Here is a 531,376-nt window from a genome sequence, read left to right as displayed (position 1 = left end):
CACATTCCTTTTTTGCATGTGTTTGTGGAGGGAGTGGCTGTTGGTTTGCTCTAAGCGGCCTGCTTATACAGAGATACTTCAGAATCAAGGATTCTGGAAGGCGCCTTTATCAAGAAAGGATTGCATAAGTGATGAACTGTTCCTCTTGTTTTCTTGTTTGTTGGGATACTTAAACATGGATTGAAGAAGAGTCACTAATTTTGCAACAGGCATATCCAAGGAATAGAATGTATTTAGATATTGATGTGCTTTTGGAATAGCTCAGCTATTTCTCTGCACTCTGCAGCCACATTTTTGTTGCCTTTGGAAACCCACCAATTAAAGCCATCTAAAATTTCAGCCTTCGGATTACAGAGCCTTGCTCAAAACCCTTTGAAGATAATCCACTTTACAAGTGCTTAATCAACTTCTTTCTTCTTTCCCAAATGGTGTTACTGTTACTGTCTGCATTACAAAAAGTTGAGTAATGGCTATGCAGATACACAAGAAGCCCTGTGTGTATAGATCTTTGCAATCCTTACTGCTTTAAAGGTTAAAGATCTCAGGAAAACTACTCGAATGTGGCTGTTTGGCAATGTGCGAGCCTACAGTATGTGGATCATTTGTGTTTTTGGCCACTGGATGCAGTAAACCAGTGTGAATTACGGTGTCCTTAACACTTTTATACAGTATTGTGTGTCTTTTAAACCATTCTACAAAGTATGACAGTCAGATTTACATGTTCCGGGTGTTGGCTCTTAAGCTGAGCAGAAGCAGCTCTCCTACTCAATAAATGGGTGATACATCAGACACTCAAGAGACGGTTGTCTAGACTAGATCGACTGACAATATTCTCCCATGTGCACAGGAGTGAGAACTCACGAGTGCCAGAAAGGAAAATGTGAGAGGTGGTGATGACAGACAGATAGGTTTTATCGAAACAGGTCTGATTACAAACTGGAAATGTATTGCTGTTTGATCAGAGTTAGCTCTCAGAGGATGAAAAAGAATAAAAGTGCTAAAGGCTGGGAGGGCAATACTCAGAAGGTGGATTTACTGCATTGAAGAAGAAACAAAACTAAAAGTTAATGTCCCTAACTTTTAGATGTGTAATGACTGTGAAAACACTATTTAGATCACAGGTGGCCCTTCAGATGTTGCAAAACTATAACTTTCATCATCCATTACAATCAGCTGTGCTGGCTACAGCTGCTAAGTGCTGCAGTCTAGCAACCCTTGGGGGCTACAGGCTGTTGCAAAGTTTTACATTTTTTACTAAGTTCCTCTAGCTGCACAGCAGAAGTGCAGGGTTGAACAGAGCACAAGTTCCTCAGAGTAGTCCGCCCCTTTTTCTCATCAACTGGCACTTATAGTGTCACTCTAAGACATTACTACAGTAGGACTGCAGTATCTGCCAGGGGTTGGTTCCAAGCCTCCCCACCCCTCTTAGATGCTGAAAAGTGTGAGTATAGAAACACATATATAGCATAGTCTTTGGTTCTCTCTAGTGGCCAGTTCTGGTAATATACCTTGGAAACTTGCATTTCTGGAGGTTTTATTTAATATTTTCAGGCAGCAGGTAAGTGAAACCATGGATACTGATCCCCCACAGATATGGTGGTCCTGCTGTAGTAGAAAGAATAAAACGTGTTCCAATACTTACGATTGTGAGAAGAGTAACAGCAAACTAACAGACTGCTTTCAGTAACAGACCTGAACAAAATAAAGAGAGAGAAGAGAAACACAGAGCAGAGAGGTGGGACTCCCTTTGAATTCAAAGACAGGAAAAGAATGATTTGTTAGTGCTGGATAAATTGAAATTATCCCAGCCTAGAAACTTCCCTACCAGCCAAACCTGCTAAAGCTAGCATGCAAGGATGTAAAAGTTCCCAAAACATTCTTTTCATCCTTGATTTATATTTAATAAAATGACTGTGTGTTTGAAACATTTTTCATTTCCACGACACACTCTCAAACCAATTTACACATGCTAAAATCTCCCCCCCAAAGAATATTTCAGTTCCTGTTGAAAACATGGGTATCTACTGTATAGCTTCCTTGAGTATAGCTTGAAATTGCACAGGCGTCATGGTAAAACATGGCCACTTCAAGGGTAAATCTGCTACAAAATCCCCTGTGTCACAAATGAGTCCTTTTTAACAACACCGTGCTGTTAGAATGTGTGTTAATATATGTTATTTACATATACACACATGCATCTGTACCCACATGCACATTGCGTTTCCATTACTGTACATATATTGCTGTGGTGGTTTAGTTATTAAGTTGTATCCGACTCTTCGTGACCCTACCAGAGCACACCAGGCCCTCCTGTCTTCCACTGCCCCCCGGAGTTGGGTCAAATTCATGTTGGTGGCTTCAGTGACATTGTCCAACCATCTCTTCCTCTGTCGTCCCCTTCTCCTCTTGCCTTCACACTTTCCCAACATCAGGGTCTTTTCTAGGGACTCTTCTCTTCTCATGAGATGGCCAAAGTATTGGAGCCTTAGCTTCACGATCTGTCCTTCCACTGAGCACTCAGGGTTGATTTCTTTCAAAATGGATAGGTTTGTTCTCTTTGCTGTCCAGGGGACTCTCAAGAGTCTCCTCCAGCACCACAATTCAAAAGCATAAATTCTTCGGCGGTCAGCCTTCTTTATGATCCAGCTCTCACTTCCATACATTGTTACTGGAAAAACCATAGCTTTGACTATGCGGACATTTGTCGGCAAGGTGATGTCTCTGCTGTTTGAAATGCTATCTACAGTAGGTTTGTCATCACTTTCCTCCCAAGAAGCAGGTGTCTTTTAATTTCGTGGCTGCTGCCACCATCTGCAGTGATCATGGAGCCCAAGAAAGTAAAATCTGTCACTGCCTCCATATCTTCCCCTTCTATTTGCCAGGAGGTGATGGGACACGTGGCCATTATCTTAGTTTTTTTGTGTGGTTTTTTTTTTTTGCGCTCTCCTCTTTCACCCTCATTAAGAGGGTCTTTCATTCCTCCTCACTTTCTGCCATCAGAGTGGTATCATCTGCATATTGGAGGTTGTTGATATTTCTTCCAGCAAGCTTAATTTCGGCTTGGGATTTATCCAGTCCAGCCTTTTTCATGATGTATTTTGCATATAAGTTAAATAAGCAGGGAGTCAATATACAGCCTTGTCGTATTCCTTTCCCAATTTTGAACCAATCAACTGTTCCATATCCAGTTCTAACTGTTGCTTCCTGTCCCACGTATAGATTTCTCAGGAGACAGATAAGGTGGTCAGGCACTCCCATTTCTTTTAGAACTTACCATAGTTTGTTGTGGTCCACACAGTCAAAGGCTTTTGTGTAGTCAATGAAGCAGAAGTAGATGTTTTTCTGGAACTCTCTGGCTCTCTGACTACATATATGCTCAACACTAAATAATATATACGTACCATAGAGGGGGTATTAAAAAAAGAAGTCCCTGGAAGTAGTACAGTAGCAATAATAGCAGTAGCAGCAACTTCCCTATAGCATACATTATGGACAATACTTTTTTGTTTAATTGATTATTTATTGAAGTATTTCTGTCCCTCCCTGTAGCCAAAGATCTCAGGACTCGAATCCTTTCTTCCCCTCAGAGAATTTGTCCCACCACATTCTAGATGTCCAGTTTGATCTTCTCACTTTTGGAAATAGGATCTGATCCGAGGATTCCAGATTCTCAGCAGAACCAGAATATAAGTAAAGTTTAGAATATGTAGCATAGAGTGTAACCTCTCCCCCCCACTCTCACACACACATACAGACATTCACATACACACAATTTTGTTATTCTCTACAAGCAACCTTTTCTATATAGTATTTAAGACGTGAAATACTTTTTTGCCACCTAAGTGTTAATGAACAGGGTGATTTAATCGGGTCAAGTTCTGAAAATATTTTAGCAATCTTAGAACATGCAGAGCTGGAAGGGATCCCATGGATATGATACTTTCTCAGGGCATAGAAGTTTTTCTACATGCTGCTTTTCCACCCTGTGAGATTTGCGTCATTGTTTGGGCAGGTGACTGAAAGGCTTAAGATGAAAATGGTGATCGTAAACACAAATCGTATACTGTTGGCGACGATCAGTGGCACAGATACCGTAACTATAATATTAAGGAAGTGTTCTTTAGGACTTTGAGAGATACTGTGATTGAGGGGGGGACATTTATGTCTGAAGAACAGGGTCCATACTTGTGCATCACTTTGTAAGCCGTTTTCATGGAAACCCTGGTACAATTTATTTTTAGAGAATACCCCACATCAATGACATACCAGCTAAGAGCTGTACCAAGCCCACCTCTCTCTTTTTCTCAAGAAAAAACACAAAACAACGCCATGAAAGAATGTGGTGGTCCTAATCTTGTTTGTTCCTGTATATGTTCTGCATAACTCACCGTGCTAACAGAGCACAGATTGTTTGTTCACCTCTGATCTTTTTGAGTCTCTTAAACTCATTTCGCCCCCCCCCCCCAGACCGGCTAGGGAAAATACTTTCCTTGGCTACTGCTTCTATCATCTGGCATTCAAGCAGGCACTTGATCTTTCCCGCTGGTAAGTCCTCTAACAGAAAAGTCATTTAAGCTCCAAAGTTCTGTGTAAAACACATTATTAATGCCCCACCGGCAAGCACAGCTGAACACAAATTAATTGCCACATTCCCTTCAATTCCATGCCAATGAAAAGAGCATCAAATTTAGTCATATAGTGAAAAGTGTATTAATGTGTTCACATCCTAATACAGTATTGCTCACGATCCACCAAGCACTGCTGGGGAGCAGCATCTGTTCATTTCATGGGAGGCTCTGCTGGGCTTCTGCAGAGTTCATGAGGAATGGAAGTTTAACAGCAAATATGTTGTCACCACCAATTAGTCTGTCAAATAACATCCCCCAAAGTACCTCACAATGTTAAAGCCTAAAACAGTACCAGAAAACAAATTAATCCTTAATATGTGAATAAAATCTAATAAATGTACCCCATGGCTGTGTTTCTAAGCCAGATTACACATTGACTTATGACAAAGAAAGAAAGAATTTCCTTTATTATAGGCTTTTAGCTGTGGTAGCTATCAGTGAAAAAACAATGCCAATAAATGTGCCGAGTATCCTACAGACAATGAGTATTTTGAACAGAAACAATCTCTCTCTTTTTTTCTTTTTTGAATGGGGGATGTACAGTTGCACAAGGGAGTTCAGGGCATTTACAGTATCTTCTCTTCCTGATTAGTGTGTTGAGTGCAATGCACTAGTTAAATCACATTTGTTCAATCACAGTGGAACTAAGTGGGGGCAGGCAATGGAGATGATCAGTGGTTAACTCCAAAACGAGTGTAGGAGAAGAACTTGGATCCTAATCCTTGCTAGAAGTGAAGAACTGTGCTGAAAGAGTCAGCCTTCTTCTAGTTAGCTATTTTATGTAAGCCACACATTTAATGGGGGGGGGGGAATGCCCAGAATAGATAGGTTACCCCTTTTGATATTAAGGCTGCACTCCTATATCTTTGTTTGTTTGCTTGCTTACTTGCCTGTTTGTTTACCTACCTACCTAGCTGCCTGCCTGCCAACCACCCAATTCACTCTACAGTGAATTCATTCTAGGTCAGTGTACAAACAAGCAAAACTGCACAACTATCCCCCACTTCCTTCCCATAATAACATAATCAAAATGGCGCTAAACTAACTCAAGTATGGTAATCTGCAGAAAACCTAAAGTTCAATCATTAATTTTAGGATTAACTGCATCTTCATACATACACCCTTCAAACTCTTAAGGCTAAAATCATATTGGAAGAAACCATGCAAATGCAAATTCAGAAAATCTTTTTACTGGGAGTAACTTCCACTATACAAGTGGATCTTATTTCTGAGCAGAAATGTACAGAATGGATCTGTAAGAGTTTTATTTGTTTGTTTGTTTAGATCTTACAAATTTTGTTCCATTTGGATACAATCTTATATCATTTACGTCGGAGAGAGAAATAATTAAAATTATTACATGATTAAATTATGGGTTATAATGATCTAGCCTCATCGTTTCGTTCATTCGTTTAGTCATTTAGTCGTGTCCGACTCTTCGTGGCCCCATGGACCAGAGCACGCCAGGCCCTCCTATCTTCTACTGCCTCCCGGAGTTGTGGCAAATTCATGTTGGTTGCTTCGCAGACACTGTCCAGCCATCTCATCCTCGGTCGTCCCCTTCTCCTCTTGCCATCACACTTTCCCAACATCAGGGTCTTTTCCAGGGAGTCTTTTCTTCTCATTAGATGGCCAAAGTACTGGAGCCTCAGCTTCAGGATCTGTCCTTCCAGTGAGCACTCAGGGTTGATTTCCTTTAGAATTGATAGGTTTGTTCTCCTTGCAGTCCAGGGGATTCTCAAGAGTCTCCTCCAGCACCACAATTCAAAGGCATCAATTCTTTGGCAGTCTGCTTTCTTTATGGTCCAGCTCTCACTTCCATACATCACGACAGGAAAAACCATAGCTTTGAGTATTCGGACTTTTGTTGGCAAGGTGATGTCTCTGCTTTTTAAGATGCTGTCAAGATTTGTCATCGCTTTCCTCCCAAGAAGCAGGCGTCTTTTAATTTCGTGGCTGCTGTCTCCATCTGCAGTGATCATGGAGCCCAGGAAAATAAAATCTGTCACTGCCTCCATATCTTCCCCTTCTATTTCCCAGGAGGTGATGGGGCCAGTGGCCATGATCTTAGTTTTTTTGATGTTGAGTTTCAGACTGTTTTTTGCACTCTCCTCTTTCACCCTCATTACAAGGTTCTTTAACTCCTCCTCACTTTCTGCCATCAGAGTGGTGTCATCTGCATATCGGAGGTTGTTGATATTTCTTCCGGCAATCTTAATTCCGGCTTGGGATTCCTCCAGTCCAGCCTTCCGCATGACGTATTCTGCATATAAGTTGAATAAGCTGGGGGACAATATACAGCCTTGTTGTACTCCTTTCCCAATTTTGAACCAATCAGTTGTTCCATATCCAGTTCTAACTGTTGCTTCCTGTCCCACATATAGGTTTCTCAGTAGATAGATAAGGTGGTCAGGCACTCCCATTTCTTTAAGAACTTGCCATAGTTTGTTGTGGTCCACACAGTCAAAGGCTTTTGCATAGTCAATGAAGCAGAAGTAGATATTTTTCTGGAACTCTCTGGCTTTCTCCATAATCCAGCGCAAGTTAGCAATCTAGCCTCATAAGGTACAGTAAATACTATGCAGGAAACAACATCCTGCTACAAGGCAGTGCTTCAGGGCTACCTGACAAAATGAATATATTTGAAGTAGCTGACAAGGAAGAAGTTTAATTCACAGATGAAGAATAATAATCTTAAAAGAGTCTGAGGTTCCTTTCCAGTGATGCTTTTCAACAGCTGGAAAAGAAAAGATAGCAAATGCTTGTGACTAATTTAATCCTGCGTGTGACAAGAAGAACCTGGCCATATATCAGAGAACAGACAGAGTGACCCAGTTAAAGGCAGAGCCTTCTGAGGGACAGGCAAGGATTCTGCCACAAAGCAAATGATTCAGAAGTTTCTCCTTTTCATCAAGTCCATCGCTGCTGACCTGGGACTCCTTCTGCTCTCACAATTAGCAGCAGTAATTAACAGTGGCTCAACAACCAGACTCCTTCTTTGGTGGGATCAATGGATAATAATCAGGTAATCCCTTCTGCTGACATGCTTCCATCAGTGCAACAGGGAGAGGGCTGTTACTCACCTCCCCGTCAGGACAAGGCACTCACCCTGTGCTTCCAAAAGCTACTATGGATGTTTGCTGGACCATGAATTAGGGGGCTTTGGTACAGTAAGAAGGGAAGTCCTCTCGTTGAGTGACAGGATGTCCTGTGCTGGATTTCACCACAGCATTCTCTACTCTTTATACCAAGATGTCATTGCTGCTGCTAAACGTCGAGTGTTATCTGGGTAAGCCTGGACTGAGTGCAACCACGGCTCTTAATAACGATAAAAAAAGGCATTCTTTCTCTTCCTTCTGCTTCCTCCAACAATGCTTGGCAGTAGCTGTTCTTAAGCAGTGCAGAAAGTTGTCATGGAATAAGAATTGGAGACTTGAGTCAAGCTTTGTTAAACCGTGTTGATTCCTCCAAAGGTTTTCAAGATATTTCCTTCTAATGTTAATAAGCACAGTCAGGAAACTAGAATGGATTGTGAGGTGGCCTATTAGTGCAAAATGTAATGCAGGCAGAAATTCATTCATCAACCTCTCAGGGTCACATTCAATGTGTCGCTAAACATGATTTCACTTCTAAAATACACATTTTAAAATAGCACACAACAACTGCAGGGGAGAAATGCTTGGTCCTGCTATATGTGCTTCCTTAAAAAAAAAAAAAAGCATAATCTGAGCTCTCTTGCCTTGGGCAGGGGGTTGGACTAGAAGACCTCCAAGGTCCCTTCCAACCCTACGATGATGCTATGATTCCTTTTCAGGGAACATCACATTCCCTTTATCCTATTTCATGCTGGGCTCCTGCTGTGGGGAGACAGTGCTGCTTGGCCAAGGTACCGAAAAGTCTACCAGCAGCTCTGGTTTGGGGAGGACAGCTGAATCCTTTTGGAAAACAGGGTGAGTGGAAAAGGTTTAACTGCTTGATTTTTCCTTAGCCACATCGTGCCTCCAATAGACTCATGGCGCAGTGGTTAAACCGCTGTACTGCAGCCAAAACTTTGCTCACGACCTGGGGTTCAGTCCCAGGTAACCGGCTCAAAGTTGACTCAGCCTTCTATCCTTCTGAAGTCGGTAAAATGAGTACCCAGCTCCCTGGGGGGGGGGCAATGTGTAGCCTGCATAATTAACTTGTAAACCGCCCAGAGAGTGCTTGAAGCGCTATGAGGCGGTATATAAGCAGCACTATTTGCTTTTTGCTTTAAAACAACAACAGCAATAAAATACATATTGAAAAGACAAAAAGATACACTCGTGCATCTGGGTTACACGGTGTAGACTTCTTGTGTTTTATGTAACTGCTGATTTACAAATGTTCAGACTGAGTAGACGGAAAACAGATATACACAGACACATGTAACTTCCACGCACATAATAGTTGTTAAAGAAAAATAGAAAAATCAATGTAGTCCTTGTACACAATCCCAAAACATGGACTCATGATAACCTTTAATAGTAGTAGTAGTAGTAGTAGTAGTAGTAGTAGTAGTAGTAGTAGTAGTAGTAGTAGTAGTAGTAGTAGTAGTAATATGTGCTCTCAAGTCAACTCTGACTCATGGCGACCCTTTCCAGGGTTTTCCAACTAGAGAATATTCAGAAGTAGTTTGCTAGTCCCTCCTTCTGGGGGCATCCTGGGACTGTGCAATTGGCCGAAGGTCACACAAGCTGGCTCTACTCACAGGAGGCATAGTGGGGAATCAAATTCCCAACTTTTTGCTCTGGGCAGGTGTAACATACAGCCCTGCTCTCACCTGTCCGTCACAGCTGGGCAGTGGAACATCAGAAAATGAGGGGACGGAGGGTGGTGCAGAAGGGGGAGGAGCTGGAATATATATAGGGGTGTGTGATGTGTGAGAGGGGGAGATTGATAGATTGATAGATTGAGAGTTAGTGATGAGCATGTTTGGAGGCCTGTGAGCCAAAATAGTCAGTGAGGAAAAGTCTGTGTGATTCAATGAATAAGAAACAGTGATTTACAACATGATTATCTACCTGTGATTTACTCATTTTATTTTATTATATCAATAAACAAGTTTTGTTTTGGAAGAAACACTTGTCCTTTTTAAATATTGATTATAATTGGTGGCAGCAGTTGAAGAGGAAGAGTAGTTAGCACTCCTAGAGGCCTGAGTTGGCAGAGGCTTCAGAGTGACCCGCTACATATAATTGGTGTCCAGCATGTGGGATACGAGTGTGGTCCAGTAAGGCCTTGGTCTGGAAAGGTGCCCAGAGCAAATCTTTAGTCAGGGAGTCTGAGTGGACGCGTGGGTAACTTCCTAGGACTTTTCTCAAGGGGAGAAAGCCTAGTAGGAGGGCGCTGAAACTCAGATTGGGGACTGAGATAGGGACTGGCTCTGTGGAAACCATTTTGGAGTGAGTTGCCCAAAGCAGAATCTGTGGCAGGTTGGCTAGCTTGTCCTGAGTTCAAGGGAGAACTCTGAGGGGACAAAGCGGAGCCAAGGGCAGAGAAGCTGAGGGGACTCAAGTCAGCTAAACCTGGGTAAGGTGAAGCTGATAATTCAAGTTGTTTTGTTGCCTGAGGCAGAGAAAGAAGCTCTGTCTGTGGTGAAAGGCCTAGCTGGAGGCAGAGGCCTAGACATTGTAGCTAGCTTACCAGTGGATGAGTGCTGGAAGCTAAGTTGTAACACAGACTCTCACTGACAGGAAAAAGTGTACTTTTAAATTGAGGCTTGAAAGGTGAATCATAAGCCTGAAGAAAGGAAAATTCCTTTAACCAGGGGAAAGAAAGCTGAGCAAGTGCCTTCTGTAATGGCAGTTGGGTCAGATAATGAAAATGGGGATTTTGAGGAAGGATTTACCTCAGATCAGGAGAGAGAGACCTCAAGGGAACACCCAATAGAGTTCAGAAAATGGAGATTGGAGGAAGCTCAAACACACAAATACAGGTTGAAACAAATGGAGCTAGAGGGTAGACAAAGGGAAATGGATAGGAATGCAGAAATGGAGAGAGAGAAGATTGCCTTAGAGAAAGAGAGAATGGCATTTGAACTCCGAAGGCTAGAGGTGGAAGCTCAGGTCAATAATAACAATAACAACAATGGTGGAGCTAACTCTGAGGGGAGACAGTTGTCAAAGGCAGACCTGAAAAGATTCCCAGACTTTAGAAAAGGAGACGATCCCGAATCATTTCTGGTGATATTTGAGAGAGCATGTGAAGAATTTGAAGTGAGGGAATCTGAAAGAATGATAGTGTTGAGATCTCAAATTAGTGGAGGCCTGGCTGAGATCTATGTGGAGATGCCTATAGAATTAATTAAAAACTATGAGAATATAAAAAATTAGTTTTTGCCCGGTATGGCATAAATTCAGAGCATTTGAGACAGAAATTCAGGGCTCTGACCAAGAAACCTGATGAGTTGGGGCAAATTTGACCAGATATCTGGACAAATGGCTTATACAGGAGGGAGTCCAGACAGTACAGGATCTTAAAAACCTCATTGGACTGGAGCAGTTTTATTCTCTCTTACCTGGAGAACTGAAGTATTTAGTCAGAAATTTACAAGAGGCAGGGGAGGTTGCTGATTTTATTTCCCAGATTAGAAAACCCAGCTTTTCTGAGGGAAAAGTTTTGAGGAAGGTTTGGGAGGACACAAATAAGTATCCCAGGGGACAATTTAAGAACCAGCAGAAGGTCGGGGGCCATTTTGTGGGCAAGCCCTCAGACCAGAACCAGACCAGAAACCAAAATTTGGAGGGAAAAGGAGTTAAGGGTGCTGGGAATGATCAATTGAACTTTAGGACTTGTTTTCGGTGTGGTGAAAAGGGCCATATTTCGACCCAGTGTGGTAAAAATAGAGAATTTGGGCCACAGAAAGGAAATTTAAGTAAGCCTAAGGCCGTATACTGTGTACAGCAGGAACAGGTTAATCCATCAAGGGAGGAGTTAGTCACCATGGCAACACAAGCTGAGCTCTCTACACAGGCTGATAATAGTGAACCTGATCTTCCTTTGGCAGAAGTTAGACATTGCTTTTTAATTAAAACAGACCAGGAGTTATTTAAAATGGCTGGAGACAATATTTATGTCTTTGATAATAAATACATGGTTCTGAAGGACTCGTGCTCACAAGTAACCCTATGTCATCCTGATATAGTCCCTCAGAAATACATTTTAAAAGGGGAAACCATGTCTGTTAAGGGAATTGGAGAAGAAGCTGTCATTTTGCCTGTGGCTGAGATACCCATTCGATATCAGGGATGGGAAGGACAGTGGAGAATTGGAATTTCTTCACAGTTGCCAGCAGCAGTTTTGATTGGAACTGACCTCTCTGAGCATGTAAAGAGGGTTTTAGTTCTAACATGTTCCCAACAAGAGAAAGCAGGGACAGCTGAGGAAGGGAATGAAAGTCATAGGATGGGAATGCCTGACAATATTGACAGAGCGGAGATAATTCAACTTAATATTCCCCAAAGCAATATGTTCACTCAGGAACAAAAAGCAGATTCCACACTGAAATGCTGCTTTGAGAACGTTTCTGAAGTAAAGTTAACCCCTGAAAGACCTGAAAGGTTCCGCATTGAACAGGGCTTATTGTACAGAGAGTCTCTGGTGAACCCAAGGAAAGGAGGGGAGGGTCTTCAAAAACAGTTAGTGGTTCCTGTGAAATATCACCAGAAAATATTAGAAAGGGGACACTCAGATGTATTTTCTGCTCATCTAGGCATTAATAAAACCAAACAAAGAATATCACAAAATTTCTACTGGCCTGAGATGGGAAAGCAGATTAAGAATTTCTGTCAGAGTTGTGATGTTTGTCATAGGCAGGGTAATAGCAATGACAAAGCTAAAGCGAAGCTGTGCCCTTTACCAATAATTTCTACCCCATTCCAACGCATTGGTATGGATAGTATAGGACCATTGCCTAGAAGGGGAACAGATTTATTCTGACCATTGTCGATCATGCCACACGATACCCAGAGGCTATTCCTCTGAGGAATATTGAGACTCATACTGTGGCTGATGCCTTGCTGAGTTATATGAGCCGTATGGGCTTCGCGTCAGAAATAGTAACTGACTTAGGAACATCCTTTATCTCAAAGTTCATGCAGAGACTGTGGCAAATATGTGGGATCAAACATCTAAATACTTCCCCATATCACCCGCAAACTAACGGCCTTACAGAGAAATTTAATGGTACTCTGATGCGCATGATTAGAGCCTATTCTGCTGAGAATCCTTACAATTGGGATCAGAAATTACAACTTCTGTTATATGCGTATAGGTCTGTACCCCAAGACAGTACAGGATTTAGTCCTTTTGAGTTGCTGTTTGGGAGAAAAGTGAGAGGACCTCTTGACTTACTTAGACAAAGTTGGGAGAAAATACAAGAATCTGATCCTGAGAATGTAATATCATATTTAGACAACCTGATGAACACTCTGAAAAGAAATTTAGAATTGGCTGCTGAGAATTTACAAGGGCAGAAAAATAAGCAAAAAGTCTGGTATGACAGGAAAGCCAGAGAAAGAAGTTTTAATCCTGGAGATGAGGTGCTTGTGCTAAGACCTCTCAAAGGGAACAAATTACAACTAAATTGGGCAGGACCGTTCAGAATAATTGCCAAAATGAACGACATTAATTATATCATTAAGGAAGATGGAGAACCAGGCAGGAGGGTGGTCCATGTAAATATGATCAAACCATATTATAGGGAGGAGAACAGAGTGCTGTTTGCCATGAAGGAAGCTGCCAATGAGAAACATGACTTACCCTATTGGGAAGGGACGGGGAAAGCAAGATATAACCATGAAGATGTCAAAATTAGCCCTGTACTTTCCCAGGAGCAACAAAGTGAATTGAGGGCCTTGGTTACAAAGTACCAACAGGTTTTCTCAAGCAAACCCGGGTTAGCCAAGGGAGTGGTGCACAAGATTGATACAGGAGATGCACCCCCACAACCAGTTACTCCATATAGAGTTACTGGGCCATATGTTGATAAGGTGCACAAGGAGCTAGATGATATGTTAAAAGGAAACATCATTGTTCCTTCATCCAGCCCTTGGTCTGCTCCTATAGTCTTGGTTGACAAGCCAGATGGCAGTATTCGGTTTTGTGTGGACTATAGAAAGCTGAACCATGTAACCAAGCCGGATGCATACCCTATGCCCAGATTAGACGACCTGATAGAGACCATAGGGGGATGTCAATATATTTCCTGCCTAGGTCTAACAAAAGGGTTTTGGCAAGTGAGAATTGACCCCAAAGATCAGGAGAAGACAGCCTTTTGTAGCCCTTTTGGTTTATACGAGTTCAGTGTCCTGAGTTTTGGGTTAAGATATTCACAAGCTACTTTCCAAAGACTTATGGACAAAACTTTACAAGGGCTTAGCAACTTCACAGTGGCTTACATTGACGATATAGGTATCTTTAGTCACTCCTGGAAAGATCACCTTGGTCACTTAGAGACAGTGCTGCAAAGATTGAAAGCAGCTGGGCTAACAGTGAAAGCGTGCAAATGCCAGCTGGGTAGCCCCGAATTGAAGTACTTAGGTCATGTAGTAGGGGGAGGTAGGATCAACCCCTAGAAGCCAAAGTGGAAGCTATTAGTAACTGGCCTAGACCCACCACCAAGAAAAAGGTCAGATCTTTTCTTGGGCTGGTAGGCTATTATAGACGGTTTATTCCTAGATTCAGTGAGATAGCAGCTCCATTAACTGACTTAACACGCAAGAAGAGTGCTAACAGTATCCAGTGGACCAGCAGTTGCGAGGAGGCGTTCGGGAAGCCGAAGGAGGCGTTGATAACCAACCCAGTCTTAAGAGCTCCGGATTTCCAACGCGAGTTTACCATCTTTACCAATGCATCCAACTCCGGGTTAGGAGCCGTGCTGTGCCAGAGTGACGGCGGCGGAGATCTTCATCCAGTGGCGTACCTGAGCAAAAAGCTGCAGGGAGGTGAGAGACACCTGTCCACCATCGAAAAAGAGTGTCTTGCTATCATGTATGCAGTTCAGAAACTTAAGCCATATATTTGGGGAAGACATTTTGTCTTGTGTACTGACCATTACCCACTATTGTGGTTAAGGACTATCAAAGCCAACAACAGCAAGCTGATGAGATGGGCTTTGATCCTGCAGGACTTTGATTTTGAGGTTCGAGTAATTAAAGGGACTCAGAACGGTCCTGCAGATGCCCTCTATAGAAGACCAAGAGACTAAAGAAGAAAAGAATGGACTCTTATAATGGTGAAAGTAATAAAAGATTGATGTACATGTACCCATTGATAAATGTTATATGTTATGTAAGCAAAAAAAATTTATGTAAGTATTTTTAAATGTTGCTGTTTATTATTAAGTATGTGCATGAATGAACATTGGAAGTGGTAAAGTATGGCAACTAGAGTGTAAGATTGAAATGGAAAATGAATGTAAGATGATTAATTAATGTTTTTGTAAATGTTTGTTAAATGTAATGGTGTTATTGGGATAATGTAATGTTGTTTTGCTCCTCGTTGTTCATGAGAGGAAAGCACTTTAGCTTTCCCCCATGAAACAACTTGTTAAGGGGGGAGGTATTGTAACATACAGCCCTGCTCTCACCTGTCCGTCACAGCTGGGCAATGGAACATCAGCCAATGAGGGGACGGAGAGTGGTGCAGAAGGGGGAGGAGCTGGAATATATATAGGGGTGTGTGATGTGTGAGAGGGGGAGATTGATAGATTGATAGATTGAGAGTTAGTGATGAGCATATTTGGAGGCCTGTGAGCCAAAATAGTCAGTGAGGAAAAGTCTGTGTGATTCAATGAATAAGAAACAGTGATTTACAACTTGATTATCTACCTGTGATTTACTCATTTTATTTTATTATATCAATAAACAAGTTTTGTTTTGGAAGAAACACTTGTCCTTTTTAAATATTGATTATAATTGGTGGCAGCAGTTGAAGAGGAAGAGTAGTGAGCACTCCTGGAGGCCTGAGTTGGCAGAGGCTTCAGAGTGACCCGCTACAGCAGGTACCTAAACCACTGAGCGATCCAACCACCTGATACCTTTATTAATCTGCTGAAAACAGAAGCTATCTTTCTGTATCAGTCTTTCATCAAGCTGGGCATTAGAGAGCTGGAGTGGTACAAGGGGGGGGGGGAAATGTTCAACAGTCCATGGCCAGATGTGTGGGCCACGTTCCTTGTTGAAAGGAAATTCCAAAATGGGATAGCAGTTTTAAAGCAGCGTAGACAGAGGGAGGTCATAGGGGGTATTTGGCGAAATGGAAGTGCTGCATCTACTGAATAAGGCTTCCCTGGAATAATGCCAGGTACTGCCTGGTTGCTATAGTACTCTCTCTCTCTCTCTCTCTCTCTCTCTCTCTCTCTCTCTCTCTCTCTTTCTTTCTTTCTTTCTTTCTTTCTTTCTTTCTTTCTTTCTTTCTTTCTTTCTTTCTCGCTCATTCGTAGGGCAGGATGCTCAAGAAAGCAGTGGAGAGTAGCTGAGCAGATCATCTAGAGCTATTCAAGTCTGCTTATAAAGGGCTGAGCAAGGACCAATGAATTGCAATTTCATCCTGCAATTTCATGTTGCTTGGAAGCACTCCTAGAATGAGCAATATTTGACCCTCCAGGGCCACCTCTCAATGGCTCAGATTGCTTTGGCCCAGCATCATGTGATTCTCCCAGCTAGAATCACTCCTAGACAGAGATGATTTGGTCATAATAGTCCTTGCACTAGGAGCTGCAATTTATGAAGAATATGACAGGCTGCTGTCAGGAATATTGTACAGAAACCTAGAGCACCAGTGCTGAAGGAACTGCACTGGCTACTAGTCCAAATTCAAGGATTTATTACTTAACTTACTTTATTTCTGTCTGTTCTTTGCTCCTTAAATGGCTGTCCTTTTCCTTGTTTTATCTTCACCACAACCTTACCAGGTAGTTCAAGCCCAAAGAGAGTGGTTAAACCAAGTTTACTCAGCAATCCACAGTTTGTTGGGTGCTGGAAGCATGAACTTCCAAAGTCCAATTCAAGCATTTAATGAAAGGTTTGATCCTAAACTGTGAGCCGATGCAGCAGGCGAGCCCCGCTTCCTCCATTATAGCACCTCTGTATGGAGAGCTAAGCCTGAACAGTAGATGAGTCTCTGCGGTGATGGGGAGTCCGTACGATCAGAAAACGTGAAAATTCAGAGTGCTTGGTCACATACAGAAACTCCGTGTGTGGAAACTGCTCTCCTCTTTGACAGCTAAGATGGAAGTGGTTGAGGCCAGCCTGCTCCTGCCTCTGATAGGTTAAGACTAACACTTTCATTAATCTCCTGAATAAGGCTATTATCCCAGTCGGAAACTCACCACCCTGCCACACAAACTCTCAGGAAATGGATGTGACTATTTATCCAAGTATTTGGGTTCTGACAGCAGCTCGGTTCAATTGATTTGCTGGGGGCTATTAAAGTCGATTTTTTTGCCGCTGACAATTGTGATGTATTGGGGATTGTTTTATGATTTTTATGTGGGATTGCTTTATAGATTCTGCAGTATCTATTGATATGGGGCAGTTTAGAAATATATTAATAAAAATCAGTAATTTCAGTCCTGAAATAAGATTAGGCCCTCAAAATAGCAGTCGCCTCCTCAAAGTCTATTTGTTCTTTCAGCTCCAATGACAAAATCTTCTTCCTCTTCTTAGGTCCAAATTCAAAAAGCTGTATACTCTGCGGCCATGACGTTTAACCTTTGTAGTGAAAAACGTACCTGTTTCTCTTTGTTTAGAGATTCTTTTTGGTTGTGGCACATTATCAAAATAGGCTATAACAGCAGGTGCCTACATAGATCTACTCAGCTCTGATCAGATTTCTATCGTGATACTTGAGTTGGCCGTACAAACGAATGAATACATGCCTCCAGTTAAAGACTTGGTGATGTATTCAAAAGCAGATGTAACATCATCTCTTTTCCAGCTTTAAACTTGATGTGTGCCTATCGAATCCAGAGAGAGAATGACCCATATCCCTCTATCTTCCTCATCCCATTTCTGACACTCACTTTCAACCTTTACATTTCCTACTTTTACCCTGTTGGTTTGTATAAGAGTTTGATCTAAGGTATTATTGCCCAAAAATACAAATCCATGCAGAAGTAAGCCCCACTGAGTTCAAAGGGGCTCAGTATTAGATAGGTATAAGACTGCAGCCTAATATGATATGTTAAAAGACATGGACTTTCTTTCTTACATACAGTATTACATTATGAATTTTGCTGTTATGTGAAATTATGTCATCTCCAACTTATGGTGATCCTAAAAATGAGTGATCTCCAGACTGTCCTGTCCTCAATTGCTCTTGTAAACTCAAGGCTGTGGCTTCCTTTAGGGAGTCAGTCCATCTTGTATTTAATCTTCTTCTCCTCCTGCTGCTTTCAATATTTCCCAACATTATTGTCTTTTCCAGAGAATCCTGCCCTCTCATGATATTCCCAAAGAGGGATAGCCTTGTTTGAACATTTTTGCCTCCTGAAGAAGTTTAGGCTTGATTTGCTCTAGGAATCTTTTTTTTTCCTGCTAAACATTATGAGTACCTCTCTTCATTAAAAAAAAAGCCCACCACTGATAAGGAGCCTTTGATATGGACATTTATATGAATGCAGCCAGTTCATTAATCAGTTGCTTGAATAGTGGGTTAAAAGATGGGTTAGTCAACTAAATGTTTTTGATAAGCAGTCCTGCTTCTTTCTCTACCAGGCAGAAGCCCTCTCCCGTTTGGAGGGCTGCTGTTGTTGTCTCCCACTTGTAAGGTCACCCTGACCTGCACTGCAGGCTAGTCCTAAGTTTCGCCCATCTGTTAGCATTCCTTGGCGATGACCAAGACACTCAGCAGGACAACTTAACTTACATGAAGGTACCTTGTATGACATAAGCCCGTTGAGCTATCTGGACTCATAAAGTAAGCCCCACTTGGTTGGCATCTGTTATCTCATCAGTTCTGGCTCACTGCAAGAGAAGTAACGGCTATTTTAATTCACAGGCACTCAATATAACTTAGTTTCTGGATACAGAGCAAAAGACTGTAATACCACTTACAACCATTTCCATGGCCCGTTAAAGCACCAAAACGTTTGAATTTGCATTAAAGAGAGAGAAAGTTTTCAGTAGGCAGCAAATTAATTAGCCACACTGGCATTTTGCTAAAACACCTCCCACTATTCTTATGAAAAACAACATGTAATATGAAACAATCCCAGATGATCAGGAACTGAATCTGCTTCTCATCTCAAAATGGTGCTTCCAAACTCGAGCGCAGTGCTGAGTCAGAAGACAAAAGTGCCACTTAACAGATGACAGCTCATCATCTCTTGCGTGGGTCTCTTTTGGAGGACTCCCCTATTGGAAAGCGTGCAAAATGCCTCACAAAAAGCAATCTGGAACATTTAGGGCTTAATCCTGCGCTGAAGATCTGCTGTTTGAGCAGCTATAAGAGTTGCCAGAAGCCTCACCCTGCCAGCAGTATCTGATTCCCAAGTGCTGCCATGTTAGAACTGCTCTGTGATGTGAGCGGCATGGGTTCAAGTCCTGTGAGTGCCTTCTCTTTTATCTCTAAGTTGATTGGTGGAGATCGTGGTGGTGCATATATTTGGAAAAATGCTTTCATGTTGAGCAAGTCTGCAAAAACAAGTCAGATCATGTCCATCCCTTTGCATGAACAGAGCTAGAAGACCTATTTCTTGCTTCCTGATCAAGGTTGCACCTGTTTTTGCCCTCCCCCCCCCTTTGGTCTAGTTTTGTTTTGTTTCTTTGGATTTTGCCCGATATAGAAAAGGAGTGGGCAAAATGTGGTCCAGAGGAAGCAGGCAGCTGCTAGATACCCCTCCCCCAAGTAAAAAATGATACAGAAGTAATTTTAGGAGCACTGACTAAGAAGTAAAATGGAGTGCAGACTTCACACAACCCCTGCCAATTCCTTCCAACGTCTGCCTACTTTTAGTTTGTAATTTTGCAGATATTTTTTTTGTTGGTAATTTTTTGCACATGAAGAGGCACATAGGTCTTGGGGGTGGGGAAATGGCTCCCAGACCTCTGGAGATGGCACACCCCTCGTGTATTATGAATCATTAGATCCTGCTGGTGCCACTATCAGCCTGTGTTTGTCCTTGTTGTCTCCCTCCTCATGGCATCTTAGCAACAACATTGCCATCCTGAGTATATCTGGAATTATTACCTCAGGCATGCTCTTTATAGAAAGTAATACAAGTTGTGGGGTTGTGTGGGGTCTCTACATCTCTTTGGTCTAACTCATCCAAATAAAGTACATATCCTGAACTGCTGTTTTGTGTGAACTATCCTAAGATCTGCTAATCATGATTAAATCAAGAGACAAGAAAGGGATTGTAACCTTAACTAACCGTTGCTATGGTTGCCACCAGCAACTATATTGAGCTAGAACTCAAGAATACATAATTGTTTGTAGGTGGGTGGGTGGGTGGTTGTAGCTGAGTAATGCATACTGATGGGAGAGTACAAATCATGTGGGATTACTATTTTATTTTATTGCTCTGTCTTTTCATTTTCACCTTAGATTTATAAAAAAAAAAGTCATTCTGATATTCAGTAGGAGATTCCACACATGCTACCAGGGCTGGCCCTACTATTAGGCAGAGTAGTAACCACCTCAAGTGGCAGATGGTGGGGGGCAGCAATGGTACTCTGAGCAGTTCCTTCTGAGTCCCACCTTAGCCCCTATCTCTGTTGGAGGGCACTTGTTGAAAACCACAGCCCCTGACAATTTCTTTGGGTTTGGGTGGGAAGTGGTTAATTCATCTCACATTCATAAACCAGAGGTGTTTTTTGAAGAATTGATTTCTCCTTATTAGATTGCTGCCCATGAATGTGATAGAAGACAGCATCATCTCATTGCTTGTGCTAAAATAAGTTTCAACAGCCATCCAATCTGTTTCTGTATGTTGAATGGAGAGGTTACCTTTTCACGTCTCTCTCCATACATGGTGCCTGCTCCGACACCTCAGTCCAGCATGTGAGGCCACATTCCACAAGGTGCGGGGAGGAGAGGGGAGTAATCTGCATACATACCCGTATAAATGTCCACTAGAATGAAGCAATCAATGCTGTGTATGCCTGTATGCCTTGTTGTTATTGTTATTACAAGACATTAATCTTGGGTCTCAAGTATTGGGAAACCACTGTTATAATGAAATCCTCAATGAAAAATCACCAGCTCGGCAGAGTAAAAGAATATCACAAAAGTCTGTGAGGCCTGAGTGAAAAAAAAGAGAGACATCATCCTAACAACTGAAGTGGGCCAGGCGAGCCTTTCTGAGGAGAATAGTTCAAAGATGTGGCGTGTGTGTGTGTTTAGTCGTTTAGTCGTGTCCGACTCTTCGTGACCCCATGGACCAGAGCACGCCAGGCCCTTCTGTCTTCTACTGCCTCCCGGAGTTGTGTCAGGTTCATGTTGGTTGCTTCGCAGACACTGTCCAGCCATCTCATCCTCGGTCGTCCCCTTCTCCTCTTGCCATCACACCTTCCTAACATCAAGGTTTTTTCCAAGGACTCTTTTCTTCTCATGAGATGGCCAAAGTACTGGAGCCTCAGCTTCAGGATCTGTCCTTCCAGTGAGCACTCAGGGTTGATTTCCTTTAGTATTGATAGGTTTGTTCTCCTTGCAGTCCAGGGGATTCTCAAGAGCCTCCTCCAGCACCACAATTCAAAGGCATCAATTCTTCGGCGGTCTGCTTTCTTTATGGTCCAGCTCTCACTTCCATACATCACGACAGGAAAAACCATAGCTTTGACTATTCGGACTTTTGTCGGCAAGGTGATGTCTCTGCTTTTCAAGATGCTGTCAAGATTTGTCATCGCTTTCCTCCCAAGAAGAAGGCGTCTTTTAATTTCAGGGCTGCTGTCGCCATCTGCAGTGATCATGGAGCCCAGGAAGATAAAATTTGACACTGCCTCCATATCTTCCCCTTCTATTTCCCAGGAGGTGATGGGACCAGTGGCCATGATCTTAGTTTTTTTGATGTTGAGTTTCAGACCGTTTTTTGCACTCTCCTCTTTCACTCTCATTACAAGGTTCTTTAATTCCTCCTCACTTTCTGCCATCAGAGTGGTATCATCTGCATATCGGAGGTTGTTGATATTTCTTCCGGCAATCTTAATTCCGGCTTGGGTTTCTTCCAGTCCAGCCTTCCGCATGATGTATTCTGCATATAAGTTAAATAAGCTGGGGGACAATATACAGCCTTGCCGTACTCCTTTCCCAATTTTGAACCACTCAGTTGTACCATGACCAGTTCTAACTGTTGCTTCCTGTCCCACATATAGGTTTCTCAGGAGACAGATAAAGTGGTCAGGCACTCCCATTTCTTTAAGAACTTGCCATAGTTTGCTGTGGTCCACACAGTCAAAGGCTTTTGCATAGTCAATGAAGCAGAAGTAGATATTTTTCTGGAACTCTCTGGCTTTCTCCATAATCCAGCGCAAGTTAGCAATTTAGTCTCGAGTTCCTCTGCCTCTTCGGAATCCAGCTTGTACTTCTGGGAGTTCTCGGTCCACATACTGCTGAAGCCTACCTTGCAGGATTTTGAGCATAACCTTGCTAGCGTGCGAAATGAGTGCAATTGTACGGTAGTTGGAGCATTCTTTGGCACTGCCTTTCTTTGGGATTGGGATGTAGACTGATCTTTTCCAATCCTCTGGCCACTGTTGAGTTTTCCAAACTTGCTGGCATATTGAATGTAGCACCTTAACAGCATCATCTTTCAAGATTTTAAATAGTTCAACTGGAATGCCATCACCTCCACTGGCCTTGTTGTTAGCCAGGCTTTCTAAGGCCCACTTGACTTCGCTCTCCAGAATGTCTGGCTCAAGGTCAGCAACTACATTGTCTGGGTTGTCCGGGATATCCAAATCTTTTATCATGTTCATCTTTGCGCAAAATGTTCCTCTAATATCTCCAATTTTCCTGAACAGATCTCTGGTCTTTCCTTTTCTGTTATCTTCCTCTATTTCTTTGCATTGTTCATTTAAGAAGGCCCTCTTGTCTCTCCTTGCTATTCTCTGGAAGTCTGCATTCAATTTTCTGTAACTTTCCCTATCTCCCTTGCATTTTGCTTCCCTTCTCCTCTCTGCTATTTCTAAGGCCTCGTTGGACAGCCACTTTGCTTTCTTGCATTTCCTTTTCTTTGGGATGGTTTTTGTTGCTGCCTCCTGGACAATGTTACGAGCCTCTATCCAAAGTTCTTCAGGCACTCTGTCCACCAAATCTAGTTCCTTAAATCTGTTCTTTACTTCCACTGCGTATTCATAGGGGATTTGGTTTAGATTATACCTGAGTGGCCCAGTGGTTTTTCCTACTCTCTTCAGTCTAAGCTTGAATTTTGCTATGAGAAGCTGATGATCAGAACCGCAGTCAGCTCCAGGTCTTGTTTTTGCTGACTGTATAGAGCTTCTCCATCTTTGGCTGCAGAGAATATAATCAATCTGATTTCGATATTGCCCATCTGGTGATTTCCATGTGTAGAGTCGCCTCTTGTGTTGTTGGAAAAGAGTGTTTGTGATGACCAGCTTATTCTCTTGACAAAACTCTATTAGCCTTTGTCCTGCTTCGTTCTGAACTCCAAGGCCAAACTTCCCTGTTGTTCCTTTTATCTCTTGGCTCCCTACTTTAGCATTCCAGTCCCCTAGAATGAGAAGAACATCTTTCTTTGGTGTCAGTTCTAGAAGGTGTTGTAAATCTTCATAGAATTGTTCAATTTCAGTCTCCTCAGCAATGCTGGTTGGTGCATAAACTTGGACTATTGTGATGTTGAATGTACTTGTCCTTGACAAGTACAAGTAGCTCCAGAGCTAATGAAGTGGTTGGGCCAAAGCCGAAAGGACTCTCAGCTGCGGACGCTCTTGGAAGTGAAAGGAAAGTCCGATGCTGTAAAGAAAAATACTGCATAGGAACCTGGAATGTAAGATCTATGAACCTTGGGAAGCTGGAGGTGGTCAAACAGGAGATGGCAAGAATAAACATTGACATCCTGGGCATCAGTGAACTAAAATGGATGGGAATGGGCAAATTCAATTCAGACAATTATCATATCTACTATTGTGGGCAAGAATCCCGTAGAAGAAATGGAGTAGCCCTCATAGTCTACAAAAGAATGGGAAAAGATGTACTGGGATACAATCTCAAAAAATGATAGAATGATCTCAATACAAATCCAAGGCAGACCTTTCAACATCATAGTAATCCAAGTTTATGCACCAACCACCAATGCTAAAGAGGCCGAAATTGACCAGTTCTATGAAGACTTACAACACCTTCTAGAACTGACACCAAAGAAAGATGTTCTTCTCATTTTAGGGGACTGGAATGCTAAAGTAGGGAGTCAAGATAAAACGAACAACAGGTAAATTTGGCCTTGGAATTCAAAACAAAGCAGGGCAAAGGCTATTAGAGTTTTGTCAAGAGAACAAACACTCTTTTCCAACAACAGAAGAGGAGACTACACATGGACATCACCAGATGGGCAATACCGAAATCAGATTGATTATATTCCCTGCAGCCAAAGAAGGAGAAGCTCTATACAGTCAGCAAAAACAAGACCTGGAGCTGATTGTGGCTTTGATCATCAGCTTCTTATAGCAAAATTCAAACTGAAGAAAGTAGGAAAAACCACTGGACTAGTCAGGTATAATCTAAACCAAATCCCTTAAGAATACACAGTGGAAATGAAAAACAGATTTAAGGAATTAGATTTGGTGGACAGAGTACTATAGATGGAGGCTCGTAACATTGTACAGGAGGCAGCAACAAAAACCATCCCAAAGAAAAGGAAATGCAAGAAAGCAAAGTGGCTGTCCAACAAGGCCTTATAAATAGCAGAGAAGAGAAAGGAAACAAAATGTAAGGGAGATAGGGAAGGTTACAGAAAATTGAATGCAGACTTGCAAAGAATAGCAAGGAGAGACAAGAGGGCCTTCTTAAATGAACAATGCAAAGAAATAGAGGAAAATAACAGAAATGGAAAAACCAGAGATGTGTTCAGGAAATTTGGAGATATTAGAGGAACATTTTGTGCAAAGATGGGCATGATAAAGGGCAAAAATGGTAGGGACCTCACAGAAACAGAAGACATCAAGAAGAGGTGGCAAGAATACACAGAGGAATTATACCAGAAACATCTGGAGGTCCCGGACAACCCAGATAGTGTGATTGCTGACCTTGAGCCAGACATCCTGGAGAGTGAAGTCAAGTGGGCTTTAGAAACTATGGCTAACAACAAGGCCAGTGGAGGTGATGGCATTCTAGTTGAATTATTTAAAATCTTAAAAGATGACACTGTTAAGGTGCTAGACTCAATATGCCAGCAAGTTTGAAAACGCAGCAGTGGCCAGAGGATTGGAAAAGATCAGTCTACATCCCAATCCTAAAGAAGGGCAGTGCCAAAGAATGCTCCAACTACCGTACAATTGCACTCATTTCACATGCTAGCAAGGTTATGCTCAAAATCCTCCAAGGTAGGCTTCAGCAGTATGTGGACCGAGAAGTACAAGCTGGATTTTGAAGGGGCAGAAGAACTGGAGACCAAATTGCTAACATGTGCTGGATCATGGAGAAAGCCAGAGAGTTCCAGAAAAACATCGACTTCAGCTTCATTGACTATGCAAAAGCCTTTGACTGTGTGGACCACAACAAACTATGGCTAGTTCTTAAAGAAATGGGAGTGCCTGACCACCTTATCTATCTCCTGAGAAATTTATATGTGGGACAGGAAGCAACAGTTAGAACTGGATATGGAACAACTGATTGGTTCAAAATTGGGAAAGGAGTATGACAAGGCTGTATATTGTCTCCCTGCTTATTTAACTTATATGCAGGATACATCATGCAAAAGGCAAGACTGGATGAATCCCAAACCGGAATTAAGATTGCTGGAAGAAATATCAACAACCTCAGATGTGCAGATGATACCACTCTGATGGCAGAAAATGAGGAGGAATTAAGGAACCTTGTAATGAGTGTGAAGGAGAGTGCAAAAAATGGCCTGAAGCTCAACATCAAAAAAACTAAGATCATGGCCACGGGTCCCATTACCTCCTGGCAAATAGAAGGGGAAGATATGGAGGCAGTGACAGATTTTACTTTCTTCAGCTCCATGGTGACAGCAGCCATAAAATTAAAATATCCCTGCTTCTTGGGAGGAAAGCAATGACAAACCTAGACAGCATCTTAAAAAGCAGAGACATCACCTTGCTGACAAAGGCCAGCATAGTCAAAGCTATGGTTTTTTTCTAGTAGTGATGTATGGAAGTGAGAGCTGGATCATAAAGAAGGCCAACTGCCGAAGAATTGATGCTTTTGAATTGTGGTGCTGGAAGAGAGTCTTGAGAGTCCCCTGGACTGCAAAGAGGACAAACCTATCCATTTTGGAGGAAATCAACCCCGAAGGACTGGAAGGACAGATCCTGAAGCTGAGGCTCCAATACTTTGGCCATCTCATGAGAAGAGAAGACTCCCTGTAAAAGACCCTGATATTGGGTAAGTGTGAAGGCAAGAGGAGAAGGGGTTGATAGAGGATGAGATGGTTGAACAGTGTCATCGAAGCTACCAACATGAATTTGACCCAACTCCGGGAAGCAGTGGAAGATAGGAGGGCCTGGCGTGCTCTGGTCCATGGGGTCACGAAGAGTCAGACATAACTAAATGACTAAACAACAACAAAAGAGCTGGAACTGGTTCCATGTCAAGTTGAAATGTAAACTGGTTTACATTAGTATATCACTTTTTTAGGAAAAACCTTAGAAGTAATTCTGAAGGCTGCAAATTTCTCCTGTCGGAGTCTCCACTGGCTGTCCACTTCACTGTTCCTCACACCAGTGCCAAAGGCAGCAGAGTTTGAGAAGCAAAGGTTGCAGACAGAGTTACTCCCCTCTCAGTTTGCCTCCCAGAGGTTTGGTTCACATAAGAAATCTGAGAGAGAGAGATAAAATTACTCTGAATTTGTCAATGCATCAGGGCTGCATGGGTTGAAGTTCATGAGTACATGCCATGCTGATCAAACTCCCTAAGGGTCTTCTGAATTGTTCGTGGATTTTCCCTTTGAACTCCCATGCAGTGACTTCTGTCATCTCCCTAAGCAGCAAATTCCTTCTGGGACTGGTCTTTCTGAACTTGGGGTGGGTGCACTTGGTCAGATTTTGATCCCCTTTCCATAGAAATGTTGCCTTTCTCCCCTCTGAGAAGAGAGTATGTGCAGATATGTCTTTAGCAATGGTTGCTGTTCATATTTGGGTGATTTAAAGGAGGTGAGAATAATCTCAGTGATTAAAAAGTTATCTCCCTTCTAAAATTGCACCCTTCTAGATGAAGTGGGGATTACAGTCATTTATACTACAAGCTTTTAATACTTCTACTCAGAACTGATTTCTACTGAATTCAGTGTAAGTGGATATAGCATACAACCTTAATTAGTTACAAGTACTTAACAAAGGTAGGAAGGAGTCATAGTGCAAATTTAAGACAATATAAAAGGCATCAGTAATCAGTATTTAGTTCCTCCATGGCCTATGAATTGTTTTTGCTTTGGCTGTTATAATAACTAGCAGAACTGCCTCTGAGATTTTGCAAAATAAAATTTGGTCATACATCAGGGAAGAGACTGATAGCACTTTTGAAGCTCAAAATTAAATCTCAGTCTTGGAAATCGTAATGAGCAAGTCATCTCTGTTAAATGATCTTGAGTGAGGCATATACAGTTGTGTAAGTGTAGAAGTAAGCATGGTGTTGAAAAGGGATTTTCCAAATGAACAAATGGGAAGGCTAATGGACATTGCAGAAATTGTAAATCCATATAGTTTGAGTTTTAAGAGTCAGCCCTTATACCCCATAATTCAGATTAAGCCCTCTAAGAAAAACAAAAGACTCTCCTGTGAATGATGGAAAATAATGAATGGGATTTTGCTACATGTTTGTGGCAAGGCTTTAGGCAGAGTGACTTAACTTAAACAGGAATTTAACATTGCTGCTAAAATTTTGCCCCTTTCAATTTAACGGAATTAAAATTTGGGGCTCTCTAAAAAATAACCAAAGTAGAATGTTTTTCCTACTAAGTTTCCATCTCTGCTCTTGAACTGTACCTCTGTGTTTGATTTCCACCCTTTTCTGGAAAGGATTCCCCATCACTATCACTGTTCTGCGACCTCATAAACTTTTCTATACATCTCCCTGGATCAAGAAAGACATATTTTCCTATGCACTGTGGTTCCGCAAATGCGTGTTTTCGATTTCTTTTCATTTCATGCCTGGGAAGGCACTGCTACACTCAATTAGCACAGGGTGAATAATAGGCAGTGCGATCTGCCATCAGCCAGCCCCCATCGATTTTTAAATTACATTTTTAGTAACTGCTTGAGTGGCAGCTTTGCTTTAAAGAAAGCCTGCTTAAGTGGTGACCCACAAAGCTGGTTGGGAGCCCATCACTTTTCTCTGGCCGCCAACCTGCAGCTGAATAAAAATAGGCTTCCTTTTCTGTCTGGCGTGCCCACCTAGTAGTGCCCAGAAAGGTCATGTTCCCAGGCTACCTGGCGAGCCAGAAGGCATGACTTGGGGCTGACTTTGGCTCGCTGGTGGCAGGAAGGGGAAGAACGCTCTTAAGACATGTTTCAGGCAAACTCTGTTTTGAAGAACATTATTTTTAAAGCAGAGAGAAAAGGAAGGAAGGAAGCTGCAGAAATTTAGTGGTCCATATTTGCAGGTGCACAGTGAACTCTGATAAAAACCAACACTCGTTCAACAGGAAGGCTTACTGACAAGCCAGCCCCACCTGACTTTTTAAATCCTACCTTTTTAATGATTCCTTCGTTAGCCTGTTGACATATTGCTCTCGAAGGGCAGCTCGCTTGCTGCTCCTTGAGTCTTGTGTATCGAGCCAGCGCTATACAGTGGGGTCTTGACTTGAGAACTTAATCCGTATTGGAAGACGGTTCTCAGGTCAAAAAGTCTGTAAGTCAAGTCTCCATTGACCTACAGTGCATTGAAAACCGATTAATCCTGTAACAGGCCGTTTTTGTTCCATTTTGGTTTTTTTCTGGTCTGTAAATCAAATCTTAGTCTGCAAGTCAAACCTAAATTTTGCGGCCAGAGAAGTCTGTAACTCAAAAAGTCTGTAAGTCAAGGGTCCACTGTAGAGAATTTCAGGCTTCATACACTTGCCACCATCACTTGAGGCTACCAAATCAATGCCAGAGGCCACAGGCTTCCATGTATTTATTTCTCTTATTTTCTAACCTACTTTCCCGCCAGTTTCCCTACATTAGCTAAGCTCCCACAGTTGCCACAGTCCTCATAGTTGTCATTGATACTAGAGATGGGATATTCATATTTGTCTTCTGGGAGAGATTAATATGAATATCACCACCATAGAGTGACTAGGCCCTTTTGACCTGCCCCCCCCCCCAGGACCAGCCGATCCACTTACCACTCACAGCACAGCATGTGCCGCTGTCATTGTTTGTGCTGCACCAATTGCAGAAGTAGCTCGGCTGGGTCTTCTCTGCCTCCCTGCACTGCTGACCACTCCGGCCAGGAAGTGGGATGACAAGGCTCTCCACTCAGCTGACAATGCAGGAAGGCAGGGAAGCTCCGACCAGGCTACTTCCGTGATTGGCACGGCTCTAATGATGATGATTGTGCACACTGCGAGCGGTAAGTGGGACCTGCCTGTACTGGGGTGGGGGTCCAAAGGGCCCAGCCACCTGTGATGGCAGTATTTGCATTCGTCTCCCCTGGGAGACAAATATGAATATCCCATCTCTAATCATTGTCCATTGCTCATGGCAGCAGGAATATTCGGACTTTCCACAGGGGCTGGTGTTCTACGCACAGGGTTTATCTCCTCAATTTCAATCTGATGCACACACACAGACAGACAGAGAGAGAGAGAGAGCTTGGGCAACACACCACCCATGTCCCTGCCCTTAGTTTTTGCAGGGGGTAGGGTGGAACAGAGCTGCTGGCTTCACCTTTAGATGAATCTTAATAATTAGTTACAGACTCCTAGCTTTAAGCAACACCTCTGTTGAATCACTATTAAGTTGTAAAATCAGGTTCTACAGAGCTCTGCATCAAGCAAAGACAAAATTTGGGATTCAGGGAGAAAGTCCAAAACTGGACCCAATGAGATGGCCATGGTTGGGGTTGTCAAGATGGCCAGGAAGGCATAATGGATTCTGCATGAGACAAGAGGTTAAAAAAAGCCATCCATTTACAAAGATCTGCTTCCCTGAAGCCCCAGGTTTGGTACGGTCCCCTACAGCTCTGTCATGGTCCTGTTGAACCTCTGGCCGCTTGCAGTGGACTTGCAGCAGAAGAACATGGGGCTGATGCCAGTTTTCACATCAGCAAAGCTGGATTATGAAATTATTTGACCAAAAATTCAAAGTTATCATCAAATTGGTAGCTATAACCTGTGATCAGAGGAGACAGAATCCTCCCTAGACTGCAGTCCCATGAAAAGGCTGTTTCCTGCAGCAGCAAGAGTTTTCCTCAGTTGGCTCATCGTGGCGTTTCCAAATCATAGTTGTGTTTCCCATTCATAGGAGCAAAGCGCTGGAATCAAGCAGGACCTCTTCTGGCTCATGAAAAGGTTCCAAATAAAGCAAGATTTTGAGTTCTACAGAATTTTTTATCACTGATGGATGAGAGAGAGATTGAGAGAGAGTATGTTTGCACCTGGGGAGTAGGGGGAAACCTTTCCTGTTACAGCTGTGTGTGGGGGGCCCTGGACTATGGGGCCACTATGGTACAGGAGGAGTCACCTGGTTCCCAGAGTCACCCCAACCAGCACAATCCAGCTAAACTAAAGCTTGTTTGAGCTCACAAATGAATTGCAAGGTTCCTAAAATATCCCTAACTTAACATCTTCCCAAAACCCGTGAGTCCCACCCCCTTCCTCAGTCTTTCTTTCTTCTCTGTGCAGCCCTTCTTTTCATCTCACTCAGCTGATTAGAGGACCACAACCCCCAGAATCCCCCAGCTAGCATGGCTCCCAGCTAATGAACATCTGGAGTTCCTCCCACCCATAAAATTATGGCAGACTCAAAACATGTAAATTTCAGGATTCAGCTCATCAGAATCTTCTCAGTGACAAGCCATATGACTCTGTTGGCTAAAAAAATAAAATAAAATAAAAGGGAGTGCCCTCAAGAGTCCTCAGAGTGATTTACAATGTGCTCCACAGGACTGAGCCTACAATTTGAGTCATATAAATGCCCTCTAAACTGGGTGAAATGCCATCTTGCCATTCACTAGAAAATAACTGGGGTGCCCACCAAAGTGATACACAGCATACAGCTTATATATCCAGGAAGACCTTTACAAACATACCCTCCAAAGGGGGTGAAAATCCATACAGCTGTAAATGAGAAACTGATTGAGGTCCCTGCAAGATCCCTAAAGTGATTTTCATATGTACTAGATAGCCTGTTTTTTAAGGCAGACTGTCTCAAACCCGATACCCAGTATGGTGTAGTGGATAGAGTGATGGGCTAGGACTCAGGAGGCCTGGGTTCAAATCTACACTCAGCCATGGAAATGGATTGGGGGAACTTTTATAGCCAGAGGTTTGGATTTCAGCAGTGGAATTGTAGCAAACTGCAGAAGGAAAACATTAGAGCAGTTTTCAACAGACCACAAGATGGCATACTTCAGCATCTCTCTCTCTCTCTCTCTCTCTCTCTCTCTTTATGCATGCGTTCTTTAAAAAAAGATCTTCCTTGGCAGTCAATAGTAGTGTTAGGTTAACATTTGCACTTTGCTGTAAAAATGCTTTTAAGTCTAACACTTTAATAGACTAAACATTCGAGGTAACAGAAAGAGATGGAGATTAGATTTCAGCCCAAAGGAACTTGTGTCTATCAAATTTGCTGATGCAAAATACAAATGTAAGCAGCAGTCTCATTATAAACCCGTCCCTTGTTTTATTCTTTTACAAGATCTATCTTGGTAGAAAATGCTCCTCCGACAGCACACGCTTTATCCTGAGGGGATTAATCTGGTTTACAAGCCTGATGCTTGATTTGTTTGTTTGCTTTTCAGTTTGTGTCAGGAATGTAGTGAATACTCGATAAACCGGGGGGGGGGGGGGGGGGGAGAGAGACTACATTTCACTTGCATTGCAACTGCAGCCCTGTAAAAGGACGGAGATCCCAGAGGCAGGAGTGCAGCACTGTTGTCTGGATTCCCCTTTAAAACTGACGCAGTTGCAAGTGCCGTAATTTCCCAGAAACAAATGAAAAAAACCTTCTGACTTCACATTTGTGCTGAATAGAGGCAAGCCCGGTAGCTTTCGCACCAGGGACGTTGGCAAATCTTTGGTCCCAAGTCCGAGTCCCTATTAAAAACAAGCTTCCCCCCCCCCAAAGGGAGGGGTGGGTGGGTTCCAAGTCTCAAGTCCAATCAACGTCATTGGAGAGAGGGGAAAAAATGAGTCCAGTCACCAGTGCAACTTAAGTTAGACTTGACGACGAGTCTCCATCCCTGTTTCACACATGTCTTAATGGCTGCGATAGTGAACTTTCTTTCCTTAGAGTTGTGGAAGGAACAGTCCTGGCCATTGTCACCCAAGGCAAGGACTCACAGCTGGTTTCCAGCAGCTGCCCTGGTTGCAGGAACAAGATGTCCAGCCAGGGTTGCAGTACCAGCAAGACGTTACTACAGAAAAAATTCTAGATTGGACTGCAAACTCCCTGCATTGCCCGGCAGAGCTTGGAAAAGGAACAATTAGCCATATAATTTCCCAGACAGTAGGGAAGGATTCTAGAAGATGCAATTCAGAAATAAATTTCCCCCAATTTCTTCTGCTAAGGGGATTTGGGGAGTTTATAGTCCAAAGTAATAACTTTCTGCAGACAGCTGGCTGCTTGGTATTACATGATGTTCTTCCATCTGTCTTATTATTTAGTTATTTAAAATACGTTTACCCCGCCTTTCTCCTTAAAAGGACCCCCCAGGCAGCTTACAGCAATTAAAAGACAGTCTTTGAAAGCTAAAAATAGTAAGTATACAAATATTTTTAAAGGAATTAAATATTATTTTTAAAATGGTAAATAAAATCAATACTAAAATCACATGTATAAGCAATAAAGCTCAACAATCCATTTATAAAACCCCACACAGGCAGCCAAGCACTGAGGGAAAGCTGAAGAGAAAGGTCTTTGCCTGCTTGTGGAAGGACAGCAAAGATGGGGCCAGCCTGGCCTCCAGTGGGAGGGAGTTCCAGAGTCTGGGAACAGCCATAGAGACGGCCCTCTCCCGTGTTTCCACCAAACTCACCTGTGAGGGTGGTGGGACTGAGAGAAAGGCCTCTCCTGGCTATCTTAACACCTAGACAGGCTCACTGATGGAGATGTGGTCTATTTAGATAATCATATTTAGATACGTGGTTTTCTTTTATTAAAACATGTCATCTTTCTTAGGACATTGGATGCCTGATGTGACTAGACAGCCAGTTGTCCCAGGCTGGATAAGGTAAAATAGGATCGCTTTGAGTTATGGTATGCCATTTGGGGTGGCTTCTTCCAACCACACACAAAGATCAGATGGTTTCAGGGTAGGAAATCACACTGCACCTCAAACTACCCTGTTTAGTCCATCACTCCCTTTAAAGGGAGGTGGGAACAGAAAAAAAAATCCCCCATCTGTATCCCCCTCATCTCCTCCTCCACTGGGAAGCACAGGAAAGCTGCAATTTTTAAAAACCAATTTGTCAGTAGCATGCCACTGAATTGGCTTACCTCTCCAGTGATTCTGAGCTGGAGTTGTTGTAGATCACATATAAAGCAGTAGCTCCCCTCTATTTGGTACTGGTTAGGTCTCATCTTGAGTACTAAAGGATGCCAACAAACAGGAACAAGTTCATAGGAGGGCCACAAGGATACTCAGGGGACTGAAAACCAAACTCTATGAGGACAGACTGAAAGAATTGGGCATAAGAAAAGAAGTCTGAGGGGAGATATCATAGCAGTCTTCAAATACTTGAAAGATTGTTATACAAAGGAGCATAAGGATCTGAGTATCAGAAAAAACTTCCTAATTGTTAGAGCAGTACAGCAATGGGACCAATTACCTTGGGAGGTGGTGAGTTCTCCAACACTGGAGGCATCAATTAGACAAGCATCTGTCAGATAAACTTTGATTTGGATTACTGCACTTACTGTAATGAGGGGGGGGGTTGGACCCAATGGTCCCCTTATAACTCAATGGCACCTTCCAACTCCATTATTCTATGATTCTGTGAACACTAGGCCTGGCTCTGAACATAAGCCACAGTCAACCTCACAAGGAAGCAGTCCTGTTATCATTTGCAGATTCTGGGATGAAAGAATTTGTGCCTCTGACTTCCATCATTATGTGTCATTTCAAACAGAGCTCTGGACCAAAGCAAAGAGTCTACGCATACGACATTTTAATCTACCACTTCAGATTGGAAAAAAATGTCTGAGGCTCACACAGAAATGATGATCATGTTTTTGGAAGGAAACATCACATTTTTCCCCTCTATGCAGACTTGTGTGATTTTATTTCTGGTGACAAGAGCCTTGCGCAGGCATTCAGCCAGTGAAGAAATGAACACAAAAAGAGAGAGAACTAGGATCGTGCCTGTAGGTCTTGATTCTAACTTTGTTTTATATGCATTGTTTGTTTATTTTTGTTATTTAATCACTCTACAATCACCTTTTGAGAGGAAAGGCTTCACAAGGTAGGCTGGGATTTTCTTTACAGTACATAGCCAAACCCGAAAACGATATTTGACGCAATGATAATTAAAACAAAAAAAGAAAGAAATGAAAATGGCAGCAGTAGTTTAAAGCACAATGTACTGCAATTAGCCAGAAGCAAATGGAATAAAGCAGCATCTAAAATCTTCCTAAAAGCCAGCAAAGAGGGAGCCATGCATGCTCCCATGGGGAAGCCAATCAAAAGATAAGCAGTCATCCCAAAAAAGATTCTCATCTCCTATTACTTTCTAACTGGCAGCCTTCACTGGCAAACCAGAAAGCAGAGCTTCCAGTGATGATCTTAAAACTAATTGAGTCATAAAATACTTAGGGCCCTAAAGGCTAATGCTAGCACAATAAGCAGTTCGTCTTGGCATGTAATTGCAGCATTTGTGGGATTGCACATCACCCTCTTTTCGTATCTGTCTCTCTCTTGCTGTACCATTCCACATGAAATAAAGGCCACGTGTGACCTGTGAGCATTGGGATTTTCACCTAAGGTCTGTATCAGAGTCTATAATCTTTACAGTTCTACAACTCCCCTGAGTTGCTTAGCTAACACGGCCAGCTGGCAGATCCTTGAAGTAACGGTGCCTCTGGTTTACGTAGTCTGCATGCATTTGGGAGAGGGGTAACAGGGCTCTTTCACATCATACCCTTGCACATGTCTATGCAGAAGTAAGTCCCACTCATCCGTATTTTGCTGTTATGATTTCATCATCATTATCATCATCTTAGAACTGCAGAGCTGGAAGAGACCCTATGGATGATCAAATCAAGGCCCTATCGGGGAGGTACAGTGGGGAATTGAACTCCCAACTTCTGGTTTGGCGGTCAGATTCCTGAACTGCTGAGCTATCTAACAATTTTTTGCATTTCATTTTCAATTCATTATAGGGTGCTTTGGGAATCTTCATGTCTTCATAGCAGAACTAGACATTTCCAGATAAATTAAAATAAACCATCTCTGTTCTTTGCTGTCATTATCTGTGCCATCTCTTTCCTTCTTTGTTCTTAAGGAAAAAAGTACAGTATGCTGCTGAAACTAGCTTTGAATTGTGCACTTCCAAAAGCCTCCTTAAAAACCCACTGGAAAATGTTCATAAAATATATTATGCCCTGGCTAATTTTTATACACCTTTAATGACTTGTCCCAATAAACTTTTGAACAGGTCTCTGTACATTTTCCTTACCAGTTTAGAGAACTCTCTTTTCTCTTGTCTTTGCTAGTCATTTAATTAAACACATTTGAGAGAAATGAGTCGCTGAAAAACTGGGCATCCTAATGCTGAAATAAGGAAATATACTATGAACAGGATTCATTTGTGTATGTGTGTATTTACAGGAACAATTAATACAAATGCCTTTCTTTTCCTATTCTTCCATGACAAAGTTTTCTTATGCATGTATCCGCCACCCTCATACAGTACCAGTAATTATCAATAGTTTTAAGACCATTTGATGTTAGTTGCTCCTGCACACATGGCTGCAGTTTAACATAAATCTCACAATTTGAAGGAACACTGAAACAAATGTTTCAGCACAGAAAATGTATGAGAGGAGCCACCATATGAAATGTTTTTCATGCCACATGGTGTCACTGCTGTCAGCTTGCACTTGTACAGTAGGCAGAACAGTAATAATCATGGGAAAGTGGGTGCCAAAAAAATAATGAGTAACACAAGCTCCATTTAAAATGTGACATTAGGAGTTCTAGGTATTCCTCACACATTCACTGACAAGCCTGAAAAGACATGCAGGTAAACATTCTGATTTTCTCAGATATCCTTGCTTGAAGGAAGCATCTCAGTGGGAATAGGAACCTCTCCAAATTCCTTGACAAATGAATACAGAAAAGAGAACGGAGAGAGCAAAACTAGGTGCTCTCCTCTAAGTTTGTTGAGAAACCAGGCTTCTCCCACACCAGAAAAGGGCTTCTCTCTTTAGCATTTATGCCACGGTGGCTACACTGCAGTGGTGCAGTGAAGACTCAGCTCACAGCCTGAGATTGATTGCAATGGGCTCAGGTATCCGGCTCGAGGTTGACTCAACCCTCCATCCTTCCAAAGTTGGTACATTGAGTACCCAGCTTGCTAGGGGCCAGTGCGTAGTCTGAATAATTAAATTGTGAACCAGCCAGAGAAAGCTTTAAGCACTACACAACGGTATATAAGCAGCACATTTTGCTTTGCTTTACTTTACATCAAATGCTGTCTTGGGATATAAGCTCCCCATCCTAGCTGTAAACACTTATGTGGACTCCACTCCACATATCAAACAGAACAAACATATCCAACGCTTTCATCTAGATCAAAATGTTACTTTGTCTTTTTTTTAAAAAAATGCATAGCTTAAAGTACAGCATCTCTTTTTTGTGCATGAAAATGTAAAACCCCTTGCTCATGTTAGCTACAGTTTCACAACACGTATACTTGTATACATATTTCCCTTTTGATAGGATGTCTTGTCTCATGTACATACGTATTTCCCACCAGGATTCAAGAACTAGTATATATTTAATAATTCAATGCCAATGGAAAGGTGGATAGTCAGACAGAGAGACAAGTAGAAAACTATGTGAGAAGGGAAGAGATGAGTTAGTAAAAGGGCAGGGATAAAAATAAGTATGATAACATTCTTGAGCCCAATGGCCAGAATCCTATTACTTACAGTACATCTGCCACAATAAATCCAGTGGCATAACTTATAGTGGATTGCTGCAAGTCAAGAAGTCAACTTTCTGGAAACCTATGCATTTCAAATGACTGAAGAAGATCAATGACAAGTTTCCTGAAAGCCAGCACATCTGTCATTATTTCTTCTGTAATGAGGTTATTTAAGGATGGTCTGGGCTTATTTTAGGGTGGACTCTCAGATTATCTGGAGAAACAGATCCAATGGCCTTGGGTGAGTCTTAAGAGTGCTTCCAAAAAATCTATTGCAACCAAGAGGGAATGACAGACAGGAAAGGTTGCCCTGAAAACAAAAGATGTGAAAACTACCATATTACCTCACAGTAATGAACAAAATGAAGTCAACTAATCAGTTACATATACCAATGAAAATTAAAAAGAAGCCCAAGATTAATCAGACATTAGATTTCTCTTTTTTGGGGGGGGGATAACCCCTGTAATTATTTTTGATACAAATAAAAAACATGCAAGTATTGGCTGCACCCTCAGCGTCTCTCATACAGAAGGAGAGGAGAACGTTCTTCTAGGCTGGTCCTTGTTGGGCCCTGTGAAGTGTGTGCAAGTTATCTAAAATCAAGAGCATTAAAAAAAAACATTAGAACTATTCAACATTGAACAAATGTATCAATAGGTTCCATACAGGAACAGAAGGATTACTTAACTGATAACACTTTGCAGCTTTTCCTTTGCTGTTTTTCCCATCAGACTGATAGCCATCTGTTTAATCATTAACAGGATAACACAGGTCACCAGAATGCTGTTGGCCTACACTTCACTGAGAACCTTGAGAACATCAAATATTGCCACCACCACCCCACCCCCGCCATAGAGTCTGGTCTCAGTATTTATTTTCTTCCCTGCGTTGTTTCTGAGCCTATGCAATAAATACAACGCCCTGAGGGTGTCCTCCTGACATAGCTCATCTTGCTGTCTGTAGATATGCAGTATAATTAGAACCTGGCCTCAGAAATCCTTGCTATGAGAAACTGCAGCAAACAGAAATGTGATTATTAATGGCATTTGTGTAGAGACATATGCCTGGGTTTCTTTATTTCTATTTGCAAAGTTAAAAGGGTAGCTACGTATGCTGGTCGCTGAAACATTCAAGAAGTAGGCTATCCTTAAAAATGTTTATAAGGTTGAATCTGAGCCCTAGAGGAGAATGCTCTTTCAGCAGATACACCTTCATAACTCAAGTTGTTTTTTCCTCAAACCACCCAGTGGGTGGACTTCAGGAGAACCAAGCAAAATAAACAGACATTCTTGTGGAAATAAAGGCTGAAGGGTTCGTTTTATTTTTTTCCCCTTCCTTTTTTCCCCCCTTTCAAACATTCCAGGGTGTGTGCAGATCAGCACAAAATGTTTGGCACATTCCAAGGGCTGTTTAAAAACCCTCACTGACCTCAAGAGCAGATATCTCATAGCATCTGGAGGGCTTGGGGAAAATAAAGCATCTTTTATCAGACGGATGCTGCCCTGGAAGCCAGCAAGCAAGCCGCTTGAAGGTGTCTCTACCCAAAAGTGTTTGGACTGTCCAGAGGATAGCAATGTAAATGGGAATGTATAATCCCACTTTTGGTAATTCGGCCAAGGACTCTGGAGATGCAACATGCACCTCTTCCGAAATTCATTGCTGACTCCATGTTTCATTCCGTAGGGTAGAACTGTGGGCTCCTGACTGATGGAGCCTGATCCTGTTATTTCCTTTTGGGTGGCACTTTTTCAGCAAGAAGAATAGCATCCTGTTAATTGGTCTGGAAAGGGAAACCATGGTTTGGAACCAGGCCCTGAGGAGTCAACATTGGATTTATCCCAAGACAACTATGAACCCCTGAAACCTAACAATCTCCATCATATTTCTTATCCCCAGTGGGCTTTCCCACCGAAGGTCTCACCCTTCAGCTTTGCAAAGCCATCAAAAACAGGCCTGTTAACCACAAGCCCAAACCCTGCTTCTATCTAGCATGAGCAGCCACAAAAATGTAAATCACAAAGGCATGCGAAGAGAAGAGGCTACAGAATTCAAAAAGGAGTTATGTGTCGATAGGTTGTTTCTATGTGTTTATGAGCAGCAATGTATACCAAATGTCATGGAGCCCACCCAAGCCTGTTTCTGATTTCTTCAGACCTTTTGCTTCTATGTATACATCATTGTGATCCTTTCCTCAGCTTAGATATGAAACTCGTAGGTTCTTTGGAGTAGCCATTCTCAGTGGGGGGCCACATGACCCTCTACGGCCCCCGGCACATTCGAAGGGGGCCACAGACTGAAACATTTTGTATTCTGTTCCTCTGTTCATCTATCTGTGTTGTATCCTTGGTTGACGGGGGGCCCTGGAACATGGGAAGAGCTCCTAAGAGCTCCATGGCCAAAACAACAACAACAAAAAAGGATTTAGAATGGCTGCTCTGGAGCATGGATTTGCATGCAGTGCAGCTGCAAATGGGGGAATCTGCACTTCCTCAAAGCCCTGTCCATGCCTGGATAAAGGCACCTAGTTTTGTACCAACTCACCCCGTGCTTTTTGGAGACACTTGAAGACTTCTCCATCCAGGTCTCTGCTTGCATTTGCGTTTCGGGGGGCGGGGGGGAGAGACAGTCCTAAAAATGAGAGAAACCAAATGGCTCTGAGATGGTGGGGGCAGAGGTTGACCCAATAGCTTCAGAATTATTTCTGACAGTATTATTTGTCCACTCCAGCCCAGAGAACAAGAGGAGCAAAAGGCAACTTTTACGAGCTTTCTCAGTGGCACCACCACACAAACAAGAGAAACTAGTCTATGGCAATTGCAGACATGAAGGGCAAAAAGTCAAACTCTAGTGTCCTAGAGCAAATCACTCAAAATCCACTCAGGAATGCAAAGCATACAGAGCACGACACCATAGTCTTTCGAGACTGAAGGATGCCTAACCTAACCTAACCTAACCTATGCAAAGCAAAGCAAAATGTGTTGCTTATTTACCACCCCATCGTGTTTAAAACACACTTTAGGTGCTTTACAATTTAATTATGCAGGCTACACATCCCCCCCAAGCGAGCTGGGGACTCCATTTACCAACCTCAGAAGGATGGAAAGCTGAATCTACTTTCAGCCAGCTGCCTGTTAGGATCAAACTCAGGTCATGCAGAGTCTTGAATGCAGAACTGTAATTTAACCACTGCACCACTAGGCCCCTATTATTCATCTACATATGCACTGAGTCCTAATAAAGTTTTTAAATGAAAGTGCTTGTGTAGGGAGGAATTCAAGCTTGCAAAGCACAAACTATATGTGACACCAACAGAAATCCCTGACAATACATTGTAGTAGTAGGCAACCTTCAGTCTCAAGAGACTATGGCAACATGCTCTGAACAGAAGTCTTGGAACAGCGTCTAGTGTGGCTGAGAAGGCCAATTCAAGAGTGACAATCCCTTCCACACTGAAGATAAATACCATCTGTCCCCTGTCCAGCTCCCTGATTTTGCTGCTTTCAGGACTGCCTCTTTGCCTCCGCCTGCTGGACAAGTGTCTCTTCAAATTGGGAGAGGCCATGCTGCACCACCTGCCTCCAGGCTGGACACTCAGATGTCAAGGTTTCCCATCTGTTGAGGTCCATTCCCAAGGCCTTCAGATCCCACTGGCAGATATCCTTCTATTGCAGCTGTGGTCTCCCTCTGGGGTGCTTTCCCTGGACTAATTCTCCATACAGGAGATCCTTTTGTAATCCATCCATCAGCCATTTTCATGACATGCTCGAGCCAACATAGATGTCGCTGTTTCAGTAATGTATATATGCTAAAAATTCCAGCTCATTCCAGATCTACTCTGTTTGGAACTTTGTCCTGCCAGGTGATACCAAAAAATGCATCAGAGACAGCACATATGGAATGTGTTCAAAACAAAGTGTGCTGCTTATATACCGCCCCATAGTGCTTCAAGCGCTCTCTGGGAAGTTTACAAGTTAATTATGCAGGCTACACATTGCCCCCCCCCCCCCAGTTAGCTGGGTACTCATTTTACCGACCTCGGAAGGATAGAAGGCTGAGTCAACCTTGAGCCAGCTACCTGGGATAGAACCCCAAGTTGTGAGCACAGTTTTGGCTGCAGTACAGTGGTTTAACCACTGTGCCACGAGGCTCTTCAACTTCCTCTCCTGCTGTGCACAAAGGGTCCAGGACTCACTGCAGTATAGAAGTGTACTCAGAACACAGGCTCTATAGACTTGGATCTTGGTATATGCCATCAGTTTCTTGTTAAGCCACACTCCCTTTGTGAGTCTAGAGAACATGGTAGCTGCTTTGCCAATATGTTTATCCAGTTCGACATCTAGAGAGAGAATGTCAGAGATCATTGAGCCAAGGTACACAAAATCATGAACAACCTCCAATTCTTTTGTAGATATGGTAATAGAGGGAGGCAGGTCCACACCCTGGCCCATGACTTGTGTTTTCTTCAGGCTGATCGTTAACCCAAAATCTTGGCCAGCCTTGCTAAAATGATTCATAAGTTGTTGAAGGTCTTCAGCAGAATGGGCAACAACAACTGCATCACAGGTGAAGAGGAAGTCGCTCATGCATTTCAGCTGGACTTTGGTCTTCGCCCCAATCTAGAGAGATTAAAGAGCTTTCCATCTGATCTAGTCTGGAGATAGATGCATTCTGTTGCAGTTCCAAAAGCATGCTTCAGCATGATGGCAAAAATATCCCAAACAGTCGGCGTTACGACACAGCCCTGTTTCACTCTGCTTCAGATGTCAAAGGGATCTGATGTTGAGCCATCAAAAACTACAGTGCCCTTCATTTCCTCATGAAAGGACCTGATGATGTTAAGGAGTCAAGGTGGACATCCAGTCTTGGGAAGTATTTTAAAAAGGCCGTACCTGCTAATCAGATCAAAGGCTTTTGTAAGATCTATGAGGGCCACAAAGAGTAGCAACTGTCTGAGCGAGAATACTATGTCAATGCTGGATCTATTAGCTCAAAATCCACACTGTGATTTTGGATAGACTCTGTCTGCAAACACCTCGAGCCTCTTCAGCACAACAAGGGCAAGCAGTTTTCCGACAACACTGAGAAGAGAGATGCCACAGTAGTTAGTGCAGTCGCCTCTGTCACCGTTGTTCTTATACAATGTGACGATGTTTGCATCCTTCATGTCCTGTGGTACTCCACCTTCCCTCCAGCAAAGACAAAATATTTCATACAGCTCAGTGGTGATGATCTCTTCAGCAATTCAACAGGGATGTTATCCTTCCCAGGTGCCTTGCCAGAGGCAATGGAATCCAAGGCGGCTTTTATTTCTGCTAAAGTTGGTTCGCTGTCCAACTTTCTAGAATATAGCTCAGAATAGTGCTGCACCCAGCGTTCCATCTGCTGTACTCGGTCCTTGATAATCACATCTGCAGGAGCTGATTTCTTCTGTATTGGACCTAAAGCCTGCTTGATACTGTCATACATTCCCTCGATGTTACCTGTGTCCACTGCTCTCTGTATCTGAGAGCAGATCTGAAGGCAATAATCGTTAGAACATCTCCAGGCAGTCTGTTGGACTTTGCTACGAGCAATTCGAAGAACCTGCAAATTGTACTCACTAGGACAGGCTTTATATGCTGCTAGAGCTCTCCTCTTTTCTTCGATGGCTAGCATCAACTTCTCTGAATGGGCTTCAAACCAGTCAGCCATCTTTTTGGTCTTCTTGCCAAATGTGGACAAGGCAGTGTTACAATCAGCATTCTTCAAATGTTCCCATTGTTCAGGTGCATTTGCATCAGCTGGGCCTGGAAGAGTTTCCTCAAGCGCTTGGGCAAATTCCTCCACTTTTCTCTGATCGTGAGTCTTGATGATGTCAGTACGTGGTCATCCTTCCTTTTTCATGTGATACCATCTCTTTATTCCCCAGTTTACTCTGCTACACACCAGGGAGTGATCAGTATCACAATCAGCACCCTGATAACTGTGTGTGGTCGTAATACTAGGAAGGCTAGAGCGTCTAGTGAGGATCAAATTGAGCTGATGCCAATGCTTGGATCTTGGATGTCTCCAAGTTTTGTATTAAAGAATGTGTTGCTGACACAAAGACCATAATAACAGCAAAACTCCAGCAAGCTTTGGCCATGTCCGTTCATTTTTCCAATGCCAAACCAGCCTAGACAAGTGGGCCAAGAGTTGTGATCAGCACCAACTCTAGCATTAAAGTCTCCGAAAATGAACAGCGGCTCACTCTTGGGGATTTTTTTCATAGTAGCTGCCAGATCATCATAGAATTTGTCTTTGACTTCTGTTGTAAATGACAGTGTTGGTGCATATGCACTAATGAGGATGACCGGTCCTGCTGATGAGCTCTGCAGCTGATGAGCTGCAGAGACAGGATTCTTTCACTCCCCACAGTAGGTGGAACAATGAATCTTAGCAGAGTTTTTCTATCCACAAAGCCAACACCATATTCCCTGGTCTCATTCAATGGTTTTCCTTGCCAGAAGAAAGTTTTTTTTTTCTTTGACAGAAAGGCTAACGAGTCCCACCGCCCCGGAAGTTTAGAAGGGGTGGAAAAGGAAAGGGGGCAGAAAGGAGTTTAGAAAGGGTGGAAAAGGAAGCTTTTTTGTGAAGGGCAACTGCTACAGCCTAGTGACCTACTTTAGAGACCCACGGCTGTTGCAGCATTCAGGAGAGGTCCTATTCTTCACTGGGGGTAAATCTATCAGTCTCCTTCCTGGATGCCAGCTTAGCATCTTTCTTTTAATATATTGACACTTTTGATTCCCTTTTCACCACTTTGAACTGCACACTGCCCTTTTTATTTTAACATGTTCATCTCCACAGAGATCTGTGACACACGCAACTCTGCCCCTGTGAACCCCCCTGCTTTTCCTCTAGCCAATGGTTGCCTCAGAAATGAACAAATAGCCTTGATTCGGCAGGCAGGCAGGCAGGCAGGCAGGCAGGCAGGCAGGCAGGCAGGCAGGCAGGCAGGCAGGCAGACAGACAGAGACAGGCAGGCAGGCAGGCAGGCAGGCAGATAGATACAGACAGACTGACAGACAGACAGACAGATCACGTTCAGCTGAAGAAATCACATAGATCTTGCCATCTCTAGCATCATGGTATGCCAAGAGGAAACCATTATTGCTTGCTTTCAACGTTGTTGTCAAAGAATATATTTTGTCAAAATATGGAATCACACTCTATACAGCAGTGGTCCCCAACCTTGGGCCTCCAGATGTTCTTGGACTTCGACTCCCAGAAGCCTTCACCACCACCTGTGATGGCCAGGATTTCTGGGAGTTGAAGTTCAAGAACATCTGGAGGCCCAAGGTTGGGGACCGTTGCTATACAGCATTTGTGTTTGCCCCAGAGCCAGTGTTATTCTAACATTTGTTTGTCTGTTGTTGTTGTGTTGGCAGCAATCTTATGTGAAAAACACTGATTGCAGCAGGGTGCCCTCTTCAAAGTACATCTGAGGACATGTACAATTTGTAGAACAATGTGTGTTGCATCATTCATTGTTTGTATATTCGTTTCAAGCTGTACCAGTCTCAGCGGCAGGTGTGCTATAGCTGTGTCAAACATGAGCGGTGAAGATTCCCAGCTCCTCATCTCATTCCGTGAGATTTCAGGGCCAAAATCTGAGACCAAAGAGTGGGCTCTTGTGCTATTATAAAATTGGATCTTGTGATCTCACAGAGGGGGGGAAGCAGATTATGGAAACTTGTACGAAGAGACTTCAGGTAAATGAGCCCAGAATTTGGATAAACCCCAGCTAGACATGTCAAATGTCAACTCAGATCTTAGGAGGATTTTGGTGTCCAGGCAGGAAGCACAATATACCCAGAGCTGTAGCAGTTACCACACCTACAGGATTCCTGGGGCACAAGTTTTTTGTGGCCCTGCCTCCAGGTTTTATGGAAAGCTCACCACCAGCCCATTATGGGTTTTTTTCTCCCTTTCCTTGCACAATTGGCAGGACTTGTTGAACAAGAAGTCTCATGACTCCCGGCGCTGGCACTCCACTCACTGCCTTCCTCCAAGTGGCAGAATGGCTCCAAATCCTTGCACCCATCAGCTCTCTCCAGGCCCCCTTTTTTTGCTCCTGTTTCTTCTTCTTCTTTGTCTCCATTTTCTATGTCTTCTTCTTCTTCTTCTTTGTACATTATCATTCTACAAGCAGAACACACATACACCACCTGCACACTGAGCCAATGAATTATGAGACCCCTTGGGAATGGGTGCAATGGGTGCCAAAGCTTTAAAGCCACCTCATGCATAACCGTCAGACCTTCCCATCCTCCAGCACCACCGCTCACCCTTGTGGGTTGTTTTCCCACCTAGAACACAAGAAGTATAGCACTTCTTTGAAACTCCAGCCAGCACTTAGAAACCAAACAACACAGTGAGTGGCACCCTGAATGCAGAGCCAGGAAACATGCTTGAGGACCTAGCACTGCAGAATTAAAGAAGTATGTTGGGGAGGAAATGGGAGGGACCTTGCAGAACCAGTCCTTTCATTGGATGAAATGAAGTAGCTACCTTAAGTGACTGGTTATGGGTGTCATAAAAGAGTAGCAGGTTATTATTTATTTTATTGAATGTCATCACTATTTATTTTTGCTACCAAGTAGTACAAATGGTTTTGTGTGGGTGATAGGTTAGTTGGTTGATTTGTGCCTCAGATTCCAAAATAACATGACCAGCCTTGGGCACCATGTTCCTTGATTGGATTGAGGGGCAAAGAATTTGCTGCTAAGTCTCAGACAACAAAGACTCTTGGGCTAGGCCTTTGTATCTTGAGAAGTCCAGGCCATAATTAACTGCTAAACAGTTGTTGAAGATATATCTGGTTGAGTTAATAAATAGTAATCCTGACCTGTGTACATTTAGTGTACCTTCAGTTCCCATAATCAGCTAAAAATCTAGTTAAAAGAATTAAATTGAATCCACTCTAAGCAAAAGGTCATGATACGGTCACGCTAAGCTGGCTAGGACATGCTAGCTAATCCTGACATATGCTCTGCCATTTTTTCTTAATTAAAGCTTTATGGCAATATCCTTTCAGGCAAAGTTATTTCTTCATCCCATCTTGGAAGAAATGAGGGAGGTGAAATGGCAAAATGAAAACAATAAAAATGAATCAGAGCGGTTTCAGTTGTTGTAAAAAAGTCCAAGCCTGATGAGTCCTTAGCAAAGATGCTTGCACAAGTTACGACTTTATTGGTATTGCCAGCCCCCACCTCAAAAGAAAAGAAATGTTTCTATTAAGGATATGCACACATCATCCTCCCATCCACTAAAGTGGGAATGGGGGGGTTGATTGCTGTAGAGTATACAAATATATCTGAATGCAGCCCGTATATTTCATTTTAAAAGCAAAGTGTGCTACTTATTTACTGCCCCATAGTGCTTAAAGCTCTCTCTGGGTGGTTTACAATTTAATTTTGCAGGCTGCACATCCCCACTCTCCCCGGCAAGCTGGGCACTCCATTTACCAACTTCAGAAGGATGGAAAGCTGAGTCAGCCTTGAGCCAACTATATTGTATAGTGGGGTCTTGACTTGAGAACTTAATCCGTATTGGAAGGTGGTTCTCAAGTCAAAAGGTCTGTAAGTCAAGTCTCCATTGACCTACAGTGCATTGAAAACCGATTAATCCCGTAACAGGCCGTTTTTGTTCCATTTTGGTTTTTTTCTGGTCTGTAAGTCAAATCTCAGTCTGCAAGTCAAACCTAAATTTTGCGGCCAGAGAAGTCTGTAACTCAAAAAGTCTGTAAGTCAAGCCGTCTGTAAGTCAAGGGTCCACTGTACTCTGGTCTACAGCCAAAATTAGAGATGGGGTATTCATATACGAATACCCTCCTCACAGGTGCAGGTAACAAGGGCCTAATGAGCTCCCGTCCTATCACTCCGGAGCTCGCGATGGATTAGCCACTCCTGGCAGAAGGCGGGATCATGAGCGTCATGGAAAGCTCAGGGGCTGTAAATGTCAGGAGGAGGCTGGATGAGAAATTCATGGCGTCTTTTAAACAATAGAAAAGCAACAGGAAACCCTTGATCCACCTCCACAACCTACAGCCATACCCAGTGCCACATCATGACCAAAGGGGCATGACTTGCATCCTCCTGTCTGTGACCATTTCTAGCTCCAGTTTATGTCTGCCAGGAACGACGCCAGCCTGCTACGAGGAACACCAAGACAGGCGGAGAAAGTCTCCTTGAGAGTGGCAAAGGGTATCTAACAAAATCTTCATGTGACATCCTGCCATAACATAAAATAAAGAGAAATGACGCCTCAGCTTCCCCACCCCATCCCCTGCCCAAGAGAGAGAGAGAAAAAAAGGTTGTCTGGGATTTGCTACTTCATTCAGTAAGCACTGAGTGGAAGCTGATATAGGAACATTGTCTCCTTCCCGAGTAGCGGCAGAAGGCCACTACAGCATGTTGCTGCAAAGACGGGCAAGGAAATGGTGCATGGGTCACCTTCACTTCCTCTTTCTCCCATGCCACTAGGAGATCTCAGAAAAAGCTGCAGTTTGTTTTGTGTGAAGACATGAGTGGCAGCTCCTATCCTCCTGAAGAGAGTGGCTGGTGGTAAGGAGGGAGCCAAAGAGAAGTCTCTTTTACACATTCCCAGGATCACTGCAGGAGAGACAAACAGCCCGAACCTTGTTAATCAGTGGCAATTGCCCACCATGACTTCTACAATTTAACTTATTCTAAAAAACAGTTCCAATAGGATTCTGTCCACTTCTCTTTTTAAATTAATAATAATAATAAAATACTGCTCTTCTTTATCTAAAACTTTGTAGAAATAAAACCTCAATCAAGCCGCCCAGAGACCTTTGGGTAGAGTGGGCGGCATATAAGTTGAATGAATGAATGAATGAATGAATGAATGGAATGAATGGAATGAATGAATGAATGAAGGCAGGCAGGCAGGCAGGCAGGCAGGCAGGCAGGCAGGCAGGCAGGCAGGCAGGCAGGCAGGCAGGCAGGCAGGCAGATAGATAGATAGATAGATAGATAGATAGATAGATAGATAGATAGATAGATAGATAGATAGATAGATAGATAGATAGATAGATAGATAGATAGATAGATAGATAGATAGATAGATAGATAGATAGATAGATAGATAGATAGATAGATAGATAGATAGATAGATAGATAGATAAGCTCTCTTTTTTGAATATTTTTGTACTATTTGTAAATAGGGAGTTATTATCGCAATGTTAGAGGCTGGCTGGCTAGCTCTGTGCATTAGATATCTGGCTGCTGAGCCAGTTTAGTTCTGCACTGTGCCTCCTAGGAGTAATGCCAGCTGCACAGTCCCAGGGCACCTCTGGAAAAAAGGGAATGGTAAACTGTTGTTGTTATTGTTGTCATTGTCGTTGTTCAGAGATCTTTCGTAACATGAGGCCTCACACTGAACTCTGCTGACCTTCGGTGTAAATTTAGCACTGTGTGTTCTGTCTTCTGTGCTGTCAAGTCAGAACCAACTCATAATAACCCAAAAAGGGCTTTCAAGATAACTGACGTATTTAAGGAATGATTTTACCAGTTCCACTCCCCCAGTGAGCTTCCATGGCTGAGCAGGGATTTGAACCTTGTTCTGCAGAGTCCACTGCACCACACTGGAAATCACCTAATATCAGTTACAGGCAGTTATGAGCTACTGATTACCATTTTTCCATTTTTCTTCAACTGAAGAAGTTACAGTACTTGGATGAGGAATGAAACGGTTCAACCTGACAAGAAAGAAATCCAGTTGCCATGACTCAGCTTCCAGATAAAGTCACCTGGATGACTGAGAATCTTCACAGATACATTTTTCCCAATATTCCTGACTGAGCACTGGATACAATTTTAATTTTCCATATTGCTCTGGGCTGATACTGTATGTATTGCTTGACACTGTGGGAAATTTTAAATTGTAGTTAGGCAATTGCCACCCCTATTGGGCCCTGCAAGTTGATGAGGCCCAGCTGTTGCCCAGCAGTGTGCCAGGGGATGAAGGGCAGGGACCACATCAGGACGATAGTACAGTACAGGGAAAGGGGTGGGAGGGGACAACATATTCCAGGCCTTTATAGTCTTAACAGATTTATTTCTATGTGAACTTTGTGGCTCAAAACTTACTTCCTTTGACACAGGGGATGCAGGATCAATTCCTGGGGCAAATTCTCAGGGGGAAAATGTTGCAGGAGAATCATGATTCTCCTTAAGGGATGCTACATCTTTCTAACGGATGCAAAGATATCTCTGACTGGTAGATGTTCAGTAAATGATGCTTACTGACCTGTGCAATGCTCTTGTCTGACTTGTCTTCATTGGCATCCTATGGGAACTCGGGTCAGCGTGCATTATAAGAGTTACGTTTAAAAGCTCTATTTATCTCACTGTCAAAGCTACTGCTTAACCACTTTCTCTCCAGGACGGGCACTGAGTTAGGGAGAGGACCCACAGCACCACCCTGGATCAGTTTTGGCTTATATCCATTCTTTAACTGTCCAACTTCTGCGTGCACTATCCAACATACCAATTAAAAAATTTCAGAACCCATTATCAAAGGTGACTCAGAGACTCACATTTTGTGTGTGTGTTGGGTGGGTGGGTGGGGAGAACACTCCCACTGCTCAGTCCATAAGCCACCTTGTTCTGTTACCCATAATTCTTAACCAAAGTGCCAACCACTGGATCAAGTACTTAACCCACATTGTTGAATCATCACCATATTATGATCAACTGTTCCCACCCCACCCCCATAAAAGGAATATGTTTGCTTGTGTCTAAGAAGTGCTGAAAACTAATCCAGTTTTAAAATCATCCATGGAAAAAGTTTCCCAGGTCTTATTCAGTTGGGAAGAACCTGCCCTGGCTGGCTATGCCTTTTTCACCCCTAGCAGTTTTGCATGTTGTATAATTATTTCATTGGGTAAAGCCGTTTATAAAGAGCATTAGTTCTCTTGGCTCCTATAAAGATTACAAAGAATCCTTGTATCTTCCCAAAGAATCTCCCCTATCGGAGAGGGATTAATTTACTGTATTTCGCCAAGTTTTTCTGTAGACGAATTAGCGTTCAAAAGGCAGATTTCAGGCTTGGAGCAAAACATCTAACAAGAGATTTTGCTGAATTCCTATCGTGTGTATTTGAAGGTTTCACAACTGATTCCTGACATTTATTACATTGTTTATAGCTCCTCTAGAACAAAGGAAGAGAACTTGATGGCAAGAAATATTACGCTAAAGAAGCGTGGTCTGCCTGTAACCAACAGCAAAAAATAATTTTGGCATTTCAGTAGCATTATCGACATCACTTTCAAAGTATCAACAGGTTTTTTTTTCCCCAACAGAAAGAAAAGACACCAGGCCTTGTGCAAAATTTTAAAAAGGGGATAATCCCTTTATTTGACCACTAAAATATCAAAGGCAGGCAAGCTTTCCAGTGCCGTAGGAAGGGGTGTGTGTGTGGAGAAGAAATAGAAAAGTCTGAAAATTATCCTGGCCAGATGTTGAGGCTTCAGGGTCTGTAATTAAAGCAAAGTCTAGTGAAGGTATTATCCACTCTTCTTTTTGCATTTAGGATAATGAGTACAGGGCTCTGTGAGACAGGGGGCGAGAGTAGTAACCCTCTCGCCGGAGTGCCGTCCCTCCCCCTTACAGCCGAAAAGGAGGTACAAACCCAGCCTGCCTCATCCCCCACGAGAACAGTACAGCAAGGGACAGATATACAGGAAATAGAAGAAGTACAAAAACTAACTGTTGAAGGAACTCAGGGGAAAACGGCGGGAATAGAGAGAAAAAGAGGGTGGAGACAGAGGCGGGAACGACAGATATAAAGAGAAGGGAAGGGGCAGTTACTTCCAGGTTGGGAATGGGTCTGGATGGAGGATCCCAGGGAGAGGCTGAGGGTGCCTAAAGAGGAGGCAGATTATAGGAAAAGAAGAGAAATTCCCCCCAGACCATCTTATTGGGGAGAAGCAGAAGCTAGGGAGCGGAGGAGGAAATTAAGAGAAGAAAAGGAGAGAGAGAGAAAGGAAGGAGAGGCTGGAATGGAGGGTGAACGAAATGAGGAGGAAAGGATGCAGGGAGGACCCTCACACCCGTCGGATGTTCCGTGTGGGTGGATGGCCAGGATGACGACACCGTGCCCCTGCTGGAAGGTGAAGCGGGACAGGCGGTAAACCCGAACCTATCCACACATTGGCCAGGTCCATGGAACTCTGGCAAAGGGAACCCATTTCTGGATGAAGAATGGAAACCCCTGGCTGACCCGTTGTCAGAAGGAGAAAAACGTTGGAGCCATTTTGTTGACACTGGTTACTTGAACACACCAATAAATATCACACCTGTTTCTAAACAACAAAAATCTCCTGATTTCTTTGACCAAAGGAAAAAGCCGAAAGTTGAACCTTCACAGGCTCTCACACCCATCCTTTTTTTTAAGACTGAGGAAAACACCCTGAATAGCTGTCCAGAGCAGAATCTACATCCAGAGCGAAGAGATCTGCTGTGATGGAAGGAGGACTACACCACATTGAGGACACTATCTTCCCCTACTCACATGGTAACATTCTGAATTTGGCTCCAGTTAACAGTTTTTTTTACTTAGTGTGGCATTAAATCTAAGCTCCACCTTTTCTGACAGGAGAACTGCCCTCTTCTTGGGTGTTTCTATCAACAGAGAACATATGCCAAAACAGAACCCATGGTTCTATAACACAGCATAATGGCAAGTTTATTGAGAGGTCACCATCTGACTGTACATCATAGGAACCTTTCCACCAGAGGGCTTTTGGGTGAGCTTAAGTCAAATGATGGGTAAGCACTAAGTTTCAAACATGTAGACCTTTCTGTGGCGCAACCTTTATTTTAAAACTGTTTTAATTTGCATGTTGTCGTTTATTGTTCTGCATGTCCGTTTTCAGACTGAAAGGTTTTTGTTTCATATACATAGCACTTCAGAGCATTCAAGCTGTTTTTTTAAATGCATGATCACTGTAATTTTTACAACAGCCCTAGAAGGTACATTAGTGTTTTAATCCGCTTATAGCATTTGGGAACAAGGCCAAAATAAAATGATCTGCTACTGAAGATGAAAGTTGAAATGGTTCCTCGGTCTACCCCATTCTTCACCCAGCATCAGCCGAAGAGCCTGATCTTATTTCAACATTGCAATCAGGGCATCATCCACAGTGTCTCAGGACAGCAGGGTAACACACAGTGGACACAGCGCAAGATATGTGGCGCACACAACTCTACCTTTCATTCAGAGCTGCAACTAGTCATCTTAGTGCCTGGGGCTTTGCTGCCCTATTGGTTAAGCCTGGGTCACATGCGATTGGCATACAAAGGAAGTGGAAAAACGAATGTGGAGAAAGGTTTGGCTATGCACACAACTGCCGCACCAGTTCTGCACTTGGCCCACTTGTTTTATGTGGCACTTAGTTGATGATCCCTTTGCTCATGGCAGAGTCACCCATCCACAGAAAAGGACAAGAGCCTATCTCACAGCCATAAATACTCCACTCCCAAGCCAACTACACCAGAGCACAGAGTGCTGTCCTCTGAAGATGCTGGCCACAGAGACTGGTGAAACGTTAGGAAGAACAACCTTCAGAACACGGCCAAAGAAGCTGAAGAACCCACAACAACCATTAGAGTAAGTCTTGTTTCGGAGACTATGGTGAAGAGAGTGAAAAGAGTAGCTCTCCATCTAATACATCCATGGCTTACCAGACAGTTGAATTATGGGCTTTCTGGTCACATTCAACTAGCACATAACACTGAGTTTTTCTGATCAGCAGATACACTTCTTTCCAAGTCTCAACAATAGCGAGAACCATAAATTAACTATCATTTGCTGTAAATTACATGATGGCAGCCAAATTGGAACCTCTGCTTGGGCCTAATTAATGACATGGAGGCTTTCCAATGTAAAAGCTAGAGCTCCAGTTTGTGGGCAAACCTCCATGTGTGAACGCTGGCAGAGGAAAAGGTAGTGGATGAGTCAAAAAAACAGGTGGAATCTCGTTAAGCGGCTCTGCCCAGAGCCCCACACTCTTTCATCTAGTAGTAGCAGAACCTTAACATTGGTTGCCATGGTTTACATGAGCTAAAATTATTTATATTACTATCCACAGGTCTAGCCCAATAACAACCATCTTGCAAATTAGGGACATTGCTAGACCATGTTATTAATCATGAAAGGTGCCTTTGAAATAAGAAGCGGCAACCAGCTTTAGCCTGCCTTGTCCACCTAACAGTCATGCTCTGTGTCGGTGTAGCTGATGCGTCAGCAGAACAGCAATTTGGAAATGGAGGCATAGGTTTTAACTTTCTACTGTTGTGTCGCAGGTTTTCCCTCTTTGCTGTTTCTCCCAGTACATGCCTCCATCTTTCAGCCCCTTAGCCTGTAAGTTATACTTTTACTTAATGATAGGTAATTTATGCTACCATTCATGTAACCTTTCAGTTGAGCTAGAAAACTCTGTTGCCTTTGTTCTTTTTCCAAAGCTAGGCCATCATTACAGCTCTGAAACCAACAGAAAATCCTACTTAGTGCAGGAAAAGTTGGCTTTTACTGCCTCTGTAAAAGCTGCTTGGGCATTCTTAGAAGAAAAATAAATTATCGCAGAGATCAAATTTCCTACTCATCTTCCTTCCTTCCTCCACTTCATGTACAGTGATACCTGGACTTGCGAACTTAATCCGTATTGGAACGGTGTTCGCAAGTCGAAAAGTTCATAGGTCGAGGCACCATTTCCCATAGGAATGCACTGAAAACCGATTAATGCGTTCAGGGAGAAGAAAAAAAAACCCAAAAATTAATATTAAAAATAAAACACTCTAAGTCCCACGTTGGGACTGAAAAAAAAAACCAAACAAACAAATCCAAAAATAAACATAGGAGCAAATCCCATGCTGGGACTGCCAAAAAAAAAAAAATTTCACCAAAAAACAAAACTACACAGAAACATACCCCCCCAGGCCAAACCTACCCTCCAAAACCCACCCAGATCAATTTTTTGAAAAGAAAAAAAGCAGCACTTACCACCATTGGAGACCACCTGGGGGTCCCCCACTGCCACAATCGGTGCCTTTGGAGGTCTCCGGAGGCCTCCTGGGGGTCCAATCGGGGTGGTGGGGAACCCCCAGGAGGTCTCTGATGGTGTCAGGGAAGCCCTGGGAGACCTCCTGGGGGTCCTCTGCCATCATCGAAGACCTCCTGGGGGATCCTTTTCCTAACCGTTGGGGCAAAAGAGTAGCCTCTTCGCCACCAATGGTTTGAATGTAACGAAAAAAAGGCAGGGGGAATTTGAATTTCCCGCCCTTTTCCCCTGCCTTTTTTTCGTTCGTAGGTCGAGGCTCTGATCGCAAGTCGATGCATGTTTTTGCAAACGGAGCCGTTCGTAAGTCGAAATGCTCGTAGGTAGGGACGTTCGCAAGTCGAGGTCCCACTGTACCTACAGGTGGGACACGGTGGCGCCTTCTGTCCCTACAAAGAGACAGGCCCATGACTTAGCAGCACCAGTTTCCTTTTTTTAACAGCCATTCCTGTTCACATTGCCTCAAACATAAATCCCGCTTTGGTGTTTTTGCTTCGGTGTGACTTCCTCCCCAGTAGGTGTGTACAGGTCTGCAGGTCTGAATTGTGAAACTGACAGCCTGCCCAAACAGGGGAATTTGGAGCAGTCTGGTTCACCCTTAAAAGTTTCTTCTCTTCAGTGCAATTTGTCATCTCACACTTCCTTCTATTCACACTGAAGATGTTTATTCTCCCATGAAAAAGGTCCACACAGGTATCTGGATTGCTGGTTTACCAGTTTACTCAGGTGTAATTTTACATGGTTTACTCATGAGTAAGACAGCGGCGGCAGCAACTGCAGAGGACAGTGATGTGACAAGAAAACCTTGGAGTGAAGGTTGGGGAGATGGAAGAGCGTTTACACCCCTTTTTCTGCCTTTCTCCTCAGCTATGGCTCTGCTATGGATGCATTACCTTGTGAGAGTGGAGACCATGGAATCGACTAACCTCCTTCCCCACCTTTTCCTGCAGCTGTTGTTCAGTGGACTGCTATGACCTCCCTTTTTTGTTGTTGTTAAATAAAGTAAGTGACATACTGAAGCAGCACTGACCCAGCATAGTATTAGAATTTTGCTACATCAGTCATCTTCTTCTAAAAAGAAGAAGACAACATAGAGGAGGGGATTTCTCTGTCCTCCCTTTTAACGCCAGAGATCACCTAATATGACACAGGGTTTTCTTCTCTGTTAACACCGCCCAGAGCTTCATTAGAGTTCAAACTAGCTGTCTGCATGGCTACACAACAGGACAATAAGGAGTGTGCTGAATTATACAAAAAATAAATCAAAAGTCCCCTAGCACTGTGCCAGAATGGAGCAGTACAGTTCTTAAAGAGTCAAGATGGGTTGATCTAATTAGAAATGTGAGGATGCAGTAATTTAGTTCACACTAAATCATACCAGTGGTGATCCAGATACCCATCTGGACAGGCCCTGCCTATTTCATGTTCTTCTGAATTTCAGCCATCAGGGATTTGCATGGCTGTAGATGTGCTAGAGATGTGCTACATAAAATCTCTGGCAAATATGACATGTGTTACAGAAATCTGGTGGAATGAGAACTGGTGATTGGAATTCAGCAGTTTAAGGGGACATAATATTCAAAAGAAATAGACTGAACAGGAAGGTCATAGGAGTGTGTGTTCATAATGGAAGTGTACAGCTGTGAGGAGATCCATGAGCTGGAACAAAGAATGTTGGTGGAGACTATTTAGTAAAGATCAGGGGTCAGATAAACAACAGTGACATCATTTTGGGGTCTTCTACCAATCTCCTAGCCAGACTGAAGATTTGGATGATGTCCTCCTAGATCCAACTGGGGAAAAAAGAAAGAAATATGGGAGTAACAAGAGACTTCAGCTACCTTGATACCTGTTGGAAGTTTCTGCCAACTTGTCTCCTCACTTGTCTTGTTGACATATTTTCTGCAAAAAGTGGAAGAAACAAGAAGATCTGCTATCCTGGATCTGGTCCTAACAAATGGGGAAGAATTGGCTATTAAGAAATAGCAGGAACTTGGAGTGGGAGTGACTATGCAGTCTTGGGACTTGTTACACTAAGAAAAGAGAAAACTGGACAGAAGTCTGAATGGTGCATTCATCCTCTGTTCTGGGTGAGTAAGGGAGGGATTAGTGGCAGCTGGTAAATGTCTCGTGCCACTTGTTTCAGTGCTACAAACCAAACTTGGCATGGCCACCACAGAGCTGTTAGGATCACATTGGAGTTTTTTTGATAAAGCTCCACCATTGCCCTGCGTAGTACGGGTATTAATGGAAAGAGGTGGATAAGGCTTTTCAACCACTGGTCATGAAGGTATCTCCTAGAAAATCCTGCCTTGCGCCTGTTCAGGAAGTTGTTGTTCCAAGTGGCAAAAAGATCTATACTTGGTTAACCTCACTGGTTGCAGATTTTGATGATGACATTTGTAGTTACCTTCCACTTGTGGTTCTGAGACCAGGCTGTTTGTGAATTGGTTGTCTTCCTCTGCCATATATGGATGGCCATTGGGAAGATGTGACATAGAAGGGCATCATTTCCAGAAGTATATTGCGAGGACCAAAAGAGACATGGAGTGCATTCCACTGTCATTCATTCATTTCTTTATTTCTTTATTTAATACATCATGGCGGTAGTATTGTTGGCTAGTTGAACTACCCGGTCCTCAATTATTGTTTTGGTTTTTAATCACAACTATTGTAAACTTGCTGAACATTTTTTGTCTGGTGCTCCTCACTGAGGCAGTACAAATGTCCTTTGGTGAGAGGAATGTCCTTTGGTGAGAGGAATTTTGTTGGCACATGAAGCATACTTTTGAAACGAGCTTGTTGGAGCCATAAAAGGCGGAAAGACTTCAACAACAACAAACACTGACTAATCCTTCTTTTTTCAAGGATGACTTACAGACAAGGGAAATATGACGATGAAGGAGACAATAATGACAACAGAAGTTATATATTTTTTATCTAGGAAGGCAGAATAGCTATAATGGAACATTCCAAGAAGTTCCCTCAGCAATGGGTAAAGGGAACTGAGGCGCAGGGACATGCACAATAGAGGGGTTGGTTCTTTCTATAAGCTCTTCAATGTACCAATGAGTTTCACGCAGAAACAGAAACACCAGCAGGTGTGATTCACAAAGGCCATGAAGAAGAAGGAGCAATACCAATAGGTGACAGAGAGAAGGGTGAAACTATCCCCAACCCACCTCAGATATGGAGAGCAGCAGGTCGGGAGATGCTGACATGACAATTCCTGTACTTGCTCAGGCAAATTTTCCCACCAACCCACTTCCTCTTGAATCAACTCCTATTTTTGAAAACCGACTATGGATAGAGCATACGTATTTAAATTGCCTGGTAGGAGACAATTGTCAAATGGCTTCAGCTCTCCCTCTCCTTTTCACATACTCCCTCCATCCACCCACTCCCACCATTGACCATAGAAGAATACAGGGCAGATTCTTCATAGCTAGGGTTACCATTATGTAATTGGAGACGTCTGAGCTTGTTTTTCTTGTCCCAACCCCTATATATTTTAATGACTGTAATGCACAACACAGTTCTCTTGTAAGATGAAGTCAAAAAACAACCCCACCCTCTCCATAAATATTGTGGTGCTTCTCTGCTTAGCAATTTTCTCATGAAATTGAGGTGTCTAGTTTATGAGGCTTGGTTGTAAAGGATATATTTATATAGAAAAATGTACCCCATTCCTCAAGAGGCTCTCAGAGCTGTAGTGGAAATCTAATACAATATATTATTCAAGACAGGCTTCCATCATATCCTTTTTCAGCAATACTCTTTTTATTTTCTTCTGCTCACCCCTTCATTTTTCTTTCACTGCTACCCGAAGGAAAAGTTTTGTGAAATTCAAAGCCTTGCTCAGGCAACATTCAGTTGGTCCAAACAACTGCATTAAGCTTTTCCTTTATTATTGTTTTTAGTAATGGACCTGTAAAAACATCTAATATTCTAAAATTTCACTATTATTATTTATTTCTTAACTTATTAGCTACATTTACACAGGAAATTCAAACCATAGCTCAACCCCCTCCCCATTGTCACTCAAAACATAGGTGCATCAATGCACTCATTTTGTACCGAACTTCCCACCCCTAATAAATACTAATGCATTAGTGTTCACCGACTGTGTGGAAGAGCTAAACTGGAACACCTACTTCATAGTGTTAAGATCTGCAAACAACACATCTGCAGCACAACCCATTCATAAGTATACACTCTTTACTGGTTTAGTTCAACAGATCTGTACTCAGGCAAATGGAATCTCATACTGTTTAATGGGCTTAATACTTGATAAGCAGAAGCAGATACTTGATTTAGAGAACCAAAAAGCAGAGCCCACCAATTGTGTTTACTTGGGTTGGAAGTTAAGGTACAAGAAGGGTACATCAGTGTGCCCATCTTGTGAATGAAAATAGAGTGAAGACTGATTTGTGTTTCCTTGCATTAGGGGAAATTATGGCTTCCACCATAATTTTTACTTTAAACTAAAGAGGCGTTTTGTGTTCTGTTTTTGTTTTTTTAATGTGGTAAAATATAGATGTCAATCTCAGGACAAGAAAATGTGTCTTTATTGAATAACTTAAGATAAGGGGAAAAACCCTCAAAACAAAATGTAGAAATAGTTAACATAACACCATGCATAAAGCAGGCCAATTTTACAAACCATACTGGTTTAATCTCTGAGGAAGCAACACACACATGGAGTTGCTATTGCCACTTTAAGCTTGTCCTTTAAAGTAAAAGATCCAGCACGCTACAAGTGTTACTCATATATCTCTCCCACACAAGTGGCAGTGTGCTGTTTAAGGAATTTCCTCTGGGGAAAAACATTCCAGAATCAGATAGGTTCCACCAAATGTTAGTATTGCCCATGGCAGGAGTGGAGTTTTTGTTGTTGTTGTTTAGTCGTCAAGTCGTGTCCGACTCTTCGTGACCCCATGGACCAGAGCACGCCAGGCCCTCCATTTCCACCACCTAATTATCACTGTCAGTGATCCATTAGTGTAAAAGGCACAAACTCACATTTGAATAAAATAAAAATGCTACGTTTCAAATAAAAACATAGCGTCCACCATTATGTTCTATGGAGGCAGCTACTGTAATATGGAAACCTGTCATCAGCCATAACTGCACTGTAGCAAGAGCCAGCATGTGAAACACTGCCTTTCATGTAGCTAGCTCAGGGTGGCACACGGTGCTCTCCATTTCCCAAATGGCAAGAAATCTGGGAGAAAGGTTGCCATAATTTGTGGGGTCAATCACTCACTTGTAGAGAGAAAATATTTTAAAATATTGTTATCTCTCTTAAATGTACAATTGCAAGTTCTTCAATTATCATTCTTTCTGATCTCTTCCATGGAGGGGTCTAGGATGGTTAGCCACATTAATTTGTTGCAACAAAACAGACAGAAACTTTTCGCACCTTAAAGGCCAGAAGGTTTTATTTGACATGCCCTTTCTTGGACTATGGGTCACTTCATCAGGCACCCAATAGAAATTGTTAGTTATGATGGTGCCACCAAGACTCACTTGTGTTTTTTTTAAATACAGCTCCTGTTCTTTGACATGGAAAAAACTGACAATGAGTGACAAATTAAGAACAAACTAGCTGCCCCGAGTAGACGTTGTGTAGAGGGGCGGGGTAAAAATCAAATAAATAAATAAATAAAATAAAACAAGCAATCTTAACAAGTTTTATAGATACAACATATTCAAAATGGAATCCTTCTGAAATTAGTCCCGGAGCATTCCTGCTTTCCAGAAAATATATTAACATGCATCTGTTTCATTTAACCCTTAACATTGTTTTTATTGTACTGTTCTGACTTTTTAAAAAAACTTTCACTTGTTTAAACTTAGTAGCATTTTTCCGGAAAAGTCAGCACAGAAATCAATCAGTCAGTCAACCGACATTAATCCCTCCTCAGGAGAAAAATCCCTGAGGAGAACATTATTCCCCGCCACCCCTGGAGAAAAATGCTTGAGGTGCCACAGCAGTACTTTCTTCTTGCTCCTTTCACAGAACTACCAACCAGAATTGTGAACTGGAAGAAAATTTGGCCAGTTGTTTCTTTCCTCTTTCCAACCTTTTGCTTTTCCTTGCTTCTCTTCAGTGATAGCCATTAGAATTAATAATCTTGCCCTGGCTGTACTCTAAATCACGCTGTCAGCCAGAAAACAGACTTCAATAATTAAAGTGGAAGAAAAACACCACCTTCCCATCTGGATCCCTCCCCTGTGGATTTTGAGGTAGAATTTTGTGACTTGATAGGGCACAAATCATGGCCTGTTGCAAGACCACTAAGATATCTACAGCACAAGGTGACAGCTGAAATTTTTTAATGTAAAACTGCATCAGGATCGTAAGCATTGGGGTGTCAAAAGCAAATAAGAGGTGTATTAATATAGCGGGGAAAAGCTTGGGATTTGTCTGTTTCTTTAGAAAACTGACAGACAAAATGGCAACAAACTTGGGTTGCTATGTTGAATTATACCATTTTAAAGTAAACTGAATTGTTGCAAATTAAATCCATAAACAGCAGTCTTGGTGGTAACTTTTCTGTCGCAAGAAGGCATCAGCATTCAGCAGAAGTCCTGGGCAGCTGAAGCAAAAGAGACCCATTTCAGCCAGGGGTGCATTTTATCTCCCTATCTGTTCAATCTATATGCAGAACATATCATACAACAAGCTGGATTGGATTCAGATGAAGGAGGACTGAAAATTGGTGGATGAAACATCAGTAATTTAAGATATGCAGACAATTACTCGCAGAAAGCAGCAGTGATCTGAAATGACTAGTGAGCAAGGTCAAAGAAGAATCCAGAGGGTGGTGTGGGGAAAACAGTATTACAGTTGAACAATAGGAACACCAAAATAATGACTAGAGAAGGCTTACTTAGCTCTAATGTTTATAATGAAGAAATCAACATAGCTAAAGATTGTCTGTACCTTGGTTGAATCATCCATCTGAACGGAGACTATAGCCAATTAAGGAGACTGAGACTCAGAAGGTCAGCTGTGAAGGAACAAGGAAAGATCCTTAAGAGTAAGGAAGCATCACTGGAGAGGAAAGGAAATACCATCCATATTATGGCAGTCCTGATTACAACATACAGTTTGAAACTTGGATAGTGAAGAAAACTCTTGGGGGAGGGTGGAATAAATCAAAATGTGTTGTTGGAGAGCCTTAAAAACACTGTGGACCACCCAAAAGAGAAATAAATGGGTGCAAAATCAAATCTAGCTTAAAGCTAGCAAATCAAGCCTGAAATATCTCAGGAGACAAAAATGTTGAAACTGAGGCTGTCCTACTTTGGACACATCATGAGACGATAGAATTTTCTGAAAAAAGACAGTAGTGCTGGGAAAGGTTGAAGGCAGCAGGAAGAGACGAAGACTAGCGATAGGATGGATTGACTCCCTAAAGCAGTGATGGCAAACGTATGGCACGTGTGCCACAGCTGGCACACAGAGCCCTCTCTGTGGGCACACGAGCCATAAGTCGCCATAGAGAAATACTTACCCGTCCTCCGATCCCGGATTTCAGCACTCCTCTCTGCTGATGCAGTTGTCCAATGGAGGGGTGCAATGGCGACCATTACCAAACTAGCCCAATAGCAGACTGGAGGACCAGTAAGTACTATTTGTTAACACCGCCCATAGCAAAAAACAAACAAACAAGCATTTAACCCTTGCAGTGCAGGAGGAGTTGTTGTTTTTTTTCTAAACTAAAACCTCAGCATTCGGGTTTTAATTGCAGTATTGGCACTTTAAAATAATTAAGTTAATTTTGTGTTGCAGTTTGGGCACTTGAGCTCAAAAAGGTTCACCATCACTGCCCTAAAGGAAACCATAGGCTTCAGTTTGCAAGAGCTGGGCAGGGCTGTTGAGATTTTGGAGACTATTTATTCATAGGGCCTCCATAAGTCAGAGGTGACTTAATGAGACATAACAACAACAGCATAAAGGGAGTACATCCAGTCCTCCCCCACCTCCAGCTGAAGTTAGACTCAAACACCAGGGTGGGCCGAATTACCTCTGCCCATATAAGAGAGTCTTCAAAATCAGTGTGCTTTCTTCTCCACTACCATCCTTTAGGACTGCAGTCTAAATTCCTTTGTTTGGCATATGAAGTTCAAAATGTATGATACAAATACAGTAGCCCATATTTAAGAGCAATGGTCACTTAAGTTGTGAAGAAAACATCACAGCTTTCCCTTAGCTCTGTATTTTGCATTCCTTTGCTTTGTGATGAATTCCTTGGAAGGAAAAGTTTAATTTGCATGACTACGGGCTAAGGCACTTATCTCTGAAGAAACTGCATTGTGGAAAAAAGAATGGGCAATTCATAGGGAACATTCCCCTCAATGTCCCCTTTGACCTTAAGACAAGTCAGAGGTCATGAGAGCTGTAAGGGCTATCATCCAAAAGTAACTGCTCAAAATCTTTGCTCAAGTATCTTTCTAATGGGGTACTTCCTATTTGGAAGCAGTTTTCTTACTACCGTCAGGATATTGCAGTGGCAAAGCACCCCAAGAAGAGGTAGCCAAAAAGTTAATGCACCATGCAGCTTTAGATGAATGAGCCCACTAGTTATCTACAAAGCCTTACTCTTCAAACGAGATCCAGCAGTAAGGAATTGGCTGTCTGTGGGACCAAATTTTCAGTATCCAGGGCTGAGGCAGATGTTCTGTTATCCAGCTGTCAGTACACTCAGGGACAAGAAGCTACATGAAGTGAGAAAATGATTGCAGCCACTATGAGGTAAATAATGCTGCTTTGCTTATACTTTTTACATGCAACCAAGAGACCACCAATGTCGTTTCTATTGCCATTTATCTTTGAGGGTAATGTAATAAAGGTTGATTTCATCAGAATTTCAGGGAAAAGTCCAGCTGTGTGGATCTGAAAATGTTTACTAAAATACCCAACCCACTACCTTCTATTAGTCTGAATGCTTCTTTGAAAACATGAATGGCTTCATGAATTTTGCTTAATGAAAATCACACAAGCATATTTTCTCAGGAGTATCTTCCGAACATAGTAGTCCATCTCAGAGAATCTGTTCATATAGAGTTTTACTTGAGCATAATGGCATCTGTTCCACTGGCATAGCCTGGACATGTTACCTTGTAAGAGGAGAGCGAGTACACCCAAGCAATAGTATTGCCTGGCTTGCACCAAGATTATATGATTTTTTTAAAAATCAATTTTTCTGTTTTTATTCCAAATATTATAAGTCATCCTAAACTCACTTGCCCCAAAGTGATCTGACTGCCTTCTGAGTAGGTTGTTCTGAATATATTTCAGTATATAAGAATAAACCTTACATCACTTCCTTTAATAGCTGACTTCCTATCCAACGTTTCAGATGTGACCTGTTAAAAGTAATATTTTCCATCCAAGTACTGTATTGTGAAAATCTACGTATATTTTGCTTTGCTACATTTTTTTATGGGTAGACTGGCTTAATTTTTTGTTTTGTTTCGTTTTGGGTAAAGCCTGTCTGTGTAATTTGTTTTACAGTTTCATATATTACATAACTTAGTAGCAGCAAGCGTAGCAGAAGGACAGCTGTGATTAGGTCAAGCTGTTTCAGAAAAAAAAAACGGTTGCCCTGCCCCGGCCAATGTTTAATCATTCTCTTAAAAGGCATCTGTGAAACTGGTCTATTTCTCATGATCAATCTTTTTAATAATTTCTCTTGCACATGCCTATGTTTTGTCAAAACTGTCCAAATCCTGCTAGCTAGCTTCCAGTCTGTTGACTACAGATGGTGATCAACAGACTAGACCTTCCACGAGTTGGAACAGAGATCTATGATTTAATCTAATTATCAAGTCCTTGGATAACTACCTTTGGGGGCTTGAACAGTTTTATGGGTTCCATGCCTCATTTCCCTTCTCCCATTACTGGTTGTGCTTTTTTCTGTTCCCTGTCTAACTTTCTTTTAGCAAAGCACTTGCTGGATGGGACAGCTTGCTGATTTTGTTCCTTCTTGTGCACCTGCTTGTTTCATTCTATTCCTCAACTTTACAAACATCTTATTTATCATGCCATTGTGGTCCTGGTACCTTCTTCCCGAAACCCTACCTGATCATCTAGATTACCCAACATAATATAAACCCTGATCTTTTATGACCATTGACTCTACACACTCACCTTAAACTTGTTATCTCACAGGCTAACCATACATTATAGATAACCCATGATCACAGCTGCAATTGTGTTAGTGTTCCAAAGATATAGGCAACCAGTCAGAATCCACCAAACTTTCCAGGGTGTGGACCTAAGTATAAGCCCTTACAGGAATGGAACTGCAGTAACTGTCCCAATTAGCAGGCCTTGCTAATAAATCTTACCATTATATTAGCAGATGCGGTCACATAAGAATTTCTTTTCTAAACTGTCATGACAGAGTTTCTGCTAAAACACCTGTTTTACTTGCAAAGCAAAAATTGTTAACTTCACAATGTGAAAGATGAAAAGTAGAAAGTGATAGGTTAAAATACGGAGTGCAAAAGTATGGATACACTTTCTGAAATAGAGAGGACCTGGGAACATTCGCTGGAGAGATTATTTTCTGGTGTAGAGCCAAGCCATATGTTTTAGATAAGGAGTCCTCAACCCCTAGTCCATGGCCTGGTGCTGGTCTGTGGCCTTAGCAGGACCGGGCCATGGAGACAGATTTCCCACCCACCCCCACATGCACTTCACCCATGCATGCCCATCTGGACGCATGGGTGCCCCACCCGCATGCATGGGTGCCCCACCCACGCATGCGCACCCTGCCCACCTGCAAGCGTGCCCTGGCTGCCCATGCATGAGCACAAGCACGCCCTGACCACCCATCCACCCACCTGTGAGTGTGCCCCGCCCATCTGTGCATGTGTGCAAGCGTGCCCCACTCACCCATAAGCATGCCCTCACCCACATATGCATGCACAAGTGTGCGCCCTGCCCACTAGTGAGTGTGGGGGTGACCCACCCCACACAGACACCCCCCCAAAACCGGTCTGCTATTTGGAAAAGGTTGGGGACCACTGTTAGAGATCACTCATTAGTAGAAGAAAATCCTCAGTTCCTGATAGGTGTGTGGTTATCACAGTAAGACCTTTACCAAGATTGCAAGATGCTCTGTATCTTAACTAATATACTGTTCTATGGGAGCCAATGCTTAAATAAGCACGCAACTATATTGGAAAATACTTTGCAATTTGCTCTGGAATTAGCATGGGTGAATTCAAAGTCTTGTTCAATGATCACACAATGTAAAGGTCAGTGTGAATCAGCCTGTCCTTTCTTTCTTTCTTCCAATCTCAACTCTCCCCGCCGCCACTGGGGGCTTCTACTTTAAAAAAAAAACGCCAGGAATTCTAACAGTGTTTTGCCTGTGTGATCATTTGTTTCATTCTACAAAAGGACCAGGGGGATATGACTTTGGGTATTTTTCTGGTAATACTATAATTTGGGATATGATGTTTCAGACAGTGAGAACATCCACCCCCGTAATCTTTCTCCCTAGTTGCCCTAAAGTTTTTTTTTTTTTAAAACCAGACTATTGAACCTGGTTATCACCTTATCAGTACATTGCGGGGATAGGGACTCAAGTCACGGGACTCACTGTCAAATCAGACTTGGATTCGACTGTCAACTTGGAATCCACCCACCCCTCCCTTTTTTCTGGGGAAAAGAGCCTGCTCTCTTTAGGGGCTCGGAACTTGGTACCAAGGACTCAGACTTGCAACTTGGACCCAAAGACTGACCAACATTCCTGTTACATCATGACATTAGCTTAGATTGCCTCCACACATACGGTATAAATATATGTATAAACTGATACGAAATTAAAACAGCTCTAGTGAACTTCAGCAGACTACAATGTGTCCATTGGAAAACTTTGGAAAACTATCGCTTTTTTCCTGTTGCCATGCAATCCTTTAAACAGTCCCAGTGATTTGACAGCAGATGATAAAAGGAAAGTTGGGAATCAGCAAGAAGGTGGTATCAAAGGAAGGGGCGTTGTGGGTGTGGATTGAACAGCATCAGATTGAGGATCCAGTCTGGACACTGGACATCAAAGCAACCAAAGCTAAATATAGTTTAGGATGGCTGTTGTGGGTTTTCTGGGCTGTTTGGCCATGTTCTTAAGGTTTTTCTTCCTAACGTTTTGCCAGTCTCTGTGGCCAGCATCTTCAGAGGACAGGAGTCAGAACTCTGTCTGTGCTCTGTTGCAGTTTGTTGGATAGTTAAGTATTTATAGCTGTGGGGTCAGCTTTTGTCCTTTTCAGGAGATTGGGTGATTATGGTGATCAGTGTGTTTTTGTTGTGGATGTATTGTTGTGATAAGGGGGAAAGATGGTCTGTCACTGTGATTGATGGGTGTCATTAGCTGGTCTTTGTGTGCAGTGATCACTGGTCCTTGTGGCTGGGTAGAGTTCCTTGACCTTTTGCAGGCTTTATTTTTCAGTGCTGCGAGCCAGGCTTTGTTGAATTTTAAATTTTCTTTTTTGTTGAAACTCTTCTGGTGTTTGTGGATTTCAATGGCTTCCCTGTGCAGTCTAACGTAATGCTTGCTGGTGTTGTCCGGTACTTCAGTATTTTATTATTGGTACCTTGGTGAATAGGGATACTATGTCAAAGCTGATCAGTCTGTCCCCAGGGTTGAGTTTTAGGGTGCTGATTTTGCTTATGAAAGGTCCCAAGTCTTTGATGTAGGATGAGGTTTGTCCAATGTGGGTCTGTAGGAGGGTGGCTAGGTATTTTCCTAATTCATATGTCGGGAAGCCGATGGTACTTACAACAATCGGATTCCGACCATGAAAGCCTTTGAGAATACATAGCTTAGGATGTTATTCTTGGTTTGTCCAATATTTATTTCAAAAACATTTATTATTCCATCTGTTGGGTTATTGTTACATCTGTTAAATTTGGTTCTTCTAGAGTTTTTTTTTCTACATGAACTGTGTGTGCATACCTAGCACGGAGGATTCTTGGCACCAAATCTTGTCCTTCTGCTTTGGTTACAGCTCTCCAAATAAGTGCTTATGGCTGTGGGAAAGAAGGCAACTCAAAACGTTGAGACTGCTTTCCTTAGTGGCTATGGGGGCATCCAGTAGAGGCTATATTTCCTCTACCTTGGGTTACAGGACTAGTACAGAAATGATGGGATCCTGTGTACTTTGCAGGGCTGGCTTGGGCCCTGGTATGTTTACCCAAAGCTGACACCCTCTGATTGTGGTTCATGGTGGGTTTACACTGACATGGTTCCTGGATGGCCAGGACATGGAGCCACCATTTTACAAATATGAATTAGGAGTGGTGGGCTTACAACAGGTCAATCAACCATTTGTTCATTTTGCCACAAGCGAAGCCTGAGTCCCCATACTGTTAGCTTATACTTTAAGAGAGGCCACATCTAGTGCTTTGTGTCCTTTTGTATGACTCTTCCAAACAAGGATGTTGTTCTCACATGGATGTTCCTCACGCTCATAGCTAGCCCTGCTTGGGGAAGCAACACATGCGAACAGAACTGGGCACATTCTTTGAACAATCATCTTAGAACTGCAGAACTAGAAGGGACCCTATGGATCACCGAGTCGAGCCCCTGTCAGGGAGGCCCAGTGGGGAATTGAACTCCCAGCCTCTGGCTCCGCAGCCAGAGGCCTGAACTACTGAGCTATCCACGGTGATAAAGCATCCCCTTAAAAATACTAATATCAGCCATTTGCAGTAGCATGCTAAAATGTATTATATAGAGTTTGGTGGATGGCCAGGTGAGAACAAAACGTTGTTGTTCCCCATCACTCATTCCAGCTAAGGAAGCCAAATGAATTGATGGATGACCCTTATTCCACATTAGCAATGGGAACTCATCCTCCACTGTGTCTGTGGGCAGAAGGCTAGCACAGGCTGCCTGGAGTTTACAGCTCTGTATTCCATCTGAGAGGAACAGCCAGGCTAGTGCTGTCCCAACTCCTCTGCGTCTGAACATGCCACCCAGTGATAGGGCTGGCCCTGGTTCCATGCTTCCTTTGGCTCATAATAAAACTATGTGCACAGCTGAGCGGTGGGTAGGGGTAAGCAGCTGTCAACATGTGCAAGTGGCCAGAAACGTCATGTGAAAGGAATCCACATAGTAGTCCTATGCATCTAGGGACTGATAAAATGTATTCACAGCACTGTTTATCCTGTGCAATGAACATTCACAGAAAACATAAAACTCGGAAACGATAAGGGGTTTGTTTGTTTGTTGTAGTTGGGTGTGTGGGTTTTGCTTTTTTTGTTATCCTATAAACAAATATGATATATTGGGATGAAACCTAATTTACATACTTACATTTCCTACTTCAATCAACCTCAGAGGAATCAAGTAAGCTTACAAGGCAATTGTATTTCACAAGGTTATTGGCAGAGATAACAGAAACATGGCATATCAAATGCAAACACCCAGTGGTAGGTGGTTGTTGTTTTTAAGTGAATTGACTGCTTGTGTTTTCATACCCCAGAATTTTATAACCTTTTCCTCTAGCCATGCAGTGTATACTTCCCCTGCCCAACATCTTTGTACAAGCCCACCCCTTCGCAACAGCAAAACAGACATTCTGTTAATTTTTAAAAAGAAGCCCAACCTGTTTGAGCAACAGGACAGTAATGGTTTTGTAATAATTAACCGAGCAAACACCTTTAAACATGTGTAAGATAGGATGGTTGTTATGAATCGGGGGCGTTGTTTTTTTATGTGTGCATTTACATGCATAAAACATTCTTTCCCAGCAGCTGGTTGTGCCCAGTGGCCAGATGCCAACAGATGTTAGAAATCAACTGTTCTGCCATTTGTGCACCTTATGTGGAGCCAGATAGATTGGAAAAGTTCCCTTCTTTTCAGAACACCCAAGTTCTAACAGCTTGATATGTCGATGAGAAGATTCTTATGGGGAGATGGAATCTTAACAGCTGTTAACCATTAACCCCACAGCAACAGAAAAATTCTTCAACTACTTGTTGTCTTCTTGGATTCTAAGTGAGACTGGAGGTTTGCTGACAATCCTTATTCCAGGTGAATTAGCATTCCTCACAAGGGTCTTGCCACCCCCAAAATCTAAGGGAACATCAGGGGTTTGTTTTGTTTTTCCACTGTGAACTTCATTGTAGGCATTTTGCCTCCATCCAAAGACAGACAAAGAAGTAGAAAGCATCAAACTATGTTTCTAGATGCAGCCAAGCAAGGCCATCATTCCATTTATCTTTCCTAGGATTTCTCAACTGATGATCTAGCTCCCCTACTGAGCTTCCAGCTGAAACGTCACATGATATCTTCCCAGAGCATTTAACCAGCTATTGAGCAATACAAATTTCCCAATGCTACAGTACTTGGTTTAAAGACTTTCACACGTCAGGGTCAAACTCTGTCTTCTGCCAATGCTTCTCCATAAGTCAATGTCGGGCTGGCCCATGACACCTTCCTGCTTGAGGGAGAGCAGCAAATAGCATACCGCCACCGATCACTACATTCAGGTGCTTGATACTCAAGGCAGACAAATTATTTGGGCACTTGAGGCTATCTCAGACTCCATTTGATTCTTTTAAAATATAACCCTAAAAGGACAATACTTTTTATTCTTGTAACAACTTACTGTTGTTCATAGTATCCTGAATGCTGCCAGAGAGGGCTGTCTCACCCTACCTAATAACTAGCCTGGCTCTCCCTCCACACGGAACAGCAAGTTAATGATCTCTCCATGAGAGTATGAGAAGAATCCTCCTCAAATATCAAGTCAAATGCCCAGCATCCTGTTTCAGACAAAGCCTAACCAAGTGAATTTATGAAGGCCACAAGCTTGAAACCAATAGCTTTTGGGGCTTGCAGTTGTCTCCAGCAACTGACATTCATTGTGCCACACCACCTTTGAAATGGGAGGGTTCTACTTCACTATCATCATCTGGTCAATACCCACTAAAATAGATATTCTTCAAGATTTTCTTTAATCCCTTTTCAAAACCATCTGAACTATGTTTCATGCCACACATTTTCTCAGCAAATGCGACAAATTAATGTTGTTGTTCCCTATTAAACAAATTAATTGGAGCTTGGAGGTAAATGAAAAAGACTATGTGTCATCAAGCTGATTTTGACTTATGGTATCCCTTACCTGAGTTTCCTCTGTAGAAAGTACCCGAGTAATCTATCACCCCTTTTTGTTCTTGAATACTCTGCTAGTGTGCAGCTTGCACAAAGCTATATAGGCTATCTTCCTTCCCCTGGGAGAAACAAGGAGGAATCACATTTCAAATCCATCACTCTGCAGCCAGGTACTCCAACTCACTGGGCTATCCAGACAGCTCTAAGAAGTAAACAGTTAAAAGTAATTTAGTTACTTTTGATGTGTTACTTTTGGCTAAAAACTAATGTCACTAGTACAAAAATATTAGTTCTAAGGTGTAACATGTAACCCCTATGTTATTTAGGTTTAGCAAGCAACTTCTAGTTACTTTCAAAAGTTACTTTTTAACAGCACTTTAAGAAGTGTTTGGAAGCATTTTGGTAATAATTTAAATATTTTTACAGCACTGTCTTTTGAGTTTCATAAATATTTCTGAGATGCAATATCAGAACAGAGGAACCACAGCATATTTTCCTGACCAGTAGGTAACAATTGCTCAGTGTTAAGTATTCCTTGTATAACTGGACAAACAATAACAAGGATATGACTGCTGAAAAGTTACAACAGATGCAACAAGCTATACATATGTGTGCTATAATTCCATGCACATTAGGTAAATATGCATAGGTTTGGTGTCTTATTCAGCATTTTCACTATCTCACATTTCTTTCAGTAATGTTTTAATCCACACAGCTATGACATGGAATTTGAAAATCTGAGGGCACACATACAGATAGAGAGAAGGAAAAATGTTTATAGAAAATAGGTGGGTTTGTTAAAGAGCTTCGAAACTTCACTTTTTGTGGGTGAAAGTTCCCAAAAGCTTCCAGGTGTTTTTGGAGTCAGTCAGAAAAAAGAGATGTCAGAAGTTTGAAGGGAAGGTAGGGAGGGAGTACAATTTCCAGGGCTTACTGGCTTTGTGCCCTATGTAGTATTTCTCCCCATTTGAATCCTTAGCAGAATTAGTGTATGGAGCATATACATTCACATCTGTCTAATTTGCATAATATAGATAGGCTGCAGAAATCACTTCTTTTTTAGCACAGAATTTTCATTGGCCTGAGGCAGAACTTTGGACTGGAACATAGAACTACCAACTTAGAAAACATTTAAAGGGATTAGACAAATTCATGGGGGACATGTCTCTCGGTGGGTAGTAGCTACTGGTCATGATGGTTATTTGCCACCTTCCAGATCAGAAGCATTATGCCTCTGTGTGCATCAAAAGCAAAACAGGGGTTATTGTCTTACCTGTGGTGCTCCCTTGGTTAGCCAGATGGGATGCATTCAATAAGATGCTAGACTAGGTCAGATCTAGCAGGTTTCTGTCCCACCATCTTCACAGGTGAGTTTGGTAGGAGAGAAGGCCTTCTCTGTTGCTGCACCTCTCTGGAACTCCCTTCCCAAAGGAGGCCAGACTGGCCCCATCTTTGCTACCCTTCTGCAAGCAGATGAAGACCCTTCTCTTCAGGAAGGCTTTCCCCTAACAACTGGCTTCCTGAGTGGGGTTTTAAATGAATGGTTGTACCTTACTGCTTTGAATGTGTTTTGTGTATTGGTTTTGTTTACTATTTTTGTTTACTATTTTTAGTGTGATGTTCATTTGATTCTGTTAAGAGATTTGTATACTTACTGTTTGTAGGTTTTAAATGTTGCCTTTTAATGTTGTAAACCACCTTGGATCCTTTTCAAGGAGTAAGAAAGGGCAACAATATTTTAAATAAGCAAATAAAACATCGTTAGGAGCATACACAGGTTCAGCATAGAAGCACAAAGGAGAATGGCTCTTATTTTACAGGACTATGCAATATATAGGAAGAGAAAAACAATGGCATGACCAAGATGTGGAAAGTTAATTCATTCTACTCCTGTCCAGTACAATGCATTCTTCAGATTACATGCACTGAAAAATCCACTAAATCGCTCTTGAAGAGTTTGCCTTTACATGAAGTATGCTAAATATATCTTGAGATACTTCTCTTGGACATCTTGAGTGGCTTACCTCTTGACCTTGCATCTCCCTGTGCACCAGAGGTGCCATAAATCCTTCTCCAAATGGGCTTATTGTAAACTAGACATTAGTTTCCCTCAGAAAACCACACCGAATTCACAGACACCAGGCCCAGATTCAAAGGAAATCTGAGTGGATCATCTCATATGCTTTTGTTAAACTTTTTTTGTTATATTTACACCTCGTAAATAGTTTAGTTTTTTTCTCGAAAGTCACCCACTGGAGGGAAGCTTTCAAATATTTTCTATTAAATGGGTAAAAGCACACAAGAAATAAACAAACCTTTTCCAAGATACCTTGTGAATTTCCCTTAATGATGTGCATCAATAAAGCTGGTTATATATGATTTGTCATCTCACTGGAAAACAACATCCACATTCTGTCAATCATCTATGAAGTCTCTGAAGAAAGCGCTGTTAATAATTCACCAAATTTGGTTCTGAGAGAGAGAGAGCAAGTAACAAACACACTCCACAAACCATATCCAAAGCCCACAGACTTTAACAGGGAGTCAATGATTGACATCAGTGGGCTTATGGGTCACTTCACCAGAAAAGGAAGACCCTCCAGTGATAGGGGAGTGGAATAAATTCAGACAAGTGACACATGGAAGAGAATGGGCCTCATGTGACCAGGCTGACAACGGCCATGCAAATCCACACCTTCACCCTCTGCATTCTGAGCAGAGACAATTCAACTGCTGTCCTCTTTGAAGGCTGTTAAAGCAAGACTTCAGGAATTGCATGCTCACTGCCTACAGATGTAATACTGCCATGGACTGAGACTTCCTGTTGAAACTGAGTCATAGCTATAATAAACAATCAGGTTTCTTCTTTGCAACTAATTACTCCAGACCAGGACAACTGTTTAAATTAAACTAGTTTGGAAATGGCAGTTTACAGCAAAAACAAGACAAAGACTGAAACTAAAGTCCTCAAACTTACCTAGTACTCCGCCTATCCTTGTCAAAAAGCTCTGCCTATAGAAATATTAGAGTGACAGCACACCATTACAATAAGCCAATAAATGAGTTGCTATTCATTCATTCATTCATTCATTCATTCATTCATTCATTCATTCATTCATTCATTCTACTTGTATGCCACCTGCACTCTGCAAGAATCTCCTGCTGTTGCGATTAGGGCGGGGGCTGACTGCGACATCATGTGACAGGAACATCATGCATCGTGCCTCACTCCCCCCCCCAAGGCTCTTCTGAGCATGTGGAAACATTCACTCTCCACATATTTCCCTTTGCCCCCAAGCCTGTGCGCCTGCTTGTGTACATTAAAATAAATAAACAAATTTAGGATGAAGGGCAGTAGCCCCTTCCCAACCACACAAGAAACAGCCATATATGCAAACAAGCAACACAGGACGCAAATTGTTTGGGAAAGTTATGGATTGGAGTGGTTCTTCAACTCTCTCCCCACAAAATCTCCAGGAGATCTGCCACCTCTTCAGGGGACCATGAAATGCCGCAGCCTCTGGAGAAGACATCCTGTGCAAGGAAACCTATGGGGATGGACATATAGGAAGGCCAAGAGAGGAGCAATGGGGCTTGGCAAATGGAGAAGGGGGCAGGAGACAATGGACAGGAAAAAGGGGGGGAGTTGTGTATCTCCCAAAATTGTGGTATATCTGTAAAAAAAATCATAACTGGAGCAGAGAAGAACCAAACTGGGCGCCATTTTGAGTTGCAATGGATTCAATCAGATCTTTTGAGAGACTGTAGTTTTGGTCGAAGTAACAAAAACCATGGGCTGCTGCTCACATGGCAATGTTGTGGTAAGTTCTGTCCCACTGCAATGGACCATTAACTTTACCCATGACTTTGTCCTGTCCATGTCTCCATCTCCCTTCTCACATTATTGTTTGCTACTGGTAAACTAGTGGCAGTATACAACCAGAATTTATTACGTCATATACATTTCCTCTCCTGCCTTTCTCCTAAGGTACTCAGGTACTTTCAGTAGAAGATAAAACATACAATATATGTTTAAAAGGAGGAGAATGTAATCCTAATTGGCCATAGAACGCTGAAGAAATTGTCTTCTAACACAGTGTCAGTGCTGGGTGTGGTGGGGAGTCCATCCTAAGGTAGTGTTTGTTTGCTTGCTTTTTAAAGCTCATATCCTTAGAGTTCATCTGACAGTCCAAGAATGGAGTATATAAATATCAACAAAAGAATATAAATCATCACGAGATCAAAATACTAATAAAATACACAGCATCACTTTTATTGCTATGTGTCATCAAATCCCTTCTGATTTATGGCAGCCCTAACAGAGGTCTCTCTGATAGGGGTTGAAACCTAAATTCTCCGGAACCAAAATTGATGAAGCTGAGTTCGTTGTATTATGACTCTATGAGCACATTATGAGAAGAAAAAACTTACTGGAAAAGACAATAATACTGGGAAAAGTTGAAGGCAACATGAAAAGAGGAAGGCCGAATAGGTGAAGGATTAACTCAAATAAAGGAAACAACAGCCTTGAGTCTACAGAAGCAGAGCAAGACTGTTAATGATAGACTATGTAAGCGATTAATCATTGATTGGGCTGTTATAAGTCAGAGGCATCTTGTTGTTGTTGTTTAGTCGTTTAGTCGTGCCCGACTCTTCGTGACCCCATGGACCAGAGCACGCCAGGCCCTCCTATCTTCCACTGCCTCCCGGAGGTCTGTCAATTTCATGTTGGTTGCTTCGCAGACACTGTCCAGCCATCTCATCCTCGGTCGTCCCCTTCTCCTCTTGTTCTCACACTTTCCTAACATCAAGGTCTTTTCCAAGGAGTCTTCTCTTCTCATCAGATGGCCAAAGTACTGGAGCCTCAGCTTCAGGATCTGTCCTTCCAGTGAGCACTCAGAGTTGATTTCCTTTAGAATTGATAGGTTTGTTCTCCTTGCAGTCCAGGGGACTCTCAAGAGCCTCCTCCAGCACCACAATTCAAAGGCATCAATTCTTCGGCGGTCTGCTTTCTTTATGGTCCAGCTCTCACTTCCATACATCACAACAGGAAAAACCATAGCTTTGACTATTTGGACTTTTGTTGGCAAGGTGATGTCTCTGCTTTCTAAGATGCTGTCGAGGTTTGTCATTGCTTTCCTCCCCAGAAGCAGGCGTCTTTTAATTTCGTGGCTGCTGTCTCCATCTGCAGTGATCATGGAGCCCAAGAAAGTAAAATCTGTCACTGCCTCCATATCTTCCCCTTCTATTTGCCAGGAGGTGACGGGACCAGTGGCCATTATCTTAGTTTTTTTGATGTTGAGTTTCAGGCCGTTTTTTGCACTCTCCTCTTTCACCCTCATTACAAGGTTCTTTAATTTCTCCTCACTTTCTGCCAGCAGAGTGGTATCATCTGCATATCTGAGATTGTTGATATTTCTTCCAGCAATCTTAATTCCGGTTTGGGATTCCTCCAGTCCAGCCTTCCGCATGATGTATTCTGCATATAAGTTAAATAAGCTGGGGGACAATATACAGCCTTGTCGTACTCCTTTCCCAATTTTGAACCAGTCAGTTGTTCCATATCCAGTTCTAACTGTTGCTTCCTGTCCTACATATAGGTTTCTCAGGAGATAGACAAGGTGGTCAGGCACTCCCATTTCTTTAAGGACTTGCCATAGTTTGCTGTGGTCCACACAGTCAAAGGCTTTTGCATAGTCAATGAAGCAGAAGTAGATATTTTTCTGGAACTCTCTGGCTTTCTCCATAATTCAGCGCATGTTAGCAATTTGGTCTCGAGTTCCTCTGCCCCTTCGGAATCCAGCTTGTACTTCTGGGAGTTCTCGGTCCACATACTGCTGAAGCCTGCCTTGTAGGATTTTGAGCATAACCTTGCTAGCGTGTGAAATGAGTGCAATTGTACGGTAGTTGGAGCATTCTTTGGCACTGCCTTTCTTGGGGATTGGGATGTAGACTGATATTTTCCAATCCTCTGGCCACTGTTGCGTTTTCCAAACTTGCTGGCATATTGAATGTAGCACCTTAACAGCATCATCTTTTAAGATTTTAAATAGTTCAGCTGGAATGCCATCACCTCCACTGGCCTTGTTGTTAGCCAGGCTTTCTAAGGCCCACTTGACATCTTAATAGCACATAAAGAGGCATCTTAATAGCACATAAAAACAATAGCGGTTTCAAGGTATGTTAAGATGTTCAATGAGTGCTCTATCAATGCTACTTCACCTTTAGGGAGACTCCATGGCTGAATTGGGATGTGAATTCCAGGACTATAAAAAAGCTGAGGTGGGGGCAGGCACCTAGAGACACCAAAATTGCAAGGAAGCTTCCTCTGACTCTCCTCTACAATCCCTCCAGGTTTGATGAAGTTTGGGTTTCAGATGTCAGAATTATAAACCCACAAAAAGCCCCACCCAGGAAAGTCCCCCCCCCAGGCACCTGGAGGCACCCACATCACAAGCTTCCCCAGACTCTCCTTTACAATCCCCCCAAGTTTGGTGAAGATCGGGTGTGGCATATCCCAGTAGGTCTGGAGTATACCACACTTTAATTAAGCTGCCACCAACCATTCCCTATAAGAAGTCACACAGACCAGGAATGGATTTTTAACAAACCAAAGAACAAGGTTTATTTAAATAACAAACAGGGTAAATAAAAAGATCAAGTAAATAAGATACTGTAACGTGGCTTAGTCTCAATCATACATACAACAGTTTGGTTCACACAGAACACTTTAAAGTAAAGCACAGACCCTGAACCTATCAGTTCTGGCTACCTATAAAGAAACCTGAACCTATCAGGTATGTACTAACTGACACACAGTTGTACTCAGTCTGACACACAGACTCCCACTCCTGCTTCTTCACACCAGCTCCAAATATATATACAGTACAGCACCTCCCCCCTGATGTCCCGCCTTCCACTCCCCATAGGATGGAACTTTCCCTCCAAACCCATGACAGACAGGTACCATCAGTGCTGTATGTAACACCTCCCCTCTTTATAAGTTGTTTTGCAGGGGAAAAGCTAAAGTGCTTTTCTCCAAAAAACAACCAGGATCAAAACATATAACAGTTATACATTAACATACAATACCATAACCCATACTTACACTCTAGGTTAAACATATCATTTATGCATTTAAACATTCATATTTACAATACATTAAGTTACCTTTATTAATACAAACCAAGACTGATCAATAAACAGGTACAATTAACTTTTGGTCACCAAAATATACATAGTCCATATTTCTTCGCCGTCTTCACTCGTCGGGTCTTCTTGACAAGGCGTCAGCAACACAGTTCATTGACCCTCTGACCACCTTCACTTCAAAGTCATAATCTTGCAGGTTTAAAGCCCACCTCATAAGTTTGCTATTGTGGGTTTTCATTGTCTTTAACCACTGCAGTGGTGAGTGGTCAGTGCACAGAACAAAATGTCTTCCCCAGATGTAAGGCTTGGCCTTCTGGATCGCGTATACTATGGCCAGGCACTCCTTTTCCACGGTTGCCAAATGTCTCTCACCTTTCTGGAGTTTCCTACTCAGGTAGGACACTGGATGCTGGTCACCATTTTCATCCTCCTGGCAAAGAACTGCTCCTACCCCGCTGTTAGACGCATCGGTGTAGATGATGAACTCCCGGTCGAAGTCTGGAGCACGCAGCACTGGATAATTGATGAGCGCCTCCTTCAGCCTCCGGAACGCCTCCTCACAGTCGCTGGTCCACGGGATGCGGTCATCAGTCTTCTTCCGCGTCAGATCGGTCAGCGGAGTCGCTATCTCGCTAAACCTCGGGATGAACTTTCTGTAGTAGCCCACCAACCCAAGAAATGATTTGACTTTTTTCTTGGTGTTGGGTCTGGGCCAATCACGAACGGCTTCTATCTTGGCCTCTAGGGGTTTGATCACTCCTCCCCCTACTATGTGACCCAAGTATTTTATTTCTGGGCTACCCAGCTGACACTTGCTCTCTTTGCAGGGCCTAGGCCAAAGCACTCCCTCCCCTGGGTTAAAGTGCCTCTCCCTGGCTTCCTGGTCATACCAAGTTTTCTTTCTGACCTTCTGAGCTTGCAGGTTTTCTGTTGCTAGCTCTAGGTTTCTCTTCAGGTCATTCATTAAAGAGTCTATATATGTCACAACGTCTTGTGGGTCATCCTGGGTGATCTGCTCCCAATTTTGTTTGATTAAATCAAGTGGACCTTTCACCCTTCTCCCAAACAAAAGTTCAAATGGACTGAACCCGGTACTGGCTTGGGGCACTGACCGATAAGCAAACAAAAGGGATTGCAGCTTCTGGTCCCAATTGTTTGGATTCTCTGCCAAGTAAGCCCTAATCATGCGCATCAGAGTCCCATTGAACTTCTTCGTTAACCCATTACTTTCGGGGTGATAGGCAGTGGTTTCCTTGTGTTTAATTCCACAGATTTGCCATAACCGTTTCATGAGCTTTGATGTAAACGATGTGCCCAAATCTGTGATTATTTCTGAGGCAAATCCCATCCTGGACATATACCCCACCAAGGCATCTGCCACTGTGTTAGTTTCAATGTTAGTCAAGGGAATGGCTTCGGGGTACCTCGTGGCATGGTCCACAATGGTGAGAATGAACCTGTTCCCCCTCTTTGTGGCCTTGGGCAAAGGTCCCACAATATCCACTCCTATACATTTGAACGGGGTGTCAATCACAGGCAAAGGGCACAACTTCGCTTTGGTCCTGTCACGGTTATTCCCCTGCCTCTGACACACATCACATTGTTTACAGAACTCCTTGATCTGCTTCCCTATTTCAGGCCAGTAAAAATTTTGTGTAATTCTCTGCTGTGTTTTGTTCACCCCTAAGTGCGCAGCAAACATGTCAGAGTGCCCCCTTTGTAAGATCATGGGGCGATACTTTTCAGGTACCACTAGCTGACTTCTGATCCCATCTCCCCCTTTTGAGATATTCCTCAGGGTCTCTCTATATAAAATTCCCTTTTTCTCACGAAATCTCGCTGGGGTTTCAGGTGTTAGCTGGGTGTCTGTCACCTGTTCAAAACACTTTTGGAGAGTGGCGTCTGCCTTTTGCTCTTGGCCAAATTTGCTGTCTGTGGTTAAGGTTTCCACCACAGCTTCGGAACTACCCTCATCTGCTTCCGCCTCGGGCCCTTCAGTACCCCCCTGAACTGTCCCCGTGGTAGCTTGTGAGCGTGTAATCACTAGCACCCGTTTCACATGTTCAGCCAGGTCATTTCCCACAAGCACGGCTGCTGGCAGAGTCGATGAAATCGCTAGCCGCCACACTCCCCTCCAGCCTTGAAAGCTCACAGGTACCTCAGCTACTGGCAGTGAGATCACCTGTCCCTCAATCCCTGCCACCTTTAGGCTCTCATTTGGGATTATATACTCCCTAGGAATAATGTCTGGATGGCACAGGGTCACCTGTCAACAAGTATCCCTTAGCCCCCTATACTGATGGTCAAGTATTCCTACGTCCACCCCTGCGGTCTCAAACAACTGCGAATCTGTCCTCACTAGTAAGCAGCGCTTGACCTCCACAAGAGGACCATTTTCCCCAGCCTGATCAGCAGATGTAACTGTTCCAGATTGAGTAGCCATGGCAACAGGCTCCCTCAATGGCAAGGAGCTTTGCTCTTTCTGGACACAGAACACAGCTTTTGGCTTGGTTCCACTCAAATCATGAGGCAAATTTCCCTTTATCTGCTTCCATTTCTCACACTCTGAGATTAGATGGCCCTTTCCCTGACAGAAATAACATTTTCTGCTGTACTTGGAGTCTTTCTCATCTGGTTTTGGTTTTCCCTCCAAAATCTGAGGTCTTGGTGGTTTCATGTCTGAGGGCTTCACCATTATTGTTATTCCTATTTCTACTCATTATTTCCATCTTCTTCAGCTCAAACACCATTTTGTCTACTTCCAACAGTCTCTGTTTCACTTCCCTTTCAAACGCCAGTTCCCTCACCCTCAGTTCACGCAGTTGGGCTCGGAGCATTTTTCTGAGTTCTGGGGTCAGTTCTCCCGTGTTCTCATCCTGCACTGAGCCAAATTCCTCCTCAGAACCTTGGTCTACCTGTGGGTCTCTTACTTCCCCCATTTCTGCCATTTGGCTTCGAGTCAAGGGCATAATCCCCCCCCAGAACAGGCTGCCTTCAAAAGTCAAGCCTCAAAATAAAGCGACGACTTTTTTCCTTTTGCCTCAGGAACAGCCTTCTATAGATTGCTGCTGTTCCTTCAGCACTAACTTGCAACTGTTGCCAGGCAGAATCCACCCCCTCTGCTAGGCCTCTCAGCAGACAGGCTAGATCACTGTTACTTCACACAGCTTTGCCTCAGCCCTTTCCCGCCAAAACAGGTTGCCTCAGAGCTCCCTAATCTAGTCCCCAATCTGAGGTGGCACGTTCTTCCACTAGCGTACCTCCCCGTGAGGTAAGCCTAGAAGATTACCTACGCGCTCTCAGATTTTCCCTGACTAGACCCCCCTTGCTCTGGGCACACTTGCCAAGGCTTTGCTGGACCACTGGACAACTGGACCAGTCGTATCCCACACGCTGGACACCAATCAATGTGACAACCCCAGACCTACTGGAGTATACCACACTTTAATTAAGCTGCCACCAACCATTCCCTATAAGAAGTCACACAGACCAGGAATGGATTTTTAACAAACCAAAGAACAAGGTTTATTTAAATAACAAACAGGGTAAATAAAAAGATCAAGTAAATAAGATACTGTAACGTGGCTTAGTCTCAATCATACATACAACAGTTTGGTTCACACAGAACACTTTAAAGTAAAGCACAGACCCTGAACCTATCAGTTCTGGCTACCTATAAAGAAACCTGAACCTATCAGGTATGTACTAACTGACACACAGTTGTACTCAGTCTGACACACAGACTCCCACTCCTGCTTCTTCACACCAGCTCCAAATATATATACAGTACAGCACCTCCCCCCTGATGTCCCGCCTTCCACTCCCCATAGGATGGAACTTTCCCTCCAAACCCATGACAGACAGGTACCATCAGTGCTGTATGTAACACCTCCCCTCTTTATAAGTTGTTTTGCAGGGGAAAAGCTAAAGTGCTTTTCTCCAAAAAACAACCAGGATCAAAACATATAACAGTTATACATTAACATACAATACCATAACCCATACTTACACTCTAGGTTAAACATATCATTTATGCATTTAAACATTCATATTTACAATACATTAAGTTACCTTTATTAATACAAACCAAGACTGATCAATAAACAGGTACAATTAACTTTTGGTCACCAAAATATACATAGTCCATATTTCTTCGCCGTCTTCACTCGTCGGGTCTTCTTGACAAGGCGTCAGCAACACAGTTCATTGACCCTCTGACCACCTTCACTTCAAAGTCATAATCTTGCAGGTTTAAAGCCCACCTCATAAGTTTGCTATTGTGGGTTTTCATTGTCTTTAACCACTGCAGTGGTGAGTGGTCAGTGCACAGAACAAAATGTCTTCCCCAGATGTAAGGCTTGGCCTTCTGGATCGCGTATACTATGGCCAGGCACTCCTTTTCCACGGTTGCCAAATGTCTCTCACCTTTCTGGAGTTTCCTACTCAGGTAGGACACTGGATGCTGGTCACCATTTTCATCCTCCTGGCAAAGAACTGCTCCTACCCCGCTGTTAGACGCATCGGTGTAGATGATGAACTCCCGGTCGAAGTCTGGAGCACGCAGCACTGGATAATTGATGAGCGCCTCCTTCAGCCTCCGGAACGCCTCCTCACAGTCGCTGGTCCACGGGATGCGGTCATCAGTCTTCTTCCGCGTCAGATCGGTCAGCGGAGTCGCTATCTCGCTAAACCTCGGGATGAACTTTCTGTAGTAGCCCACCAACCCAAGAAATGATTTGACTTTTTTCTTGGTGTTGGGTCTGGGCCAATCACGAACGGCTTCTATCTTGGCCTCTAGGGGTTTGATCACTCCTCCCCCTACTATGTGACCCAAGTATTTTATTTCTGGGCTACCCAGCTGACACTTGCTCTCTTTGCAGGGCCTAGGCCAAAGCACTCCCTCCCCTGGGTTAAAGTGCCTCTCCCTGGCTTCCTGGTCATACCAAGTTTTCTTTCTGACCTTCTGAGCTTGCAGGTTTTCTGTTGCTAGCTCTAGGTTTCTCTTCAGGTCATTCATTAAAGAGTCTATATATGTCACAACGTCTTGTGGGTCATCCTGGGTGATCTGCTCCCAATTTTGTTTGATTAAATCAAGTGGACCTTTCACCCTTCTCCCAAACAAAAGTTCAAATGGACTGAACCCGGTACTGGCTTGGGGCACTGACCGATAAGCAAACAAAAGGGATTGCAGCTTCTGGTCCCAATTGTTTGGATTCTCTGCCAAGTAAGCCCTAATCATGCGCATCAGAGTCCCATTGAACTTCTTCGTTAACCCATTACTTTCGGGGTGATAGGCAGTGGTTTCCTTGTGTTTAATTCCACAGATTTGCCATAACCGTTTCATGAGCTTTGATGTAAACGATGTGCCCAAATCTGTGATTATTTCTGAGGCAAATCCCATCCTGGACATATACCCCACCAAGGCATCTGCCACTGTGTTAGTTTCAATGTTAGTCAAGGGAATGGCTTCGGGGTACCTCGTGGCATGGTCCACAATGGTGAGAATGAACCTGTTCCCCCTCTTTGTGGCCTTGGGCAAAGGTCCCACAATATCCACTCCTATACATTTGAACGGGGTGTCAATCACAGGCAAAGGGCACAACTTCGCTTTGGTCCTGTCACGGTTATTCCCCTGCCTCTGACACACATCACATTGTTTACAGAACTCCTTGATCTGCTTCCCTATTTCAGGCCAGTAAAAATTTTGTGTAATTCTCTGCTGTGTTTTGTTCACCCCTAAGTGCGCAGCAAACATGTCAGAGTGCCCCCTTTGTAAGATCATGGGGCGATACTTTTCAGGTACCACTAGCTGACTTCTGATCCCATCTCCCCCTTTTGAGATATTCCTCAGGGTCTCTCTATATAAAATTCCCTTTTTCTCACGAAATCTCGCTGGGGTTTCAGGTGTTAGCTGGGTGTCTGTCACCTGTTCAAAACACTTTTGGAGAGTGGCGTCTGCCTTTTGCTCTTGGCCAAATTTGCTGTCTGTGGTTAAGGTTTCCACCACAGCTTCGGAACTACCCTCATCTGCTTCCGCCTCGGGCCCTTCAGTACCCCCCTGAACTGTCCCCGTGGTAGCTTGTGAGCGTGTAATCACTAGCACCCGTTTCACATGTTCAGCCAGGTCATTTCCCACAAGCACGGCTGCTGGCAGAGTCGATGAAATCGCTAGCCGCCACACTCCCCTCCAGCCTTGAAAGCTCACAGGTACCTCAGCTACTGGCAGTGAGATCACCTGTCCCTCAATCCCTGCCACCTTTAGGCTCTCATTTGGGATTATATACTCCCTAGGAATAATGTCTGGATGGCACAGGGTCACCTGTCAACAAGTATCCCTTAGCCCCCTATACTGATGGTCAAGTATTCCTACGTCCACCCCTGCGGTCTCAAACAACTGCGAATCTGTCCTCACTAGTAAGCAGCGCTTGACCTCCACAAGAGGACCATTTTCCCCAGCCTGATCAGCAGATGTAACTGTTCCAGATTGAGTAGCCATGGCAACAGGCTCCCTCAATGGCAAGGAGCTTTGCTCTTTCTGGACACAGAACACAGCTTTTGGCTTGGTTCCACTCAAATCATGAGGCAAATTTCCCTTTATCTGCTTCCATTTCTCACACTCTGAGATTAGATGGCCCTTTCCCTGACAGAAATAACATTTTCTGCTGTACTTGGAGTCTTTCTCATCTGGTTTTGGTTTTCCCTCCAAAATCTGAGGTCTTGGTGGTTTCATGTCTGAGGGCTTCACCATTATTGTTATTCCTATTTCTACTCATTATTTCCATCTTCTTCAGCTCAAACACCATTTTGTCTACTTCCAACAGTCTCTGTTTCACTTCCCTTTCAAACGCCAGTTCCCTCACCCTCAGTTCACGCAGTTGGGCTCGGAGCATTTTTCTGAGTTCTGGGGTCAGTTCTCCCGTGTTCTCATCCTGCACTGAGCCAAATTCCTCCTCAGAACCTTGGTCTACCTGTGGGTCTCTTACTTCCCCCATTTCTGCCATTTGGCTTCGAGTCAAGGGCATAATCCCCCCCCAGAACAGGCTGCCTTCAAAAGTCAAGCCTCAAAATAAAGCGACGACTTTTTTCCTTTTGCCTCAGGAACAGCCTTCTATAGATTGCTGCTGTTCCTTCAGCACTAACTTGCAACTGTTGCCAGGCAGAATCCACCCCCTCTGCTAGGCCTCTCAGCAGACAGGCTAGATCACTGTTACTTCACACAGCTTTGCCTCAGCCCTTTCCCGCCAAAACAGGTTGCCTCAGAGCTCCCTAATCTAGTCCCCAATCTGAGGTGGCACGTTCTTCCACTAGCGTACCTCCCCGTGAGGTAAGCCTAGAAGATTACCTACGCGCTCTCAGATTTTCCCTGACTAGACCCCCCTTGCTCTGGGCACACTTGCCAAGGCTTTGCTGGACCACTGGACAACTGGACCAGTCGTATCCCACACGCTGGACACCAATCAATGTGACAACCCCAGACCTACTGGAGTATACCACACTTTAATTAAGCTGCCACCAACCATTCCCTATAAGAAGTCACACAGACCAGGAATGGATTTTTAACAAACCAAAGAACAAGGTTTATTTAAATAACAAACAGGGTAAATAAAAAGATCAAGTAAATAAGATACTGTAACGTGGCTTAGTCTCAATCATACATACAACAGTTTGGTTCACACAGAACACTTTAAAGTAAAGCACAGACCCTGAACCTATCAGTTCTGGCTACCTATAAAGAAACCTGAACCTATCAGGTATGTACTAACTGACACACAGTTGTACTCAGTCTGACACACAGACTCCCACTCCTGCTTCTTCACACCAGCTCCAAATATATATACAGTACAGCACCTCCCCCCTGATGTCCCGCCTTCCACTCCCCATAGGATGGAACTTTCCCTCCAAACCCATGACAGACAGGTACCATCAGTGCTGTATGTAACACCTCCCCTCTTTATAAGTTGTTTTGCAGGGGAAAAGCTAAAGTGCTTTTCTCCAAAAAACAACCAGGATCAAAACATATAACAGTTATACATTAACATACAATACCATAACCCATACTTACACTCTAGGTTAAACATATCATTTATGCATTTAAACATTCATATTTACAATACATTAAGTTACCTTTATTAATACAAACCAAGACTGATCAATAAACAGGTACAATTAACTTTTGGTCACCAAAATATACATAGTCCATATTTCTTCGCCGTCTTCACTCGTCGGGTCTTCTTGACAAGGCGTCAGCAACACAGTTCATTGACCCTCTGACCACCTTCACTTCAAAGTCATAATCTTGCAGGTTTAAAGCCCACCTCATAAGTTTGCTATTGTGGGTTTTCATTGTCTTTAACCACTGCAGTGGTGAGTGGTCAGTGCACAGAACAAAATGTCTTCCCCAGATGTAAGGCTTGGCCTTCTGGATCGCGTATACTATGGCCAGGCACTCCTTTTCCACGGTTGCCAAATGTCTCTCACCTTTCTGGAGTTTCCTACTCAGGTAGGACACTGGATGCTGGTCACCATTTTCATCCTCCTGGCAAAGAACTGCTCCTACCCCGCTGTTAGACGCATCGGTGTAGATGATGAACTCCCGGTCGAAGTCTGGAGCACGCAGCACTGGATGATTGATGAGCGCCTCCTTCAGCCTCCGGAACGCCTCCTCACAGTCGCTGGTCCACGGGATGCGGTCATCAGTCTTCTTCCGCGTCAGATCGGTCAGCGGAGTCGCTATCTCGCTAAACCTCGGGATGAACTTTCTGTAGTAGCCCACCAACCCAAGAAATGATTTGACTTTTTTCTTGGTGTTGGGTCTGGGCCAATCACGAACGGCTTCTATCTTGGCCTCTAGGGGTTTGATCACTCCTCCCCCTACTATGTGACCCAAGTATTTTATTTCTGGGCTACCCAGCTGACACTTGCTCTCTTTGCAGGGCCTAGGCCAAAGCACTCCCTCCCCTGGGTTAAAGTGCCTCTCCCTGGCTTCCTGGTCATACCAAGTTTTCTTTCTGACCTTCTGAGCTTGCAGGTTTTCTGTTGCTAGCTCTAGGTTTCTCTTCAGGTCATTCATTAAAGAGTCTATATATGTCACAACGTCTTGTGGGTCATCCTGGGTGATCTGCTCCCAATTTTGTTTGATTAAATCAAGTGGACCTTTCACCCTTCTCCCAAACAAAAGTTCAAATGGACTGAACCCGGTACTGGCTTGGGGCACTGACCGATAAGCAAACAAAAGGGATTGCAGCTTCTGGTCCCAATTGTTTGGATTCTCTGCCAAGTAAGCCCTAATCATGCGCATCAGAGTCCCATTGAACTTCTTCGTTAACCCATTACTTTCGGGGTGATAGGCAGTGGTTTCCTTGTGTTTAATTCCACAGATTTGCCATAACCGTTTCATGAGCTTTGATGTAAACGATGTGCCCAAATCTGTGATTATTTCTGAGGCAAATCCCATCCTGGACATATACCCCACCAAGGCATCTGCCACTGTGTTAGTTTCAATGTTAGTCAAGGGAATGGCTTCGGGGTACCTCGTGGCATGGTCCACAATGGTGAGAATGAACCTGTTCCCCCTCTTTGTGGCCTTGGGCAAAGGTCCCACAATATCCACTCCTATACATTTGAACGGGGTGTCAATCACAGGCAAAGGGCACAACTTCGCTTTGGTCCTGTCACGGTTATTCCCCTGCCTCTGACACACATCACATTGTTTACAGAACTCCTTGATCTGCTTCCCTATTTCAGGCCAGTAAAAATTTTGTGTAATTCTCTGCTGTGTTTTGTTCACCCCTAAGTGCGCAGCAAACATGTCAGAGTGCCCCCTTTGTAAGATCATGGGGCGATACTTTTCAGGTACCACTAGCTGACTTCTGATCCCATCTCCCCCTTTTGAGATATTCCTCAGGGTCTCTCTATATAAAATTCCCTTTTTCTCACGAAATCTCGCTGGGGTTTCAGGTGTTAGCTGGGTGTCTGTCACCTGTTCAAAACACTTTTGGAGAGTGGCGTCTGCCTTTTGCTCTTGGCCAAATTTGCTGTCTGTGGTTAAGGTTTCCACCACAGCTTCGGAACTACCCTCATCTGCTTCCGCCTCGGGCCCTTCAGTACCCCCCTGAACTGTCCCCGTGGTAGCTTGTGAGCGTGTAATCACTAGCACCCGTTTCACATGTTCAGCCAGGTCATTTCCCACAAGCACGGCTGCTGGCAGAGTCGATGAAATCGCTAGCCGCCACACTCCCCTCCAGCCTTGAAAGCTCACAGGTACCTCAGCTACTGGCAGTGAGATCACCTGTCCCTCAATCCCTGCCACCTTTAGGCTCTCATTTGGGATTATATACTCCCTAGGAATAATGTCTGGATGGCACAGGGTCACCTGTCAACAAGTATCCCTTAGCCCCCTATACTGATGGTCAAGTATTCCTACGTCCACCCCTGCGGTCTCAAACAACTGCGAATCTGTCCTCACTAGTAAGCAGCGCTTGACCTCCACAAGAGGACCATTTTCCCCAGCCTGATCAGCAGATGTAACTGTTCCAGATTGAGTAGCCATGGCAACAGGCTCCCTCAATGGCAAGGAGCTTTGCTCTTTCTGGACACAGAACACAGCTTTTGGCTTGGTTCCACTCAAATCATGAGGCAAATTTCCCTTTATCTGCTTCCATTTCTCACACTCTGAGATTAGATGGCCCTTTCCCTGACAGAAATAACATTTTCTGCTGTACTTGGAGTCTTTCTCATCTGGTTTTGGTTTTCCCTCCAAAATCTGAGGTCTTGGTGGTTTCATGTCTGAGGGCTTCACCATTATTGTTATTCCTATTTCTACTCATTATTTCCATCTTCTTCAGCTCAAACACCATTTTGTCTACTTCCAACAGTCTCTGTTTCACTTCCCTTTCAAACGCCAGTTCCCTCACCCTCAGTTCACGCAGTTGGGCTCGGAGCATTTTTCTGAGTTCTGGGGTCAGTTCTCCCGTGTTCTCATCCTGCACTGAGCCAAATTCCTCCTCAGAACCTTGGTCTACCTGTGGGTCTCTTACTTCCCCCATTTCTGCCATTTGGCTTCGAGTCAAGGGCATAATCCCCCCCCAGAACAGGCTGCCTTCAAAAGTCAAGCCTCAAAATAAAGCGACGACTTTTTTCCTTTTGCCTCAGGAACAGCCTTCTATAGATTGCTGCTGTTCCTTCAGCACTAACTTGCAACTGTTGCCAGGCAGAATCCACCCCCTCTGCTAGGCCTCTCAGCAGACAGGCTAGATCACTGTTACTTCACACAGCTTTGCCTCAGCCCTTTCCCGCCAAAACAGGTTGCCTCAGAGCTCCCTAATCTAGTCCCCAATCTGAGGTGGCACATTCTTCCACTAGCGTACCTCCCCGTGAGGTAAGCCTAGAAGATTACCTACGCGCTCTCAGATTTTCCCTGACTAGACCCCCCTTGCTCTGGGCACACTTGCCAAGGCTTTGCTGGACCACTGGACAACTGGACCAGTCGTATCCCACACGCTGGACACCAATCAATGTGACAACCCCAGACCTACTGGAGTATACCACACTTTAATTAAGCTGCCACCAACCATTCCCTATAAGAAGTCACACAGACCAGGAATGGATTTTTAACAAACCAAAGAACAAGGTTTATTTAAATAACAAACAGGGTAAATAAAAAGATCAAGTAAATAAGATACTGTAACGTGGCTTAGTCTCAATCATACATACAACAGTTTGGTTCACACAGAACACTTTAAAGTAAAGCACAGACCCTGAACCTATCAGTTCTGGCTACCTATAAAGAAACCTGAACCTATCAGGTATGTACTAACTGACACACAGTTGTACTCAGTCTGACACACAGACTCCCACTCCTGCTTCTTCACACCAGCTCCAAATATATATACAGTACAGCACCTCCCCCCTGATGTCCCGCCTTCCACTCCCCATAGGATGGAACTTTCCCTCCAAACCCATGACAAACAGGTACCATCAGTGCTGTATGTAACATCGGGTTCCACAAGTCAGCTTCTAAAGGGCACTTTCCTGGGAGGGTCCACTTTGTGGGTGTATAACTTGGATTTCTGAAACTCAATATTCACAAAGCTTGGAGGTACTATAGAGCAGTGGTCCCCAACCTTGGGCCTCCACAGGTTCTTGGACTTCAGCTCCCAGAAATCCTGGCCAGCAGAGGTGGTGGTGAAGGCTTCTGGGAGTTGTAGTCCAAGAACATCTGGAGGCCCAAGGTTGGGGACCACTGCTATAGAGAAGAGTTAGTAGAAGTTACTCTGTATTTTGTTGGCTCTAGGTGCCTGGGGGGAATTTTCCTGGAGGGCCTTCCTTGTATAATTCTGATGTCTGAAACTCAACCCACACCAAATATGCGGGACATGTAGAGGAGAGTCAGGGGAAGCTTGCCTGTGAATTTGGTATTTCTAGGTACTTGGGGGGCTGTTTTATAGGATTTTAAAGTAAAAAAATGAATTGATTTATTGATTCATCAGAAAAATCAGTAATTTGTGATTTGTTGACCTTGATGAATCACAGATCAAAACACATCACCATTTTTCTGATCCGTGCCCACCTCAAGTGCTGTCACATCCATGGCAACTCTTGCCAAGATTTCCCAGGTATAATACTTAAAACTGGTTTACCATTCCCCCTTTCTGGTGGCAGTCACTCAAGAACCCACAGGCTGCCTCTTTTTCTGGGAGGCATAGAGCAGAACTGAACTTCCAACTTCTGACTCTGCAGCCAGGTACTCCAACTCTCTGAGCTATCCAGCTAGCTACACGAAGCTTAAGTGGTGTGTGTGTGTGTGTGTGTGTGTGTGTGTGTGTGCGTGCGTGTGTGTGTGTGTGTGTGTGTGTGTGTGTGCATGCGCAGATACACATTGTGCTTATGTATACACACTATACGAAAGTAAAACCTGTAAACCTCTATTTATTTTCACAATATTCAATGGCAAAACTTATTTAAGAAAAAAACGCCCTTTAATCCAGAAAGATCCCAAGTCAAGTCTGACCTATGCTTTTTAAAAAGAACAGCTTATTAATTCACCCACTATCAACCCACAGCTCCCAGCCTGTGTACCTCTGTGCTGGAAGGCCTCTGTGTACTACAACAGTCAGCACCGGCTAAAGGTGTAACTCTGAAAGAGTGACTTCTTCCCAAATAAACTTTGAGCAGCTTTCTTCAAGCTGTGGCTTTCATGATGCATCGGACTACAGCTCTCCCCATCCTTCTGCAGTAGTACAACTCAAAGAATTAAAACTGTCAAGAGAATTAAGCACACATATACACATGGAAACAGCAGACTATCTGGAAAAACCCTGCATTGTGGGTTATCTCAAGAGGGCTACCAGGAGTCCTACTGTAAGTGAAAGTGCCACTTTCACCCTTGAAATCACGATGTTCCCCTTTTCGACCCACATGGGTGGCTGGCACCTCAGAGAGCTACAGTATGTCAGCTGTAAAAAGTAGTCACTGTGCTTCTCCAGAAGCTTGGCAAATTCCAGAGGGCTCACTCTGAGGTCCCTTCCTCCAAGTGAGGCGTATTGAGAGGGGTGGCAAGGGGAAAACAGAGAATCTACTCATCCCCTCTCACACTCTTAGGGGACTCCTGCATCGTGAGGCATTAGAGAGTCTTGCTGGTTAGTCTCCAGTCACGGCATTTATCACAGCAGAGAAGTGCAGCTGGAGGGGCTTCTCAAAAGCACCCACTAGGTTGCTTCATTAGGTTGGCAAGTGGCAGGACTTCCCAACAGCAGGGTGCCATTGGCCACCTTTCCTGCTCTCCAGCCTGAATTTTGGGGGCGGAGGGAGGGTTATGTTCCCCCCTGCAAGGGCCAGTCTGGATTGCATGTAAATCCATGCCCAATGGTTTCAAGAAGATTGTTGTGAGATGTGGCAAATCATGACACAGAAGCTAAACATTTTACAGAATGAAAGGGGGTGGGTGGGAAGTGGAAGGGGAATAGGGTTAGATGAAGGGTGAAAGTAAAAGGAGAAGCAAGAAGGCTTGAGGGGACCAGAGGATTGTTCATTATATACATTTTAATGTATGATATGCATTCGATATATTTTTAATGCAAAAGTCAGGGTTCTTCCACTTTGAGGGATAACATAGTAAAGGCCCAAGAGAACAGGGACAAGGAAGCAACTGACTGTGATGGATGGAGCAGGGTGAGATTGAATAGTAATGCCGTGTTTGGAGTATTGAATTTCAAGAGACCCAGCGGAAAAGTGCACATCCAGTGCTGCATAGCAAGTTCCCTTTCAAAGGCAAACCCTAAGATACTTGAGATGTACAAGCGAGGACCCAGGGCTAGTGAATGTGTCCATCAGTTGTAACCTACTGAAAGGGTTGCTTTGACACTGTCTGTTAAGGATGGCAGGAACAGGCTGAGACCAGCCTGAAAATGACCTGTTCCCTCACCCTCCAAAACGCGTTGCATTTCAGCAGAGACTTACTCCCCAGTTGGCCGTTTCTTTTCAAAATAATGGAATCGGCCAGCAGCTCCGAAATCATAGACTTGCTTGCTGAATTCCAGGGGACACTTCACCTCCATGAGTAAGTGATGGCAAAGTCAAACGTACCAGTTTAAGAAGGCAAGAGGGACTTGAAGCAACCATGCCACTTGCCAAGGAATGTATTATGAGTGGGATCTCTTCGACCCATTTTAGGGTTTGTCCGTTTGAGGGGAGCAGCAGGCAGAAACACCACAAACTAAAGGGGTTCAGAGCTCCCTTACAGTATTACTGCAGGTATGAATCCTTTCATGCTGTTTCCAAGACTTCCTATAGCCATGGTGGGCCTCTCCTTTGAAATAAACTAAAAGCTGGTGGCTCTGCCAAAACAAATCATTTTCAGACAGAGTCTAATAGTTTAATTATTAGGTATCACTCTCATTTACACTCTACATTTACTTCACAGACCTCAAAACAGCATACATAGGGTTTTGTTTCCCTACCATAAGGTAAGTCAAGCTGAGAAAAAGCGTCTGACCTGAGATCACTCAATAAGCTTCATGGCTGACTGGGAGTCTAACTGGAACTCCCAATCCTAGTCCAGCACTCTAACCACTGCCCTACACTCTCTCTCATCCCAGATCAACTCCACAGGAGCAGCAATGGTAGAAGACAAACATGTTGCTCCAAAGGCTGAACTTCTGAAAACCAGAGACATAGTAGGTCAGAGATATTTTCTGTCACTACAAATCTCTGTGTTTGACAGGAAAATATGAACAAAATGGATTTGCTAAATCCAAACTTCTTATGGAGTTAAGGTAAAAGTTCCCCTTGACATTTAGTCCAGTTGTGTCTGACTCTAGGGGGCGGTGCTCATCCCCATTTCCAAGCCATAGAGCCAGCATTTGTCTGAAGAGAGTTTCCGTGAGCATGTGGCCAGCGCGACTAGACATGGAACGCTGTTAGCTTCCCACCGAGGTGGTACCTATTTATCTACTTGCATTTCTACATGCTTTCGAACTGCTAGGTTAGCAGGAGCTGGGACAAGCTCACTCCGTCACATGGATTTGATCTTACAACTGCTGGTCTTCTGACCTTGCAGCACAGAGGCTTCTGCGGTTTAACCCACAGTGCCACTATGTCCCTTAAAAAGTGTGTTTAGGACTATCAATATTTCATATTGAAATAGAGCTACCTGAGTTTGAAAGAAAATTTAAAAACCATAAATATTTAAAAAATAACATGGGCACCAACAGCAGTGAGTGTCTGTGAGAGGTGGACAAGTGCAGGACAAAGCTTTAAATGCAATGAGTTTGCACACCCACCTGCCCTCACACTGGTTGCCTCTCACAGCGACTTGCTGCTGGTGTTAGTTTTAACATTTGTTTTACTTTTTCTTTCAAACTGGGATAATGCTACAGTATTTCATTATTACAGGTAGAAGAAAATATATAACAGATCAGACTGCAAGATTTCCCTGCAGCCTGATCCTGGCATCTATTAAGCTACTTGACAAAAATCCCACAGAGACAATTTACTCCGACACAGGCAAACACATACAAAAACAATTCAAAATAAATCACACCCAATAACTCACTTTCTAAATGAAAAACATGCTTTCCTGTAACAACAAAATGCACTCTCAGATGCACATCATATATACTGTACAGATATTTTTAAATACATTTCAAGCATGCTAAACCAAACACAAATGAATGAACCTTTTTGATAGGTAACCACACCCTGAGTCAAATTAGAGAAATAATCCATATCAAATTCTACTATAAGCTTCCATTTCACAGAGACTGAGCATATTTATCTTTGAGAAAAGTCTAAAAGTCTAGTCCAACATAACTACTGCAAGTTTCACTTGAGGATCAGTCATGAATGAAATATTCCAGTAGGAATGAGTGCATTTTAGGTTAAAAAAAAAACTGCACCCGTAAAAGGAGGAGCATGGTCTTGTTCAAAGTAACAAAGATAAATAGAAACATACATTTCCTGAACAGAAAATATACCAGTTTTCCTACCAACCCTCCTTGTATTCCAGAAGATGCACTATGGCAGCCACAAAAAGCACAAGAAGCTATTGTTGGTTTCCTTCCCAAATTGTATGGGCCCCAGTTAGATGTTGATGTTCAACATGGAATTTCCTCCATTATAAAGGCTGAAGATACTAGCCAGTGGTTGAAATCCAGTAGTAAGTCATGAGTAAGCCTACTGAATCTGTGGGGATTCTGATAGATCTACTCTTCCATAGGTTCCACTGATTCAATAAGTCTACCCTACCTGCAGCTTATTACAGTACTGGATTTCAGCCATTGTTTTATAAATTCAGCTGAAATGTGCAAAAGAATAAATCAGCAGACTTTCCCCCACAGCTGTTCCAAATGTCTCAATCTTGTTCTGGAGCAAAGCTTAGTCCCTCTCTCAAATATTTCCACCAATGCTGTCTTCGCCTCCTTTCTCAGCCTGTCACAGTCACCGGGTACATCGGCTGATTCAAAACTAATTGCAAACATGTAATGGCTTCCAAGCCAAATGTGAAAAAAGAACATTCAGAGAGGAATCAAAAGGAGCTAAATCTCAAGCCAACTGGAATTTACATAACACAAGATAACAAATGTGTTCTTGGAAAAAACGTTCATCTATTTTGGGAGCAAGCCACCCATTGCTTATCTTCACAGTTTGATGCTTCTCCCAAGGAAGAGATGCTAATAGCCAACCTGTTCACTAAACTATCCGCTATTATTTTACCTAAAATACGCTTTGGAGTATATTTCTTTCATTACAAACAGAACAACAACCTTTGGCAGCTTTTTTTAAAGAACAAAAAATACAGCAAAAAATAAGTTAAAAGTTTTAGAGAAATATTTAGACACAAGAGTGACCTCTTTTTTCCTCCTATTTCTTTTTTACACTCAGCTCTCAATATACCTGCAGCACAAAATGAAAGGACACAGTAGGGTCTTTGTTCAAATACAACTGAAAGATGGATTTTTGTTTGATCGAGGCTATGGAGCGAATGGCTGTTCTATAGATCACTGACCTACCCAGTACTAAGGATAGGAAGCCCATTTGTTTCGAGATTCTAGACTATAATATTAGCCAAGAGATATGAACATACACTAATGATACCTGATTTTTTTGGCCCACAGACAGTTTCCCAAGTCAACTTCCACAGCAGTGTGCTTAAATTCTTGCCAGCAAAGTAATCTAGTTGATGTTGTTATCAGATGAATCTTCAAAAAAAATCAGATTATCTTGCAACAGATTGCTCTCTTTCTTCCAATAGACATGCAAATACTAGTGATGGAGCGACAGAACTGTATACCTCTGAACAAAATGACCCTACAAGGATCATGCAAGTTATTGCATAAATTGGCCATCTGAAGTCATTGGCCATTTGCTCTATTTTCATTCATGCTGTTCTCACATTTGTTCCCCGTGTTTCTTTCTGCTGAGAAAAAGAAGCACATTGTAGTTAACAATAACATACAAAATAATGTAGAACAGCAAACAAAACGATCTGAAAAATTGTCTAGCAATGAAAATACTGCAATAGACTATTAAGAGCAAATTAATAAATGAATGTAGTACAAAATTAATCAACATTAAATCAATATATTCCTACTTACATTACAAATGTTTCATTAAATAAAATGGGATAATAAAGCATATGACACATACTTGAGCCAAGAATGTAAATTCCATTGGCCAATATATCAAAGTATTAGGCAAATCTATCACATCATCTCCTGGTGCTCATCCAGTTCCAGCCGCAGTGCCTAACACAGAACAGCCATGTTGTATGTGATGTAAATGACCATGCATATCATTACATCTGCTGCACTGTATTCACATTTCTTATGACAAAGGAAATAAATATCTGCATATATACACACTCTATAGCTCACTGAGTGGGAGCACCTAGCTGTGCCTGGGTTTGTGAGTTCAATTCTGCCTGGAGACTGTACTGAAATGGATGCAGCTGAATGGGTTGAGGCTGAATCCGGGCAAGACGGAGGTCTTGAGAGTGGGCGGTCCTTTCATCAGTGGTTTGGGCGACTCCCTTTCTTTTGGGGGGACGACCCTTACTGCAAAGAGTGAGGTTCGCAGCTTGGGGATACATCTGGACCCGGCGCTTACCATGGAAACCCAGGTGGCGTCTGTGGCCCGCTCCGTCTATTTTCATCTATGGCGGATTGCCCAGCTGCGACCATATATTGATGGGGGGGCCCTCACTATTCTTGTCCATGCGCTTGTAATCTCAAGACTAGACCATTGTAACACACTCTGCATGGGGCTGCCTTTGATATTGATGCGGAAACTTCAAATGGTGCAAAATGCGGCAGCCAGGCTTCTTAGTGGGATGAGAAAATATCAGCATATCTCCAGCACTCTGGTTGCTTTGCACTGGTTGCCCATCCATTTCCGCATTGATTTCAAAGTACTAATGATGACGTACAAAGCCCTAAATGGTTTGGGACCTTGATACTTGGCAGATCGTCTTCTCCCACCTAGATCTACCTGAATCACTCGTCACAGCCAGCAGGGATGGCTGAGGGGCCTTACGCCGAGAGAGGCCCGGAAGGAAAGAACAAGAAACCGGGCCTTCTTGGCAGTGGCCCCTCGGCTATGGAATAGCCTCCCAACTGAAATCTGTCTGGCTCCCTTGCTGGGTGTTTTTAAAAGCCATTTAAAAACCTGGCTCTTCAGGCAGGCCTTCTCTCCAGTCAATTAACTGTTTTTTTCTGTTTCTTTAACCATTCCATCTTGGCAATATACAGTATTTAGAAATAAGTGTTAGGTTTTGGAGCTTTGAAGGATTTTATTATGTTTAATATACTGTTGCATTTTATTATTTATGTAAGCCGCCCCAAGTAGACTTTGTCTAGGGGTGGGTGGGGTAAAAGTCTAATTAAAGTAAGTAAAGTAAAGTAAATTCTCCACTGCACCTCCTGGGAGAAGAGCTAGCCTGTGTCGACTTGGGCAGGTTGCACACCCCCAGAGTGCCTCCAGAAGAAGAGGCTTCTTTATACCTAGAAAAGTCTGAGCATACACAGATGCGCACACAGCCATGTGCTTTAGCGGAAAAAGCAACAGTTGACAATAACTGGGAAGCATGTGGCTCTCCAAGACTGCAACTTCTATTGGCTGGTAAAGCCAATGATGAAGGAAGTGGTTGTTCAAATCCACGAGGAGGAATATTCCACTTCCTGGCATGCTAATGTGGTATAGTGGTCAGAATGCTGGACAAAAATGTCCACAGGGGACAAAAATGTGAAGTTCTACATTTAGGCAGAGGGGAGAAAGCAGTAAGGCAGATTGTGCTTGGCTTGGTGGTGGACCTTGCCTCATGCTGTATTTGCTGTTAAACTGGTTCCCTTTTTGTTTTCATTCTGAAAGCATGATGACAATGACAACATAAATGATTATGCTTCTGACTTAGCACATGTAATTACTTCTATATTTAAGGCCTTTAAAAAGTAATAGAAAGTTTTCCTCACACCTAATTATTATGCTTCTGAAGCTCATTTATCTAACCTAGTAAAGGGGATCAAACAAAATTTGTTTTTTTTTTATTGTCATGGGAAAGAAGGAGGTTATAAATAGGTTCCTATTGTTGATGTGACATAGGACTGAAATATCATTGTCTGGGTCAAAGGCATATTTCGGTCCAGTCCTTGCAGACCAAAACAAAATTCTTTTTTTGTGCAATGTATTGGGATAAGAGGGCTGATGATGAATGTTCCTGTAGAGCGATGGCGGAGTTTTGGCAGTCCTATAACTTATCGCTGGTAACAGAACAAAGAAGAGCATCCCTCCTTCCCTCCAAATTGCTGGCTAAGCAAAAGGATGTTATTATGTCTGGTCCAAGATGAACAATTACTTGGATGGAGCCATAGTCTCAATCAGTGGCAAATTCAGAAGCCGCCTAGAGTGGTCCTTTTGGACCAGATAGGCGGGGTATAAATCAAATAAATAAATAATAATAATAAAATTCAAATGTGCTTTTTAAAAATCCTTTTAAGTCCATACAATACTTAACATTAATTTGGTATTTTCTTTTGTGTTAAAGATACTTCCCATACATAATTTCAAAAACTCCTACAGAAAAATTCTATATTTTTGGTGAGGCAGGGAAGCCAAGAGCTACCAGCTTGCCTAAAGCTATTCAGTGAGTCTGGATTTTTATAAATGTACTGTATATGCACACTGTACTAATTCTTTGCATCAATCACAGCAGCTCAACTAAAATAAAACATTCCTATAATTAAAGACCAAGATCATCCACACTCTTGTATTTCCGGTCACCATGTATGGGTGTGAAAGCTAGACCATAAAGAAAGATGACAGGGGGAAAAATTAATTCATTTGAAACGTGGTGCTGTAGGAGAGCATTGCAGAGACCCTGGACTGCCAGAAAGAAGGGGGGGGGGGAGAATGGATCCTAGATCAAGTCAAGCCTGAACTACAGTACCTCTGAAGGCAAAAATGTTGGAACTTAGGTTGTCGTACTTTGGGCACATCATGAGAAGGAAGGATTCTCTGGAAATGACAATAATGTAAGAGTCCCTCGCAGGAAGAAGGGAAACATAAACCTAACGTTCTAGAGCAGTGGTTTCAACCTTGAGTTCCCAGATGTTCTTGGAGCACAACTCCCAGAAATCCTGGTCAGCATAGCTAGTGTTAAATGCTTCTGGCAGTTTTAGTCCAAGAACATCTGGGGTCCCAAGATTGAAAACTCTTGCTCTAGTGAACATATTGAGTTGATGTCTGGATTTGACCTAAACTGTTTATTACCAGGGTGGTCAAAATACACATGCACGCCCAGATGTTGTTAGACTGCATCCTTTAGCGTCTTCTTACCATTCCTTATGCTGGCTTTGGCAGATGAGAGTTAGAGACTCGTAACATCTGGAGGGCCTCACTGCCCACCCTTGGTTAAATAACGTAAGAAACGCCAGTGCTAAAAGGATGGCAGGGCACGCAGAAGGGCTTTGTGCCTCAGAGGATTTTATGTCCTGCCGCAAACGAAGCTGTGTTATTCATCCAATTCTGTTCTAGCAATTGAAGGTCTAGAATGTCACTTTTCTTCCCAGCTGCTTCCTTTGATTAGAGAGATAACAGAGTGAGTTGGGCAGAAGTCTGGAAAATTAGCAATTTCTCATGAGATCATCTTTTTCCAAACTAGCTCATTTTGCCTTTTGGTTGCCTCATCTGTTTACAGCTTGTACGCCATTGCTAATGACGGATATTTCTGCTCTGCTTGTAACAGGCACTGAGGACAACCTCTTATCATCATTAAAATCAGGCAGTGAAAGTAGTTCACTGCAGATAAGAATGGACCCTTTACATTTCACACACACACAAACCTCTCCTGAAGGATAGAAGAGAGGGCTGGGAAGGAGATTTCCTCCTGAGAGCCTACATTTCTTTGCATGGGATGTTTTTGTTACATACAGCACTGATGTTACCTGTCTGTCATGGGTTTGGAGGGAAAGTTCCATCCTATGGGGAGTGGAAGGCGGGACATCAGGAGGAGGGGCTGTACTGTATATATAGGTGAAGCCTGTGTGGAGAAGTTGAGACGCTGGGATGTGACGAAGCAGCAGCTGGGAAGAAGAAGCTGGTGTGGGAGTCTGTGTGTCAGACAGGGTACTACTGTGTGTCAGAGTACCAACCTGATAGGTTCAGGTGTCTGTTGGTTAGCCAGAACTGATAGGTTCAGGGTCTGTGCTTCAAGTTAAGGGTTCTGTGTGAACCAAACTGTATGCATGTATGAATGAGAATAAGCCACGTTACTTTATCTTATTCACCTGATCATTTTATTTTTCCCTGTGTGTGATTTAAATAAACCTTGTTCTTTATTTGTTTAAAAATCCATCCCTGGTCTGTGTGACTTCTTACAGGGAATGGTTGGTGGCAGCTTAGTTAACGTGTGGCAGATCCCAGTAGGTCTGGGTTTGTCACATTGATTGGTGTCCAGCGTGTGGGATACGACTGGTCCAGTTGTCCAGCGGTCCAGCAAAGCCTTGGCAAGTGTGCCCAGAGCAAGGGGGGTCTAGTCAGGGACAATCTGAGGCGCGTAGGTAATCTTCTAGGTGTACCTCACGGGGAGGTGCGCTAGTGGAAGAACGTGCCAACTGGGAAGACTAGATTAGGGTGCTCTGAGGCAGCCTGGTTTTGGCGGGAAAAAAGCTGAGGCAAAACTGTGTAGTAGCAGTGATTTAGCCTGCCAGCTGAGAGGCCCAGCAGAGGGGGGTAGTCTCTAACTCGCTACTGTTGCAAGTTAAGTGCTGAAGAACAGCAGCAATCTATAGAAAGCTGGTTCTGAGGCAAAAGAGAAAAAAAAGTGGTCGTTTTATTTTGAGGCTTGACTTTTTAAAGCAGCCTGTTCTGAGGGGGGATTATGCCCTTGACTCGAAGCCAGATGGCAGAAATGGGTGAAGTGAAAGACCCCCAGGTTGACCAAGGTTCTGAGGATGAATTTGGCTCAGTGCAAGGTGACAGCACAGGAGAGCAGAACCCAGAACTCAGAAAAATACTCCTAGCCCAACAGCATGAACTGAGGGTGAGGGAAATGGAGGAAAGATTAGAGAGGGAAAGAAGGGAAGAAAGGGAAAGGCAATTTGAAATGGAGCAAAGGGAAAGAGAGAAACAAAGGCAGTTTGAAATAGAGAAAATGGAAAGAGCAGAAAGATTGGAGAGAGAGAAAATGGCGTTTGAATTAAGAAAATTGGAAATGATGAACCAGAACAATAATAACAATAGGGATTCTGAGGGAGGCCAACTGTCTAAAGCTGACCTGAAGAAATTCCCTGTGTACCACAAGGGAGATTGTCCTGAGGTGTTCTTTTCCTTAGTGGAAAGAGCGTTTGTGGACTTCTCAGTGAGGGAAACTGAGAAGATGACCATCATGCGATCTTTAATCAGTGGTAGCCTGGCTGAGGTTTATTCAGAGATGCCAGAGGAACTGATGAGAGATTTTGCAGAGTTTAAAAAACTGGTGTTTGCAAGACATGGGATAAATGCGGAACAGCTGAGACAAAGATTTAGGTCAATCACCAAAAAGCCAGAGCAGACTTTTACCCAAGTGGGGGCCCAATTGGTGAGGCTGCTTGAGAAATGGCTATCTCAGGAGGGGACAGAGACCTATGAGCAGCTTAAAGACTTGATAGCACTGGAACAGTTCTATTCAGTCCTGCATGGGGAATTGAAATTCCAGGTGAGGGAAAGGAAACCAAAATCTGTGGCAGAAGCAGCCGAGATCGCAGATTTTATTTCCCAAATAAGAAAGCCCTTGGGTGAGGGGAAATCTGTAGGTAAACCCAAAGAAACCTACAGCAAGTACTCTCAGGGACCAGGGAAAAGCCAGCAAGGGGGAGGGGCCCATGGTGAAGGGAAGCCCTCAGACATGAAACCAAGACCTCAGATTTTGGAGGGAAAACCAAAACAAGATGAGAAAGACTCAAAATACACCAGAAAATGTTATTTCTGTCAGGGAAAGGGCCATCTAATCTCAGAGTGTGAGAAATTAAAGCAGCTAAAAGGAATGGTGCCTCAGGATTCGAGTGGAACCAAGCCAAAAGCTGTGTTCTGTGTCCAGAAAGAGCAAGGCTCATTGTCACTGAGGGAGCCTGTTGCCATGGCGACTCAATCTGGAACAGCTACCTCTGCTGATCAGGCTGAGGAAAATGGTCCTCTTGTAGAAGTCAGGCGCTGCCTGTTGGTGAGGACAGATTCCCAGTTGTTTGAAACAGCAGGGGTGGACGTAGGAATACTTGACCGTCAGTATAGGGGGCTGCGGGACACTTGTTCCCAGGTGACCCTGTGCCATCCAGATATTATTCCTAGGGAGTATGTAATCCCAAATGAGAGCATGAAGGTGGCAGGGATTGAAGGGCAGGTGATCTCTCTGCCAGTCGCGGAGGTACCTGTCAACTTTCAAGGCTGGAGGGGAGTTTGGCGGCTAGCGATTTCATCGACTCTGCCAGCAGCCGTGCTCGTGGGAAATGACCTGGCTGAACATGTGAAACGGGTGCTAGTGATTACACGTTCACAAGCCACCACGGGGACAGTTCAGGGGGGTAATGATGAGCCAGAGACGGAAGCAGAGGGGAGTTCAGAAGCTGTGGTGGAAACCTTAACCACAGACAGCAGATTTGGACAAGAGCAAAAGGCAGACGCCACTCTCCAAAAGTGTTTTGAACAGGTGACTGACGCCCAGCTAACACCTGAAACCCCAGTGAGATTTCTGGAGAAAAAGGGGATTTTATATAGAGAGACCCTGAGGAATATCTCAAAAGGGGGAAATGGGATCAGAAGTCAGCTAGTGGTACCTGAAAAGTATCGCCCCATGATCTTACAAAGGGGGCACTCTGACATGTTTGCTGCGCACTTAGGAGTGAACAAAACACAGCAGAGAATCACACAGAATTTCTACTGGCCTGACATAGGGAAGCAGATCAGGGAGTTCTGTAAACAATGTGATGTGTGTCAAAGGCAGGGGAATAACCGTGACAGGACCAAAGCAAAGTTGTGCCCTTTGCCTGTGATTGACACTCCGTTCAAATGCATAGGGGTGGATATTGTGGGACCTTTGCCCAAGGCCACAAAGAGGGGGAACAGGTTCATTCTCACCATTGTGGACCATGCCACGAGGTACCCTGAAGCCATACCCTTGACTAACATTGAAACTAACATAGTGGCAGATGCCTTGGTGGGGTATATGTCCAGGATGGGATTTGCCTCAGAAATAATCACAGATTTGGGCGCATCGTTCACATCAAAGCTCATGAAACGCTTATGGCAAATCTGTGGAATTAAGCACAAGGAAACTACTGCCTATCATCCTGAAAGTAAGGGGTTAACTGAGAAGTTCAATGGGACTCTAATACGCATGATTAGGGCTTACTTGGCAGAGAATCCAAACAATTGGGACCAGAAGCTGCAATCCCTTTTGTTTGCTTATCGATCAGTGCCACAAGCCAGTACCGGGTTCAGTCCATTTGAACTTTTATTTGGGAGAAGGGTGAAAGGGCCCCTTGATTTGATCAAACAAAATTGGGAGCAGATCACCCAGGATGACCCACAAGACGTTGTGACATACATAGACACCTTGATGAATGACCTAAAGAGAAACCTAGAGCTAGCAACAGAGACCCTGCAAGCTCAAAAGGTCAGAAAGAAAGCCTGGTGTGTCCAGAAAGCCGGAGAGAGGCACTTTGACCCAGGGGAGGAAGTGCTGTGGCCTGGGCCCTGCAGAGAGAGCAAACTGCAGCTGGGTATCCCAGAAAGAAAATACTTGGGTCACATGGTAGGGGGAGGAGTGATAAAACCCCTGGAGGCCAAAATAGAAGATGTTCGTGATTGGCCCAGACCCAACACCAAGAAAAAAGTCAAATCATTTCTTGGGTTGGTGGGCTACTACAGAAAGTTCATCCCGAGGTTTAGCGAGATTGCGGCTCCGCTGACCGATCTGACGAGGAAGAAGGCTGATGACCGCATCCCGTGGACCAGCGACTGTGAGGCGGCGTTCCAGAGGTTGAAGGAGGCGCTCGTCCAGTATCCAGTGCTGCGTGCTCCAGACTTCGACCGGGAGTTCATCATCTACACCGATGCGTCTAACAGCGGGGTAGGAGCGGTTCTGTGCCAGGAGGATGAGAATGGTGACCAGCATCCAGTGTCCTACCTGAGTAGGAAACTCCAGAAAGGTGAGAGACACTTGGCAACCGTGGAGAAGGAGTGTTTGGCCATAGTCTACGCGATCCAGAAGGCCAAGCCTTACATCTGGGGAAGACATTTTGTTCTGTGCACTGACCATTCACCACTGCAATGGTTAAAGACAATGAAAACCCACAATAGCAAACTTATGAGGTGGGCTTTAAACCTACAGGACTATGACTTTGAAGTGAAGGTGGTCAGAGGGTCAGTGAACTGTGTTGCTGACGCCTTGTCAAGAAGACCTGAAGAATGAAGACGGCGAAAGAAACATGGACTATGTATATATATTGATGACAAAAAGTTAAATGTACCTGTTTTTTTGAATTTGGTTTGTATGAATAAAGGTAAATTGATGTAATGTATATGGTAAAAGTTTAAATGCCTAATTGATATGGTTAACTTAGAATGTAAGTATAAGTAAGTATGATATGGTATGTATAACTGTTGTTGTGTGTTTTATCCAGGTTGTTTTTTGGGAAAAAGCACCTTAGCTTTCCCCCTACAAAACAACTTATAAAGAGGGGAGGTGTTACATACAGCACTGATGTTACCTGTCTGTCATGGGTTTGGAGGGAAAGTTCCATCCTATGGGGAGTGGAAGGCGGGACATCAGGAGGAGGGGCTGTACTGTATATATAGGTGAAGCCTGTGTGGAGAAGTTGAGACGCTGGGATGTGACGAAGCAGCAGCTGGGAAGAAGAAGCTGGTGTGGGAGTCTGTGTGTCAGACAGGGTACTACTGTGTGTCAGAGTACCAACCTGATAGGTTCAGGTGTCTGTTGGTTAGCCAGAACTGATAGGTTCAGGGTCTGTGCTTCAAGTTAAGGGTTCTGTGTGAACCAAACTGTATGCATGTATGAATGAGAATAAGCCACGTTACTTTATCTTATTCACCTGATCATTTTATTTTTCCCTGTGTGTGATTTAAATAAACCTTGTTCTTTATTTGTTTAAAAATCCATCCCTGGTCTGTGTGACTTCTTACAGGGAATGGTTGGTGGCAGCTTAGTTAACGTGTGGCAGATCCCAGTAGGTCTGGGTTTGTCACATTGATTGGTGTCCAGCGTGTGGGATACGACTGGTCCAGTTGTCCAGCGGTCCAGCAAAGCCTTGGCAAGTGTGCCCAGAGCAAGGGGGGTCTAGTCAGGGACAATCTGAGGCGCGTAGGTAATCTTCTAGGTGTACCTCACGGGGAGGTGCGCTAGTGGAAGAACGTGCCAACTGGGAAGACTAGATTAGGGTGCTCTGAGGCAGCCTGGTTTTGGCGGGAAAAAAGCTGAGGCAAAACTGTGTAGTAGCAGTGATTTAGCCTGCCAGCTGAGAGGCCCAGCAGAGGGGGGTAGTCTCTAACTCGCTACTGTTGCAAGTTAAGTGCTGAAGAACAGCAGCAATCTATAGAAAGCTGGTTCTGAGGCAAAAGAGAAAAAAAAGTGGTCGTTTTATTTTGAGGCTTGACTTTTTAAAGCAGCCTGTTCTGAGGGGGGATTATGCCCTTGACTCGAAGCCAGATGGCAGAAATGGGTGAAGTGAAAGACCCCCCAGGTTGACCAAGGTTCTGAGGATGAATTTGGCTCAGTGCAAGGTGACAGCACAGGAGAGCAGAACCCAGAACTCAGAAAAATACTCCTAGCCCAACAGCATGAACTGAGGGTGAGGGAAATGGAGGAAAGATTAGAGAGGGAAAGAAGGGAAGAAAGGGAAAGGCAATTTGAAATGGAGCAAAGGGAAAGAGAGAAACAAAGGCAGTTTGAAATAGAGAAAATGGAAAGAGCAGAAAGATTGGAGAGAGAGAAAATGGCGTTTGAATTAAGAAAATTGGAAATGATGAACCAGAACAATAATAACAATAGGGATTCTGAGGGAGGCCAACTGTCTAAAGCTGACCTGAAGAAATTCCCTGTGTACCACAAGGGAGATTGTCCTGAGGTGTTCTTTTCCTTAGTGGAAAGAGCGTTTGTGGACTTCTCAGTGAGGGAAACTGAGAAGATGACCATCATGCGATCTTTAATCAGTGGTAGCCTGGCTGAGGTTTATTCAGAGATGCCAGAGGAACTGATGAGAGATTTTGCAGAGTTTAAAAAACTGGTGTTTGCAAGACATGGGATAAATGCGGAACAGCTGAGACAAAGATTTAGGTCAATCACCAAAAAGCCAGAGCAGACTTTTACCCAAGTGGGGGCCCAATTGGTGAGGCTGCTTGAGAAATGGCTATCTCAGGAGGGGACAGAGACCTATGAGCAGCTTAAAGACTTGATAGCACTGGAACAGTTCTATTCAGTCCTGCATGGGGAATTGAAATTCCAGGTGAGGGAAAGGAAACCAAAATCTGTGGCAGAAGCAGCCGAGATCGCAGATTTTATTTCCCAAATAAGAAAGCCCTTGGGTGAGGGGAAATCTGTAGGTAAACCCAAAGAAACCTACAGCAAGTACTCTCAGGGACCAGGGAAAAGCCAGCAAGGGGGAGGGGCCCATGGTGAAGGGAAGCCCTCAGACATGAAACCAAGACCTCAGATTTTGGAGGGAAAACCAAAACAAGATGAGAAAGACTCAAAATACACCAGAAAATGTTATTTCTGTCAGGGAAAGGGCCATCTAATCTCAGAGTGTGAGAAATTAAAGCAGCTAAAAGGAATGGTGCCTCAGGATTCGAGTGGAACCAAGCCAAAAGCTGTGTTCTGTGTCCAGAAAGAGCAAGGCTCATTGTCACTGAGGGAGCCTGTTGCCATGGCGACTCAATCTGGAACAGCTACCTCTGCTGATCAGGCTGAGGAAAATGGTCCTCTTGTAGAAGTCAGGCGCTGCCTGTTGGTGAGGACAGATTCCCAGTTGTTTGAAACAGCAGGGGTGGACGTAGGAATACTTGACCGTCAGTATAGGGGGCTGCGGGACACTTGTTCCCAGGTGACCCTGTGCCATCCAGATATTATTCCTAGGGAGTATGTAATCCCAAATGAGAGCATGAAGGTGGCAGGGATTGAAGGGCAGGTGATCTCTCTGCCAGTCGCGGAGGTACCTGTCAACTTTCAAGGCTGGAGGGGAGTTTGGCGGCTAGCGATTTCATCGACTCTGCCAGCAGCCGTGCTCGTGGGAAATGACCTGGCTGAACATGTGAAACGGGTGCTAGTGATTACACGTTCACAAGCCACCACGGGGACAGTTCAGGGGGGTAATGATGAGCCAGAGACGGAAGCAGAGGGGAGTTCAGAAGCTGTGGTGGAAACCTTAACCACAGACAGCAGATTTGGACAAGAGCAAAAGGCAGACGCCACTCTCCAAAAGTGTTTTGAACAGGTGACTGACGCCCAGCTAACACCTGAAACCCCAGTGAGATTTCTGGAGAAAAAGGGGATTTTATATAGAGAGACCCTGAGGAATATCTCAAAAGGGGGAAATGGGATCAGAAGTCAGCTAGTGGTACCTGAAAAGTATCGCCCCATGATCTTACAAAGGGGGCACTCTGACATGTTTGCTGCGCACTTAGGAGTGAACAAAACACAGCAGAGAATCACACAGAATTTCTACTGGCCTGACATAGGGAAGCAGATCAGGGAGTTCTGTAAACAATGTGATGTGTGTCAAAGGCAGGGGAATAACCGTGACAGGACCAAAGCAAAGTTGTGCCCTTTGCCTGTGATTGACACTCCGTTCAAATGCATAGGGGTGGATATTGTGGGACCTTTGCCCAAGGCCACAAAGAGGGGGAACAGGTTCATTCTCACCATTGTGGACCATGCCACGAGGTACCCTGAAGCCATACCCTTGACTAACATTGAAACTAACATAGTGGCAGATGCCTTGGTGGGGTATATGTCCAGGATGGGATTTGCCTCAGAAATAATCACAGATTTGGGCGCATCGTTCACATCAAAGCTCATGAAACGCTTATGGCAAATCTGTGGAATTAAGCACAAGGAAACTACTGCCTATCATCCTGAAAGTAAGGGGTTAACTGAGAAGTTCAATGGGACTCTAATACGCATGATTAGGGCTTACTTGGCAGAGAATCCAAACAATTGGGACCAGAAGCTGCAATCCCTTTTGTTTGCTTATCGATCAGTGCCACAAGCCAGTACCGGGTTCAGTCCATTTGAACTTTTATTTGGGAGAAGGGTGAAAGGGCCCCTTGATTTGATCAAACAAAATTGGGAGCAGATCACCCAGGATGACCCACAAGACGTTGTGACATACATAGACACCTTGATGAATGACCTAAAGAGAAACCTAGAGCTAGCAACAGAGACCCTGCAAGCTCAAAAGGTCAGAAAGAAAGCCTGGTGTGTCCAGAAAGCCGGAGAGAGGCACTTTGACCCAGGGGAGGAAGTGCTGTGGCCTGGGCCCTGCAGAGAGAGCAAACTGCAGCTGGGTATCCCAGAAAGAAAATACTTGGGTCACATGGTAGGGGGAGGAGTGATAAAACCCCTGGAGGCCAAAATAGAAGATGTTCGTGATTGGCCCAGACCCAACACCAAGAAAAAAGTCAAATCATTTCTTGGGTTGGTGGGCTACTACAGAAAGTTCATCCCGAGGTTTAGCGAGATTGCGGCTCCGCTGACCGATCTGACGAGGAAGAAGGCTGATGACCGCATCCCGTGGACCAGCGACTGTGAGGCGGCGTTCCAGAGGTTGAAGGAGGCGCTCGTCCAGTATCCAGTGCTGCGTGCTCCAGACTTCGACCGGGAGTTCATCATCTACACCGATGCGTCTAACAGCGGGGTAGGAGCGGTTCTGTGCCAGGAGGATGAGAATGGTGACCAGCATCCAGTGTCCTACCTGAGTAGGAAACTCCAGAAAGGTGAGAGACACTTGGCAACCGTGGAGAAGGAGTGTTTGGCCATAGTCTACGCGATCCAGAAGGCCAAGCCTTACATCTGGGGAAGACATTTTGTTCTGTGCACTGACCATTCACCACTGCAATGGTTAAAGACAATGAAAACCCACAATAGCAAACTTATGAGGTGGGCTTTAAACCTACAGGACTATGACTTTGAAGTGAAGGTGGTCAGAGGGTCAGTGAACTGTGTTGCTGACGCCTTGTCAAGAAGACCTGAAGAATGAAGACGGCGAAAGAAACATGGACTATGTATATATATTGATGACAAAAAGTTAAATGTACCTGGTTTTTTGAATTTGGTTTGTATGAATAAAGGTAAATTGATGTAATGTATATGGTAAAAGTTTAAATGCCTAATTGATATGGTTAACTTAGAATGTAAGTATAAGTAAGTATGATATGGTATGTATAACTGTTGTTGTGTGTTTTATCCAGGTTGTTTTTTGGGAAAAAGCACCTTAGCTTTCCCCCTACAAAACAACTTATAAAGAGGGGAGGTGTTACATACAGCACTGATGTTACCTGTCTGTCATGGGTTTGGAGGGAAAGTTCCATCCTATGGGGAGTGGAAGGCGGGACATCAGGAGGAGGGGCTGTACTGTATATATAGGTGAAGCCTGTGTGGAGAAGTTGAGACGCTGGGATGTGACGAAGCAGCAGCTGGGAAGAAGAAGCTGGTGTGGGAGTCTGTGTGTCAGACAGGGTACTACTGTGTGTCAGAGTACCAACCTGATAGGTTCAGGTGTCTGTTGGTTAGCCAGAACTGATAGGTTCAGGGTCTGTGCTTCAAGTTAAGGGTTCTGTGTGAACCAAACTGTATGCATGTATGAATGAGAATAAGCCACGTTACTTTATCTTATTCACCTGATCATTTTATTTTTCCCTGTGTGTGATTTAAATAAACCTTGTTCTTTATTTGTTTAAAAATCCATCCCTGGTCTGTGTGACTTCTTACAGGGAATGGTTGGTGGCAGCTTAGTTAACGTGTGGCAGATCCCAGTAGGTCTGGGTTTGTCACAGTTTTCATTAGAGAAGCCATTGCCAGTGGTTCCCAGCCTTGGGTCACCAGATGGAGTGCAACTCCCAGAAGCCTTCACTATTACAGTAGCTATGCCGGTGATGGTGAACCTTTTTGAGCCCGAGTGCACAAAGTGCAAGATAAAATCAACTTATTTCAAAGTGCCAATACTGCAATTAAAACCCAAATGCTGAGATTTTAGTTTAAAAAAAACTACTGTGCCTGCACTACAAGGGTTAAATGCTTGTGTTTCCCCCCTCCCCCCCCATGGGCGGTATTAAAAAATAAATACTTACTGGTCCTCCAATCCCCCATTGGGCTAGACAGATAATGGTCGCCATTGCACCCCTCCGCTGGACCACTGCACCAGCAGAGGGGAGTGCTGAAATCCGGGATCAGAGGACGGCTTTCTTTTCTCTCCCACCTCACTTTTTCCCCTTGCAGGTCTATCCTGGGGCTAATTCTGATTTTCACTCTGCTCACTCGTCTCCCACCAGGCCGCAAGGTTTTTTCTCTTTTTCAACATTTGGAAGAGTTCTGTTGTAGTCATGTCCAGGATGATGGTTTCTACTCACCTGAGGATGATCAGGGGTCTGGAAACCAAGCCCTATGAGGAAATGTTGAAAGATCTGAAAATGTTTAGCTTGAGAAAAGGGGACTGAGGGCAAATATGACAGCACTTTTCAAATACGTGAAAGGTGGTTGTACTGAGGAGAGGCAGGATCTGTTCTCACTCAGCCCCAGACTGCAAAACACATGATTTTCCTTACAGGAAACCAGATTTAGGCTGAATATAGAGAAAAACTGTTAGAGCTGTATGACATTTGAACCAGTTACCTTGGCAGGTGGTGAGTGCACCCATATTGGAGGCATTCAAGAAAAAATTGGCCAAACCTGTGTCAGATCTGCTTTGACTTGGATTACAGCATTGAGCAGGGGGTTGGACCCCATGGCCTTGTATACTCCTTCCAAGTCAATTATTTTATGATATTTTGATTCTACGAATTCCACAATCACATGTATCACATTTTGCAATGACAGGAAGTACAACATTATTAATGTTTTATTCTAGAGGTGTTAACACTGAATACCCTTATATTACTACTATTATATTGGGAAGCTTTGGGAACTTCAGCTCCTTAAGAACATAAGAATGTATAAGAAGAGCGCTGCTGGATCAAGCCAAGGGCCCATCTAGTCCAGCGCCCTGTATCTCACAGTGTCCACACCAGATGCCTCTGGCAGCACACAAGACAACTAGATACCTGTCTCCAGATACCGTCCCCTGCAGCTGGTATTTGCAGGTACCTTCCTTTTAAGCTTGGAGATTATATAATACCTATCATGGCTTGCAACCTGCGATAGACTTTTCCTCCAGGAATCTGTCCAATCCCCTTTTAAAAGCATCTAGGCCAGATGCCATCACTACATCCTGTGGCAAAGATTTCTACAGACTAACAACGCGCTGGGTCAAGAAATATTTTATTTTGTCTGTTTTCACTCCCCCAACACTCAATTGGAATGGATGCCCCTTGGTTTTGGTGTTGCGTGAGAGGGAAAAGCTCATCCCTCTATCCACTTTATTGATCTTCTGCATAATTTTATAGTGTATTCCCCTTCTTGTGTCAGCAGGTGTGTGAGTTCAGCTGGCTGTGACTTGATTTCAGTATTTTGGTAAGGAAGCAATTTGTACAGATATGCATAACACACTATGTATGTACAAATGTTGACGGGAGAGTGATTTTGGAACTAGAAAACACAGTTTCTGAATCAGAAAGCACAGTCAGAACTCCATATCTGCAGGGCATTGGATGCTGAAAACTGTGAATAATAGTGAACACACTAATAATAACTAGCATGGTAAAATAACAAAATCCAAGAATATGTATTTTTACCTATATCACCAGAAATGGCCAACCAAGGGAGCCAGAGACTATACTATGTATTCTTCAACAATAACAATACCTAGTATGGTCTCGGGATCCATGTAGTGGCCAGTTTGGGTAAAGACATTGTGAAAATACCTATTTCTACTTTTTTTCTTTTTCTTTTAATTGTTTTCAAAATTTCAGACTACAAATAAGTGAAACTGTGGATACTGATCCAGCGGATACAGGGGTCCTATTGTATGTCCAGCCTGAGAGATGTCTACCCAACTGTCTGCAGTACTTTTGCAGTAATGTGCTCAGTGCTGAAAGGGAGACAGAAAGGAAGCACTTTCTATTTAGAGACATTTTAATTGGAATCCTATTGGCACTTGCATAAGATATGAGTAACTTGCCATGGCTACCTGCAGGTGATTGACAAAGTGCTGGGGTACATCCTGATTGCACAAATCAGGAAAATGACCAGGTATGTGACCCAGATACTCCTTGGCACCTTTCAATTAGCCAGGGTACGTTACTCAAACCTTATGCAAACACCAGTATGCAAGCACCTACGTATAATAGGTGCCAGGCATCCATAAGCAAAGGCCTATTACCTAAGGCTAATAATGATGGCACCAGCAATGGAGAATGTGATGGGAGCACCTTGGTTCAGAGGCTGGCAGCAAGTCTGGAATGCAGGAAGTTGGAGGTTCAGTCCCTGACAGCCACGCTTCAAAAGGTGTTGGAAAAAGGAATTTACAGGAACAAATACCCCAATAAAAACAGTAAACAAAAGCAACACCAAAAACGTATTCAAGGCAATAAGGCACAACAATCTATTCAAGATCCCAACCCAGGCAGCCAGTCCATAAGGAAAAGCTTGCCTGAAGAGGACTGTATTCGCCGGCTTGTGGAAGGACAGCAAAGATGGGGCAAATCTGCCTTCCAGTGGAAGGGAGTTCCAAAGGCTGGGAGATTCTTTGAAACACAGCTGCATCTTTGATAGTGCTAGGATGGTGTTAAAATACTTGTATCTGTTTCAAACACTTTTTTTCCTAACGAGTTCCTTATAATATCTTTTTCATGGCAAGGGCAAGAAAAAATGTCCAAAAAGAGGCCAAAAAAAACCCCAAAAGGGTCAAAGACTGCATTGTGACTGTGCCCATCCTTATTCGTTTATTACTTTCATTTCCCCCCCCCCCCCCGCCGCCGCCGCTCAGGGCTTAGGAAAGTTCCTTTTGATGAAAATGCTGGAAGATAACTTTTTGGAGCACCAGCCTAGAATCCTGCCAGAAGGCCAGGAGATTTAACAATCAGAAGGATTAGTGACAGGGGATACATTTATAGGTGTGGCGATCCCCCTTAGCGGCCCCTATATCCTTGGGCTTCACACAGGTAAACATGCCTTTTTCGCTGCTACCAGGTATTCTCTTAATACCACTTCAAGTCCCACACAGGAACTGCCACCCCAAAAAGGTCATATACTTTAGGAAGCAGGGTTTATGATTAAGTATTCTTTTATTATTATTCAACAGGAAAATCATATGTGAATTGGTTCTAATGTTAACACTTTTAGGATCATGTAGTCAATCACTTTACTATCAATGCTGTTATGCTTCTACGTTCATTCCTGCTTGTTACATGTGTTTTACTTTCAATATTCTCTCCTAAACCTCTTTAACCTGTTCCTAAACCCTAACACTCTCTGTACATCTTCTGGTCCCTGACTCTTTCTACCTCTCCCTAACTTGAACTGTCTCTAACTGTCCTTTAACTCCTTCTAACTGTCACTCTAACTCCGCCCTGCCTGCTCTATCCTAGGCTCCTCCCCTTAGCTACTGTGATGGACAGGCAGGAATGACATCACCTTTCTGCATTCCGCTACAATAGGCCACTAATTTAAAAAAAATTAAAAAATCATACAAAATGCAAGCTTTTGTGGGTGAATCACATGATCAGAGGGACTGTTGACATCATCTTCAGGACTCAGCCAATCCTGAGGGAGCTGCTGCTGCTGCCTTGGAAACCCAACCCCACTCTCCTGGATCTTTGTGACCTCACAGAGCCCCACCTCTCTGCTAGCAGATAAAAGGGGCTTGCTGGGCAGGGCAGAGGACCAGAAGGGAGGCCAGTGGCCAGAGGGCAGTCCGGCAGAGAGAGAGCGGCAGCGGCTGCAGGGGACCCAGCCCTTCTGCCCAAGGCAAGTTCTCTCACGAAAGCAGAGGAACTTGCTAAGTGGGCTTGCGAGTTAACAGATTGAGGCTGGCAGAGATCCGTGGCTTGAAGCTGGCTGATGTCAGTGATGGACCAGGGGAAAGTAAGTGGACGTTGGCAGACAGAAACTGGTGGAATCTCCCTGCGGAATCTGGTTGAGGCTGCAAGGTATAGGCTGGCAGAGGTTGGTGGATGAAGCCGGGGGATGTTAGCCTCCTGAAACCAGCTGGCAGACGCTTGGTGGATATCGGTGGATGGAAGCCCGGGCGTGTATGTGAATGGCTGGTGGAGTTAAGGTGTGTGTGTGTTGGGGGGTGGTCTCTGGTGTGTGTGTGTGTGTGTGTGTGTGTGTGTGTGTGTGTGTGTGTGTGTGTGTGTGTGTGTGTGTGTGTGTGTGTGTGTGTGAGTGAGTGAGTGAGTGAATGGGCTGGCTGGCATTCCGTGGGCATGTCGCCGGGGCGTGAGTGTGACCCAAGCATTCGGGAGCTGGCGGAGGCTGGCTTCAGAAGCGGAGTGGGATGAACGGGTGGCTATTCCTGGTGGAAGCCAGTGGATGTTGGCAGGCAGAACTTCAGGATGAAGTTGCCAGAACATTGGTCGGTGGATACGCCTGGTTTGAAGCCGGTTGATGGCAATGGACGAGCTTGCCCCCTTAATTGTTTTTTTTCCTCTCTCTTTCCCTTGCAGGGCCCGAAGCTGCTTCTTCCCCGGGGGAAGCGAGGGAGCAGAAGGCAGGCGTCCTGTTGGAGCTGAACCAGGCCATTGTGTCCGCTGAAGATACCCGTTTAGCCTCTTTCCCAAAATCAATAAAAGAATTATTCTGGAATGGTTTTGAAGTGTTGTCTTGTTTCTCAGGGGCTGTCACAGAATTATCTTCCCCATCCCCTCATTATATCTGGGGCCCAATGTCTGGGGTGGGTCTTTTTGAAGTCATGGTGTGGGGCCCTGTGATGTCACAGGAATTGGGAACATAATATTTCTCCATTCCTGTGTGAGGGAGTGAGCTAGGTATTGTGGGTTCCCTATCTAAGCTCCTAAGAAGTATATTATGTGTCGTGTTGGACAGTCACAGGAAGCCAGTGAACCCTGGTGCCATTCGGAGAGGGTTGGAGTTGGGTACCCAAACACTATGGCCACCCCGTAACAATAAACGAGACTCGCTCCTTCCCTTCCACCACTGCTCCTCACATTTGCTTGCCTGGCCTGGAGATTCAGGGGAGCCCAGCCATTTCCTGGCACAGCAGCTCATTCTCTGAGACCTGGCAAGCCTCATCTTCATCATCAACACCATGAGCAGTCTGTGGACAGGTCCTTGCAGACTACAAGTGGGGAGAAAATATGCCACTTCAAAGAAGCTTCCAGTCCAACCTCTCACTCCAGTGCCACAACCGAGGAAATGGAGAAGGGCAATGATTTGGAGATGAGTGTACATTAAAATTCATGTGGATCCATGCCATGGATAGATGGAAAAAATGCACTGGTATTGCTGCTTGAGGGCAGTGGCTTCTTCTGAGCGCCTAGTGCAGTGATGGTGAACCTTTTTGAGCCCAAGTTCCCAAACTGCAACACAAAATCAACTTATTTATTTCAAAGTGCGAATACTGCAATTAAAACCCAAATGCTGAGGTGTATTAGGAAAAAAACAACTGCTCCTGTAATGCAAGGGTTAAATGCTTATTTCCCCCCTACCCCAATGGGCAGTATTAACAAATAAATACTTATTGGTCCTCCAATCTCCCATTGGGCTAAATCAGTAATGGTCAACATTGCACTCCTCTGCTGGACCACTGCACCAGCAGAGGGGAGTGCCAAAATCTGGGATCGGAGGATGGGTAAGTATTTATCTATGGCGACTTATGGCTTGTATGCCCACAGAGAGGGCTCTGTGTCCCAGCTGTGGCACACATACCATAGGTTCGCCATCACCGAGCTATGCTGACCAGGATTTCTGGAAGTTGTAATTCAAGAGCCTTTGGACCCCTAAGGTTGGAAAGCCCTATGTTAGATGCATAACCCAGCTCTATACCTCAAATGCTAGTGTGAAGTTTGAATAATTACCTAGTGTGGTATTATGGGCAGAAGGCTGGATTTTGTTAAGGGGGCTCTAGATTCAAGTCCTACAATGTATCTGTTTGTTCATTCTATTACCTTCTAATACGGTGAAGTTAACGAGATAAAAATATATTGCAACTTACAGAGCCCTGGGGATAGAATACAAAAGAAATGTACAGGAATGAAATGTGTATGCTTCATTTCAAACATATTTGTCTTGTGCTGCTGGAAATAACTGACTGAACGGGGGGTGGGATGGGCATGATGCGATTCACTGGATACTGGCAAAAGGGAAGAAGGAAGCTTTTGGGAAAAGCCTTAGACCATTTTCAAAGAGAGAGCTGAATAAACTGGCTGAGGGATTGGATTTTTTTCAATATGCGCTAAAGTCACACAGACCTTCGCCCCAATTCAAAACTTTGGTGGTGGTGTGTGCATTCTCACCTCGCCATTGCTGCTGCTGCTACAGGCTCCCCTCTGCCCTCCAGAGCTCCTGGCCACCACCGCCTCCTGCCATGTGGGTCTGAACCCAATGACTCAATTCCACATCCATCCTGAAATAAACAGGTCTCTGGGATGGCAGCAGAAACACTCACTCTCCTGGCACCGTGCTCTGAACATGCACACACCTAGCGTGTACACTAAAATTTAAATCATGGTGGGTTTGGGTTTTCTTTTTTAGGAGAACCTAGGACAACAGTGGGGGGTTTTTTGTCAGTGAGCTTGAGCCCCAAGTCTACCATTTCAGCACATGAAGCAAAAGCGAAGGAGTCGTGTGGCATCTTGAAGGCCACAGGCTTATCTAGCACAGACAACCAAATGGGAACCAAGTGAGATGGGGTGGGGTGGAGGGTGGATAACAATTGCATAGATAACTGGCTTTCAAAAGTACTGTGCCATTATTAATGTCAGTAATCATCAGCCAAAGTGCTGATTACATCCCGAGAGCCTACATTGCTGATTATCGATATAATTTACACACACACCTTTCCCCCCCCATTTAACTTGGTCCCCACCCCTCTACCATCTCCTCTCTGCATATAAACCTGTGGCCTGTTACATTCCATGTACATATCTGAGGAAAGTGGATTTTAATCCTGAAAGCTCACCTCGTTAGTCTTTTAGATGCCATAACTTGTTTGACTTACATTCTTATTAACAGGCAAGGGTCTGGGGGCAGCCTATTTCATTTATTTGCTTATTCTTTACTGTAAATTCCTTGGCTCAATTTAACATAAGATGAGAATATTTAGGGTGCAGCTACATTGGCAAACCAAATCAGAGCAATTTTGCTTTGCTGCAATTCGATTCGCAGCCTGTCTTCCACTTAAGATCACTCTTAATGATCACAAAGGGGCAGCAGATGGATTTGGAGCCAGAGCCCACACATGGATAAAGTGGGATCTGAATTTCAGCCCCCAACCCTCCTTCCTTTATTCCTTCTGTTCTCACCTCTGCCAATCCTTTTGTGGTTTGCTGTCAAGCCACCTGGTTTTTAAAAGATTGTAGAGTATTAAGGAGAAGGCAGAAGCTTTGCAAAGTTCTAAACAACGTACAGAAACAGACACACCACAGAAACATACATTGTCTTCCGTATTTCCTCAGCATTGTTTCTATTTCATAGCAATCCCACCAACCCCTGTGCAGAGGTGATCTAGCACTAAACTAGTGTATTGACTCAATGCTAGATTCATTTATTCAAAAATATTTTTAAAATTCAGGGACATTTGGGGGACAGACTGCAGGGGTTCAAGTTTCTATAGCCAATAAACATCACGCCCCAACTGCCTATGTAAGACTTTGATGTTCTCTGGGGCTATTTGTTTACCTAGATATCTGTTGATGAACCTTGCAAAGACAATTTCACAAAACAAGCCTCTTTGTATTCACAGTTGTATAACGGACAATAATGAGCAATTATAACAACAATACAATGTTACAATTTGTGCACCCAAACCCTTGGCAACAGCACCAACCCAGACATTGCTTGTAGAATTGCAAAGCTCCAGTGTCCTTCTGAAATTTCAAATGCGTACAAAAATTCAAGATATCTTCCTCAACTGGGTTGGGTATCCATAACACAGAAGAATCAGCTCCACATGCAGAGTATTCAAAACACCAGATAAAATATAAATTCAATTGCATATACATGAATTCAGTCTGTGGATTCACCCCTCCAACACTAACAATAGGGAGTAGGTATTGAATAAAGAAATAAAATAGTGAAACATATTGCAATATAGAGTAACATAGCAAACATATAAGAATTAAAGAATTAGACTCCTCACCCTAACATACCGAACTTTAGCTGACCTGGACTCCTAGAAACATGATAAGGCCTACGTGACCTCCAAACACACTGGAATGTAGCACGAGGTTATGGGGAGGTATGAAGAGGCCCCTTTACAACACAACAGATCCTCAGTCCTCAGGAAGAGCAACATCAACATATAGATAAGGAAGACACATCAGGGGTGCTAGAATGGAAATTAGAAAGACAACAAGCGAGGGGCCTCCATCTCCTGTTAAGAACTAATAGGTTATTGGATCCCAACCTGAACACCAATTAGGGCAAGAATCCAAACTTGCTGCAGATTAGGCCTAATCACAGTTTTGAGGTTTATGACTCTTCGTTTGTAAACAGTATATAGTGGTGCCCCGCTTGACGATTACCTCGTTAGACGACGAAATCACTTGACGACTAGTTTTTTGCAATCGCTATTGCAGTCGCAAAATGTTTGTATGGGTTTTTTTTGTTTGATGACGATCAAACAAAATGCTTAATGACGATCAAAACAGCTGATTGTCGGGTTTTCAAAATGGCCGCCCGCTGTGCAAAATGGCTCCCCACTGTGTTTTAGGATGGATTCCTCGCATTACAGGCACCGGAAAATGGCCGCCCTATGGAGGATCTTCGCTGGACACTGAGGTATTTCACCCATTGGAACGCATTAACTGGGTTTTAATGCATTTCAATGGGCTTTTTACTTTCGCTTGACGACAATTTTGTTCTACAGCGATTTTGCGGGAACGGATTATCCTCGTCAAGTGAGGCACCACTGAAATGTATCTGTATCAGACCAATGTGTTTTCAGGGCTTCTTCTCACTCTTTAAGAGAGGAGCTCCAGCTGTCTGGGTATTTTTTAGTCTTTTAATAAAACTTGTTTTATCACAGCTGGCTCATTCATATCTGATCATCTGCCTGAGATTAGCTCCACATTTAAGCTTTGAAAATCAAGGCTAACAGTAACATACAGGAATTATATCTAGACCAAGCTGGCAAGGGTCTTAGCAGTCTAAGTGGCAACAGCAGCTCTTACCTCTTCAGCTCTCCTACTCTTTCTGATTTAAACATCTTACTCACAGTCCTTCTCTCTTAGACCCACCCTTTTGGGCTGAACCAATGTTTCATAGGGGTTACACCTGCATCACCACAACATCACCCACAGACCTGCCCCCATCCTTTGCAGAAGGAAACAATTGATCACATGTGGGGGCAAAAGTCTGTTTGAATCTTTCTGGTTTGAAAAAAGTAGAAGCCCCCAGCGACAGAGAAAGGCTTCATGCTGGGAGCAAAAACGGAAAGATTGATTTGACTGGTCTTTGCTTCATTTGATCAGTACAAAAAGGAAAGAAAAATAGGGAAAAAAAGAGAAAGAAATGCAAAATGAATCAATCCATTTTATAACCAGAGCAAATCCTGCATTATTTGACTGTGTCATGCTTGCACAATAATGGATAAATTTGGAATCATAAGTAGACATGGGGGTGAATATAAAAACAAATCTGTGCAATTTCTACACCTTTTTCTCTTTCTATACCCCAGTGGTAGCATAGGAAGAGGAGAAAGGGGATAAACACAAAGGCAGCAGAGCCGGGGGGGGGGTCGCTTTGATCCCTTTCCCCCTCTTCCTATGTCCCTATGGGGCATAGAAAAAGGGGGAAAGCCCAACCGAAACCACCACCCCCCAGGCCTACTGCCTTTGCGAAGGGAGCGGAACCGGGCGATCGCTTTGATCCCTTTCCCCCTCTTCCTATGCCATATGGTTTAGGAAGGCTATGGGGGCTGGGGCTTTTTTTCTAGATAGCCCCAGGGCTGTCTAAAAAAATAATGATCCAATGAACCAACACATTGATTCGTGGTTTATCAGGCCACCGGGTGGGGCAATTCGTGGTTCATCGGTCGGCAGGTTTTGTCACTTTGTCCCCAACTCTAATCATAAGGTAAGAATAATCCAAGTATAACACACTGTGTCTGATCAAATTAGTGATTTTAGACAGGGCGGAAAGGTAACAGAAAGATGTGTGGCCTGAGGGGCTCAGATCTGCAGCTCTTAACAGCAGAATTCTGCTGCAGCACTACTGCTAAGACAACACTACATTCTGATAGATTTTCACAATGATGGAAATTGAAAAGTAGTCATTTCATAGTCTTCTAAAAATAATAATACTAATTATGTACCAGTTAGTCAACCCTGACTTAAGGCGACCCTTTTCAGGGTTTTCTCAGTATAGAATACTCCAAAGTGTAGCTTGCCCTTTGCACAAAGGCTGGCTCTACTCGTAGGAGGCACAGTAGGGTATCAAACTCTCAACTTCTGACTAGCCATCCAGATACCAAACTCACTATTTAGCCAGCTGCCATTTTGCTAGGTACTGTTTCAATTTATTATTTATTTATTTAAACTATTTCTATCCCACCTTTCTCCCAAAAAGGACCCAAGGCAGTTTACATCATGAAAACAGTATTTAAAAGCTAAAACCAGTAAGTATACAAATATTTTGAAAAAAACTAAATAAGTATTATATTCAAATGGTAACTAAGATCAATATTAAAACACATTTAAAACAACAGAGCACAACAGTCCATTTAAAACCCCTCTCAGACCACCAGTCAGATTCTTTAAAAAAATCTTTAGCTTTAACCATGTTGAATACATGCACTGTGTAGCTTCAGAGATCACGCTGAAAGGCCTGGAATAGACCCACAATAGAATAAGGTGTTAGAGAGAAACATAGCGAAAGTTGCTGATCACTGTAGTGTGGAAATGCTGGTTTTTCAGTATTATTCTACATTTAAAAAATAGGGAAGGAAAGAATGCCCAACTTACCAAAAAATGCATACCTCTTTGTGGATTTTACAGAAAGAACTTGGAATTTAAAAAAATCCAAGGTAGGAAAAATGTAGAACTGACAGGTTGACCCATCCAGATGTAGATAGATTAGCTCTTAAAAATTCTTTGAATGTTTTGGCATTCAACTATTTTTGTGGCTGTGAATTAGGGCTGCCACTAAAGATGGGCACAAATTTAATATGAATCACTAAATTCATTTTAAAAATCACTAATTCATTTACTCATGTTTGTACAAATCAATGCGGCTGACAAATATGATCAACGAATTTTTAGTGATTTTTGATTTGTTGATTCGTTGGGCTATAAACCAGCCGGAGACACCTAGAAGACACCAAAATCATAGGGAAGCTTCTCCTGATTCTTTTCTACAAGCCCTTCAAGTTTGGTGAAGATTTGGTTTCCTCAAGCCAGCTGCTAAAGGACACTTTCCTTGGAGAGGACCCACTTTGTGGATGTATAACTCAGATGCCTGAAACCCAATCTTCGCTAAACTTGGATAAATTGTAGAGGAGAGTCAGGGGACGCTTCCCTGTGATTTTGATCCAGCAGAAAAAAATTCATAAATTCATTATTTGTCACAAATCAAATCACAACTTTTCTGATTCATGCCCATCTCTAGTTGCCACCTCTTTCGTTTAGCATATTCCCCATGAATAACAGGTACAAAGAAGGCAAATACAAGGTAGCCATCTGGGTACTGGGAATTCATTATATGCTTTCAAACCAATGTATAGTGACCCTAGCAGGGCCTTCCAGGTAAGCAATACAATTAAGGAGGGTTTTATCAGCTACACACACTGAGTTTTCATGGCTCAGCAAGGATTTGAACCCAGGCCTCCTAAGTCCTAGTCGATTACACTACCGAGTACACCACACTGGGTATTATACAGGGAACACTCATACCTGTATCATACAGCCAGGGGCAGGTGACTGAGAATTCTGATTTTTTTTTAATTTTTCATATTCACCAAACATGGTACATTTCTTCATGAAGCTAGTAGATGTAACCTGACAAGCTAAAAATATAAATGTGACAGAGAGTGAACCTAGCACCTCTTTTTACTAGCTCATTCATTCCCACTTCACTCTGCTGCATCTTGTAGCCTTGAAATGAGCCGCAGGGAATGCACTAAGTATCAAGAATGTACCTAAACAAGATTGGAGAGCCTGTTCTGAAAATCAGATTCACTTAGAAACCATTGACTGTACAAAACAAAATGCTGGTCAATGTCAAACGGGGACATATTAGGGGTGCCAGGAAAAAAGCAATGTCTCGGTGGGTAGGGACTCGTCATTAACCAATGGAGCCAAGTTAGCAGCTGGCAGAACAGGACCAGATCCGGGCCCAAAATCTGGCCAGAAATCTAGCTTGGATTCCCACCATACTCTAGAGCCCACAGAATTTTCCAGTTCAGCAGTTCTTAACTGTTTATTTTGTTGCTGCAAAGCACCAAGACTTAAGTCAAGATTTAAAACCCAACAGTGGCTCAAACATTTATTTGAAGTTTCTCATGAAGGGTATTCAGATTTCAAAAAAAAAAAAAAGGGGGGGGGGAGAAATGAGTTAATCTGTTAATGAATACATTTCTATTATAATATTTTTATTGGAATGATTCCATATGAATTTAAAGTCATCGTCATCAAAGCCATAAAAACATGGGCAGTTCCAGTAATTAGATAATAGATAATAGATTTGACCCAAAACAAATTAGAAGAATTGGATCAAAGAACGCAGAAACTAATAAACATGCATTACACAGTACTATTGTGATGTGGTGTCACAGTCCAAGATATCTTAGGCAGTCTCTCACCTGGGCCAAGGGCAGCAAGACCCAGTCTACCATGCAGGGTATCAAGTCCAAAGATACTCACTGCACAGTTGGTTGTGACCAAGCAGAGACACACAGCTGGGAACACGGAGTCAGAACAAGACATCAAGACACAGGAGGCCAGCAGAAGTAAGCAGGGAGCAAGGCTGGGGCAAGAACAGGAAGGGGTTAAGGGACACTGGAGTCCAGACACAGAGATGCAGGAGGTGAGCAAGAGATCTAGAGCTAGGGTTGCCAGATACATTGGTACCAAAAGGAGGACATAGAAAGACAAAAAGGAGGACAAAGGAGGACATATTGAATGTTTCATTTGAATCCACATTAAACCCACAATCAATACAATTTTATTACAATTCCTGCCAATAAACGTCTCTTAGTGAACTGTCCAAGAAACAGTCATGTTAAAAAATAAAAATAAATTCAATGGAGGCTTTTTTCAAAATACCAAAGAATATTATTTAAACAGCTAATTGTACAACTGCTACCTTGAAATACTTGCTGTTCTCAGCAGAGCTAAATGCAATGGAGATTAAATTTTGCAATGTTCCTTTTTCCATGGTTTTATGAAAAAGTCAAGTCTCTCTCTGTGTGTGTGTATGTCTCTCCCTCTCCCTCCATCTGACACACAAACCCTTCCTCAATGTTCAAACAATCAGTTGCTTCAGTTCACTATGTCCATTTCCTCTCATGTCCATTTCTACCCATCCCTCCCTCGCACCTTTGAGCCGTCTCTCCCTTGCAGTCACAACTTTTTCATGATTTTATAAAACTAAGTCTCTTTCTCACTCACATACATCCTCCCTCCCTCCCTAAATTTTCCCCAATCTTACTTTTAAACAAGCCTCTGTCAAGCTCTCTCACACCTTTCTTCCCTCCTTGATTGAAGTTTCCCTCGTGCTCTCAGTCACCTCCCCCGGAAGCAGTCACTGATTGCCTCGGCTCTGTTGCACAGCGGGGGACCAATTAAACTGGCTTATCTCTGATCAGAACCATCAGAACGGAGGATTTACAAGCTGCTGCCGGGAGGATTTACAAATGCCTTACAACCAAGGAGGGAGGGAGAGGTGATTTACATTTTCAGGTAGAAATGCCGGACATTTTAAAGCTTTTTAGCTTTGCCTGCCGGACGCAGGATTTTCGCTTAAAAAGCAGGACATGTCCTCCCTTTTCCGGACGTCTGGCAACCCTATCTAGAGCAGTATGACATTAAAATCAGTAAGCACAACCAAAGACCTTGTTGCTGAGGCAAGTTCTAGGAGGAAGACCCACTCCTTAAATAGGCCTTCCCTCCGGCTTTCCAGCTGACCCTCATGAGTGGTCCAGCAGCTGCTATACAGGCCAGGGCCTGCAAACACCAGTCCATTCCTGAGTCAGGTTGACCCCGATCCTGCAGTTGCCAGGGTGGTGTGGGCCAGATCCTGACATGTGGTCAGATATTTACCACAAAAAATTTGGAAGCTGTGGATTACTGCAAATACAGTAGGTAGTAGAGGAGGGAAAAAGAAGTCTTAATGATTATATCAGTGCAAGTAGAGAAAGATTACTTAAGGCAATGAAAATGGAAAATGTTTTGGAAAAAGAGAAACAAAAGCTCAATATAAGAAACAACCATCTGAAAATAAATTAAACAATTGGAAAAATAAGCCACTAGATGGACAACATCTGAGAAATACGAATGGAAGGCAAGACAATAATCCGACACGGGCATGGCTAAAACTGGGGCCCATAAAGGAAGAAACTAAAGGTTTGATTTTTGCTGCACAAAAACAAGCGCTCCAAACCAATGTGATGAAAGCTAAGATCCAAGGAATTAATACTAACAGCAAATGTCAAGAAAAAGGTGGATGTGTGTCACACCTCATCTGCAAATGTCCAAAATTGCACAGATTACAAAATCAGGCATGACAGTGGCAAAAATAGTGCACAGGTCATTATGCAAAAAATATAACTTGTCAGCCTCCAAAAACCTATGGGAACATCAGGTAGAGAAGGTGTCATAAAATGAGAAAGTCAAGATCTCGTAGGATTTTCAGATCCAAACTGATAGACACCTTGAACATAACACACCAGTTACAATAGTATTTTGAGACTGAGGGATGGATGCCTACTATGTAGTAGCAATAGAATGAAGAAATTCTGAATCACTGATATTGCAATTCAAAGGGATGCCAGAGTTGAAAATGAATTGGAAAAACTAATTTTCATGGCAATCAAAACATCTTGCTTGTGAATGAAACACACTTCAATGGCCCCCGTAGTCATCAGGGCTTTGGGAACAACATCAAGAAATTTCACACAGTACTATAAGCAGTCGCAGATCTCAGAAATCACACCATCAGAGTTACAAAAAAATTGCAATATTAGGAACAGCATACACACTGTGCCAATATTTAACAGATAAATAAATACTTAGGTTATTCGCAAAGGCTTTCACGGCCGGGATCTAATGGTTGTTGTGGGTTTTTCAGGCTCTTTGGCCGTGTGCTGAAGGTTGTTCTTCCTAACGTTTCACCAGTCTCTGTGCCCGGCATCTTCAGAGGACAGCACCCTGTGCTCTGGTGTAGTTGGCTTGGGAGTGCACTATTTATGGCTGTGAGATAGGCTTTTGTCTTTTTCTGTAGATGGGTGATTAGTGTGCACTGTTGTGGGTGTATTGTTGTGCTAAGGAGAAGAGATTATCTTTCACTGTGGTTGATGGGTGTCATTAGCTGGTCTTTTGTGTGTAGTGATCCCCTATCCTTGTGGCTGGGTAGAGTTCGTTGACCTTTTCCATACTGTATTTTTGAGAGCTGGGAGCCACGTTTTGTTGAGCTTCACACTTTCCTCTTTTTTTGTTGAAGTTCTGCTGGTGTTTGTGGATTTCAATGGCTTCCCTGTGCAGTCTGACGTAATGATTTCTGGTGTTGTCCAGTATTTCAGTATTTTGAAATAGAATTTCATAACCAGTTTTTTTAGGGCATGCTCATCTACTGCAGATTTTTCTGGTTGTTTTAGTCTGCAGTGTCTCTCATGTTCTTTGATTCTGGTGTGGATGCTTTATTTTGTGGTTCCAATATATACCTGGCCACAACTGCAAGGTATCCGGTATACTCCTGCAGTGGTGAGGGGGTCCCTTCTGTCCTTTGCTGACCGTAACATTTGTTGTATTTTTGTGGTGGGCTTGAATACTGTTTGTAGGTTGTGTTTTTTCAAGTTTCCCCATGTGGTCCGTTACATCAGTGCCTGGTGTTTTTGAACAACAACAACAAGTCTTTAATTCCTGTTGGAGAAGCTGAAATTACAAACACATAAAATCATTAACATGACACACCTATAGAAAACAACACATGAAAATGAAACCTAGAAAATGACATAAATATAATTTGTACATGTGAATATAATTTGTATATGTGTACCCTCATCAACATCATCAGTTCTGGAGGAGGAGCTTCGTCTTGGTGAAGCTAGCAGCTCTCGGGAATAGCTCCCAGGAAAAGCTAGAACCACTTCGGTCTAGGACCCTCCCAGAAACGGGGGAGCCAAGGAAGAGTCAGGAGAGACCCTTCTGCAGCAGTTGGTGAGCCACAGAAGTTAGAAGATTGGGCAGCAACTCGATTTTTCTTTCTTCTGGAAATTCACATCAGCACAGACGAAGACGGGCGCCATTTTTGGCAACTAGACAAAGACAGCTCCGTTCGCCGAGAATAAGAAAACAGAAGCATGGCGAAAGTATACACCAAAGTAAGTGGAAGCCCTTGTTCTATGAAAAACCTCATTAAATAAAGAACAAGTGATTGTGTGCAAATTTATGACCAAATGAGATAAAGAGCGCCATTTCTAGCATACCAGCTTTTACTCAAGCTGAAGGTCGAGTCATTTCTAAAGGAACAGCCAGGCAGAAATAGCTCGTGTCTCCATTAAAGGAGGAAAAATAACTCTTGAAGAATCAACTGACAGGCTTTGAAAAAATAAATTCTGTTGCAAGCTGTTCACTTTGGACCCTTTTCCTCTTTGGATATATATTTTTAGACTGTGTGGGACTCTGCTTTCTGCGGATAATATATTTGCTGGGACCCTGATTGCTGGACCTCTCTGTTCGGGGGAGGAGAAGGAAGCCTCTGGAAGTAAAAGGGAGAAGAATGGACTGTGAGCTGTGAACTGGGGGCTATGTGGTTTGAACTGAACTGGGATCTTGACAAATGACATTCTAATAATAGAGTCTTGCCGGGTGAAGGTTAAAACAAACTTGGAGAAGAGAAAAGAAGGGAAAAGAAGAAGCAACCGGTGTGAAAGTTATCAGCGATGTGGAAAAGGACTGGACTACAAAGACACTTGAGAGATTCATGTTTTAGATTCCATCTCTTACTTGAATGTACCTGCTGTCTTATTGCTAATATTGTATAGTTGCAAGGTGAAATATTAGAAATATTGGATGTGTATTGGGGTAAAGGGGAGAGGGAATTTTAAGTGAAAATAGTGGAAACAGAAAATGGAACCTCCCCCTGAGAAAATTACAGATCGGTGGCTAGACTGGAAAACCTCTTTTCAGATGTCACTGTTGCAAAAATTCATGCAGGTAAATTATTATATTGACCAGATGGAAGACGTGATTGGAGGCTCTAGGGGAGGGAAGGTAGCGGAGGTTAAATTACACCAAAAAGAGATCTCAGAACCGGCTGTATTGATGAAGATATCAGATAATATACAAGGGATGGAGGGCCACCCAGTAAGCGATGTAGCGATAGCAGATAAGAAAACTGAGGTTGAAAAGCAAACTTTGAATGATATTGTTCCCCCTTTTAAAATATGGAAGAAAAAAGAGTCGCAGAAACAAAACAAGCACAGGGAGGAAAGGGGAGGGGAGAGCAGAATTTATATTATTTTGGGTCTGTTGAGTGTATTCTCAAGAAAAAAGGAGGGTGAAAGAGGGGATATATTTCACAATTGGCCTGGGTGTTCTGATGCTGTGGGAATAACATAGATTTAAGCTGTATTACACGTACAAGTTGAAAGCTAAAGAGGTTAATACATAGACAAAATAGTCAAAAGAAGAAGAAGAAAAAGAAGAAGAAAGATGAACCTTTATTGGAACATGAATAGATTAGATGTTTATATACTTGATATGAAAGATTGAATGATTATGCATTTGATGTTTTCTTATTCTCAAAACCCTTTTTCCACCCCCCCATTGCCCTTTGCCTTTTGTATTCCTTCCCCATTACCCAATAGTTTTGAAAATTAAATAAAATAAAAAAAACATCATCAGTTCTTTTACATTTCAAATTCAACCAGTGATCCATTCTGAGGCTTAGCCAAAATGTATGGTTACAAAATCTACTGAGATAGTACAGAAAAGTCACTTTACTTAACAACTAAATGGTTTTATTAGCTGAAGTTGAAGAAAAAAACATGATAACCAAGTCCATCGGAACACTCACTCACAGTGACACTGACTGACTCCGACTCTCCCTTCACGTGGCTTCTGACTGTCTGCACAGTAGCAAGAAATGCCACGTGCTGTTTCCCCACCACTCAGCGTCATTCACTTGCATGTTCTCACCATGTGCAGAAATATAAAACAGTTATTTTCATTACCAATTTTTACTTTTGTTTGTTTTTAATGGAGGCAGTAGGTCAGAAAAGCTAAGCAAGGGAAATTAAGATTTTGTTCTGCATGTCCTTTTCTTTCTTCCTTTCTTCCTTTCTTCCTTTCTTCCTTTCTTCCTTTCTTCCTTTCTTCCTTCCTTCCTTCCTTCCTTCCTTCCTTCCTTCCTTCCTTTCTTTCTTTCTTTCTTTCTTTCTTTCTTTCTTTCTATTTTAAGTGCAAAAGGATCATAACATTTCTTTAGGCCTTTTGCAAAACCCCAGTGAGGACATCAGAGACCCCTGGGGGTCCACGAACCACAGGTTAAGAACCTAGATTCCAGACTATAATAGTGGGCATGTGGTCTAACAATTATTTTTAAAGGGTTAGACCAGGAAATAGTGGTGCCTGGCAGTTTGACTTAGACATGGCTAGTAATGAAAACTGCAACTTTCCAGAGCTGGCTAAATTGCTTGCATTTTAGGAAAATAAATAAAATGTTTCTGAAGGCATGCGTGACTAATAGAAAAACTTGTTGAAAATCAAGTGTCCCATTGCAGCCACGTGGCCTATTGTGTAGAGAGCAGCCTTCTCTTTGAAGGCATCACCTGATGAAATATCCAGTTACAATCCAGTTTAAGGATAAAAGAGGTATAAACAAGAAACGTGTACATCTTAAAGGCAGAGCCATAAACAGAATGGACTGACTGGGGTTTTGACCCAGAGCACCAAAATCTAAAGAGTACTAACATTTGCTTCTGGGGGAATGAAATATGCTCATTGATATTTGCTGATGGAAAGGCATGAGCCCAAGCAGGTATAATGCCTCCCGCCATTCCTCTCCAGCTAGAAGGCAACACAAAACAGGTGATGTTCAGTGTGAAACCAATATGACTGCCATGTTCCTGCCATTTCCCCCCATCGCTCCTATCCCCTTATATGACAATCTCCTATGGTCCACACTTTACTGATATGCCAGTGAAGTCCTGGACACCAAATTTTCTAGTTACACCTTTGTTTGAAGCTGCCTGTTATTAACTAGCATTTGGACAGCAGACCAGCATGAAGGTCTGCTGTCAAAGGGCCTGGAAATACTTGCAGTAAACTTTGTATCATACAATTGACTGAAAATAACTCAGTGTTCACTATGGTGTTAAGTCCTCATTTTCCTTCCTGGTTTTAGTTACTAAATCACCTTAAAAAAATAAAGCAGCAAATTTTAGCTACATAAAGATGAAGTTCATCTTTTGTTTAAACAAAACAAAGTTTATTTTGACATCTATCTTTTTGGTTGTTATGGGTTTTTCGGGCTTCTTGGCCGTGTTCTGAAGGTGGTTCTTCCTAACGTTTCGCCAGTCTCTGTGGCCGGCATCTTCAGAGGACAGCAAACAGTTTGCTGTCCTCTGAAGATGCCGGCCACAGAGACTGGCGAAACGTTAGGAAGAACCACCTTCAGAACACGGCCAAGAAGCCCGAAAAACCCATAACAACCATTAGATCCCGGCTGTGAAAGCCTTCGCGAATACATCTATCTTTTTGTTTTTTTAAGTGTCCTTGTCATATTTTCACACTCCAGTAGTCAATCTGGACCTCTTTTCTTCCACCATGCAAGCTACATATGTTATAAATACTTCCGCCCCACCAACCCCATGATTAAAGGTTAGTCATTTTGACCAAGGGCAGAATTCACACTATGTGTGCATATAAACAAACAAATAAAAACTTTCAACTATGAGACGTTGAAAGCCCATCCTGCTAGTTTCACTACATTAAAAAGAATACTGTTATTATTTTGTAGCTTTCTTTAGTTTCAGATAAAATGTTGGGCTCTAAAGCCTCTATCTGACACGTCTGTTACCACAGCAGAATTAAAAGTTAATTAAAGTTAAGCCTTGACACTGATACAGAATGATTACTAGATCATTGATATCAGGTAGGAAATAGTTTGATTTTCTAGCTTCATGCGTTACCAGCAGCTCAAAGCAAATGAATATGGAGGGTTATTTATTTATTTATTTATTTATTTGATTTTATTTTTATACCACCCATCTGGCTACCAAGGCCACTCTGGGCAGTTTACAATTTCAACAACATCATAAACAACAATACAGAACAAATAATCAAATGTGAAAATTAAAAACAAAAATATAACAACAAATAAAATAAATAAAATAATAAAAGTGCATGGTGGAGAGGGGTTGAAGATGTAATTGTTAAAATCACTACTGTATTAAAATATTCTAAAGTCCAGAAAGGCCTGGCTGAACAGCCATGTTATCAGTAGTTTCTTTAAAGTTCCCAGTCAAGAAGCCAGGCGAATTTTGGATGGGATAGTATTGCAAAATTGCAGAGCGACCACTGAGAAGGCTTGGTTCCTAGTCGTCGCTTTCCGGGCTTCTCTCGGGGTCAAAACTCTCAACTGCCTGAAAGGATCATCCAGGATGGGCAGATCTAGTCAGAAGGAAGTGTTCTGACAGTTACTGAGGTCTCAAACCATTTAGAGCCTTATAGAGACAGGAACGACTCACCATTATGGCGAGTTGTCCTGCTTCATGATCCATCAAGGTTGATGAATCACGAAGCTCCTGCCCATGAATCAACGAAGCATGAAATTATTTGTTGGTTCCTCAGTGTTTTTTTAAGACTTCTCACCCCTGCTGCCTGTCCCCCTGCCCCTGTCACCTCCCTACCTTGGCAGCTACAGTCTGTGCCACTGCCACACTGCCACTACCCCCCGCTGCCACCATCCATAGCAGCCTGCGCCACAGCAGCCTCCGCTGTCTCCAGCTGGCCTCAGCTGCTATGGCCTGTCTTAACTGAATCTGGGCTGCCCTTTGCAAAGATGGCAGCTGCAGCCTCCCTACCCTAAATGAAGCCACAGATGCCATCTTTGCAAAGGGCAAAGGGCAACCAGTGTCCCTTACTCGAGGCTGTGGCTGCGGAGGCCACCACAAAGTGTGGCAATGGATGACAGCAGCACCGGGCAGTGACGGAAGGTGGCAGCAGCTAAGGTAGGGATAAGAAGAGGGTGGGTGGCTGTGGGACTCGTGGGCTGCCTGCCTATCGGCTTGCCAATCAGCTGATTGGCGGGCCCATAGGCAGAATGGGAAAGTCATAGGAAGAGAATGAAGGCAATATGCGGCCCTTCGTATTCGTTGGGGTCTCTGGAACTGTTGACTATGAAGGGACAAATATTTAATGAATCCGCAATTTTTAATGAATATTGCAATTCTTTTTTTAAAATTTGTCCACATGTCTAGTTAACACTATCTCCTTGATGCTGGCATAGAAACTCTCCACCGTGTTCTAAACCTGCTGAAGTTTCCGTAACAGCCCCTTGGGCAGCCCCATGTAGACAGCATTTCAGTACTGTAGTCTAATCACAAGACTACCAATGCATGAACCAGCATGATGAAGGACCTGGTATCAATGTAGGGGCACAGCTGGCCAATCCGTCTTAGGTGGAAATAGGCAGAGCAGATTGCAGACGCTATCTGAGACTCCATTAATAGCGTTGGGCCCAAATCTACAAATCTCATCCTTAGTGGAAAGGGTGTCTCCCCCCCAAAGGAGAGGGAAGCATCCACACTGCAAACACTAGGAGGCGCCCACACGTAGGATTTCCATCTTTTCCAGGTTCAGCCTCAGTCTATTATCCCTCATCCACCCCAGTACGGTGTCCAGGCAGTGCTCAAGGGACAGGGCAGTATCTACTGAAGAATGATAGAAGGAGAGATAGAGCTGAGTGTCATCCATATATTAGCAACACAAAGCTCCAAAATGCTTGATGACCTCTCCCAGTGGCCTCATATAGATATTAAAGAGCACTATACCAATTAGCCTGCTAACACACTGTCATGCTAAGGATATCCTTTTTGGATTGAGAAATCTGCCTGCGTCACATTTCTTCTTGAAGCTATCTTGTTTTTTAAGGTGTTTTTCCCGAGCTTCTTAAATAATATGTTTACTCAGAACTTCGTTCTGTTAATTTAAAGGGAACAGTATGCTTAAGATTGCTGCCTGCCCTTGACAAGCCTTCAAAGACTACTGTGCAATTCCTTATGTATTATTATTCACTAGTTATTTGATTTTGATAACACCTCAGTTCACCAGAATAGCTTATAAATTAAAGCATGCATACGTAAGTACCTAAAAAATAGAACAGCATTAAAAATGAACACAGAGTACCTGAAACGAAACTTAAAAGCCTTTGAATAATGGGTTGGTGACCAGAATATTGTACCGTATTTGAGTAAGATGAGGCAAAATAGCCAACATGCTAATTTCAATAAACATGGGCAGAACTCTATAGAAATCATTCTAAAGCTTTTTCTAACTGCACCTGAGGCATCTTCTAAGCAGATGGCAACAAACTCACTCTCTAGCCCAAATGGGAGCCCAAGTGGCTGAAATCCAGTTGCTTAGCATAGTAAATTGAACTAGAGTAGGCCCAATGAATCAACAGGGATGAGTCAGAGACAGGCAGGTAGGCAGGAACAAGATGTCTAAGTAACTTCCTAATGATTTTACTCTTCTTTCAAGGAACATGAATTGCTTTTCAGACTGTTTAACTTTATTTCTCTGAGTGCTAACACAAACAGAATGAGATTTACAAAAATAATTTAAAAGGACAAGGAGGGGAAAACAAATATCCCAGACGGAGCAGTTGATCACCCATTCAGCACAGTTCCTTTTAGGTTTCTCTTTGTTATGTATTGCTTTTCCTTATTGTAATCATTTACTGAACTTTCTAATTAAGTTTTGAAGTATAAACACAACTAAACTTCCTCACACCCCTCCCTTCCCTTATTCCTTAAAGTACTTATGCAGATTAAAAATAATAATTCGGGGTTAAAGCTACATTATTTCATTACTATTAATTAACATCTAAGATTTCTTTTTTGAGCTAGCTTGATAGCTCAGTAGTTTAGGTATCTGGCTGTGATTCCCCAAAATGTGCCTCCTGTGAGCAGAGCCAGCCTATGTGGCCTTGGGCAAGCTGCACAATCCCATGGTGCCCCCCTCCAAGAAGAAGGGAAGGGTAAAATGTGCATTCTCCAGCTGGAAAATCCTGGAAAGAGTCACTGTAAGTCAGAATTGACTTGACAGCCCACATTTTTTATTATTATTATTATTATTATTATTATTATTATTATTATTATTATTATTATTATTATTATTATTATTATCATCATCATCATCATCATCATCATCATCATCATCATCATCATCATCATCATCATTATTATTATTATTGTTGTTGTTGTTGTTGTTGTTGTTGTTGTTGTTGTTGTTGTTGTTGTTATTCCAGCCATCATTAGCATTCCTAGGCCTGTGGTTCTTTCAGGTGATCTTGCAGGTACTTAAAAAAAAGATTGCTGCAAAAGGACACTGAACATCACCTACATGGTGTATTAATGTCAGGCTTGTGCTAATGGAGCACAACACCGTTAATTTAAAACCTGACAATAGCTTACTCCCATGAGCAGAAGCCTGGCGCACGCAGCAGAACGGCATGCATCACCCACGGGTTCTTCCTTGTCTTCTTTGGCAAAGGTATGACCTTCAGCCGCAACGGATGTGATGGGGCTGTCTTGTGCTTACTCACTGTAGCCGGAGAAGAGCTGCTCTTTAAATATTCTAATCCAAACTGAGATTCATGGAGATCAGAGTTGTTTTTTTAAACCTCCACTCATTAGCAATTCCAGACAAGGCTCCACTTCTGCATGTGCTTGGCTTGAAGCGCCAGAGGAACTGCGGAGCTATTATACTGGATTCCAAGAGTTCAGACTCTTAAGCTGCATTCAAAGAGTTCCTAAACTATTAAAAACGCAGGAACACAGTCCTATTTTACGTCAGGCTATCTTTCTCCATCTAGCCCGGTGTTGTTCCCTTTTACTGAAAGGAATTGTCCAAGACCGGTCTGAGGGTTTTTGCTGCCTGAGGTACAGAACAAAATGTCACTCCACCCATTCCATAAAAAGTAACCAGGACTGGCACTTGAATCTCTTGTAAAAAGGCACCATTTTCCAATATACCTGAAGGCCCAAGTGGACTAGCTTAAGGGGTGCAGGCCTTTGAGGACACAATTCTCTCCTCCAGCACTCTGCTCCTGCTGCTGCTCTCTACTATCTGCCACCTAAAGCAGGCGCATCATGCTGCCAATGATAGATTTGGTCCCACAATTAGCCCTCTGGAATCTCAGGCCAAATTATATGCTACAACATTAGGAGAGGGATCTGATTATTACCAAAAGAGCTTTTCACACCTCCCACAGCTTGAAAAACACCTTGCTCTTTTGTGATTGGTTATCAAAAGATAAGCACAGGCTTCATTTGCAAATATGATTACTGAATCAGTAAGGCCTGCCTGAATCATGGTGGAATACTAATAGCTTTCATCTTCTAACAACAGGCCAACTGTGGCTATAGCCTGACTCTTCAGAGGAAGGTGCTTCCCGTCATCTGCTACTTTAAACTTTTTCAGTTAGAAATGGGAAGGACTGAACAGAGTTCTCCTGCATGCCATGTATACACTCTGTCACTGAGCTCCAATCCCTCCCCAAAGGAAGTGGGCTATAAATGCAATGTTAGTCCCAACTAAGTAGAACCCCTGAAAGCAATGGGCATTAGAGGGGTGGCAAATATCCCGTTCAACATCTCATTTGGTAGCTCTACGTTCCATGGGGTAATCACTGGATTTAGCTCAATGAACTGTGAGAAAAGGATGGATTGACATAGCCTACCACCATTCAAAAAGGTTCTGCCTCTTGAAGCCATTCGCCTCACCTCATTTGCTGGGGTTCCCAGAGGGCGACATGTAAATATGGCGGGGGAGTGGGGAGTAAACTTTTAGGGTCACCACATGGAACAGAAGCCAGGGCTGCCATTGTGTTCATAACTGCGTAGAAGAGGACATTTCAGCAAGGGCATTTTGCAGGCCAAGCTGTATCTTTTGAAATGGTCTCTTCAACACAGTTGTCAAAGGTGTGGTAGCCCTGGTTTCAATTTCATGTCCCTTTAGCCTAGCACAAAGCCATTTGGGCTTTAAAGGTTAAACCCAGTACTTTCCACTGGCAAACTATGAGCATGATTTGATTATATTGGCCAGGCCCTATGTGGAACCTGGCTTCCCTATTTTGAAATAACAGAAGTTTCAGTTTTGAATAGCTACCCAACACATAACACATTGCACTAATCAAAAAATGTTTACCAAGCAAGGAAAACAGCTTCAAGGCCCTTTCTGTCCAGGTGGGACAGTTGCTGCTAGTGTTATCAGCCTACACGCAAGTGACAACATGTGGTCCTGGACACTGTAGCTGCCCCTTGCTTCTAGTGATTATGATGGATCTAAGACCCCCCTCAAAGGACAAATCTGGTCCCTTAGGGAGAAGGCAACCCCCCTCCAGAACAGCCTGAACACCTTTTACATGGAGAGATGAAGCATCCAAAAGCAGTGTCTCCATCTTATCTAGACTGAGTCTCCATTTATTGGCCTTCATCCAGTCCATTACCTTTTCCAGTCAGTTTTATAACATGATACGTGTATTGCAAGATGCTTAAGTGCTCATTTCTCCAACCTTGTTCCGAACCATTCTGGGAGTGCTGGTGGCTGTTTTAAGAGGATGTGGTTTAATAGAAGGCAAACTAAAATGGAATCAGTTACAGTATGCCATGCTCACATCTCTGTTAATACATTTTCTACTTGATATTTTTATAGCCAAGTGACAGTAATTAGGCTAAATGATAAGGATTTTAATAACCATCATTGTACTAAGCGAATAAAACATTCATAGCTGTGTTCCCACTAATTATTATGATTGACTTAACTGAATAGTCAGAGAGAAAGATCAGCATACATTCTTTGGGGATTTTAAAGTCTGTTTTTTTTAAAAAAAAAAAAAAAATCTCTTGGCAGGGCAGTCTGATAAGTCAAAAACACACTCACACAACCCTGCCTGTAACATCTTGCATTTTACCATTATGGGAATATCTGAACAGAAACAAGTTAGGACAAGAGCATTAGCTATATAGTGGGGGAAGTACAGTACCATACGTGGTCAGTGACAAGAACTTGGAAAAACCACTCTGTTTAAAACAAAAAAAAAATTGTTTTTAATTACCTAGCTGTTGTGGGAATTGTCATCCCCAAAATAGAAAATTTCCCACCCTCCACCTCTTACACTAAGCATGTCTGGGTTTTTTCCAAACCTCACAAAATAAGCTGGACTATCATTGTGAAGCATAATCATTTCAAGCAACAATCTGAGTGTAATTAATGCATGGATTAAAGAGCTATGTCTCTGTAAATTATTGGTAGAGGGTGCCCACCTCCTACACTTCCTAGTTGACACAAACTCAGGATAGGAACATATGTTGAGGGAAATAATATTTTATTTTATTTTTTTGCTTTTCCACGGTTTGCCCTCCAGGCACATAAAATGTTCAAAGACAAATGGCTGAGAAATCAGACATGAAAGATGCCTCTGTCGTTTTCTGATGACCAATTACGAAACAAAAGCAAGCTAATCTGGTAAACTCTTGTTAGAATAAAGAGACCATTTTTACCCTTAAGGGAAGTTGTGCTTCAAATGGTATCACCCAGCTAACTCGATATCGTATAGTTCAGACCTCAGACCACATCAGCAACCTGCCTCTTCAGACCACATCCATTCCCACATAACAAACCTTGTAAACTCTTCTCGGCCCATGGGTTATTCTTGTTATTTAAAAGCACTTGTTTCTTTATAGGCATACATCCAATGTACTCATCCTGTTTTTGCTGGGAAGTGAACAGGGTGTTTTGATGGTATGGCATTAGCTAAGAGCAGCCCCATCTTCCATTTCAGAACTGTCAATGATGCTTGCAAAGGGGCAGGGAGGCGCTCCACACTGAAAGGTTAGGAGCAGGCGCCTGCCCATCACAGCTGATGAGCTACTGCGTGGGCAACTTTTGTGCTGCCTTAACAACTCACTATAATGCTTGTTGGCATCACAGGGGAAAATGTCTTCCTTGGGAAGACGATAATATCTCACTCTCCTTGTACGTAGTTTGGCCCAACTCCAGTGAAAAGCAGGTACAAAGGTTTCTAGGGATCTGAAGCCAGCACCGCATCACCTTATGCAGCAGCCAGACTTCAAGCACATCAGTAATGGAGGCAAGGTGGGCTGGGATGGATGGTCTATTGCACAGTGCATGAGCTCCTCTCAGACTAGACTATAGTGTGCAAACACCATACAAGATGTCACCTGTGGTGCTATAGTTTCTGATCCACCATTTACTGCCTGTACACCCCAGTCACGTGTCTCCTACAAACTCAAATTCAGCAAATACATTACTGTTTTCTGCTCTATTCCTCACTGAGTGGCAAGCAGGGCTGGCCCTACCATTAGGCAGATTGAGGAAACCGATTCAGGTGGCAGATGCTTGGCAGCAGTAGCAGTCTCAGCAGTCTCAGAGGACTTCCATCTAAGTCCTCTGGCCATTCTCCTCTCTTGAAGGATAGAGCTTCTGCAAATCGAGTGGAAGTGGGCATGAGCTTGTCCTTTGCTGTACAAGTGAAAAAGTCTTTAGCCAGATTTAGTGGCAAGTTGTTCCAGTCAGCACTACAGAGTTTACTTTGAAGGAAAAACATTACTGGTAATTTATGATGCTTTAGCTATATTTGATTTTCTCTACACATCTGCAAGCACAGTAGAATGTCACTGTAAATACGCAGCATGAATACTCCCACAAGGTAGAAGATCCACAGTCCCAGAGCTACACACACTTCAGGCTTGTCGTTTCTATTTTGCTGCTTACCAGAACTGTACGATCCACCAACTAGAGGCTCATATACAATATAAAAAGTACTCATCAAATAAATACTCAGGGTATTGTTTTCAGCACTGCTCCTGTCCTCCCCCCTGTTCTTTTCATTTTCCCTACCTAATCTCTGTCTCGCCCCCCCGCGTGTGTGTGTGTGTGTGTGTGTGTGTGTGTGTGTGTGTGTGTGTGTGTGTGTGTGTGTGTGTGTGTGTGTGTGTGTGTGTGTGTGTGTGTGTGTGTGTGTGTGTGTGTGTGTGTTGGAATCAGTCTCTTGTTAGCATTCTTAAACAAACAGGAATCAGAAAGTGTTGCCAGTCCAATGCAAATCACTCAGATCTGTCAGGAGTTCTTGATTTATCTTCTTTCCACAAAAGGACATTCCCACATCAGATCCCTGAAATCATACCTGGGAACAGAGGCTACCTTCAGTTCACAGCAGGCTCTTTGTCTCTGATTTGTGGCTCTCCAAGCCAAAATACCCCTTCCTGGATTGCTGGCTTGTCGTGGCGAAGGGGCTTGAGTAATTCAGAGAAGCTATGGGCTATGCCGTGCAGGGACACCCAAGACGGACAGGTCATAGTGGAGAGTTCTAACTAAACACTATCCACCTGGAGCAGGAACCAGCAAGCCACTCCAGTATCTTTGCCAAGAAAACCCCATGAACAGAAACAAAAGGCCAAAAGATATGACGCTGGAAGATGAGCCCCTCAGTTCGGAAGGCGTCCAACATGCTACTGAGGAAGAGCAGAGGACAAGTACAAATAGCTCCGGAGCTAATGAACATTGACATCCTGGGCGTCAGTGAGCTCTCATGAGAAGAGAAGACTCCCTGGAAAAGACCCTGATGTTGGGAAAGTGTGAAGGCAAGAGGAGAAGGGGACGACCGAGGATGAGATGGTTGGACAGTGTCATCGAAGCAACCAATATGAATTTGACCAATCTCCGGGAGGCAGTGGAAGACAGGAGGGCCTGGCATGCTCTGGTCCATGGGGTCACGAAGAGTCAGACATGACTTAACGACTAAACAACAACAACAAAAAGAAGGAATGGGCAAGATGGGGAGCTTTGCAATTTAAAACAGGGATCACTTAAGCAGCGGAGGATATGTGATTATGCTCTAACACAGTGATCCTCAACCTTGGGCCTCCAGATGTTCTTGGACTACAGTTCCCAGAAGCCTTCACCACCACCTCTGCTGCCTAGGATTTCTGGGAGTTGAAGTCCAAGAACATCTGGAGGCCCAAGGTTGGGGACCACTGCTCTAACATATTCAACAAGTTAGCTTTTGTTTCATGACTAGTCATCAGGAGGAAACACCAGCCTCCATCTGCATGAGAAGTGTACAAATAGAACAGCTGTGAAGCTCCCCATATTGTCTGTTATGGCCCTGTGGCTCTGCCCCACATTCTTTTATCTTCTCTCTCCCTGACTGACACATACATACATGCAGAGAGAGAGAGAGAGAGAGAGAGCGCTTGGAGATGTTCACTTCAGCTTCTCCTCCCCTTAAATGTCTTCCTGCTTGGAGTGAAAAGAAGCTAAGATGATCAACGTTTTTAATGTCGGAGAAAGCAAAAGTGACAGCTTCATTTATCCAGACTTAAGGTCCTGGATAAAGTTCTCTAAATTATTCCATGCTCCTTTCCTTCTTTGCTAGTAAAGGACAGTACTGATTAATACTGATTAGCTATGTTGACCGGTTCTAGAGAGATGGCAATATTAGTCTGCTGCCTTGCTGAATTTTAACTCTAACAAATATATTGTGACTTATATTTTGGTAGACAAGACAAACAGGACAGCATTCCATGCCTCTGGTGATGCAGGTACTCCCATGCAAAACAAGTATCATTGTCACATAGGTGTCTTGAGACTCTTTCATATTAGCAATAGCTTTTGTCCATCTCTGTAGACCAGTCTGCTTAAATTAAATCATGTTTGACTGCATTCTTTCTTCTTTTTAAAAGATCGAAAGTCGGGGGGGGGGAAGAGCCTAGTTTGTCTGTTTATTTGTTTTTATTATTTTTCCCTAAATAAATGGTCAATGCAGTAGGGCAATGGAACCAGGGATTGCAGAGCCTCCGATTCCGTCCACCCCAAAACTCCACTGAGTGTTCCTTGTGAACTTAGCTGAAATCCTCACACGAGCAAGAAGAAGAAGAAGAAAAGGATTTGACTAGAAAGAATGTATTGTTACTAGGGGGAAGGTTTCTATGACATGCCACTCTTTCTCTGCAACCTACATGTGAACCCATAAGCAAGTTCAAACATGTTTATGAGTAATTTGGCCTTTTCTTCCAAAAGATCTCCTATATGGAGAATTAGTGCAGGGAAAGCACCCTAGAGGGAGACCACAGCTGCGATAGAAGGATATCTGCAAGTGGGATCTGAAGGCCTTAGGAATGGACCTCAACAGATGGGAAACCTTGACATCTGAGCGTTCAGCCTGGAGGCAGGTGGTGCATCATGGCCTCTTCCATTTTGAAGAGGAAGTAGTTCAGCAGGCCGAAACAAAGAGGCAGTCCCGAAACCAGCAAAATCAGGGAGCTGGACAGGGGACAGACTGTATTTGTCTTCAGTGTGGAAGGGATTGTCACTCTTGAATTGGCCTTCTCAGCCACACTAGACGCTATTCCAAGTCCTCTATTCAGAGCATGTTGCCATAGTCTCTCAAGACTGAAGGATGCCTAATCTAAGGCCTTTCTCACCAGATGACTCATAAATATGTTCAAATCCACCCATAAACTCAGTCATAGGTTGCAGAAAAAAATATGACATGTCACAGAAGTCCTCCCCCGGAACTTATGGCATAATAGTTACAACACAATGTTTCTAGGATGGCTTTGTGAGAGGGTCCCCTGCACCCCCTCCATAACTACATGACAGGTACTTACAGGAACAAGCTCTTTCATTGGAATAACACAACCTCTTAATGAACCAACAGTGCTCAACCATAAACATACGAACTTAGGGAGGCAGAGAGCCCTTTCTCGCCAGCAGAGCAGGGGAATTGGGGCCTGTCCCACACTTGGATGGGCACTGAAGACCCATGAACTTTACAAAATACCTGATGGAGATCAAAACTTTTTGAACTTGCTGGTGTGAATCAACTCAGCTGCCTGTATATGTGGATTCCCTATGAGCACTTGTATCTGTGAGCACCTGCACTTATGCCACCAACTCTGTAGGCAAGCATTCTTCACATGGCAGATTTTCTTGCCAAAGTTTGCCTGATACACAGCAGTCTTCCTCTGTTCAGTGCTCGCGGCGGCTCCCATTCCTTTTAAGACTCTTTCCTCTGAGCCCGCTTCATCAAAGCTGCCTGGTTTAGTCATGATGAAATCCCACCCTTAGGCTAGAACATTCTCTGCACAAGATATTATTCTCTTCCAGGCAGACCTTTTTTTTCCCCTGAAATATAACCTCGAGGTCAGCCTTCTCATGCCTCCAATAGATTATTTTTTTTTAAAACAGTTGAACTGAATTTGGCCTACAAGATTCATACTATTTTCTGCATACATATTACTTCATTGTGGCTGGCCAGCTATGCACATACCATTTTTTTGTATCCTTCTAAATATATAGTGATAAAAATAAAACATCTGGATCAAGCAGGGAACTAGCTTTTGAGAAAAGAGAAATGTGAGGCAATTCGAGCCAATAAGCTTGATATAGCCAAGGGTGAACTAGTTGAATTACATTTTGAATCTATGCCCAGGTACGTGGAAGAAAAGCCTATAGAACCCAATGAGATTTAAAGGAAATTCACCAGAGAAGGGAATTTAAGGGCGAATCTACAGTGTTTATCCCGGACCTATCCTGGCTCAATCACACACCATGCAACATACCCTCCCACACTCTTGACCCTCAGTTATTGTGCTTTCCCAAATTATTTTCATGGGTTTTCCCACATGTCAGTGTTCCAGTCTAGCACTATTATACCTCTAAGGCAGTGTTAGCCAAAGTGTGAGTCAAGGCTCCATGGGGCACCAGGAAATCCACCCAGGGGTGTCATGGAAGCCTCTAATCCCGGGGTCCCCAACCCCTGGTCTGCGGCCTGGTGCCGGTCCGTGGGCTTCCTTGAACTGGGACACGGATCTCTGGCACCCCGCACACACGCACAGTGGGCATGTTGTGCTTGTCCGCATGTGCACGCACATGACACACCCCTCCGCAAAGCGCGACATGCCCACCCATGAGCATGACACACCCACCTGTGCGCACGGGGGTGCCCCCACCCCCCGGCGCACAAAGCCCACACCCACCAACCAGTCCACAGTCCTAAAAGGTTGGGGGCCGCTGCAATCCTTCGCTCCCCCCTTCGCCCCACCCACTCATCCCAAGTACTATACAACACTTACGTATTTGCAGTTTCTCTGGTGTCCGTGAATGGTGCAGAGAGGGAATTTTGGCTGAGTCTTGACAAAGAACTGGCCTTTTCTCCTGTTGGAAGGAAGCCTTCCCTGCCTCCCTCCCTCCCTCCCACTGAAAAAAGTGGCTTTGCATTTTACCCGGAAGCTCCTTCCCTTGGAGAAGTTAGGCTGAGTGCATTTTCATTAAGCCACCTGTTTATAGCATAGTCTCTGGTTTCATTTAATGGCCAGACCTTGTAATGCACCTTGGGAAGGTATATTCCTCTGTTTATCTTTTTTATCTTTTTTTTTTCAGGCAGCTGATAAGTGAAACCACAGGTACTGATTCCATGGATATGGCAGTCCTACTGTACCGGGGAGTTGTGGCCAGTGGTCAGTGAGTCAAGGAAGCCATGAGTCAAAAAAAAATTGGGAACCCCTGCTCTAAGGAATTACTTTAAAACTATAGAAGAGGGATGGGGACCTCTTCAAGGCCCAGGAATCACATGGCAATCCAGGCAGAGTTTTGAGAGCTGCATTCTAGGAGTGTAAGGTAAGAGGGAGTTACCAAAGCAAAGTGGGGCAGATGCAAATGTTTCCCATTTGCCCCAGTGTGGGGAGCTTTCAGTCATCCAGAACCCTGCCATTGTGCGAACAAGTATTCGTGTTCCAGATAAAACACTGCGGCCTGGAGTCCTTTTGAGGAGAAAGGTGGGGTTAAAATATTTTAAATAAATAAATAAACAAGGTCCCATTTCACTGCATGACCTCCCAAGTACTGGAAGGTTGCAATGCGAGAAGCTCCAGGCAGATTGAAGCTTTGCAGTTTCCCTTTCCCACAATAGACCATGTTTCTCAGTATTTTTCACCACCTTCTCCTCAGATCTTTGTTTAGGACAGCAACCTCTTCAAGGCAGGTTTATAAGTCAAAACAAATGGTAAAGAGTATAAGGCACACATTGTTTATATTTCGGGAACAACAAATAGGACTTAGGGTGCAATCAGATGGCAGGAAAGGTGCATACTCAATTGCACCAGAAAAGGTTGCTTTGCAGGAAGCAATCTCTCTTCAAGTGACCCTTCTGTTTGTCAGGGAGTTGCTCTAGACTGACCGCAAAAAGTAGAAGACCTACAAGCGGACGAAAAAGGTCCAGCCTGGGCATTGATTGGGGTCAAGCTGGAGCACATTCTCCTTCCATCATGTAATTGCTAACTTGTGAAATTTTGTGTGTGTAGAGTGTTGAAATGATGGGGGGGGAGGCACAGAAGAAGTAGCTCTGAAAATGAAAGTGCTTTTAGAGGTGAGGTTTGAACATTTGTTTAGTATAGTAATTGCAAAACAATTAGCCAGCTTTCCTGCTGAGCAAGGTCACTGTACCGTAACATTCCTGACAGCTGAACATGTTTATGTTACAGTGTAAATATGGAGGTGGAGAGCACATATAATTTGCACTCTTTGTAGTTCTAATACTTTGGTATTACAATATTCTGGTTTTCTAGTATTCTGGTGTTCCAAGACCCTGGTACAAGAAGCTTTTATTCCTCCAAGATTTGCAAAATGTTAGTCAAAACAATGATATTTTTGTCATAGTTGCAGCTCGTCAGATTCTGTGTTACAAGCACCTGGAGAGACAGATATTTTGAATTTATTTTGGACTCAATTCTAACAAGCATTTGCCTGCAATTTAAGTTTAGTTTTCATGCATTTTAAGTATTTGTGCCTACAGTTTTCTCATAGCTGTAAGACATTTGGATGTTTTACAACAACTTTGGAATAGTTTTCAGTTTATGAAACACAGAAGCAACGTAGAAATAAAACTAGTAGAATTAGACAAGCTGATGTTGCTTGGAATTATTGCAACAATGAAAAGACATAACTTGATACTCAGATGAATTCTGAGATGATTGGAAATGATTGCCTACTTTCATTCTGGAATTAACCCTTAATGGGGATAAATGGTAGCTCTGACAAACTTGAGCTTCTGATTTTTTTCCTAGAGATCTGTAAAGTTCTGTGGTGCTCTTGGGGAGATGTTCAGGCATCAGAATTAGAGATGAGGATGAAGTGCCAAAATGCCTGTGGGGCATAGCAAGAGGGAAAGCAGGAACCAAAGCCATCCCGCAGCTGTGGGCTGGGGGGGGATCCCTTTGATCCATCTTTGATCCCTTCCCTCCTTTTTTATGTAGTGGGGGTAGGAAGAGGAGGAAAGGGGTGGGGGTGGGATTTTCTTTAGGCAGCCTTTAGCAAGCTGCCTGAAGGGAACCCCCCTCTCTGCTTATGCCGAGAAACAGCTGATCAGTGGGGGGCATAAGCAGATAAGGAACAAAGGGACGAATATAAAAAGTTTATATTCATTGCTTCATATTTGTTGGGATGTCTGGACCCCGAGAATATGAAAGAATGAATATCTTGTGAATCAGGGACATTTAACAAATATCCTGACTCCGTTTTATATTAGTCCCGTGGTGGCGCTGTGGGCTAAACCGCAGAAGCCTTTGTGTGCTGCAGGGTCAGAACACCAGCAGTCATAAGATCAATCCACGCGATGGAGTGAGCTCCCGTCGCTTGTCCCAGCTGCTGCCAACCTAGTGGTTCGAAAGCATGAAAATGCGAGTAGATAAATAGTTACCACCTCGGTGGGAAGGTAAAATGGGGTTCCCTAGTCACGCTGGCCACGTGAAAACGGAAACTGTCTTCGGACAAAGCGCTCGCTCTATGGCTTGAAAACAGGATGAGCACCGCCCCCTATAGTCGGACACGACTGGACTAAAAATGTCAAGGGGAACCTTTACCTTTACTGTATGTCTAATCAGAATCCCTAACCTGATCTGATCACTGGGAAACAGATCATACCAGACTGCTCCACGAGTGGTTCAAAATGCAGTCTGCTTCTCCATCTGACCAAACCCTTAGATTTGGGCCTCAAAAGCAGCTGTCATATAACACATAACTCTGGTTGCTTAAACCCTAAACATCAGATAGGAATAGTTATTCCTCTGGCTTGGATAAGGCTACCATTTACTTTGCCTACTTGAACCATACGCATACACTATATATATATATGTGGGGGGGGGGATGCCCCTATTTTAATAGTTCGAATAAATTCCAATAAATGAGATTCTCAAGAGAACAATGGAGGTTGAATATAAATAAATACAGTTACCAAGCTGTAATTGAATGTGTGTTTATGGCCAGGGTTGAGAACAAGACTGGAAACTAAAAAGCATCACAGTGTGGAGAAGGCATTATCATTTAAAAGAAGAGACATGCAAATGACCACGACCGAAGGTAGCTTGGAAATATTCAACACTCTGTTGTTCTCCTCTTTCCTACGGGGCCTCCTTGCAGAAGTTATAATGGCCACTCCCTGATTCCCCCTCCCATCTTTATCCTCCCTCCGTGTTAAACTGCATCTCTCCTGCTAGAGGTCCATCATCTGCCAACAGCTAATAAAGATAAGCGGATTATCAGTGAGAGACAATCACTTCCTTTCCTTCTCTCCAACCAGCAAGAAGGTCCTTGACTTCACTTTATCCCCTTTCAAAGGCACAACACCCTCTGATCTCACTCTTTTGCTGTCCTTTTAAGGAAGCAAAGCGGGGTAAACCTATTCTAAACAAACAAACCTGCAGGTGATGGGCCTACCCTCCCAGCAGCCCATCATTCGCACCTCAGTGCCTGACAGCTGGCGCAAGTCCTGGGGGGAGGGGGGAGTGCAGAGTTTTAATTAAATGCATCATAGCATTACTCCATTTATGCATTGTTTACCCACATGAGTCATAGGGACTAAAAATAAAAGCAAAGTTAAAACTAAATCTTAAAAAGCAATTATGAGCAGAAAGATCCATTAAAGAGAAGAAAGGCATGGGGGAAAAGCCTGACTACACGGATCTGCACTGTGGAGTCTTAGGAAGCTGATAGGGAGATAAGCACAGCTAAGAGAGCCAGCAACATGAAATAACTAGCTGTTCTTTTTCATTTACAGCACTTTAATTTCCTTCCAGTTTCATGGTGTTTTGCTAGTTTGTTGTACTCTATCTTGCCTTTAAAGGGCTGTCACAGATCATAGCAGTTCTGACTTTTTAGAAGATAATATTATGCTTCTTTCACTTGTCAAGTTAAATAGTTTGCATTATCTTTCCGTGCACTCCAGTGTTGCTGACTTTTCCCATCTATAATCCTCCATAAAGTATAGCATACATTCTTTCTGGAATTCAGTTACAATCTGGGGTTCTCCCCCCCCCCCCCGAGCATCAGTTTTCTGTGTGCAAAATTCCTTTCAAAAAAAAAGTTGACCATTAAACTGTTAAGTCAACAAACCAAATGTTAATTTTATGCTATGCAAATTGTAAACACTAGCCAGAACATATTTCAAGTTTCAACAAAGTCCAGGAATGGAAAGTGGTGGTGAGCAACTTCCTTTTGGAGCTAGGACCACAACAGGGCTGGGGATCCTGACCTCAGGCACAAACGTTATTGACCCTTGGACATTTGACCTACATAGAGGGACTGCATTAGTCTGGATCAATATTCCCTCTAAGGTGCACGCAGGCACGCAGGGCTCCAATGGCATCATGCAGTTGATTCCTTCTTACTTCTGGGTCTTGGAAGAAACCTCATCCCTTATGCACAGATGCACAAGGCTCCGACGGGGACGACAATTGGAGGGAATACTGGTCTGGATCATGTGAATTGCAGTGATATTGCATTAGTGATTCTGTAGTCCCAGTGCTCAGTGCTAGATTCCTTGAGGGGTCAGCAGTTTGGCAAAATACATGTTGGAACTCAGAATATGACCAGCAAATTGAGTCATCTGATAAACTAAGGGAGCAACTAGACAGGTATTTTTCCCGATTGTTTGTGCCATGTTTCTCACTGTTCCTTTCTATAATGATTATGTCCACTACATGCTGTCAGTACTCCTTGAAAGGAGACCTGATCTTTTGGCATAAGGATGTGGTATATTTTGTTCAGCCAGCAGAGTTAGCTCTTTTTTTTTTCTTTTTGTAGCATTTCTAGTTGCATTATTTTGTCTTGCTTTTGGTTTGTGTGGTTGCCCAGTCCAGTCCTTTGAGATGACTGTTTGATAAATCTCTGTGACATCATTGGTGATGCACAAAGTGTGGTGCGGCACGGAAATAACGCCTACTTGCTTTGCCTGCGTTCTGCTCACACTGATAAAGATGTTAACTGTGGTGTTTTTTTTTAAAAAATTAAAATATGTTTTCTCCTAGTTTAGTGCAGTGCTATAACTACACTATTTATAGCTTTAAAAAAAACCCTAAATGTTTAAATGTTTTTAACTAGCTAAAATTTTTTAAAAATTATATATAACTAAATTATATATAACTAAATTATATATAACTATAGCACTAATAGTATCTATCACCTGAGAAATCTATATGTAGGACAGGAAGCAACAGTTAGAACTGGATATGGACCTCAAGGGAGCACCGGGAATGAAGGGTCTTCCTCCCAAGTGAAGCACATGGACTGAGGCTAAAAAAGGGAGATAGGGAAGCTTCTCTTTTGCATTCTGGTTTCTCCTCTTTAGGTCTCAGAATTCTGACTGGGAGAAGCTAGACAAATTCTGGGACTGCAAGTCCCAGAAATTCAGAAGTCTCATGCTTCTTTGTTTCTGACACAGTCTGGCAGCGTGAGGGAAAAGAGAGACAGGGACACATTTCCCACTTTCAGAGCTTCACCACCTGCGGCAACTGCCTCTGTGCACCTAATGATAGGGCTGGCCCTGATCATTGGGCAAAGTATGTTGTGAAAGGGCAGCAACTTGTTTTTGTAGTTGCCATTACAGTGGGGTCTTGACTTGAGAACGTAATCCGTATTGGAAGGCGGTTCTCAAGTCAAAAAGTCTGTAAGTCAAGTCTCCATTGACCTACAGTGCATTGAAAACCGATTAATCCCGTAACAGGCCGTTTTTGTTCCATTTTGGTTTTTTCCTGGTCTGTAAGTCAAATCTCAGGCTGCAAGTCAAACCTAAATTTTGCGGCCAGAGAAGTCTGTAACTCAAAAAGTCTGTAAGTCGAGCCGTCTGTAAGTCAAGGGTCCACTGTATTGCACTTCTCCAGTAATAGGAAGAGAGGTTTGTGGGATTTATTCGCCTCAGATACGAAAATAATGTGGCTGGGATTGAAGTATTATCCACCTTGGCTTTGGGAATGGCAATGGTGCCCTTTGCTATTGCACACGCAGAAGCAAATATCTTGGGCCAGACCAGGTTAAGGTATTAACCTGTGTCTGATGAATCTTGATTACACAATTCTGCTTCCGCATAGGCATAGATAACTTAAATTCTGTATTAGGCAGGTTCTATACCATTTCTTCACTGAATAGCTCAGTGAGTTTTTCTGGCTGCAGAGCCAGAGGTTGGGGATTTGACTGCGCACCATTCCTCTCGGGAGAAGAACCAACCTGTGTAGCCTTGGGCAAGCTGCATAGACTTAAGCACCCCCCAGAAGAAAGGAATGGCAAACCATTTCTGAGTACTCTGTACGTAAAAAAAAAATCATGGGAAACATTGCCATAAGTCAAAATCATTATTCCATTCTTGGGGATTTCTTAATGTATGTCTGTAGCAGGCTTTTCTCCCCCTTCAGGATCAAAGTAAGAGAGAAATTGAGAGGAGAATTTAGACTGTGCTTAAGGATAGAATGCCCGTGAATAAGCCTGCCACTATAGGTTCTTCAGAAGCAATATCACGCCAGAGTCTTTGACCTGACAAAGGAGTGCTACAAGCTGGGAGATTATTAGTAATGTGTTTCCAGGAAAAATTACGACTCTTCAGTTTTTACCATCTCATAATTATGTGATCTGAGTATGTGTCATAGAAACAAAGCAGACAGACAGGAGTTCGCAAGTGGAACCAGGAAAGACTGAGGCTCAAATAATGTTACAGAGAGGCTCATCATTAGAAGCTCAAATCCTGTGATGGTCCAAAGACATGATTTAGACAGATTTTCATGACTGAACACTCCTGCTGGCAAACAAGTTCTGTGCTTAACTCCCAATGACCATTCCCAAAAAGAAAGTTAATTTGCAAACAGCAGAGGAGATGGGGGAAAGCTATAGCTGTGACCACCACACATTTTCCAGGACTTAAGGAATTCTTCCAATTGTGAGTTATTTGTAAGGTACAGTTTGGGTCCTGAGAGAGACACAGAGACAAGAAGCTGAGTTTTGAGTCTGGTAAACTATTAAGATTCAGGGAAGCTGCTTCAACCTTTCTGGAGAACTAATGGTAGAACAATGGAATTGGCTGTCTCTTCAAATATTTATGCTCTGTCTGCTTCTACCTATGTGAAATCAAAACTTTCTTTCTTCTCCTTTGTATCAGAACATTGCACAATTGCTGTGCACCATTTCTGGAAGTGAAGGATCGGCCCTCGTTGCCCAGGGACCCCCCGGTGTACTCACTGTGCTTTCTCACTCTTAGGGGAGGCTCCTTCTATGTCATCCATTAAAAGTTTTATAAAGCATGAATAAGCTCAAGTGACCTCCTTCTAAGGGAAAGTAATAAAGTGCTGTACCTTTAGAAGGCAATGTCGCTGTGGCATTTTCTATCACTCAGAGAAGCAGGATGAGTATAGCATCGGACAGTTGAATTATTGCATTCTTTGTACTGGGTGAATTCACAAGTGATTATGCCAAAGCAAGAGGTGGCTGTACTGTTTTGATTGGTGAATCTTACCACCTTGCCTTTGGATCCCCTTCAGATTTGTTGTGTTAAATTAATGTTATGGTTCCTGTGTAATTTTTTTTATTATGAAAAGGAATATCCAAGGCTTTAGGCACTGTCTCTTCCATCAACTATCTTATTTATTTATGTAAAATGTATATTTTATGACTGTTCCCAAGATACTAGGGGGCCAAGTGGGCTGTTTTCCATTTGACTCGGGCTAGAAACACACAGTAGAAGTAGTCTGTAACTTGAGCTAAAAGCCCAGTAATGTTGCAGAAAGCAAGGTGATTTGTACATTATTTTGTTTTGTTTTTTTATTTATTGAAAGTATTTTTACCCCACCTTCCTCCTTCAAAAGGATCCAAGGTGGCTTACACCATTAAAAGTCAGTCCTCAAAGCTAAAAACAATAAGTATACAAATACCACACTAAAATGTGGCAAACAAAAGCAACACCAAAAGCGCATTCGAAGGCAGCCAGTCATTAAGGGAAAGCTTGCCTGAAGAGAAAGATCTTGGTCTGCTTGTCAAAGGACAGCAAAGATGGGGCCAGCCTCTCCCGTTTCTCCACCAAACGCACCTGTGAAGGTGGTGGGATCGAGAGAAAGGCCTCTTCATTCACATTTGCTAAGTACTCCCTCTTCCAGCTACAGTATGAGCTATCTCTAGTATGAATTTCTAGCCTCAGAAGACAACGCTCCTCTAAATTATTTCCTAAAAACAGCTTTTACTCTGGTGCTAAGGGAAAAGAAACTGCACCAGACAAGTTGTTTTAGGGTCCTAAGGCAATTCTAATGTTAGTGCTGGTGGAGGGTAATACTTGAGAAAGCGCCTGGTAGCATAACCTCAATTCACTATGAAGAATGCGACAACATTCTACGAACCTCTCCTGTTGTTTGTTTTGGTAGCAGTTCCCTCAAAACACCTATGACTGAAAGTTCGTTTTTGGGGCCTTGATTTTTGTTTGTGCACAAGATGGAAACCAAGGTGAGTTAAAAACTAACTCAGCGTTTGTATGAAGCTCAGCCTTTGGCAACTGAGGCTTGCCCAACCAATGTCATCCGATGGTCTCTGTACATTTGTTTATATTTTTCTCACGTGTAACATAGACACGTTTTCAAGCCGAGGCAGCTGTGTCAGTTAAAGAGGCAGCAGCTCCCAGAAAGGAGAGGTGCCAAAGTGCAAGTGGGGGATTGCGGTCAAAGAGTTAAGTGCATCAGTCACGGAAGGTTAACCAGCCCTGGACTTTCTGTTTCCTAAGCACTGTGATGTGAGGCCAGAGAATAGGGGTATGTCTTGGCTGAGTTGCCACACCTTCAGTAACAGCCAATCTGAGATCTTTGATGCTTAGCTGGGGACAGTTCTGTTCAGACAGGCACTGAACAGTAAACACTGACTTGGGTCATTCCAGTTAATTATTTGGAAAACAACTAGACAACTAAAAGGAAGATCTGTAACTTTCCAGAGAGCTGTTGTAAACATCCATATGCAATTCTTCATAAGGTACAGGTATCCTTCTTTTTGGCGCTGCTGAAAGTTGGGCAGTATGGCATTCCTTTTGCCGGATTCCAGCATTGAAAATAAAAGTTACAATGGGTAAGTAATTTATTACTGGAGTTATAACTAACTATTGCACTCACGTGTTGATCTATGCTACACAGTTAGCAGCAGTTTTATACTACTTTACATGTTATGTCTCCATTGTAAGGAATCCTGGGGTCTGTGGTTTAGTGGGCTTCTGAAGCTTCCCTGCTTAAGACCATTCATTCATTCACCTGAACTACATAGGATTAGAACTCTAGTAGCAGTGCCCTTCACCAGACTACAAGTCCCAGGATTCCACAGGATGGAATCATGGTCGCTAAAGTCATATTACACAGGTTAAACCACAGCGCAGAAGTGACCTTACCTGGAAATCAATCCAGTGATATACTTTGTATTGGTGTAACCCAGTCTAACTACATGCTACTGCAACCAAATGGTTCAGAGTATCAGCCATTTAAAAAAATATTCCGATGCACTTGGTCTTGTTTTAATAACGAAGCATGGACCTGCATTCCTGTGCCACAAGACCTTTCAATTTGCAATTATGATTAGAAAAAAAGAGAATGTAATCAGAACTCTTTGAGTATTTTGAAAACCATTTCAATTTAAATGTAGATTGAAGCATAGTCTTTAATCAAGATGACGAGGCAAAAACATTACAATTATTTATAAAAGAGGGGCTCCAAAGAAAAGATTCTTTGCAGTAAATGAATATATAAATATGCTTACTTTTGCTATGTTTAGCAGAAAGCTGTAGTTGATTATTACAGTGATGAACTGCAATCTGTGAATGAGCAGAATGATCTGTCAGTTGATTTGTTGTCTCCTATGCGGCTTAAACAAAAGTAATTTCAGCTGCTCCTTGCCTTGAGTATTAATTTAATTTATTACATAACATATTCCATCATTCCTCCCAGGAACTAAAGGTGACGTGCATGATCTTTTAGTTCAGTTTTAGTTTCACAATAAACTAAGTTTAGGCTAAATTGGTAGCTAGATGAAGGTTATCTGATGAGCTTTATGAGTAGGACCTGGGTCATTTCAGTTCTAGTCCCAAACTCTTAACAAGCATGGATGGCTCAGGGACCAAGGGAGGGTGTGTGTGTGTTCCTGTTCCCACTGTTTCAGAGTGTGGTGTCTCCTCTGTTTAGTCCATGACATGAGTCAACAGAATGAACCACTGTACAGCACTGAATCTTTTTGTCTCATGATCCATATGCCCTAAAGTCTGAAATACCCTCGAGAGCCCCCATGTCCTTCCTGGCGATTTTTTAAAAACTAGTCTAGAATTTTAGGATAATTGACTACACTAGCTTCCTCACCCTTTCTGTGTACCTGTTTAAGTGGATACTTTATATTACATCTCTCAGGGATTCAGCGAGCAACTTTATATTTCTACAGTAAGGCCCATGCAAGATTTCATTCCAGTCCCTTGATGTTGCCATGTTGCAGCTTCAAATGGATTTCTGACTAATTGAATCAATGGACCTTACGTATGTTTTCCTCACACAGATATTGAGGTCATCTCACTGTTTTCCTGTTTACCTGAATGATTCTCTTATGATCATAGAGCTAACAACCTTTAAGGATATGAAAGCTCTAGGTTAAAAATATCTTTGCTAAAAATGTGATTTGATTGTTCCTGTGATAACATCTACATTTGAGTCCAATTTGTAGGCCTTCAGTGGTCTGGAAATGGTGTGGGGTGTGAGATTAAATAAATAAACATGCTGAGGAAATGTTGGAACTGGCCAAAGTGAAATACATCTGTAAACCCCGGCAGTCTGTTCAGTAACAAGCTTTCCCCTTGAGACTACAACCAGTAGTAATGGTGGGAAAGGGTATGTGCAGGATCCACCTGCTGTATTTACTTTGAAACAAGAAACCCGTTGGGGGTGCAGCTGCAGAACAACCCAAGAGAGGGATCTGGAAGATCTGGCAATATTCTAGAGACAGGTGCTGGTGCTGCAGCCAAACCAAAATGTCTCACACAGGGCAGGGCAACTGGGAAGGGAGGGCTGTGTACGGATGCAAACTGCGTACCTTCCTTTCTTGGAGGGCTAGCAGTAGAAATGCTGAATACATCAACATCTTGCAAGGCCATTTAAGGATCTCTTAACATCTATTATCCTTCCGATAGTATGCTTTCAACTTATTTGTTCCCCGGTGTCTCACATCCAATGATTTATTTGCATTTCGCATCAACTCGTTTCTCTCTGTTTCACTGGACTTCGTTACAATTCCTCCATGTTCCTTAGTGAAGCTTCTTGTAGTCCCTAAAGCGCCATGCACGAAGAGAGATGATAACAGAGATAGAAAGGGAGCCACCATGTTGTTTTGTTCCATCAGAGCTTTGGGAGAGGTCATGCAATCACAGTACAGTACTTGCATAAGTGTCTGAATCATCAAGCCTCTACTCACAGACTAAAATACAGACCTTTGTAGTTTAAAACATCCAGCCATTCCCCATCCTCACCCTTGGTCCACTGTTGTTTTTTTAACCACCATGTCTGATGAAGACTTTGGAGAACTTAAAATCTTGCATGTTTTTTGAATGTCTTAAAAGTATTGACCACCTGTGGATTTCAGATTTTGTTTCATTCTGAGGGATCAATATGGTGCCTTTCTTTTATAGAATGAACATACACATCAGTTTCTTTAAACAATCCTTCTTTAATCATCATGGCTCTTTCTTCCTTTTCTTGTCCTTCTCATTCATGCATTCTTGTGACTCTTCTGTTTTCATGTCTTTTGGATCTATCGTCTTTCACCTTTCTGTTTTTTGTGCTTTAAACAGTCTCTTTTGCATGTGTCAAAGACTCTTCCTAATAGGTTTTTAGGCCCATTTTCACTTTGTCAGTCCAAATCAGCTATTATAACCTAGTAAACATATTCAGGAATTTGAAGACATCCCCATATCTTAGGCCTAGGCCACCTTTAGGACCACCTCTTGCACCAGCCAGCTCTGCCTTCATGTTTGAAGTAGAAGGTCTTACTTTTTACTGAATCAAACTGCAGGAGAGGTGTTGTTCATGGGGGCAAGTGGAAGGAACGTCCCAGTAGCTACACTGCAGACTAGATTGGCACCATCTCTTACAAGATTTGGCTGTATGGCAAATTAGATAGGGATTTATTATGTGAGTTTAAGTGCTGCTAATTGTACTCCATTAACCTTTATTGTTTTGTAATTGTGTCACATTGTATGGAATATTAATGTATATTTTATGACTAGTTTCAATTGCTGTTAACCATTCTGAGTGGCGTGAAAACACTAGACGTGCAGGATGTAAGTGTTTTGAAAAATAAATGAACAAGGCGGCAAAATGCGCCCCTCCAGATGAAGTTGCACTATAATTCCCAGCACTCCTCATGATTGGCTAAGATGGTTAAGGCTAATGGCAGATGCAGTTCAACATTTCAAAGGCCACACTTTGCCCTCTCCTAAAACAAACCAGCAGATGGCATGCAGATATTTGGAGAGCAGGAATCAGCACTGACTGGACCACATGAGCAACCTCAACAACTTCAGAGTAAAAGAAGAAGACTAACATCTTCATGGCCTGCTTTGGGGCATTTTAGAACCATCTGGATGGCCAGCCGTGGAAGACAGGAAGCTGGACTAGCAGGGCTAGCCCAGTCCTTAGGCAGAGAGAGGCAGCCATCTTGAATGGATGATACAGAGGCCCTGGCAAGTAGTGGAAGATGTTGGAAGTCTGTGTCACATCCCTTTCCTCGAACCTTCTATGCTAGGCTATGGCCCTCAGGTGCAATGGTGCAGCGCTGTGCTAAGATTCCACTGTCTAGTATAGTCATCTTTTTGTCCAGCAATAAATGGAGGAAATCAACATTTTGCCATCTGCTCTAGGTAACAAAAAGACACAGAGCCGCCCTGTGGACTAGACACATATAGATAGTCTCATCCAGGAGGGCTCTTCTTATGAAATACTTGCTTTTGCTGTAGCTATAGCAGTGGTTCTTAACCTTTGTTACTCGGATGCTTTTGAACTGCAACTCCCAGAAACCCCAGTCAGGACAGCTGGTGGTGAAGGCTTCTGGGAGTTGCAGTCCAAAACTCCTGAGTAACCCAAGGTTAAGAACCAGTGAGCTATAGCAAGCGAAGACACCGCTAGAGCGTGTGTAAGTAGTGTGTGTCTTTGTGTGTTGTGTCATAACAGTAAAACTTTTCTATGACAGAACCTCATTTCAGGTGGCAATTGCAAGAGCAACAAATATACATTGACGGGGGAAAGTTAGTAACGATATTTCCCAAACTACATCATATGTAACTGGAAAACATTGAAAAGTGCAACTTTCAAGGAAGAAGACTGCAGTTAGCGTACTAAGTAGGAATCCACTGCACGTTGACACTACTGGAAAGTGATCATCTGGAAAGAGTCCTTTCTCTTGCCTTCTCTCTTTCTTTCCCTCTCCAGTTCTCAGCATTATTAATATGTGAGTGGGCTGTTTAAGAACTTGCATGAATTCTCAGGTCACTTTGTTGCATTTTACTGTTTTTGTCTTTTGGTGTCTTGTTTGGTCTTATCTTCCTTCTTTGGCTTCTTCCTCTTTTCTTTTCCTAGGAACGGGCTTGTTTATGTTAAGAACCCTCACTTGGACTTGATGGATGAAGACATTCTCTATCACTTAGACTTGGGGACTAAAACGCACAATCTGCCTGCTATGTTTGGTGACATAAAGGTAAAAGAAACATTATGCAGCTGAGGCATTCTGAAACCTATTTCATGCAGCTCAGGCGTCTCTTCATTTCTTCCCCTGTTATGTTTTATCACCGTGTCTTCTCCGTGCTAGTTTCAGAGATGACTTAAATGTCCCACAGGGACGGCATCAGTGCCCGTTCTGGAAAGCATGCCGCAGCTACAGTTATAGGCAATTACCCTTCCTTTCTTGGGGAAATAAGTAGACTGGAGAAACCAAACCTGTTTTTAGTATGATGGACTAAATACTTCCCTGGGGTCGTTGCTTTGACTTCAGCTCAGAAACACCGCATGAAGGAAGTTGGTTTATCATGGTGTTATCACCAAGTTCATGTATTTTTTTATAAAGAAAAAGAGATCAGCTTCTGTAGCTGTAGAATATCAGTTTCTGAGGCTCCTTAGCCTCTGCTGAAAACATACATGCACAACTGCTTTGAAAGGGGAACTTGTAGTCAATTCATTTTTCTAACGTTGGAGGTAGAACTAAACTGCATTATAATTATTGAAGAATAATGTCTTTATTATATATTTGTAGCTTTTTATCTGCTGCCTCACTAAACGGTAGAGGAGGAATACCACACAGGCAAGAACAACACATTTGCACATAAACTGAAGTGAAAAGCTCACTGTGGGCTATGTGTAAACTAGAGTGAAACATCTCTGTGTTTCATTTGGCTGGATGGCACAGGTAATGGTCGAGGAGCGCATTGGTTGGGGTAGCAGTGGCAGCAGGGCGGTGGTGGCAGCAGCAGGAGATCACATTGGCAGCAGTGGCCTGCTGCTACCACAGCTGCCTGTCCAGCTGTCTGCCAGACAAGCCCATCTGAGCGCAGAGGAAACCCTGCAGAGGCTTAAATAATACACATTGGGGTCCTTTTAAACTGCAGTGAAGCTTGCATCTCATGAAGTGACAAAAGTTGCTTCGCATTCCGCTCATTTGTTTTCCTCTGGGTATTCTTCTGGCTTTGGTGCTGCATGGTGACACTGTGGTATATAAGAGTGAGGCTTTTACCACAGCTAGTGGCTTGTAATATTCAGGAGTCCTTTTAAAGGAAAACCAGCATGGAAACAATATTTGGATAAGTGGGGAGAAGATTGCTTTTCAAAATGGTTACAATAAGGTCTACTTTTGTGAATCTTGGCTCTATTAACTATTAATGATTACTGGAAGTGCATTTGATCCCAGGTAAAGGTTTTTCCAAACAAAGCTCTCAACTTAAATGTAAACTTAGTTCAGGGAGGGGGGAAATATGCAAAGAAAGGGAAGAACCAGAAAATGAGAAGCAGCATTCTAAACAGGTCAAGCTATTTGTCCACCTAACCCGCGAGGGTCTACTTTCACTGGCAGTTCTTCTCCAGCCCAGCAGGTCAAAGTCTTCTTCTGTCACCTGCTATCTGACAAGTTCAGCTGGAGCTTCCATGGGTTGAACATGGAACCGTCTGCAGGCACAGCAGCCTGGTTACCTTTAACCTGTGGTCTTCTGTGTAGGGTTGCTATGGAGCCTGAAGCTGTCAGTTGCAAACTTTTTTCTCTCACTGAATCCCAGCTGGAGGTTTGCCCTGCAGAAATGGCTGTCTTAATAAAGGGCAGGGGATGGGGAGGATGGACTGAGTCCACTTAGGCTCTAGCAATAATGCAGCCAACATTAAACTTTTAAAGTCCCGTTGATTTCAATGGCTACAACACGATTAAACGGTCCTCAGTGAAACCGATTTAAAAATGCCTCATTTTGGCTGATGCACACCTTTACTGTGGTTTATACACAGCACATTCCTTTTAGCTCAAATCACTAAAGGGGGGTCGGCAGAACCTGAAAGAAAACTTGAAGCAAGAGATAATGCTGGTATAACTCTGTAGTCCGTTTGCAATTGAAGCGGGCTTGCTCAGTAATGAGTCTCTTAGGGTTGCAACCCTGTGTTTTCTCAGGCTCTTCAACACAATGCAAAACTGTAGAGAACTTTAAATGACTAGAATAGTTTTATATAATTAAATCTTTATATTATGTCTGAGTGCAGCATTCCCATGGACCACCAAGGCATGTTGCTTAGTCACGTTCTACTTTTAGAAGTGGGACCCTCCCCTCCCTCAATAATGTGGCCCTTTCTGACACGTTCCGTTCATGTTTGTAACTCCTGGAATGATGAACTGTTTAATTCTGAGCAGTTCTGGTCATAATAGTTAAGACTGTTGAACTAATAAATCAAACCACTTGCTGTAGCAGCATCTCGTTCATCTTAAGTGGCCAAAATCCTGTTGCATGATGTAGTGAATCACATCACACTAGGCCCATTGAATCAACTGGGATTTGGTGAGTTAGCTCCTCCATAAGTTTCATTGCTTCCAATGAGCCTACCTTAACTGTGATTTACTTTAGCATAGTAAGTTGCAGTTAAGAGTTGGCCCATTAAAAATTGATGGAACTTAAACAGGAGTTGATGTATTAAATCCTCATTGATTCTCTGAGTCTACCCTAGTATGATTTACTGTATTAAACAACAGGATTTTGGTCAGTAGATACAGCTATTAACCATTTACCTTCAGCAGCCATATTTGAAGAATATTATGCTGAATAAATAGGGTTACTTAAGGTCACATTGAGGTCCAATATGCCATTTTGGTGCCGTCTTTGCATTCCACCTCAAGTAACCCTCTTTGTCCCACCTCCCTTAAGCAAAGGAAAATAGTTTCCTTCTAGGCCCTCTCTTGTGTCTGCCTCCTTCTGGGAAGATGTGTTGATTTAAAAAAAAAAATACCAAAAAAATACAAAGCATCAGTGCTGCCATAATAGGCTTTTTTTAAAAAAAAAACTTTGCTTCCTCCCTTCTGCTCCTCAGTGAAAATTTTTAATTTCTCAATATAATTAAATCATTAATCTAACGATATTGGGAAACTGAAAGCAGATGGGAAATTGAAAGCAGCAAGTTCTGCTTTGGTTTAATCCCAGTGATTGCATGTGTTTGGAATGAACCAAAACAGAGTGATTCTATCCACACACCAAAGAAAAAGAATAGCCCCCTGAGAAGGAGCCAGAAAGATGCAGGTGGGGATGCTCTGGGGACAGGCTGCTTCGTGCTGAGACTTGCACTATCTGGTTGCCATCAAAAGGAACAAACCAGCCTGTTCCCTACAGCAGACCAAACACTCATCTAGTTACCCCCCAAAGTTGACTGGCCCATGGGGACATTTTGTATAATGCCATTGACACTCCCATTTTGAATCATGGGCTATCACTTGCAGGGACGGGAGAAAAGGGTCCTTACATGAAATAACGCATTTTGCTTTACTAGATGTTTCCTAGATGGAGCAGAGGAAGGCATATATCTGCTCTTTTCAACAGCAGCCATGCATTTCTCATAGTATAGCCTAGTTTTGGCTTCAGATTTCATGATGATAAGACAGAGTAAGGAAGTTGAACCCTTGTTTGCTGGGAAGCAGAACCAGCAGCGACTTTTTAAACCCACTAGATTTCTTGTGACTAAGATCAAAATGTATTTCCATTGTTGATAACAGTCTTGCTTAAACGGGTCAGGCAGTCAATCTACTCTTTCTTCCTTCTCACTCCCTTTAGATAGAAAATTTTATGAAGCCAGTTCAACCTTTTATAATCAGTGCCAACCAAGTCTCGGATGTTGCTATAGCTGATAATCTGATAATTTATTTCCAGTTTGTCTGCGTGGGCGGGAGCCCCAACAGAATGAAAGCTTTTGCTCAGTTCATGCATAAAGAACTTGGACTTGAAGGAGACAGCAAAGACATGAAAGACATTTGCGCTGGGACAGACCGGTACTGTATGTATAAGGTTGGCCCAGTGCTCTCCATCAGTGTAAGTACATGCTAGGGTACCTGAAATGTTTCCATTAGCATCACAACAGTAAGCAGCGGCTTTAGCACGTTGTTCACATCCTCTGCTTAATATTTAATGCAAGTCTAACACTTGTGAGATGAACTGGAATGAAAGCCTTGATAATCAAGGGACTTTCTAAAAAGCAACCATACAATTGCTTCGGCATGAGAAATCAGGCTTTCCAGGAATCGGCCTCACTCCCTTTGCCCTGTCAGTGCCTTGGCCTTGACTGACAAGCATCACTTCTGTGAGCAAGGAGCACTTTTGGCCCTTTATGCTTTCTGCTGCTTCCACCGATGCTGTCAGCAAGAGAGCCTGAAGGCACATCCTGTAATCTCAGCACATCCCTGAGGTGTTAAACCAGAAATATGGGGAATTGCACAAAGGGGTTATTTCGGAAAAAAGAAAATGCAAATTCTTTTCTTTGCAGGTTTATACTACAAGTCTATATGTGTTTCTGTTTTTACTAGTTAGTGCTGCAACATGCTGCTGCTACATCATCATCATCATCAATGTGTTGTGGAGGAAAGCCTTTCTGCTTGCACAGCTTGGGGCACTTAAATTTCTCTGATTCCCCTCCTTTGGTCTCCATGCAGCACCCAAATGGGTGCTCCTGGAGGTAGAGGGACAACCTGCAGATGGGTGTGAAATGTGGAACAGAGTGTTTCAGAACATTATATGGTTTGGTACAAACTGGACGCCCTGGTTTGATGAGCATACAAACTTTGCATTAGTGCAAAACCAAGCCGCCATTGGATACAGCCCATAAGGATGAATTATATTAACATATGGCTGCAGTTTTATAACTGTAATGTTCTAACTCCAAGCTATAACTGACATTTAAGTATCTGCTGGTATTAAAAAATACGTACTTGACACATTCTTTACTTGCAGTCATTTTAATTACACTGATTCAAATGTAAATGGCCTAGCTTTATATCTATCTGTACATTACATCCCATTATGGCGTTAGCCATGATGGTTGTATATGAGATTCAGTATCAAGAGCTATGAGACTCTGTGTATGCATTGCTGGGAACCAACGTATCCCATACGTACTCCACTGTACCCCAACATACTCTGCTGGATGGGGCTCCACCTCTCTTGCACGCAACTTTGCCCTGTGTGTGTGCGTGACTCCACCCCCACCCCCCGCATGCAGGTTTCTGTAGCAGCTGGAACCTAATGCAATCGCTGCACGAGGAGAAAGACAGCTGTGTGTACAGCAAGGCAGAGGTGAGCATGCATGCACACACCCAGCTTAGAGGGAACTTTGCTAAGGACCATTAGCAGGAAGGTCCTCCTGTCCCACTCAAGTCCTGTATGTTGGCCTTCCACAGACAACGAGCTGACCACTGTGGGGACAGAATGCCAGTCTAGGTAGGCTTTAGGTTTTCCCCTTCTTCGCCTCTGATCCCTTTTTTCCCCCTACCAAACCTTTCAATAGATAAATGTTTAAAGTAAGATTCAATAAGAGATTCATTTTGGACCTTGAATTATGGACCAATTTGACACAGTGGAAGTGAAGAAACATTTCTCGGCTTGTGTTTTCTTCTCTCCACGTAAGACTTTGTTGTAAGGCTTCTGTATGGTTTTATTCTTAACCAACAAATCAGTTGTGGGTAAAATAGATGCTGGATACCATAATTTTGTCTTCTAGTCCCAGTCAGAACAATGGTGACAGTGTCAACTGTTGTGAGGGAGGAACTGGATTTATTTGTTCCATTCTCTCCTGCCTCCTGCCCACCCTAGAACAGATGATGGGTTCTACTACTGTTTTTCTGCCTTGGCACATATGCAACCTTTGCTACATCTTTGTTTTGGAGGCAGCCCTAATATACTTCTGTACCCTTTTGTTAAAGTGTGTTCAACCACCTCTTGGACATATACTTGAAATATTTGATTTTGTGTTTGTTGTACTCTCTGTACGATTCCATTTCAACACAGATTACTTTACATATGGTTATGAGTTATGCAATGCAGCTCAATGTATATTGATAGGATTTATTCAGAGTTCCATTGATTCAAATGAGCCAACTCATCAATGAATACTCTGTTAAGAACTTCAAGATTCCATAAGAAGCTTCCTCCTGGATCAAACCATGAGTTATCTAGCACAGCATACTCTTTCTCACAGTGGCCCTTATGAAACAAATGAGAGATCCACAAACATCTTCCTTTTTTATTGGTCATGAATCTCCTCCAATGACTCTGGGTTTTGGATCAACCTGCAAGGACCTCTATCTATCCAGTTTGCCAATCCAAGATAATTTGAGGAACCTCTACTACATCTTTTCTTTAATTACTATTGTATTTAATGTGGCTAATCCCTTAATAAATATGTTCCAAATCTAATGTTCCCATAAAATAGAAGAAAATCCAAGGTGTAGAGTTGCTAGAGAAATCATACAAATGACTCATGCCTCCCAAATTCTAATAAATTCCCAACTCCTACATTGCTTATTTTATAACTAATTTACCAGTTATGTTCTTTTCTTTCCCTTCAGACACTTCTCAAGTAGTTATTGCCAGTCCAGTCTTTCAGACATTCAAAAATGCTACATGTTTTAAACTTTAATACACTGAGTGAAAAATTGCCATGGCTTGTTCTTGCTGTTTCTATAAATTATTTCCCTGCTTTTTAGATACATGGAATGTAACAGATGTAGAGGCCTGCCTCAGAAATTCCCTTCCTGCATCTCTGCTAGGCAAGGGAGATTTAAGATTAATAGGCCAGGAGCACAAAATCCAGTTCCCCAGTCAAAGGGGGTGTCTTGTTTCAGCAAAGAACAGAAGTGGGATCAGGCTTAAGGAGGATGATTTATGCTATTCTTTGGTCTGAATCATGTCATATGTCTTGAAATTCAAGAGCTAGGCTCATTCCCCATTTTATGTAATGTGAAATATTTAGAGGAAAATGCTATCAATAGCATTAAAGTGCCTTGTGTTGTGATCTACAAATGGAATGTCCACAAATAGGACATTACAAGTTCTCAATTAAGCAGGCCGTGTTATGTAAATTAAGCTATATATTTGGCTCCTGTATATACGGTGTATCGTCTAGTTTGGCCCTCAGTTATGTGTCTGTCAGTGATGAATCTACTTTTTTCCCAGCATTGAAACTTCAAACTGTTATGGGGGGACCCATCTCAACCAGCAACGAGGTCTGAGTAATCATTGTTATCTTCTTTGATGGGGTTGTTCCATGACAGATCACCAATTTATTAATTTTTTTAATGTCGACTAAGTAGTGGGAACCCCAAAAGGGCCCTCCTTCCTCCTCTTCCTCCATCTGCACATGACACTGACAGATACAGCAGGCCCTACAGAGCAAATACCTCCTTCCACAGTTTTGTGCTAGCTAACCCAAAGTGTGATTTTTTTCTGGAAAAAAAATACACACCACTTTTTTAAAAAGTGTGTACCGTCTGCTAAGTGCTCTGTCCTACTAATTCACGCCGCTTTCAGCACACTCGTGCTCAGAGGTGGGATTCAGCAGGTTCTCACCTATTCTATAGAACCGCTTCCTAAATGTACTATTGGTTCTTAGAACCGTTTGTTGGCCTGAGATGAATGAAGGAGGAGGGGCCAGGTGACCAGCAACGAGTGAGGGGGAGGGGCACAATTAACTGCCTCCCTTCCCACTCCACACTGAGCCGTCTGAGGTGGGATATGGGTGAGAGAGATAAAGCCCTGGAAAGAGCAGAGGTGTCACTGGGGGAAAAGGGGGGAGGATGAGTCATTGATGTCACTGGAGGAAAGCCCATGGCCTCGAGGCAGAGGGTGTGTGTGATTGACAAGGCATGAGGGCAGGACACAGAGGGAAAAAGTTTTGGGGTGAGACCGCTTCAATCAAACAAACAACCGTCCTCATTTTACTATGTTTTTTTCAAGTTAAAGGTACCACATAAGACTGTTGCTCTGCCTAGAAACAGTTTTTTTAAGAATCCCAGAGAATATCCAATGCATGAACCAGTGACAGTCTCACTGATCCACGCAAGCAAGGTATGCAATAGAAAAGTCACTCACACCACAAAGATATGAAACCTCCAAGCCTCATTTAGGGTAACAAAGAACTCTTCCTCCTGCCCCAAAACTGACAATTTCAGGAGACAAATGGCACACAGAGATGGCCCACTCTGTTAGAAGGAGGAAGACAGCTATCAGTATTTTAACACTAGTAAGACTTACTATTCTTGAAGGCCATATATCCAGGGCCAAGAAAGGAAAACACATAAACACATCAATAGATAAGGGGAATTGAAACTCTTCTCTCCAGACATTCAGACGCATCTTGACCACAGGTCAACATGGGGGGGGGGGGGCGGAGGGACTCCGAGGGGGAGGGACCATCATGAGAAGGCAGCATTCTCCAGAAAAGACATACATGAGAGCATACTAATCAAGCATTTGTTGACATTGGCTGTTGTGGGTTTTTTGGGCTCTTTGGCAGTGTTCTGGACCGATTGAGGTGGTGGGGTTGAGGTGGAGTGGCAACAGATTGAAAAGAGACCATACCTTCCAAGCCAGAAGGAAGCGGGGGGGGGGAGAAGAACTCCTCAACAGGTGTGCAAAGGCAGCCTCCAGGTAACAACAAGCAGGGCTATCAGTCATTTCAAGAGCAGGAAAGGGGATGGAAGCAATTTTTACTGGTGAGCTATAGGGTGAAATAGGAGGTAAAGGGAAGGAGAGATGTGTCAGTTCTCTGTCAAACCTGGTCATAGGCACCCACTGTGAGGTGTGTGTTTGTGTGTGTGTGTTTGGCACATGCCCATGGTGAGGTTAACAGCAGCAGCATGCCCAAACAGATACACTTATCCAGATATCTTAATCATGTGAGAAGTAGTTGTGATGATAGGCAGTAGGGAGACCACTGTAGAAGAAACTCTCATCGATCCCACTGTCCTGGGCATTTATTTATTTGTTTGTTTGTTTGTTTGTTTATTTATTTATTTATTTATTTATTTATTTATTTATTTATTTATTTATTTATTTATTTATTTATTTATTTATTTATTTGCCATTCGGGCATAGAACCTGTTGTTAATTTATTTGAATCCCACCACTGCTCGTGCTCATGAGGTGTGTGTAGTGCTTGTGCAGTAGGAGGCCAACTGTGTATCTGGCAGAAACAGTTCAGACAAACACAAGAGAAAAGGTAGACAGAGATCAAGTAAAGAGAATGTTTGAGATGGTCATGTGCTGCCACGGCCCCACATTTGGAGCCACCATGCTAGAACCCCCAACAGGATCTCCAGGTTTCAGAATTCCTGTAGAGCTCCACCCAAGAGCATAGCTGCAAGACCTGAGGTAATGGTCAGGATTAATGACAGTACTACACCAAAAGATAGTGTAATGGGCACTGGGTGGGCAGGCAAGAGTCGCAATTGGCATAGGTGGGCAGGCAGATAAGTAAGAAAGTTGAGATACACTGCTGAGATACGCTGAACGAGGAAATACTGGCATGAGAGAAGTGAATACTGTATGTTGTCCATTGACTTCACATCATCCTTCTCCCTCAAGTGTCCAGTTTGATTCAGAAGCTCGAATTTGTCTGAAGCAGTTGTGGAGCCCTTACATAAACAGATGAAAATACCCCAGGAACATTTAACCAAACATAATCTCATTTCAGTTCCATCAATACCAGTGTGAGAACTGTAACATTTCAGTGCTTAACTTTGCTGGTTGTTGTCTAAATTTATTTTAGCCCTGTGTAACATAATACTGTGTAGGAACCATTTCTGTTTATCTAAATGCCTCACTAATGGAAGCTGTTGTGCAAATATATCTGGTTATCTTTATCTACTGCATTAACAAGATACCTTGAGTTCAGTGGAAGCAAGCCAAGTTGAATTAATTCCCTTGGCTTGGATGAGACCATCCTCCATACATCCACTGATGGAGGCTCATATTATGTACCAGTATTTTAATGCAGATGTACTTTTTTTAAAAAGGCCATTTCTAGACTTACTGTTTCAATTTTGGTAAGAAGGTATAGTATTATCCTTGTTTTTTTCTCTTTCCCTAACAGCATGGGATGGGTGTTCCCTCCATTTCTATCATGCTTCATGAACTAATCAAACTGCTACACCATGCAAAATGCTGTGATGTTACCATTATACGCATCGGTACTTCAGGGGGATTAGGTGAGCAAAGAGCTTTGCTACTGCCAGGCACTGGGGATGTGAATGAAACAGATCTCAGGAACAGGTCATGTCTTTATGAGATTTTCGTAACTTTAAAATAAACATCAAATCCACCAATAGCAACCTGCTAGGGCATATAAAAGACTACAAATATGTATTTGCTAATATAGTGTCAGCCTGAAAGCAGGCTTGATGCTCTTTAAAGTAACATGGATTACTCCTGCCAACCTAGCATTCCTGCAACCTAGCAGTTTGAAAGCATGTAAATGCGAGTAGATAAATAGGTACCACCATGGTGGGAAGGTAACGGCGTTCCGTGTCTAGTCACGCTGGCCACGTGACCATGGAAACTGTCTTCGGATAAACGCTGGCTCTATGGCTTGGAGACGGGGATGAGCACCGCCCCCTAGAGTCGGACACGACTGGACTATATGTCAAGGGGAACCTTTACCTTTACCTAACATGAATTACCTTTCCCCCATACTCTCTGAAATACAGATATGATATTTCTTCAGCCCCCACCATGGAAAAGTTCCAATATAAACATGACAACACACTCGCAGTTGGAATCAAATTCTGTGCTGAACATGGGTGAGCAGCTAATTTAGTCCAGATACAGTGTGTATGTGGGGATACCTGCAGGATAGCTCAGTGGTTTAGGCTGGGAGTTCAATTCCTCACTGTGCCTTCTTGACAGGGGCAGGACTTAATCATCCATAGAATCCTTTACAGCTTAGTTCTAAGATTATTATTATCATTATGAATGGAGGCTTTTCATCCGCAGAATGTATGATCTGAATGGGAACCAGAATTACCCAGAAATTAAAAAGTTGACAGCTTACTTTCAAATTCATGGGCCAAAATACCTTATAGACTTAGTAGCTGTTCTATAATGCATACCAGAGCTTTATGAATAGTTGAAAAACTATGGATTATTATTCTACAATGGCATCAATCCTGTAACAGTTCCATTATGTATGATTTATTTTATCTCACTGAATAAAATAGCAGCTTTGTGTGCATTTCAGTAGCTTGTACAGGTATACATTAGCCCTGCAGCAAAATCAGTGTACACCAATAACACTATAGTCATATACACACTTACTGGGAACTAAGTAACATTGAAGCCAGTGGGACCTCCTTCCAAGTAAATATGTATAGGATTGCACCCAAAGACTCATTTTGACAACAGTATAATATTATAAACCACTGTTCTTTCTCATGCAGTCTAAATTCATAATACTTACTGTCAATAGTTTGCAGTCACTTTGTTTATTAATCATTGGTTTTAGTTCCTTTTGATAATATATAGGCAAATGTTAAAGTAGTCAGGGACCAAGTATGAATTTTTGTGGGGGGATAGGTTTGATAGAGATGTCTAAAATTGTTGCCCCACATACGTATTATGATTAATACATCTTCTGAAATTGTATGAGCCATACAATTTCACAAGACAAGAAATAAAGGTTTCCATTTTAATTTTAAAATTACATTTTCTACACTTCTAAAATCACATCATGGCTCACAGTGGCCCGTTTCTACCGCACTTGTTTATCATAGCATCCAGTCTGAAGAATACTCCTTAAAAAACTGCTAATTATTTTGTAGGGTTTTTTTTTTTTGTTAATCCAAAGAAAAGTATCTCATCAATAATTAGATTTCCGCCTTTAAAATTCTGATGTATTAACAATTAAGGAAGCCCATTCATTTCAAAGCTTTGCTTCCATTTAATGTTTTTCGTTGTATGTTGTACAACGTAGGAGTTGTACTTCCTGACAAAGCATGCCACACAAGACCTATTTAGTCATTAGCACATTGGATATATTTTTACCATAGGTAGAGAAGAGAGCACTAGCCTTGCCCATTCTCTTTTATAAATAGTTCCCTGCCATTTCAGGGGCTTATAAAGTGAAAGTAGCTCTACACTTTTATACTTTGCTATGGTTTTTCCACAGAACTATCCCGTTTCTTGACATTACATGGCCCAAACCTGAGACTAGGGGTGGGCCCTTGTGATGTTACAGGGTGGGGCACACAAGGAATCAGAGAGGGACCAGAATCGCTTCAGACTGTGGAAGTAGCTATGAAGTGCTCCAATCCCTAACCTCTGTTGAATTGCATGATGTACTCATGAGCTTAAACCCACCTGCATCTCACAAATCCCTAGACTTCATTCCTGGATTTCTGATATCTTGTACAAGCACAAGGCACATACAGACTGCTTCCTAATAAGTGGCGGATGAAGATGGTTACTCCATCCGCCACTTATTAAAAGTTACTTCATTCATAAAAAAAGGTCCTCGGATGCAAATACAGATTATACAAGCTGGAGGGGTACTTGAATCTAAGTTTTGCTTCTTACCCAAGCATGTGAATAATAACACTCATGTCTAGGTTGCTGTGAACAGACCTTCAAAACCAGGAAGTGCAGTAAATGCTGAACACTTCAACAGCCAGGAATTAAAAACCAAATTTCAGTATTATGAAAATTCAGTCATCAGAATATATTGTGCGGCCTTCATGACATACTGTATATCCATGTGTGATAAGCCCTAGTGTAAACTTAATAGTGTAGTCTTTTCAAACATTTGAGGCCTTCTGATTGCACATTTAATGTCTAAATGTGATTTTATATTATGTTCATGTAGTACTTAACATACCTCTCCTGTTTTCAGGGATTGAACCTGGCTCTGTTGTGATAACAGATATTGCAGTGAATTCATTTTTCAAACCTCAGTTTGAGCAGGTGATACTGGACAATGTGGTAATACGCAGCACTGAACTTGACCAAGACCTGGCTGATGAACTGCTAGAATGTAGCAGACATATTAAGAATTTTCCAACACTTGTTGGCCATACAATGTGCACCTATGATTTTTATGAGGGTGAGTGGGATTGTGTTTATAACCTATTACTTTATCTGAACAAGGAACAGAAGAGCCATGTGGGATAGAGCCAAAAGCCTGTATCATCCATTATTCAGGACACACGAAGCAGGAGATGGATGGATGGATGGATGGATGGATGGATGGATGGATGGATGGATGGATGGATGGATGGATGGATGGATGGATGGATGGATGGATGGATGGATGGATGGATGGACGGACCATGCCTTTAGTGGAAACACTACTCTGGATGGTTTACAAATTAAAACTCAGAACTTCACACAACCCCAGTTAAAGACCTCTCTAGTTCTGCAACATGCCAAAACAAAACAAAATAAAATGAACCCTGGCTGCCATTCTCAAACAATAAGGAGTTTAAAGTACTTTATTTGGTTTCTTCTACAGTCAGTATCCAATGTCCCCTCTAAGCTGTGCAGGTGTGTGGCCGTGCAAGAAATGCACCAGTGCCACACACCCACAACTGGTGTTGCTACCCATTTGGTTCTGATCGCAGCTGGAACCCAACCAGCACTGGCAGAAAATTAGAGAGAACATTGTCAGCCTCCTGTTGTTGGTCTGTATGTTGTGTGGTTGGTCACTTTTATTCTTATTCTTTTTCCTTCGTTTGAAGACCTTTTGAAACGAAAAATGAATTCATGTACAAATGTGTATATATCAGCATATCCTATTCATTATACATTAATTTTTCAATGCAACTCTGTACATGACCATTCAGATTTAAGTAATACTGAATTTACTCCCAGGTAAGAGGAGTAAAACTGCAGCCACTGATTGGGGATAATCTCCACTGAACATACATGGACTAAGGCACCTTGGGTCCTTTTTAAGGAGAAAGAGTAAACATATTTTAAGTAAATAAATTACATCCAAGTAAAACAAAGTTTATGGCAATGCTTAGGAATGCTTTTTAAAGGAAGGACCAGAATAATGAATCTCACTTCCCATGTCTTTCTTTGGGACACAGGAAAAGCTAAGATTCCCATAATGCTGAAAGAAAGAAAGAAAGAAAGAAAGAAAGAAAGAAAGAAAGAAAGAAAGAAAGAAAGAAAGAAAGAAAGAAAGAAAGAAAGAAAGAAAGAAAGAAAGAAAGAAAGAAAGAAAGAAAAACCACAATAAATCCCATTCTTCAAAAACCAGTACAGATTAATTGACATTTTGGAAGAAACAAGCATATAATATTAAACAGTTAAAATCAAATGGTCCCTTGTCAATAATCATACCATGTTAACAGCTGCAGTACATTCCAGTTGCCTTCCCTGGTAGGATTACAGCTTTCCAAAATTACCTTACTGAAGAAAAATGTCAGGAAGTGTGGCATTATTATAAATAACCATTAGTACCTCTGCACTACCCGGGAACCTTTTATTTGGAAGTAATTGAGTGCTATTTGCAAAGTGGATGCAGTGGAATAAATGGAGAATTAATAATCTGCGGACTATTTATAACCCTTTGGATCTGTTTGCAAGCATGGCCATCTGTGTTTTCGCTCAAGGCCACATTTTATCTAAGCCATTTCAGAGGATTAATGTGCAGAAATTAAAATGCAATGAAATAGTTTGCCCAGGTTAATATTTGCTGCAGGTGTATATTTGCTGTGTTCAAAAGCTGGCCGGATAACTCAGTGACTTAGGCATCTAGCTGTGGAGTAAGAGGTAAGGAGTTCAATTTCCCATGGCACCTTCTGCAAGGAGAGCCATCCTGCGTGGCCTTGGCCAAGCTGCAAAGCCCAGGGCACCCTCAGAAGAAGGGAATGCCAGGCCACTTCTGAATATTCTTTGCTTAGAAAACTCTGAAAAGATTCGCCATTCCTCAGAATTGACTTGATGGCACACAATTATTATTCAGAAATACAGACTGTACACAAAACAAGCGCAGCTTCTTAAATTTCTCATTAATACCTCATTCCTAGATGTGTCTGAATTTAAGAGGGATTACTCCCAGGTAGATGGATATAGGGTTGTTTATTTAGATTTCAGCTACTGGCTAAAACATTAATTAAAGGTATTGCTTTACAATTTGCTTTAATTCCATGAGAATGCTTGATCCTGTGACACTAATTAAAAAGGTGATTTGCCACAAAGTTTAATACATGTTAAATTGTATTTACATGCAAACCTGTGTATATAATTTTTATGTTGAGTTGACAGTTAAACTTTACATTTTAAATCCAGAGGTTCGTTTCTTTCTCAGGCCCATATCTTGGTGCTCTGTTCTCTTGAATGCAGGAGGGATATAGAAGCAGGTGAAGCTGGGGGAATATATTTATTGATTACTATATCCTGTCTTCCTCCTCAAGAGGACCTAAGGGGGCTTACAATATCAAAACAAATAATATTATAAAGTAAAAAAACCCCACATAAATTATTATCATATTGAAATCTGATGTAGAGGCGGGTGAGATTTGGTGATAGAATGCAAGATATCAATTTGAACATCTTCTGCCTGGTCCACCTCCATAAGACAAGGCCATGGTAGATCAGGCCTCATGGCCAGTTGGTCAGGCTGGTTGGGAGGGAGCTGAGGATTTTACTTTTGCATTAATAAAGAGAACATGCAGTATATTCAGATTTAAAATGTCAGTTTTTCAGATTAATATCTTGCATTATATACCAAGCCCTGCTGAGGCAGCAGGGCTTGGCCGACCAACTCTCTGGCTCAGACTGAAGGGCAAGGAACATCTTGACGGGCCCTTATGGGTTCTCCTTCATAGAGGAAATACCTGCAGCCGAGGTTCTCCATCAGCCACTGTGTCTTTTATCATAACAACATTATTGTTTCATTCTTGGCTTGTGCTATTTGCCTTTACACAGAGCAATAAAGAGCACAGTATCCTAAATTTATTGATCCTCCCCCTCAGTAATACAGCATTTTAGATCCCCCATTTTTATATGCCTCTTTGTAGTTTACTTTGTGCTGTTTTTGTCATGATGTTTTTTAAAAAGGGCGGATAAAATTATTGATATTTCAAATAGCGTGTTGTTAAAAATAAAAAGAGAGAGAGCTTTTCATGACAGCAGTATGCTGGCAAATTAACAGTGGGCTTCCTGGAGAAAACATTATTTGGCGACAGAATGAGCCCTGCCAACATTCTTTTCGAGAATGGAGCATATAAAATACAGAATACTGATATTTTCTTTTCTTTCCTTCAAAGGTCAGGGACGATTAGATGGAGCTTTGTGCTCCTTTTCCAATGAAAAAAAGCTAGAGTACTTAAAACGAGCCCACAATGCTGGAGTTAGAAACATAGAAATGGAGTCTACTGTGTTTGCCGCTATGTGCAGGCTGTGTGGCCTTAAAGGTAAGTCAGAGGGCGTATTTATCCTCCTTCATACCTGCTTTCTTTTGCTAAAACTGCCTCCCGGGAAGCCACCCTGTGCTCTGTTTGAAGCACAAACTTTAGCTAGGTTATCATGTTAGCAGCTTTTATTACTTTTCAGTAGCAGTGCATGTGTAGGGTTGCCAGACGTCCGGCAAAAGGAGGATATGTCCTCCTTTTTAGGCTAATGTCCTCCTTCCAGCAGGCAAAGATAAAAACCTTTAAAGTGTCTGGCTTTCTTCCTCCTCCTCCTCTTCATCTTACCTGAGGAAAAACAGATCACACCGTAGTTTTTTTTTAAACTGGTGGAAGTCCTGAGATCACAGGGTGCCTGTTCATTCGTCAGCTGATACCAGTTGTTCAGGTCAAGTGACTCTCTTTCACACACCAAGCAAGAAGAATAGAGTGCAAGTCTGTCCTTCATGATACCTAAAATTCCTCCAGGCTGTCAACTGAATGCCGGAATTCTTGAGAGATTCCCGTGGGCATTTTCCCTGTATCTCTTTGCCCCCCGTTGGCATTCTTATCCCCCCCCTTCTGCCCCGACCCCACACTCCTGATTCTGGGGCATGTGCAGAGTGCATTTCCAGGTCCAGGAGCCAGGAGCATGTGCAGAGTTATCCCCCATTCTTTTAGAGAGTTCAGGCTTAATTTGAACTAGAATTCACTTTTTATCTTTCTGGCAATCACTTATTCATTAAGCTCTCTTCTCACACTACATTTCAACGAATGGTCTCGGTTTTTTTTAATCATCTTTTTTTTTTTACTATCTGGCTTTCACATCCATGTATAGTAACTGAGAATTCTAGAGTGTGGATGATCTTGATCTCAGTCTTCAGTGACGTATCATTATTTTTAAGGATTTTTCCCTAGTTTCTTCATGGTGCCTTTCCAATTCCCAGTCTTCTTCCATTTCTTGGTTTAAGTCTCAAAATAAAAATATGTAACAATGTATTTTAATGTTTGTTTTAGCTTCTTGGTTATTGTATTGCTTCAAAGTTTTTCTTTAGCTATGGTGACCATCATAATCTTTGAACTGAAGAGCTGGATGGGACTCCATAGATCATCAGTTTCAATGATATAAATTTGTGAAATTAATGAACAACAATTTTATATAGTGCCATTACTTTCCAAATACCTTCAGTCCAACTGTCATTATATTTTAAGTACATTTGGAACATTTAATTATTTCACCCGTTGTATTAAAAGATTAAAAAGCTTTTAATTAGCTTACATGGTAGCCCCAATTTATTGAGCAGAAAATATGTATTATATTTTTGTTCATACAAGTACTTTTTAAAAAAAACTGGAAATGGGAAGTAACACTTTAGATGAGGAATTCCACTTTTTATCCAACTATCGAAGAAATTCTTCTTCTAAAATTATGCTTGTTTCTGTCTCATGTGTGTGCAATATCTAAACAAAAATTGTATTTTCCCCTTTAGTACTACTATTATTTTACTAATATGGAAAATTCTGTAGCTGTTTAGATCAACTAAAATTAATTGTTGTTATTTAGTCGTTAAGTCATGTCCAGCTCTTTGTGACGCCATGGACAGAACACACCAGGCCCTCCTGTCTTCCACTGCCTCCTGGAGTTGGGTCAAATTCATGTTGGTTGCTTCAGTGACACTGTCCAACCATCTCGTCCTCTGTTGTCCCCTTCTCCTCTAGCCCATACACATTAATTAATTAAATTAATACAACTAGTCAAATAAGATTTCCTTAAATCGGTCCTTATTTTAGGATGTGTGTCTGTTGTTTCTTCTCACGTTGCAAACATAAGACAGTCCCCTTTTACTCATGGCTTTATGGTAGCACCTTGCTTTCCTCATCAGTTCCTAATTTATGAGATCTATATTTAGGTAATTAATATTTCTAATCCACCAGATCTTAAAAGCTTCTGGCAGGTAACAACAGAGAGTAGAAAAATAGGAATGTATCAAATCTACTGTTTACACTCTCTCATGATAATTATTTACACCTATATAATTATAAAAACAAACCTGATCTTTTTTCTATGTTCCTCTGATTTCTAGCTGCAGTGGTCTGTGTGACTCTCCTTGATAGACTCGAAGGGGACCAAATCACAGCATCTCATGAAGTTCTTGCTGAATATCAACAGCGACCACAACAACTAATTGCAATGCTTATCAAAAAACGCCTTGGGCTATGGTATCCCAGAGAAATGTAAGAGAACTCAGTCATCTGGTTGCAGAGCACATACACCTGTTGTGTAATATGTACATATATATGTTCACATGCAAACACGTGCATCATAAGTGCTATTTGAGTGGGCCTCACTGTCCAGACATGAGTATAGCACCACACATTATAGTACCGTATTTTTTGCTCCATAAGACGCACCTCTCCATAAGACGCACCAAATTTTTAGGCGAAGAAAACAGGAAAAAATAATCTGGGAATTTTGTTCCATAAGACGCATACACTTTTTCCCCAATGTTTTTTTGGAAAAAAAGTGTGTCTTATGGTGCGAAAAATACGGTATTTCATACCTACATCAAATACTACTTTTTTGTTCTCTTTTGTCTGAAGAAAGAGAGCAGAGAATAAAATGGTCTTAGTACAGATTTCTAATCAATAGTTGTATCAACATCTTAATTTTCCATCAGTTCCACTACCTCAACATGCCGGATTTGGTTGTCATTGTAAGATTAAATTAAACAGAGAAATGTGTGAAGGTACTAATGGAAGAGAAAGGAATGAAGGCAGTCTCCAGGTATGCAGAAAATAAGTTACTTATACTTTATAAAGCCCAGGATGTATCAGATAGTCCATTGTCAGGTCTGTCCTAGCATGAGGCAAATTGGGACTACCCCTTGAGGCGGCAGATTTTGTGTGTCATGAAAGGATCAGTTACTGTATTTGGTTTTCTTGTTACAGTATTTTTACTGCCAATGACAGAGGTGTGCTTGTGGGATATTCTGCCTTGAGTGCCAGAATAACTAACTGGCTTTAGATATTATCCATCTTAATTTAGGTGGATTAAGGTGTCACTATTTGCTGATCTACCTCAGCTAGCCAAAACGTCTTGGGCTGCCCTGGTTCCTTAGTGGCACTCCTGAGCAACAATTTGTTTTAGCTGGCACCTACATTCTGTTGCAACTGCTTTCCCACCAATTTTCCAAAACCAAATTGTGGCAGTATGTAAATGCCAGCTTCGTAATGCCTTGTTCAGAAGTGTCCCTGAGGAAGAGCATCTTTTTGAAATACATTGGGTAATAAATATATCTCATTTCTTAGACTTCTGGCTTTCTCTCCTTTTCCAACACAGAAAAAAAAACCCAGCCAATCCCTCCATGCCACATCTCACCATTTGTATAATGCATGTTTATTCCTGAGTATATCAAAGAGTGTGGCAAATTTCTTCAAGGCTTCATTTATTTAAGTCTCTGTCCATTCAGCTTCTGTACATGGAACGGAGAGCAAACCATCCCTGTCTGTCCTCAAGCAGTGCATTTTCTTCAAACAACTCTTCATTTTTCCCCTCTTCCAAGCTGCTGAAACCTATTGAGTAACATATTCTGTCTACTACTGGCAATACGCCAACCCAGAGATAGCTAACCAGCTTTGTTTCATATCACAGTATCATCACTATATAACTTATACATTGCTAGAGCTCCATCATGTAGTGAGGTCACATCCACACCAATGATGGTAGCCACTGAAAAGTATACTTTCGGCACTAATGGGCACATGTCTGCCCAAAAGGAAGTCCCTCTGAATTCACGGGTGCTTACTCTCAGCTAAATGAAAACAGCATTGCAACCTCAGTGTTGTTAAGGCTGTTTGTAACAGCTAACTGAACTAACTTTTGTACCTCAGGGATTACTTCACTGTTGACTCAAAAGTGATCTTGCCATTCTACTGTATTATTGTTTGTTCAGCACACCTGTGAAGAAAGACTCAAAATGTTGTTTTAGAACACAGTGGGGTAACATTTCTTTGTAGACATCTGTCAGGAATTGATCCAACAGCTTGAAAATATTTACACAGAGGATGTCAATGTATGGCAACTCCATAGCCATACAGAAAATGTTCCCTGTTGACTGTGCTGTGATGTTAGCTGAAGATGGAACACCATGACACTGATTTCCTATGTCTTTTAAGAAATGCCTGGTGATAAGCTCTAGAATGACAGTAGAACTGGAAGAAGGGAAAAAAGGATGACTGTTTTAGAAATATAAGCAGAAAAACAACTCTGACAAATACTGTCTGAATATCATCTTGTTAATCAGAACTCAGGTATAAAAGTCATAATTTATTCTGAAAAAAATGTATAGTATGAGTCTGTAACAAAGTTACATTACAGTACTCTGTACAACTGGAATTGAAAATTGTGCTGCATTGTAATATGTTTCAATTATTTATATAGCTTAATATATGACATTACCTGTGTTTGATGTTTCTGCAAAAGTCGTTAACAGATACTTTCAGAATCACTCTGAGAAGAAAACAGGGCAAGTGTTCATAAAAAGCAAAAGATTGTTGCATTGTGATTGTGTATCTTTTTAAATTAATAAAATCTGTTATGTATTATGTTTAAAGAGTGAGGTCAGGAAGGAAGTAATTGTATGTGTCTGTATGAATTATATGCTGGAGGTTGGGAAGAAAGTATAGTACACATGCACGCATGCATACATTAATTATGTGCTGGTGGTTTATTGTTCTACTACTTAAACAACAATTTGTGCTCTTTCAAGAAATGTTGGGTTATAATCTATGTGACCTGTTGGTTCTTCTCTTGGTTTGTAGACTCGAACGAAGATGGATTATGACAAGTCTTGGCTTCTTTCATGCATTCTAGGGCCAATTGTCAATGTGAAAATTGCTGAGGATGGTACTGTATACAATTAAGCAGATGTACCACACAGAACCAAGCTAGTGTCCCTACACCAAAAATTGGGGAAGGGTGGGCACCAATTCTGCCGTGGTCAAAAGTTGCCTATGATGTTAGGGACTTTGCTAACAAATCTGTTTATCTTTGCGAGACTTCTACTCCCTCGTGCAGCCTTGGAATTTGTATTGCAGGGTTCAGAAGCCCCTTGGAAGAGAGAGTGATGCATGTACATAATACAGTGGGAGGAGGAGACAGAAGAAGAAAGGCACACCTGTTTGACACTGAATTTCAGTGAAAATCCTATAGCTCTTGATATCCTTTAACAGCTAAATTTCTTGGGTCATCAAATATCCATTTCCAGAAATATAAAATAAAATAAAATACTATCCAGACTGCACAGATATTTGGTAAACAATAAAAACCCTTCATAAGCAACTCAGGTTCAGGGTAGAATTACTTCAGAGGCAAATAGGCTGTCTCTCAGTGCAGTGTAAGTTCCAACCAGTTGTGAGTTTAACAGCAGTGCTAAAGAAGACTGTAACAGGGACTCAAGTGGATTCTTCTTCTTCTTCTTTGGCATATCTTTCATCAAATTAGCTTCATTAAGTTCCAGCTTCCAGTGGCTCAAGTAACTGGGGGCACTTTTTCAAACAAAGCAACTGAGTTGCTCAGAGGAATGAATGCAGAAAATGAAGGAGTTATAATACCGGCCAGATTTATTGCATTCCTCCACAGCAGGAGATAAAGTGCTCTTAGGCTGCCTTCAGAAGGTACATTTTTTTCCCCATTCTGCAGACTTTCTAGGAGATGTCATGGAGAAAAGCACACAGTTTTTCCCTCTGGAGTATTTATTATATTAATTTTCTATACCAAATCAGGCAGAGCTAATGCGGGTGCAGTTTCTGTTAGCCTCCATTGCCTTCTGCAGTTTAAAAGTTATGCCTGGATGCATGAATATAATGGAACACTGGAGCCATCTTGGATTGGGATCCGCAACCTCACTCCCTTGCTGCTCTGTTGTGGATAGATCCAGTGGGTTGTTATACAAGTAATTATCTGAGCTCTGTCGGGAGCCATGTTTAGGCCACATGCCTGGGCATCCATGGGAGGAGGGGTGGGAACTTGTGGCCTTCTGGATATCGCTGGATTCAGCTCTCATGATTCTTCACCACTGGTGTTACTTCAAGCTGCAACCCAATAACATCTCCAAGGCAACAAACACATCCCCCACTTCCTCATCAATGGAACTGCCTTTAGTTTTATTCACACCATAAGTGGATTTTTAAAATAACACTTCAGAAGACAAATGGCGAATACTATATTCCAGTAACTGAAATAAAACTTCTACTTCTTATTTGAAACTGAAACTAGACCTCAGAGCCTCCACTGCAGAAGTCAAAGATTACAGCAGTAATCAACTGTGCCATGCAGCATTGAAAACGGTAATTTCCTTACAGTGAATTGTAGAGAACAAAGCATCCATCACAATGTGTGAAGTGCAGGAATTTAGAGTTTTCTTCAATGGTGTTGGGGAGAGTGAGGTATACTTTTCAACTTTTAAAACCACTCTATTTCATTTTTTTAAGTGATCAGTGTTGATGAAAACTGGAAGCTGCTTCCAGTATCTGGGAGAAAGATGGAATATAAAAAAAATAAAATAAAACAATTCACCTAAACAGAATTATGCTTATTTTCTATTTAATTGAATTATTTAATCAATGGGTCTCAAACTGCAAATTTTACATTGATGCACAAAGGGCTCCAGTGTAGATTCACTTCCAACTTGTCGGCTTGAGGTGTTGAAAAGTACAATCTGCTCACAGATGCTCTCTGATTTCCAACCAATTGAGCATTCTTGGAACCCAGTTAGTATATGACAGTACATTTCTATGGTTATAACTAAGTGGGGCAGAGCTGGCTAGGTGGCATTTCTTGTTGCTTTTAGAAGATTTATGTATGTTCTACGTGGTCAGGCTCTCTGATTTACATCCAGCCACATTCATAGAATCTGACAACTCCTTCACTAAAAAGATACCCAAAGGTCACCCAATCAAACACTAAGTAATAATAATAATGTTCCATTACCATTCCCTTCTGCTGGGGCTACCCTGGGACCATGCAGCTTGCCCAAGGTCGTACAGGCTGGCTCTACTCACAGGAGGCACACTGTGGGGAATTGAACTCTAAAGCTCTGGATCTGTAGCCTAACTCCCAAACTACTGAACTGGAAATGGTCTGGTTGTAACTTGTCTGGACCACCTCAGACTAGCTCACCCACCAGAGCAAAGTCTTCATGATGACAGGGATGTCACTAGAAGTACATTTCTATGGTTCTACTGCACTTGCTTATTAAAAACAGGTTGGGGGAGTAGAGACAGGGTTGCTTCAAGACATCTCACTGTCTTGAGGTGAAACAAAAAGTGCCCTCCACCCCACCCCACACGTCTGATGCTGAGTACAAAATCCATCCAATTGGTTGGCCCTTGATTAGAAGACCCTGCTACTTCGGGGGGGGGGCACATTTGCATTTTAAAGTGTCATTGGCTCACCTTTCAGGACAGTGGAAATTCAGAAAACAATGTATTAAACTAGCAGCTTATTCACTATCCTTTCACAGCACCAAAAATAAATGGCCCAAGGAGACTGTCACTCTGCCTAATGGCTGAGCTGCCCGCCATGGGGAAGGCAAACTCAAGGAAGATAAATGAACAGTTAAGAGACATTCCTGATTGAAACAACAATGAGAGGAACACCCTTTCTCTGCTGGGGTGAGTCCCAAAGTCATCTCCACCCCCAAAACTGCCTGTGGTGTTGGGCAAGCTGCACGGTTGCCCAAAAGGCAAGTTGGCAGAGTGCCAGACTTTTCTGAGAGCTGCCCCCCCACCCCCACCCCCAAACATATGCTCTGCAGTGAGCTGCTGATGGATAAGATCTGGCATAAAACAAACAGAAATGCTAACAATAAAGCCAGTGTCAGTTTTGCTGTGTGTTGCCGCCACTCAGCCGGGATATGTCATTCTGAGCTTTAGCGGGTACCAGCTGTAGCACAGTGACTGAGAAATCCAGGTTTTGAGCAACGTTAATCTCAGTGGAATATGCTCCTTTCGAGAGCCACCGACACCGCATGAGAAGAGGCATCATTCGGTGCTCTGGGTCTGAGGAAGAAGATCTTGATCCAATGAAAGCTCGCACTGGAACAAATTCAGTAGCCTCTAAGGTGCCACAATATTCTGCTCTTTGCTCTCAACCTTCTTCCCCCATCCTTTTATTTTGGCCAACATGTCGAAATAAACTAACGTGGCTGTCTCTTGGGAAATCATGGGGATTTTAGAACAGAGGCACGAGTGCACTGATAACAAAGCAACAAAAGAGGCCGCTCGCTCCGGGCCCTTTTCATAGACTTATGCTGGTGAGGAGGAAACCCAGTGAGTAACAGGGGACACTGCTATGTTTTGCAATCCTGCACAAAACATACAACTTGGTAGCCCTGCAGGGCTGTAGGGCTACTCTGGGAGGTGGGCGTGCCAAACTGGGGCATGTTGCCAAAACCGCCCACAAAGAAAGATGCCCTCTGCTTCAATGCAATGTCTGTGCCCGCTCTTGATTTCTCCGTGCCACTTGCCACTTTTCTCACCAAAAGCCTTGGTGTTTTAAATTTTTCATACAAGGAGCATACATATATCAAAGTTCAAGGCAACACTGAATTTCAACATATAATTTGGACATAATGGGAACTATCCCTGGCCATGATGAAGTAACTGTTTTATACAATCTTCTGGGAAACAAAATAAATGCCAATTTGAGGCTTGAGAGTGACTGGTTAATTCATTCTGGTGAAGAACAAGGCAAATGAATTATTTTTAATCAGTCCTAAGTTTTGTGTAAAATATATCTGTGGCAGTGGTATACTGAAGTGAGGGCTCACAGGGTTTGAACCCATAGGACTTTCTGCATAACTTTCTCATCATATCTACTCCATCTAGGCTTCCTTGTTTCCTCTGTCCTTAGCTGCAGTCATCACAGTAGTTGGAAGAGGAATGGATATTTCCAAGAGCATTACATATTTGCAACTTCCCTGCTGTAGCAAAAAGCAGTTGAGGGCTGTTTGGGCCTGCATGGGCAATTCAGAACCATTACTGTAACTTTACAAAAGACATACTCCTCATTTGTAGATCTGATCCAGTTGCCTGGATATTTGGGCCCTCCTTAGTGGGGAGGGGCAGCTATGGGGACCCTTATGACGAGCACCTGTACTCTTCAATTTACCATTACACCACTGATCCTTCAGGAAACTGAAAGGGAGGTGGGACCTGCTTATAGTTGAGCTGCAGGGCCAGCTCATAAGGAAATCTATGCCCTTCCCAGTCAAGTAAATTCAAGTATAGGTAAGATTAGTCAGGCAAGCTTCGGGTTCTTACAACACAGCTTGTTGTAAGGAGAGAGGAAACATGGACAGCCTTTAGGAAGGATTTTTGTGACAGAGCTGGTGGCTTGTTCGTGCACAAAAAGAACCCCAGAACCAGCAGGGAAAGAGGTCAAGCAATGAGTGAGGGAATAAGTGCCACATACCATTTCCAGCCAAGCTGCTACTGGAGAGTAATTTTGAGTGGCAGTGACTACAGAAAAGAGTAGGTGGGGCGTATGTCCAGCCCGTAAGGGAACAATCCTTCTTGATCTTTTCGGAGCCCAACACCCTGACTCCATTTCCACATGACCTCCCTCCCCACTTTTGGCTTGCACTGCCTGGTATGGTCACCGGTCCTTCACAGAAATGGCAGCTGCCTGACATACCCTCCAGCCTCCTGATGCTAGGCTTGGGGGGACCCTTTTCCCAGGCCCCTTCTGTGTGCTTCTCCCTTAGAGGAGGGCATGTGTCACAACTCTGCCCCATCCCCAGTCAGAAACATGGCACAGCCTCCTCATCAGAGTGGGCCCCCTCCGCTGTGGGGCTCTCCAACTAATCCCTGTGAGCTGCCAGGATGGGGTGCCGGCATTCCACTCTCTGCTTTGCCTTCCTCTCTGTGGAGCATTTGTCAGCCATACCCCCACAGAAGTGTAAAAGCACCTGAAAAGTTTGCATGCTGGAAACTGCCCAGAGTAGTGGCAAGACCACGAGATGTGGTGCAAAAATATAACAATCAAGCAAACAAACAAACAGATTGAAATTCTCTCTTGCCAAGGTGTAGTCATGATCTTAAATCAGTTATACCTTTGTTGCCAGAAAAAGGAGTGCATTACAAGTAACTCATCATTTGTAACTAGTTACTTCAAATTCTGATTATGAGCTTCAGAAAATTATTCTATCAGCTTGAAGTCTGGTGGATCTTACACACCCTTTGAAAAGCCATTAATGAGGAAACTTTCTTTACCACTTCAGGAAAAATGTTTCACAGTTGTAGAGCAGTTACGGTAAACCCCAGTTCCAAGCAGTCAGGGTGCAAACATAATGCAAAGAGAACATAGATAGTAAGATCTGATGAGGGGACCTCAGCTGGCAAGTGGGATCATACTTGGCAGATTCCTTTTTTTGAAAGGGGACGTGCACAATCTGAGAAGTAGTTACATATTTCCCCTCTTCTTATTTGACTAGCACACCAACAACAGACAACTTGTTATCTCTGAAAAATGACACCTTCCATATATGACTTGGAACTGTGGTCCCTTTTTCTCAGGCAAAGCCATCTCTCTCTCTTTTTTTTTAGAACTCCATTGACTACCATCCCAAACACTGCTTTTAAGGGGGAAAGGGCCACGTGGCTCGTGAATGCTGCAACTAGACAGATCTTCCATAACCCTCCTTGGACACAGCTGGGCTAGCTCAGATGGTAGTGGAAATAATTTTTAAAACAACAAAGTATAACAGATTGAAGGGAAAAAAAAAGAGAATGCGTTGCTCTTCAAATGCTCATCTTTGTACTTGACTTATTTTGCCCATTTCTCTAGGGATCCCGGGAGGCCTGTTTGGACTAAACCACTGCCTTTCTTCAAACACATTTGCTGGAACTTTTTTTTAGCTAGCCCACCTATGCTTTTCCGGGATTTTGTAAGGAGGTATCCTATCAGCATAAGCCCTCTTCATTACAATAGTCTCCAACTTCTTTAATAGCAGGCCAAAGATCATAAAAAAGCAGCTCAGGCACAGCATAGCCTTCTGCCCACTTTGCAGGAGGATACTGACCTGCAGATACTGTACATACATAGGGGACTTGGGGCCAGTCTCAGCAGGTCTATCTGCAGTGCACATAGGGCTTAAATCAGACGTATGTTGCCATTTTAAAGAGGCAGTTATTACACGAAAACCAGCCTTTAGCCTTTTTTAACCAAACCTGATTCAAGATATTCTGGATAAATATTCTGCAGACTGTCAACCATCTGTAGTTTCTCATCATCCCGGTTCATGAAAATTAGATGCAAATTATGCTAATTGCATTCAATTCAGCCATGCAAATTAGCTCCAGTCCCTTCGATGATGACATATCCAGTGTGGTTCCTGTTCACTGTCCTAGAAAATCCCTCTGGAAAGGCAGAATGCCTGTTTATTCTACCAACTGGTTACAACACAGGGGGGAGGGAATCAAACAAGATGGAAATAAGCCAGAAGGAAAAGAGCTTACAAAGCTCTTTTAATTGGACCTAGCAAGCTACCTTTTCCAAAGCCTCTTCCAGAGCTCCAGGGCCTGTTCTTCTATCAGAATTATAGCGACAGATTCTTGAATGATGGTGACTGACTGGGAACATTCTGTCTGTGTTTATTCACTGCTTCCGGGCATTATCATTGCTATGAGTCACTACTATGCCCAAGCCTAACCCAACACAGCAGTAGCTTTAAAATCCACATTCCACCTCCAAGAGGATTAACCAGAATAATAGTGACTAGGTCATGTATTTGGGGCTGCTCAAATGGGCACAGTGCTGTTCATTTCAATCCAGTCCACTTTTATCTGTAGTTCAACAGAGACACACATATACATGCACACACACACACACTCACACACACTAAGAAAACACACCAGCTATGTTTTGATATGAGTGTATTATTACAAGGTCAGCAGTGTTCCACACTTCGAAGCGTTCCCTCGTCTGATCCTTTATTTTCTCTACGCACTTTCAGTTTACACGATAGCAAAAGAGACAAAGCGCTAAGGATGCTTTAGAAATGCCCTGCAATGATATCTGGGACATTTTAAAGCTGTGAGGGCAAACAAGCATATACAGTGAGTGAGAATGTGTATTTGTGTGTGTAATGGGGGTATTTTTCCCCCCGTAGGCTTCAAAGCTCTAACAGAGTCGCTTCCTTCTCACAGCGCAGTTCTTCCCCCCAATTCCCTGTGGGGCTTTTCTATATTCTGGAGAACTAGCAAGTCAGAAAACAACTGTGAACCACTGAGTTAAATGAGAGGATGTTGACCAGGGCTTGGCTGTCAGTGCAAACCAGAACAAATCGTGTTCAGTCATCACATCTGTTTAACTATGATTAAGCCCTGCTGGGACCTGCTGGGTTGTACCTCTCAACTACAATTGAATCCTCTGAGAAAATGGTAGGGCTGGGACTGACATTTCGTATGTGCCAGGGCTGAGATCTACCGTCTCTCCTCCCACCCCCACTTCAGTTCCCTTAGCAAGGCTGCAGAATCTTGAATCATGGCATTAAAAAGATAGCTGTGGCATACAGACTCTCTATAAGACATCTATGCAGCTTCTTCTTTGCGGGGAGTGTGTGTTTGCTAAGATGGAACCTCCACTAAATTCTCCATCCAAGACACAAATTGTTTCAACCATGGCTAATTGGCAAGCTACAGTTTCGATGCATGTTGTTTACATATATTTCATATGCAGGCTGCATAAGGCTTGGGAAAGCTTTTAGTGTTCCAAAATGAAATGACTTATCAAGTTCACTTTCATCTAGCAGAACAAACAGGGTTCTTGGCTGCACCATAATAAAGACCCCCATAGCTGAAATGCTTTAAACCCCCCCTCATTCTGTAATTTATTCTCAAGGGCTAATTTGCAAAATGAAACTGTTTGGATGATTGGTTTGCAGTAAACATGATGAATCAAATTGGCTTTTGCAAGTACAGGAAGCGTCTATTTCCATTTATAATAATAATCAAACTCACAATAGCTCATATTAATAATAGCAGCTCACAGTAATAAGGCAAGCATTTTTTTTTTGTTTAAAAAATCAAGTAATAGAACTTGCAATGAAAGTGACATGGGATACCATTAACTAGGTGGCACAAGCCATTTTAGATTTAGTTTTTTTATGGGCAGGGATTACATTAGACGTGATCAAAATCCTACCTGCAAGAAATACAGTTGGCTGCAGATCTAACTGCCTTTTGCTCTCCCTGCATTGGGGAGTATAAGAGAAAGGCTTGCTATTTGCCTCTCTGCAAACTCCATAGGAAGAATCTGAGCAAGCAGACTAGAAGGATGTTGCTTCAGGGATGGAGGAGATTGGCGGGGAGGGGGGGGGAAGAGAGTCAAAGGCTGCATACAGATGAACATGCATAAATCAGAACCAGTGATATTTCCCCTTCCTCCTCAGAGCTTGAGAGACCGGCCTAAGGTTAGCCAGTGAGCTTTACAGATGAGTGAAGAGTCGAACCAGACCTTTTTCCATTCAAATCCTGCATTCTGGTCAGTACACTACACTCACCCTCCAGCCCTAATGGAAATAATTAGGTCCATTCCCACGTGCATATCCAGTAGACTGAGTCTCTCTCTTTCTCTCTCTCCATTTTCATTTGGAGAAGGATGACTTCCCCTTAGCGCATTAGACTGCAGCCTCAGTCAACTGTGCTCCCAAGAATATGCTGTAACACAGCAATGCTCAAAATTGGGGTGGGGGAGAGGGTCCGATGAATGGTCTGCTGAGTATTCCTTGGCAATGTAAGGTTTTCTGAGACACGACTTAACTAAAAAAAACCTCATACTAAAAAAAAACCCTTCCACAACTGATTATTCAAACTATTTACAGAATTTAAAAGAGTATTCCTCTTTTAGGAATGGCCTGGCGTGCTCTGGTCCATGGGGTCATGAAGAGTCGGACACAACTAAACGACTAAACAACAACAAAACAGACTATTCAGAATATTTCAATGTGTTTTATTTGGTTTATTGTGGGGTTTATTTGGGGGGGGGATTGTTTGTTTCCTTGGATTCTACATTTTAAATACTGTTGAGTCCATGTCCCTTCTTGGAAGTCTGGGTGGAGGGATTTTAGGTAAAAGCTCTTGAGCGTAAAGTGTTCTGTGAAGTCCAGCTTCTCGCAGAGCTAACTCGACACGAACCCGAGTGTCAGAAATGATCTGTTTTTGAAAAAAGGATGTTAAAATATACATCACACAGACAAAGTTTTGGAACTGAACTACCTATCTTGGAATAAATCACACCAACTGTGGTGTCATACATTAAAAACACAACATACTAGTCTTCAGTTATAAAATCCATAAATCATGAAAATCTACACAGCAGAATCCCTATGTAATACAGTGGACCCTTGACTTACAGACGGCTTGACTTACAGACTTTTTGAGTTACAGACTTCTCTGGCCACAAAATTTAGGTTTGACTTGCAGCCTGAGAATTGACTTACAGACCAGGAAAAAACCCAAAATGGAACAAAAACGGCCTGTTACGGGATTAATCAGTTTTCAATGCGCTGTAGGTCAATGGAGACTTGACTTACAGACTTTTTGACTTGAGAACCGCCTTCCAATACGGATTAGGTTCTCAAGTCAAGACCCCACTGTAGCAGTATCCTCTAGATCAGAGGTTGTTAACCCACAGTCTGTGACCTGGTGCTGGTTCATGGCCTGAGCCAGACTGGGCTGCGGAGACAGACCTCCCACACGCACTCACCTCCCCACAGCTGCTTTGCACACATGTGTGCGTGCCAGCACCAGCCACTCCCCCATCCCCTTCATGCATGTGCCTGAGCGCCCATGCCAAGGGGCGTGCGTGTAGGTGGTCCTGCATATGCGCGAATGGGTGGGGGAGCGCTCATGCTGGTGCTGGTGCGTGTGCGTGCTCCCACACTGCTTTGCGCATGCACCCAAGAGAGAGCGCCCACGCAAGGACGGGGAGTACCCTGCATTCCTCAGAGGCTCAGCTGGTCTGTGGTCCCAAAACGGTTGGGGACCACTGCTCTAGATGTTTTGGAGGAATAAGATATTTCCCCCATTGAACAGAGATGTTCAGGATTCTGGATAGAGCAGTAAGCAGTGCTATGAATGTGAGAGCCAGTGTGGTATAATGGATGGAGTGACAGACTATGACTCAGGAAACTATGGTTCAAACCCCTGCCTGGCCATGGAAACTCACTGAGGGGTGGCACTGGTAAAACCACTCCTAAAATATCTCACTTGCCTTGGAAACTCTACTAGGGTTGCCATAAGTCAGAACTGACTTTATGACACATAACACACAGTGTTATGAGTGCAACTGCAGGTAGGTACTTAATTCTCACATCAGATATTATGTCTACCTGCAGTCCTCAGTATCACTTCTTGCTTGGGCTACTACAGTGTGCTTCTATGGACAAAGGTGTGGCTATGACATAGCTGCTAAAAATTAAAATCATGGCAGCAGGCAGGGAACTATAGTACTGGTGTACAAAAAGAGGAACTAATAGATGGACAGGGGTAAATAACCATTGTCCTCCAGACATCAGAGAACAGAATGCTGAGAAGGTGCATCCAGCATGGTCTACTGTGAGGGAGTGGGGGAACTTATATATATAGATAACTTTTATATATATAAAAGAAGGACTGGTAGTGGCATAGGCATAGGTCTCCTTGATTCACTTTTGGGGGGTCCAGGCATGCAAGCACAAACAGAACACTAGCCTGCATGCAGTGCTGAAGGCCAGCTCAGATGTGAGGACAGCCACAGTAAAGAGACTGTCCTGCCCTTTATGTGAGTTACCCTTATTGCATACAATCCCTGTGGCCCCCAGTAATGTGCCATGCTCAACACAACTGCGATGATGCATAAAACATCTCTCCGATATACAGAATGTATCAGGATATGAAGCAAGGAAGGCTTGACAAAATAGTAGACAATGTCTAGAGGGGCGGGGTAAAAATCGAATATATAAAAATAAAAAATTAAATAGTATTACAGCACTTTCATCTGCTTCATTGACTACACAAAAGCCTTTGACGGTGTGGACCACAGCAAACTATGGCAAGTCCTTAAAGAAATGGGAGTGCCTCACCACCCTATCTATCTCCTGATGAATCTATATGTGGGACAGGAAGCAACAGTTAGAACTGGATATGGAACAACTGAATGGTTCAAAATTGGGAAAGGAGTACGACAAGGCTGTATATTGTCTCCCTGTTTATTTAACTTATATGCAGAATACATAATGCGAAAGGTGGAAGTGGATGAATCCCAAGCCAGAATTAAGATTGCCAGAAAAAATATCAATAACCTCAGATATGCAGATGATACCACTGTGATGGCAGAAAGTGAGGAGGAATTAAAGAACCTCGTAATGAAGGTGAACGAGGAGAGCACAAAAATGGTCTGAAGCTCAACATAAAAAAAACAACAACTAAGATCATGGCCACTGGTCCCATCACCTCCTGGCACATAGAAGGGGAAGTTATGGAGGCAGTGACAGATTTTACTTTCCTGGGCTCCATGATCACTGCAGATGGGGACAGCAGCCATGAAATTAAAAGACACCTGCTTTTGGGGAGGAAAGCGATGACAAACCTCGACAGCATCTTAAAAAGCAGAGACATCACCTTGCTGACAAAGGTCCGCATAGTCAAAGCTATGGTTTTTCCAGTAGCGATGTATGGAAGTGAGAACTGGACCATAAAGGCTTACCGCCAAAGAATTGATGCTTTTGAATTGTGGTGCTGGAAGAGACTCTTGAGAGTCCCCTGGACTGCAAAGAGAACAAACCTATCCACTCTAAAGGAAATCAACCCTGAGTGCTCACTGGAAGGACAGATCCTGAAGCTGAGGCTCCAATATTTTGGCCATCTCATGAGAAGAGAAGAGTCCCTGGAAAAGACCCTGATGTTGGGAAAATGTGAGGGCAAGAGGAGAAGGGGACAATAGAGGACGAGATGGTTGGACAGTGTCATCAAAGCTACCAAGATGAATTTGACCCAACTCTGGGAGGCAGTGGAAGAAAGGAGGGCCTGGTGTGCTCTGGTCCATGGGGTCATGAAGAGTTGGGCAGGACTTAATGACTAAACAACAACAAGCACTGTAAGAGATGGCAAGAGTCATCTAATCTAGTCCAACCCCCACCAGTGCAGGAATCAGCAACCAAAGTATCTGAGGCTGAGCGGAAATACATTCTTTTTCTCATACCTTATGGTTACATATCTTTCCCAAATAAAGAAAAAGATTGAAACTTACTAAAGGTTCAGTGCTCTCCATTCATCCAACACTTGTTAGGTTGTTTTTTTGGGTACGTAAATGAATAATTAATGGAAAGGTGCCATCAAAGAAAGAAAGTCTGGGGAAAGAACTCCATTGCCACTCTACAGGGTTCAACGCACAGGTCTCCGTCCCCAAAATCAAAACCTTTAACAAAGGCAAAACATTTGGGAAGGGGAAAAACCATACACCTCCTACCCTTGTGAATGTGGACACATCTGCAAAGATGTGTGGTGATGAAGGGACTGTGTCTTTGTATGGAATAGCTCTCATCTTTAGAGGTATCACAGCACTTTTTTATACAGGTGCCTTGGCCCCTGTGCCCATAAACCCAATTGAGATCCCTTACAATTAGGGGGGGGGGTATTTCCTCCTCTTCCAGATTCCCATATCCCAACTACCTCAGCAACTCAGTGCCTGCCACATACAACTTAACTGCTTTTTTCGTTTCACCTTCCTGTGATTGGTCTGCATGCAAATACGCTACACCAGATGGTTTACTACCTGTTCTGCACTGAATGTATGCAATTCAAACAGAGGTTTCTGCAGGAAAAACTCCTCTTCTGTTCCAATACCCATTCGAGCTTTGGATGCCACTGTGTCAGCCATCATTCGAGCAGGATCAAATTCTGCAACAATAGCAACCTATGAGAAATGTGGAGATAGTTAGTGATACAGACACTCTGTATGACCTTGCCTGCTCTCCAAACCATACAGACCGAGGCAACACCAACAGTCATGTCCACTAACATCTAGCAAAGAGCAATACTTTTTTTCTCATATGTTTAGCATTCTAATCAAAGTATATCAGCATAATCTACAGTGGACCCTCTACTTACGGAATTAATCCATATTGGAACGGTGGCTGCAGGTCGAAAAGTCTGTAGGTCGAGTCTCCATTGACCTACAATGCATTGAAAACCGATTAATCCCGTAACCGGCCGTTTTTGTTCCATTTTTGTTCCATTTTGGTTTTTTTTCTGGTCTGTAGGTCGATTCTCCGGCTGCAAGTCAAACCTAAATTTTGCGGCCAGAGAAGTCTGTAACTCGAAAAGTCTGTAAGTCGAGCCGTCTGTAAGTCGAGGGTCCACTGTACTCTGCCTTTCCCAGAAATTGCCATGTTAGTAGGGTTATTCTGGGAGCTGCAGTGTCCCTGACATCTCCTGCCATTTCAGCTAGGCCATGTATGATTCCATGTGGTATTCAATGAAAAAGAGGGTCTTAGTCAACAAATGAACAACTATTCTGCTTTTAGGTGGGATCTCATTTGATCCCTAAATTGCATCTTCTGCATCCTAGTGCCCGCTAGACATATTAGATTACAGCTCACATTGCGATATTGATTGGCTGTGCTGTCAGGAGATGATGGAATTGTAATCTGGATCACACCGGGTTGGGTAAGGCTGCTGCAGATGTTACAAAGCTTTCACCACAGAAAACATGGAATGATAAACTAGAAAAGTGGCGACTTTTCATTAGTCAAGTATTTGTCTGCTCCACTTCCCTTCTGTGTGTATTTTCAACTTTTGGTATTTTCCACAGGCAGTGTTATATGTACATCCTTTTCGTCACCTGCATAGACTCACGGGAACATCATTGGCATCACTGTTCCAATAGCACACCACACACATTTGTAATAAATTTGCTTCTTTTTTCAAAAAAAAATCTTGCTTCTTTCATTTTGTATTCCATAAATTCCTTCAGTAATTCCATATCTGGAAGAAACTCCACTGGAAGTGTCTTAAAAAAAAAAACAGCTGTAGAAGTGGAAAGATCCATTTTATGGTTTTTGAAATGTAGGCAATAACCTTTAAAAAAACCACTTTGAACAGAACTTGTACGGTGGTGAAGCTGCTCCCTCCACAAACAAGGAAATATATAATCTGGGGAACTCAACATGGTGCCCTTGGACATCTCGTTTCCCTACATCTCCTCTCTTTTAAGAAAATTTAGAATTCAGAACACTGAGAAGCTTGCCTGCTACGAAGCGGCGTGCTGAACCAAAATGGCAAGTTTCTTTCTGAGCATACCTCTCACCTCAGAGTCATTGTCTGAAAATTTAAAAAGTTAGGCAACAGTTAGCTGACCTATTTGCTTGTTTTGTTATAGTGTCAAAGACCCAGTAGTTAAGTCACAACTAGAGTAGGCCCACTGAATCAGTCAGGATTTGGAGACTCAACTCCTTCATCAATTCCATTCATTCAATGGAATTCAATGTTGTAGATTACTACTCAGTTTCAGCCAGTGTATGTTTTGAAGTATATATGTATGCACATGTGTGCACCACCAATCTGCCTTCTGCAGTACTAGCCTTGTAATGTGTGTGAGGACAAATATGTCACTTGGCATTGGGAGTTCAAGTTTTTAGTTAAACATTTCAGTGTGTGTGTTTGTGTGTGAGCATCTGTGGCACTCGTTCAAAACTGAACATGTGACACACACAGAGATCCCTGATGAGATAGACTGAGTCAGTGTATCTCAAACACCCGCTCCTTCTATCTCATCCTTGTGATGGCCTATGCCCCAACTTGTCAAGAAAGGTTTTTTTATGCTGCAGATTCTGGTGTTATGTGGTAAAAGAAGACATGAGCTAATGGCATGTAAGGAGAAAAAAAACTAGTGAAAGTCCTGTGTATAAATCATTCTGAACTACAGCACAGTGGCTGACATATCTAATCAAATGAGTAATGTAAGAAAAAGTACTAAGGAGCCAGAGAGCATCTTGGATGTTGCATTTTCTTCTGGCAACTTTTTTGCATTTGCTTTAAGACACAGATAAAAGAATTGCTTTATCGGCTCCAATAAGTGAATATATCACTGTACCGAAAAGTGTAAAGGCTATCATCTTGGTAGCTGCAATGAATGGGGACATGAGTATCAAAGTCACAATTTAGTTATGACCCAGGTCATATCAACTGACTGGTGAAATTAATAATGCCATTTTTAAAATGCGGATTTGTATTGAAGCTGCCTCCTCTGAAAGTAGGTTGGGTATGAAGAAAATGATTTTGTACGATGTATGTCAGGTGCAGGAAACCTCTGGCCTGCAGGCTGGATGCAACTCATCAGATCTCCCACGCACCCTGCAAGCTTCTTTGACTGCAATCTCTTCAGTGATCTGAGGTAAGAGGGCATTTAAGCACATTTAACTGTTACATATTCTGTACTGCACTGAACTATGCTTTGAATGATAGAAGCTGTTGAACAGAACCATTCCCCAACTGTATTGTGGGTTGCAGACCTGGAAGGTGCTCTACAACAGCTCCGTTTTGAGTAGATGCATGTGGAACTCAGACATGTTTTGTATGCTTGATCAGAAAATCCCCAAATTGGTCAGAATAATATCTGTGTATTTTGCTTCCACCTTCTCCATGTTTGTTTGTTTACTATACAGTATTTGCATGTCTCCTTTCTGCCAGCTAACAGTAGTCAAGGTGGCCAACACTGGTAATGTTAAATAAGCAACTATATTAAAACATTTAACAATATTACAAGCACAGGGTTGTGCTGAAAATACAGGATTGCTATTTGCCACTCCCCAAGGGATCAATGGCCAGCTTTTGCTTCAGTTAAACCAGTATCTAGAAATCAATAGCTTGCTCTGATTGCAACAGCTAGCTCTTATTCCTTGTGACAATACAGGGCTGCCAAAAACATTAGCCAAAACACTGGCCAGCTCTAGACAAATTAACTTTTTACAGCTCTGCCCTCCACAGCTTGTGTTTTATCATATGTGGATCAGTTTAACAATTGTGCATTCAATTATGGAAAAGCAAGCCAGAATAATTCTTGTTGACTCTCATATTGAATATGTGGTACTTCATCTTTTCCATGTATAACTTTGTCTATGTCTGGAAAGCCAGTAAAGATTTAATAATTACTCCACTGTGTTCACTGGAATATAGGAGATATCAGTCAGTCTATCAGTTGCTGGCTGTATCTTTAAATCTTGTATAAGTTCTGATGATGGTGTTCTCTCTGAGACAGCATAAATTTTACCAACCTAGGAATTTGCTTAATTTCAACTTATATAGTTAAATCATATTTTAAAAAATGAAAGTCAAAGTCAAATGACTTTTTTAAAAATGACACAATGCAGTTTTGGGACAATCGGCTCATTCTAGTTGAGCACAATCAAGATTTTTTTCTTAAGGTAACATCAAGATGTTTTTGCTTAAATAGGTTTAGACTCCAGTAAATTCACTGAAAAAGGGCTGAAACAAATGCTAAATGAATTTTAGATTTGAAACTGATGTTTACAAGGAAACTACTTGAGACAGATGCAAAAAGAATGGAGTCTTTTCAGGACAGGAAAGAACAAACTAGACATTGCACAGTTTTATTCACCTAAGCAGGTGAAATAAATCTTCAATTCTTCATTCAGCTTGTGAACAATGAGGAGTGACTATCATCTGGTTATTTTTCAACAACAGGAAACAAAAAACCAACCACAAAACATTAGGAAACTCAAAAGTACTTTACAACCAACAAGCTACTGAGACCTTGGAGACTTTTTAGCTACTGTACTGGTATTTATTTATTTAATTTTATTTATATCCCGCCTATCTGGTCGTGTCAGGACCACTCTAGGCGGCTAACAACATTAAAAAGTCATACAATAAGTATACGTATAATCTACACTTATATATTCTACACTTCCAGATACAAATGATCTTTATTATCAATTTTTATTGAGTACATCAAACGATGACTATTTGGCACACAGCCATTTAAACAAGTGAGCTGAGCATAGTGTTGATCTAAGCTCTTTGCTTTCATCAGAAAAGCAAGAACTATAACATAAGAACCCCCACACACTCCCCTGACGCACGGCCACACGAATGCAGCCGCCCACCCGTGTGTGTGCATGCGCACACCCTACCCATCCATGCATGTGCGTGAATGCGCCCCATCCACGAGTGCGGGGGTTCCCCACCCCCCTGCGCACAGATCCTGCTGCCCCAATCGGTCCGTGGTTCATAAAACGTTGGGGGACCACTGAACTATAGGATCCTCATTCTGCCTTGGTTTACATAGCCACAGATGAAGTGGTATGGTACTTTCAGGCAACTCCTAGTTATTGGCAGCATTACTGGAGCTACCATCTAATGCATACCTCCTTGGAAGTAAACTTTAACAACTTACTTTTAAATAAACACTCACACAATTAGGTTATAAGGAATTTAGTTATGACACAGCTAAAGTAACAGCACTTACATGATGTGTACTGTTTCTTTAAGCTGGAGAAACAAAGGAATATATTTTTTTCCAGAAATCCAGCATTCTGCCAACTTTTTAAAATTAAGCATCAAAGAAAAAAAACATTCCTTTTTTTTAAAAAAAAGTTTTTGCTTAGTGTCAATATACTACTACATCCAAACTGCATGCATGGTAGTGTTGCATTCATAACAGGAATAAATGCAGGATCTAAGAGGGAAGACAACATGTTATCAGGCTTCAGTGTAAATATGCCACAGTTGGCAAAAAAAAAAAATAGAGAAACACATTGTCCACTTTATTAAGAAACTTCCCTCTGCATATTATGATATGTGAATACTTGTGTACTGTAGGGATGATACGGAAATCTGTTTTACATGGATGGAATAACACTGAAAAGCAATCTTGCTTTTATAATTTGTGTGAACCAAGGATGGGCAACTTGCAGGTCTTGCTGTGATGCTGTTGCACTGCAAATCCATTCGTTTTAATCCATTGGCCATCCTGGTTTGGTCTCAGGTGAGTTCAACAATATTTGGAGGGCCACAAGTTGCCCATCCCTGGGGAAATGATCACAGTCAGATTACAACACACACAACAAATGAAACACAGTTATAGCTGCTGAGGAGCCTTTTATTTTCTAAATGTCCTGATACAATAATTGCTCAAATGCAATGTTATCGTTGCTCTAATAATTTTAATTGCACAACACTGAAGGTAGAAAACAAGTACTGCATACCTGTTGCCTGAGAGCATCAAGACGTCTTTTTCTTTCTTCTTCCTCATGGGCTTCTTTCAGGATTGCCTCCTTTTTCTCTAGTAAGCGCTTTTCTAACAGTCTTTGTCTAAACTGAACCCTTTGAATGGGAAAACATGAAGTCAATGACCCACTGCTTATCTGTTTTCTGATACCATGAGAGTGTTCAATGGATGTATTAGGAACAATTAAGACTTTATCTGAAATAAGTATTTAATCAATAATCTGCCTACAGAAAGCCTGTACTTACAGTGATAGTACAATCTTATCCAGGTGAACAGGGAATTCAATACAAAATGATAGTGTGCCATAAAATATGTTAGATCTGATTATTATCAACATTTCACATTTGAATAATTACAATTCTAATTGATTTAAAACTGTGTTTAAAATAAATTTCTAACTTTTCGGGTGCAACTATACAGTGAAGTTATCCCGGCCTGGATCAGGATAATGAGGGTCACTTGAAAATGTGGTCTAATGTAGGGAACAGGGTGTTCCAAGGGAGGAAGCTACATGGCACCTCAAAGCATCCTTAATTTCCCAATTCGTCCCTCTGAACCTCCATGGCTTCACATTTTCTCCTATCTCCCCCTCCACAGGAAGGTGGATTTTTAAAATATGTATTAATAATTTACAGGTCACTTCATTGGCTTGCCATCAAAGTGACACAGCACTGGATTGTAAAGAAAAATAAAATTAAATTAAAAACAGATTCTCTTCAACATCCTCTTTTTTTTCCTCCTCCCTTCACAGGGAGCAAGGAAAAGCTGGATTTTTAAAAAAATTAGTAAATGAAATATCACTTCACTGGCTTGCCACCCAAGTGATATTGCACTGAATTTGACCCAACTCCGGGAGGCAGTGGAAGACAGGAGGGCCTGGTGTGCGCTGGTCCATGGGGTCACAAAGAGTCGGACACGACTAAATGACTAAACAACAACAACTGGATGAAACACCTCCCAGTGCTGCTTTGGATACGGCATTGGTGATCACACACCCTGGAAGCTGAACAAAAACAGAGCTATCTCTTCCACACTAAACACAAAACAAAAATGTAGCAGTCAACAGTGATCCAAAAAGTAGTAGATAGCCAGGGAAAAGGACCTGGCTGGTTTGCAATTACCAGTACCATTGTGTCAGAGCCTCAACATAGATCAAACCTGACTATACCAAAAGCAATTCAAAACATGAGATAAAGCACTGTCTGATCGCCCCCGTAGATGATTGTTATGATTTACAGCTGTAATTTTCAGTTTTGAGGTATTTACAAAATTTATCTGAGATTGCACATGGGAATGTTTCATGAATCATGTTTAGGACATTCAAAATAATAAGCACTCTAAACAGACTCCACATAGCTGATGGCTTAAGAATAGTTCTAGGAATATAAGAAACTGGTTTAAAAGAAAGCACACACCCATTTTTGTCTCAACAGCTACAACAAAGCTGATTTAATGGTTTATCTGAATTTAAAAGAATTATATTCTTAAAGTAGAATACTGTATAGGCCTAACCCATTGTGCAATTTGTACATTATTTAATGAAAGTAAGACAGCAATAAACGTACGGTATATTGGAAACATTGTCTGTAGATGAATCTGTATGAACAGAAAGGTATTAAGGCTGCATTAGAACAATGGATGTGAGATTTTTAACAGGCTGCTGGCATGAAAAATGGCTTCCCTTGTGCCAGATGGGTTATATTCTTGTGTCCTGGCAGTTTTCAAACACAGGAATATTATTTCCACCCTTTCCATTTCTCTTTATCTCCCTGACAAACTGCACTAGAGCACAGAGTGCTGTCCTCTGAAGATGCCGGCCACAGAAACTGGCAAAACATTAGGAAGAACAACCTTCAGAACACGGCCAAAGAGCCCGAAAAACCCACAACAACCATCCCTTTATCTCCTTGGATAGCTCATTGACCAAGCAAGGGTGTAGCTGACTCCCAGCATTTCAGGGGAGCACCCATTTGCTCTCATCATAAACTGCTTGTGTTTTCTTCCCACAGTTCTTTGAGAAACATAATGATGATAAGATGCATCAGGACAGGAAGCTGGATGGCTGCTAAAAGGAGATCAGCCGAGAGCACAAGGGGCATGACTACATATTGGTGGGGGGGGGGGGGAGAGAATGAAAGAATATCGGCTGCAGGAGTGAGCACCTGCAGAGAAATGCAGAATAAGCAGGGGCATAGATTTAGATGGAGCTACAGAAATAAAGCCAATTAATGTAGCCAAGCTTCAGGTGTTAGAAAAGCCACTTCTCCTTAACTTCAGGGTACAAATAGCAAGGATGAACTCTCAGCATCTCTACATGGTTATGAAGGCAACAAAACTCTCTGCATATACGTAGATAGATTCTCAGAAATTTGGGAGATCACAAATCAAACACTGACTCATAGCAACAAGTGGCTTGTGCTGTAAACTGATGAAACTGAAACATACAGTATATGGAGAAATGACATCTTGATTATGTGTCTTAAGCTTAACCAAGGTTCGATAGATTTCATGTCCCCACAAACAGAAGGCTGTGTGACAATATCGGTTAAAATCCTCTCTTCTAAACTGCTAGTTCCAGGGAACCTTTGTGCGAACGGGAGTTTCTCTTGAATGAAAAACAGCAGCTTCGGAAAGGCAACTTTTCTCTGCACCTTGGCTGTTCTTTCTGCCCTCGCGCTTTTCCTTAGCTATTATTCACATTTTTAAAAATTGCATGTCAAAGGCATATTAAATTTATGCAATTAGCGTTGGATCTGAATTCAGCCCAACAAGATCTACACTGCAAAAAATAAAAATAATAAATAAATAATTTTTTAAAAAAATTAAGTCACCAGAAGAAGAATTCAAGTGGAATGCTCCACCTGGAATGAAAACTTGGATAAGGATACAAAATAGAAGAGTGATTTAAGAAAAACTCAATTCAAGTGCTTCTTGCTGCCAGAGCAGCTTTTATTTCTCTTTCCCTCCCTTTACAGACCCAAGTATGCCTGTAAAATGTGTTCTAAGGGGCTAGGGGACCTTCCAGAGTAAATTTGGGAGTGCTGTGGGAGGGTAGAGAGAAGAAACAAGTCAATTCTGTGAGCTGATGTCTGACAGTGGTAGAGTTTTCCCTCTGATTTGCAAACATATTTTAGTTGAGTCAATAAGCCTTATGCTTCTCTAGAGCAACCATTTTGAACTTTTTTTTTCCTTTCCTTGTCTTTTTTTTTTGGCCACGGACCTTTTAGGAGGTCAGGTTCCAGGGTCCCCTGTCAAACAAGGATACAACAGGAACAGATATCTTTCAGAAACTTCTCACATTTTTTTAGTCTATGCCCCCCCTTCAAACATGGTAGGGCCCCTAGGAGGCCACATGCCCCCCCCTTGAGAATAGCTGATCTAGAGGAACATTATAATGACATTAATATGGACCCCCTCCCAGATATTAAGTCACCTTTTCCAAATACACGCAGAAATCATTTCTTATATTCAGAAATATTGTGTCAAAGAAAATCCTAGCATGACCAAGAAACATTAGAATCAAAACTTTCTCTCACCTTTGTCGAAAGAAGTGCATTACAGTTTCCCAATCTTAACTAAATATCACAGTTAAGCAACTTTTTTTAAGCAACAAGTTAAATAAAGAATTTAGTTTATTGGTTTCAATAAAGCGACCCTTTGAAGTACTGTGAATACACATTCATGTAATTACTGATAAGCATGATTTCATTAAAACTGCTTTCAGGATCTTTATTTGGATGTCTCTCATACATATTTAATACAGAGTAGTCCTGAGTTGATTAGATAGGCGGGATATAAATAAAATAAATAAATAAATACAGTTAACAGAAAATGTATTTATTATACGAGCTTTAAAAGAATATTATGAACATGCTCATAACATGTACAATATGACACCCAGGACTTCTTCTCTGCTTTGACTTGAATAATTAATTATTCAGAGAAGATACAAAGAAGTTCAAGGAAGAAAGTTTTCTGTATCATCTAAACAGGAAACAAGAAATTAAAAAAAACACTCAACTTTTTGATAATTCTGTTTCTGTGGGATGTTTGAGAATCTGGATCAAATGATCTAGTCTCTATGTTTTGCAGTGCCAACTTCATGTACCACAGTGTTCAGCTGAGGAATGTTAAGAGGGCAACAGATATGGCTGAGCAGGAATTCCCTGCTATCATTCTGGAATAACTATACTTGATCTCCCTGTCGCATTCCTTTGCTTTCAGACTAAACCTGGGCCCTGCAGCCCAACACTCTATCATGTACACAGAGAGAGCGCTTTTGCATCACTTGAACAATTCTCAAAGGTGTTTTCTGCTCAGCTATTGTCCCACTATCATCTACATACGCATCTGGTTGAACTTTAATGGCAGATATGTGGTGGCGCTGTGGGCTAAACCGCAGAAGCCTGTGCTGCAAGGTCAGAAGACCAAGCAGTCCTAAGATTGAATCCACGCGACGGAGTGAGCGCCTGTCGCTTGTCTCAGCTCCCTCCAACCTAGCGGTTTGAAAGCATGCAAATGCAAGTAGATCAATAGGGACCACCTTGGTGGGAAGGTAACAGCGTTCCGTGTCTAAGTCGCACTGGCCATGTGACCACGGAAGATTGTCTTCGGACAAAACGCTGGCTCTATGGTTTGGAAACGGGGATGAGCACCGCCCCCTAGAGTCGGACACGACTGGACAACTATTGTCAAGGGGAACCTTTATCTTTACCTATGTACAGTGGGGTCTTGACTTGAGAACTTAATCCGTATTGGAAGGCGGTTCTCAAGTCAAAAAGTTCTCAGGTCAAATCTGCATTTCCGATAGGAATGCATTGAAAACCATTTGATCCGTATCTGCTCTTTTCCGTCCATAGAAACTAATGGGAAGCTGCTATTCTGCCTTTGACCACTAGAGGGGGATATTTTGTTTCTTTTTTCCTTAGGTCAAGGGAAGGCAGGGAAAATACAGTCCAGGCAGTGCAGTACCAGGCAGTCCGAAGACTGTCTCCCAATCCACTCTCTAAACTCTAGGAGGAGTGAGGAAGCAGCCAGGCACCCTTTTCACTGGCCAACAGTTAACTGAAAGTTCACATTTTGCACTTTCCCTGCCTCCCACGTGGGTTTTTTTTTCAGTTCTTAACTCAAATCTAAGTATGTAAGTCAAGTCAATATTTTCCTGTGAGAGCGGTTCTTAAGTCAAAATGTTCTTAACTCAAGCCGTTCTTAAGTCAAGAGCCCACTGTATTGCAAAAATGTTTGTGGTCTATTAGAGGTATCACCTAGCTTTGCCTTTGGATTGTGTGTAAAGACTACATGCCCCACCCCTTGCCTTACTTACTCTTCAGCCGCATGTTGACACTTTTCTACACCATTTTTCTAGGGAGCACTGGGTACTCCAAAATAGAGTCCAGAGGCCACACTTTGCCCCACCCCTGCTGGCTCTAGATGAACTCTGCAGGTAGAGATTGCTTCAGAAAGGCAAGAGGAATCCAGCTGCAAAAATTACAGGAAGTGAAAATTGCCTACCTAGTGGTCATTAAAGGAACTTGATTGGTAATTCAGATAGCTCTGAATAAATTAGGTAATCATTACACTACTGAGATAAATACCTTTTGTCCCACCTGCATCTTTCATGGTTTGATCAATTCTTCAAGCAAGTCCTTATTTTGAAGGACTTATTCCGTTTGCATTGCCATACACCCATGCTGTCATTGCCACATATCCATATGCTGCATGTCAAGGTACCTAACGCTTGCTTCATCAAAATGGAAACACCATGTCAGAAATTGTGGCCAATTTACATACAGCATCCATGGATACAGATGTCGAAATTCAGCTGCCTAGTTGCTCTTTCTCACAGAGTAACCACTTCAGGGGCAGGGGTGGGCAGATGGATGTATGAGATAATCATGTAGGATTTTGTCTAATTTGTGAACAAGCCACACAACATGATTCAACCAGTGGACTGGGCTACAAAATCCTAGCACATCCAAGGGAGAAACTCTCTTCCATTGTTCACTATTTAATTCAACTATTGCTTGTATATAATCATGTATATAATGAAAAATACAAGGAGATTCTGTCAGAAGTGCCTTGGACAATGTAATGCCTAGTCCTTGACAGGGACTTGCTTCACTGAAGTGTCACAATGAATTGCAAAATATATATACAGTACATAAATATTATAGATGGAACAGATCACAGAATATTTTTGTAAATTAAAGGTTTAAAAAATTAAATTCTTCGACATTAAAGAAAAAGATCACAGTGTATGCACTTTCAAAGCAATGGATTTTTCTTGAAATGTAAACTTTTAATTCCTCACAAATAGGAGGGCTAGACTCAGTGAGAGGATACAGCTGCTGTTCTCTGATTTACAGCCAGCCGGTAGACTATGATTGTAACGCAATGGAAGAATCACTTTAAATCACTGTGCCTCCTGTTGGCCCAGAGCCAGTTTGAAAGCAAGCACACAGCATATGTAACTGAACATTGTCTTATAGGAAATAAAGCTATTCCTTAACCTTGGGATTAAATACCAGCCCAAAGAGCAGGATTAAGAAAAATTAGCATTAAAAACTGCAGCTCCCAGAATCTTTCATCCAACAAGCCAGTGACTACAGGACTATCAGCACCGTAATGCAAAAAAGTAACTTTTCCAAGCTCTCCCAAGCAGGATGTTCTAATAAAATTCCTGGAAGGCATTGAGGCTCAGACTCCAATGGACTTGTAGGTGGAATACATTTCGCAATTGCAAAGACAATCCTTGAAAACTCCTCTTCTTCTTCAAACAAATTTATGTGTGCTCAGCATAGTAAAATCAGGCAACTTTAAAGGCCATAATAGAACAACCACAGAAGAGGAGGATGTTCTCTTGTTTCTGTTGCCGTGATGTCTTTTTGTGGCCTACTCAAGCTTCCAGAAAGAGTCATCAACGCCACTGTACCTCAAAGGAATTGATAAATGTTGGCTCGGCTTTCTAGCTAGACATATATTTGTGGATGCCAAAAGTCTTGTTCCTGGCATCCTCTGATATGCTTAGAAAGCTTGGAAAAGAAAAAGGTTCTTAATTTATCCGTGTAGATCAGGAGTCTCTCAAACATGCGGCCCCCCCAGATGCTAGTTTGTGGCCCTCGCCTTGCCTGCCCCCCCAAAGCGCCCACACATCCTCTGCTGTCAAGAGTAAAAAAAAAGCCTTGCCTCGCTCGCTGGCTCTCTCCCAAGACAGCACCTCTTGCACCCTCCATCCAGAACTGCAGCCTGCCAGCCAGTCCACCTGTCTGTCGGCTAAGGAAACTCCTGGGTAGCTTCCTCGGGCTCTTGCTCCGCTTGGCGGAAAATCTGATGCAGCCCAGCCTCACCCAGACTCTGTAGCCCCCAGGTAAATTGAGTTTAAAACCCCTGGTGTAGATTATCAAGATGGTAAGACACAGCTGGAGAATTTCTGGAGCTCTGAAGGGGAATTCTGCTGTTTTTTACTTGCTCACAAACTTCAATAGAAACTGAATGTGTTGCCAGGTGTCTTGCTTACAGGAAGACTGAGAGCACTTCATTGCTCACCAAAGAGCTAAGAGCATGCATGGCTAGCAAATCTGGGATGGCTGCCTACCACAGCTTGCTACAAGACATGACTGCCAGCCACTTTGTCCCGACTAGACAGGAGCATTCACAGCTTTTATCAGAAGGTGAGCATTTGCCATTGCCACACCCTTTCCAGGCACAATTTAACTGATCAAGAAGTACCTTAAAGCAGTGGTACCCAACCTTGGGCCTTCAGATGTGTTTGGACTACAACTCCCAGAAGCCTTCACCACCACATCTGCAGCCCAGGATTTCTGGGAATGTAAGTCCAAGAACATCTGGAGGCCCAAGGTTGAGGACCATTGCCTTAAAGGGCTGCAAATATGAGAAATTGGAAATGGTAAAACATTATCTATTACAGATGTTCTTATCTACTCCTATACAAAACATTATGTTACACATCTGGCCTTTGCTGAGTATACTCAATTGATAGTTCCCATATTTATAAAGCTTCAGGCCATCAGTTAATTGTGTTTAGCCATGTAATTTCAAACAAACAGGATGCCAATGTTGATTTTGTACTAGCACGAAATAGCAAGATGAAATCCTTTTGCTCAGTTTTTCATTAAAATATACTTTATACCAGTGGTCCAAGCCTTGGGCCTCCAAATGTTCTTGGACTTCCAACTCCCAAAAATCCTGGCCAGCAGAGATGGTGGTGAAGGCTTCTGTGAGCTGTAGTCCAAGAACATCTGGAGGTCCAAGGTTGGGGACCACTGCTTTATACAACATCGCACAAAATACATCGTGTAAGATAAGGACAGGTTACTCACCTGTAACTGTGGTTCTTCAAGTGGTCATCTATATATTCACACAAATGGGTTCTGCAGTCTATGAACGCTTATCACGGAACCTTCCAGAGCTTTAGCCATGAGACTTTCCTTCCTAGCCTCTAATGCACATGCTCCACCCACTCTCTTCAATCCCACCTTACCTGCCACAAGAGACAAGAACTAAATCTGACAAGACAACAGCTGGGAGACAGGTGGGTTGTGTGAATACATAGATATAATAGCTGTTGTAACATATGAAATGATGGCACTACTTTTGACAGGAAAGATATATCAGTATAAAATACTACTTTGTCTTTGCTAAACTGAATATAAGGTGCATTGAATATTCAGGCCTCAAGGCTGTAATTTTGCTTTATCTTCTTGCTGAAGTAATAGCAACCAAAAAATGCTGTTTTAGAAGTCAATGGCCTAAGATCTTTGGTCAAAGTCTCAAAGGGACTCTCTGTTGGTTGTTTCAACAAGGGACTTGTATAGGCTTCACATAGGGGTAAGCATTTTTCAAACCCTTTAGAAACTTCTTCACAGTTAGATTCTTGAATAGCAGTGATGATGGGCGATTTTCAGGCTGGTGTGCCACTATCACGGCCAAGTAAACTTTCAGATATGAAACTGATGATCTCAATTGCTTCAAATAGAGAATAAAATTTAGAATTGTTTCAACTGAAGTTGGGCAGCCATCTTCATTCACTGACGCTGCATAAATTTGCTCCACTTATAAGCATGCAGACAATTAGCAGATGGTTTTCTCAGCTGCTGCAAGTTATATTTTATTGGCGATTTATCCTCCAAACAGTCCATTTTAGTTGTCCTATGTCTGGGTGCCATACTGACTGCTAGTAACATGTTAGGAGGTTGTGACACACGGGCAACTTCATCTTCTCTTTTGCCATCAACAAGATGCAAACCATGGTTAACAAGGTCACCATGGAGTATGGACTCGTCCTGGTTTACCTTGGCTATTGTACGTTGAATCAGTGGAAATGGTTGGAACATGTACATTAGACAACAAGTCAATTTTAGTGTGAAAGCATCTCCCAGAGAGTGCTTTCCTTTCTCTACCCACGAGCAGTAGATTTTGCATTTTCTGGTTTTGTCAGAAGCAAACACATCTATTTGGGTTTTTTCCCTCTTCTTTCTGTTAGCTTTATATGAATTTGGTGAGACAATTCTTACATTATGCTTGTGTTAGCATTTTGCTTAGTAGATCTGCTTTTTGATTGTCTTCTCCCTTGGCATGAATAGCTATTGGGGGAAAATGTGCTTCAGAAGCACCATTTTGTTAGAAACCTTCAATTTTTTACAATTATAAACAAGCTTCATGGTTGTTATTGTTGTAACTACTGTGTGGTTTGTGAGATGTAACATTGCATAGTTTTTGATCTACTGGATGATCTACTAGATGGTGATCTATGTCTTTGATATTGGCAATTCCTTTTCCAATATGGTTGGTACTGTTGTGTTAGTTGGTGATATGTATTCAGGCCCGTTTTCTTGCTGATGTCTTCCACATAATCATCTGGTTTTGTGTTAAAGAGTCTCTCCCCATCAAATGTAACACCTCGAATCCTCTGTCATTCTGGATGAGCTGAACCATGCATTTCTTCTGAAAATCACAGCCGCTGCCATACTGTTAGTTGCACAATTGGCCACATGATGTGTTGAATATATCTGCTGGGCAGCTAAGGCATATGCTTCTTAATGGAAGGATAAAGCCATTGATTTTGTTTTCCTCAGGCAATTACTGGCTGAAACTTTTCCCAGATAAATTGCTGATATGTACCCATCATTGCTTGGTAATCTGAAATCCTCAAGTGTAGTGCTGCTGAAGAATAAATTTTTCTGCCTAATAGATCTAATTTTCTTCCTTCCTTGTTAGCTGATGTATTTTGTATTTTACTGCTGGTTTTTGATTGAGTAGTTTCTAGTATAATTGAATTTGATATTGGATCTTTGAATAAAAATTTTCCTCCTTCCTTCTATGCATTGTATACATATTCAATGCCTTTAGAAGTTGCTGATACTGTCAAAGGTTTCTGTCAGGATTGGTTATTAAAATCTACTACCCTTCCCAATGCTGTCTTATTTACAGGTATGTTTCTCTTTCTCTGATTTCTTGCAAATGCAGAGTTTTTGCAGACTGGGAGCTGTAATGACTTTGCCATTCTTTCAATTAGGTCAGATGGGGAAAGTGGTGCAGTATCTTGTACCTCTGAATCAGGAGAGGACACAAAGAGTGTATCAGAGTTCTTATTATGTTTATTGTCTCAATCTGAAGTTTCATTATCTGATTCTCTATCTGCTGTTTTTGAGGTTGGTTGTTCCTTCAAAATTTCCTATTCGATTTTACCCTGAGGCTTGACATGTCAGGAAAAGGGTAAGAGTAGAGTTTGGGTCTAGCAGCAGTAAAATAACTGTGTCTAATGGTCTTGTTTCTGCAGGAAATGTCAATATCTTTGCCACCTGCATTTGTGTGTTACTGTTGTAGAAGGGTTTAGTTTTGTTCATTTGACATCATGCTGTCTCCTAGGTGAATGTGACCTCCATTTTGAATGATACCTTGAGTGGTAATGTCTCTAATCAGACATATCTCTCCATCCACTATTGTCATGGGTTCAGCCGAAGAAGATCTGGAATCTGAGGGGTTAATTACAGCTGAGGAAAATGATGGGCAATTAGAAACACAGAAAACTGAATCACTACCAGATTCTCCTCCCCCAGTAGCCAGAGTGAGAGCTGAACTTTGGCAAAGACTCATGACACAAAAGTCAGAGGATCGCATGAATGCTTCCCGTAGGAACATCAGGTTGACCAGCCCTGAGTTTTAGCAGGATGAAGTGTTTAGATGACTGCTGTTGCTATAAAATCTGCACCCAGAGGCTTGGAAGTTTGTGGAAGCAACAAGTCAACGCTCTGGTTTGCATCCACACTCCTGCTTATCCTGGACCCTGTTCTCTAGACCCTTGGCTTTGGACTCTGACTGCTGACTACAGTTTGTGTTTGGGCTTTGGCATTTTGGTATCTGCTTTGCATCTTCTGGACTTATGATATTGGACTGGTTTATTGGACTGTTGCCTGTTGAAACCACCTGGGAATGTGACAAGTATATTGTGATCTTTCTCTATGAGATACTGGTGATGACCAATCCATATTTTTATATAGATAAGGACAAGGACAGAAGAAAAGTGAAAAATATGGATCCATCCGATATTGAAAAAATCCCTGTATAACTGTATTTTCTATGCCCTGCAAACTGTTGATGCAGAATTGATATAGGTTACGATTTGACCTCCTACTTCTATTCTGTGATGTATCTTTTCAAAGGTGATCACAACAACTCATGCTGAGGACTTCTCAATTTTGTCCTCAATCTCATAACTCTTCTCTGCAATATTGTACTTAGAGGAGGTAATAGATGTTACTTGGGTAATGCCCTTGGTGTCAGGAGCTCTGGTGAGGACAAAGGAATGTTTTGTACAGAAATGCTACACATCTCTCCATCCAAAATGAAGCCAACGTTTTGAGTGTTATCCTGTTGGTTTGCTGCTGTCTGTAGCTGAGGCTTATTATGATAATTTTTTTCATAGATTTTTTTTGGTTTGTTAGAATTGACAGTGTTCACTTTCTGATATTGAGGCCCTTCTTTTTTGTTGATTACAGTGGACCCTCGACTTACAGACGGCTCGACTTACAGACTTTTCGAGTTACAGACTTCTCTGGCTGCAAAATTTAGGTTAGACTTGCAGCCTGAGAATCGACCTACAGACCAGAAAAAAAACCAAAATGGAACAAAAATCGAACAAAAACGTCCGGTTATGGGATTAATCGGTTTTCAATGCATTGTAGGTCAATGGAGACTCGACCTACAGACTTTTCGACCTGCAGCCACTGTTCCAATACGGATTAATTCCGTAAGTAGAGGGTCCACTGTATAAAGATATCAAAGTGGATGGATCTGATTTATCCTTTGAAGTTGTTCTTGAGTGGGTTCCATTGCTTCCTGGTTTTGTTTTAATGTTGTTTGTAAAAGATCAATTTTCCTCAAGGATTTTTGCCAGAGGTAAAATTTCAAACATGACTGGTGATTTTTTATATTAATTCAATAATGCAAAATTTCCAATTTTTAAATTAAAAAAGAAAAAGAAAACCATTGATCATGGCCATCAATCTGTAAGATTTTGGAGCCACAGCCAGTACAATTTTTCATCAAGGTCTGTGAGGCCAGATATCCCAAAAAATAACCATTAAGGAGAAAAGGGGGGCTGGGGAAGGGGAGGAATGGCAAACAAAAAACCAGACCTAACTCTTTTTTTGAGAGGCAACAAAGGGAAAGGTAACAAGGTAAGTAAGAATAAACTTTTAAACTTGAGAGACTACTTGCAAGTAATCTTGGTTTTAAAGCTCCAGAGAGGTCCAAGAGTATTGCCACTGTGGCAGACAAAAAAGACTAAGGAGGGTGGGTGGCACATGTGTATTACAGCAGTGTGTCCCAACCTTTTTGATACCAGGAGCCGGTTTAGATTAAGACCATTTTACCAAGGACTGGGGGTGAGTGGACATCTGCGTGTGCATCTGTGCATGCGTGCGGGATACTGGGGGTTGGGGACCCCTGTATTAGAGGCTAGGAAAGGAAAGTATTGGGACTAAAGCTCTGAAAAGTTCTGTGATGGGCTTTGGAGCAGACAAAAGCTCATTTGTGCGGAACACAGGGACTACAATGAAGAAATATTTTTATTCCTACTGTATAAATAAAAGCACTGGTAAAGAATTTCAAGAGCTTTTAGGAAAAAAGTATTTCCTCAACATTCCTTGTTATCAAAAACTTTTGATTCTAACAGTCTAAAAGAACCAAAATATTCTGAATGTCGCTTCAATTGAGTGGTGGTGGTGTTTTCCTAGAGTCCCACTTAATTTAAGATCCAGCTTTTCTGATTCGAAGATTGCCAAGTTTCTGCGTGCTTTTACTTTATATGAAGTATTATCACTTGTCTTCTAGTTGCCCATCATTTGGCTCTTTATAACAAGAAACTGCACATTACTTTGAGAAGTTAGTCAGCACTTTTTCAAGAGCCTTCTCAGCAATTTCAATGAAACTAAAATACATGAACACTTCCAACTACAAGTACCTTTGCCTTTTGCAGAGCTCAGCTTTATTTATTCATCCCTTCACACCCTATTCTGCAATACAGTATATAACCAGCCACTGTTTGGCTGATGTGGATGAAAGGCAAAGCAGACGTGGATATACCTATCATATTGATTGCAAGGTAGTACAACCTCTGCACAACATAACCTTAGTTGTTGTTTAGTCATGTCTGACTCTTCGTGGCCCCATGGACCAGAACACGCCAGGCCCTGTCTTCCACTGCTTCACGGAGTTGGGTCAAGTTGGTAGCCTTGATGACACTGTCCAACCATCTCGTCCTCTGTCGTCCCCTTCTCCTCTTGCCTTCACACTTTCCCAACATCAGGGTCTTTTCCAGGGACTCTTCTCTTCTCATGAGATGGCCAAAGTATTGGAGCCTTAGCTTCAGGATCTGTCCTTCCAGTGAGCACTCAGGGTTGATTTCTTTCAAAATGGATAGGTTTGTTCTCTTTGCTGTCCAGGGGACTCTCAAGAGTCTCCTCCAGCACCACAATTCAAAAGCATCAATTCTTTGGCGGTCAGCTTTCTTTATGGTCCTGCTCTCACTTCCATACATCACTACAGGAAAAACCATAGCTTTGACTATGCGGACTTTTGTTGGCAAGGTGATGTCTCTGCTTTTTAAGATGCTGTCGAGGTTTGTCATCGCTTTCCTCCCAAGAAGCAGGTGTCTTTTCATTTTGTGGCTGCTGTTCCCATCTGCAGTGATCATGGAGCCCAAGAAAGTAAAATCTGTCAATGCCTCCATATCTTCCCCTTATATTTGCCAGGAGGTGATGGGACCACCGACCATGATCTTCGGTTTTTTTGATGTTGAGCTTCAGACCGTTTTTTGCACTCTCCTCTTTTACCCTCATTAAAGGGTTCTTTAATTCCTCCTTACTTTCTGCCATCAGAGTGGTGTCATCTGCATATTGGAGGTTGTTGATATTTTTTCCGGCAATCTTAATTCCAGTTTGGGATTCCTCCAGTCCGGCCTTTCGCATGATGTATTCTGCATATAAGTTAAATAAGCTGGGGGACAATATACTGCCTTGTCGTACTCCTTTCCCAATTTTAAACCAATCAGTTGTTCCATATCCAGTTCTAACTGTTGCTTCCTGTCCCACATATAAATTTCTCAGGAGATAGATAGGGTGGTGAGGCACTCCCATTTCTTTAAGGACTTGCCATAGTTTGCAGTGGTCCACACAGTGAAAGGCTTTTGCATAGTCAATGAAGCAGAAGTACTGTAGGTCTTTTTCTGGAACTTTCTGACTTTCTCCATAATCCAGTGCATGTTAGCAATTTAGTCTCTAGTTCCTCTGCCCCTTCGAAATCCAGCTTGTACTTCTGGGAGTTCTCTGTCCACATACTGCTGAAGCCTGCCTTGTAGGATTTTGAGCATAACCTTGCTAGCATGTGAAATGAGTGCAATTGTATGGTAGTTGGAGCATTCTTTGGCACTGCCCTTCTTTGGGATTGGAATGTAGACTGATCTTTTCCAGTCCTCTGGCCACTGTTTTCCAAACTTGCTGGCATATTGAATGTAGCATCTTAACAGCATCATCTTTTAAGATTTTAAATAGTTCAACTGGAATGCCATCACCTCCACTGGCCTTGTTGTCAGCCATGCTTTCTAAGGCCCACTTGACTTCACTCTCCAGGATGTCATGGGGATGGCTTCACAGTGAATGAATATGAGTTGTTATCCATGACCATGATTTTCCCGGCAGAACTGAACAGAACACTGCAAAGCAGTCCTGCAAATGCTTGTAAAACTTGTAGTTGAGTTGTCAAAGCAAATATGTCAGAACAGTCATTGCCTCTGTTAATCTCAAAGGAGAATATTACTGCCCAAAGCCATAAGTGGACTCTCAATGTCATGGCCAGATCAAGCTAGGAAGTCTAGAAAACTGATGGTGCTCAGGAACATTTGGACCTGAGAGACCAGTTCAAAAGTCTTTGCCAAAAAGGGAAAGTTTGAAACACATCATTGGCTATCAAAGAAGAAACATACAATTTATAGTAGATTTGTTGGAGTCTGAGCTAGGCAACAGGCAGTTTGTGACTTTTATGGACTCATCTGACTCAATAGTAGTACTAGCAATAGGTAACAAGGACTCACTCCGGAGATATTGTGACTTTCTGTACTCCACACTACAAAGTTCCTCATTTGTATCACTATAGCCATTAATGGCAAAAGTTAATAATACTTCAGTAACATTAACCTGAGCCTGTAGTATTAAATCTTACTCTAAGGACTTGAGATAGGCGTGGACTGCTGGTTTGGGGATCTGTGCCTGTTTGTTTAGTGGTCAAACAGGGCTCTAGCACTTCAAAGCCCCGCCTCCTCTGGTGGGTGCCCACTCAGAGGCAGCGCCTGGAGGAGGTGGGGCAGGGAAGGCAGACTGCTGCCTCCAAGTGGGCGCCTGTTGGAGGAGGTGAGGCTTTGAAGTGTCAAACACCTGTTCATTCAACAAACCAGGATGAACCGGTTCATGCCCATCTCTACGACAGAGTGGATATGTTTGCTTTATCTTTAGCTCCCAAGTGATGAAGGAAAGTTAAACATCTCAAGAGAATTAAATTTCCTACTTTCTGTGATGGGGTTAGAAAATGGAAAGATGGCTTTCTGGTTATATTTTGATACCAATATACTTTTAAAATGAAACTGTTAAGAAGTACTTACTTGCCACAAAACTTAAAACTCCTCTTCCTTCCGTCAGTTTTTACCAAAAAAATCTACAAATTCCCCAAAGCGTAATTATACATTCAAAACTAGATTTGATATTGAAGCACTGTGCATACCTGCACATTCCTCAGAAGCCCCCAAACACATCACCTACTGTGTTGAATCCACAAAAATTGTAAATCAAGGGCATCAAAACCAAGGATTGAACTTCATCTCTCATCTGACACTTAAAATATGAACATGGTACCATTGATCAACAAGTCATCAGATCATGGAAATGTGTGTCTTCCATGTCAGTGGGGATGTGCTGTGATAAGTGAATGCTTTAGGCAGAACTGATGTCTTGGATTTGAGGTTATATAACAAATGTAGCTCAAAGGGGATCAAGGAAAATAAGTTGCCCTGAAGCTTCAATATACTTCTTGTTTGGAGCTTGAAAGAGCTGCACGTGAATTGCTAGGGGGAAGCTTGTCTGTGTTTGCAACCTTTTTTTAAAAAAAGAAAAGAAAATAAATAAATGGAATGAAAAGACAAAAAAAACCCACCACAAAACAAAACAAAAAAACCGAGGCAGAAAATTAAAGACTTTAAGAGAAAATGTATGAAATACGGCAAATTGACATCAATGCACTGAATGGTGTCAGAATGAAACTGAGTATAATGGATTTGCCATTCAGAAGCTCTACATTTTTATACCCATTTCCACTAGCTGAGACAAACAAATCTTATTCAGAGTATCTGCAAGCACAATTTATTATTGGTGTCAACAATACAGGGGTCTAAACACCTTTGTCAACAAGTTTAGCTGGGGAAAAGGAGTAATATGAATTTAAAACAAAATGTAGCAGTAAGGAATAAGTTGAGTGTTCTATTGGAGGAACAGGAAGCAGAAGAGAAGAACATGGACTAGGGAAATCTGCCTTATGTTCAAAGAAAGGAAAAAGGGAATAAAGTATCTGAAAAGCAGAAGGGAAGCACAGGCCAGCCTGTGCCACCAGCCAAGGGTTCAATGGCCACTTGAGAGACTGCATTCCCTGTTTTACAAGAACAATGTTATGGCATCACACCATAACATTGTTCCTGTGAGACAGGTTTGGAAAGCTAAATAATGCCAGGGCCAATCTGTACTAAGAGAGGTCCACCAGCGAATACCAAGGACCTCCAGGTAGGGCAAGGAAAGAATTCTGCTTTAAACTCTGGATCATTGCTGCCAGCTAGAGTTCTTAGTACTCCTGGAAATGAACCAATTATCTGGCTCAGTATAAGGCAGGTGCCTGCGTTCCTAAGAAGAGAACTAGTCTTCTTCTAGAGTCAGGAGCCAGAGAAGGAGAAGCTGCAGGGAACTTGCTTCCTGCATTCCTGCCAGAAAGAAAATTCAGCCTCAACTGTCTATTGCTCTTGGGAATATACTTAGAGAAGGGGGTATTCGTATACAAATACAAATACCCCCGCACAGCTGGCAATAATGAGGGTCATGATTTCGCCGCTGATGTGAGCTTGTCAGACCTTCCTATCATGCCTTTGTCTGCAATTGATTACCCACTGCTGGCAGGAGGCGGGATGACAAGTCTTTCTGCTAGTTTGGAGAGTGGCTAATCCACTGCAGAGAACAGTGCGATCGGAAGCCTCCGTGGAGCCGGCAGCAGCGGCAAAATGAGTGGATAGTCCGGCCCCATTGGGCCGGACCCTTGTTATTTCCACCTGTTCTTATTTGTATACGAATACCCCCATCTCTAGTATACATTTTATCTTTGGGTGTTTTTGTCTTATAAATAAATATTGGGGCATGATAGGTTAACATGATATAAGGTGGAAGTCGATATTAAAAAAAACAACTACGTGTTGCTAAAATCAGTGGCCACTGCCCTAGATTTATGGATAAAAGAAAATGTAAACTTCGAACAGTAGGTCCCCAAGATTCTCTGTTGTAATTCACTTAGTTTCTAGGTATTTATCTCATATTCATTCATCAAGGTTGTTAATGTTCATAGATAGAGCCTAAGGCTTTTGAACCCTGGATTGTTTGAGGACTATTCAGTTCAATTGAAACCATTATTGAAGAAATCCTTTGGCACCAAGGCATTTGAGCCTGAACTGTTATCACCATTGTAGTTCTTCAGTTTTTTAAATCACTGCTGAAAACTTTTAAGGCAAAGCACCTAACCTTGGCTAGCCTCGGGCAAAATCTTCAGCTAGGCTTCCTCATCCTCAAATGGATTGACAGCCACAAAGAAGAAAAGACATAAGGCAGGTTTCAAAGACCGGCAAATTATCTCTGGAGCACAGTAACATGCAATAGAGGAAAGGTGAACACTGCTATCTAAATGGAGGCATTTAATTTCCTTTGTTCACCAAACAGCAATACAAAAACAGGTACAGAAAAGAAACTGCACAGTTTTATGAGAGCCACAGAAATTTTGGAGGGTAGCTGGCCTTTCAGTGGAAGCTGGCAGAAAATAAAGGTTGCTATTTTGCATACAGATTTCCATCAGAAAGAGAGAGAGAAAGAAGGGGGGGGGACTTGGAAAGGGCCTCAAAACCCTCTGGTTCAGACTTCTCCCAAAGCCTGAAAACAATGCGTGGCTTCCCTAACCAGTAGGCATCTCACTTATGTCTAGGAATGTTTCATGAAGAAGACTTTAATAAGGAAATGGTTCGTAATGTGATGTCAAAATCTTCATTCTTGTAATTTGAGCCCACCGGCCCAGGATATTGTGAACTAAATGCTACAAGATAGCAAGCAGAGCAAAGGCTTCTGCTTGTGATCCTGGAGAGAGCTACTGAGCAAAACCAAACAGGAGGATTTGGTCTGCTTGATGTAGTACCCCAAAGGATTTCGGTTTGCTTTTGGCAACCAACAATGCCTGACTTGTTCCAATTGACACTTCAAAAGGATCTGTTGTTTTTCTCAGGCCCCTTTTTTTCAACCAGATTCTCATTCTTACATGCAGGCTACCAGGCTGCTCTACTGCTCCCGTCCTCAAGACTTTCCTTCTTTGTACTGTAGCCTGGATTGCCGAGACTGTCCACATTTGTCCTCTTGTTTTTTCTCTCCACTATAGTTTTCAGCCAGCTACATACTATTAGGTACTCCCCACAGTTCCCCCAATAGCATGTGGGGATGGTTGTTGAATGTGGGGCCCCAATCCTGCTTAACCAGTTTCATCTATGGGGCTACACCTGGAACAAACCTCGAAAGGAATTTAATGTAATAGCAAAGCAGCATATAAATAATACAAATAAAATAAATAAATAACAATATATTTTCTACCCTTGCCATTGCTGAGACTTAGCGTCATGGTAACCCATTATTAAAACCTTGACTTATCCCTGATATGTCCTGACATGAGAGTACGGTGACATATTACAATACACAATATGCTGTCAGGCAGCCAGTGCAGGCCTAAACTTCTTGTTAATGTACTTTCATCACTGTCAGCTTAAAGGAAGTGATTATTGCCCATAGCCTATGACATACAAGGGCATGGAAAACAGTCTAAATATAAAAATGGCATGCAGGGGACACATGATGGTGGTTAACTCTACACAATGCTCCACAGCACACGTGGGCAAAAGGTAGCTCCCAGGGAAATTTCTCCAATCCCGCCAAGACCCATGGATCTCCCCCTTTCTACCCAGAGTTTTAAAAAATGTCAATGGCAAAAATGTGTTTTTCTGCTCCTAGAGGTTTCCAGAAGTAGTGGTTTCACATAAAAGGGCCCAGACCCAACCTTCTCTTATTAAATTCAAAACCAGAAGTGAGCAGCCAAGCATCTCCCGTTTTGCTTTTTTAATTTGTTTTGCCCATTTTGTGAAATTTTCAGGAAGCGGTGGGGGTCTCCCACAGGTACCGGGAGCAAACACCTGGCCCATCAGCCTACCAAAGCTCTCCATCCTTGCTCTGCACCCTGTGGAACCTATGACTGAATTTCTCTGTTCATGTTAGTGAAGGGACAGCTTGGAATGGGAAAAGAACTTAAACAAATGAGAGTGAACTACCAACCGAGCTACGCAAGTCTACTCAGAAGGAAGTTTCACTGGGTTAAAGTTGGCTTCCAGAGGCGCATGTATAGGACTGCAATCTAACTGTATTTGTGTCTGAGATTTAATGTGTAATGCTAAATAAAAGTATCAACTGTTACAAAAGCAAAATAATAATCTGAAAAACATTTTTGAATTTCCCACCCAAAATAACCTCTCCAACTATGACCCATTAAATGATATCATGACAATTTATTGGGGTTGGAGTGAACTTTACCTTTCTTTGTCTTTGATGACTTGTTCAGCCATTAGCTTCTTAAATTCCATTAAACGCAACAAATCTCTTGCTTCCTGTTCTTGCCACTTGCGTTGCTTTTCAGCCCAGTACTTTTTCACCTAAGGATTTAAGAAAGGAGAAATGTAATAAGAAGAGGGAGAGAGGGAAGAGAGATTCCATCACTGGGTAAAGGCTATTTTGGTTTCTATAATAACGGCTTTATTTGCTCATAGCATATTGCCGATGACAGCAATTTAACTGTCCATGCCACATTTCAGAATGAAAACTGGCTTGAAGAATGGCTGGGACTGACTGTATTTGCTGCAGCATCCTCTTTTCCCCCATTCTTTGCATAAAATGAATTATAGAGAGCATGATGATTGCACAAATCAGGAAGGAAGCAAATTATCTTCAGTCCACGAGTTTCCCTATACTGTATATACCAAGAAGAAAAAGCAGTATTGTATTTATTTGCCAGTAAGAGTGAACTCCAAATGTAAGATGCTAATTCGAAATGCTAATACAAAAGTGTTAATGAAAGAGAGCTTAGGCCAGGCAAGGAAGTACAATAAACAGAATAATGGTCAACTCTATTTTTTCATTTCTCCTTTAAAAAAACACCACACAGTAGAATAGCTGAAAGCAGATGTCACAGGAGGTCCAGAAAGAAAAACTGGCAATGTTTGGACACTCTGATCAAAGCTAGGAGCAATGAAAGCAAACAGAACTGAAGTGTCAGTATCAGTCTACAAGAACATACATTGAAAATGCTCTTCCATATTTCATACTCGAGAGCTGGGCTGTGATGCTTATGGAAGGACATCTAACAACTGTGGATATGTTTGCTGAGAGCAAAGACTAATTAATAGGACAAGTATTTCCTTTGCTGTGAAGAAATGTCAGTTGATACTACATATAAACCAAAGGTTAATTGAATGGAAGCAATCGATTCTTCTCATGTATCAATGAAGGGGGGGGGTAGTCCAATATCCCCTCCCTCTCCCAAAAAATCCTTCCTTCTCTCACACACAAAATGCCTCTCTTTCAAGTAAAGAAGTCAACCTCTTTGTGAATTTTATTTTGCCCTCTGTGGACTGCCACATTCTCAGCTAAAACAGTTATTCAAACAATAATACGACGCATCACCATCATCATTATTATTATCATTTGTCCAATGAACTCAAGGTGACTGTGAAGACAGGAACAGTAGCCTTCATGCCTCTGTCAATAGGCCATCTCATCTCTTCCTGGGACCCACTTAGATTCCCATTGCAAAACCCAACCCCGGTAGACCTGGAGAGACTAAATTAGACTATGATGTCTCAGAGTAACCAAGAGTCCAGGAAGACCCTGAAGATCAGGAGACAGAAATACAGCTAGGAATGACAGAAAGGACAAATCATGTCAAAAATCTTGGGAACTGGGAAAAGTCCATGAAAGGATGATCAAACATCAGGAGGAGGAGAAAGAGGGCTTGGAAGTCGCAACAGAGGAGAAAAGCAAAACTGAAGAAGACAAGGTAGCTAGGTCTGTCAAGACTGGGGACTTCGTAAGAGAAGAGGAGTGGGGAAAAGATGTCTGGAAGACATTGAAGAACGTTTCAAGATGGAATCCTGACAGCTAGACATTGAGATCCCAGAAAAACCTGAACCTCCCAGAGAGTCGCATGGGCTGGGGTGTTAGTCCAGTTGAGGGTTCCTCAGGAAGATGCTAAGAGACAACTTAAACCACACCCAACACACAAGCCCTCTTATTGGGGAGAGAAAAGAGGGGGAAATGTTGTTTAGCCCAAGAGGAATCTCCAGGGAATCAGGAGTGTCCCAAGTAAAGCCCTGGAAAAACCCAAAGTAGACAACTCAAGAATCTCAACCCAGTACAAGTATGAGAGGATCAGGGATCAGTGGACTTGCTCTCAATGTGGAGTTATAAGTCATTGCAGCTGTGCCACCCCTTGTGCCAACCAACAAATACAACCGCACTGGCAAGCTCAGGAGGGAGCCTCTCTAGCAACTAGTGGGGTTAGTAACTCAGAGGGGGATGAACACAGACTTTGTATCTGAGCAGTGAAAGGAACAAGAGTAGCTTCATGTTTGTTTGATGTTGTTAATGTTACCCAGCCTTCTCCAAGTTTAATAAAATCTGCTTTGTTAAAAAGTTCCTTGACTTCTTCCATGGATCTTAGAATGATAGAGGGGAACCTGACCAACTTGATAGGGGTCAGTGGAGCTCATAGTGACATATAAGGGTCACCACATCCCAATTTATCCTTATAACACCCCAGTAAAATAGAGTAGGTTAAAAAAGAAAGACTAGCCCAAGGTCATCCAATAATTTCATGTTTTGTCTGAGATTGGACCCTGATTTACTCATGTCCCAATCCAAGCCACTACACTAAATGGCTCTTCCTAGCTACTTTGGCTCATATCCTGTTTGCAATCATGCAACATACCCATATGCACACAGAGTAGGAAGTAAATTTATGGGCAAGTGGTGCCTTCTGCAATGCAATTGCACCACATGAATGAATTGGCCACTACATCCATTGCTTAACACTGCACAGGGAACTTTTAAGTGGATATGAGTTTATGCAGCTCCTCTAATGTCAGAACCATTTGCTTGTTATGGTTGCAAATTCCACCAACTGGACAGTAGGCATCCTATTCATATTTAAATGAAAGAGATACTAAAGGACAGGTAAAATTATAGTACCTTCTGTTTCCTCAGGTTAATGGCAAGAGATGAATAAATATGGCTACTTTCTCTAAGAAGGAAATACATATTACCTGTGAGATTATATTCAATGAGGTCATATTCTCTGGATGCTTCTACACAACTGAAGAACAACTCACACACTCAAACAAAATAATTCCAACAGCAGACAGATATAATTCAAACTGTGTTGCTGTATTTATTCCAGCATGGCCCTGTGGAAGCCAGTTGCTTATATGTGGCTGTTAAGGATCTTTTGCTAGGAGTTCTACCCAAAACTGAGAGCTATCCCATGTAAGCCATCAAGTGCTAAATGCCCCTGTGAGCTACGTAATTCTCAGGAAGGCCATCTGATCTTGAGGAAACTCCTACTGACAAGGAGACATCCCCTGGGACTGAGCACTTCTTATCAATTTCAGTAGGTGGGCCTTCACCTTTTCTCAATGTTGTTCTTACAGGCTGGGAAGAGGGATCTAGCATCCTTGTCTGAGTCTGGAGCCACCAATCCTCCATCTGCGGTACCATCTCTTGCATTCTTGAGGGCTCAGGATCAACCAGCAGCAGCTAGATTTTTCACCTTCTCAGGGTCATGGGACACAAAATGCCTCCTTGCCGGAAGAGTCATCTGATAGGAACAGGCTTCTACTTGTGTAACTTCCTATTGCCCCCTTCCACTGCAACTTGCTCCAGAAGCTCTTCTGAACACTAAACAGATTTCAGGGGGTGCCTGGGAGGGATTGCAGGGAGAAGAGGAATCTGATTCACCAGCCTGTCCTTTCTCCTGACAAGCAGACATCCGTTTATACACCCCCTGTCTCTCAATTCTCTTGTCCAATATGTTCTGGAAAACAGTGATGGATTGTAGCTGCAGTGATAAGGAAACACAAGAGCCTGGAAATAAGGCATTATAATTAACAGCATGCCCTGTCATGCCTTGTTCTTGTTGACAATGATGACATAACGTCTGAAATCCTGTTGTACAACTTTATGCCACACAATGAGAATGATGTTGTCAGCCATGGCTGTGCTTCAACTTGTTGGGTACAATAAAATACTTCTACAGCCCTTCCCCTCCCCCATGCAAGGTTTTGTGGATCCCCAGGGATCAATTTCATCCTGAGGCATGAAACCTGGAAGTTGTGGAATGGGAGGGGGGACATTTAAAAGCTAGAAAATCATCACTCCAACTAATGGCAGTGATTATCTGGCTTTAAATCCTTCTATGTCCTGTTCCACAGCCCTTGAAGTCTGCCCTAGGACAAAGGGGACCACTAGGAATCCCTTAAATCGGGGGGGGGGGTTATGAAACTTTTTGCTTCCCCAAACTAGCTGTGACAGGGCCATGATAGATGACATCATCCTTGTTGGACAGTGTAAAATTGTCCAACAGGATTTCAGCCAGCAACATTCCATTTGCAAACAGTATAACTTTTTCCAGTATAATGATTAAGGTTTATTACTTAAACTTTTTCTATTACTTTGGAGGGACCTGGAAACCTTTTGCTGGGCCATTTTGAAAGGCTGCCCTAACCAAATTATTTTATTTTCTAGATGGATTTTTGCACCTCAAAAAAGGAATTAAAATGTAGTTAAAACGTAATGAGTAGTGGAACAAATATCTAACATTTTTGGGAACACTAACAGTAATAACGTATGCAGGGGAGGGTATTTTCCAAACTGTGGAATAAAGTGACTTGGACCCAACAGGGCCTCTCCGAAAGAGTTAAAATGAGAACTACAGGATGGGATAGAACACATTTCTGCCCAACCTTATGTACATAACTGATCGTTTTACAAGCTGAGATTTCTCCCCAGAAGGAAATGTTCGAACATAAGCAGAGTATTCCATTGCCATGTTCAGTATAGTAGTACAGTAGCTCACTTCCTCCCAAAGAACAAACACTTATTGAACAGTTCTGGACACCATACTTTAGAAGGATGCCAACAAACTGGAACAAGTTCAGAGGAGGGCAGCAAGGATGATCAGGGGACCGGAAACCTTGCCCTGTGAGGAAAGAACTGAAAGAACTGGGCATGTTTAGCCTTGAGAAAAGAAGAGTGAAGGGAGAGAGGATAGCACTTTCCAAATACTTGAAAGACTGTCATACAAAGGAGGGGCAGGATCTGTTCTCAGTCATCACAGAGTACAGGACATACAATAATGGGCTCAGGTTACAAGATGTCAGATTTCAGTTGAATATCAGCAAAAACGTCCTGTTAGAACAGTGCAGTAATTGCCTTGAGAAGAGGCAAGTGCTCCAATGTTAAAGGCACTGAAGAGAAAATTAGACAGTCATCTGTCAGATACACTTTGATTTGTATTCCTGCACTGAGCAGGTGGTTGGACTTGATGGCCTCACAGGCCCCTTCTAACTCCATTATTCTGTGATGCTATGAATATTTCATGGAACATTTTGCACAGCAGTAACCAAAAGAGTGGATTGTTTGTACCTCAGTACTTTTCTTTAAGTTTATTAGAAAACAGTTAAGGGGATAAATTAAAAAAATAAAGGAAAAGAGCTATCACTTGTTTTCAGGAAAATGAAAGTTAGCATTATGACAATGGCTCATTAACTCCAACTCAGAAAAATACCAGTAGTTAATATTCAAAAGAGAAGTAAAACCATGATTACTGTAAAGGCAGATGATTTACAATATTTACTGTGGACAGGGAGTTGAAGATATGTCACTCAGTCAAAATTAAGTGACAATATGGATCTATGATTTATAATTAACAAAATTTATAGCTTCATTAAAGAACACACAAACAGAAATCCCAATGAATGGCTAGGGTGATCTTTAGAGCATAAATAATTCTCCCTGCCCTTGTCCATGAGATTCTGAAAAATCTGTTTCTATGTTTTCCATTCTGCTATGGGGCTCAACAGCTGGAGAAATGGATCCTCTACTCTTGAGGGCTTTCAGACTCATTCAGAGTTTCACTAGATGGCAGCCTCCACTTTAAATGAGTATCTACTAAATTTCTTGGGCTGATGAAATAATTGGGAGTTGGATGCAACCTTAGCCTCACCATTCTTTTGATGTGAAAGTTAGAGTATCATGCCATAGCAGTTATCTGGGCTAACACGGAATGTGGCATACTTCTGTTGGAAGTACAGTATGCACATTTTCTTGCTCTGTGCACTCAACCCACATCTGAACTACTGGATAGTTCAGTGGTTTAAGTATCTGGCTGCAGAGTCAGAGGTTGGGAGTTTGATTCCCCATGGGGCCTCCTTGAAGGGGCTGGATTTGATGGTCCATTAGGCCTCTTCCAGCTCTACAGTTCTAAGGTGATGGTGGTGTTTGATGTCTACTTTCAAATGGAGAAGCAGGGAGACAAACTTTTCTGCAGACTTCTCTTTATAAAACTGAGACACAGGTGAACTACAATACTGTTTTGGAACTTCATCCTATTCAGAGGATGGAAAACACAAATCATATTTCATTCCCCTTTAAAATATTACAGAAAGTTCTGTTAACTTCAGTGAAGTCAGCGGAACTATCTCAGAACTACTGGTTTGAAAAGCAAACTCAAAAACTTTTGTATGATGATAAAACACAACGAATATGCTTATTTTAGGTGCCTATGTTGGAATGTATTCCAGGTTCAGTTAGTCCTAAAATGAACTTTTTTTAGAAAGCAACTTTTCTTTCCAAGGCATGAATATAATCTCATGAGGCAAGTTGAGAGGAAAGCTAGTATTTTCAGAATAGGGATGTTTTAGCACACTGGAGTTCACCAGCAAAGGGGTGAAACTTAATAGAGATTAATAGCAAGTATAGTTTTATTTAAGCTACTTTTATATGCATATAAGGTTGGAGGAATTAGGTACCTCTGTTTACTACCACAATCCTGCTAAATATCACCGGACATGTTTATGCCTTATAACAAAATGTATCCGATTGCATTAATTGCCTGGTTTTATATGGTATTGCCTAAGTGATAAATCGTGCTCTCACATAAATGCTGGTGAGGTCAACTCTGGAATTACTATCTGAATACTGAAGTCATGATCAGGATTATATATGCTCCCCCTGTGTTAATTATTGCACCACAGTGGCTCTAAATGGCAAGCTTATATATCTAATATATTTTGTGCATTGTTGTTGTCTAACAAAGCCTACTTAGCTTTTCAAAATAGTACTTTTGGTGTGTAACTGAGCGTATTTTGTGGTAACCAAATACTTAATAATAATTGTGTGCTGTCCAGTCAACTATGACTTATGACTATCGTTTTCAGGGTTTTCTAGGTATGGAGTATTCAGAAGTGGTTTACCATTCCCTTCTTTCGGAGGCACCCTGGGACTGTACATCTTGCCCAAGGCTGTATAGGTTGACTCTTCTCCCAGAAAGCACAGCAGGGAATCCAACTCCCAACCTCTGGCTCCACAGCCAGATACCTAAATCTGTGAGTTATTCATTCAACTTAGTAGCCTAATACACTTTGTTAAATCACAGAGCATTCAGTAAGAATAACATGCAATCAACAGTGATTGCAGTCTCCCTTCAGCATTCTAGTCTAGCTGTTTTATTTCTTCTAACATTGAGAGACCATTGAATAATGGATACATAAAGCTCTTATGTTCTCAAAGCAACTTGAGTGGGAATATGAGGAGGTGGCAGAGAGCTCCTGCAGCGTAGTGTGTTGCTCACATTCACATCTCCTTTATGCTGGCATCTGGCAGTAGAAGCCACCACTGCTCTTGGTACACACCCTGTTGGCAACATGTCTTCTACATACAAACTTCTTTATCTTGTATGAGGGAAGAAGAACACATCTGGGTGGAGATGTCCAGATGAATAGCCATCAAGCCATCGTGCAGAGTCCTCTACTACACCTAGCTTGTGAAAAAGATACCTGGAGACAGTTGGGGCCAAGGGTGGCATATGCTTCAAGGAGGGGAGGCATCTCATCCCCTAATTTTTGACCACTATTATCACATAGGAGCCTTCTCTTATATTAAGAGTATTTTACATTACGCTGAGTATTTTTTGGCATGAAGCTGAAACATCTTCGGGGCATCGCCTTCATCTGGAGGTAAAGGAGTGAGGATTACCTCTCCCTGGAAAGAGCATACGTTGAACATATTTAGACAAGGCACAGTATGGCCAGAGTGGTTGGCTCTATATTAGCTCACTGGATTGGGGAGAGGTGTGTAAAAAGCGTTATTTTTTTTTAAAGGATGGTGCTGTTATGGCAGAACTAAAAATATAATAAAATCTGAACATGTGCATTTTCACACTTCTGTCACTGGAATTCAGATGTACACAGGTATGACAGGAGAGAACTGCTGACGTTGCCCACTCAATTTATTGTGTCACCTAAATACTCCCATCAGCTTTATGATTTGGCTCTCCCCAAAACCAGAAACCATGGATTCCTTCCCTGGTTTGTCTGGAAAGAAGCAAACCAAAGAGACCCAACCACAGCTACTTTTAGACAATACCATAAACAAACCAGAGGAAGATGTTCTGTGGTTTATTTTGGCTACTCCCACTGTAAACGGGAACAACAGAACTTGTACTCATTCCTGATATGCCTGTGTTTCCTGTCTTCTCATGTGGTGGCACTGTGATTTTTTCAAAAGCAGTTCCTCTTGTTATCTTTTAAACTTCTCCTGGAACTTGGTCTCAGTGACTGAAGGTGTGAGCATACCGATGTTTGTTCTGAGTTGATATGAACTTCATTGTACCATACCCTGGCATTTAAATCACTACCATAGTCCACACAGAAATGTTCAATTATTGTGGGAAGGTTTTTTTTCCCAAGTGTCCATACAGTTCCCCTTCTCACTCACCCTTCTCTACTGCTATCATCATCCTCTTTCACTGGCATTTTTTACTAATGTTTAGTAAGTGAAATAGGGCTGAACTAACAAAACATAGGGCAAGCATTTCAATTACTGCTATATCAGTTCAGTGCTATAGTGTTAAATTTAGCTCTATAGTGCTAAGATAGGAAAAACATATTTTTAAAAACGCAATTTGTAAATTGCATTGCAGTTTTACTCCCTACCACTGTGAACAGAAGGTGAGCAATAGGAGTAAGGTTCACTCCCACACTGTACACCACTCTATGCATCATCAGTGATGTCCTCTGGAAGCAGGACAAAATAATGCAAGTAAAAATGCAAAAACAAAACAATACCCACTCCAATTTCTCTAGGACACACCCTGTGTGCAGGGGTTAAACTGCAGTCCTGCAGTGAAGACTCTGCTGATAACCTGAGTTTGATCCTGATGGGCTCAAGTAGCCAGCTCAAGGATGTGTCAGCCTTCCATCCTTCGAAGAGCAGTAAATTAAGTACTGTACCTAGCTCGCTGGTGGGTGGGGCAAAGTGGATTGTAAACCATCCAGAGAGTGCTTTAAGTGCTATGGGGTGGTATATAAATAGCACAGTTTTGCTTTGTCAAACTCTACAGACTCCTGAGAGGAAGGACCTTCTGTGACCTCAGGGAAGATTGACTACTGGAGAGCCAGAACTCCTAGACTGGGGAATGGGTTCAGTTCTGGTCTGCAAAAGGGTGTTGGGGAAATTGTGCAAGAACAAATTCTTTGCATGCACTGAATTGCAGACAGAATAATAATATTAATTTCAATAAATGCTTCAGAAATTACTGTATAAAGGAACTACTTGTATGAAAAGAATTACTCATACCCCCCCCCCCGCCACACACAATTAAAACAAATGCTACATCATATGTGAGCTGCATGTATTGCCTGATCTTGTGGCTTATACTGCTTAGGAATGAACTATATTTAAATTCATTAATACAGGCTGGGTATCCCACCTAAAAGACTGGGAGAGCCAGAAAAAAAGGAAAAGAAAAAGGGGAAATGCTTTTTAAAAAAACAACTGGAACATATATCAAACAGGATGCTGCTTTCCAAAAGTAACTTGCCCTGCAGCCATATGTGCATATACTTAGAGGCAAGCCCTACTTAATTCAACTGGTCTTAATGCCCTGGGAGTGCTTTCACTGCTAGGGGAGTACTTTATGTAGCTACATTCCTGGAAACAGAATCCAAGAAACAAAACACACACAGTCTACTGTTTATGGAATACTCCTTTAATATATTTTCTTGAGTACGACCAAGGTTTGGTTTTGTACTCTGTTTCTCAGCTGATCAACAAAAATGAATCAAAATGCAGAAATATAACTGAGTGACAGCCATTTCTTCTCTTTTCCCCACCCCCATGCTACTGGCACTGGGCCCTCTACTCACAAAAGCTGTTTCTGTGATGCTCCGTTTACAGTGTGCAGTCAGTACACTGAGAAGCTTATTTGGTGCATTGCAGCATACCTTGCTGCAGCACTGGAAACCACCACCGTTTTGCCACATTAGCTCTCTTGACAGCAGAAAAACTGCTAGCCACTAGTTGCTTTGCACTGCTCATTCTCCATGACAATGAGGACGATGCAAGCATGAAGCGTATGCCTGGAAATGCACTGTTAACGATAATGGCAATGGCAAACAAACACACACACACACACATGCACACACAAACTGACAACTAAATGGGATAACCCTGAAAATGGCATGGGATTCCAAGCTGCCAGAAGCACTGGCAGATCTCCACTAAGCACTCAATAATCCCTACAGTAACCTTACAGGCTGTTTACAAGGCTATAAAATATCAAGAGCAATTAACACTTTAACCATATTAAGCCTTCTCTCACTCTCAGTCTCTCTCTCTCTCTCTCTCTCTCTCTCTCTCTCTCACACACACACACACACACACACACACACACACACACACACACTCATGCACATGCATGCACGTGCACGCGCACACACACAGACATGTACACGTACACACATACGGACACTCTGCATACTTTTTCTTTATCCTGTGCTCTCTGAAGTGATTCCTTTTCTTTCTGCAACTTCTCTTTCTCCTCTTCCTCTTCCTTTCTTCTGGCAGCAATGGTAGCTTCCAGGCGGGCAGCCTCTTCCTGCTGCATGCGCCACTGGAGGACCTAAACCAAACAGATATTGAGACACACATTCAGTTCTCTCAGCATCATACCAAGTTAATTCATTTTTTTCATTTCCAAGACTTTTTGTTTTCCTAAGGTATTAAAAATGGCTGTTTTGGTAGGAACAAAAGACCTCAAGTTCTCTATAAAAGGAAATGATAGAGGAGGATGAATACAATCAGTGCTCAAGAATTAGTTCATTGCTCAGACAGTGTAAGTCGGCAATGATAGGAGACAACAGCATTAGTGTGCGTGTGAGCAGAACAGGCAACTTCTGTGGACCATGAGCTTCTGACCTGGCAACTCCCCGTTCCTGGTTTAAGGAAAACACTTCGCAGGCATCCAGCTATGAATAATGAACTCACCTAATTTCACCTTATTTCAGGTAGGGTTAACCACCCAGGGATTGGAAGTATAGTTCCCTCCATATATTTTATACTACAATTCCCACCAGTCCTAGCCAGACTGGTGGATGGTAAGAACAAAACATGTGAACGGAGTTGGAACCCAAAATATATGAAGGGCACCAGGTTGCCTACCCTGCCTCACAGCACAGAAACATTGTTTTCAGAATGCTGTAGCCAATATGGCCTCTGGCTTCAACAGAAAGGGAAATAAATGCTTCCACGTTTCTCAGTCTGGCCATGCAAGAAGACACAAAAGTATACAGTACAAGTGAGAAGCTTTTACATTTAGTACTAAAACATATGTTAATGTTATACCCAAATCAGGTTAATATCTCCTTTGAAACAATACTTCAGCCTGCACTACCCTGAAAATGATACAAGGATGCATCGAACAGGCAGAGATCCTTCTGTCAAGTCACTTTCAGCCCCAGAAAACCCCCAATACTGTCTCGTTTCTATCTTATCCACACATGTAGACATAAATTGGTACATGATGCAAATGTCAAGACATTCCTCGGCTGCAAGGCACCTTCCAAGGTGTCTTCTGCATTCTGTCCCTTCCCTGACATTCACAGGTGGTGACCCAAATGGGAACTTGCCCTCTTACAGTGATGGTACCCATGCAAAATAACAAGTGAACCCTATGCAAGGCTTTGTAATATGCCCCAGGCGCAACAAGGTGTAATCGCTGGGATGACTTTGCTCATTCTGAAGAAAACAGCAGACTGCAAAAGCCCGTAAATTTCATTTTTTTTTTTAAACTACAGCCCAATGTCTCCCCATGCTGGCTAGAGGAGGAGAGAAGAGGGAGCAAATCCAGATAATAAAAAGTAAATTTCGCAGGCTCCAATAATATATTACACAGGCCCTCCTCACCATTGGTCATGCTGATGGGATATGATGGGAGTGATAATCCAACATATCTGAGGTACTGTGTCAGATATACAGTACTTTCTCAGAAAAAAATATTCTATCTGGTCAGCAACAGCAATAGTTCAAATCTTGCCGATGCTTTCAATATGCATAAGAATTCATCCCCCACACCTTGTGTAACAATTCTAGCCCTAAGACAGAAAACCAAGAATCTCTTCAGCAAATATATCCTGCTTCTTTAATCAATAAAACTATATTTAATTACAAGCATGAGTCATTTAATCCTCTGATTTATTTAGCAGATCTTTTACTCTAGCCAATGCTGCACTGTTTAAGAATGAAGTGTCAACTGAAAACTCAAAGAAGCTCAGAGGAAGTACGTATCTTCTATTGTGCTTATTTACAGTTCGTAGGTCTCAGAAATTAATATGGAACTACCACTCAACTAATTTGCAAGAAGTTAGAGGCAAGCTGCCAGAAACTGCCCTTTTGAGATTCTGCAAATTAACACATTGACTTGGGAATCACATGAGCTCAAAGGTGCATCATAAGAAGCTTCCTGTCAGCCTTCAAAGAATTTTCAGAATTTGTCAAAATTATGCATATTGGGGCTGAAACCTGGATTGCACAGAATGGAGATGTCTCCAGAATACAGCATGTACCATCAATGAAAAAGTATAATTGTCGACGTGGATCACCACTCCAAATTTACTATTTCTGGGTACACGAAAAATAGGTTTTACACCACCACCTTACTTTTCAATCAGTGTTGACAAAGATATTTCCACCTGTCCTTCTACTGAAACACTAGATGTCTGTTGTGATTAAAGACATGCATTTCTATAAAAGGTCATTTCAAGTTGCTAGAGACTTGGTTTAAAATAACACCAAATTTGCTGCAAAAAACAAGATATGTGTGGCTTTTCCCAGTGGCCTATAGAAAAAATATGTTTTAAAAATCTGCAATACTTGCATAGAACTGTCACATGAGAGAGACTATATTTTTGGAATTGTTCAATTCCTTCAAAAATTTTTAGCAGTAATAAGCAATGCATGTTGGCATAAATAATAATTACATATAATTAGTGAAGCAGTTTACACCAAACCCTGAATCTATATATGACAATTTCTCTTTCTACAACTGGGAAGTGTTATCTGTCTAATTTAATAATATACTGCATACTAATAATTCACCAGCAAACTAGATTGTCAACAGACAAGCTTGCCAATCACAAACATAATCCCAAAGGAGAAAAGGAAGTAAGAAGAGCTACAGCAAGACTGATTTTCATTACTATGCAAAGGTTGTAGCAGAGATGACAATATAGACAGTGAAATTTCTGGACAGGATCAATAATCTTTGAAGTTATTTATAAACATATACCCATCTCGCTTTCTCCTCCTCCACTCTCTCTCTCGCACACAATCCACAACACCTACAACATGCATTTAAAATCAAGATCTTTGCTAAACACACCTGCCGTGCAGGGTTTAACAGCAACTTTTTTTGAAACTTCAAAGGTGACTAGGAGAAAGTTGTAATCAAACAGGTGCATGTTCCCCCTCACAGCTGGATGACAGCCTAGTTAAATCAACAGGATATGTTGTATGTGAGTCATGTTTATTCAGAAGTCCTATTGTATCCACTGATGCATACAAAGGTATGCGCACAAAGCTTTGCCTTGTGTAAAAATCTAAGTACACTTACCAAGAAAAGCTTAGCTGGAATCGTTTTCATGGAAACATGCTTAGCGCTAAGCTACAAATCAGTTTTCGGGCATGACGGGTAAGATAGCAGCTATCATCACACTGTCTCAGTAACACTTCTATGGAAGACCCTGTATTATCAGAATTTGAGGATGTGCACATTATAATACAGTCTGACCGGTATACACATGCATCACTCTTATACAGAGATTGCCAACCTGTTTTTAGTATTTCCGAGCTTCATCAGTGTAGGATAATCTATATGTTGGTTGAAGAAATCGATAGGAAAATACAGCTATTTTCTCTTGCACAGAAGCTGCCAATGAAAACGTCAGCACAAGAAAATGAGTGGATAGAAGCTATTTTGCTATTTTCTCACTGAAGAAGATACTGTAATCACCTATTTAAAGAAGACAGTTTGCACAGAAGTGTGGAATAATAATAATGAAGGAAGCCAGATCAAGTGCTATCCTTGCAGAGAGATGTGGAAACATAAAAAAGCAGAATGGGTCACAATTTCATTATAATAGCCTATTGTTTTCCTCTAGGACAGCTATAAAAGTCTTGGTTTCCTCTCTCAAAGAAAAAAAATTAACACCAATCTTTGCTTTCAAAGTTTCCAAACAGACTGATTTTTAAAAGGGCAGTTCAACCATTCATAGCTTTGCAAAGGCTACCAAGCTTTGGCCATAATTAGTATTAGAATTTGTAAGCAAGCATCCGTGAGAAAGAACCCTCTCCTCATGCTTATTCAGCAGCTAGACCATCTCCAGCACCTGTACTTTGAGATGAGTGTCGCATGCCTGGACATTAAACAATACAGACTGGGATGGGAAAATATGGGCTGATTTGCACAAGATGGTGAAGTGCTGCAATGTCATTTGCTGGGTCTCTACTTCCTGACTTGGAAATGCCTCTGCAAACACCCACATTCATGTCCTGCCAAGCAATCACACCTTTCACAAAAAGATTTAAGACACAACCAACATAGCCTTGTAGTGTCACAGGAGCAGCTGGTACAAGTTTATGGGAGAAACGGTTAAGCCCAGCAACATTACCGGCTTTTAGGGCCATTAGGCTCTTGCGCATTAGATTTACTTTTTTAAATGTATATTAATCACTGCTAAGTGTTTTAGTGAGCTGATTTTATTCTTTTTTAAAAATTATTTCATAAGCCTATTTGAGCATGCTGAAAGGAATGTGCTTTATTCATAGAGTAAATAAATAAATATACAGATTAGAGGAGCACTGCAACAGCTTCTCTCTGGCCACTTGGAAGGCAAACTCCAAGGTCTGAAAGTTTTTTGAAACCATTAACAGAGGTGTTCGAGGTTACAAAATAAGACTATGATATACCAATATTTGGAAGAAGAAAGAAGTGTATCTGGACTCGGGTTCAACAAAGACTGTTCAGATAAAGTTCCAAAGTTCAGTTCAGATTGCTAGCTCAGTGGTTTAGAGGCTGGGAGTTCAATTCCTCACTGTGCTTCCTTGACGCTGTGGATCTGATGATCCATAAAGTCCTTTCCGGTGCTGCAGTTCTAAGATTATGATGATAGTGGTGACTGCATTCACTGAGTATCCCTAGAAATCACTTACATTTAGGACTCAGTTCCTCTTCTACAAAACTGGAAAGCAGCTATCTATTATACTGTACTAGTTTATTGTGAAACTGAATACAAGTTACTGTGTTCTGTATGAAATAAAATATGCAGTATAGTGGAATGAATCCTATTGATATTTGCTGGGGCATATCTTGATTGCACAGGGACGTGGTGGTGCTGTGGGTTAAACCGCTGAAGTCTCTGTGCTGCAAGGTCAGAAGACCTGAAGTCGTAAGATCGAATCCACATGACGGAGTGAGCCCCCGTCGTCGCTTGTCCCAGCTCCTGCCAACCTAGCGGTTCGAAAGCATGCAAAATGTGAGTAGATAAATAGGTACCACCTTGGTGAGAAGGTAAACGGCGTTCCATATCTAGCCATGGTGGCCACATGACCATGGAGGATTGTCTGGGGACAAAATGCTAGCTCTATGGGTTGGAAACAGAGATGAGCACCGCCGCCTAGAGTCAGACACGACTGGACAAATTGTCAAGGGGAACCTTTACCTTTTTATCTTGATTGCACAATTGGGTCTATGACCAGGCACATGGACAAGAAGATACATCCTGGACATTAATTAGCTGCAATTAGCCAAAGAACACTATGCAAAACAACAAAAACAACAATAGGTTTCTAGTCATCATCTAAATATTTAAGCCAAGGTGTCCATTTTATGATTTGGTGATAGAATAAATTGTTTTCCTGCTGCTCAGATGCAGATAATTTATTCAAGAAAATTAGAAGTTTGTTTGCATGTAATTCCTTTGAAAGTGGCTGGGAAGTCTCAGAGGAATGAATAGCAAATACAGTTTCTCCTATTGTCCTAAGGATCTCTGAATGCAATTTGTGCTGAGTCAGCATTGCGATGCAATGTATGGATAATGAAGTAATGGGTAATAGATGTTTCCAGGATATTCAAAATAAATTTAAGGCACAAGGACAGGAATATACTGTATACAAAATAGTGAACTAAACCTGAGGTGTAAGATTCAAATAAATTGCCTAGTAAGTTTCAATTCGGTGAGTCATATATACATTCATTTTGTTTCGCCAAGTTAAGCAAAAAATCTGGTTTGCTCTGCAAATCTTCCCTAGTCTTGCCTGCCTCTAGAGATGAACACATTTTAAGAAAGCAGCTACTGACATGGGTTTTTCTCATAAACTGTATACTGATTCTTCTAAAAACCCACTCACTAGTGATGATTAGAGTTACTGTGCTGTGGAAAGTGAATACAGTAAGATGCATTGGTGTTGACGATAAAGAAAATGCATTTTTATTTTGAAAAGCTTTGGAGATGAGGAAGGCTTGCTTTAAACTTAGAAGTTCTCCAGTATATCTAGATACTGTTGAAGAAAATGAACTGAAATGCTGGTTAATACTATGAGAGTAATAATAATGACACAACTGTAGCTTTAGACTTGCAATATTATAGTTCTCTAATTACAATTGGGCTTACTGGAGATATTAATCACCACAGCACAGCAAAGGTGAAACTGGGCACTTTTTTAAAATGTTGAACAATGATTAAATAAAATTTCAAGGGCTGAACTGCTTGGGCCTTTTAGCTTGCAGCAGAAAAATAATTTAATAGCAGAAATGTTTTCACAGTATTCAAAGTCAGAATCTTTTGACAGTAGCGATAATGCTAAGCAACAGAAAAATACAGTGATTCGTCATTTTCCCAGATAGGAACTAAGATTTCACTTAGCACCGTGGCTATGTTCACAACAAGAAAGCCTGTAGAATCTTGAATCTTATACACACATTTTAAAGCATGGGTCTCAAATTATGGCTCGCAGGCTGATTGCGGCCCTCGGGATGATAGTTTGTGGCCCCCACCTTAATATGAAAGTTTAATGTTAGTGCGGCCCGCGAGTTTGATATGTATGGCATTTTACAGTGTTTTGTGTGGAGCTGAATAAACCTACCAATCACGGTGGGGTATATGGCACTCAGAGGCAGGACATCAGTTGGGCTTGATGCAAGCAGAGATACATTTCTCAGTGAGTGAAAGTTACAGCAGCGTTGTCATGGAGTGTTTTCTTCCATGCCTGTCTGGCTGCCTCGTTTCTATTGGGCACGTGCGTTCACAACACTTCAACTCCCAAACAAACTGCACCAGAGCACAGAGTGCTACTCCTGTCCTCTGAAGATGCCGGCCACAGAGACGGGTGAAACGTTAGGAAGAACAATCTTCAGAACACAGCCAAAGAGCTTGAAAAACCCACAACAACCAAATCTTAATTTGTTTATTTTTGATCTTATTTTGTGTTAAAAATAAAAATAAAGAGATTTGAGAAGATTGGAATTTTTAAACAAAGCTTTTCTTGTGGAAATCTTGATGTGGCCCAGCCTCAGCCAGACTCTGCCTCCAGCGGTCTCCAGGTAAATTGAGTTTGAGAAGGTTAAACAAGGAAAGGGAGCTGAGCATGTACAATCATGCACCTTCCCTTTCCCTTCAAACCTCCCCAGGTTGACAAGGAAGGTCTGAAGAGAAGTTCTAACAGCATTCACATAAATGTACTTAAAAACCTCCATGATTGCATGGACCTCTGTAAGCATATTCAGCTGGACATGAGTAATGCTTCTTTGCAGATCCCTGTCAACACAGGGAAGTCAAAAGCAGACAGGGTGTTGCTGTAGTATGCTTCTCCTTCCATGCTTACAATTTTAGAACACCTGAAGAGGGCTCTGGCTTACAGTAAACAGCTGTTCTTCTGATCAGCCTAATCATTCTCTAATGGAGAATGAATGTTTAGCTAGGAGTCATCCAAAGCTAGATCCTGGCTTGCCACTTCCAAACAAACCTTAGTTTGTAATCCTAGCTTGTAAAGGATTTAACATGTAGAAAGCCATGAGGTTTAGAAGACAATTTATTAATCAAACGTCAGTCAGTCAGTCAGTCAGTCAGTCAGTCAGTCAGTCAGTCAGTCAGTCAGTCAGTCAGTCAGTCAGTCTGTCTGTCTGTCTGTCTGTCTGTCTATCTATCTATCTATCTATCTATCTATCTATCTATCTATCTATCTATCTATCTATCTATCTATCTATCTATCTATCTATCTAACATCTGACCTAAACAACATAAATCTAACACCACAATAAAGGCACTATCGGCAGTGGCAGGGACCTCCAAGATGCCTCCCCCACCAATGCAGGCTTTCCCAGGGTGGACTGGGCCTACCAGGGGAGGGCTTCCCCCAGTAGGGGTGTTTTCTTGGGTCAGTTACAGATTAAATGGTTTTCAATGCATTCCTATGGGAAATGCATTTTTGACCTACGGACTTTTCAACCTACAGACACCGTTCCAATACGGATTAACTCCATAGGTCGAGGGTCCACTGTATTAATCCCTAAATATTTAATAACATTTCCCATTTTACCTTCAAATATTGTTTTCATTCTTCTTTTCTCCTCATCTGAATGGTTTAACAATAAACATTCTGACTTTCCCCAATTTACTTTTAATCTCGTTATACCCTCAAATTCCTCCAAATGTGATTTAAACCTTTCTGCTGTTTCTATTGGATTTTTAACTTTTAGTAACGTGTCATCAGCCAACAAGTTTATTTTACCATTTTCTTTATGTTCTATCCCTACAATCTGTTTATCATCTCTAATTATCTGTGCCAATAATTCTATTATCATTGTAAATAATACTGGAGATAAGGTAGCAACCTTGTCTTGTACCTTGGCCTAGGTGCATTGTCTCAGTTATTCCATCATTAACTATTACTCTAGCTGTATTTTGTGAATATAATTGGTGAATTATCTGCCTAAAATTAGGTCCAAACCCTAGATATTTAATTAACGTCTTTAACATATCCCATTCCACTGAATCAAATGCTTTAAATATGTCTAACGATAATACTCCAGCTTTAGAGTTAGTTTCTTTATGGTTGTTCTGGGTTTTTTGGGCTCTTTGGCCGTGTTCTGAAGAGCCCGAAAAACCCAGAACAACCATTAGATCCCGGCCGTGAAAGCCTTCGCGAATATATTTGTTTCTTTAGTTAAATGCATTAAATTAAGTACCCTTCTCATTAAATCTGACATTTGCCTGCCTTGTATAAATCCATTTTGATCTTTTTCAATATAACTCCCCATAAAGTTTTTTAATCTTTTTGTCATTATTGCCATGAATATCTTAGCATCTTGATTTATCAGTAATATGGTTCTATATGCTTCCATATTTATTGGATTTTTATCTGGTTTCAATATTAAAACAATCAATGACTTTTCATGAATGTGGGATTTCTTCTACCATAAATATCTTATTAAATAACACTTTTAACTTTGGTATAAGATTTTTTAAAAATACTTTATAATATTCCGGGCCTAATCCATCTGTTCTGGGGGGGTGTCCTTGTTTAAATTATTTATAATATCCTCTATTTCTTTATCAGTAATTAACTGTTCCATTTTATTTTTATCATCATTTAACAGTTTTTTTATTAAAACTGTTTTTATATAATCTTCAATATTCATTATAGAAGGGTTTCACTAGTATATAAAGTTTTATAAAATGTTTGAAATGCTTCCAATTTCTCCTTCATTTTATTACATCATTTTCCATTCAAATCTTGTATTACTCCTATATTACGTTTATTCTTTATAGAAGATGGTTTAGCTAATAACTTGGGAGTTCCTGTTACTAATTTTTTTTTTAAAAAATCTCTTTTTAGATAAAGTTTCTTTGTATCTTTTCCAGATGAATCCCTTCCAGTTCCTTCCTCTTTGCTTGTAATTCTATTACAGCTTTCTTATCTCTAGTTCTTATAACTATTTTTCTAGTTCTTATAACTCCTCACACACCAGCTGCCACTTGTTGTTTTTGTTTTTAAGAAAAACAAACTGCTTTTATAGTCCACTCCTGTTGCCTCAAGGATATTGTAAATCTTTAAAGTTACTTACTAATCCATGAGCCCTTTTTTTTCCTGCCTCGTGTAGATTTCGGAGTGAGAGCTCCGGGAATTTCAAGCCATGGCCACCAAGGTCCAGGACACAATCCCCCCCCCCCGGATACAAATATACAATAGCTAAGAAGATCCTTAGTTCAGTGGTTGAACACCGGCTTTGCATGAAGAAGTTCTTGGGTTCAAATCCCAGCCATCTCCACTTGAAAGAATCAGTCAGTAAACAAAAGGAAACCTTTTTGCATGAGCTTTGAAAGAATGTCTGCCAATCCAAATACAGTACAGACAGATGGATAAATAATCTGAGCAGAGATGATTGTAACCCTATGTCAAAATTCCTCAGTGTACACTAGATGTAAATGATAATTAATCCCATCAATTAAATTTTGACTTATGTTGACTCTTTCCAGGGTTTCCTAGGTAGAGAATACACGGAAGTGGTTTACCATTCCCTTCTTTTAGGGGTTCCCTGGGACTGTGCAACTTGCCCAAGGCCACACAGACTGGCTTTTCTCATGGGAGGCACACTGGGGAATCAAACTCACAGATACAGTGGTGCCTCGCACAACGGGTGCCTCACACAACGATGAATTCACACAACGATGCCTTTTTCTGTTAAATTTGCCGCCTCACACAGCGATGTTTCCTATGGGGGATTTTCACACAACGATCTCCATTTTCGCTCCTGCAAAAGTGTCTTACAATGTTTGGAAGCCGTTTTAAATGGTTACAATGGTTAGCCCACCTCCTGAAACCTACGCAAACTGATTTTGGTGTTGTTCTGACACTTCGTTAATTTATGATGATTTTTTTGAATTTTCTCCATTGGAAACCATTGGGCTCTTTGATCTCCGTTTGCCTTTTAAAGCTCTTCCCGATCTCCCTTTTCGCTCCTGTAAAAGTGTCTTACAATGTTTGGAAGCTGTTTTAAATGATTGCAATGGTTAGCCCACCTCCTGAAACCTAAGCAAACTGATTTTGGTGTTGTTCTGACACTTCGTTAATTTATGATGATTTTTTGTTTTCTCCATTGGAAACCATTAGACAGACCATCCAATGGTTTTTAATGGAGAAAACAAAAAATTACCATAAATTAACGAAGTGTCAGAACAACACCAAAATCAGTTTGCTTAGGTTTCAGGAGGTGGGCTAACCATTGCAATCATTTCAAACAGCTTCCAAACATTGTGAGACACTTTTACAGGAGCGAAAAAGGACTTCGCAAAGCCATTGAAATGTATTGAGTCGGCTTCAATACATTCCAATGAAGGAAACATTGTTTCACACAGCGATGTTTCCTATGGGGATTTTCACTCAGCGATGGCAATCCGTTCCAATTGGAACGGATTAACCGGTTTTCAATGCATTCCTATGGGAAATGGTGTTTCACAGAACGATGTTTCACACAACGTTGATTTTTTTGGAACCAATTAACATCGTTGTGTGAGGCACCACTGTACTTAATTCACTGAGCTATCCAGGCAGCACATTAAATGCTGCCTGGAGTATCAGATGAATCCTTCCCATTAACAGAATGGCTTATGTTATTAAATTGCAGAAACGATGATGATGGTTTCCCCATTGCAGCCTTTTGTGCACTTTCAAAATCTGCTTCAGAGAACCAGGGACTCTGGGGGCAGATATTGGGGAACATGGAAGGGAATGAAAGACAGAAAAGAAAAACGGCACTGTATCAGAAGTCTGTTACTATGACCTTGAATTTCAACCAAAGTCACATTATAATATATTTACAGATAATATGTAAGAGAATTGTGTGTGTATGCACATACACACACACACACACACACACACACACACACACACATCCCTTCATAAGAGCTGGGAGCCCTGCTGATCTATATGTGAGCCTAAAATAAACAATACACAGATGTGTGTTTCAGGGCTGTGGATTCAATCCTTTACTCTTTATAGTACAACATCTGAGAATGGGTTTTACTGTATAAACATTAAGTATGCAGTTCCAATATTAAACAATCCTGATTGTTAAGCTAATATTAAATCAGTAGGAAACGGACTCCTCCACAGCCTGCTTCACAAATGAGTCTACATTTTAGCACAGCAGCGATTGCCAGGAGCAATAAGCACTGAATGCCAGTTGTAATTAAAAACTTTACTTTCAAATATATTTCACAGTTTATACATAGCGAAAGGAGGATTTGCCAAGTGAACACAGATTGCTTTGCTACACGGAGGGGATACTTCTTCATAGTCAATTAATTATTTGACTAGTGTACACAGTTAAGGGTGTAAAGTGCACTAACCACAACTAATGAAGGCAACAAATCCTGTGTTGTGGCACAAGGTTTTCATTCCATTCCAGTTGTGAAGCTGGAATCCACTCAACTGTCCATATGCACCAAGGACATTTAAATCCTGTTACTCTAATGAGGAAAACAAGTTAGAAAAAATGCTGATGCCTTCTTTAAGATGTAACCTTAAGGAATGTCATGAGCACAGATTCCATGACTGACTGGTAACAACAACCCTGTTTGCACCAAATAAAATTGTCATCCTTTAACATGAACTGTTTCAAGCCACAGAGATGGAATCTGTCAAAATCCTAAGAAGAAAATGCCCACAAATATAAAAACAAAACAATGGCCCACAGACTGGAAACACTCAATATACTATACATTTCAATTCCTAAGAAAGGAGATGCCAAGGAATGCAGTAACTTTAGGACCATTCCTTTAATTTCCCATGGAAGCAAAGTGATACTCAAGGTGTTGCAACAAAGGCTTTTACCTTACATGGAGCAAGAAATGCCTGATGCTCACGCTGGATTCCCAAAAGGAAGAGAAACTCAAGATCATACTTCAAATATTCACCGGCTACTGGAACGCACCAAAGAATTTCAGAAGAAGATAGTCTATGCCAGTGGAGGCAAACCTTTGTTGGCTCGAGTGCCCAAAATGAGGGGGTGGAGAAGAAACCAGTGGCTGCCATGCTGCCCGGAAGACCAGAACTGGAACAGGAAGTGGCAGTTTCAGGGGGAATCATGGGGACAGACAGGAAATTAAAGGGGGAATCATGGGGACGGACAGGAAGTTAAAGGACCCAGAACAGGAAGAGAAAGGGAGAATCCCAGCTGCAGCCACTTCAAAAGGTTTGTTTCCACAAGAGTGGGTGGGTGGGCAGGCCACTCACTCGCGTGCCAGAAGAAAGGGCTTCACGTGCCAGATGTGGCACGCGTGCCATAGGTTCACCATCACTGGCTATGCTTTAGAGACTACTGTACAGCAAAGTCTTTGACTGTCTGAATCATAAGAAACTAAGGCTTGTTCTGAATGAAATGGGTGTGTCTCAGCACTTGATTATCGTGATGCATAACCTGTATTGTGGACAAGACGTTACTGTTAAGACAGAATAAGGAGAGACAGAATTGTTTCCTATAGGCAAAGGTGTCAGATAAGGATGTATTTTATACCCTTATCTGTTCAATCTATACACAGAACATATACTGAAAACCAGATGAGATTCACATGGAGTGAAAATTGGTGAAAGAAACATCAAGACATGCAGATGACACCTACTTTCTGGCAGAAAGCAGCAATGACTTGAAATGAATTTTTGTGCAAGTGAAAGAATAAAATGCCAAAGCAGGACCACCACTGAACATTAAGAACACAAAAACTGACTACAGAAAAAGTACAAAACTTCAATATTGACAACAAAGAAGTTAAAGGAGTGAAAAATGCTATATACCTTGATTCAATCATCACTCCTAAAGAATATAGAAGACTGAGATTTGGAAGAGCAGCAATGAATTAATTAGAAAAGACCATCAAATGTAAGGATGTGTCACTGGAGACCATGGTCATCCATACTCTTGCATTTCAATCACCATGTATGGGTGTGAAAGCTTGACAGTAAAGAAAGCTGACAGGAAAAAAACCTTGATTTATTTGAAATATGATGCTGGAGGAGAGCTTCATTGATACTCTAGACTGCCAGAAAGATGAACAAGTGAGTCCTAGATAAAATCAATATTGAACTATCTCTGGAAGCAAAAATGTTGAAACAGGCTGTTCTGCTTGGACCCATCATGAAAAGACAGGATTCTCTAGAAATCTAGACTATTCTACATATTCCCCCAGGAAGTCAATGCACTTGCGACATCTGTCCTGCAGCTTCTTAAGTCCCTGCAAATAAAATTCTTCCCACTGCTGGTGTAACCACTCATTTGCAGCATTAGTTGCCCCCAGAACACTCCCAAATCATTGTCCCTTTAGGTCTTTTCTGAGTTGGGGAACCAATAATAGTCAGAAGGAGCCGGGTTGGGAGAATAGGGTGGATGGAGCATCACTTGAAAGCCTAAGGACGTCAGTTTTGCCATTGTTTCACCTACAGTGTGTGACGAGGCATTGTCATGCAACAGGATGACACCTTTAGTAACAGGAAAACAGGAAAACCAAATAAGAGATGGATTGATTCCTTAAAGGAAAGGCACAGGGTTTAGTTTACAAGAGCTGAGCAGGGTTGTTAAGAAAGGACATTTTGGAGATTCCTCATTCACAGTATCACCATAAGTCAGAGGTGACTTGAGAGCAGGTAACAACAAGAACATTTCTGTTTCCATGACAAACCTCTGATCCTTGGCTACTGTGGTTTCTGATACAAAAAGCTAACCAGTGACCACAAGTCTTTAGCAGTCTCAGGACCCTGTATGTTTGGAGTGTTTTCTGATCTTTTTTTGGCAATGTCTTCACTGGTTCCTGGTTTGTCCACCTGGCTACCACAAGTAACAGGACAAGTGTGTTGAAGTGTGGAGAGAAGTTCAGTTGCAGGGAGAGGATGCCCTCTTGAACCCTGTATGATTTATAGCATCCTGGACATGAAATGTTAGAGTCAGGGAGACTGCACCCTAAAGTTCTGTAAAAGTCTCTTTGTCTAAGCTAAACAAACCAATCATCTTGCTGTCTCTTTATTGTAATAGCTGAATACATCTGTCTGAAATGTAAACCTGATAATGGCTTCTCTAGCCTTCAAAGATAAAGTGAGAGCCAAATATCTTGGTGATCTATGTGCTTTTTAAAAAGAGGACAACCCCAGAGTCTCTCAGCATCCTATTATATCATTTTGCCTTGCCTTAAGCCTTGAGTTATTCTGTGTTCTAACATAAGCAGAAAGAATTGGGTCACAAATCAATCATCTTCTATTTAATTTTTTTTTCAAATGACCAAATGAGATTATATCTGCTTCCAGCAAGCATGTTGCATGGACTTTGGTCAATATGCTTTAACTTTCAGCCAATAATTTATGGCCCAGAACTGGGGTACAACTAAATGCATTTAAGCTTAGGTTTTAAGACTTTCTAATCCAAGGACAAATGGGGTTTAAATACCCTCTCTTTTTATACTATTAAAAGAGGAGGAGATATAAATGTTCAACCTCACTTCCAATAACTTTGGCCATGTAAACATTTTTAATATACCAGATGTTACCCATTTTAAAAAATAGATATCACCAGTAGTTCTTAAACTGCTCTCACAGGCCTCACATACCGTCGCTTTCCTGCCTCATAAAGGATGGCATCTCACACAAGTGGTAAGCCATTCATGCAGTGCAACTTTCTCCTAACCCCTGCACACCTACCCCATTTCTGCTCCAGAGGACACCCTGGAGGCTGTAAATAGTAACTAGAATTGACTCTCCTCTCACTTTTCACTGCCAGTCACCTCTGCCAGCAGGGATTTAATGGGTTACCACCCTAATTTTCTTACCCTGCCATGCATAATAGACATACACATGGGGTGGCGAAAGACACTTTGCTGTCTGAAGTGGAATGCCAAATGATTCTCTCCACTCAGTCATTCAGGTACCTGGTGCCTAAACCCAGCCATGTCATTTTTAACACATAAGCCAAAAAGAAAAAAAAATCATGAATGCTCTTGATAGGAAAAATACAATAACAATAAATTAAATAATCAAACATTTCCTGCCCTTTCATAACATTCCAGATTAGCTGCCCAAGGCAGCTGACTCACGTAAGTAGAGATGGGCATCATTTTTTTAAAAAATGGCAATTCATTGCAATTTGTAATTTGTCAAGGTCGTTGAATCAACAAATACAAATTTACAAATATTCTTGGGTGAATCAATGAATCAATTCATTTATTCATCTTCACTCTAAAATGCTATAAAACAGGCTCCCAGGCACCTAGAGACACCAAATTCACAGGGAAGTGTAATCAGACAGTTTTCTACAGATGCTGAAACGTTGGTGAAGATTGAGTTCCGGACCTCTGAGTTACATAGCCACAAAGAGGATGCCCCCAGGAACGTTTCCCCGAGGTAGAGAAGCCTAAATCACACAGACGCTTCCTATGTCTTTCCCCCAAAAGCCCATCATGTTTAGTGAAGATTGGATATCAGACATCTGAGTTATTCACCCACAAATTGGGTCCCCCCCCCGAAAGTGACAGAGACAGCTGGAAAAGTTTGCCAGCAGGCACAGAAGTGGCATTGAGGGAGTTTGATTTGGCCCCAGCAGAATGAGAGATCTTTGGCACTGAGGTAGTTTGGTTTGCCTCTGGCAGGCACTGAGGCATTTGGCACTGAGGTAGAGTTTGTCTGCAGCAGCTTCAGAGGCATTTGGCATCTTGGCAGGAGTCTTCTCCAGCAGCATCAGAGGCATTGAGGTAGCTTTTGCCCCCAGGAGGCACTGAGGAATTTGGCATTGAGGTAAAGTTTGTCTCCAGCAGCAACAGAGGCATTTAGCATCTTGGCAGGGGTCTTCTCAAGTAGGATCACAGGTGTTTGGCATCTTGGCAGGGGTTTTCTCCAGCGGGATCACAGGCGTTTGGCATCCTCTAAAAATAACTAATTGTTTAGCTAAAATGTGACCTGCCTAAACAAAGCCCTCCCCAGTCTCCCACTAATGAAAATGATACAATTTCTAAAGATTGCATTTATTTTAAATTAAAGGTGCTTTGGCGGGAGAAGCACTCAGAAGACACTCAACCACTCAGGAAATAAATTTTGGTGAAAGGGGTTCCACAGTCACACACAAAACTCCCCCCTGCCAGAGATCACCCTGCCTTAATACAAACCTTCAAAAATACGAGTAACTAAACTAGCCACCAGTTTAAACAAAACCCTGCCAACTAAGTCTCCCACACCCACGAAATGAAATTAGAATAAATTTCTTTTAAATTAAATGTGTTTTCTCAGAATATGGACTGGAGGAGCACACACACACACACAGAAAAACCACCAGACACAACTAGTCAGGAAATAAATTTTGATCAAAGGGATTCCACAGTCACACACATAAACTCCCCCCCACCAGAGATCACCCTGCCTTAATACAAGCCTCCAAAAAGAAGTAGCCTAACCAAAATCAGCTAAAGAAATCCCCCCTCAAATTCCCAGTAAAGTTCAAATTACAGTAATGAAATGAATGAAATAGGAAATAAAACGAATGAGCAAAATAAGTGTTTGCTTTGCTGCCACAAAAGTGAAAACACAGCCACGGCTAGAAAGTAGCAAGCAACTACTCTCACTCTGAAGAGAATGAGAAGTGGGAAATGGCTGCAGGGAAAAGGCTTATAAGGTCTCTGAAAAAGGTACACCACCACAGCCCTTTCAGCAGCGCTGTTGGCTGCCTGACATGCCAATCCAGGATCTCCCGATCGGCCAGAGCTTCTGACTGGCACCAGCAAGCTCAGAGATGGCACAGAGAGACCCAAACGAGGGTAACAAATATGACGAATATTGACGAATCAATGAATAAAACCAAGAAAATATTTGTCACTTTGTATTCATCAAGTCTTCCAAATTGACGAATATATGACGAATCGGCGATATTCATAAAAAATTGTGATTCATTTGTATATTCGTCCCCATCTCTACACATAGAATAAATGTGTCCTTGGCCTGCAGCTATCAGCCCTACCCTATATAGCCAATGATAAAGGGAGCTGCAGTTCCTAAACATGTAAATGGTCACAATCACCCATCACTAATCTAACAGCTGGGTCATTCCTGCACACATATGAACTTGAATCCACAGTGGATTCTTTTTTTTCTTTAAGCAGCAAACCTTATCCCTAATCAATACCATATCTGTTTCTTCTGGAAGTCTCCTTAGAACTACTGAAAGTGATATAATATCGTGCTCAAAATTCTCCTGTACATGTGCATGACCCTTTCTATCCTGGTTGATGGGTTTACTGCAAAAACCCATAACAAAGCTAAATCCAAATGGAGGGATTGCTGGTTAGCAGTTAATGTTTCATTTGGGAGATGCTATTCAATGTGTTGTTGATGGGCATTCAATGCGCCTAAATTAAAGTGAGCAACTTGTGGCCTTCCAGATGCCAAGTCGGCAGCTGTATCCCATTCCTGTAGAATTCATGTCCCAAACCTAAAACCAGGAAGTGGATCTTGCAATGTCACAGAGACGGAGCCGGCAACAGTTGGGAAGAAAGCCAAAGCTACATAAACACTTTCACACTGAGCCAGAGTATCCTGGTTCCAGCTGGGAAAAGGTAAAGATTGGCTCCTAAGTACTTCACATACCTCACATTTTCTCATATTCCAGCACTGTACCCTGAGAGGTTTGTCTGCCTGCTTGGAGATCCAGAGGAAGACAGGAATTCCCCAAGACTTCAACTGGTAACATTAATTCCAGATGTTGTTCAATTGCAATTCTCTAATTCCTCTCCGCTAGATATATTCGCTAAGGCTGAAGGAAACTGTAGTGCAATAACCTTCAGAGGGCTACAGGTGTCCACTCGTCATCTTAGCCCAGGGATGGACACCTATAGCCCTCTAAAGTTTAGAAATCCTACCGGAGGCAGTCCACCTCTATAGAGGTCAAAAGTTACTTCCAAAGTGTTTCTGCTAGCCTCGGTTGATGCGCCAGCTCCGGTTCCTCCTGGACAGAGTCAACCTGGCCAGTTTTCACAGAAGGAAACAGGTTGGCCTGTTTCAGTACATGAAACAAAAACAAAACAAACATAAAAACAAAATGAATGAGGCATCTGGAAGACTAATGGATTTATTTTGGTGTGAGCCTCCATGGATTCCTAAGACATATGTAGAATGCAATATTTAGCTGCATGTTAATATACACAGTATACATAGCTGGGCACTTCATCCAAGTGAAGAAGGGTGCAGGCACAGATAATAAACTTTCAGAGTTACAGTAGCATTATTAATACAGGCAATCAGTTTTCAAAGAGTCTGCCAAAAAATTTAGATACCAGCTGTATCCCTGCAATTGCTCTGGTCGAGGCCATGACAGATTGCAGGAATTTCAACCAAATTTCAGAGAACCATGGACTTGTTTACCTATTACGGTGATCTATAGTATATCACTCTTTTCCAGCAAGGCCCCTCTCCCTTCTATATACAAATCTGACAACAGAAATCGCAATTCACAAAAGCCAGTTTCAGAATGCTTTGTTGCTGACCTCAAACTGGCTGTTTTGGAATAAAGGAAATTGTTGTTATGTGCCATCAAGTCACCCTCAACTTGGAAAAAAAGAAATATAGAAGGAAATTGAAGAAGAAAACTACTGAAAGGGATTACATCCATAAATTCCAGCATGCATCTAAGGACTTAAATAAAGGCCAAGGTTTTTAAGCCAACAATGACCAAAACTGTGTTGCTTGGCACAGTAAATCAGACTAGAGTAGGCAAATTTAATCAATGGGGATTTAGTGAGTCAGCTCCTCCATAAATCCAATTCAAATCAGCCTACTCTAACTGCAACATATTACACTTAGCTAAGTCACAGTTAAAATAGGCCCATTTGAATCACTAGAACTTGTGGGGGAGTTGACTTACCAAATCCCCATTGATTCAATGGGCCTACTCTAGTCCAATTTAATACACTAAACAACACAATTTTGGCATTTTTTTATTTATCCTTTGAGTGACCTTTTTTTAAACCCTAGAATTTCATATCTATTATAATTGGTGTCTTATTCTTGCTTAGTGCCAGTTTTAACTGCTCGTCTCACAAAAATGGCCTTTCCAGTTTCTTAACATATTGGATGTGGGGTAGGGGAGAGATATAAGATAAGGAAGGATATTTTGGCGCACCTGAAAATGGTGAGGTATTAGCAGTAGCAGCAGCATTAATATTACAATTTATTTTATCCTTCTCTTTATAATATTGATATTTGATTGTTAGCAACTAAGGGAATCCTTACAGATTCAAGAGAAACATCTACATAGAGATGCTTTAATAGGTCTACATATAATTGCAAATGTTTTAAAAATGAATAACTATTTGAACAACCAATTATCAATAACCCAGTTCACTCACAGACTAGGTATGTTACACTCTCCAGTCGATACGTTAGCAGGCAAATGTCTATTTCAGAGTTACACACTTCAGTGATCTGCTCGTGAAATACTCAGTCAATATATATAACCCTTTAAAAAATGTATATATACTTAAAAAGAAATTAGTGTCAATAATATTTGGATTTTCTTTGTCAAGATGAGCATATCTACTGAAATATCCATTTTGCAAGCATTACCTTTTTATTTAGCACAACATATACACAAGAAATCTGGGGTTCTTTTCTTGAAGATCTTCTAGTTTAATTAGAAGTGCAGAGCAACAGGAAATAGCAAGAGACTGCAGGATGGAAGCAGGGAGCAAGGAAACCAAGTCAACAGAAGAGAGGGAAAGGGAAATTAGTTATGGGAGATTGCTGTAATAATAATCAAAGGAATTAATCTAGTTTCATTCTATTATCTTCGTTCTTTAAAGAGGTAAACTGCAACTAGTATCAGTAACAGAGAAATATTAGTCAAGGTTTATTCCCAGAAATCGAGACTTTAAAATTTGCAACCTGGTAAGGATTTTTTGTTTTCTTTTGTTTTTTTATGCTGTATACGTGTAAGTACTGTCTGCCTAACATTTAAAACCGAAGATAATTATTTGCTCGTGAAAGAGATACAAACATTGTGATTTCCCAGTTTGCAATGTAGTCTTTCAGGAATTCCTTCCTCTTCTCACCCACAGCACTACTCAGCCGTATTTCAATCATCTCCCCTCTCTAAACAACTAAAGAAAGTTGAATTACAATAATCCAATATCTTCCCCTGCTCACTCCTACCTCTGTTCCCTCCACACCTCCCTTTCTCTTGCACATGTGGTTTCTACAGGAAGAAAGGTGGGATAGAAATGTATGTATGTATGTATGTATGTATGTATGTATGTATGAATGAATGAATGAATGAATGAATGAATGAATGAATGAATGAATGAATGAATGAATGAATGAATGAATAAATAAATAAATAAATAAATAAATAAATAAATAAATAAATAAGATCAGAAGCCCCTTTGGGCAGAAGTCTTGTTCTGGAATTCTTGGCACAACTCTAGTTGTTACCATGACCAAGGATTTGTTACAGTGCCAGAAAATCAATACCAATCTATGCCTGTAAGTTCTCCAGGCACATGTGGGTTCCCCAGCTGCTTTTGGGGGGCTGGGAAGAAAGCAATTACAACCAACTACAGTGGTGCCTCGCATAGCGAGGTTAATCCGTTCCGGATTAACCCTCGCTATGTGAAAACATTGCTAAACGGAATGTAAAAACCCATTGGAACGCATTAAACATCGTTTAATGCGTTCCAATGGGCCCTAAACTTACCGTTCAGCGAAGTTTCCTCCATAGCGGCAGCCATTTTCACGCACTCGGTAAGTGAGGGGAGGGCGCGAAAACGCTGCGTGCGGCCATTTCGGGGCTTCCGGCGGCCATTTTGTAACTGCCAAACAGCTGATCCGTGGGCATCGCAAAGCGAAGATCGGTAAGCGAAACGCTTACCGATCATCGCTATTCGAGTTTTTGCAATAGGGACCGACGCTATGCCTCCGCATTAGCGATCCTGAAAAAAGGATCGCTATGCGGATTCGTTGTTATACGGTGCGCTCGTTAAGCGAGGCACCACTGTAGTTAATATTAGTTCACAACCTGCGTTTGGAAAAAACAACCTCTCTATCTCCCTTACCAGGCCACACCCTGCACCTTGGGCCTTTTTCCTAGGCTAGAATCAGGCCCTTTTTCCACATTCAAAATAGGCTGAAGGTTGTTATGGTGCTGCTTTGGCAAATTTTAATTTTAAAAAATCAAAGTTTTAATCCTGATCAATCTGACTGAAATGCAGCATTTGACCTACAGTATTTCTCTTTCTTCCCTATATCTTCAACTTTACAAATCATATCACTATCTACAACATTTTTCATTAAAAGTATTACATACTTTAAAAAGTAAATCTTAAATATTCATATATTGCTGTGAGATGAAGAAAAGAGCTTAAAAGTGGAATGAAAAAGGATTTGTTCCCCTTACAAAATCAAGCCTGTGGTGCAGTGGTTACACTGCAGTACAGCAGTCAAGCCTCTGCTCACAATCGCAATGGATTCAGGTAGCCGGCTCATAAATGACTTGAGCCTTCCATCCTTCTGAGGTCAGTAAAATGAGCACCCACATCACTGGGAGGCAAAGTGGTGTTTGTATAATTACTGGTATGTTGTAAACTATTCAGAGAGTGCTTTAGTACTATGGGACAATATATAAGTCAAAACAACAACAACAACAACATGAAAATTCAGCTATTGAACCACTAATACAATGGAACTTTCTTTACTTCCTCTTTTCTTGGATCCCTTTGCAAAACAAGCTCTGGGGAAGCTCCCAGTTCTCCAACTAAGTGGTCTCTCTCTCTCTCTCCCTCCCTCCCTCCCTCTCTCTCTCTCTCTGTGTGTGTGTGTGTGTGTGTGTGTGTGTGTGTGTGTGTGTGTGTATGAATGAGAGAGAGAGAGAGAGAGAGAGAGAGAGCATAGAAGCTCTAGGAAGGAAGGTGGAGTGCTTCCCTTCTGATTCTGCTGGCAGAAACAGATCAATCAGTTGACATAAGTACTTCCTAGACCCTGGTCTATATCATTACATTATACTTCTCTGATGGAGAAACAACCAAAGAACAAAAGCACACTGTAAAGGAAAATGGTGCCACTTACTCTGCTATTTATAACAATAATCTTAGAACTGCAGAGCTGGAAGGGTCCTTATGGATCACGGAGTCCAGCCCCTGTCAAGGAAGCACAGTTGGGAATTAAACTCCCAACCTTTGCCTCTGCAGCCAGATGCCTTAATCCACTGAGCTATCCATCTTGTCTCTGGCAAATACAGCACACACAGATTTTATGCAAATATGTCTTTGCTGCCCTCTTTTTAGTAATGCATTTCCAGTTTTTTGGCAGTACATCCATGGCCATCCTACTTGCTTGACAGCAAGAAGCTGTATAGGTTAGAAGGGGAAATTCTTAACTGTGTCTTTTGATGAACCAGAGGTCTTCTAGCTCTACAGATGGATGCACAAATCTAAATGTAACAAAAGACACTTTGATAAATTTTAATTAAAATATTAAGAAGATGGAGAGAGAGAACTTAGGAACAGAAGGACTACATAATATGGGCTAAGTGAAGAAGTGCCTTTAGCTAGAATACTTTCAAAATCCTGAGAACAGGAGATACTGTATTACAATAAGGGTTATTGAAGGATCTTACAATATACAAAGCTCAGAGAGACATGGTTTTGGACACCATGGGAATCATAACAATTTTGGCTTCATTTGCTTTGCTTCTTTGTTTAGTGTGTCATTTTGGAGGAAACTACTATGTTCCATACTGTAAGAGAGAGCTGATTTATAGCCATAGTCCAGCATACCATTGGTAAGAGTAAGAGGAATGTCATCTGGTTTCTGAGGATTTACTTTACTCCAGCTTCTCAAGATACAACATTTGCCTTTAGAGGAATTCAGTAGAAATCGTACGAGAAAAGAAAACCAAACAGTTCACTTGCACGTTAAAATAAAATAAAATCCAATCACTCTTTTGAATTAAAATCAAGGAAAATGTCACTTTTCCGTTCCTTCACTCATTTATAACTTGCACAAACCTGGCAATTCATATGATATTAGCAACACTAACTTACTGTGTGTTTTTTAAATTAAATAACAGTCTACAAGCTATGAGCCTATATTGGCCTCTGCCTGTCATCACTTTATAAATCACCATCATTTCCTCTGCTAGTGAATGTGGGTGGCTGCATGCTTATCAGTTTGAAAGCAAAACATAGCCTCCCAAAAGTAAGATACTGGTTTCTGGCTTTCCCAAGGAGTACTTAGGAATTTTTTTTTTTTTTTTTTTTGGTAAATTAAAAGGGAAAAGAACTGTTAACAGTACAAAAAAGGATTTGTGATCTTTTAGGACTCCTGGAACACCGAGTTTGAGCAGCTGAGCTACGATGGACTGTTCAGCCTACTGGCTAATGAGGGTATTATGAAGGGGGAAAGGAAACAAAACTCTTTGTGCCCTATAAATATCGTAAAAGACAAGGGTTGGGGGTCACTGCCTTGTTAATAACAATAATGGTGCGCCATCAACTCAGTTCTGACTTGTGATGACCCTTTCCAGGGATTTTGAGGTAGTATGTACTCAGCAGTGCTTTACCATTCCTTTTTTTTCCTGGGGCACCCTGGGACTGTGCAGTTTGCCCATGGTTACACAGGCTGGCTCTTTGTCCAGGAGGCACAGTGAAGAATTGAATTCCCAACCTTTGGCTCTGCAGCCAGATGCCTGACTCACTGAGCTATCTAGCCAGCTACCAATAGCTGGTTGGCAATTGAGTAAAACAGACTGGAGTATAAATAGAAATACCACAAACTATGCAATTCAATACATGTTTATTCTGAAGCCGGTCCCATAAGATTGAATGTGGCATACCCCCAGGGAAGTGCACTGCAGCCAATACATTCAGGCTTGCAAATAATAGCTATTATTTTCCACTACTGGTACTGTAAAGCTAATTTCTGGCACAGCAATATATATTCCAAGTCCAGACAAGTATCTTAAACCACTGAATGAATTAAGGCAGAAGTAAAGTTTAGCAGACAAATGTGAGTGAGGTTAAAGGAAGGTTACCATTCCCTGGACTTCCCCACTATCAACAATTAATTTCTTGTTTGGTTTTGTTCATTTATTACGAACAGGTGCAAGCTGCTCCACAGTCTAGATATTTTGTGTACAATTAAAAAAAACATAACTAATGAAGGGGGCTGGCAAAGACTGTGTTACATTTTAGTAAAAATGAAAATAAGCCTGGCATAAAACCAAATCTAAACATTTATAATCATAAGCAAATCATAAGCAAATAGAAAACTCCATCATCTGGTGCTGAAAAGATACTACATTCAACACCAGGTGAACTTCCCAAAGACAGTGTTCCAAAGCTGGAGTGTCACCAGACAAGGGTTTTTCCCCATCACAACTGATTTCACTTTGAAGTCTGAGAACAGCCTTTGCAGGCCATTAGTGACGCTGGACAAGTTCATGCCAGAGCAGTAGGTCCTTCAAAATTATCTGACCTTTTGGAGAAAAGAAGGTTTTCTACGTTGAATAGGTTTGGTTAAAGATATTATGGAACATGGGGAACATACGATGCACTACAGGCAAGATTAGATATATATTTTATTGCATGTGTTTATAACACGACAGGTAATATTAAGAAAAACTGGACCAAACTCCGGGAGGCAGTGGAAGACAGGAGGGCCTGGAATGCTCTTGTCCATTGGGTCACAAAGAGTCGGACACGACTAAACGACTAAACAACAACAAATATTAAGGATTAATCTTGGTATGTGAGAGAAAGAGAGACTGAGGAAGTAAGAATAAGCGGGGATCAGATGAGAGAGAAACTGGATTTCTGGAGAACCTCTTGATTTTACCATTTTTAAACTTCCCCATGTGGAACACGGCCTGAGAAGAAGAGTTTAAGCTCATGGGTCGCACCCCCCCCTAACCCTAATTCCGTTTAAAAGATTGCTGCCTCTCAAGAAGGGAGACATTTCTGAAAAGTATGAAGAAGAAAAAGGGTCACTTTACCTTTCCTCTCTCCTTCCTGTGGTGGATTTAACCTCAGGGCATTCATCCCACTCATTCACTCTTCTCATTGTCACACTTGGCTCCTGAGTAAAAGCTCCGCATTCACAGGTTTGTAGAAAAGCACTATTTCTACATCTTGCCATTTGCTGTTAAGATCTGAAGTGTGGGGCTGTGTTTTCTACCAACAGATAGTGCCATTTAGCACATGACCTTTATAGAAGATGAAGTAAGCTTGCCTTTTGTTTTGTTTCTGGTTTCCAGTTTTCCTGAAATAGCTTACAGGTGTATATGCCCTAACAGTCTAGCTCCTGTGGACCTTCTTTGTTCCTCTACATAGGTGTTCTTTGGTCAAGGAACCCAGATCGGAAAGCAACAGAGGGAGCTTTTAATATACTTCAAAGCAGAGGCCCTGCATTTCTTTCATTCGTCTTCCAGTCTCTCAAAGGAAGGGAGGCACAGAACAGTCCAGCACCCATGCCTAGAGGGAGTCTCCCCTTCCCCCAGGCACTTAGGGAAAACTGTGTACTGGATTAGGATCCTTCCCTTACTTAGCACATACCAGCAGTCTCCCCTGAGCACAGAAGAAAAAAACCGTGCAGTCAGAAGGATTCTCATAATCAAATGGCTCCCACCAGATACTATTGAATATAAAGGGGAGAGTACAGCCATTCCTGTCTATTGCCACTACAGTGGTGCCTCACATTACGACGTTAATTCGTTCCAGCAAAATCGCTGTAGAACAAAAACGTCGTCATGTGAAAATAAAAAGCCAATTGAAACGCACTGAAACCCCTTCAATGCGTTCCAATGGGCTGGAAACTCACCGTCCAGTGAAGATCCTCCATAGGGCAGCCATTTTCGGTGCCTGTGCAGCGAGGAATCCGTCCCAGAAAACAGTGGGGAGCCATTTTATTTACCCGGCAGCCATTTTGAAACCGCCAATCAGCTGTCCGAAAATCGTCATTTTGCGAAGAATCAGTTCCCGAAGCAGGGAACTGATCATCACAAAGCAAAAAACCCCTATTCAGACCATCGTTTTGCGATCGCCAAAAGATAGCCGTAATGCAGTTTTGTCATAATGCGGGGCAATCGTAAAGTGGGGCACGGCTGTACTAGCAAAATTCTCATCATCAACCCTGGAGGAAAAATTACACTACAGCTCCATTCTTTAGATGAGTGAGTATTGTCTTAAGGACACCTTTACATGCATCATTCAATGGCCAATGTGAGGAAGGCTATGAAGTTAGGCTATGCCCAATGGGAAATGCTAGGCTGATGTGTACAGAATCAAAATTCATCCAAGTGGTGGCATTTCTACACACAATTCCAGGAGTCACCTGTTGCAGCTGCTTTCCCATCACAAAGCACAATCTCTATGTTTCTCTGATCTTTTTGCACACATCCATAGCACTTTCAAACAAGACTAGTCCTAAGGATTGTTGCCTACCTCTCTGCATGGGCCTTTGAGACAACAGGGTGAACCAAAATGTATTGCATTTAAGTGAGGGTGCTTTGCCCAGGACTGGCCACAGACGTTCAGTGAAAGTAAGTCCCCTAGATCAGTGGTTCTTAACCTTTGTTACTTGGATGTTTTTGAATTGCAGCTCCCAGAAACCCCAGCCAGCACAGGTGGTGGTGAAGGCTTCTGGGAGTTGCAGTCCAAAACTCCTGAGTAACCCAAGGTTAAGAACCCGTGCCCTAGATCACTCCAGAGCAGCTTTAAAATGAGCTTTTGCACATGTTTAGGATGGGACTTGGACTTCCTTTCAGGATGTGATAAAAAATCTGGCACACTGTTGAAAACACACTAAGAAATGGAAGGGTGGCCTGGTAGCAGGGAAGCAAGGGGATTAGGTATTCTCATCATGTATAAATCATGGTACAATAGTATCTAGAAATCATATTGAAGTAGTCAACATAGTATTTATTTATTTGATTTCTAATTTTCCTTTTCCCAACATAGACCCACCAACACATATCAAAGGCTATCATGTTAAGACACAATCAGACAAACTATATCACTAAGACACTGTTGTATTATTCATTTAAGAAAAAACAGGCACAGGAGCAATCTCTTAAAAGCCCATCTGACAATAGCCAATAAATGGCCCAAAGCCTGCTGGAATGAAAATGCTTTTGCCTGCAGTGGAAGGACTGCAGGAAGGAAGCCAAGCTAGATTTCCTTGGAAGAGAGTTCAATGGTCTGGAAGCAGCCGCTAAGAAAATTCTCACATTTGTATCCACAAAACATGTTTGTGGCCATGGTGGAACCGAGAGAAAGGTCTCAAAGATCTCAGAGCCTGTGTAAGCTCATGTGGGACTATACGGACCTTCTGATACAGCAGGCACTCGGATCATATATTTGAAAACACAGAATCGGATTAATTCAGGGATAATGTCCAGAAACAAGAGCAAAGCACACAGGGATGTTGGCAGGATAGAATATATTTATTGCTGTCTATTGATTTTGGCTGATCACGCTTTTGGCAATAACTGGGCTCCTCTTCTAGATTTAAATCACATTGTCCAAATTTCCCCTAGTATCTTTACACCGGATTCCTATGGGAATTCTTCTTACTTAATATCAACTTTAGTGATTTGTTTATACGTCCTCTATGGTTGTTTCAGTGATTGAATGAAGGGAGAAAGAATGCCTCTCAATTTTTTGTGGTGGCTTTTCTAACCATTATTTTAAAAAGCTACTCAAAGCTGTGACTTGGCTAAAACCCAGGCAGAGTCTGGGGTGTGACTTTCATCTATACATCTATCCCCACCACCACAATTTTAGCACTGAACCACTTTTAGCACACCCAAATTAAACTTTCCAGTACAGTATAGACCCACAAGACATATTATCTCACTGCAGCCTTACTATTCAGGCTGCCCAGTATGGAGGGTGGCAGTCACAAACAACAAACTGCTGTATCCCCATTCACCAGACCAGGATACAATAAATGAAAATGTGATGAATTAGGAAAAGGAAACACACTTGTGCATACAATTCCTGAGGTGTGAGTGTAAATGAAGCTAATCAGGTCCATATATAATATATAAATAAAAAATCTTCAGTCTTGTATAAAGATTCAAGACTGAAGATTTTTTTAAAAAATGTAGACACATATTTTCTAGCAAATGAAGACTTCCCACCACCACCCTGCCCAGAGGCATGTTGTCAAAAAATGTGGTGTTGAAGTATGACAAGCCTAGTCATGGTGAACATGCCACAATTTGTCTCAAAGGGAGAAAGCCCATATTACATCTAATGACCCTTTTCCCCCTCAAGCCATTATTGGACAAGCCAGAATGCTAAAGCAACAGAACTGTTAATTGGCAGTTATGAAATTTGGCCTACCTTTTCTCTAAGATCTGCACATATTTCCTGTTGTTTTCTTCTATTATTGGCCAACATGATCTCTGTCTCATGAGAGGTGCAGGCTTCAGCGAGAGTCATGACTGCCTTCAGTAAAAAAGCTTTTCTTGCCTCGATCCAGTTGAGCATCAATGTTCTCCATTGATTCCTTGTAAAATGATAATGGTCCCAAGCCCTTTCATGAGCAACCTGATAAAAATTAAAAGCCTCATTAATTCATTCGTCTGTTTGTCTGTCTATCATGACCATTTTAACTCATAGCATCAACCAAGTGATTTCAATGGTTCAAAGTTGTGTCAAGGAGTTATTAAAATTAAACCATTAGAAGCAAACATTATCTCCCTCTCAACTCTGTGCCCATCAATGAAGACTGGCAGAGGAAACCTAGCAAGAGATTCAAGTATTTGTACGACCGTCTGGGTTGGGCTATATAAACTAGTGCTTAACTCTACTGATAAAAGGTTTACATCCACACGCTGCCATAGGAAGAACTAAGCATCAAGGATGGAGAGAAGATAAAGAATAATTGAAAGACTGCAAATGCTTCTTCCCCCTTTCCCCCTAATTCTAAAAATGGGGGCAGCTCAAACAAAAACGTATAACTTTGAAATGGATTTAGGATCAGCACCAAATCTGGCACAGGTAAAACAGACAGTCTGCTTTTGCTCTGTGCCAAATTTGGGAAAGGATTTCTGTGGGTTGTGGTCCAACCCAAGGACCCCTCTAGACTATCTTGACTTCTACCCTTGGTGTTGTCAACATCCAGGCTGCCCTTTGCTATGTAAAGCTTGACATTTTGGGGGGGGGGGGGCTGGCAATGCAGACACAATTTTGTGCAGCAGTATCAGGCCATTTCCGGGCATTTTTCAATCATGGGTACAGAAGCACAATGTCCCACATTCATAAATCAGAGGGTTTTTGAAGAACTGGATGGTATTCTGTTAGTGTGAGGAGCTGCTGTTGAACAAAGATACTGGAAGAGTCCCAATGCATGTAAAGAAGAGAATGGCTAGGATCCATTCCCACTAGTTCACAAAGAAGCAGTAGTACAGTATGTAAGAACTGTGGTCATGTATATATCTGAATTTGCAGCCACATTCTCTCAAGTTGTGTAAACTGTCTCTCCAAAGGGTCTTCTTATCTTCAGGAGGAGCTAGCTTTTCAGATACAGCAAGCAGCTGCAGCCAGTCAGCAGATTTAGAGATAGGCACCACATTTGAATGGATTTTGCAACTTGGGGAATATATCTACACATCACATCTTAAGGGTGAACTATATACTCAACATTTAAAAAAAAACCCATAACCAGTTCATCTTTACTTATAATGATGACAACTCTGACCTACACTGATGCATTCTGTTTGTTTAGTTTTTGATTGACAGAAAAAGTGATACTGGAATCCCTTCATCAAAAGCTCCATGTGAGTGATTACAATCAGATCCATCTGATGCATGTAAACAATGCATGTAATCATGCACCAAAAGTTGTGAAAATGGCTGGAAATACAATTTTAAAAATAAAATATTTAGAAGTAAAATCGATGTTTTACCTTTAGATAAGGAGAGCAAGTCAATGTGAATCAACCTGGGGTTCTTCCTCCAATTCAAATTATTTTCCTCTGTAACTGTGGCTTTTACATTTTTTGCAGCAAATGCATTTGGCTCAGGCAGTGTGGCTGCTTGTGCTAATACATACAGTTTCAGATCTTTCTATGCAACAGTTTATAGCATTTAAAGGCGTTCCACCCAGCTACAGCAGCAGGGAGAGATATTTAAATGGGAAACTGACTGTTATTTGAATCCTCTCTTCCCCAAACCTGGTGCCTAGGTCTCCTTGTTCTTCCATTCTCTTCCCTTACTGTTCTGTTTCTTTCTTTTAAGGCTTGGTGCCAGCACAGTTTTTTTAAAATTTAAAATAACTTTACCCCATCTTTCTTCTTAAAAAGGATCCAAAGCAGCTCACATTGTTAAAAGACAATATTTAAAGCTAAAATTAGTAAGTATACAAATACTAAAAAGGATAAACAAATACCATACTAAAAACAGTAAACAAAGTAATATCAAAACCACATTCAAAGTGGTAAGGCACAACCATCCATTTAAAAGCCCACAGGCAGCCAGTCTTAAGGGAAAACTTGCCTGAAGAGAAAGATCTTTGCCTGGCCTCCTGTGGGAGAGAGTTCCAAAGTCTGGGAGCTGCAAGAGAGAAGGCCATCTCCTATGTCCCCACCAAATGCACCTGTGAAGGTTATGGGGCCAAGAGAAAGACCTCTCTTGATGATCTTAACACCTGGGTAGGCTCATATAGGGAGACACAGTCTTTGAGATAGCTAGGAGACCAAAGGAGAGGGGAAAAAGAGCAAATAGTCAGCAGAGGATAAGAAGGAAATTTATGACCAGCACTACTTTGCAGCTTGTTAAGCCTCCTGCAGATCTGCACAGCTACAGCAGAACTACCTTAACAAGCTGTAAATAAGGACTGATTGTCAATTTCTCCATCTCTCTGCTGACTCCTTTGTGGTCAACTAAAGTGAATTCACCAGGGAAACTCAGCTTCCTTTGTGCAAAATCACTACAGATCTATGTGAATTTTTCCCACTGTGTGTACACACCCCAAGCCTGGCCAGAATACCCCAGAAGATTGGACTTCATAGAACCAGGTGAACCCCAGTTCTTCGATACACAGCCCTTCTTCAAATCCAGATGCAAAGTTTGAATTTTCTGGTAATTACAGTAGTCCTGACAATTCATACATAGCTCTTGCAAGTGCTCAGAATAATGGAAGTGTATGATTAAACCTCTGTCCATGGACAATTAGGACAATCTTTGTAGCGAACAAAATATTTACATGAGGAAACCTAAAGTTCAATCTATATGTCTGTTCCCATTTGATTAAGTGGTAAAAATGCCATTATATGATGTTTACCAGATGTATTTGCATACTGAGCATTTCTTGTAATTTTCCTTCTGTTTTGACATGAGACATATATTATGCTTCATATTTTATCTTAGCTTTCAACAAATGAACAGGTTGTAGCAGTTCTAGTTTCCCCTATATGGGAGCAGAATTAGAAGAGTTACTTCACAAAGAGAATTACCGTATTTTTCGCACCATAAGATGCACTTTTCCCCCACAAAACAGGGGGGTGGAAAGTCTGTGCGTCTTATGGAGCGAAGAAAACAGATTATATTTTCCTGTTTTCTTCTCCTAAAAATTGATGCGTCTTATGGAAAGGTGTGTCTTATGGAGCGAAAAATACGGGTACTTTTTGTTGAGAACAAGGACTACCAGGATATGGTCTGATATATTGTGCGTCTCATTCTTGGTCACCAGAAAGGCAACAATTGCTCAGCCTGTGTTTGTTTCTTGCTATTTTCACTCAGTAATATGTGTGAACTTCAAATGTGTAGCTGCTCTGATAGAAATATCCTATTAGAAATGGAAGGCAGGAATTGTCCTTTCTCCCAGCAATCCTTGATGCCAGGTGACATGGCATCAAGGATCACGGGTCTCTTGAGATCAGATGGAGGGCTGTGAGGAGAGGGGAAAGAGGCTCTGATGTGCAAGCAAAAGTTGCTTCATATCATTCAATAACTTACAAAGTGCATTTGTGTTGAAAATTTGCCAACCCAAAGGCTCATGATAACATTGAACTGAAATAAGTGCTGGTATAACATACAAGATCTTCTCTAGACTTGTGAGGGAGAAGTTTCTGTAGCATATCCAAGTAAAGGGTTCTTCTGCCTTGCATGGGTTTTGGATACTGATTAATGACAACCTGATAAATCCAAAGATCTTCTTTGTTCCATTGGAAAGTGCTGTGAAGAAATAAGAAGGAAAAAATTGAACACAGATGAAGCCTTCAAAAAGAGACAGGTCATGACAGGAACACCATGTTTCTTACGTCAACTTTCTAATCCTGCCATGAGTCCTAATGCTACCAGTGCTGGAACAGTTTTATGTGAGAATCTTTCAATATAAATAGATCTTCAGCTGACTCAGTGGTCTTTGGATGTGAAATCTGTAGAACATTTTGCAAGCAATAGAGTCAATTTGAAAGTGTCCTCTTTGCACCAAACACAAACACTTTTTCGGGCCTGGAACAAGCTCTGAAGAGGATGTTCTGCTAATTTTTTTTTAAGTTGATTACAATTAGTTACTGGTTACCCATTCTTACTTTCTGCCCCTCCCCAGATCTCTCACCAAGGAATTCCCAAGTATTTCTGCAACGGGAACTATTTTGGAATGGAGACATTCCAGTGGTGTACTCTTCCAAGTATACTGAAAATCAGGATGCTTTAGCAACAGGTTTTAAGAAATTACCTGAAAAATACACTGAGTTTCTTTTGTCAAAGTGGAAATGTCATGGTAAAAGCCACATGTTGTAACGTCCATCTCGAACTGTGTCAGAGCCAGTGTGAGCAGACACTACAGCCTCTGGATTCAACATTGTGGTTAGTGGGAGAGTTTAGCTCTGGCCTCCCATAGTTGCTTTGCTCACAGTCTTGTACAGGTTCTGCATGTGAGCAAAACCTACACATGAGCAGGAACCTTCTCCTCTTTGTTCTTGGGCCATTTCTACTATGCTGGCAACTCCAGAGCCTGTAATGCCTGAATAAGGATGTAGTGCTCTGCCTCTGACTTTACCTTCAGACCACATATTACATATAGCACGAATGTAGAATCTATTCCCAGAGTCTGGCCTAATCTTATTGATCTTTACAGTTCATTATTAAGAATTAAAGACAATGTGGATCAAGCCTTATAAATTCCATCTCTTGGAAGGCAGTGGAATATTGCAAAGGTGGAAAGGATGACCGATTTCCTCTCAGTCTATAGACTCTCCACACGTAAAGACAAGTTTGGCAGGTTTAGTAAAAACAAAGCTAATGTTCTACGCATTTTATTTTTATGGCTTTTTTAATTTGATGTAATAGCTATTTCAAAATGTGAATCTTGGAAAGAGTGTAACATTTAGAAGAATTCCTAGAATGGGAGGGAAAAGTGGATGATTTCTGTATTCAGGGTCCTTCATAGATACAGCGTTCTTTGTTTTATTTGGCTGCAGACAGTGCATGTCCTCCTCTGAGCTAATATGTTTGAAGCCAGTTCATTTTTTTCATTCTGATATTACAACTGTATATTAAGCAGTGTTAACCATTTATGTTTCAGATTTGTTTTATTTAAATAAAGATAGAAGTACATACTGTACTGCTGAAAGGATTCCTGAATTTCATATTGCCCCAGAAGCCTACATGTTACAAAGAAATAATTCTAAGTCTTTTGTCATGTCGGTAGCTGGCCCAATGCAACAGGACTTTCTCTCCATGTCACCCAAAAGCTATTCAGTGAGGTCTCCTGGAGGGAGAATCTGTCCATGTTGTGAAGAAGACTTATTAGTTACCTCATTCTTACTAAGACAACCTGTCAGAAAAATGAGATATTCTGCTTCCATTGCAAGATTGGGCAAACCAGTGCTTTATATCTGTCAAGGTTTCTGCATTTTGTGCAAAATGTCTTTAAAAAATTGCTATCCTTTTCCCTGGTAAAATTAAACAACACACACACACACACACACACACACACACACACACACACACACACACACACAGAGCAAACATGGAAGGACTTGCTGACTGACAAAGAAGATGTATACAATTCATCCAATGGTTGTTGTGGGTTTTCGGGGCTCTTTGGCCATGTTCTGAAGGTTGTTCTTCCTAACGTCAGGAAGAACAACCTTCAGAACACGGCCAAAGAGCCCGAAAAACCCACAACAACCATTAGATCCCGGCCGTGAAAGCCTTCGTGAATAAATTCATCCAATGTTTCTGCTTTTTAAAATTGTACGCAGCTAATGTACCTTGCACAACTACGCAACAATCATGCTCTCAAATCTGCAAATCAGCCTCAAGGCTATGCAAAAACAGCAATTCTTCTCAGAGATAGGTGAAATATGAGTCACTGCTCTTTCTCAATACCAAGACAAGCAAGGATTTACAGTATGTCCTTAATTCTAACAGTGGGGAAAACTTCTTGAATCCTGGTTATACTTTAACAAAAGTCCTTTATCCATCTCAGCTTTTTCTTGCATATGTACTAACTAGATCAGTGACAAGTTTTGCCCCCTTTCTCACAAAGTATATCCTTTTTCCAGCTTCTGCTCCTAGAAATTAGTAATTCTTACATAACCAGGAGCTATCATTTACAGAAACCGAGGAGCTTTTAGATGCTTTCATGGGCTAGATCAGCCATTCTCAACCTTTTTTTTTTTTTTTGCCACGACCATAAACACAATATGAAAGAAACATAGGCTAAATCAGGGTTGTTTAAGTCACATAATGAACCTTGTAAGATGGGTTGTGAAGAAGTGTTTCCAGTCTGTGGCCTCCTTCAAATGTGCCAGGGGCTCCCAGGAGCCCATATGGCTCCCCTAGAGAGTGGCTGGGCTAGATAAACAAAGCAATCAAAAAAGGATGACTTCATGTCGAGACTCCACATACAGATCAAGCAGACCAATCCTAAGCATGCTTACTAGACAAATGGTCCTGCTATAATCAGTGGGGTTTATTTTCAGACAAGTATGCAAACCGCTGCTGTCTGAAGGGGTAGGAAAACAGGAGCATAAAGATGTGAAGACAGAATTTAGAGTAAATGTAAAATAAAAGAAGAAACATGACATATGAAAGCAATTATGAAGGTAGGACATTTTCCAAAATGGTGCAGTGTTTGTATAAATACCGTGTTTCCTCGAAAATAAAACAGGGTCTTATACTGTATAAACTTTTGCTCCAAAAACGTATTAGGGCTTATTTGCAGGGGATGTTTTATTTTTCTCATGTACAATAATCTACATTTATTCAAATGCAGCCATGTCATCTTTTTTTGCTGGAGGGCAGGCTTTCACTTAACTAGGTCTTATTTTTGGGGCGGGGCTTATATTACGAGCATCCTGAAAAATCATACTAGGGCTTATTTTCAGGTTAGGTCTTATTTTCAGGGAAACAGGGTAAGTGATTCTGAGCAAAAACCTGATGCTACATTTCTAGGGAAGATGTCAGTGAACAATACAGGGCCATTCCCCCAACATATATGGGCATATAAAAAGTTATAAGAAAGGAGTTACAAGAAAAGTGATTTTGACTGAACATTATGAAGAACTTCCTAACAATGAGAGCCATTTGACAGTAAATCTGCACCAAAGGATAGTAGATTCTCCACCACTGGACATATATAATCAGAGGTTGGAAGGACACCTGTCAGGGATTTCCCGCACTGGCAGAAGGCTGAAATCAGTGACCTTTGGAGTCCCTTCCAGCTCTCCAATACAGTGGTGCCCCACTTGACGACGATAATCCATTCTGCTAAAATCGCTGTTAAGCGATATCATCATTAAGCGAAAGTAAAAAACCCATTGGAATGCATTAAAAACCGGTTAATGCATTCCAATGGGTGAAATACCTCATTGTAAAGCGAAGATCCTCTATAGGGGAAGCCATTTTCGATCGCTGTCTTCCGGAAAACAGCGGGCGGCCTTTTGAAAACCTGACAATCAGCTGTTTTTGATCGTTGTGAAGTGAAAAATCAGTTTCCGAAGCATGGACCGATTCAACATAAAGAGAAAAAACCCCATCGAATCATCGTTTTGCGATCGCTATAGCGATAGCAAAAAACTAATCATAAAGTGATTTTGTCGTCTAACGGGTCGTCATGAAGCGGGGCACCACTGTACTATGATTCTATCACCAAGGTCACAATTCAGTGAATTCGATGGCCATATGAATACATTATGTGATATTGTGCCACTGACTGGTGACAATGCATCCAGTCAATACCATTCCTCAGCTTTTTTTAGAGACAATGCTAAACTACAGCACAGTTCTTGTACATAAGTGTTGAGGTTATACACTATTTCCTGAGGCAAGCCACAAGAAGGCAAGAAGATTTCACACCCATTTTTCCATTAACCAGACTTCCCTGTTACATTTAAACTCAAAGGCTCAAATTCTATCATGTTTTAATGTGTGCGCAAGAGGAGTTAAACAGTACAACCAACTGAAGAAGTATTAAGTACAACCTGGTCACATCATCTGGCACCCCATCAATTAGCTGAAGCAACTGGTGTGATTCCTCTTCTGCATGCATAAAATCCCAAAAGATTTTGACCAACCAGTTTAAACAATGGCTTAGGGAACAATCTAGAATCATAATGCATTAATTGATTCTTGCTTGTTTGATCTAACCAGAGTTGCCTCACATTCAAATATAAGTTAATCCCAGTTTGTTGAAAAGTTGAAGTGTTTCTCCTTGGGTTTGCAGGTAAGGAGACAGATAGGACAGGAGCTCATGGTTCATACAGAGAGACATGGTCAAGCACATAAACCTAGACCATTGTTTAAGGGTACATCTGAACTGGTCTTCTATAATGTTAATTCATACACATCACTATTATTTGCTATTATCTGAGAACTCGGAGCACTTAAGAGTCTTTTTCAGATGTGCAGCAGAATAGCACAAAACCAGAGTCTTACTGAAAGAAGATGACAAAAGCAAAGACAGTGCAGTCACCTTTCTAGCAATTAGCAGGGTGAATAACACAAAAATTGTAAGAGTTACCATTTTGGAATAAAAATTGCTAGTATGCCCCAGAACAGTGGTCATGCTAGACTTGGGAATCCAGAAGTTGCCTCAAACAGTAACTTCTCTAAACTCTGACCTAAATCTTAATAATTTCAACAATTAGTGATTATCATGATTTGAGTTCGTATAGGTCAATGACACAGAATTCAAAAAAGGGAATATATGCAACAATCTTACCTTTATATAAAACGTACAGCAGCTGATTGTGTCACCACCAGCAGCAATTTTTCGTAAATTAAAGATTTCCAGTCCCCCTCTCTGAAGGTCCTGAGCTCCCTTGGGATTCCTTTGCCCTGGAGAAGCCTTTGGTGAATGTAGGATGGGAGGCAGGAGTCTTTAATTTCTGCCACCGAGATTTCATAGTGGTACTGGTTTTCCAAAATGAAAGACTTCCCCCCACCTCCCACAAGCTCTAAGAGCTTCCCAAGGATGGAAAGGAGCCTGGGGGCCTTTCAAAGAGATCAGAAGTCTTTAATTTATGAAAGAATGCTGCATCTGACGACTTCATCAGTCTTATGCAGCGTAAATTCTGCTACTGGATTTCAGCCAATGTGTTGTTATCCATCATTTTAGAACAATGTACAGTACTATAAATTAAAGCCAATAACCATTTATACCTCAGATGCTTTTTACAATGCTTTTTTATTTCTACCCAAAGTGTTTTGATGGCTGGTTTTTATGCAGCACAGTAAAAGGAGGAGAAAGGGAAGGGAAGATTGTTTTCCATTATGAACCTGGGAAAACGGATTAAGGAACAAATTAGTGACCTGGTTTTATTCCATACATTAGATGGCACTTAGACACAAGACAGCATCATTTACTGTAAACATTTCTCAGGAGATATGTTCTTAGAGCTTGCCTTGGTATTTGTCAGTAAGTAGAAACCTTCCTCAGACTGGAAGCAACTTTTCCTCAGCAGATTCTATTAAAACATCATTCTCCCGCCCTTTCTTGCCTTCACAGCACTTCTCTGTCTGTGACTTTATGAGTGCATCATTGTTGGGAAGATGCACAGCTCTCCCTTTGTAAGGATTTGGCAACTCATTCCTGCTGTCACCCGTGTAGTTTGGCACTCTGTGCGGCTGTCTGCTGTGTTTGCTCCTGATGGCCAATATATGACTGTAGTGGCGCCTTATATGTTTTCTGTTTTGTAAGAGTGAGGCAAGTTCAGAGAGATGCTGCCTGGGTTTTAAGAGCAATCAAATGAACTGCTGAGGAATGGGAATGCAGGGAAGCCACAAAAGGAATTTGTCAATTAGAACACCAGAGTGGAACAGAACAGCCCCTGAAGAATAAAAATAGAGTTTCTCACAGAGCCGTGGAAGATATACCCAGCAGGTGGATTTTCTTCTCAGAGCATTAAACAGACACAGAAAACAGAGACCAAATGGAAGGGGTCATCTGGCAGGGCAGGTTTCAAGACAGCAGAGTTCAAACCAGGGTTCCTACAGATGCCAAGAATCTTTTCAGGACCAGAGTCAGAACTCCATGCTCAAACAGAACCCCATTATTCAACACAAAGACAAAGAGGTATGTAAGACACAAATGCATGCAGAAGGGTTGAGAACACCCCCATCTGAAACCCTGGGGAACAAATGATAATCAGGGTAGACCAGGATGGGGAACCTTTCACTCTCCAGATTTTTTGGATTTCAGCTCTCTAATGTACCAACCAGTATAGCCAACAGCAATGGATTGCGGTCTGGAGGACCAAGGATTCCCCAACCTTGGTGTAGGCAATGTTGAGACCTGAGCAAGGTCATGAAGGGAGACATGGTCCTAGGGATGTTTTGTTTATTCATTTAGTCGTGTCCGACTCTTCGTGGCCCCATGGACCAGAGCACGCCAGGCCCTCCTATCTTCCACTGCCTCTCAGAGTTGTGTCAAATTCATGTTGGTTGCTTCAATGACACTGTCCAGCCATCTCATCCTCTGTCGTCCCCTTCTCCTCTTGCCTTCACACTTTCCTAACATCAAGGTCTTTTCCAAGGAGTCTTCTCTTCCCATGAGATGGCCAAAGTATTGCAGCCTCAGCTTCAGGATCTATCCTTCCAGTGAGCACTCAGGCTTGATTTCCTTTAGAATGGATAGGTTTGTTCTCCTTGCAGTCCAGCAGACTCTCAAGAGTCTCCTCCTGCAGCACAATTAAGAAGCATCAATTCTTCGGCGGTCAGCTTTCTTTATGGTCCAGCTCTCACTTCCATACGTCACTACAGGAAAAACCATAGCTTTGACTATGCTGACTTTTGTTGGCAAGGTGATGTCTCTGCTTTTTAAGATGATGTTGGAGTTTGTCATCGCTTTCCTCCCAAGAAGCAGACGTCTTTTAATTTCGTGGCTGCTGTCTCCATCTGCAGTGATCATGGAGCCCAAGAAAGTAAAATCTGTCACTGCCTCTATTTCTTCCCCTTCTATTTCCCAGGAGTTGATGGGACCAGTGGCCTTGATCTCAGTTTTTTTTTAATGTTGAGCTTCAGATTGTTTTTCACACTCTCCTCCTTCATCCCCTTTACAAGGTTCCTTAATTTCTCCTCACTTTCTGCCATCAGAGTGGTATCATCTGCATATCGGAGGTTGTTGAATCTTAATTCCGGCTTGGGATTCCTCCAGTCCAGCCTTTGATGTATTCTGCATACGAGTTAAATAAGCCGGGGGACAATATACAGCCTTTCCCAATTTTGAACCAATCAGTTCTTCCATAGCCAGTTCTAACTGTTGCTTCCTCTCCCACATATAGGTTTCTCAGGAGATAGATAAAGTGGTCAGGCACTCCCATTTCTTTAAGGACTTGCCATAGTTTGCTGTGGTCCACACAAGCAAAGGCTTTTGCGTAGTCAATAAAGCAGAAGTAGATGTTTTTCTGGAACTCTCTGGCTTTCTCCATAATCCAGCCCATGTTAGCAATTTGGTCTCTAGTTCCTCTGCCCCTTCGAAATCCAGCTTGTACTTCTGGGAGTTCTCGGTCCACATACTGCTGAACCCTACCTTGTAGGATTTTGAGCATAACCTTGCTAGCGTGTGAAATTAGTGCAATTGTACGGTAGTTGGAGCATTCTTTGGCACTGCCCTTCTTTGGTATTGGGATGTAGACTGATCTTTTCCAGTCCTCCGGCCACTGTTGAGTTTTCCAAACTTGCTGGCATATTGAATATTCTAGGGATAGCTTGGACCAAAACCATTTAGGGCTTTATAGGCTAGAACTGGCACTTTGAATTGTGAATAAAACATTGCATCTGATTTTTCCTAGTTTAATAAAACCTCTATTCTTTTCCTCTTTATAACACTTCCCAGGACTTTCACATTATTAATTGGTAGTCCTAATCTGTTAACCATACAGTAATTATTTACTTTCTTTTCTCCTTTCTTGTTCCCAAGTAGTGAAAACATCCCTACAACACAAAAGCGTAACTAACGACACCCCAGACCCACCAAACCTAGACAACCCCCCGCCTTTTGACTTCTAGAGATCTGTTTCTAAACCCTTGGGGGAAGGGAGTTTCCACCCACAGTCCCCAAACCAATAATTCCATCTTCATTTCTTATTCTCCTGCTACTTATACCATCTCAACTCTATCATTTTTTACTCCTTCTTCTTCTCCCTGATACATAACTATTCAAGTGATGTACCCCTCTTATCTATATTTTTTCTAGTCTATTGCTCATATTTCCATTCTAACTTTAGTTTTACTGAAATCTTACTTTGTTCTCCACATACCCTCTAACTCTTTAAATTATTTAATATTTACGGTAAATCATCCCTATGCTACTGTCTAACTTTCCCCGCCTTAGCTTCTTTTATCTGGAGTTACTTCCAGCCTCACATTTTAAAGTTCCCCTTGTCTAATCTCTTTTCATTTCTAATAATAACCTCTTTCCCAGGTAAAACCCTGTAACTTCAAGGAATCTTAATTTACCAGTTCCCATTCCTTCTCCCATCCTCTACTTCTCTTTTAATACTATCCATTACCCCCTAGAATTCCCATCACTACCACTTATTTGTTAACAAACAGTTCTTCAGATTTATGTCCCCACAGTACTTATCAAATACAGTATCAATCTCAATATCATCCATATTACTTCTTATTTAAACCATCTTCACAACAATATCCAAATTAACTCTTCTTCCCAAAACTGTGAACTTTTTTAAATAGCATATGCTATACCAGTCAGGTAGTTCTAGAAAAACCAATCTCAAATAGTTCTAAAATAAATCTTTACATCCTCTCGACCTCAATAACACTTTTAAAGTTCTGTCAGTTTTCCCCTCTGAGATGGTAGATGGAACAAACAGCTTTCCGCTTAGTTTGACTCCCTCTTGCTCCACTTGAGATTCTTCCTCCAGAGTAGTAGACCAATTATGTTATCTTATGAAATTTTCTATAATATAGAAATATCTCTCTCTTAACCTCCACTAACCTTGGGTATCTCCAAATATATTTTATATTGTTTTTCACCAATATTGTGGTAATCAGCTGTAATGAGCACCTCCAACAAAGATCTGACTACACCTGCACCACAGCACCAGTGTAGGACAACTGTCCAAGCTTTTCTCTGACTGTTTTCATAAACTTTTCTTTTTAACAGAAGTTTGCACAACAAAGCCACAACATCTCCCTCATTTCGAGCCCCCTCTATGAAGTCTCTCCATATCTTCCACACAACTCAATCTTGGAGCCACTATATTAATCCATTGTAATATTGCACCTCTGAGTTTTACTCTATCTTCGGCTCAATCTTCTGGAAATCTTTGTAGTTTCACATTTTCCTCTGTCCTCCGAATCAATCCATTTCTTACCAATTTCTTCATACCCATATAATGGCTGGGTGTTTAAACTTTAGTTTAAAAGGCAGGCCTAATGATTCTCTAACAGAAAAAGAACATGATTAAGTGCAGTTCTTTTCCAGTCAAAATACAAACAAACCACCAACCCCACAAATCTCACACCATGCTATCAGATCATTGTTGTCATTATTAGTTTTAGAGATTTTTATTTCAGCATAACATTTGAATGGATACTGAGTGGTGCAAATTGCTAATTATTTTCTCATTTTTCCATCTGAACTGAAATATAGGCCTCTTGCTATTGTACTGGAACTGGACCAACACTCAATGGGTCTGCAAACACCAGTGGGGGGCATGGAGGCTTAGCTACCCACAGCATTCCTGTGGCTTCCCCTCCCAGAGCAGGGATTGATTGGCAATGGATCTCACCACAGCTGGCCACTTATACAGCATAAAAAAGGAAGGCAAAGGAGGGTTTATTTGCATATGCTAATTTATATATACAAATACAAAACTAGAAATGCTCTGTAAAATGTAAGCAAAGTTACAATGCATCTCACTCAAGCGAGGAAGGCTATTACCACCGTATGTGATGTCTGTGCCTGCAGGGCCTGTTATGCTAATTATGGATAAATAATTTCCAACCCCTGAACGCCCTCCTTATGGTTTTTTCATCTTTAATTCAAACTGGACAGCCCTTCAAATGGAGGGCACCTTCAAAATAACAACTGACCTCTAGCAGACGGTTAAATGAAGAATGTTCCTCTCTGAAAATGAAGACGTGGCCACCTTAATGTCACCTGGCTGCACCTGTCATGCATGCACACATATTCATTTTCTGGTGGTAGATGTGGAATCTGTTTATTTAGATCTTTGCAAGTACCATGCCTATCTAGTTTTCATTTGGTTATGCTGGCCATCTATTACATACAAGCCACTGCACCTCAAAATTACCACCTATAGGTCTAGACATCTGGGGTTACAAGCTCCAATTCAGGACCAAGACTGTCTTCTTTTTCATTCCAGCTCTGATGTATTCCACTTACCCACCACACTGATTTGCACTATACTGTTTGTGTGTATGTATGTTTTGGTTTTCAAAACAAGAGTACATTTGGTGTGAGAACACTGCGAAATCAGGAATAAATTGGCAGCTGTTTTCCTCCTAATTAGTGTGAAAGCCTGAAGTTACTGTACTAATGTTAAACAGTAACAACGCAACCCACCATACTGCATGTTTTACAGAAATTCACTGGGATTAAGTCATACTCAAGAATACTGCAGGTCTGGCATAAAACAATTAATTACAAAAATATTTACTTTCATAATCTTAGGAACTGAGAAGGGATTATTATCTTCCTTGTTTGCTTTGAAGGTGTCTCAAGCAGTTCAATAATTTGTGCATCAGTCACAAACATATTGCAGTTTGAAGAAAGATCTGTTTTACTTCAATAGAAGCAATCTCTTACCATGTGCACCAAGATTAAAGCTGTTGAAACACTGGGACTAATTTGAATGCTTAAGAATCCTGGCTGCAATCGATTGCATTCACTTCCAAGCAACTGCACAAGACAGCTGTAATAACGTTTGCAGTAGGACTGTGCTTAATGTCCGCTCTTGAATTATTTAGGGCAAAAAAAAAAAATACTTGGAGGGCTGCTCTGTTCTCCTTCCCTCCATCTAAACCAGTGGTTCCCAACCTTGGCTAACCCAAATATTCTGGGACTGCAACTCCCAGAACCCCCAGCCAGCACTGCTGGTGGTGAAGGCTTCTGGGAAACACAGTCCAAGAACAACTGGGTCACCTAAGGTTGAACTCACTGCCCTCAGCCTTTATAACATGTCTATCCTAATTCGTTTCATGAGTGTCTGCAATCATAGTCCTGTGTGAGCAGTCAAAGACTTCACAAAAGCTGTTGCCCCTGCTCTTAGTGATGTCAGGACTGATCCATATCTGAAGGGCTACATACTGTCATGATGAAGAAAATATTTATCCCCATTTATCACAGTGCACTCATAAACCCATCATAACTGTTCTTCACTGTTTGCAGAAGAGCTTACTCCTTACTGCAGTTCACGTACTGATGTTTTCATTCCCTACATCCACAGCCTCTTTTTACCTATTTCATAAAGGCCTGCCTGAATCTTATCACAATTCTGAAGCTGAGGATGCTACCTCCTTTTGCATCTTTAAGCAAATGCTAAACACCGCAGAAGACACTTTAGACCAAGAATGTATAAAAACAGCAATACATAAGCATTTAAGACACTTGGTACAAGTGTCGTATCAGCTCAGTTTCTCAGGATGCTTGCAGTCCCCCTGGGGAGGACACTCAAAAAGGCCATCAGAGAAAGTGGATGTTTACATACCTCCCCATTTCAAAATTTCCCCCATTTCTCTATGTAAATAAAATAGGCATCCTCAAGAAGAAAGTTATTCTAGAACCAGTTTGAGCTGGAGGCATTAAAATAAGTATGTTGTGCTTGTTTGTTTGTGTGCATGTGCTCACGCGTGCGTGCACACACACACAAGAATAGTGTCCCCCCCATGATTCTTCCTTAAAGTCCTCCCCATCTTTAATCATCTCAGCAAATATGAGTGGAGGAGAGGATGTTTGCCAATTAACACAAAATCTTCTGCTTATTTGGTAGACCTCAACAAGCGTCGCCACTCCAACTAACCTCACATGATTGTTGTACGGCCACAGAATTGGAAAATTACTTTCAAAACAGGAGACACCAAGCCAATGCCAAAAAGTTACTATTACAGTTACAAAAGTCAAAGAATAACTCTTTACTTCCCATTCATTGAAAATAACTAGGAAATGGTTTCAGTTACTTTAAAAACCAGCAACACTGGGTGTTAGAAGGCACTGGACTGTGGGACAAAATACTGTATTCCTGTCTACTCCTGTCATCATCTGAATGTCTCCAACAAATCTCAACATGGCAGCACAATCAGGACTTGAACCATGGGATATTTATCCTTCATCACTTAATGAAGCCTCATGACAATAATTACTAAAGTAATTTAAAAGTTACAAAAGAAGTACAGTTGTCCCTTATTAAATTATAGTCATAACCACAGAAATCCTGTTGCTTAGTGTACTAAGTTGCTCTACAGTAGGCCGATTGAATCAGTGAAGATTTATTGAGTCAACTCCTCCCTAAGTCCGATTTCATACAAGCGGGCCTACTTTAGTTGTGACTTACTACACTCTAGTAAGTCACAAACAAAGCTGGCACATCTGAATGAACTGAACTAATGTAGGAGTTGGATCACTAAATCTCCAATAATTTGATGGGCCTACTCAAGTGTAACTCAATGTGCTAAGCAGCAGGATTTCAGCCAATATTACTTAACTATATTATAACTTAGTTATTGGGAAAGGGGGATTAATTACGAGTCATTTTGAACTAAGCTCTAAATGCTTCCTACTCCTTGGACATAAAACAGGGTCCAGCCCTCCAATACTGAGGCAAACATATGCATACAACAAAGCTACCTCTGCCATATAAAGGGCTTCCTCCCCATCAGGAATCTTGGCCTTGTTTGTAGATGATGAGCATGTTTAGTATGAGACAAGTTATGCTAAGTAAGGCCCCCATCACACATTAAAAATCCACAGGCGATAGAATTACCTTAAAATGAATACGATCCATGTATATTATGGGAGTTAACCAAAACCACACTACACCAGAAATGTGTTTCAAATATTAAACTTGGCACCTACTTAAAAACATAGCAATCATTTTTCCACAAGGAAAAAAAACCCAGCTACCACCATTATTTGGTTTCAGAACTGAAACTTGGCAGTGGGCCTATACACAAACACCCTCAGGCAGCTGCTTTATATTTCCTCTGAATCAGATTTACCCCAAGTTAATCCCTAGCTTTACACCCACTAAAGAACATAAAAACCTCCTAAGGGAAGTGACCCTCCCAATACCATAACTGTAATCCCCTGCTACCCTCTATAATAGCTAGGACAATGTAAATTTGATGCACCGCTTCACTGCATTCGCAGCCAGACAAACTACAACAATGACGCCAACTGAGATGTCAGCTTCCACATATGTCAACCGTGTCATTGCCAATTGTTGCACCAGAAGTGTCTGGCTACTAAGCTGGTAGAGGAGAATTACTCCTTGATACACCCCCTTAGTTCAGGAAGCTTTAGAAGAGCTATGAAAAGCTTGGAAGCACTCAGTTTAGAGAACCATAGGCACCAACATGGTGGGGGTGGGGATGGGATGGGGACACTATGATTACACCATGAGCAAACATGACATAATCTGAGGATTTTTCTGACTGATGACTTCTACAGTATCAGCAGACACAGAGTAATTGCCACAACAAGCATAGCATCAGAAGCACAAATGGTGACTGACTGAAACCTTTATAGATTTATCTCGGCCCTCCTGAGAGTCATTTGATTCCCCTGATGCTATGGCCCAAATCCAACATTTGCAGTGTAGAACAATCTCCTATCAGCACCATTGCAACACCACGGAAAAAGGCCAGGCTCAAGACATCTTCCAAAGGCTTTTTCGAATCGAGGGTACCCATGGGGAGGAGGGCGAGGCTGATTCGGCTGAACACGCTTCAAGAGTTCTTGAAGCACTGCCCAATAGCTGCATGCTTAGCATCCTTTTACATGTGCACTGTTTCCAGCCCAGAAAAGAATCTATCTAAATTATATATTCAACAAATGGCTACCCATATATTTTCCATTTGAAAGGCTGTACGCTCTTACATGTAGCTATAAATGAAGTAGGTTGAATCCAGACTTTCCACGCGTTGCTCTGCTGGAGAAAAGATGGGGAGATGTTTTTTAAATGCACCTTCCTCCCCTTAATTCTATCCTGTTTGGATGGTTGTAATGTGCTCCTTATGGGGCTGCCGTCGGAAAGTGCTCGGCAACATCCACAGGCCGAAAATGCCGCAGCCAGATTGTTAACTGTAACTGATGACAGGGATCATATAAGGCCCCTGTCACAACAGCTCAACTGACTGCTGCTCCATTTCTGCGCACAATTTAAAATGCTGGTTTTGGTCTTAAACAGTTTGGGTCCAAGCTATCTCAAAGACCGCATCTCCCCATATGAGTCTTCCTGTCATCATCGTTGGCACTACAGCCGACTTGCTTATCATTTTTATAGCACTGGTGTCAGTAAAAAGCACTAACTAAGAGGTTGACATTGCCATTCAGTATACTGTTATTAATTTCAAAACCTTCTGTGAATAAACTAAGGATGTAACCATAAATATACTTACAAGGAAATAATTGTCATTGAACGGTACAGGTCATAATTAAACATACACAGCACTGTACTGTAATTTTACTCTTAGGATTTCACAAACAAAGGCTTAAATCTTGTTGATTACTATGCACTAGAGTAGGCCCATTGAGTCAGTGGAGATTTGATGAGTCAGCTCTTCTATAAATTCAACTGATCTGAAATGGGCCTACTTTAGTTGTGACTTGCTATGTTAGAGTAAGTCATTTTTTAAAAAAAAAAATAGGCACTTTTGAATCAATGGAATTTATGGAGGAGTTGATTCAACAAATCTGCACTAATTAAATGGGCCTACTTCTAGTGTAATTTCCTATGCTAAGCAACAGGATTTTAGCCAAAACTTCAAAAAATTATTTCTATTTCATTCTATTGGTTTTCACACACACACACTACTGCATGAAGCACCAAATAGCTTTAACATCAGATCTGACTGGATGTTATAATGAGCAGCTTTCGTAGGTTAAAGTACTGTGTGAGAATCTCTTAATCATATACTTCATGAAGACCCCATTTTGTTTGGTTGTTGCATGGCTGCCTATGTGATTCTGATTTAAAATCTTCCCAACTACTAGCCAACTCTGCTTTTACATTATGCATGTTTTGAGGATAACATAGGTATAAAATATACCTTTCAGAAAGAAGTTCAACATTATAGGCTTAAGGCATATAGAAAACATGAAGGAAAGGTGTTCTCTTGTGTGTAGCATTTCTCTTCTCCTTTTTCCTCAGCTCCTGAAAAGGTGAGGACTACTGACTGTTCACTACTGACCAATTATTAGCAGCTCAAACAGAGATCTTCTCCACTGCCAGAATGTATTTTTTTTTTCTCTCGGCAGTGCTCCTTCTGGTAATTGGGTTCAAGTTTTAACATCACCAGACTCCAACTGTATCTTTTGTAAGAGCATGGTTTCTACTCTAAATGGTATTTTCAGAGGAATATTAACAGCCCATCGTTCTGCTTCACTGTGTGATGACAGCAGAGTGCAGGAAGTGACACAGCAATTCTAGCATTTACACAGCAAGACAATACCGTAAGTCTCCCCCATTTTCTACCATGGTACCGCAGGAGCACTTGGCATGTGGTTCATCGCCTCAAGTCTTAATATGATGCATCTGAGGCCAGAAAGAGACATTAGAGATAGCCCTTGATCAGAAGGGGAAAATCCTTAACTAATGAAATAATTTTGTCTCACAGCACGAGTTCCTCTTGTCTCTAGGAGATATGCAAATAGGTTTGCTTCATCTGGTGACTGGTCTCCAGGACTTGAGACACAGGTTTCTTTGAAGTCGGATTTCACAAACCAGGAATGACTCCCTCAGTCATTGCTCTGCAGTGTTGATGTGTGTTTAACTCTAATCACTATTTGTTTCTACTGCTACTTGTTTCTGGCCTCCCACTTCATTTATAACAGATACTGGTGGAAGGAGAGACATTGGCCAACACAGAGGGTGAATAAATAGACTCAAAACCTCAGTGCCACAGTTCTTTCTGCAGAATGTTGTATCTGTTCAGAACACAAAACGCATACGGGCTGCATGACCAGGCATTTTGGATTTGGCTCCAAAGCTGTTAGTGAGAGTCTACTGAACGGTAAGTTAGTGTTTTCATTATTATCACCACAATCTGGTATGCAATCTTGCTAGGGAAGTAAATGAATGAGGAAACAGAAAACTTGATTAAAATCAGTTATTTCACTCCTCCACCATATAGGGGATTAGCAAAGGCCAACATGTGAAAGGACATTGGAGTAGCCCTGTTTCCACAGTCCCACTATAAAACTATACCTACAATTCTTATTTTTAAATGAAAGATGGGGAATCAGCTATGGAAAGGAGAGGGAGAAAGAGGATTTTGGCCCAGTACCACTCTTCATAAAATGTAATTTTGAGCTATAGTGGCCTAAATATGTTAATCTCCCAGAGCAGATACTGTATGTGGTATAGTAAGAACATGAACCTTGCAGCTTCCTGCCCTCAGTGGGAAACAAAGAGCAAATTCCCTTATCTCATAACAGTCAGTTAAATTTTTGCCCTTAAAAATATCACGGCATTTATCTGAAGTTTGCTGATCATTCTTCTGGAACAAAAGCCAAACTGCACCTGGTTATTACAATTGCGGCACAAAATCCAATCTTTCTTCTGCAGAATTCACCGAAAACAGCTTAACGCTGTGCAAAACCCAACCATGTTCTGTGCACAATCACAAACAAAAAAGAGCTAGTAAAAATAGGGGTGGGGGGGGAGAATGAGACCAGGGTCTTGTTGTTGCAGGAAGGAAGCTGGGATATCTTATTGGCGCAAGGAAAAGGCCTGGCAGTGAGTCTTGGCATTGCAAAACTAGGAAAATCACCAAAAACAAAACCTCCTTGAGTACTTAACATGTCTTTAGTGGACAGTTCATTAAGGTTTCATGATATCTATGTAGACACAAGGTTTCCCTAGTATCTATCTAGATAGGAGTAGGGAAGAAATGAGGGCTGCATTTTGTGGAAAGATGGGAGTTTATCTTTGTAAGTGATTATTCTCTACATAAAAATATTAATTCCCATATGAATGAGTTTAATTAGAAAATGATTTTAAAATCTTTGTAACTATATAAAATGTGAAAATGTTTACCACAGATGGTATTTCTGGTTATTTAACTCACTTGAACATTTTGCTTATTATTTTAGACAAGCCAGTCTAAAAAGCGATAGTTCTTTCAGCTGTGCAAACAGCTACTGACTATTTAATCCCATAGAGCTGGGCAGTGAATCAACTATGTGTTGGGCTCCACAAAAGGAGAACTAATTTGATTTCTGTTAAATGAAACTGCGGTATCAGAAGACTCGAAACAGCAAAATATTTTGCCTAGCTCTTAAAGAAAAACGACATCATGGGTTATTACCTTGATATGTCTTTTAGTTCTTGATCAATCTCTTGGACCTTCAGCCAATACCCATCTGCAAGTTTCTGAAATTCTGCAAACACTGATGCTTTCAGATCAGGATAGGGGCACTCCAAAGCCAGTAACTGTGGTGGTATTTCATGCATGAGTGCAGTCCTGTCTTTTGAGGAACATATCAATGCCTACAATAAAGTCAGATGACAAAGGTATAAGACAAACAGTTCTGGTTCTTCTTACTGTAAGTCAGGTAAAGGAGATAAACTTACATCATGGGTGAATTCTTCAAGTTCTTGCTCCAAAGCTACTCTTTCAAAGTGAAGCTTTTCCAAAATTACCTTCTGTTGTTTCTTCACAAATTCTACCTAATTTTTAAGAAATACTGTTTTAATAAGTGAAAATGAAGTTGTGGCTAATGCTCCCCAGATCTTGATGCAGGGCGAGACACAACATTGTTCAACTGTTCCCTTGATTTTTATTCTGCTCCTCTTTCAAGAACTTTAAGGTAACATAAATAGTTCCCCCCATACCTTTTAAAAAAAAGAATCTTACAACAACCCTAGGACAGGGAGGCTTAAAGAGAGTCAATGGCCCAAGTAAACATTGCAACTAAGTAGAAATTTGAACCATTTCCCCCACTGCTTCTAATCCTACACTCCAGCCACTACGCCACCTTGGCTCTCCCTAATGGCACAATTCAATTCACTAAGATAGTCTGACATGCATGAACAGTCCCTTTGTGCCTGAGGGGCCCAAACAGACCATAAACCTTCTAAGCGGGCATGAGGCAACAAGCAGAGATTCTTCTCTCACTAGTACATATGACTGGGGAAAGGGAGGAAAAGAAGCAACACATTTATGTTTCAACAGAACTCTAGGAGTAAGATGCTCCATCATACAATTGAAACAGTCAGTCCCTCACAACTAGGCAGGCTGGCATGAATACAGGGGTGTTTTTTTGTTTTTGTTTTGTTTTTTGTTCTGGAGCCTGTAGAGACACAAAGAAGCAGCACACAAAATGTCAAAATAGACAAGAGAGTAATGCCTCTCTCATTTCTAACAATTGCACTCTCTGGATGATTTAAAAAATAGTTAAGACTATTTCATCCCATTTTTACAGCATATAGAAAGGCTAGCAGTTCTAGGTTGTTTATATGCAGGTGTTTTTCTGAGGGAGACCAGAGGGCATGAATGTGGAGACTGTTGCAATGAGCTCCCCAACCTGTTGGACTTGCATCCGTGGTTATTTGCATGGTGAGTTGAAGTGGTGTAAAAAGTCTGCCAATGAATAGATTGTGTGGTGTGTTCTACCATTCTAGCTGGGCTGCTAGTTCGGCTGTGACTCTCAGTAACATCGTGGGAGAGTCTGATATTGGAGAGGGAGATACCATGCCTGCAAAGAGTGCATTTTGAGGCATGTGTGCTGAATCACTGATGCTGTCAATGCCATGAGTCCGAGTAGTCATTGGCCATGGTGTGCAGTGACCAAAGTGTGGGGACAGAATTGCTGAATCGCATTGTACAGTTTCATAGCCTGTTCTTGGGGAAGAAAGGCTCTCACTGATCAAGAATTTAGAATTGCCCCAATGTAGTTCACCCGTTGTGAATGAATGAGTGTAGATTTGGTTTGATTGACCCTTGGGTCCAGATTCTCTAGGAGGAAGAGTAAAGTCTATGCTGTGCAGAGCTTGAAGATGGAAGGCGGCTATGAGTAACCAGTCATCTATGTAAGGGAAGATGGAAATCCCTCGTGTGTGGAGATAGGCTGCCACAGGGGCCATGCACTTTGTCAAAATGCGAGGAGTGGTAGAAAGTCCAAATGGGAGGGCTTTGAATTCGTAAACAGTGTTTCCTAGTGAGAATCTGAGAAATTTTCTGTGATTGTGACGAATATTGATGTGAAAATAGCCGTCTGTTAGGTCTATTACTGCGAACCAGTCGCCTTGCTGAAGGAGCGGTAGGATGTGTTCTAAGGTTACCATGTGGAAATGGTGATGGAAAATGTGATAATTGAGATCTCGTAGGTTGAGGATAGCGCGAAGGCCTCCGTATTTTTTGGGGTACTGTGAAGTACCTTGAGAAAAAAACTGGTTTGTCGCCTAATGGAAACACTAGAGATTTGCATCTCAAGAGGAGGGATAGGACCTCGATATCCAGGATGTGAGACGGTGCGGTAAGAACAGTTCTTGATGGCAGGAAGGTCGCGAATTCTATGGCATAACCTGTGGCAATGATGGTGAATACCCATTTGTCTGTGGTGATGGTCGCCCACTATGTGAAATGAGGTGCTAGGTGAGTCAAATAAGTACGAGGGGAGTGAAGAGTAGAGAACTGGGCTGGATAAGGGTTAAAAATTTTGCTTTGTTTTTTTGTCAGGTCTACGAAAGGACTGACGTGGACGTTGGCACTGATTGTTCTGGCGAGGCTGAAAGGATGAGACAGACTAAGTATCTCTGTCAACAAATGGTTTGTATTATTGGTAGGGATATGGTTGACACCATTGATAGCATTGTGGTTTGTAGTAGGATTGTGTATTATAAGATCTTGCAGTTTTTCTCATTTTCTGCAGGTTGTCAAGAATTTAATCAGTCTTGGTATCGAAGAGGCCGACCCAGTCAAAGGGTAACTCCTCAATACGCATGCGAGAATCATCAGAAATATGTGCAGAGCGTAACCAGGCATGCCTTCTAAGGGTGACAGCAATGGCTATGTGTCTTGAGGCAGCCTCTACGATATGTCTAGCCGTGATGCACTCTTGGTGAGCTAAAGCCATTGCTTCCTGATGGAAGGCTAGGCCTCTTGGTTTATATTCACCCTGTGCTGATTGGAGTGAAGGGAGCACCTTGTTCCACAAGAACCTGTGGTACGCTCCCATGGCTGCAAGGTAGTTTGCAGCGCAGAGTGAAAGGAGCCAGAGAGTATACCCTGCGTCCAATAATATCAAGTTTTCTGCCTTCTTTATTGTTTGGTGTTGCATTAGCGCAATTTCTAGCTCTATTCTGAGTTGCGTCTACTGTAACTGAATTTTGGGGTGGATGTTTGGAAAGGAAATCTGTATTGTCACCATGAGTTTTATATAGGTTCTCGGCCCATCTCAAGATGTGTTGGACCGAGGATGGCTTAGCCCATGTTTGCTTAATCAATTTAAGGAGAGATGGAATAAACCCCATACCAAGTGGAGGGGTCTGGTCTTCGTTAATGTTCTTATAGACTTTGTCAGACTGAGACTGCACTGGTTGTTGTACATCTAAGTCCATTGCCTTAGCAATGCGTAGAACCAGGTGTGAGTAAGATGAAAAATCCTCCAATGGAGAAGGAGGATTCATATCTGCAACATCAGAGTCTGGAGTTGGCAAATCCAGCACTGACTCAGGGGGTAGAAAGGAATCTGAGGTGTCAGTATCAGAGGATGCAGATGAGATTTGAGATGGAGAGGGTCCATCATCTAAAGATGGTTTGTACAGGTTTCGACTTGATAATCTTCCGTTTGGTAAGTGATGTTTGAGGAGCATTATGTTGAGCTTCCGCGTGGTGAGAACAATGGGACTGTGTAATCTGGTGTAGTACTGGGGAAGGGCCAGTATAAGTGGTAGTAGCCTGTACTGATGATGTGGCCTCCTATGGTACCGCAGGCGTTGTAGATGGTTTCGGTGTCAGTAGTTAAGACAGGGCATGTGCCATAACTTGTTTTCTTTTGTAAGACAATTTATGGTGCTTCAGTACTGGGAGGGGCAGGGAGTCATCAGAAGTGGAATGCTGATCTCTGAGTAATAATAAGAGTATTGAGGTCGTTTAGGTTCGACATAAACTTCCATATCAGGATGTCCGTAGCAGTATTGGTGGTGTCGATATCGTGATGATGGCATTTGATAATAAGTGGGCAGCTTATAGAGAGTAACCATTTTAGGATGACGGTATCGCGTATGAGAATCATGCAATGCAAGAGTTCCTGTCGATCTCTGAGGGTGAGGGGCACCGACATCAAAGTGACCAGTCTCTGGTGTATGATGTGTCTTCCTGGACCGCTTGCGCGGTGGTTGCAGATCAGACAAAGTAGATGCTGAATCTGACTGACACATGGAGACGGAGCAACCTGAAGGGCCTGATTGGTCATATTTTGGAAGCACAGTAACGTCAACCAAATTATTGGCCCAAGATGGGGACTGTGCCAACAGAGGTGATGGTAGTTGTCCTGATGGTGGAGGGAGATAATCATCATCGTCTACCGAAACAGAATCAAGACAGATAGTCTGCTGCTCATGAAGTGGTATCGAAGAGACCGGTCTGTCTTTCTGATTTTAATAATCCGTGCAGCAGAATATGACTTTTTGGATTTCTTCGAGTTCAGCTGCTGTTCAGGTACCAAGGGAGATTTTAGTACTGCTGTAGATTTGGGTGTCAAACCACCAGACTTAGTTTTGGTAGGCAGTTTAGCCTTGGCTTTGGACTTTACTGAGGAAGCCACAGAAGCATCCGGAGACGGTAATAGAGGTGGTGGTGGCTGTATGGATTCCATATTCGGTGAATGGTGAAGAGAACGTTCCCACAATTAAGAACGGAGACACTGCCGTCTTAATGTTAGAGCCTGCTTAGTAAACTTCTTGCAAATAGGGCAAGAAGCTGGCTGATGGGCCTCGATGAGGCAGAAGAGACAAGAGTTGTGGCTGTCGGTCAGAGGAATTTTACTGGGGCACGAAGTGCACCTTTTGAAAGCCCCAGAAGAGGCCATAAACTATGAAAAAGGGTTAAGGAGAGTGAAAACAGGAGAAAAGGGGGGCAGTGGAGAGGAGAAAAAAGCACAAAGTCTCTCACAAATTCCTTTTGAATGCAATAGCGAATGGTGCTCGTCGAAGAGAAGAAACCTCAGCGACAGCAAAAAGGAACTGAGGCAATTGCCAGGGTGGGCGGACCATGTGTACTAGGGGGCGGTCCTAGCAAACAGTGTTGAGCTCTAGAAGATTCCGGAAACCTCTGTGCAGGCACAGATAAAACCCATTAGTGTGCATTCACAGAGACCACGAAGAAGAACCTGTTCCCCACCCTAACACCAGAAAATGATAAACACCAGAAAATGAAAAACTTTACACTACTGTAAAATCAAAATAAAATAGAAAAATGAACCTCGGACTTGGAAATACTTTGCTAAAGCCACAATTTAATTAAGCAGTTGATTCTGCAGGGACAACAGCTCTAATAAGGTAATTTCCTGCTGACATGCAGTGCTAAATATGTGGTAGTGACATGGATGCATATGTAAGTCCCGTCTCTGAATGTATCTACGTATACAACTGGCAACATCTTAGACCTCTCTGTGGAGACCTGCAGAGGATTTTGTAACTGTGTTTGGACCATAGGTCCTATGACTGTAACATTTTGATGATAGTCCTATGACTTATCAGACTCCCCAATCACGGGAGCTCTGCAACAATATTACACTGAAGACAATATATCTGTGAAGATTCCCAGTCATCCAGGTGAGGTTATCTGACAGTTGAGTCATGTGCATACATGTGCATATAGAAAATCCCTCAAGAGGGGTGGAGGCCCCTATTTATCATCCTGCCCTTTCATCCATCCCTAGAAAGATTAGGGCACACATACCAGAAAGACCACTGTTAATGACTGTTAATGACCCATGACAATAGGTGGAGGACAGCAGAAGTGGGATTATCCTTCACCCCTAGTCCTTTGTCCGGGACTATTCAGACCAGAGGGAAGTTAAACCAATGTGGAGGATATATCAGGAGTCTCCTACCAACTCTCCTCAGACTGAAGAAGCTACTTGGATAAGCAGGCTGTTTCAACCTAACAAGAAAGAAGTCAATTTGCCATGACTCAACTTCCAGATACACTGAATGCAGTTACAAAGCAATCTGCAGACCTCTGCACTCAACATGTGAAGGTCTAGGACACAATCAGGTGCATGGGAATATTCTGCAACAGGGCTTTTATATGTGCCAGACTCCCCACAATACATTACTGTACATGCCAGCAAGCATGGAAATACTGTACTGTGGATATTGCATTAAACTTTCGTAGTTAACATAATGGTTTCCAATGTGTAGCCCTTCAGATGTCTTGGACATTAACTCCCAGAATGCCTGATCCTTGGTCACGCTGACTCAGGCTTATGGGAAATGAAGTCCAAAAAATCAGAAGGGCCAAAGAGAAAGAATCACTGTAATATAAGACAAGAAGCAAGATTAAGGCAGGGAAATTAAGCAGTCTTAAGAAACTGAAATCTACAACCAGTTGTCTAGTCCATAAAACACTGGCTTCCATGATTACACACAATCTTTCTCTCCTTTGTCCAGTTTTGCACAAGCAAAGAAAAATAACAGGCATATTATAACAAACATTAAATAAATGGGGTGATGGAATCTCTACAGAATTACTGATTTACCAACCTCTTCTACCACTGCATCTGGACTGAACTCATATTCTGGGCATTCACGGTTTGCCTGCATTTCCAACAGTCTGTACCTTAAATCTTCTCTTAATTGCCAAATAGGCTGCACTGTATTAGCTTGAAATTCATCCAAATCTCTTGATAATTTATATCCTAGAAGAAGTTTAATACATATTAGGGGTTTTGTTCAGCTAAAGAGTCAAACATCAGAGTCAGTCATTAATAGTTTATTACAGGATGCATTTCTAATATAAGACGTATCTTCCAGAAGAAGGAGATTTTCATTCTTCTTGAATTAAAGAATTAGGCTCTGCAAAGAACAAAAAGTGAATGAAGATGGAGCTCCTGCATATGTCTTTTGTATGGCTGTTGACGACCATCTGAGGGAAGGCCAAAAGAGAGAGGATGTTTACAGAGTTCACTCAGTTCACTCTTCTTAACTGCTGCATAGATAGGTTTGCAAAGAGCTGAAATTCAGAAACTTCTAGGAGCGTCAAGTGAGAGATGGTCCCTCCTTGTTCTTGGACAGCTGCCTTCTGAATTCTACAGCAACACACTGTAGGTAGCAGACAGATCTGGTAGTAGCATCAGAGAAGATCTGTGAAGGGATGGAATGACTACACTGCACCCTTCACCCTATTTGCCCCCCCCCATCCTGAGAACATTCATCGTTACTTAGGGAAAGAGATGTTCCATTTTGGCAAAGCACTGGTAAAATGACTGGTATCACTGCCTCTTTGAGGGTGTTCTCTGGCTTAAGCTCTCTAGTTTGGACATCCTCATTCTACTGCTTCATCTCCCTCCTTTTCTAGCCACCTTCTTTGTTGGATCAATCCATCTCATAATCAGACAAGACTCTGCATACATCATAACTGATGGTTCATTCTTTGGATGCACAGGCGTTCTGTGGGCACTCCAGCTTCTCTCCCCCGCTTCCTCTGGTAGGCATCTACTCAAGAGGAGGAGGTGAGGCAGAGAAGCCCAGGACCCTGCCTCTGAGTAGGCCCCTCCAGGAGGAAGCAGAGGAGGGAAGCCAATGTGTCCATGGAACACCTGTGCATCCAAAGAATGAACCATTACGAACCGCCAAAATGGCAGTTCACGCCCATCTCTAATCGCTATCCCAAGTTATCTTTTGTTGCTCTTCAAACGTGATAGCACTTAGTTGGATCCAACAGGTTTGTGGCAAGTGAAACGTCTCCAGGTTCTGCAAGTTTCCCAAGAGACCAGGAAGTGGACATATATCATTTTCCAAGTCTCCAAAGAAGAGACACTGCAACATCTAGAACTGCTTCCCAAAGACATGGGCGTTCTTTCCAAAGTACAAAGCAAATTTCTGGACAAAGTAAGGCACCTTCTTATGGTCAGGACTGATTTTCTTCTCCCCAGGGAAAAAGTATCACTATAGTTAAAATGGACATTAAGCTGAATGGTTGCAGTGATGGGTGTGTGCCCAAATCCTTTTGTCTCAGAATTTATATTAGTGCAATTTTACATTGAATATGCCACTGTGTACTTATAAAGACTCAATTTACAGTAGTCCAGAAATAAAGTACTTACGCAAGTCCCACAGGTCCAAAAAACATTCACTTCCTTCATCATAAAAGGTTTGTAATTCAGATTCTAATTTTTGCCTGGGAAAAAAAACACTTTCGGATCAGAGCAAATACCCTCATTTCTTTTGTAGCCAAAGACTGGGGCAGAGTATGAGATCTAAAGACATTCAATAATTTAGACAAAATGTAGTTACTATTTTTCATTTCAAGGATCCATGGAATATTTCATGTCTCTCCTCATCTTTGTTTCCTTTTTTAAGCTATAGCCACAGTGAGCTGAAATCTTCATTGACAGGTTCACAAAAGCCACTGTACCATTTCTTCAGTGAAACATTCATTGGGCACACTTAAAAGATTTATGTATTTAATATTTTCAGTTCCACCAACCATCCCAGAACTCTTCATTTTGCCTTACGTTTTATTTTCCCTACAGCCAACTTATATCTTTATCTCTCAGTCTCATATTTCAGCCGAACTCACCACTGTTGACATGCACCTTTCTGCCTTCACTTCCTATTTTTTCCTGTTGCATGACTGTCCAACCCTATTGCTACCTAATATATTCCAGCCTAGGTTCACAAGTCTGGTATCTCTATCTGTCCTGCATAGTCTTTGCGAGCCCCAACATTCTCTCTGAAATGTGACACTGCCTTTTACTTTGTCCTGCCTCCTTGTTTTAGATTTTCCCTAGATACATTCTTCTTGCAGATCCTGGAACACAGATTTGCAAGAAAAGTTAAGTTTGCTGAGTATATGTAGTGCCTTCAGAAATAAGACCTTTGTGCCCTCTACCTATTTGGCTAATTTAGCTTTCCCCAAATTCAGGGAAGCCCGTACACTAGCCCAATTCAATGTCTTGTCTGCTGTGTTCTTGTAATGGAGATATCAGGGAGTACCGTATCAAGACCATTTATGTTCCTGCAATAGTGGGGAAGTGGACATTGTAGGACATGTTCTTTTATACATTATTTCTTTCTGATCTTTCTGATCATATTACTAATAAAGCGGCCAAATTCTGTGCAGCTGCCATAGCTTGCCACAGTTCTCTCATAACACACCAGCATCCCCCTGTCCAGTTTTGGATACTTGTGACATAAATTTTACATACTTTTATGGATTCATTGTTTAACATAATGTATACTGCATGTTCTGTTTTGTTGTGTACCATATACAGTGGTGCCTTGCTTAACGATTACCTCATTAAACGATGACTCCGCTTGACAATGAGGGTTTTGCGATGCTTTTGTGATCGCAAAACAATGTTTCAATGGGCGATTTTCGTTTGATGATGATCAGTTCCCTGCTTCAGGAACTGATTCTTTGCATTACGACGATCTAAAAACAGCTGATTGTTGGGTTTCAAAATGGCCACCCGCTCTGCAAAATGGCTCCCCGCTGTGATTAGGATGGATTTTTCGCTTAACAGGCACCGGAAAATGGCCGCCCTATGGAGGATCTTCACTGGACGATCAGGTATTTAGCCCACTGAAACGCATTGAGCGGTTTTCAATGCATTTCAATAGGGTTTTCCCCTCGCTTGACGACGATTTCGCTCTGCAGCGATTTCGCTGGAACGGATTAACGTCGTCAAGTGAGGCACCACTATAGATTGTTTGGTGCTGGTCTTTGACAGCAATAAATTCAATTCAGTTCAATTCTTCTTGCATATAAACTTTATCTGCGTCCTATTATCTTATATACTGTAAGCTCTTAAAGACATATGAGGGTAGCTTTTGGGCTGAAGCATCAAATAGCTTTTTTTATGATGAATATTTTTTTTAATTATTATGATTCTCTGGTTTACGGTCCTTACCCAGGTATTCCTATCCCTCTTTCCACAAATGACATCACATTCAATCAATTTGCTCCTATAAAGGTTCCCTAACATGCAAAATCAATTCCTTGTACTTACTGCTCTGACCTGCCCTTGGGATGAGGGCCCTCACTTCCTAGTTCTCATGACTATTTTAGCCAGACCAACATGCTTCTCCATCCTCCAACACTAGACTGCACTTGGCACTGTTTTTATAAATCAATGGCTCCAGCTTGGGAGCAGCCATATAGGTTGCCTGACTATAAAGATGTTTTGAATTCTCTGGTTCCTCAAAGGAGTGCAAGTCGTTCCTTGCATTGACAGCACTCCTGAGCTCTCTTTCTGTGTGTACACCCAAATATGAGCTTTTAACTCATTCATCGTTCCAATTAAGGGATAATAAATCCGATTAAGATTTTGCATTCTCAGGCATTGCTGCCATCTCTGAAGCCAAGAGGACTCCAGCATAAATCTGACATAAAACAGATTCTTCCATTTAATATGCATTATTTTATCATGGTAAAATTCATCTACCATTATATATCCAATTACCCTGTTTCCCCGAAAATAAGACCTAACCTGAAAATGAGCCCTAGTAGGATTTTTCAGGATGCTCATAATATAAGCCCTACCCCCAAAATAAGCCTTATTTAAGTGAAACCCTGCCCTCCACCATGGTGCAGCAACCAGAAGAAGATGACATGACTGTACAGTACTTGAATAAATGTAGATGGTGGTAAATGAAAAAATAAAAATAAAACATTCCTCTTATTTTTGGGGAAACACATTTCTTAGATATAATCTCTTACAGATATTGGTTAAGTGGTGCTCACCCTCTACAATCAATTTTTCAGTTACTTTACCAAGCATTCCCAGTCTTACCTGTTTTCGTGCAGTCTTTTGTGCTCTGTCCACCAGACTTGTTTATGCTGTTTCAACAGCATTTGTTCTTTGTTAATTTTCGCTGCATGTTCTGTCTTTTTAATCTAGGTATAACATTTTTTAAAACATTATAAAATTAAAGTATCTTCTGCAGACTTCTTAGAAGGGAAAAAAAGCTAATGCTGCACAAAACTATGATAGTCCTTGCAAACCAATGGCTCTCAAATAATCCAAGCCATTACAAAATTAAAAGGTAATTGGTTCCAGAAACAAAGATTTATATACTCCTCACCTTTGCTTTGTGCGGTATCATCTGCTACTCCCTATCTCCCCCAACCAGCAGCTGCCATTCAAATATAATATGAAAGTTCAATGGATCAGTATTATTGCCTAAAAGGGCTAGTATTCTGCTAGAGAATTCTCTGCATGCAACTAACATTGCGCAAGTGATTCCTGTATTTGGCAAGGTGTCTGGATGTGCAACAAGTTGTACAATTAGTTGTACAACGAGTCACGCAACAGACACTTCATCAAATAATGAAACTACCTGTGTAGTATTAGCTGCCTGTGGAGAAACCCCAACAGGATGCCAGTCAATATCTCTGTAGAAACCAAGAAATGTAAATCAGTTACCATTACCAATTTTCTCATCAAAGAATGGGATTATTCTTTTACAGATCACACGTAAGGGTTTATTATATCACTACAACACCCATAGTGCAAATAATAAAAATAAAAAATAAAAATAAAAATAAAAATAAATAAAAATAAATAAATAAATAAATAAATAAATAAATAAATAAATAAATAATAATAATAATAATAATAATAATAATAATAATAATAATAATAATAATAATAATAATAATAATAATAATAATAATAATAATAATAATAATAATAATAATAATAATAATAATAATAACAACAGCAGCAGCAGCAGCAGTAGTAGCAGTTGTTGTTGGGATAGTCTAAAAGCTGCTGTAGAACTGCTGGATAGCTCAGTGGTTTAGGTCTATGGCTGCGAAGCCAGAGGTTGGGAGTTCTATTTCCCACTATTTCCTCCTTGTCAGAGGCTGGCCTTGATGATCCATAGGGTCCCTTCCAGCTCTGCAGTTCTAAAGTGATTATAATACAGTAGCTGGAATCATGTTACTCTGTTCCACATGTGCACCCTGCTGCATATGCAGTTGACTAAATATGCCAGCTGCACACGGAGTTACTCATGTTATCAGATGCATGAAGTTTAATCTAGTATTCACATGTGCACACCCTCTCATAGGACAATCTCTTGCTTTCGTAACTGCAGGCCAGACGTCACTTTAGAATGGAGGGGTACACACAGGATTCTGTGCATTAAACATTTGCTAACAGGGAAATGAAAGCTGAATAGCTGAGAAATCATAATTTGGACATTTTAATGTTATCAAGGCAAAGGCTGACAGAAGCATCTGATTCCTATTTTCACATTCATGTTTCTTTTAGCAAAAGTATACATATGCTCTACTCCAGGGTTCTGGTGCTCTCTACAAAGCAGAGGACATCAGATTAACATCAGCTTCTATAAACTATAAGCCATATTATCAGATGCATGAAGTGTCACTCAGAATTTCAGTTACCTATGGTACAGTACATTTGAGTATGATTGTGTACTGTGAGATCAGAAGAAATGTAAGAGCATTAAGTTCTCACAGTGACAGCTGCATTATAGAATCTGGATGTGGCATCATTGTCGAAACTGCGTATGTATAGATTTCCTGTACCTCTATTGTTTAAATATGGAATACTCGCTTCAGACAAGATTAACACAAATAATTGTTATCATTACCATATCCCATCCTAGCATTCAGCTGTAGTAAGCAATCCTAGTGACATCAGCTATATTGAATGGGACCCATCTTTTGTAACATTTTATTGGAGAATGTTTAACAGTTAGTTTTAGAGGTTCTTGGCATTTTATACAGCAATCCTTATTCAACAAAAATAATCTGAAAATGTGCAAAAATTAAAAAATTCCAGATTTTAATATATTTAGTTTTAAAGAAGATGCATTTCCTCCATTTCTATGTCTCTATGAAGATATTGCCAATCTTCAAGGATTATCAGCGTTAAGGACCATGCTTTAGGTTTGTATGAATGGCAAAGTTCTTGATTTTCTCTTCAGAACAATTAACATCTAACCACTTGTCATTGCTCATATGCCTTCCCATGTATTTCCATTACAGCGTACAAAATACCACTCTGGTACTTCTATTACAGGTTATATGAAAACCTATCTTCATCATGGCACAGCTTTGCAATGAATAACTTTTAACGTTTCCTTGACTAGAAAAAACTTGTGAAAAATGAAATACTGAAAGATGTAAGACTAGAATTTAGTTTTAAAGGTTGAATGAACTGAGCCGAATTTCATTCTGACAGCCCATAGATAAATACCAGCTGCCAACATCTTTGACAAAATATATCTGTATCATTAAAAGAACATTATAACATGCAGAAACAGTCATTGCACCATTTCTTCATTGTTACTTTTTTCCTTTTTTTTTAATAATAGCTTCTCCCTGTCTTTTTGTCTTAATGACATGGGGCACCACTGCCAAATGATATAGTCAGACACAATAAAAAGTAGTACTGTCAAAACCTACTCAAAAGGCTTATGTAGTTTTTAAAATATTGTTTCATTTATTTATCTGTAGAAAAGATACAAAAGAACCAGTGATGAAAAGACAAGAAAGTTACAACTGCATGATCATGCCACATGGGCTTTGATTTGCCTCCCCTAAAATTCTGTAACTGAGACAAAGCACAAAAAGAGGCTTTAGCCTTGGTCTAAGACAAGTTGAAACGTCATTGGCAAATACCTGGGAAGGGTAAATTAATATTTATGTTAACTGCAGCGAAAAAAATATATTTTTCAATGATCACATGATTCAAAGGCCAATGCAAATTAGTCTGGCCCTTTTTGCTTCCAACTCAGAGTTCTCCCCCTACCACGGGGGGTAGGGTTAAAGGTGTTCTATTTTTTAAAATCTGAAACAATTTGAATGGTGCTTTCAAAGTGACTGTGTGATGATTTGATTTGTTCTACAAAAGAAGGAGGGTCTGAATCTGGGTCATATTATGGTAATGTATTTAGACAGGGTGAATATATTATATTTAATATAAATTAAACAATCTACTGATTTTAGCACTAGATCACCTTACCACTGCATTGATACACTAGTTTACTGCTAGATCACTGCTGCACAGAAATTTTTAAAAAAAGATAAGAAAGGAGAGTCAACGATCACCAGCTGGGTGGTATCAAAGAAAGGAGAGCCATGGGCTCTGGGTGCATATCAAATCACATCAGATTAAAAGCCAGTGTGGCCACTGGCACAAAAACAATCTAGGGTCTTGTGTGATTAACAAAACAGAATGCAATTATAAGACTGTGAATCAAATTCAGCTTGCCAGTGTACTCGCACCTTTATAGTCCCACTGAAGACTGTGAACTGAATCAACAGGATTTGCCGACACACTATTCAGCAATTGATTAAAACAGATCTACTCGATGGAATCAGCACATTAGATTTAGGACTTTGCCTAGCAGCACTCTAAGCATTAGATATATTCTAAAAACTAAGCATGACTTTCAGTGTCTGCATTTAACAATTGTTGTAACCTCTTCACTATCTCCCCAGTATGCAGAGAGATAAACACATATTGTGTAGCCACACACTTCCAGAATAAAACACTTTCACTGACCATGGCAGCTAATTTCCACGGGAAACGTATGCAGAAACAGGTTGCTATGGCAGGATATGGAAATGTATTTGACATGCAGGTCTCTCTCTAGAATGAGAGGCATCATGCAGATGGAGAATTAGGTACTCCTGGGGTGCTTCTGCCAAGCCCCCCAAAGCTGTTCCCTTCTAACTGAGAACTTCCTGCAATGCCAATCTGGCACTTTAATTATAAACTCAAAGCACAAAAAATGCCAGTGCTGAGATATTTTTGTCCCTGTCAGAAATAGGTATCGCTTTGGCATAAGGATTCATGGCACTGCCAATACTGATCTTTCATGCAAAGGGTGACGACACATATAGTCTGTAGAACAGACAGAGGAAGGGAGAGGAAAAACTGGAAAGGGAACAACCCAAACTGGCAGGAGGCTTGAGGCAAATTCTAGTGGCCACTGGGAGGGGCTTGTGAGGATTTAGAAGACATATCCATTCCTGGAAATATAGGCATCAGAACCCTAAGGCTTAAGAAAGTTTGCAATGAACTTCTAGGAAGAACATGAACCATTTGCAGAAACACATAACATTTTTAATGAAATTGGAGTATAGTGTTAAAATGTTCTGCATGGGTTTTATCATGTTCTCCTAGAGTTTTCCATCATGCTTTGATATTGCCACTGCATCCTCCCAGTATCTGCAGTAGGGTTTAATATCAGCCCTGATTTTGTGGTGTTCCTAACTGTCCAGCAGAAGGATAGCAGGTGGCACCTTCCCTTTGCCCAAATGATCATGTGGTACCTTTATAATGAAAGGCATTCTTGGATTGACCTTTGATGGAATGTTGCCTTGATCCATGAAGGGAGAAAGGCAAATATTGCCTAATGTGTACTGTGCCCCACAACGCCACTGTAACTTGCTATTATCGCTAAGAGCACAGGAAAAAATAGGGAAGGCTGGAAAATGCTAGGAAGACATTATTGCTAAGCCCTGCTTTCTAAAGCACAACTTGTACTTCTAAAGCACTACTTGCATTAGGAAACAAATTTCAGTGTGCTTGTATTTGCAAAGAAACAACAATTCAAAAACAAAAACAGTACCTTCTCCATTCTTGTTTGTGTGCAACAAAAAAATTGTTCTTTATCCCCAAAAGCACAGAATCAGTACAACAAAGCCAGAAAATTAAATTTTTATGAGTATTGGTGTTGGAACTATTTAAAAAAAACAGAGCTGAGGATAAGTGCCATGAAGGCCAAAGTTGTTTCATATTGTTTTCACTCAATTATATAATTTCTCCTCTAGCAGCTAAGATGGCACTCTATGTTTTGCAGTGCAAATTAGTCTATATCATTTAATAATTAGAATATTCTTTTTTTAATGGGTGCAGTTTTGCTATGGGACATAAAATCTCAGAGTCAGCCAAACAGGCCTTAGGATAAAGGGCCTACTCCACTAATATGAAGAGTGAAATGGCTGCCTCAGATAGTTTTTGGGGATCATGAAAGGGTAGCAAATTGTTGTAATTTCATTTATTACTATGTATAATAGAGAGGAACTTGATGAGTTTTCCGCCTTAGACAGCAAAAAATCTTGAGTCAGCCCTGCATGGCTCTAGCCTAAAATCTTCAATCCTTTAAAAAAAAAACTTGTTTGATGGGGATGGGACTTCCAAGTTAACATGAATGGGGGAAAAACAATGCTTTAACTGTTATTTTCAGATTATTTTTGTTGATTTCTGAAATGCAGCTTCTGAAATTTGAATCCTAAATTTTACTGAAAAAGAGGAACATGAGAGTTCTGAATTCTTTCCTGTTTCTTTCATTTGCCCTTTCCTTCACCTCTCATCTGTCAAATTACCAGAGAAAGGTTTAATCAAATAGTGTAGGGAGGGCTGAACATCCATGAGAGAGGGAGGGAGAATTTTGAGTTGCAAAAGAAACTACAGTACATTGTTTGGAATTGGTAAATATTTGCTTCAGTCCTTCCTTGTAGGTAGGATCTGCATGTTCCTGAGCTCCATGGATGGCTCCCTCCATCTTGACTGTGTTCTCTATCTGTGCTTGCAGATCCTTTTTCGCCTTTTTCCTGATAGTTTTTTAATTTAGGACTCCCCCTCCCACCATCCAATTTATGTTTGCTTCTGCTGCTGCTGCTGCTAGGCATTCTGCCTGTAGCACCAGCTTGCATCCTTAGGATAATTTTTTAGATTTTTTTTCTTTCCCTCTTTCCCCCTTTTTCCTTTCCTGGGCTATTTTTTTGTTTCTTGCTGCTGTGTGCTGGTAGTAAACTCAAGAAAGGGAAGAGAAAAGGAGGCATCAATGTTGTGGGGGGGGGGAAGCATCCCGAATTCTAATCAATTTGGTTGGAGGGGACTTGGACTGTATTATTGCCTTTATTTGCTTCCTTGCTTTTTGCTGGTGGGTTTTTTTTGTGGGGCTGGGGAGTAAGGAGCTGGTATGTATGTGTATTTTATTTTGCATTTTTCCTTTGCATTCGTGTTTGTGCAGTTTTCTTTGTTGGACTGAATTTTAAAAATTGTCTTATTTGCTTAGTTTAGTGTGGATTGCCCACCTTGCCCTGCTTTTTTGAAGTAGTTTTTAAGTATACTTTAGGGATTTTGAATTTAGTCTCTGTTGCCTGCCCTGTCCATATATATATTTTTTTAATTTTAAGGCTTCTTCAGAGCTTTTTGACAAGTGCTAGACAGAACACAAAAGGGGAGAGGGGAGAAACAAAAGAACCCAGTGGAGACTGTTACTTTCAGTGTAACTAAAAGATTGGTAACTGAAAGATCCAAAAAGGAATGAGGCACCTCCTGAAAGAATCCGAAATGAATCACAACTGAAAGTTTTCTTTATGCATATCCCTATCATATGTCAGGCACAGATCCTTAAACAGCACCAGAGCCTCAAAAATTTATTTCAAAAAGTAATTAATTCCCATTCGTGTTTTAATGCCATTCTTTGCTCTTACACACACACAACTTATTGCAATGCTTGTTGCTTTTTGGAAAAAAAATATTATTCACTCCTTTCTCTTCAGCCATGGTCACACGAGCCAAATATTGCCTTCCTATCCCTCACTGAGTTCGTATAATAAATTTGCGGTCATTAGCGAATAATTTACCCAGCAAGGGTGCTAACTGCAGATCATTTCTCACTTCTACTATTTTTGTTGCAGATCTTTTTTAAAAAAAGGTTGTGTTACTGTGTGTGTGAATGGCCCTATCACAACTTTTTTGAACTATGGTCACCATGCATGTCCTTTTAAACTTGTCATTTTTTAATTTCCAGAGCGTTTGTGTTGATGCTTCAGTTAACTTCTGTCACACCGTGTCAACAAGAAGGTCTAGGCACTTACTGAATTGGAAATACATGGCTCGGTAACCGAAAGTCACGATGCATCTCCTGGATGAAAATACCACAAGACTGCAAAGCCCAACAGGAATATTATTAAAAATTACGAAACCAGAGAGGCGTTTCGCTGCTGTGACTATGACCTCCGACATCTAAATTGCATTCGAGTTCTCAGTGGCTCACCTTTAAGAGGATGTTAACAGATTCTAACTTCTTGGCTTCTGTAATTGCTTGCAGCTGCACATAGTCAACAGGTTTGTACTTTGAACTCTTAAGCCCATTTTTCACACGAACAACCAAGCTGTCTAAATAGTCCAAATATGTGAATAAAATTTAGCATTGCATTGTTTCTCATCATTACACATTTTATAACACAATCAAAACTTTATCATTTTTGTTGGTTCTGCTACATTTAGAGTGAAATTAACAACTGCAGAAAAGATAACATGTAACAGCTATGCTACAGATAAATTTTATTTCTCTTAATCATCTGAAGTAATGTTTCATTAAAGCATCTGTCCCAGTAATAAAACATTTGAGATGAAGTGCCAGGCCTTCGTAAGTGGGGAAATATAGATAATAAGCTACTCAAACTAAATACTTGATTTCTACTTATTCCATTGAACCTCACTTAAAATACACATATTTGCTATAGCTGTCTGCTTCTGGCAAGAAGCCACCAACAGCCTTAGATCTGGGGTGGGCAACCACAGAGAGTGTGCACGCCACAGCTGTTTCATATTCTACCACACCAGGTCCCTATGGACAACCACTCTTATAAAAAAATTCAAAAGTGATCTTAGATAATATATCTATGAAGATTCTCAGTCATCCAAGTGAAGTTATCTGGAAGCTGAATCATGGCAACTGGACTTCTTTCTTATTAGGTTGAAACATTTCGCTACTCATCCAAGTAGCTTCTTCAGTCTGAGGAGAGTTGGTAGGAGACCTGATATATAGTCCACGTTGGTTTCACTTCCCTCTGGTCAGAACAGGCTCATTAGGTGGGCAAAGGACTGAGGGTGAGTGGAAATCTAACCTCTACAGTCCTTCTCCACCCACTGCCATGGGTCATTAACAGTGGTCTTTCTGGTGTGTCCCCTGATCTTTCTGGGGATGGATGAAAGGGCAGCACGATAAATACCAACTACCAACACTTCTCAGACTGCAGAAGCTACTTGGAGGAGTAGTGAAACATTTCAATCTAATAAGAAAGAAGCCCATTTGCCATGACTCAACTTCCAGATGATCTTAGATAATATTATTGAATCCCTTTAGTCAGCTGTGGAATGTTTGCTCCTCCAGATGTGGTTGAGCTCCAGTTCTCATCATGTCCTACTGCTCAGCCATGCTCTGGGGGGCTGACAGAAACTGTTTCTATGGCATAATCCTGAACATATTACACTGAAGCAAATCTTACTGGAGAGAGTGAAATTTCTTTCTGAGAAATAATGGTTTAATTGGGCTGCCCACCAGTTTTTTTTCTCATTCTTTACATATTCTGAAAAATCTTTAAAAGCATTGTAATAAAGCTTATAGTGCTTCAAAGCACTTTGCACTGCAGGACATGATACTGAACTTTAATAATAAGTAAGCTGTCAAAGCAGGGCTTCTGGCTTTCCCCCAGGTGCTTCTGTCCAACATGGAAAGAAAGGACAAGTGCATAGCAAGAAGCAAATTTCAACTCACAAATACAGTATATGTATTTCATAAAATATTCAAAGTATACAATATAAGTGGGGGAAAGAGAAGAAAATGATACGATAAACTCAACAAACCTCAAATTTTATATTATCTCCATATACTTAATATGACTAGCTAATAGTGTAAATTCCAGCTGGCTGCACAGCTCAGTGGTTTAAGTCTCTCACTGTGGAGCTAGAGGGTGGGAGTTCAATTCCCCACAGTGCCTCCTCTGAAATGAACCACCCTGTGTGGCCTTCACCAACCTACACAGTTCCAGAGCACACCCAGAAGAAGGAAATGGTAAACCTGAAATGGGTTGCCATAAGTTGAAAGCAACAACAACAATAATATGCAATTATTGGGAACAACATACATACTGTACCGATATTTAACAGATACTTAGGTTTCTGGTTAAAACTTGTATCTGTTATATAATACTAATCAATGACTGGTGTTTTTTATAGGAGGAGGAGGAGGAGGAGGAGGAGGAGGACGCTGACGCCGCCGCCGCCGCCGCCGCCGATGATGATGATGATGATGATGATGATGATGATGATGATGATGATGATGATGATGATAATAATAATAATAATAATAATAATAATAATAATAATAATAATAAAGTGTAAAATGTCCAGGAGTGTCAAAAACAAGGAAAATGGAATCTTAAGCGGTTTTTACCTATATTGCTACTCCTGTGACTTGTAATAAATCCTGGAATGCCTCTTTCAGTCATCCTATACCTGTTGAAAAATAAATACACATCACTGTTGTTTAATGTGAGAAAGAATCCCCTTTGAATGTATTTACAGTACTTTACTGTATATAGTGTATAGTGAAGTCTCAGCTGATAAATCACCTATTGATAACCGTATGAAACTGGTCTAAGAATAATATAATCGCTGCCTTGGAATATGCACATTTTTCTTTTTGAGAACACCTTATTGGAAAGGCAGGCAAAATAAAAGTTATAAGAGCTACAAGCTGTACAAAACGTAGAGTCCAAGTCTATCAACATGTACTTGGTATTCAGTCCCATCCCACTGAATCTAGTATGACTTAGTCCTACATACATTTGTACACAATCACAGCTCTAGTGATGCAAGAGCCAATCAGATAAGAATCAAAAATAATGAACCAGACAACCACTTGCACCTTTAAAATTCAACAGTTAATGCAAACTATAGTTACTTGCATTCTCAAAGAAAGAAAAACATAGAACAGTTTCTCGTAATTCCAGACTATTAAGATTATACCACTTTTCAAGAACTACTTTCTGTTCATGGATTTAGATATTCGGTAATAGATCTCGGACCAAACACTTCGTTCATAAGATTTCCCATTATCATTGTGCTAACACACGTATAATGGTACAGCCTGCTTTCCCTCTATTAAACTGTAGTTTGTCAACTTGAAAAAGGGAGATATTCTCTTCTGGTATACCACCCTGATGTCCATTCAAGGTATTTCCAAATCACTTGATCAGATCCATAAGGCATTTGAATAATTAAAACTCTTCACATACAGTATACAGTATGAGCAGGTGGTACCAACTATGTACTAGTTGAGAGAAGATCTTTTCCCCACAGCTTCAGGTTTTATAGAGCCCAGAACTTTGCCTCATTCAATGTCTTCTCCTCCCATGCTTCAATCTAACCTATGTTCTATTACTCCCAGGTCCCCCCCCCCGGGGTCTACATTGTTTCCCACTTTAGGCTGTTATCAAGTGTGGTGAAATTACCGGCTGTGTTGCCATTATGATACCAGCATCAAAAATACCGCAAAAATCCTTTGCTTTCTCTTAAAATGTTCCCCTCCCTTGGTACACAATGAATTTGTATAGTTTCCTGAGGACTCTTGGAAAACTTCCTGTCACTACAGGCAGCTGATGACTCTGCCGAAGCCCTGGCATATCTCAGAGATAAGAAAGTAAAGGAGGGAGTTGACATAGCTGATCGTGAGCGTCCTCCCATGCGGATGAAGCTGGATAGCCCTCCTGGTTTCCCAGAGACCTTGAGACAACAACAAGGAAAACAACGACTACGACTAAAATGCCCAGGAGAGGAAATACAGCACAGATCTTCCAAACACTAACCATAGTCCTTATCGAGAAAGGTATTTTTAGAAGTTGTAGTCAGTTAACCATGAACTGCTGGATAGCTCACTGGTTTAGGTCTCTAGCTGAGGAGCCAGAGATTGGGAGTTTGGTTCCCCTCTGTGCCTCCCTGACAGGGGCTGGACTCAGTGATCCATAGAGTCCCTTCCAACTCTACAGTGCTAAAATGATGTTGATGATGAACTGCACAGTAATGTTTAAAATACTGAAATGGGGGAAGGAGGGAGGAATGCATAGAAGCAAATGCTACAATTCAGGGTGGGAGTGGGGTGAGAACAATGAAAATTAAAAGCCAGATTGAACATCACTCCAAAAATTTTAAAGGCAAGCAGTTAGCAGGGATCTATAAGATAACCGCAAAACTCAGGCACGTTGCAGCTTTTTCGATAACATGTTCAGAACTCATATTTAGGTCTGTTGTATGGTGCAGGTGCCCAGTAGCAAAGAAACATTACTTTTCACACTGGCACTGTAATTATATAGCAGCACGCAGCGAGGCTATTCAGAGTCGTTACAGGCCTGGTACATCACAGACTGGGAAACTGCAGGGAGGCAGGGGTTTGGTGGGTCACTGTGGCAGCTTTGCTAGACGCTTTGTGGATGAAATCATTCATAGCTGCTCTGACCTGACTGCAATAATTATAGCAGATATGAAGAAGGCTCTTTTGCGGTAATTTTGGGGTATTTTTCTGCTCCTCAGCTCAATGAATCAATGCTCTATCTCAGCTATGGTGAACCTATGGCACGTGTGCCACAGCTGGCATGCAGAGCCCTTTCTGCGGGCACATAAGCCATAAGTCGCTGGATCGCTACTTCCCTCCCAGCCAAACCTCAAGAGACGGCTGCAGCCGTGGTGCATGCGCGAGGGGACTCACGTGCATGTGCAAAGGGGCAGGGGGGACACATGTGGTGTGCGCACACACTCATGCACATGCGCGAAGGGGATAGGGGTGCTCACACACACTCATGGACATGTGCGATGGGCCAGGGGCACTCGCATGGCACACACACACACATGCGCAAAAGGGACAGGGGTGCTCGTGCAGTGGTGGCATGCACTCGCACACATGCGCAAAAGGGCTGTGCAGGTGGGCATGCAGGGGGCGGGAGATCTGTCTCCGAGGCCCAGTCCAGTCAAGGCCATAGATCGGCACCAGACCGGGGGTTGGGGAACCCTGCTGTAGCGGATAGAGTGATGGTTTAGGTCTCTGGAGAACAGAATCTGAATCGCTGCTCAGCCATGGAAATTCACTGGGGGAGTAGAACTGGTAAAACCACTCCTTAAATATCTCACTTACCTTGAAAGTCCTATTAGGGCCACTATAAGTTAGTTCCAACTTGACAGCACAGAACACACAGATCCAGTGTATTATTTACTCTATTTATTATATATTTTGGTTAGGCTAGCTTAAAGCTAGACAGATGGCAAACCACTGCCATTACAATTCTGGAAGCTTAAAGGTAAACCCCACCCCAGAAACAAATGTTCCACATTGCTACATCAAGGCTGAAACCTGTTGTGCAGTTATGCAAGTGATACGACTTTAAGATGCAACAGATAATGTCTACGGATATGTCTTTACAGCAATTCACATCAAAAAGTTACACTGTTGGCATATCCGCAACAGGATTTCAGTCCATGAGTTGTCTTTCTGCACTAATGCTTATGCTGAAGAAGAAAATTTGTTGCCACAATTAATCTTAGCGCTGTTATATGCATCTTTAAATCCCATTTGAGTGTGGAAGAGCACAAAACAATGAGGACAATGAAATAGCAGAATTCCTTAAAAAGATTAGATGGGGTACATTGTCATGCTTCATGTAATCTCTGTGTTCTTTCTTTTGCTTTGCTCCTTGGAAAGCACTTTCCTGACGCTGTAACAATGACGGCTGGGAAACGGCTTGCTGTTGACGTGCGTGACTACAGGGCCCAGCCCCTCCATTGGCAGAAGGAATAGGAAATTCTAACCGGAAAGCTTCAGTATTTCCTGCCCTCCCTCCACTACATTCAGAGGAAAAGAAAAACACCAACACCTTGATCCTTGCTAGGCATTGTGCAACATGCTCCAGTTCAAATACACAGTTTCATGTTTTGACTTTTGCAAAGAGCTCTGACACAGGCTCACCAGAAGTTACTGTGGCTCCAGGAGCAGAGGTGGATGAGTGGCAGAACGGAGCTTCAGCCACACAGGCAGGAGGGAAACTGTTGTCATTCTTACAAACACACAACCAGTCAAGTGGCAAAAAAGGAGTAGTTCACACTGGAGGAACAGCAGTGAATATCCTCTCCTGCTGTATTTAAGGTACGCTGTATGAAAGGTCAGTCAGATTGAACAGCTGAGGTGAAAATCTCACAAGCACATCTCCTCCATTCAGGAACTAAAATCTCAACCACTACAAATTACCGCGTTCCCCCCGAAAATAAGACAGGGTCTTATATTAATTTTTGCTCTAAAAACTCATTAGGGCTTATTTTCAGGGGATGTTTTAATTTTTTTCCATGTACAACAATCTACATTTATTCAAATACAGTCATGTCATCTTCTTCTGGTTGCTGCACATTGGTGGAGGGCAGGGTTTCACTTAACTAGGGCTTATTTTTGGAGTAGGGCTTATATTACGAGCATCCTGGAAAATCATACTAGGGCTTATTTTCAGGTTAGGTCTTATTTTCGGGAAACAGGGAACATATTTAATAATGTGCTGTCTTTTTGTGATATTAAGAATTACTGGTAATTTGTGAAGCAACTCCCTCATAGTAGGGTCTGCCCTGTAATTGGCATCAGCTATTGTAAAGGCCAGAACTACGCAGAACGGAGGATTCCTGGATCCCATCCAAAGCAGCAGCCTCAGTCTTTTCTCTCACACGGTAACACAAAGTACTGAAAACTTAGTAGCAATAGTTCAATAATTTTAGCATCAACACATGACAGGGCATTGCAAGCGCTCACGTCTTCAAAAAGCTGCAACCAATTAAATAGAGCGCAGCAGAGAAAATTACTTTGCTCTAATATTACATGATGCATTTTGAATTATCAGGCTAAAGAAAGGTGGTGGTAGCAAGGGATGCTGTTTTTAGCAGTAGGGACCGTTAACAGAACTTCCTCTTTGAAAGGTCTGGCTTCTGCATCTAACCTGCAATTATAATAAATACAGCATAAAGCTGCTGAAGTATACATTAATTAAAGCATAGTCAGGCAACTGAATTCTCTAACCACATATCCATAATGAATAGACATGCTGTGTCTGTATAATATTGGCAGTATTGTATGCCTGGTACAAGATAGCAATGTCAAATACTGTATCACAAATAGGTCCTGCAACAAATGTTATGGGGCAGAATGCCTCTGTTCAAAATGCCAACCAATATGCTGGCCATGACTTTTTTTTTTTGAATACTCCACTTGATTTCCACTCCTCCTTAGTGTTCCTTTTTTCATGCCTTCAGCCTGCTCAGTCCTTCCAGGGTTGTGTTTCTGAGGATATCTTAAGGTTTTTCCAGAATATTTTTTTGCCTGTTTCTCCAAGCAATGCTGCTATCTGCTATTACTGTAATATCTCAACAACGATTCTTCAGCTATATAGTCGCCATGCCTTGGAACTTGAATCCATCTCAGGATGTACAACATACATGGAAACAACGTTTGTTAGTAGGTTTTAATTGGCATTGCACCATTACATTCTGTTTTTTTATGTTTAGAGAAAATGATTTTGTTTGATACATTGGCTCCCAGGTTCTAATTCTTGTTATTTTTGCCTTAACAATCGGAAATGATTGTGATGATAGTCATCCTAAAAAGTGGACTAAAATCTATTCAGCAAATGGAAGAAAACACAAAAATGGTCTGATTAAAAATATGACACTATGCAAAATAAAATACAACAGATTGATAGCAAAGCTTGCTTGCTCATACTCCATTAAAACAAATATAATCTTTATTTGTATTAATACTTGCAGTATGTTACAAATATGGAGTAATGACTCTTAAATGACTTCTGCATTTTGGGAAATACTAACTTAAAAAAAATCTCTGTCCTTCAAGAGACATACTGTATCCATATTTAACTCAACTTAGATGTTTAAAACATAGAATCTCCCTTGCTTCTGACTAGAAATGAAAGTTACAAGTTTAAATTTTCTAACTCTTTTGGAGGCCTTGTAAAGTTAATTGATACCTACTACACTACCACAATTAAATTCCATATTTTAGCATGAACATGTTTATCAATAGCTTTACAGTACCCTCCAGCTCAGCCTCATTTCACTTTGTTCTCATCCTGTACTTACCTCTTATTTGCAAGACATCTCTGAAAGATCATTTTGCTCTATTTATAGTACTAAACATATTTTGCGGTACAATCCTTGAAAAGGCTTGTAAAGCCATATTGGTCACAATGTCATCGCAAATGGTGTTTGAGTGGTGGCAAGTGACAATCGTGTATTCTCTTATGTTATCGTTTAGAGGTCACTAGCCTTAGTATCAGGGGCCATAATAATTACTATCATAGTTTATTCAGCGGCAAATCAATTTAAATATCTCATTCATAGTTTCTTCACTTAAGTTAATCAGAATGAGAATTACTGGCTGGGATTTTTTAATTATTATTATTTAAAGAAGTAGCTGCAAATCCATTGCTGCAGGTATATCCTAGTGACAAGCCAGCCTATACAACTACAGTACTGTGATCTAAATCTGTGGGAAAACTTGACCCTGATAAAACAAAACAAAAATTCATATATTCTGAATAAACTATAAGTGCAATTTGGTGTCAAACTAATACAGTATTGGGGTTTAAAACAGTTGTTGTCTATCATTTCCATAAGTGAGCTATTAATACTACAGATCTATGGGGTATAAAAACATAACTCAAGTTAGCTACCTTGCAACGAATTAAGCTGACCTCCTGGATTCACAAGAGTAACAAAGCAATGGATTCTCAACACTTAAATAAGGGCGATTTTGAGATTATGGTAAATTCTAGTGCCAAAGGGAGCTCTGAAACCAGAAAGTATTTAAAGATAAGCCAAGACTGGAAGAAGGAAATTCTTAATTAATATGAATATCTGAGTGGGATTGTGCAAATTAAGATTGCATTGCTCTGTGACTTGTTTTCAGGACTTCTTTGAAATTTCACTCCATTAACATGGAAAGACTGCCTCAATCACCTCCCTACCACAATAATGTACTTTCAGCTCTAATTACAGATTACCTCCAATGTCTGTTTTTGGTTAGATTCAGATCCCTTTGATGTCAAAAGCCCACATACCAGCAAAGGGTGGCTAGACTCTCCTGAGCCTGCTCTTTTCTAAGGTAGTGTTTCCCAGCCAGGGGAACATGACCCCCAAGGGGGCAACAAAGTGTTTTCTGGGGGATCGAAGATCACCTGTGATTGGGTTCTTTTGAAAGTACTGGCAGTTCCTACATTTTGGCGGGAAAAAGAGGCAGACACTGTTTTATATTTTCTTCTTCAACTTTATTGACTCGTAGTGTTTCTGACATCAGACCAACAGGGTCGAAACAAGATAAATCAGGCAGCTGGCCATCACTAGCCCACATAGACTTCCTTTCTTCTGGTGTTCCACTCACTGCGATGCAGGGCCAAATCGTTCGCGGTCAGTGATCTTTCTCAGGGTTGCACTCCGCATCGCACACACTGTTCCACAACATGGGTAGTGTGCCCAGTCCCCTTCTTTCGGTGAAGAGTTGTAAACCAGTCCAGGGCGAATCACTTTCTTCCCTCGACCCTGCCCTCGTGGAAATACTATTACGGTCCATTCTAGAGTTTCATATATGGATTCTCCCTCCTTCACAATCTCTGGATCAGGTAATAAACCTCCTCCACTTTGAGGTTTGGAAAGTCCTTTAACAAATCCTTCGCTTGCTCATATTTCCATTCTCCTTGATCTATTTTTAATGGTTCCTCCACCTCCTTTCTCTTTCTATTAAAGTGTCAAAAACCCTTCCTTTCTCTTTTATACCTTCGTCCCATATAGATAGATCTAACTCCTCCCCTTTCTTTCCTTCCCCCTCCTCTACCAGACAGATCTCTATATTCTTTTTCTCCTCTGTTATCAGGTTAGGTATACTCTCTCTCTCTTTCTGATTAACATTTTCCTCCTCTCTAGGTGCTCCTGACGTTGAGGACGGCACACTTGCCTCCTGATCTCCTTCACATCACCCTATATGTGTTATAGTCCTTGTTAAATACAGTGGACCCTCTACTTAAGGAATTAATCCGTATTGGAATGGTGGCTGTAAGTCGAAAAGTCTGTAGGTCGAATCTCCATTGACCTACAATGCATTGAAAACTGATTAATCCCACAACTGGCAGTTTTTATTCTATTTTTGTTCCATTTTGGTTTTTTTCTGGTCTGTAAGTCGATTCTCCGGCTGCAAGTCGAATCTAAATTTTGCAGCCAGAGAAGTCTGTAAGTCGAGCCGTCTGTAAGTCGAGCCGTCTGTAAGTCGAGGGTCCACTGTAATAATTTCTTCCTTGACCCTTCAGAATCAGCATATGTTCAGTTAGAGCATATGTATGAGAAACAGGTCCTCTGGGGGAAAAAGAAGCCACCGCTCTAAGATGATGAACAGGGGATGAAACCTTTTGGAAAAACAAACCTCCAGTCCCATAATTTGGCGAGAACTCCCCAAGCCAAATAACAGAATGGGGAACTGTTGAGTGGCAGGAGACAGAGAAGTTCTCTTACCTCAAGATCATTTTACACCACTTCTTCACATCTCTGCAAGGTGCTATGCTGTATCTTTGTGAGCTGTGAGGATTCCCTGTGACTCTCAAGGTGCATGGGGAAATTAGTCCATAGAGAGGCTGCCTCCATAAAGAGTGTGTTATAAATATTAATTAATCTTCGTTTCTTGATTCGCAATAATAATGTAACCATTTAAAAAGGCCCTTCCATGTCTATATAACCTTATGTGTATGTACTAACCTAAAAGTAACCTCTGTGGAAAGTTGCTGGCAATGTGTAATTTAGAGATTAAGTTAGCAAGATTAAGTTAGCTTATGTGAAGTCTAAAGATTAACTTTGTGAGGAAGTCATGGCTTAAATGTTGGTCTTGTTTATTGAGATCTTGTAATGTATGAATAATAAAATAAATCCTGAGTTAGCAGAAACTATTTTAGGCAAACAGGTTTTAAAATTAAGTAATAAACTGTGCCTAACTGATGTATTTTTTTAAAAAAGGGTCTTACCTCTGTTAGGCGAAACACATAACTTAGGGCAATAGCCCTATGTGCTTTCCTATTCTGCAGACTAAAACTTTTGGAAAGTCCCATTTGATTCTCTGGTCTCAGGCATAAATGCAAGGCTACAAAAACACATTTTTGCAACAACTGCATGAAGGCAGTTTCAGACTCACTCTCCCATGCACGTTAGTTGTGAAAAAATGGTACTGTATATGTGTTGACTTAAAGTTAGGCATACCATTTGCCTACCTAACCACCATGTAAAACACATGTAAAAACAGGATGGAAATGTCAGTGGAAAAGGATGCCCTTAATATCTACAAGGTTCATCACACTCAATTGTGTACAGTAGTGCCTTGACTTACGACTATAATCCGTTCTAGAAGATGGACGTAACTCAAAATGATTGTAAGTCGAAGCACCATTTCCCATAGGAATGCACTGAAACCCCATTAATCCATTCCGGCCAAAGGAAAAAAAAATCACACACAAAAAAACTTGCAAGACTCATTCGAAATGTGATTAATCCCTTCTGGCCGAAGGGTGGGGGGGAGAGAAAAGCAATCAAGCGTGCAAGACCCATTGCAAATGCATGGAAAACAAATGGAGCAGATTGGAAATGCACAGAGAACAGAGGGACAAGGTTGGAAATGCACAGAAAACAAAGGAAAAAGCAAGGGAAACACGCAGGACCCATTGCAAATGGGAAAAAAACCCAAAAGCAACCAAACCCCCAAGACCCATCGGAAATGGGGGGAACCAAAAAAGCAACCAAACCCCCAAGACCCATCACAGAACAGAAACATAACCCCCAGCCTAAAACCTTCGCTGCAAAAACACAGAGAAGAATTTTTAAAAAGCAGAAAACAGCACCTTACCTTACCTAACAGACAGTCCCAAACTTCCTTCCAAAAACACACACACGCTCACTCAGAAGCAGAAGCCAGGCAGTCCCTCCTAGACTGCACTCACTCTAACCATCGGGGCGAAAGAGCTACAAAGAAGCAGCCTCTTTCGCCACCTACAGTTAGCAATTTGAATTTCCCACCTTTTCCCCGTGCCTTTTTCTGTTCGTAAGTGGAAGTTCCGGTCACAAGTAGAAGCAAAATTTTGGAGCTGTTTGTAAGTTGAATTGGTCATAAGTAGGGTCGGTCGTAAGCCGAGGCCCCACTGTACTGTCTTTATTGCTGCAGTTGTTGTATTTACAGACCAAAGTAAGATTTGCCACAGACCAAAGATGTAATTTTCATAAGAATTTAGGGAATGAGATTTCAATGTATCCTGGTAAGGCTTATACAACATAAGAGACAACACACGTTTAACTTCTTGTTTGGAGATTAGCACCAGCTATAAACAGAAAATTCCGTATCAGTAGAACAGGAGAGATAAAAAAATTGGAAGAGTCCTTCTCCTACAAAACAGATAGACTGATGATTCTGGGAGAGTGGATACTTTCCCAGATGCAGGATGCAGGGTAGGGGAACAGAGGAGAAATTTCCATTCACCACTGATCATTCTCCTCATCAGCAATAATTCCTCTCTCTCTCTCAAACTTGTGTTGTTTGACTCATATGGACAGGTCATTGTGAGACAACAGATCATCTTTCCTTTTGTTTGAATCAAAACTATAACTAGGGAGATGGTTTTTACAGAGCTTGGAGGGCAACACCTACCACTTTTAATATCCTGTTATCTCACATTTTGTGTATACATCTATCCGTCTACCTCCAGAAGCATATAGGGGTGTGACTAGCCATTTTGATCCATGGGAAGGTTGGGCCGTGACCTCTGCTCAATTCTGGATTTGAAAGATGGCCTTTCCAGGCTTCATTGCTCCCAAATAGGCTGAAGTGACCAACAGCACTTCTGGAGGCTTTGGGGAGAGCAACTGGCCTTTTTAATAGCAAATTGAGGATCAGAGGAGGGTCTGGGGGAAAACATACAACATACAAGTATATGTTTGCCCCCCTGCCCACAACATATACTTGTTGGGTAGGGGGACAAAGCCACAGAGGTTATTTAAAGCAGAGGTCCCCAACCCCCAGTTCACAACCTGGCAGTGGCCTGTGGCCTATCCAGGACCGACCGGGCCACGGACACAGATCTCCTACCCCCTGTGAGCGCCATCATGCGCATATGCATGTGTGTTCCACCCCGTTAGTGCACTGTGCGCATGAACGTGAGTGGCCTCCACTGAGTGTGACATGCTGGTCCATGGTTGAGAAGAGGTTGGGGGCCTCTGATTTAAAGGATCAAACGCCTCTTCAGATTTGAAACAAAACACAGTTCCTCTCACTATTCAGTGAGGAAAACTGAACAGATGGTATGTGTTCATGCCTGCCATTTGAGTGCACCTTCAAGACTCCTGTCCTAATTTCCTGTATATGCGTTGTTGTTTTTAATCTTTAAACTGGACTAGAACTGGAAGGCAATTTAAACAGAAAACAGTTCTCTGTAAAGTAAAATATGTGGACAATTTACCATTTTACTCCATTTTATTGGACAAAACTATACAATTCCATTATTGGCATATAGAGTTGGTAATATTTCATTTATACATATAGTTTTCATATATTATAATATCTGTAATTCTGTAATTACAAATATACATTGCAATAACAACATACATTTGTATGGCATATAAAATTTTCATCATTCCTGTATCAGACTCCTAGAGATAGATCCTAAACCTCAGTTGCTTAATATAAAACAGTTTTTCCCCAATATGGGGATTGGGGATTACCAAGCGTTTTTTTTTGGAGGGTCATGGGTTGCCTTATATACATGTTGTAGCCCTTGTTAAATAGTTGCTCTTTGACCTTTAGGAACGTGATGTTAAACTTAGCATGTATGTGTATGTATGAGAAACAGGCCCTTTCAGGAAGAAATCAGCCTCTAATTTCTGAGAAGAGATGACCTGGACCATATATCTATGACAGCAGATATATTTGCTGCCGCTTCTGTAAAAAGGTACAGTATTTTAACTATGATATGTCACTTTGGAAGAGCCTAGAGAAGGGCCTAGAGAAGGGAAGAAGGGGGGGGGGAGAGAACCACACTCCAACAAACTCCTGGGAGAGGTGCAAGGAAAGCTTCATGCTGGTTCCGAAGGGGATCCTCTTTGCTCAAAAGTTTTGCCTGGGTACCGCAGTGTCCTTCTGCCCCTAGCTCACCTCTGAGGTCCTCTGCCTTCTCTTCTCCTTACCTTTAAACCCTCCCAACCTGTTTCCTCCCCAGTTTTGAAATAGTGACAGTGGGGTTGGCAGTAGGAGGGCGAGCAGCAGCTGTTTTGATGGTGCTGTTATGTTGAGGAATTACAATGGCCTTTTTATCAAAACGTGGCAGGGAGTTATAGGCTACCTGGCTATTATAAAAGGGGGTCACAACTCAAAAGAGATTGAGAACCACTGATCTGAAGTAACCACACAATTGCAAACTGCCTTCACTCCATCTCCACCCCATCTTCATTAAACTCAAACTGGCTCCAAAACATTTCTTTGCAGTCCCACTAGTTCTTTGCCTGATATTCTACATGTTAGGGCAAATAAGAAACACTGAAGATCTTCTGTCAGATCTTTCATCCTCACCAGCCGGTACCTTCGGCAAACTGTGGGGACAGATTCATTCTGGGGTTCAAGATGATCCAGCCTCACAACAACATACCGGTACTTTCTTTAACAATCCATTGAATTTTAAATCTTTTTATTTCTGCTTATCAGAACAAACCTGAGGAAGAAAAATGTTCATTAAAAAAGCTTGCCGCACCAATTATTCTCAGTAAATTTGTAATTACAGTAGCCCCCCCCCCCGTATCTGCAGGGGGTCAGTTCCAAGTTCCTCCGCAACTACTGAGAAGTGGGGATTATAAATAGCTGACACTATTGGACCCAGCACTCCCCTGTATCTGCAATTCTGATCTCAATGAGGCCTATATGAGCAAGAACTGAGTTGAAATCTTCGCTCATTCCTGTGCTGAAGATTGAAGATGACCATCTTCGTCTCTCACACCCACAATCTCAATGGCTCTGTGGGATTTTTTCAAAGCCAATTAAGAATCGATTTCCTTGTTTGTCCAGGAGTGCCAAGGAAGGGGCTAGCTGGAGGCCTGGGAAGGGTGGGAGGTGGGAAACCTCTCCCAGAAGGCAGGCTGGCTTAGGTCAGTGCCCCTCCTCCTGCTTTTTCAGCTGATCTAGCTCTGAATTTTACCATGCTACTCTGGAAGGAAACTGCCTCAACCTGACAGGAGACAAGGTGATAAGGAGGTGGCTTACTAGTTTGGTTCTCTCTAATGGCCAATCTGATAATTACATCTAGAAAATCTGTATTTGAAGGTATTTTCATTTAATATTTTTAGCATTTTCAGACTGTGGCTGAATCAGCAGATATTGTTCCAGCGGATACAGGGGATCCTACTGTGTTGTTTTAAATCAGAATAAATTGGCTCCCAGTCATACCTATTTCCCTACAGTAAAATGTGTTTTTTCACAGACTTTAGCTAGAAAAGGATCAAGCTATGTACTAAATGCAACATTATGACTTCAATAAATTCACATCAAAAGGGTTAACAAATAATATGTCCCTGCCTGAGACACAACTTCATCTTCAGTAATCAGAAAGCACAACACAAATTATAAAGCAAGGGAATCAAATGGCAGGCAGATGTGTGTTTTTGGACTAAAACTCTCAGAACTCTCCAGGTAGTGTGTAAAAATGCAAACTGGCACAGTTCTAATTGTTATTTTCAAGTTTATGAACTTGAACATCAACTAGGGCAAAATCCTTGTCAACAAATGTTTCAAGTCCCAGCTTCAAGGTTTTACTACAGCTTCCAGGCAAAAAGCTGGAAACGGCTTAGTAAAACTTTTGTAAACCCCACTGCAGGAACTAGACTGGGAAAAGTTTTATAAAAGCCCACTTTCTTTTGCATGTGTTTAGACTCCGGGGGGGGGGGGGCTGAGGGAGGGAAGAAGTCTGAGGCAGAAGTGGGAGAAATTAAAAAGCAGAACTGTTTAATTGATCACTGGAGATTAATATTGGGTTCTGAGCCTTAAGTGCAGTAGTGTAACATGGGTTGCCAGCACCCGAGGCAAGGCAACCCCCCCACCTGCTCCTGCTGCGGTGCTGCCTTCCAAGCCTGCACAGACAGCGGGCCTGAAAGGGAAGCTGAGCAGGCATGATTTCCCCTATGACCCTGGAACCCCCCACCCCTTCCACGACCCACCCCACTTCTGCCACTGTGCTGCCTTCCAGGCCTGCACAGACAGCGGGCCCAGAAGGGAAGCCAAACATAGAGATAATTAAACACAACAAAATTAAGCACCAAGATAACTAGACACTTTGGCTCTCACCCTAAGTACTGTAATGGTATGTTAAATGCAACACTGTGCTGACATGACAGCACCTACACAAAGTACTGTACTTCTGTTCTCTCTGCTCCCCACTACCAATTTCAGTACAACTGATTCTTGACAGTCACTGTAACAATTTCTACAGGTTTTTCACCCACCTAAGGAATTCAGGTTAGCCAGTCTGTTCCTTCACATTGCTAGACAGAAAGACAAGCATCATACCTGGCAGCGCCTGCTGTCAAGCAACCTGCAATACTTTACTGCCATGACCCATATCTGGATCTTCACTATATTCTTCATGTCAATGAAATTTCAAACCACATATCTTTCAAGAAATACATAGTGACTTGCATGTAAATTGACCTTGAACTAACTGATTTGAATAATAGCCCTCCTTGTTCCATATTCCAGACAGGCAAGACTTTTCAGCAACTCTACTATGAACAGCTATCACTCTTATGCAGTGGCATCCATCAGACACAGTGATTAAAACTACATCAAGACACTAGATTTAAAAAACACCCCAAACATGCATTAAAAAAGGTCTCCTGTAAGAGAAACCTGTCATAAAAGAGCAGTGCCTCTTGCATGATAAGAAGCCTTTACTCAATCTTAGAATTTGTTTTCGATAAATGGAAAGCAGTGCCAAGATGCTTATCTAGCAGTTGCAACAGTCTATTATCCAGTACCAATATTCTAGTTTGCTAACATCATCTGCTAAATTTCATTATCTGTTACAGACTCTCATCTTGATCCTAAGAGCCTGTGGCTAAGATTCTAAATACACTTACTACACGGAAACAAACGCCATCTAAATTAGTGGGACTAACCTTTATGGGACCGGTAGTAGAAACAGTTTTCCACAGGGAGGTCTCCTATGGAGTTCTTTATCTTCACATCAACATTTTTGATATTTAATCTCCTAAGTATCTGTGAGCAAATGAGAACAAATCTAGGCCAGGCTACCTCAGGGGAACAGTGGTCAGACAATAAATCTCTTTTTAAAAAAAATATATAAACAGAATATCCATTCAGTCTCTGTCTTATAATGCTGTTACACAGTGAAGAAGTAGGACCATTTTCCTATAAATATATACAAGACAGGAGAAAAAGTAAACCTTTTCCTAATTAATGATGAAAAGCTCCAATGGGGTGGGCGGAGGGAGAAAACTAATATCTTTCTAAGAGGAAAGGGTAAGACTTCCTCCATCACAAGAACCCAGCTTCTTTACAGTCAACAGAGGATTCAAAAGGATAGTCCGGGCTCCTATATTTTTAGACACCTAATGATCAACCACTTCCTTAAGGCACCAAAAGCTTTATTTATGTTGATGATCACACACTAGGTGTCAGCTGGACAGTTTTCAGATGGTCCATCATCTTTTTACAGGTTCATTAGAAGAACGTGGTGCCTCTTCTGATAGAAACCAACCCTGCAAAGACTCAGGTATCTGCCTTTCACCCGAGAAACAAACAGGTATCTTGGAAACTTAAGATTACCTGCACATCTGTCAAATTAGATCATTATTTTACCCCCAAGTACCTAGGTGTTAGTTTGGATTATATACTGACCTGTAAAATACACTGCCAAAATACAAAGCAGAAAGGTCTGTGTAAAGAACAATATTCTTCAAAAGCTATCAGGAATTAACTGGGGAACACAATCATAAGCATTAAGAACTACAGCCTTGGCTGTATGCTGCTCTACAAGTATGTTGGTCTGGCATGGAATAGTTCAGCCCACACAAAACAGGTAGACATAGCACTCAATGACAGCTGCAGAATCATTACTGGATGCCTGAAGCCAGCCCCTACTGATAAAATCAATTATCTAGCAGGCATTGCATCTTGTGACATATAGAGAAAGGTAGCAGCTAACAGTGAAAGACTCAAGGCATCTTCATCAAATGCACATCCACTTTTGGCTACCATTCCACCCCTTCCTGATTAAAATCAAGGGAAAGGGATTTTTTAAGAGAACATATGCTGTTCTACAGGTGAATATGTTGGTCAAGCACCTTATTTATTGTATTTATTCAAAATATTTTTCCCCACCTTTCTCCTTGAAAAGGACCCTAGGCGGCTTACACCATTGAAAGACAATATTTAAAGTTAAAAGACAATATATAAGAACAATAAGTAAAAAGAGGAATCTTACATCATTAAAGGCAATAATTAAAGCTAGGAACAATCTGTATACAGACATTAGAAAGGGGAAAAAATGTCACTCTGAGAAGTGGAAAACCCTAAAATGGAAAACCCAATAACAATCCATCTAAAAATCACACACAGGTAGCTAGATTACTGAGGGAAGACTTGCCTGAAGATAAAGGTCTTTGACTGCTTGGGGAAGGACAGCAATGATGGGGCCAGTCTGGTCTCCTGTGGGAGGGACTTCCAGAGTCTGGGAGCTGCAAGAAAGATGGCTGTCTCTTGTGTCCCCACCAGATGCACCTGTGAGAGTGGTGGCTCCCATTATAAGCAAGCTCAGCTCGCTTATAATGGGAGCCAGCTCATAAAGGGAGATATGGCCTTTGAGATAGCTTGGCCCCAGGACATTTAGGGCTTTATAGGTTAAAACCAGCACTTTGAATTGTGCCCAGAAACTAATCAGCAGCCAGTGGAGCTGCTGTGACATGGGGGTTATGTGACATCTTTAACCCACCCCCAGTCAGCAATCTGGCCGCTGCAGTTTCTTGACACTTTCCATTGACAGCCTCACACAGAATGTGCTACAGTAATCCAGCCCAGAAGTAGCTAGGGTGTGTATGATAGTGGCCAAATCAGATTTCTCAAGAGAGGGACATAACTGGCACATTAGTTTTAATTGTGGAAATGCACTCTTGGCCACCACCAAGACCTGGGTATCCAGGCTCAGGAATGAATCCAGGAGCACCCCAAACTGGGCAATTTTTTTAAAGTGGGAGTGTAATCCCATCAAGTACCAGCTGCATCCCTGTTCCTTGATCTGCCTTTCAGCTGACCAGAAGCATCTCTGTCTTGTCTGGCTTAAGTTTCAGTTTATTCACCCTCATCCAGTTCATTACTGATATCAAATCTTGAAGTAATAGCAAGAATGCCAGGTTTATAACATGGAAATAATAATAACATGTCTGTGCTATTGACAGACTTTTTAAATAGAGTACTCAGAAGTGGTTTACCATTCCTTTCTTCAGAGGTCTTCCTGGAACTCAGCAGCTTGCCCACGTTTACACAGGCTGCCTCTTCTGGGAAATGAAGTGGGGAATTTAACTTCCAACCTCTGGGTTTGCAGCTCGATAGCAAACTAACTGAACCATTTAAACAGCTTACCCACTTTTTAAAACATATTGCATCACAGGAAAATCTAGCCCCTGGTCACTCAGAGAACTGGGAAGACACTTGATAGACTATGGGCTGGACATTGCAGAACCAGGTGAACATAAGAAAATCAGGATTTTGCAGCAACACAGTTGCCTGCAAGCACAGAGAAGAACAGGCAACATCTCACTTATGTCAAAATATGCTGTGCCCCTTAACACATGCTACAAATGATTCGGTGTCTGCTGATATTGCCTGTTACTGGGAGAAAATTATCTGATATACTTACTTGAAATTTACAATCTTATTTTTGTAAAGCAATTTGTTTTTTATATGCATTTTGCATGCATTTTACCAACCCAAAAATCTTATAGAAGCTATTGTACTCCATTAATTGTATTATGTTGCTTCCAACATTATGAATAAAAAAGACAGGAAACCAAGTCAGAATCTGGTAGGCAAGGCAGCTTCTGTTTGCAACCATGTTTCTAGTACAGTGGTGCCTCGACTTACGACAGTCCCGACTTATGACCAATTCGAGTTACGACCAGCTCCAGCCGCAAAATTTTGCTTCAACTTGTGAAGCAAAGAGCTTTGAGTTATGATCAGAAAAAAGGTGGGGGAAAAGGCAGGGAATTTAAATTGCTAACCATTAGTCGGCGAAGAGACTGCTTATTTGTAGCTCTTTTGCCTCAACGGTTAGAGTGTGCGTTTGCAGAGAGGCTTTGGACTGCCTGGTGCTGCTTTCTGCTTCTGAGTGAGTACATACAGTGGTGCCCCGCTAGACACTTACCTCAGTAAAGGATGAAATTGCTTGACAATGACTTTTTTGCGATCGCAAAACGATGGTTCCTATGGGGGAAATCCGCTTTACGTTGATTAGGTCCCTGCTTTGCGCAAAATGGCTTCCCTCCCTTCGCAAAATGGCTGTTTTCTGGACAGAAGCTTCAGAAGACAGCGATTTTAAACAGCTGATCGGCGGTTCTCTATGGCGATCTTTGCTGGACAATGAGGTATTTCCTCATTGGAATGCATTAACCAGTTTTCAATGCATTCCAATGGGGATTTTTTTTTTTTTTTTTTGCATGATGACAATTTCACTGTACAGTGATTTTCCTGGAACGGATTATCGCCATCATGCCAGACACCACTGTACAGGATTTTGCAGCGTTGCTTTGGGCTGGGGAGGTTATGTTTCTGTGCTGTGATTTCTCTGGTGATTTTTTTTCAGCCCAAGCGCGTTCTGATGGGGCTTGCAGTGTTGTTTTGTCTTTTGGTGTGTGTGTTTTTCCCCGACCCCAGTGCGTACTGATGATGGGGCTTGCAGTGTTGTTTTTTGGTGTGGGGTTTTTTTTTTTTTTTTGGCCCAAACGTGTTCTGATGGGGCTTGCAATGTTTTTTTTTGTTTTTGCTTTTTTTGGGAGGGTGTTTTTTCCACAGCTGGAATGGATTAATGGGGTTTCAATGCATTCCTATGGGACATGGTGCTTTGGCATACAACCAATTCGAGTTACGACCATCTTCTCTTCTGAAATGGATTAAGTTCATAAGTCGAGGCACCACTATACAGTGGTGCCTCAACTTACGAACGTCCTAACATACAACCATTTCGAGTTGCGACCAGCTCCGACCACAAAATTTTGCTTTGACTTGTGGCCGGAGCTTCGAGTTGCGACCGGAAAAAGGCAGGGGAAAAAGGCGGGGAATTCAAATTTGCTAACCATTGGTAGGTGAAGAGGCTGCTTCTTTGTAGCTCTTTCACCCCAACAGTTAGAGTGAATGCGTCGGAGGAGGCTTCGGACTGCCTGGAGCTCCTTTCTGCTCCTGAGTAAGTACAGTACATTTATTTTGTTTCGCACGGTGGGTTTCGGTTTGGGGGGGGTTATGTTTCTATCCTGTGATGTTTTTGTGTTTTGCTGTGGTTTTTCCCCAGCCCCATCACATTCTGATGGAGCTGGCTGTGTTTTTTTGGGTTTGGAAAAAAAATCAACCCCGACATGTTCCAACGGGACTTGCATTGGTCTTTGTTTGTTCATTTGTTTTTTGGTAATTCCCCCCCCCCCCCACGGGCACAATGCGTTCCTATGGGGCTTGCACTGTTTTTGTGTATGTGTGTTTTGGTGTGTTTGTTTTTCAGCCCCAGCACATTCCTATGGGGCTTGCAGTGTTTTATTTTTATTTTATTTTATTGGATTTTTCCCCTTCTGGTACAGATTAATCACATTCCAAAGCATTCCTATGGGAAATGGTGCTTCGACTTACGTCCATTTTGAGTTACGCACATCTTCTGGAATGGATTATGGTTGTAAGTCGAGGCAGCACTGTAGTTTCAAAACCAGTCTAGAATTATAGAGAGAAACCTCTACTGTGAGAAACAAAAGACGGAATAACTCCTTGCTCCTTCTTACTTCGTATTCCTTTGGAAAGTATAATTTGGCTTTTCTTTTCCCATCATGAGATCACTTATCTGCAGAAATGGGGAAGGAATCATGTGAGGTAAAAGCAGAATAAAAATAAAATACTGTCGTCTCTGTAGCCAAGATTCTCAGATACCCCTATATGTTTGGAGATTAGGTAGGGTATCTAGCACAAGCCATACTATACCTGATCTGGATCAGATAATCTTAAATGCAGGAAGACATTTCTTACTTTTGGTTGTTGCTTCTCTCTTAAACTCACCTTTCATAGCTTTACTTCTCTGATGTTGCACTCTTATGAGGATGAGGAAATTTTTACCATGAGTCCACACTCCACCTCTCTCTACCTGTTACTGAGATTGTCAGAGGAAGTAATGTTTTGGATTTTTCTTTTTCAACAAGCTGGTTATGATCGATGAGAATCCTCACCTTCAGTTCTTGCAATAAGCCCAGAGAAGCTCAATAAAATTGGGCACGCTCATTCATTTCACTGAACTTGTCCCCCTCAGGGAGACGTCTACCTTTCTGCAAAAGTGAAAGAGTGGATGCTAGTCCATTTAGGGTAAAGGAGGTACTGTTTGCCCAAGTGACCTCCCAGCCAGGCCACTCCTGTGGGCCTTATACCAAAGGTCAGGGCCCTTTCTATGATCCCCTCCAGCTGAAGTTTCAGACTCAGAAGTCATAGAACTGTCAAGGAAAGAACAGAAGCAATGGTAAATGGGAACATTTCTTACTAAGGAGCAAGGCGTATTTTTCTGCCTAGCTGAATTATGGAGTGAATGAACAGTGGCAGTGTTGGCAGCGTGGCACTATCTGAAAGAATGCCTGACAGCCTTTGCATGTTGGCACACACACATATGCATATGAATACATACTGGTTGTCATTCCTACTTTTGCATCACCCACCCCAAATCAAAACCATTTATACTTGCCCATGCTGTTACACACACAGAGGGGGGGGGGCTACATGCACACAGCATTTTTATGCTCTAACTGTTGGGAAACTAACAATGAGAATGAGTAATAGACCAGAAATGGAAGCTGCTTTGTATTCTTCTAAAATGTAACCCCCTATAAATATAGAAAAGCACATTATTCTTAAGGAGACACGCATGGTGTTTAAATCAGAGAGTGTGACACCGGAGAAACTTATCCAAACACCCAGTTTTCTATTCACAAGCATCATGGGGGGGGGGGAGAATTATAGCCATTTTGCCATTTGGTGCAATAAATCTAGTGCCTTCAATATTAAAAAGAGAAGGGAAATTAAACAAAGAAAGAAAGAAACCCAGTCCTATTAGCAAACACACAGCAAGCATGAATCTAAATTAACACAAAATACTATGCAGGCATCAATGCAGCAGATTGTTAGGAAACAGTTTTATCTCGATGCAGAACTCTTTACATATATTTGTGTCATAGTCACATACCAGGTATTGTAATAATTTATTTTTATGTACATTTAATACTACAAACACTAAAAGAATGCATGGCTTTTCAACAAAAATATGTTTGCAAAGGAAAGGAAGAAACGGATACAGCAGACATTTAGGAGATGTAAGATGGAGAAGAGAAAATTAAAGAAGCGTAACTGGGAGTAGGAACACTATCACACAGAACAGTTAAAAATAAGACTGGCTTGATTCTGCAGTACTGCTTAATTAGCAACAGTTTGCAGCTAAAGGTGAACAAGCATTCAGCTGAATAACTCAATATTAAGTCTTAATCCTGATTCTGCAAACAGTGGATATTATGTTTGTTCAACTAGTTTGCTTTTCAGAAAAGAGGTTAATGCTAGGATGCAGTACTTCATTGGCCAGACAGGGAAGGGCACAGAGGCTCCCACTCCATCTCCAGCTGCTTCATTAGCTGCGCCAAACAATTTATGTATTTCAAATATTCATATGCCGCCTTTATCCTACAAAAGATCCAAGGTGGCTTACAGTATTAAAAGAAACAACGTTAAAAATTAAACCAAATAATTACAATATTAAAGAATTAAACAAATGTCGCATTAAAAACCTGTAAACGGAATGTATTTAAAACACATTAAAAACAGCAGAAGTACAACAATCCCCTTAAGAGCCCCCCCCCGCCCTTAGTCAGCCAGCCATTTAAAAAAAAAACCTGCCTGAAGGGGAAAGTCTTTGTCTGCTTGTGGAAGGACAGCAAAGATGGGGCCCGCCTGGGCTCCCATGGGAAGGCGTCCCACCGTCTGGGAGCAGCAACTCTCCTGTGACCCCACCAAACACACATGTGAAGGTGGCAGGACCAACAGAACTAGTCCATGTTTTAAACATGTGAGTGCATTTCATGTTTCCATTCACAAAAACGTAAGTATGGGTGTGTATCAATAGGATTCTGAACCTGGCACCTAGAAAGGTATGTGTATGTACAGTATGCGCATGCACGCACACACCAACCGTGTCTGTACAGTACAGTCACCGTGAACACGGTGCACTTGGGGCAAATCTTCTGTTTGCCCCAAGGTGTCAATGACAGCTTACTTTGCAAGAGAAAATAACAATTGCAGAAGGGCTGTTTTCACTGGGGTCACAGTTCAGAGAAGAGGACTAAAACCCAAAGTCGCACCCATCATGGTCTTAATCCTGATTCATTATTCCATGGATTGTCCCCTTGTACTTATTTTTTTTAAAAAACCAGACATGTGGCATGCACTCATCTTTCATCTAGTTTGGCCCTTAGGTTGGAAGCGACTTGAGAGCTCTCCCATTCGCCCTCTGACTATGAGCAGTAGGTGCAGCTGCACTTCCATTTTGTAACCCGACCATTATCCAAGATGATCAGAGGAGCAAACTATAGTTACAGTACTGCTTGATAACCCAGAATTGGAAAACTGCTTCAAATTGATTTAGATAGAAAGCAGTTACCTTATTTTCAGACACAGTGATAATAAGAACAACAATTGCTTGCCATGTTTTCAGACGCCATGATAATAATTTCCTACCCTCCAAACTCTGTGGGAGGCAGAAGCTTGAATTGCTCTCTCTCTCTCTCTCTCTCTCTCTCTCTTATTTTTGCCTTTTATTTGATTGATAAATAATGTTACTTAAGAAAATTAAAAATAAAAGAGGAAAAGCCAATAACGTCTAAGGAAAAAAAAGAGGAAAAGTCAATAAGACTAAGGGGCAATTCATACTTTGCAATGCTCGACAAGAAACAACTGGAGGCAGAGAAATAGGGAAGAAGGCTTGCAAAGAACCTTTGTCCAGTTTGAACAGTGGAGCTCAACCTCTTCTCGTTCTCATAGTGATTACTACATGGCAGGAATGTTGGCTGTTTTCCCCACCTTGAACTTTATACCATACAGAGGATTAAACCTTCCATTTTCTTCTGTTTTGCGTCAATAACCCTTATGGAGGGAGGCGGTGAGAGCTGGCTAGGCCCTCATGAGGTGACAAAAGCAGTGGGGCTGCCTGGCTTTAATCAGGAGGGGTATCATGGAGCACCACCTGCCTATGGCTACTTGCAATGGAGGTTAAGAAATAGATCTAATAAACACCACAGACTACAGTATTAAAACAATATTAAATAATCAGACAAACATTAATACATAATAAAGTGTCAAACAATTTAAAAGCAGTTTAAGCCCTTTAAAAATGACACAACAACAAAACAGTGACCATTTCAAAGTCCTGATCAGTGGCCAAAGACCCATCTAAACACAATGTTTTCGCCTGCTGGCAGAAGGGCAACAAGACGGGCGCCAGTCTAGCCTCCCTTGGAAGGGAATTCTGCAGCCTGGGAATAGTGTTTCCTGTGAGCTTAGCGGAAAAGAGACAAAAGCCTCCTCTGAAGAACCGAAGATCTCATATTGGGAGATGCAGTTCTTCTGAAAGTGTTATAGGGCTTTACCAGCAACATTTCAAATTGTTCCTGGAAATGGGCTGGTAAGCCAGTGAAGCTGCTGCGACAGAACATTTCTATTCTCACTGCAACTGTTTCTAGCCAACAGACAAGTTGCAGATTTTGGACCCACTGGAGATTCTAAACACTTTCTAATGGCAGTCTCAAATAGAAGATTTTACAGTAACTCAAACAGGATGCCACTAAGGCATATGTCACTAAGGCATATGCCAGATCAATATTCTCCAGGAATGAATGCACCCAGAGCATTATTTTTAACTGCAAAAATTCACTCCAAGCCCCGAATATCCAGGTTCAAGGATGAATCTAGAAGCAAATCCAAACTGCAAACTTGAATTTTCAGAGAGAGTAATCCCACCCAGAAAAGACTGAATATGTAGCATTCCTTGATCTGCCATTCAGCTCTATCTTGCCTATATTAAACTTCTGTTTTTTCACTTTTATCCAGTCCATTAATGATCCCAGACATAGGTCTAAAACGGGATCAGCTTTCTCAGATTTGGATAGGTGAAAGAGTATCTTCGAACTCTACTAAGAGGTAACAGGACCATTCTTCTCCCATCCTGCTTTTGTTCCCAATGGGTAAAATGTGGAAAGAAGGGAGAAATCTTGCTCCAATCTCTTATTTGAGACTGGATATATCAAGGGTATTCCCCATGCAGAGAGAGGTATGGACAAGATGGAAATGATATCTGAAAAGGAATGGTCTCAGCGTTCTAAGACTGGAGAGAACAGTAAGATTTCTTCCTGTCCTATCCACATCCTCCACTGGGAATAGAAGTAGGGTAGAGTGGAATTATCCCCTCACATTTCTAATGAGGAATACAGTATGAGCCAACTGATATGTTGTTATTTGTTGTTATTTTATTTGTCATTTTAAATTTAAGATGGCGCCGGTGGTGGGCAGGTAGCGATTTTGCTGCCGCTGCCCCGGCTTGCTTCCTCCATTTCTTCTCACCCCTCTACACTTTTTTAGTTATTTTTTGTCTTTTTATCTGTTTTATTTTTATTTCCCCTCTGGACTGCCTTTCGCCCTACCTGACCTGTGGCGCTGTGTGTTTGCACAGGAGAGCTTTGAGTTCCTGGCTGCTGCGAGTTGGAGCGAACGGAGGAGCAGGAGCGGAGGGAACCAAACGGAGCCGGAGCTCGAAACGCGGGGGTCGACTGAAGGCTGCTCGGTGGAGCTTGGAGGTTCTTGGCTTAATCTGGAAGGCACCTAGGCAGATGATCCTGGGGTCTGGGGTCTGGAGATCGGAGGAGATCGGAGGAACTAGCCTGGACGGAGCGCCTGGAGTGGAGATCGCTGGAAGAGCGCCAGCGCTGGGTCTTCCGTGGCTGCCCGAGGGTGCCTGTAAGGAGTGCCAAAATGTTGCACCATGTTGGACGCCTGGAGGGTAACCCTTTCCCCATTAACACCATCAAGGCTCTTAACATCAAAAAGGACTAGACCACGTGGCGGTGAAAGACAGTCCAGAACTATATGTGGGGGATAATCACTGTGGTTTTTTTTAAATAGATTTTTAAATAGATTTTTTTTCTTTTTACTCTTAGCATATCATTTATTTTATAATTTGGTTCTTAGTTATATGATATTTGGGTTATGCATGTTTAATTTATGTAATTTATATATTGCTATTGCACTGTAGTCTAATTTTCCCTTCCCTCCTTCTATCTCTTTCTCCCATCTCTCTCTCCCTTTCTTTTAATTTAATCCCCCCTCCCCCCCTCGGTTTGATATGGATTGGAAGGCCTGCCCTCCCAGCGAGGGGCCCTTGAACATCTCTGTGATCATGGGTAGAGGGAGATATGACGTTGGCACGGTCCCTACTCGTGTCAGAAGAACGATGAACAGATGCTTGATGGCTGTTCATTGTTCTGAGACTGTGACCAACCCTCAGTATTGAGGCAGCCAGCTCAACCAGCCTTCCACTCTATCCCTGCTGCTGTTGAATGCCAGGTCTGTGTCCAATAAGTCCCAGGTAATTCACAACCTTATCCTGGAGGAGGATGCAGACCTGGCATGCATAACCGAGACGTGGATCGCTCTCATCTGTCCACCTGGTTATGCCGTCCAGCATCAGGGTAGACTGGAGGGGCGGGGGGAGTAGCCATTGTTTATAAATCCAGTTTACAGGTTACTAGGCGCTCTTCGGTGGCAAAGCCAGGTCTAGAGGCACTCCACGTGTCGATTGGGGCCAGGGAAGGTATTGGGATTTTGCTGTGTTACCGCGGTGCCCACGACCCAGCCACTTCCCTTCCGGAGCTAGCTGACTCTGTCTCCGCAACATTGGTCTTGGGTGATTTCAACGTGCATGTGGGGGCAGAGGCTTCTGGGCCAGCTCTTGAGTTTCTGGAAACTATGGCTTCCTTGAACATGTCCCAACATGTCAACGGCCCCACATTGGACCTGTTTTTTTCCTCCAGCTGGAGAGAGTGTGATCTGGTGGTGACGGACCTCGTGTTAGTCCCCTTGTCATGGTCAGATCACCACCTAATAAAATGTAACCTCACAGTGGTACTCTCCCCTCGCAGGGAGCAGGGACCTATTTATATGGTCCACCCTCGAAGTCTACTGGATCCTGTTGGATTCCAGGATGCCACTAGAGGGGTCACGGCTGACCTGGCTAGCGTTCCTGTCGACGCTCTGGTTGACAGCTGGTCCACTGCTGCCACCAGGGCCGTAGACACGATCGCGCGCAAACACCCTCTCCGGTGCAGAACCTGCCCGGTGCCCTGGTTTAACCAGGAGCTTCGAGCGATGAAGCGACATAGGAGAAGGCTAGAGTGTAGGTGGAGGAAGAACCCGACGGATTATAATTGGATAGCTGTTAGGGTCGCAACTAACCTTTACCTGTCTAAGGTAAAGGCTGCCTGTCGAACTTACTAACCGGATAAGCGAAGCGTCCAACCAGCAGGCGGAGCTATTCTGTATAGTGGGTGACCTATCGGGAACTGGTCTGGGTGATAGGTCTCCCCCTAGTTTCTCACCTGACCAGTTTGCAGCCTTTTTAAAAACTAAAGTGGAGGCCATCCGCCAGGAGCTCTCTCCTTTTTTGAACACAGTGACTTGAGCAGAGATGTCCAGTGCTCCGTCTTGCCCGGTAACCTTTGACTCCTTTCAGTCTGTCACGCCTGATTCTGTGGCCAAGGTTCTTGACTGCTGTCGAGCCACTACCTCCTCCTTGGACCCTTGCCCGGCCTGGCTAATCAAAGCAGCCAGGCCGATAACAACAGAATGGGCCACTGCAATAATAAATGGGTCTTTCCTTGAGGGCAGGTTTCCATCTGCCCTCAAGGAGACACTCATTAGGCCCATAAGAAAGAAACCTAGTTTGGCAGTGGACGAAATTGGCAACTATAGGCCCGTCGCCAATGTTTCTTTCATTTATTTATTTATTTATTTCATTTATACCCCGCCTATCTAGTCAGTTGTGACCACTCTAGGCGGCAAAGTGGTGGAGAGGGTGGTGGCTGACCAGCTTCAGGCTCTCTTGGAGGAAACGGACGCCCTGGATCCATTTCAGTCGGGCTTCAGGCCGCGCCACGGTACAGAGATGGCATTGGTCGCCCTGTACAATGACCTGTTCAGGGAGGCTGACAGAGGAAAAACATCTCTGTTAGTCCTCCTCGATATCGCGGAGGCCTTTGATACCGTCGGCCACGGTATCCTCCTAGGGAGGCTCTCCGAGTTGGGAATTGGTGGCCTGGTGTTTGCCTGGCTCCGTTCCTTCTTGGAGGACCAACCCCAGAGAGTTCAGCTTGGGGAGAGTGTCTCGGCCCCGTGGAGTCTCAACTGTGGGGTCCCACAGGCGTTGATTATCTCCCCATTGCTGTTTAATATCTATATGAGGCCGCTGGGTGGGATCATCAGGGGGTGTGGGGCATTGTGTCATCAGTACGCTGATGACACCCAGCTCTACATCTCTTTTCTTCCAACTGCAGGTGACGCTATCCTGTCCCTTCAGCACTGCCTGGGGGCGGTACTGCAATGGATGCAGGAAAATGGGCTGAGGCTGAAGCCGGACAAGACGAAAGTTCTGAGGGTGGGTGCCCCTACTATCGGTGGCGTGGGTGACTCTCTCTTGTTTGGGGGGGGTGACCCTCATCACCAAGAGTGGGGTCCGCAGCCTGGGGGTACATCTGGACCCGACGCTCACCATGGAAACACAGGTGGCGTCGGTGGTCCATACCGCCTTTTCCTACCTCTGGCGGATAGCCTGGCTGCGGCCCTATCTTGATGTGGAGGCGCTCACTACCTTGGTGCATGCGGTCATAATCTCGAGATTAGACCACTGTAATGCGCTCTACGTGGGGCTACCTTTGAAGTTGATGCGGAAAATCCAAGTGGTGCAGAATGCGGCGGCCAGACTCCTTAGTGGAGCGAGAATTGGCTGCCCATTCGGTTCCGCGTTGACTTCAAAGTCTTGATGCTTACGTATAAAGCCCTAAATGGTTTAGGACCTCGATACTTGGCGGAGCGCTTACTCCCACCCAGTTCTACTCGTGTCACCCACGCGAGTCAGGAGGTGAGGCTGAGGAGCCTGACGCTGAGGGAGGCCCAGAAGGAAAAAACAAGAAACCGGGCCTTCTCGGCGGTGGCTCCTCGCCTCTGGAACAATCTCCCTCGCTGGGTACTTTTAAGAAACAACTGAAAACATGGATGTTCAGGCAGGCCTTCCCTCCTAGTTAATCCCTGACCTTTTCCCTTTCCTTCTATATTATGTCTTCTATCCCCATCTTATCGAATTTTTAACTATGTACTAATTCCTTTTTTATTTATATATTGTTCTTGTATATTTTTCCCTTTGTGTGTTGTAAGCCGCCTAGAGTGGTCAATATGACCAGATAGGTGGGGTAGTAATGGAATAAATAAATAAATAAATAAATAAATAAATAAATAAATAAATAAATAAATAAATATTTCGACTTACATACCACCCCAGAGTGCTAAAGTACTCTCTGAGTGGTTTACAATAGAATTATGCAAACTGCTCTTTGCCATCCAGTGAACTGGGTATTAATTTTACCAGACTCGGAAAGATGGAAAAGTCAACCTTGAGAGGGCTACTTGAATCCATCGAGATCAAACTCAGGTTGCGAGCAGAGACTTGACTCCAGTACTGCAGTTTAACCAGTGCACCACGGGTCACCACATGAAAGGTACACATGAGCATGGAGCTTGGGGAAGGGGTATAAAATCGGTTGGACCCAAACAAACCAAATTTGGGCTCTTCTTGGGGCAGATTAGGCCCGTGAGCCAGAGTTTCTCTTCCAGAAGGAACTCAGCCGTAACAATGGGTATGGCCAGAGAATGTAATAATATATTGCATATTTTAATTCCATTACCTGCTAACTGCAAAAAAATACAGTGGTGCCTCGCTAGACAGTTACCCCGCATGACAGTTTTTTCGCTAGACATTGACTATAGCGATTCGCAAAACAGTGATTCCTATGGGGGAATTTCGCTGGACAATGTTTGGTCCCTGCTTCGCAAACTGATTTTCGCTAGGCAACGATTTTGACAGCTCCCTCCATGCTCACAAAACAGGTGTTTTTGGGACCTAAGCTTCGTAAGACAGCGATTTAAACAGCTGATTGGCAGTTCGCAAAGCGGCTCTCCTATGGCCGATTTTCGCTAGACAACGACGATTCTTCCCCATTGGAACGCATTAAACAGGTTTCAATGCATTCCAATGAGGAAATGCTTTTCGCTAGACAATGATTTCGCTAAACAGCGATTTCAGTGGAACGGATTATCATCGTCTAGCGAGGCACCACTGTAAATAAAATAAAACAGAAAACACCACTTCTGCACTGTTAAGAGACCCTATCATGAAAGCAACCATTGATTTCAATATTTGATGGCCAAAGCAGGTCAACATGATCAATACAAAAATAATAAAACCTCCTGTTGTAATGTTTGTGTATGCACATACACACTTCTCTACAAGAATAGCTACCTTTGGTCTTGTATACTAGGCCTTCTTAACATTCTATTAATATTCTCAGTGTACCTTAGACGCAAGCATTAACAGGGAAATAGGTAGCTTATTAGGCACATTAATTTCTATCAAAAAGGGATGCTGTGAACTTAAATTGTTAGAATGGTTATCTCTAGCTACTGAGTACTTCTATTGAAACTGGCAACCATGTAAAATTTGACTTATTTTTCTTTATGTTTAGATGACTAAGGAGTCAATTCTTATCCACCTATAAATAAAGCTACCTTTGGCTGTAGGTGGAGTGAGGCATTGGGAAACTGTTGATCTTTAACTGAAACATGTACATCATTGTTCAGCCTCATTAGTATCAGAGAACTGGAAAGCAAGCAACATCAGTGTTCTGGTTTGTTTTTATATTCAGATGATTATAGGCCTGTTAAGTTAAATTCTATACATTCTGAATTGGGGGAAAGCAATATTAAGGCTAAAGCATACAAACTCAGAGGCCACGAGGAGCTATATTGTCCGGTTAGCCACCTCTTTCTTTCAAAGTAATCACCTTTTTTTTTGTTGGCCACACCCATAAACACAATATAAAAGAAATATAGGCTGAATCAGGATTGTATAAGTTACATAATGAACCTTATAAGGTGGTGCATGAAGAATTGTTTCCAGTCTGAGGCCCCCTTCAAATGTGCCAGGGGGCACCAAGAGGCCATTTGGCCCCCATTGAGGATGGTTGGACTATGCAACTTGAACACTGTATCATGCGGAGGGTTAAAATTCCCACCTCCTCCTGTTTTGCCTTCCTCAATACTGAGTGGTATAATGCTGCAAAGGTAAGGAAGTATGGGGGGCGCTAATAGGTCAGAAATCAGCTTAGGCAGTCACCAGGCTAAGCCGTCAACATCAGTATCTTACCTACCTCCTTATGCTACACAGAAAGTTATGTTTTACACTTCTGAAACCCTTGGGAGCTAAAAACTGATTATTCTATTGACAGACTTTATAGTAAGGTATGTGAATATATCCACTGAGAACTAGCTACTGGCCAACTGATAAAGTTGGGATAAAAATTCCCAAACACAAATAACTACAGAAGCATTACAACAGAAACACACAACAGCTGAACATTTGGTGCAAGCTGAAGAAAAACAACAGCAAAAATCAGACAAACTCCATATCAAACTTGTATGTGCGTTCTAGCAAATACAGTGAAGTAACAGCAATTTTATTGGAACAGGCTTACTGTAAATTATCCTTGTTTTACTGCTAAAGTCAAACTGGAAAAAATATTAACACCCCAATCTTAAAAGCACTTATTTGCATTTCTCAATTTAATTTTATTTAAAAATAAAAAAATTACTTTGACGTAAAGGGGCTTATTGTTGTGGAATTTCTCAACGCCCGTGCAGAAATAATTATCCAGAATGCTTGCATAACTGGTACAATTTCATTCATCAGTTTTCTGCTATTGAACAACATTGTTGAAAAAACTAGCAACATGTAGATAGAGAGAACTGTCCACTACAAACTGGCATATGAGCCTTTCATTTTTCGTATAAAAGTTAGCTTAGTTTCACACCCAAAGGAAGATGTTTCTAATCATCTAACAAGCGTCTAGTTGTGTGCTAGAGCTTCAGCCCAGGGCATGAGCACAATAATGTATTATAGAAAAATTGGACTTAGGCCAGAAATGGTTACACATTAAAGATGTAATGAGGCCTTGAAGCTCTTTCGCTGAAAGTTTACGAGATAACGACAGCAGCACCACTAAATGAAATTATAGCAAACGAACAAAACTGATAATGGCAAGGAGGGTGTGGGTAAGATAGTTCCCATCACATTAATACTCTGATCCAAAAATCATTAATTGGAAATGTGAAAGTTACCCAGTCAAGGCTACTCCCTCTATAACCACATCACCCTTCTTGTCCTGAAGTGGGTTAGCCTAAAGAACAGCTAGCTAGAGAGGAGTATGGAGCCTGATTGGAACTGTATCACACCCACACATTACCATCCACTCAAGACTTGGCAATGTTCCCAGGGAGTTCACAACAAAATCCACAAGGAAAGGCACTTAGAAGCAAGGTGTCTCTATTGCAAGGGTAGAGCTGCCACTACACCCACCAAAACTCCCTAAACTCTTATGACCGAGAAAGTGAACTTGTCCACAAAATATCATCATTAGTTTTTAAAGTGCCACAACATTTCTGTCCTCTTTGTCTTTTGTTTTGACCAAAACTCCTAGTAGCTTGGCCAAGGCAAGATCTGGTTCTAGTACCACAAACCCTCTATGGAAAAAAAAAAAAAAAGAAGAAGAAGGACAGCTGCTTGAAGAGATTTTTGTATTTTATTTTAAAAAAAGTTAAAAGAACAAAAGACAGAAGTTCCTAAAAGTTCCAAAAAAATACTGGAGCAAAATGCAGATAACAGTCTTAAAATAATTCAAAAGAAACACACCAGAAGACAACAAAAGCTAAACTTGACTACCTAATATTCACACCTTAGCAGGGTGGTAGCGTAGTTCTGGTACATGCACAGGGTCCATCCTTCCCAGCACAGCTTAATAGGATGGCAAACAGACACAGTCTCCTCCTTCTGAGTGAGACTCACCTAAGTTTCCTAACCCCTTTTATATATTAAAAGACGTATTCCAGACCTGCTGTAATCAATATCTTAATCCCCTTTTATGTTTACCCAAAGTAAAAGCGTCTTCTTCCCATTTTTAATTCCCTATAACTGAAATTTGCATGACTCCAACAAAGGAAGTGGACAGACTTTTGATACCAAGAGAAAGAATCATAAAATCATGAAATTAGAAGGGGCCTATAAGGCCATCAAGTCCAAGCCCCTTCTCAGTGCAGGAATACAAATCCAAGGATATCTGTCAGGTGGTTATCTAATTTTCTCATGAATGTATCCAGTGTTGGAGCACTCACCACCTCTCAAGGTAATTCGTTCCATTTTCATACTTCTCTAACAGGATGTTTTCCCTGATATTCCACCAAAATCTAGTATCCTGTAACTTGAGCCATTGTTGCGTGTTGTACACCAGGGATGATTGAGAACAGATCCTGCCCCTCCTGTGTATGGCAGCCTTTCAAGTATTTGAAAGTGCTATCATATCTCTCTTCAGTCTTCTTTTCTCAAGGCTAAACATACCCAGTTCTTTCAGTCTTTCCTTGTAAGACTTGGTTTCCAGCTCCCTGATCATCCTTGTTGCCCTCCTCTGAACTTGTTCCAATTTGTTGGAATCTTTCTTGAAGTGCAGTGTCCATAACTGGACACAGTACTCAAGATAGGGGCTAACCAGTGCTGAATAGAGGGGAATATGGAAGTGTTAGATTCCTTTTGGTGCTGCTTTGAAGCACTCGTTGAAGTCTTCTTTAAGAGGAGGTCAACTGAAGGTGTTAATTGTCTATTTGTTCACAGCTCATACTGACCTCAACCTTCTCAGCCAGTTTCCTAGGCACCTAGAAAGAAGCCTTGAAGCTTTTAGTACATGACTTCTATGTTCTATGCTCCTCAGTTTCTTCACAGTAAGCTAGTCCTGGTTATTTCAGTGTGGTTTAATCCTATATAGTGCATTTAAGATTGAGATACTACAAGCACAACAATCTGTAAACGTTCCATTGCCAGTGTCTAAGACAGCTACTACACTGTATGTATCAATGAAAAAATACAATTTAAAAGTGAAACACATCCAACTGTTTAAAAAAGTTACCAAGAATATAGTAATAATTTCACCAGTTGTACAGCTAGGTTCCCAATTCTGAGAATAAAGATTAAATATAGACACCAACACCTAAAAAAGTAGCCCTAAACAAACCCTAATATTTTTCTTATCACAGTATATCACAAACTCTGGAGAATGTATGTGACTTAAGAAATCTGCCAACTTTCATTTTATAATTTATTAAAATCCATTTAGCTTCTAAAGCGTCAGGAGATATCTGATCTTAAAACAGTCAGGAACTGATATTTTTGTGAGTGGGTGAATGAATGAAAAGCTGGATTTATTTATATATTGGTCTGCTCTTCCCATCAGAAACTGTGAGGAACACTTTCAGAAATATATTTTGTTTTAAACAACCTGCTTGGAATGCCTTCTAAAGCAAGATTTATTAAAAGACATGGGGGTAATTACAGAGTAATCCTACACTTCAATTGCACCAGAGGAGAGTGAGCAGAATGGTGCTGCAATAACAGCAGAATATCAGTTGTATCATACACACACTCAGCCAAAGAGAGAAGGGAAAATACAGAACATAAAAAGTCCAGATATGAATATAAAAATGAGAAACTCCTTCCAACCCAATATAATCTGAAAACAACACCAAAACTCATCAGTCAGGGCAGTGCTGTCAACAGTGGTTACATGCTACCCAAACATAAACAGAGTGAAAGAATCCAAGTCTTTAGCATGTACAGCATCTTATAGCACACAAAATAACCCTCTACCCTCCAATTCCATCGGCTCCAATGGCATAGGCAGCAGTTTCCCCAGTAATTACTAAGGCCCAGGCAATCCAAAAGGTAGGAGATTAAATTCACTTAACTCTTTGCAACCAATATGTAAGAATACCATGGGGTCAGATACAGAGATGAAGAAAAGAGAGTTTGCAAAAGCATCAAAACTCTTTGGACATAAGGTCCCCAAACAGCACACACAATTCTGGGACAATGGTTCAAGGCCCATCCAGTTTGGGAAGGATCTCCTGTAAAGTAACCCATGGGAAGAGCAAGAATATGTAATGAGAGTAGTTTGCACACATGCCCTGACAGCAACAAGGCTTAGTAGCTCATTCTATAGAGGAAGGGATTGGAAAGCAGACTTGTTCCCTCTGACCCATCAGAATGGACCTTTTTTTGCAAACCAGTCCACATGGAAATATACACACACACAGTAACGTCAGAAGTGCAGGGGTGCACAGTAGGATCCCATTTTGTGTCAAACACCTCTTATATAGAGATAGAGGGATCCAAAGTTGGAATCTATAATAGAGAAGAATAAAATCTTTTCTTTTCTAGACCGGGACCTCCAATGGGAAATCCGGTGGAGATCCCGGACTACTCGTCAGCTCGCTGTGATGAGTTTGCCATTCATTTTGAGGGGGAAATTGCTCAGATTTGCACTGGGCTGGACTCCACCATTACTGCAGAATCAGAGGATGTGTCCAGTGTGCCGTGCTTAGGTCAAGTATTAATGGATGAATTTCAGTTATTGAGACCTGAGGATGTGGACAGGGTGCTTGGATCTGTCCGTTCTACCACCACTCCGCTCGACCCTTGCCCATCTTGGCTAATTGGAAGATCTGTCAAGGGGTTTGCACCTGGGTCCAGGAGGCTGTGAACGCATCTTTGAGAGAGGGAGTGGTCCCTACCACCTTGAAAGAGGCAATAATTCGGCCACTCCTAAAAAAGCCTAACCTAGACCCAAGGCTGGAGATTAACTAACAACCAAAGGTGAATGTCCCTTATTTGGGCAAGGTGTTTGAGAGGGTTGTGGCCGGGCAACTCCAGGCAGTGCAGGATGAAACAGATTTTCTGGATCCATTTCACTAAGGTTTCAGGTTGGGTTTTGCTATGGAGATTGTCTTGGTCACCCTGTACGATGACCTTTGCCAGGAGAGAGACAGGGGGAGTGTGACCCTGTTGATACTCCTGGACCTCTCAGCGGCTTTCGACACCATCGACCATGGTGTCCATCTGGATAGGCTGGCTGGGTTGGGAGTTGGGGGCACTGCTTTATGGTGATTCCGCTCCTACCTGGCTAACCGTGTCAAGGGTGGTGCTGGGGGACAACTGCTCTGTCCCATGGCGTTTATATCATGAAGTTCTTCAGGGCTCGATACTGTCCCCCATACTGTTTAGCATCCACATGGAACCGCTGGGAGAGGTCATCAGGAGGTTTGGGCTGAGGAGTCAGCAATATGCTGACAACACTCAGCTCTACCTCTTGTTTTCCACCAATCCAGGTGAGGCAGTTTCTGTGCTGAACTCGTGTCTGGACCTGATCAAGGACTGGATGAGGGTTAATAAATTGAAACTCAATCCAGACAAGATGGAAGTGCTGTTAGTGGGTGCTTCGCTGGACAGGCTGGAGGGCCATTTCCCTGCCCTGAATGGGGTTACACTCCCCTAAAGCAGTAGTCCCCAACCTTGGGCCTCCAGATGTTCTTGGAGTTCAACTCTCAGAAATCCTGGCCAGCAGAGGTGGTGGTGAAGGCTTCTGCGAGTTGTAGTCCAAGAACATAAGGAGGCCCAAGGTTGGGGACCACTGTCGTAAGGGACAGGGTCCGCAGCATGGGGGTGCTCCTGGACCCTAGTCTAACTCTGGAAGCCCAGATGGACTCAGTGGCCAGGGGTGCCTTCCTTCAGCTGCAGAAATTATACCAGCTATGGCCCTACCTGGAGGAGCAGAGTCCCATGACAGTTACACATGCACTGGTAACGTCTCGCATAGATTACTGCAATACGCTCTACATGGGGCTCCTTTGAAGACGGTCCGGCAACTGCAACTGGTCCAGAATCGAGCTGCGCGGCTGGTGAGTGGCGGGGCTGCTAGAGAACACATCAAGCCGATTCTGTTTAAGTTACATTGGCTACCAGTTGCTGCCCGGGCTCAATTCAAAGTGCTTGTTTTGACATATAAAGCCCTAAACGGCTTGGATCCTGGATACCTGAAGGACCGCCTCCTTCCATATGAACCTACCCGGCAGTTAAGATCTAGCCAGGGGGCCCTTTTGAAAGAGCCGTCCCTCAAGGAGGTAAGAGGGGTGGTTTGTAGTCAAATGGCCTTCTTGGCAGCTGCCCCCAGACTATGGAATGCCATCCCAAATGAGATTTGTCTGGCACCGACACTGATGATATTTCGGCGCCAAGTCAAAACCTTCCTGTTCCAAAAGGCTTTTAATTGAAAGAGTATCAACTGTGGGTCCTGATGACAACTTTTAGAGTATATATTTTAATTGTATTTTAATTGTTTTATCTTTTTACTGTAGTTAAATTGCTGTAAGCTGCCCAGAGACCTTTGGGTAGTGTGGGCGGCATTCAAGTCAAACCAACCAACCAACAAATAAATAGAAAAGAGTATAGCTGACCAGGAGAGCACTGCAAGGAGTAACAGCTTGTCTCTTGCATGGGTCAACAACCTGCACAGTCTTGCCCACATCACTTCCTGACAAACCATGCAACCAGTCTACACACAAAACTCTTCTTATCTGGTCTGATAAGGCAGCCCTGCTGAGTAACATCCCAGCAGGACTCACTGCTCCTTCCTTGCCTGACTGCTTCACAATCACTGCCAGCAGCATCCATCTCAAATAGCATATGCAAGATGTTTTGTGAGAGTGGCTGTTTCTTCACAGTAAAGCTAGTTCTGTTTATTTCAGTGGCACATTTTCTGCTCCTGGTCTTCTGGCAAGTGTTATGCCACACAGCCACAGTACAGGAATGCACACTGGTGTGTAGCTTCTTACTATTTTGTTTTGTAATAATCACCCTGACCACAGCTGCCAAACAAACTTGAAGTTCTTATGCACTTTTATCAAATATTTAGGCAACCAGGTGCCTGGGACTTTTCCAGCTTGGAGTGGTGAGTGCATAGTAATGACTTTACTGCAGGAGAAAAGCTAAGTGCCAAGCTAAATTCCTGTGCCATAAACAAACTGCAGTCTCCAACATTCCACAGATCAGAAGCAGGACATTCTTGTATGCTTGTAACACCCCCTGTTCTTATACATGCACCCCTCCTTCCTGTTACGCACTGCTGGCAATTCTTCCTTGCCTGCTGTTTCTCCTTTTTTTAAAAAAATTGCTTGCAAATGTTTAATCCAGCACAGACTACGGGTGCATTTAGCACAAAGTAGCTACAATTCAAGCACATTTGGTAGCATCTTGATACCAAAGATGTTGACAGACAAATTATTAGGGGACTGATGGGAAACAAGCAGCAGGACTCAAGTAAAAAAACAGGTTATGTTTCAACTATCAAGAAAGAAGTAAGTTGCACACAGCTTTGATCTGGGTATCTGAATTAAATGTAAAGAAAACAGCCTACTTATTTTAGAATATAACATCATACTTTTCAAAATGAACCTCACCAAATGCAGCCCCCAAAATGGTAGATTGTGCTACCTGTCTATACATGTGCATTTACACAAGATGCATTAGAATCAAGACACACATGCACTGCTAACTTATTTGCTTTTAGAGAAAATGGAAAATGTCAAAAATAGGGAGTCAATGACAATGCATGAATAGTATTAATGATATCTTCCAAATCTCCATCCAAAGCTGGGGGAGGGGGGGCAGCCAATGATTTACCAGAGACAGATAAGAAAACTCTCTAGAGTCTATTCAGGCACTGGAGTGTATGAAATATGATGTACACAACAGGTATTGGGGTGTCAGCTAATCCAGAATAACAACCCTTCTTCTCTGCACCGCCAGTCCTTAAAGAATCCCAGAAGTATAGATCAAAAAGTCTAAATTTGGGGGGGGGGTCTTAGTTAGCGTGTCCATTCTTGCTCAATCCACAAATACTTTGATCAAGAGTTTCAGAGCCTGAAGCTAACCCATGTTCAGGGACCCCCAAGTAAGCACCCCTCTCTATCTGTAAAAAGAAGGAATTATACACATGCCACCAGTTAAGAAGGGACATGGTGGCGCTGCGGGCTAAACCGCAGAAGCCTTTGTGTGCTGCAGGGTCAGAAGACCAGCAGTTGTAAGATCGAATCCACGCGACGGAGTGAGCGCCCGTCGCTTGTCCCAGCTCCCGTCGCTTGTCCCAGCTCCCGCCAACCTAGCGGTTCGAAAGCATGCAAATGCGAGCAGATCAATAGGGACCACCTCGGTGGGAAGGTAACAGCGTTCCGTGTCCAAGTCGCACTGGCCAAGTGACCACGGAAGATTGTCTTCGGACAAAACGCTGGCTCTGTGGCTTGGAAACGGGGATGAGCACCGCCCCCTAGAGTCGGACACGACTGGACAAAAATTGTCAAGGGGAACCTTTACCTTTACCTTTTACCAGTTAAGAAAGAGTGCAGAAAATTTACATCCCTATTAAAAACCTTCACCAACAAGCCAGTATTGGGGCTGTAAAAAAATCAATTTAAAAGCCCGTGCCACAGAAATGACGTCTTAATAGCGGGGGGGGGGGGGAAATATGCCCAAAAGTATGTGCCATAAGGTTGCCATCCCATAAGAATTTGTTGAGGCTCATCTGCACGGACACCAGCGAGATTGATTTAGGAACAAAGATGTTGTGCACCAAAACGAGGCTGCAGGTTTTCTCCTCCCCGATTATCTCCTGCTGTTTTTGACCGCGGTCCTCCTTCCAATTTCACCCCTGCCTCCTTCTCGGCGTCCATCCCCTTCGGATCTCCCCGCCCCCCTCACATCGGTAACATACACAGCCTCTCCCAAAAAAAACAAAACCCACAAAACCCCCAATAAGGCACAAACTCCCCTGCCTGGCCTGAAGGAACCGCAGCTCCCTTCCACTCCGCCGGTCTCTTCACAGCATCGGTAACCGTAGCAACCTCAGCCCGCGCCCCCATTGGCCGGTTTAATATGCGAGCGCAGCCAATGGGAGCCCCGCTCGAGGCACGCCGTGCCAATCGGGGCGAGGCACAGGGCAGGGCGCCTTGTTGACGTCTAACGAGGGGAAGGGAGGGTTTGGGAGAACGAGGGGCGGGAAGGAGCGGGAGCCGAGCCGTCCGGGAGGGGAGGGCCGGGCTGAGGAGGAGGAGGATTGTGTGCTGCTCGGCAGTGGCACAGTCGCACCGCTGCCGCCACCATGGACACCCCGGGGTAAGGCCCTTCCCGGAGGGGTGGCGGCGGCCCCTCCGCGCACACGGAGACCCACCGTCGGCAGGGTTGTTCTCCCTCCCCGTCCTCCTCCTCCCGTTCCGTTAACGCGGTGAGTGGAGATTTCTTTGCTTCTCTCCCAGATTGGGGCCGGTGGTGGTGGTGGTGGTGGTGGAGGTGGAGAAGAGAGGGGCTCAGCACCTAGCGGTGCGGCGGGCGAAGGAGAAGGACTCGCCGGCGGGTCGCCTTCTAAGGATCGGAGCAAGCGGCGGGGGGGGGGTCTCTTCTCTCCCTTGCGCACCTCTTTGCAACCGCCTTTCTCCCCCCCCCCATTTTATCCCGCCCTTCTTGCAAACTCTCTTGCAAGAGTCTCACCGCTCTCCCCCTGCTGTTTTTGCCTACCTGCTTCCTCCAAGCCGGCCCCTCTGCTCCGGCTTGAAACCATTTCGCTCCGAGGAAGAGGGAAGCCGGGGAGGATGCAAAGGGGAGAGAGGTGAGCGGGAAGGAAAGGCACCGATCGGATTCTTCTCTCTCTCCCCCCCCCCCCCCGGGCAAACGCACCAATGCCACCCTTTTTTGAAAACTCGCCTGGCTCTCTTTAGAGCCACTCTCAAATAAATGGGGTATTTTTTTCCTGCATGGTTTGGCCAGCGACAACTTCTCTTCCCAGTCCGCTTATTCCTTCCTTCCTGGGTTCTTCAGTCCTCGTGCCTTTGAGAGCATTGCCGCTTCTTCTCTCCTTTCTCTCCGTGCCCCCCCCCCCAGCTCCTCACACTTACCCTCTAAGTAACCTTTTTCATCGGTCTCCTCCAAAGGCCACTGCTTTGGTTATTTTTCTTTCCTAAAATATTCTTTCGACTACTCTTCTTTCCTTTTTTGTTCCCAGAGCGCCCTTTCCCATCCCTTTCCCTTTTTTTCCCTGTAAAGGGGCCTCCACCTAAGTACTGTACTCCTGCTTTTTCCTGTGGTAACTTCCTCTATGCAGATTTCTTCCTCTTCATCGCTTGTCTCCTTTGCCCTTCCTTGCACAATTTGACTTCCTGAATTCAGGTGTCTGCCTTTCCACAAAGTAGCCTACTAGGCTTTCCTAGAATATATCGTTCCCCACATATTTTTTATTTAATCTATCTTGCCACCTTTGCCCATGAGATAACTGTCCCCAATATTTCAAAATACTGTATTGAAATACTGGAATAGTGTTCCCCCAAAAAACTCTTTCTCAGCATCTTTATTCCCCCTTCTTAACCTTCCAGTTCATTCTTCATGGACAGCTTTGCCTGATGTCCTTGAACCCATGAACGCTGCTTAAAACAAATTGCTCCTCTCTTTAGTTCTGGCCTCGTCTTAAAAAACATGTCCTCTGATTTCTTTACAGCTTTTCTCTTTTTATTATAGAAGTAATACTGTTTTTTTTTATTGGCCCCTTTTCCTCTCTGCACTCCCCCCCCCCATTCCTTGAGCTCCAGTGAACTCACACTGCCTGCCTGCCTGCCTGCATAACCCTTTCCATCCTTTCCTTTGCATTTTCCCAATTCCTTAAATATGCCCATTCTTTCCTCTTCCCTTTCCCCATGTCGTCTTTGAAAACATTTCTTCATGATTGTTCAGCCTCTTATTAAAATAAAGAAAACCACTCTCCTCTTCCTCTCATTTCCTTGGTTCACTGGTGCCCCCCTCCTCCCAGCGCTCTAAATCCTTCTCTCGTAACCTGCAGACTCTCCCCTTACTCGACCTCACCCCCATCTTGTATTTTCTCTCATTTGCTTGCTATGGCCACTTGCAGCCAGGATGGAGGAGTGAATATATAGAGTGCCGGTAGTATTCTCCCTGTTCTCCCCCCCTCTAGCCCTGAGTTTTCTCAGTAACAGACCTAACAAGTACTATCTCTCTGCAGTCACCCTGTAGGGAAAAGACAGGGAGGGGGGCAGTAGCAGTGACTGCCTGTTTTTTTTTCTTTCTTGGCTGTATGTTTGAGGAGTGCGACAGACGGCAGTGTGTGTGGACACGGAAGCTGTTGGTGCTCTGGGCAAATGAGAAGGCAGGTGTGTGCCTGTGTGTAGGAGGGGGACACGTTGTTTGTTCTTGGAGCTTTTAGATAGTACAGGAATGTGAGGAATGCCTTGGAAGCCGGCTGCAACAGATCGCTCCTTGCCCAGCTCTCTAGTAGCCAAAGGTCACTGGACCATCTATCAGGCAGGAAAGCAACTCTGCCTCCATGCTGCAGAGAGTGTGTGGAAGCAATATCTGTGCTGTATGCTGTGAGCTGCCTGGCATTGTACAAAAGCAGGTTAGAGTCGAGTAGCATTTCTCTCCTTGAAAACCAATTTTGAAGGCCCCAGTGGTGGTGACATTGATAGTGCTGGGGGTTGGGTTGGCCTATCCCTCTTGAGCAAGGGTAGCATCTGACAGTCTTCTCCCTTTCAGATGTGTGTGGGGGCATTCTGCTAGGTTCCCCCCCCCAGGCATCATATAGGTTGGCGCTGGAATATTTTGCTCCACATTTCAATACAGGGCCATGGAAACTGAATACAGGGAAAGCAGAGCAGCAGTTGGGAAGAGGATGGACCCAGGGGAAGCACGTTGTATCTACATGGCACTGCAGGACTCATTCCAACATTTATTTTCATATCGAATGCTGTAATGAAAAACATAATCTGGAGCTGTTTTCATCTGGAGCATTAGAGAGAGAACTGCTTCCTGTCAATACACCCATATAATGCCCATCACATTGAAGAACAGAAAAGCTTTGTTTTACCAGAGATGGGGCAGAGGGAACTGTCTGGTACTGTTAAATTACTGGGCGTGTCAATTACTGTTTGAAACAACAGAGAAGACCAGCGGGAGGCAACAATTGTCAGCATGTTGTTGCTTAGACTTATGTCTAGTAGTACCATGTATTTGGTCTATTCATCTATTCAAGCTGCCAAACCTAGTTAACTTGATATTTGTGGGGAGATGGCTTGGGCCAAGAGGTGGGCTGGGGGAGAAGAATATACAGTGGAAAGTTTGGAGCACAGTAGTGCAGCTGTAGGTAAAGGGGGGGAAATGTTCATGTCTGAACATGAGTAAAAGTTGTTTTTTTCTGCTTGATTTTTTTCTTGTCAGATGAAAGGAAATAATTACAGTCTTTAGATAAAGAAAGAATTGTCAGGGTAGCTGCCAAAGCAAGTTCCAGAGCCTATTGCATATACTGCTGTTCTGACATGTTTGGGGCACTTCTTGTAAACAGGATGCAGTGGTTTGGCTGTTATATATTTAACCGAATGGTACTATTTGCTCCCAAGCATTTTTGAAATTAATTTATACCCTGCAACAAACCAGGCACTATTGTTGCAAACTTTGAAGGGGTCTATAGTCTGTTTTATGGGCTATGTGTACTTAAAATCTTCAACTAGAGAACTGACTGAGTTTCAGTATATTTAGGGTTGTGCAGTTCTACTAAGGCTTTTGTTTAGTGGTCAGTGTAGAATTGCAGCAGGGGCAAATCAATAATCTTTGATCCAAAACTTTTTAAAAAAAATTAAAAAAAATTTTTTTTGAGGTGGCTCTTAAACATAATGCTTCATAGATAATGCAATACCTTGTACTCCAAAGAAGAACTGCATGTGCTAACATGTTCAGATGCATATTTATGGTACAATATTCACATAGAATTATGATTGGGACATGAATGTTTTGTCAGATAACTCATTTCCTGTCTGAATAAAAGGTGGAAAGTTTTACTGAACTGAGATAAAAATACCTTAAAAGCTGAATCAAGGAAACTGGAAATCCTACAATTTCCTGCACCACAATGGTTACTAATACTGTATAAAGTACTATGTTCCCCTTTATAAATATGTATCCTTAACTCTCTCCCTTTCCCAGATATCTTATGCAATCTGAATTTATGTTATCATTATTTTTATGCTTTACAAAGGTTAGGTAGTCTCTAAGCTGTTTCATATTGTTGTTTGGTATGCTATCTTCAGAGAATAAAATGAATTCCTATTGCTGTGACGAATAGTAACATTTCCTCAAGAATGCTTTGACAAAATGATCTCAAAATAAGATTGGTAAGAGTAGCCCAATAAGATTTACTGTGCTGAAAGGCACAATACATTTTCAGAGTAATGTGAGTCATGACAAACCATCATCTTTAAGGATCTTAACTATCATGAAAAGTATAATGCTATAAACTTAACAGAGGGGGGGGGGAATGACCACTGCATTATTGTCAGCCATTAGTTGTTCAAAGCTACTGGCCATACAGTATAGTCATAAAACAAAATGGCAAGTCAGAAAATCAAAGTGAGCATGTTCCCACCACTATCATTAGTATATCCATGTTGGCATATGCTTAGAGCAGAGCAAACAGTTGTTTATTTATATGGCAGGAGAGGTACTGGTAGGTTAGAAGACTGGAAGAGGATTGCATTTTGCCTTTTCTATACCCTCGACCTGATTTTTGTCTGATCTCTTACCAGTATTTCCATAGTTTTAAAATGGTATCATATTGGACCGTACTTGTATTTTCCTGTATTCATTTAGAGGGTTCCCTGAAATAACTACTATGTCTAGTTGTATTAGAAGTCTAAGCGTCTTCCTGTGTATACAGTCAGGTGAACTACTTGGGACAAGAATTCTTCTTTGTATCTTCAGAGTCTTTATCTTACTCTGAATATATGAAATAAAATAAGTGCTGATAGGTAGGTTGGCTTTTCATCATATAACAGTCTTGCAGCTCAAGAGTGATGTTTTTGGAGAGACCTTGCAGTTGCATTTGTTCTTTTAAGGCTAGGTTTTACAAGTTCCTCATAATGCACTTCATAACACACTGCAATAGCTTCCTAAAAGCACATTGTGGTATGATCAGCAAATCCAAACATTTACAATGCTAAAGAAAGCCAGCTGTCTTACTGGCTACGTGGTACTTGACTATTTCAAAACTAGAAGAGGCCTATATAATAAAAGACCTGCGAATTGATTGCAACCTTCTAAGAGATTCCAGATCTGCATTGCTAGTGGTCTTTTCCAGTAGGGAAGAACCTGTTGTTCTCCAGATGATGCAGTCAAACAATACTTGAAGAGCTGCACGTCCCCCACTCTTGGTTTCAGGCTTTCCAAAAAAGTATTGAGGTGGGGGATGAGAGAACACTTGCATTGTCTCTTCCCCAGTTGCCTAGACAATACTGGAGTTCCCACCAGTCTTTCCAGACACTACTCTGAGTAGTGCACCTGTGTCTGTTCTAGTTCTGTAACTTGCCTGGAAAGTAAAAGCCACATCTTACTCTGTTGCCATTGAAAGCAGTGAGAAACAGAAATGAAAATAGGGGGGATAGGTAGGTCTTAAGGCAGTCCTTAAAGGCAACCCAACAACAACAAAAATACTGTTTAAAATATAATACAGTGGTGCTTTGCTTAACGGGCGCCCCGTTTAACAACGAAATCACATAGCGATGAGGATTTTGCGATAGCTTTGCGATGGTCTGAATGGGGTTTTTTCGCTTTGTGATCTGTACCCTGCCTCGCTTACCGATCATAGCAAAACGATGATTTTAAAACAGCTGATCAGCGCTTCCAAAATGGCCACCAGGTAAAGAACATGGCTGTCCGCTGTGTTTAGGGATGGATTCCTCGCTTACTGGGCACCCAAAATGACCACCGTACGGAGGATTTTCGGTTAAAAGTAAGTTTTTAGCTCATAGGAACGCATTAAACAGGTTTTAATGCATTCCTATGGGCTTTTTTATTTCACATAGCGACGAAATCGCTTTGCAGCGATTTTTGCTGCACGGATTATTGTCGCTATGTGAGGCACCACTGTAATACCCTCAATAATTGTGTATACTATCAAGACTTAGGTCCAAGCTTTCTAACTTACTGAGATAAGACAATGAAAATTGCAGGGTGGTACAAGCAGCAAAGGTAGAATCTCCTAAGTGGATGTCCTTTCTGTCAAGATGGAACTGATTGGGAGAGATTTGTCTTCTTTGTAGCCATGAGTACATTTTTTTTAAACTGACTGTGTCTATTTCTCTAATAAAAGTATTTCCTTTTCCCAGTGTTGACATCTGAATGTTCCTGTGTGTCAGAAAACAAAAAAAAATTGTCCAAAAAATTAAAAGAGAAATTTTTGGTTTGAAACTGCTGTGTATATCTCCGGTTTGTAGATGTTGGTGCTGACAAAGCCTGTATTTCAATTTGGCTATTCTGTGTCACTAATGATGTAGGATGGCTAGTGGTACTGCGTTGTAGTGGCCAAATAAAAATACATGTACCATGTTTTGAGTGAGGATGGATACAGTTGATCTGAGGCCTGAATTTTCCAGCTTTCAGAAGGTATAGTTTCAACCATATTTGGGGGGGATTGTATTATAAATAAAAACTTACTGATAATCATGATACCATGAGTTTCTGATTAAGGACTACTCCCCAACCCTCAAGATGTTGAAATGATGCAGTATATACTCAGTTTGCTTACTGGTGCGTCTGATGCTCCTCTGAGATGAGCCACACTGTGGTAACAAACAGGCATGTAAAATTTTTTATGATTGTGCAAGAAGAATGTGGTATATAGAGAAAGTGAGTAACTGAGAAATGAAGTTGTAAGACCTGTGAGTAGATGACTGGAAAATGGGAGCTGATGAGAGATGAGATAAACACCTGATGCTAAAAGAGGAATGCACATGAGCTCTGAAGTACATTTGAGAGAAGATGGGTGGATTAATTGCCATTCAGTTATGTGTAGTAATGTAGAGTGTGCAGAGAGTAAGACACATAGACAAGGAATGCTAAGGAAAAGTGAATTAAGGAAAGCACACACTTCTGTGTGATTGGAACACAGTAATATATTTCTATTGTTAAAGTAGTAATGTTGCATTTCTAGAAAAAAAAATACACATTAGATCCTGTCCTGAAGTACATTAAGCTTCAGAGTAGCAGGGTTTAGGACCTTATACTCAATGATGTTATTGCACTAGTGGAAGACCTTTGTGCTTCTGCTTGTGCTTTTTCAGAGTTAGAACAAGTGTAATATCATAAATAATTTTGTATTGAGCAAATGGTTTCTCAAGAGGCTGTAAAACCACTTCTGTAACCACTTGCACACTTGTATTGAGCAAATGGTTGCTCAAGGGGCTGTAAAACAGCTTATGTAACCACTTGCACAATGGTACAGTCCAATGTAGCTGTACTATCAAGGATTTTCAGTCTGTACAGGTTGTAGCAGCTGATCATTCAAGGTGAAGTAAATAGGAGACAAGATGAAGAAAGGAGCTGGTTTGGATGCAGTATAATGTTGTTCTTTAGTGTTATCACAGCCAAGCTCACAATAGCTGTGCCGATTTCCCAATTTTGGTAAACATGCTGGATATAAGCAACAATATATTTTTTCTTGAAATTCAAGGGATTGCATTTTTGGAAGGATGTATATGACTCCCATTTATTGTACTGTTACAGTGGGAATTGGGGGAAAAACCTTTGAAACTCATAACTGATTAATTATGGTTTTTATATAATACTTACAAATGCATCTACAGTACTATTCTTTTATAATATATAAATGAAACAAAATTGCATTTTATTGATGTTACTGGGTTTGTGGCATTTTATTTAATTTATTATGTTCAATCAGTGTCTTATACTGATCAAGCAGGGCAGTAATCGCTCGGAATGTTCAGTTGCTTGGGCAACTAAACAGTTTGCAACCTAGTTTCTGGGAATGGAAATTGCAAGTTTGGCTGGGGTTAACAGTCTTATAGACATTGGAGGCTGGGGCTTAGTGACAATGGAGAAGGTGATTTCAGAGAGAAAACAGATAAATGAGGCAAGAGGAGGTTCTGAAGGAACTTAACAGCATGTATAATAGCTGCTTAGATCCACCATACACCATCAGGTAGTTTACTGTTGATGAGAAGCACAAAGCTTCGCAATTGGAGGGATGCACACTGAATTCCCTCCACTGGGAGTAGGGCTTCTCCTTCTGAAAAACTGGTGATTGACATACAATTTACTGTAGCATTCTCCTAAAGGCATAGCTCTGTGAAGGCACTAGTCCTCCTTTGAACCCCAAATGGAGACCAACAAAAAGGATTCTATTTGTGAAGCAAAAGAGAACACCGGGGAATTATCTTCCACTACTACCACACTATACAATCGTGCAATTCTACAGCTAGAAGTGACCTCAAGGGTCATTGGGTCCAGCCTTCTGCATGAAGCCGAAAATGTTGAAGGTACTTTGAAAAACAACAACAACATCTATGCTGCTATCACTGTTGGTTGTGTGATGCATCCCCCTCCAGTATACATCAGGATAAAAGTGATGGAGGTGTCATTGGCTGTTACAGTTCCCACATTCAGCACCAGTGGGTACAAAAGGAGAAGGTAGTGGCTGATATTTCCACAGTTCTGGTTGAATGAACAAATGTTGGGTCGTCTGAAACCTGGATGCTACCTTGTTTAATTGAGTGAGACAGTATGCTACAGGTGGTGGTGGCAGTTAGGGATAGAGGAGACAGAAATGAATTAAGAAGTCTGGTTATAAGACAGGGTAGGAACAGTAAATGAGACACGTCGTCATTTAGTCGTGTCCAACTCTTCATGACCCCATAGACCAGAGCACGCCAGGCCCTCCTTTCTTCCACTGCCTCCCGGAGTTGTGTCAAATTCATGTTGGTCACTTCGATGACACTGTCCAACCATCTCGTCCTCTGTCGTCCCCTTCTCCTCTTGCCTTCACACTTTCCCAACATCAAGGTCTTTTCCAAGGAGTCTTCTCTTCTCATGAGATGGCCAAAGTATTGGAGCCTCAGCTTCAGGATCTGTCCTTCCAGCGAACACTCAGGCTTGATTTCCTTTAGAATGGATAGGTTTGTTCTCCTTGCAGTCCAGGGGACTTTCAAGAGTCTCCTCCAGCACCACAATTCAAAAGCATCAATTCTTCGGCGGTCAGCCTTCCTTATGGTCCAGCTCTCAGTTCTGTACATCACTACAGGAAAAACCATAGCTTTGACTATTTGGACTTTTGTTGGCAAGGTGATGTCTCTGCTTTTTAAGATGATGTTGGAGTTTGTCATCGCTTTCCTCCCAAGAAGCAGACGTCTTTTAATTTCGTGGCTGCTGTCTCCATCTGCAGTGATCATGGAGCCCACGAAAGAAAAATCTGTCATGGCCTCCATATCTTCCCCTTCAATTTCCCAGGAGGTGATGGGACCAGTGGCCATGATCTTAGATTTTTTAATGTTGAATTTCAGACCATTTTTTGCACTCTCGTCTTTCACCCTCATTACGAGTTTCTTTAATTCCTCCTCACTTTCTGTCATCAGAGTAGTATCATCTGCATATCAGAAGTTGTTGATATTTTTTCCGGTAATCTTAATTCCGGTTTGGGATTCCTTCAGTCCAGCCTTGCGCATGATGTATTCTGCATATGTTGAATAAGGCGGGGGACAATATACAGGCTTGTTGTACTCCTTTCCCAATTTTGAACCAATCAGTTGTTCCATATCCAGTTCTAACTGTTGCTTCCTGTCCCACGTATAGGTTTCTCAGGAGAGAAATAAGGTGGTCAGGCACTTCCATTTCTTTAAGGACTTAGTTTGCTGTGGTCCATACAGCCAAAGGCTTTTGCGTAAGGAAGCAGAAGTAGATGTTTTTCTGGAACTCTCTGGCTTTCTCCATAACACAGCGCATGTTAGCAACTTGGTCTCTAGTTCCTTTGCCCCTTGAAATCCAGCTTGTACTTCTGGGAGTTCTCGGTCCACATACTGCTGAAGCCTACCTGACCGCTGAGAAGAGAAGACTCCTTGGAAAAGACTTTGATGTTAGGAAAGTGTGAACGGCAAGAGGAGAAGGGGACGACAGAGGATGAGATGGTTGGACAGTGTCATCGAAGCGACCAACATGAATTTGACCCAACTCCGGGAGGCAGTGGAAGACGGGAGGGCCTGGCGTGCTCTGGTCCATGGGGTCACGAAGAGTCAGACACGACTAAACGACGCCCGTGTCATATTTGAGTAATAAAACCAATATGAGTAATTGCAGTATGATAATCTTAGTAGAGCATTCAGATTAGAAGTGCCATCATACCATCTGAATTTAATGTAAGCCGTTTTGGAACTAAAATATAGAAAGCTGCATTACCAGTTGGAACCCTTTAAAAATAAGGAAGGAGAAGTGAGATACTTCAGAGCCAGGTTCTTCTGCTCCTCCTCTCCTTGCTCCTTGAGCAGCTCTTGTCCCCGCTGAAACAACCTGTCTTCTCCTAGTCTCTATTGGCTCTTTACTCCCATTGGTAGACCTTTCCTAATCCTGTACTCCCCTCCCCTCAGCACACATGCTTTTAAGCAAGATAAATCATGAATAAATACAGATTATATGCACTAGAGAGATACGATAATTATCTTAAAATGTGGAGACAGCAAGTATGTAGCAGTCCCTGGTAAACTTGTAAGCTAACTTTCCTTTTAAGCTTTGCACAATTTCCTCAGAAAATCAAGACGCTGAAGCATTTGTCTAACAGCCAAACTATGCAAAGCAGGAGATCCTGACTTTTCCTTTTCTCTTCTGTTTTGTGTATACTTTTTCTTCTGAAGAAACTGTGTGTGGGATTGTTGAGACAGGAGAGATCTTAACTGATCAGAGCATTTGCCCTGGGGGATAAAAGGTTTAACCTTGCCTTTTTCTTCTAGACTAAAAGCAGTTGGGAGGAGATTGACAATAAAGCAGTGTGGGTGGAAGGGTTAAACCCCTCCTTCCTTAGCACTGATGCCCTGATCAAAGTTGGAAACTCTTGGGGACACTTTTGAAGTAAAAATGTTGGGAGATGGATCGCTGATATCCCATGTCTCCTGTAGTACAGCTGTAATAATCCCATTGATTTTAATTGTACGTAAATTTGAGCCCTCATTTTTTTGGTACAGGCTGTTTTGTATATATATGATATAAACTCCTTTGTACAGTTGTGCATTTTGGCTTTCTAAAGTTAAAAGCACTGCTTTTGTCAACACAAAATGCATTTATTTCACTATGATGTCTTCCATAAGGGTGTATTTTACGGCCAAGTAGCTTTATCTGTGCTTCCTAGAGTAAATACACTGCCTAAGTTACATAGTTTAGTAAGAATATACCTACAGTTACAGTATTTGGCAAATCAATATTTAGAATTCTGTCAGTGACCAAATATGGTGAAAGCCATCAAAATTTGTACTTAAAAAAATCTGATTCAGTCAAATCTGACTTGAATAAAAAAACTGTTCTGCATCATTAATAATATTATTTGATCGCACCATCTATTCTCAGCTGGGCATTTTGTCCTAGTTGATAGGACAGTGCAATAGTAGAAGGAAAGGATGGATTGAATTTATCTGCTTTAATGGGTGTTGCCAGTTTTCTTCTTTGCAAGCAAGCCTCTGCTAGACACATATCTGGAATGGTTAGAGGTAAAGGTGCAATTTTTGTCCAGTCATGTTCAACTCTGGGGGACGGTGCTCATCCCCGTTTACAAGCCACAGAGCCAGCGTTTTGTCCGAAGACAATCTTCCGTGGTCACATGGCCAGTGCGACTTAGACACGGAACGCTGTTACCTTCCCACCGAGGTGGTCCCTATGATCTACTTGCATTTCCATGCTTTCGGACCGCTAGGTTGGCGGGAGCTGGGACAAGCGATGGGCGCTCACTCCGTCGCGTGGATTCGATCTTACGACTGCTGGTCTTCTGACCTGCAGCACAGGCTTCTTCGGTTTAGCCCACAGCGCCACCACGTCCCTCAATGGTTAGGCATTGAAAAACATAAGGCCTAGCACACTTCCCTTCCTTTGCCCATTTCCTCACTGGTGTGAATTTCCCATGCCATCTTCAATCCATGTTAAAATGTGACATCAACACTAGATAAGATTTGGCTTCTACCCAGCTTCCAATCCTGATTTCTAGCCATGATCATTTTTTTTCTTTTTTACATTAACTGTGGTTAACCTTACAGCTTACAGCAGATAGTTAAAGCCAGCTGAATATCTGGACCAACAAGAAGAAACTTTCCCCCACTCTTAAATTTGCTTTATAGGTGATCCAGTACTACACCTGTACCTGCTATATGTCTCAAATAACACATATGCCATTTTAAGGGCACAGGACACACTCCCAATTTTTTAAATGTAACTCTTTCGCTGGCTGTTCACAACTGACTGGAATGGTCTGTATATTCTTATACACATGCATTTTCTGTGGCAACTCGACCATTTATATTCCTTTGGTCTGAAAGATAGAAGTGCTTTTGGGAAGAGAGTAGTATTTGTCAAGATGTCAGGTGAAAAAATGCTGTAACTGAATTGGTGACCTTCTGCTTCCACCTCTGTGCTCATACAATAACTAACATTTAAACTTGGTGCTTGACATAAATTCTGAATTGGTGCTGCTGATACCCAGCTCAGCCACATTCCCTTCATGCAGCCTCATTTAACAGAATTCTCTGGGTTCCTTCAACCAAGAAAAAAAATGAATGCAAACTTTGGTTGAACTTTTTCTGGTGCTTTATCAGTCTAAAAAAGGTAAAGGTAAAGGTTCCACTTGACAGTTTGTCCAATCGTGTCCGACTCTAGGCGGCGGTGCTCATCTCCGTTTCCAGTTCATAGAGCTAGCGTTTGTCAGCAGACAATCCTCTGTGGTCACGTGGCCAGCGTGACTAGACATGGAACGCCATTTACCTTCCCACCGAGGTGGTACCTATTTATCTACTCACATTTTTGCATTTTGCATGCTTTCACGCTGCTAGGTTGGCAGGAGCTGGGACAAGCGACGGGGGCTCACTCTATCGCATGGATTCGATCTTACGACTGCAGGTCTTCTGACTTTGCAGCACAGAGGCTTCAGCGGTTTAACCCGCAGCGCCACCACATCCCTTTATCAATCTAGTGGTACAAAAACACTGGAGATTAGAGAAGGGAGAAAAATAGGTAAAAGCAGGCCAGGTGTAAGGATCTATGAGGTCTCCAGTTTAGACCCAGTCACCCCATGGAGGTTTGGAGACTTAAATTAGTTAGTCACTGGTAGGTGTTGCTGGTATCAGATCATACCTACCAGAGTATTTTAAGACAAAAGAGTAATGGCTGATGCTGGTTCTGGAAACATAAAATTTGGCTGCCCACTCAAGCTTATATTTTGCCTGTAATCTGCAGGTAGCACTGTTTTTTGTTTCGTCATTAAGTTGTGTCCAACTCTTTGTCACCCCATGGACCAGAGCACGCCAGGCCCTCCTGTGTTCCACTGCCTCCCGGAGCTGGGCTAAATTCATGTTGGTCGCTTCGATGACACTGTCCAACCATCTCGTCCTCTGTCGTCCCCTTCTCCTCTTGCCGTTCACACTTTCCCAGCATCAAGGTCTTTTCCAAGGAGTCTTCTCTTCTCATGAGATGGCCAAAGTACTGGAGTCTCAGCTTCAGGATCTGTCCTTCCAGGGAGCACTCAGGGTTGATTTCCTTTAGAATGGATAGGTTTGTTCTCCTTGCAGTCCAGGGGACTCTCAAGAGTCTCCTCCAGCACCACAATTCAAAAGCATCAATTCTTCGGCGGTCAGCTTTCCTTATGGTCCAGCTCTCAGTTCTGTACATCACTACAGGAAAAACCATAGCTTTGACTATTTGGACTTTTGTTGGCAAGGTGATGTCTCTGCTTTTTAAGATGCTGTCGAAGCTTGTCATTGCTTTCCTCCCAAGAAGCAGACGTCTTTTAATTTCGTGGCTGCTGTCCCCATCTGCAGTGATCATGGAGCCCAAGAAAGTAAAATCTGTCATGGCCTCCATATCCTCCCCTTCTGTTTGCCAGGACGTGATGGGACCAGTTGCCATTATCTTAGTTTTTTTGATGTTGAGCTTCAGACCGTTTTTTGCACTCTCTTTCACCCTCATTACAAGGTTCCTTAATTCCTCCTCACTTTCTGCCATCAGAGTGGTATCATCTGCATATCTGAGGTTGTTGATATTTCTTCCGGCAATCTTAATTCCGGTTTGGGATTCCTCCAGTCCTGCCTTTCGCATGATGTATTCTGCATATAAGTTAAATAAGCAGGGGGACAATATACAGCCTTGTCGTACTCCTTTCCCAATTTTGAACCAATCAGTGTTTCCATATCCAGTTCTAACTGTTGCTTCCTGTCCCACATATAGATTTCTCAGAAGATAGATAAGGTGGTCAGGCACTCCCATTTCTTTAAGGACTTGCCATAGTTTGTTGTGGTCCACACAGTCAAAGGCTTTTGCATAGTCAATGAAGCAGAAGTAGATGTTTTTCTGGAACTCTCTGGCTTTCTCCATAATCCAGCGCATGTTAGCAATTTGGTCTCGAGTTCCTCTGCCCCTTCGAAATCCAGCTTGCACTTCTGGGAGTTCTCGGTCCACATACTGCTGAAGCCTACCTTGTAGGATTTTGAGCATAACCTTGCTAGCGTGGGAAATGAGTGCAATTGTACGGTAGTTGGAGCATTCTTTGGCACTGCCGTTCTCTGGGACTGGTATGTAAACTGATCTTTTCCAGTCCACTGGCCACTGTTGAGTTTTCCAAACTTGCTGGCATATTGAATGTAGCACCTTAACAGCGTCTTCTTTCAAGATTTTAAATAGTTCCACTGGAATGCCATCACCTCCACTGGCCTTGTTGTTAGACAAGCTTTCTAAGGCCCACTTGACTTCACTCTCCAGGATGTCTGGCTCAAGGTCAGCAACCACACTATCTGGGTTGTCCAGGATATCCAAGTCTTCCTGGTATAGTTCCTCTGTGTATTCTTGCCACCTCTTCTTGATGTCTTCTGCTTCTGTGAGGTCTCTCCCATTTTTGTCCTTTATCATGTCCATCTTTGCACAAAATGTTCCTTTAATATCTCCAATTTTCCTGAACAGATCTCTGGTTTTTCCTTTTCTATTCTTTTCCTTTATTTCTTTGCATTGTTCATTTAAGAAGGCCCTCTTGTCTCTCCTTGCTGTTCTTTGGAAGTCTGCATTCAGTTTTCTGTAACTTTCTCTATCTCCCTTTCATTTTGTTTCCTTTCTCTTCTCTGCTATTTGTATGGCCTCGTTGGACAGCCACTTTGCTTTCTTGCATTTCCTTTTCTTTGGGATGGTTTTTGTTGCTGCCTTCTGGACAATGTTACGAGCCTCTATCCAAAGTTCTTCAGGCACTCTTTCCACCAAATCAAGTTCCTTAAATCTGTTCTTCACTTCCACTGTGTATTCATAAGGGATTTGGTTTAGATTATACCTGACTAGCCCAGTGGTTTTTCCTACTCTCTTCAGTTTAAGCTTGAATTTTGCTATGAGAAGCTGATGATCAGAGCCACAATCAGCTCCAGGTCTTGTTTTTGCTGACTGTATAGAGCTTCTCCATCTTTGGCTGCAGAGAATATAATAAATCTGATTACGGTATTGCCCATCTGGTGATTTCCATGTGTAGAGTCGCCTCTTGTGTTGTTGGAAAAGAGTGTTTGTGATGACCAGCTTGTCCTCTTGACAAAACTCTATTAGCCTTTGTCCTGCTTCATTCTGAACTCCAAGGCCAAACTTCCCTGGTGTTCCTTTTATCTCTCGACTCCCTACTTTAGCATTCCAATCCCCTAGAATAAGAAGAACATCTTTCTTTGGTGTCAGTTCTTGAAGGTGTTGTAAGTCTTCATAGAACTGGTCAATTTCAGTCTCCTCGGCATTGGTGGTTGGTGCATAAACTTGGATTATTGTGATGTTGAAAGGTCTACCTTGGATTCGTATTGACAACATTCTATCATTTTTCAGATTATATCCCAGTACAGCTTTTCCCACTCTTTTGTTTACTATGAGGGCAGCTCCATTCCTTCTACGGGCTTCTTGCCCACAATAGTACAGCCGGAATATTCCTGTTCAAGTGATCCTTCCAGTCAGATAGTTTTACTGCATAAACTTGTTCTTTCTGGATTACTCCCTGTCATCCATCTAAAAAGAGTACTTGGTCCTCTGATTCTTCTTGCTCCAGCCCTGCACTTCTTTTAGCATTATTGCTGCAGTAAATTCTAATGGTGGCACGAGAGGGAGCATTTTCTGTGTAGAAAGAAAGAGAGAGAAGAGGGAGAGAATGAGAATGGCATTTGGGAAATGACATTGCAGGCTAGCAGTCAGCAAGGGGGTACCCCACCCATTTAGGTACAGTGGTGCCTCACTAGACAGTTACCCCCGCATGACAGTTTTTTCGCTAGACATTGGCTTTTTACGATCGCTATAGCGATTCACAAAACAGTGATTCCTATGGGGGAGTTTCGCTTGACAATGTTTGGTCCCTGCTTCGCAAACCGATTTTCACTAGACAATAATTTTGACAGCTCCCTCCGCGCTCGCAAACAGGTGTTTTTGGGACCTAAGCTTCGCAAGGCAGCGATTTAAACAGCTGATCAGCAGTTCGCAAAGCGGCTTTCCTATGGCCGATCTTCGCTAGACAGCGATGATTCTTCCCCATTGGAATGCATTAAACAGGTTTCAACGCATTCCAGTGGGGAAATGCTTTTCACTAGACAATGATTTTGCTAAACAGCGATTTCAGTGGAACGGATTATGATTGTCTAGCGAGGCACCACTGTATCTTCCTCCTCCTGTACTTTTTCCATGCAGACTCCCCCATTGTGCTTGGCGAGACCTCTTAAGCGAAAAAGATTCCCCATATCTGTAGCATAAATGTATCATGAGTAACTTTAAATTTTGTAAAGTAGCAGTAACAGCACAGCTCCAAATTTCCTCTCAGTGTTCTGATCCTTTTTCCCACTTCCCCATGAATCCTTGTTCTCTTGCATCCTCTCACATCTCTTTACTAACTAGCAAATCTCACTCCCATTCTGTTTGCTCTCTCCTGGCACTCCCATATAAGGGTAAGAAAAACACAGGCTTGTTCTTTGTATGCCTGCATCGTTCCTTGTGAAATCCGTTAACATTAAAAGTCATGTTTTAAATAAAAACTGCAGGTATGTTAATGCTGCTGCTAAGGCAAAGCACCCACTTCATCTTATCCCTAACCTAACAACAGTTTCCCAAAGGACACTGCAGAAATGGAGAAAATGATTAGCAATGTTTAACCCAACAAAACGTGGATAGAAGAGAAATCTACAATAAGCCTTCAATATTTGGAAATCACATATATGAACTTCTCCAAATAAGCCATTTTTTACTTTGTTTATAACTAAATTGGCATGTACTGTCTTCGGACACACTTCACCTACACTGATGGGGTTCATAAGCTGCTCAGTCACTTTCTGAGAAGAAACCATAAAACCTGTTGTCTCCCCCCCTCCCCCACTTGCCTGCAGTTGTGGCAGTATGTAATTAATCCAACCTAGCCTTGGCAATAGAAGATGCAGCTTGGTAACACTTGGAGATACAACTATGTGGAACCTCTCTCTCTTCAAGAAGACGAGGAGCACTGAACTATTCCCTATAACTGTTTTCTTTAGTAGTCAGAAATCTTTGTTTTAGCCAGTCTCCTTACTCATCTTTTTGAGCATTAATTCTAATCCAATTAGATCTTAATTGTGTGCCATTTTTTCATACAGAGATTTTGGATGTGCTTAACCTGTACAGACTTGATGCTTAGTAACAATTCTATCTGAGCTGTTGCTGTATTTAGAGAGAGAGCCTAGTTGCTTAGCTACCTTTTTCTTTTCTGTTGAAAATCTCCGGCAACAAAAATACACATTTGTGTTACAACTGTAAGTGCTCAATGTTTAGCTTTATTGTAGAAATACTGAAAGATACCACATGTGTTTTCATAGCACAAAGCATTACCTGGACATGTACTAAATGGCAGCTCTATACTTGCAGTAAACAAGACAAGATTTAACATGCTGGAGAGATGATAGAAATACGTACCAGGGCACCAGTACCATAAGCAGAACAAGCTGTTTCAATATGTAATAAAAATCAGTGTGATTCTTCTGTTTTGGCCTGTTGCTGGCAACATAGGTAACATCGATCTAGCAGAGCTTGCCAGTGAAACAGATGTGACAATATATTTTAAGTCACTGAGGTCAATTATCAGTCATAGGTTCCCAAACTTTTTTGCCCCTAGACCACTTGCTGACTTATTTGTTTTCTGTAGACCCCCAGCCCCCTACAAAGCTTTGATCCAAGTCTAAACTTGCACCCCCAATTTTTTCTCTCTGACGTGGACCCCCTGCAAGTCAAAATCGACACATGGGGGTCCATATGGACCACTTTGGGAACTAACATTTAACTTTTCATAGGTAGCATTTAATCTTGTTTTAAGAGTTTGAAAAGCTAGTATGAAATTGGACATACCTACATGTTTTTATCTGCTATCTATATAATTTGTTGCGCTGTTATCAGGATGTCGTCAGAAATTAAAACTAGCCACTAGTTTTTATAATTAGAACTTTCACAACCATCACTATAGTTGAATGAAATGTTTCTCTGGGACAGCTCCTTTAAAATGAGGAATTGCTTCTTGAATAGTTTTACATGATTCTTTTATTTACTCTCTTTTTAATGCAATCATTTATCTATAGTCATTAAATTGAGTTTTGTTAAAGAAACAAACACTGCAAATCCAAAAGCTTTTGTACATAGCAGCATTTTTAAAACAAGTTTTTCCCTTTTTTTCTCCCAAATGCTAATCTGTGTGCACCCAGTATAACCACAATTAATGTCCCCTTCCTGCAAGTTTTTTGGCAGAACTATATTCATTTAAATGTAGGCTAGCTCTCATCTTATATTGAAATGCAAGAAACTAAAGAAGAAGTCAAGGGTTTCTTTTAGGTTTCTTTTGTTTTCTTTGGGAAGCAAAAAACAAGAAATTAAGTGGGACTAATCTCTGGACAGCATGCTAAACAAATAGCAGAATGAAGGTCCGTTAGCTGCTTCCAATATTAGCAGGAGTGATCAGGTAGCATGTACCACTACGCTGCCTGTAGCTGATGAGTCAGGGTTCCCATGGACTCCTGACTTGTCATGTTGTTTGAACCATTGTGAAATGGAATGCAGTGCCTAAAATTTGCTTGATTTTTTAAAAAGCAGAACAGTGGATTTAGATTGTGAATAGTTCATCATCCATAAAATACTAAGTGAAAACTGACTGCAAAAAGGAATCTACTTTTAAATTCAGTTCTTATATTCTGAATGATTTTTTTGCTTTCATTGCTTTAAGGTAGACTATCTTTCTGAATAACTAATAACACAATTATGGAATACAATAAATAATAAACTTGGATATTACCTGCCATTTTAAGTCGCGGCTCCGATCCCGAGTCGAAGCAACCTTTTGCGAATGGAGCTGTTCATAACTTGAATCGTTCTTATGTACAGACGTTCTCAAGTCTAGGTACCACTGTACTGTCGTTTATTCTACTATATAATTAGCTTTCAGTGAAGTCATTGTCTAGCTGTTTTGTAACTGTAGTAGAAAATGTAGCCATATAGCTTCAGTATAATTCCATTTTCCTGGTTTGAATGAAATTTCAAAGAAGCCAAAATTAGTTCCCTAATGCCACAAAGGTACATGTGCAAGGGGTGTGTTTATTAGCTCCATTTGTTTTTGTCCTACCTTTTGAAATTAAAATATGATTGTCCAAATGTAGCCGTTATGTTGGACACACAAAATAATTGCAGGGTCTTAATGCAAATTTTATCCTGTAATGTGTTTGATTTTGTTTTCAATAGAAATTCAACCCAAAGAATGATAGTTATGAAAACAAAGAACTGTAATCATATTGAGATAGTTCAGAAGCTGGTGGAGGATAGAATTATTGGGAAATGCATTTTATGGAATGTGCAGATTTGGAGTGACTGGTTTTTATTTGTGCAAACACCTCACCCCAAAAAATACCTCGCCTCTCCCAAATCCTTTGGTATGTGTGGAAAACTTGAGTAAGAGATGGGAGTTGTAGAGGGTGGAGAATTATGTGCTGGGTATGTCAGCAGGGATCACATGCTGGTGGTGAGCAATTAAATAGATTTATAGAAGTCTGCAGGAATAGTCTTAAAAGCTGAAATATTAAGTGAGGGGATATGTTGAAGAAAATGCAGTTTTTCATGTAAGACCCAATGATTTCATTATTTGTAACATATTTTTTCCAGGTCAGTGCAATGCTGTGAAGGTTTTGGCATGGGGAGGTTGAGGGTTTTTTGTCACCTCCCAAGAACTTTGATGTTCAGAGGGGAAGACAGCAAAGAAAAGGAAATAGTAATTTCTACAGTTTTTGAATAATCTCATGTTCCTACATTGATAAAATTGCTACCACCTACATAAGACAGGAAATCAGTGATCATATGAAAGCAGCTGTCTAGTCTACTATTATTGTGACTAAGGCAGCAGTAATGCCCAGCCCACATTCTTTATTACAGTAAAGTACAGAAATAGTATCTATCATACTATCCTCAAGAATCCTTTCTTTTTCTGATTCTCAATGGAAATATTAACATAGAACGTGCTACCCAGTTTAGAGTGATGTTTCTTCTGCTGTACTGTAGACTGTTTATTCCCTAAAATGTATGTGTTTGCCATTGGAAACTTGGAGCATAGGCAATCATGCATATTCTTATTGGGGATTCCTGAAGTGCTGATTGCAAGGAAAGGAAAGTAAGCCTAGTTTACATACAAAAATGGGATGGTGGGAAGAGGCACTATAAAAGTTAGAAGTGATGGGATTAAAAGAGCAGGAAGAATTAGACAAACAAATGGGAATAGTAAAGAGTTATACAAACAAACAAATCAAGATAGATTGGGAGAAGCAGCATTTGAACTGAATGACCAAGGCAAGAATGCTAAGGGAGGTTTCTAGACCAAAGAAGTTAAGTGTATGGGCTAGAATCCTGTTAACATAAGTTAATTTCCCCAAAGTGTCTGTGGCACAGCATCACCAAATTAAATCGTCCAAGTTCCACAGTTTTATTTATGCCAACAGGATTCCTACCACCGTGTACTAAAACAAAAAGAGAGTACATCAGTCTAAAATTTGAGAAGTGTTGTGCTACTTACTAGGTAATGCAATGTCATAATATTACCATGTTTTTCCATTTATAACACCCTCCCGCTTATAAAATCCCCCCCCCCCCCAGTTTTCTAAACCAAAAATTAAGAAAACTTAGCTTTGAGGATTCAGCCTCTTGTCTCAGAACGATCGGATATTTTGAGTCCCATTGAATCTGAGCCTACAGGCTTCACCTCCAATGAGGGGTGTTCCAGTTGGTTTGTTCAGCATCAGCTGACATCACTTCCATAAGGCTAATTATTGGAGGAAGTTAAGTCTCCTGACTGTAGGAAGCTAAGCCTCGTGATGGAAGGAAGCCTGTTTACAGAGGCAAGGTATGTGTCATTTTGTTCTCTCCTCAACTATCTCAACTTACTTCAGTGTAAAAGATGCCCCTCAATTTTTAGTGTAATGATTTTAGGAAAAAGTAGCATCTTATACATGGAAAAATATGGTATTTTACGTTTTATAGTGTTTGCTTTAGATGTGCTTAATTATAGTTGCATGGTAGTTCAGCTATGTTGTTGTGCAACAGAGAAAATCAACATTTTACAAAGTGATTCTAGAAATGGGGGTAACCCAAACAAAAAAAAAACCTGATTCTGAAACTGTACTTTGGATAACTACCAAATTTGGCACATATGTAACAGATAGTCTGTTCTTGCTCTGTATCAAATATGGAGATATTTGGCAAACAGTTTTTAAGTTATGTGTTTTTAAAACTTAAACTGCCCCCTCAAACAGAAACAAGTGACACTATTAGAGATGGGGGTATTCATATACGAATATCCCTGCACAGCTGGCATTAACGAGGGTCCAGCCCCGTGGGGCCAGATGGTCCACTCACTGATCTGCTGTGGATGCAGACAGCATGATTCTACTAATGACCGCAGTGTGCTATCCGCTCGCCACTCTTTGACCTTGCAGCAAGTTTGTCCTCCCTCCTTCCAGGAGTGATGAGTAGATCATGCACTGCGGAGCCATTCATAGAATCACGCTGTCCATGTCAGATCGGTGAGTGGACCATCCGGCCCCATGGGGCTGGACCCTTGTTAACACCACCTGTGCAGGGATATTCAACTATGAATACCCTCATCACTAGACGCTATACATCCCCAGATTTAAAATGGCTCATATAAACTGAAAAGACCAATCTTGCTTACCTTGAAAGAGAATGGTTAGTCCCACATGATTTTTTTTAATTTGGAAATTGTCCAGGAGACTGAAATAGGAATTCTTTTAAAAGGCCTTTCAAAAGGCAAAAACAACCAGTATTTGTAGAACAGGCTTCCAGAGTAGCTACAATGTTGCAGCTTTATGACAAAAAAAGGGGGGGATGTTTGGAAGGCAATGAAAGGTTACAGAAACAGTCAAAAGATAGGTTTACTCTGCAGAGTAAAAACCAGGCTTGTTTTAAAGAAAGTAATGGACTGACAGTACTCTAGAAAGAGAGATTTTGCTATACAGTATATCTCAAGGGTAATAGGACACAATTTTGTAAGGCGTATTCAAAGTATTTATTCATTACAAAAGCATCATATTTGCCCCAGCCCTGAGTGCTTTCAGGAAACATTCTCTTGGGATTTCCAAAATCAGGAGCCTGACCCAAGTCTTCAAAGGGGAAATGAGCTCCAGGTCTGGGCCAATGGGAATATTCTACCCTTTCAGTCAGGATCCAATTGGCTGTTTGATAAGAGAATTTTTTAACTCCTTCCTGGCATATGTGACAAGAGATTCTATATCTGGTTTAAAAAAATATTTTAAAGGATATTTAAAAAATAATAGAGAAAAATGTATTCACTTGTTTAAGCTGTGAAATTACTGTTTTTTGCTTTGTGTCCAGGGATGGTCTTACTCAGTGTTAGCACAGCTTTGGTATCTATGTCCTGCCATAGTTATCAACCTTTCCAACTATCTTGTCACTATGCAATTGTTTAATAATGAAAGGGGAAAGAACCTCCAAAGATGCTGGGCGTCATTGAGTCTCTTCTGACTTGCCCTCCCAAATGTTGTATAATTAAACTCCTCTGTTTAGATTTTGGGAATCAATAGCATTTCATATCAGGTTGTTTTTTTTCATACTGCCCTTTCCCATCCTAGCAATACTGTACAGTGGAACCTCGACTTATGAACGTCCCTACCTAAGAACATTTCGACTTACGAACGGCTCTGTTTGCAAAAATTGCATCGACTTGCAAACGGAGCTTCAACCTACGAACGAAAAAAGGCAGGGGAAAAGGGCAGGAAATTCAAATTTCCCCTGCCTTTTTTCCCCTTCCATTCAAATCATTTGTGGCAAAGAGGCTGCTTCGGAGATCTCCGATGATGGCGGGGAAGCCCTGTGAGGTCTCCCAGGGCTTCCCCACCACCATCGGAGACCTCATGGGGGTCCCCTGACACCATGATTGCCGCCTTCAGAAGTCTCCAGAGGCTTCCTGGGGGCAGTGGCGGGGGACCCCCAGGAGGTCTCCAATGGCGGCGTGGAAGCCCTGGGAGACCTCCTGGAGGTCGCCCGCTGCCGCAGTCGGAGGCAACAGTCACCCAGCGCCGGGAGGCTTGAGCTGGCCGGGTTTCTTCACCCGCTTCCCTCCCGGCTCGCCTCCCGCTTGCTCCTCGCTGCCCTCTGCCATTTGAATTTGCCACCATGGGCCCACGGAAGGTGGCACGTAGCAAGCAGGAGGCAAGCGGCCAAAACCCGGCCAGCTCAAGTTTCCCGGTGCTGGGCGACCGCTGCCTCCACCATGGCTGAAGCACCCCAGCCAGGTTCAAGCCTCATGGCAGAGGCGATCACAGCAGCGGGAGACCCCCAGGAGGTTTTGGACCGGTAAGTGCTGCTTTTTTTTTTCTTTTTAAAAATTGATCTGGGTGGGTTTTGGAGAGTAGGTATTTATTTATTTATTTATTTATTGCAGTCCCAATGTGGGACTTGCTCCAATGTGTATTTTTGGATTTTTTAATTTTTTTGTTTTTTTGCAGTCCCAGCATGGGACTTGCAGAATTTTATTTTTAATTTTAATTTTCTTTTGTTTGATTGTTTGTTTGGTATTTTTCCCCCCTGAATGCATAAACCAGTTTTCAGTGTATTCCTATGGGAAATGGAGCCTCGACCTACGAACTTTTCGACTTGTGAACACCATTCCAATATGGATTAAGTTCGTAAGTCGTGGTACCACTGTATTGTCTTTTCCAGAAGTTCAGATCTTGCAAACTAACAGCTGTGATTACCCTTATTGAAATAATCTGTCTCATGTATGTCTTACTCTGTTCCTACTCCCCCAACTTTCCCAGCAATATTTTTTTTTCTAGTCAGTTCTCTATTTTTATTACATGTGCATGGTAGGATAGCCTCAATTTACTAATTTTCACTCTAGTAAAAATTCAGGATTGGCTTGATTGAGCAATTTTTTTCCTGTCTGGCTGTATGTGGTATTTGTAATTCCCTTCTCCAACATCACATTTCAAATGAGTTGATTTGTGTTCGTTTTTCTTCACTTTGTTTCACAAGTATGGATGATTTTGACCTACGTAGATTATCAGTGTCAACTAACTCCCAGCCCTCTCCCCTTTTAATTTGAAAAGGCAAGAGGACATATTTTCGAAAACATGTGCACAACATGTTTGTAGAGCTTTTGGTCCGATATAGCTTTACTTCCTCAAGTTGCCTGTCCCAAGCAAATGGTTTAGAAATTGCTATGTAGCTTTCCAGTTTACATTCTGTGGATTGGGCATTGCAACATTAGTTTACCTGATAGGTTAAAGGGTGTTTATGAGGGTCTCTTCTCCCTCAAACACAAAGCAATTGTCATGGCTATTTTTCAACTAACGTGAATACTAATGAGCATAATCAGGTAGCCTATAGACCAGTGGTCTCCAACCTTTTCCGAACTGTGGACCAGTTGGGGGGCTGGGGTCCATGCATGGATGGTGGGCACCAACACGCTTGGGGTGGGTGGGCAGGGCCCGCATGCGCAAGTGGGCGAGGTGCACTTGTGCATGCATGGATGGCGGGGCACCTGTGCATGCATTGGGTGCACGGATGGGTGGGGCACTGCTGCATGCAGGTGTGGGTGGAGCGCCTGTGCATGTGCAGGTGGGCAGGGCACCCGTTCATGTGTGCATCGGGCACCTGTGTGCACAGGTGGGTGGGGCACCCGTGCGTGCATTGGGTGCATGGGTGGGCGGGGCACCTATGCATGCACAGGTGGGTGTGCATGGGGGGTGTATGTGGGGGGGAGATCTGCCTCCGTGGCTTGGTCCTGCCAAGGCCATGGCCATGGCCCAGTACTGGGCTGTGGACTGGGGATTGGGAACCCTGGCTATAGATCATCTTCAGTTTAATTTCCTAGCTTTTAAAAACGGAAGACTTAAGTTCACCTACACTATGCAGAAATTCCAACAGAAACCTCCCCCATGTAGAAATACCTACTACTGGAGGATTCTAGAAGATTATCTGTATTAAGGTTCCTGGGAGAAGACAGAAGCAAGAATGCTCTCATGTTCACTACCATTCACACTTTTTGAAAAACAGCCATGGCAGTTGCTTTGTCTTTGAGAAATGGTTAACTGATGAAAATATGAGTCAGCTTCTGAGTCATTTTCCCTTGCTTGGTGTCACTTCGTGAATGGTTGTGAGCACAAAAGAATATTCTTTAGACCAGTGGCTACCAGCCTTAGATAACCCAAATGTTCCTGGACCGTATCTCCCAGAAACCCCAGCCAATAAAGCTGGTGTTGAAGGTTTTTGGGAATTGCAGTCCAAGAATACCTGGGTTATTCAAGGTTGGGAATCACTGCTATAGACCATCTTGACTGCTGCCATTGATGTTGTCAACATTCAAACTCCATTTACAGTTGTGTTCAAAATTATTCCACCCCCAATGCTGTAAAGGGGTTTAGGGACTATAGTGTACATTTGGAATTGTATTCAGAATGAAATCCTACAAGGACGTTTTAAAGAACCAAATGCAACTAAAATAACATCAATTGTTTATGTAATACAGTAGTAAATGTTTCTTTTGTGGTTTCTTCATTGCCACAATTATTCAACCCCTTAAAGACTACCACTCTGAAGAAGAGAGGTTCATTCACGTGTTTTCGATCAGGTATTGAAAACACCTGTGGATGTCACCGAGCACCAGTCAAGCATAATAAGCACCAATTAGGCAGCTTTAAAATGACTGTGATACTCAGCTCCTTCTAGACATTTACTGGTGTGGTTACAAACATGGTGAAGTCAAGAGAATGGTCCAGGAAGACAAGAGAAGAGGTGATTTGTCTTCACAGGAAGGGCAATGGCTATAAGAAGATTGCAAAGAAGTTAAACATACCAAGAGACACCATAGGAAGCATCATAGGAAGCCCAGCCCCCTCTAGGACCATGTGGTGCAGGGGGCAAAGACAAAAGCAAATTCCTTAGCAAAATATCAATAAAGGCCTACCTTTATCCCTGAAACCTCCCTCAGCAATGGGCACAGTTTCCAGTAAAAAACCCAAATTCAGGGCGTCAGGCCCAGCCCCCTCTAGGACCATGTGGTGCAGGGGGCAAAGACAAAAGCAAATTCCTTAGCAAAATATCAATAAAGGCCTACCTTTATCCCTGAAACCTCCCTCAGCAATGGGCACAGTTTCCAGTAAAAAACCCAGAGCCATAAATGCTGTGTAAATGCTGTGCCAGAGCCATAAATGCTGTGTAAATGAGTGTAGTATTTAGGTAGAGCTTGGTATCTACCTTAAATGACTTCCTTACACAGTTTTTCATATGAAATCTGAATATCTTGATGCCATAATTTCCATTTGTAGTTTGTAAAGGTTGCGCTACTTGTGTTTACTTTTAAACTTAATTTAGGAATGCACTGAATTCATTGTGCTATTTGCTGGCACTATAAATTACTTAAGCAATTAATAATAAAAAAAGAAAATATATTAATCAAAACTGGCAGGCTATAATTATCACATGTCAACTTAACTACCAATGTTATATGGAACAATGAGGGTGAAATTGACTTATTAGAATGCCTTTTGGTAGGCCTCAGGGCATGCAGGATGTCATATGAACCCTTGCCAGAAAGTGGGTTTTTTAAAAATCCCAGCTATTCATGCATTATAATATGTGGAAGTAATAAACTGAAAGTCACCTTTTCAGATAATTCCATAGGGACATTTAACAAAATTAATGCCGCAGATACGAACACATTTCATTGTAACCAGTACATTTTGACCTATATCTTAACTAGAAGGTGTGCTTTTGACAATTTGACAATGTAGGTTTTCTGATACTGAATTCACTTTCCTTAATTATGTTTCATACAAAGGACCATAATTCAGACATTTGGTGGTGTGTATTGTTGCATTCTGAAACACATTGGTCAGTCTGAAGCGTCTGTCCATGCCTTCAGCTCTGACACTTGAAACATAACTACTGTACAATATCTGTAATATAGTTTTCTGCTGCTAGCTTTAGGCTCTAATCCCATGGACACTGACAGGAGAAGACAGTGCCTCCCAGAATGCCTCTGTGCAGTGACCTTGCTTACTAGCTATGTTTGAAGTGTGTCAACAAATGATTACATTTAAAATGGCAGAAGCCATAAGCCAGATCAGGAGATTTTTAAGATAAATGTCTGAAAACTATGGGCCTAAAGCCCTCTTTGCCTTGCCTTGGATATAGCACTGCCAGAAATGGATAAAGTTTGATCTTTTTGCTTATTTCTATGTAGTGCCTTTTAGCACTAGGATCATTGTAGTTTCAAGAAGAACTGGATGATGGACTGCAGTGGCAGATGCTGTTCCAGATATTGCTGTACAGGTCAGAGAGCTGCTGAAATGCTGCTGTTGGTACAGCATACCTGAACCAATAACATTTGAACAGAGGTAGATTGCTACTCTCAGAATTAGGTTCAGAGAGAAAAAGTGGTGCTGTAACAACAAATGAGGATAAGAAAGAAGAAACATCTTGCTATATATGTTGCTTTTTTTCTGTATTATGGGTTGAACAGATACTTCAGGGGTACAGTGGTGCCCCGCATAGCGACATTAATCCATTCCGGATTAATCGTCGTTATGTGGAAACATCGCTAAATGGAAAGGAAAATCCCATAGGAATGCATTAAACTTCATTTAATGCGTTCCTATTGGGGATAAACTCACCGTTCAACGATGTTCCTCCATAGGGGCAGCCATTTTCGCACCCTCGGTAAGCGAGGGCAGCGAAAATGGTTGCGGCGGCCATTTTGGAACCGCTGATCAGCTGTGTGAAAATGAGGCCTTTGGGAGGACCAAAGCCCCCATTTTCACACAGCCAAAGCGCTTGCGGCGAAAACACCGCGGAAAAAAACACACACAAACACAAACCACAAACATAACCCCCCCAGTCCAAACCCCCACAAAAAATTTTTTAAAAAAGGACTTAGCGGTCAGAAGCCTCCGGGCACGCGGCTGGGGGCGAGCGGCCAGGAGCCCGGCCTGCTCTAGCCTCCCACCCCTCTGCTGGTTCCGCACGGCCGGGGGCGAGCAGCCAGGGCCCCGGCCTGCTCTAGCCGCCCGGAGCGCTGCCTTTGGAGCTTTCAAAGGGCTTCCTCCAATGTTGGGGAAAGCCCTTTGAAACCTCCGAAGGCACCAATCGCGGCGGTGAGGACCCCCAAGGAGGTCTCCCATGGTGGCGTGCAAGCCCTGGGAGACCTCCCTGGGGGTCCCCACCGCCGCGATGGGCGGCTTCGGAGCTCTCTGAAGCCAAAAAGGCAGTGAGAAAACGCGGAAAGTTTGAACTTCCCGCACTTTCTCCCTGCCTTTTTGGCTTCGGAAGCAAGCCAGCGGCCAGAGAGGAATTGTCTCCCTCCTTGCAAGCAACGCTGGGTCCTCCTCCCGCTGGGCTGTGCTCAGCCCAGCGGGAGGAGGACCCAGCGTTGCTTGCAAGGAGGGAAACAATTCCTCTCTGGCCGCCGGCTGCTTCTCCAAGCCAGCCAGGCAGGGAGGAATCGTTTCCCTCCTTGCAAGCAACGCTGGGTCCTCCTCGCGCTGGGCTGAGCTCAGCCCAGCGCGAGGAGGACCCAGCGTTGCTTGCAAAGGAGGGAAACGATTCCTCCCTGCCTGGCCGGCGGTTCAGAGCGGCTGCGGGAGAGACCTCGCCCGCAGCCGCTCCGAGGCGCCTGCCCCGAGAATGCCGGCTGGCCGGCGGTTCAGAGTGGCCGCGGGAGAGACCTCGCCCGCGGCCGCTCCGAGGCGCCTGCCCCGAGAATGCCGGCTGGCCGGTGGTTCAGAGTGGCCGCGGGAGAGACCTCGCCCGCGGCCGCTCCGACACGCCCGCCGGGGTTCTATGGGGAAAAATCGCAAAGCGATTTTTCCCCATAGAAAACATCGCAATGCGATCGCTTTTGCAATCGCAAAAAAACGAATCGCTATGCGGATTCGTCGTTAAACAGGGCGCTCGCTATGCGAGGCACCACTGTATCTGCATACACATACAGTACATAAATGTGCATACTTGAATATACACTATAAGCTAACAGGTTTCTCATGGTTTCCCATCCAAAAAATAAAAAACAATTGAACAGATCCTTTCTATAGTTGGGAAAATTGCATATAAAATATTCCTGAGCAGAAGGCAGATAGGCCCACTGAAGAAAAAGAATTTGCAGAAGAGTTGACTCACAAAATCTCTACTAATTTAATGGCCCTCTCCTAGTTTTAACTTACTGTTGGATTTCAGCCAATATGTTTTTGTGGTTAACCACGGAAATAAAGTGGATGTTGTGTTATTATATCTCACTGCTTTAGCTTAGGTTTAAAAATATGTGTCGAAACAAAACAAAAAACTCTGTCACTGTGCTTTGCAGAAAAATAAAATAAAACAATCACTCCAAAGTTCTTACCTTTTGAGATGTTGTATTTTCAGAATGCCTGTGAGAGTCCGTGAAGAGTTGTTAATCATGTATTTCATATAAGGGGATGTTGTTCTATGGAGAATGGTTTTTCTGCTCTGTCCTATGTTCTGCTATCAATATTCCAAATGAGAAAAAATCCTCACTGTAGTCTAAAGATCTCTTTTGGGAAGAAGGAGTAATACTGTTAACCCCAACAATCAATGTCCTTAATAGGGTCTAAACAGTGAAGCAGTAAAGTTTACAACTGGCTTGATCAAGTTAGGATCAGAAGAGTTATGGAATTATTTGAAATGTTGCCCAATAACATGGAATATAAAATTCACTTTTGAGAAACAGAAAATATTTTGCTTTAAAAGAAATGTACAAAATCTTGAGTGAAGAAGTACCTGAAATCCAGTAGAAAAAATTCTGCAAAAACTGATTCAATTCTTTTAAAAAGAAAAAAACCTTCTCCAGTTTATGCATGTGGGATATTATACTTCTATATCCACAATTAAAAACACCAGGAAATGGGCCAGTGTTGTTGCACAATATTGTGCCTGTGTTGCCAGTAGGGAAAAAAAAAGTTGTGAAGCTTTACATAGCAAAGGGCAGCCTGAATGCTGACAACCCCAGTAGCAGCAGTCATGATGGTCTTCAAGATACCCTTTTGTACTCACTATCATTCACAAAGTGGGACCACACAAAGGAAACATAACAGAATCTGACTCCTTTTTTCATCAGTATCATTTCTCATCTAAACAGAAAGTAATGGCTATTTTTCAGCAAGTATGAATTATAGTGAGTGTAGATTTACTCTGCTGTACAGAAACAGTAGCTGCCCTGTCATATGGTAGTAGTGATTTTTTTAAGGAGAAAGTTAGGGTGAGAAATATTTTAAATAAATAAAAAATAATCTCCAGGGCTGCAAGGGACCCTACTAGATCACTGAGTCCAGTGGGGAACTGAACTCCCAAACCTTTCCTCAGCCAGATACCTAAACTACTGAGCTATCCATCCAGCAGTTCCTAAAAATTGTTGCTGCTCTGGTTATCTTATTATTGCTGCTGCTACTGTTGCTATGGTTGTTGTTGTTATTGCTGCTGCTGATGTGTGGTGCTGCTGCTGATATGGTTGCCGCTGATGATGATGTGTGGGTGTGGTGCGTGAAGTGCTCCCATTAATACATGCATTTTAAAGTTAGCTGTTGCCACTCCAGGCTGACTAAGAATCCTTTGCTTTCTGAAAATATTAATTCACTGTATTACACCTGTCAGAAGGCAAACACTTATGGTTCATTAAGAACTACATTTGAAGTAATAGATTTCTGCATTAGAAGTAATGCAAATATAACTTACATATCGCATGCTGGTCTTGTCCTGACTTCACCCCAGCTGTATAATGTTGCTGGAGAAAGTATAGAGCAATTCAGCTGACAGAGCTGTGGAATATATTCCATAGGAAGAAAGCTAGACAGATGGCTTGGAACTCTTGATAATGAGAGTTGGTCTCTAGAAATTGTGAAAACATCTTCCACATATGTTCAGTCATCCCATTGTCTTCGATAGCCTTTGTTGAGTAAAAGTCTCTTCTGGGCAATGAAGCACTTTTAAACTAGAAGAGTTTGTGCTGACTTCTTTTTAGGTTTTCAATGTGCAAAGAAATCCATAACGTATCAGTAAGTAAAATGGGTTGGGTTTATGTGTCAGTGGCTTCTATAGACTTACATGCAAGCTTGATCCATCTTGTAAAACATGTCCAACAAAGATTGGTAGTAATTAGAAGCTCTTTAGCTAACCAGATCTAGCATCTTAAGTAAAATGAGAAATATGAAGAGTACATTTAACTTGAAAGAGAAGCATATGTATATTTTCAATCTTGTTTTCTGATTTCTGTTCCTGGATCTTTAATATCATCAGGAGGTTTGGGCTGAGAAGTCAGCAATATGCTGACAATACTCAGCTCTACCTCTCATTTTCCACCAATCCAGGTGAGGCAGTTTCTGTGCTGAACTCGTGTCTGGACCTGATAATGGACTGGATGAGGGTTAATAAATTCAAACTCAATCCAGACAAGACGGAAGTGCTGTTAGTGGGTGCTTCACTGGACAGGTTGGAGGGCCATTTCCCTGCCCTGAATGGGGTTACACTCCCCCTAAGGGACAGGGTCCGCAGCCTGGGGGTGCTCCTGGACCCCAGTCTAACACTGGAAGCCCAGGTGGACTCAGTGGCCAGAGGCACCTTCCTTCAGCTGCGGAAATTATACCAGCTACAGCCCTACCTGGACGAACAGAGTCTCATGACAGTTACACATGCACTGGTAACATCTCGCATAGATTACTGCAATGTGCTCTACGTGGGGCTGCCTTTGAAGACAGTCCAGCGACTGCAACTGGTCCAGAATCGAGCTGCGCGGCTGGTGAGTGGTGGGGCTGCTAGGGAACATATCAAGCCGATTCTGTTTAAGTTACATTGGTTACCAGTTGCTGCCCGAGCCCAATTCAAAGTGCTTGTTTTGACATATAAAGCCCTAAACGGCCTGGGCCCTGGATACCTGATGGGCCGCCTCCTTCCATATGAACCTACCCGGCAGTTAAGATCTAGCCAGGGGGCCCTTTTGAAAGAGCCGTCCCTCAAGGAGGTAAGAGGGACGGCTTGTAGACAAAGGGCCTTCTCGGCAGCTGCCCCCCAGACTATGGAATGCCCTCCCGACTGAGATTTGTCTGGTGCCGACGCTGATGACATTTCGGCGCCAGGTCAAAACCTTCCTGTTCCAGAAGGCTTTTAATTGAAATAATATCAGCTGTGGGTCTGATGGCAATTTTTAGAGTATATAGTTTTAATTGCATTTTAATTATTTGCCCTTTTATTTTGCCTTTTAATTGTATTTTAAATGTAAGCCACCCAGAGACCTTCAGGTAATGTGGGCGGCATATAAGTTAGTTAGTTAGTTAGTTAGTTAGTTAGTTAGTTAGTTAGTTAGTTAGTTCGTTAGTTCGTTAGTTAGTTAGTTAGTTAGTTAAATAAATAAATAAATAAATAAATAAATAAATAAATAAATAAATAAATGTAACACAAGATGTCATCTTCAAGGTGTGAAGATGACATCTTGCATTATTGTTGCACAAGCATGCAGTAAATAAATATTGTGCAACAGCAGAATTCAGCATTTCATAAGCCAACTAAAAAACTGGGGGGAACCAAAAAAAAATTATAACTTTGAAACTAGACCACAAATCAGTACCAAATTTGAAACAGATACTTCTGCTCTTGCTCTATGCCAGATTTGAGAATGCTTCAGAAAATGATTTTCAAGACAACATTATGTTCATAATGATTTAAACATGAATACATGTTTTCAAAAGATACAGATTTGAAAAAGTACCATTATAGAAAATATCACCTAAACAAAATGTATTTTCTGGCTTCCCCCAGTTCAGAGAAGTGATTATAAAGCATAGCTACTTATTTGGTCTTTAGAGTGGGAAGGAGGGTTAACAGTCAAAGAACTTGGATTTGTTTTTGTTCTTTCCATTTTTTGATTCATTTGGTTAAATTGGGGAGTAGTGACAACCAGAAGCAAAAAGCAAGAACAACTTTCATAGCGTGTATGATATGTGTAATGATATAAGCTGCCTTGGGTCCTTTTTAAGGAGAAAGGTGTGGTAAAAATATTTTAAATAAATACTAAATTCTTCTCAGTTAAATTCAACTGTAAATTAACAGTTGTAGCTTCCTTAATTATGTCAACCCATCTCATGTTAGATCTTCCTCGTTTACTGCTGCTCCACTCCACTTTTCCCAGCAATATAGTCTATTCTGGCCACTTCTGTATTTCCATTATATGTGCATGGTACGATAAGCTCACTTTAATCATTTTTGCTTGAGTGAGAGTTTAGGCTTGACTTGATTGCGGACACACTTTTCTGCTTTTCTGGCTGTTTTTTGTGTCTATGCAGCTCTTCAACAACATATTTCAAATGAGTTGATCTTTGTCCCTTTCTTCACTGTTTTCCTTTCACATAGTATGGATGATTTTGACCTTGGTTTCCAGTGACATTTTTTGCTAACTCCAACCTCTTCCTTTTTTTGTTTCAAAAGACAAAGGGACGTCTTTTGGAAAACATGCATGCAACATGTCCATAGCTTTTGGACATTATTGGTCTGATACAGCTTTTCTTTCTCAGCTTACCTAACAGAAGCAAATGGTTTTGAAATTGGAACATGGCTTTCTAGTTGAAGCAGGCGTGGCAACATTAGTTTAACCAAGAGGCTAAAAGGTGTGCATGCTTTTTCCATTATACATGTTGTACTTACTTGTTTCACCATTTCAAACAGCCCTCCAAAATACAGTGGTGCCTCGCTAGACAGTTACCCCACATGACAGTTTTTTCGCTAGACATTGACTTTTTGTGATTGCTATAGCGATTCGCAAAACAGTGATTTCTATGGGGGAATTTCGCTGGACAGTGTTTGGTCCCTGCTTCGCAAACCAATTTTTCCTAGACAATGATTTTGACAGCTCCCTCCGTGCTCGCAAAACGCGTGTTTTCGGGACCTAAGCTTCGCAAGACAGCTATTTAAACAGCTGATCGGCAGTTCGCAAAGCGGCTTTCCTGTGGCCGACCTTTGCTGGACAACGATGATTCTTCCCCATTGGAACGCATTAAACAGGTTTCAATGCTTTCCAATTGGGAAATGCTTTTCGCTAGACGATGATTTCGCTAAACAGCCATTTCAGTGGAGCGGATTATCATAGTCTAGTGAGGCACCATTGTATATTGGCACAGAAAGACTACAGTCACATCCAAATTGTTCCTGTTTCTGTGTTCTCCCAATAACAGTAGTACAGATCGTGTGCTCATTTTCTGGAATCCTCTACCACTGAGTAATTCTATATGAGGGACATTTCTGATTGAATTTGTAGATAGCATATGTATATTTAAATTTCTCTTTTAAAAAGCCAGGTGTGGTGTTCGCCCCTTGTGCCCCCTTTCTTGACCGTCAAACTCAAAGCACTCGAAGGCAAACAATCCCCTCTTTTACACTGCTGCCACCAGGTGATCACTAAATCACCATTACTTCATTAAGATTCAGGTCCACACTTCAAAGTCTTTTGAATATAACTTTTGTTTATTGATTACAGAAATTGATAGTGACTCTTGAATATCTTCTATAGGTAAATTTATTATTAACAACAGTCTTCTATTTGATAATACATTCCTAACTCTAATCACACCTCAAATTTCTCCACACTACACACTCTATCCCCTTCTCCACTCTCCCACTCTACTCTTACTCTGACTGACTGCCTCTCTCTATCTCTCTCAGGATCCGCCTCTTATAACTTCCCTCTTGACTCCACCTCTCAGCAACATGAATATGCATGAAGAATTAACATAACAGAACATGAACCATTGACATAAAGTGGAACGCTACACCAGGAAATTCCGTTGTTCAAAAAAACCCTCTGGTTTATGAATGTGAGATATTGTGCTTCTGTACCCATGATTTAAAAAGCCAGGAAATGGCCTGATGTGGCTGCATAATATCATGCTTGTGTTGCCAACAGAAAAAAAAGCCAAGATTTACATTGCAAAGGGCAGCTTGAATACAGAGAACACAAATGGCATCAGTCAGGATGGTCTACAACAGGGGTCCCCCCAGTCCACTCCCTGCGCATGCGAGCAAGTGCGGCCCTGCCTACCTGTGACCTGGGGGTGCCCCACCCCTCTGTGCACAGACCATGCCCCCCAGCCGGTCCACAGTTGGGAAAAGGTTGGGGACCACTGGTCTACAAGATACCCTTCTGTGCCATTCACATATTTTTCAAAAACAGCCTTGACAGGTGAGAAGTGGTTAACTAAGGAAAACAGGAGTCCGCTTCTGGGAATTTCCCTTGCGTGGTTCCACTTTGTGAATGGTTGTGAGCAGAAGAGGGTATTCTGTAGGCCATCTTGACTTCTTCCATTGGTGTTGTCAACATTCATGCTACCTGCCCTTGGCTATGTAAAGTTTGGCATCATTTTTTCTTTTGGCAATGTGGGCACAAAACTGTGCAGCAATATTATCTCCTGTGTTTTTTTTTAATTGCGGGCACAGAAGCACAATATTCCATAGCCATCTCACTTTATATTTATGTGTAAATATATATCGTCGGTGTCATATATGCTTTGTTGTTGATACATTGATATATAATGATGACCTATGTTTTTAAACAATACGTTTTCTTCATGTTCATGTTCAGTGTCCTTCATTTATAAACTGGAGGGGTGTGTGTGTGTGTGTGTGTGTGTGTGTGTGTGTGTGTGTGTGTAATGAATTGAAATTACATCAAGATCTATGCAATTCAATGGAACTTTTCTAATATTTCCTTTAGTTAGAATACTTGTTTGTAGTCCATGGATGAGAGTTCTGTAACATCAGCCACTTTGCTTGCAACAAGTGTGTTACAGCACTGTATAGAGAGGTGTGCATGCAAACTATATAAGCATACATCCATAGGAATCTAGCACTGATACTGCCATAAAAATACCAAGTAATTGATACAGAAGTAGTCTGTCGATTCATAGCCCCCAGATAAGCATCCCAAACCAAGTGCAGTGAAGAGAGATCTTGAGAAATGAATTTGTATGGACAAAGATTGAATTTTCTTAAATGTCTGGTTGCATAATTCAGTGTGTAAGATAGATAATTATTTGTTTTCTTAGAAGAGGTATAAATATTGCTGTTGTAAATTACTGTTTCTGTGTAAAAGCTCCTTCAGGCAAAACAGTATTTCTGTATCATTGGAGCAAAAAGAATTTCCCTTCTGTTTTAATGTTACGCTTATGGAATGCTTTAACAGAGAGAAAATAACAGGTCAACCAGATGCATAAACATCAAATATCAAACTGATTTTTTTTTCCCCCTAGGCAATATGCCGGCTCCTGAGCAGACCCCTTTGGAAGAAGGGCTGCAACAGACCACCCAGGAATCTTCCACAAGTCCAGGCATGGAGACAGAGGCCACTGCAACCACTATTCTAGCATCTGTAAAAGAACAGGTATTTTTAAACATTCAGTCGCTCTCTGTAACTGAGGCTTATGTTTTGGGTGGGCCTGAATTTTATTTAGTCCACAGATTAAATATAAAGTATTTTAGGCTATTTTGTTGTCAATAGTATGAAACCAGTTGGGAATCTTTAGTTTTGCCTGTTTCTCTGAATGTCTTTTTTCCCCACTATCATACGTCTTGCCTTAAAATCTTTAGTGATTACTAGGTGTATAGATAGCAGATGGAGACAGGTTTTGACACAGAAGGCTCAGGTTCAAATTCCTACCAAGCTTTGAAAAGCTCCCCAGCAGGATTTGAACAATACTCACAGCCTAACTAGAGCTATTTCAGGGGATTTCTATAGTTATAGGTGATTGTAAAATACTTCATATGGTTGGAGTCTCTACAGAAATGCTTTAATAAGGGCTTTGGGCGTTGCTTGAAAATGTATAATAAAAAGAAGAGAGAGATGAAGGGTTTTTTTTTTAAAAGAGCATATATATGTCTAGAAGTCGGTATCACATCTGTTTTATTTAGAGTACTATACTCAGTATTATTCCTCTTTTTTGAAAATAAAAATAATAAGAGCCCTGTGCAGACAACATTATGCGTTGATTGTGGTGGAATAGAATTTTGTCCTAGAAAAATACAGGTGAGGTGAGGATAAATTGTTTTAAAGCAATAACCTGTTAAAATTAGCCTTCATCCACCAACATTAAGAAAAAGCTTGCATTAAATGACCTAGAAGGTGTTTTCTACAGTGGATTTGATTTAAATCACAATTTAATTTTTTAAAATCAGATTTGTTGGTTGGATTAAATTTTTTAAATGTTTTTTATTTAAATTATGAGGTTTGGGGAGTTACAGCCCAAGAACGCCTGGGTTACCTAAGTTTGAGAACCACTATTGTAATGGTTAGTACACTGATGTTAAGAAGAACATGGTGTTTTATTCTTGCACTTTTCCATTTGATTGCTTCCTCTTTAAGAGAAGTTTTTTTTAAAAAAGAACCATAGTCCAATGAAAGAGATTCCACTGCAGGATCAACAAACTGTTCTACTCTTTCTCAAACAGGGGCTCCCAGCTCCCTCTTAATTGCAGCAGGCTTTGAATAGGCGCTGGAAGATTAGAAGTAATTTTCGGGAAAGCTTTTGGAGGGTGGATTGGTCAAATTATTGCACACAATATATTTTCTTTGTATAATATGATTTACAACACAGGTAAAAAATTATTATATGTGTAGTACAGCTACGTACGGATTATTTATTTATTTATTTATTTATTTATTTATTTATTTATTTATTTATTTATTTATTTATTTATTTATTTATTTATTTAACTTAAATGTCGCCCACATTACCCGAAGGTCTCTGGGCGGCTTACAACATTTAAAATACAATAAAAAGGCAAAATAAAAGGGCAAAATAATTAAAATGCAATTAAAACTATATACTCTAAAAATTGCCATCAGATCCACAGCTGATATTATTTCAATTAAAAGCCTTCTGGAACAGGAAGGTTTTGACCTGGCGCCAAAATGTCATCAGCGTCGGCGCCAGACAAATCTCAGTCAGGAGGGCATTCCATAGTCTGGGGGGCAGCTGCTGAGAAGGCCCTTTGTCTACAAGCCGTCCCTCTTACCTCCTTGAGGGACGGCTCTTTCAAAAGGGCCCCCTGGCTAGATCTTAACTGCCGGGTAGGTTCATATGGAAGGAGGCGGTCCTTCAGGCATCCAGGGCCCAAGCCGTTTAGGGCTTTATATGTCAAAACAAGCACTATGAATTGGGCTCGGGCAGCAACTGCTAGCCAATGTAACTTAAACAGAATCGGCTTGATATGTTCCCTTGCGGCTGCACCATATACTGTACTCTGTTTCTAGAAACTTACAAAAAGTGGTATGGACAATTGAAACTGAATGCATAGATTAGTCAAATAGGAATCCAGATCTTCTACACCCAGGAAGATTTATTAAAAGATTTGCTGAAAACAATACACTGGATAATATTACCTCTTCACCAAGTGTTGCTTTGCATTACTGATCTAAGATGCTCTCCTGATTAATTTCCTAGCCCTCCTTCATCTGATATCTTCCCCTCTCCTCAAGATGTTGACCTTAGTTACTCCATTCATCATGCCATGTTTTCAAATCATGTTAGAACAGTGTGGGGAATATGTGGCAGTGACAGTGGTATACTGTGAGTTGTACCCCATGATTAGCGATCATGAGAATCGACAGAGGCCAAACAGAAGGCCACACATTTCTTGCCTCTGCCATGGAACATTAGAAGTATCAGTGGTTTCCCTAGAGGGAGCATCTTCTTTCAGCTGTTCATAGCTTGGGGATTATTATTTCCATTGATCTGCTTTGTTTGGAACAGTTGTTGACTACAGTGGTCAAAATGACTGATATGTTTCAGATAGGCCTGGAGTTGTGCTTTTAAATGGTTTGTAGAGATTATGAAATCTAGTATAGCTGCTGCAGTTCTGTGCAGGGTGGACACGTTCATGAGAACATCACTTCGTAAGCATTATTTACTTAAGTCCCACCCCCTTCTTATAACTTTGATAAATGCAGATCAAGATATCAGCACAGAAGATAAGATCAGGTTCAGGACCTACCTGCTTATTTCCACACAGGTGTATGTAAATGAAACGGCATAGTAGGTATAGACTCTTATTGTCCACAGCAGTGGTTCCCAAAGTTGAGAGCCTTCACCACCAGCTATGCTGGCTGGGATTTCTGCAAGTTGTATCCAAGAATACCTTCGTTACCCAAGGTTGGGAACCACTGGACTACAGTGAAAACGTAAAGTAGGAGTGCATGTTTTATACTCTTAGGTATAGATGCCTTAAGGTATGTTTAGTACGATTTAGAAGAGCTTTGCTTCAAGGAGTCTCATCTTTTGAAAGAACATTAAACCCTTTTGAGTGAGAGGTAATAGGATGTGACTTACTATTTCAACAATTGCATAAGTTTCTGTTGACTCAGTCTTTGTCTTACAACATACAGTTTGTGGATGTGCTCTTCTCTTTACATCATTAAAATTAATATTATTTGGCCCTGTGCCAGTCAGTTTGCTGTAACGTAATGGTTAGCACAACTAATTATTAACATAGTAAAATTGATTATTGCTAGCTGTCTATATTTTGTCAAGCTTGATTTCATCTTCACCAATTCCCACTGAGAGTCTTGCTCACCATTAGTCTTAAAATTCACAAAGAACTGAGTGTGTTGGTTTTATATGAGTGTGTTGGAAATGAACAGGTTGAAACTGGCATGAGATGCTTAGCACGAGAAGGGATTTAGAAATCCTTTTTGGAAGCAAAAGAGAAGAAAAGAATGTATGGAGTTCTTGGATTAGCTTTCAACAGAAACTTAGAGAAATACTCAATCCCTATGTTGAGCTTTTACCCAAAAGAAAGAAAGAAAGAAAGAAAGTTTAGGCATTCAGCAGCACTGACAAGGATGAGGAAAAATCACGTGTTGACTGAGAACAGATCAATCAAATAAAGAAAATCAGAAGTGGCATCGACAGGACTTGATGGTGTAAGGATACTAAATAGACATGGGGATGAATTAAAAAAACGTATTGTGATATTTGTAAAAAATAACTGATTAAATATTCATCCCTTCATATTAGTCAGTTCCAGAGACCTCGACATATACGAAGGGATGAATATTTCCCCATTTTTATTCATACCCCACAGGAAGAGAGGGAAGGCTAGTCTTCCCTCTCTTCCTATGGTCTTCCCATTCTGCCTGTGGGCCCGCTGATCAACTGATCAGCAGGCCACTAGGCAGCCCAGCAGTCCCAAAGCCACTCATCCCCACAGCCTATCCCCCTTCCCCTCCCTACCTTAGCCGTTGCCGCCATCCACCACCACCACCCGGTACTGCCGTCATCTACTGCTTCCTGCTCCCACCACCGTCCATTGCCGCCCGCTGCTGTGGCCTCTGCAGCCACAGCCTGCCATAAGGGACACTGGCTGCCCTTTGCAAAGATGGTGGCTGCAGCTTCTCTTAGGCAGGGAATCTACAGGCACCATCTTTGCAAAGGGCAGCCTAGATTCCCTTAAAGTAGACCATAGCGGCAGAGGCCATCGCAGTAAGTGGTGCTGGATGGAGACTGTGGAGGCCACCATAGCACAGGCCTCTGTGGATGGTGATGGTGGCGGCGGTAGTGGCACAGACTGCGACAGCCAAGGTACGAAGGCAACAGGAGTAGTGGGAAGGGGGCAGGGTGTAGGGGTGGAGGTGTCAGCATTTTGTTTTTTAGACAACCTCTGACTGTCTTTAAAAAACCCCACGAACCAACAAATACATTTGTGTTTCATTGGTTCAGGGGGAGGAGATTTTTGTTTCATGCTTTGTCAACTTTGATGGATCACGAAGCAGGACCACTCACCAAAATGGCAATTCGTCCCCATCTCTAATACTAAACTTTGGATTCTTCCTCTATTATGCATAAGGACTTATATTAGAATGCCCATTTCCCCTATTCTAGGGGGAAAGTGTTGTTTGTCCTTCTGCCTCAAATGCACTTAACAGACAGAACGCTGTTGGTATTCACATAAGGTAGTGACTAGCTGACATGTCACAGTCATGTCACAATCACGTGCCTGGTCCTGCCTCTGATTGTGCAACCTAGATTTGCCATGGCAGCTTCTCAGTTAGTCACTATTAGCTGCCAGAGGCTATCCAGTGACGGTGAACTTTTTTGAGCCTGAGTGCCCAAACAGAAAAAACAAAACACCCCCCCAAAAAAAAAACCACAAATGGGTGGTGGGCAGCGGCGGAAGCAGACGTAGTGGTTTTGGAAGGGGGGATCCTGGGAACGAGGTGCCTCCAGACTCCACTCCAGATCCGCCTCCAGTTGTGCCCAACCTCGCCAGTGCCAGCTGCTCCAGATCCTGGCCCGCCACCTATTGGAGTGCTAGCACCACGGCTGCAGCCACCTCCTCAGGTTTAGCAATCTGGCGACTTATGGCTCACGTACCTGCAGAGAGGGCTCTGCATGCCATAGGTTCGCCATCACTGGGATATGCAAACCTTACACAAACACCATGAGGATTCTGGCCAATATTCCCAAGTGCTCTCAAATTAGTTGACAGTTGAATTATGGTTATCAACAGTGATATATGAAGGAGAGTTGTGACTGAGCAACCTGGCTTGCTTTGTCTGTGAAGGTTGTTTATTAGGCAGCACTTCAGATAAGTAATACCTACAGGCCTCTAGTCAGTATTAAAATTAATACAGTAATATTTGAGAGAAGACAGAACGGCCTGGCGTGCTCTGGTTCATGGAGTCATGAAGAGTCGGACATGACTTAACAACTAAACAACAGCAGCAGCAACAACAATGGTTTTGTGGGTTTTTCGGGCTCTTTGGCCATGTTCTGAAGGTTGTTCTTCTTGACATTTCACCAGTCTCTGTGGCCGGCATCTTCAGAGGACAGCACTCTGTGTTCTGGTGCATTTTGTTTGGGAGTTGAGTGTTTATGGCTGTGAGATCAGCTTTTGTCCTTTTCAGGAGATGGGTGATTATGGTAGATCAGTGTGTTTTTGTTGTGGGTGTATTGTTGTGATAAAGAGGAGAGATTATCTGTCACTGTGATTGATGGGTGTCCTTAGCTGGTCTTTTTTGTGTAGTGATACCCAGCCTTGTGGCTGGGTAGAGTTTGTTGACCTTTTGCAACAACAATACAGTATTTGAGAAGCCTTGTGGCACAGTGGTTAAACTTCAGTACTGCTGTGAAGACTTTGCTCATGAGCTGACTTCAATCCCAGGTTCAGTTAGCTGTTCAAGGTTGACTTAGCCTTCCAGGGTTTTATCCTAAATAGATTTCTTGAAACGATGGACATAGGTTTTTACTTTTGCCTTAGTATGAGCACCCTGAACGATTACTGTTTCTAATTGATATAGCCATATGCCCATCTTACTTTCCTGATGAACTGCTAAAGTAATTGCCATAAATTCCTACAATTCAGAAATGGTGTCATCTTAGAACCCAGAGGCCTTTTTAGCTCATCCTTGGACCTTGAATGTCATTTCTCGTTTCCTCACTCTAAAACATGCCCTGGCCACCCTATCACCATAATAATTAAATGGTAAACGTCTTCCCTAAATGTTTCTGGGGGTGCTTTTGTTGTTTTAATGAATTTTCCCCTCACGCGGGACCCAAGGGGTGTAAGACCTGATGGGCTTCAAGAGACTTATGGGCTGCACTTTACTCCAGCTGCTGATATAATTGAACATAATCCTTGGAAGTCTTGAGTGTGTTCTGTTGAAATAAATTCCCATAAATAGATATTCAGTTGCTTCAAAATTAATTCATATGATGGTAATGCTGGTTAAATTTATTTTTCATATCTCCTTTAGAAAGGTTACTGCGACCTGTGCTTCACTCACAAGATCTCTCATTTATAGTCAGCAGATCTTGTTCATTTTCAGTGTCACTAAAGTGCACATATATTATGCAGTACTGTACCTGAAACTTTATGGTTTCTTTATATGGAACAGTCATTCATTCTTTTCTGTTTGTATTGAAATTGCATACCTGAATATGTATTTTTATTAATGGCAATGCTTAATGCAAAATTATTGACAACCAACACTTGCTTCTCTTCTGCCTACTCTATATAAAGGCAGTATAATCTTTCTACATCTATCCTGTTTCCTTCCTTTTCTGTGGGAGGGTACTTAGGTAATTATAACATTTCTGGGTTTTGCTATTTCATTCAATCAATCAATCAATCAATCAATCAATCAATCAATCAATCAATCAATCAATCAATCATTCTCCATTCATTCATTTAATTTATGTACTGCCCCATTAGTGCAAGAATACTCAGGGCAGTTTACAAGTCAAAACTTGAAATGCCACATAACAAAACACATTCAACAATATGGTGATTAACAAGTACAGTATTGATCTAAAATTCAAGCCAGATGAGGAGGGAAAAATAAATTTAACATTATAATTAACAGCCTCTGGGACAAGAGGATTGGATTAACAATCAGCCTGAAGAAAACACAAATCATGGGCCATGGTGTGGACTCACCTCCCTCTATTACAATCTCCATGCACAAATTGGAGGTTGTTCATGATTTTGTGTACCTTGGCTCAACGATCTCTGACACTCTCTCCCTAGACGTTGAGCTGGATAAACGCATTGGCAAAGCAGCTACCATGATCTCTAGACTCAAAAAGAGAGTAAGAAGCAGACGGCATATACCAAGATCCAGGTCTATAGAGCCTGTATCCTGAGCACACTCCTGTACAGCAATGAGTCTTGGACCCTTTGTGCACGGCAGGAGAGGAAGCTGAACACGTTCCATATACGTTGCCTCCGACGGATTTTTGGTATCACCTGGCAGGACAAAGTTCCAAATAGAGTAGTCCTAGAACAAGCTAGAAGTTTTAGCATGTACTGTATACATTACTGAAACAGCGATGTCTACATTGGCTCAGGCATGTCATGAGAATGGCTGATGGTTGGATTCCAAAAGATCTCCTGTATGGAGAATTAGTGCAGGGAAATTGCCCCAGAGGGAGACCACAGCTGCGATACAAGGATATCTGCAAGCAGGATCTGAAGGCCTTAGGAGTGGACCTCAACAGGTGGGAAACCTTGACATCCGAGCATTCAGCCTGGAGGCAGGCGTTGCATCACGGCCTCTCGCATTTTGAAGAGAGGCAGTCCCAGCAGGCGGAGGCAAAGAGGCAGTCCCAAAACCAGCAAAATGAGGAAATTGGACAGGGGACAGATAGTATTTGTCTTCAGTGTGGAAGGGATTGTCACTCTCGAATTGGCCTTCTCAGCCACACTAGATGCTGTTCCAAGACCTCTATTCAGAGCACGTTACCATAGTGTCTCAAGATTGAAGGATGCCTAATCTAATCTAATCTGAGACAATCAGTTTTTGAAGGCAGCTTTGAATAATTCTGTTTTCACTAGGTTTTTTTAACATTAGGAGGGAAGGAGCCTGGTGTATTTCAGCTGGTAACGTATTTCAGAGTTTGGGGGGGGGGGGCACCAATGAAAATGCCCAGTTCCTTGTCATTGCCTTTTTGCCTCCTTTGGTGTGGCTACTTTTAGCAGCGTGGACTGAGAAGAGCAGGTAAAACAGGTAACTGATTTCTGAGAGACATTCCAACAAGTATCAAGGTCCTAAACTGTTAAGGACTTTATAGATCATAACCAGCACCTTGAATTGAGCACCAAATCTGACAGGCCAATAAAGGCTTGCCAAGACTAGGGGATTTATGACCTAATTTACAGTACTAGTCAAAGATATTAATCTGGCTGCTGCATTTTGGATCTCCTGAAGTCTCAATACTGTTTTCAAGAACAGCCCTACATAGATAGCCTTATAGCAGTCTATTTTTATATTACCAATGTATGGACTGCTATTAGTAGGCATTTCTTATCCAGGCAGGGGTGCAACTGGGCCATTAGCCAGAGTTGATAAAAGGTACTCTTGGCCATAGCCAATATTTGGCCCTCCATAGAGAGTACATGGTTCAGGAATACTCCTCAGCTGCAGACCCAAATCCTTCAGGGGAGTGTGACCCCATAAAGGCCAGGTAAGTTTCCCTCTAACTGGTCTGATAGTTCTCCTAACAGTAGGATCCCCATCTTAGCTGGATTCAGTTTCAGTTTATTGGTCCACATCCAGTCCATTATCGATGCTAGGCAACGCTGAAGGCTTGCTTGAGCATCACCTGCAGAGGAAGCAAAGGAGAGAGAGAGAGAGCTGTGTGTCATCAGCCTGCTAGTGACAGCAAACTCCAGTCTTCATATGATTTCTCCCAGTGGCTTCATGTAGTTGTTAAAAAGCTTTAGGGAATTAGTTGCCCCTGTGAGACCCCATAGCATTGATTCCAAGGGGTCGTGATGGTACATCTTCAACCTGTACCATCTGGGATTAACCAACAAAGAAGGACTGGGACCAGCAGATAATAAAGCCCCTGAACCCCAGACTCAGTAGCTTTCCCAGAAGGGTTGTATGGTGAACGGTGTCAAAGGTATCACAGAAAGATCCAAAAAGACCAACAGGGGTACACACATACCCTGTCTGCCTCCCTTAACATATTGTCTTGCAGGGTGACCAACGCTGTTTCAGTATTGTACCAATTTTGTTTGCACAACAGTTTTTTTTATAGAATAGAACTGGGCAAAGTGTTACTCACGGGCTATATACAGTACCCACCACCTCACCCTATCTCAGAGTTTAAATTTTTAAAAGAAATTGCTAAAATATTGTGCCCCGTAGGAGAACTGTTTTGTCACGTTTTGCCTTTCCTAGCACCTCTGACACCTCGCACATTAGAAAATTACCTTTTGAAAATGCTTTTACTGTATTTTAAATTAAAAAGAAAACCCTTGTGGTCTAGGGGCAGAATAAGTTAAGATGGATGACCTAAAGGTGAGTGGAAACTAGGGTAACAGTAGTACATATGAAAATAATGTAGAATGTCTTAGTAGATCACAAGTTTAAGTCAGCAGTGTGATACAGCAGCAAAATAATGCCATGTAATTCAATGAAGGCTGCATCAAAAGAAGTGTAGGGTCCAACATAAGGGAACAACTACAGTGGTGCCTCGCAATACAAAGGCCTTGCTGGATGAAAAACCCGCAAGACGAATGGTTTTTGCTATCACTGTGGTGCCTCAGAAGACGGCTTCTTCTATGGCTGTGCTTCGCAAGATGATTTCCCCCCCAAAGACCAATTCCTCGCAAGACAAAAATAATTCATTCGTCTTGCAAGGCTCCCATAGGAATTCATTCCTATGGGAAACCACTTTTTGCAAAATGATAATTTCGCAAGGCAGCGCTACTTGCAGAACGAATTACTTTCGTCTTGCGAGGCACCACTGTAATTCCACTCTGTTGTTCTTTGGTCAGACCTCACCTGGAATACCATGTCCAGTTCTGGGCATCACAGTTTAAAAAGGATGCTGACAAGCTGGAACATGTTTAGATGAGGGTAACCAGAATGGTAAGAGGTCTGGAAATAGAGTCCTATGGGGAATGGCTAAAGTACCTGAGTATATTTACTCAGGAGAAAAGAAGTCTGAGAGATGATATGATAGCCATCTTCATATACAGTGGTGCCTCGCACAGTGAGGTTAATCCGTTCCGGATTAACCCTCGCTGTGTGAAAGCATCGTTGAATGGGGCAAGAAAACCAATTGGAACGCATTAAACAGTGTTTACTGCGTTCCAATTGGGCTGAATACTCACCGTTCAACGATGCTTCCAGGCGCTTGGCAGCCATTTTCGCGCCCTCCCCTCGCTGAACGAGGGCGCAAAAATGGCTGCGATCAGCTGTCCGGCGGGTCCAAAATGGGCGCGAAAACGCTGCGCACGGCCATTTTGGGGTCGCGCGGCAGCCATTTTGGACCAGCTGATCGGCGGGTCGCAAAGCGAAGGTCGGTAAGCGAACCGCTTACCGACCTTTGCTCTGTGAATTGTGCCCTATCTAGGTGCCGTTTTGCGATCACTTTTGCGATCGCAAAAACGGCACCATTGCGCGGATTCGTCGCTCTACAGAGTGACCGTTCTGCGAGGCACCACTGTATTTGAATAGCTATTATGTAGAAGATGGAGCTAGCTTACTTTCTGGAGATCCAGAGGGCACGATCAGCCTTAACATTGAAAAGAGCTTCTTGACTGTTAAGAGTTTTTCGACAGTGGAATGGATCACTTTAGAAAGTGGTGGATTATTTTTCCTTGGAGCTTTTTAAACAGAGGCCATGAGTTAGGAAAACTTTAAACTTTGGGTTTCCTGCTTTGGTATGGATTGAATTCAATCACTCTGGGGATCCTTTCCAGCTCTACAGTTCTGTGATTCTGTTTCCAAGAAAGTGTACAAAGGGTTCAGCCTAATAATAATTACTTGCTTCTGGTGAAACCCATTGGTTAATTTTTTAATGGGATTGAGTTATTAGAGATTGGATCCAATTATGCTCATCCATCAGTAGAATAACATCAGGTAGCAGACTGGATTCTGCACCTGTTCCTTCTGTCCACCTGTTCCTCCTCCTGTCCAGTTATATCATCATCATCTTTGAACTACAGAGCTGGAAGAGGCCCTATGGATCATCAAGTCCAGCCCCTGTTAAGGAGGCACAGTGGGGAATTGAACTCCCAACCTCCAGCTGCCTGAACCAGTTAGCTATCCAGCAGTTCTATGTTGTTTGTTATCCTAAATAACTGGAAAGACCAGGTGATTATTATTATTTGTGTAATATATGATATAAACATTATTTTGGAGATTAATTTTAAAACAGAAGTTTCAACTTTTTGCATATAAACAGTATCGATTTTGAATATCTTTTAACTGAATCACTGGAAACTACAGTACATTGGTTCTGTAATACAGAATAGTAGCCAGTATTCCCAGAATGTATACTTCATTGCATATGAATACAGTATGTTTAAAGGTAAACCAGCCTTGCTTTTGCTTGAAAGGGAAAGAATCAAGAGCATTATGAAATCACATGCAGTTTTTGAAAATTCAGTCTTCTGTTGATATTACTATGTCAGTGTTGATAATTAAACACTCTTCCTGTATGGCAGAAAGCCCAGACCTGAATGTTTTCCAATACAATTATGTACTTTTTCTTCGGCTCAAACTGAGGCTTCAGTGTTGTTTGCTCTTGCCTCTTGAACTTCATTTTATTTCAGTTAATAACACTTATTTACAGTGACCTTCTCTTTGCAGAATAATTATGCCTGCCACACCTTAACCATTTAAACAACTTTAAAGGAGCTCATCCAAAGGACTTTTGTTAGTACAAGTTGTTTTCTTTAGGATTTTAGAGCAGGAGAAATGAAAGTGCAAAACCAGAGATCACTGGAAAAGAAAGCTTGGAAATATTGTGCCTAGCTCAGAATGGGTGTTAGACATTTTTCTTCCTGTTACTATTCAGGAGGTCCAACAATTGTCTAAATTAAAGTGAATTCATGAAAGAGGGGTTTAAATCACACACTTTTTATGTGTGTGTGTTGTCAATGCCAAACATAAAACTTGTTTTTTCCCCTTACCAGCTAGCTTTGTCTCCTCCTCTGAAATTATCTTATAGTTATTCTGGCAAATGTTGACAAAAACGTTGACATGTTAAAAACCATCAAATTCATTTTGGGCATGAGTCTTAAACTGTCCATGTTCACAAGATATTCGAAAGTGACTGTCTAAAGAATATTTATTCTATGGAGATACAAACAGCAAGCCCCTGTGATAAAGCTCCAACTTGCAACCATACTTTGCATTTAATTTAGTGTACTTTGTCACGAAAACTTCCACCTCTCATCAGCAAGGAGGGTGGAATGCTCCATTAGTGCTGTTTAGGGCTATAATTTTGTTTCTTAAATAGACAGCTAGCAACTGCTGCTGGGAATGAAATTATAGATCTGTAGGGTCACTGCAACTATGCATATGTAAATAGTACTGTATCAGCAAATGAGCTGCTGAATTGGCAAGCTGAAACGAATGAGCCCTGTTGTGGCATTGTATTCCTGTTTTATAATAAAGGCAAGGCTTCGCTCTAACCATGATAGCGTATTCTGAATGCAAAAAGCAATATATTTTCTCCTAATTGTTTTCTTTATTTTGCTTTGTTTTTGCTACTGAAGATAGATTCTAGCCACCCCAGTTAATGGTTTTCTTTATTTCTGTTTTGTAAAGAAGAAATGTATTGTGAGTCTGCTAAAATGCCAGAGCTGCTCTTTCGTGAACAATTTCTACAGGTGTTTATTCTCATGTCTTTCCTTTACCTGTCTTTACTAAACAGTGGCTTACTGTATCTAATAAAAATACCTGTTGCTTGTGAAATACATCTGTCGGAATTGAAGGACATACCCAAGAGAGAGCAGCCTAATTTTTGTGTATGGAAAAATAGTTTTGCAAATGAACAGGTTATTTCATTCACCAGGCCTATATGCATAACTATTCTTCTTAATACAATGGTGCCCCGCAAGACGGGCGCTCCGTTTGACGATAAAATCGCTTGACGTTGAGGTTTTTGCGATCACAAAATGATGTTCCCTATGGGGGAATTTCGCTTTGCAATGATCGGTTCCCTGCTTCGGGAACCGATCATCGCAAAGCGATGATTTTTTAATAGCTGATCGGTGGTTTCAAAATGGCTGCCGGGTAAACAAAATGGCCACCCACTGTGTTTTCGCACGGATTCCTCGCAGCACAGGCAGCAAAAATGGCCGCGCTATGGAGGATCTTCACTGGACGGTGAGTTTCAAGCCCCTAGGAACGCATTAATCTGGTTTTAATGCATTTCTATGGGCTTTTTAAAATCACATTACAACGTTTTCGTTCTACAGCGATTTCGCTGGAACAAATTAATGTCGTAATGCGAGTCACCACTGTATATAATATACAGCAGCCTTGTAAATAAAGCTGCTGAAGTTACTAGCTTGTTAAAAACAATTTATTGCTTGGAGCTGAGAAAGAAGTTGCCAGGAGTTGCAACCCTGCTTTAATGTCCCAATGTAATTTTACACAGGGCCTCTTTGCAAGCTTCTTTTATGTGCTGAGCACGGGAGATATAGGAGTGACTCACCCTTTTTCCATCAACCTGCCCACATTCATCATTGCTCTTGATTCCTATTACCCTGTGTATGGCTGATACAGAGCCATGTTCATTATAAGTAAAATAAATCAAACAGCACTTGATTTTGGCTGAGGTTTACAATATAAACTTTGATATTGTTCGGAATGAGAGCCATTATGGTCTCTCAAATCATTTGCATGGGGGCGCTCATCATGTGTAAACTGGGCCAGTCTGATAGTTGGCAAGAGCAGAGAAACTTTCAGACTTGTTAGGTTGCTTGTACTACTTTGCTCATTTTAAAAACGTGTTGTTTTTACTAGAGAGGGCAGAAAGTGGATTTCACTTATTTTCCAGATAAAAGGTGCTAATATGGAATGTCTTTGGGTCTTGTTTTGTCTTGGGACAACTATTCCACAATATTGTCTCAATGTGTATATGAACTATGTATTAAGTGCAAGTGTGGAAGAAATATAACATAGAACACACTTGTTTCTTTTGATCACTGTTGCAGTTAAAAGCTCCAACCTAAGTTTTTGCTGATTACTTTTAGAGTATACCGTGGTGCCTCGCTTGACGATTACCTCGTTAGACAAGGAAATCGCTTGACGATTAGTTTTTTGTGATCGCTATTGTGATCGCTAATCAATGACTGAATGGGCTTTTTTCGCTTAATGTTGATCGGTTCCCTGCTTCGGGAACTGATTTTTCGCTTATCAATGATCAAAAACAGTTGATCATCGGGTTTCAAAATGGCCGCCCGCTGTGCAAAATGGCTCCCCACTGTGCTTTAGGACGGATTCCTCGCGTTACAGGCATCGGAAAATGGCCGCCCTATGGAGGATCTTCCCTGGATGCTGAGGTATTTCGCCCATTGGAACGCATTGAACCGGTTTTCAGTGCATTTAAATGGGCTTTTTCATTTCGCTTGACGAGAATTTTGCTTAACAGCTATTTGAATGGAACGAATTATCCTTGTCAAGTGAGGCACCACTGTACAATCCTGTTAACATGACCCCTACCATTTCAGTTCTTTATAGTGGTCTGGCATTTTATAAATCAAAATCACTCTAATAGAAGTTAAGTGATGAGGTTTTCAGAACATGGCCAGAATCCTGTTGCATGTTTACTGGTAAAATTTGAGTGCTTAATTGCTGTAATTTAAGAAGTCAGCATAAGCATTTTCTATCATATACTGAGTGACATGACCAATGTGTGATAGGAAATCCCTGCATTTACTGTTTGCCATTGAAAGTTACACTGCTTGAGCTACCTGGGAATGGTAACAAACGGGATTGTGACCTGTGGCCCAGAAGCTGCCACGTAAAGAGTAGCTTCCTGAAATGTTTGTCCAGCAAATTACAGAGCAGAAGATTCAATTTTTTGAATAAGTTTACATCCGTTTTAAGTAGCACATGTATTTTGTTGGCAGATTAGGAAAAAGAACTTAAATGATGTTTGTTGTGAATTGCACAAAATCTCTCTTGTATGAGTTGATTTTTTTTTTTAAAGCATAGTTTCTTAATATCATGCCCATAGTCTTAGGTCACAAAAAATAAACTAAATCAGCATATGCTATTAAATCATGTTTTGCATTTTAACAGGGCCCTTTATCCCCTTACATAAAGAACATGAAGACTTTTAATGCCTTTTTAAGGGTCTCTTGAACATTGTTTTTCAATTTTATGAAATTAGTTTTAGATTCTCCTCAAAGGCTCTTGTACACATTCTGCAAAAGGACATGTGAACAGAACAATAGGAAATACTGTAAGCTCTAAGACCATGCATCATCATTGTCGTCATAGAACTGCTGAGCTGGAAGGGACCCTACAGATCATCAAGTCGGGCCCCTGTAAATGCTAATTCCGTTCTGTGGTTGCTTGTATAAATTGCAGATGATACCACCAATGCACTTTTAAAAATCATTTATTTTGTATAGGTTGACAGAATCATATTTTGAACCATTCTAACAGCATATATAAAAACATAATGTCTCCAATTGTCTTGACAACTTACTTGTATTAAGAGGTTATATAAACCAGTTTTTAAATCTGACATATTTAGTTGCACTGCTTGCTTATATTTATCATTTCATTTCCCCAACCCTTCCAGTGAAATGATATATGTCAAAGTTTTTTTCTAATTTGAAAAAAAGAAGTCATCTGAAAATACTTCACAGGCATTCTGAATGGGTTTGTTGTAGTGTACATTAATGTTCTGTATTAATCCCAGGATAATAAACAGAAGTAATAAAGTCATTCATCACTTGAGAATCCAGCTGTGTGGTTAACTGGCTCACAGCAGAAAACATATCTTAAGTTAACGTAGTGTCTAGGACTGGGACAACGTGCTTCCATACAAAATTTTTAAATGTCTTCCTTAAAGCAAGAGTTCCCTTCTCACACCAAAAGGCCCTTTCCCAGAGTCAAAGAGTCCTCGTAAGTGAAAGACTGTAAGGTAGAAATGCATATGCAAAAACACTTTCAATTTAGATATGTATCTATGGATTTGTGCGTGTGCATCCAAAAAACCAAACCATGAGCTTTAATGGCTTGGAGACTCAATGACAACTGCTGATTAGAGATGGGGACGACTCACCATTTTACCCTAAATGAGGCTGCAATCGCCATCTTTGCAAAGGGTAGCTATTTTCCTTTCTACAGCTGCGGAGGTCTTATGGAGACCATGGCAGCGGTGATTATGGTAAGGGTGTGTCGGCGGCAGCAGGGGGCTTATATAGGGAGAGGAAGGGGTGGGGGTAGACTCTGGGGGTGGGTGGCTGCCTATTGGGCTTCAAAAATGGGGAAATACTGTATTCATCAAGCTGTATTCATCAGGACTTAAAATTTGATGAATATGGATCGATGAATATATGATGAATCTGCTATATTCGTCGAAAAAAACCAATCCATTTTTATATTCATCCCCATCTCTACTGCTAATCTTTCCTGTCCACTCTAATAATTTTGATATGTGGTGAGGTTAGATATCTGGAGAAGTATGATCCAGTTAACAACCACAGAAATGGCTAACTAAAATAATAGAAGCTGGCTTGCACATTACCGAGTAACAGAGTTGAGATGACTAACTTAATTACATATCTGACATCTTTCAGCTTCGGCTCTTGTTTATCTACAGTACATCAACAGGTTATACATTGCAGATGATGTCTAGTAAGTACTGCATTGATATAAAACCTATACATAGAGAAAATGAGAATGAATTCTACAGACATGCCAAAAACTTTTGAACACCTAGGAAAAACCAATCAAGCTATAAAATTCAGGATGGTTATATGTTGTCTTTGGTATTGGAGGCAGCATGCCTTTGCATATTAGTTGCTGAGGACTGTGAGTGGGAGGATGCTTTTGCACTCATGTCCTGTCTATGGGCATCTGGTTTGCCAAAGTGTGAACAGAGTGTTGGCACAGATAGGCTTTTAGTCTTATTTAGCATGGCACTTCTTAATGTTCTTTTGATATTTTACTACAATCAGATATCTTCAGTTCTGTCTTATTTTTGTTTGTTTGTTTGTTCTTGCTTGAGTCTTTAAATGAACTGAGATTAGCAAGACCTATTCTCATCATTCTCTTTTTAAAGACAGAAAAATGAAAGAAGCTGGTAGAATAATTGTATTCATTTGCGCAGGGTAATAACCTCTATTACCCTGCGCAAATGAATACAATTATTCTACCAGCTTCTTCTTTCATTTTTCTTTTTTTAAAAAGAGAATGATGAGAATAGGTTTTGCTAATCTCAGTTCATTTAAAGACTCAAGCAAAAAAACAAAACAAAACACCTATTCATTTGCACAGGATAATAGAGGTTAAGAACAAGCTGGTCATCACAAACATTCTTTTCCAACAACAAAAGAGGCAACTTTACACATGGACATCACCAGATGGGCAATACCAAAATCAGATTGATTATATTCTCTGCAGCCAAAGATGGAGAAGCTCTATACAGTCAGCAAAAGCAAGACCTGGAGCTGATTGTGGCTCTGATCATCAGCTTATAGCTAAACTCAAGCTTAAACTGAAGAGCGTAGGAAAAACCACTGGACTAGTCAGGTATAATCTTAACCAAATCCCTGCTGAATACACAGTGGAAGTGAAGAACAGATTTAAGGAACTAGATTGGGTGGACAGAGTGCCTGAAGAACTATGGATGGAGGCTCATAACATTGTACAGGAGGCAGCAACAAAAATTGAATGCAGACTTCCAAAGAATAGCAAGGAGAAACAAGAGGGCCTTCTTAAATGGACAGTGCAAAGAAATGGAGGAAAATAATAGAAAGGAAAAAACCATAGATCTGTTAAAAAAATTTGGAGATACTAAAGGAACTGTGCAAAGATGGACATGATAAAGGACGAAAATGGTAGGTCCTAACAGAAGCAGAAGATACCAAGAAAAGGTGGCAAGAATACACAGAGAAATTATAACAAAGATTTGGATATCCCGGACAACCCAGATTGCTGGGCTGACTTTGAGCCACACATCCTGACCTTGACCCAGACATCCTGGAGAGTTAAGTCAAGTGGGCCTTAGAAAGCATGGCTAACAACAAGTCCAGTGGAGGTGATGGCATTCCAGATGAACTATTTAAAATCTTAAAAGATTATGCTGTTAAGGTGCTACACTCAATATGCCAGCAAGTTTGGAAAACTCAGCAGTGGCCAGAGTATTGGAAAAGATCAGTCTACATTCCAATCCCAAAGAAGGGCAGTGCCAAAGAATGCTCCAACTACCATGCAATTGCATTCATTTCCCACGCTAGCAAGGTTATGCGCAAAATCCTTCAAGGTAGGCTTCAGCAGTATGTGGACCGAGAACTCCCAGAAGTACAAGCTGGATTTCAAGGGGCAAAGGAACTAGAGACCAAGTTGCTAACATGCACTGGATTATGGAGAAAGCCAGAGAGTTCCAGAAAAACAACTACTTCTGCTTCATTGACTACACAAAAGCCTTTGACTGTGTCGACCACAACCTATGGCAAGTGTTACATACAGCACTGATGGTACCTGTCTGTCATGGGTTTGGAGGGAAAGTTCCATCCTATGGGGAGTGGAAGGCGGGACATCAGGGGGAGGAGCTGTACTGTATATATATGTGGAGCCTGTGTGGAGAAGTTAGAAGAAGCTGGAGTGGGAGTCTGTGTGTCAGACTGAGTACAACTGTGTGTCAGTTAGTACCTACCTGATAGGTTCAGGTTTCTTTATGGGTAGCCAGAACTGATAGGTTCAGGGTCTGTGCTTTACTTTAAAGTGTTCTGTGTGAACCAAACTGTTGTATGTATGATTGAGACTAAGCCACGTTACAGTATCTTATTTACTTGATCTTTTTATTTACCCTGTTTGTTATTTAAATAAACCTTGTAATTTTGTTTGTTAAAAATCCATTCCTGGTCTGTGTGACTCCTTATAGGGAATGGTTGGTGGCAGCTTAGTTATAGGGTGATATATCCCAGTAGGTCTGGGGTTGTCACAGCAAGTTCTTAAAGAAATGGGAGTGCCTGGCCACCTTATCTATCCCCTGAGAAATCTATTTGTGGGCCAAGAAGCAACAGTTAGAACTGGATATGGAACAACTGATTGGTTCAAAATTGGGAAAGGAGTAGGACAAGGCTGTATATTGTCCCCCGGCTTATTTAATTTATATGCAGAATACATCATGCGGAAGGCTGGACTGGAGGAATCCCAAACCGGAATTAAGATTGCCGGAAGAAATATCAACAACCTCCGATATGCAGATGACAGCACTCTGATGGCAGAAAGTGAGGAGGAATTAAAGAGCCTCTTAATGAGGGCGAAAGAGGAGAGCGCAAAAAATGGTCTGAAATTCAACATCAAAAAAACTAAGATCATGGCCATGGGTCCCATTACCTCCTGGCAAATAGAAGGGGAAGATATGGAGGCAGTGATAGATTTTACTTTCTTCGGCTCCATGATCACTGCAGATTGTGACAGCAGCTACGAAATTAAAAGACGCCTGCTTCTTGGGAGGAAAGCGATGACAAACCTAGATAGCATCTTAAAAAGCAGAGACATCACCTTGCTGACAAAAGTCCGCATAGTCAAAGCTATGGTTTTTCCAGTAGCAATGTATTGAAGTGAGAGCTGGACCATAAAGAAGGCCAACTGCTGAAGAATTGATGCTTTTGAATTATGGTGCTGGAGGAGGCTCTTGAGAGTCACCTGGACTGTAAGGAGATCAAACCTATCCATTCTGAAGGAAATCAACCCTGAGTGCTCACTGGAAGGACAGATCCTGAAGGTGAGGCTCCAATACTTTGGCTATCTCATGAGAAGAGAAGACTCCCTGGAAAAGACCCTGATGTTGGGAAAGTGTGAAGGCAAGAGGAGAAGGGGACAACAGAGGATGAGATGGTTGGACAGTGTCATCAAAGCTACCAACATGAATTTGACCCAACTCCGGGAGGCAGTGGAAGACAGGAGGGCCTGGCGTGCTCTGGTCCATGGGGTCACGAAGAGTCGTACACGACTTACGAAAAACAACAATAATATAGAGGTTAATCTGTTTTCGTTGCATTTTGCACATTTCTATAATTAAATATCCTGCCATATTGATAGATATGAGCTTGTGCATATAAATAGGTAATATGTAGTGTATCATAAATACATTATGATATGAGAAACACCAGCATTAAGGGGAAAAAGATTTAAAGCAAAAATAAAATTGACCTTTGTTTTTTAAGTTGTGAATTCTGTAGTCCCTCGGATAGGTATAAGCATTAAGTCTTTTCTTCGGCTTGATGCTCCTTCTCCTGATACTATTAAAGTGACCAATCTGTTTTTATCTTGGTCAGTTTTTGTGCTTATCTTTTTAAAAGTCCATTAAAGTGCAGAGAAGTATAGTGGAAACACATAATCACATTTTTGTTTTAGATGGTCTGGAAGACCATGTTAAGCAGTATATAGGCCAATGTTAGCTTGTTACCTTAGATAAAGACTGTTAAAAAGCTTTAAAGATATCTCTTATGTATGTTGTGAAGCAGTAATATATAGATACTGTTTTTAAAGATCAAAGGCATAAGCCCAGTGTGTCTGCAAGTAATCATTTTAATGGCTGACATGCTAGCATCCATTAAATTTATTGTATGGATGACTGTAACATGCTGTATAATGGATATTTGTTTGTTCTAAATTCTGACCTTGTCTATAAAAGCTAGTCTAAAGATTTAAAACCTTCAGTACAAATTATACATTCAACACCATTTTACTGAGTAGCTAGAATTTGTGTGAAGCTTATTAAAGGATTAATTGGAACCATTTGTAGTAACATTTGCTTTTCCTCTGGTGAAAGGCTAAACCAAGATAACTTTTATGACAAAAAAATTCACAGCATTGAATGTGCTTGTGAAGTTGTTCAATACAGCTTATAAACACTTTGAGTCTGACTCCTGTTTTAAATGTTTGGCTTGTAAAACATTGCCCAAAATCCTGTTTAAATTGCACTAGAGTAGACCCATCAGGTCAATTCTCGTCATAAGTTCCACTGATTCAGATAGGCCTCTAATCTAACTGCAGCTTACTGTGCTAAAGGAAGTTGTAGTTAGAGTAACTCTGTTTAACTCAATGGAATTTACAAAAGGAATTGATTTGATAAATATTCATTGATTCAGTGGACCTAATCTAGTGTGACTTACTATGCTAAGCGACAGAATTTTGGCCCTTGTCATTTCAGCTCGAAAGTTGAATAAATAAGATATTCCTAACATTTCTGGTGTTTGAACAAACAGATGCTTTTGAATTCTTTAGTTCCACAGGCATCATTACCTGTTGAAAAGGGGGCAGTATTCTTATTTTTAAACCAGCCAAATATGAAATGTACTGTAAGACATTAAAGCAGATTGTGTGTGTGTGTGTGTGTGTGTGTGTGTGTGTGTGTGTGTGTAAGACACATGGGTAGCTGTCATGAAGTGTGCTTGATTTGCTTCCAGATGTTTTCTAGTACGGTACATGGGTGTGCAGACCTCATTCTAATTGTTCTGCTTAGTTGTGTAGGTGCTTTTGGGAATGCACCAGCGTTCAGTGGGTAAAACTGATAAGTGTTCGTAATTTTTCTAAAGAAGAATGGCATAACAACCTGTTATTTTCTTCTCTTTAACTTTTAATGTAAAATACTGTGAGCTTAACAGGCATGAATGAATAGAAAACTGATAAAGGTAACCAATGCTAATCTAGAAAATGTATCAGAATATTGTACACTTACACCTTGTGTATTTTAAATTTATAACTGAACAAATAAACCTTGAGGGGGAAAACCATTCTCTGTTATCTATCTGGACTAACCTGTCAGCAACATGTGTCTAAGGGAACCTGATAAATCATAGTAAGGCAAGTATCTAATAATTTGGTTAGAAAAAAAAGAACAAGCAAAGGGTTTGTTATCCATTAGAGCACAGGTATCTAAACTACGGCGCACGGGCCACATCCGGCCTGTTCCCTTCAGCCTGTGTATGTGTGTGTGTGTGCACGCACACACGTACGTATGTACATCTGGGAATGGCTGTTTGTGTGGCCGCAGGCACACGTTCCCATTCCTTCAGCCGTCAAAAATGTTGAAAGCTTGGAGACCCCTATAGTAACATTGTAGTCCTTTGTCGCTGAAGACCTGACTCTAGAATTTGGATGAGTTTTAAGGATCAGCTAGTTAATAAAATACTTCACTAGTGTGGGCTACCATAGTTAATAAAATATTTCAGTAGTGTGGGCTATCATTATACAAATCCTTTTTTCAGTGTTGCCATCTGACAAGCATATACAGTTTGGAGTTAAAAAGAGAAAAATACAGTGGTGCCTCGTATAAACGAAGTTTAATGCATTCCCATGGGTTTTTCCGTTCCGTTTAGTGATGTTTCCACATACCGACAATTAATCCGGAACGGATTAATGTCGCTATGCGGGGCACCACTGTAAAGGGAAAAATGTTTTAGTGCATGTTCAGTAACAGAGATCCTGAGAGACTAAGTAGATTTATAAAACTATTCAAACATTAGTCAAACAAGAACAGTTATACCAGTGGCTTTTCTTGCATTAACAGAATATAATTATTTAACAGAAAGGCATGTTCCCTGAACCTTGTTACCCTGAATATGAAGAAGTGTTGCAGAGGAATAGGGAAAGGTCAAAGTGATGCTAAGTACCTCACAGAGGTGGCAATTGGCCAATTTTGCTGTGAGTTGTCAGTCAAGTAGCATGAGATTGCAAAAGATATTTGCATATGTAAGCCAAGTGGAGTGAGTTTGTTATTCTAATTTATTGTAACTTTACATAAAATGCATTATGGATCTCATCCAATGAAATGCATCAGATCATGTGACAGGTTCAAGGGTAAAAATATGCCTTTCATATTTCTAGAGCTCTTCAACTTTTGATGGCAACTGTTGCTTCTACTGTATATCTTTTCTCTAAACTGGAAAAAAACCACAATAAAGTGTTCTGTGGATAGCATTTGGAACTTTATTCAGCACAGTTTAAAATACAATGACTTTGTAACAGGCGACATAGTAGAGTGCAGTTTGGGAGAGGCAGAGATATTGTTGCAATCTTTCCAATTTGTTTAAACCCCAGGCTCCCAACTTGGGGGTCGTGAAATATTTTCTGGGAGGTCGCTGTTTTTTGGGGGGGGGGGCAATTATTCTTATATTCACTGTTTTATATATGATACATATAGTGCTGTTTCATTTTAATCTTGACCCACAAATAGGTAATTTTAATCGGAACTGGGACTGCAGGCAACCTAGAGTTCTTAATTGTTTCGGTACCCCTTTGGGTGGATTTTCTTTTTATGTATGTGCATCATCCATACCCTCTCTGAAAGAGCTGTTCCCACTTGTTTCTCTCTGATCCTTTGCATTCTGCTTTGGAGGACGTATGTCAGCTGTTTGGATCCAAGCATTGGCTCAGTTCAGAGAAGACGGAACGAGGTTAGGACATAGTGCATGCCAGGAATGTGGACGTCCAAAATGGTGGCTGGATTAAAAAGTTCTTGCCAGCATGGCAGCAGCACCTTTCACTCCGCCTGAGTCTCCCACTCTTCTGGGTGTGCCGATGGTAGTGCAGTGAAGGGAGAGGGGACCTGGGCAGGGAGATTCCTCTGGGCTCTGCCTGAGTCATGGAGGAGGAAGGCAAGAGGGGCAAAAATGTGGGTGAGTAGGACCAGGGAGGGCATGGAGGAGGTATTTATTTGGGCTTGAGGGGGGAGTGGCTGTTCACTGAGGGATTTGGAGAGGGAGGAGACATGATGGGTAGGTAGGACAGCAACTGTATATAAATTGTGTGTGTGTGTGTGTGTGTGTGTGTGTCTGTCTGTCTGTCTGTCTGTCTGTCTGTCTGTCTGTCTGTCTGTCTGTCTATCTATCTATCTATCTATCTATCTATCTATCTATCTATCTATCAACATAAACCAAAAAAGTTTTTAAAAGTAAGTTAAACTAAGGGTGTATTGAATTTGTTTTTTTTCAAATTTTTATGTGGTAGAGACAGATTTATAGCCCCCCTTTATTATTATATTACTATATTAGGTTATAATTATGTTCTGAAAAATGTAATTTTAAAGTGTTTGCTGTACTCTGCTAAAATGCCTTTTTATCCAAATGTAATGCCAGTTACTTGGCTAGTATGAAAGGGGACCATGACTCCAAAAAAAAAATACGCACGCGCGCACACACACACACACACACACACACACACACACACACACACACACACACACACACACACACACACACACACACACACACACACACACACACACACACACACACACACACACACACACACACACAATTGGGAAGCACTGGTTTCAAGTGAGTTATTGGAAGATTCTGTTGTAAATGACATAAATTTGATTAGGGCAATACTTTTTTAAAAAAATCAGTCCCGGCAGAAAGAGGCAAGATTAATAAAGTATATAGTAATTGCATTTGGAAACATCCATATCATGTGGAACCGTAATAGGAGATGACTTCACCAGAATCCTCCTGTCTTTTGAGCCTCTGCTGTTCACCTTTGGAAGCAAATTTTAAAGAATGTTCTGCCTGTGACTTGGTTTGCATCTAAGTGAATGAGTGGAGCCGAAGGAGCTGGCTGTTCAGCCTTTGATTGCCACTTCAAAATATGCCCTGTGTTCAAGGAATTAGTTGCTGACCTACCATAGATCTTCTCGTGTACAGTACCTGATTCCAGTGATTGTAGTTGTGGTCTATTTTTGAACCATAAAGAGGTTTGGATATGTGTCCCGGCACCTTCAACTCTCCAAATGTGGCATGATCCTACTAGGCTAGCTGATTATCTTCCAGCTGCATTATCTAATGTTTGAGCAGCTTTGAAGAGTGGTAAGTAAAAGAATACCCTCGCTCATGGGTACCTACTGGGTTTTCAAAAAAATCTGGAATACTCATAGGAAGGGAGGCTTGTTTCTTATTCTCATTTCACTTTTGTGGTGGTGGAATCTTTGCTCTAAGGTGAGGGAACTGATTCTTTTTATTTTACCTGCAGCACTTCTTAAATGCATTTTACACATTCTTTTTGAATTGCAGGAGCTCCAGTTTCAAAGGCTCACCAGAGAGCTTGAGGTGGAAAGGCAGATTGTTGCCAGTCAGTTAGAAAGATGCAGGCTTGGAGCAGAATCACCGAGCATTGCAAGCACAAGGTACACACCCCAGTGTCTATTTTTTCTTCAAAAAAAAAAAAATTCCAACTAAACACTTGTAATAAATATTGATTTCATTACACTTCATGAAATCTCAAAATCTCGTGTACTGTGTGACTATCATGTTCACCACTGAATTATCATTTTCCTGTTTGCAATTTGGAATTCATGGATTTAGCGCTGCTCACCTTGTCATTACCTGATGTCTGTGCACACTCTACACCATGGCCAACTATAAATGAGTATTTTTCTGAAAAGTAATAATTATGGTGCCCCAGTAACCAATAGATAAATGTCTTTCTCTGCAAAGTATTCAGGAACAACTTTTACCACTTCTTTCTTTTGGGATTGGGAGCATGTGCTGTGGTCAAATGTCTCACCTCGATACATGTCAGGCATCCTCTGCTCCAAGTCTACCTTGGAAATTTTGGATTATTAAGTCATTCCTCTGTGTGTAGAAATGCAACGAAGCGGTTTACCTTGGTTTCTGATTTTGACATTTGTTCAGGTTCATCTTTGTGCGGAAGAGATGGATTGCTGGCAAAAAGTTTGGGGTTTTTTTATGAGATCTTTTGCTCAGAACTTCTTTGTTGCCAGAAAAGGAGAGAGAAATTTCCTCCACTGCTGCATTAAGGAAGTAACTATTTGAATATTGTCTTGGTTTGGATGATTACATCCTAGTTTCATAATCTAGGACGTGCACAAGCTTCATATGCCCATATGAAACTGTTTTTCTGGCTTGTCACTCCTCTCTAAATTGGCTTCCTAATCCTGGCTCATTAACTTCAGTATCCATTTTAGACGTAGTGTGGAGCCAGGCACAAGTGCAGTTTTGTGCTTAGTGCTGCTGCCTACATGAACAGAAGATCAAAGTGGTTATAAAGTTGTTGCGCATAAGTACACAAAGTTTGGGCTTATATTTGGTCACTAAACCAGATTGCATTGGGATTTCAACATAGGAATAAGCATCATAGTAAAATAATGTAAAATATAATTTTAGCAAAAAGGTTATGCATATCAAAGTTGTATACTTTTTAAAAAATGAAATCACATTTTGAAATTCCTGGAAATACAAACTATTAAGGTGATACTTTCAGGAATGAATTTTACAAAATATTCTAAGTCTGATTTAACGTCATATGTAGCTCTTTGTTTTACTTGGATTATCTTCATTCATAAATGAGCAGTCTAAAAATATAACTGGTTACATAACTATTTCTAAATATCAGTCCCACTTTCCTTCTGCGTTAATAATGTAGCATTTTCCTGGAGCTTACCTGTTCTTGGGAAGACAGGTTGATTTATCAAATTCTGTTTGAGGTTGAAGCAAAATGCATGACAATCACAACTGAATAATCACAGTACATGTAGTACATTATTTACTGGCTGCCTCTACCCTCCCAGGGAAAAGGCTCCACACTGGAGGCAGGGAGCAGGACTTGCAAGAAACTGATAAAGAGGAGTATCCCTGCTACTGTGCCCCCTTGCCCCTGATGTAAATGTACAGTGGTGCCTCGCTAGACGATGATAATCCGTTCCACTGAAATCACTGTTTAGCGAAATCATTGTCTAGCGAAAAGCATTTCCCCATTGGAATGCATTGAAACCTGTTTAATGCGTTCCAATGGGGAAGAATTGTCGTTGTCTAGCGAAGATCGGCCGTAGGAAAGCCGCTTTGCGAACCGCCGATCAGCTGTTTAAATAGCTGTCTTGCGAAGCTTAGATCCCGAAAACACCCGTTTTGCGAGTGTAGAGGGAGCTGTCAAAATCGTTGTCTAGCGAAAATCGGTTTGCGAAGCAGGGACCAAACATTGTCCAGCGAAATTCCCCCATAGGAATCACTGTTTTGCGAATCACTATAGCGATCGCAAAAAGTCAATGTCTAGTGAAAAAACTGTCATGCAGGGTAACTGTCTAGCGAGGCGCCACTGTATATGGATATTTCCAGCATACTGTGCTTGTGAACATCAGAGCATCTGACTAAACAGTATTTGAATTGTAGTCCCATGTAATGTAAAGAAAAAATGTGTGGTCCTTAAGCAAAATCTGAACACTTAGAGAAGGTGTTACCTTTATTAGACCATTGAGAACCTCACAGGACTCTTCATTAGGCTGGGCCTTACAACACTTGTGTGGTGGAAGAAAAGTTCCCCAAATCATCTTGGCCAGATGTTAAGGCCCAAACAGCCTTATTAAAAGCAAGTTCAAAAATCAAGTCTGCACCCTTTTAGGTTCCACGTCGAGAAATGTTGATTTCATTGTTTTTTCTTCATCTGCTACAGAATAAGGATTACCAGTCACTCAGCATATTTTCTATTTCCATGTACCAAACAATATAGCCTGGGAACAGAAACACACAGAAACATGGCAAACACCATATCAGAAAAGTTGGAGATTGAGTTTAATTTATGTATTAGGCAAAGGCACAGTTAATACCTGCAAATTGAATATCACTTGATGTCTGGAAGAAGGTTAACACTAACCTCTTGTCACTAACATCTAATCACCTACAGTAAGTTATTCTGAAGGTTCTTTCCCATTTCTATAGTTACGTTGTTCATTCAATTATCATTATTTATTTATTTATTTATTTGATTTATACCCTGCCTATCTGGACCACCGGACCACTCTAGGCGGCTTCTAATATAAAATCAGACAATAAAAACACAAACAAATACATAATAATACAAAACAACTATAATAAAATAAAGAATAGGGAAAAATAAGAGAAAGAAAATCAAGAATTAGCTGGAGGGAAGACCTGAATGAACAACCATGTTTTTAATTGGGTTTTAAAGATGCCCAGCGTAGGGGCCACGTGAATCTCCAGAGGGAGATTGTTCCAGAGGCGAGGAGCCACCACCGAGAAGGCCCGGTTTCGTGTCTTCTCCTTCCGGGCCTCTCTCAGTGTCAGGCTCCTCAGCCTCACCTCCTGACTCACGCGAGTGATCTGGGTAGACCTTGGTGGAAGCAGGCATTCCACCAAGTATCGAGGTCCTAAACTGTTTAGGGCCTTGTAAGTAAGCATTAAAACTTTGAAGTTGATGCGGAAACAGATGGGCAGCCAATGCAATGCGGCCAGCATTGGAGAAATGTGTTGGTATTTTCTCACTCCAGTAAGGGGTCTGGCCGCCGCATTCTGCACCACCTGAAGTTTCCGCATCAGCCTCAAAGGCAGCCCCACATAGAGCGTGTTACAGTGGTCTCATCTTGAGATTACAAGCGCATGCACCAAGGTGGTGAGCGCACCCGTGTCGAGGTAGGGTCGCAGCCGGGCAATCCGCCAAAGATGGAAAAAGGCGGTGCGGACTACTGACGCCACCTGCATTTCTATGGTGAGCGTCGGGTCCAAGTGTATGCCCAGGCTGCGGACCCCACTCTTCGCAGCCAAGGTGACCCCCCCAAACGTGAGAGAGTCCCCCAAGCCCCCTACCACGGGGCACCCACCCTCAGAACCTCCGTCTTATCTGGGTTCAGCCTCAGCCCGTTCTCCTGCATCCATTTCTGTACGGCCCCCAGGCAGCGCTGAAGGGAAAGGACAGCATCACCTGCAGTTGGTGAAAAGGAGATGTAGAGCTGGGTGTCATCGGCATATTGATGACACGAAGCCCTACATCCCCTGATGACCCCACCCAGCGGCCTCATATAGATGTTAAACAGCATTGGAGAGATGATCGACCTCTGTGGAACCCCACAATTGAGACTCCATGGGGCTGAGACGCTCTCCCCAAGCTGAACCTTCTGGGGACGGTCCTCCAAGAAGGAACGGAGCCAGGCGAGTGCCAAGCCACCAATTCCCAGCTCGGAGAGTTTCCCCAGGAGGATACCGTGGTCGACGGTATCAAAGGCCACCGAGATGTCGAGGAGGACCAGCAGAGACATTTTGCCCCTGTCGGCCTCCCTCAACAGGTCATCGTACAGGGCGACCAATGCCATCTCTGTACTATGGTGCGGCCTGAAGCCCGACTGAAATGGATCCAGGGCATCTGTTTCGTCCAGGTGAGCCTGGAGCTGATCGGCCACCACCCTCTCGACCACTTTGCTCATGAAAGAAACATTGGCAATGGGCCTATAATTGCCAATTTTGTCTGCCGCCAAACTAGGTTTCTTTCTTTTGGGCCTAATGAGTGTCTCCTTGAGGGCAGATGGGAATCTGCCCTCAAGGAAAGACCCATTTATTATTACTGTGGCCCATTCTGTTGTTATCGGCCTGACTGCTTACTTACCTTTAATTAAGTAATTATCTGATAATTATTTAAGGTGCGCAGGTTGCATGTTCTTTTTTGTTTTAATTTGAAAACAAGAGTCCTGCATTATTCAGAGCAGTATGAGAATATTGGAGGTTGCGAGCAGCTGTCTTGTGCCCTTCCTGGACTGTGTAGTTGTTACAGAAGAAGATAAGTTTGATGTGTCATCTTTTTAAAATTATAGCCCCATCTACCAAAGCTTGGAATGTCACTTCTCATGAGTAATTGCATTACTCATTACCCACCTTGACAGGTAACTTGTTACCCATTATCTCAATTTATGAAGCACCTTGTTACAAGAATTATCGAATGGACTGTGATTCACTGAAGATCTTAAAAACTAGAGAGAGAGAGAGAGTCCAGAAGGGCAAAAGCCTATAAGAAGTCTAGCAGAATCAGAAGGGGCACCCTTCCAACACCTAATTATCAAAGCATAATCAGATCTGAAAAGAGACTGAAATGGATCTGGATGATCTTTCTCATTCAGGAATCCTTGGAGTTGGAGAATGAAACATGGAAGACTGGGCCGGTAGCGGTATGGGCAAGGAAGGCTTTTCCAGCAGCACTCTCACTACTACTGTACTTCCTTTTGGCATGCAGGAACTTAACTCACTCAGTCCCTTTATCCACTCAGCCAGTCCCCCACCCCAGCTGCTATTACAAGTAATGAAGGGCAAGGATCCAGCACACATCTAGTGGGGGCTCCTAGTTCTCCAAGGATCCTGCCTGCATTCTCAAGCTGCACAGATTTAAACGTTCCATTATCATAGGACAAGAGTGCGCCACAATTCCATCCACAGCACCTGCATCAACTTCAGCATTCAAGTCAGCATCTAACATCACTCTCATCTTGCCTAGTACAAACAAGTGATTCAGATATTACTTGGGACAGACACGTCCTTGTCATGGAGGTCATGAAGTCTTGAGTTGCTTCTGATAAAGTGATTTTGAGATAGGTGGTGGGCAGATGAGGCAAAGAGGGACCTTTTCAGTGTCAGTGCCACTGTTTTTAGATGCCCTCTCCAGATTTTGGTATTGCACTGATATAAAATGGGGGGGGGGGGCGCGGAAGTACCTTAGCTTTTCAGTACTCAGAATATAGTTCATCCTTGTGTATTAATCTGCATGGATTTTCTGAAGCTTAGTCATGCTGATGTTCTAGTTATAGTTCAGTCCTGTGGTAATATACTTTATACAGTATACAGTCAACGTGAGTCACAAATACTGTATCTGATAAGAATTATCCTTGTCTAATAGGTGGTTGTTCATATAATTAAGATAATCGAAGTTTTGGAAAAACCATTAGCAAAAAATTGAGTGAATTATTCATCTGTGTATTTTATGTACTTTGTCAGGAATTCAGAAGCAGCCATTTTTCTAACCAAGTACCTCACTACTCATGAACAGAAAGATTCTGAACAGTGTATTAAGGCATTAAAAATAAATGAAGACTAGTTTGATAGCTAGATATGTGGAATCTTTGGGCTAAATCCAGCATCAGCCCAACATAGTGCAAACCCAGGAACTCATAGGATAATTGAGTTGGAAGGAGCTTAGAAGGCCATTGAGTCCAACCTCATGCTCAGTGCAGGAATCCAAATCAAAATAGATCTGATAGAGGGTTGTCCAGTTTTCTTTTGAATGCCTCAAGAAGAGCACTCGCCACCTCCTGAAGGTCATTGGCTCCATCGCCAGACTGCTGGAACATTTAAGAGGTTTTTACTGATATTCAGCCAAAATCTGGCTTCCTGTACCTTGAGTCTATTGTTGCATGTCCTGCACTCTGGGGTGATCGAGAACAGACCCTGCCCCTCCTTTGTATGACTACATTTCAGGTATTTGAAAAGTGCTATCATATCTCACTTCAGTCTTTTCTCAAGGCTAAACATGCCTAGTTCTTTCAGTCTTTCTTCATCAATGGGGCTTAAGATAGGAATTTGCATTTATTTATTTTAATAAATCTAATCTAGCTAGGATTTAACTCCATGACTCCTGTCCTGCTATTTCTTTCAGTAGACCTGAGTCCTTCTGAAATTATATTTTCTGTCAGAAGTACCAAATATCAGAGCATATTGTCAGACCCATTAGCTGTGGAGTAACATTAACAAATACTTTTCAAGTTGCAATTTGATGCTGAACATTACATCACAAAGCAATCTAGTCTCAATATCTCACTATACAGTATGTCCAATAAACTTGCTGGCAAGCTGAAGTGTAAACTGTGCTTTGGCCTTGGAAACAGCTTAAATATGGTCCCTAATGTGAATAAATAGGCATTTGCTTTTTTAAAAAGTGTACATATAATTGCAGCATTTGAGTCTGTCAGACTCCTAGATTGTGTCAGTGTTTCTCAAGGCATCACTGAAACAGATTGCTTAATTGTAGCCCACCTTAGGGATGTCCACACGTGTCTGAAATCAGAGACTTACTCGGCACAAATATGTTGAGTAATTTAGAGTTTTGCATTCTTGAGCTTTTTAATATCCTCATAGCAAGAGTTTGACTTCCTAAATGTAACATTCAACACAGTGTCTGGTACCACAGAATTTGAGAATGCTGTATATAGTTTTTGTTTTAAATCTAACTCCAGTAAAGAGCTGACGAGTGAGTTGTTCTTGTTCACAAGCTAGACTTGAGCATTGTTCTCAGATGTCTCATCTTGTGGCTCAACCATTTGACTCATTCTTCCATTACAGGCATTTTAGCTTCTAAATTCTCTTTTAGTGAGCTAAGCATATGTTGGCAAGAGAGCTATAAGCAATAAGACTTTCCTGTTACTTTTCAGTTTATCATTAGCCACAAATCGTGCTTGCTGTATTATAGCCATACGCTTTTACTGCATTAATTCTGCTGGGGTGCTATATGTTCTTATTTGTGATATTATTAAATACATAGACATGGATGTATGGTTGTAATGTTAGGATTTTGACGCCTTCCAGAAGAGACAGTTACTTTCTCATACTCCTATAAATAGCATACTGAGCCTGGTGAGTCTCTAAAATCTTAAATCTAGGAACTGAGTAAGTCTCAGTTTTAGATACGTTGCTTCATATGTTGTAAATACATTGAAATTTCATTTTGCAAAAAGTAAATTCCTTCACTCTAAGATAGTGGTGCAATTGTTTATTTTGCATATAGTGGAACCTCTACTTAAGAACTTAATCCGTTTTGGAATGGTGTTCTTAAGTTGAAACGTTCTTAAGTTGAAGCAAAATTTCCCATAGGAATGGACTGAAAACCAATTAATCTGTTCTGGCTGTTTTTTTGTTATGTAGAGGTGCGTTCGTACATTGAAGCATTAGTTCCCATAGGAACTAATGCAAAGCTGGTTAATACGTACTCTACCACTAGGGGGAGAATTTTTTTTTAAAACCTAAGATGACCTAAGGTTAAAAAAAGAGCAGGAAAGGTTTTTTTTTTCCTGTTCTTATCTTGGATTTCTGTTCTCAAGTAGAAGCAAAATTTAGCAAATGGAGCTGTTCTTAAGTTGGATTGTTCTTAAGTAGGGACGTTCTTAAGTAGAGACCCCACTGTATATAATGCATATTAAAAGTATTCATATTCTAAAGATGTATGGAAAATAAAGCAGAATTTCAGGGACAGTGCCAGTTCAGCCATGCCTCCATTACATATATGCATGCTAAAATAATAAATTCAGAAATTGATTAAAAGGCAGATTTTTACTTAAAGTCTGGATTATCGAAATTACTGTAGCTTCAAACTTTCATTCTAAACTGTTGCTGATAAATATTAAAGGAGAAGATCAATTCTGTATGTTCTCCTGGGGGGGAGGGGTAAACAGATGAGCTTGTGATGATGCTCACCCTGGATTGTTAGATCAGGGAGTCTGATGCCTGAATATCTCCTCAAGAGCCCCACAGAACTGTATAGACCTCTAGAGAAAATTTTGAAGCCTATGTTTGTCACAGCCAAAATAGGGTAAATTTCAGAATGAAATCAGACAGTCATTTCCAATCAGAAAAAAATCATTCTGGGTATCAAGGTATAAGCCTTTTCAATGTTGCAATTATTCCAGGAAACATCAGCTTTTCTGATTCTACAAGCTTTATTTCTACATTGCTTCTATGTTCCAACTGTGAGCAAACACGGGTCCAAAAACACGTGTAAGCCTGGACAGAGAGCAATCAGGAGTTTGCACATGCTAAAATGGGCTGAATGAGTCCAAACTCAGCTAGCCATGATACAACACTCCCTCTTACAGGTCTGCCCACAGAAGAACACCCTGGTACTCTCAGATATTATTATGAAAAGGTCAAGTGGGCTTTGTAGTCCTTAGACTTAACTTGCACCACTGACAGGACTCTAAGTAAGCTAGGCCGAGGCAGTACTCTCAGATGACCCTATGACAAGTGTACTGTTCAGAAAACCAAATGAGTTTTATAATCTTTATTTTATTAAAGAATAAGCATGTTACTAGGTATCAAAGCCAAATTAAACCAAAGCAAATAAACTAGCATTGTGCTGGTAAGTTACAAAGATGTAGTGAGGCAAAGAAAACATAAAAAATAGAAAAGTGTTCAAAAACCTTACAAAAACACAAAAAGCCATTAAAAAGAATAAAAACAGTTCCAGTCCAGGAAATCATTAGTAAAAACAAAATAAACCAAGTGGGTTATAAAAAGGCTATAGTCCTCAGTGATCCTGTAGAACAAGAATCCTGTACTAAAAAGAAAAATTCAGTAAAAGTCCCATTATCCTTAGAAAAGTCAAATCCAGTAAATGTACCATAGTCCTGTCAAAATTACAAGAGCATAGTCCATATGGAGTATTCCAGGAAAAGAAGTCCATAAAGAATATTCCATAGAACAGTCCATAGAAAATAGTCCATGCATAGTCCTTAGGGAAAAATCCCATAAGTCCAAGGATAATCCAGTATAGTAAAGGTTAGTCCCATGTGTCACGAATGACTGAAGGATCGGTCTTGAAAGACAATGTCCATAGGCAAAAAGTTCCTTTTTCAAGAGTAACTGGCAAGGGCTCATCGCACCTTCCCACGATGTCATCCAATCAGAGTTCGTTACTAGGCAAACAGTCCTGTTGCACCACATGACTTCTTTCTCATACGCACCAGATGTTATTTGGGTTACGGTGGTTTATCAAAGAGTCACAACAATTCCCATCTATCTAATCACACCGAGTCCTTTCTCAGGCTCTCAGAATAACACTCTCTCTGCTCGCCTAGAAAATAACTTGTCAGCATAGCAAAGATACTTTATACAAAGAAACAAGATGGAACCTCTCTGGCTCATTTCTTAATTACAAAACCCATATGCCTTAAAAGATTTTAACTCAAAAACCCATCTCATCACACCAACAAGCAGAAAAATACTTCAAAGTTGTAAAAAAATCCAAAACTGTATGCACAAAAGCTTTTAAAAAATAAGAAACTAAATTTAAGTTGTAGACAAACAATTAAATCAGAATTCTATTCAAAATATAATAGAAATATATCTTGAGTAAAAAAAGAAAAATGAAAATGTTTCATTTACATTCTAAAAAATGTAGGAGCTTATAGCCTAAAAAGGCACATTGAAAAGCAAAAGACAGTGAATACATCTCTGAAATATTAAACTTCTTAACAATAAAAACATATTAAAGAAAATGTTTTTCACACCCTCTAAGCTTCTTAAGAACACATTCAGAAAAAAAATTCTAATTCTCACCCAGCCAAGCCAGTGTTATGCCAGTTTGCGTCTATGTAAGTAAATCCAAGATGATTGTTGGTGGTATCCAGTATGTGCAGCATAGCGTGTTGTTGCCTTGCTTCAGCTCATTCTCTGGCTATCTTTCTGGCTGTTATATATACCCTTATCTCTCCTTTATCAACTGTCAATACTTTCTACAGTGCCTGAAGGTCCAAGAACTTATACACCAAGGAAAAAACAGGTATCTTTCTTGTTGTTGCACCTACTTCATCTCCAAGGGCTTGTAACACATTATGATGATAAGCATTCTTATCTTGCAAAGCCTGGAGGAATAAAGGCTTGTACAGTAAAGCATCTAGTTCACCAAGGTCCTGGAAGATCAGAATATCCTAGCTATAGAGAATTCAAATTATCAGTCCTTCATTCTTTATGTTTTATTATTATTTATAAAACATGCTCATCTGTCAGGAACATTATAGTACAGTGACTTTGCTTGGTTGGAGAGCAGGCTAATTGTTTTGCAGTAACTTTAGGAAACTATTGTTCAAGCCTCAGTTTTAAAAGAATTTTCATTTTTAGGGTTTTTCTGCACTCTTCTTAATTATTTGAACACTCTAGACCAGGGGTCTCAAACAAGTGGCCCGGGGACTGTTTGTGGCTCGCCGGATGATAGTTTGTGGCCCCTGCCTTGCCTGCCGCCCTGAAGCGCCCACGCATCCTCTGCTGTCAAGAGTCAAAAAAAGTCTAGCCTCGCTCACTGGCTGTCTCCCAAGACAGCACCTCTTGCACCCTCCATCCAGAACTGCAGCCTGCCAGCCAGCCCGCCTGTCTGCCAGCTGGCAGGCTGCAGTTCTGGATGGAGGGTGCAACAGGTGCTGCCTTGGGGGAGAGCCGGCGAGCAAGGTGCACTGCTGACCCTTTTCCCCGAGCACCCGAGCTGCTGCTGAGCGATTCCTGAGAGCGGAGCTTGCTCCTGGCCCATCCTTGAAGAGCACCTCCAAGCTGCCAACAGCAGCTGCCGCCGCCTGTTCCACAGAAGCAGCTCTTTGGCTCTCTTTCTCGACACCCCCAGCACCAGCCCGGCCAGCGGCCGCTTCAGCACCTGGCACTTCTTCCTCCTTGTCCTCCTTGGAGCCCCAGCCGGGCTAAGGAAACTCCTGGGTGGGTTCCTCGGGCTCTTGCTCTGCTTGGCAGAAAATCTGATGCGGCCCAGCCTCACCCATACTCTGCCTTCAGCGGCCCCCAGGTAAATTGAGTTTGAGATCCCTGCTCTAGACACACAAACCTTCAGATCTTGACAGAGATGACAGCTCCTTTCCAGCGTCTAATGTGCGTTTTGCAGTGAAAGAGCCCAGCTAGATATCAGGGTCCCACGGGTCAGCAAACAATGAGAGCATGCCTTCAAAAAGCTCACAAAGCTAACTTAACATCTGTTATGCAGCTAATGTTTAGTATCATGCTACCTTCGACACGTAGGTTCAAATTTCTTAGTGCTTATGGTCAATAATTGCAATGCAGGTCAGAGAGCTCTATAACTTGTTCCTTTGAAAGCCATCTGAGCCAGTGAGCATGACCTGCACACATAAGATGGGGTAGACAAAATGTGACCACATACTATATTTTTGTTTGTTTCAGCTTTTACCCCGCCTATCTAGATTCTGAACGAATCTACCCCCAATCCTTGACAAGCCCTCTGTGTATACAGTGGTGCCTTGCTTAGCGATGTTAATCAGTGCAGCAAAAATCGCCGCTAACCGAAAACATCGCTAAGCGATTTTTAAAAGCCCATAGGAATGCATTCAAACCCCTTCAATGCGTTCCTATGGGCAAAAAACTCACCTTTAAGCGAAAATCCTCCATACGGTGGCCATTTTCACTGCCCATTATGTGAGGAATCCGTCCCAAAACACAGCGGGCAGCCATGTATTTTTCCGGTGGCCATTTTGGAACCGCCAATCAGCTGTAGGAAAAAGATCGCTATGCGATAATCAGTAAGCGAAACAGCTTACCGATCATCGCAGAGCAATTTTTTCCTGTTTAAAACATCACAATGCGATCGCTTTTTCGATCGCAAATTCTTCTTTGCTAAGCGGTTTCGTCGTTAAACTGGGCGCTCGTTAAGTGAGGCACCACTGTAGTTTTTGGCCTGAAAATTTGACTCATTCTCCGCTGTCCAGCTTTATAAAGGGAGCATTTGTTGAAAACCAGAGATGACTATCTAGTCACCTCTTTTTTTTTTTTTTTTTTTTTGAACAAAGACCTCCGAGGTGTAAAACTGGTTGCAAATATCCTAAAATGTTCCCAAAATGGCTAATCACTCCACTTTCAATGAAACTATTTGCTATTTGGGGCAAAAACATTTTTTAAATGTTGGACTGTTATGTGGAGCAGAGGACAGATGTTCCCCAGACATCCTGATGTTGTCTACCTCTGATCAAAGGCTTCTTCATTAACAAATTGTAAAGTCTGGAAGTAAGTCTTAGTGGAGTGTTTTATTTGTCATAGAAGTTGGTCTTCATGGGCTGCCTTATTTAACTTTGTTTTGCCTGATTGTGTCCACACCTTCTTTAAAAAAAACCTTCACGGTTATTCTTGTACTATATCCTTAGTAGGAACTGTTTAGTGCACTGAAAAACAATATTTCCTTTTTTCATTATTGTGGTTAACATTCCTCTCTACAATCCATACTATAAGTGCAAAATATATCTTCTCCTTTCCCTGAATTGGGGTCTCCTGTCAGTCCTCTGCAGTATCATAAGATTTTACTGAAGCATGGATTCATGTTCACGGACAGGCTAGAAGCCTGTTATGCTATGGGCTAATACTTTCTCTTAATTAATACCAGGAAAGTGTTATCTTCAATCTAAATGGGCTAGTTGTTTTGGTCAGAAATTAAAGATATTAAGTCACATATAAAAGGGACTTGGTGATTTAAAATTATATTTGCTTTAAAGTAGCAAGCATAGAGGAATAAACAAACAACCCAATTCCAATCAGTGAAAGACATCTCAAGAAGTGCAGTTTATCTGGAGCAGCTCACTGAAGCAAAGCTTTTTAAAGCAGCCAATTTTAATTACTTCTACTCATTGCCATTCTGTTCAAATATTTTATGCCACAAGTCATTTCTTTTGGGATGTAAAAATACAAATTGTAATGGTCTCCACCAGCTAGAATTAAAAATGTATATCCCAATCTCCTGTAGAGCATTTATGCTTTAGGTAATTTATCTAGTGTTCTTATTAAACTGAAACATTCATCTGGCTTTAACCTGATACTGTGGCCTCTGTGAAGACTTCAATTTTAAGCAGAATAACATTGAAGTAGCATGGTAGTTTAGTTCATTATTTGTAACAGGTCATTTATTGTCCCAGAATATGCACCAAAATAATATTGTATTTTATTAGTAGAGTGAAGAATGTATGCACTCAGTCATTGAAGTGTTTCACTCAATTAACTGAATATCTGAAAAGTTTCTGAAACTGCATGTCTCAACTGTCTGCATATATTGTTTGTAACTGCATTTTATCTTGGGAATAAAAGCCTGATGGAACAGTTCTAGCAAAGAGAACTGCCGCTGCGTTCTTCTTTAACACTCGACGAAATAGCAAAAGTACATCTGTCCTTTGAAGTGTTAGTGCTCATTATACTCATTCAACCAATCGGTTGAAAAATCTTAGTCCTGTTCAAAAGCACTAGTCCCTTATATTCCAGGAAAGAGGGGGCACATCAACAGGCTTTCATTGTTAACACGGCTTCCCAGCATAACATATAGCAGTGGATCCCAACCTTGGGTAACATAGGTGCTCTTGTACGACAATTCCCAGAAGCCCTGACCAGCAAACTAGTGGTGAAGGCTTCTGGGAGTTGCAATCCAAAAACACCTGGGTTACCTGAGGCTGGGAACAACTTATATACAGTGGTGCCTCGCTTAACGAGCGCACCGTATAACGACGAAATCGCATAGCGATCCGTTTTTTTATCGCTAATGCGGTCGCTCAACGTCGTTTAGATAGGGCGAAAATCGCTTTACGAAGATCGGTAAGCGTTTCGCTTACCGATCTTCACAAAACGAAGCCCGACAATCAGCTGTTCGGCGGACAAAATGGCCGCCGGAAGCTCCGTAATGGCCGCGTGCAGCGTTTTCGCGCCCTCCCCTCGTTTAACGAGGGCGCGAAAATGGCTGCCGGCCATAGGAAACCTCGCTGAACGGTGGGACAAAGCGATGGGAGCTCACTCTGTCATGTGGATTCGATCTTACGACTGCTGGTCTTCTGACCCTGCAGCATATAGAGGCTTTTGCGGTTTAGCCCGCAGCAGCTCCACATCCCATCCCATGTTTATGGAAAACCTTTGTAAAATAATGTCAACACTGTTTTGAGTTGAATTGTACTTTGATCACTAGAAAAACAGCAATAGAAAGTTCAGCTTTTCATCTTGCTCAACTTCTATTTTTCTTCTTTTCTTGTTGGTCTGTTCTCAGTTACAGATACTTTTAGAAAATAATGAAAAGCAAGTGTTTCCTTATAACAAGGTTTTCCAGGGGATAGGTGTGCGCCATGCCAGTTCATCTGAGGCAACAGCTGTCATGGACACACAGAAGCAGGGATGCCCTTTGATTGGTTTCAGCCACTTTCCTAAATTAATGAACTGAGGACTCCGAGATATCCCAACCTTGACAGCACCTCATGTCCTAGGCAGTGATTCTTCCCCTAGTCCGCCCTTCACCTTTCTCTGGTGTTGAGCTCCCTTCCGTACCCCCACTCCAACTGTACCCTTCAATGAGAGCTAGTAGTCCCTGGTGGAGATCGGCATTCATGGGGAAGTCTTCCACTGCCAGAGCTAGCTGTGTGAGATATGTCTAGCATTGATGCTGAGGGAGTGGGTACAGGCAGATTAACCTCCATCCATCCTCAGTGTTGGTGACTCTGACTTTCCTAAGGAATAAAGATGGGTATGCCTCCACCAAGGGGCAGAACACAGGCCACAACTCCCAGTCCTGTGCTAATAGCTCCAGTTTGTCCTCTTATATGGTGGTGCCTCGCAAGACGATTTTAATTCATTCCACAGAAATCACTGTCTTGCAAAAACATCATCTTATGAAACGCGATTCCTCATTAGAATGCATTGAAGTCTATTTAATGCGTTCCAATGGGGAAAAAATCACTGTCTTGCGAAAATTGTCCATAGAAAACATTGTCTTGCAAAGCACAGTTTCCCATACAAATGCATTGAAATCTACCATATTGGGGGAAAACAATCCCCTCGCCTGCACTGCCTTTGGAAATGCAATGGGTGTCAGATGGCCTTCCCCCTCTTGCTCTCTCCAGCAACAAAGAAAGAGGGTGAAAGGAGTCAAAGCAGCCCGCTGGCTCCTGATCATGGTGACTCCTTTTGCCCTGTCCTTTACCACTATGGAGAAAAAGAGGGAGAATGCAGTATAAGACATCACCAGGACTTGTTGCTTTTGCAAGAAGTCATGAGGAAAAAAGAGATTAAAAGGATTCTAGAAAGACCAGGAAAATCATAAATGCAGTCTCCCATTAACACAAATTATGCAGTTGAGTTCCCCACATTTGGGGAAATCATAGGGATCAGCACTCTTGAAGTGCAGTAGATGAGCCTTACTCCAGAAAAACCACATTCATGACCATGTTATTTTCCTTGTAAGGTATGGGTTGGAGTGGCCCTTGCACCTCCTACCCCCTTCTGTGCCCTGTCCCCCCAAGACATGGTGACCCCCTGGCTGCACCTCCCGCTCAGTACAGGGCTGCACAGCCACTTTCCCGCCAGAGGCCACGAGAGCTCCTCAGTGTTTAAGGGTGCCCTGTGGGACTAGGTGTTCCTCCCACAATCCTCTAGTGCACAGTTATTAGCATATGCTAATATCTTATGCTAATACATAGTGTATTAGCCCTTATGCTAATACATGGGGTTAGGTGTTCCTCCCACAATCCTCTAGTGCACAGGTATTAGCATAGGTACCTGATTTCTGTGGGTACCTGTCACTCTCTTACCTCGGTGCACCAGGAAATGACCTGTACAGACAGTGAAATGATCCTCTGTACACTTCTTACTAATCTCTTTCTCATTATGTTGATATCACATTCTCTTTAAGAAGGAAAAAGAAGAGATATGGAGCAAAGGACAACAGAGGCAGAAAAACAGATCCAACTGTTCTTTTTCCTCCTTACCCCCTCTTGTTATCTTTGCTTCTTTCTTAACTAGCCAGCTGACTAGTGGTATTTTTAAGCCTCCCAGGATGCCTTATTTTTCACCTGCCATTTTCAGCCAGCTGATCCAGTTTCCCCTTGCAGTTTTCTGCTCCAACAGACTCATTTAGGGCATTGCTTAATTTTCATTAAATTGTGTTTGGGCTGTTTCTTCCTCAGGAAACTTGAATATGTTTGCACTTCTACACACCTTAGACTTCCTCCATGCTCACTTATATCCTCCCCACTCAGCCATCCTTGTGTCCTCCTGGTGCCGTTTAGACTGTATAAGAATCACCACTCACCTTTGAAGCTTGCAAACAGAAGTAATGATATCATTAAATGAATGTGCTGTTCTACAGACACAGTAAAAGCAATTTCCTATAATTGAATAAAATAGACATCATGCAAGTGAACACTGAAGAAGTAGTGTTGAAATGTTGTGGAAACATTTGGAAATGCTATTTTTAAAGAGAGCTTGTTACAAAAAAAAAATCTTTTTTCTGAATTAATAGCTTGTTTCTTTAAGCGTTAAAAGGTGTGTGTTTGGCTAAGAAATGTGCTCATTTTCTAGAAGTTAATGAGGTATTATCTACTGTGTATCTTTTTCACCACCACCATCTCAGCCCTCAAAGCTACCATTTTACTGTCATCCATCTAAATGTATTTTAGCATACACGTTCCATTGGTTCCATGCAATCATCATTAAGTAGCTGTTACATTATTACATTTTTATATAAATTACATAAGTATTTTCTTCCAAATGGAGTGTTTCGTGTACCAGAGGAGGAAAGAAGGCAACTGTTGACAATGAAATACTCTTGTTTCAATTCAGGAAAACACATCTTATGTGCTGCTTAGAATAGCGTAGGTTATAAATGGGTGGGTTAAAATCCGCAAGCGGGTTGTGTCATGACAATTTAAAACAGAATTCAGATTTCAGGTGTAAGTTGGATGTAGTTGTAGATCTGAAAAGACTTATGATTGTGATTAGGCTATAAATGACGTAATATGTAGAGGAACCAGCATCATTCTTGCATTTTTGAATGAGCATGATAGTCTTTCTCACTTTATCTGGAAAATACATTTCAAAACAGCTTTTGTGGGTTTAGATTTCAAAGAGGTAGCCGTGCTTGTCTGTGCCAGGCAAAAATAAAAAAAAATAAAGAAAACAAAAACCTTGTGGTACCTTAAAGACTAACTCCTATATTTTAATGTGAGCTTTTGTGGACAAGTCCACTTTCTCAGTTTTTGTGAAGTAACCATTATAAAATTTATCACAACAAGCACTGATAGAAAGTCATATTATTCTAGTTCACATGCCCCAACTGTTAGCTGTTGTTTTTTTAAATGAGGATTCGCGAAGTACTGATATAAAAACTGTTGCTGCAATGCTTATCTGCTATCTAGAGTATAAATTCTAAACTAGATTGTAATGATTTATATGCCATAAAGTCAGAACTGACTTATAGTGACCCTAGCAGGGTTTTCAAGGTAAGTGAAATATTTGGGACTGCTACAGAGACTGCAGCAGGTCCAGAGTGTGGCGGACAGACTTCTGAATGGGGTTAGAAAATACCAACATATCTCTCCCACTCTGGCTGCCTTACATTGGCTACGTGTTCGCTTCCATTCCAGTTTCAAGTTGATGATACTAACCTATAAGGCCCTAAACGGTTTGGGACCTCGGTATCTGTTGGAGTGCCTCCTTCCAGTTAGGTCTGCCCGTCCTATAAGATCGTCGAAGGCAGGGCAGCTGTGAGTTCTGACCCAGAGAGAGGCCCGGAACACAACCACTAGAAATCGGGCCTTCTCGGCGGTAGCGCCACAGTTATGGAACTCTCTTCTGCCCGAAGTCCGCCTGGCCCCTTCACTGGGCACATTCAGAAAGCTACTAAAAACCTGGCTATTTAGACAGGCCTTCCCTGAACAAACTATATTCTGATCCAATAGTGCCCAATAATATAACTTCTATCATACTGCCATGCTCCATGTTTTTATTTATCTACACTTTTAATTGTATTTATTGTATTATGAATACTTTATTACGATCAACAGATCAGATGTGAATAACACAGAATAACCGCACAAGTATAAACAGAATCAATACAATTATAATATACATTATGTGCAGAAGACTCTTAGGGGAACAAAATCCGTAAATAAATCTTAAGAGTATACCCCTACCCCCAGTTCATACATATTCATATATGGGTACATAAAAGTATATATCTACAGGATTAAGACAACATTTCTCGCCTGCAGACTAGTGCCGCTGCACAGAAGCTGGCCACTTTAATCGTTACTGATGGACATTGGTCTGCCAGCAGATAGCATTTATAGTACTCATCATCTCTGCCGGGGATGCATTGCAAAATTGGATGAATAAAAGTATTACGGATACCAGTATAGAAGGAGCAATACAACAGAACATGGCCAACCGTCTCCACCACTCCAGCCTCACAAGGACATAAGCGCTCTTCATAGGGAATGTTCTTGTATCTGCCTTCCAGCAGGACTGAAGGAAGTACATTAAACTTTGCCAATGTAAAAGCTTTTCTATATTTTGGAAGGGTCAGAATATTCAAATAGCTAGCAGGTAAAAATGCCTGACCATAATCTCTAAAGCCAGGATGGGTCGTAGCTATACTGACATGGTGTTGTAGCTCATTGTCTGTGATTCGCTGGTGTAGTTCCTGTTTTGCTTTTGTATAGCCCATTAACAAAATAGCACTTCTCGAGAAGCCCAAATTATTTAATTTCTCATTCATAGATCTTTGCCATCTGGACTGAAACTTATCAGTTAGCACTAGGGGAGCCAACCCCACAGGGGTGAAAAACATTTTTAGCCAGAAATTCAGCTTAAGTATCCATGCCCGAGACTCTATCAACATCTTGCCTGTTTCTAGTCGTAAAAGTGCATTTGGCACACAACTTGGGAGTCCAAGGATAGTTCTCAGAAATTTCATTTGAGTGGACTCCATTGCAATATAATTTCTGTAACTACACCATTGTGCACCATATAACATCTGTGCTAACACCTTCGTATTGAAGACCTGTGTGGCTGATGGTATATGCTAACCTCCTTTTGTAAAGAAAAAACGTATGAGTGACTTAATACTTCTCTGAGCATTTGCTATAGTGTTGGATATTTGAGCCTTCCAAGATCCTGAGGACTGGAAGATCACACCCAGATATTTATAAGATTTAACTTGCTCAATTGGATGGTCATTTATTTGCCATTTGTGTGTGATCCGTTTCCTAGTAAACACTAAGACTTTTGATTTATCATGGCCCTATTCCCTTACAGCAAGAGTATGGCCCATACTATGATGTCATCCAAATTGTGGGTAGGTGGGGGTTATTCCAGACCTTTATAAGATTCTTTGCGTTGAATTTTGGATTTCATTGGTTGGGTTTGGTTGTTGTTTTTTCACTCCCCAGAGTACCTGAAATCTTCAAATACCGCATTTTCTTAAATGTCTTCTGTATGTAGGATGAATATTTCATCTACCGCTAGTGCCTGTGTTTCAAATACAAAACAATATTAAAAGACTCAGCTAACTAGAATTGTTTTTTAAATAAAATATTTTGTTAAAACAAATCCAAAATACTGTATATCAGTGTATTTCTAGCTAGTACAAAATACAGCAAATTACCATGAACACTGTAATTATACATTCCTAAATTTTGCAATAGTTGTAAAAAGGACTAAAGAATATTGCTCCAAAACTTCAAAACACAAGAGTATTGGCCATTTAAACTGGGTTCTTACTTGCATTCTCAATAAAAGGCAACCAAGTCTTGATAAATTTGTTTGGATTTTCAGAATGCATTTGAAGCTGTCCCGCACCAAAGGCTGCTGAGAAAACTCCACAGTCAGGGGATAAGAGAGCAGGTCCTCTTATGGATTGAGAATTGGTTGAGAACCATGAAACAGAGTAGGTGTCAATGAGCAATTTTCACAATGGAGAGAGATGAAAAGTGGTGTGCCCCAGGGATCTGTCCTGGGACCAGTGCTTTTCGACCTGGTCATCAGTGACCTGGAGGCAGGGATAAGCTGTGAGGTGGCCGAGTCTGCAGATGACACAAATCTTTTCCAGGTGGTGAAGACCAGAAAGAATAAAGCAGCCAACATGATAATGCCATTGTACAAAACACTGGTAAGGCCGCGCCTGGAGTATTGCATATAGTACGGGTCACCACATCTCAAAAAAGACATCATGGAACTGGAAAAGGTGCAGAAAAGAGCAACTGAAATGATGACTGGGCTGGGGCACTTCCCTTATGAGGAAAGGCTACAGCATTTGGGGCTCTTTAGAGAAAAGGTGCCTGAGGGGGGGACATGATTGAGACATATAAAATGATGCAGGGGATGGAGAAAGTAGATAGAGGGAAGCTCTTTTCCCTCTCACGCAATACCAGAACCAGGGGACATCCACTCAAATTGAGTGCTGGGAGAGAGAGAACAGACAAAATAAAATATTTCTTTACCCATCATGGAACTCCTTGCCACCAGATGTGGTGATGGCATCTGGCGTGGATGCCTTTGAAAGGGAATTGGACAGATTCCTGGAGGAAAAGTCCATCGCAGGGGATTGTATAATCTCCAGACTTAAAAGGCAGTTACCTCCAAATGCCAGATGCAGGGGAGGGGTATCAGGAGACAGGTATCTAGTAGTTGTCTCATTAGCTCCCAGAGGCATCTGGTGGGGCCACTGTGAGATACAGGAAGCTGGACTAGATGGGCCCTTGGCCTGATCCAGCAGGGCTCTTCTTTTGTTCTTATGTCTGTTGGTTTTAAGCCTTTAGATAGTCCAAATTTGTGAGCCAATTTCCTTGGAAGAGCCCCTGACCAACTTCAACCCAGCAAGTTTCAAATGTGAAGATTGTCCAAATGTTTCCAGTATCAAGTAAACTCCAACTCCAATCTGACTGTGTTTCACAGTGGTGCAATCAAATCCTTTCGGAGTGCAGAGGAGCTAACCCCTAAACATATTGATAAAAGCAAAAGATCACTGTTAGTGTGTAGATTTTGCCCTGGTACATTGTTTATAATTTCGACAACATTGGTCCAAAATCTGGAGGCTTGTGGGCATTCAAGCACATGGAAATATTCTGTCTTCCTACACCCCATCTAGACATTTGGGGGTTTAACAGATACAGTTATTGCAAATGGGTTGAACTTATGGGTGACCTACCCAATGGGTGAGCCACCTTACATATGTTTTCCCGCCTAACTGCTAAATTTTCTTTAAACGAGCTGATTTTCAGATTTTATCCCATTGACCTAATGGTAGCTTAGTGCTCAAGTTGGCTTCCCATACCAGTCTAGGGCTTGATGTTTCAGGGTATCGTTTTTAGATCCATCAGGCATAGTTGTTTTGCCCCAGTAGTCACATCTGTAGATATACAGTATAAAGTTCTTCAAACTTGAGATGTTTCTTTGCAGCGAAGATTCTTAAATGGATTTGCAAAGGCTTTCATGGCCAGGATCTAATGGTTGTTGTGGGTTTTTTGGGCTCTTTGGCCATGTTCTAAAGGTTATTCTTCCTAACATTTCGCCAGTCTGTGTGGCCGGCATCTTCAGAGGACAGTACTCTGTGCTCTGGTGTAGCAAACAGACTGGCAAAACATCAGAAAGATCAGCTACCTGCTATTGTAAATCAGAGTACAAAACCTTTTCGGCTGCAGGTCCCGTAATCACTTATTGTTGTCCCTGCTGGATGGGACTATTGCGAATGGCTTTTCTGGAAGTTAACACTCCTAATGGGGCCAGGGGCTTTAGATGAACATGCAATCTGATTTGGAAAAAGGAAAGTTACTTGGTACATAGAAAGATTAATCTTTTGCCGTAGTTGTATCCTCTGTCAACCAACAGTGATTCAAGACATAACCCCCTTCTTTCATTCTGTAGAAGTGAAATGAAAGAGGCTGCCAGAATACAGGGTGCAAAGAATCTAACAAATTGGTTTGTACTCTAAAGTCCCCCATACATCTTTACTTGGCAGCCAGCTTTTTCACTTTCATGCATTCTGGGCTTGGTACATTAAACGAGAATGTACAAAGAACCAAATACATAGTTCGGTTTCATGAAAAATATTAGCAGTAGCCAGGCAACAAAAGCGGGAGATCATTTCTAGCCCAGTTAGTTGTGGACTTCCAAATAAACATGTTCAGAGGATTTTGAAGTGCCAGCCAAACTTAATGTGTCCCATTACCTGCCAAGAAGAAAGGGGACAAAATGACCAGGCAGGCAGTTGCTGAGAGAGACAATGCAAGCCTCACTCTCTGACTCTTTCTGTTCTCCTTCCCTTGAGAAATGGCCATTAGCAATAATTAATTGATAAACTATGGTCTAATATAGAAGTTGCACTATGTGTACAAGGAAAATGCAAGGTTGACAGTAACGTCGTATCCACCCATATCCAACACAGTTGACCTTAGGTGCTTGCATTCAAATATATGTCATCTTAGCAGCAAGACGTTTGTAGCAAACAAAATGTTAGGCCTATACAGACATATAAATGTATAAATATATATAACATTTTACACCATATGGTACGGGGACAGAGTGGAAACATCTGTTACCTCTCCATGCTCTAAATACAGCAGGAATGGGCAATACATTTTCTGCAGACCTCACCCTCCCACACACAATTACTGCAGACAAGGAAACATGTTCAGAACAGGATAATTGCTGCTCCTGGCAACTTTCAGAATTAGCACTTATCATTTAAAACAAGGCACAGAGGTCCCTGTGCCACATTTCAGCAACAAAGAGGGGGGTTTACAAAACCAGAAGCAGTCATCCAGTAGCCAAGGTTTTGTTTTGACAAAAATTGTCCCTTGACCCTGAGAATTGATTTATCCCGATATACAATTTCCCATGCATACTGATGAACCAAGGCTGCAAATGCTAGTGACATGTGATATATGAAACACATGATGGTCTTTTATTGCCTTTGGTTAGAAATACCAGCTAGGTAGGGAGCAGAATTGGGATCTGTGCTACTGTACGGATAATCCCATTCCCTAGTAGTGGAAGGTGCCATTTGCATCAGTATTACAGTAAGAGATGAACAGCAGAGCAGGAGCAAATGGGCCGAAAACAACAACTTGCATCTGATGGTCCTCATGCCCATACCCAATAGCATGTATTTTTTGTTTGTGTGTGTGTTTTTTTTAAAAAAAGAAGAGAGATGTAAAATGTAAAATTTGTATTACTAATTTACATTGACTCTGAATTAGCAAAAATTTAGACCATATGCAACCTTTACCTGGGATTCTTTGTAACAAACTAGCTTCTTTTAGTGTCCACAGTTTCTTTCAGCCATTTGTTAACGTCAACAAAATGGCAGAATAGGTAGTGATGAAGATTCATACGTATAGGTATTATTGATCCACTGAAAGTCCATGACCATTCATCCTCATTAATTTTCCTGCCGATTCTATAAATGCCATCTACTGAAGTGATAGGTAACTGAAAGTGATGAAATGCTGTATGAAAGAATTCTTCCAACAGATGATAGTTATTATTTCGTATCATCTGCCTTTCTCTTTCCTTGTGATGTTAGGACTTGAGAGGTGTGGGAGAGGAAGTCTAGTTGTAATAAGGGCAAGATTTATTCATTGCAGTTTAATCATTGTTGGTGAGTAGTGTTTTGAGGCAGCATTATTTGTTAAGAAAAACTGGAGATTTAATCCTAGAAAATTGTACTTTGGCATCCATTTTGTGATGCCTAGTGGTAACTTGTTGGAGGTTTGTATGAGGTTTGCCAAAAGCAATTGTACTCCTTTGGGAGTTAAAAGGAAAATGAATAATGCAAGAACTGCCTCTTTAGATCAGGTGAAAAAAAGTGTTACTTAGCCCACCGTTCTTCTTTAGACAGTGAAACATTCAAAGGAAATCTGGAGTCTGAGAAGCAAGGAGTAGAAACATCATCCATCCATTCCCTGTTGTTTATATCCAGTTTCATGCTATTTATATCCTCAGTGTTTCCACTTAAACTTTATATCAGATAAATCTATCATCAATTACTCACTGTAAACTCATCTGGAACCTTTTCACAGACATCTTGGTTAGTACACATTAGCATGTCTGGCTGTACCTGTAAATCACACAAGCTAATTAGTCATTAAAAAGAGGAGTGTCTCTTGAACCTACCACAAACTTATCTGCTTTCTGCATTTCATAATTGTGTACATATCTTATTAATTCTCTATTGCATGTCTTCATTTAGAAGGTGTTTCATCTTCTTGAACATATGTGTTCAGTTCTTTCTATTAATTTCTTTTGGATATGTACAGTAACATTAAATAATAAAATAACGTGTATCTCAAGAATATTTTTATTTTTACACTGTTGCCTAAAACTGAGAATTAAGGTAATGAAAGGAACTGAATCCTAATCTAAATACAGTACTAAATGACCAGACTCCTGGAATAGAACATAGAGAAGATATGAAGTTCCCTCAGTTAGGCTATATGTATCAAGATCAAGCCCCATTCCCTAGAAGTCAGATGCCTACCTGACATGGGTAGGCACTCAATTGAGTCAGAACTCAATTCTGACTTCTGGCAACCCTTTCCAAGGCTTTCTAAGTAGTGAATACACAGAAGTGGTTTACCATTCCTTTCTTCTGGGAGATTCCTGGGACTGTGCAGCTTGCCCATGACTACACAGATTGACTCTTCTCTTGGATGTGATGAATCAAACTCCCAACCTCTGGCTCCGCAGCCAGATACCTAAAGCACTGAGCTATCTAGCCCAGTGGTTCTTAACCTTTTTGAAAGAAACGCCCCCTTGAGCCATTGAGGAAGTTATCATTCCCCCCCTCGCAGTGGTGGCACTGGATCCACTGCTGGCACTGCAGCTGCAGCTGCCTTCTCAGGTTTGGCTCACTCCATTGCCCCCAAATCGCCCCCTTCTGTTCCTTTGCCCCCATGTTGCCCCTTTTCGTTCCATCCCCCCACCCGAAAAATGAAATCACCCCCTGGGGGGCGATATCGCCCAGGTTAAGAACCACTGATCTAGCCAGCTTTCTTCCAAAGAACAGTTTCTGACTAGCTTAACGTGACATTTGTTGTCCAGTTACTAGACTCTTGTAGATGAGTCACTGTTTACATAGATGTGTGGCTAGCATAGCTAGCATATTCCAGTCTTCCAGTGTACCAATTTAATAGGTATACTGTGCAAAATTTGTCGAATTTTATGTGAAACTGTGGGTCTTTGAATTTCTAAATGAAAAGATTTAAACAAAACATGCAGGAAACCTGCAAAGAGGACAGTGGGGCACAAGTCTTCTGCATATACTCTGTTTCCCTGAAAATAAGACCTAACCTGAATATAAGCCCTAGTATGATTTTTCAGGATGCTCGTAATATAAGCCCTACCTCAAAAATATGCCCCATTTAAGTGAAACCCCGCCCTCCACTATTGTGCAGCAACCAGAAGAAGACGACATGACTGTATTTGAATAAATGTAGATTGTTGTACATGAAAAAAATAAAACATCCCCTGAAAATAAACCCTAATGTGTTTTTGGAGCAAAAATTAAAATAGGATCCTGTCTAATTTTGGGGGGGAAACACAGTAGTTGAGTGCTGCATCAGTACAAGTTCATTGAATTGAGAGTTTTCTAAGGCAAAATATAATTGATTTTACATGTTTTGGGGTGTGGGTCACAGTTTTTATCTTTGGCTTTTTTCATAACAGTATTGTCCCAAACCCACAAGAGGCCTATTCTTTCTCCCATGAGCAGAGATCAGTCTTCCCTGTCTCTACCCACTACCCTTGCAAGAAATTTTATGGCTGAAAATGTTGAAGCGATTCAGGAGTAGAGAGGGGGGTATTCGTATAGGAATACGAATATCCCCGCACAGGTGGAAATAACAAGGTGTCCACTCACAATTTCACCGCTGCCACTGGCTCCGCAGTCCCTTCCTATTGCGCTGTTGCCTGCAGTCAAATACCTAGTCCTGGCAGGAGGAAGGATGACAAGCCTCTGGGTAACTTACCACTGGGTAACTTTATTGTTTCAGCCACAGTGATTCCCCCCCTCCCCGAAGTGCAATTTACATTTACATTAGCTGGACGTTTTTCCATGGTCACAAATATAAATGTGTTTGTGGATTTGTGTCATTATTTATGTGAAGTAGGATGCAAGACCTAAATTAGGAAGAATGTGAATACCTGTCTTTGTTGCTCCTTTTGGTTCTAGGAGAAAAAGCTGATGTCCCATTAGAACTGTGCTAAAATCTAAGACTTTGAAATGAAAATTGGCAGTGTGTGCCAGCTAGTCCTTCAAATGGGAGAAAGTAGTTTAAGAATATGAATTACAGTGGTGCTTCACAAGACAAATGTCTCGCAGGACAAAAAACTCGCAAGACAAATGATTTTGGCAATGGGGTGGTTTGATGACTCGCAAGACAAATGTTCCTATGGCCGTGCTTCGCAAGACAAATGTTTTCCATTTCTTGTTCCTGCCTCATGTTTGCTGATTTTTAGATGTTTTAAGTTAAAGTTTTTTGATTGAAATTTTTAAAATCATCTGCACAGTATGTATGGCTTTAAAAAGCACTTAATAAACCCTTTGTAAACCAAATTTGAGTTTGTTCTGACTGTTTTTGCCCATAGGAATTCATTAATTAGATTTCAATGCATTCCTATGGGAAAACGTGTTTCACAAGATGATTTTTTCGCAAGACAACATTAACCGTGGAACGAATTAAATTTGTCTTGCGATGCACCACAGTATATGTAAAAGAACAGAGTCAAATGCTGAAGGAGATATAAGAAAGTTAAACATCCAATGCTGATAGGCTAGATAAATACATAATGCTTTAGGCTTAATACACTGTACATACAAAAACCTGCTGCTGGTTATCACATTGGGCTGCTGGTTGGTGTTCAATTTTCACATTTTGCTGAAATGGCTATTTCATTAAAATCACTGCATTAATGTACTGATCTCCAGAGTTTTGCTAAGGTGTTAAACATTTCTGTCATTCAAGCAACATTCCAATTGATAGAATCAGGAGTACTTTGCAAACTGTTTCATCATGCTTTTCAAATGAAAAGTGGCATAAAAACACCTTAATAAATGGCATAAATAAAAAACATGATGGATTTGGGATTAACCACAGAAGGACTCTTGGACTTGGGGGTACCCAGAAGTGTAGGAAAGAAGAATAGCAATTTCAGTCTATTTATTCATCCTAGGGGCTTAAGTGTCACATCCTATACAGTCCTGCAGTCCCCAGCCCTTGGCAGCTTTTAAAGTTGCTGCTGGGACAGAATCTGTGAAACTTGCAGCCCTGCCTTCTTCCTCCTCAAGCCCAAGCAGAGCTCTACTGACCTCATATCTAATGATATAGATCCATCCTGTTATTTTAGTATACATTGTGCAAAATTTGAAACTCATCAGAAAAAAAATGGGTATACAGTACTCATCTCCTGAACCATATTTTAAAGAAGGTTTCATCACATTTTGCAGCTTTACATTTCTAGTACCCAGAAGCATAAGGTCATTTAGTCCAGCCTCCTGCTACTGTAGGAAATCCACAGTTAAAGCATCCTTGACCAGACTTTTCATCCAAATGTTGCAGCCAAGACATTCTTCCTAATATTTAGTCAGACGTTCTTGTTCATTCAATCTGTTGGATTATCTGTGTTCTACCCAGATATATTCTTCATTACCTTTCATTCTATTATTGTTAGCATCTCATGCAAAAATTGTATTAAATTTAAATATATATACTAATATATAATACACACATATACATATTTTATATCATTTTGTTCTCATGTGCAATATATCTATAAACATTAAACACTAATATCTCATCTGTGTCTGTATTAACAGTTTGATATAAATATATTTATCTCTCACAGAAACTGATTTTAAAATAGAAGTTAGAAGATAAGAATAGTAACAAAAGCTCCTGGTATAAATGTTAAATACCGTATTTTTCCATGTATAAGATGCTACTTTTCCCTAAAATCATTACACTAAAAATAGAGGGGTGTCTTACACAGAAGTAAGCTGAGATAGCTGAGGAGTGAACAAAATGGCACATACCTTGCCTCTGTAAACAGGCTTCCTACAGTCAGGAGACTTAGCATCCTCCAGTCACAAGCCTTATCAAACTGACACCAGCTAATGCTGTACAAATCAATTGGTACACACCTCATTGGAGCTGGAGCCTGAAGGCTCAGATTCAACAGGGACTCAAATTGTCCGACCATTCTGAGCCCAGAGACTGAATCCTCAAAGCTAAGTTTTCTTAATTTGGGGGTTAGAAAGGGGGGGGTGTCTTGTAAACAGGGGTGTCTTATAAATGAATTACAGTCATGCAGTAAAATACGTTACTGCATCTTTTTTGAATGCCAGATGCAAGTGTAGAATGTTTCTTTAAAAAAATTAGCTCAAAATATTGATGCAGTTGTAGCTTACCACGAGAAATGCATGAGACTTGGAAGTATTTAATGCTAGAAGGATTGTGTGTGTTTGCTGCTCACTGGCAGAGCAGATTTTGCACAATTATGCAAGTAATATTTTGTTAGGATAAAAGTAAAAATATAGCCTTCCATCTCTTATTCTGTACATACTCCCAATGCACGGTTGTGGTACTACGTGAGGTCGTTTTTTTCCCTTTGCTCCTGTCATTGCATCCCTTGCACAGTGGGGCACACAAGAACTGTCAGCTGTTGATGCTAAAAGAGAGAATCCCTTGCCTAGCCGGGGTGTTAATTCTATGTTTTTCTTGCATGCCAAGAGTCACTTACTTTGAATGAATGACTGCTTTTGTGTCCATTTCTTTGATGCACAAGGACCATGCACAGAGAGTCACCTGTATAGACACCATGTGCAAACATGAGTTCAACCCCTTTTTCCTTTGCTGTCACATGTTGGAAAAACGAGAACTCTGATTGAGGGGAAGAGTTGAGTGAATAAGCACAGATCTCCTATTCTTTAACCATTCTGATACACTTTTCGACGTATGTGTACTGACTGTGAAGGTACAATAGCATTGTGCTGAGCTCTCCTAGCATTCTTCTGGGCCTGGACTTATTAATGCACAGCATAGTAAGTCACAGATAGAATAAGCTCATTTGTATCAATGGGATGTGCGGAGGAGTTGGATAACTGAATCGCCCGTGATTCAATAGGCCTGTTCTGGTTTGGTTTACTACCGCAAACAAAGGGATTTAGGCCTCTGTGTTTTTAAAGTGAATGGAGAAACAGTTGAAGGGAATTAACATGTATTTGTTTCTTTCCTTTTCTGTAGCTCTACTGAGAAGTCATTTCCCTGGAGATCTGCAGGTACAGTTGTTTTATATATTTGACACAGGTTCCATACGTTCCTAACTCCACCCTAAATAACTGTTCTGAATGACGCTTATATGAGTTATATATATGGAGTGCAAAATGTTAGGTATGCTGTACTCACATCTGCATTGTTTGGAATAAAATACTCTCAATTTTTACGAAGCACATTTTGGAAAGATAATACGGTTTTGGAGTATCTTTAAGGACACATTTGCATGGATCACTTGTACAGAGTTACTATTTATGGGCAAAATCCTACTACATAAATACATGCTGGCAGAATCTGATGATGTCATTATCAGGCACCAGTAAAATTTAACTTAAATTAATTATAAGCTTCCTCACTCCCTGTTTCAGGTTGCAAGGCCCCCTAGAGCTCCCTCTTGCTTGGGGAAAGCTTTTGGGAACTTCAAGTCCAAGAGAGGATCCTTTAATAGTAAAAAAATAACTGCCCGATCACTGCTGCCAGTAATGGGACTGCTGGTGGTGATTTTTGGCTTTTAGAAACTTCTCCTCTTTTCCTGCCCCTGCATTCTGAAGCTCCTAAAGGTTACTCCAGGGCAAAAGGTAACCCTTGGAACATGGAATAGAGGGTAGAGACCTTTCACTTAATTTAAATTAAATTTTACCGGCACTGGGTGATGGTGCCATCTGCCAGGGTAGATCTATGCCAATAGGATTTTGACCTACATATAGTCTATTTAAATGGTCATATAACAATGCTAGTCCTCATTGCTTCGAGAGATAACCATGTTAGTCCATTGTAATCCATGTAACAAAGATAAAAACAAAAGCAGTGTCACATCTTAAAGAGGAAGAAATGTATTTAACTGTGAGCTTTCATGGATTAGCAAGTGTGTCCATGCATCTGAAGAAGTGGATTATAATCTGTGGAAACTCATGCTGAAATACATCTCTAAGTCTTTAAGGTACAACTGTATTTTTGTTTTTGTTATCCTGGTCTTCTTAGTTTGCTGATATATAAGGACCACTTCCTGCTAGCTGCATAGTGAATTAGGCTTTTTCTTCACAGCTATCTTTTCAGTTTAAAGAGAGAAAAAACTGTGCATCCTGAGAACACCATTATGTATGATGGGGGTACTTATATATTTATTTGCACATATATATGTCAAAAGGCAACTTGACATCACATAACAACAACGATATGCACATAACTTTACTAATTTTAACGTTCTTAAAAGACCTGCAGTATGTCCTTTCCAGGCTCCAAAAATCAGTGGTATGCTATTTCAAAAAATTGGATTTTTAGTCTGTAACTTGGCTCCAACAGAGAAGCAAGCAGAACCTTCTCAGAAGCACATTCCTATCTCATTAATGTCGTTGAATAAATCACGATTAAGCCTAGCAGAAGAAATCTTAGCTAGAACAGGGAAGAACCTGTAGTTTCTGACAACTCCTAGTCTTCTAGTATGTGCATTTAAAATTGTTGCTAGTTTAAAAAATATATATATTTACTATTGTTTATATTTATAATTTATATTGTGCTATTTTTGTAAACTGCCATTGAGTACCTTTGTTTTAAAAAGGTAATATAAATTAATTAATAAACATCACTGCGGGCGAAAGCGATATCTGATAGTAATCTTGATATTGTTTGAATGAATTAAAGTAAACAACATTCTTGTTTGCTATATGTGGCTACAATGTTAGATAATTGTTGTTTGAAGTATGTTTTAAATATGTTTTCAAGCTGATTGCTGAGGGAACAGAAAACAGTCTTTTGGCACTGCAAAAAAATTACAAATTTATTACACTGTGATCTTTTCTGATACAGAGGCCACTTAATCAGATGTGCATCAGATGATTCTAAAAGATCAGTAGTGAAAGACAAGCTATATTAAAGAAAGCATTATCGTAGTAGAAAAAGTATTCTCCATTGTGTATTGTTTCTGTTGTTTCATGGTGCACTCTTAGTTTATAGAGAGTGACACATGGTCCAACTTAACGGGGCTGGTACAAAGTCAGTGTGGAAGGAATTCTTTGAGACTAGGAACTTTGAAAAACAGTGCCACAAAATAGATTAATATTTTAAAAGGTGCCTTTTTGACACTTCCAGATCCTCCATCATGGTCTGCAGTTTATTCTTTAAGACATTTTAACTATCACTATTTTGCATTTTTGGCTTTCCCAACAGTGAGGCAATAACAGTGTATCCTAATATCCATATACAGAGATCACAAACATTACCAGTGAAAAGTTCTGATAAGTCTGGGGATATATTTTTAATTGCTTCATTACACTAAAAATGTTCCAAAAATTTGCATGTCATGTTGATTAGGCCAATGGATACAGAGTTTATTAATACATGGGGAAAAGAAGTCCCAGACTTTTGAAAATATACTGCTATTCTCGAGGTCCTTACTGAGGCATACTTTGTAAACTTTTTCTATTAAAGTATGCTGCCAAACTCTGTTTATCCAAGAACCAATACACAATAATTTTGTTTTATTGTTTTTGTGAGCTACCTTAAAGGTCACAAGGTATGATATCAGTATTTTAAATAAATAAAAGGGGCAGTAAACTCAACAGTAATAGCCAGCTCCGTGCTAATACAGTACTGTATGTTGGAAGGATTTGACTGGTTTCATTCAAGACAGATTCCAATGATGTGCTGCCAGTCCCAGTGGAACTTTCCTCCCTTCCCTTTGTCAGCTCTCCATACTGTCAGAAAATGGATTCTTCCGAGTTCTTTGGTGCTTCAGATCTGTATTTGAGTATACAGTATATGTTTGCATGTGGGTGTGGGTGCACAGAGATGTGCAGTGGAGAAGAGATTTACCCTCCCTTTCTCACCATTGTGGCAGCAGAATACCACAACTGGAGACTGTGGTTGGACAGGATTTGTGTTTTTCTATCAAGTGTACATTGTATCTTAACACAAAAGGAACAGTATAAAGGCACTTCAGTTTGCTTACTCATAAACAGAAGAGAATAAAATAGCAGTCAAAACAATGGTTCACAGAGGCATCAAACAGCATATCGTGAACTTTCATGGATCCTAAATTAGAACCAATCATCCTACTTCAAAAAAGATGGAGGAGGAGACTGAACTATTATAATGCTTCTGTTTTTCTCTCCGTAGCCCATTAGCATCTTATGACTAGTCTGCTAATTGTTATATTTTGCTTTGTTACTGAATCCTTGACATTTTCAGTCTCTTAAAGGCTGCTTGTTTGTCAAGTGAAATTCTACCTTTTAAGAAAGATAATTATAAGTCATTGTTGGCACTTGGAGCTAAGAGAATCCTTAGACATGACCTACAAATGCAGATCTGTAAGAAATGGTTACAGTACTTTAGTTTAATTTGTTTATTACATCCCACTGGAGATGTGTTGTTGTTTTTTTACTATGGAATCAATACACCTTTAAGTTAAAACACCTTTTCAGCACTGATTTTTATCGCACATGTAGCAGAGATGGGAAACGTGATTCTCCAAGTGTTGTTGGTCAACTAACTTCCATCATCCCTGATTATTCATAATACTAACTGGGACTGATGAGAGCTGGAGTCAAACAACATTTCAAGTACCAAGGGTTCCCTACCCCTGCTTAGTATACAGAGGATATACATTGATAAAGTGTTGCTTTAGGCATTTTCAAATCAAAGACAACTTATTTAGGCATGCTTAAAACAGTTGTTGACTTCTTGTCATCCTATCTCACATCACAAACTTATTTTAGAAGACCTCTCAGGTTCAAGCACAGGTTTTAATGTGATATAGAAAGGTTCTCTTCCAGAAACACAACTTGAAAGCCTTTTCATTCATATCAGTGTGAATATTTGCTTTTTTTGGATCTTGATTCTATGCAAGTTTTTTTTAATCCACATTGTGTAAACATTTCAAGTCCATATTCTGTACAAATTTACTTATAATATAATCATAATTATTCATTTCTGATATCAAGAAAAGATCAGAATGATAAAAGAAGTAATATCACTATTCTGTTTCATGCAGATGGGACTGGAACTGATCCTTCTTTCTCAGCCTCTTTTTTCTAGATGATATTCAAATGAATATATTAGACTACGACCCCAAAAGCTTTGTTAGGCATACTGAAATGTTTGTGTAAGCCCAGTAGAATGGCTGATTGTTTTTCTCCCTATTAAGCAAGCATGCCACTTCATAAGTAGTTTTTCAAATTCATTTTATACCTAGTTTGCCTGGTGGTTGGTTTAGCGGAAAAAGAAGTGGAAAGTCTAATGGGAATGCTTCCTTGATGGTAGATTTACAATGTCTTAGATCTTAGTCTTAGATTCTTTCTTTATTCTTCTCCCTCTCACTCTTTCTCACCTGTTTCCTGAATCTTTTTAGATTTAATTCACTCTTATTAGGCAAACATTTTTTCACAAGGTCCTTAAGTTTAACACTGTATTTTAAAATGTATTGAATTGAAATATTCTATTCCATCTCATCCCATTCTCACCTTATGGCTGTAAGGTGCCATACAGTCATAATTAAAATCACATTACCACAAAGTTGCATGGAGAGGCAGGAGAGGAAGCTGAACACGTTCCATATGCATTGTCTCTGACAGATTTTTGGCATCACTAGGCAGGACAAAGTTCCAAATAGTGTAGTCCTGTAACAAGCTGAAATTTTTAGCATGTATACATTACTGAGCCAGTGACATCTACGTTGGCTTGGGCATGTCGTGAGAATGGCTGATGGTCGGATTCCAAAAGATTTTTTGTATGGAGAATTAGTGCAGGGAAAGCACCCCAAGGGAGATCACAGCTGCGATACAAGGACATCTGCAAGTGAGATCTGAAGGCCTTAGGAATGGACCTCAACAGATGGGAAACCTTGACATCTGAGTGTCCAGCCTGGAGGCAGGTGGTGCAGCAGGGCCTCTCCAAATTTGTAGAGACACTTGTCCAGCAGACGAAGGCAAAGAGGCAGTCACAAAACCAGCAAAATTAGGGAGCTGGCCAGGGAACGGATTGTATTTGTCCTCAGTGTGGAAGGGATTGTCACTCTCGAATTGGCCTTCTCAGCCACACTAGACGCTGTTCCAGGACCTCTATTCAGAGCACGCTACTATAGTCTCTTGAGACTGAAGGATGCCTGCTGCAAAGTTGCTTTGTAAATCTTGATGAAAAGTTTTTAAAAAGGTAATAAATATACTAAATAAAGGGGAACAACTTTCAGAACCATTAATGAAATGGTTCTGTAATCCAGTGAAGGTGTGATGAGTTTGCCATTCATTTTGAGGGGAAAATCGCTCAGATTCGCAGTGGGTTGGACTCCACAGTTACTGCGGAATCAGAGGATGTGTCCAGTGTGCCGTGCTTAGGTCAAGTATTAATGGATGAGTTTGTTGAGACCTGAGGATGTGGACAGGGTGCTTGGATCTGTCCGTGCTACCACCACTCCGCTCAACCCTTGCCCATCCTGGCTAATTGGAAGATCAGCCAGGGGGGTTCGCACCTAGGTCCAGGAGACCCTGAACGCCTCTTTGAGAGAGGGAGTGGTCCCTACCACCTTGAAAGAGGCGGTAGTTCGTCCACTCCTTAAAAAGCCTAACCTGGACCCAAGGCTGGTGGTTAACTACCGACCAGTAGCGAATCTCCCTTATTTGGGCAAAGTGTTAGAGCGGGTTGTGGCCGGGCAACTCCAGGCGCTGCTAGATGAAACAGATTTTCTGGATCCATTTCAATCAGGTTTCAGGCCGGGTTTTGGCACGGAGACTGCCTTGGTCACCCTGTACGATGACCTTTGCCAGGAGAGAGACAGGGGGATACTCCTGGACCTCTCAGCGGCTTTCGACACCATCAACCATGGTGTCCTTCTGGATAGGCTGGCTGGGTTGGGAGTTGGGGGCAGTGCTTTATGGTGGTCCCGCTCCTTCCTGGCTGACCGTGTCCAGAGGGTGGTGCTGGGGGACAGTTGCTCTGCCCCATGGCGTTTATGTCAGGGCTCAATACTGTCCCCCTGCTGTTCAACATCTACATGAAACGGGTGGGAGAGGTCATCAGGAGGTTTGGGCTGAGGAGTCAGCAATATGCTGACGATAGCTCTACCTCTCATTTTCTATCAATTCAGGTGAGGCAGTTTCTGTGCTGAACTCATGTCTGGACCTGATAATTAACTGGATGAGGGTTAATAAATTGAAACTCAATCCAGACAAGACGGAAGTGCTGTTAGTGAGTGCTTCGCCGGACAGGCTGGAGGGCCATTTCTCTGCCCTGAATGGGGTTACACTCCCCCTAAAGCAGGGTCCCCAACCTTGGACCTCCAGATGTTCTTGGACCTCAGCTCCCAGAAATCCTGGCCAGCAGAGGTGGTGGTGAAGGCTTCTGGGAGTTGTAGTCCAAGAACATATGGAGGCCCAAGGTTGGGGACCACTGCCCTAAGAGACCAGGTCCACAGCTTGGGGGTGTTCCTGGACCCCAGTCTAACACTGGAAGCCCAGGTGGACTCTGTGGCCAGAGGCACCTTCCTTCAGCTGCAGAAATTATACCTGGTCAAGCGGAGTCTCATGACAGTTACACACGCACTGGTAACACCCCACATAGATTACTGCAATGCACCTTTGAAGATGGTCCGGTGACTTCAAGTGGTCCAGAATCGAGCTGCATGGCTGGTGAGTGGTGCGACCGCTAGAGAACATATCAAGCCGATTCTGTATAAGTTACATTGGCTACCAGTTGCTGCCCGGGCCCAATTCAAAGTGCTTGTTTTGACATATAAAGCCCTAAATGGCTTGGGCCCTGGATACCTGAAGGACTGCCTCCTTCCATATGAACCTACCCGGCAGTTAAGATCTAGCTAGGGGGGCCTTTTGAAAGAGCCGTCCCTCAAGGAGGTAAGAAGGACGGCTTGTAGAGAAAGGACATTTTCGGCAGCTGCCTCCCAGACTATGGAATGCCCTCCCGACTGAGATTCATCTGGCGCCGACGCTGATGACATTTTGGCGCCAGGTCAAAACCTTCCTGTTTCAGAAGGCTTTTAATTGAAATAATATTAGCTGTGGGCTCAATGGCAATTTTTATATATATTTTAATTGCATTTTAATTGTTCTGAATTTTTATTGTATTTTAAATGTTGTAAGCCACCCAGAGACCTTTGGCTAGTGTGGGCAGCATATAAATTAAAAAAATAAGCAAGCAAGCAAGCAAGCAAGCAAGCAAGCAAGCAAGCAAGCAAGCAAGCAAATAAATAAATAAATAAATAAATAAATAAATAAATAAATAACAGGTTCAATTAACCTTGAATTTAAAGCCCATGTGTCCTGCAAGCCTTTCCGAAAGCTATCAGGAACCTTCTCCAGTAATCTGTTTATGCTAACCACCAATTAAGCCCTGTTTCTTCCTGAGGCTGGCAGACCACATATAGTGATGGAATGCACATAAGGCACTCAGTGCAGATTATAACTGACAGAGAAGGCATTTGAGAGAAATGGATTTATAGATAACACCAGTCCAACCTTATGGAGGGTTTTAAAACCTTGAAACAAGGGGCTCCTAGGTAACTATTACATCTACTGAAGCTTGTCTGGGCTGCCCTGAAGACTTATACAGCATTGTAGATGTCCATACCATTTACGTAACATTCAGTAGAATTCCCGAAAAGCCCTGGAATCAGAATCCAGAACTGAGTGTAGAACTGCACACCAGCAACACAGGTTTGGCAACAATGCCAATTTTACAATTTGGGTGATGGCTCACAAGTAGTGATGGGCAACTCGCGAGGGCCCAAGGACATTTCTCTCCCCCCCCCTTTCTGGATTTTAGAGGGTTGCACATCTCTTTTAGTTCAACCATCTCTCTAGAAACATCCTGGGAGAAACTGTGGGCCTAAAAATGCAAATCATGCCCCTCATGTTCTGGTGGAGGTGACTCACATGCTTGGATCAATTCTTCAGCCAAAATATTTTGAGAACAGGAATTCAGGGCTTGGGAGTCTGCACTTGCCTACCTGAAAGGCTGCACACAGCCTGGAGATCATAAATTGTCTACCTCTGCTGTAGGAAAGCAGTGAGTTGGGGTTTTTTAATGTCATGGTTTGGGCTGTGCACACTCCTTATCTTTCCAGTATCTGGAATTCTTCAAGGTACAGCATAACTGTTTTCTCCTCCAGTGCTTCTAGAATATCTTAAGGTTCAGGCTTTAGTCCTTTAGTTCAAATTATAGAATACTCTGAAGCAAGTACATTTGTTTTGCATTTAATGCACAATAATCAGTGTCAAATTTGACAGTATATTTTTCATTAATGCCTTCAGAATGTTCTTACTTGGGAAATATATGCTGAAAAGAAATTAAGAGACTAACAAAACTGCTTTCAGATTTGCATTCAGATATGTATACTGAAAAGAAAACAGTATGTGTACAAATTGGTATTCTACTCCAGTGTTGAATGTTCTTATAGAAAAAGCTGATCTCAGATAACTACCGAAATCATTTTTCTGTAATCTGTAATATATGTGGATTTCTATTGTAGGATATCACACAATATATAATATTTTGGGTTGTTGTAGGTTTTTCATACTGTTCGGCCATGTTCCAAAGGTTTTTCTTCCTAGTGTTTCGCCAGTCTCTGTGGCTGGCATCTTCAGAGGAAGGACAGAGTTCTGACTCCTGTCCTCTGAAGATGCCAACCACAGAGACTAGTGAAACGTTAGGAAGAAAAACCTCCAGAACATGGCCAAACAGTCCGGAAAACCTACAACAACCATCGGATCTCGGCGATGAGAGCCTTTGAGGATACATATAATATTTTTGTTATAAATGTTGTATAGAATTAAACTGAGCAGAATTGTTGAAAGCCTACAGTGTTGTACATATATAGATAACAACCATAGCTAGGGTGGTGTGTCAGATTTTGACCCAGGGCACCAGAATTTAGCTAATACAAAAATCTGCTGCTAGAAAGGTATGAACTCATTCTTTGGCATTTGCTACAGATGTTGCTTCCTGAGTGGAGGCAAACACGAAAGAGGCAAGCTCAAGATATATATATGTAGCTCAACATGGAACCAGTATGGCTGTTGGCACACACAGACCAGACCCATGCATTCCTTACTGTGCCTTTCTCTTCTCTCTGTTTATGTCAGTCTCATGTGACCCAGGTTTAATGAATTGGGCAGCAAAGTTCAAAGCACCAGAATTGCTGGTTGTGGCTCCAATAGATAGATAGGCAGATAAAAATATACAGATGTGGATCTTATTCTTTACTAATCAAAATTTGCTTTCAGATTTGCCAAACACAGGTGTAAATAAGCTGAGAACCTCTGAGAGTGTTCATATTCCTTCTTACCATGTTGGGACAGAACTAGAACAAGGGAGTCTCTACTCACCAGAGCAAACATCGCTTCATGAAAGTGAGGGTCTGTTATATAAATTTTAAATAAACTTGAAGTTTATCAGTTCGGTGGCTTTGTGTCATAAGTGTGCAATAACTGGAGTTTTATCGTGTTGTTATCTGTAGGATCTGTGGGTAACTCCAGAAGTTCAACTCAGATGAATTCCTATTCTGACAGTGGGTACCAGGAAGTTGGCAGTTTCCATAACACCCAAAACCTGGGAAAGGGAGAGAATAGACAGCAACATTCCTTTGTTGGAAGTAATAATAACCATCTGGTGAGAAGTTCTAGAGCTGAAGGACAAGCTTTGGTTCAGGTACATCTCTTTTCAGTACTGTTAGCTGTTGAATTACAATGTTAACAAAAGTTAATAGAAAACAGGAATAAATGTTTCCAGTTTCTCCTTTGTGCTCCAAAGCAGAGGGGTTGGGAGCAAATAAGTTATGTGTTTAGGGTCATTCACATCACCATGAATCATAAGTTTTTGTTATGTCTCTGCTGTAGAAAAAAAATTAACAGACATGAAGTTGAAGCTACATTTTACCCAAACATAAATGCATTTTAAAGTAATACTATGATTATGGCCTCTCCCAAGAATCTCTACAATTAAACAATGTTAAATGATGAATGCTCAGTATTTTGAAGAAATAAATTCTTGATGTGATCTTAGAATAATAATCTTAACCTTGGAACTGCAGAGTTGGAAGCTACCCTATGGGATCATCGAGTCCAGCTGTTGTCAAGGGGGCACAGTGGGGGAATCAAACTCCCAGCCTATTGCTCTGCAGCCAGAGATCTAAACCACTGAGCTGTCCAGCAGTTGCCTCTAATAGCGAACATTGTTGTAAAACATTTACGGCATGATCCAGGAAAAATGAAATCATTTAACATTATTTCATTGTTAAGTTATTTCGCTTTTCCTGGATGATGCTTGAAATGTTTTAAAACAATGTTACCCATTATAGTGTGAATTTCTTTCAATGGGGTGGGGGGAACGTAAAAGTGCAGGCTTAATATGTATTGAGTAAAAACTAAGTTCCCTTGATTTCAATAGGATTTTACTGCGTGTACCTATAGAGCAAATATATGGAACCTTTGAACCAGATGATATTGCTTCTGATTCTAGTCAATCCCACTTAGCATGGGTGGAATAAGATATGACAGTTGTAGCCCAAAACATCTGCAAGGCCAAAGATTCTCTGCCCCCGATATATAGGAATGTAGTTTTTAAGCCTGTATTTAGGACTCTCTTTCAAACTGCCGAGACCTACACATGATGAAGGATATGCAAATATACCCCAAAAGGAAATATACCTGAGAAGAGGTTCGTCTTTTATGATGGATTTATGTATCAATAAATCTTTTTCTTTGTGACAGACATCATCAAATATACCTGCCAACAGAGCCATGAGACGTGTCAGTTCTGTTCCATCAAGAGCCCAGTCTCCCTCATATGTGACCACTGCAGGAGTTTCCCCTTCGAGGGGATCACTCAGAACTTCTTTAGGAAGTGGCTACGGCTCACCATCTGTTACTGAGTCACAGTCTCTTAGTTCTAACGTGTTCTCATCTACAACATTGCCTGTCCAACGAGCAGCATCTCCATTTACTACACAGAGACCTGCTTCTCCAGTAGCAGTGCGCCGCATTGGCTCAGTAACATCTAGGCAATCAACCAATCCGAACGGAGGAACTCCCCAGTACCAGCCTTCAGTTAGAGTTGGTTCACCTCTTTCACTGAATGATACACAGACAAGAGTAGCCTCTCCACCCCAACCCCAACCTGGATCTTCATCACCAAAGCGTTCTGGTATGACAGCAGTTCCACAGCATTTAGGAACAACATTACAACGGACACTTCATGACATTGAACAATATGCACAACAGTATGATATCTATGAAAGGATGGTTCCACCCCGTCCAGATAGCCTTACAGGTTAGTAAAAAGGTAAAGACACAATTTAAAATTTTGTGTAAACTCTACCTGGAATGAATTATATAATTGTGTTACTTGCAAAGGGAACTGTAGTACATTATTGATGATATTTCAGGTATTGTGTTGCAGATAATTTGTTGATAATGACATAAGACATTTGTCTCAGGAGCCAACAAGAAACTTATTTGGTTGCGATGGCTTGTGGTGGTGGGGAGTAAATAATTCACCTAATTAGAAATGACTAATCATTCAGATACAGACATAGTTTGTAACTGAACAACTATTGAATATATGGTAGAATTTGCAGTCGTACACAATACAATTGACGTAGATCAGATGAAATCAAAGGAACAAGTCACCCATGATTAATGTAAGTCCTACTGATTTCAGCAGTACTATTTTTTTAATTCAATCCATAGTTACCTCTCTATATCTAGAAAGACATCTTCAATTAATGGGGAGAACTGGGATCTCATGGAGTCTTCTTGCTGATGGAGAAGGACATTATGTGGTTTTTGTTACTATCTTCCATGCTGTTCTGTAGGGTCATCCAACCATTGAGGAGTCACAAGAAGGAGGAATTTCTAACTTTCTCTTTTTTTAACCTCATCCTGGTGCAGGCAGGTTAATAAGGTCATAAACAACAACAACAAAACATCCTGATATGTAGCCATCATTACAGCAGAAGATACATACCTTATTTCTGTTGTATGTATAGTTCTGTACATTTCCCTATCAAATCAGATATAACAGTTGTGTTGCTTATTAAGTTGCCATTTTGGGGACAATCCAGTCAAATCTGAGCACTGCTCGAACAAAGTCAAATATAAATTAAACTGACTGCATTGTACCCATTGTTATTTCCTTTCTCTGTCAAAAAAAAATAGATAGTTACACACTTGGTCATCCATTTAGTATCATCTTATAGTATGTAGACAACTCCATAAACAAACATGGGAATTCATTAAATAGTTTGAAATGTCTTTCCTAACAAGGCTCTTTCAGCCATCTACCTGTCAAACCTGTGATACCCATCTGCATAAATCAGTGCTTACTTATTGCAGCTTTTGTCTAATAGGTTGTATTCTGATACGCCTCTAAGGCAAGATCATGTTTCATATACTTTATTAAGCCTTTACTCAGTTATAGAATTGCAGAGGCCACAGAGTGATATCTGTATTACTATTTGGAGATCTGTCTCTCTGTTTATCTACCTAATTACTGTAGGCATCACACTATGAGTGTCAGTTCTTTCTCTTGCTTTTTTTTTTATCTGAAAGGCTGGATCATCAAAGCCATATTTTTAGTCCTTCTGAATTTATTTTAAAATTTTGTCAGCATGTAGTTTACTGTCATAGAGAATACTCCAAATATTTTATCCCTATTAGGTGCCTTTATTGTCATCTTTTTCTAATGATCAATAATAACTTGTCCATTGAACAAATCCAAATGACCATTAAGCCGTGGATCCATATAACTTCTATCTCAACAAAAGGCAGAAGTGAATAATGTTCATCCCTTATTATAATGCTGCACTTTCAAGCTGGTATTCTAGTATTATTTCTATAGAGAGCAGTTTCAGTGTTAAAAATACACACTTCATTATTGAGGTGGAACTAACACAGGATCATAGTGGATTTACTATTGGATTTGGGGAGCCAAAAGAGCAGCACAAACCTGCATTACTGTTTCAATATATTAAAAAAGGTAAATTGGCAGGTAAGGCAAAATGATGTCACTTTTATTGCACAGACACTGACTTTTTGTGATTCAGGGAAGAAAATCCATTGTTATGTGACTGACATCAGTATAATTTATTTCATGAAAACTGTTACATCAGTTATGCATAGCATCTGCATCGGAGGGCTCCACATAGGATCTGTGAAAAAAGATTAAGGGCGGGAGGGAAGCAAAGGGCTTGAGTGCACTCAATGCTGATTCCTTTGTATACCAATGGTATACACACTTGGTCGTCCATTTAAGGAGGACTGTGGCTATATATAACAGAGTACTTGCATTATTAAATACTGCTTGGTACAACGCTGGTTAAGCTGAATCATCCTTAAAATAATTATTTGGTTAATTCTTAATAATTTACTACTGTAATCAAGGTTCCCTCTAAGCTGGGCACATACGTGTGTGCACGTGCCGCTGTCTTCGCCCTCCGCGCAGTGATCACATTAGGATCTGGTCCCGACGGAACCCAGCACATGGGCAGCAGAGGCACATGCACACACAGGAGCAAAAGTCACACGAGAGAGAGGTGGTGTTTATTTTATAAGTTTTTATTCATTTTCAATAGGGATAGGATTGGGGGTAGGAGGCTGGGGAGCACGGGGAGTGGACATGGCTAGAGGAAGGGTAAAGTTCCAGAGAGCGAGAGGGTTCTTTTACATCCACTTATACAGTTCTACTAGAATAAAAAGATAATAACAATGTTCCAATGTTTCTCATATTATAGCTACGTGTATTATCAAATATTAAATTTCTTTATTTATAATCTAAGACAATATTCAGTTAACACAATTCCAGTTTAAATGATATCTGACAAAGTAGAAAAAAACTTTTCACCGTTTCGTATACCGTATTTTTCCATGTATACGACCCCCCCGATGTATAAAACAACCCCTAATTTTGACCCTTGATGGAGACAGAGGAGCAGTTAATGGGCAACTGCTCCTCCACCTCCTGCTGCTGCTGTTTCTGCTGCCTGCCCGATTACCTCCTCCAGTGTGACTGCTGGGGCTCACTTCAAGCTCACGTCGCTGCCTTATCCCCTGTCCTAAGGAGATCACTGGAGGAGGTGATCCGATGGTGGCGGCAGGAAGAGGCGCCTGAGCATGCATGAGTGCTTATTTGCCTCCGCCACTGGAGGGGACAAGGTGGCGACGTGAGCTAAACCCGTCAGTCCCACTGGAGGTGGTTATTGGGCAGGCAGGGAGGCAGCAGCAAGAGGCGCCCGAGCGCATCTGAATGCTCCTTTGCCTCCGTCTCTGCCTCCTCCTCCTCCTGCTGCCTCAGCCACCGGAGGGTACAAGCGGTGAGCTCTGGAAGAGTCAATTGGGCAGCGGCGGCAGCAAGAGGCACCTAAGCACACGTGCGGCTGCTTCCTTCCATGCATAAAATGACACTCAATTTTTCATCTAATTACTGTATTTTGAGAAAAAGTGTCATTTTATACACAGAAAAATATGGCACTAATCTCCAATAATTTTCTGCTTCCCTACCTGTCCACATGGTTGAAAGTACCCTCCTGTATTTTACATTTCCAACACTTATTTAAAAACATTTCATAAAACATTTCATAAAGCTGTTCTTCATTGTCATACTGTAAGTCTTGAAGGAAGATAGTGTCCAATTTTAATTTCTGTATTTGTTCGTAAATTCTTTTACATTGTTGAGTTGCGTGTAAACTGTTTACATTAACTAAAAACATTCTGAATTATTTCTCTTTTTTTCTCTAATAGATGTTGATCTGTTTTTTTATATGAGTTTCTTGGAGGCTCATTTTATCCATCTTTATTATTTATTTATTTATTTCTTCTCTTTAGATCCTCTTGTTTCCATGGTGGGCTTTCCTTTGGCATTTCCCATTTGTTTCTAGCTGAGATTCTGAACTTCCTTCTGAATTTGGTCTGGATGGTCCACTTGATTGTTCCTCTTCCTGTTTCTCATCTGTCTTTTTCTCTTCTTTCCTACCCAGCCATTTCCCCCTTTTTTTCATAAAGCCTTCTGCCTTCATTGTTGAATTAACAGAATATCTCTGCTACTGGAATTAGAAAGTGACATCTTCAGGTATCAACCACTTATATGTAATTGAGTTTGTTCTCAGGAAATATGTCAACTCTGCATATTGTCTCCTTTTCTGGCTTATTTGCCACAGGATATGTTTCTAAATCTTAATTTCTTTTCCTTTTATAGTGGATCATTTATCTTGCACGTTTCTTACAACTTTTTCTTGAAATACCATTCTTGTGAATTTAACATTAATTTCTCTGGGGAGTTTATTATTCCTGGTGCATGCTGTATTAATTCTTTGTGTTGTATCAATATTTTGCTGTACTTCTGGTCACATCTCCATAAGTGGGGCTAAAAAATTAGTTACCAATTGCACTGTGTCTTCACCTTTTTGTTCTGGAAGATTCTGGAATCTAAGTATGAGGTTGGTCCCTCCATTTGTAACTTTAGCAGGTTGATTTCATCTTGTTTTTTTTTTTCATGTTGTATCACTACCAGCTCTGCATTCATAATCTCCATATTTTGAGGCTTTTTCTATTTTAGCTTTTTCTTGTTTATTTTCTATAATTTGTTGTTTAATATCAGTCATTTGCAACCCTAAATCTTTGATTTGCTCAGATAGCTGAGCCATTCCTCCTTGTATCTGCTGTAATCCAGTGGTTAACATAATTTTGAATGTTCTGTTGCCAAACCTTAAGTGTATTTTGCCCCATAATTTCAAATTTTGTTCTTATGCAGGTGAGCCTCTTGGGGTTTTTAATTTTCCTCCCTTCACTCCCATCTTCCAGATTTTTTAAAGATGCATTTTGAGTCTTTTCTGAGCAGGTTTTGCTGTTGCCTTACTTTTCATTCAAACAACACTGTTTACATAGCCCATCCAAAACATAGATTAGCACTTCTTTCATGATTGGTCCTCCAATCAAGCTGCTACAGGAGGGGGAGTCACCGCCACTGCAGTGCTAAAGGAAACAAAGGTGCCTCCAATCCAGTGATGTTACACAATCTAAGACTCAAGTTCAAAAGTTCTATTTTCTGATGCTAGTTTCCTCTATCAGCATTGTAATTGGGCAGTTTATGATTATACTATCACTCAGGAGTGGGTCTTTACCTTTAATTAAAACAATTCGTTCACCAAATAACATTCTCCTCTCCTCCCTCTTTCTCCTTCTTTTTCTTCTCCTTTTCCCGATCAAGGCTGAGGGATGGGGTGAGGCTCGAGTTGTAGGATCTAATCCACTTTCACTAACTCGCTAAGCCCAGCTTTCGTCGTTGTCATTGTTTTAGGTCCATAAAGGTTTCTTTATATAAAATATGTATCTTTATATAAAACACGCATCAAAAATCAGGGTCAGGATATTTTCCAAAAACCTTCTGTACTCCTCCGCTCTCTGCAAGTGGTATTCACTGCTCCTTGCCCAACATGGCCTCCTCCTTGATCAGTGCACTCAGAAAAGACTTGGGGCGGGAAAAGCAGTTTTCGCCTACTTCTCTCCCCTTTATGTCACCTCTGCTGCTTCAGACACAGCTTTTACTCGCAGACCATCCTTTTGCCTCGAAACTGAGGGGTCCCGGTCAGTTTCAGGAGGTCTCCCGCAACCCGACTGGTCTCACCACGATGAAACCTTGACTCCAGCGGAGCTGAAAGTTAAAGGGTACATTGACTGTAATTGACTTTTGAAAGATGACTTTGTCATGTCATCTTGAAAAGGTAAAAGAAAATTAGTAAATGTAAACTTAGAAGTACATGACTGGAACATACTTGAAGAATGGAATGAAAACAAAATGCATAAAACACTCTTAGGAAAACCTGTCTATGTGTTTAATACAGGTGTCAGTTCTCTTCATTCAAAATACTATAAAGTTCTATTGTTTTATTTAAAATGGGAAATTTGCTATAGTGTACGAGACTGATATTGTCAGTTACTGAGATCCTGTTGCTGTAAGTTAATACAGTGTAAGACTGGTTATGTCATCAATAGCAACAATTATTCAGAAATTAAATGTTTTTGGCATCTGTCCCAAAGGTTCTAAGGCTCCTGTGTGATCACTTTCATCAACAAGAAGACATTGAGGGTTGTGGGACAGGAGGGGGAATTACTGAAAATTCCTGCTATGGGGTGACGTTAGTGGTGGCAGTGATTTTTTGTAATTGAAGACTTCTCATTCCCATCCCACAGTGCCAAGTGGTGTCCCAATTATCAAAGTGATTACAGTGGGGTCTTGACTTGAGAACTTAATCCGTATTGGAAGGCGGTTCTCAAGTCAAAAAGTTCTCAGGTCAAATCTGCATTTCCCATAGGAATGCATTGAAAACCATTTGATCCATATCTGCTCTTTTCCGTCCATAGAAAATAAATGGGAAGCAGCTATTCCGCCTTTGACCACTAGAGGGGGATATTTTGTTTCTTTTTTTCTTAGGTCAAGAAAGGTTCAGGGAAGGCAGGGAAAATACAGTCCAGGCAGTACAGTACCAGGCAGTCTGAAGACTGTCTCCCAATCCACTCTCTAAACGCTGGGAGGAGTGAGGAAGCAGACAGGCACCCTTTTCACTGCCCAACAGTTAACTGAAAGTTCAAATTTTGCACTTTCCCTGCCTCCCACGTGTTTTTTTTTTCAGTTCTTAACTCAAATCTAAGTATGTAAGTCAAGTCAATATTTTCCTATGAGAGTGGTTCTTAAGTCAAAATGTTCTTAACTCAAGCCGTTCTTAAGTCAAGACCCCACTGTATGCAGGAGCATCAGGACCTTTGGGAGAGTAATCAGAAAGGGATAATTTCAGAAAAATCACAACCGCTGCTGATGTAATCAGCATTACTTGTGTACCTTACAACAACAGGATTTCAACCAATGAAAAACCTTATGTTAATAAGAAAATAATATGAACATATTTTAATAGTTTTGTTGTTTTCAGTTAAGTAGTAGCGCAGACAAGATTGAGTGATGTTTTGTCAATGGAATTACTCACCAAAAGGAATGAAATATTGCAGTGCAAAGGAACATCAATCCCTCAGCATTCATCAGATGAAAATTTTGAGCTTCAGCTACGTCAAGTATTACCTATTCCTGACATACTATATTTTTCCGTGTATAAGATGATACTTTTGTCCAAAATCTTTAGATCAAAAATTGAGTGTTGTCTTATACACAGAGGTAAGCTGAGGAGAGAACAAAATGGCCCATACCTTGCCTCTGCAAACAGGCTTCCTTCAAGCACGAGGCTTAGCTGCCTCCAATCACGAGACTTTAGCTTCCTATAGTCTGGAGACTTAGTTTCCTCTAATCACGAGCCTTATGTAACTGACATAAACTGATGCTGATCAAACCAACACACCTTGTTGGAGGTGGAGCATGTAGGCAGTGCTCAGCCACAACAGGGACTCGTAATGTTTGAATGTTCTGAGCCTAAAGCCTCAATAAAGTTAAAGTGTGATGCATAATATGACAGTACTGGTATGTAAATGTTACCTAATTACTAAATAAAAATGTGTTCTGGTTTATGTTTAAAAATACTGATTTCTTAATTTGAGGCTAGAAAAGTTGGGGGGACTTATACATGGAAAAATGTACAATTTTTGACATTTACTAAAGATATATAGTATGCTATGACCAAAAGAGCTCCACTGTACATATGCAGCTTCCTCTCCCTAAAAGATCATGTCAATTGAGGTACTGTATCCTCTTCGCCATCAAGGGAATGCATAGTAACTAATTTCATTCAAATAAATCGTGAAAGTATGATATACAAGAAATACCTCTTGGTATCTGAGCATAATCAGATTGACAGGTGGAGTTTTATGGTACATTCACCACACTGAGTCTTCAACATACAGAATGCACTTTGCATTAGATTTTGTCCTGTAATAATATTCAATGATCAAACAAACTAGTAAGGTGCGCGTATTTGCTAGTCCATGTCAGTCTGTCTTTCCCATCTGAATTTGAGCCACTTTATATTTGAATTTCACTGGTTCACTGAAAAGGAAATTTATCATTGCAGTGTTCAGAGGAAAATCCACAAAACAAAAATAGCAATGTAAAACAAGCCAATGATTTTGTTAAGTTACTTCAGAGTAGTCGTACATGACTCTTTTCTTTGTTCCTCCTCCCTGTCTTCCCAAATGTTCTATCTTATCAGGCAGAGTAACTCCCACAACCCTCAAAACATCTTCATTGTTATCTCAGTTGAGATAGTTTCATGCTTATCTCTCCATCTTTCTCTGATTACTGAGAAGAGAACTTCATTATACATGTTTGTCTTACTTGATTTGAAGGTCCCACTGACTTGAATAGGCTGGGCTACTTAATTCCTGACTTTGTTTTTAAAAACATAGTAGAACCATTCTTACTGAAATATATTTTTGTCACAATCCCCACGTGGTCCCTGTTTTTTTTTCACCAAAGAGCTCATGCTACGTGCCCCTCAGCTGCCACCAGTTGATTATCCATCAACAATACTTATTATTATTAATCGAGATCCAGGCCATGTGTCACTTTAAAAAAACCAAATAGGAATTGTCTATTGATACAGGTGCTGACAGAACAAGCAATGTTGTTAATTTTATCCACTCTCAAGCACCACTCTCCTGCCCATACAGTACTCCTAAACTCTCTATCTCAAAACCCTATCTAAACTCCTCCTCCTGCTTCTGAGTCCCTTATATCTCATGACTCCACCCCTCCAGCATTCCCATTGGTCTCTCTAAAGAGCATATGAATATTCATGACCTGGGTGGGCACCACATTTCTATTTATTCACAAACCTACGTATATAGCTATTCTCTACTTTTTGGCTTCTTTTTTCTAAATGTTCGTAAAGGATTAAATAGACTTAATGTTTAACAATGGGAAAGCTTGTTTCCTAATATAATTCTCATATATTCTTTTAAAACACTAAAAATGAAAGCAGTCAAATCAGCAGGTGCATTCTTGCCATGAATAGATATTCTGGCTTTACTACCTGCTTGTTAGAATAGTATGAACATCTACAGCACAGTGGTTAAACTTCTGTACTGCAGCTAAAACTGTGTTCACGACCTGGAGTTCAGCCCCAGGTAGCTGGTTCAAGGTTCACTCAGCCATCTGTCCTTCTGAGGTTGGTAAATTGAGTACCCAGCTCACGGGGGGACACATTCAGTTCCTTCTGTCAGTTACATTTTACCCTAATTGTCTTCCTCGTGGAACTCACGTCCATATGTTCATACAGAACCTTCTGGTAAATACTCCAGTTTTTTTTTCCTGTTAAAGATATTTTTGCTTTCTGAAGGCACCTAGAATGATAATTCACAGTATCCTATTGATAGGTACAGATAGAGGAGATATTAAACCAATGGAATTCACAATTCAAGAAGGGACTCTGGTTCTATTCTAATTGGAATCACCAGTAGAATTTCTTTTCATGCATAACGGAACCTTTTGAGCCTACAATCTGTAATTACAGGAACAGAGGTTGCGAACAGAATCCACCCAATTCCCTCTGCAACGCAAGCTGAAATCCAGTTGCTTAGCATTAGTAATTCACAACTAGAGGACGCCCACTGAATCCGTACAACTTACAGAGGAGGTGACTCACCATATCCCTACTGATTCAGTTAACCTACTCTAGTTACAACTTAATACATTAAGGAATAGGATTTCAGCCACAGAATTCCTCTGAAACCATCAGAAGGAAGCAATGTGCACGTAATAACTTGGCAAGCAGCTAATGGATACAGGCTTTTAAAATGCAGAGAAATATTAGTAACCTTGGAACAGCAGCTCTGAACCATATTTAACCAAGGCAGGGATTCCTTTTTTTGGACAGGTCTGAATAAAATTTATCAGTGGTTTCCACCAAATATGAAGGCAGTATATGCAGTAATATACTGAATATAGCTGCCCAGAGACCTTTGGGTAGTGTGGGTGGCATATATATAAATAAATAAATGACTAAATGACTAAATGACTAAATAAATAAATAAATAAATAAATAAATAAATAAATAAATAAATACATACATACATACATACATACATACATACATACATACATACATACATACATACATACATACATACATACATACATACATACATACATATGGTTGAGCAAAATGGGAGTTTAAAAAGGGTAAAGGTGTTAGTTTTCAACATTGTATAACTGGCAATTTGTATCAAGTTGGTTTGAAATCTGACATAGTTGTAGAACTCAGTAACCACATTATGAATTCTAAGATTTCAGCTTTTTATTTCTGCTTGTTATTAAAGAGGTAATAGTGTGTCTTTTAAATATACAACTCAAGTACTACCCATAAGTACACTTATTATCTATTTTTAAATGATTCCCAAGTGCATTTGAACAGTGAGTTACATGCTTGAGGGTTAACATGCTAAGCAATATCTTTACCATCATATCAATTAATTTTATCTACCCTGTTTCCCCAAAAATAAAACCTAACCTGAAAAGAAGCCCTAGTATGATTTTTCAGGATGCTCGCAATATAAGCCCTACCTCAAAAATAAGTCCCAGTTAAGTGAAACCCTGTCCTCCACCATTGTGCAGCAACCAGAAGAAGATGACATGACTGTAAAATAAAACATCCCCTGAAAGTAAGCCTAATGAGTAAGGGAACACGGTACAGTGGTGCCTCGCTTAACGATGTTAATTGGTTCCCAAAAAATCGCTATGGGAAAACATCGTTAAGCGAAACGCGTTTTCCCATAGAGATGCATTGAAAACCGGTTAATCCGTTCCAGTAGGCACGGATTGCCGCCCTTAAGCAAAAAAAACTATAGGAAACATCATTAAGCAATACAATTTTTCCTCCATTGGAATGCATTGAAGCCTATTCAATGCAATTCAATGGTTTTGCGATGTCCATTTTTGCAAATTTAAGTTTGTCTTAAAAGGTTCAAAAACTGTTTTAAATGCTTGGAATTGTTAGTGCACCTTCTAAAACGGGTGCAAACTTAATTTGGCTTTGATCTGACTTTTCGTTAATTTTTGAAGAAATTTTTTTTCCCCACCAACTTTTGACAGCTGTCAAAATTTGACAGCTCCATGCTTTCCTATGGGGGAGAAAAAATTCACAAAAAATTAACGAAGACTCAGAACGAAGCCAAACTAGGTTTGCACAGGTTTTTCAAGGTGCTCTAACAAATCCAAGCGTTTAAAACAGTTTCTGAGTCTTCGTTAATTTATTGTGAATTTTTTTCTCCCCCATAGGAAACAATGGAGCTGTCAAAAGTTGGGCTCAATGCATTTCAGAGGGGGAGGAAAAAATTCACAAAAAATAACGAAAAGTCAGCAACTGTTTTAAATGGTTGAGTTCGTTAGAGAACCTTCTAAATCGTGTGCAAACTTAGTTTGGCTTTGTTCTGAGTCTTCATTAATTTTTTGTGAATTTTTTTCTCCCCCGTAGGAAACAATGGAGCCCAAGACAGCTCCACCCAAACAATGAAAATATTGTGTTAAAATGGCCAATGACCTTTCAAGACATTTGCCATTTAAAGGCTGTTATGGGCCTATTTTATGCCCATTGTTGTTGTTTAGTCATTAAGTCGTTTCTGACTCTTCGGGACCCCATGGACCAAAGCATGCCAGGCCCTCCTGTCTTCCCCTGCCTCCCGGAGTTTGGTCAAAGTCATGTTGGTAACTTTGATGACACTGTTCAACCATCTCGTCCTATAATAGTGTTTAATAGTGTTTATGCCCATAGGTAAAGGGCATTTAGTCCAGTTATGTCCAACTCTAGGGCGCAGTGCTCATCCCTGTCTCCAAGCCGTAGAGCCAGCATTTATCCGTAGAAGTTTCCGTGGTCACATGGCCAGCGCGACTAGACACAGAATGCCATTACCCTCCCAACCGTGGTGGTGCCTATTTATCTCCTCTCATTTCCATGCTTTTGAACTGCTAGGTTGCCGGAGCTGGGACAAGCGACGGGAGCTCACTCCGTCGTGTGGATTCGATCTTACAGCTGCTGGTCTTCTGATCTTGCAGCACAGAGGCTTCTGCGGTTTAACCCACAGCGCCACCACATCCCTGTTTATGCCCATAATAGTGTTTAAAACAACAAAAACAGGAAATTATTTCCCAGTATATCAGATGTACAGAAGTGTAGGACTAGAAGGAGTCCCAAGGCTCATCAAATCAAGTTGAACAGCTCTTTCAATAAGTTCTTCCTAATATTTAGGCAAAACCTCCTTCCTCACAATTTGAATTCTTTCCTTTGGGTCTTGTCTTCTGGATTTACAATAAACAAACTTGATCCATCTTCCATGTGTCAGCCCTTCAGCTGTTGGAAGACAGCTGTCATATCAGCCGTTAGTCTCTGTTTTTTTCTTCCTGCTGCATCACACTGTTGGTTCATGAGAAGCTTGTGGTCTGCTAAGACTCAGTCTTTTTCATATGTTTCCATATTTGTGCATCCATGCTATTTGGGGCCTACAACAGGTATGAAGTAGCAAAAAAATACATTAAATTTACATTTGTGACTTCTGGGGATGCAGGAGCCAATTTTTATAGACCAGCACACAGGACATATTTGCACTCTTCAACCTCTGAACCCCTTGTCTAATCTTCAGTACTCTAGAATTCTCTTGCATGTTGGAAAAAGCCTCACAATTCACACATTGAAAGGAGTTTTTAAAAAATATAGAGCATGAGGATTAAGAAACCTGTTCTGAAGATGTAGCAAGGGTGGTTTCTCAGTGGCAAAAATCCTGTTGCTTAATGTACTAAATCACACTAGAATAGGCCCATTGAATCAATGGGGATTTTGTGAATCAGCTCCTCCATAAGTTCCATTGATTCAAATGGGCCTACTCTTTACTGCAACTTGCTAAGCTAAAGTAAGTCATAGAGCAGGCTCATTAGAATTGATGAAACTTAAGAGGAGTTGACACATCAAATCCGCATCGATTCAATGAGCCTACTCTAGTGAGATTTACTATGCTAAGCAACAGGGGTTTTGCCATTGAATTCTCTTTTCTAGTATAGCTGCTTCTTTTTTTAACGAAAAAGCCTAAACCTTCCAATTTATTTGCCTTAGAGATGTAACTATTTGAATTTTACAAGGCTTTCAAAAGTAAAAGAGATTTTACGATTTCTTAAATGCTATTAACCTTTACAAAATCTCAATGATTGCCATTATGGTCCATAAACACTTGAGCTAGGGTACTTGTTTGTGTTGCTTCCATAATAACACAAACGTGTGTGCTGTTGTGTAGCAAACTGCACTCAAGATGACTTAACAAAGGTCAACACATCATAAAAACACAAATTACATAGCAGTCAAAGCAAAAAAGGCCAAATAAAAGAGAAGCATAAACGCCACGAATGAAATGTTATACCAGCTGATCCGGAAAAGAAATAAAACCTACTGATAATTACACTAGGGTCGACTTATCTAAAAGGAGAAGATATCATGAGATATCCTTGGAAGAGCTTCTGCAGCAAATGAAAATGCGGGAAACTTTTGCAGATGTGATAACTAGAGAAGGGCTTCCACTAAAGATCGCATTTGCTGGGCAGGTCTGAATGAGAGCAATTGGTCTTTTGAGCCCCCTATTTCTAAGCCATTTAGGGCTCTGTGGATTAAAGCCAGCTTTTTTTGTGTTGTGCTCTGGAAAGGGATCACCTGCCAAACATGAGACAGTGCTCCAAAGAGAAAACGGAATGTTACAAACTATCGCACAGAGACTTTGAAAGACCTGATGCTCTGTCACCTTGAACAATGTGCACTGCTCTGGCTGCCAGCTTTTAACAAAGAATTGTGGAATGGATTTTTAAAAAAAGAGGGAGAAGGAGCACAAAAATCATTAGGGTTATAGATAAGCTACTCTAGAAGGAGAGGATTAAATTGGAATTTTTCACTTTAGATGAAAACCCAAAGATAGGATAACTGAAAGAAGAAAATAAGATCCTAAATCATCTCGAGAAACTGAATAAGAAACCTGGGTGCGCTGTTCAAAAACATGGGAATTAATGGGCATCTAGCGAAAATGTAAGGTTTATGAATCACACTGGAGTATGCGGTCTCACACAGTGAGTCCTGAAACACACTGCAAACACGGGAGAACAACTGGCAAGGAAATCATACAATAATCCTGACTGTCATGTTGAATTGACATAAGTTTTTTGCCCCAGTTTTTTGGGGGAGCTTTCCCTTTGAGTGCAAAAAAAAAGCACCTGAAGAGTCTTTAAGCACGCAGTAGGAAGAAATGAGAGTAGGCATTACACATTAATTCACGGACTCTTTTGCAGGTTACAAGATGCTTGTGATTAAGAGCTAGAAAGTCTGTGTTAAAACAAGTCTCCTCTTGACTAGATATTGCAGCTTCCTTTATCATTTTCTTTTGGAGAATATGGGATTTGTTCTTCCCAAACTAAGTGGCGGAGGAATTGCAAATCATACACTGAGTTAGTCATCCAGTTTGAAGTTCAGTCCCATCACTTTTGTAGTAAATTGGGTTTACTCCACAATTCTGGCAGAGAATTATTTGTTTCATTTCTATGCCACCTTTCATTGGTTGGATGTAGGGTGGCTCACAAATGATTAAAACAAGTTGGAGGTAAACCACAATGAATTACAGGTTAAAAAAGGAATTAAACATATAGCAATAATCAAAAATGGTTGTCCTGGGAAGTCTCTCTGGGTTGGGGATCAGTGGCTCGTCTCAGTCCTAGCTCTAGCCCTTTCTAGAAGACCGCCCTCAGAGAGTGGAGCTTGGGAAGATGATGGACTCTTAATTGTGGAGTTCCATAGGGGTTGATCATCTCCCCATTGCTGTTCAATATCTATATGAGGCCCCTGGAGGAGGTCATCGGGAGTTTTGGAGCTTTGTGTCACCAATATAGCGATGACACCCAGCCCTAACTCTCCTTCCGCCCTTCTGCAGTGGATGCTGTCCTGTCCCTTGGATGCTGTGTTGGGGTGGATGAGGGATAAAAGACTGAGGCTGAACCTGGATAAGACGGAAATCCTGCAGGCGGGTGCCCCTAGTGTCTGCAGTTTGGGGGCCTCTCTTTGGGGGAGCTAATCTTTATGCTAAGGATGAGGTTCACAGTCTGGGCGTACTTTTAGACCCATTGTTGTCAGTGGAGTCCCAGGTAATGTCTGTGATCTGTTCCACCTTTTTCCACCAGAGGAGGATCCCCCCAGCTGTGTCCCTATCTTGGCACCAGGTCCCTCACCATGCTAGTCCATGCACTGGTAGTCTTGAAATTAGACAACTGTAATGCTCTTTATGTGGGGTTGCCCGTGAGGCTGTTACAGAAACTCCAACAGGTCCAGAATATGGCAGCCAAATTAGTGAGTGGAATTAAGAAATACCATCATATCTCCCCTACCGTGGCCACATTGCACTGGCTACTTGTCCTTTCCGTGCCTGCTTCAAGGTGATGCTGCTGTTGTACAAGGCACTAAATGGTTTGGGATCTTGACACCTGTCAGAGCCTCTCCTTCCAGTAAGATCTGTCCAACCTACTCGATCTTCCCAGACTGGGCAGTTGAGAGCACTGACTCCGCGAGAGGCCTGGAAAGAGAAGACCAAAAATTGGGCCTTCTCGGCGCTCACTCCTCACCTCTGGAATAATTTCCTGCCTGAAAATTACCAGGCCCCTTCACTGGAAATTTTCAAATGATTCTTGAAAACATGGTTATTTAATCCTGGAGATACACCATCATAGCACAGAGGCTTTTTCAGTGCTTATATCATCTGTCCTGCTATTTTGACTTTTCAAATTAGTTTTAGTTATTTTGACATTGTATTTTGTATGTGTGGATTAGGATGTTTAATTTTTGGGTTTTGTATAATTATTATGCTTATGTTTCTTAAAGTGTTGTTTGTTTTATCATTTTGTGAACTGCCGAGAGTGGCCTTGGTATCCAGATTGGTGGTATAGAAGATGAATGAATGAACGAATGAATGAATTTTAAAGCTCTATAAACATGCTTCCAGAAATGCTACCAATTGAATGCTGGTTAAGATGTGTAACTGAGTTCACAAAGTTAAATTAGGTACTCTTTCTGAAGGACTTTTCAGAAAACTCTAGTGTTCGGTATTCAGAAGTTTTTTGAGAATATGAAGAATTCTTCTGTGTTCTGTTCCATAACACAGCAGTTACAGGGTTGTACCCAGAGTTAGGACTGGTGGGAACACTGCCTGAATTGAAGTCAGTTTAGTGTCCTGCAGTCAGCAAGAGAAAAAGGAGGTGATGCTCACTGATTCCCTGACACACTCACAGTAGCCCCAAGCACCACTTCCTGTGTTATTCGTTATTCGGGAAAGGTTCCCAGACATCTGGAGGAGGAGCAGGGGGCTTTACAGGAAGGGTGCAACTGGAAAAAATAAAAAAACCTTCTCCCGCATTTTGCCAGTGGAATTGCTCGCCTCGATGAAAAGTTTTCCATGGATCAAAGAAGCCTTTCTATTCTTTAAAGACAAACTCAGTGCATGTTCAAGCGGTAAAAGGGAAAAAACTGAAGAATGCATATGTTCATTCTTTCAACTATGGAGAGATGTCAGCCCTGTATGCCAGTGGTGGTTTGTATCCTCTACTACACAAAATGTAATAGACCACTTCTTTCTACATTTTACATGCCTTTCTTAAAATTTGGTGCACTGGACTGAATTTAATTAAAAGGAAAGAACAAAAATAGAGAAAGAAGCCTCTTACCTCTTAATAGATTTGTTTCAGATTGCAGATAAACATACAGATTATTTTTTACCTTCATATAATTGGTTACTGTGATCAAAACTAGAGATATGCATACACATAAGAGAGAAGGGTGTAGACTGGAGTTAAAGATTTGTAAAACGAAACTAACGATGTAACTGCATATGCCTTGATTGCCACATATTGAATTTTCAGTTTTCATTTTAGGCTTGAGGAGTTCATACGCGAGTCAGCATAGTCAGCTTGGGCAGGAACTGCGTTCGACCGTGTCTCCTGATCTACACATTACCCCCATATATGAAGGTAGAACCTATTATAGTCCAGTATATCACAGTCCAAGTCATGGAACAGCTGATGTACACCAAGGGTCCCAGACAGCATTGTATCGAACTGGGTCAGGTAAGACTGGAACAGACTTTTCTCTCTTCTGTCCCAAGATCTGTGCCCCAGAATCTAAACTAGGACAGGAATTTGGGAATGTATTTTATTGTTGTTCTGTGGTTCATGGAGAATAGAACTGAAATATAATGTATTTTATTGTTGTTCTGTGGTTCATGGAGAATAGAACTGAAATATTTGATAGTGGCATACACTACTGAGTGCTGAGTATTATGGGTAATAAATAGATCAGCTTTCCTGCAGCTAGTACCCTCTGGATCTCTTGGGCAATGGCTCTCTTCTCTAACCAGCATGGTCATTCCCAGAAGGAAGTATGGAAGGTTTCAAATATTCACAGAACCCAACAGGAGAAGGACAGAAAATAATGGTATCTTCTATATGCAGCTGCCTTCAGGAGGAACAAATAGTACCTGTCACTAGAACCAGACTATAATTGCATGTTTCTTTAAAAAAATAATAATAAAAAAACAAAGAAAAAAAAGGAAGGCCACATATTATCCAGCTCTATCTTTTTCACTGGATATTACAGAGCTATTAATGTTTAATGTCTTTGGCTGTGCCAATGGAAAAACCCTTGTTGTATGTATCTTTCACCTTTATGATTGCTCGTATTCAGTTTAAGTAAGTAAAAATCCTTCATTGTTTTGGACCCTAAGATAAGTTAACTTAGAGACTGATTGAAGGAAAATGTCTTCTTCTTTCCCTGCTTCCATGCACTTGCACTTGCACTTTTGAGAAATTTTCAGGGGTAAGCTGAGACTTTGTCCATATGTGAAGTTCATTAAGAATCAGAATTACTATACAGTCCTATGTTTAACAAAGTGTGCTGCTTATATATATAACTGCCCAGGGTGCTTTAAGTATATAAGTAGCAACCTCGGCACACTAAAGCAACACCCTGTGTCTTGCCATAGAGAAGAATCATTGCTCCTGGAGACTTCTAGGAGTGATGATTCCCTTCCTTTTTTCTCTCTCTTTGGTACAAAAAAAGTTTTTTTCCAGAAGAAGGAGCTTGCGGGGGAGTGAAAAAATGTATCTGTGAGACTACACATGATTGGGCACATGATTCCCAGCCTTGGTCTATATATAGACACCCTACGAATATTCCTTAATCTTGATTTTATATACCAGGTGTTGGAAATCTACAAAGATCATCCAGTCAGCGTAGCACTCTTACATACCAAAGAAACAATTATGCTTTGAACACAACAGCTACCTACGCAGAACCCTACAGGTCACTTCACTATCGACTTTCTGAGTCGAGTTACAACAGGATGCAACATGCAGCTCCTGCTGATGATGGTACAACAAGATCACCATCGATAGACAGCATCCAGAAAGATCCCAGGTAAGCACAACTAGCATATTCATGAATTGCTCAGAATTACATTTGTAAAATAATTCTAATGTGGTTGCTAATACATAACACTTCTGGTTGCTTATTAGTGAGATAATGTTTGCTTTAGCTCATTCGATTTTAGTTGAATACTATTAGTGACTAATAGCACAATAGTTAACTCACTGTCTGATAATGATGTGACATACCTACAAATTAAGAAGTTTTGTCGGGAAGGATTTTGGTTAGGAGTCTCGGAAGAAATGTGCCAAATAAAAGTAAATAAATTCACACTTCACTGAATTTTGCTTGCCTTCTGAAGAGAGTTTGCCTGGCGGGATCCAGAATTGCCAGAGGTCATTCACATGCTTCAGCACCAGTTTCCATCAGTTCAAGCCAATGCAGCAGCCTACCTGCAGCACTTATGCTTTGGAGATAACAAAGTAAAAACAGAGGTAAGGGTTTTTGATTGGGGGGAAAAACACAGTGACATATGTTTTAGGACTCTTAGAATGCATCATTTATTATTGAAATTTCCATCAAATTGATAATTATAAACTGTGACCACAAAGCTTTTTAAGCCTATAATGCAAACGCATGAAAACAATATCACTGTTATTCAGGCTTTAGTACAGTAGCCCTGGAAAGCTATTGTGTAATCTAGCAACATATTTCTCACATTTACTATTTTAATCCTGTGCACATTTATTTAGAAAGTCTCACAGACTTTCATGGCACTTTCTTCTATGCAAATATCTCCACATATGGTCACCCTACTGGGACATGTTTTTATTTTCTTATTTTTTTAAAAAAACAGCCTACCAAGACATTCTGTTCTTTGTAACCTTATGAAATTAGTCTTTATGTCTCGCGAACAAGTAAGCCAAAAAGCTCACTGAATATTTATAAAGCTTTTAGAAAAAAAAAACATATGCATCTATGAAATGTGGCGAAGGAGGAGTAACTGGGGAATAATGCTTTATAACTTGGATTTTTCAGAATGTGCTTTTTTTGTATTAATAGCCTTATTTCTGAAAAATTCCTCATTCTGTACACAATTTCTCTTCCAAATTTTCTCAACTCATTCTATACTTTAAGAAAATGTGTGTGTAAAAATAGGAAATGAGGCGGTTGTATTTAAAAAATCAAATCAGAGGTCTCTCTGTGTCCATTTTGCTCTTGTTTTTAGATTAATGAATACTTTAAGAAGAGTTCCTATCCTGACTATATGCATTTGGCAGATATTCATCCCCTAAAAGAAGACTTATTACCGTATTTTTTGCTCCATAAGACGCACCTGACCTTAAGACGCACCTAATTTTTAGAGGAGGAACACAGGGAAAATATATTCTGAACCAAATAGTGTAATAAAATATTTAATAAACTATAACAGAATAATATTTGAACATGTAAAGTGAACAGCAGTCAACAGTGGCATTAATATAGACCATTATCAACCAGTGATAAGATCTATACCACTCTACCTATATTTTACATTTCCTTTCATCCACCTCCTCCCCATGCTTATAGAAATGTCTCAATGACAGATGAGATTGTTGTGCAACTCTGCCCAGCTACAGCTCAAGCCTATATTAAGTTAGAAATGGTTTGTCTGATTTGGCACTGCATTGAGAGGTCCCTTTTAGTTGTGTGGAGGATAAATAGTGCAATTAAACTATTTAACAGCTGGTTTTACTTATTTACTTTAGGTTATGCAAAAGAACAGCAACACAAAGCTTAACCTGATCCCATTCACCAGCAGTAGCACATGCTCAGCATAAGACCAAATCTCCATTTTCTGACATAATTGAATGTTTATAGCATGCAAGGCACAACAGGTTAGGCCACACAAAGCCATGAACAATGTTCTTGATGAGCCAAAAAAAATGAATGCAAACTATAGTAGCTGAAATCAGGAAGCAGGTATTATAATCCAGTTAGAAGTCACGAGGCACAGTTAGTTTCCTTGCTGCAACACCCTTTGGAAATACATTCTCTATTAGATGCCCAGAACTAGTTGAAAAGTTTGCAAGTTGAATCCAAATTTTCCATAGAAATGCATTGAAAATTAATTAATGCATTTTTATGGGGAGGAAAAGGTCAGAAACTTTAAAAAACTTAAAAGAAAGTCACTTACCAGGTACTGTAGACTGAGCCTGGTTCTTCACAGTGCCTTGGTAGACCCCAGAACAGCCAAAAAAGAGCCCCAAACAGCTAAAAGCCAGCAGGCAGCCGGCAGCCATTTTGTGCTCTTCTCCGCTCCTGCTCCTTTCCCCTCTCCCCATCTAACAGCTGATCGGCGCTGCTCTGAACACTTCCTAGGCAGCTTTTAAAGCAAGTATGCAGGTTTCTACACAAGCAGGTTTCAACTCAAACGGAGCACCTTTTCACCCAAGCACTAACCCCAAACAAACAGCTTTTAAACTAAATTTTACATTTTAAAATGACAATACCAGGCAGTCCCAGGTCTCTCTCCCAGCTCTCTAACTACTTGGACTAGCAAGGAAGCAGACAAGCAGCCTCTTCACTAACTGAAAGTCTGAATTTCCCCGCTTTCCCTGCCTTCCCCGCATATTAGGTATGCTAATATCTGTGCACTGGAGGATTGCGGGAGGAACATCCAGCCCCTGGTGGGGGTCCTGTGGGGCACCCCAAAACACTGAAGAGCTCTCTTGGCCTCTTTGAGGACTGGGGCTGTGCAGCCCTGTTCTGATCAGGAGCTGCAGCCAGGGGGTCACCATGCCTTTGGGGGATAGGGCACAGAAAGGGGTTCAGAGGCCATTCCAACTCATACCTGGCAGGGGAGATACCATGATCGTTAAAGTGGTTTTCCTAGGGTGAGGCTCATCTATTGCACTTTGGATGTGCTGACCCCTGTGATTTCCCCAAATATGGGAAAATCAACTGCCTAAGTGGGGGACTGTGTTTGTGGTTTCCCCTGGTTTTTTCTTGAATTACTCTTTCCCCTTTTGTCCTTGGCTGTTTTCACTGCCTGCTGCCATAGGCCTGTTGGCCTTGCTGGTTTTCCAGGTGGGCTCCAGGAAGCAGATCCTAGAAAGCCAGCAGTGCAGAATGGTGAGGTCCAAACAGCAAGCAGTCTCTGGTGCTAATTCAGAGGCCTCCCAGCATGGCAGTGGGGGGCTTCTGGGTGGTGGTGGTTGAACCCCTTTTTTACTGTATTTGTTCCATAAGACGCACATACATTCTCCCCCATTGTTGGGGGGGGAAGTGCGTCTTATGGAGCAAAAAATATGGTACATACTCATTCTTTGCTGTTATATCCACATTTGTTAACTGATACTTAGACTATTTCTGTAATGATAGGGTATAACTTACTGGTTTCTGTGTTGTCCTCTTGAGAGAGGTGTAACTCCACCATATGGGCCTCTGATTAACAGGAAAAAGTCACATACTTTCATGAGTCAAAGGCTTCAACAATTAAATGTAAGAAGTCTATTTTTGACTGATTCATATTACAAAGACAATTCTCTTCAGCTAAAATGATGGAGAAAGATCAATTCAAGATGAAGACATTTGTTGAGGTCCAGGAGTGGAGATAATAAAATAGACAATAGCAAACAGGAACAATATTTTCTTCCAAGCACTGATCAGTATTTATTGCTACATTCAAGTTTCTAATTGGGTTTGAGAGGCATATTCTTGGCCATATAAAGTTTAATGTACAGAAACATCAAAGGTATTGGTGGTTTTACAAAATGAACTAAAAAATTATACTTTTCTATAAGCATAATGCTATTTGTTACAAGAAACAATATACGTTGCGTTTAAATGTGTTCTTGTAGGAATTTGAGAATAAGGGCCTTCTCTGTGGTAGTGTCCAGGCTGTAGAACTCCTGGCTCTAGGAGAACTATCTGACTACATCAAAAGTAGCTACCCAAGTTAAAAGTCTGCATAAACAAAAAGATTGTAAGAGAGGTATGAACATTATTACCTTTTGCTACCTTTTGAAGGATCTTTTAATGTAGTTAAACATTTAACTTGGGTAGCTAACATTTGTTGCTGTGGAATTATTTTATATACTTAGTCATCTTTGTTTGATTTATTCCTTTAGTATACCTGTTGGATTGGTTAACTTGCTGCATTTGTTTATGAGCTGCTTTGAGCACAGGGTGGGCAACATACAGTTCATCGGGTGCTTACTGAGTAGGCTTAATTGGCTCAAATCCAGTAGTAAGTCACAACTAGTATAGGGCGCTCAAATCAATGGTACTTCTGAAGGAGTTGACTCAACAAATTCCCAGTGATTCAGTGGGCCTACTCTAGTTGTGCCTTACTCCTGGATTTCAGCCATCGATTTTACTGCTGAATAAATGAGTCAGTGTTTACAAAAACCTCATTTATTTAGTCAATCTACTCTAGTTGCGACTGACTGGATTCATGCCATCAATTTTGCTATCTACATGTATGAAACTTATTAATGAATGTTTACCAAGCTTAATTTTATTGATGTTTGAATACTGCTTTTCTTGAAACTGTAAGATACTCGTTTTCAGCAAAATGGGGAGGTGTTTTTTTAAATGCGAAATTTATATTACAGTGGTGCCTCACTTAATGGCGTTAATTCATTTCCAGTGAAATCGCTGTAGAGCGAAACGTCGTAAAGCGAAATAAAAAAGCCCATTGAAACGCATTGAAAACCCCTCATTGCGTTCCAGTGGGCTGAAAACTCAGCGTCCAGCGAAGATCCTCCATAGGGGCGGCCATTTTCGCTGCCTGTAAAGCGAGGAATCCGTCCAAAAACACAGCAGGGAGCTATTTTAAGCAGCCGGTGGCCATTTTGAAACCCGACGATCAGCTGTTTTTGATCGTCGTAAAGCGAAAATTGGTTCCCGAAGCAGTGAACCAATCCTCGCTAAATGTGAAAAAAACTAATTTAAAACATAATTTTGCGATCGCAAAAACCTAATCTTCAAGCGATTTCGTTGTACAGCGGGACAATCGTTAAGCGAGGCACCATTGTCTCTAAAAAAATTCATTCTTCTGAAAAAAATTCATTCTTGAAACAAATGAAATTTAAATCATATGTTTATTTTTAATGGAATTTGGTATTCCATGTGTTTTTCTAGGTGTGTAGGTTAGGAGGAATCAAACATCTTGTTGACCTCTTGGATCACAGGGTTCTTGAAGTTCAGAAGAATGCCTGTGGTGCATTGCGGAACCTGGTGTATGGAAAGTCTACAGACGAAAACAAAATAGCAATGAAAAACGTTGGTGGGATACCTGCACTTTTACGATTGCTCAGAAAATCAATTGATGCAGAAGTAAGAGAACTTGTCACAGGTAAAGTTTTAATAGATAGGACATAAATGACATGTAGCTAGGTAAAATGTGTTTTTGGGTGAAAGAAAAGGCATTTGTTTGAAACAGTTGCTTACTTTAAAAGAGACCTGCACAATATCCAAGCATGTTAATTCAGAATTAATCAAAACTATCTTCTGCGCAGTAAGCTAATTAATCTCTAGTATTCCTAGCCCATGCTTGCTTTAAAGACAATCATGGCCCCTCAGGCACTCACTGGATTTCAAATTCAAAACTCACATTCATAAGAGTTCATTCTGTTATTGAATCCTACAGTATTAGTACAGTAGTGGAATTGTACATTCTATAAGGATTCTCTTGCTTGGGACTTTACGAGTTGATTTGTAGGGATATTGTCTTTTTTGTAATCAGATTCCTTTTATTCTCATCAAATAACTCCCTGAAGAATTTAGTCAGTTTCAACTTGTCTATATCAGCAGGGAAATACTAATTCCCAGAGCTAGGAAGTATGTTCTGCTGACAGACAATGCTGTGACAACAAATAGGCTCAGCAAAATCCAATAACTATATGTTTCAGTCCAACTGTATCTCACAATAAGGATTCATGTCTTCATCCCTTTGCTTTAAAATGCTTGATGGGTAGGGAGGGAAAAGAGATTTTCCCACTATCGTTCATGAAGTTTATGCTCAAAGCACATTTTAACTTGTATTCTCAAAGGCACATTTTAACTATTTCTTTGAAAATGATCCCCTTTGAATACAAGAATCTTCTTTATGTCTGATGCACACACACACACATAAGCATGTTGTTGGATTAGGTTTTGATAAGCTGCAGTTTAGAAAACCTCAACTGTTCCAAATGTTAGAAAGCATCCAGCAGATAATGACACTTCCCAGAAAGTGTGACTTGCACATTGAGCATTTAGCAAACTGAAATGGTTCAGTGAGGAGTGGAAATCTGTGAACACATGGGCAAATAAAGTGCATGGAGATGGAGACTCCTGTCCTTTCTTCTGAATGGTATCTCTACCAGATACTACTTCTGGAAGCAACGTCCGGCTCAGTTGGTCCCACCGTGTTCATCCCTGTCCACCTGGAATCTTCAGGGCTGTGAAATAGGCTGGGCAATCGCAGGGGGCTGGGGCTCAGGGGCCTCAGCCACAGGCTACACTTAGCCTTGAAAGGCTTTGTTTTCAACCACTTTGTGAGTCATGTCCAGGTTCGTTTGCTTTTTTCAGGGTTCCTAGTGGTGCTTTGCGGATCCTCCAAGGCCCTCAAAGTAAAAACAGGTGGTCCTGGAGGCTTACAGGAGTGGAAGTACATTGCTCAGGCATAATAATAATAATAATAATAATAATAATAATAATAATAATAATAATAATAATAATAATAATAATAATAATAATAATAATAATAATAATAATAATAATAATAATAATAATAATAATAATAATAATAAAGAAAAAACTGGAAGCCTTGGGGTAGTCTTAATTAATAAACATGTGCCATCAAATTAATTCTGACTTACGGTGACCCTTTTCAGGGTTTCCCAAGGTAGAGAGTACTCAGAGGTGGCTTACCATTCCCTTCTTCTGGGCATATCCTGGGGCTTTATGTTTTGGTCGTGTGGGTGTTGTAGAGTGAATGAGCTCACAGCTGCGGCAGCAGATTTTCCCTGTGCTTGTCCACCCCTAACAGAAGGCTGCTAATTTATTCTGTGACAATATCACCCAAGTATTATTTTGCACCTTTCCTCGTAGCCTAATCTTTTGGATGACCTGCCTTTGTCATAGTCACTCCAAATTTAGATTATACATGCTGGTCTTAGCAGTATCCCAGGGTCCACACCCCTAATACTTTAAGCCTAAAGATCTCCACATATTCTGCCTCCATAGGATGTTTCTTCCCAGTATTCTTGTTCTATTTATGCTGACCATGTAGGTGGAACCTTAGTAATTTGATCAAAAGGCTTTAAACCCCACTCAGAAAGAGCAACCACTTCATAAGGCCTGTTGGAGCAGTTCTACTTGGGATCTATTACACAACCTATATAATTCTTGAAGGAGGCAGAACCGTGTACTCAACAACCTCACACGTCCAGCACTGTGTTGTTGCCCTCTTTGCTCACCATCAAACAAATAACTGGGGATTTTAGCTTTGACAGCCTCAATTACATGGGAAGACAATTCACCACCACCACCTTAGCTTTCATCTTCCTAAGAGAAATGTGCCATAGAAATCTGGCCTGTCATACAGACCATCTGAAGCTTTGTTACTTGTACAGTGGTGGCTCGCATTACAACGTTAATTCGTTCCAGCGAAATCGCTGTAGAACAAAAACGTCGTAATGCAAAAATAAAAAGCCCATTAAAACGCATTGAAACCCCTTCAGTGTGTTCCAGTGGGCTGGAAACTCACCATCCAGCGAAGATCCTCCATAGGGCGGCCATTTTCTGTGGCTGTCTTGTGAAGAATCCGTCCCTAAAGACAGCGGGGAGCCATTTTATTTACCCGGCGGCCATTTTGAAACCGCCGATCAGCTGGAGGAAAATCATCGTTTTGCGAAGAATCGGTTCCCGAAGCAGGGAACCAATCATCGCGAAGCGAAAAAAACCCATTCAGACCATCGTTTTGCGATTGCATAAAGATCGTCGTAATGCAGTTTTGTCGTAATGTGGGGCTATCGTAAAGCAAGGCACCACTGTATAATAAATGTCATCAGGTCCTTTGACTACGTCACACTTCTGAAGAACTATCTTTTATTTCATTTTGATGGGTGAAATCCAGCTGATACCTTCTCTTGATGGAAGGAATTCCATTAGCCTAATGAGTAGGGGCAGTTCCTCCTCTCCCCACTGTGGCCCACCACATGGCCCTCAGTGTGAGCTAGGGTTGAGGGATCAATCATTCAGAGGGGACTAGGGAAGGGGCCCCACAGAAGGGAGAAAGAAAAGAAATGTTCAGCTGTCTGTAGACATTTTGCAGCGTTCACACACCTGAAATGTAATGTAATAAATGTACAACCCAGCTTTGAGGAAGTGATGGGAACTGTCCTGAGCCCTTTAATTTTTATGGGAGGGGGGTTTCCTCAGCTAGTTGCATGCAATTGCCACGGTCATATTTTTAGACATGAAAATAGCCATCGTAACATGCAAAACACACCCAATTTTATCTGATTGGCCTGGATGGGATTCTAGGGATCTCAAGGTGGGAGTAGAAGGGGCAAATCATGCTTAAAATCCTTGAGTGCTGCTGCTAGTCAGTATTGATAATACTGGCTGGATAGGCAAAGGTCTCATTCAGTACAAGGCAATTTCCTGTGACTTCAAAGAGTTCTTTGTATTGTGCTATTTAAATATTATTTAAATAATAGCTGACTTTTAAATATTTTACATCTGGACTATGGGTATTTCAGCAGAATCACAAAACAATTTTTTAATTTTGATTCTATTCTTGCTGACATTCAAAAAGCATAGCCTTTTTATATTTCAGTTATTCTGCCTAAGGGTGTTTTTTGGTCACTTCTGAAACTCATTTTTCATGAATTGCACTCCATCTCTGAAAGCTGATTTGATTCATTACTTTTGATGTTACTGAGGCAACAGACCTTGTCTTAGTACAGTATCTTGGTCACAGATACTTATATAGCAAAATTGGGAATAGTACCCTGTTTAGTACTTCATACTTTAATGCCTTGTGCAACCAAGAGCAATGTATGAATGTTGAAAACTGCTGAGACCTAAATTCTTAACCATGTTAACCATCTTAATCACAGAGGATTAGGTGTAGTTTTTTCATATTACACCCATACCTTTTCTCATGAAATGTGAATAGAGTGAAACTACTCCGATATCAGAAGAGCACTTATGCTGGAGCACTGTGCAACAATAGTTACATAGGAAAAAGATTGTAAAAGTGCTAATTTAAATGGTAATGACTAAATCCAGTTTCTGTTCCCAACTAAAGTAAACTTATTTGATTAATGGGAATTTATTTCACTTGTATCCATTCAGTGGATGTAACTCTAGTCCGAAATAACAAGTCAGTTTATCCCTGGGTGGTTTGTTAAAACGTATCCATCAGAAGTCTCTTGGGAGAATTAATATGTGAGAAATATGTTTAAGATTGTTGCTAAATATCTTTTGTATTAGTCAAAATCCTGTTGCGCAGGTACACAAAAGGTTTCACTCTTGGAAGCAAATTGCCATAAATTAAGAAACCTCTAGATATTATTTCTTGCACACCAAATAATACAATCAATAATGCCTGTGATTTGTTATGGCGGTTTGCTTCCAAAAGCTACACTGTGGGCCATTATGCATTTTTTTTTACTTTGAGCTTAATAATTCTGTTGAAGTAGCCAAAGAGGGGGAAAGGAGTAAAGCATATTGTAATTAATAAAAATATTTAAAACATTTTTGATGTAGCCATGCAGTTTCAGCTGCATAAGCTAACTGATGTTGTTTCAGCATGAAAATCTAAGGCTTCCCCTAATTATTAAAGCTTAGCTCTGGTTTTTAAAATTGGAAGAAGTTGAACAAAAGAAAGAGGAAGTGAGAAAGAATTCAGAATTATTCAGTGAAACACAGTGGTGCCTCGCAAGACGATTGCCTCGTGGGACGATTAATCTGCAAGATGATGGGTTTTTGCAACTGCTGTGATGCTTCGCAAGATGGTTTTTCCTATGGACAATTTTCGCAAGACGGGGTTTTTTTTTAAGACCAGTGCTTCGCAAGATGGTTTTTCACCCCTTTGGTTCAAAACCTCTTCAGCCACCCCTACCCAGAAGTCTCCCACAGTTCCACCACTGTGCCAGAAGGCATCCAAACCAGCACCAGAGCCTGCTCACTGTGGTAGCTGTATTGGATCTTGCTACTCTGCCATCTGAGCTGCTGACTTTCCAGGATCTGCCTCCTGGAAAGTCAGCAGGGGCAATGGCTGCAAATTTAAATGGCAGAGGATGGTGAAAACAGCCAAGGACCAAAGTGTAAAGAGATTCTGAAAAGACCAGGGAAAGCACAAATGCAATCCCCCACTACCACAAATTATGCAGTTGAGTTCCCCACATTTGGGGAAATCGCAGGGATCAGCACACCTGAAGTGCAATGGATGAGCCTCACCCTGGGAAAACCACTTTCATGACCATGATATTTCCCCTGCAAAGTATGAGTTGGAGTGGCCCTTGAACCTCCTACCCCCTTCTGTGCCCTGCCCCCCAAGGCATGGTGACCCCCTGGCTGCACTTCCCGCTCAGAACAAGGCTGCGCAGCCCCCATCCCGCCAGAGGCCAAGAGAGCGCCTCAGTGTTTTGGGGTGCTCCGTGGGACCCCCATCAGGGGCTAGGTGTTCTTCCCACAATCCTCTAGTGCACAGATATTAGCATATATTAGCATATATGCTAATATCTATCAGCGATGTCTCTGCTTTTTAAGGTGCTGCCTAGATTTGTCATCGCTTTCCTCCCAAGAAGCAGGCGTCTTTTAATTTCGTGGCTGCTGTCACCATCTGCAGTGATCACAGAGCCCAAGAAAGTAAAGTCTGTCACTGCCTCCATATCTTCCCCTTCTATTTCCCAGGAGGTGATGGGACCAGTGTGTGACAACCCCAGACCTACTGGAGTATGCCACACTCTAATTATGCTACCACCAACCATTCCCTATAAGAAGTCACACAGACCAGGAATGGATTTTTAACAAACAAAAGAACAAGGTTTATTTAAATAACAAACAGGGTAAATAAAAAGATCAAGTAAATAAGATACTGTAACGTGGCTTAGTCTCAATCATACATACAACAAATTAGTTCACACAGAACACTTTAAAGTAAAGCACAGACCCTGAACCTATCAGTTCTGGCTACCCAGATAGAGACCTGAACCTATCAGGTATGTACTAACTGACACACAGTTGTACTCAGTCTGACACACAGACTCCCACTCCTCTTCTCCACACAAGCTCCAAATATATATACAGTACAGCTCCTCCTCCTGATGTCCCGCCTTCCACTCCCCATAGGATGGAACTTTCCCTCCAAACCCATGACAGACAGGTACCATCAGTGCTGTATGTAACACCTCCCCTCTTTATAAGTTGTTTGCAGGGGAAAAGCTAAAGTGCTTTTCTCCAAAAAAAACAACCAGGATCAAAACACACAAAACCAGTTATACAATAACACAAAACCATACTTACTCATACTTACACTCTAGGTTAAACATAACACTTATGCATTTAAACATTAACATTTACCATACATTAAGTTACCTTTATTAATACAAACCAAGACTGATCAATAAACAGGTACAATTAACTTTTGGTCACCAAAATATACATAGTCCATGTTTCTTCGCCGTCTTCACTCTTCGGGTCTTCTTGACAAGGCGTCAGCAACACAGTTCATTGACCCTCTGACCACCTTCACTTCAAAGTCATAATCTTGCAGGTTTAAAGCCCACCTCATAAGTTTACTATTATGGGTTTTCATTGTCTTTAATCACTGCAGTGGTGAGTGGTCAGTGCACAGCACAAAATGTCTTCCCCAGATGTAAGGTTTGGCCTTCTGAATCGCGTATACTATGGCCAGGCACTCCTTTTCCACGGTTGCCAAATGTCTCTCACCTTTCTGGAGTTTCCTACTCAGGTAGGACACTGGATGCTGGTCACCATTCTCCTCCTCCTGGCAAAGAACTGCTCCTACCCCGCTGTTAGACGCATCGGTGTAGATGATGAACTCCCGGTCGAAGTCTGGAGCACGCAGCACTGGATAGTTGATGAGGGCCTCCTTCAACCTCTGGAACGCCTCCTCACAGTCGCTGGTCCACGGGATGCGGTCATCAGTCTTCTTCCGCGTCAGATCGGTCAGCGGAGTCGCCATCTCGCTAAACCTCGGGATGAACTTTCTGTAGTAGCCCACCAACCCAAGAAATGATTTGACTTTTTTCTTGGTGTTGGGTCTGGGCCAATCACGAACGGCTTCTATCTTGGCCTCTAGGGGTTTGATCACTCCTCCCCCTACTATGTGACCCAAGTATTTTATTTCTGGGCTACCCAGCTGCAGTTTGTTCTCTTTACAGGGCCTAGGCCAAAGCACTTCCTCCCCTGGGTTAAAGTGCCTCTCCCTGCCTTCCTGGTCATCCCAAGCTTTCTTTCTGACCTTTTGAGCTTGCAGGGTCTCTGCTGCTAGCTCTAGGTTTCTCTTTAGGTCATTCCTTAAAGAGTCTATATATGTCACAACGTCTTGTGGGTCATTCTGGGTGATCTGCTCCCAATTTTGTTTGATCAAATCAAGGGGCCCTTTCACCCTTCTCCCAAATAAAAGTTCAAACGGACTGAACCCGGTACTGGCTTGTGGCACTGATCGATAAGCAAACAAAAGGGGTTGCAGCTTCTGGTCCCAATTGTTTGGATTCTCCGCCAAGTAAGCCCTAATCATGCGCATCAGAGTCCCATTGAACTTCTCCGTTAACCCATTACTTTCAGGGTGATAGGCAGTGGTTTCCTTGTGTTTAATTCCACAGATTTGCCATAACCGTTTCATGAGCTTCGATGTAAACGATGCGCCCAAATCTGTGATTATTTCTGAGGCAAATCCCATCCTGGACATATACCCCACCAAGGCATCTGCCACTGTGTTAGTTTCAATGTTAGTCAAGGGAATGGCTTCAGGGTACCTCGTGGCATGGTCCACAATGGTGAGAATGAACCTGTTCCCCCTCTTTGTGGCCTTGGGCAAAGGTCCCACAATATCCACCCCTATACATTTGAACGGAGTGTCAATCACAGGCAAAGGGCACAACTTTGCTTTGGTCCTGTCCCGGTTATTCCCCTGCCTCTGACACACATCACATTGCTTACAGAACTCCTTGATCTGCTTCCCTATTTCAGGCCAGTAAAAATTCTGTGTGATTCTCTGCTGTGTTTTGTTCACCCCTAAGTGCGCAGCAAACATGTCAGAGTGCCCCCTTTGTAAGATCATGGGGCGATACTTTTCAGGTACCACTAGCTGACTTCTGATCCCATCTCCCCCTTTTGAGATATTCCTCAGGGTCTCTCTATATAAAATTCCCTTTTCCTCTCGAAATCTCACTGGGGTTTCAGGTGTTAGCTGGGCGTCTGTCACCTGTTCAAAACACTTTTGGAGAGTGGCGTCTGCCTTTTGCTCTTGGCCAAATCTGCTGTCTGTGGTTAAGGTTTCCACCACAGCTTCGGAACTCCCCCCACCTGCTTCCGTCTCGGGCTCATCAGTGCCCCCCTGAACTGTCCCCGTGGTGGCTTGTGAGCGTGTAATCACTAGCACCCGTTTCACATGTTCAGCCAGGTCATTTCCCACGAGCACGGCTGCTGGCAGAGTCGATGAAATCGCTAGCCGCCAAACTCCCCTCCAGCCTTGAAAGTTCACAGGTACCTCCGCTACTGGCAGCGAGATCACCTGTCCCTCAATCCCTGCCACCTTCATGCTCTCATTTGGGATTATATACTCCCTAGGAATAATATCTGGATGGCACAGGGTCACCTGGGAACAAGTATCCCTTAGCCCCCTATACTGATGGTCAAGTATTCCTACGTCCACCCCTGCGGTTTCAAACAACTGTGAATCTGTTCTCACTAGCAAGCAGCGCTTGACCTCCACAAGAGGACCATTTTCCTCAGCCTGATCAGCAGATGTAACTGTTCCAGATTGAGTAGCCATGGCAACAGGCTCCCTCAGTGACAAGGAGCTTTGCTCTTTCTGGACACAGAACACAGCTTTTGGCTTGGTTCCACTCAAATCATGAGGCACATTTCCTTTTAGCTGCTTTAATTTCTCACACTCTGAGATTAGATGGCCCTTTCCTTGACAGAAATAACATTTCCTGCTGTATTTTGAGTCTTTCTCATCTGGTTTTGGTTTTCCCTCCAAAATCTGAGGTCTTGGTTTCATGTCTGAGGGCTTCCCTTCACCATGGGTCCCTCCCCCTTGCTGGTTTCTCCCTGGTCCCTGAGAGTACTTGCTGTAGGTTTCTTTGGGTTTACCTACAGATTTCCCCTCCCCTAAGGGCTTTCTTATTTGGGAAATAAAATCTGTGATCTCGGCCGCTTCTGCCACAGATTTCGGTTTCCTTTCCCTCACCTGGAACTTCAGTTCCCCATGCAGGACTGAATAAAACTGTTCCAGCGCTATCAGGTCTTTGAGCTGCTGGAAAGTCTCTGTTCCCTCCTGAGATAGCCATTTCTCTAGCAGCCTCACCAGTTGGGCCCCCACTTGGGTAAAAGTCTGCTCTGGTTTCTTGGTGAGTGACCTGAATCTTTGCCTCAGCTGTTCCGCATTTATCCCATGTCTGGCAAACACCAGTTTTTTAAACTCAGCGAAATCTTTTAGCAGTTCCTCTGGCATCTCTGCATAGACTTCTGCCAGGCTGCCACTGATTAAAGATCGCATAATGGTCATCTTCTCAGTTTCCCTTACTGAGAAGTCCACAAACGCTCTTTCCACTAGGGAAAAGAACACCTCAGGGCAATCCCCCTTGTGGTACACAGGGAATTTCTTCAGGTCAGTTTTAGACAATTGGCCTCCCTCAGAATCTCTATTGTTATTATTGTTCTGATTCATCAGTTCCAATTTTCTTAACTCAAACGCCATTTTCTCTCTCTCCAAGTCCAATTCAAATTGTCTTTGTTTCTCCCTTTCCTGCATTCTTTCTCTCTCTAATCTTTCCTCCATTTCAAATTGCCTCATCCTCAGTTCATGCTGTTGGGCTATGAGCATTTTTCTGAGTTCTGGGTTCTGTTCTCCCGTGCTGTCCTCCTGCACTGAGCCAAATTCCTCCTCAGAACCCTGGTCCACCTGTGGGTCTTTCACTTCACCCATTTCCGCCATTTGGCTTCGAGTCAAGGGCATAATCCCCCCCCCAGAACAGGCTGCTTTCAAAAGTCAAGCCTCAAAATAAAGCGACCACTTTTTTTTTTCTCTTTTGCCTCAGAACCAGCCTTCTATAGATTGCTGCTGTTCTTTCAGCACTAACTTGCAACTGTTGCCAGCCAGAGTCTACCCCCCTCTGCTAGGCCTCTCAGCAGACAGGCTAGATCACTGCTACTTCCCTCAGCTTTGCCTCAGCTTTTTTCCCGCCAAAACAGGTTGCCTCAGAGCTCCCTAATCTAGTCCCACCAATCTGAGGTTACACGTTCTTCCACTAGCCTACCTCCCCGTGAGGTAAGCCTAGAAAATTACCTACGCGCTCTCAGATTGTCCCTGACTAGACCCCCCTTGCTCTGGGCACACTTGCCAAGGCTTTGCTGTACCACTGGACAACTGGACCAGTCGTATCCCACACGCTGGACACCAATCAATGTGACAACCCCAGACCTACTGGAGTATGCCACACTCTAATTATGCTGCCACCAACCATTCCCTATAAGAAGTCACACAGACCAGGAATGGATTTTTAACAAACAAAAGAACAAGGTTTATTTAAATAACAAACAGGGTAAATAAAAAGATCAAGTAAATAAGATACTGTAACGTGGCTTAGTCTCAATCATACATACAACAAATTAGTTCACACAGAACACTTTAAAGTAAAGCACATACCCTGAACCTATCAGTTTTGGCTACCCAGATAGAGACCTGAACCTATCAGGTATGTACTAACTGACACACAGTTGTACTCAGTCTGACACACAGACTCCCACTCCTCTTCTCCACACAAGCTCCAAATATATATACAGTACAGCTCCTCCTCCTGATGTCCCGCCTTCCACTCCCCATAGGATGGAACTTTCCCTCCAAACCCATGACAGACAGGTACCATCAGTGCTGTATGTAACACAGTGGTCATGATCTTAGTTTTTTTGATGTTAAGCATCAGACCATTTTTTGCACTCTTCTCTTTCACCCTCATTAAGAGGTTCTTTAATTCCTCCTCACTTCCTGCCATCAGAGTGGTATCATCTGCATATCGGAGGTTGTTGATATTTCTTCCGGCAATCTTAATTCCAGCTTGGGATTCATCTAGTCCTGCCTTTCGCATGATGTATTCTGCATATAAGTGAAATAAGCCGGGAGACAATATACAGCTTTGTCATATTTCTTTCCCAATATTGAACCAATCCTTTTTTTCCATATCCAGTTCTAACTGTTGCTTCCTGTCTCACATATAGGTTTCTCAGGAGATAGATAAAGTGGTCAGGCACTCCCATTTCTTTAAGAACTTGCCATAGTTTGCTGTGGTCGACACAGTCAAAGGCTTTTGCGTAGTCAATGAAGTACTGTAGATGTTTTTCTGGAACTCTCTGGCTTTCTCCATAATCCAGCACATGTTTGCAATTTGGTCTCTAGTTCCTCTGCCCCTTCGGAATCCAGCTTGTACTTCTGGGAGTTCTCGGTCCACATACTGCTGAAGCCTACCTTGTAGGATTTTGAGCATAACCTTTCTAGTGTGTGAAATGAGTGCATTTGTATGGTAGATGGAGCATTCTTTAGCACTGCCCTTCTTTAGAATTGGGATGTAGACTGATCTTTTCCAATACTCTGGCCACTGCTGAGTTTTCCATTTCTGCTACAGCTGTGTCATTTGTGCTACAGCTGCGCAAATAAGGAAGAGAATTCGGGCCACTGGGTAAATCATTACAACTCCCGCCCCTATATGTTGCTTGTTTCTCTTTTGGTTGTTTTTAGATGAAAATCAATTTTGAAGTTTAGGAAGATGGCTAAAATATGTCCCCAAGAACTCATTTTTACCTCCAAAAGGAGCAAGAGTAATGAATCAACTGTACTTATTTTATGAAAAAGCAAAAATGCTCCTGGTTTATTAGGTTATTTGTGAAACGACCATCATTATACCCCAGTTTCTCCTGCAAGCTTACACATTAAAAGTAATGTCATTAGTTGCAACGTATTACTTCTAAACAAAACAAAAAAATTATCCTTGCCTTCAGGGTCCTATGAAAGGCTTTGTTCAACCTGCTTTCAAGACTCTTCCCTTCCTTATTCACCACACTCTTTATACTGCAGAGCTACCCCTGATGCCACTGCATAGCAAGGTGTCTTGCACTAGCTTATGTTAATTTATAATTCAGCAACTGATTCAGTTCATCTACTCTAGTCAGGACTAGTAACTGTATTTAGGCCCATGGGTTCTAATGATGGCTTGCTAACAAACATTGTTCCATGGGAGGCATGGGTTTGTGTTCATCACCAAACTTGAAAAAAAATCTTTGCTAGGGCTTACCAAGATGTGTGAACACAGTTGTGAAGTTTATCATATCTGCAGTTAGACATTCCTGTATATTCCTAAAAATAATATTTTCTTTGTGCACTAGAAGTGTAATTGATATACCTTGGCATGTGGTATAGAGTCCTGGAGATATTTTTGATCTAATGATACTACTTGGGATAAGATCTCCAGTTCCCTGTGTCTGTAAATACATAGCAATTGAATAGGAAAGCTCTGTATTTATCCATTAGCACACTGATTTATTTCCCTTGCAGATATTTCTCTGGCATTTATTTCACTTGCAGATAGGAGGGATGGTTTTTACCTGTCAACAAATTAAAGCTATTTTTCCTTCGGAGCTGCCATCATTTGGCAGATGACAAGATACAAGTTTGCTTTGAGCAGGCAATCAGCTCATGTTGTTGTAAAAGTGAGAAAGGAAATTGAGAATATATGTGTAGACTAACAGCATTTTTCAGAAGGTTTAAATTGAAGTCATGTGTTCTTTCCAATAGTACTCCCCATGTGCCAAATGGAAGGGCCAAAGGCACAAAAAGGAGAGTGTTGTTGCTGGATTTGTGCTTTTCAGTGTGTGTTACTTTACACTGTGAAGTGTTTCTGTTTTTTTCTTTTTACTGTGTGTCACCATCCTGTTCCCAGTACCCAGCTCTCAAGGGGAAAGGTATCTTTGATTTTAAATGATAGATTGCAGGGTGTTTTTGTTTTGACTTGTTTTTTGTTTTCCTTTCCTGTAGGTGTTCTCTGGAACTTGTCTTCATGTGATGCGGTAAAAATGACAATCATTAGAGATGCTCTGTCAACACTGACAAACACTGTGATAGTTCCTCATTCTGGGTGGAATAATTCTTCCTTTGATGATGATCATAAAATTAAGTTCCAGACATCTCTGGTTCTGCGCAACACAACAGGATGCCTGAGGTAAATTGCTCTGTTTATACTTCTCTTCTTAAATAGTATTTTCTTATATATCCTTTGTAAACTACTCAGTTCTTCCAGTTAAGCTAGTATCCTTTCTTTTTATATATTGAACAAAGCAAACATATACATATACATTCAGAGGTCTATTGATACATGGACTGGTGTTTGTGCTTAAATGCTCATATGTGGTTGACTGGTTCTGATCCCAAGTCAGCATGATGTTGTTTTCATTACATTAACCTATCATTATTGTGAATCCAGCCATTTTATTAGTATAAGCTTGAAATAATTAATATAGAGTGCGCAGACAATATACACGTAATGGTAATGGCCAGTATCCAAAAAGCTACTTTAGTGTACCTCAGAAATTGGACAGGCCCAGTGGGGTTAATTTGGCTCTTTCTTTAATCAGCAGAATCTTCTTTCTGTGCTGTATTACAAACTACATTGATAATGTCTTCAATTTCAGACCACTTTGGCATGTGCCATGAAAGTCTGCTGCTGAGATAGCCCAGCCCCCAAGTCCTTGTGGACATGCAGGAATCATTAGGTAATTCTTTAGTCTCAGCCACTGTGGATAAAGCAAAGTGTGCTGCTTATATACCACTCCATAGTGCTAAAATAATAAATCAATTATACAGGCTAAGCGTTCCCCCCTCCAGCAATGTGGAACCATAGAAGGCTGAGTGAACCTCAGGCTGGCTAACTGAGCCCATCAGAACTGAACTCAGGTTGTGAGCCTCGGCTGCAGTACGGCACTTTAACCACTGTACCTCAAGCCTTCTTTAAATTAATCCAAATGAAGTTTAATAACATTTCCATCTAAACTCACAAACACAAATTCGACAAAACCCAAGACTAAGCTAAAATGAGCAATCACATTTTCCCACTTCATCTGTATGTGGAATGCTGCTGACAGGTTTTGATAAATTTGAAAGATTGGGTGATCTTAAAAGCACAAACGACCTCCATGAAAAATTCCACTGCTACCCATCATCCAGTGATTTTATCTCCAAACCATTTTAGCATTCTACCCCAGCGTTCTTCAAAATTGGCCCATTTGCCCCATCTCCCATGAACCAATTGCCTTTTCAACTGAAAAATAAATGCCAGATGCAGGGGAGGGGTATCAGGAGAACAGGTATCTACCGTATTTGCCGCCGTACAAGGCGACTGGGCGTATTAGACGACCCCCCCCCACTTGGAGGCATGTTTTTGGGGCAAGGGCGAGAAGGGAAGGGAAGCGGGCGGTGGAGGAGGAGGGGAAGGAGAAGCAGCTCTCTGGCTTCAAGCGGGCGAGCTGGCTCAGCTGCAAGGGCGAGAAGGGAAGGAAAGCAGGCGGCGGAAGAGGAAGAGGAGGGGAAGGAGAATCAGCTCTCCGGCGGCCCGCGGTCAAGCAGGCTCAGTGGCGCGGAGCAGTGGGCTCTGGCTGCTCAGGCATGGCCGGCTTTGCTTCCCTTCCTCCCTCCGGACCGACCGCCTGCCTGCCCGCCTGCCTTCCTCTCCGGCCAGCGCGGCCCTGTGTCACTCAGTGGCAGCGGCACCTCCTTCCTGGCCCAAATTAAGTGCACCCGGCGTACAAGACGACCCCCCCCCCCACTTGGAGGCATGTGTTTGGGGCCAAAAAAGTCATCTTGTACGCCAGCAAATACGGTAGTTGTCTTGTGTGCTCCCAGAGGCATCTGGTGGGACCACAGTGGGATACAGGAAGCTCGACTAGATGGGCCCTTGACCTGATCCAGCATGTTCATGTTCATATTCAAGATGCCCATCATGATTTGAAATCTGTCAACAAACCAGAATGAGAAATCATAATTTGGTGTTCGTTTATAAAAAGTAGCTGGTTGTTTTATGTATTTATAAATAATAGCTAAAACCTATTGCTCTACTTCTAGAAGAGCTTTAAACTTTACTTTTAAGGAGAAGGGACAAGATGAGATGCTGAAGTCACCTCTAACAACAGATTTAGTTCTAAATTATGGCTAGAGTCTGCTGTGGTCAGATATAAAATCTACATTGCGTCACAGATTTCTTAGTAACTGTTCATGGAAGTAGTTTCAAAAGTTGTTGTTTAGTCATTAAGTCGTGTCCGATTCTTCATGACCTCAAGGACCAGGGCACACCAGGCCCTCCTGTCTTCCACTGCTTCCCAGAGTTTGGTCAAATGTTTATCAAAAGCAGGTAGTTATATAGAGAGGGAGTCTCTCTTTCATGCCAGTTCTACTGTTGTTAATCACTTCCTTGATTCATAGTTCACTCATCCTTGCACTAGCACAGCACATCTGAAGATGTAAGATGAATCTCTGCCAAAAAAAAAAAAACCTAAAGTGAAGTACTTCAACTGTGTTGTATAAATTTAATTGACATATTTAGGGCCGCTTCATTCTTATTCAGAGACCAATCTATTTATTATTTATTTATTTATTTATTTATTTATTTATTTATTTATTGGACTTGTATACCGCCCCATAGCGCTACAAGCACTCTCCGGGCGGTTTACAATTTTTAATTATACAGGCTACACATTGCCCCCCCAGCAAGCTGGGTACTCATTTTACCGACCTCGGAAGGATGGAAGGCTGAGTCAACCTTGAGCCGGCTATCTGGGATTTGAACCCCAGGTCGTGAGCACAGTTTTAGCTTGCAGTACAGTGTTTTAACCACTGCGCCACGAGGCCTCTTCTAGTTTTGTAACCAAGTGTCCACTCTACAGGGATGATCCTCTGCGGACTTTATGTGTACAGTCCATATGTTTGTAAATAAGCATTTGTCATATTTGCATTTTGTAAGCTTAATACACATTTAAAACATCTTAGCTGTATACCTGAAAGCATAGTATCTGAAAAGGTATTTAAACCAGAATATCTAACCAAGAGTACAAGACTACCCTGTTTCCCTGAAAATAGGACCTAACCTGAAAATAAGCCCTAGTATGATTTTTCAGGATGCTTGTAATATAAGCCCTACCCCAAAAATAAGCCCTAGTTAAGAGAAACCCTGCCCTTCACCATTGTGCAGCGACCAGAAGATGACATGACTGTATTAGAATAAATGTAGATTGTTGTACATGAAAAAAAATAAAACAGCCCCTGAAAATAAGCCCTACTGCGTTTTTGGAGCAAAAATTAATATAAGACCCCGTCTTATTTTCAAGGAAACAAGGTATCAAGAATTTTACATGATACATGACCAGATTTTCTTTCGGTGACTTGGTTGCCAACTGGAGAATAAACAAGACCTAGTAAAGGATTGCAAATGCTTAGAATGCAGGATTTAGTTGCATTCCATTTGAAGACAAGGAATGTAAAATATGAGATATAAAACCAGATGTTATTAACACCTAATTCATTTATAAGTGTAATAACTGAGTGAGATAAATTGAGATGCTCGGAGAGTCCATAACTACACTATTCAATTAAAATATAGTCATGGGCTTCAGTTACATAAAATGAGCATCGTCTTGCATATGCAAGTCCACATGCCTTTTCTCAGCTACAACTTGCTGCTGCAGCTACACTCGTGCTTCCTCCTACGTAATCACTCTGCCTATAACACAATCCATACTGCTGGCCCCTAGCTTTCCTCACTCTTTGAGGCTATCAGCTGCCAGTATAGACATTTGCTTGTTATGATGTAGAAAGTCATATCAATGCAAATTAAATTTTTACCACAACAAGACTTTTTAAAAAGCAAATCCAGAGAATGAAATAAGAAGAGCTTGCTCGGTGTTGGTTTCTACTTTCCCTAGCCTTGAGAAGCAGAAAGATCCAATGCTCATACTCTACATATCAAAGTAAGAGTCTTCTCAACATCAAAGATTGACTGGGAACTCAAAAGTGCAGTTCGTTCGTTCGTTCGTTCGTTCGTTCGTTCGTTCGTTCTTTCTTTCTTTCTTTCTTTCTTTCTTTCTTTCTTTCTTTCTTTCTTTCTTTCTTTCTTTCTTTCTTTCTTTCTTTCTTTCTTTCTTTCTTTCTTTCTTTCTTTCTTTCTGATGGGTGCACAAGAGTTACTTAGATACCTTGTAGAATGAATCACTTAGTTCTCCACAGTAACATTTCCATGTTCAGCTGTAACATATGCATCTGTTTGATTAATCTACAGTGAAAAAAGGCAACACTTTGAAAGACTAGTTAGTTGATAGGCACTGTTGGAACAGATTTTTTTCATCACTGGTAATATTTTTCCTGAGACCTTTTAGATCAGCCACCTGAACAATTTATTCCATGTGCTGAAGGAGAGATTGTGATGAGAGAAATCCTGCTAAAAGAGCTTTTGATAGCTGTCTTGTTACTTGAAAATGTCCATTTTAAAAAATTGCAGTCTTCTTGAAAATACTGGATTGAACTCTGTCACATATTCATAACTTTCCCTGAAATTGTGTCATTTTATCTAAGCAGATTTCTTTCTGCACATGATGGCTTATATAAATATATGCATGTATGTGATGAGAGTTCCAGTCTGCAGCATATTTATAATTCTACTCTGTTTTGATTCCTTAGAAATCTAAGCTCTGCAGGAGAAGAGGCCCGAAAACAAATGAGATCTTGTGAAGGACTCGTTGATTCATTGTTATATGTTATCCATACATGTGTGAATACTTCTGACTATGATAGCAAGGTGTGCAAATCTTTTTTGTTCTTATACCAGGAGAATTATCTTCTTTGAACTGTAATATTCAAACATGTTTTTGCACTTACAGTTTTTACGCTTTTGTTGGGTCACAGAATGTTGAAATGGATCATTTCCTCATCATTGGTGTTATAAAATAAGGGTGTTTATTTTGCTTTCCAAGCCTTTCTAGTTTCTGCCCATTCCTTCTTCATATATAGGGTTAAATTCAGTTGTTATTCCAAACCAAAAATAGTCCCACTGAACCAATGGATCTGCTGTAATTTGGATTTACAGTTGGATTTGGTATTAAATAGATCTTCTTACACATATTTCTTTCAAGTGGTCTAAGAAAGTCCACAAAAGCTTAGATTAAAATATAGTAGTTCATCTTTAAGGTGCCACAACACATTTGTCTCTTTTAGAATTTTTTTTCTTTTTGACTGATACACTTGCTCAGATTAACACAGCTACCTCTTCTAAAACTGTGGCTCTTTCATATGATTGTTTCTTGGGGAGGCTCTGTTACTGTTGACGTTACTGGAGAGAGTAATTGTGACCAAGTTTGAAAAACGCTATGTTAAGCTATTATGAAATCACTGGCTGAAATCCGATTTCTGCAAGCATAACATTAAGTTACACCCATGAACATTTGCTAGGTATGATACCAGGGGGACATGGAATTGTGTGAATTGATTGTGTGGTCAGCCACACTAGTATTCCCATTGCCACTGTTCTGCTGTATACCAGCAGAGGTGCTTACTGAATAGCATTTCTGCCATAGCACTGTTCTAACTACTGTGGGCATAGTGTTGAGTTACACCTGCATAGCTATGGTACAGGATTTCAGCCACTGTCAGATTTCATTATAATTAAAATCTAGGTGACCATTCTCTCCAAATAGCCCTCAAAATATGTCTTTTTTTAAAAAAAAAAAAATCTATATAGTTGCTGTATTAGATATTTCACTTACAGAATCTCCTCTGTTTGGCCTACAGACTGTGGAAAACTGTGTGTGCACGCTAAGGAATCTTTCCTACCGTCTAGAGCTTGAAGTGCCTCAGGCCCGCCTGCTGGGTATTAATGACCTGGATGATTTTTTGGGAAAGGAATCCCCGAGCAAAGATTCAGAGCCAAGCTGTTGGGGGAAAAAGAAGAAGAAAAAGAAGAAAACCTTACAAGAGGATCAGGTTTGTACCTCCTCTTTTGCTTATGTCTCAGTGGAACACATCAATAGCTTTTCCATTAGCCTGCTATTTTCCCTTGCCCATCCATCTGTCAGGTCAGGCATACTTTAGGCCATCTGTCAGGGACACTTTAACTATGGATAGCTTACATTGATGCGGTGTGAAGGAGTGAGAAGGAGTGCGCCGTCCTCAGAGAAGAAGGACACCATAGAAGAGAGTGGATGTGTGGAGGGAGTGTTGATAGAAATAGAACAGGCCGAGGCGGTAGTAGAGAAATCAGCAGAGGTGTGTCTTGCTGACGAGGGAGGGGAGGAGTTGGAGCTTATTGTGTGGGAGGAGGTAAAAGGGGGGAAAAGCGCGCATGTTTTCAGTCTTTGGACGGACACAGACCCGGAGAGACAAATAAGCTGAGGGGTCCAAACAGAGCCCATGCTCGGGCTAGAGTCAGCAACGGGTGTCACCGCGGACTTTCCAAATTTGACAACGGGAGGAGGTTTGTTGCCTGACCCCATAATACCCGGGGGGAGAGGAAAGAGATACGACCCGTTAGAATGGACTGTAACTGTCTACCCACGGAATCACCCTGGTGGGAGGAGGGTGATCCGACCTGGACCAGAGTTCCAACAAAACCCCCCGGAGGGAGACTGGGCGAGGCACCTGTGCTGTGGCACGGTATGTGCGGTATGGAGTGCCCCCTTCGTCCCATGATGGACCGCAAATGATTCGGACCGGCACCCTTCTAGGGGAACCAGAAAAACCATCAGACGTGCGTCCCAAGAGATATCGTTTATTGACTGATAGTTGTTTACAAGATCCTTTTGATACTGCAGAATTAAGTTCTGTTATTAATAAACGTGTTAATGTTGTACCTTATGAAGAGCCTCCGTGTCTCTTTCCCGCCTTTACTACCAGTGCTCCCCCGGCCAACGAAGAACTCCGTTATGGAGTTGGTCTAAATCAGTGGTGTGGTCTAAATCAGTGGTGCCCAACCTTGGGTAACCCAGGTGTTCCTGGACTGCAACTCTCAGAAATCTCAGGCAGCACAGCTAATGGTGAAGACTTCTGGGCATTTTAGTCCAAAAACACCTGGGGACCCAAGGTTGGGAAGCACTGGTCTCAATGACTCTTGGGATCTCTTGTAGCACTACAATTCTGTGGTATGATTCTATTTCATGGGCTAGGAAAGAAATTGCTACTGTTTATTGTAGCATTTTCTTAAAATCTCTTCTAGTTCATCTTAAAAGACTGAGTTGACCTATAACATCTTTTTTTTCCACAGTGGGATGGAGTTGGTCCAATACCAGGATTGTCAAAGTCTCCTAAAGGTGTGGAAATGCTGTGGCACCCTTCCGTAGTAAAACCATATCTAACTCTTCTTGCTGAAAGCTCCAACCCTGCTACTCTGGAGGGTTCTGCGGGATCTCTCCAGAATCTTTCTGCAGGCAACTGGAAGGTAGTGTATGAAACTTGAAGTTGTTGATATTTTACAAGTTTTCTTTTAGCATCAAGAGTACAGGTATGTGGTCCATAGAAGAGCCAGTTGTGACGTACCATTTTGCAGGCCGTGATAAGAGATGATCCGTTTTGAGCCTCTAATCACTTTTAACATCAGTTTTTAAGAATTCATTGTGGACATGATTGAATTTTTGTGTGTCTTTCATTAAACACATTAGTCCTGCAGTGCATATAAATCTCCACATTTTAAACTGTGTATTATTAAGCATTTTTAGTTGATTTTCAGATGGCTTTTTTTAACTGATACATTTGCTTTGAAAGACATGAGGGTAAGTGTTTTTCAGTCTTTTGAGAAACTACAATGAAGCTAAAACAATTATCTTCAAATTCATGTCATTTGTTATAAACATTAGCAAATGCAGAGAAGAACATCGTAGTATTTTTCTATGATTACTGATACTACCCAAGTTCCTTCATCTCTTCATTTTAAAGTAGCAGTAGCACAAAATGAAATATGTATCGAGGAACACCAGTGCAAATATGCTTCTATTAAAATACTGAAATATTCTGTATGAAGGTTCTACAAAGATACAAAAGCCAGCATTTTCTAATGTCATGAGAAGGTTAACTCATTGGAGAGCTAGATAGGATTTCAGCAAAAAAGAGGAAATCAATTGATGTTCACAAACAGCTATTATCATTGAACACTCCTGCTTGCAATTCACCCAGCTTGTATATTCAAAAGCATCACTCTGACACTCTAATGACATTAATTTATGGACCAAACAGGGTTTTTTAAATTGTTTTTTGAAGCTGTTGCTTCAAAAATAAGCAACATGTACTGTTTTAGAAGCTTTGATAGTGACATTCCCAATATTTTTTTCTTTTTTTCCCTGCAGTTAGTAAAACAATAGAAGATCACATCTGTATTTCCACCTAATCTCCACATTTATTTGTTCATTCCATGGCCGGTTATGAAAAGTTTTAAAATTACAAGCTTCAAACTATCACTTTCAAGTTGACTAACCTTTAAATTGTGTTAAAATCCATACTTTGAAAGGTAGTACGAGGGGGTGCTGATAAGTATTGAGCTTTTCCCAGAAAAAATTGAGCTAGGAAGCTGTAACTGCCACACTACTCTACATATTCCCCCAGGAAGTCAATGCACTTGCGACATCTTAAGTCCCTGCAAAAATTCTTCCGACTGCTGGCGTAACACTCATTTGCAGCATTAGCTGCCTCCAGAACACTCCCAAATTGTTGTCCCTTTAGGTCTTTTTGAAGTTTGGGGAACAGTTAATAGTCAGAAGGAGCCAGGTCGGGAGAATAGGGTGGATGGGGCATCACTTGAAAGCCTAAGGACGTCAGTTTTGCCATTGTTTCACCTTCGGTGTGTGACGAGGCGTTGACATACAACAGGATGACACCTTTGCAGAGCTTTCCTTTACGTTTTTCCTTGATGTTTTGCCTCAACTTTGTCAATAAAGCACAGTAATATATTGAATCCTGTTGGAGGTAGTCCACCAGCAGAACTCCCTTCTTATCCCAAAAAACTGTTTCCATTTGCTTTTGCACCAACCTTTGCACTCAGAACTTCTTTGGCCTGAGGAAACCCCTGTGCCTCCATTCCTTAGACTGTTCCTTTGTCTCAGGATCATAACAGTAGATCCATGTCTCATCACCAGTTGCCAGTTTGCCCAGGAAATCTGACTCATTTCTTGCAAAATGTTCCAAAACAGCCACCAATGACTCCACACGTTTCCTCTTTTGTTCAGTTGTCAAAAGTTTGGGGATCTACTTTGCTGCCAGCTTTCTCATTTCCAAGTCGTTGTGGATAATGGCACCAACTTTCTCAAATATATAGCAATACTTTTGGCTGATATTCGGCGGTCTTCCATGATCATGTCATGGATGGCTTTCACATTTGCAGGCACAGAGACAGAAACAGGCCTTCCACTGGGTTCCTCACTTTCAACACCGAAATTGTCAGTTTTAAAATTGACAACCCATGGTTTAACTGTTGCATATGAAGGGTTTGTGACATTTCATCATGGATCTGCTTTGCACCTTTCCCTTGGAGAAACAGGAATTTGATTATGGTCCTATGCTCTTCCACATTGAACTTTTCTGGAGGTGCTGCCATGTTCACTTTGGACCTGAACATGAAAGATAAGTTAAAATCATAGGTAGTTGATTTTTGCACCATTGAATACAGACGAATTGGCCAATACACCCTGCAATTTATAGATTCCTAGCTCATTTTTTTTTTTTCTGGGAAAGGCTCAATACTTATCAGCACCCCCTCGTACTTTTTTTTTTACACTTACAGTAAAACAGAAGGGCAGGCTTTAAAATAATTTGGCATTTTTGTGTAATAGTTTGCAGCCTATATTCGAGCCGCTGTCAGAAAAGAGAAAGGGCTTCCCATTCTTGTGGAACTGCTGAGAATGGACAACGACCGGGTTGTTTCTTCAGTGGCAACTGCCTTGAGAAATATGGCATTAGATGTTCGTAACAAGGAACTTATTGGTAAGTGTTATGAGATACCTAACTATCCAGGTGGTCAATGTGACAGTGTAAGTTTTTAGAATTGTTTTTGGAAGCCTGTAGCTAGTCTATTTATATCTACAACTGCAATTTCTAACTATTTGAAGCAGGAAGCTGTATTTGTAAAACGAGTTTGAAAAGATCCATTATGGTGAGCAGCGTCCAAACTTAGTGTTCCATCTGAATTCAGTAAGATTTTAAAATGTGTTTTGACAATCACTCTCCTGTTGCCTTAGTATTCTTTTTAAAAGAGCATATATACAGCTGGATGTTTCTGTAGCTGAAATAGTCAGTTTCCTATAGGTGATAAATCTTTCTTGCACCTTTTCTCTATATTAATTTTTTATTGTAAAGGAAAGAAGTACATTGTCATTTAGACTATTAGTTTCGAAACTATTCCTGGAAAGAAATACGGCCTCTGGTTACTTAGGAGGGAATGTGGGGTTCCTCAGTGTAAAGAGTATAGACAATAAGATTCCTTGAAAATTTGTTTCCCTGTCAATTGTTGCAGAGGTGTATTTCCTAAAGGCAAAATTATTTAATCATAGTTGCATGAAATTCTGTTCATGTCAGACTCAGAGAAGAGCAGACATTCTCTAGTGCAGAAATGATATATCACTAGGTCCTATTGTTTCAGTGTGTCTACTCTAATTGTGACTAAATCCGTATCCATCGCACTGTGTTTACATCAGAATTCCATGTTGATAGGATATTGCCATTAAGTAGTATTTCTTTTTTAACTACATTGCAGGGTTTGTCTGGGAATACTCTATTCAAGCAGATAATTAATGTCTTCCTTGTAAAGTCTGCCTGCTGGCTATCGTTTATAAACAAATGTATTTTTCCAGTTTTCATTTTACGGTGAAGTTGTTAATTAAAAGCCACTGAATTAGCATAATAGCCCATGCTGAAGCATTCCCTGTAGGTTGTGGCAGTCTCCTATGTTTACTGTGCAACTTATCTATTTGCCAAGTAACTGGAATCCAAAAGATCTTCAGATACCATTCTTTATGGATGAAAAATGAAGAGAACAAGTTATCTGTCTAAAGCAGTGCTTCCTAACCTCAGGTCCCCAGATGTTCTTAGACTACAATACCCAGAAATCCTAGCCAGCACACCTAGTGGTGAAGGCTTCTGGGAGTTTTAGTCCAGGAACATCTGAAGACACAAAGTTGTTAACCACTGGTCTAAATCTTGATTCACACAACTCTTCATAAAAACAAACATCAGTCCCACAATTTTAAGGAATTGGTTTTACTCTCCTTGAACAGCATTCCTCCCTTTATCTTTTTTTGTTTTGTTTTGTTTTGTTTTGCTTCCATTTAAGCCAGGGTTAAGTTTAAACATTGATCCTGTTTTGTTGTGTGTCATGTCCAAGTTTGGCTTGGACATGACACACAACTGTATTACTGTTCCATGGTGAAATATCTGAAAAGCATATTGTTTGAAACTTACATAATTAATTTGATTGTGGTTTCTTAATACAGTGGTGCCTCGCTTAACGAGCACACCATATAACGATGAAATCGCATAGCGATGCGGTTTCCGCGATCGCTAATGCGATCGCTTACCGATGGCCCCAATGGGCGAAACTCGCATAGCGAAGATCGGTAAGCGTTTCGCTTACCGACCTTCGCTTTGCGACCCGCGGATCAGCTGTTCGGCGGGTCCAAAATGGCCGCCGGAGCAGCCGAAATGGCCGCACGCAGCGTTTTCGCGCCCTCCCCTCGCTTACCGGTGACTTCGCTAAACGGTGAGTTTTCAGCCGATTTGGAATGGCTTTTTACTTTCCGTTTAACGAAGTTTTCAGATAGCGAAGGTTAATCCGGAACGGATTAACCTCGCTATGCGAGGCACCACTGTATATTGTGACTTAGCTAAAACAAGCTTATCTAAAACACATAGACAGATTTGTGTATGTGTGTCCCTTGGCGTGTTGCCATTTTCATCACTTTTTTTCTGCTAATCTAGCAAAAAAAAACTGCAGTACATTTTTAATTTGAAAAATGACACTGCAGTGTCTGCTTCTACTCTGTATAGTGCAGTGATTTCTTTTTCATCAAGGCTTTTTTTCTTCCAATAAAATCTCTTTTTTCCTGTGGCTGCTTTTTGGATCTATATGTCTTCTCACACCGTGGTCCCATATGCCGATAAACACATATCCACAGTAATTTGAAGTCTGGACCTTTTCCCTCCCCCCTCAAACAGGTAAATATGCTATGCGGGACCTGGTAAATCGCCTTCCAGGAGGCAACGGACCAAACATTCTGTCTGATGACACTGTTGCAGCAATCTGTTGTGCATTGCATGAGGTCACCAGCAAAAACATGGAAAATGCCAAAGCTTTGGCTGACACAGGAGGAATAGAAAAGCTGGTAAACATAACCAAAGGAAGGGGTGACAGGCAAGTGCAAGTAAAAATCTTCTGTCTACTTTTGATACTAGGAACTCGTTACACCAGTTGTTAGCACAGGAAGTGTTGACTTCTTCATCCTTGTCTTTCTTCCTTAGCTGACCAGCCTCAGATAGCTCTGATCTGTTGCGAGTGTTCTTGGTTCAGATTCCCTTACTTATTTCTAAATCTCACACAATACCTGGTAGCTTTATGCTGTCGCCTTTGTTAAAAAAAAAAAAAACATTGTGGGCCACCTCAAGATGAAACCCCCTGTGAATGTCAGTGCTGTTTAGGCTTTCACAGAAAGTAGGTGTCTTGCAGTACAGCTTACATATAGGATATGTAAAAAATCAGTTAATCTCTGCTTGATTTTTCAAGGGAGTGCTAAATTGTAGAGCATGAAAGTATGATCTGAGTGTTTGTACATGAATAGGAAGAAATATTGGGTGATATGAAATAGGACCCTTTTTTCCAACATAGCTGTTAACTTCCCAGTTGTGGCTTGAAGCTAAAGACATATGAGTGAATAGCCATTTGCAAGGTTTTCCCCTCATGTATTGAAATCTCCTGAAAACTGAAAAGATAATATGCTTCACATGAATGGAAGTGTTTTGTGTTTTCACATCAGTCCTTTTGGATCCAATCCACAGGACTCAATATCTCTGGCCTTCTGCCTCCATCCCAATGCTGGTCAGCACAGTCAGCTATGAATATATTTTTTAAAATATTTGAATGCCTCCTTTCAGTTTAGTCAACTGAACCAGCCAGCACCACCATCATATCCATTTTGTCACGCTAGAATTTCTATTGATTCATCCTCATCAACCTTAATTTCAAGCACTTACTTGAAGAACTCACTGCCACACTGGTCCCAGTGAAAGAGCTGAATACCACCTACATATCAGTGACCGCACTGCAAACTTCCAGATAATCTCCATTCTGCAATTTTACATGAATGTCAAATATCATGGAAGAGAAACTCAGAAATCTCACAAGATAGTTCTCACTGAGAAAATTAATTCTGATCACTCATTGAAAGACATGGATTTCTGTAGTTATTTCATCCAACAGCTGGCAGATGGCATTACAGTTGACTGCACTGAGTATCTAGTGAATGATACACCTAGGATTTATCCCCATGTATGTGGGCAGAGGCAACATTCCATGCACAGAAACTTGTTTCTGAGTTGCATCAAAGCATCTTCAGCTCTTAACATGCTGGTTGCAGACTTTCTGGATTAAATTTGAGGACAGAGTCCAGGTTTTCTTTGGTGTGGAACATGATGTCATGGGATGCAAAATTTGATTTCCAGCGTCAGTCTATTGTGTGTGCATGTCTGATAGTACTATGCCCTAAACAAAAGCCCTTTTGTGTGTGTGTGTATTTTCTTAGATCATCACTAAAGGTTGTCAAAGCAGCAGCTCAGGTGCTGAACACATTGTGGCAATATCGTGATCTCCGTAGCATTTATAAAAAGGTAACAGCACAATATTTTTCTCACATAAATTATTGTTGACCAGGACGGAATTCCACAGTACAGGCCAAACAATTCTTCCTAATGAATTGCATTCATTTTTTTCATTTGACCTCCTTTTTCTTATCCCACAGGATGGGTGGAATCAAAATCATTTCATTACTCCAGTGTCTACTCTTGAGCGTGACAGATTCAAGTCACATCCTTCCTTGTCTACAACGAATCAGCAAATGTCACCTGTCATTCAGTCTGGTCAGTTAATAAAATTTTTCCTTTGCACTTGATCAAATTTGATGGTAATTTTCCTGAACAGGTCTTGCACAAACCTTTAAAAATCTTAAAGGTTTATCTTCAGTTTTTGCTTCAGTATACCCTAAGTATTAAAAAAATGCTTGCCTGCCTACCTTTTCTTATGACAACATTTTAGTAGAAACAGTCTATAAACTTAATCAGATACACTTCCTAGAGTACTTAATACTTGCAGCAGTTCTGAACGGTATTCATTTATGATGACTGGCTTGCAAGACAACTCCTACATTCATACAATGTGACAGAGTAACACAGGTTGGGATGGGGGCCAAAGGCCATAGTGCTGGCCCACAAGAACAGCAGCATTGCACCCAGAAAAGGTAGCATATCTGATTAGCCACCAGGGGACTTGGACCTGTATTCCAGAGTTCTACCGTGGCATTAGAACCCTGTCCTCCCAGAAGGGACTCTTTAGGCCAGGCCACACATACAGATGATTTCTCAAACAAGAAGGGGAAAAAGGCTAATCCAGTTGTTACTGGGACAGTACCAAGGGATTTAAAAGCCTTTGATGGTATATGTGGAGGCCTGAATGAATGCCATGACAGGTTCTGCCTCAGGGGCTGACCAGTTACAAAAGCAGGGCCTTCTGGGCCTTCCAGCCACAAGATGGTGGTTGAGTCCCTGGTGCCTCTATAATGGTCTGCCTGACTTTTTCCAAGCTCCCAGGATGAAGTTGGATAAGTCTGTGACTCAAGGTAAAAGTAGTACAGTGGGGTCTTGACTTAAGAACGGCTCGAGTTAAGAACATTTTGACTTAAGAACCACTCTCATAGGAAAATATTGACTTGACTTACATACTTAGATTTGAGTTAAGAACTGAAAAAAAAACCACGTGGGAGGCAGGGAAAGTGCAAAATGTGAACTTTCAGTTAACTGTTGGCCAGTGAAAAGGGTGCCTGTCTGCTTCCTCACTCCTCCCAGCATTTAGAGAGTGGATTGGGAGACAGTCTTCGGACTGCCTGGTACTGTCCTGCCTGGACTGTCTTTTCCCTGCCTTCCCTGAACCTTTCTTGACCTAAGAAAAAAAGAAACAAAATATCCCCTCTAGTGGTCGAAGGCGGAATAGCAGCTTCCCATTAGTTTCTATGGACGGAAAAGAGCAGATACGGATCAAATGGTTTTCAATGCATTCCTATGGGAAATGCAGATTTGACCTGAGAACTTTTTGACTTGAGAACCGCCTTCCAATACGCATTAAGTTCTCAAGTCAAGACCCCACTGTAGTATGTTTGCCTCATGAGATACCCTAGTACCACCATTGTGATGAATATGCAACATGGGATACCCTGATACAGTACTTATGTTTTTCCCTGTTTGGCATCATCTAGTGGCTCAGACCTTTAATCATCTCCTCTTCACTCGTGAGGGATAGGCTTCTAGAAGAATGGTTTGATCTGATGCAGTACGGTGAAGTCCTACGCTGGCATATATGAAAATTCTATGTTTATTGTTCCCCATTTAGAAGACTGCATGGGAAAAAATTGTAGCATCTGAAATATATCAGTGTATTTATTTATTAAATGCTTAGTTGTTATCTGTAATTTAGTGGCCAAAATCCTGTTGTTTAGCATAGTAAATTGTACTAGAGTAGGCTTATTGACTCAATGGGGATTTGGTCAAATTCCCATTGATTCAAATTGGCCTGCTACACTAAAGTTGCGGTTAAGTAGGTCTGTTTGAATCAATGGAGCTTATGGAGTTGATTCACCAAATCCCCATTGATCCAATAGGCCTGCTCTAGTGCAACGTACTATGCTAAGCAACAGGATTTGGGCCAGTAGCTAATATAAAATCAAGCTACTTAGCAAAGTACTTTCAGGCAATTGTGCTAAAAATTATTTAAGACTTAGATATTCTGGAATAAACTAAAATCATAGAATGGTAAACTATATATCATCCTAGATTTGAAAACTGTTCTGCTTTTTAAATGCCTTTGCCTAGTGCACTGGAGAGGTTCCACAGGATAAAACTGTTAGTTGTTGAGGTTTTCTCCCCACACAAATCCATATTACTGTAGCATATATTTGTGTATACGGGTATAAAATTATTATTTTTCTTTTTTATATATTTGTATTCTGACTTTATTTTGATGATCCCGAGGTGATGTACTTCCCTCCCCACCCCATTTTAAAAAAAAAAATAAAAATAATGTAAAATGGATTAGGCTGAAAGAATATGATCAGCCTATAGTCATCCAGTGCATGTCATAGCCAAGGACATGTAAACCCGAGTCTCTTGAGTCCTAGTCCAAAGTTCTAACCAGTGTACAACAAGTGCATAGTAAATCAATGATGATATATATTTGTCCATTTATTTTTCTTGAGCATTTATATCCTGCCTTTTCTTCAAGAAACTTAAAATAGTTTTCTTCCCAAACAGTGTCCTCACAGTAATCCTGTGAGCCTACATTGCCTGAGAAATAGTGACTGAGTAATGAACTGAATCCCTCGCCCCTAGTGCAAAGTCAGCTCCCTCACCCTTGCACCACACTGATGCTTAGTGCCCAGATGTTACAAATGATTCTTCCAAAGTTGCCATGTGAATATTTGCAGAATGTATTTATTTACCCGTTTTTTCCAAATGGCTAGAAAAATCTGCCGATAGAAGGTTTTTTTCACCCTACAACAGTCTGCTACCTTTCCTAAACTTGGTCTGGATCTGATTCTCCCTCTCCTTCCTTCCCCACCTCTCTTCCTCTCTCTTTTCCCATCTCTGTCGCCTTTTGTTCCTCAGTTGGCAGCACATCTTCATCGCCGGCACTATTAGGAATTAGAGACCCTCGTTCCGAATATGATAGAACCCAAACTTCTATGCAGTATTACAATAGCCAGGGTGACGGAATTGCACATAAAGACATCTATACTGGTAAGGGACCAGTGAGATGAAACGGAGAAGCTGAATTGCTATGCTTTAACCTCTTTGTTTACAAAAGACATATCTTGAATGAGAGAAAAATGATACATAGCAAAAAAACAAGCAAACAAATGAATTGGGTCAGAAGCACCAATGAAATACTTCCAAAATTAATGTGTTCTTGAAATACCTGTGAGCTTCCTTCCATTTAAAATCATGTTTACAATACTCGGCATTATGTTTCAAGAACCATAAATATGCTTATGGTATGAATGCTGGCAAAAAGCTTTTGTTGTGTTATAGGTTAAACCCCACATTCAAGCAGTAACCCATTCTACCTGAAGGGGTTTCTTGTCTTCCTTCTTTGCCCCAGTCATTTAGCTTCATTAAGCAGCTGATGGGGCTGAGGAGAAGGATGGAACCTGAAAGCTAAACGCAGTCTGAGAGAGGCTAGTGAAGCCATAAAAAATAAATCGAAGCACGCACCCTCATTGAGAACAGATGTCCAAGTGCCTTTCTGCAGTTGTTGTGGCTACAGGATGGGGATCCCAGGCCCCTTAGTTATAGCCTTCTTCCCTTCAAACAGGATACTGAAATCATTTGCTGAAATATTTCATGCAATTCGAGGTTTTTCAATGAAGGAAAAGTCAACCAGCATGAAATTTGATCACTTCAAACATCAGTTTTAATATTCTGTTGCCATTTTCCTACAGGGTCCAGCAAGCCTTCACCAATCTATATCAGTTCTTATTCTTCACCAGCAAGAGACCAAAACAGGCGTTTACAGGTAAGAGTTGAAACTTTAATTTAAAAGATGCCAGTATTGATCAGTGTATTTTCTTTTTACCCAGTAGTTATTAAACTATTTTCACTAAATAATTCCTTCTGCCTGAATAAGTTTACAATCGCAGACGATGATTTCACATTGCTGCTGGCCTCCGAATATGACAAGATCCATTCAGGTCTTCAAACTGAACTTCTGTGATGAGGCACAAGGCCATGCCCATTCGCTCTCCCCCAGCAGGCCCACAGGAGAAAGGCTTATACGTCCTGCATGGAGCTGTTCAGTGTGTGCAACTCAATACACTTAGAAGCTGCCCCATAGTCAGGATTTCTTGGTTGTGTTTCCAGCTGTAGGGAAGACTCCAAGCACGTTTATCTTTAGAAACACATAGAATCTCCTTTCAGAACTTCATCTGGAACCTGTGAAGGTGAGAAGTAGGGCCAGTCTGTAGGTGACACTGAGTGGTAGGGGTCATATGTACACCATACTTCCTCTCCAGTTCGCAGCTCACACATTCCACAGAACACCTTACTAGTCCTACTGATTAAATTGTAAAGTACTAAGATATGTATCATTGATGATATGAAACTAGAAAAAGCCCTGTTGTGTTTGTGGTCGCACATTTTCCGAGTTAACACAAGGGTAGTACCCATAGGATATTTGCTGTGCATGATGTTGCACAGCTGCTAGCACAATAGTGCAAGCCTGCTCAACTGCACGACTACAGATTTTCACTACACTAGTATTGTACCAGGTTTCTGTGCAAGCACATAACATATACATATCACACATACCTTCTCATAAAAACCTCTCTTCATTTTATCATTTTTCTTCTCTGTAGTAAATTACAGATTCTTCTATTTCTTTTGTAATTCATCCTTTCAGGATACGTTGTTTTTTTCTGCCTCATTACTTGCAAACTTGTAACCTATTAAGTAAATGCATCTGGTGCTTCCCTTCCTTCACTCAGCACACATACGCACAAACATGAATTTATACTGCTTTCCTTGGTAGGCATGATGAGGAGAGCTGTCAAATACCTGCCATAGGTAACATATATGGTAAATTCTGTTACTTTGTGTGGGTCACAAGTACTCTGGCTCTGCTCTCCTTCCTCCATGTGTCTTCAGTGACAAGAGACCATCCAAATTACACTTCCTCTTGGTATTTTTGTTGTTATGTGCCAGCAAGTTACCTCCAGCTTTTGGCAACCCTATGAACATGGAGCCCCAAAATGTCCTCTCATTACCAACCCTGCTCAAATCTTGCAGCCTTGCTTCCTTTAGGGAATCAATCCATCTTGTATTTAGTATTCCTCTTTTCCTGCTGCCTTCAACTTTTCACAGCCTGATTTTCTTTTGCAATGAGTTTTCTTTATTATGATTTGCACAAGTACAAAAGCTTCAGTTTTGCCTCTCAGAAGAGTTCAGGCTTGATTTGATCCAGGACCCACTTATTTATCTTTCTATAGTGGTGCATCATATTGACAAAACTCTCCTCCAGCACTATATATCAAACAAAATGATTGTTTTCCTGTCAGCTTTTTTCATGTTCAGCTTTTACCATCCATACATGGTAATCAGGAACGCAGTTAGTGTGGATGATCTTGGCCTTTGTCTCCAATAATAGATCCTTAATTATAATTTCTCTTTCTTTCATTTCTGCTCTTTCAAATCTCAGTCTTCTAGTTTCTTGACTGTGGTCTCCATTTGGATTGATGATTGATCTGACATGGACAAGTTACATAGTTTTTCTGTTGTCATGACTTTTGGTGTATTTAATGTTCAGTTGCAGTCCTGCTTTTGCATTTTCTTCTTTCACTTTCATCAGAAGTTCTTTCAAGTCATTGCTGCTTTCTCTCAGTAAGATGGAGTCATCTGCGTTTAATCCATTTTCCACATGATATGTTCTGCTTACAGATTGCTCAGCTTGGCAGATAATGTACACACATGTCTGATACCTTTCTCTGTGGGAAAACACCCTATTTGTCCATATTCTGCGCAAACAGTAACTTCTTGTCTACAGTGTAGATTATGTATCTGGATAATCAAATGTTGAGCCATAGCCATTTCTTTTAGAACTACACATAACTTTTCAATAATAAAATACTTTTCTGTAGTCTACAAAGCACATACTGATCTGATATATTTTAGTACATTTCTATAGCCAGTGTATATTTGCAATATGATTTCTACTGTCTCTTTCTTTTCAGGATTCATCTTGAACTCAGGCATTTCAGGTTCCATATACAGTAAAAGTCTTTGTTGTAGCACCTTGAGCATCACTTTGTTTGCAGAGGAAGTTAATTCAATGGTCCTATAGTTAGTGCACTTTTGGCATCTCCTTTCCTGTGGACTTAAATGTATATTGAATCCTTCTAGTCTATAAGCCATTGTTTTGTTTTCAATTTTTTTTGGCATAGCCTTGTTAGGATTTTGAGAGATTCAGTCTCTGTTGCTTGAAATGCTACTGTTAATATCTTATTTACTCCAAGTACTTGTGACAGCAGCTTTCACTTTGCTTGCAGGCTGTTCGTCAAAGGATACTTCTTCATCCTTATATCTCTTCTGTATTATATATTCAGTACTGTATATTGTTTCTACCTTCTCGTTATTTTATCATAGTCAAATAGCATGTTCCCCTTTTGGTCTTTTAGCACCCCTACTCTATGTTTAAATGTCCCTTTGATTTCTTGGATCTTTCAAAATATATCTCTTGTTTTTCTTCTTTTGTTGTTCTCTTCAATACCTAGCACTGGTTATTGTAATAGTTATTTTCTGTACCTGTATATGATAGTCACTGAAAACGTAACAGGGTTCTGACCGTATTTTTGCAACTTTTTAAATGTTATTAAAGTTTTGTTTAAGCACTAAGATTCTTTTACTGTTCTTCTATAGATTTTATTCTCATTTTCAATATTAACATTTCATGTTCTGCGCCTGGTCTTATTTGAGAGAGAGAATTGAGCTTCTCCATATATTACTTTCAATTATATAGTCTGTTTGTATTGCCGATATGGTAATATCCTGAAGTACAGTCATCTGTTGGATTGCCTGGAGCATGTATTTGCAATAAACAGGTTGTTGGCTTCAGAATTCTATTAGCTGCTCACCTGTTTTGCTTTTTACCCCTAGGCGAAATAATCAGCATTTGGTTCTTCTTTGTTTCCTACTTTTGTCTTCCAGTCACCTATAATTATCAGCCTATCTTGTTTTGGTATGTGATCAATTCCCAGATGTTAGCATGCAAGCTTTCCTTTTATTCTGCAGCATCTATCGTTGGAGCAGACTTAAATGATGGTTATTCTGATTTTGCAAGACATCTGATTGATATTATTCATTCACATCTTGAATTATAGTCCATAATTGCTTGTGTTACATATTGACTCAGTATTAAGGCCACAACAATTTCTTCTGAGTTTGTCATTTTCAGAATAAAGCACTTTGTAATTGTCCGATAGAAAATGTCCTCTATTTGTCGACTTTAATTCTCTGCTATGAGTCCAGATTGCTAATAATTTCTAGGCTCCTTGCAGTATTGCGCTTGGCTTTTCTGACACAGTCAAAGCCGTTCACCAAGTTAAGGTGTGCATCCAAGAGAAGGGGCCTTCTGTGTAAATTACAAGGAAATTAAGCAAAGGTCTAGAGCAGGTTTGTTGGCACCCACTTCTTTGAAAATGCATGATTTCAACAAGCTGAGATTCCAGGCTCCTCATCAGTTTGACAGCATAAGGTTTGTTTTGTTCAGTAATGAGAATTGGCTAGTGCACAAAGAATTGGATAGCTTATGCAGAAGAATGCTGAAAAACCCACCATGTATCCTTAAAAGAAACACTGCCTAGAGTAAAGCAAAAAAACAGATGTTTGGATCAAGGATAAACAGCAAGTGTGAGACAGAAATTAAACAGAGGATTTAGTGTTCTTCTTGTTGTTTAGTTGTGTCTGACTCTTCGTGACCCCATGGACCAGAGCACACCAGGCCCTCCTGTCTTCCACTGACTCCCAGAATTTGGTCAAATCCACGTTGGTAGCTTCAGTGACACTGTCCAGCCATCTCGTCCTCTGTCATCCCCTTCTCCTCTTGCCTTCACACTTTCCCAACATCAGGGTCTGATGTGTTCTAGCAAAGCAGTATACAAACTTTCCTTATCCTAAAACCTGTAAACAACCATTTTTTAAGTATGTAATGTAAACTTGTGCAAGGCATTACACCCAGGCAACCAGTCACATGTTTCTCATTATGGCTTTTGCACTGCATGCATGCAGAAGTGCTTCATGAACATCACTTCCACCCTGCCATATAGTGGTTCCACAGCTTTGTGTTGCACCTGTAGAGATGCATGGCAAGATCAGAGCTAGCAGGTGCCAAAAAGATGCTCACCATACAGGAAGGACTAGTTATGGATGCTTATAGAAAGAAGTACAGATGGATAGGAGCAAAATTAGAAAGTCAATAGCACAACAAGATTTGCGGTTAGATTTGCAAAGAATAAAGAAAGGCGAAAAGAAGTAATACTCTAAGTATCTTTACCAGGAGGAGGTTGATGAAGTGTCACCACATGGGCTTTGAATGGAAAGACTGGACAAATGATGAATGAGTTTGATTGCAAGACTTTTATTTCGTCTTCAATAGTGAAATGTTCAGATATTTGACATGGCAATTAGAAAAATTAGGAAGCCATGGGTGGACTGAATAGAAAAGGACAGAGTATGATTTTACTATTCTTCTGTACTGAAGAGTTTAATTTTGTTTGACTATTTGACATTACACTTAGAAGAACTGAAAGCTTATATGCAAGCAACGGGGAGGAAATTGATCACACATCTAAACATGCTGATAATCATAGGTGACTGGAACTTACTATGCAGTTAGAATGGGCCCACTTGAATCAAAAGAACTCACCAAATCCCGATTGATTCAATGGACCTACTCCAGTACAATTTATTGTGCTAAGAAACAAGATTTTGCCAAGTATGATAGAAATGAAGATAATTAGGGTTGCGTACCGTTTACTTTCGTTGTCATTGTCGTTTAGTCGTGTCTGACTCTTCGTGACCCCATGGACCAGAGCACGCCAGGCCCTCCTGTCTTCCACTGCTTCCCGTAGTTGTGTCAAATTCATCTTGGTTGCTTCGCAGACACTGTCCAGCCATCTCATTCTCTGTCGTCCCCTTCTCCTCTTGCTGTCACACTTTCCTAACATCAAGGTCTTTTCCAAGGAGTCTTCTCTTTGGATCCGTTTACTTTGGATCCTTTCAAATGCTTTTCTTCCATATATATTCACCTGTTGCTGGACAAAGGGTGGTATAGAAGTGCAGAAACCAACCAACCAACCAAACTGTTTTGAAGAAAATTAATAAAAAATGAACTAGGAACAAAATGAGAACATGGGATATCAAATAATACTCTCGTAGTCCAACCATTTTTTTTGAATCACAAACAATTTTAAATTTTGAAAGCTGTTACTTTAGTTTTGGAAATGCAGTCCTGTTAAGTACGTTTACAAAAATTATATGTTCTGTGGCAAGTTTCATAATGCTTTTTGTACAAATACAGAAGTTTGATATCAGGTTTCTTGTCATTTGACTTCACTGACTTTTGATTTCCACTAAGACATTTTTATCTAGTAATACATTTTAACAGTTACAGGTGTTCTTATTCTGGACACAGAGTTGTGTCTAATGAAAATTCTGGACCTAATGGGGTTTAATTAAAATATAGTTTTAAAATGGTTTTATAAATGTTTTTACTTTTCTGTGCAGAAATATCTCAAGACAGTTTATGTTCACACAAATGGGTATTTTACAGCTGCATCTTATGCACAGAGGTCTTTTATGCAGGGAAAAAACAGAATAAATGTGGGTGTTGTTTTGTTTTGTTTTGTTCTGCTTTCCCAATAGCATCAGCAATTGTACTACAGTCAAGATGATTCCAACAGAAAGAACTATGATGCGTACAGGTTGTATTTGCAATCCCCACATAGCTATGAAGATCCATATTTTGATGATCGAGTTCACTTCCCAACTACTACAGATTACACCACACAGTATGGACTGAAATCAACCACAAACTATGTAGACTTCTATTCCACCAGACGACCTTCTTACAGAGCAGAACAGTACCCTGGGTCGCCTGACTCTTGGGTGTAGCATTAGAAAACCACAAAAAGGAACAGTGTATCTTACTAGCTTTGGCTTGAGAAAAGATTGAGTAATGGTTTGCTGTTTTGAAAGGAAAAATGTGGAAGTGAATTACAAAGAAGGAAACCAAGGAAGAGATTCTTTTCTCCCTCAAGGGAGATTACCAGGAAGATGGGATTGAAACAGGAAGGGGAGAATTTTTTTGCTCTGTTTAGATGTTAGACATAATTACTTGTAGTTCCTATAGTCTGGTGAAGGTGTGGGCAATGTGATGAAAAGGTTTGAGAATTGAGGGGAAATGGATTTGAGAAATATATAGGTCAGATCAAATTACAAATGATTTTTTTAAAAAATGTGAATAAAAGTCTTGTTCTCATAGTTTGTACAGAAAAATATGGATGCTCTTGTTTACTGCTACTACTAAATGTCAAGATTGTATGCTATCATGTCTTGTAAATTTCTTTTTAGTTGGTGTAAATATGGAAATGCCACATTGGTTGGAAGTGCCATCGTTTGTAATGCCGTGTGTCATTTTAAAACTGATTTCAAAAACTGACAGCTTTTAAAAGAGTTGAGAGAGAAAGAGAGAGAGAAGGAACATAAATTGTTATAAATAAATATCATTTTGTTTTTCAAATGAATGGTGTAATTTTGAAGCACAAACCTCAGACCAGTATATCTGCACCTTTCTCATTCCCTGCCTCTTTCACAGAATAATTCACTGCCATTTTTAATGCCTATGGGAAAAAATAAATAAATAAATGTGGACGTCTCATCCATGGAACATAGTTCCCTGCTCCGTCTTCTTTATTCTCCATGTTTACTGTCAAAGGATGAATACAACAGTTATAAATGCTTGTTGTGAGTTGTCAAGTCCGGTTAAAAATATATCCAGGCATTTAGATAACCGTGTCAATGTTCCAGAGTTTATAAAGTCAAAAATCCTATCTGTTGTATTTTACTTTCACTAATGAGTAAAGGGGGAGAATTAAGTTCCTTTACTTTTTTTTTCAGCAGTCTGTCCAGCTAGCACATATCCCTCTCACTTTGTTTCTAATGCTTTCACGAATGAGTGTTAATTGATTGCAGTCATTTCCCTCAAAATCTACTGACAATTGCTAAATATTTAGATCTATCTACATGTTTGTAAGATGGGCACTGCAAAATTTTAAGGAGGCATAGAGAGATATTGTCTACGTCTGAAAGGTATTTGCAGAAAAAAATGCACCTCATTCTCTGCTCCTCACCTGTCCTTACGACCTGTGAAGAGACCTGCAAATTCAAATTGTATCCTGCCTTTACAGTGGGGTCTCTACTTAAGAACTTAATCCGTATTGGAAGGTGGTTCTCAAGTTGAAAAGTTCTTATGTTGAATGTGCATTTCCCATAGGAATGCATTGAAAACCATTTAATCCGTATCTGCTCTTTTCCGTCCATAGAAACTACAGTGGAACCTCTACTTAAGAACTTAATCCGTTTTGGAATGGTGTTCTTAAGTTGAAACGTTCTTAAGTTGAAGCAAAATTTCCCTGAACTGAACTGGACTGAAAACCAATTAATCCGTTCTGGCTGTTTTTTTGGTTATGTAGAGGTGCGTTCGTACATTGAAGCATTAGTTCCCATAGGAACTAATGCAAAGCTGGTTAATACGTACTCTACCACTAGGGGGAGAATTTTTTTTAACCTAAGATGACCTAAGGTTAAAAAAAGAGCAGGAAAGGTTTTTTTTTCCTGTTCTTATCTTGGATTTCTGTTCTCAAGTAGAAGCAAAATTTAGCAAATGGAGCTGTTCTTAAGTTGGATTGTTCTTAAGTAGAGACGTTCTTAAGTAGAGACCCCACTGTATTCTATGGAATTTAAACTGCCATTCGTAGAGACTCAGGCATTGTGCATCGCTTCAGTAAGGTAAATTTATCCTGTGCCTTCTAATCCCGCCCCAGAATTCCTCTTTGTGCTGAAGCACATTGCTGTGGAGTGTCTGCTCTGAAAGTCAGTGATTTCAGCTGCATGGATGCCACACGTGGATGTTTTTATGAATGTCCATTTGTTGCAATGATGCCTTATTGCATGAAGGCCAAAATTAAAAACTATGATTTCACAACATGGCTGGCTGCAACTCACAACATGGCACATTTTAGTGCTGGGCAATTGTTTCCTTTTTCATCCTGACCAAGAGTAACCTGAATCTTCAAGTTCCTACTACTTGTCACCTTGCATCAAGGAGCAGCAAGAGCTATTCTCTGCAGCCATTCAGGGCCCTGCCTCGAAGATGACTGGGACCTTAGGGCCTTCTGAGGACAAGAATCCTGGAGGAAATGCAAAGGGGAAAATACGGAAGACATTGTTCTCTGGGAGAGACTTTGTGGAAAAGGCCAATTTTGCAAGAACAGAGCTGGAGGTTTTTATCCATACTCAAACTCATTTTTCTTTGCCAAACCTGTCTTTCCTAGGACAATCATCTGCCCCTACCATGGCAAATCCATTGATTTAAAAAAAGAGCTTGCTAGCTGAAAAACATTAGAAAGAAAATAATTATTTCAGTGTTCCATGGTTTTTTAAATAGCTGTTTCTGATCAAGAGAAATCCGTAAAATGCCGTTAGTATGATTCAATAGATCTCCTTTACTTTTAACACTTATTCATTTGTTTTCTTGTAAAATCTTACACTTTTGACCCCAAGGCCAAAAACATTTTCTACTAAGAATTGCAGATTTCCAGGACATATTAAGGGAGGTACTACCAGTATCCAGATTCAGCATGCTGAAGTGTCCAAGAACAAGCTATTATACTTACACATCTCCTTTCAGTATATGGAAATACAGTAGCTGACTGGCTCACCTCAATGTGCTCTGCCATGTTTCAGCTTTGCCCAGGTTCTATTGAGGTTCTTTTTGGTTGTTGTTTTTAATGATCTCATAATGCGTACACTTTCTAGCTCATGGGAGTATTAATTATGCAAATCAAATGCAATAGGGAGTTTCTATTTATTTCTTTTTGGCATGTCTACCCTCTCCCCTTAATGCAGGATTAATGCCTGGTCAGTATGTTAAGCTCATGACTACAGGTTGACCTCTCCAGTGAGAACAATTACAGTGATGAAAAGTAGCTGTTAGAGCTGACAGCCTTTGAAGGTGGGGAGGGGAAGATGCTTTTTTTGAAAAAATAGGGTGCCAGTATGAAAAGGGAGAAACAATTATTATCTATATATGCTATTTGGGAGAAAAAAGGATTGGGCTGAGACAGATTGTTGTTCTAAACATCTACAAATGAGGTTGTGATGGTAATGCATGTAGGGTCACTGTTGCCTTCCAAAATGTCATGATGTCTTATTGTACGAGTTCAGAGGTTACTGACCTTTTCCATGAAACCACAGTCTGTGTGGCAGGAAGGCTTTAACAGACTGGTTTTTTTTAAGAAAGCAACAGAAAATACGTTTTGCTACACAATAAACTACAATTTGGAAAACAGCACAACCGTAATAACAGCACATCCAAGGATGTGTCCTTGGAAACCCAGATCATCCACACTCCTTTGTTTCCAATCACCATTTATGAGTGTGCAAGCTGGACATTTAAGAAAAACAACAGGAAAAAAATTGATTTGTTTGAAATATGGTGCCAGAGGAGAGCTTTGCGGGATACCCTGTGGGTCTTAGATTAAATCAAACCTGAACTCTCTTTTGAGGCAGAAACATTGAAACTAAGGCCATCCTACTTTGGACACATTATGAGGAGACAGGATTCTCTGGTAAAGACAATAATGCTGGGAAAGGTGGAAGGCAGCAGGAAAAAAGGAAGACCAAATATGACTAACTACCTACAGGAAGCCACAGGCTTGATTGAGCTTACAAGACCTGAGCAGAGGTGTTGAGTACCGGACATTTTGAAGATCACTCATTCATAGGGTTGCCATGAGTCAGAAGTGACTTAACAGCATATAGCAACAGCAATAACAGCACTTGGTATTTACATACAGCACTTTTCCTGATTTTATTTTTCAAATGTTTCCCATGCATGACTGTAATAAGATTTAGAACTGAGAAGATTTAGGCTGAGAAAGACTTAAAACCACCTGATATATGACAAACTGAGACCTGAACCAGGATGTCACCGCTCACAATCCAAGCTTTAGTTACTAAAGTATCCAGCTTTCCAACACCAGTGTGGCAACATGCTCTGTGAGTCAAATTGGAAAAGTCTTTTTCTGATTGTGTTTGTGTGTTGTTGGGTTTTTTAAAATCTCAGTAGCAACCTTGTGTCTGGGTTTAGGGAGGGGGTGGAGGTTGTAATGAGGTGCTTTTATTACAAGAAAAGGAGGCTCTCTAGCACCATGGAAAACTAAAAAAGTTATTGTGATACAAGATTTTAGCACCCACAATACTGTATATTTAATTGGATACATGTTAGAAAGCTCTTTCAAATTTTAGCAGATTTTTAAAACTACGTATTGATTCCCATTTTTGTTTCCACAAACTCCCGGGAATGATCATGGTTTTTGCCTCCGAAACAGCTGCTCCATTGTTTTAGTCAAAAGGAACTAATTTCAGGTAACGCTGCTACATGTTACAGCTAACGTCCAAGCTCTGACTAAGAGTGTGGACAGGCACCTAATCTGGATGAGTGGTTGTGCAAGGTTTGGAAGGCTTCGATTTTTAATGGGACTTCTAGCACACACCATCTTGATTATTTGAGGCAGACAACAAGATTCAGATTAAAATTCCGTAAAAACGCAAGTACCATGGCCATTAAACTATTTTGAGAGGATTAGTCATTTAATCTGTTGCTTCGAAACCAAGAGAGTCTGTGTGAGACTTAATGACTAACGAGTTTTATTTAGCATGTACCTTTCTTGTTTATACTCCACAGCTGATGTATCAGAAGAAGTGATACATCAAAGAAGTCCACAAAAGCTTGAGCCAAATGAAACTTGCTAACATTTTAAGGTACCAGAAAATGTTGAATTTGTTGCAAAATGCCTTTTTAAATAAATAGGCTAAAATCCAGTTGTGCAGCTCTGTGTGTATCATGGGTGACCTCAACAGCAGAGGCTTCCTTTGGTAATTTCAGGGTGCACACAACTTTTTTTTCACTCCTCCAGTAAGGATACTGCTTAATATTGCCTAATAGCATCTAGCTCAGAAGTTAAAGTTCTGGCCACGACGTGAGACATTTGTACTTTAACATCAGCACTTATGTGCATGCAATTTATGCCCCACCACATGTGCAAAAGAAGATCTAGCAAATGGCTGTGATAAGACTGTTGAGGTAGCCCCCTTCTGGTAAAAAATATTGAGTCTTTTAATTTGTTATCAATTTTACAGTACCTATATTTCATATGCGTTCATAATTTTAAATTGTGCTGTGTTCTGATATCAAAAAAGAACATATTGCTATTATATTTTTGTTTAGTATGATTAATATGGTTAATAAAAAATATTTTCTCACAAATACATTGGCCTATGCTCCCAACTCTGTTTCATTAACTAGAGGATTACACATAGGTAATACCAAGCCTGCCTCACCAAGCCTTAGGAATGTCTAGATTTGAGATAAAAGAAGAACTGAGAAATTTGGAAAGCCAGATATTTTTTTTTTTAGAAAGAGATAGAAGGATATTGGCAGAAATTCAGGCAAAGAGAAAGGAACTAGAAAACTTAGAGACAGAGAAGGTTCAGAGGGATTTGATGTACAGTGGTGCCTCACCTAGCGATGTTAATCCGTTCCGGAAAAAACATCGCTAAGTGATTTAATCGCTAAGCAATATTAAAAAGCCCATAGGAACGTATTAAAACACGTTAAATATGTTCCTACGGGCTAAAAACTTACCTTAAAGCGAAATTCCTCCATAGTGGCAGCCATTTTGGGTGCCTCTAAAGCAAGGCAAAACAGCGGTGGCCATTTTGTTTTTGTGACGGCCATTTTGGAGCCACCAATCAGCTGTTTTAAAAAGTTGCTTTGCCATGATCGCTTCCCCGCGATCATCGCAAAGTGAATTTTAGCCATAGGGGCCATCGCTAAGCAATCGCTCCAGTGATGGCCAAAAGTCCATCGCATATCGATTTCATCACTCAATGGAGCAATCGCTAAGCAAGACACCACTGTATATAAAGAGGATTTTTTAAAAAATTTAGAAATAAACTCAAAATTATTAGCTAGAATGTGCAAAAATAGAAGATTGAAAAACATGATTGGGGTAATTAAAGATAGAACAGGTAAGAGCTGTAATATAGTGAAAGAAATTGAAGATTTTTCAATAATTTTATCAGAAATTATATAAAGGAAACGTACTGAAAGAGGATACAGGAAATTACCATATATACATGAGAATTTAAAAACTAAATTATTGGAATGTGATAAAAGAATATTAGAAGAAGAGATTAAAGAAAAAGAAATTGCTGAAGTCATTAATAAATGGAAAAATGGTAAAACACCAGGCCCTGATGGATTGGGTTCAGAATATTATAAACATCTTAGTTCCAATGGTTGTTGTGGGTTTTTCAGGCTCTTTGGCCATGTTCTGAAGGTTGTTCTTCGTAATGTTTCGCGAGTCTCTGTGATAAAAGAATATTGCACCAGAGCACCGAGTGCTGTCCTCTGAAGATGCCGGCCACAGAGACTGGCGAAACGTTAGGAAGAACAACCTTCAGAACACAGCCAAAGAGCCCGAAAAACCCACAACCATTAGATTCCGGCCGTGAAAGCCTTCGCGAATACATCTTAGTTCCAGTTTGATACCTAAGCTAAAAATGTTTTATAATAAAATATTGGAAGGAGAGACAATGCCACCTTCTTGGAAACACTCATTAACTACAGTGGTGCCTTGCTAGTTACTCCACATGACAGTTTTTTCACTAGACATGAGCTTTTTGCGATTGTTATAGCGATTCGCAAAACAGTGGTTCCTATGGGGGAATGTCACTGGACAATGTTTGGTCCCTGCTTCGCAAACTGATTTTCGCTAGATGACGATTTTGACAGCTCCCTCCGCGCTCACAAACAGGTGTTTTCGGGACCTAAGCTTCGCAAGACAGCGATTTAAACAGCTGATCGACAGTTCGCAAAGCGGCTTTCCTGTGGCCGACCTTCGCTGGACAACAACGATTCCTCCCCATTGGAACGCATTAAACAGGTTTCAATGCATTCCAATGGGGAAATCCTTTTCGCTAGACAATGATTTCACTAAACAGCAATTTCAGTGGAATGGATTATCATCGTCTAGCGAGGTACCACTGTATTCTTATTCCAAAACCCATCAAGGATCTAACAGACCCGGGATCTTATAAGCCTATATCTCTAATAAATCAAAATGCCAATATTTTTACTGCTATACTAGCAAATAGATTAAATAGATTTATAGCAAATTACATTAAAGAGGATCAATGTGGCTTTATGAAGGGAAGACAAATTGATAATTTAACTAGGCGAGCTTTGAACATTATATATGAGGTAGAAAAGGAATAAACAAAGGCAATAGACATATTTAAGGCCTTTGATTGTGTGGAATGGCCAACATTAAAGCTGTTTTAATGTTGGGAATTTTGTAGAATCATTGGGGTTATAGATCAATTATATTCAGATAATACTTCAGAAGTACTGTAATAGTTAATGATGGTTTAAACAGAGCGGATTTTTCTAGGCCCAGGTACAAGATAAGGCTATCCACTTTCATCAATATTGTTTTATATGATTAAAAACTGTTCGTCGTTCGTTTGTTTAGTTGTTCATTCGTGTCTGACTCTTCATGACCCCATGGACCAGAGCACGCCAGGCCCTCCTATCTTCCACTGCCTCCCGGAGTTGGGTCAAATTCATATTGGTAGCTTCAATGACACTGTCCAACCATCTCATCCTCTGTCATTCCCTTCTCCTCTTGCCTTCACACTTTCCTAACAACAGGGTCTTTTCCAGGAAGTCCTCTCATGAGATGGCCAAAGTATTGGAGCCTCAGCTTCAGGATCTGTCCTTCCAGTGAACACTCAGGGTTGATTTCCTTCATAATGGATAGGTCTGTTCTCTTTGCGGTCCAGGGGACTCTCAAGATCCTCCTCCAGCACCACAGCTCAAAAGCATCAATTCTTCGGCGGTCAGCTTTCTTTATGGTCCAGCTCTCACTTCCATACGTCACTACAGGAAAAACCATAGCTTTGACTATGCCGACTTTTGTTGGCAAGGTGATGTCTCTGCTTTTTAAGATGCTGTCAAGGTTTGTCATCCCTTTCCTCCCAAGAAGCAGGCATCTTTTAATTTTGGGACTGCTGTCTCCATCTGCAGTGATCATGGAGCCCAAGAAAGTAAAATCTGTCACTGCAATAAGAAATAATGAATTAATTAAAGGATTAGGTAAAAATGATATAATTAAAATTAATTTATTTGCTGATGGTCCATTATTAATCATTAAAACCCGTTAGAAAGTATTGATAAAATTAAAAATCATTTAGAAATATTTGGGGAAATAACAGGATTAACTATGAACTGGCAAAAACACTATGATGTTTACAATAAATATGAACAAGAAATGTTTGTAAATAAATAGGTTTTAAAATGTTTAATTATATTAAATATGTAGGTATAAATATATTTAAAGTGACTAAAAAATTAAAGGAGCAAAATTTTAAGAAATTAAAAAGTGATATTAAAGATAAATTGGAGGAGTATTCTAAATTGAAACTATTGTGGTTTGGGAGAAACACTAGGATCAAAATGAAAATATTACCAAAATTTACTTTTTTATTCAGGATGCTCCCAGTACAATTAGAAGAAGAAGATTTTAAGTATTGGTAGGGATTAATTAATGGATTTTGTAATTAAGGTAAAAAAATCATAAATAAATAAAAGATTATAAGCCTCAAAAAATGGAGGTTTAGGTATTCCTAACATTAAAAATTATTATATAGCGAATCAATTAAGATTTATTGGAGATATGATATATAACAAAGGAAGGTTAATTTGGTGGGATATGGAATCCTCAGAAATAAATGGGAATTTGAAAAATATTTGTAAAAGTGAACATCCCTTTTTAAGAAACATGTTAAATGTCTGGAACAGATATAAAAAAGAGTTATGTCCCTTTACTTCACCACTAAAATTAGTGACCGAAATAAAAAAATTCCCAGCAAACTTGAAGGGTTTAGTTGATTTGTTTAAGGATTAAAAAAGTGCTAGAATATTAATAGCTAGATTCTGGAAAGATAAAAATGATATTGAATTAGAAGGTTGGTATAATGAAGTATGGGACATTGTGTTAAATGATAAATTGACTACTGAACTTAAGATGAAAAGGGGAAATAAGTTTAAATATTTTTATGCTATTTGGGGTAGATTTATTGAATTTGTATTAGTGAAAGGAAATGGGAAAGCCTCTAAGCAACAATCAATACAATTTTGGAAAGGAAGTTCGTAATAAAAGTTCTGCTCCAAAGGGTCCTGTGGGTATGGGGGAGCACTGTGTTTTAGATTGTATTAGTAAGTACAGTACTGTATTTTGTATTCTTGTATTTGTTTGGCAAATTTAAAAAATGTCCAGATTTTATTTTGTGATGTATACTTGGATCCTGCTTTGGTCTTAATAATAAATAATCATTATGTGCCATCAAGGTGATTTCGACTGATGGCGACCTTTTCCAAGGTTTTCTAACTGGAGAATATTCAGAAATAGTTTACCCTTCCCTTTTTCTGGGGGCATCCTGGGACTGTACAGCTTGCCCAAGGCTGTATAGGTTGACTCTTCCCCCAGGAGGCACAGTGGGAGATCAGACTCCCAATGCAGCCAGATACCTAAGCCACTATCCAGCCAGCTTGCTTGGATCTTAGAAAGGTGTTTTTCTTCTCCTAAATACATAGCATTTCCCTTATATTAGATTTATAGCCACAATACCACATCCATAGGCAGGAACTCATTTTAGCCAATATAAAATGTGCATGACTTCAACCAATATGCAGATTAATTGCAGAGTGCTGTCTGGTGGCAGGTATGCTATAAATGGAGGGCAAGAGTGGCAGAGTTTTCTCTTTCAACGTGACCCTCCCTTTCATTTTTAATGAATCTTGGCTCATTTGTTAGCAGAACTCTTGACGGTTCATAACATCACATCTGAACTCGCTGCTAAGTGTAAACATTTTCCAGGCCATTAGTGCCTCAAAGGGCTGTTGAAATATATAATATAGTCAGCATTTTTATCTGAGTAAATCAGCTTGTTTACATGAAAGTCGGTGGAAATTTTTCCCAGCCTACCAAATTCAGGCAGCTGCCAATACAAGATAGGTTTGCACATACTTTTAAAAGAAAGGAGTAAAGAAACTGTTGTTTCTCTGAACGAAATAAAGGTTGTGTTATTCCTATTATTAATAAAATGGGAAACCTGAACTCCAGGGCTGGAGAATGCTAAGAAAAAGCATTAATCTTGTAGAAAACGCCTAATTGCCCTAATTCCACTAAATCTTGAGTTGTCAGCTGGTGATCTGGGGTGGGGGTGGGATCAATTGTTTTAAACTATTCCCCTTTCCCCCCATCCCTGAATTGAATTATAAATTGGTGTGTGTGTGTGTCTGTGTGACACAGCAAAACAGGGAGACCTTTTGCAATGTAGTTCAAATGGCAATATGAATGTAAAGGAGTATGTTGCAAAACACTTCAGGTTTGTCACAGGTTTTGGTTAGCAAAGTACTTTTTCATTAAAACTTGCATTTAAAGGCTTTATTACTATGCTACCAAGTAAGCATTTGCTCTTCAAGGAAACACGAGCAACTGAGCAGAGAGGCTGGCCAAGGAAGTTCTGCATTGGACTGCAGTTATTATGCGTGTTGCCAAGTAGCCATATGTATTATTACCACCAAGAAGGCTTTGCACAAGTGTCTCTGCCCATATGTTGAAAGTGGAAGAGTGGTGATGTTTATATTATAACATTGCTGCCTGGGAACAAAGAACTGGCAAAACATTTCATTAAAATGCTGGAGATGGTGACATTAGCAACTGCAGTAGTTGGTGAAATGTAAATCAAGTGGGATAAATTGTTCTTATGTGCCATCAGGTTGCTTCTGACTTACAGTGGCCACATGATTTAAGGACCTCTAAAATCCTAATATTAACATCTCTGCTCAGGTCTTGCATACCTAAGGCTGTGGTTTCCTTTATCAGTCCTTCTCATGTTTGGTCTTTTCCAGTGAATCCTGTTTTCTCATGGTATGTTAAAATAATAATAACCTCAGTTTGGATATTCTAGTATATAGTGAGAATTCAGGCTTCATTGGATCTAGAATCTTGGATCCTTAGTTGATGCTTTTCTCTGTTTCCTTCCATGTCTTGGTCTTCTCACTGTGCTCTGTGTAATGGAAGGAATTACATAGAGTAGCATTGCCCTAGTCTTGTCTAGGGAGTGTGTGGTCAGGGATAGATGGGGATCTGCTAGGAGAAAAGAATGAGAAGAGGGTAGTCCAGAAAGAATCCAACACACACACACACACACACACACACACACACACACACACACACACACACACACACACACACACACACACACACACACACACATGTGCATACACAAACAAGTCGCACTGACACTCATTTGGAGTACACACACACACACACACACACACACACACACACACACACACACACACACACACACATGTGCATACACAAACAAGTCGCACTGACACTCATTTGGAGTAATTGTTCCAGAGACAAATAAGATGATCTCCATAATAATAATAATATCTTCCAGACCTTGCTCCTCTTCTTTTATGCTTCTCCATCTTCTCCACATCTCACTTGTGGCCCGACTCTTCCTTCTCCCAACTAACTCATCCTCCTGTGCATAATATCCTGTCTTTGCTTGATGCATCAGAAATTTCCCAGGTGTTCTGCAACTTCCCAGTGGTCATGATTCCACCTTCCTTCAACCCCTTCCTTCAATCATGGAGCATAAACAGAGAGAGAAAATGGCCTAAATCATCATGTTTCATGCTGTTTCGTGCCCCATTAAGGCACAAAACATAAGAGTTGCATTTAAGTTTTTTTTAAGTACACATGTTCTTCCCTCCTTCCTTTTTGAAGAAAAAAGGCGCATACATCATTTCTATTTAACTATTATTACCTATCTCTGCCAGTGGGAACTGCTGTCACTGTATCACTGTTCTGAATCAAGCCGAGAGAGTATCAAACACAGCTACTGCCGCCTTATGTTCCACTTACATGCGGACGGTCATGGCTGTTGTTGCAGCTGCATCCTCCTCCCTGGACGTGTCTCACAACCGATGCAGTGTGATGTGCAGGAGGAACTTTGTGAACTCGAGCCCTCCTGCCCCATAAATGGATGTTTCTATGCCAGTCTGTGATGGGCTGTGACCGAGGGATAATACGGCCACGTGGACTTATTTTGTACATGTCAGTGATTGTATGGAAACGGCCTTTCTTCTGAGGGATGTGTATGTGTTGTCTATATAAAACACACTGTCTTACTATGTATGAAAATGGGAAGTCATCCACATTTAATATGTTTTACACTGAATATCCAAAATGCTATTAATATTTTGTCTGATATTTGAATGCTTACAATCTCAGATATATTTTGTGGCCAGTTAGGCAATTCAAGAACTGTATCATATGATTAAATAGTGACAGTTCCCAAAAAAAGGTGATTGGTGATTGGTAGGACATAAGAATAGCCTTTCTGCAGAGCTGTAACCAGCAATTTGGCACCTGGGACAAGCAGCGCTGTCTTCCATTCATGCCACCTTGTATCCTGCATATAGTCACTCTTGTATTTTCAGACAGAATAGATTCTATCTAGAATTGTCAACAAAGTGTAGCCTGTAGGGCTACCATGCATGGCAAGGCTTTTTCGGTGGTACCCCTCTGGTTTTGGAATGTTCTTCAGTCAGAGACTGGTTTGCCTCACATATCTTTTATCTTTCTGACATCAGTTACAAACATCAGTTTCTACAAAAAACAAAAAACAAAAAAAGTGTTAAATTTGCCTTTTACTGCTGCCTGTTTACGTTGTTTTTACTTCATTGCATTGTTTTTATTGCATTTTAGTATTTCTGTTACATTGTACATTTGTAATTTATGGTTTTGGATATTTGTGATTTTAGATATTTATGATTCTCAGTTTTAGATCTGTGTTTGCAGATACTGTATTGATATACACTGAGCCACCTCAAGGAAGGGCAGGATTTACATTAAACAAATAACAAAACTGCATTAACACGTCATCATAGATATCCACTGTAGGCTTGCAATGAGAAAGCATTCTTTGGTCATTCAAGGTGTGTGTGTGTATAAATAATATTTCTATAAGTGGGCATGCACGCACACACATGTTCTATAGAGTATGATAAAATATAAGGATTGCAGTGTAAGATGTACTGGCTGGGTCTAGTCATCAAATCCTGTGGCAAATGAGTGAGAGACTTCATATGCTTCTCCTGGGAAAGAAAAGATTGAGAGGTAGCCTGGTTGCCACTTTCAGATATCTGAAAAGCTGATATGTGGAAGATAGAGCAAACTTGTTTTTTGCTGTTCCACAGGGTAGAACCCAAATCAATGGATTCAAATTGCCAGAAAGGAAATTCCAACCAAATCTTAGTGAGAACTTCCTGGTGAGTAAAGATTGATGATAAGAGACAGTGGGACAGAATGCCTCGGAAAATTGTAGACTCACCAGCACTGTAGGCTATTTGAACGGGATGCTTTTTCTGTAAATTTCCTACACTGGACGGAAGTTGGATTAGATTATTAGCATTTTTTCCAAGTCTGCAGTACTTTTTGTCCAGTGACTATAGGTACTTCCCTCTGTGAGACCAGGCTGCCTTTCAAATGACTGCTCATTTACAGAAGGCTTGAGCTTCAGAAATGAAAGAGGAACATCTTGGGGTGAACAGTAAAGGAAGAATTAGCTTGTGATGAGTAAGTGGGGTGGCTAATCTGGAAAAGGGCCTGGAAGAATGCCTTTGAGACTCTTGTTTATTGTGCACAACAGCATTTATTTTATTTTCATAAAGCTTTGGCAAGCTAGTAAAGAATTCAGCTCACTATTATTTTGCTAAGTGCCCTCTAATGTATTGTAAAACAGAAATATGTGAATACAAAGATAAATCAAGTTGATTTCTCTCCTTCCAGTGACAACAAAAGGCAGAGGAGACTCAATTTATCTAGGGAATATTCAATCTCCAGACAGTGGCTTAATTACAGATTCTATGGCCATTAATCACGGATTGATGGGAAAACTTTTAAAGTGTATATACAGTGTCAAGAATCGCCCTTCTACAAAATATCTAAACTACTACTTAAATCAGACAAATCCTTGTGGGCAGATAAGAAAGAACAAGTTCAAGATAAAGATTTCTTTGCCAAAGCCACTAAAGTATTTTGATTTATCTGTGTGTTAACACGGTGCTCTTCAAGGGCTTTGTTACTTTCGTGTTTCAAATGAGTAGAGCAGCGCAGGAATGCTGGCAATACACTGTTTAAGCAGAAAGCCATATGTGAGAAGTTTAAGCTCCCTTAAAATATTCTGGGTATAATATCAGGGCTTGAAGAGAGCAGATATTTAAATAGTAATAAGACTCGGTTTCTTATCTTCCTGATGACATTAGCCAAAGCAGGAGGGGAGAGAAGGCTATTTCTCAGTCAGGAAGTCTTCACAAACTGAATAGGAAGAGGGTGTGTTTCTATCTTACTTGCACCCCAGTAGAATGATAATTTCCTTTCATCCATGTCTGTTTTCCTCCCACACTATCAAAACAAAGCAGAGAAATAAGGTTAAGGTCTCATCCTGTTCTGGATTCAACGGGATATTTATTGTTTGATTTATCATTATTTTTTTATTTGATTTGATTTGTACCCCACCCATCTGGTCTATACGAGATATATCTTCTTGCCAACCCTTTTCACATTCTATTCAAAGGAGAGTCATTCTAAGTTTCCTTTTGATCTTGCTCCATGTGTTTTAAGTACAGTTGCTCATGCAGAAGACCACACAAAGATTCCTAGCTTTAAAAAACAAAAACAAGAACCCTGGGCCTACATCTCTGTCTTTTAACAGTGACTGGACACAGTCATTTAGCAGAGAATGCTACTGGGGAAAGCTTAATCTGCTTAACTTCAGTGAGTCATAGAAGCCCAATTCATTCAACCATCATTTACACAAGTAAACACCATGGGGCAAAAGAGGAGCACCCTCTCTGTTGTTGCATTTCTCACAGAAAATGATAGGTCTGCAGAGGAAAGGTTCCTGTTCAAGTGAGCAAGAACCCTGATTTTCTCATATTCTTGCTTATAAGGAGAACCTAGACACAAACAGTAACCTGCCCTGTACAAGAGGCATAGCCTTCCAGACATGGAAATAACAAACACTGGAACGAGATGGAGCTACATGCTCCCTTTCCTCACGCAACAATCTTACTTTTATAAGTAATACCCAAATAGAGCTAGGGCTGGAAAAGTTGGAAAGGGCGTTGGTGCCTACCTGTTCCATCGTCCTTCTCCATGCAAGATCTGCAGTGCAAGAGGCATTTACAGAGTTATGGTGCTGTATAAATACTTCCAGCGACAGAGTCTGACTCCACATATATACGTATAGAGCAAGCAATCCATTCCAGTGTCAAACAGGAAATGAATAAACAGAAGTCTATTTGGTTGTCCCAAAATATCTCAGAAATGGTAGAAACTGATAGAAACATTGCTAGTAACTTTGTGTGCATTCTGTGCCCTTAAGTCAGAACTGATTTATAGCGACCCTAAGAGAGATTTCAAGATAAGTGAGGTATGTAAGGAGTGGTGTTACCAGTTCCACTCCCCCAGTAAGTTTCCATGGCCAAGTGGGGATTCGAACCCTATTCTCCAGAGTCCTAGATCGTCACTACACCACACTGGGAATCCTCCTAGTAATTTTGCACAGATAATCTACAATTGATTCCTCAATTTACATATCTGGTTAAATATTTTTGAAAGTGTTTGTCCAGCAAGATCTCTAAAACAGTAAAAGCTAGACACGTAACATTTCTCTGGCTTAAATAACTGGTTGGATTATATCTTTAAATCAGTTTCCTCAGAGTCCCAACTGGGCTCACTGATAATTAGCGTTTAGTAGCAGCTGATAATAGGCAATTCTTTTGGAGCCCTCTGTAAAGTGCGTCAGATCAACTACTGCTGTAAGATCTTTTTGCTTGGTCTACAACTTTAATTAGTTTGTTGTCCAGTGGGTTTCTGTCAACTCTTTTTCTTTTGTTTCATCAAGCATGTGTATTTTAATTACTCATTCCAAACACTGGCTTGAGTGATGATACACTGTGATGTAATACAAACAAACAAACCCAGCTTTAAACTTTAAACTATATAGGCTTGTAAATAGTTCTTGTAAACTATAGTTATTGGATGGATGTAAATGTAAAATCAGTATAGTGGGGGCCCCTGTATCCGTGGGGGATCAGTTCCAAGCCTTCCCACGGATACTGAAAACCGCAGATGATAGTGAACACTAACATAGTCTTTTAGACCCAGTGTCTGCTTCCCTCTAATGGACTATTCTGATAATTATATCTTGAAATCTGTATTTCTGTAGGTTTTTTAATTTAATATTTTTAAACAATGGATAAGTGAAACTGCAGATATTGATCCCACAGATATGGGGGTCCTGCTGTATTCTCCAGCTTCTAAGTAGGGAGCTCCACTTCCACATGAAGCAAATGCTGGCCTGAGTGACTATTGGTGTGAAGGGGGGGAGCAGGGGAAGCCAGCATGAAAAAAGCTAAGCAAAAAGGAAGATCAAAGTCTGGATACATTAGGTAGTAAATAAATATAATGGCAGAAGCCTCTTGGAGGCATCTTGTTAATACCATTGTTCTTCCTTCGCCCTTTCTGAGACTCTTCTTTTGTCTGTTTCCAAAGGCAATTGGAGTTGGCAAGGGAGCAATTGTGTATTTGTAAATGGCTCAGCTACCAACATTAGCTAATTGCATACAATCAAATGGTGGAAGCAGAGTGAAATACAAACAAGCTTTCATTCTAAAGTAGCAGCAGTCTTGGTTAAGGTATCTTAAGTTGGGGGAAGAAAGGACTGCTTACTTTAGTCACGGTAAACCAACTCTGTTTGGTCACATTTAGCAGTTGGGAGACAGAACAAGCAGGTAGATGTCTGTAAGTAGGGATGTGCCATTCATGTCTAAATGAAAGACATTAAAGACTATCATGATTTATGTTTGCTTGGCAATTGCCAAAAGAGAGCCTCTAAAATATAAACAATGCCTGTTTATGAAAGATATACTGTATACACAAAGATCTGTGTTTATTGTGTGTTCCCTGAATCTTGTAATCTTATGGTGCCCTTTCATCTTTAGTTGAATAGGCTAAGAAAATTTTAATCCAATAGCATTGCAACAGCTGTCAGGGTCCAGACAGAACATCTGGGGAGCAGAACATCTGAATCTGTGGAAGCGCCTGGAACACAGCAAGCAATGCTCTTTCCATCTGTGCTTCTGTGTGCATGAACTTCTGGTGTCCTCTAACTTGGACTGCTACCTGCTTGTCTACCTGCTGTGCCTCCATCTTGGATCCTTTCCTCTTTTTTGCATTTTTCCCTTGATTTGCTGGGAGAGACTACCTCCCCCCCCCCTTTCCATTCTTTCTGCTGCTGCTAGGCAGCCTGCGTGTGCCAGCATGCTTCCTTGGGATTATTTTTTTGGTACTCCCAACTCCAGTATCTTTGGGGAGTAATGTTCCTCCTTGGTCCTTTCCTTTCTTGGATTATTTTTCCTGCATGGGTGTAGCGTGCCTTCTGCTATCTGCTAGACTCAGAGAAGAGAAGAGAAGACATTAAGTGGCAGCGGGGATAGAAACCTTCCCCTATTCTACTAGTTTTAGTTGGAAGTGCCTGCCTTTGATTTTATTTTCAACGTTTCTCTGCTTGCTTACTTTACTTTGTTTTTGATAAAAAGGGCTGTGCGCATTTTTTAAAGATATATTTTCCTATTTTTCTCCATGGGCAACTGCTTTCCCAGTTTGTTTGATTTATTTAAAAATGTTAATTGGTTAATTTCGTCATCGGTTAGTTGTTTCCGACTCTTCGTGACCCCATGGACCAGAGCACACTAGGCCCTCCTGTCTTCCACTGCCTCCCAGAGTTGGGTCAAATTATTCTGGTAGCTTCGATGACACTGTCCAACCATCTCGTCCTCTGTCATTGGATAATTTACTTTGTATTTATTCTATTAGATGAGTATCTTTTGGTGGGAAGGTTGAGGCTGTTTCGTTTGCTTCTGTGCGGACGTGGGGACCACAGGGCTGGATCTTTTGACTGTTCCAGTGTGCCACTGGGCTGTGTAAATGTGATAATGTAAACCAGTGCCTACACAGGTCTGATAATTAGTTTTTCTGTCTCTTCATTAGTGTTGGCTGATGCTGATGCTGTGGTATAATAATGTATAAAGTAGTCCTTACATAATCTGAGGATTATTTCTCTTTTTCACATATTGCCTGATGATGGTGACAAACTAGTGCCTGCACTGATACAATGACGACTTCTCTTCTGTACTGTTTAGAACACAGTTTAAATATAATCATTGGTCAGAAAGCTATCAAAGATTGCAAGTAGATGTTGCTCCTAAAAAGATGAAATAGGGGATAATGGGCTAAATAGAATTGGTAGTGCCAGTTACAGCGGGATTGACATAAATGTTGACCTCACAAGTCCCATTTATTCAGTCTGCCTACTCTAGTTGCAACTAAATCCTGGACTTAGTATTCATAGGATTACAGTGGTGCCTCACTTGACGACGATAATGCGTTTCGTTAAAATCGCTGTTAAGCGAAATCGTCATCAAGCGAAATTTTAAAACCCATTGAAATGCATTGAAAACCAATGTGTTCCAATGGGCGAAATGCCTCATCGTGCAGCGAAGATCCTCCATAGGGCGGTCATTTTCTGGTGCCTGTATAGCGAGGAATCCGTCCTTAACACAGTGGGGAGCCATTTTGCACAACGGGCGGCCATTTTGAAACCCGACAATCAGCTGTTTTTAGATTGGTGCAATGTGAAGAATCAGTTCCCGAAACAGGGAACCGATCGTTGTGAAGTGAATTTTCCCCATAACGATTGCAAAAAACCATCGTAAATCGGATTCGTTGTTTAATGAGGTAATCGTTAAGCAAGGCACCACTGTACCAGGAATTTCTGCCTTCAAAAAGAAAATGGAGGACTATGATTGAGAAATGTAACATTTGGTTAAGTAGACTTGAAGAGGCAGAATTATCAAGATTTTATTCTTTCTTTAGAAGGCAAATTTAATATTGCGATATACATAAGTGAAGGATATAGAGAGGGGACTGAACCAATTTATATACAATATCAACAGATTGTTTTGGACACAAAGTAAAGGATAAACCTTGACCTTCAAGAAGTATGAATAATTTAACAGTGTGAAATTATACATGTCTACTCAAGCTCATCTCAGCCCCATCAAGTTCAATGCTGCTTTATTCCCAGGTAAGAGAAGCAGTTGCAAAGTGTATAGCTCAGTTTTTTTCTTTGCAAATGCTAAAATAATTTTTCCCATTAAAGTTTTGTTAGGTTGTTTGTTTGTGGGAGGTGGTTTGGTGGCATGAGAAGGAGCGAGGAAGCTGTCATACACTGAGATGGATGGACGTATTGTCAACACTGACAAGCAGCAACTGTTAAGTTGCTGGAGTCCAAAACCCTCCTGCAGGGTATCAGGAAGGAGTTCTTCCAGGCCTCCCTGGAGAGCTGGAGATTGAACCTGAGACCTTAGGGTTGCAAAAACATAGAAAACATGTCAGTCTGGTTTAATATACAATGGCCAAAATCCTGTTGCTTAGTGTAGTAAATCATACTAGAGAAGGTCCACTGAATCCTTGGGGAGTTAGAGCAGGCCCATTGGAATCAATGGAACGTACAGAAAAGTTGACTTCCAAATCCCTGTTGGTTCAATAGTCATACTCTACTGCAGTTTACTATGTTATCGAACAGAATTTTGGCTTTTGTTCAGCAATTCAGAGAGCTTGGGTTGCCTTTGACATAGAATTTTTATTTTGTTTTAGCAGGCACTGCAAATAGTTCGGAGGAAACTCATAACTTAGCTGAGCAGGCAAGCATAGGATTGTATGATTAGCTCCTTTTCTGTAAACCTAGGAGGCTGTATTTCAAAATAAATGTGGTGTGTGGGGTTTTTTTTTAAATCTAAAGGGTTTTACAAGAGAAAAATATGTTCATGGGAGATTTATGACAGCTAAAATCTCTAAGAAAGTGATTGCGTGCTCCCTGTACTGCAGCTAGAGAGTGCCAAGAGGCAGCTGCCATTTGACTCTGGTGAAAGATCAGAACACAGATACACTTTGGCATTGATTTTAACCCTCCAGTAAATATTACCAAGGGGATGTGCGCTAGGCAATATTAGAATGCTCTCAAATTTCCTGAAAGCACCTTCTGAGAACAGAATGAAGGCATATCTTCAAGTCACTAAATGCCACAAGCAATTTGCCATTTGGGCAAGGACAGCATCTGGACATTAAGTAGGTCACTGGAAAAGCTGCTGAATGCATGACCAATCCTAAACTTATAAGTACCTTTCACATGATATTTTTCAAGGAGACAGCTAAGTTAGTTTATGGCCACAGAAACAGCCAAAAGGTCCTGTGGCACTTTCAGCATGATTGCTCAGTGGTTTAACTATCTGCTTGCAGAGCCAGAGGTTGGGAGTTTGATTCCTCACCGTGCCTCCTGTAAGTAGAGCCAGCCTGTGTGGCCTTGGGCAAGCTGTACAGTCCCAGTATATCCTAAGAAGAAGGGAAAAGTAAACCTCTTCTGAGTGTTTTGTGTACCTAGAAAAGCCTGGAAAGGCTCACCAGAATTGTCTTGATGGCACACATCTTCAAGTGCATTAAGTTCAGACATGCTGGATTCAGGATTCATCTGAAGAAGCAGGCAGGCCACAGGCCACAAAAACTCAAAGCAAATAAATCTTGTTTTCACATGTTATTTGAGCAGCAAAGCAAAAATGCAACATATATTATCTAAAGCACAGGGAAATATGTAGAAATATGGAATATGGGGACATTCTGAGGCTGTCTTGATAGCCATCTAGATCCTGACTCCATGATGTCCACATTTCCAAGCTCTCAGACCTAAAGTACCGGCTCTTGTCATTGGCCCCTTTTCTGCCTTCACACTCTCACAGAAACAGATCATCTTTCTATGATTGTAGCAAACGGACTATAACTGAACGAGAAAAGCCTGTCTGTTTAAAAAAATAAGTGTTGGTGTTCAAAGCTGGAGTTAAACCACCTTGTGCTTTATCACAATCTCGTTCTTCAAGGATGACAGGTCTCCAAAAGTGAAATATAGCTACAGAAAAGCTTCTGTCTCTTTTTTTTTCTAAAATACAAAGTCAATGTCTGCTTGAAGCTAACCAACACAGCCAGGATTGATGCGGGCTTTTCCTTTCTTTAGCACTGGGTACAGCATCTCTCCAGCTTTATCCTGCTTCCTCAAAAGCATGAAACCATAAAGAGATTTTTCTTACTCCAGTAGCTACCAAAACGTATTTATACTTAAGATTTATTTTTCTATGCAGATCCTCTGGGGTTTAGGTTGCAGTCGTGCATTTTAGCACCGTGAAACTCCCACCCTCTTGGTTGTTTGCTGAATATTAATTCAGTTCATGTGTTCGTAATCCTATATTATGGTTCCCAACTTTCCACGAAGCTGTTTGCTTATTACACAGCACTGCCCAAGATCACAACAGAAAGTCTGAGAGTATAGACACACCCAGCGCATACCTTCTGGGAGATTTGTTTTCCTTTGAAGGAACAAGATTGGGTCTTTATAATAGCAAAAAGGAAGTCTTCGGGAGAAAACTATGGGCTCTTAGTTAGGTTCCCCAAAGTGCGCAAATATGTATATATTTCTGCACTGCTGAAGCACACACTATCACTGAAGAACACATTATCAAGGCCATATACGTTTCACACCACCTGATAACAACCATTCAGAAAGATAAACTCTGAATGAAGGTAAAAAGTGGCTGGGGAAGACATAATCTCTGGGGCATGAGAAACATTCTGCAGTCAATTCCTACATTTAAATATATATTTATTTTTCTAATAAGTTTTCTACATTGGCCTGTATGTATGTATGTTTTGGACACTATTACAGATCTATCTTCTCTCCTCCCCACTACTGGGATTTCCTGCAACTATTCCTTTTCAAGGTAAGTCAACACTCAGCTTTGTTCTTCCATGAAGAACTGGAATATGATGTGAACGAATATGCTCATCTCTGCATGATTAGATAAATACATATGTTTTTGGTGGCAACAGGTCAGCAAAAGCTGAAAATTGCCTCATTCAAACTTTGAGCAATAGAGAATGGAAAAAATTCAAGTTTTTTTTTAATGACACATATGTGGAGTGCAAGCCTGCTTCTCATCAGAGAAGTGGGGGGGAAATGGAAAGCATTTATTGCTGTCTGTGTGAAAGGAACTGCCATGGAATTGCAATGAAGTTCAAGTTGCAGGAGGCATTTTTTTAACAGCCAAGGTGGTGATAAATCCCTGTTTACATTTAAATTAGGTGGTTATGATAAAACCTTACCAGAAAAACTGGTCATTTTTATATCTCATTTTATACCTCTCCTATCCCATCCCTGTTTGGACCTTTGAAAAGAAGACCTACATGATTGGGGGGGGGGGAACAGTTTCCATTCACCACACCCCAAATCATTCTCTTGCTTTCCTTTCCTCCTCCCTGCTCAGCTCAACCTGACTATCCCCCCTTTTAACTTACTGCTTTCCAACTGGATCGCAGCAATAGCGCCAAGAAGTGAGAATTCTGTTTCCTGGGACAGGCAAGGAGCTTCTATGTGGTGTCATACAAGAGGAACATCAGGTTGCTTTAAAAGAGACCACCATAACCTTTGAAGCTGTCCTTATCATCTGTTGGATTAAAATCGTTCAGGCTTGCAGTAAAGATGGGCATGGACCTAGGAAATGGTGGCTTGTCATGGTTCATGATTACCTGCTCCTGTTGCACTGCTGCCCCACCCTCACAGCGCCACTTCCCTGCATGGAGCCCAAGCACTGCCTCTGTGCATGCGCACAGCCCCCAGCTGCTTGCCCTGATCAGCTGGGAGGCAGGCGCATGCACAGAAGCAGCAACTGGCTTCCCTGCCTCTGCCCATGGCACTTGGGCACAGGGCAGAGGCAGTAGGACCAGGTAGGGAGGCTATAGGGGCTGTGGGAAGGGGGCAGGCAGGCATCTGACTTGCCGAAGTTTAGGGGTTTGTTTACTTCGGCAAAACAGGATCCCCAAACTGGGTCACAAACCGAACCACAAAACAGCCTGATACATCAGTTTTTCTGATGGTTCATGGTTTGGTTCATGACCATTTCTATGTCATGAAAACCTCTGGGTTTGCTCACATTTGTTCTACGTAGTTTCTGACCACACCCCAAGCAGCTACTTTCAGTATTCAAACAGGCTTCTTTCCACAACAATTGTTCATGGGATTGTGGTTGTCTAACACTGTAAACTGGTGCAGATTTACTTAGAGAATCAGTGGAGTCTGCATTAGGGGAAAGTTTGGGCGCATCAGTGGTGCTTCAACGTATAATGAGGCAAGTTCCAATTTATTTCTAACAGTTAATGCATACTTTGCACATTCAAATAGAATTCAAACCATGTTACCGATGTTATCCAAAACAGTAACTCAGTTAGTTAGCCCTATTTATTTCTGTTAACATTTATCTTTCCTGTACAATCAAGTTGCCCCCGCAAGGTGTTAGCAGTGATTTTACTTCTCTGGCCCTGATACCTAGGGCAGGGGGTGTCCTATTTATCTCAGATTCATCAAATGTCTGAAATGTCTCCACATGGAGTCAAAGAAAGTGGGAACAAGGCAGCCATTTTGGAAAGATGTGGAGGGATTTTACCTAACATGCAAAAATCCATGGGGAGCAGGTAAGAATCCCGTTTTCTGCGCTGATGAACATCCACCCATCTTAATCAGACACAATCTTGCTCCACTCTCTGAAAAATCACCCAGAATCCAGCACTGTCAAGAAAAGCTCTTTTGGACCTAGCCCTGTAATTCCTGCATCAAGCAAACTGCCGGCCTGGCATCCTCCAAGCATTGCCTCTCAGCATCTGTCCAGCCCAGGCAGCTATGAGAGGCATTTGGGAATCCAGTGGCTCTTTGTCCTTGGGACTGCCTGGCCTCTAATCCCTCCTGCATCTGTTGCTAGATTGATATTCTCAGGGTTTGCTGATCAGCCTCAATTCATTTCTTTCCTGATCCTCCAAGAAGCAAGTATGCAGGTCTTCAGCCTTTTGGAGCGGGGCCAGTGTGGGCGAAGTACGCAGCTTCCAGGACTTTTTCTGAGCCTTTCCAGGCTCAGAAAAGGTCCTGGAAGTTCCCGATTTCGCCCCCGCCGGCCCCGTAGGGGTGGGGGGAGCGTCGGAAGAGTCCTGGAAGGCTCACTCAGACCCTTGGGAGGCTCCCCCCCCCACGGGGCTGGGGGGGCAAAATCACCACCTTTGCTCCATAAGACGCACAGGCTTTCTACCCTACTTTTTAGGGGAGAAGAAGTGTGTCTTATAGAGTGAAAAATACAGTAATATAAAACCCTGTCTTATTTTTGGGAAAACATGGTATATGGCATTACGTTGTATTTCACTGTAGAGTGGCGACTCGCAAGAAGAATGCCTCGCAGGACAAAAAACTCGCAAGACATGGTTTTGGCGATTTTGGGGGGGTTTTGATGACTCGCAAGACAAATGTTCCTATGGCCGTGCTTTGCAAGAAGGTTTTCCGTTTTTTGTTCCTGCCTCATGTTTGCCGATTTTTAAATGTTTTTCTATGATGTTTAAAAAGTTAAAGTTTTTTCATTAAAGATCATCACATTAAAATTCATATTAAGTTAGTAAATTAGTAATCATCATCATCACATACCATCAAGTCAGTTCTGACATGGCAATTCTTTTCAGGGTTTTCCAGGTAGAGAATATTCAGAAGTGGTTCAACAACTTGGTACGCCATTTAATAACAAGAATAATAATAACAGCAACAAAGCACCCACCATTAACCTCCAGATCTTGAGGCTCTCTGACAAGGTTTCCACAAATAAGTTTGCTTCGAGAGTTCATCTTTTCTCATGCAAAATGTAGTCCTGCATGTGGATGATGCCTTCTCCTGATGCAATCCTGCATGCTCAGTTTGATTCTTGCACTTTTCAGTGCTTGCTGGTCCTCATAGTTCTGGATACTGTACAAAGTTTGCCCTTCTTTATATTACAATAAGGAACATTAATTGACATCTTTCATTATCTGTGTTCCTTTTTAATTTCCCAGTTAATCAGTTACATACAGTGTCTCAGCAAAGCTTGTAAAAAAAAAAGTTTCAACAAAGTCCAGGCAAATTCTTTCGTTTTTAAACTGCCAAGCTGAACCCTTTCTTGTTCCTTTGTCATGCAAAGTGTAAAGCAAAGAGTCTTGTTTATATTCCACCCCATTGCGCTTGAACACACACAGAGAGAGAGAGAGAGCACGCTGAGTACTCAATTTGCCAACCTTGAAAGGATGCAAGGCTGAGTCAGCCTCAAGCTGATTACCTGGGATTGAACTCAGGCCGTGAGCAGAGTTTTCACTGCAGTACTGCAGTTTAAGGACTGTGCCACAACGCTCCATGCACAACGGAGCAGCATGCCAGAAATGCTACTTGTATTTGCTTTTCCAGACCAATGAAAGAAAAACAGCTAACCAGGGGCCATCACTGCTCACACTGGACAGAGAGCTATCAGCATATGCTGAGAAACTTCTATGAATGGAAGACTCAGCCTTCAGGTAGGGGTGAGTGTTTTTTTTTTTTAGAGCTCCCAGTTCTCCAACCCTACCTGCCCCTTTTGGCAAAAGAAGAATAAACTGCTGCTCCAGAAAGCCTCCAGGAGCAGCGATTCCCATTTTAAGTAGGCTTCCGGCCCCTCCTTAAAAAAATAAATGTTCAAAAGTGGAAGTATATTCAGACACCCACCCCACTCTATCCCCACCCCAGGTTTGGCCCATGCTTTAGATTATTTATTAAATCCTCTTTTATGTTATCATAACCTGTTGCAAGCTGCCTCGGGTCCCACAAGTTAGGAAGGGCAGGAAATAAACAAATAAACAAATTTTAAAAAATTCCTGTTTACCAGAGCAAGTACAGCAAAACGGTTGCAGTAGCTCAGCAAGATCAGGACCTGAAGCCCAGGATCTGAAGAGACAGCCGGTATAATCAATGTTTGTATGCAGTCCTTGGTTTCTCTGCTGACCCAGAAAGCAAATGCCAAATTGTTGACAGGTCCGGCATAACAGACACCTGCCTATTACCAAGAAAAGCGCCGAGAGGAGCTGACCTTTTATGCAAAGGCCAACGAGCCTGTCTTCGCCTGTGACAGCCAACTTTTTAAGCATTCCCCGCCTCGTTCATTTACAGCAAATGTATAATCTGCTTTTGTTTTTTCATGTTGAGTTTGCGATGCTTGTTAAGAGTGCTGAACGAAATCATTTTTTTTCTGTTATTTCTCCCTTTTTCGGTGGGAACCATACTGCATTTCCCAAAAGCAGCAAACCAGTCAACCCCACTGTTGCCTCTCCCAGTTTAATCTCAAGGCAAGCTGCCCAGAAGTACTAATCAGCCTATACGTTTGCTCTGTTTGAAAGGCAATTTGAAATGATTTGCCCTGCTGCTGTGACAATGGTAGACGACACATCAATAACAGGAATTTGATTTTAAACAAGGTGCACAGTGAGCGTGCACTTTGTTTAGCAGCTTCCAGCAGGCTTCCCAGAGCACTGATCTTCCAGATGATGTGTCATCCTCACATGACTTGTTTTAAGGAAAAAGCAGGTGTTCTCCCTTCCATTCTGCTGCCTGATTTCAGCGACAGTAGAAGGGCAGGAAGTGCATGGGAACACACACAAAAGCCAATGCACCAAAAGGAAAATTATACAGGGTAGAAAAAGAGGAAAACCTAGCACAAGATGGGTTGGTTCAACAAAGGAAGCCACGCCCTTTTGTTTACAAAGCCTGAGTAAGGCTCCGCCTATCAACTTGCTCTGTTTGAAAGGATCTTTTGGAGGTTTTTTATTCATAGGGTAGTCATAAGTTTAAAAAAAAGATTGTTTATTTTTTATTTTTTAAAAAAAATATCTTTTACCCTACCGTAAAAAGGACCCAAGGTGGTTTACATAATTAAAACACAGTATTTTAAACCTAACAGTGAGCATACAATTACTTAAAAGGATAAAAAATGACTTGAAGGCACATTAGAAGCAGCTTTGAAGCCCACAGTACATACTTTTGTTACATTGTTACAGTGTGTGTATGATTTACCTCTGTGGAGCTAGATTTCACCCTGGAAAATCCTTGTCCACCGCTTCTTTTTTTATTTGGTTCTTGGATTTATTGGTGACCTACACCAAATATTCTCAGTTGATGTAATTTGTCCCCCTTTGAGGGTCCTGTCCCATTAGAAGGGAGTCACAAACTGGTAACAATTGTAAAGGTCTATGGCCAGAAACAATAAAGTTTATATGTATGTATAATTATTGAAACATGACCTTATAAGGTTCATTATGCAACTTCTACAATCCTGATTCGGTTTATATTTCTTTCATACTGTGTTTATGACCATATTTTTTGAAAAAGGTTGAGAATTGCTTATCAAAATGAATCTGACCTTCCATAAAAGAAACAGGGCCAATTAGTAACTTATCCCTAACATATGAACAACACTGTTTATCCAGGGTCATTATAAAGAGGGGCACCAGTGACACAAGATTTTCTAAAATTAATGTGCACTCTCATTTACTGGAATGTGACAAAGTGGTTTGGGCATATGTTGCCAGAAGGCATGGAAGTGCAAAGGATTGCTAATTAAGTGTAAAGACCTTGCTCCCAGCAACATTTTCTGCTTTTTCTATATTTGCCCTGCACAGAGAGGCAAAAGAGGGCACCCTTCACAAACTGGACACATTGTGGTCCTCCCAGTTTTCACCTTTTATAGAGTCTGAATCATGCCACCTCCGGAGGTCACCTACATTGGCCCCTTCTGGCTTATAAAGGCAGCTGTTCTCTTATGTGCTGTTAAGGCATTCCGACTTTGGGTAACTCTCATCAGGGTTTTTGAGGTATGCAAGTTGTTCATAAGAGCCCATTGTCATTGCCCCCACTTCCTCATAGCTCCCATAACCAAGTGGGGGATTTAAAACTGCCCCCCCTCCACCACTGCACTTCACTTTTTGATCCCTTATTGATCAGAACTACGACTTCCCTGATCAGATCGGAAGTTCTTCACCACATTCCTTTATGAGAGGTAGCTCTGTACATGCTGGTTTAGTCAACAGCTGGGAGGAGCTGCTATTGAATCTGTAGCTAACAGCATGTACCCTACATATCTCTAGCTTGTGAAGAACAAAAGTTCTTCCAAAATCTTTTATCCAGAGGATGTATCCCTCTTTCTTCTCTAGAGTTATATTTTTTAAAAACAGCCTTTCTTCAGTCATGTAAAAGCAAACCTTCTTTTTCCTACACTACCTTCAGTCCTGATGATTGTCGCTCACTGCTTTTGAGGATGGGGTTATTATTACATACTGTACATCTTTGTGTTTGTTTTTATATTTTATCAGCTACTTTAAGCAACTCCTTTGGATGGCAAAAGTGAGATAATAATAATAATAATAATAATAATAATAATAATAATAATAATAATAATAATAATAATAATAATAATCATCATCATCATCATCATCATCATCATCATCATCATCATCATCATCATCATCATCATCATCATCATCATCATCATCATCATCATCATCATCTAGTTTCATGCAGCATCAATTACCTAGAATGCTTTCCATGGCAAATATTACACACAGAGATGGATAAGAGTCTATGGTTCAGCAGTTCGTGTCAGTTTCTTTATTTCTCTTTCTATAAATAAATGGGCTTCTTTCTCAGATAAATCCAGTAATTACAAGAGGCACCTGTTCATCTAAGAGGCTGATATTATTAGGTATTTAACTGACAATTTTTGCACATTCATCCTGAAACAGCATTAGCTGGAAAGCCTTATGGCATACCTGAACAACACAGCTAGCTTCCTGCAAGAGAAATTTGGCTCAGCAGAGAATGTTTTCAGGCACGTCAAGCCTTTTTAATTATGCCCCCTTTGACCTGAATATTCCAATTATAATAATAGCATCACCAAGGCTGCTGCACCCCACAAACATAAATAGCACAGGAGAGGGTCAAAGCCTGTTTAAGCCTCAAGATAGGCTTTTGAAAAATGGGGCTGTAACATATTGGCACTCCCGCTAACATTTCACAGAGGAAAAGAGGCATTCCCCTTGAATAACTGCGACAAAACAATGTCTCCTTCCTGATGTGTCACAACCCGAAAGCAAGAATAAAAGGTTCATGCTAACAGGAGGCTCCAACAGATGGCAGCAATGATAACATACCTGTTACAACCCCAGACCTACTGGAGTATACCACACTTTAATTAAGCTGCCACCAACCATTCCCTATAAGAAGTCACACAGACCAGGAATGGATTTTTAACAAACAAAAGAACAAGGTTTATTTAAATAACAAACAGGGTAACTAAAAAGATCAAGTAAATAAGATACTGTAACGTGGCTTAGTCTCAATCATACATACAACAGTTTGGTTCACACAGAACACTTTAAAGTAAAGCACAGACCCTGAACCTATCAGTTCTGGCTACCTATAAAGAAACCTGAACCTATCAGGTATGTACCAACTGACACACAGTTGTACTCAGTCTGACACACAGACTCCAACTCCCACAACTAAAACTTCTCCACACAAGCTCCAAATATATATACAGTACAGCTCCTCCCCCTGATGTCCCGCCTTCCACTCCCCATAGGATGGAACTTTCCCTCCAAACCCATGACAGACAGGTACCATCAGTGCTGTATGTAACACCTCCCCTCTTTATAAGTTGTTTTGCAGGGGAAAAGCTAAAGTGCTTTTCTCCAAAAAAACAACCAGGATCAAAACACACAAAAACAGATATACAATAACACAATCCCATACTTACACTCTAGGTTAGACATATCAATTAGGCATTTTAACATTCATATTTACAATACATTAAGTTACCTTTATTAATACAAACCAAGACTGATCAATAAACAGGTACAATTAACTTTTGGTCACCAAAATATACATAGTCCATGTTTCTTCGCCGTCTTCACTCTTCGGGTCTTCTTGACAAGGCAGCAACACAGTTCATTGACCCTCTGACCACCTTCACTTCAAAGTCATAATCTTGCAGGTTTAAAGCCCACCTCATAAGTTTACTATTATGGGTTTTCATTGTCTTTAACCACTGCAGTGGTGAGTGGTCAGTGCACAGAACAAAATGTCTTCCCCAGATGTAAGGCTTGGCCTTCTGGATCACGTATACTATGGCCAGGCACTCCTTTTCCACGGTTGCCAAATGTCTCTCACCTTTCTGGAGTTTCCTACTCAGGTAGGACACTGGATGCTGGTCACCATTTTCATCCTCCTGGCAAAGAACTGCTCCTACCCCGCTGTTAGACGCATCGGTGTAGATGATGAACTCCCGGTCGAAGTCTGGAGCACGCAGCACTGGATAATTGATGAGCGCCTCCTTCAACCTCCAGAACGCCTCCTCACAGTCGCTGGTCCACGGGATGCGGTCATCAGTCTTCTTCCGCGTCAGATCGGTCAGCGGAGTCGCTATCTCGCTAAACCTCGGGATGAACTTCCTGTAGTAGCCCACCAACCCAAGAAATGACTTGACCTTTTTCTTGGTGTTGGGTCTGGGCCAATCACGAACGGCTTCTATCTTGGCCTCTAGGGGTTTGATCACTCCTCCCCCTACTATGTGACCCAAGTATTTTATTTCTGGGCTACCCATCTGCAGTTTGTTCTCTTTGCAGGGCCTAGGCCAAAGCACTTCCTCCCCTGGGTTAAAGTGCCTCTCCCTGGCTTTCTGGTCATACCCGGTTTTCTTTCTGACCTTCTGAGCTTGCAGGTTTTCTGCTGCTAGCTTTAGGTTTCTCTTTAGGTCATTCATTAAAGAGTCTATATATGTCACAACATCTTGTGGGTCATCCTGGGTGATCTGTTCCCAATTTTGTTTGATTAAATCTAGTGGCCCTTTCACCCTTCTCCCAAACAAAAGTTCAAACGGACTGAACCCGGTACTGGCTTGAGGCACTGATCGATAAGCAAACAAAAGGGATTGCAGCTTCTGGTCCCAATTGTTTGGATTCTCTGCCAAGTAAGCCCTAATCATGCGCATCAGAGTCCCATTGAACTTCTCCGTTAACCCATTACTTTCGGGGTGATAGGCAGTGGTTTCCTTGTGTTTAATTCCACAGATTTGCCATAACCGTTTCATGAGCTTCGATGTAAACGATGCGCCCAAATCTGTGATTATTTCTGAGGCAAATCCCATCCTGGACATATACCCCACCA

At 41.5% G+C, this 531,376-nt stretch overlaps 3 protein-coding genes, 2 long non-coding RNA genes, 2 other non-coding genes and 1 pseudogene across 30 annotated transcripts; 3 read left to right on the top strand and 5 right to left on the bottom strand.

Moving 5' to 3' along the window:
• Positions 1–31,771: 31,771 nt before the first annotated feature.
• On the bottom strand, positions 31,772–39,703 carry LOC144583150 (uncharacterized). Its single transcript, XR_013536790.1, has 2 exons — positions 39,617–39,703; positions 31,772–37,668 (listed from the first exon to the last, which is right to left on the bottom strand). It is a non-coding gene; the product is annotated as an uncharacterized LOC144583150 (long non-coding RNA).
• Positions 39,704–54,955: 15,252 nt separating this feature from the next.
• Positions 54,956–74,788, bottom strand: LOC140702595 (uncharacterized). 2 transcript variants are annotated; one of them, XR_012081797.2, is made up of 4 exons: positions 72,637–74,788; positions 70,332–70,523; positions 61,129–61,195; positions 54,956–60,781 (listed from the first exon to the last, which is right to left on the bottom strand). It is a non-coding gene; the product is annotated as an uncharacterized LOC140702595 (long non-coding RNA). The 2 variants fall into 2 exon arrangements; XR_013536781.1 differs by lacking the exon at positions 72,637–74,788 and adding an exon at positions 71,977–72,614.
• A 72,056-nt stretch (positions 74,789–146,844) lies between these two features.
• Positions 146,845–177,063, top strand: UPP2 (uridine phosphorylase 2). 6 transcript variants are annotated; one of them, XM_078376314.1, is made up of 9 exons: positions 146,852–147,165; positions 150,928–151,615; positions 156,145–156,262; positions 159,945–160,103; positions 166,156–166,270; positions 166,769–166,861; positions 168,946–169,155; positions 172,331–172,477; positions 174,535–177,063. In XM_078376314.1, the coding sequence occupies exons 2-9, from the start codon at positions 151,566–151,568 to the stop codon at positions 174,687–174,689; spliced, it is 1,047 nt and encodes a 348-aa protein (XP_078232440.1). In that variant the 5' UTR covers positions 146,852–147,165; positions 150,928–151,565; the 3' UTR covers positions 174,690–177,063. The 6 variants fall into 6 exon arrangements, with proteins under 6 accessions (XP_078232460.1, XP_072838952.1, XP_072838933.1 ...); XM_078376334.1 differs by lacking the exons at positions 172,331–172,477; positions 174,535–177,063 and adding an exon at positions 170,144–172,111 and having other exon boundaries at positions 146,845–147,165; XM_072982851.2 differs by lacking the exon at positions 156,145–156,262 and having other exon boundaries at positions 146,850–147,165.
• Positions 177,064–186,448: 9,385 nt separating this feature from the next.
• CCDC148 (coiled-coil domain containing 148) lies at positions 186,449–337,690 on the bottom strand. 6 transcript variants are annotated; one of them, XM_072982785.2, is made up of 15 exons: positions 337,524–337,690; positions 297,393–297,454; positions 295,209–295,330; positions 287,951–288,054; positions 285,260–285,333; positions 283,698–283,852; positions 277,560–277,655; positions 277,294–277,475; positions 259,362–259,500; positions 255,664–255,870; positions 226,734–226,874; positions 216,179–216,297; positions 195,721–195,838; positions 190,269–190,409; positions 186,449–186,667 (listed from the first exon to the last, which is right to left on the bottom strand). In XM_072982785.2, the coding sequence occupies exons 2-15, from the start codon at positions 297,445–297,447 to the stop codon at positions 186,521–186,523; spliced, it is 1,800 nt and encodes a 599-aa protein (XP_072838886.2). In that variant the 5' UTR covers positions 297,448–297,454; positions 337,524–337,690; the 3' UTR covers positions 186,449–186,520. The 6 variants fall into 6 exon arrangements, with proteins under 6 accessions (XP_072838886.2, XP_072838897.2, XP_020656824.3 ...); XM_072982796.2 differs by lacking the exon at positions 337,524–337,690 and adding an exon at positions 337,147–337,230; XM_020801165.3 differs by lacking the exon at positions 337,524–337,690 and adding an exon at positions 336,408–336,526.
• On the top strand, positions 336,716–500,643 carry PKP4 (plakophilin 4). 13 transcript variants are annotated; one of them, XM_078376264.1, is made up of 22 exons: positions 336,716–336,856; positions 373,479–373,609; positions 398,737–398,849; positions 428,265–428,299; positions 437,522–437,647; positions 437,755–437,945; positions 439,007–439,565; positions 456,165–456,356; positions 457,569–457,704; positions 458,015–458,147; positions 462,781–462,994; positions 475,916–476,099; positions 480,599–480,716; positions 481,706–481,897; positions 483,174–483,347; positions 485,728–485,878; positions 488,105–488,300; positions 489,685–489,769; positions 489,901–490,018; positions 492,812–492,943; positions 493,645–493,718; positions 499,616–500,643. In XM_078376264.1, exons 2-22 carry the CDS (start codon positions 373,484–373,486, stop codon positions 499,862–499,864), a joined length of 3,498 nt encoding a protein of 1,165 aa, XP_078232390.1. In that variant the 5' UTR covers positions 336,716–336,856; positions 373,479–373,483; the 3' UTR covers positions 499,865–500,643. The 13 variants fall into 13 exon arrangements, with proteins under 13 accessions (XP_078232390.1, XP_020656830.2, XP_072838839.2 ...); XM_020801171.3 differs by having other exon boundaries at positions 457,488–457,704; XM_072982738.2 differs by having other exon boundaries at positions 456,153–456,356; positions 457,488–457,704.
• On the bottom strand, positions 414,275–414,438 carry LOC140703406 (U1 spliceosomal RNA). Its single transcript, XR_012082817.2, has one exon. It is a non-coding gene; the product is annotated as a U1 spliceosomal RNA (small nuclear RNA).
• On the top strand, positions 460,479–460,633 carry LOC140703351 (U1 spliceosomal RNA; annotated as a pseudogene).
• LOC140703319 (U1 spliceosomal RNA) lies at positions 467,981–468,144 on the bottom strand. Its single transcript, XR_012082758.2, has one exon. It is a non-coding gene; the product is annotated as a U1 spliceosomal RNA (small nuclear RNA).
• Positions 500,644–531,376: the final 30,733 nt, after the last annotated feature.

Source organism: Pogona vitticeps, chromosome 1 (assembly GCF_051106095.1).
Source record: "Pogona vitticeps strain Pit_001003342236 chromosome 1, PviZW2.1, whole genome shotgun sequence".
In the NCBI taxonomy this organism is placed as follows: domain Eukaryota; kingdom Metazoa; phylum Chordata; class Lepidosauria; order Squamata; family Agamidae; genus Pogona; species Pogona vitticeps.
The sequence above is the reverse complement of the archived record's forward strand: the minus strand, read 5'-3'. Positions and strand labels throughout refer to the sequence as shown.

Bases quoted from the DNA above. Each gene is read 5' to 3' on its own strand.
- PKP4 (XM_072982730.2), top strand. From the start codon at position 373,484: ATGCCGGCTCCTGAGCAGACCCCTTTGGAAGAAGGGCTGCAACAGACC. The intron at 373,610-398,736 runs GTATTTTTAAAC...TTTGAATTGCAG, and splicing joins TAGCATCTGTAAAAGAACAG to GAGCTCCAGTTTCAAAGGCT. The intron at 483,348-485,727 runs GTAGTGTATGAA...TTTGTGTAATAG, and splicing joins TTTCTGCAGGCAACTGGAAG to TTTGCAGCCTATATTCGAGC.
- UPP2 (XM_078376314.1), top strand. From the start codon at position 151,566: ATGGCATTCCTTTTGCCGGATTCCAGCATTGAAAATAAAAGTTACAAT. The intron at 156,263-159,944 runs GTAAAAGAAACA...ATTTATTTCCAG, and splicing joins CTATGTTTGGTGACATAAAG to TTTGTCTGCGTGGGCGGGAG. The intron at 169,156-172,330 runs GTGAGTGGGATT...TTTCCTTCAAAG, and splicing joins CACCTATGATTTTTATGAGG to GTCAGGGACGATTAGATGGA.
- CCDC148 (XM_072982785.2), bottom strand. From the start codon at position 297,447: ATGACTGAAAGAGGCATTCCAGGATTTATTACAAGTCACAGGAGTAGC. The intron at 288,055-295,208 runs GTGAGCCACTGA...TGTTATACCTAG, and splicing joins CTGTTAACATCCTCTTAAAG to ATTAAAAAGACAGAACATGC. The intron at 277,476-277,559 runs GTAAGTTTATCT...ACTTTATTGTAG, and splicing joins TTGAAGAATTCACCCATGAT to GCATTGATATGTTCCTCAAA.